The 487,587-nt window shown below is 38.7% G+C and overlaps 1 protein-coding gene across 7 annotated transcripts; it reads right to left on the reverse strand.

Moving 5' to 3' along the window:
• Positions 1-244,506: 244,506 nt before the first annotated feature.
• Positions 244,507-469,158, reverse strand: WDR72 (WD repeat domain 72). 7 transcript variants are annotated; one of them, XM_057488817.1, is made up of 22 exons: positions 469,040-469,158; positions 451,044-451,210; positions 445,132-445,238; positions 439,253-439,331; positions 437,992-438,166; positions 437,292-437,368; positions 436,207-436,326; positions 435,180-435,325; positions 434,703-434,799; positions 430,070-430,211; positions 428,526-428,771; positions 426,453-426,673; positions 423,729-423,924; positions 394,765-394,949; positions 338,751-339,568; positions 335,985-336,076; positions 332,022-332,101; positions 326,372-326,570; positions 256,340-256,444; positions 250,896-250,927; positions 248,197-248,463; positions 244,507-245,316 (listed from the first exon to the last, which is right to left on the reverse strand). In XM_057488817.1, the coding sequence occupies exons 2-22, from the start codon at positions 451,194-451,196 to the stop codon at positions 245,308-245,310; spliced, it is 3,546 nt and encodes a 1,181-aa protein (XP_057344800.1). In that variant the 5' UTR covers positions 451,197-451,210; positions 469,040-469,158; the 3' UTR covers positions 244,507-245,307. The 7 variants fall into 7 exon arrangements, with proteins under 7 accessions (XP_057344800.1, XP_057344799.1, XP_036749414.2 ...); XM_057488816.1 differs by lacking the exon at positions 469,040-469,158 and adding an exon at positions 462,944-463,021 and having other exon boundaries at positions 335,985-336,079; XM_036893519.2 differs by having other exon boundaries at positions 244,508-245,316; positions 335,985-336,079.
• Between the last annotated feature and the right edge of the window lie 18,429 nt (positions 469,159-487,587).

Below are 487,587 nucleotides of genomic sequence, written 5' to 3' on the forward strand. Positions count from 1 at the left end.
GTCCAAATATCTCCCTTTTATATGGACACCAGTCAGCTTAGGGCCTGCCCTACTCCCGTATGACCTCATCATATCTTAACGAATTACATCTGCAATGATCCCAGTTCCAAATAAGGTCCCATTCTGAGGCACTGGTGGATAGGACTTCAGCACATGAATTTGGGGAGGCCACAGTTCAGCCCCTGCCAATGCCCCTCCCTAGTGTTGTGGTCTGTCCTGGGAAGCTGGCTGATAATTAACCCCTGCTTTGCCAGTGAACTTTGAAGACAAAACCTATGGGTGAGTCAAGGACTGTGCTTGTACTTTTGTTTCTTTAGCACTTCAGTTGTTAGAGAAGAGCACTGGGTTCTCTTCTGATAACAGTTGTGCACCATCCTTGGGGCTTGTGCTTCTCTCCCTGGGGAACATGGGTATGTCCCATATGAGACAGGTTCTGGGCAGGGTGACAGAACTTGTGCATTCTTGCAGTGTCAGCTTATCCCTTCCTGCACACCTGTGCTACTAATGGTGCTCTTTGGTTTCCCACTCTGCCACTAACCTCACGAGCACCCCACGGTGATCTGTGGAAAAGAGCCTGAGAATTAGTGTGGATTTTCTTGGTTTCTGGGGCTCCTAAAAGCTCTACATTGTCACACTACCCCACACTTGGCTTTTAGCATTTGCTGGCATTTTAGCTGATTTCTTGCTTGTTTGGCGGCCTGCACATCTTCCCCCCATGCTGAGCCGGTCTGCGTGGCCTGCCTCTTCTTGGAGGCATCTGTCTCTTGTGGCAATTCAAACTACTTCATACTGCTGTGGCATTGCCTGTCCCAGAGTTTAAAAGAGCTATGATTTTATAGTCTATCTGGCATTTCTTTGTTGATAATAATTGTTAACGATTCTTTCTAGCTTTCTATGTCCTCAGCAGAAACACAGCTCTTCTACATCTTTTGTTTTACAGAAGCACAGTCATGGAACTCAATCCATGTTACCATTAGTAAGTGACAGAACTGAAACTGGAACTCGCGTCTTCTGCTTCCAAGTGAGGGCTCTTGCAATTATTCCAACAGGCCAAGAGCCTCTCCCTCCCTCCCCTCTGAAATCTCTTTTTCGGATTCACATCCCATCTTTCAAAATCAGCCTTCTGTTTCTCTGCCTTCTCTCCCCGGCTCAGTTCAGTCAATCTCCAGCTTTCAGCTTCCATCTCCATGCTGATTGTTCAAGATACTCATTTCAGTTTTTATTTCTAATCCAGCCACAATCTTTTTATCTAATAATTAAATTGCTTTAGTGGGTTGTAACTGCATCCTTTCAAATTTAACAAGTACTGAGCCATATATTTAACCCCTTAATTCCCTCCCCTCTCCTCCACTCCTCCCCATGTCCAAATAGGTGCTCTTTGGTGACTCCCATTTTCCTGTCAGTGGTAAATTCCTTCTACTGCTTGTCTGGTATCACAACTTAGAATTCATCTTTTATAATTGTCTGTTTATCAATACTTGCCAATCTTCACAATAAAATAATCACATTTTCCATCTGATCTGTCTTTCTTATCCTTTCTCTCCACTTTGTGATTTAGGTCAGTCATGTCTTATTTCATTCAGGCGGCAGTAACACTTTACCATCGTTGGGTAAACAACAGGAAAACAGCAGAAATTTATTTCCCACAGTTCTGCAGGCTAGGACGCCCAAGACCAAGATGCCAGCAGCCTCAGTGTCTGATGAAGACTTGCTTCCTAGTCCATAGAAGGCTGTCTTCTTGCTGTGTCCTCCCATGGTAGAAAGGGTGAAGGAGCTCTCTAGAGTTGCTTTTATAAGGGCATTGATCCCATTCATAAGGACTCTACCCTTGTCACCTAAGCACCTTCCAAAGGCCCCACTTCCTAATATTATCACATTGGGAATCAGGCTTTGCCATATGAGTTCTGGGCGGACCCAGTTCTTTAGCCTACAGCGGGCCCTTTTTGCCTTATAGGTTATTGCCATAATACCCATCCTAAACACAGCCTTGGCTTCAATGCTTTTTTCCATCCCACTCCTGTTCTCTTATCTTCCCTCTCTACCCCAGTTGCCCAGCATCCATAATAGACAAATCTTCCTGAAACATAGCTTTTATCTCATCACTTCTGAGCTTAAAAACTGACAATAACTCAATATCATTCTGTGGATAAAATCTAAATATCTCTCATTCTAGAATTCAGGGCCTTTTATCATCTCAGTGTCACTTCTGTCAACCCAGTATCATTTTTTACTATGCTTATTAGGGCCACTTTGAAGTCTACTTTTATGAACTCTTTCCTACCCCTAATGCCCCGTCTCAAACACACACATTATATGTGGGCACATAGATGCTTAAAGAATTATCACTCACTCATTCAATTATTGAAAACAAACATCTTCAACTACCCAATTTACTATGTATGTGTAGACATAGGTATAATAGTTTTCTGTCATTGGACTGGCATGGTGATGACTCTGATTCTTTGTTTTAGAAATACAAGGGAATAGTTCAAATTAGCAAAAATAGATGCTATAAGGAGTACTTCCTGCCTTTAAGTGAGGAATAAGCTTGGTGATTAAATTTAGATTTTGATTCCTACATGTTCTTGGTAGCTGATTTAGGAAGGCTTCTGTTAAACACACCAATATGCTGTTTAAATGAAAAATAGATGAAGGAAATGATTGCCATATGGAAAAGTCTCTTCATATTTTATTTTTGGTCATTTGAATAAAGATTGTTTACAATAAAGAATAAAGAAGGATGTCAAAGATTATTTGAAACCTGTCAAAAAAATTACTGGTTTTTGAGACATCATTTCCTGGATGACTTAGAGAGAGGGCCTAAGGCCTAGTGGTAAATCTTAGCTTGTTTGATAACTTGATTTCTTATATGTTATTCCAGATGTCTACTTGTCTGAATTATTTTATATCAGGAGGGATGGAGAGAAAAAGTAATGATGAAACTAGATAGAATTGTTTAGACAGAAGAAATTCCATTTAAGTGTAATTCCCCTGATAGCATTAATTTGGTAAAAAACCTTGTACATGACCTGCTCCTAACCTTATATTGAGCAATCAAAGATAGCTTTTTAAAAAAGCATTGTCAATTCTGAGCTGCAATAGCTCTCGTTTGCCACCAACAATGGTAGCTGGTATCCTGTGTGCAAAGTGACTAATAAGAACCTGATTGAAGTTTTGACTTCTATTACTCCAGTCATAGTGGAGTCCCCTGAGGATGAATAGGAAATGCCACCAGCCCTAGATGGTCTGTGCCTGATTTCTGAATTCTGAGCCATTCCACCTTTACAGCGGCTACTCAGGTTCTAATAATGTTTTTGTATGTCAGTGCTTGTCTCCAATAATGCTGAGGCATTACACAGAAGTGGCGTGTGGAGGTTCACATTAATCATTGCAGGACTGTGCAAGCATACATTGGTAATTCATTTATTTCCTTCTCCCCATTTAATTTCTTCTCTCCCTTCCTCCCCCACTTCCCACGTTCCTTTCTTTTTCTGATCTTTTTATCGATTTGAAGAGGAGGTATTCCCAAAATGGTACCTCTTGCCTTATATCAGTTATTCCACCCATGATTAAAAGTAGGTCATTTTCCCTCTTTGTTGCTTTTATTCTTTCCTCTTTTAAAGCTTCTCTTGAGAGTAAAAGGGTAGAGCAAGAAGAAACAGGAAAACAGAAGAGGAGAAAGGAAATGAGAGAATTCAGATAGTAACACAAAGGTTAATTGAGAGGAGTAACAGCCAAATATGAGAAGGGAAAAGTAAACCGAAGTTGTAAAGGAAGACATAGAAACGATAAATGAGTGAAAGAGCTCATCCAGTGATTTATGGTAAGATCTCTTAATATCCTGAGACTTCAGTTTGGTTTTCTATAAAATGGGAATGCTATTATTCCTTCTTGCTAAAATACTCTTTGAAATCTTTGTATTATAGTCAATCTTTACCAGTAAATCATTAAGATTCCTTAAAAACAGCAGCAATGAGAGCAGGTTTCTGGTGAATGCCAATAGCAGATATTTTTCTCTGTTTTAAAGCTATAGCATATAGTGGAAAATACTGATTATTCGAAAATCACCTTGGGTCTTCCTGGCCGATTCTAGATAATACATTTCCTTCTTTTATCTCTTAGGATATACATTTAATAAGTAGACAATTCTTAATAATTGTGCCCTTTATATATATATATGGCATTTTAGTATCATTTACCTTTCATAAAATCATTATGATATGGTTAAAAACTAGCCATTTTATTTCCCTTTATAAGCCAACCTAAAAGGACTAAGTTTGGCCCATCCACCTATAGGTCAGCCTTCTGATCTTGTAAAGGGTTTTCTTTATTTTTGTCTTTTCAATCCTGTAGCCCAATCCTGTCTAAATAAATTTGCCAATAAGATAATTTTTCAAAGTTCTGTAAAGGACCCATTCTGTGGCCCAGCTCTAGGCTTTTGCCTCTCCTTCTTATTGTCTTATGTTAGGTGAAGAAAGATTCTAAAAGGAGGATGAGTTACCCTTGCGAAGGTGCTTTTCTGCTAATATATTCCATATTCAACCTCTTGGCCTGTACATTACTGCATTTTACATTACTTCATTACTGTACATTTTGTTATTGATTTTGATTAAATCAATTTAGAAGTCAATATTCACCACAGTAAAAACAGAGGGTGTGTACTACTCTTATATACAGTACATTTAGCTTCCTCTATCATACCCCTGAATGTGCACTAAAGATCTCAGAGTCTCTTCTGCGTCTTCGCTAAATCCTCATTATGAGGTGCTTCCAAAGCAGGAAATCATATCCAGCTCATTACTTATTGGGGCATTCCAAGTATGTAGAGCTGGAAGATGGTCAGTGTTTATAAGGTTTTAAAACACTTCCCAGCCCCTAAACCACCCCTGTCACCAGTCAATCCTGTCACCAGCTGGCTGAGTTTCAATTTATTATTTACCGTGTGAGGGAAAGTGCTCTGTGTTTATAAGAAAGCCTCCTTACTGGCCTGGCTGCTCCTTAGGCAGAGGGAGGCTTCAGTAGTCACAGGGAAAGTGACACCTTTGCTATTAGCATCCGCTTCTTGAGAGAAGAGGTACAGGGCCAGAGAATGCAGCCAGCTGAGATCACTCAGCTGTGATTAAGACAGTAACTCACCAATAGTGAAAATAGCCAATCAGCTGGAAACAGGCTTCCAAAGCTTTCAGAACACCATCACCTGTCAGCTGAGCAGCAGCCGCTCACTATCTATTGTTGCTGAAAAGAACAAAGATCAAGTGCTTGCAAGTGCTCTTAAAAAGCTGCAAATGGTACTCTTCCCTCCTCCTTTCTGGTTCTACCTCTGCCCATTCTGTAATAGATAATTGTGTGAATAATTTCTCAAATGTGGGGAAAAAACATTCCTAAAAATAAAACCGCCTCTCTACTTAAAAATTTGATATCTTGTTCACCATGGAATTTTGCACTAATTTTGATTTTTTAAAATATTACATTAAAATATTATTTATCTTGATTATGACTGTTTTGGCATCCCCTTAAATTTTGCACCTAGGTGAGTGCCTCCCTCACCTTACCCTATGCCCAGACCTGTTTATTAAAATATCACCATGTACTTACAGGATCACAGTGAGACAGACCTTGTTGCCATTTCACAGATGATAAACTGAGGCTGATGAATGTTACAAGTCATATCTGAGGCTATTCAGAGAGGTCATGGCAGAAATGTATCTAGAATTCTGGTTTTCTGAATCCTGTTCTGGTATTTTCTTCATTTTGGAAATTCTAGGTCATCCCAATTATCTGAAAATTAATCTTAACCATACTTAAAATGAACATACACAGTCATACTTAATCCTCATGACAAATCCACATACAGATATCATAATATTTCCTGTTTATAAAAAATGGGTTAAGGGCCACAGAAATTTAATAATTTGACCAGGATCTCACAGAAAATAAGTGGTAAGAATATGGACACAAACACAGGTTTTCTGAGTGTGAATCATGACCCTTTTTAGATGGGGGTAGGGAATGATTTTTTTAAATAAAATAGAAAAATATATTGAATATAAAATACTTCCAAATTTGACAAAATTAAAATTAACATCTTGGTAAGTGAGCTATAAACAAAATAAAAAGACAAGTTGCAAATGGGGAGAAAATATTTCCAATATATGTAACTAATAAGACTGGTATGAATAATATGTAAAGAAACTTATAAATGTATAAGCTAAATGAAATAATAGAAAAATGGACAAAGATATATATAAATGCATGAAGAGAAATTTCAACATCATATATTTCAAGAAAATGAAAATTAAATCTGTAATACTACTTTACACTCATTTAGTTTGCAAAACATTAACATGCCTAATAATGCCCAGGGTAGAAGAGGGAATGGATCTACAGGAATGCTCACATAATGCTGCTGGGAGTAAAATGTGTTGCTGAGACTTTGGGAAGCAGTTTGGCATTATCTCCTGTAGCTGACTAATATATACCTATGCCCAGAAATTCCACTTTTAGGTATAGTCTCAAGATAAACTTTTAGACTTGCATAAAAGAAGTCAGTCATGTGCACAAATTATACACACACACACAGAGCTTTTGGAAATCATTTATTATTTATTCAACAATTGTTTATTGAGCATCTACTATAAAATCAGGTTTTATTAAGTCTTTAAAATGTTAAAATGAACAAAATACAGATTCCACTATGATGAATATACAATACAGTTAGACATATAAACACTTGCAGTGCAACGTTGACTAAATGTTTTTATAGAATTAGAAGTGAAGTTCTTTGGATGCCCATAAGCAGAAGGAACTCATCTCCAAAGGATAATTTTTTTTTTTTGAGAGGGCATCTCTCATATTTATTGATTAAATGGTTGTTAACAACAATAAAATTCTGTATAGGGGACTCAATGCACAATCATTAATCAACCCCAAGCCTAATTCTCAAAAGTCTCCAATCTTCTGAAGCATAACGAACAAGTTCTTACATGGTGAACAAATTCTTACATAGTGAATAAGTTCTTACATGGTGAACAATGCAAGGACAGTCATATCACAGAAACTTTCAGTTTTGATCACGCATCATGAACTATAAACAATCAGGTCAAATATGAATATTCGTTTGATTTTTATACTTGATTTATATGTGGATCCCACATTTCTCCCTTATTATTATTATTTTAAATAAAATGGTGAAGTGGTAGGTAGATGCAAGATAAAGGTAGAAAACATAGTTTAGTGCTGTAAGAGGGCAAATGTAGATGATCAGGTGTGTGCCTATAGGCTAAGTATTAATCCAAGCTAGACAAGGGCAACAAAACATCCATGGATGCAGAATATTTCTCAAAACAGGGGGGGTGAGGTTCTAAGCCTCACCTCTGTTGATCCCCAATTTCTCACCTGATGGCCCCCCTGCGACTGTGCCTGTCTTAGGTTGTTCCTCCCTTGAGGAATCTTACCCGTCTCTGGCTAACCAGTCATCTTCCGGGGCCATACAGGGAAATGTAAAGTTGGCAAGTGAGAGAGAAGCAATATTGTTTGAAAAGGTTAGCTTTTTACTTTTTTGCAGATTTATGCCCTGTGGCTTCTATGCCCAGCATTTGTCTTGAGGTATCTTTACCATTTGGAAGAATTATGATACTTGGTAATTTTGATATGAGGCACGAATTCTACTTAGGGGTTGTAATTATGAAGGAAGAAGAGAAGCTATAGAAGTAGCAGATGGAAGAAAACATGGGAAGATCGATTATTTCTTTGACATATCTTCTTGTAGTGTAACATAAGCGTGTATAGGTTTTAAATTACTAATTAAATTGTGTGCACACATTAACATAATAGAAATACAGCTACATAACCAAAGCAGACCTACAATTACCAGCCATATCCAGTGAAACCAAGAAACCAGTTAGGCACCCTAGGCATTTGTGAAAACTTACCAATGATATGATGGATATTGTCTAACTGAATTTGAATATTTTGAGAAAAAGCAGGCATTAAAACAACACATTCCTGGGAACTGTTCACATCCCATATGTTCTTTTGACAGTAGATAGTCTATAGTCTCAAGATTTTGGAGCGCTGCAACTTGCACTTCTCCTAATTCTTGGTTGAGTTCTGACAGTATAGATCCAGTCCAATTTGTTGTTTTACTGTATGCACAGGCCAGCTTAGATATCTCCTTCTTCATTCCAATGGCAAGTCCAGGAACTGGTGGGATGAATGCAGCTACAACTGCAACAGCACCAGGATCTTTGTTGAAGTTTTTTGATGATCATCTTCTGGAATGACTCTTCCAGAGAATGTTGATGTTGGAAGTTCTTCTTCATATCATATCTTAATTCGTTTTCTGGGTAGCCAAATTAGGCTTCGATCCTCTGTATAAACACAAACAAACCCCATGCCCACACTTTCATCTGCCCTTTATACCATTGTGAAGAACCTACTGGAGATCACCACACAGGAACTGCCTTTTTTTCTATTTTTTTTTTTTTAAGAAAAAGGAATATTATCAGAAATATGTACTTCCATAGCTGATCATCTGACACCCTTTAAATGATCAAAATTAAGGATATTTAAAGCATGCATTAATCGGTGATTTGCAGTTACTTTTATCCTATCAGGGAGTACTCCCCGTTTTTCTTTCTTTTTTTTTTTTATCATTAATCTACAATTACATGAAGAACATTATGTTTACTAGGCTCTCCCCTATACCAGGTCCCCCCCACAAACCCCCTTACAGTCACTGTCCATCAGCATAGCAAAATGTTGTATAATCACTACTTATCTTCTCTGTGTTGTACAGCCCTCCCCTTTCTCTCACCCCCCCTTATGCATTCTAATCATAATATCCCCTTTCTTCTCCCCCCCCTTATCCCTCCCTTCCCACCCATCCTCCCCAGTCCCTTTCCCTTTGGTAACTGTTAGTCCATTCTTGGGTTCTGTGATTCTGCTGCTGTTTTGTTCCTTCTGTTTTTGCTTTGTTCTTATACTCCACAGATGAGTGAAATCATTTGGTATTTCTCTTTCTCTGCTTGGCTTATTTCACTGAGCATAATACCCTCTAGTTGCATCCATGTTGTTGCAAATGGTAGGATTTGTTTTCTTCTTATGGCTGAGTAATATTCCATTGTGTATATGTACCACTTCTTCTTTATCCATTCATCTACTGATGGACACTTAGGTTGCTTCCATTTCTTGGCTATTGTAAATAGTGCTGCGATAAACATAGGGGTGCATCTGTCTTTCAAACTTGAGTGCTGCATTCTTAGGGTAAATTCCTAGGAGTGGAATTCCTGGGTCAAATGGTGTCTATTTTGAGCATTTTGAGGAACCTCCATACTGCTTTCCACAGTGGTTGAACTAATTTACATTCCCACCAGCAGCATAGGAGGGTTCCCCTTTCTCCACAACCTCGCCAACATTTGTTGTTGTTTGTCTTTTGGATGGTAGCCATCCTTACTGGTGTGAGGTGATACCTCATTGTGGTTTTAATTTGCATTTCTCTGATGACAAGCAATGTGGAGCATCTTTTCATGTGTCTGTTGGCCATCTGTATTTCTTTTTTGGAGAACTGTCTGTTCAGTTCCTCTTCCCATTTTTTAATTGGATTATTTGTTTTTTGTTTGTTGAGGTGGGTGAGCTCTTTATATATTTTGGATGTCAAGCCTTTATCGGATCTGTCATTTACAAATATATTCTCCCATACTGTAGGGATCCTTTTTGTTCTATTGATGGTGTCTTTTGCTGTACAGAAGCTTTTCAGCTTAATATAGTCCCACTTGTTCATTTTTGCTGTTGTTTTCCTTTCCCGGGGAGATATGTTCAAGAAGAGGTCACTCATGTTTATGTCTGAGAGGTTTTTGCCTATGTTTTTTTCTAAGAGTTTTATGGTTTCATGACTTACATTCAGGTATTTGATCCATTTTGAATTTACTTTTGTGTATGGGGTTAGACAATGGTCCAGTTTCATTCTCCTACATGTAGCTGTCCAGTTTTGCCAGCACCATCTGTTGAAAAGACTGTCATTCGCCATTGTATGTCCATGGCTCCTTTATCAAATATTAATTGACCATATATGTTTGGGTTAATGTCTGGCATCTCTAATCTGTTCCACTGGTCTGTGGTTCTGTTCTTGTGCCAGTACCAAATTGTCTTGATTACTATGGCTTTATAGTAGAGCTTGAAGTTGGGGAGTGAGATCCCCCCTACTTTATTCTTCTTTCTCAGGATTGCTTTGGCTATTCAGGGTCTTTGGTGTCTCCATATGAATTTTTTAACTATTTGTTCCAGTTCATTTAAGAATGTTGCTGGTAATTTGATTGGGATTGCATCAAATCTGTATATTGCTTTGGGCAGGATGGCCATTTTGACCATATTAATTCTTCCTAACCACGAGCATGGGATGAGTTTCCATTTGTTAGTGTCCCCTTTAATTTCTCTTAAGAGTGACTTGTAGGTTTCAGGGTATAGGTCTTTCACTTCTCCAAAGGATAATTTTTGAGCAGGGATTTGAATCAAGAAATACATGGAAATAATGAGGTGGTGCAAAGCTCCTTTGTAAAGGTAGGGTTTGGACTTGGCCTAGAAAACTGGCTAGTATCAGGATGATGAATAGGATGTAGTCCTCATTTGGGAGGACAGGAAAGGGTGCAGAGGAGAATAGGGTCATGGACATTCACCTGAATAGAGAAGCTAGAAAGCAGCAAGGAGTGAAAGGCCACCGCCTTGAATGAGGACTCATGACTTGATGTGATAAGGAGAGGACAGCATTTTAGGTTTTTGAGCCAAGGGCATAACATAAAAGAAGTTGGTTTTCAGGTCTTCACATAAAGAGGGGCTTCCCTCAGAAGATTTTCCTGTTCTGGAGGTTGGTCAAGTGGGAGTCTGTCAACATGGGTTTGCTTGGCTGCACATGGGAGGAGCAATGGAGATCACTGTCTCCAATCAGAGCTAAGCCCAGCTCTCACCCTGCAATGCGTACTGGGCTTGGAGAAGCTTAGCCCAGTTCACAGAGGGCAGAACGGAGGGAAAGAAAGAACTCTGGCATTTCAGGTCTCAGAAAAGAAATAAAGCTTTGAACTCTCAAAAAATGACAGACCATAAAATAGAGCGGATGAAAGAGAAGTAGAGAACAAAGGTCATCACTATGGGAAGTAGCTACCTAATAGCAATTATAACACTCAATTAATACCTTATACTTGCAGAACACTTTTGTCACTTTATCATTAAAGAATGATTTCACACTTGAGAGACCATTTCACACATGCCGAACCTGATTTTGATCAGAGAGCTGGACTGAAGAGAAAGGAGACTGGGAAGGCAGTTGGTGGCGGGCTTCCTTTGAGAAGACAAAGGAGGCTTGATGATTAATTATGAAAGCATGGAACTGAGGAGATGCCTCAAATTATTAAAAATTAAATGGGGGCCGTGTAATTTAATGAGATGTTCCTTTATTTCATTAAGGAAAGATCTGTGTAGGTTAGGGGACACTAATCCTAGAACCAAGGAATTTTAGAGTCAGGATAAAAACTGATCATCTCTTCCAAACCCCTCTTATGGTCCTAGAGCATTTTATGTCTTCTACAGTTATGTTTCAGTACCTATTCAGAGCAAATATGAGCAATGCATTTGCCTTTTAATTCCTTGGAATATTTAATAAACCTGAATAATGCAGTCCTGTAAAACCAACAATGTAGTTTCATCTTTAGCCCATATCTTCCATTACCTCAATTACTACATTAAAATATTGTTAGCAAATTAAGATTCAAATAGCATTTATTACACAAGATCAGGTTCACTTTACAAGTAATTTACATATTGTCACAATGACTGGGCCAATTGCTTACAATTTTGACATTGTGGGAGAGTAGCCAGCACTAATGCATAGGATTGAGATGTAATTTATTATGAAATTCTCTTTCTCTCTCTGTGGATATTTAGGGGAATAGTGCAGCATAACAGAAGTCAGTGCACATAACTAGTGTGGGTCTTGAGATTATTCTAAATTAGTATATGACAATGCAATAGTAATCCCATTTGTTCAGTGTCTTGCCAGTGGGTTTCAGCTCCGGGGAAGTTCACTATGGATTCAGTGTGACCAATGAAATGACAGTAAAACATTTTTGGGGTGAAAGGGTTATACCCAACTTTATTTCCACAGTGGCAAGTCAATCCCATTCACATAGAGTGAGTCTGCATGCAGTAAGCCAGTCCCCGCCTCTGGACCTCTCTGCCCACACAGCTGTCCCACAGAGCCATCCTCTGGGCCTCTCTGCCTGCACAGTGATCCCACAGAGCCAGCCTCTGGGCCTCTGTCCTCGGTGCTGCTACCACTCCAGCCTCTGCTCTGCTCTCCTGCAGCCTTGCACATGTGCTACTGTATCGCCCAGAGCATTGGGTGAAGCTCTTTATATAGAGTCAATAGCAACATATTGCCCACACGTGTGCAGTGAGCTAGCCAACCAGGGCCAGGTGAGAATCCTGGCCACAGGAACTTTCATTTTATCCACATTCAGCTTCGGGGACAGAAAAGAGTCAAGTACCAAATGAGCTCAGGGATACAAGAAGAAAGAGAGATGGTGTGGGGAAAATGTAAGTTCCTATGGCCAGGATCCTCACCTGACCCTAAACTACTTGATGATGTAATTGGCCTACTGCTAGGCTAATGCTTCCACACCCATAGGCAATAAGCTATTATTAACCGATTCACTATATAAAGAGCTCTGCCCCATACAATGGGCAGAGGTAGATGAAGGAGGATTGCAGACCTGCAGACTGTTGGATGCACACATAATTTTAGTGCTCGACCTATCGACCTATCGCCAGGGGAACAAAGCCTGGTAATAAACCCTTTTACCCCAAGAACATTCTATTGTCATTCCTCAATCTCACTGAATCCATAGTGAACTTGCCTGGGGGGTGAAACCCATTGGCAAGACAAAGACTATTCATTCTCTCCCCTAGCATTTATTGAAGATTTGTTATGTGTCCCTGTGGATAAAATGAGAGTTCCTGTGGCCAGGATTCTCACCTGACCATGGTTGACTAGCTCACTGCACACCTGTGCGCAATACATGGCTGTTGACTCTATAAAAAGAGCTCTGCCTAGTGCTCTGGGCACGACTCGGTGGCAGGGCTGCAAGGCCGCAGGAGAGCAGAGCAGAGGCTAGAGTGGTGGCAGCACAGAGGACAGAGGCCCAGAGGACAGCTGTGTGGGACAACTGTGCAGAGAGGTCCAGAGGATGGCTGTGTGGGATAACTGTGCAGAGAGGACCTGAGAATGGCTGTGCAGACAGAGGGGCCCAGAGGCAGAGACTGGCTTGCTGCATGCAGACTCACTCTGAGTGAATGGGATTCTAGTGACTGACCTGCCACCTGGAAATAAAGTTGGGTATAACCCTTTCAACCCAAGAATGTTTTGCTGTCATTTTCATTGGTCACTTTGAATCCATAGCGAACTTACCTGGGGCTGAAACCATTGGCAAGACAGTCCCACACTTTACAAGGTGTTGCATGTGATGAGAAAGAACTAGAAAATAGTACCTCCTCTCAAAGACATAGCAAGGGACTTTGTCCTATAGCTTGCCCTGCTATTATCAAGACCAATCACTTACTTTAAAATAAAATATTCTACTCTGCTTAAGGCTCTTAGTGATCATCCTCATATAAAAATGATTTGATTTCTTACCAGCATCTTTGAATTTTATTTAATATCCAGGGATCCCAACTTAGCCAGCCTTTTTAAAAAAAAATATTAAGTCTGTAGTCAAAGCATAAAGTCTTAACTAATGTAGCAAATGATTGACTTTTATTCATTTCGCAAATTGATGAATGCTATGGGATGTAAAGATGAAGAAGAGTCCCTACACTCAATGAAGTCTCAGGCATGCAAACAAATTATTGTAATGAGAAGAGGTGCATACTACCACAGGTGTGTGCAAATAACTAGTCATCAAGAACAGAGTAATAGATTAGGTGTGGCAAATTGCTTCATAGAGGCACTGATAATGGAGAAGAGTCTTGAAAGATAATTAGATATTCTTTGGGTAAACCGAAGGGAAGCATAGGGAACAACATTTACAAAGGTAGGGGTGTGTGAGCCAGCATGACATATTAAGGAAACTATGGCTAGAGTTTGGATGTATTTAAGGGAAAAGGAAAGGAATCTAAGAGAGAAATGTTTTGAATACCATGTTTGAGAACTTGGAGCTCTTTTGATAGGTAATGATGACCCACTGCAGGATGTTAAACAAGCCGAGATGATCCTTAAGCAAGGGATTTAGAAATTCAGATCTATGCACTGAGAAGTTCTGTATGGCTGCAGTGTGAAGAATGAATAGAATTATTATGGAGATGGAGTGGGTACTGAGGAGTAGACAAAGATTAGGAGTGCACCTGACAGGACTTAGTAATTGGATGTGTAAGGTAAAGAGTATTCAGTAGTGAATGTATACATTTGCTTCATTTTCTTCATATTTTAGTTTTTGACTTTTATCTGTTAGAAATTGATACTGTTTGCACTCATTGTGAGTGTGACCACTGAAAGGAGTGTGCGTCCGGTTGCCCCTTTCAAAGCAAGAAATTTCAAAGCCTGTCTTTTGCTTTGGCAGTTCATTTTCCACAAGAATTCTGAAGAGCCTGTTTACAACTTGGACTTTGAGTCTGTGTCTATAATATTGCCTGGAGCCACCATTTCCACATTGATCATGAAGCAAACAATCAAACACCAAATGATTAATTCTGCAAGCTTGCTGCTCACACAACCTAACTGCTCAGCTATTGCCTGGGCGGAGGCAGAAACAACTAATACACACCTGAATCAGCTCAGGTTTTGATGATATCTAGATACGGTTTTAAGACTCCAAACCATGTGATTCCTACCCTACCTCATGCTCCATTACAAGTACTCTCCTCCTCTGATCTCCTGAAATTCTCTGTGCTTCTGACTTTCTTGTCATTTCTCCTATAATTTTTACATATGCCTAGATTATAAATTCTAGGGAGGCATGGTTTTTGTAGGAGTCATCTTTCTGTTGATCTCATCATTTATATAGATTGTGAAACATAATTATAATGGCTCACTACACTTTTGTAGTCTTTCTTATCATAAATAAAATACTTACTGCTCCCCCATCCAATCTCTTCCCCACCATACTGACCTAAGAGCTATGGCTATGCCAACAAACTGACTTGTTCAGTGGAGTCAACTGGGGCCAGGGCAGTGTAATCAGTGGAGATAAGAAAATATGGCTGGCTTATTCATGAGATGGAAAATCTACCAGAGAAAGTGAATTCTTGTAGATTTATACCATGTTTTTAGTAAATGCATAATCTTTCTCCAAAATACATATAACAATGGCCTAGTGAAATATAAAATAAGGTATTTTCAGCACAATAAAGAGTTTATTCATATCTTCAGGAAGAGTACTGGCTGGCATATCATCAGAGAGCTTGGAGCAAAGATATATATATGCCCTACAGAGGACCTCTGACCTAATATGGCTGAATTTTCCACTCCTTCTGAAACATACTAGGTTCCATACCAGGAATTTTCTATAAACACTATAATAAGCACTACAGAGATACTTGTTGAATGTAAATTACTTGTAAGTTATCAAAGCAAGATAAATATTAAAAAGGTAGTTTGGAAGCCTTTGTCACATCCTAGTCTCATACCGACTATCTGGGTGTCTTGTGCAAATCATTGCCCTTTGCTGGGCTTCAATTTATTCTTAATTTGGTTAGACCAGATGATCCTAATGTTTTCCAGCTCTAACTCAATGTATGATGTTGTAGAAAACAGTGTACAGAGCTCCTAATGGATTTACAATATCTTGAAGAAATCATGCCAACAATTTCCTTGAATCATCTAATTTTGAATGAGTGGTAAGCCTCTGAATTTTATTAACTGACATGAGTAAATAGGAAAAAGATGCCTGAAGAAGATGCCTGCTAGCATTCTGAGACAACGTTCTTGCCCAACCAGTCGTACCACACTGGGTTATGTTTCTTTTTTAGGAAAGTGATATGGTTTATCCCAGGATGGGACATGCATGTGGAAAAGAGGCAGTTTTCTGAGGCAAGCAAAGTTTTGAAAGAAAGGTAGAGAGATCAGTTATCTAGAGAGAGATGAGATTGGAAGGGGTAATCCTCAGCTTCTGTGAGTTCTTCCCAATTTGGGGAGCATAAATCTAGGTCGGTTTGATGTTCTTTGTATCAAGAAAGTGTTTCTTCTACATTTTCATTTTATTCTAAGTGAAAACCCATTGGAAGCTGGATGTTGGTAAATAACATGGTAAAAACATGGTTTATGCCCTCGGATCATTCATAATCTAGTCAAGATAAACTAAGATGCAAGCAAGATAGTAAACACATACAAATTAAAAATACTGCAAAGTTTAAATATAAATTCAGCATGATTAAAATGATAGCATACTGAAAATCAAGACAGAGAGTAACCACTGACAATGAAATGCCTTCTTTCCTTACTCAAGTGTTTGGTTCTGGTTTTGGATATGCCATAGTTTGAGTTTTCTGAACTGCAAGATCAAGTAGTCCAGAAGAGAAATTAGTGTGATAGAATGGGAAAAGTCCGGGACCAGGAAATAAGAGGTGCTACTTCTGGCCTGTACACTGAGTGTCCCTGAGAAAGCCATGTACATTCTTTGCACCTAATCATCATCTGCAAGGTGAGGAAATTGGGCTTGACCAGTGTTTCTCCATCTTAAGAATTTATGGACCATTTTCATAGAGCCCAGGGGTCCCTGGAGGCCCCAGTTTGAAGAATTCTGCCTTAAAGTTAAACTAGATTTGTTGGTGTTTTGTGATTGTAAATACAACCCTGAATGCTGGTGCTGGAGTCCTGGGACAGCTCTCCATTATATATGGTGGTCGTCCAGTTGACTCAAAACTCACTTATCCGATTTACCCCATTGAACGAACAAGTACTTTGTGCTGGGACTATTCTAGGCATTTGGGATATACCCAAGAATGTAAAAGACAAGACCATTGCCCTAATGGAGTTTATATTCTAGAAGGGAGGAACAGATTATGAACAATGGAGATAATAAATAAATTAATCTGAATAAAAAATTCAAAACATTTTCACAGGGAATTCAAGGACTCCTGTAAACATTACCATGGATCACAGTTTGAGAAATATCTGACTGGAGAAGCCCTGAGATGTGTGGTTCAGTGACTCTTGGTCATGCCTTTCAAACTGAGCCACAGAGAGATTCTCTACCAAGCAGCTTAACTGAACAGAAATGGTTTTAATAGAAGTCTCACCAGATTCTAGAAGCAGCAAGGGATTTTCTTTGCTATCACTTTGGCTTGTACCCTGCCCTGTTCTGAGCATTATGCAGGTGTTCCTAGGCACAGGGCCAAAACTTCATTGCAGGGCTCCAAGAGAGAACAACTCGGGGGAAAAAAAAATCATTAAATTAGGCAAAGATCCAATAAACTTAAATTTTCTGTTTTTGATTGCTTGCTGTGAGGAACACTATGACATGATTTAAAACGATGATTTAATGTAGCCAGATGAGAGGGACTCTGAAAACCAAGTAGTGCAGTCACACAGTTCTAATAAAATTAGTCTATTATGTGCAAATTGATTGCTGGTGCCTGGATTTACATGATGTTTATGATATCAGAATATCTGACAAAAATTGAAGTCAATATTTATGCCTCTATAAATTACTCACACAGCACTATTATGATGGCTTCTAATTAAAGTGGAACCAACCTAATTGACCTTTAAATCCAGAGGACTTTGTAACCCAGAACTCATCCACACTGGGATGGCAGGCTGTACTAGCATGAGAAGCAAGAAGGTTTTTTTGGGGGGGTACAATATTTACTGTGAAAAAATAATTATACATTCTGCAAAAGTTGGTTCCATGAAAAAATGGATTTTAGATTTGATCCAACCTGCATTAAACTGCTTCTGTATTAAATGTCTGTAGCTTTATACCTAGGGTATTTGAAGATTTCCTTTTTTTTTTTTTTCATCCAAGAAATACTTGCTGTCTGCTTTTGAATAGGTCACATGAGATAATTGATCAAAGACCTTCCTTTTTTGTTGCTTTATTTGAAACATTTTATTTTGGAAAAATTTTATATTTACAGAAAAGTTATAGACTAGATGTTATGCTCCTTGAGATTAGGGATTGGATTTCTTCATTTTTTATAATCTCCATGAACACCTAACAGTGGACTTGCCAAAAAGCAGGCATGCAACAGGATTTGAATTGCTTTTAGGAAGAAGAGAAAAAGGATGAAAACAAGCAAGGCTTCAGGTACTTTATAACCTAAAATGTCCCACTGTTATTCCTGACAAATGTTGGCTTTGGCTTGCTTTCTCCTCCTGCTAATGGATTGCCAATTATACTTTCATTAATTAATTAAATTAATCCAAATATATTCTTTGAATACATACTATCAGAAACACAAATTTAAAAATAGTACAAATAATAAACTGGGGGAAATTTAAGTAAGCATAAGGGGAAAAACCTGATTGTTACAGGTCAGAATGTCTGGATTCTTATTTTACTGCCGATACAAACTTGCTGTGTGCCCTTGAGCAAGTAACTCTTGCTGAGCATTTGCTTCCTCAACTGTAAAATGAGGAAGGTGAATTCTGTTCTTTCAGGCTCTTTGCAACTCGAAAATGCTATTGCTTCAGATATGAGCCTGAGAGTGTACTTCCACTGGACTACACTTTCTTTTCCATTCTCTGCTCTTGTTAAACACTGCAAGTGTGAAGAGGCAAAATGATGAGATGCAGTTATTACACTACTGTGTATTTTGGTTAATTTGTTTAGCTAAAGACTGTTGCATATTTAAAGTTCACTAGCCATGGTTTTCAAATCATGTGCATTTCCAGTGTTCAATTGCAAATCCCTGTTCTCTTTGTACTAAAATGATTTCCATCTGTATTTCAGAGAGGGCTTTTCAGTTTTGTTATAAGACCTCATTACTTTTTTATTACAGACTTAGTGGAGCCTTCTTTGTTGAATTGAATCATATGATTCACTATTAGCTGGATATTTAATATTATATGGTCTTTATGTTCGGTATTCTTTTTGGTTCTTTTATTTGCACTTTGCAAACATCTCAGAAGAAACTGAAAGATATTTCTTTGAAATAATTCACCCCCATATCAGGAAGGCAGTGTTGTATAGAAAATTATTTCAACAAAATATACTACTTTTTCCTAATTCGTATTGATTTAAGATCCCTACTATAGTGAATAGGGAGAATAAGTAATTAAGTGTTCGAGAAAATAATGTATTTTTTTTACAAAAGTGGCTGAAGGACCCAATTCCAAAATGGCTTTATCCCTTGCCCGACTGGTGCCTCTGTGCTCCTTGGCCTCTCTGTCTTTCTTAGCATGTGGTGTCTCTTTTTTCAGTGTCTTCCCATGTGGCTTGAGCTTCTTATAACATGACACTGAGGGTGACTGGACTTCTTACATGGTGACTTACTTCCCCAAGAGTGATCATTCTAGGAGGTTCAGGGAGAACCTGCAGGGCTTATAACCTACCCTCAGGCGTCCCAGAATGTAGCTTCCATCCTACTCTATTAGCCAAGCAAATCACTCAGGCTGGTCCAGGTTCAAGAGGAGGGAAGAAATAGACTCTACCCCTCAATGGGGCAATGACATGGGCAGACGGAGGGAAAGAAATAATGGTGGTCATCTTGGAGACAAGCTACCGCAGTAGGGGAAAAATATGTATTTTTAGTTGAAAAGGCCACAGAGATACTGTAATTCAACTCCATTTTTCTATGGTCAGACAGTAGTTATCAGACATTTATTACTTATTTTGACTCCTCTATCTGTTGAAAACCTTGGCTGGACTTGACCATCCTTAGTGACAATAATAAATAGGCCCATTGTTCAGAATAACATGCTGTCATCTTTGCTAGAAACCTACACACAGTCACCAAAACTACCAGAAAAATGAGCTTGAAGCTCTCTGACTTTCTCATTTTCCTCCCTTGTAACAAAATCCCCTAGGCCAAAAAGTGAGCCAATGTAGATTCTAGGAAATATTCAGGTTTTTGCACTGACCTTAATTGTGTTAACAGAAGAGTCAAGCAGTCCTCCATCTCCAAGGTCCAGAATATCTCATTCATTTACAACCTAAGACCATCTTCTTGAGATCTCGTGCTTTGTATACTGCACGCGCTCTCCCAGGCTCCTCCCAGTACTGCAGCTATTTAGGCCCATTGCAGTTTACCTCATTTGCATGTGGCTTTTATCACTAGAATATAATTAACATAAAAAATACCCTATACTCAATGAAGCTAGGAATGTGTCCTTTGTGATTCAGTCTCGGCTCAAACTTATGCTATATTGAAATTCCAAGCTGTGATCTCAGTTCTCATATTCTAAAATTGTAAGCAATCTGCCATCTTCTCCTCTTCATTTTGTTCATTTATTCCAACCTCAGGGACTTGGTTCTTACTGAACTTCATAAGACTAGAGTCTTCTGATTATGTAATTGTCCCTGCTTAAATGTCAGCTCATCAGAGAAGCCTTCTCTGACTATCCCATCTAATGTTGCACCCCTATCAGTCCTCTCTACAATAACATATTTGCTTCTTAGCATTTACCTCTATCTGAAATTACTTTTTGCATTTGTTCACTTGTTTATTGTCTCTAATTTCCACTGTTTTGTGCCTAGGTTCAAGTACCTGGTACCAAGTATCTGGGTAGGTACCTGCTTAGTAACTAGTTGTTGAATAAATTAAATAACCACATAGATAACTGAAAACATATTTGCCATTAATTGATTGGTACCACAGTGATGAAGTCAAATTGTATTTATATGTCAAAATAACACAAACAACATTAAAGTAAAACATAGTAAATTTCTTCAGTGGGGAAGACAACTTTCTCTTGACGAACTAAAATAACCAGCTGCTTGTTTACTGCATTATCTACAGCGCATAATGCAGTTGTTGGAGGGCACTCGCAACAAGAACTGAAACATTTAACAGCACTTTGAGATGATAATATTTCATGTTGAATAGATATTCTCAAACACTATTGGTGAGTATAAATTAGAGAAAGCACTTTACTTATATGTATCAAAACATTAAAAAGTCCTTTCTTTTTACTCAATAATTCTGAGACTTCATCATAAGGAAAAATATGAAATAGAAAAATATCATGTTTGATGATGTTCATTGAAATATTGGTTACAAACTCTATATGCCTAACCATTGTGGAACAATTCAGTAGGATATGACATGCCTACACAATGAGAAATCACCTTCTCAATAAAAATCACATTTACCAGTAGTCAATCAATGTCGGAAACTACTTATGATACAATTTTGAAATGTAAAAAGGCAGAGTACAAAATTGTTTGTACTATTTCTTTTCAACTATGCTGCCAAATAAGTGTAGAGAACAAATTTGAAATGAAATATACCAGGAAGTTTGCCTTAGCTATCACTGAATGTTGAAACAGAGATTAAGTTCTTTTTTTCTTCTTTGTATTTTTCTGTATTTTTCAAATCTCTTACAATGAACATTTATTATTTTCATATATAGAAAAAGAAACTGTCTAGAATTTTTTAAAGTTTTATAATATATTAGTGCAATATTACTAAGCAGGACTTCCAGGCTTGGTGGGTAACTTCATTGTCAAAAGGACCTAAATTCTAGTTCAGGTAAGGACATAGCAACTGAATGAGGATAAACAGAAAAACGTTACTACTGGTTTGTGTTTGAAGATCATGTTTTTTTGTTGTGCATGTGTGTATGCTCAAGACAATTAATAATCCTTTATTTTGTTTAATATGTTTTGTAGTGCTGAAGTTTCCTTTCATTCTTACTTCAATATATAATAAGTGAACCTATAAAATTGCCACTATTTTGCTTTTCTGATCTGCAAAAAATGGCATTTTCAGGCATTTGAATTAATTAATACTTTTTATATCAAATATTGAGGTAATAACAATGTCTGGTGATTTTTGTAATGCCATGGACTGGAACTTTTTTTTTGCAAGTAATGTTGACATATATCCTCAAATTAATGGCTGTTCACATCCAGTCTCATTTGGCAGAAACAATATGTTTTCATGTCGATTTACAGAAAGGAGAAAGGTTCAGGAAGACAAAAGAGTTGAGAGAGACATTTTATAATATATCAAATATGAGTAAAGATATGTCAGTTTGTACTTGAAAAAGCACTGGTGATACTTAATCTTTTAATAACACTTTATATCTTACAAAGCATGTTCTCATTCATTACCTGATTTAATCCTCAAAACCTAATAGGGACATAATTTTATCCTCATTTTACTGTTTCTGAGTGGCTGTGATTCACCAACTCAGGCAGCTATAAAGTGGAAGAACTAATCCCTGAACCCAGATTAGCAACCTGTGACAGGACAATTTTGCTATTTAATTTGTATATGAAATCTTAAATTTGTAGAAATTAAATATAGCCAATAATTAAAGCCTGGAAATCTAGTCACTTCTAAAGATAATTGTTGTCAAAAGGTTGCCTTGTATTTCTCTTAAATTATACCCATACTCTTCACAATTCTCTAAAATTTTTCAGTTTTTTAAATCAATGTTTTAAATATTCTGTGATTATAAGTTTCACATGTATATCCATGTACCTTTGAATGAACAAAAAAGTCAATTTTTAGGACCATTGTTTCTGGCAAATGTAGGAATTGATTTGAAATTGAAATGCAATTGAAAATCTATATAGCAGTCTGTAAAGTATGGATTTTCATAATGACTATTTTCCAAAATGCATATTATTATTTGAGGGAGGAGGGAGAGACAATCATTTATTCTTAGAAGCCCTTGGAAGAGATCCACTTTGAGAATTATTTTTTCCTTTTGAATCCAGCAAATAACAACTCAGGGTAACAGAGAATGTGTTATATCGCTTTTGTAGGCAAAGCAACCCTGGGAGTCATACTGAATAATTTGCCTCTTGCCTAGTGAGAGGCATTTGTAAACAGAGTAGGAAGAACAGAGTCTAATTCCAATGTAGCTTTTCTGTTTGTCCTGTCAGAAGAGTCCCCTTCCCCTGATAAGTGAAGCACTGCATTCCTCCTGGTTAGGGATTTAAGAAAAATCCCACTAGTCCTGCCCACTGCACATTTATAGAATGACTATTTGCCAGTGTCCTATTTGTTTGGGGTCATGTAAATAGCAAAGTAAATAACAGCAACCCTGTCTCATAATGCAATGAACTGCACCACAGATAAGGGGGATTAAAATTATATTTATATTGGATTTATCTGTGTACAATTTCATTAAGGATCACATGCCCTTAAGGAAGTTAAAAAAAAAATCTTTTACCCACATCTTTTGGTCACATAAGTATGTTTACTGCACAAAAATTTTATATGGGGAAATTATTTTCTCCTCTCTTCCCAAAGTAGCCTGCTTTTTTTTTTTTTTTCTGGTAGCAAACAGATATTCTATTTCAAAATGATACACCTGTGTTACCCAGTGCTTCCCTTAAAACTACTGGGAAAAAAATGCCCTTTATAAATCAGCATTTAAAGAAAATGCATGAGAATGTTCCTGGGTCAACAGTAAATGCATAAATCATCCACTTATGTTGTGATTTTAAGTGATCTCTTAACCTTTGGAATTTTGAAAGCTCCTATTTATTGTTCCATATGCTAGTTTTTATGATGTATATTCATTCTCATGTGGAACATCTCTGTCATTGAGAATGTGCTCTTTGGAAGCAGACACTTAAGTGTCCTGGTTTCATGTGTGGCTAAAGCAAACTCAATCTGTGAGCTGGAATACATTGGGCATTGTTTCCAGTAGGTCAATAAAATGACGGATGAATTTGAGCCAAGTTGTAGCAGAAGACACACATCCTCTGTTGAAATAGTTGAAAAGACAAATTAATATTGAAGTGTGGAATACTGAATTGGACTGTCTTCCAGTGTACAGAAACAGACTATAGTAGATTACCGCAGTGATGCATGTGCACGTCAGGCAGCTAAAATGGACTTGGTATGCAAACATGAGGTGTTAGGTGAAGACTCGAATGGGATATTCCAAAAATGCTAACAATTCAATCTCCATACCATGTAGTAGGGAAATCACAGAGACACCTTGAATTTTAGGACTTCCTCAACACTTGAAATGTAGGAATATCCATGTTTGCAATTCTCAGTTAAAATCAACTTTGTCATTTTTATTGCATTTGAAGAGTATGTATTTTTGAAGGATATTTTCCAAACTGTTAGGATAGTGGGGAAAATATCAGTCTCATTTAATAGTTTACTGATGCAGGAGAAAAAAAACACAACAAAATAACACAAAACTTTAAATGTTGAGCCAAAACCTGCAGGATACCTATTGCCCACAAAAAAGTTCCAATTCCTTTCACTGTACAACACCTAAATTTCAGGCTTATGTTTTATTTCCTTTAACTTCTTTAGACCAAATTGTGGGATAAAATTCCATCTTTATTGTCACTAAATTTTAAGTGTAGTTTAGCATTTCCTTGGATAATGAATGCAGGGAACGAATCACAATGGTAGTAGCAGGGTTTTGCCTTTGTCACCAATAGAAATTACAGATATTTTCATATCTTGTTACAGTTGTTACAGGTCTCTTGAAATGTATTGTTTACAGCTCATGATGACTTTGAAATTATGGTTTTTAATATACCCACGCATATATTAGAACAGAGCACAAATTCTATTTTTTGAATATTTTTGTAATTATTTCCCTATATTTGGTTTTCTTTGTAATTTTGCTTTATTTTACGCATTAAAAACAAATTTGGAGAGGTTGTCCACAGGTGTCATTAGACTGCCAAAGGGGTCTATGGCAAAAGAAAGGTTAATAATCTTTAGAAAATCTGTCCTTAGTGATCATCCCCAAACTGCTGGGCATTCCATTTTAATCCTGTGCTTTTGCCTGAGAGGCTGTTGCCCCTGCTGCTCCTCATCCTTCAAGGTACAATCCAGGTGTTACCACATCCAGTATATTACTTCTCATCCTTCTAGTCAAAATAATTGATATTCCTTTATGTCTCTTTAAAATTACTCTTTTACATTTCTATTAGTCTTGTCTTTTATTCTAATTAGTCTTTTTTGTCTCTGTTTCTAGAGTATAAACTTCTTGGGGGCAGGAATGTTGTCTTATTTAATTACCATGGTAATTAATCTCATTGTGGTTGGAGAATGTGGTCTCTATATTGATACTCTGAAATTTACTGAGACTTGCTTTATGGTTTAGTACATGATCAGGTTTTGTAAATATTCCATTTATGCTTGGAAATATCATGCAATCTGAAGCAGTTGTAAGTTTGTTAATTGTGTGATTCAAATCTATATCCATAGTTTGTTTTTTCCCTGGTTGATTTATCAATTATTTAAAGGGGTGTGTTAAAGTATCCTGCTATGATGGCAGATGTGTTGATTTCCTATGTGAGTCTGTCATTTAACTTAATATTTTGAATCAATATTATTAGGTACATAAAAATTTAGAATGGCTTTATCTTTCTGATGAACTACACCTTTAATCATTATGCAATGATCATTCTATCTTTTGTAATTATTTTTTTGCATTACAATAAATTGTCTGATATTAATATAACCCAGCTGTCAGTTGGATTAGAATTTTACTATTTTTTCCACTCCTTTATTTTCAACTTTTCTGTGTCATATTTTAGGTGTATTTTTTTGAAAATAACATAATGTAGGATTTTGTATATTTTCAAAATTTTATTCTGAATATCTTTGTCTTTTGCCTAAAGACTTTAGTCAATTTACAATGCCTGTGACTACCAAATATATTTTTCTCTGTTTTTAACATCTTTTACACTTCACTTTTGCTGTGCCTTTTCTAGACTTTTATTCCTTTTCTTTAAAAAAAGTTTTTCAGATTGAAATATTTTCTCACTCATTACACTTTATTCTATTAATTTGAAAGTCTTGGTTCTATTTGTATTATTTTCATCATTCTCTCGAATATTTAGTATTCATAATAAAAGCCTGACATTTTCGATGTTTTTACCTTGTTCCCAAATAATACAAGGAATGTAGTCAAGTTTTGCCCACTTCTCTGTTGCTTATTCATTTGCTATTGCTATCCCTTTTAGCCCCACAAATTTCTACATATTTACCAAATTTCCAAATTTCTACATATTTACCAATCATTCCAAATGATTTACCAAGTCATCTTACTTTGCCTTTAGCATTTTCTTTACTAACATATTTTTATTTAAAAATTAGAAGTAAAAATTCTCTGTTTTTGTTTATCTAAAATTTTTTTCTTGTATTATTCCCTCCTTGTAAATAATTTTGCTGGATAAGTTAAAAGCAAATTTTTTAAAGCTCTTTGAAAATAAAATACTACTGAATTGGACTTCTGTTTTACAAAGTCAACTGTTAATCTTTCTTTCCTTTGTAGGTAATTTTACCCTATGCCTCTTGCCTTATGCTGATTTTTATCTTTGGTGTCCTATAGTTTTACCAGACTGTATACAGGTATGGATTATTTTTTATTTTGCTTTAGATATGATGTGATTCCTAAATTTGAGGGTTTTATATATTTCATCACAAGTCAACAATTTTCAGTCATTATCTCATTAAATATTTTATTGGCCCTCATTGTGTCCATCTTATTCTAGGTCTCCAGTTAGATATTATTGGACCATCTTACCTGTCTTCTATGTCTTTTAACTACTCTCTCATATTTTTTTACCTCTTTGTTGTACTGTGCTATATTCTATCTAGGTAATCATTCATGTCTTTTTCTTCCAGTTCACCAATTTTTTCTTAAGATCTGTCAAATCTTTTTAGCACAGATATTAAATTTCCAATTTCAGTTAATATACTTGCCACATCAAAAATTCTATATGGTTCTTTTTCAAATCTGTGTGACTTATTTTATGGTCTAATTTCTTTTTTGTACCTTTAATTCTCTCTTTTATTTCTTCAAATATATTAATCAATTTGTTTACTGTTCTACATCTGTCAAGTTCAGTATCTGCTGTATTTGTAGTTATGGTTCTGTAGTATGGTGTTTCTGTAGTTTTCTCATGATGGTTTATTTCCTTGTATGGTTAGTGATTTTTTTAAAGTTGTGAACTCACATTTCTTGGACTTTGTATTCCTTGGACTTTCCTACTGTTGTTGTAGCAAGTTTCTGTAGACTTGGTGGCTTAAAACAACACATATTTATTCTCTTATAGTTCTGAATGTCAGATGTCCAAAGAGGATTTCACTGGGCTAAAACCAAGATGTTGGCAAGACCACACTCCCTCCAGAGGCTCTGGAAGATAATCTCTTTGCCTTTTTTAGCTTTTAGAGCTGCATTGCTTGTATTTTTTCATTCTGGCTCCTTCCTCCATCTTCAAGGCTAACAGTGTAACATCTTCTAATCTCTCTCTGCGATGCCTTCTTACTGTGTTCTCCTCTGTGTCAAATCTCCCTTGCAGATACTGGCTTTAGGTGAAGCTTCAATCCAACTTCTGACTTTACTCAGGTCCTAGGTCCCTATATCCTGCAGAGGGCTATTGAAACTCAAATAATAAACTTACATAATGAACATATTTCTTCAGGGTAAATGTGGTTCCAACACTCACCCCTGTGGATTAGCATTTTCTGTATTTTCTTTCTGCTCTCCCAAGAAATTTCCTTACTTTTCCTTCAACATAGTTGTGTTTTACTTTTTCATTTTTTGATATTGCTAATGTACAGTTACTTGAACATTATGGTTACTAGACTCCCCCTATTATCAAGTCTCCCCCACATAACACATTACAGTCACTGTCCATCAGTGTAGTAAGATGCTATAGAATCATTACTTGTTTTCTCTGTATGTACTGCCTTCCCAGTGCTCCACCCCCTACATTATGTGTGCTAATCGTAATACCCCTTTTTCCCCCTTATCCCTCCCTTTTCACCCATCCTCCCCAGTGCCTTTCCCTTTGGTAACTGTTAGTCCATTCTTGGGTTCTGTGAGTCTGCTGCTGTTTTTATCCTTCAGTTTTTACTTTGTTGCTATACTCCACAGATGAGTGAAGTCATTTGGTATTTGTCTTTCTCTGCCTGGCTTATTTCACTGAGCATAATACCCTCTAGCTCCATCCATGTTGTTGCAAATGGTAGGATTTGTTTTCCTCTTATGGCTGAGTAATATTCCATTGTGTATATGTACCACCTCTTCTTTATCCATTCATCTACTGATGGACACTTAGGTTGCTTCCATTTCTTGGCTATTGTAAATAGTGCTACGATAAACATAGGGATGCATATGTCTCTTTCATACCCTAAGAATGGGCTCCTGCATTCTTAGGATAAATTCCTAGGAGTGGATTTCCTGGGTCAAATGGTATTTCTATTTGAGTTTTTTGAGGAACCTCTATACTGTTTCCACAATGGTTGAACTAGTTTACATTCCCACCAGCAGTGTAGGAGGGTTCCCCTTTCTCCACATCCTCACGAACATTTTGTTGTTGTTTGTCTTTTGGATGATGTGCATCCTAACTGGTGTGAGGTGATATCTCATTGTGGTTTTAATTTGCATTTCTCTGATGATTACCAATGTGGAGCATCTTTTCCTGTGCCTGTTGGCCATCTGAATTTCTTCTTTGGAGAAGTGTCTGTTCAGCTACTCTGCCCATTTTTTAATTGGATTATTTGCTTTTTGTTTGTTGAGGTGCATGAGCTCTTTATATATTTTGGATGTCAACCCCTTATCGGATGTCATTTATGAATATATTTTCCCATACTGTAGGATGTCTTTTTGTTCTACTGATGGTGTCCTTTGCTGTACAGAAGCTTTTTAGTTTGATATAGTCCCACTTGTTCATTTTTGCTTTTGTTTCCCTTGCCCAGGGAGATATGTTCATGAAGAAGTTGATCATATTTATAGTCAAGAGATTTTTGCCTATATTTTTTTCTAAGAGTTTTATGGTTTCATGACTTACATTCAGGTCTTTGATCCATTTTGAGTTTACAGTTTCATTCTCTTACATGAAGCTTTCCAGTTTTGCCAACACCAGCTGTTGAAGAGGCTGTCATTTCCCCATTGTATGTCCATGGCTCCTTTATCGTATATTAATTCACCATATATGCTTGGGTTTATATCTGGGTTCTCCAGTCTGTTCCATTAGTCTATGGGTCTGTTCTTGTGCCAGTACCAAATTGTCTTGATTACTCTAGCTTTGTAGTAGAGCTTGAAGTCTGGGAGCATAATTCAGCATGCTTTATTCTTCCTTCTCAGAATTGCTTTGGCTATTTGGGATCTTTTGTCATTCCATATGAATTTTATAACTATTTGCTCTAGTTCATTGAAGAATGCTATTGGAATTTTGATAGGGACTGCTTTGAATCTATAGATTGCTTTAGGCAGAATGGCCATTTTGACAATATTAATTCTTCCTAGCCAAGAGCATGGGATGAATTTCCATTGTTTACTTTTTAAAAAAAGATTTTATGCAGTTTTTTAAAGTGTGCTGTATTAGCAGGGAATCCACTGAATTTACATTGTAGTATTGCTAGAAACAGAAGTCAGATATTGAGTTTCTAATTTAGCCCCTCCCTAGAACCTAAAACAATGACAACCAAACTGATGAATAAAAGTTAAATTAAAGAAGAACATAGCAGACTGGAGCTTGGAAGGACATTAGAATTGAGTAGTGACAGAGACCATATGACCTGGGGACTCAAGTTTTACTATTTTGCCTGTTATGGAAAAAGTTTGTAACAAAGCCTTGTCAAGAGAGTTATTATTGCCCCCTCTGCAAGGCTTGAAAAAGGAAAATGGTAAGTTCATCCTCAGAAGTCTCAAGTTTGTCCTGGGAGAGTGTCCTTAATCTTGGTGATCGAGAACCACCTGGCCTCACAGGTACCTCTGAATGTCATGAACCTCAGGGCTCACCTACCACATCTATTTTCTCTGTAACCACTGATATGGTTACTAATGATGTGGTTACTCTCTGTAACCACAGAGAAGGTGCAAAGAGCTAGAATGTGGGGTATCTTTTACTGTGACCTCTCCCCCTTTCTGTGTGTCAACCTGACTCATGAATTGCTGAGATACCTCCATATTGACTTGAAGATTTAATATGTTTGAAGAATTAAGAAGAATTTGAAGTGGTATCTGCCTCTGCTGCCAATTAGCCAAATGGATATGGTAAACCACATCAAATCTTTGGGCCTCACTCTCCTCATCTGTAGAAAGGTAACATTAGTGGCCTGTATGTTCCCTTCTATTCCAATGTTCTCTATTATAAAGTCAGAATAAAAAACTTTACCTCTTTTTCCAAAGTTATAGTCCTTTCCTCCTTCATGAAGATTAGGTGAATAAATACATGTAAAGTCTTTAGAAAAAGACTTGGCACATAATACATCCTCAATGAATGTTAGCTATTACTTTGTTGTTATCAGTATTACCAAATGCCACTTACACAGGATGAGAGTCTACAATTATTAATCTTTTTTTAATGGGCGGTAGTCCCTCATGTTCCATGGTCAAAATTAGTTTGGGTATCTGCAGCACTGGAAAGACATTCTGATTGGTATAAAACAGCATCCCAATGTTCTCTGTGCTTTCAGAGCGATTGATTAACCTCCCCACTGCTGCTGACTACATCACCAGCAGGTGAACCACAAGCCACAAAGCACTGACCAAAATCTGTGCATGCCAAAGAAAGAGGGGCTAAAAAAATTCAACTTTGAAGCTACAGACTGGGTCAGGTTTCCCTGGCAATGTCTATGCTGAATTGGAGGGAGGTAAAGGTTATTGTGATAGATCTGTTAGGACAGTAGCATGTTTATTTTGGAGGTGAGGATGACTCTCAGCCACACTTGCTCTAGCTAGAAATCTGATGTCTGTATCATTATTTCTTTAGAAGGAAATAATTTACCCCAGATAGTTCAAATGAAGAAACATTAAAATATGGAGGAGGCAAGGCTAAGGAAAGGTTTGAAGAGCCATCATGGGATATTGAGGTTACCAGAGACTAGAAATGGTGGAGAATGTTATCACCTCTAGGACTAAAGGGGCAAGGGGGGAACGAGTGTGACTGGAGTCTACAGAGAGCTGGGAATGAGGAGTAGAGGCTGCTGCCAAAGGGCAGTGTCGGGGGAATGCAATTACTTCCAAGGAAGCAGGAGAGGAGTGTAGAAGAGATACCCCATCTCCTGATCCTCCTGCCCTCTGATCAGCTGTGGTGCTTCCCATTGGCTGAATCCAGGTGGAAACCAGCCATCAAGGGAGCCCAGAAAATGCCTGCATAACACAGGGCAGAGCAGAGAGGGGAAGGGAATGGGGGAGAGGGTGCAGGGAGCAGAGGGAACCACTACCCTTTTCCTCTGGAGCTGTTGCTCTCATGCCTCTCTGGGTAGGTGTTTTTCTAGTGCTTTTGACATGTGGTCTCCTACTGGTGTTTCATGGATGACAATGTGTGAATGAGGGTAAGTAAAGGTGTAGAAAATAACATTAATTGTAGGACAGATTTTTAGAAATTAAAGTTACTAAAAGCTCAGAAATAAAAATAAACCTTCAGAGACTGTTGGGATCTCCAGAGACTTGCTTTGCCTAGTCTGTGTGTCAAAACAACAACAACAACCAAAAAAACCCAGTCTGAACCAGGATACCTGAATTCTGGTCTGCTTAAGAAAATATTATTCATGACTCTTGTTAAAATGGTAAGGCAGACTTTATTCAGGACTACTGCAGTAGAATTTTGCAGTAGGGGAGAGAGTGAGCCCAACTCTGAATATGGCAAGGAAAAGTGGGCATCTATAGCCAAGGAGCAGGGTGAGGTGGATGAAGACGTAACTACCAAGCAGAAACGTCAGGGGTATGGGTGAGGTCTGGCTAAAGTGACCCAACAGGCTTTTGCTGCAGTCAGGTGAGGGTGATTAGATATTACCTGGGGGATCGTGGATGATGAGGGATTTAGTTAGATATTGAGGGTGGGGGATGTTGGATACAATCACTGTGCAGGATTCCTGCTAGAATTGGACTCTTGAGAACATGCCCAAGAACAAGGCCCGGTCAGGCTCAGAAAATCCTGTCTTGAGTCTGATCAAGGAGAGAGTCTCAGTCAATAACATTAGTCCAGTCTTTCTCATCAAGGTTTAAGAATCAAATAGAATAATGGTTAAAGGCAAGCTTGAACATCAATGTGGGAAAATAAGCCCTGAGACTAGAGGGGAATCTGAAGGGACTGTTTTTAGTAGGGACTAGGTACAAAATGTTGTGGCTTGAGATCTGGGTGACAACACATAGAAAATGTGGCAGAGACTGCTGGTTATCCACGTTCTTCCCTTCTTCCGTAGCATTTGAATGATAATTTGGTATATGGCTGCACAAACACACTCCATTTCCCAGCCTCCCTCAGTGGGTGTGGATATGTGAGTTGAGTACATTCTCTTCAGCACAATGTGAGGAGAAGTGCTGTGTGCCACTTTCAGACTTGTCCCATGAATCCTCTTACATTCATTCCTCCAGGATCTTCCCTTCTTTCTGGGAGGGAGACCAATGGAGTGATCTAGAAGCTGTCCATGGAAGATGGCAGAACCACCACCAGTTCGGGACCTTCAGCAACTGTGAAGAACTGAGCCTCCTACTCTAAAGTCTTCCTCACTGAACTGGACACTCCTTGACTATTATGTTTGAGAGAAATAAGCTTTATTCTCTTAAGTCCCTGAATGCTAGAGTCTTTCTGTTGCAATAGCTTAGGCTACTCTAGAACAGGCAACAGAACATACGCATGCTTTTCTGCTCAGAACATACCTGGCTCTGTCTGGGTGGTGGTGGGGTGAGGGAGAGTGCTGGGGATGGTATTGGAGATGGGAAAGTAGTATCTTCACAGAAGTCACTGGCAGGTAGCTCCGTCTAATCATGACAGGATCTGTAGATATCAGGGCTTATAGGAAGCAGACATCGAAGAAGAGGCTGGAAGAGAACAATATAAGCCCGTGTGCTTTTAGCACACGTAAGGCACTCTTAGAAAATTTTGGAAATAAATGGGGGATACATGAGGGTACAGGGAGAGCAGTTGCAGCCAAAGGCTATTACTGAAAATTTTGCATATTCATGTTTATTAATGACATCTGATTTTCACTTTGTATCAGAATGCTTTCGGCCACAACAAACAGTTAACTTGAGTCAGCTTACACAGTACATCCGTTTATTATTTTACATAATAAGAAGCACCAAAGTGGAGTGAGCTCAGGCAACGTACAGTCTGGGTTCTGAACCTGTCCTCCGCGGTCCCCTCAGCTCCGTCCTCCATGCGGATGTTTTCTTCTCAGACTGGCTTTCTAGTTGTCACAGGATGGCTGTCAGCAGCAATTGTGACAATACTGTCACTTGTTCATTTCCAGGAAGAGAGAAGGAAGGGGACAGGAAGGAAGAAAGGGAGAGAGGAAGAGAGAGCAGAATCGAGGGAGAACTGTTCTCCCATCCACAGTGTCATGCTCTTCTCTTCAGTCCTACTGGGTCACCTCAAGTACTGTCCCACCCGGACCAATAACTGTTCTCAGGGAAATTCTGAGCTCTGCGGGCTTAAGCCAGGACCCTGGCTAACATGGGCAGAAAGCCTGGGATTGCCGTGATGGCCGAGACCTGGGACTGCAAACTAGTTCCTCTAGCCAGCTGCCTTGTAATTATGGCCCAAGAGGTAAGAATGGTTTTTACCATTTTAAATGGTTATATAAAAATTTAAATAAAATCTTCAAATTTGCCTCTTGGCCTACAAAGTCTAAAAGATTTACTACCTGGCACTGTATGAAAAAGTTTGCCAACTTGTAGTCTTAACTAATCAGAATCAGTGTCTGGAGATGGAAATGATGGGCCACATGGGTGGTATTGGGAGAATCCCCCATATGCTAGGGAAACTTGCTTGAAAATATAGGGATAGAAATACCTAAAGGGGCAGTATTGAATACTTATAAACTTTGGTTAACCGTGTTGCAATTCCCTCCATTACTATATATTGCTCTATTTATTGTGTCCATTATTTTGTGCTGAACTCTTTTCTAGACACCAAAATAATAGTCAGAACTTGCCTATGAACAATTTCTCATCAATAATTTTGTCCAAACACATAAGACTCTCCCTGACCTTTTGTTTTGGTGTGGTGTGGTTGATGAGGGAATGTAACACATATGTAAAGTGGACTGTCTGGTTCCTAGAGCATCACATCAAATGGAAAGCACTAAAAGTAATAAGATGTTTTCAGTGCAGATGGGGGTCACTCATAAATGCTGTTCACTTAAGATCTCTAAAAGGCTTAGACAATAATATAACTTGGTCCTGTGTTTTGAATGTAGTTAGAGGAACATGCAGTTTAGATTTTAAAAATCAATGTAAATTAGTCTTAACCTGAATGCACTTCAAGAGAAAGGCAATAGTCCAGGATATAGTATAATGATTAGGAATCAATTTTTACTAGTGTTATTTTTTTAACATCTCATATATTCAGTACATGAACCACCTCTACGACAAGATTTCAAAAAAGGTAAAGCACCAGTAGATCATGACAGGTGAAATGGTTGCTATTTATTTAAGAGGCTTTGAGATTGTGGGTTAGTTCAGGATTTACTGGGCAAGGCTATACTAGGCCTGGAAGTCCAGTGGTGCAAACTGTAGTCCTTGTCCAACTGTCTAGGGACACAAAGAAATTAACCAAGGGACCAGTAGAGAACATTCATGAAACTGCAGTGAGGGCTGTGGGTTCAGAATACAGTCTTGTTTGAGGTGTTGATTTAGATCACTGCTTAAAATTTGACCCGGAGCACCATAAAAAAAAAGAATGAAATCTTGCCATTTATGAGACCATGGACGGACCTATAGACTATGCTAAGTGAAATAAGTCAGAGAAAAACAAATATCGTATGATTTCACTTATAGGTGGAATCTAAACAGCAAAACAAACAGACACATTAAAACAGAAAAAGACTCATAGATACAAGAGAACAACCTGGTGGCTGCCAGAGGGGAGGGGAGTGGGGGAATGGGCAAAATAGGGGAAGGGCTTCGAAGGTACAAACTTCCAGTTAAAAAAGAAATAAGACATAGGGATACAATGTACAGTACAGGAAATACAGTTAATAATGTGCAACAATTTTGTGTGGTGAGACATGGTAGCTAGATTTATAATGGTGACCACTTCATAACATACATAAATGGTAAATCATTACACTGTAGACCGGAACCTAATATAATATTGTATGGCAAATACACTTTAGTAAAAAAAAGTGACCTGAGGCAATTTCAGTGAAATATACAATGTGTAAACTGCAAAGTACAATGCCACATTATGGTTATTCTTCTGTTTCACTTTTTCACATCAATTGCTCATCTACCCCTCATTGTTCTTAAAATCAATCATCTGGACCAACTTCGGCTCAGAGAAGAAGGCCCCACCTAAAAGCATGGCCATCCTAGGCCTGAGGGGAGTGTGCGGGTGTGCATGGGTGTGCATGGGTGTGCACAGTAGTCCCCGGCTTCTAGGCACCAAGACCTTCCTGGGTAGACCCTGCAGGGAGCATCTACAGATGCCCAGGTAGCAGCTGCTCTAGACACCCATCAGCCTTAGCGATGTTTGGGACTGTGCAGCTTTTGCCTATTTTTCCATCCCTGAAATGAAAACAGGGAGGCCCAGGGGTTCTTCAGAGCTGCGCCCTGGGGCCTGGTGTGGGGTCTGGCTCACAGTAAAACTCATGAAAGTTGCTAACTCGTTCTGTCTGTAAGGGTGTTTCACCTCTACAAGATATTTTCCCTACCCAAAATATGTAGTAACACTCACCTCAGAGGATCACTTCAAGTTCAGAAGGAGACAGTGCTCATAAACAAGCTTGGTAAACTTCAAAGCATTATATAAATGTAAAGGACATAAGAAATCTTTATCACCACTTCTCAGGTAAACCCAAATAGGCACACTGTCCTGGCTTCATGGCAATCAGGGGACAGGGTCACGAGGGACCAGGAAGCCTACCTCAAAGAGCATTGTGGAGGTGTGAATAATGCACTGAAAAGCATAGGGCGTTCGCTTGAGGAGCATTTTATAATAGTGTGCCCCAACCCATGCAAGTCCCATTGCTTCTGCATTGGTTTTAAATAGGTATTTCCTCAGTCAGGGAGCCTATCATGGTTGTCACTTTCCGTATCCAATGAATGTTTCAATTTTTCCCTTCAGAGCAAGCTAGAGAACTGCATTTCCTGCCCCACCTTGAGGGTGGAGTGCCTGTGTGAGCTGGGAATTCTGTTTGCCCCTTAGGCACACTCCCTGCCCTTCCCTGCTCCATTCCACATTCCAGAGGGCTGATCCCAGTGGACTACATATTCCAGGCACTTTGATGATTTTGTCCTATTTAACCTAAATATGAGAATGAGCTGCCCCTCTTCTAAGGTTCGGACAGAGTTCACCTTCGCCTAGCCCCATGAATTATCTTGCTGTCCTGAATGTGCCGTCATTATTTCACATCCTTTCTCCCAGATATGGAAATTATCCATTCCATTAATCTGTGCCCACTCCCAAAACCCACAGTCATAAAGCCTTTGTGTGTATAACAGCCATTATTAAATGTTCAGAAAAGAGGCAGTTTATGTCACAGGGAGGCAAACGACTCAGAACTGAACAGCAATGTTCTTATTCTGGTTATTGTCCTTTATTGTTTCCGCCAGTTTAGGCTTTAGTCCTTCATTAGCTTGCTCATCCTTTTCCCCTTCTAAATCCAGCTCTGGGCCTCCCTTTGCATAACCAAAGATTTCTAACAGCTCTGCTAGTTGGGGGACTGTATTCTCTGGGCCTCCTCTTCTCCTCCTCTTCCACCTGTCCCTGCAGTGGGAAGTTTGCTGAACAGAGGTACATTCCACACCAACACGGATTACGGCACCTCACCCCCACACCCTCCTTTACAGCCTCATCATCCCAGGTACCTTCAGAATGCAAAAGCAGGTACAGCCCGTTGGGGTTCCAAATGGCTGCCCACCTCTACACACACACCCCACTTTCCACTTTGTATTGCCTTCCTTTGCTTCTTCTCATCATGGGTATGGAACAGTCTTGAAGGTGCCGGCCAAGAGAAAGGGGCCGTGCAGGCCTGGCTATAATAAAGACCGTAGGTCACCGAGGCTTCCTACTGGGGTGTGGGAACTAAGGTTGGCTGGATACCAAACTTGGGTCTGCTGCCAGACTTCTTCTCTGGACAGAGATACTCTAGGGACTGTAACAGGGGTGTTTACAGTTTGGGGGGTTCAGGATCCTGGTGTTATCTCCATTTCTTTCTACCACAAAACACAAATGATCACAACACATCTTCATCACTACTGGAAATCAACATAGAACCTATGCACCACCCCTTGTCTGACCCAGAATGCTCCGTGTTTTCCAACCTCCCCACTGGTGTCCTGCTTCAGGTGCCCATATCTCTTGCCTAGGCAGGGGCTCCCCGCCAGTGGCCTGCATCCCTCCATGACCCTGCTTGTCCTCTGTGCTGCTGCCAGTAAGCTTCCTAAAGTCAGGTGCAATGGAGTCAACCCCTTCTCTGTTAGTATTTCAATGAAAAAATGTTATCTCTGTGGATTTTATCTTTAATAATAGAAGTAGACTTGGTCAGTGTGAAAGTACAAATGATAAATATTTAGAGAGAGAAAAATGGAAGTCCTTCTGACTGCTCCCATCATTCCCTAGAGATAGCCAGAACTATTGAGTTTATTTTGTATCTTTCCATACATTTTCTTATGCTTGTATAAACACATGACAAATACATGCACACATATATATGTATATACATGCACACTTACTATATATACACATATATAAAATACATACATATTTGCCTGCAACTTGATCTTTTTACTTAAAAATATATGGAGAGTTCTTTCCATATGGTTACACATCAGCCTACCCTTTATTTTCAAAAGCTGTGAAATAGTCCCTTTATTTTATGGGTTTACTGATATTTATTTAACCGGTCCCCTATTGATGAACATTTAAGTTGTTAACAGTTTCCTCTGTCACAGACCAATGTGCTTCAATGAATAATCTTGTATCTATCAACATGTATTTTGGGTTTTTAAATGCCTAGTGACCCTTGCTTTCAGGCCCATAGCATTAAAAAAAATAAACACATCTTCAAAGTCATAAAAGTACAATTAGAAAAAAAATCAAATAGCCTCAGTAGTTTTACAATGAAAGAGACAGTCCCTCACCCCTCCCCACTCAAAAGTCCCACTTCCAGATTCCCATATGCAACTTCTTTCAACTCCTTTACTATTATCTCATTATTCCCCCTCATACAGTTCATTATTTTCTCTAGAATTATTAATTGTACTGTTTTTTCATTTTCTTAATTTGCCATGTATGTGTCATTTATTTTTCCCGAACTCATCCACAGAAGTGAAAATCTTCTTTCTATCCTTTTAAACTCTTTGGTTATCCCAACAGTTTATTTTTATTTCTTTTTTTCTTGGAGATTCCTTTTCCTACAGACTTCTGTCTCCTTTTTCTAAGCAGGAATCCTTATTTTTCCCCCCAGGATGGCTGCACGACTGTCAGTTGCCCTCTTGGGACTCGCATTCACAGCCACCTGGGTAGCCCCTCTGCCTCTCACATGTGTTGAGTGCCTGTTTCTTCAGGGTTGTCCTTTTCCTTATTTATCACTATTCCCATAGCACCTCACACAATTACTCCACAGATAAGCCCTCAAATATTTGTTGACTGGCAGAATGAGTAAAAGTGTGATGGAATTAGTGTCTGTCTTATTGCTAGGCTAGACCACTGGTTGCACCTCCAAAAAATAACATATCGTCACTTTTGTGAAGAATTCAGTGAAATCCACAGAGAGTAAACTTGAGGAGACACTGGTAATAAAACACTCCAGTGTAAGCTGCATGCTGCAGATGGTGGTGGAATCCATAACAGTGGAGAATATAAAGCCAGCTGGTCTTTGCAGGAATTCAACCTCTTGCCCTTGGCCTCATTAACTCCCTACTCAGTCCAACTGAGCCCACCAACCATAGGCGAGCAGCTCATGAAATAGCCTGGTAAGCTGGCTTCCATATCAGAGCCCCTCCGTGCTTTCTGGTCCTAATGAGGATTGTGTTGTCCTTGAATTTAGCCCAATTCCTCCCAACAGGCTGCCCTGTTAGTGCATATTTTATCAGCAGTCAGATCTTACCATATTTCCTCCTCTCACAATGATTCAGTGTTTTGTCCAGACCAATGTACTACTTCAACCCACCTTCACTCTGAAGAGCTTTACTCTAAGCTCCAGAGGTTATGGTCGAGCTTTCTTCAAGAGTCTATCTTCTAAAACCTTAATCATTAATTTGTTTGCCTCCTGCTTTTTCCAGCTCAGTCAGCATTGCCCTTTTGTTGCCCACAGTTCAGAACTACAGGGCCCTCACCGAACAGCTGAACAGACTGTGGGTGCCGCAGACGTCCTCTTTGACACTCAGATTTTCATGTAGGCAGAAAGCCCCTGTCTTGCCAATGGGTTTCAGCCCCAGGCAAATTCGCTATGGATTCAATGTGGCCAAAGAAATTGACAGCAAAACGTTCTTTGGGGTGAAAGGGTTTATTACCCAGCTTGTTCTCTGGCAGTAGGTTGAGCACTAGCGTCTCTGCCTCCGCCCAGAGCACTGGGCCGAGCTCTCTATATAGCGCAATAGTAGCTTATTGCCTAAAGGTGTGGAAGCGGCAGCCCAGCAACAGGCCAGTTACATCATCAGGTGGTTTAAGGTCAGTGAGGATCCTGGCCACAGGAACCCCAACTTCCCCACAGCCCCCAAGTGAAAAACATTTCCTTCTGGCTGACACTGTAGATGCCAAAATTCTTGATTGGCAGGGGCCACTGCTTTCAACTGATAGTGCAGATGTTGAACCTATCCAGCGAGCAGGCAAAGGTGAGAGGGCACCTTTAAAATGGGGATTAAAGGGCCCATGTGAGGAGGTAGGAGGCTGACCAGGTTGGGGGCTGCTTGAGGCAGTTTTCTATTTCCAAGGTGGGGGGATTCTCCCTCAAAAATAATGTTGATTCATACTTACCAAGGACCTACTCACTGCCAACACTGGGCATGTACCATCTCATGGAATCTTACAATAACCCCATGAGGTAGGAAACTGAAACTTCAGAAGCTGACTTGTCCAAGATCTCATCATACCTACTGGGCAGCCCAGCTAGGATTTGAATTCAGGTGTGAATATCCCCAAAGGCATGCTTATTCTAAAACATGGCAGGTGAACCACAGACAGGAGAAAGGAAGAGAGCCAGGTCCTCCAGGACAGGGTCGGGGTGGGGGTACAGCATCCTATCTCTCTGTGGTGGAGCCGGGGATGCACAGCTCACACCCCGCTTCTAGCCGGGCCTTGCTACCCAGCTGCTACAGCAGGCCCGGCAGACAGCCTTTGCCTGCAGCTCTTTTAAGGTCTGCCTCAGCATCACAGCCTGGAGCCTCCCTTGATGCCCAACACGGGCCAAGGCTAGGGTGACCAACTCTCCCTATGAGGACTCTGGGGCCCCGGAATGTGGGACTTTGAGGGCTGAAACCAGCAAAGTCTCGGGCAAGCCTAGACAGATTGGCCACCCTTTGACAATACTGATAGGCCTGTCTACCCCACAGTTCCTCACTGGGTTGACTGAGGCTTTTTGTGACCTCTGACCTGCCTCACAGTTCAATTTTTCCCTCTGTCCAATCTGTTTCTTCCCCTGCCTTCCACAGGGATCTTGCATATCAGATGCTTATCCACAGCCAAAGAGTATCAGTGGCCTGGAGGGAAGGGAGCCCAACCAACCAAGAGCTCTGGGCAGAAAGATTATTCTGTAGAGGATATTTCTTACCTGGTTTCCTACAGTTCAGACTCCAAAGGTTTGATTAAATTGTTATACAGGAGGTTGTTCCTAAAGACTGTCTGGAAAAGAACATAGATGCGACTACGTGGGAGGGACCTGGGGTGGGGATCTGACCTTCCCACTCTCAGACACAGAGACTGTCCAATTGCAGAAGTCATGATCTGCAGGACGAAGCTGGTGTTATTCTGATTTGTCATCCTCTTGTTGGTTATGAGAGAGGAGGAAACAGCCTGCAGGTAACCAGAGACATCTGGAAGAGTGCTAGGAGAGATGAGAAACACCAGCTTGCTCAAACATTTACACAGCTGTTTATTCTCCCCTTTGCAAGCATGTTCTTGTCACCCTCCGGCCTCAGCTTCTTAGCTACACTCTTCTCTTCTAATCCTACCTGAGCTTTTCAGTGTGGCTGTGTTTTGTTGATCATGTGTTATAATAGATGAAAGGGCTCTCTAGATGCAGGTCTCTTAACTTAAAAATAGACTTTTGTGAGGATATATATTTTTCAGTTAATAAAAATCATATTCTTAGAAATGATCTTTTCCCTCAACTGTAGATTGGAGAGATGCCTTTCCTCTAGGAAAATTCACCTCCAAGTCCCAGCATAATCACATATATTCACACCACTCAGGTGTGCGTGGATGGCACGTGCCTCTTTGCCACCTCTCCTAAGGCCATAAAATTGCCAAGGCAGGATGGTTTGGGACAGGTGTTTGGACAGGAAGATAAACAGTCGCTGAGGAGGTATCTCTTCTGCTAGTGTGACAGCACTGTCACATCCACATCCTACGCTTCTTTACACTTCATCACACCTGTTCACACTTGGGGACATTGACGAATCAATTAACAGCATCTTCTAGGTGCTCACGCATCACTTTGCATCAAACCAACCCTTCTTTTGACAAGGGCTGACATTTACCATCCTTGTTGGAAACTTTCCAAGGAGTGAATCAAAATACAACCAAACTTGACTGCAAAGCCACTGAGTGGATTAGCAAGGGTCACAAACAATTCAAGTTGTAAGCAGGAGTGAAATTTCTGTCGTTTATTTTAATGTGACAGCCATTGCAACGTGCACTGTGCCAACTGCCACTCACTATACATTTGACCTTTGGAAAAGATGTCCTCTGAACTGAGTTTCATCATTAGGAAAATGCAGGTGGAATACCTATGGAGCTGTTCATCTTCCAAGTTGTTAAATCTCAGGAAATACTGTGTGAAAGCACTGTTGCAGAAGAGCAAAGAATTTTATTACAAGAAAAATAAAGTAAAAAACTAAAAACTAATCAATCCAACAATAATAGATTGAGAAAGAAACTCATCAGAAAGACTGGTTAAAAAAAATAAAGAAAGAAAGAACAGTGATATTGGCCACTATGGGTCGCACAGCCAGATATATGCAAGACTTGTAAAGAGATTATTCTATAGAGGATATTTCTCACTTGGTTTCCTACAATTCAAACACACAAAGTTTGATTGAAATCATTTTTCAGAAAGCTGTTCTTAAAGTCTGTTTTGAAAATGGCACAGAGAGGTTAAGTAACTTGTTTGAGGTCACACAGCTTGTGAGAATTGGAGCTGGGACTTAGTCCAGGCATTCTGTTCCTAAAGCCATGCATGTAACATGTACTTCATCTCTGAGAAAGGAGGTAAAAGACGAAGGGAAGGTGGATGATTGACAGGCCCTGAGTGGGACAAGGAGAAGAAAACTGTTCTGTGCAGGATGCACTGTGATATGTGGCTCTGAGCACTGGCAGGAAACTGCAGGGAAGGGGAGACTAGGGCAGCTGCCAGCACTCTTTGGCAGGCAGCAGAGAGGAAAGGTAAGGCTTATTTTCAGCAAGAGCAGCTCAGCAGCAGTGCAGACAGCCTGAGAAATGCAGAGGATGATCTTCAGACATGAGACCTACACAGGGTTGTTGGAGTGATGGGCTGAGATCACAGGTGTCTGGGAGCAAGAAGGTCGCTGCGTAAGCTTCAGATTTTTCAAGGTACAGTTTCACACACAGGTCAGGTCAGCAATGAGCACAGCAGCCTCACCAAATAGAAGACACCAGCCAACTTGCACTGGCATTCCTGTGTAAAATTTTAAGATTTTTCTAGAGAGCTCTGAGCCAGGCTCTTACCAGTAGGGCTGTCAGAGAGAATAAAAGCCACTGGTGTGCAAGATCGAAGTCACCAAGTCAGTGAAATGGCTCCCCCAGGTACCCACCCAGTGGGAGAACCTTCTCCTATGCTCAGTGTCCATGCTTTAATTGAATCTAATCCTTTGCCTGAATTCGAGGGGTACATGCCAATGGATTCTTCATTCCTCTGCCTGTTCTGGGGTTTCCCTGTCTGCCTCTTTCCCCCTGGGGAACTGGCATGGGTGTTGGGTTGTAGACTGACTTATCATTCTACCCCAAGAATGAATTTCTGGGATAGAGAGGATTGAGTTTCCATCCTTCATTAGAAGGACTTACTCTTCTCCTGAATTAGGAATACTGCTCTGCCTGTGGTACAGGCATCTGGCCAGCTTTCCAACATCCTGCAGTCACCATGCAGGGGGCTCATGTGCTCCCTGGTGTGCGGTGTTTTGAATACCTGGATGAGCAACCATGGTTCTTTTCCTTTCACCACCAGCATTTTCATTCCTTAGTCTGTGCACTTTGTCTCTATTTAGCCACAGAAATCCATCTCGAGGTCACCAGTGATCTCCAAATCCATCTACCTCCCCTTAGTCTACATGCTGCCTGCTATCTAGGCTGCATTCAACACAGTTTCTCCCCAGCCCTTCCTTTAAACTGTCTTCTCCCAGGGCATCCTTGATCCCATGTGGCCCAGGTTCTTCCCCTCCCTCCCTGGGCGTGGCTGCTTCCCTCCCCTGTGGCCTTTGTACCATCCCTGCATTCCACGAACAGGGTTCAGCCTTCACGGGAGCCCCGGGCTCTGCCGTGAATGGCTCACCCAACAGGCTGCTTCAGGGAGGGTTTCTTGGTATTTGAGGCAGCTTAGAGAAGTGGAGAAATATAGAGACATGCAGAATAATTTTGGACTCCTGCAAAATTTTATCTTTGATTGGAGGGTCAGGCTCATTGAAGAGCAATTTTATTTTTGCTTATTTTTCAAAAGGGAAACTGCATGTTCTGACAGTTTGATACAGTGTATGAAATTGCTGATTTATCTTAAGAACAGATCTGGCAGCTAAAGGTCTATATAGAATGCTTATTTTTGTAAATACAAATACATAATAGTCAAGCTTCTTTAAAGCACTGGTGTCAAAGGACAAAAAACCCTCCTTCTTAATTTGGTGGCCACTTCATGTGAAGTTACATTTTAAGAGGTGCCACTGCCCTATGGTGAATCTGAATCAACATAATATGCTGGCATACTGTAACACTGCTCAGCTACATAATCAAGTGTGGGTTGTTTGCTTTAAGATGCACCGGGGTGGTTTTAAGTACCATTTTCTCCATGAAGGCTGTTAACATTAACTATTACAATCCCTCAGTCTCTCCAAAGAGGTTTCCCAAGTTGCGTCAAGAATGAAAGCAAATGAAATTTGTATTAAGACTCAGTAACCTTTTAATTCACTGAATTAAGGATTTCCCAATTAGAGGCAAAAGGCAGATCTAGGAAAAGAAATGTGTGAGTATTTACTTTCTGTTTAAAGACTTTTTGGATTAAAAGATATTGGAACAGATAACACCACAAAATTAGTTTTGCTGTGATGGCAAGGTTAAGACTTCTGCTGTTGCTAGGATATACCGTCCTATCACAGCTGATCTTGACGGTGAAAATTGGTGCCTTAATTTCCCAGCGGTCCATGCTACTTCTGACTTAGGCCTCATTCTGGTTAATCACACTGTCATTCCCACTGCAGATTGCCTTTTGACATCTTCATCTGCACAAGGGTCTTGCAGTCAACACTCACTGTGTGGAGTCAATTCAATAGTCTTCAGTGGTCGAGACCTGGTCTGTGGGACCTGGTACTGATGGGGGAGGAGAGGAGATTAGGAAGAATACGTGTCATAGCTAGAAGCAAGATTGGGAGGAAAACAGTATTTCTCTTTGAGTACATGAAGCTGTAATTGGGAGCCATATGCAAATGAATTATGGAGAGAATCTTAAAGTGCAAAGTTAAAATCTGCAACAGCTAGAGCCAGTGAATTCTAGTGAAGTAATACTAAAGAAAAAAAGTCCATCATTTACATTTTTTTATTCAAGGAAGATGAGAAAATTAGGTGTATTGTATTTGAAAATCTAGCTTTTCTCAACACCTGTTTTATATCTTTAAGCAGTTAGTACATAAGTAAGAATTTGAGCCAGCACCTCATTTCCTGTCCACAATGGCTCATCCAAAGTATTTCCATGTTGCCCGTTATTTTTCCTAATATTTAAACATGTCAAGAATAGATATTTTTCATTAAAGTGTCATCTCAATAGAAAGCTCTGACTTGAATTATCATTGGCATTTATTCAGCATCCAATTTTAGGTCTAGTATGAAATTATCTCTACAACTCACACTGCTCTATATGGTAGGTATGAAGGAACTGGGACTTGAAGATGTTAAATCATCTGCGCAGGAACACAAGAGCTGATAAGTGGCAGAACTGATTTGAAACCTTGCTTCTCTGGCCCCAAAGCCCATAGTCCTTTCCTTACAGTACATTCAATTGCCTCCTTAGCACACTAGAGAGTTGTATCATGTATTTCTGGAAGTACGTGACTTATAAATTTTAAGTTATAAATAGCAATATGATAAAAATAGACTCAGGGTTCTACAGGAAAGGAGATAGAGTAGACATCAAGGGAATGGGCACTGTTCAGAAAGGACTGCCCCCACCACGTGACCACGGCAAAGCTGGAGGAGTCTGCAGCGACACCCAGCAGGCTGTTGGCATTGTTGTAAACAAAGAAGGAAAGGGCAAGATTCTTGCAAAGAGAATCAATGTTTGTATGGCGCATATTAAGCACAGTAAAAGCTGAGACAGCTTCCTGAAGTGTGTGAAGGAAAATCATCAGAAAATGAAGGAAGCCAAAGACGAAGGTACTTGTGTTCAACTGAAGCACCAGCCTGCCCCACCCAGAGCACACTGTGAGAGCACATGGCAAGGAGGAGCCTGGGCTGCTGGAACCTCTTCCCTATGAAACCATGGCTTGGTAAGTGTGAAAAAAAAAAAAAACAACTCATGGTGTGTTTATGCTTGTTTCTCCATTGCAATTTTTTCCTTTATGGTTAGGTTACACCTATAGATCCTGGGCTGGGGCCAGCAGAAGAACCTGTACCCTATCAACAGAGGCTGCATGTAGGGAGGGGCAGTAACTTTGCAATTTTGTCACCACCAAGAGTAGCATCATAAATGACATACTGCCTCCAAATACACAACTCCCACCTAGATATCTCTTACTGAAGGATTTTTTTCTTCCAAAATACTCACTGGTGTGTGGTCTTTCTGTTGCACCTGGGAAATGAAATCCAGTGCTCAAAGGGTTTCTATGGGCGACCCATGGGCTGTTAGGCACACGCAGCCTGAGGCATGTGGCCCAGTCTGTCACTCTGGTTTGAGCCCCCACAGCCACCTCACTGGGTGTAAAAGCAACAGGGATCATTGTGAGAAAATCCAGGGAATCTGGAGGCTGTGACCTGGTTAAAGAATAAAATGCACAGGCCTGAGGATATGACATGAGCTAGAGTACTGGGGGCCAATTCTAATGGGTTCTTGCCCATATCTCTCAAATGCTGAACCTCTGACTTCACATACTTTTTCTCTAATATATTTGAATATTCCTGTAGTTGCTTGAAAGATCATTTAATTCCTTCTTAATATTGACATACTTGTATAAAGAGTTCTGGGAAAGTACCTAGATGGAATGAAAGAGAAATATGACTCAGTCCACCAATTCAACATGTGACCCTGGGCAAGTCACTTTCCCTCTCTCAGGGTTTCCACAAAGTGAGTAGATGAGGCTGTGTGTGCTCTAGAGCTGTGTTCCAGTCAAAAATTATGTGATCAAAATGCTGGAGGTCCACAATGACGGTATCTTCACATACTGGCCAGTTATATACACCCAGCTCAGAATGTACCTCATCTCTTCATGGTGAGGGAAGCCTCACAACTCAGGAAGTGGTCCCTCCTCAAAGAAAGTGCAGATTTCCCATGTAACAGAACAGCCGCACAGGCTGCGAGAGCCTTTCAGGTTCTTACAGAGGACTCTAAGTCTTCTCCCCAAACTTTGAGAATCTCAGTTTCCCTGCACTAAAACTAAGAAGACCTCACATTTTTGAGCACTAATTATATGTGTCTGTGAAATACTTTAACGTGAATGATCTTGTGTCATCCTCCCACATACCCGATGCAGCAGATGTCTTCCCAGGCCAGTGTACAGCTGAGGAAACGGAAGGCCAGGAAAGCAAGGGACGGTGCAAGGTGACAGAGCTGATAAGTGAGGATTGGACTGGAACCCCAGTCTGCCTGACCCACCAGCCTGATTTTCGCCTCCACAGCACTGCCTCCTAATAGATAGCTTATGTATACCTGATATCATTTTAGTAACTCCAGATGTTACAACTGATGTATACCTCTACAGATGCCAGGCTGAAAATATTCACTGTTCTGCTTGATAGAGAGCTAATTAAACACAAACGAAACCCCCAAACCTCTGGTTCTCCTCTCTGGAGTGCTAATGTGCGGGCCCTCTGGGATGGAGTGTACACGGGGCCCTGGCTGTGAGCAGACCTCGCCTCACAGTGGGGCCCTCCCAGCTACTTGTCCTCCTTCTTTATTGCCCTATTGATTGGCCTCTTTCATTTACAAAGAATGCAGCTCTTGAAGAAGAAGATAAATGGCTCTGAGTGTCTGTGCTGATCCCCTTTCTTCCTGCTAATGCCTGAAGAACACCTGAAATACTGGGCTTGGGGGCTGCTGAATAGACATACCTTCCAATATATAAAAGCCAAGAGTCGTGATCAACGGAGAAGAAGAGGCAAAAAAGCAAATCGGAGGCAGCCACCTCCTCTCCCTGTGCCTGCAGTTCAGGAAACAACCCCTCTGGCTTTATCACTTTTATAGGCCAAATAGATTTCTCAGTTACAGAGAAAGGTAGACAGCTAGGGGACTGGTTCAACTTTTTTGTAAGAATTAGCAGATTAGCCAGTCAAAAGAGTACTATAGAGCATATTTCTTGCTGAACAAATACTCCCTTAAAACAGACCATGACTATCTTCTTTATTAACTTTCTGTTTCTGAAAATGTCTGTTAGGTCCTTAGACCGTACAAGGGAATTGACCTCTTTCTTCTGCAGGGCCAAGGGCAGCATTTGGCATGTGTAGCTCAGAGATCAAGGTTGGCTCTTGCATACAGCAGAGAAGAGACCATTTTAATAGACGATGGGATTGGTCCCTTCACACACAGCTTGTGGGGCTGAAACAGCTGGGATCATTAATGAAATTTCAGAAGAGGATGCAAGCTGGCCCGCATCCAGGCGGTCACTTTGCTTTCCTTTGTGTGTTGCATTGTCTTTGCTTGGCGTAATGACTAAACACCCCACCCAAAGTGAACCTGCTTTTCACCGACACATATTTTGTAAACTAGATTCAGTCCCTTTGGACTCTGGCAAATTTCAAGGGCTGCCTCCAGCTAACCATATTTCTCCATGGTCCGTGCGGGTCAGGTGTATAGAATTAGTTTTCCCAGTACATCCCACCCATGGGCTCACCAGTTGTTAATCCATGGATCCCCACAGAACAAGCCCCTTTAACTGTTTGTAAGCCATGCAGTCTAAATAGATGTAAAAATCAGCATTGATTTTTTTTAAGTGAGAGTGGTCTCTCTGTAGCAGGTGCTGCCAATAATTACACTTGTGGCAGAATTGTGCCACGTGTTCTGGAATCAGCCAAAGCATCTGACATAGCAGAAACCATCTAGAATGGAAATGAACAGTTCATTTCTCCTTCACTCTTCAGTACAGGTTTCAGCTTTTATTGCCTTGCCGCACCTCTACGGTAATGTATGGAGCACAGAGATTTCCTTCTGCCTCTTTCCTTCCTTTGCAAAATGATTGACTACAGTATCAATAATCATGACCCCTTGTATCACAATTTTCATCAGATAAAGTATGTATATTCTTAATATACAAAGAGACTATATAGGCTCTTTAAATAATCTTTTGAGGTAGAAGGTTGTTCTCTTCTACCTATTTGCAGAAGAGAAAACTGGGGCTCAGCAAGGTTGAGCGATTTATCTAAGGCCACACAGATAGTAAAAGGCAGACCTGAAACAGGAGGTCAGGCAACTTAATTTAGAGTCAAGGCTCTTTCCATTATTCCTTGCTGCCTCTTGAGAATACCTTCATGGAGGGAATTTTTGCTTCTAAAACCCTGTAACAGCCTTTGCAACATGCTGAAGTCCAAGTCAGAGGAGCCAGGGGCATATACCACGCAGGCCACGTCCTCAAAGAGCAGACAGCCACGGAGGGGTGCAGAGCATACAAACGGCTGCTCTGAAGTCCAGCTATCAATATGGATTACTGCACAGCTGACGGTGTCCAGGGAGAGCCACATCAATTTGGCAACAGGCAGTGATAAACAGTGTGAGCTCTGCCATCGTCCATTTTGTGTGTGCATAGAGGTGGGCAAAACTGCCGCTTGAAAAACAGTGGGGTACACAACCCAGGCAACCCCCTGCAGCACACAGGCACTTTCATTCTGGTTTGTTCTGCAGCTCTGTGAGAGGGTCTGGACAAGGCTTGCGTCACGATCGCAGCCCTTTGGAAGGGGATGGATGTGGCTCAGCAGAGTGGGCTCAGCAAGGGCCAGCCTCTCTTGGCCAGGCCTGTGCCTTCCTGCATGCACGCTCCGTCCTTCACCTTCCCATCCCCCACAGCTGCGGTGGAGCTGACAATAAAAACAATGCCCTAGGCTGTCCTGTTTTTATTATTAGTTATATGGCATCATAAATGTACATAGAGATGTCCAGTAAATGAAATTGTGCCAAACACCAAACAGGGCCACTGGCCCAAAGATCTTTTGGCCTTAGGGCAATGGCAAAACAATATAAGAGAAACAAAGGGAGCTGAGAGCCAGGTAAGGTGAGGTTTTAGTACCAGTTGGCCTTTCAGAGGGGGAGGAACAGTTAGTCTGGCAGGCTGATGGAGAGGTATGGCTTGCAAAAAGCATCACGAACAGAGTGGGACTTTGGAGCCAACAGCCAGGCTCCCAGGAATGGGTTCAGATGATTTCAGAAAGTCAGGGGCATCAGTCCCTTCTATTGTTTAATAAGTTAAATACAAGACAGGGAAGAGGTGCAACTACTTGCTTTTGCGTCAGAACAATCTGACTTTGTTGGGAGAGGTGTCAGCTTCAGGCTCACTTGCTCTGTAAGTGTCCTGTCCCTTTGGATTCCACACAGCATTAAATTGCTTCTCTAGCCAATGCAATGGGTAAATATAGGACAATAACTGGAAATTTATGAGGTTAAATACTGAGGAATTGCTGAGTAGTAAAATGAAGAGACATAAATTGCAGGAAATGCTGCCCTTTGATGAATACATTATGCATAATAATGAAATTTTTAAAAGGCAACAGAAACCAAGTATCAGAAGAGGGTCTGAATGGAGAAAAGCCAAGTAAAGAACAAGGGCTAGGACAGTCCAAAGTCAGAGCTGCTTCCTCACTGGTAAGCGGTCCTCTCAGTTCCTTGAGATTTCTGTGGCTCTTTGTCCTCAGGGAGGGCAAAGGCAGTAGCTGTTTAAAGGAGGTGACCTGGTGCACTGAGAGAGCTTGGGGAGTGCAGCAGTAGGAAGGGAAGCTGCCTCACTACCTATGTCCTTGGCCCAGTTAACTCATCCATATGATCTTCAGTTTTCCCATCTGTAAAATGGTCTTAGTAAAAGCCATTTTATAGAATTATTATGAAAATGTAAAAGAACAGAGATGTAAACCACTAGGCCCAGCACATAGGAATGTTTCAAAGCAAAGGAGTTTCCTCTAAGACCTCTATCAAGTGATAACCAAGTGTTAGCAAAATACAGGGGAGGTAAATGGGAAGACTTCTTAGGTAGGGAAGCATTTGAACAGTAGGTTAAGTTTGATGAAGAGATGAAAAGGGCGTGAATCAAGGTGAGCAAGAGGGAAAGAACAGGTCTTGGGACTGAGTCCCAGTGGGCAGAAAGGAAGATGGGATTGGGGCCCAAATCCCCGACAGTCTCAACTGACATGCTAAGTCATCAGGCCTCTGTTCTGTAGGTACTGGGGAGCCCTCCAAGGTATCAGAACACAGCGTGACATGATCAGAAAGGCTTTCCAAGATGACTCTGGCACAGTGTGAAAAATCTGTTGGAGTGGGGAGAGACTAGAAGTAGGGAGGCCCACCGGGATGGTGGCAGTCATTCGCGTAAACACAGGTGCGGGCCAGAGCTGGAACAGACGCAGTGGGACTGGACGCAAAGGGACACATGCGGAACATGGAGGAGGCTGGTGTGGTAGGGTCTGGCTATTGATCAATAGGTTGAGTGACAGGAAGGAGTAAAAGAAACCGCTGATGTTATTAACATAAATAAAGATGAGAAAGTGTGTAAAAGTGAGTTTGTTGTAGACTTACTGAGTCTGGGGCACCCAGAGCATTTCCAAAAAGAACTGTGGAAGAGGCCCCTGGCAGTGCGGGCCTGGGGCTTGCGCGTGGACTAACACCCCTGTTCGGAGTCATGGGCATTGCAGTCCAATGAGAGCCGGTGCAGTGGCCGGGCCCACCAAGAGCAAGAGAATAATACACTGGGGGCAGGCGGCAGTGGGGAAGAGGGGATGAAAGGACAGGGAAAATGGCAGAAAATGTGTCTATTTGGGGGCAGGAAAAAGAAGCTGCCAAGGAGGTGGAAACAGAGCGTGAAAGAGACAGGGCCAAGGAGGGCATTTCTAGGTGGAAGAACCATCAACAGTGTTCAAAATCAGAGAAGAACTGATACAGGTAAGAGCTAAAGAGAAGCCATAGGTCTTCATGACTTTAGTGACTAGGATTTATTCCCTGCCTTCTTCCAAAAGGCATTTGAAAAGACTTAGATTACCATACACTTCAAACAGCACGATTGCAATAAACATTTTAAGAAGACCACTCAAAGCCAACCGGAAGGAGGCACTGGGGTGAGGTAAGAACAGCTGAGCACTCGATTTAGGCCTGGACTCCTTGGCATGAAAGACTTGGGGGTTGTGGTGTGCCTGTCGGGGCCAGTTTCATCAGAGGTGGGAGACACACAGTTTAGAATGCAAGGGGACATGGGGGAGGCATGAGGAGGAAGTGGGAGAACAAGTCCAGACAGCCTCTAGGAGTGGTTTTGTGGTGCAAAGAAGGAGAAAGCAGGACTGAACCGGCATCTAGCCTAGGAGGTAAGCTGTGACGACAAAGCAGGAGAAGGATGAACCGATATCCTGGCCAAGCTGCACATGGGAGACAAAACAGCTTCTCATACGTGCGCCCTTTCTACAGAAATGTGCACACCAAGAGGTATGGGACATCAGAAAGACCAGGGAGAACACTTCATATGGCAGGTGGCCTCTCACTTAGGCACAGGTAAAGGTATGGGGAAGAGCATTCTGGGGGAATGGGGAGGGCTGCTGCTAGCACAAAGGTGCTGAGTTGTGACAAAGCATGGTGCCTCCTTAGTGGTGAAGGGTCTGTTTCTCCATCACATTTGATAGTCTAATTCTTGATTCCCACTCAACACACAGGCTCTCTGACTCCATGGGTGACAAATATATGAGTGGAGATATTTTCCTGGTGCGTCACTGGGAGAACTTGCCCAGAGGCCCTAAAGACAGAGGATCCCCACAGCTATAACATGGAAGGACGTGGGGTGTCTGGGAGGACCTAGGGAATGGGCTGTACTGGGTCCCCGGCCCAGGAAGGGCAAACTCCCCCACAGACCTCAGGCCTGCTTTCCTCCCCCCCCCCCCAGGCTCTCCTGTCCTGTCTGGAGACAAAATGTTAGCAGCAGTGTGTGTGGACACAGAATACTTTTCCTTGGCCCTTCAGCTGCATTTCCCCATTCCTCCAAGCTTTATCTGTATTAGTGGTTTTCAACCTTTTAAGAACAATAGGATGCTTTCAGCTTTTTTTTGATTCCATAGAGTCCTCAGCTGACATGACCTAAAAGTTTGGTCACCTTCATTATTGTTTTTTAAATTTGAGAATAAAGTTAAATCATAAAAATCACCTAAAGTTACTCACATTTCATGGATCATCAATAACCATTTGTTGGAATATTCGAAACTCTTTGATGCTGTTTTATTGGATGCCTTTGTTTAATTGTTTGATGCTCTGGGGAAATATATTTAATACAGAAGCCAGAATAGTCACTGTTTCTGCCCTCAGTCGGAGCCCCTGGTCATTTCATCAGAGAAAAAGGAGTTAGAAAAAGCTTAGAAATAACAAAGCGGATAGATTTTAGAGTATTTACTATGTACTGAGCACTTTGTATCTATTAATATTTTTCAGTCTTCAAACAACCCTTTAAGGTAGGTTGAGCATGAGACTCCAGAAAGTTAAGTGTCCTTTTCCATATTAGTGGTAAGGTCTGAAGCTGAGTGTGGGCACGCCTGACTTGAGGTTCTACCCTCTTTCCATTACACCACACTGACACACACCGCAGAAGACAACTAGTCAGGGACGGGGCCATGAAGTGGGCTTCTTCTCTTTTAAGTGGACCAAATGGTTCTTACTGTGGTTCTAAGTGCCTGCTGGCATGCCTGTGCCTCAAACGAACTGTGTATGTGCATCTCTAATGGGTATTTGTGTCACTTAAAAAATGGTATGTAGAAGAGGGGGCCGACTTGTTCTGTACTGGGGAGCAGGTAGACCTCAGACAAATGGATAAAGTTGTAACTCAAACAAAGAAGAGCTTTCTGAACCAATAGCCCATTATATGGGGAGGTGTGAGAGAAGATCACTAACAGGGACATAAAATGTGTCTAGAAATGAGGTAAATAATAACAGGTATTATTATACCCCATGACACAGATGAGGAAACTGAACTGTGACACTTAGGTAACTTGGCCAAGATGGAGCAGGAGTTTTCCACAGTTTGGTTAAAGTCTCTTAGCAGGTGAAAGAAATAGAGCCAGTGAGATGGGGCAGAGAACCTTTGCCTATCTGGGCAGCCTATTTTCTTCCATCTCATACCTGAATCCTAACAAGCAAAAAAGATGGTAGACTGGGACAAAAGGACAGACAGGCAAGGGTAACTTTCTCTACTTTTCTAGAGCAGTGCTTTCACCAAGAAACTGCTTGGGATACCTCTGAACCACGACCAAACTCATTCACCTGGTTGTTTCTTCATAACCATTCACTTACCTAAATATTCACCTAACCAAACATTCATTGGGAATCCTTCATTGTACACATGGTGTTAAACCCTGGAGATACAGTGATGACTAAGACATGCTTCTTGGCCTCAAGGGCTCCCAATTTCCACAAGAGGAAGCTGGACACCCCACAAGCACTGGTGACAAATCAGAGAGCAATGAGATCACGTCTCCAAGAAAGACAGGCACAAGCACAATCAAGAAATAATTTTTAATGGAGGTGGGCATCTGAAAAGACTTCATGAAAACAAAACCATAAAAATACCTCTTTTGAAAAATGGACCAAATTTCAACACAGACAGGGAGGGAAGCTCTGAGCCAAGGTCTTGATATTTAAAAAGCAAAGGGTGTGCTAAGAATAGACACACAAATCAGGAGAGAGGGAGGGTCATGCCAAAACTGAAATGTGAGCCATCCTGAATATCATGGACTCTTGACTTGCCGTGGAGGAGAAGAGGTATTTACCAATGAGATCCCACAGGCTAAGAGATTTAGATACTGTTAAACAGCATCCAGATGAAAGAGCTGGAGAGAAGGGCAGTCAGGAAGCCACAGGACCAAGGAGTGGAGTGAGCATTTACCACCTGGGCTTGGACGTCGGCCAGACCCCATTCTGAATCCGGACTACTCCCTGCTGGTTCTACAGCTAAGAGCAAGTTCTTTTCTCTCTCCAGCTCTCAGTTTTCTCATCTGTAAAACCCACATTGTAGATTTGCTGAGGGAACTGAATGAAATACTGTATACTAGTCTCTTTACAGATGGTAAGCACAGATGAACAGTAGCCAAACCCAAAGCAGGAAGAGCCCACTGAATCAGTGTGTCTCACCCACTCACCAGCTTCTCTGGGAAACCTGTTAGCTGCTCAGTAGCTGGGTTTTTACACTCCATGTTTAGTGGATTCTACAGAAAAAACCCATCCCATCCACTTTTGCGTGCACTTTGCTGTGGTGAGCGGCATAGTCACTGCAATGGGCTTTCTCTGTGGCTCAGTTTGAATTTTCACCCAGCACAACCGCATGACACAGCCAGATGATTACACAGGACTTATCCCAAGGCCTCACCTGGAACCCAGAATGAACTGTAGGGCAGAGGAAAAAGCAATTAGCTGCTCTGTGTCTACAGGGCAAAAGAATATAAGAAGAAAACCATCTCAGGGTGACAGTTGTTGAATCAGCCTGCGACACAGCGGCCAAGGAAAGAGAGAGTGACTCCTCATGAGGCCATGCTTTTTTCAGACCTGATGGGGCTCTTAAGTGCACAGCGCAGACTCTTACCTGTGTTGCCTTCATACACTGTGATTATGTGTTCAGTAAATAGCACGGAGACTGTGAAGACTTTGTTGTGAAATCAAGCAACATTAACTCATTAAGTCAATAATTCATGGACTCTTTTATCTAAAGTGGCAATGTCACACCATCAATTCACAAAACAGCCACTTCTCTGAAGTGTATGTGATGATCATAATGGATTTTCTAACAATACCCTCTCAAAGCAAGGTCACTGCACCCAGATGCTGTGGACATGCCAACCTGACCTAGGTCAGCAAAACAAGCTTTATTATTGAGCCTAATTATGAACTATCAAGATAATGGTCTTGACTAAACCATTTCCTAGGGGATTATTTAGAAACTGGTTAGCCATTTTCGTTTTAAATCTACTGTACTTGGCAGTACCTGTGATCGTGAAGGAAATGCGTTGGCTATGTAGAATGGTCTACAATTGGTTTAAGGACTCTGGAATCTTAGGAATAGTAGTGATATTATAAAATGTTACACTGTGCTTGTACATAATTCCCAGGTTACTGTCTAGACTGTTAACATACCCATCTTACATCCACACTGGTGTAGCTCAGATAATCAAAGCTCACAGCAAAGTGTGCAATTCTGAATACTTGCAGTCAGTTCTGTAGTCAGACAGACACAGACACACATGGTTTCCTGCAGCAGGTTTTTTGTCTTAACTCGGGAAGTGCTTGTAAAGATACTTATTTCTGATAATTATTGAGAAGTTTTCTCCTGTCATCACATTCCTAATTAATGTACTTCTCCTACTCAGATTCACTTACTATGCTTCATGACTGCCTGACACTGGGTAATGCATTCACACTGGCTTACTTTCGCATAGGAGTTAACATTGGCGTTGGAGTTCTGGGAGAAGGAACCAGATACACAGTATTTCTTGGACTGTAAAGTGCACCAGCAGGTTTACAACAGCTTTGGGGGGAAATCCCAACTATAGGTAAGCAGGGATAATAAGATAAATCACCAAGTCAGAAGTGTTAAAAAGAAAAAGTACATCTTAGACTTGAGGTATTTGACTGGTGAAGTCTTGGTAAAACTATGCGTCTTGCATAAACGAAGCCTGCGTTTTCAGTTGTAACAATTATAGCATGACCAATGGAACCAGTGTATGATTTCAGCCCAACATCTTCATCTCTGCACCAACTGGAAAAAAACATTTTGAGGTCTGTAAAAAAAAAATTCAACTGAGTACCTTTAAAGATCTAATTGGCTTTATTCAAATGATTCATGAATCATGGAGCATCCCACCTAGCAGACAGAAAGGAGCTCTGAGGAGCTGTATACAAAGGGAAGGCATTTATGGGCAGAAGGCGGAGGGACAAGGAGAGAGAATTACTTCAACTTTTTGGAGGGGATGGAAAGGGTCCATCATGCAATTACCCCACTACTACCAACCAGGAAATTCCAGACTGACAGGTTAAGATTACATTTCTGGGAGGGGCTGAAACTGAAATTAGTTCAGGTATAAATTCCTGGTTTGCTGACGTGGGGCTTAGTACCAGTGATGCCATTTTGCATTTGGGGCCAGTAGTTTCTTTTTTAATAGGTCATCTCAAGCCATCTTTGATGATGCGTAATTGGATATATGTCTTTCTTAACTTTTTGGCATTTTTAAATGCAAGCCTCAAACTCAAATTGAGAACCAGGTTTCATGTGTTACTGCAAGAACAGTATCAACCTATAGAGTTTCTGCTTTGTAATTTTTGCATGGAACTTTGCACTAATTTGCAAGAATCTTTAAATCTCTAAAACTAGAGAAGAGGCAAATAGTGTGGTAGTTGATAGTCAATTAACATAGTTTCTGTAATAGGAGTGGTGGGTTTGTAACCTACCTTAACCACTTTCTAGAAATGACCATGGCCAAGTTGATTTAGCCTCTGTCAGCCTTAGTACACTCCACTCTAATGTGATAAGAATATCCTACATTTTAGACTGGTTGGGAAGTAAAAATAAAGTAATATCCATAAAGTGCCTGACACTTAATAAGCGCTACTAAAATAAATTTTCAGTCTTCAATGTAAATTGCCTGAAGTGACCATTTATAGGATTTTTTTCCTTGAGTTATCTTAAAATTTTTCTCTCTTGTTCTAGATAAAGGAGCACTGTTCTTTCTCCTTTCAGTTTTAGCATCTTAAACCTTATGAACTAGACTTTGATCAGGCGGCAAATATTTGTTTTTCTTTGCTTTTGTTTGCTTCTCTGTATTTCCAACGTTTTTTACAATAAACATACTTTTGAATAATTGGGGCAGGAGTTAGAAAACAGTCTCTCTTCCCACGTGCATACACACACACCAGCCCATATGAAGACACAGGCAGGGCCCAAATTTAGAGCCACTTCAATGAGATTCTGTCAAATTTGGTCAATAAAGTTGCCCCAGATAAATAAATACATTAAAAATTGACCGGTGGACACATGTAAGAAGAGGTTTTGTTAAAATATTTGCTTGCTGGGCATATTATTTTTTCCTATATCATGCCACTTGTTTCCTGATTTCTTCTTATTATTTTTAAATTTGACAGCAGCAAATATGGTAAGAAATATTAATGGAATTTTCACAAGAGCTCAAATTATGACCCCACCTAAAGTTTTCACCCCTATTCAGGTCATATTGAAATGACTACATAATTAGTCCATTTTCTATAGATGTTACCAGTCACACAGGTAGTTAAATTATTACATGTGTTGAAAGAGATAAAAATCATATTTAAGTAGTCATTTTGTTTATATTCTGTTCTAATTTGAAAAGGATCAAATTAACTGTTAATGGAAATACTCCTCTGTTTCTATTTATAATGTAAAGCAATTTTGCTGCATTCTTTTTAACTCCTATATGAGTTTTTAATAATAACAATAAAAATAACAATTGCTATTGAAAAAAATCTCAGTTTGCTTAATGGTTATGGATTCTTCATTTAACTTCATGTAATCTTACCCCTCAGTTATTAGGAAAAGACCAAGGATAACGAAAACTCTTAATATTTAGGCTTCCCCCAAATAAGCAGATGTTTCTCTATTAAGAATCAATCAACCCCTTAGGAGTTAATCAACAATTTCCAAAACGGTGCTCAGGCCGTACCTCACCACTTGCTTCCCAGAGAGCGCCCACCACGGTGCGTGAGGGGCATCAGCGCCACTGCACTCGGGAGGCAGCTTCCAGCCTGCCTCTAACCAACCAGTCCGCAACATCGCTCTCGGCTTTGGTGGCAGCTGCCGTGTACAAGGGCTTCAGGACACAGAAGATTAATTACTCAGACATATCATTCACTAGATGCCAGGCCCCTGAAGCCTTCGTAACAAGGCTGTGTGAAATTGATTAGTGGTGGCTCTGGCAGTAAGGTTGGGCTTCTTTAGTGCCAGTGTCAAAATGGCAGGATGGGACAGAGCCCAAGAGAGTTTGAGAACCACACAGGTGCAGAAGACCTCCGGCCCCCAGGCACAGGTTCCTCCACTGAGCATTTTTTAGTTCTCGCCTCTCATGAATCTGGCTGATGCTTGGACTTCTAATTTTTACGGAAGTACAGTTGATGTGGGTAAAATTGTAATATTTCTAGAATCTCTCACCTGGCTTTAGTGCATCTCCCTATCAACAGGTGTTCCTAAGGGGTGGAGAGAATGAGTTCATCTCCATATCAATGGGTAATTACCTGGGCAACGGAGGGCTTATCTGAACCTGAGAGGTTGTCCAGAGATCTTTGCTTGCTTCTGCTGGAGCAGCAAAAAGACAGCCTCCAGACTGCAGTTTGTGAGCAATAAATGGGTTTTAAATTTTATTTCTCCCTCTGACAGATTTTGGTTTTATAGGTATTTTGCCCTGGGATTTCTTCCCCCCAAGTTACAGTTGGTATCTACTATTGTATCAGTTTCAGGTGCACAACATAGTGATTTGACAATTATATACATATGAGCTCACTGTAAGAGTAGTTACTGTTTGTCACCAAAGTTTCTACAGTATTATTGAGTATATTCTCTATTTTGTACTTTTTATCCCCTAATTTATTTTATTGGAAGTTTATACCTCTTAATCCCCTTCACCTGTTTCACCCATACCTGCCACCCTACCCTACCTTCACCAGACCCTATCCCACCCGCTGGCAAGTACCAGTCTGTTCTCTGTATTTATAACTATATTCCTGTTTTGTTTGTTTTGATTTTTTACATTCCACATCTAAGTGAGACCATATGGTATTTGTCTTTGTCTGGTTTATTTCACTTAGCACAATACCCTCCAGGTCTGTCAATGTTGTTGCAAATGACAAGATTTCATTTATTCTTATAGTAATATTCCATCATGTATGTATCACATCTTCTTTAACCATTTATCTATTGATGGACAGTTAAGTTGCTTACGTATCTTGGCTATTGTAAATAATGCTGCAATAAACATAGGGGTGCATGTATTTTCTCAGATTAGTATTTTTGTTTTCTTTGGGTAAATACCTAGAAGTGGAGTTACTGAGTCACATGGTATTTCAATTTTTAATATTTTGAGGAACCTCCATACTGTTTTCCACAGTGGCTGCACCAGTTTATATTCCTACCAACAATGCATGAAGGATCCCTTTTTGCACATCTTCACCAACACCTGTTATAGCTTGTCTTTTTGCTTCTAGCCATTCTGACTGGTGTGGGTGATATCTTACTGTGGTTTTGGTTGCATTGCCTTGATGATTGGTGACGTTGAACATCTTTTCATGCATCTGTTGGCAAGCTGTATGTCTTCTTTGGAAAAATGTCTCCTCAGGTCCTCTTCCCATTTAAGTAGGATTATTTGCTTTTTTAGTGATGAGTTATATGAGTTCTTTATATATTTGTATATTAGCCCCTTATCAGATATATCATTTGAAAATATATTCTCCCATTTAGCAGGCTGCCTTTTTGTTTTGTTGATGGTTACCTTTGCTGTAAAGAAGATTTTTAGTTTGACAGTCCTACTTGTTCATTTTTGCTTTTGTTTCCCTTAGCTGGGGAGACATATCCAGAAAAATACTGCTAAGGCTGATGTCCCACAGTTTACTGCCTATGTTTTCTTCTAAGAGTTTTATGGTTTCCGGTCTTATGTTTAGGTCTTTAATCCGTTTAGAATTTATTTTTGTGTCAGTATAAGATAGTGGCTCAGTTTCATTCTTTTGCATGTAGCTGTTCAGTTTTCCTAACAGTGTTTTTGAAAAGGCTGTGTTTTTCCTATTGTATATTCTTGACTCCTTTGAGGTAGATTAATTGGCCACTTAAGCATGGGTTTATTTCTGGGCTCTTTATTCTTTCCATTGATTTGTGTCTGTTTTTATGCCAGTACCATACTGTTTACATTACTATAGTGTATAATATAGTTCGAAATCAGGGAGCGGGATGCCTCCAGGTTTGTTTCTCTTTCTCAAGGTTGCTTTGGAGATTCAGGTAGGACATCTTTTCTCCTATAACTTGTGAGTCACTCAAGAAAGGAATTCACATTTCTCAACAACCAAAGTAGGTAGAGACCAATTAGAATATAAATAATAGTAATCCCTTGTCGTTGTTACCTAAAACACCAAGAAAGAAAGAAAGGAGGAAGGAAGGAAGGAAGGAAGGTTGGTTGTGACTTATAGAATGTTCTTTCATATATTGTCTTAGGTGAGCCTTGTAGCAGGTGAATTTGGGTATGTTTCTTCACTTTTAATGAGAAACTCCTATTTCCTCTACTCTTAACACTTCCAATACTAGATGTGTAGGTTTCCCACACCAAGCAATTCTGATACTAACTATCTGGAATTAGTGCAGACCCCACAGTCATCCTACATCGCTGCCCCCACTTCAGATGCTAGTCCCAAGTCCCAGGCTGTCACCTGTATTTCTGACCAACTGGCTATAAATCAGGGGTTTCCACACTGGCTTCCTCTGGTTCCGTTTAGGTAGAATGACTCACAAAGCCCAGGAAAGTGATTCACTTCCTGTTACTGATTTATTATAAAGAATACAACTCAGGAGCAGCAGGCCGGAAGAGCTGCAGAGTGAAGTTCTGCGGGAAGGGGCGGAGCTTCCACGCTGTCTTCAGGTGTGCCATCCTCTCAGCATCAGGATGTGCTCATCAACCTGAAAGCTCTACAGACCTCATCAGTTAGGGTTTTATGGAAGCTTCACATAGGCATGGCTGATTAAATCACTGGTCACTGGTGAACAAGGCAATCTGTAGTCCCTCTCTGCTCCCAGGTGGTCCGTGGTAGGGCTGTGAATTTCAACTCTCTAATCACTGGTTGATTCCTTTAGCAACCAGCCCCCATCCACCATGTCACCCACACAGGTAGGGTGACAGGATGTTATTGTGAATAACAAAATAACACTCCTCTCACTCCTGCCACTGAGGAATTATGAGTGTTTTAGAAGCTCTGGGCCAGGAACCAGAACAAAGACCAAATATATACTTCTTATTTTAGCACAACATCACAACTTTAGAAGTGGGGAAACTGACATTCTGAGCAGTTAAATAACTTGCTCGGACACCTGTTGTGTGGATGTGGCAAAGTTAAGGCAGAACCTAGAAATTCTAAATACTAATCTAACGCTCTTTCCAGTCTTCTAGACCAAGGAGGATGGGCAGAAAAGACCTGGATTAGGGAGAGCCAAAAAATTAAGCAAAGGGGATGATGAAAAAAGAATGGCAGAGGAAAATGAGATAGAGAAAAATTGGGTGAGGTGTTTCTCTTCTTGATTCTGTATACAATGTGTAATGAAAATATGGGAAGACAGGTTTTTAAACCAAGCACCAGAAAGTCCCCTTGCAAATGTTTGGGGGGCCCTTCAGGATGCTCACCTGGGAGGGGGAGAATATCACGGCTGAACCTGTACTTCAGAAAAAGAAGGCAGCCTGTGCTCTCCAAGGGAGTGTGGTTGGGCCTTCTGCCTTCACTCCGCTGTGGCTCCTGAGGGATGGCTGGGTGGCAGAGGTGAGCCTCTGCAGGGCCATAACCAGTGAGGCATTCTGCCACTTGTATGACACACCTGTAGTGGGTCTTTTTGAATTTGTGGTGTACATTGTTGACAGTCTTTCTGACCAAATACAGCATTTCAATGAAATGCTACTCCTAATGCTTGAGTAGTCCTGTGAAGTATGTATTATTTTTATCCCCTTTTATAGATCATAAAATAGAAGTTCAGAGAAACTAACTTATTCAAGATCACACAACGAATAATAGACAGGGTAACAGGCTAATTGAATGATTCATTCATTCAATGAATAAACGTGTATTACATATCTTCTATGCACCGAGTTCTGTTTTAGGGGATACAACAGTAAACGAAGCCAACAAAGTCCCTGTCCTCACGGAGCTTACAAATTAAACTTCTGATGATAAATCTGGTGTTGTTTCCATGAGCCATAACTGTCTGGGAATTCTAAAACTAAATTCCAGAGCATAAATCCCCTTTGTGATGTGTCTTTCTCCAGGTGTGTTCTCTTTGTCCCTTCTTCTCCTAGAGGGAAGGCCTTGCACCTACATTCATGGGATTTTGGAACTGCTCCCATGCATCCGTCTTACAATGGTCCTTGACCAATGACTTAGCAGCTGCCCACAATAGCAGCCTGAGACACATTTTTCTGTGTGCAAATGACAACATTGCGTTCATCCTCCATGCATGCCAGGTGTGACCCTGCCTGACACCACTACCCCACACCATTTCTCAGTTTCTCACAATCCCCAGTACTGTGCTAAGCATATGGGTTCATGCATTTACTTCTCACTACTACCTGAAGAGGCAGACACTGTGCGTTCCACTTAAGATATCTCAGTTGCCAAATATCTAGCCCAAGTCACAGATTAGGACGGAAAACCTGTTCTCTGTGATCTGGAGCTGAGCCTCAACCATCATGCTCTGCGATGTGGAGCTGATAGCTCACCCAGGCCTCCCTGCACCCTGATTGGCTGTGCTAAAAGTAGTTTTGCTGCTGCCAGATCTGTCTGTCGAGTTACATGAGTAGCTACAGCACTCTACAAATAATTGTTGATGATTATTCTTTAAAGTAGTTTCGGGACGTACAAGTCTTCTACTTAACCCTCCATTTTTAAGGCATAAATGTAATCATTTAAAACTTTTTTTTTTTTTGCTTTGGGAATTCTGTAAAGCATCTATGTATGACCACATCTCCAGTCATACTTACACATGGGTTTCGCAGAGTCTGTTCAATGTAGCCTATAAAAGAGAGAATGTATTTTCTTGGTTAGGGAAAGGAAAAATAGTCACTAGGAGCCATTGTTTCCCCCTCCCCAACCCAAGCCCAGGAAGCAAAAGCCAATCCTTCCAAACGTTTTCCTGTTTGCCACTTTCAAAACTCTTCCTTTCTGAGAAAAAGGAGGAAGGAAACAGAAGTCAGTGCTTTAAAAGCTTCCAACTCAAATCAAAGGGCTGATATGCTGATGGAAAATCTTTGGCCCTGGTAACCTTCCTGTTCCTTCCTGCTGCTCATGTCAAGCTGCTTTTGTCTTTCTTAGTTCTCAGTTTTTTGAGTTTTATCTCTTGGTTTGATAATTGCTTTTCTTTATCTTTTTCTTTTGAACTATACCAAGCAGCATTTTATGAGAAAATGATATGATTTGACATATATATATATATATATATGAATGATATGTATTTTTTAAATGTGATTTGCATTCATCTTTTTCATACATATATTCCACAAAATTAATTTATGGGCAGAGTTGATCTGGTAAAACGGAAGAGTCAATAAACTTTGTCTCCTGACGTTTTATTTTCTTGCATTTTTCTGCCCTATTCTAAAATGAAGAATCTATTTTTTAAAAATAAGTAAACACTTAAAAACTAAAAGAAAAAAATGTGGAGGAATACGCACCTAGCAAACTCCTTCACAGAAAAGCTTTGGGTACACAATGTGAAGCTATCCGTCCATGGCTTTAATAGTTATTTATTTAAATATTAAATAAGTTACTATTTATTTCCCTAAATACAGCATTTCCTGAAGTATGTTTCCCAAGATATAATCACTGGATTCTTCATGACCGAACATTGGTCATTTGACGAAATGTTTGGCTAACATTATTTTTCCCTTAGAAATTCCTAATACATATACATAATTTGTAGTACATAATACATATTAACTCAGGACAGTCCTGAAATCAGAAGACTTCTTTTTCTAGGACAAGGATTCCACATTTATTTGGGCATGTAAACTTTTTTCTCAAATGATATACCACTTCCTATGAAAATCACATGCTGGATACACCCCCTGGGAACTCTGGCTCAGAGAAACTGAGCCTTAGCTTGAGAGTTTGCAAGGTGGGTGTTTTAGGGATGGCATTAAGCCTCTGGGGACAGTGACCTCATGGTTTTGCTCGGGCCATCCTGCACCACTCCACTGAGCCACAAATGTGACTCCTCAGGGAATGATCAAGCTGCAGGAAAATCACTAAGGTTTTATTATAGATACAAAGGATGCAGATTATACTTAGAAACACAAAATGTCAGTCTCCTGACTCTGCTAATTGACTCCAACTTTAATGGTGGTAGGCTCATTATTCCCCTTTCAGCAGTGTCCAACATCAGCATTTGGGAGCCTTTGAAACCATATGCATCTTAAATAGGTTGCAGTTTGATCATTTAAAGCAGCACAGATCAATCGTCCGAACTCTAGTGAAATGGGGCCGGTGAGCCAGACTGCAGGGTGGCAGGTCCTCTTACCTCAGCTGCCTTCCAGCTGATACTGATTTCTGCATCCACATCAGTCAGTCAGTGATCCACATCAATTAAAACTCCTCAAAGGCACAGAGAGAAGTTGCTTTATCCAACTTCACTTCAGAAATATAGGACTGCTTTTGTGTGACTTTCAACAATATGAAGTACACTGATCTATCATCTGTCGATACGCTTTGAGGAGGATGAGCCTCCTTCTGGCTTACCAGGAGAAGCGGTGGATTTGTGCTGCTCCGTCCCCATTCCCCACTTTTGCCCCGTGGGCCACATTATAGTTAGTTTTGGGACATTTGTAGGGGAAAGCCAGTGGTTACACCTAATGAAATCTCCTTTGGCATAAATGAGTTAATTAAACATTTGATTTAAATAAATATTGATTGAATACATTTACTGTAGGTCAGGCACTATGCTGATATATCAGTGAACAATATGGCCTCTGCCCTCAAGGAACTCCCAGGTGGGCAGGAAAGACAGACAAATAAAAGACAATTATGATACAAAATGCTAGGAACTTTGATAAGGGGGAGTTCCAGGCACTGTGGGAACACTGAGGAGGTATGTGTGACCTGCCCTGGAGTGGGAAAGGGCCCGAGCTCTCAGGGAAGACTTCTGGAGAGAGGTGACATCTCATCTGAGAAAACAGTTTGTGTTCTGTTGCATGACCTGAACTGCTCATCAAAATAAGAAAAGGGTTTATATACAATAAGCACATCTACTGAGACATGAACTTCCTAAATGAAACAAAAGTTAGACACCTTGGGGAAACTCTTGTGTTTCATTTTGTTTAGGGGCAAGTGGATTTTAACCTATTTGCCAAATATTTATTAATCATCTAAAGCTAGAATCTCACATATGTGTGTGACAATAATGTTGAACAAAACCAACTTCTGATGTAATGGAAGTATAACTTCACTGCTTTCTTTCCCAGTTGCGCTACTTAGACTTTATTCAATGTGAGTAGCCTGTCCCTGTCCCCCAAAAGAAATCTGGGCAGGTTCCTGACTTTGCAGCTCACTCTAAGGTAACAGAGAGACCTAGAGTGTCTTTAAATCATAAGCACTGTCTCAATTCAGAAAACCAGATGAACAGAACCACTTGATAATAAAATCTCCAGATGCAAGTCATTATCCCTATAGTGGAGCAAGCTGCAGCCTGGGGTCACGGAGGGGGTTCCCCCTCTGCCCCCTTGATTCCCAGCTCTAGCCAGTGCTATTTTTGTTCCCTGTCTGTGTGGACAGAGAGAGTTTGGGGAGAAGTATGGCGTAGGAGAGTTTGTACACGGCTAGGTGGATTCTCACATCCTGGTCTACTGAGAAGACTGAAGCTTTGAAAAGAGCGATGGCAGGCTCTCAGAGGCACCCTGTTGAGACCCTCTCTTCCTCAGTTTCCTGAGCCTGGTAAATGCAGCTCTGTTCCAGGCTGGCAGTTTCTTCCTTAACCCCTAGGAATCTGGTGCTATCTGCTAGCCTTTGCCTGCTGAAGCCAACTCACCCCATGTAGGTGACTCCCCTGAGTGAGAAGCAAATCATCCTACATCTGCACCTCAGGAAACATTCCCACACCCCTAAATGCCTTGCCTTAGTGAATTCTGAGAGCAGTTCAAAGTATCTCCACGGAACCTTCTTCACTGGGCAAGAGGTGAAAGAACAGTGACGTCCACGCTCCCTGTACACATGTCCCCAAGCTCGTTTCCATAACAGCCAGATAATATTTTAAGTTTTGTGGGCCATATGATCTTTGTCATGACTATTCAACTTTACTATCATAGTTCGAAAGCAACCATAGACAATAAGTAAACAAATGAGCATAGCTGTGTTTCAATAAACTTTATTTATAAAAACAACTATAACCTAATTAAAAAGTTAGCAAAGGATTTGAAAGACATTTGTCTAAAGAAGACAAATAAGTGGCTAATAAGCAGATGACCTAACACTCAACATTATTAGTCATCAGGGAAATGAAAACCAAAACTACAGTGAAATCTCACTTCACACTCACTAGAATGGCTATAATAAAAAAGACTGACAGTAACAAGTGTAGACAAGGATGTGAAGGAATTGAATCTTCATTTTTGCTGGTAAGAATGTAAAATTGTGCAGCCATTTTGAAAAACTCTGGCAGTTCCTCAAAATGTTAAACACAGAGCTATCATTTGAACCAGAAATACTACTCCAAGGTATCTACCCAAGAGAAATGAAAACGTGTCCATGAGATTGGTACAGCCTCAATGGACAATAATATGGAGGTTTCTCAAAAAATTAAAAATAAAACTACCATAGTATCCAGCAATGCCACTTCTGGATATACATCCAAAGGAAGTGAAGATAGGATCTCAAAGAGATATCTGCACTCCCATGTTCATTTTGGTCAAAGTCACAGACTTTCAATTATAAGATGAATAATTTCTGGGGATCTAATATACAGCATGGTGATTATAGCTAATAATATGGAATTATATACTTGAAGGTTGCTAAGAGAGTAAAACTTAATGTTCACGCCACAAAAAAGGAAATGCTTATTATGTGATGTGATGGCGGTGTTAGCTAATTATGATGGTAATCATTTTACAATATATAAGTGTATCAAATCAATATACTGTATACCTTAAACTTACTGTTATATGTCAACTACATCTCAAAAAAGCTGTAAAAAGTCCATGTCAAAACTTGTACACAAAAGTTCATAGCATCATTACTTATATCCCCAAAGTAGAAACAACCTAAATGTCCATCAACTGGTAAATGGATAAATGAAAGGCGGTATATCCATGCAAAGGAATATTATTCAGCCATAAAAAGGAATGAAAGACTGATACGGGTACAATGCGATGAACCTTGAAAACATTATGCTAAATGAAAGAAGCCAGTCACAGAAGACTATATAATGTATCATTCTGTACAGAATAAGAAAATCCATAGAGGCATAAAATAGATTAAGTGGTTGTCTTGGGCTGGGGGCAGTTGAGAAAGCAATGAAGAGTGACAGCTAATAGGTACAAGCTTTCTTTTTTGGTATAATGGAAATGCTGTAAAATTAGATCATGGTGATGATTACGCAGTTCTGTAAATACATTAAAAAGCCTTGAATTAGAAAATTTAGGCAGGTGAATTTTATAGTTTATAAATCATATCACAACAAATTTAACAACAGACAATAAGCTGTCGCCAACCCATGTCTACAATATTTGTGCTCTTTCCAGATCTCCTCAAATCCTTTTTTCAACCTTTCCTATCCCCACCCCTGCTCCCTCTCAGCATGTGGACAGTGCACTAGAGGCTCAGCCCTTGGGAGGCCTGCCCTGGGGCTGGAGAGCTGCTTTGTCCTGGATAGTTCAGAGCCGGAAGTGTCTGCATGTTTTCATCCCAGCTGAGTGATTAGCAAAAAGCTGTTGGGCTGGGGATTATGAAAGGTCAAATGTCTTGCCTAGGATTGGGGTACTCTGGTTAGGAGAGTCTGAGATACAGTTTACACTCCTGAGTTCCCCTGGGGGCTCACCTGAAGCTACCTTCCATAGGACCTTTGCTGAAATGACAGCTTTTCTTAGTTTCCTCCCATCTCTGTTCCAACTCTCTCACTTGTTTTCTAATAGTTCTCTAAATAACTACTTGCATATGAATAGGACTTTGACAGGCTGTCATGGAAGTTCTCTCTAAAGAGGTGAATTTAAGCTGACATCTGAAGGATGAGAAAGAGCCAATTATGTGAAGAAACAGCAAGACAAATCCTTGTTGCATTTATTTTCTTAAGTGTTCTTTTCCAAACTTAAGAAGACAATGGTCACACATTATGTATTCCAAACTCAGACTGGTGTTTCCAGATATGTGCCAGACAGCTCTATCTGTATACCTAAAACTGTCCCATATCAGTTTAACTCTAATCTACCAATCGCATTCTCCACTCAAGACGCCTGCCATATTTTCCCTTTTGCTATATATTCTCAGTTGCAGTTAGTGGTATGAACATTCCCCAGTGTGTTCAAGTCAGAAATCTAGGAGGTTTCTATTGCTCCTCACCACCTCTAACTGCCTTTCATCCCCACCCACAATGTTAAAAAATTACTGAGCTCTGTCAAACTATATCGCCTAAATATTTCATTAGTCTTTCTATTTCAATTCACTCCAGTTACTACTGACATATTCTGGGCCTTAATCATGACCAAAGCCTCCTGATCTTCCAGCCTAGATCCTTGCTCCTTTCCAATCCATCCTTTTCCTAATGGCCAGAACAGAGAAATCTCCATAAAATGCAGATATGAGTGTGCCACTGCAATGCTCACACCTTTTAGAGGAAGTCATGATATACTATAGGGTTAACGTCCAGGTTTATCGTGACAAATGCTTGCTCTTGCTTTTGCTCCTATTTTTCATTTGGCCTCAACTCACCATCTCCTTTTATACTCTAACAATACAAAATGAGGAAAAGTGCACCACCCATATCATTGTTTCATGGCTCCATGCCTTTCTCTGCCCCAAACATGTTTTCTCCTCTTTTCAGTCAGTAGCACCCAGATTCAGCTCTGCTAAATCACTGTTTATAAAAACTGTACCATAACCCCCCCAAAATGGGGTTAGAAGCACAGCACTCAAAATCTTCCAAGAGACACATGTATGATAGGAAAACAAGAGCATAGTTTCATACACTTTGCTTATGGAAGTGGCTAACAGAAAAGCTGCAGCCTATGAGTTAACTGTGAAGGGTGGAAGGAGGGTGGTGTGACATCAGATGGAAAGTCATAACACTGCATGTGAATGGGTGTGGCTTTTAACACCTGTGAACTGAAGAAGCTGCATTTGTTCAGTTTATTATTATTATGCAGCTCATTTCAGCAGAATGCAGTTTTCTGCATCTCCTCAGTGGTTTTCATGCATAAGCAGATACTAAATGGGTGGGATGCTCAAATTATGCCCTAGTATATAAATCACATGGGAACAAATTCACTTCTTTGAAACAAACCTTAGAGTGAAACTCATGATGCTTACCTTTTGAAAGATAGAAGAGTGGCAGGAAATATATAATAGGAGCCTGGAGCCTCTTGGAGTTCCAGAAAATAAGAAAGTGCACAAGAAAAAAGAAAAAAGCACTCCACAATGATGAGGCTATGTCAGAGGGACACAGGAGCTCCCAATGACAACAGCTGGAACAATTTGAACCAAAAAAATAAAGGAAGCAGTACTGGGTTAAAACTCAAAATATAAAAATAAATACCCATGAATTCATATGATATAAATAAATGGCAGAACAAATAAATAAATTAGAAGTGAAGAGATAAATCTCCTGTGCAGAAGAATTCCAAATAATTGATAAAGATACTTCACCCTCAAGGAGTGGGAAGATTAACAACCTGTTTTTTAACTGTAGGCTGTGCATAGGACTTCCTTCCAAAGAGGACGGCGTGGGAAGGTACCAGGGGGTTGAGAAACCTGACAAACGGTGCCTCAGTCAGGGGATCAGGCCATCAAAGTCAACATTAACAGTGGTAGGTTATAATGATAGTTTGTACCGTGGATAGGATGTGATGAAAATGGCATTTTAACTTATGGCCCTTTTTTTTTTCAAAACCCGTAACAATAGTCTAATCATAAGAAAATCATTAGATGAGTCCCAATAGAGGGACATTCTATCAATGACTTAAAAGTTCTATCAGTAAACCTGATAACTCTCAAGATAGTCCAAAGCAAGGATAGTCTGAGAAACTCAGACGAGGGGAGTCCAAGGAGCTATGACAGCTAAGTATAAAATGGCATCCTGGAGGGGATCCTGGCATAGAAAAGGGCATCAGGCAGAAACTAAGAAAAGCTGGATAAATTATGGCCTTTAGTTGATCATAATATAGCGATATTAGTTCATTAATTGCAACAAGTATACCATACTAATGTAGATGTTAATAATGAAGGAAACTGGGACAGGATGTGTGAGAGCTTTATACTATCTTTGTACTTTATCTGCAAACCTAAAACTGTTCTAAAGAATAAAGTTTGTCTTAGAAAAGATGGAGGAAGAATCGAAACATCTCCCACAAACCCCCTTCTCAGATCCCATCCAGCTAAATCCGTTAGCTTCGGGATTTGCAGACCACCCTGGTCTTAATCCTGCTCTCCCCTATATTCCATCTGGGGTAATCATCTCTTTCCTCCTCCACTACACCATTATCTCCTTAAAGACAGGAATCAGGCTGCATTTATTTTTGAATTTCCAGAACTTAGCACTGCTTGCATTAATAAAAGTTCCCTAAAATGTATACATTATATTGAAGCAAACTGTACATATTAGTCGATATGTCTATTATGCATAACTCACATTTTCTCTTGTCAGATATCAGTATGCCAAAGAGTTAGATATATGCTAAATACGGCTGATATATGCTAAGTCCTTTCTTTTGTTGGGACTTGAGAACAAAGGAAGAGCAGGCGAGTGAGCAATACTTCCCCAACCAAACACCTTCTTTTTTTTCTCCCCCAGTGGGCAATAGGTTTCTGATTTTGACACTTTCATCGGCCTTTTCATCTGCATTTGCTTCCATCCTCTGTAAATACCATGTCAATGTAGGAAATCAAAGTAGTTCTAAATAATCCATATGCTCAACATCTAAGTACTTCTTCCTTGAACTGATGTGTTCGGTTTCCAAGGTCTTTTAGGTGACCCTTCAAGGAGGGAGCTCTAGGACTGTGTCATTTACGAACGATCACTTTAGTTCCCTGCTGGCCAGAAGGCTCATCTTCTGGTTCATCTGTGTTGTTTATCATTAATCCAAACTTCCCTCAGGACCTAATGAGTTGAAGAGACTTTCCAACTCATGGGGGTTAGTGCTGATTCAAACATTGGTGCTCACTCTCCCACCAAAAGCAGTTAATTTCAAGAAGAAAATATTGGTACCAGGATACTTTTCATTTTAAAACAGCTACCAAAACCGGGAAACCATATTAAGACAGGTATCTAGAAAGAAATTGGGGTTCTTCTCTCATTTAACTGAAGAGCCAGAAACTTCATGGTGGAGATTTCATTTTTTTAAAAAAAGGCAATTAACTTTACAGTGAGTTTATGTCTTTGTTGGATTTCATATTCAGCAAAAATATCAAGTCATAATGATGTTTTCCCACAAGTATGCATAAATAAGTAATCTCCAAAGGATCCCAAAGGCTGACATGACATGGAGGATTCAGCATAAGATGAAAAGTTGGACCCAGTGGTTTTTAAAATAGGTATCTGTATCTTCCAACAGGAGAAGACCTGATTGCAAGGTTCTGTGTTGTCTATAGTCAGGATATCATATAGTATATCTGAGTCAAAATGTGAGGCAGGATCAGGAAAAGGTAATGTTTTGAACCTAAAGCTAGTGAAAATATAGCACATAAATAAGAATAGCAGCAGAGGTGAACTTCACTGGAAAATAGTTTGTAGAGAGGCTTCTAATGGAACCAGAAGCCAGCATGTCTCCAGTCATTGCCCTGAAACTTACCCAGGAATTGTGTGTAGGAGACCAGAATGTGTGTCCTGGTCGATAGAGAGGTGTGTTCTTAGGAAGCTTATACATTGATAGAATGTAACAGCTCTAATTTAATAGACATTATTGGCATTGGACAAGTACTGTAGGGATAAAGAGAAGTGAAATGCCTCAATGCCATCCTTGCCCTGATTCCATAATGTAGAAACAAACTTCTGATTACTTATTCTGTTAGTAGGGTACATTAATACATAAAATAGGGACACTGTGGGGAACTGACCGAGGGCTTTGGTCACTGGAAAGATGTTCCACGTTGTAAGCAGTTTGGCATTGTGGTTTACAAATCGGCCACTTATGAGTTTGGTTAATACGAGTCAGACATTGAGCGTATGGTGATTCTTGATGAAACAAATTAAAACAAGTTTTTGAATCTAAAAAACTGAGTGGAGCCCTTGGACCTCTGGTGACCCCATGAAAGGTATAGGCACATCCAAAACTCACCCTGGATTGACAAAGTAGCCTCATTTTTTAATATCCCTGCAGCACAATGTATTTAGCTTCATCTTCAGTAGAGTCATTATCTCAAAATACTGTCTCTGTCAAGTATGTCTGTATTTGACTCTGGGAAATATTAACACCCTGGGGAGTACACTTTTCATCTTGTTTTAAATTTATAGTGAAATTATTTTTCTGAAATGATTTATTTTATTATTAATAAAGAGAGAATGAAGAAACAAGACAGGAAGTGGTAGGACCAGTGGACATTGGATTGAAATAAAAATTCATCCCAGATAAGATACAAACCTGGTAACACTCACAAAGAGGGACAATAGGTACATCTATCTATCTATCACCATCTATCTATCATCTATCTATCTATCTATCTATCTATCTATCTATCTATCTATCTATCTATCATCTATCATCTATCATCTATCTTCTGTATCTATCTATCATTTATCATCTGTCTATATCTATCATCTATTGTGCACATGCCTTATTTATGCACTCTTCTTTTAGACTTTATAGACTTCAAATTATCTTTCAGTAAGTCTACTAGATCAATACTTAAAGCAAAAGATTCAAGAGGCAGATATTATTTGGATAAGGGATATATGCTTCCTGTCTTTCAGATCAGAGCCCACAATTCTGAGTTCTTAACCTTATAACAGCATTCACCATAGGACAGAGGAAAAGAATAAATTCTAAACCTGTGTGGCATCACTCCTTCCAGATGCTCTCTTTATTTTTCTGTGCCTACATTATTAATTAAGGAAGAGGCTCTCCGAAGACTTGATGGAAGTTTTTTTGTGATGATCTGGACACAGGTTCAGGAAAGAAAAATAATTTCCTTGTTGATTCAATCGGGGATGGATGAGTTGTTTTGAAATATGTCTGTCTCTGACTACTAGTCATTTTCTTCAAAGATCCTCACCATCGATAAGAATTATAACCTCTGAAATGCTTTTCCCTAATGAAACAGTATTTTCATTCTGATAATGTAATGTGATTAGAAAGACTCTTTAATTGACTTTCTGGAGGTTTTAGAATGGTTTTGAAATGTTTCTCAGAGAATTTCACTCATCAAAATAAAAGTAAGTTGACCCTTCCTGTGCAGGTTCAAGCACCTAAGCCAGTCACCAAAGCCTCCCTCTATTGTTCTGTTGGGCAGAGACTGCTTTGGGCAGCTGCCCTGGAAACAGCCTTTAAGAGAGGTTACACGGCAGATTGCAGGCCATTACACCAGCTCCCAATCCCTGAGTATTTATGCTTCAGGTGTTCTGTAATCACTTCACATGAATTATCTACCTCAGTCACTGCTACTACAACACTACGAACATTATCCCTGTTTTATAGAGGAGAAAGTTGAGTCTCAGAGATGTTCAGTGATTTGTCCAAAGCCTCACAGCTAAAAATGAGAGGACCAGAATTTGAACACAGGTTAATTAGAATCCAAAACATGTACTTTGGCCAATGTGCTATACCCACTTTAAGTATACTGCAATGTCATAGGAGTGTTTAGAGACCTAGAAAACTTGTTTCACTTCCCTAAGAATTTTCATTTCTCCTGCTTTGACCCTGCCTGCTTTCTCCCTGAAAACCGACCAAATCAGGAGGCTATAGTTTTATATAATTTGGAGCTTTCCTAAAAACTAAGTGTATTTGGCAAAGACAAGTGTCTAACAAGCAGGGGCTAATACTTATGTGACTTAATGTATTTCATGAAACTAAGATGCATGGAATTTGAGATGCACCATTATTTTGTATACATTGGGAAAGGCAAAAGGCTGACAATTAAGTTGACACAATGTTTTCTTATCGCTTAGAAATTTTATTTTAAACTTCTTGAAAAAGCTTATTTAGACTCCACTGAACATCAGGTTTAATAGTTTATCATTCATATGTATACAGAAAAATAAAAAGTATTTTAAAAAGTGGATACGATATTTCTAAAATGTCCTCACATTTAGAGTCTTACTCTTCTGATTTTTTAAAATTTAGCTATGACTATGATTTTCCACATAATATCATCTCCATGTCATCAAGTACATTTAAAGGGGTAGCATTTCTGAAAGAAATCCATAAATAAACTAAAAACGATTTGTTCTGGGCTCCTAGGCTAGCTTTGCCTAACTTGGGAATGCTGTTAAACATATCTGATTTATCCTTTTACCCACCACATAACCATTTGGTTTTTAGAGATTAATCATGCTTCCTTATTGTCCCCTAAATTTTCTTCCAAGCCCTGATAACTATTAGTGTTTATGTTCTTTCAAACAAGTAAGCCAATGATTGTGAAACTTGCATGTTCATTAGAATCACCTGGAGGGCTTGTTAAAACACAGATTGCTGAGTCAGATTTTCTGCTTCTGTTAAGTCTGGGGTGGGGCCTGTGAATTTGCATTTCTAACATTCCCAGGTGATTTATGCTGCTGGGAGGTGGATGGGGGGAGGCAGAAGACTTTTAGAACCATTGTTGTAAGTGATCTCAGCCAAACTATTGTCATGCTAACGGCCATTGTAAGATTTCATTTTAAGAGGCAGTCTGATTTCAGAGATAATAAAATTTGAAAAAAAGTACATATCTTTGGATTGATGGAATATAGTAAATCCTATTTTCCCTCTAACTTGAGCTATAATATCCTTTTCCTTCTAATTGTCAATCAACTCATACTTAATCCATTCATTCACTTATTCATATTCTCTGCTTGTTCTAAAGATGAACTGAAATATTGCCTATGATTTTAGCTGAAGTTTTTTCCTCCTAATGTTTTAGGCAAGAAATGATCTGTAAATATATATGTATGTTATATATGTTTCTATATGACTATACGTATACATATGAGCAGCTCCCTTTACATACAAAACCCTGCAGGCTGACAGAAGATGCTTTTGATAAGGACTCATTGCTCCGTGATGAGCCCTCTCCATTTCTTATTAGTAGAAAGTACTTCTTTATACCTATGACCTAAAGGGCCAAGTAATCAGCCAACATTACAAGATGATTGAACAAAGGGTCCCAAGAGATCCATGATGGTACCTGAACGTCACTTACTTCTCTTTTTCTGAGAAAATGCGTGAGAAATATTTCTATCCAGTCCTAGTATTAGGAACATTTATGTTTGTCCTCAATATCTTAAAAATTTTATCCTTATGGGTAAATTTGCAATTGATCATTTTCCCCTTTTTCCCTCTTTTGTTCCCCGGTAGCTACAGTCAAGTTTCTTGCCAGATTTTAGTAACTAGGGAGAGTATGCTGTCCCTCTACTCCTGGGCCCCTGTGACTGCACAGGTCTTTACTCCCTGTCCTCAGACCAGGCTGTCAACTACTGCACACATGTCAGTTCCCTTGAGTGAGACTGAGGCTTTCTCACTGGGACTCATTCAGTCATTCAGGTCCTAGAAGAAAGACTGAAGTCACTTCATCCATCTGAGCCTAAGACCTTCTTAGGATACAGTCTTTGCAAGCCACATCTGACTGCTGGGATGCCTGGGTTCCCACTGCCCATCAGAGAGGCAGTGGGTGCATTCTGCTGCCAACCTTGAGCTGGTTATACCAACCATGTTCCATGTTCCTGAATGCCAGGTGGCCACCCCCAATACAGGTGACTCTGGCTGCTCATCTTCTCCAGTACCTTCCATATTTCTCTCTGTCTAATCTTCCTCCATCCCAATCTTTCCATTTAGATCTCAGAAACCTTATTCTCTGATTAACAAGCTCCTTTGCCCTCTTCACCAAACATTTATTTCACCTCCTGTCCCACAAAAAACCTGATTTCTCCTCGAGGGCTTTACTCTCTTCAGTGTCTAAAGGAGAGGCCACTTCTTCTCTCACTCCAAATGCCTCAGAAGCAGGAGGTGGGGTCAGCATTCTCCTGGTAAAAATCCCTGCTCCTGTTGTGTGATTCATGATTCATGAATGTGTGTCATTCAGCTTAATCACTTTCTATATTTCCTCATCACTGTCATCTACCAATATTCCAGTTGGTTCTTATTTACTGAAAATAGGGACACCTAGTTTACAGACTTCTTTCCCATCCCTTTGCTGCTGTTGTTCTGGTCAGTTCAATTTGATATTGGTGCTGTAGACAACACATTGGCTACTTAATTCTCTGACTGGAAAAGATGAAGTAACAGAGATCGGATTTACCCTTCTACCTGAACAAATTAAAAACAGTGGTTTTTAAGACATTAGGTATTAGGTGACAGGACAGTGATCCATAAGGAGTGGAAAACTAATGAGATGAGCTGAATGATTTCTCCCGCTAACTTCCTACACAGAGCCCCCACGGTGTGGTACAGGGAGAGGGGCAGGCAGACCCCAGTCGGTTTTCCTGAGTTGAGGAGATGGACCTGGAAATCCAGGCAGGCCATGGTGGCTAGATGTCATAAGACAGAATACCAAAAAGGAGAAAATTGTATGCAGAAAGTCTAGACATATAAAGAGGGTCTTTTCAAATTTTTAGCTGAGTACTAATTAGCATGTGATGTGACAAAGCATGTGATGAGACTTGGGAAAGAGCTAGCTGAATAGAGGAAATACTCTTCAGAGGGCACATGGGGTAGCAATAGTTCCTGACCCCATTTCCACAAGCTAGAGAAGAAAATTTCACAACTCATGGGTGTTAGTGAGAATAAACAGAAGGAAAAATTAGTTTTTTTTTAGACTAAACTATGCTCTGCTCTTATCTAACAAGGCTTAAAAGCAAAACTAGGATAAAAGTATGTACAAGAAACTCTATCCTAATACGAATGTCCAATCCAATATATTTATAATAAAACAAAAATATTTGGCACTTAAAAATTTGAAATTTGCAATGTTTGCATTCCAATCAAGCATTATCAAGTTTGCAGAGAAAAAGTAAAAATAGTTATTGTATGAAAATTGCATCATATGAAAATAGTTATTATAACTGCATTTCATGTGGTCAAATAGCTAGAGGAAGGACTGAATGTTTTAAGTAGAAACCTGAAAGATAGATAGAAAAGATCCACATAAAATTCGAAAGATAAAAATCACAATGCCTGATACAAAAAATGCATTGGAGGGAATTAACAGATTAAATATGACAGAAGAGAAATTTTATGGACTTCAAAACATAGAAATAGAAACTAAAATGAAATACAAGAATACTTCAATATATATTCTGGGGAGCACAATTCAACACATAACACAAGGTCATAGTACAAAGGACAATACACAATAGTCAAATATATTCCTATATATTAGTAATGAAAATTAGAGATAGTTTACAATAGCATCAAAAAATATGAAATACTTAGGAATAATTATAACAAAGCATATTGTAAGCTTGTACACTGAAAACTTCAAAATGTTGCAGGGAGAAATTCAGGAATACCTCAGTAAATCACAAGATATACTCTATTCATGCATTAGAAGACTAATTATTATAAAAATGTCAGTTCTTCCCAAATTGATTTATAGATTCAATGTAATATTAGTCAAAATCTGAGCAAGCTTTTCGTAGAAATTGACAAGCTGATTCTAAAATGTATGTGGAAGTACCTAGAATAGCTAAAACAATTCTGAAAAAGAAGAAAATCTCCTGATTTGAAGACTTACTAAAAACCTCCAGTAATCAAAATAGTGTGATATATTGATGTGAGGTTAAGCACCTAGATCAATGGGATCAAAGAGCCCAAAAGCAGACCACATGTAAATAGTCAATTGATTTTTGACAATGGTGCTAGTCAGGAGAAAAGATTGTCCTTTCAACAAATGATACCGGTACAATTGGATATCCATATGCAAAAAAGCTTACCTAATTATACACAAAACCAACTCTAAATGAATCATATGCCTAAATGTTGGAGCCAATACTAAAAACATCTAGAGGAAAAGAAACTCTTTGTGACCTTGAATTAGATCTGTTTCTTAGATAAGACCCCAAAAGCATAGTAAAAGAAAAAAATTAATAAACTTTACTTCTTAAGTAAACAGTTTCGCTTTTCAAAAGATACTGTTCATAAAAAGAAAATGCAAGCCCCTAACTTGGAGGAAATATTTGCAAAACCTGTATCTGGTAAAGGACTTGATCCAAAATATACAAAAGACACTTTTAAGGCTTAATAAAAAAAGCAACCCAAAAAAGATGGGCAAAAGATTTGAATAGACACTTTCCCAAAGGTGAAATGCAGATGAAAAATAAGTCTATAAGATGTTTAGCATGACTACTTATTAGGGATATACAAATGAAAAGCAAAGCCAATGCCATTACACACCCATTATAAGGGCTAATATTAAAAAGACTGACAAAAGTAAGTGCTGGTGATGACATAGAGTGGCTGGAGTGCTCATGCATTGTAGATGAGCCACTTAAGAAAACAGTTTGCAGTTACTTAAAATTTTAACCATATCATATGACTTAAAGTAGGACCCGGTAATCCCAATCCTCATATTCAAGAGAAGTGAAGAAATATGTTCACATCAAGATATATACGTGAATGTTTATAGTGGCTTTATTCATAATACCAAAAAATAGTGAATGTATAAATACATTGTGGTACATTCATAGAATTGAGTATTACTCAGAAATAAAAAGAATAAACTACTTATACACAGAGAACATGATTGACTCTCAAAAGCATTATGCTAAATAAAGAAGTCAGACACAAAATACTCTCATTCCATTTATATGAAATTCTAGAAAAGGCAAAACTACAGTAACAGAAAGCAGATGAATGGTTACAGTGGCAAGGAGCAAGGGGAGGGGGCCAGCTGCAAAGGGGCACATGGAAACCAGTTTGATGGAACTGTTCCTCACCATGATTGTGGTGGTGATTACATGTCTATATACATTTGTCAAAACTTATTGAATCATGCATTTAAACAAGCTGATTTTAAAATCACAAGGGTCCTATCTTTTGCTAAATGTAGCAGATGATATTATTATTTGCACTCTTATATAGTATTTGACAATGATGACTTTTGTCTTCTTGAAATCCTCCCTCTCCTTGTCTTCCATGACCCACTTTTTACTAGAGATTCATCTCTTGGCAGGATTCTCTTCCTCCATTTGTTCCTTAGATATTGGATTTCTCAGTGGCTTGTTATGAGCCCTGTTCTGCCTTCTATTCCTTTGGATGCTTTCATCCAATCTCTTGCTTTCAACTACTATGGATAAACTCTAACTTGGATCTCTCTTCTGAGATTCAGACTCATATATGTAGCCACCTCCTGGAATCTCCATGTGGATGTACCACTGATATGTCAAACTCAGCAAGTCAAAAACTGAACCTTTCTTATCCCCTGCACATCATCTCCTCCCTCTCAGTGAAAGGCGTACTCTACATCACTCCTTTCTTTTCCCTCAACACTCACATTTAGTCAGCAAGTTCTGTCAATTCTACCATACACTCTCTCTTACTCCGTCTACTTTTCTCCATACCCACTGCTACTCCTTTAGTTTAGACTACCATCACCTACCCGCCCAGATCACCCCAACATCCTTCCAACTAATTTCCTTACCTCAAATTTTCCCCTTTTTCTAATGCAGTCTGGCTTCAGAAAAGCTACAGATGAAGATCAGAGGGCTTGTTCTGGAGTCCTGCTTATCAACTTCCAAAACACCACTGACCGTGGAAGTTCATTGTTTCCACTTACGCAAGTGGGAATTCGAAGATCATACTCACTAGAAACATCAGTTGTACTAGGAATAATAATGGTAATAAATGATATTAACAGTTCTTTTTTATAGAACAATAAGCTTTAGAATACATTGTTACATATATATTCAATGTTCAAAGATGTTCTCATGCACATTTCATAGAAGAGAGAACTTAGGCTCACATTCAATGTGCATGTAGTAGAAACAGATCTGGGATTTAAATTCTATTTCCCAACCTAATGTTCTCCCCTCTGCTCCAAGCTACATCAGAACAGAGACTGCTCTATGTTTAAAATGCCAACGACTCAGTTGTTAAATGGAGAAAACCATAGGAGCAATCAGAATCTGTCTAGCACACAGCAGCACACTTGGCCACTGAAATGAATGGAGCATGTGAGCTTTTCTCTGACTGATCGGCCACTCAGACAAATGAGGAAACAGTGTCAATGTAGCGCCAGAAATGCAGTTTCACACACAGGAAAACCAGAACATTGGTTATGCTTATCGCAGCAATATTTAGGAAAAACAAGAGTGGCAATCTTTTCTTCTTAGCATTATTTTTTGTCATTTTCTTTGGCTGTTAAGGAAAAAAGAAAACTAGCAGGGCTTATCTCATTTGTCCATTTGTTTGAGAGAGAAGTCACTTTATTTTTAAAATTATAATCAATAATCTTGAAAACAGAAAATACTCCTACCTGACCAACACATTTTTTTATGGAGGTAAAGAAAACCAATGAATGCATTCAAAGTTTAGTTCGGAAGCAAGGAATGGTATTTATTTGTCCCTTTACTTGAGAGCCCTGTGCAAGGTGCCCTATGAAGCTGAAACAGAGGACTGTATGCACCTAATTGAGAAACAAATAGTAACCTGCAGCCTGATTTGGTATAGGTGACGTTTGCCCTGTTCATTAGGGGACAACTCTCTAAAGGGTATCAAGAAATAGCCACCAACAGCCTTAATTTAATAGCTGTGCTGGACTATAGGGGAGCATCCAGATGTGGAACCACCTATGGGAAATAAAATCTATCCAAAGAAGGAAGCTTACGGTTACGCTATGGGCCCAGGATTCCTGGCTCAGAGAACTCAGTGTGTCCATCCTTTGTTTAAGGGGTTATCAGCCTAATTACTGGTACACAGGCCAGCAGATGTTTTCCCAGGTGAGTCATCTTATACTATACTGTCTCCTCCAAACTGTGGGTACTTTCCATATTACAGAAAATATTGAGGGCCAGGAGTGTTTGTAGATGTAAACTTCACAACACCTCACAGAGCACTGAAGTTTGCTAATGAGATGAACTGAACTTTATTTCAATATTGTGACTTTCTCTTTCTCTTTGTTCTTCTCACCTTCACTATGATACCAGTCTTTGGGTTCTAATTATGCAGACTTACATTATTTCTGCCATAGCATTTAAGAAGTAGTTTAGCTATTAAAATAGCTCTATTCTCCATGTTTTCCTTCGTGGCAACAGCTTCAGTACCACGGCAAGTAAACAATGACTAGAGAAAAAATAGTGGTAATAATCTCCATGCACTTTGCTGCTATGCTTAAAATCTCAAAGAAAGGCTGAATTCCCAACCAACTGAAATGATTCTGATGTACTTCAGCCTTTACCATCAGAACTGCCATTTTTATTAATTGTTCAATTCAGAATTCAAAGATAGCACTGGTCTGCTTAGAAATTCAAGACAAATTCATGGAATAACTCAACAAACTATCGATTCTTTTTCATGCATAAAACACCAGTGTTTTCGAGTGCATTTTCTTCTGCAGCCACATAAAGGAATGAAAACTCTCAGCCCTGATAAGAAGGACATTTTCAGAGATGCCTCTGGATTTTCCATCTTGAGTTGGATTTAGTCCTACTTGCCTATGTGCCTAAACTATAAAATGGTTATGCTAATCCAAATTACATTTGGCAAACAACTTGTTGGGGCAAGGATTGGGAAGCACAGGAGGAATTTAAGAGCAAACTAAATGCAACTACAATATGAGAAGCAAATGCAGAGACCCAGGGGCCTGGAGATCTGGGTTCCAGTTCTCACTCTATGACCAACTTCTGGGCCTCAGTTTCTCCATTTGCTAAATGAAGGGCTTGGTGCCACCAGCTCTGACATTCTACATTTTTATGGAAGATGAACAATCTGATGAAGCAGATAATGATTACACCCAAGCATGTCCTCAAATACAAAAGTCTGTTTTTGTGAGTAAAACTGGGAAAGTAAGTAACTAACCCAAGAGAGGTGGCAGAGCCTGGGGAAGCGACCGTCTCAGCAGACAGGCAGTTGGACTCTAGGGAATCATCACAGCCTTCAGACAAGCACTGGAATTCTGGGGAAGGAGATCTAATCAGAAGAGGCAGCTCAGGCAGTTTGTGAGCAAGTCAGGGCAAAGAAGGTGACAGTCTGTACAAGGGACACACACACACGCACAGAGCAAGATGTCAGGCAGGGTCCTTCCTGTGTAGCTCGAACTTGTACATCAAACCTATTGTTCTCCCAGAGCAGATTTTTTTTTTCTCTCCTTCAATAATTAGGTAAGCAGTTAGCTAGTTTCTACTGTTTATTTCTTTACTTCTAGTGCTACAACTCACTTCCAGCCCTAAATTATTAAATGACAGCTATGACTTCTAAGAAATCACCACCAGTGAATCTCTGATTAGCATAGACATCCCGTTGTTGGGTTACAGAGGAGAATGTTCAGGAAAAGAGCCACACAGTAAGATCCGTATCCACCCCACTTGTTCTCTTGGATGGAATGGCTCACCGGACAGTCATTCGCATCTGCTCTCATCGACCCCCATGCACTGTATTTGTCCCAACTTGCTCCACTATTTTGAAAAGCTTTTCCACATGTTCTTCTTGAAAATTTCTTTCCCTTCCTCCATCTGTTCAAATCCAAGAACATTTCTTTAACTTTTCTCTTCCTTTTTGAAATGGTAACAGTTATATCATTTTTTCCAGAGCTTTATGTACAAGTGGTTATATGTTTGTCTTTACAAAAGTCAACTTTTGTCTTTACTTTTTTGTAAGTAAGAAAAAATTAATAAAGGGAAGAGCATCAGATAGTGGACATCATTCAATCAAATGAAGTGCTTACTGTTACAGTAGACAGTGTTATAGGATCTGAGGTGATTCAAAGATGAACAAGTTAAATAATCAAATGCTTGCTTCCATTTGGTTATGCAGTAGGGTGGGTGATGCGCACTCTTAGCTGTTGCCTTTAGGAATTACCATTTCCTCTTCCCTGTCCTTTCTCTAGTTCCCTACCCCACAACATTAATCCTCTGTTTCTTGAACAGGCATTTCACAAAAGTGGGTATCCCAATGGCTAATTTACAAATGCAAAACCAACTTATTTTTTATAAGGGAAATATAAACTAATACCACAAGAGATATCTGTATTACCCATTAGAATGGCTAAAATTAAAAGGATTGGCAATAACAAGTGTTGGCAAATTAGCAAGTTGATGGAAAACAATAGAATATTCACACACTTTTAGAGGGAATGCAAAGTGGGAAAAATTGCTTTGAAAAACTGTTTGGTAGTATCTACTTATGTATGTATAATAATTAAGAACAGCTATGTAAAACATGAATGAATCTCACACACACAATATTTAATTAAAGAAGCCAGGCAAAAAAGAGCACATATTATTAATTCATTAATATGAATTAAAGACAAAGAAATCTATAGTGAAGAGTCAGAATAGTGGTTACCTTTTGGGGGATTGATTATTAGCTGGGAAGGAACACAAGGGAGTCTTCTACAATATTCTTGGAAATATTCTCCATCTTGATCAGTGTCATAGTTACATTAGGGTATTCATGTATAAAAGTTGGTCCAGTCGCACACTTAAGAACAGTGTATTTTGCTGTTTATTGTGGTACAGTGCACCAGTAGCGGGAAAAGGCAACAAATAGTTTGTCCCAGGCAACGGATGGGGAAGAACCTGATAATTTGTCCTGTCATGTATCTTGTGCCTCCTAAATGAAGTGTTACATAATTATCTTGACATCAATGTCAAAAACACATTGCATGTTACCTTCTAATGACTACTTTTTCTGAAATCTTACAGATCATATTTGGAAGATCACAAGACACCATAAAGAAACTTAGGAATAGTTTTTCTACTCACTGCTTGAGAGAATATTTCCAAATTGTTCGAGGGCAGGCTGGCACCAACACCATAATTGAGATCACACTGTGGTTACCCTTTTTTGTAAGTAAGAAAAAATTAATAAAGGGAAGAGCATCAGATAGTGGACATCATTCAGTCAAATGAAGTGCTTACTGTTACAGTAGACAGTGTTATAGGATCTGAGGTGATTCAAAGATGAACAGGATGTATTCCAGTCCTCAAGGTGTCTATACTTGGTTGTGGGAAGCGGGTATGCATAGAGCTAAGTGTCATTTACAGAAGAGAAGGTAAGAGCTAGGAGAGAGGCATGAAATATTACAGGGTCATAACTGAGAAAATGGGGGAAGGCTTCCTGGCTAGGCAGCATTCTACCTGAGCCTTGAAGGTTAGGAAGGGATTCCCCTGACATAAGTGGGGTAATGGAAGGGAGGAAGGACACATTATTACAGAAGGAAAACAAAGCCAAGTTTGATATGGCCATTCCTCAGCTACTCTCAGTTTGAAGGTCCCCATCTCCCATAATGGCTCATTTGTGCTGACAAGTGTTCTTGTCTGAACCTGATGACTGTCTTCCTACCAGAAGCATCTGACCTCACTGCTTCTGCTCCAGATGTTGATATATGAGAGTTTGTGACACGGGCAGTGATGGGTGCACTGCAATGTCACTTCAAGATGTACAACAGATTAGTGAAAGGAGACCTTTGAACATGGACCCCTGGCATCTCTGTAGCACTTAAGAGCCCTCACTCTTCCGACTTGGAGATAACTTACCAAAAGGCCAAGCATGGGATTAATTTATTGCTAAACTGGTTTAAAAGTGAGAGCAAAAACAGACTTTAACATTTGTTTTTTCTAATTTACCATGAGGTTGAAGTCCATTTCTTGCAATAAGAAATCACTTGTATGGACAACTGGGGTGAGAATCTCATTCTTTGTCACATTTTATGGGCTCAAAAGCATGTAAAGGTAAATCTTTTTACCTTATCTTATTTGACTGCAAAGATATTTGATCTTTTATCAATTACATAGCAAAAAACTCCTACATTTCTTATTTTCCTTTTTTCATGGAAAAGATCATGAAACCTCGCATCGATAAAAGCTTCCCTGAGTTACATAGAAGTTTGTTTAATTTATCCCCTGGACACTGATACTTTTGATAGAGTGCTGGGTATTCAATTTGAATGAGATGTCAGGACTTAGACATAATGTAGGACAGTCATGGGCAAACCACGATACATGGGCATTCTATTGTTTTAGAGAGAAAAATTTGAGGAAACAAAGTAAAATTTCAAGCAATGTCTTACAATAAGTGTCATATTTGGAAATTGCCTTTGAAAATTGCTACTACTGTTAGGCAAGGTAGTTCTTCAGTTACTAAAGAGGAGGGAGCTAGTTTCATCTCTCACATTATATTTCATTAAAGAATAAGCAGTTCATTTCCTACTCTTGCTTTATTTTTGTATCTTTGTGACAGTGAAATATGGGTGGAGCTCTGAAATTGTGATTTCTGGTGCTTTCTCTTTGCTCCCTGAAAGAGAGCTCCTATCAGTCAGCATGCTGCCCATCACCATAAGGTCTGGTGGTGAAGTGAAAAATGCAGGACATCACACACAAAAGTTTTTGCAAATATAAAGTTAATCATTTAGATATTTGGAATCATGAATGTTTGGCTAAACTTAATATTACCTACTATGCATAACTACATGTCTGTGCTTTGGTTTATACTTTTCTTATTTTAAAAAAATGCACTTAAAGTATGGATGTGTTCACCACTGACAAAACAGTTTAGCTAACACACACACACACACACACACACACTTATTGATTATGGGAAGCATGTGGGTCACTGTGGGTCACTGTAGATCACTCTGTATCCACAGTGATTTGAACCTGAGCCCAAACACCATTGATCTTCGACCTCCATAAATCTCTACTCCAACTGGTACCCCAAGAACTGACATTAGACTTATCTCCAGAAATTAATATCAATGCAGAGCTATTGTCCAGTAATCCTCTTCAGAACAGTCACTCTAGTAAATAGCCACAGTCCCTCTGGAGAAGACTGAGGGGAAGATACACAGTACAAATTGTTGATGGAGTAATAGGGTCCTTCCTCAAGGGAAGGACCTCCTTCAAGGCGCATGAGGTTTGTGAACTGCCCTAGTCCTGGAAATTCATGACTCTCTATTGTGGTAACTCAAGTCAGACTTCCTTTTACCAGACATACAGCTTTTGCACTTACACCAATCAAGTAAGGCTTTAGTTGTCTGCCTATTTCAATTCAAGCTAGCTAATGCAGATCTGTGTGGTTCAAGCTATTTTGGCTATTGCTTTGACGCTGTTGCTCTTTATAGTAATCAAGCTCACGTAGTCTTTGGTGATTAAGTGCCACCACTTGGCTGCTGCCATCCACAAGCTCATCACTGAGTTCAGGGATCCCATCAGCATTTCCCAGCATCATTTCTGACCTACAGATAATAGCACCACAGAGCTTTTCAAAGATGGTGGGGATTGTTTAGTAAATGTAGTTCTCACAGTTTTGATAAAGGAAGTATACTCTGGAACTTCTCAGAGGCCATAGTGAGGGTGAATGAAGTTCTTACATGATGGATCCATTCTAGCATTACAAAGTCCCTAAGGCTCAGGTAACTTTTCAAATCAATGTCCTAAAATTACACCTTAAGAAAGTAAATAAAGGAGAGCAAAATAGAACAAGGTAAAAAAAAAAAAGGATATGAAAAATAGATATTAAGTGTTTAAATGAAATAATAATAAATAATAAAAATAATAAACATTCAAATAAATAATGAATGGAATTGAGAAAGATAACCAATTGAGAAAATTAACAAATGAGTACTATGCAGCTATAAAAATGAATGCAAGCTATCATTATATAGTATCATTATATATATAAATCATTATATAGTATCATTATATAGTACCATGAAGTAATTTTTACAGTATTTTGGTAGAGGAAATAAATCAGGGTGAAAAAATGTGTATATACAGTTGTTCATGAAAAGGGTTTGTAAAAATATATTCATGCTTTTTATTATGTTTTATAAAACGAAGGAAAAATAAATCATAAAATGGAGAAAGGGCACAATCAGGTGGAAAAGACAAGAAGAAAAAGTAAATTTTTTGAAATATGTTTTGTTTTAGGGATCTGACTTTCAAATCTAGAAAACAGTTTATGTAATTGTACAATTAAGTTAAAAGAAATTCCTTTAAAAAAAATCTTAAACTGCTTTTAGTAATCTTATTTTTCTTCACAGTGTTAATGCTTTTATTATCCTACTGTTCTATGTGATATATATGTAATGGGATACACCAAAGAATAATTGTCTTGGTGTCAATAAGAGCTATGCTTTTCATTATGGGAAAAGGATATATAGGTGTAAGAAAAATGTGGCTAAGTAAAAATAATGCACTCCTGAATTTGAATCAAAAGTATCAGTATAAATTTATTATGTATTTCAGCTTTATTAAAAAATAGAGACTTTTTTGTCTTCCACTAATGGTGGAAACACTTTTTGTGAACCGATCTCCTTATCAGTAACAACTAGGAAATTTGGACAAAATGCCAACAAAAGCATCAATTTGTACACATCAGAGAGCTTCCAAGTCTTCCAGGATTTAAGGAGAAAAAAATTTCAAGAAGTAGAAAATCCCACAAAGTGAGATATTCTATAGTATTGTTCCCTTTGAGGAAATTGCTGACTTGTAATGGGTTCATGACGGAGAGCAAAGCAGAGCAAAAAGTAGTGGCTCACAGGTTGGGAAGCTGAGGTGCATCTGTCTGTGGTCCTGGGGAAACAAAAATCAGAGTTCAGAGTGTGCCAAGGAAGAGTGCTGTTAATAATTCCAGACTTCTATTTAGAATCCTTAGAAGCTACATCCTAGAAGTCATGGTGAATTAGAAATAGACCAGCACATAGAAAAAAGTACAATCAAATTTCAAAGAAACTCAGTCCCAGTCATGGACTAGGGTGATTTGTTCCTATTTTACTACCTGAATGAAAGCAAAAATCTCTGGAGAAAGATAACACCAACTAGAACCTCTAATTATCTCTGTAATTTTTCTATAAACAAGGCCTAGTGTTCAATGAAGAGTTAACATACATAGCAAACTATAGGATCACATGACCAAAAACTAAGAGAAAATATCACATATAATTAGGCCCATAGGTGATGGACATATTAGAGAAAACATTTATGACTTAAAAATAACTAGTAAGTCAAGAAAAGAAATGACAAAGTAGAGAAAATATCCATAGAAATTAAATCTATACAAAAAATCAAGTGAAAATCCTAGTACTAAAATATATAATAATTGAAATTAAGGACCCAATAAATGGACTTAACAGAATATTAGACACAGAATATAATTAGTGAACTCAGCAGGTAGATAAACAGAAAATACCAGACTGAAGTACAGAGAGAAAACAAACTGAATAGAGAAAACAGAAAAGAATATGAGATATATCACATAGTATTTATGTCTAACAAATGTATAATTGGAGTCTCAGAATGAAAGGAATAAAATATGGTGCAGAAACAATGTTGGTAGAAATAATAGCCATTTTCTCAAACCTGAAAGACATCAGTCCCCAGATTCAAGAAGTTCTGTCAACTCCAAGTAGTATTGAATACAAGAAAGCATACCAAGATGTGAAATGGTTTAACTGCTGAGAAGAAATGCAAAGGGAAAAAATTTAAAGCTATCAGGAAAAGACATTCTTTTGAAAGGAGGAGCAATAAAATTTATAGCTGACTTCTCAAAAAAGATCATAGAAGCAAGAAAAAGTTTATAGTTCTGGAAATAATTAACCTATATCCAACAAAATAGCTATACCCAACAAAAATATTCTTTAAACATAAATATGAAATGAAAATATATTTGGTAAAACAAAAATTTGAGAATGTTTCTCATTTTGAAAAAGAAATACACTTAAAATTGACAGTTACTTAATATAAATTAGACATCAATAAAGGTAATTTAAAAACAAAAAGAAATACTAAAGGGATTCTTTAGGCAGAAGTAAAATAATCCCAGAAAAAAACATGGATATATGGGAAGAAATGAAAAGAATTAGAAAGGATAAATCTGTCAGTAAATCTAGGTAAATAATGGTTGTACAAAACAATAATTTTAATGTCTTTCAGAGTTTAAAATATAAGTAGAATTAAATAAAATACATGTCAAAAATAGAACAGAAAGCTCAAGAGTTAGTGTTCAAGGTCCTATTTTCACATAAACAGTGAAAGTAATCACTTATATTCATCTTTATTTAGTCAAGGACACATGCAATATTCTTTACAGAGCAAAGAAACATAATTAACAAGCTAATATTTTTTGATAGACTACTATTATTACTCTAATGAAGGATTTGGACATTTTTCTTATATTACAAGGTACTTTATATTTTGTTGCTATTAGAAGTAACAGTTAAATTATTATTTCTAATATATTGCTGATAGTATCCATACAATTGCTTTATATACTAATTCATACCTAATCAATTAGCTAAATTCTCTTATTCATAATAATACATTTTTGGAGTTTCTTTTGGCAATCATATTATCTGTGCATAAGGATAATTTCTTTTTTTTCTTATTCTTATGTCCTATTTCTTCCTCTTGTTTTATTGTGTTTGCTGGAATAGAAGCATGGACTCTGGACATCTGTGTCTTGTTTCTGATGTTTAAGAGAAACTTTAAATATGATATTTGTGGGGGTTTTTTTTGTTAGATAACCCTTATGATTACATAATATGAACAGGTAATAAATTGATTAGTAGGTAATAAAATGATAAGGTAATATGAATAGGTAAAAATATGATTAGGTAATTATGAATAGGTAATAAATTTCCCTATTATTTCCAATTTACTAAAAATAATTTTATTATAAATATTATAAAATAATTTTTATACATTTACTCAAATAATTTCCTTTCTTTATTATTCATCTGTTAATGTAGTGAATTACATTAATAGATTTTTCTAAAGTTAAACCAATCTTGAGTTACTGAAATAAGCTCAATCAACTTAGTAATGGAATTTTTTTACTATATTGATTAATTCTATTTGCTAATATTTTGTTTATGATTCTTACATCTCTGCTTATAAATGAAATTGGCCTGCAATCATTCACTCTTGTATTATCCTTATTTGGTTTTGATATCAAGTTTATACCATTTTCATAACAAAAGATGGAGAGGATTCACTCTGTTTTCTAATTTTTGGAAGAATTTGTATGTGGCCTAAAGAGTCGACTTCTTGAAAGATTTTAAATCTTATTCATAAGATCATCTGGCCTGGAGTTTTCTTTGTTGGAAGATTTTATATTAATTTTCTTTCTATTTGTTGAGTCCACTTTAGGAAATATACTTCTCTAGAAATTTTTTTATATTGTGTAGTTTTTCAAATTGTGTAAGTTTTAAATTTGTTGATGTAAAGCTGTTTATTTTATTTTATTTTTTTAAGTTCCCTAATATATTTCTGGTTTCTTCTTTTTAATAGATTAGATTTGTGTATTTTCTTTTTTAACTGAGAAGTCTTGCCAGAAGTATACGTATTTATTAGTCATTTGAAAGAATCAATTTTTGTCTTTGTTGATACTCTGTTTTCTATTTATTTAGCTTCTGTTTCTAACCTTTATCATCTCTACTTTTTTTTCTAATTCCTTTGGTTTATTCTATTACTTAGTTTGAACACTTATACTATTAATTTTTCAGCCTCTCTTCTTTTCTTACATAAGCATTTAAAGCTAAAAATTTCTCTTGAAGTGCTGTATTAGTTACATCCCACAAGTTTTGATATGTGATTATTGTTTTATCAGTTTAGTGATTCCAATCCTATTTGCTTACACAGCTCTCTAAAGCCTTAAAATAAGAGTTTTGTCATTTATCCTGCTTTTCTGTTGTTCTCAGTGGCAGTGTTGGCCTTTACTGAGTTTTTCCACCCTAAATAGAAGTGAAAGCACTGTTAATTCTTTCAAATGATTTTTAAAAATAGACTTTATTTTTTAGAGCAATTTTAGGTTCACAGCAAAACTGAGCAGAAAGTAGAGTTCCCATATATTATTCCCTGTTCCCCTAAACACACCCTCCCTCCCTATTAACAGCCCCGCAAGAGTAGTACATTTGTAAAGATCAATGAATCTACATCATTTTCTCATCAGTCCATAGTTTACCTCAGGGCTCAGTCTTGGTGCTGTGTAGTCTATGGGTTTTGACAAATATATAATGACATGCAGCCACCATGTCAAAATAATATTTTACAGAGTAATTTCACTACCCTAAAAATTGTCTGTGCTTTGCCTATTCATCTCTTCCTCCCCAAATCCCTGCCAATTCCTTCCTGGTCTTTTCATTGTCTCCATAGTTTTGCCTTTTCTAGAGTGGCATACAGTTGTAATCATAAAGTATGTAGGCTTTTCACACTGGCTTTTTTCAATTAGTAATGAATATATACTTAAGGTTCCTCCATGTTTTTTCACTGCTTGATAGCTCATTTCTTTCAACTGTTTTTTTTTATATTTTGGTATCATTAATCTATAATTACATGAGGAACATTATGTTTATAAGACTCCCCCCATCACCAAGTCACCCCCACATACCCCATTACAGTCACTGTCCATCAGCGTAGTAAGATGCTGTAGAGTTACTACTTGTCTTCTCTGTGTTGTACAGCCCTCCCTGTGCCCCCCACCACCAAATTATACATGTTAATCGTAATGCTCCCTTTCTTTCCCCCCCTTTATCCCTCCCTTCCCACCCATCCTCCCCAGTCCCTTTCCCTTTGGTAACTGTTAGTCCATTCTTGGGTTCTGTGAGTCTGCTGCTGTTTTGCTCCTTCAGTTTTTCTTTGTTCTTATACTCCACAGATGAGTGAAATCCTTTGATACTTGTCTTTCTCTGCCTGACTTATTTCACTGAGCATAATACCCTCTACTTCCATCCATGTTGTTGCAAATGGTAGGATTTGTTTTCTTCTTATGGATGAATAATATTGCATTGTGTATATGTACCACATCTTTATCCATTCATCTACTGATGGACACTTAGGTTGCTTCCATATCTTGGCTAATATAAATAGTGCTGCAGTAAACATAGGGGTGCATATGTCTTTCTGAAACTGGGATGCTGCATTCTTAGGGTAAATTCCTAGGAGCAGAATTCCTGGGTCAAATGGTATTTCTATTTTGAGATTTTTGAGGAACCTCCATACTGCTTTCCACAATGGTTGAACTAATTTACGTTCCCACCAGCAGTGTAGGAGGGTTCCCCTTTCTCCACAACCTCACCAACATTTGTTGTTGTTTGTCTTTTGGATGGTGGCTATCCTTACTGGTGTGAGGTGATATCTCATTGTGGTTTTAATTTGCATTTCTCTGATGATTAGTGATGTGGAGCATCTTTTCATGTGTCTGTTGGCCATCTGAATTTCTTCTTTGGAGAACTGTCTATTCAGCTCCTCTGCCCATTTTTCAATTGGATTATTTGCTTTTTGTTTGTTGAGGTGTGTGAGCTCTTTATATATTTTAGATGTCAACCCTTTATCGGATATCTCATTTACGAATATATTCTCCCATAATGTAGGATACCTTTTTGTTCTATTGGTGGTGTCTTTTGCTGTACAGAAGCTTTTCAGCTTGATGTAGTCTCACTTTCTCATTTTTTATTTTGTTTTCCTTGCCGAGGGAGGTATGTTCATGAAGAAGTTGCTCATGTTTATGTCCAACAAGAGATTTTTGCCTATGTTTTTTTCTAAGAGTTTTATGGTTTCATGACTTACATTCAGGTATTTGATCCATTTCGAATTTACTTTTGTGTATAGGGTTAGACAATGATCCAGTTTCATTCTCTTACATGTAGCTATCCAGTTTTGCCAACACCATGTGTTGAAGAGGCTGTCATTTTTCCCATTGTATGTCCATGGCTCCTTTATCATATATTAATTGACTATATATGTTTGGGTTAATATCTGGACTCTCTATTCTGATCCACTGGTCTGTGGGTCTGTTTTTGTGCCAGTACCAAATTGTCTTAGTTACTGTGGCTTTGTAGTAGAGCTTGAAGTTGGGAAGTGAGATCCCCCCTGCTTTATTCTTCCTTCTCAGGATTGCTTTGGCTATTCAGGGTCTTTTGTGGTCCATATGAATTCTAAAACTATTTGTTCCAGTTCATTGAAGAATGCTGTTGGTATTTTGATAGGGATTGCATTGACTCTATAGATTGCTTTAGGGAGGATGGCCATTTTGACAATATTAGTTCTTCCTAGCCAAGAGCATGGGATGAGTTTCCATTTGTTAGTGTTCTCTTTAATTTCTTTTAAGAGTGTCCTGTAATTTTCAGGGTATAGGTCTTTCACTACCTTGGTTAGGTTTATTCCTAGGTATTTTATTCTTTTTCATGCAATTGTGAATGGAATTGTTTTCCTGATTTCTTTTCCTGCTGGTTCAGCATTAGTGTATAGGAAAGCCACATATTTCTGTGTATTAATTTTGTATCCTGCAACTTTGCTGAATTCAGACATTTGTTCTAGAAGTTTTGGAGTGGAGTCTTTAAGGAATTTTATGTGCAATATCATGTCATCTGCAAACAGTGACAGTTTGACTTCTTCTTTACCAATCTGGATTCCTTGTATTTCTTTGTTTTGTCTAATTGCTGTGACTAGGTCCTCCAGTACTATGTTGAATAACAGTGGGGAAAGTGGGCATCCCTGTCTTGTTCCCAATCTCAGAGGAAAAGCTTTCAGCTTTTCACTGTTCAGTATGATGTTGGCTGTGGGTTTATCATATATGGCATTTATTATGTTGGGGTACCTGCCCTCTATACCCATTGTGTTGAGAGTTTTTATCATGAATGGATGTTGAATTTGTCAAATGCTTTATCAGCATCTATGGAGATGATCATGTGGTTTTTGTCCTTTTTGTTGATGTGGTGGATGATATTGATGGATTTTTTAATGCTGTACCATCCTTGCATCCCTGAGATGAATCCCACTTCATCATGGTGTATGATCTTCTTGATGTATTTTTGAATTTGGTTTGCTAATATTTTGTTGAGTATTTTTGCATCTATGTTCATCAGGGATATTGGTTTGTAATTATCTTTTTTTGTGGTGTCTTTGCCTAGGTTTGGTATTAGAGTGATGCTGGCTTCATAGAATGAGTTTGGAAGTATTCCCTCCTCTTCTATTTTTTGGAAAACTTTAAGGAGAATGGGTATTATGTCTTCTCTGTATGTCTGATAAAATTCAGCAGTGAATCCATCATGCCTGGGGGTTTTGTTCTTGGGTAGTTTTTTGATTACTGCCTCAATTTCATTGCTGGTAATTGGTGGGTTTAGATTTTCTGTTTCTTCCTTGGTCAGTCTTGGAAAGTTGTATTTTTCTAGGAAGTTGTCTATTTCTTCTAGGTTTTCCAGCTTCTTAGCTTATAGATTCTCATAGTATTCTCTAATAATTCTTTGTATTTCTGTGGGGTCTGTCATGATTTTTCCTTTCTCATTTCTGATTCTGTTGATGGGTGTTGATTCTCTCTTTCTCTTAATAAATCTGGCTAGGGGCTAATCTATTTTGTTTATTTTCTCAAAGAACCAGTTCTTGGTTTTACTGATATTTTCTATTGTTTAGTCTTCTCAATTTTGTTTATTTCTTCTCTGATCTTTGTTATGTCCCTCCTTCTGCTGACTTTGGGCCTCATTTGTTCTTCTTTTTCCAATTTTAATAATTGTGACAATTAATAGACTTTAGACTATTCATTTGGAATTGTTCTTCCTTTTTTAAATGGGCCTGGATTGCTATATACTTTCCTCTTAGAACTGCCTTTGCCGCATACCACTCACATTGGGGCTTTGTGCTGTTGTTTTCATTTGTCTCCATATATTACTTGATCTCTGTTTTAATTTAGTCATTGATTCATTAATTATTTAGGAGCATGTTGTGAAGCCTCCATGTGTTTGTGAGTCTTTTTGCTTTCTTTGTACAATTTATTTCTAGTTTTATACCTTTGTGGTCTGAGAAGTCGGTTGGTAGAATTTCAATCTTTTTGAATTTACTGAGGCTCTTTTTATGGCCTAGGATGTGGACTAAAGTTGAAAATGTTCCATGTACACTTGAGAAGAATATGTATCCTGCTGCTTTTGGGTGTAGGGTTCTATAGATGTCTGTTAGGTCCATTTGTTCTAGTGTTTTGTTCAGTGCCTCTGTGTCCTTACTTATTTTCTGTCTGGTAGATCTGTCCTTTGGGGTGAGTGGTGTGTTGAAGTCTCCTAGAACAAATGCATTGCATTCTATTTTCTCCTTTAATTCTGTTAGTGTTTGTTTCACATATGTTGGTGTTCCTGTATTGGGTGCATATATATTTATAATGGTTATATCCTCTTGTTGGACTGACCCCTTTTTCATTGTGTAATGTCCTTCTTTATGTCTTATTACTTTCTGTGTTTTGAAGTCTATTTTGTCTGATACAAATACTGCAACACCTGCTTTTTTCTGCCTATTGTTTGAATGAAATATCTTTTCCCATCCCTTGACTTTTAGTCTGTGTATGTCTTTGGGTTTGAAGTGAGTCTCTTGTAAGCAGCATATAGATGGGTCTTGCTTTTTTACCCATTCTATTACTCTGTGTCTTTTGATTGGTGCATTCATTCCATTTACATTTAGAGTGATTATTGAAAGATATGTACTTATTGCCATTGCAGGCTTTGGATTTGTGGTTACCAAAGGTTCAAGGGTAGCTTCTTTACTATCTAACCATCTAACTTAACTCGCTTGTTAAACTATTATAAACACAGTCTGATGATTCTTTATTTCTCTCCCTTCTTATTCCTCCTCCTCCATCTTTTATATGTTAGGTATTTTATTCTGTACTCTTTTGCGTTTTCTTTGACTGCTTTTGTGGACAGTTGACTTTAATTTTGCCTTTAGTTAGTATTTGGTTTGTCTGCTTTCTTTGGTATGATTTTATTTTCTCTGGTGACATCTATTTAGGCTTAGGAGTGCTTCCACCTAGAGCATTCCCTTTAAAATATCCTTTAGAGGTGGTTTGTGGGAGGCAAATTCCCTCAACTTTTACTTTTCTTGGTATTGTTTTTATCCCTCCTTCATATTTAAGTGATAATTGTGCGGGATACAGTATTCTTGGTTCAAGGCTGTTCTGTTTCATAGCATTAAATATATTATGCCATTCTCTTCTGGCCTGTAAGGTTTCTGTTGAGAAGTCTGATGATAGCCTGATGGGTTTTCCTTTGTAGGTTACCTTTTTTCTCTCTCTGGCTGCCTTTAATATCCCATCCTTGTCTTTGATCTTTGCCATTTTAATCATTATATGTCTTGGTGTTGTCCTCCTTGCATCCCTTGTGCTGGGAGATCTGTGTGTTTCCATGGTCTGAGAGACTATTTCCTCCCCCAGTTTGGGAAAGTTTTCAGCAATTATTTCTTCAAATACACTTTCTATCCCTTTTTCTCTCTCTCTCCTTCTTCTGGTACCCCTATTATGCGAATATTCTTTCATTTGGATTGGTCACACAGTTCTCTTGTTCTTTCATTCCTAGAGATCCTTTTATCTCTCTGCCTCAGCTTCTCTGTGTTCCTGTTGTCTGATTTCTAATCCATTAACAGTCTCTTGTACCTCATCCAGTCTGCTCTTAAGTCTTTCTATTGATTGTTTCATTTCTGTTATCTCCCTCCAGACTTAATCCCTTAGCTCTTGCATATTTCTCTGCAGGTCCATCAGCATGGTTATGACCTTCATTTTGAATTCTTTTTCAGGAAGATTGGTTATATCTGTCTCCCCAAGCCCTCTCTCGGGGTTGTCTGGGTGATTCTGGACTGAACCAAATTCTTCTGCCTTTTCATGGTGATAGAGGTAGTCGTAGGCACATAGCATGTGTCAGCTGGTAGAAAAAAGTCCCTTCCTGCTTGCTGGTCACCCTGCCCCTCTCTGTTGCCTGTGTTGGTCACCCACACAGTAGGAGCAGACCTCAGGGTAGTCCAGAGCCCTGTGGAGAGTGGCAGGTGTACTGGGTGAGCTCTCCTGCAAGAATGGCAGACACCCCTTTGCATCCTGCCCTGGCTTCCTCTGTCTGCTCCAGGCAGCTGCATGCTGGCGGCGGCCTCTGAGTCTGGCCCATGTGGCTGTGCACTGGGAGGAGACTCCGGGTAGCTGCTGTGGGCGTGGCCATTCTCTGGCTGCTCGGCTGCTCTTGCAGGGCTGGAGGGGGAATGAATGGCAGGCTGTTTATCACTGTGAGGGGTTTCAGAGCTGCATTGCCACCCACGGGTCTGGGGCACCCGAAGATCCTCAGAATTCCCAGCCTGCTGGGCTGAGTGTGCTGGGACAATTCCGTCCAGCTGTGAGGCCCCTGTCTCTTTAAAACTTGAAAAAAGCCTTCCCTTTTCTTTTGTCCCAGGGGAGCCGGCTGCGGGGACCCGCTCACAGATTTTAGTTTTCCGTTTCCCTAATATCCAGCACACCATGCAATGTGTGTCTGCGCTCCTGGTGCGGATTACTAGGGCTGGTTATTTAGGGGTCCTGGGCTTCCACTCCTTCCCCACTCTGACTCCTTTTCTCCCACCAGTGGCTGGGGAGGGGGAAATGCTTGGGTCCTGCCGGGCCACAGCTTGTATCTTACCTCCTTCATGAGATGCTGAGTTCTCGCAGATGTAGATGTAGCCTGGCTGTTGTACTGTATCCTCTGGTCTCTCTTTTAGGTGTAGTTGTATTTGTTGTATTTTCAAGAATATGTATGGTTTTGGGAGGAGATTTCCATTCCTTACTCATGCTGCCATCCTAGCTCCTCCCCTCAATAGCTCATTTCTTTTAAATGCTGAGTAACAGTCCATTGTCTGGATATACCACAGTTTATCCATTTACTTGCTGGACATCTTATTTGCTTCCAAGTTTTGACAATTATGAATAAAACTGCTATAAATATCTGTGTGCAGGTTCTTTTTATGGAAGTATAATTGATATATGTGTGCAGGATTTTATGTGAACAACATTAACTCCCAACTAATTTGGTTAAATGCCAAGGAGCTTAATTGCTGAATGTATGGAAAGATATATTTAGTTTTGTAAGAAACTGCCAAACTGTCTCCCTCTGTGGCTATACCATTTTGCATTTCCTCACCAGCATTTGGTGTCAGTGTTTTGGATTTTTCCCCATTCTAATATGTGTGTAGTGGTATCTTGTTTTAATTTGTAATTTTCTAATACCAGTTAATGTTAAGCATCTTTTCATATGCTTATTTGCCATCTTCATTGGTGAAGTTTGTTCATATCTTCTGCCCATTTTAAAATCAGGTTGTTCATTTAATTGTTGAGTTTTGGGAGGTACTTGTGTATTTTGGGTAATAATCCTTTATCAAATACATCTTTTGCAAATATTTTCTCTCAGTCTGTGGTTTGTCTTCCCATTCTTTTTATTGTGTCTTCACAGGGATCTCTGGAAAGATACAGAGCATAAATTTAAAATTTTAATGATGTCTACTTTGTCATTTATTTATTTCATGGATCATGCCTTTGGTGGTATATCTAAAAAAATCATCACCAAAGGTCATGATTCAAGGTCATCTAGATTTTATTTTATCTTATCTTCTAGGAATTTTATATTTTTGTGTTAAGCCTATGATCCATTTTGAGATTTTGAGTTAACTTTTGTGAGGTATGTAATGATTTTGGACACATTCTTTTTTTTCACATATAGATGTGCAGTTTTTCCAGCCATGATGTAAATCTGGTTTTTAAGCTATTCAATGAGTTTTAAATCTCACAGATCCTGTTTTTCATTGTTAGAAGTTAATTTGGTTTATTTATAAGTCAGTTGATTACTTTTTATAATTTTCTTTTTCCTTGTTCATATCTTTTTCATACAAACTTAAAGTATTTTATACATAGTCATTTTATAGTCTGTGATCATTCTAATGTCTGATATTAGCCAGTGGCTAACTTTTGTGACTGGTTGGTTCTGCTGACTCTTAGTCATGGTAGCTTACCTCCTTACGCTTATGGTATTATTTTTTATTGTGGTCTTATACTCTGCTGAACCTAACTGATATCTCAAGGGACCTGGGTTGATAATGCATTCTTCAAGGAAAAATTAGTATTTACTTCTGTCAGTTGTTGGGAGCATTATTAAACTAGAACTGTAAGATAAATTCTAGCCGGAATAAGCAGGCAAAGAGAGGCAACAAAGGGCCAGGTAATTTATTTAAATACCCCCGGGTGAGGTTCTGTGGCCTTATTGTCAGAGGCCAGAGAAGTCATGCCCGGTTAGGGAGGTGGGGCGCTTATAAGGGATTAGGAGGGGGAGGAGTGGGCAAGCTATCCTAGGGGGTGTGGAGAGGTATGATTGGCTAAAGGTGACATAATAGTCAACTAGAAACTTTTTTCCTTCCAAGAGGGAGGAGGCTGACATCCGGGTCTTAGTTGGCACATCAGGATGGAATTCAGGGAGAGCTGTCCCTTTTCCATATACAGCACAGACTATGGGGTCTGATCTGTTCTCCCCCTATGGCATCTCTCTGTTCTGTTTGCATGTCCTTGTTTTTCCTTTCTCCAGCCTAACAAGAACCACTTATTTAACTGGCATGTTATTACCATGCCTGAACACATAGTAGAAATTTGAGTCTCAGACTCATTTGACATCTGATCTGTGGTTAAAAATTCTCAGGAGACACTATCATCACTATTATCATTACTACTACTTTCTCTCTAGAAGTGTGGTGGTGAAGACAAGTTTCCTTGCTGTCTCACTTTGCACCAAGTCAATTTTTATCTAACTGTCATTATTGAGCCTAGCCTACAGGACTTTCAGTATACTGGCTTTATGTGGAGTTTTCAGATTCAGATCCAACTTTGTCCTGGTCTAAGATATAGTCTTCCATTCCACATACTATGATTAACCCCCAAATTGTAGGTTTTGTTGATGGCATTGACCATCAGGGAAACCTCTACTTACTTAACATCTGGTTTCTGCGTCTATTCACTTAATGTTCTGGTTTCAGCCCCCATTTAGGGATTTCCCACTTTTCAGTGAGCTCAGCAATGTGTACGTGTATGTGTTGTAGTTATATATCACCCAAGCATTTTGCAGAGGGAAGAGTTAAAAATATTCAGTCTAACATACTTCCCAAAGCTGAAGCCCGATTGTTCTGTTTCTAGATCAACTTACGGATTCATTATCATCTTAAATATCTCTGAGGGTGTTGATCAGAAGATTTTTTGTTGTTGTTGTTTTTAAGTTTCCTCTGTCCCTCAGATTATTTTTTTCCCCAGAGGCTATATTTCCTACCGCTTACTTCTGTATCTCTTTAACATTCTAGGAGGTGTCTTCAGATGTCTGGTGCCTTAGCTTCTTTGCTCATATTTAAAAGTGAGATAAAAACCAATCTGATTGAGATTTCGTATTAGTTTAGCAGACCTGTTGAACTATTGGATGATAGGTGCAGAACTTACAGCAACAAGAGGAGCCCTAAAAAAAACAAACAAAAAGAAAACCTAAAGGTCTTTTTCTTAAAATCTTCTTAAGAATTTCTTCACAGAGTAAACTTCTGATATCTTTTCCTGTAGGGTAGGTAGGTGCCTGACTGTCTTGAGAGTGCTGACATCAAAAGAGCAGAGGAGGAACTGGAGGTGGTGATGACTGTTTCATTGTCCAATTTTAATTAATTACAAATTTCCGATTCCATATGTTACTCTCACTTTGCCCTTCATTATTTTTGGTGTTTTGGAGACTCAGCCTTTCTGTGGTTTTGCCAGACTGTTGGCACCCTCCTTCATTATAACCCTCTGCTTATTCTGGGCTGTGCCTTTCTCCTCCTGTACCATCAGGTACCACTCCTCCATCTGCTTAATTTATAGAAAGCTTCCCACTCATGAACTCTCCCATTTTCTTAATTGTTTAGATTTTATTTTTCCCCTTTATTACTTTTATACTGAAGTCTCTGGAGAAGGAGGAGATAAATTCACAGGGTCAATCCAGTTCGATTTTTTTGAAAACTAGAGTTTCTATATTCCTGAACTCTGACTGTAATAGTTGAGGGTAGAGTATCTTTGCCCACTCAGGCTACTATAACAAAACACCACAGACTGGGTCTGAACAACAGAAATTTGTTACTCACATTTCTGGAGGCTGAAGTCTAAAATCGAAGGGCTGGCAGACCTTGCTTCTTGGTTTATAGATGGCGGTCTGTTCGCTGGGTCTTCATATGGCAGAAGAGGCAAGGGAGCTCTCCTGGAACTCTTGCAAGATCACTGACCCCCTTTGTGACCGCTCCATCCTCGTGAGCTAATCGCCTCTCAAAGACCTCACCTCTGAACACCGTCACTCTGGGGATTAGGTCTCAGTATATGAATTTTGGAGGGACACAAATATCAAGTCCATTGCATAGTCTTCCCAGTTCAGGTAGCTATGTATAGCCATATATAAAATAATTTTTTAGCTGAGGCATTCTGAGGTTGGGAAGAAAATATGTTGGAAATAGCTGACTTCATACTGTGTAAATAGATTCCATAACGTTGGTTCTGAAATCAGGAAGACCCAGTGTCAAAATCCAGTACTGCCACTTACCTATGTGGTTCATTCTGTGACCTTAGGTAAGTCACTTTCCTTCTCTGAGCCTCACTTTCCTCATCTTTAAAATGGACATATCCATATTTACCTCCTAGACTGGATGGAAGAATTAAATGAATATCACATAGTGAACACTGAGTAAAGGCTACTCCTATAATTACTGTAACCTGTAATAAGAACTATATACAGCTTGTCCCACATGGTTATATGCAATCTTGTCCATGATGCCTTATTCCTTAGACAGCACTTTTGCATTTTCTCAGACTTTAGGTGAGAAATTCATACTGATTTTTCTATAGGAGGTCATGTTTCTTCCAGTACACCCTGCAAAATGCCTGGCTTTCTGCCTCTCTAAACTGAAAGTCTCTGTCCATATGGGGTGGTCACTGGGTCTTCTCAAATACAGTCAGTATTTTTTCATACAACACTGTGATGGAAAGAGCTAAAGGACTTTCTTCTTGGAGTCCACATGGAAGATGTATTATCCATGATTGTGCAGGACCATGACAATTCTCACCCAACATTTAGCAAGCCAGTGAGGTACATGAGGAGGGATTATTACTCTCATTTAATAGATGAAGAAGTTGAGGTGCAGAGAAATTAAGTGTACCTTGGGCCTTTAGATCTGAAGCTTTGCCTCATTCTGGACTCAAGTGGCAGTTGAGAGAATGTCTTCAGTTGAAATCAGGCTCTGCCTTTTCTCCTGAAGTTTTCAGCCTTATTTTCTGCACTTTGGCTTTGTAAGTGATGGATTTGCTGAAAATTGGATGGCTGGAGAAGAGAGGGGTTTGGATGGTTTACAAGGTGTATGCAAATCTTTAAGTGCAGAAATGATGATTGATAGGCATTCTAATATGTGAATTAGCTATAAATGTATTTTTGGGATTCAATTTAGGTTGAAGGATCTAACCTTAGAGGTTCTAAGTAATGAGGCATTAGCTACACTGCTATTTTTTCAAACTACCACAAAATATAAGCTCATGTCAAAGAAAAAATGAATCAGATGATGATAGCTGTTTTATGGGTGGTATTTTAAATGTCATTATTGCCATTGCAAACCCAAGCAAAATGAATTTAGTCATTTCAGCAAAATCCCCAGTGAGTAATACTGACCATTCAGAGGCAAGACTCACATCTTGGTAGGTTTGTCCCAGCTGCTCAAATGGGGCCTGAGGCTGAGTAGGTCATCTCTCCTGGACTGAGGTGGGCTCTTCTGAGCTAAGATTTCTGACTTGGCCATTCAGTATTAACTCATAAAGAAACTGGAAAATTTTTCATTAGAATCCAGAGTGTTCCTGTACCTTTTTTCCTAAAAGTTGTCAGCTCTACTATTCCAAGAGTCAACTTAAACTTCTTTTATTATCTGCCCTACTTAACTGCATTTCTGGGTTCTCTTTTTCTGTCCAACTCTATATAAACTTGTGACCTGATCTGACACTCTCTTCCTGGCTCTGACCTTGTCTTCCCATAGAATCCTACTCCTAGAAGTTACACCCTGGAGCCTCCCACTGCAACCCCAGTCAACAGGCCGCCCCAGTAGAGCTCAGCTCAGCAGCCCTGCTTTGCTCAGGCCCACGTAAGCCTCAAGCTCCAACTGTTAGGGCGAGGGCTGCAAGCTGGGAGAACGCTGTCCGCCTTGATTCAGGATTTAACCAGACCTTCCTTCCCCTCTTCACACCTGCTGCCCTCATAACTGTCATTTCCTCGCAAGTGCACAGGACTGATAACTCCAAAGGTGTTTTATGACCTTTTTAACCACCAAGAACACTGTTTACTACTCTTCCCTCCATAGATGCTTTGAAAGTTTTTTTAAATCTGCAGAGCTTTATTATTAGTTCAACTTTCAGATTTCATTATTCATCAAATACATTTACAAATGCTAATCATATTTTTTTGTTGTGGTAAGAACACTTAACAGGACATCTACTTTCTTAACAAATTTTTAAGTGTACAATCCATTACTGTTGACTATAAATACAGTGTTGTAAGCAGATCTCTAGAGCTTATTCATCTTATATAACTGAAACTTTATGCCTGTTGATTAGTAACTCTGCATTACCCCCTACCTCCAGCCCTTGATAACCATCAATGCACCCTCGATTCTGTGAATGTGACCATTTTAGATACCTCATGTAAATGGAATCAAGCAGTATTTGTAGTTCAGTGATTGGTTTATTTCACTTAGCGTAATGTCCCCAGGGTCCATCCATGCTGCTGCATATTGAAGAACTTCCTTCTTTTTAAAGGCTGAATAGTATTGCACTGTATGCATATACCACATATTATTTATCCAGTCATCTGTCAATGCCCATTTAAGTTGTTTCTACATCTTGACTATGGTGAACGGTGCTGCAATGAATGTGCAAATGCTTCAAGATGCTGATTTCAGTTCTTTTGGATACATACTACCCAGAAATGGAATTGCTGGATCATATGGTAGTTCTGTTTTTAATCTTTTGTATTCCCATCAATAGTGCACAATGGTTCTATTTTCTCCAGAGTCTTGTCAACACTTGTTGCCTTTTTCTTTTTCTTTCTTTCTTTTTTTTTTTTTATAATAACCATCTTGTCATGTGGGAGGTGATATCCTTTTGTGATGGTGATTTACATTTCCCTGATGATGAGTGGCATTGGTGGTATTGTGGGAAGTCAGATGCTTTGCAATCAGATTTTGTCACAATGAGATAACCAGGTTTACCACATTGACTTGATATCATCATTCCAGCCAAAAGCAAAGAAAATTAAATTGTAGTTAGCCTTTCTAGACTTATTAATATTTTCCATTTAGCACCTTTATAGTGGAATCTTTACCACCATGTTGCAAGTACTAATTATTGTTCTTTCTCTCAGAGAGAGTTCATCTGAACAAGGAAAAATCTTCAAGCCAGAGAAATAAAACTCAACAGGGAAAATCAAGCAGTTGCTAAGGAAAGATCTTTACAGATATTTGGAACTTCTTTGGCATCTGAAATAATTCTTATAAAGTTAGATCTTCAATTAGACTGTGAGCTAAAAATAAAAAGGGCATGTAAGAAAAATCTAATAGAGCACACTTCAGGGAAATGTCTGGACATTGTAAATGTTGTCAGCAGTATCCCTGGCATTGTTGTAGTTAAGACAAGCGTGAGTAAAGCCCAGCAAACAGAAAAAGTGATTGAAGAGGAGGGTGCTAATGAATAGAGATTCTGTTTAATTGGTAGAGGATATGCATGCATCAGTGGTTGAAAACCACTGCTTGTGATTGGTCTTTAGGCCAGTAGTTCTCAAACTTTAAAGAGTGTCAGATTCACTGGGGACCTTGTTAAGTTACAAATGGTCCCACCCCAGAGTTTCTGACTCAGCAGGACTAGAGTAGGAGTAACCATGCATTTCCAGTAGGCTCCCAGGTAATGTTGATGCTACTGGTCTGGGAACAACCCCTGGAGAATCCAAGGTAGTTATTTACAAGCCAGTCCCCCCACTAGCCTCCAAGTCCTGTGAAAGACAGGGATCTTGTCTTGGCCAGTTGGTAGTATATTGTCTGGCATATAGTGGACACTTAAGGGATGTTGTCACAGATTAGTACATTAAATTTCTGATACAAATCAGTGTCATATGAGTTTAGGGATGGCAAAACATAAATTCCAAAGCTCAGTGTAACTCTGGGGGGAAATATTTTCCCAGCCCAGAACAAAATACCTTTGAACAGAAATCAGTCGAAGGGAAAAATAAAGTGGGAGAAACCCATTTATTTCTTACAAGCAGTTGTCCACCTCTGCTCACTCATGTCCCTTATGACCCAGCTGCAAAAAGTGACCCCACCCAACCTCTCCTGTCCAGATCTGCCCTTGCTCCCCTTTGTAATTTACCTATTGATATGGAGATGAACTAATTCTCTCCACCCCTTGGAAACACCTGTTGATATGGAGATGCACTAAGCCAGGTGAGAGATTCTGGAAACACTGCAATTTTACCCACAGCCCACCCCTCCAGAAATCTTGCCTCACAATCTACTCACTCCCCATATTCTGCAGTGGTCCTTGTGCAAGAAAATTGGAGCACTCTAGCCACACTAATAACATACAATAACAACAGCAATAAAATCATGATAATCCTCAACCAGAGGATTCAGCTAAGTTCAAAGTCCTAGGCAGATTTAGTCCATAGCTCGCCCATTCCACAGGCAGTCAGTAGGTGAACAGGTAGGGAGTTCAGAGCAATCATTATGCAGCAACTGCAGCCAGTGGGTGGGTTTAGGACACAGGGACTGCAGAAGAAAATAACCTTAAGGGCAATAGATACATGTTTTAATGACAGCAGCATAGGCAAATCTTGCCCATCATGTAAGATGCATGCAAGAGAGTGTCCTGTGATAGGACAATGGAAGGAATGGGATCTTGTCCTGGTCTAGGATACCAGACTTTCTCCCCCTCCCTGTGGGAGTTACAGATGGGCTAATATATATGGCTAAGGGAGGTACATGCACTGGCCATAGAGATAAAACAAAATTTTCCCATAAGATGTTCTGATGTCGTGGACAATTTGGGTATACTACCGTTATCTTTGGGGACCACTCTGCTGTTACTCCAGGAACACACAGGAAATCAGCTTCCAGGCCTTTTCCCCAAGGTGCCAGAAGGGCCAGCCATTGCTGGTCCATGTGTTGAAATGTCCAGGGCCACATCTACTCAACAGAGTTGCCAGGGCTTAGCGCAGTTGGGGCTGGCAGCAGGATGTTGCTCTGTTGACTGTGTCCTGGCTTCAATAACTCCTCTTTGGTTTGCACATACAGTTGTATAGGGGAGGCAACAAGGTGTGTTAGCAAGTCCACAGGGCTTAACGCTGCTTTTCAGGGCTTCTCATTCAAACGCCGCAGCACTGCCCATAAGGAAACTGACCAGCCCCATAGACTATCAGTGTCCAACTTCAGGCAAGATTTCAACAAACCATTATACCTCTCTATCATGCCTGCCCTGGTAGATTATATGGTACATGAAACTTCCACTTTATTCCTAATTGCTGCACCCACTCTTGTAACACATAAACAGTGAAGTGGGTGCCTTGATCACTCTCAATCACCTGCGGCTGGCCATAGGCTGCAAAGAGATGCTCTAGGCTCCTCTTGGTGGTTTGCTGATCTGCATGATGTGCAGGAAAAGCAACCAGTAGGCCAGTAGCTGTGTCCACACAGTCATGCTATACCTATATCCTTCTGATATGGGCAGAGGCCCAATACAGTCTACCACCTGACAAGGGGCATTGGCCCCTTTGCTATTGTCCCATGTGACTGTGGGACTCAGTGTAAATCCCTTTTCAAGGCACTCCTTTGGGGTTCTGCTGACTTCTTCAAAGGTAAACAGCAAGCCCCATCAATGGGCTACAGCCCACAATGTCTTTTGTCCCACGTGCAACAAACACTGATGTAACCATTGGGCTACATCAGAGGCAGGCTTTCCTTCTAGCCAATGCACCTGGGCCAATGTGTCTGCTTCATCATTCCCTGGGGATGCCAAAGGCAAATGGCCAGTCACATGATACACAATAACTGTCTTAGTCTGACCAGAGGCCCATAGGTCTTGCCAAAACTCTTGCCCCCAAAGGGGCTGGTGACCAACCATCCAGTTGGCATGGTACCATGTTGGTAGCCACAGGGTCAAGCCTCAGTAGACAGCCCAGCTGTCAGTGCAGACGACTATGCGGGAGGGCTCCTGTGTGATCATGAGCCATACTGCCTGCAACTCAACCCATTGACTGCTTTTCCCTTCTCCATCCTCCATCCGTATTGTCTCAGTCTTGGGATGGAAAGCCACAGCCCTCCAGTTTGGATGCTGCCCACGACTGGAACTGTCAGTATACCAAGCATCTTCGGGTATAGGAGCTTTTCTCTCCTGATAAAGACTCTTGGCTACCAAGGGCTCAAAAGCAAGTTCTTCCTGCTTTCTGCTGGTATGCGTCAATGGCCCCAGTAAGTGTTGGAGTTCTCCACTTAAGGGGCTATTGGAGAGGTCGCTACACTGTTCTAAGTATGTGCCCCATTTGGCCAGTGTAGGTATGTGTGTCACGCCACTCCATGGCCTTTGGGTCCAGTCTCTCATCCACCCTGTGATGGGATAGGTGGAGCTGTTCTGCTGATGGGCTCTGTACCCAGCGAGGTGTGGTACATGGCAGCCTGTTGCTTCTCTATCAAGATGTACTGAACCTCTGCTCCTCTCCATAGTTGTGACCAGAATCCAATAGGTTGGCCTGTTCATTCAAGCCATTGCCAAAGGCCCCATCTATAACCATCTTTGGTTATATGAACATCTAGCTCACAGGGCCTTGATGAGTCTATTACTCTCAAGGCCTGTACGATCTTGACTGTTCCCTTAGCAGCAGTAAAAGCAGCTGCAATGTTTCATCCCAGTCCCACCTGATGTCCTTTGTACCAACCAGTATAAGGGCTTCAGAAATTGTGCCAAGTATGGTGTAAACACTCTGTAGTAGCCCAAAAGACCCAAAAACTCTTGTAACACTGCCACAGTGGTAGGAGTAGGGAAAGCCTGGACCTTGTCTATGACTGCCTCAAGAATAACTTCAGTCTTACTCGACCAGACAACCCCCAAGAACTTTACAGACAAACCAAGTCCCTGAACCTTGGTGCTGTGCACAGCCCCTCCTTTCTCCTGTAGATGCTGCAGCAGTCTAGGAACTGTCCCTCTAAATCTGCAAGAGCACGATATCATCAGTGTAGTGATACAGCTGCACCATTTACAGTTTCTTCCACGTGGCCATGCCTTGGGCTACAAGTCCGTGACAGATGGTGGGGCTGTGGAGGTATCCCTGTGGAAGGACAGTGAATGTCCACTGCCGGCCTTTCCACGTGAAGGCAAACTGTTCCTGACGTTCCTGTGCTATGTCAATAGAGAAGAAAGCATTAACAAGGTCCGCAACATAATGATATGTCCCTAGTTCATGACTGAGGGGGTCCAAAAGGGCTGCTATAGAGGGGACAGCAGCATGCAAAGGGGGTGTGACTGTTCAATTCCCTGTAATCCATAGCCATATGCCAAGAGGCATCCAGCTTTTTCACTGGCCACCCTGGGCAATTAAAAGGACTGTGAGTGGGCTTTATGATGCCCACCTTCTCCAACTCCTGTAGAGTTTCTCCAATTTCCTTGTGTTCCTCAGGCAATTTATACTGCTTAGTATTTGTCACTTGCTGAGGTATAGGCAGGTGCTGAGCATGTCACCTCAGAACTGCCTTTTCCACATGTACCCTCAGTCTGTGCTCACATGTAATGGTCTGTAATACAGGCCCTGCTGGATATCTACTCCCAAAATATAATCAGGTCTGGGAGAAATGTACACAGTATACTCCTTTGGGTGTAAACGCCCTATTCCCAATGGGATTTGAGCTTTCTTCACTCTAATTGCCTTACCCCCATAGCCATTTATCTCAGCAGGGGTCCCAGGAAAACACTCAGTGTTGCCATGAATCAGAGAACGTTCAGCTCCTGTGTCCACTAGCGCCAGGACACATTGTACATTCACAGGGGACCAATGAATTGCTAATTCTCCATGTGGTCTCCAGTCCCCACCACATCCCCCAAGGTGGGGGCCTTGACCCCCCCTCCTCAGTTGAACTGCAATGCTCAGTTATTCTCCTGTGGGGGTGAGGCCCAGGCAGAGCCTGAGTGCTGTCCCCCAGGAAGTCTTGCAGGGACATGGGTCTTTGACTACGACTTCTGGGTTCTGGACCTCAGGTCTGCAACTGCTGCTCTGCCTTTAATTGGTGCCACAGTTCTAACAAGATCCTATTGGGCTGCCCATCAAGGTTTTCTTTCACTACCCCAGCCTTTATCAAATCAACTCACATCTGGGTCCTCGAGACTTTCACAGGGCCCTTTGAACCTCTCCTTTCAGTCGTAGCCCATACTTCCTGCCAGGCTTTTTTTGTTTCAACCTCTCCAAGATCTTCTAAAGTCTGAGTAGGCTCACTTATGGGTTGCCCTAAGTGGGGGCAAAAATAGTCACTAGGGACCCAAAGAGAGATGGGGGAGCTGTACGGAGCACCAGATTTCTCATTCCTATGGTAAATAACCCCTCATTAGGGCCCTTGGGGTCCATATTATAGATGATATTTTTCATGCCCAGCTCCTAAAAGACCTGTTGGAACTCTGCATACATTTTCCAGCTAGTGGGTAAGTGTGGTAAATCACCCTGATCAGGCCAAACTGCCCTGATGGCAGCTGTCAGCCAATCCAGAAGCGCCTGATTCCCTGAGGTGTGACGGGCACTTTGCAACCACTGCCGGAGAGAAGGGTGCATTGCCAGGAAAGCCAGTCTACCCATTTCAGAACCCGACATAACACTGTTTTCCACCCCCCTATCCCAGAGATGCAAAAGCCATGTAGGCAGAGGTTCCAGTGGCTTCTGCCGAAACCAGATGTTTCCACTGGCTCATGTTCCACCAGCTCATCTGGGGTATAGGGATAGAGCATGGAGTGCCCCACACCTGGGGAGGGGGTGGCTCCTCCCCCCGAGGAGCCCATGGCTGTTGCATTTCAATTTTCTTAATTACAACCAAGTGGGCCTTTAATACAGGAGGGACTGGTGCCTCAGGAAGTGGCCTCAGCAACAGATCAGCCCTCGGCCCCACCCCCTCTCCCGACATCTCCTCTACCTTCTCTGGGGCTGAAGGCTCTGCTCCTTCCTTCCCCTCCCCCACATCCTCCTGCAACACGGATTCTCCTGCTGCCCCCTCCCTTGCTGCTAATGTATCTTCCAGGAGCCTGACCTGTCTTCTCAATAACTGTCTCTCTTTCTTAAGGGCATCCCTTACATCATCACCCAGCTCCTCCAAGTGACACCAAATGTTCTCTCCCCTCAATTACCCTTTCCACCATCTGGAGAAACAGACATCCCACAATCCCAGCTGCTACACGGTCACTCAGAGCCCCTAAGCAACCTTCTACCCCGATTCTGGGGAAGGCCCCACCCCTCTGTGAGGTACTTTGTCCTAGACCAGTTCCCCATGAGGGGCTCCACAACTGGAAGCCCCACACATAGGGGGCCTGGTGAAGCTGCACCCTCCAACACTACAGCCCCTGGGGCCTCCCCACCATCCACAGGAGGGGTTCTGTGTATCTCCCGACCATCTCTAGGGGCAGCCTGCCCAAGGGTTGTACCCATGAAGACAGATTTTGGGTTCAGAGGTCCTTCCGACTACCACCAGATGTAACTCGGTGTAACTCGGGGCAAAAATATTTTCTCAGCCCAGGGCAAAATACCTTTGAAACTGAAATCAGTCAAAGGGAGAAATAAAGTGGGAGAAATCCATTTATTTCTTACAAGCAGTCATCCACGTCTGCTTTCCCATGTCTCTCATGACCCGGCTGCAGAAAAAGAGGAGTCCACCCAACCTCTCCAATTCAGACATGCCCTCGCTCCCCCTTGTAATTACCTGTTGATATGGAGATGGACAACTTCTCCCCACCCCTGGGACACCCCAAGGCCAGGTGACTGAGGTCCTCTAAGGCCAGGTGACAGAGTCTGGAAATACTGCAATTTTACCTACACTCAGTCATTCCCATTTTGGCCCCAACCTGAAGTTTCTAGGCCTGCAAGGCCAGGCCTTGTGCTGCCATCCCCACATCAAGATTTTCAGCCTGAATCTCATTGCTCAAGGACTCTTCCTGGAAATGAAAAAGTCTCATCTGTTTTCAACAACTGCACTGTACTGTCCATTTTTAAGACATCAAATATACCTCTCTCTGCACTAGATTTTGGTTTTTTTTCTACTGAACACTTATTTCAAACAAATTATTCATATCTAGATTCTTATTTATTTGGAAAATTACGTTTTACCACACTTTCAATGTGTGGATAGAAAAAAAATGATCATTATTTAAAAAACAAATTCAAGCATTCTAATGGATATCTTAAATGTTCCTGCTTCCTCTTCACCAGGTTCAATAAACACATTTTTAGGAGTTACCTGAAACCTTTGTTCATTTAGCAAGGCATTATTGGCTATGCAGCATCTGTGGCCTACACTCAGGGAACACATGGATGAGCAAGAGCCAGTGCTGGTCCTCCAGAGGCCACAGACCACTGAGCCTAGGGCAGCGTGGTGAGGGCTGGAGGTGACTGTCAGTCCCTTGTGCTGTCCAGCGCTGCATGAGGGGGAGCCCAGGTCCAGTTCAGGAGAGAGGGCTGGGGTAGGGAGGGAGAGGGAGTGGGTAGGGAGCAAGGGAGCCAGCCCCCAGAGAGAAATTTTTACTCCTTACTTGGTAAATCCTTGTGAGGCTGCTTTTAATAAAGAAATAAGAAAAAGGGCATTCTTAGATCTGATGATGAGCAAGTCCCATTTCAGAAATACAGGGAACAAATAGGCTTGCTTCCTAAAATTTAACTATTGTTATCAGAGGGTAAAAATCCTCAGGATTTTTATTGGTTGGCTGATGCCTGTATTCCCCCAACTCCAACCCCACACAATGCCCCCCACTACTAGACACACACCATATATATGTGCAAACACACATCCAACAAATCTTCTGTAATTTTTTTTCAAGTGGATCCTTTGTTTGCTCTGTTATATGTCCCAGTATCAGACACACTGACTCCCAGGCAGACATTAAGGATAAGAAGGGAATTACACTCTTGAGAAAGCACATTGATGAACACTTTACATATCCATTCAAACCCTTTCTCCTAGCAAGTCTTGCCTTTGGCTGCCTCCAGATAGCGAGGTGGTTTTAAAGCCATCATGCATGTGTGTGTGTACAATTATAGCTTCAGGAAGTAGTTATACATTTGGAATCCTTTCTTATCTTTACCTTCTGCTAAAACAAATAGGGGTTATAATTCTTGATCTTTAAGTTTGGGACATTACTTTAGAAAAAAGATTTATCCAGCCCCCCAAATATAACTCCTTGGGTTTTCATGGCTTGCAGAGAATACATTCTCTTATAAAACAAGTTCTTTTAAAAAACCTCATTGATTTTAGATGGGCTTGTGGTTGGGGTGAGCATATTGATTTCTATGCAGGGATACCTCTGGAGTTCTGCTTAGACAGGCCAGTATGCTGGCCTTACTACAGAGCTGTGGTGAGGTCATTTTCATCTAAACAGGATACTTTTTCTTTACTATCAACTAGGCTTTGGATTTTATTTTTCTGGATCATTTTTCATCTTAACTAAAAGGAAGATGTCATTTCTAGTCTTGATTTCCAGGCTGAAATATTTCATGTTTGCACATCTTTTTCTCATTAGGAACTATCCTTGAGAAAAAGTCCATTTTTTTGTTCTTGCTTCTCTGTCTGTGGAATGTTCCTATTTTCTGTGGATCTGTAGTATCTTCATAGAGGCTTGATATGGGCTTGGTTTTCATCTCCAAAAGCATTCCACTTTAAAATAGCTGCTCATTTACCCTCTGAACAAAACCAAGAAATAGCAATGTGCACAGCTTAAACATTAATTCAAGAAGAACAAGATGTGAGATGAGATAGAAATACAAGATGAACAGAGATGTTATTTCACACTCTGTTTGGAGCAATACAACAAGGGAAGAAGATAATTGTGTCTCTGTCAAAGCATTGTTATGAGGATTAAATTAACTAAGTAGTAAGCCTAAAGAAATTATAAGAGTGCCCGACTCTATTAGTGCTCAATAATTGTGAGCTAATGTTATTTTTATGTGAAAAAATAAAGCAGAATTTAAAATAGCATTTACATCCAGTGTTTTATGATGGAGAATCTGGTCAAGGATTATAAATATCCCATTTTAGGTTTATTCTAAATGCTGCACTCCCTTGCTTTTTGACCTTCCATCATTCCAGATAGAAGTCAGTATACTTTTCACAAGGGAAACAAAGCAGCCTCCCCTAACTGCCTTCCCTATTAAGGAGGTGGTGTCCTCTAAGGTACACACAAAGCTAATAATAATAATAATAATAATAATATTCTCTTTTCTTCATGTCATCCTTTTCTTAGACTGGGTTTCTTGTTGACCGGTCTCTGGTTCATCAGTCAGGGGACCTTGGTTTGGGGCTACATAAGCAGCTCTCCTGCCAACATTATGACTCTCTGCTAATTGGAAAGAGAAGTTAATCTCTCTCAATCTGAACCCAGCTGAGTCTCTGAGAGCAATGATATATTTAAAGGATCTCTGGCAGTCCAGGGCATGTGGCACTAACCGGATTTAGCTCATTAGCAAATCTGCAAGGCTCTGTTGACACTGCACCTAGAATAAAATACATGAGGCCAGCCCGTGCCCTGTGGGCACCTGCAGCATGACTACATAATAAAAACACATTTATTAATAATCTCATTGGTCACACAATACAAAGGAAAGCAACAAGAAGTCAAACGCTGTCATTTGTCATGACTAGAAAAGCACAATTAAAATGTATCATGTGATTAATCCTTGAAAAATTAATCTGGTATGAAAAAAGTCAAAAAAATAAAGAAGATAGGCTTTTGAAGTGAACTTAAAATAATAGGCAGCTGTTGCCTGCACTTGGATCAAATTCCAGGTGCTTGTGAAATATTAGTGCCATTGAGACCAAAGCATAATTAGTGAATTTAGCAAGTGGGGTGTCTATTAAAGATAATGGCAGGCCACAGAGAGGCAATGTGCCTAGTGGTGAAGAGTATAGGATTTTAGTGTATTCCATCTGAGTTCAAGCTCAGGTTCCTCCATTTACCACCTATGTATCCTTGGGCAATTTTCTCAACCTTTTAGTAACTCAGTTTCTGCATCTGTAAAATGGGAATATTAATATGTCATATGATTCTTGCAATGATTAAATAACACCATATATGTAAAAGCTCTCAGCATACAGTTAGGCATATTATAAGTGTTCACAAAATTTTGGCAAAAATAGAAAGTATTTAAGTCCTTGATATGCAAAAAGAAGTTTGCCCTGCATGAAAACACGTGAGGCGCACCCTCAGCACTGCGCTCTCCGATGCCTCAGTGCTGGTCATGGAGCTTTCTCCAGGGTCTTGCTGGCAGTGATCTTATCTTGTGATTTAATATCAAGGTGGCACATCGGTAATCCTGAAGGAATGTTACAGGCTATGGCAGAGCAGGTTTCCTGAAAGTGAGAGAATAACATTTGTACCTTTTGATCTAGCTCTGGAAAACTCAAATCTGACAAGGGGTCAGGCAGTAACTGAGTTGGCCAGGAAGTGGTGGGGGCCGCAGAGAAATGGACAGCATTTACCCCTGACTAGAGGTAACTGCCACTCAGATGAAGCCACTTTTTGCCATGTGTAGATGCAAGTCCAATGTTGCCAGATATTCTAATTTTTCCTGCTAGAAGTACTGATTTGCATGGGAACTGTCCCATTTTAAAAACACTCTAGTAGCCACATCCAGCCCTTCTTCTAGGACTAAGACTAGAGTCAGGGAAGTGAGTCAGTGGTCTCAGGGCCAAAATTTAAGGGGTGCTCAAAAATTCAAAAGAAGTCAAGATAAATAATGTTTTAAAAAATGAAAATTAAAGCAAAATATTCATGATGAAGAAAACAGCAAAATCTTAAATTAACTGAGGATCACTGACTTTTCATTTTGCCTTCAGCCTCCAGTTTGTAGCCTCTGTCTGGGCTCTAGCACATTGCTGGCACCCTATTGCCAGGCCAGTTGCCAGTTTTGCATTGAATCTATTCCATGGAACAACCAGGATATTGCCCAAAATAAAATAGTTTGTAACATGTGTCAATTAGTGTTAAGAATAAAGATTTAAACTCCATCTTTATACAATAAAATTTCACTAATATCAACTAAGGAGGAATTAATGAAAAGTCAGAATTAATCTGTATGCAAATAAAAATGTGTTGTTTTCCAATAAAGTTATTTTAAAAACATACTGCTAACAAAGTGGTGTCCAGTGAATGACCCACTTTATGAACACAAGGTATTTTTAAATAGGCTGTAGGACAGGCATTTTTTTGAGCCAAAAAAACCTCCTTGAGAGCATATGCAATGTTTTGAGTGTTTCGGAGTCTTATAAGGCCCAGGACTCTCAGAAGACCAGGAATTATTGCAATACAGTGTGAAGAGGAGAACATGGGCTTTGAAGTCGGCAAGACCTAGATTTGAACCCTGGTTCTTTCCTAGTGTGATACTTTGGACAAATCAAATAATCTCTTTATTTGTAAAATAGGACCATGTCACCGACTTTTGTAGAGATCAGAGCCAATAGCATGTCCCCATGATCTTTTGATTCCTGGTCAGGCAATAGGCCCTTGGCGTGTGGCATTGTTACCATCATGTGGCATGTTCACTAGAGACCATTCCCAGCCAACAAACTTAAAAATAGATGGTGATATTTAAGTAAGTCAAATATGTCCTTTATTTAAGCTATTAATTTGTTTAGTTCATCTTTTCTTGAAAAACAGCACAAAATTCAAGTTCAGGTTGAGGAAGTATTACAAATCCTGAATTCAGTGGGGCCTAAATTAGAAAAAAATTAGCTGTACTTGATGTAGCAAGTTTTTTCCCCATTAAACTAAAAAGAAGAAAAAATATAGCATTAAAACAATGAACTGTAAAAATAAATGGCTGCAGCCTTACTGCACGTTCTGAAAGGAGAAGGCCCGCCAGGTAACGTTAGTGCCGGTGTTTTGGTGTCAGGTTTTGCAGCACACCTCCTGTTGTCTCTGTATAATGTGACTGCTCCTGAGGTGAGAAACAGCATCTTAGTTCAGCTGCTCTGGGTTCAAATCCCATTCCCACTACAAATTTGCAGAATGACATGGGGGAAGTTCAATAACTTACCTGAGCCCTTGTTTCACCCACTGTAAATTATTTCCAAGAGGGCTTTCCACTGGAGCCCCGTCATGTGCATTTAAGAAAAACATGAAACTTGTATAGCTTTGCCATCCTCTGCAATACATCTTTATTTTATGTTCCTTTCCCTCCCAACTGTACTTCTAAGAAGCAGCTAGAATTTCTCAATCAGGAAGCCATTTTTTATCATCAATGAAAGTGTAAGAACTCTTTCAGTTAGAATTGGATATTTATGTCAGGTTCATCTGTTTGGAACTTAACTCTATTTCATTAATATGGAGAAATGTCACCCTTTTCTCTAATGAAATGCATCCATAATAGAGCTATTTTTTAAAGTTATATCATCACAAATAGCCATATGCAAAATGCCTTCAGAGTACATGCAAATTCCTCAATCACAGTCTGTCTTCTCTCTTCTATGCATCCCTGACCCTAGTGCAATTTCCTATTCACTAGGGTAGGTATTGTTGCATTATGGAGAAGCACAATGTCCATTGCTTCCCCAATATTCCTGTACCAGTCTCTCTCCTAGGGTTATTTTAAAGCCATCATAAACCTTTAATTTAAAACATTTAATGCCACAGGTGGCCTTAAATACACCAAGGTGTATTCTCCAATATACTCTGGAGAAGAGCAGAAGATTTGTGGAAACATTTGTAATTTGGTAATTTTGAGGCTGCTTGGCCCCCACAGGTAGTTTCCTTGGCCACTTTCCTTCACTGCACTACCAAGTCTGTGACTGGCAGGCACCTGAGTAAAGGGTTTTTAAAACAGCATCCCAAGTCTGGTTAGGAAGGGTCATCCCTTCCTCTTGGTAACATCTTCAAGAAGTCTTTGCAGCCTCAAACAGTAGAGTGTTCAGGAGAAATCAGTGACTGGATCCTGTCCCTGGGGCTGTCCTCTTAGCTTTCAATAGCCGCTCTAGCAAGCTGCCACTGGGGGTGCGCACAGAGCAGCTGACTCTGGCACGATGGTTTCTCATCTTCCCTCTCGTTCTCTCCTTCCACCATTTCCTTCTTTCCTCTCTCCTTCCTTCCCCGTCCCCTTCCTCCCTTCCTTCTTTTCTTCTTTTCCCACCCATCTACTAATTTATTCAGAAAACATTTATTTAGGGTCCAATATTGTCAACTACAGTATTAGGGCTCTGGAATGAAGTAAATGCTCAGGAGCCTCCTGTTCAATGACAAGAGGTCTTCATGTCTTAGCCCACCACCAATGGGATGCTTTGTAGTAGAGCTCAAAGGTGAAGGTGAGCACCCCTGCTTACCTGGGTCAGGGAAGAAGAGGGAAGTTTGAAGTGGCTTGTGAAAGCGCCATCATAAGTTCTCCAGGCCAACAGGGAGGGAGAAGGACAGTGCAGGCAGCAGAGGCAGTGGGCACAAGTCTGTGGCCCAAGGCAGTACCGAGGCAGCCTCATGCCCTTGGGCCACTTTAAGTGGGTGGTTTAGAGGAACTTAGCCATGGGGCAGGAGGGATTAATGCTGGAGCAGTAAGCCAGGGACCAGCCCAGGGAAGACCATGCAAACAGATTGCGCACACATCTTTGGAGCCCCTACTGTGAGTCAGATGCTGTTCTCGGTGTTCCAGACACAGTCCACACTCTCAGGAAGCCCATAATTTGATGAAAAGACACGCAATAAAGAAGTAAACTCTAATCTTTCAGATGCTGATAAATGCTATTAAGAATATAAGACAAGGTAATAGGATGGGATAGGACAGAGAGCCCTGGGGACATTCTCCTTCAGAGGGGACAGGCAGTGAAGCCCTCTTTGAGGAGGTGATATGCAAAAGAACATACACTATTCAGATTCAGTGCTTTTGAGTCAAAACTTGGACACTTGTGCTTTTAAAAAGCATCCCAAGATTCTGATGTGCAGCTGTGGTGAAGCAGCCTACCCCAGACAGTGGGGCTACAGAGCATTTTAGATGGGAAGGGTGGCCTCGCTGGGCATGTGGCCTGGAGAGTCCCTGCATGGTGAGGAGCACTGGCCACTGTGGGGAAGCTCTTGGAAGACCATTAGGTAGTGATGGGGTGCCGGGGGGAGAATGTTATCTGTGGACCTCTGCCTGCAGAGGTAGAAAAGACTTGGGCAGACCGGGCATCATAAGAGCTCAAGAATTAGGACCAAATGAGGTGGAGGTAAGAAGTACAACTAGTTGTGGCACCAAACTTGAGGCCGGACTGCCACCGTCTTCGATGGCTTTTCTAGAAAACCTTCACCAGACAGTGGAATTGTTTTAGCTTTGCATAAAACTAAAGTGGTCTAATCCAGGGTTTAGCAAACTTTTCCTCTAAAAGAACAGATGGTAAATATTTTAGGTTTTGTATGTCATACCATCTCTGTTGCAGCTATTCAACTGACTCTGTAGCTCACCACAGCCCTGGACAATATGTAAATGATGGGTGCGGCTGCCTTCCATGCTGGGTTGGGGGGGTGGTTGTGACTTCATTTACAAAAACAGGCAGTTGGCTGGTCTGGCTGCAGGGTGATAGTTTCTCACCCTACTCCTTTGATCTGCCAGGAGAGTCTTTGGATTGTTGCCTTAGGCTCTAGTGGAAGAAGGTCAGTGAGAGTCTTAATTAGGTATGCATACATATTATAAAGGATTTTATTTTCTTAATTCTAGTAAGCAGTGAGATTGGGCTTAGTTCACCTACCTTAATTTCCTCTTTAATAAAGTGAGAGGACTAGATGACTTGTAAGTCCCTGCCTGGCACAAATTCTCTAATTCTGTGTGCTTTGTACATTAGCCAGACTGCTGGCAATATTTGATAAATAGAGACTCAAAGAGAAGATGCAAAAATCAGCCAGATGGTTTGGGTCTAGGTGAGGGGTTTGGCCACATAGAGGGAGATGCCAGCACCCAGATCACAGATATTTATAGTATGATGCCAAGCACACTAGTTAAAATTAAATGAATGAACAAGGTTGTCAATGTGAATGGCAATTGGATGGATGTGGATATGATGGGATAAAAAAGAGTAGAAGGTGTTCCTGAAATCTTGAGTCTGAAGGACAAAGACCTTTGCCATTTTCAGCTTGGACAAAGGGTGGGGAGTAGATGATGCAGAGCTCAAACTTGGGAATAAGTCATAAAGTCAGGGCCAAGAGGTCTGGCTGAGGATCTTTAAAATGTGGGCATATCTACTACCTGAAGTTGGCCTCTGCTTTCCCCACCCAACTCCATCTAGTGTATGATTTTCAGATAGATATTCTCCAGCACACAGCCTCACCCTGTTACTTGACTGCTCAGGAGACTGGCTCCGTAACACCTATCTCTGGCACCAGCATTCTAGATCACTGAAAACCAGGCCCACCCAAACTTTTAGGTCCAATGCTTATCTTTTACCTCTGTACACATCCTACGCCTCTGCATTCTGGCTTCTCACTGACCCCTGAGCACACCTGGACTTTTTTACCTCCAAGTCCACCTTACCTGAGGTATACTTGTTCCCTTTTGTTTATGTGTCTGAAACCCTCTATCCCTCAAGCCTCACTGTTACTCTCAGCCTGTCATGCTACCAAGTTCATAGTCTTTTTGTTCTTCCCCAAACTCAACACCTAATACTTGTGGCCACTTACTTGAATTTTTTTCACATACTTCCTGATGCAAGAATGCCACACATGTCTCCTTTACAAAAATGTATAGCCTGTGTGAATTGACTTATGTAACCTTTGGGCAATTCTGAGAATTTCATCTAATTCCCATTTGGGTGACTGAAGCTCATGGTTCGTCGGCAGCTGAGCAGAGGAAGAATTAGGACAGGAAAGAACTTGCAATGACTGAGCACCTACTATGCATAAAGCACTATTTTGTTCTTAGAAACATTATTTCAGTTCATTTTGCATCACCTTTGCCAAGTTTTACAATCCCCATTTTTACAGGTAAGAAAACTGGTTCAGAAATAAATGAGATAAATTGGCCAAGATTGTAAGGCAACTAAGGGTGGATCTGGAGTCGGTAGGGATACATAAGACTAAAGTTTGTGAGGCTGTGAACAGAGGAAGACCAGCACTGCAAAGAGCTTTGAAGATAGGCAGGCCCCGCCTTGTTCTGAGGATTAAATGCGGAAATGTCTGACCATGCTGGGCACAGAGGAGGTGCTTAATAATTATAGTTATTCTTATTCAATCACATTTAGAGGATACAGTATTTCTTTTTCCTCTTTGACTGTCCCATATTGCGTAGCAAAGACATTACTTAATATTCTCATGTAATAGATAGAAGAACTGTTTGATCTACATTTTGCCAAGTAATTGGTTTGACTTTTGCTTTTTTCAACTGGATGTCACGATGTCCTGACACAAAGGAAGACCAAATTCAAGAGCCCTAGAGTATGTGGTATCACAAGTAATCTCCGATGAGGACTCCAAGTACAGGCTGCTTTTATTTTCATCACTGCCATTGCTAGTACATAGTAAGTGTTTACTCTAAGTGTGTTCCATGATGCTGTTGAATGAATGGACATGTTTAGGAAGTGCCATCAGTCATCCTGTTATCACGTTGAGCACATTTACTCCTATTCTTTTTTTTTTTTTTGGTATAATTAATGTACAATTACCTGAGCCCCATTATGGCTACTAGACTCCCCCCATTATCAAGTCTCCACCACATACCCCATTACAGTCACTGTCCATCAGTGTAGTAAGATGCTATAGAATCACTACTTGTCTTCTCTGTGTTGTACTGCCTTCCCTGTGCTCTGCCCTTACATTATGTGTGCTAATTGTAATGCCCTTTTTTCCCCCCTTATCCTTCCTTTCCCACCCATCACCCCCTAATTCCCCTTCTCTCTCCCTTCCCACCCATCCTCCCATTCCCTTTCCCTTTGGTAACTGTTAGTCCATTCTTGGGTTCTGTGAGTCTGCTGCTGTTTTGTTCCTTTAGTTTTTTCTTTATTCTTATACTCCACAAATGAGTGAAATCATTTGATACTTGTCTTTTTCCACCTGGCTTATTTCACTGAGCATAATACCCTCTAGCTCCATCCATGTTGTTGCAAATGGTAGGATTTGTTTTCTTCTTATGGCTGAATAATATTACATTGTGTATATGTACCACATCTTCTTTATCCATTCATCTACTGATGGGCACTTAGGTTGCTTCCATTTCTTGGCTATTGTAAATAGTGCTGCAATAAACGTAGGGGTGCATATGTATTTTTCAAACTGGGCTGCTGCATTCTTAGGGTAAATTCCTAGGAGTGGATTTCCTGGGTCAAATGGTATTTCTATTTGAGTTTTTGAGGAACCTCTATACTGTTTCCACAATGGTTGAACTAGTTTACATTCCCACCAGCAGTGTAGGAGGGTTCCCCTTTCTCCACAACCTCACCAAAATTTTGTTGTTGTTTGTCTTTTGGATGATGGCCATCCTAACTGGTGTGAGGTGATATCTCATTGTGGTTTTAATTTGCATTTCTCTGATGATTAGCGATGTGGAGCATCTTTTCCTGTGCCTGTTGGCCATCTGTATTTCTTCTTTGGAGAAGTGTCTGTTCAGCTCCTCTGCCCATTTTTTAATCGGATTATTTGCTTTTTGTTTGTTGAGGTGCATGAGCTCTTTAGATATTTTAGATGTCAACCCTTTATTGGATCTGTCATTTATGAATATATTCTCCCATACTGTAGGATGCCTATTTGTTCTGTTGATGGTGTCCTTGGCTGTACAGAAGCTTTTCAGCTTGATATAGTGCCACTTGTTCATTTTTCCTTTTGATTTCCTTACCCAGGGAGATATGTTCATGAAGAAGTTGCTCATGTTTATGTCCAAGAGAATATTGCCTATGTTTTTATCTAAGAGTTTTATGGTTTCATGACTTACATTCAGGTCTTTGATCCATTTCGAGTTTACTTTTGTGTATGGGGTTTAACAATGATCCAGTTTCATTCTCTTACATATAGCTCTCCAGTTTTGCCAACACCAGCTGTTGAAGAGGCTATCATTTCCCCATTGTGTATCCACGGCTCCTTTATTGTATATTAATTGACCACATATGTTTGGGTTAATGTCTGGACTCTCTATTCTGTTCCACTGGTCTGTGGGTCTGTTCTTGTGCCAATACCAAATTGTCTTGATTACTGTGGCTTTGTAGTAGAGCTTGAGGTTGGGAAGCAAATCTCCCCTGCTTTATTCTTCCTTCTCAAGATGGGTTTGGCTCTTTGGGGTCTTTTATGGTTCCACATGAATTTTAGAACTATTTGTTCCAGTTCGTTGAAGAATGCTGTTGGTGTTTAGATAGGGACTGCCTTGAATTTGTAGATTGCTTCAGTCAGGATGGCCATTTTGAGAATACTAATTCTTTCCAAAAGTGTGGGATGAATTTCCATTTGTTAGCGTCCTCTTTCATTTCTCTTAAGAGTGTCTTGTAGTTTTCAGGGTATAGGTCTTTCACTTCCTTGGTTAGGTTTATTCCTAGGTATTTTATTCTTTTTCATGCAATTGTGAATAGAATTTTTTTCCTGATTTCTCTTTCTGCTAGTTCATTGTTAGTGTATAGGAAAGCCACAGATTTCTGTGTATGTTTTCTATCCTGCAACTTTGCTGAATTCAGGTATTAGTTCTAATAGTTTTGAGGTGGAGTCTTCAGAGTTTTTATGTACAATATCATGTCATTTGCAAATACTGACAGTTTGACTTCCTCCTTACCAATTTGGATGCCTTTTATTTCTTTGTTTTGTCTGATTTCCATGGCTAGGACCTCCAGTACTATGTTGAATAACAGCGGGGAGAGTGGGCATCCCTGTCTTGTTCCTGATCTTAGAGGAAAAGCTTTCAACTTCTTGCTGTTAAGTATGATGTTGGCTGTAGGTTTGTCATATATGGCCTTTATTATGTTGAGATACATGCCCTCTATACCCATTTTGTTGAGAGTTTTTATCATGAATGGTTGTTGAATTTTGTCGAATGCTTTTTCAGCATCAATGAAGATGATCATGTGGTTTTTGTCCTTCTTTTTGTTGATGTGGTGGATGATGTTGATGGATTTTTGAATGTTGTACTATCCTTGCATCCCTGGAATAAATTCCACTTGATCATGATGGATGATCCTCTTGATGTATTTTTGAATTCAGTTTGCTAATATTTTGTTGAGTATTTTTGCATGTATGTTCATCAGGGATATTGGTCTGTAATTTTTTTTTTTTTTTGGTGGTGTCTTTGCCTCTTTTGGTATTAGAGTGATGCTGGCTTCAAAGAATGAGTTTGGAAGTATTCCCTCCTCTTCTATTTTTTTGGAAAACTTTAAGGAGAATGGGTATTATGTCTTCTCTGTATGTCTGATAAAATTCAGCAGTGAATCTATCTGGCCTGGGAGTTTTGTTCTTGGGTAGTTTTTTGATTACTGCTCCAATTTAATTGCTGGTAATTGTTCTGTTTAGATTTTCTTTTTCTTCCTTGGTCAGTCTTGGAAGGTTGTATTTTTCTAAAAAGTTGTCCATTTCTTGTAGGTTATCCAGTTTGTTAGCATATAGATTTTCATAGTATTCTCTAATAATTCTTTGTATTTCTGTGATGTCTGTCATTATTTTTCCTTTCTCATTTCTGATTCTGTTGATGTGTGTAGCTTCTCTTTTTCTCTTAATAAGTCTGGCTAGGGGTTTATCTATTTTGTTTATTTTCTTGAAGAACCAGCTCTTGGTTTCACTGAATTTTTTTATTGTTTTATTCTTCTCAATTTTATATATTTCTTCTCTGATCTTTATTATGTCCCTCCTTCTGCTGACTTTGGGCCTCATTTGTTCTTCTTTTTTCAGTCGCAATAATTGTGACTTTAGACTGTTCATTTGGAATTGTTCTTCCTTCTTTAAATAGGCCTGGATTGCTATATACTTTCCTCCTAGAACTGCCTTTGCTGTATCCCACAGAAGTTGGGGCATTGTGGTGTTGTTTTCATTTGTCTCCATATATTGCTTGATTTCTGTTTTAATTTGGTCATTGATCCATTGATTATTCAGGAGCATGTTGTGAAGCCTCCATGTGTTTGTGAGCCTTTTTGCTTTCTTTGTACAGTTTATTTCTAGTTTTATGCCTTTGTGGTCTGAAAAGTTGGTTGGTAGGATTTCAATCTTTTTGAATTTGCTGAGGCTCTTTTTGTGGCCTAGGATGTGGACTAATCTGGAAAATGTTCCATGTGCACTTGAGAAGAATGTGTATCCTGATGCTTTTGGGTGTAGAGTTCTGTAGATGTCTGTTAGGTCCATCTGTTCTAGTGTGCTTTTCAGTGCCTCTGTCTCCTTACTTATTTTCTGTCTGGTGGACCTGTCCTTTGGAATGAGTGGTGTGTTGAAGTCTCCCAAAATGAATGCATTGCATTCTATTTCCTCCTTTAATTCTGTTCGTATTTGTTTCACATATGTAGTTGCTCCTTTGTTGGGTGCATAGATATTTATAATCATTATATCTTCTTGTTGGACTGACCCCTTTATCATTATGTAATGTCCTTCTTTATCTCTTGTTACTTTCTTTGTTTTGAAGTCTATTTTGTCTGACACAAGTACTGCAGCACCTCCTTTTTTCTCCCTATTGTTTGCATGAAATATCTTTTTCCATCCCTTGACTTTTAGTCTGTGTATGTCTTTGGGTTTGAGGTGAGTCTCTTGTAAGCTGCATATAGATGTGTCTTGCTTTTTTATCCATTCTGTTACTCTGTGTCTTTTGATTGGTGCATTCAGTCCATTTATATTTAAGGTGATTATCAATAGATATATACTTATTGCCATTGCAGGCTTTGGATTCGTGGTTACCAAAGGTTCAAGAGTAGCTTCTTTACTATATAACCGTCAACTTTTACTCACTTATTATACTATTATAAACATATTGTGATGATTCTTTATTTCTTTCCCTTCTTATTCTTCCTTCTCCACTCTGTATGTTAGGTGTTTTAATCTGTACTCTTTTGTGTTTCCCTTGACTGCTTTTGTGGATAGCTGATTTTATTTTTTGCCTTTAGTTAGTATTTGGTTGGTCTACTTTCTTTGCTGTGATTTTATTTTCTCTGGTGACATCTATTTATCCTTAGGAGTATGTCCATCTGGAGAAATCCCTTCAAAATACCCTGTAGAGGTGATTTGTGAGAGGCAAATTCCCTCAACTTTTGTTTGCCTAGAAATTGTTTAACCCTCCTTCAAATTTAAATGATAATCCTGCTGGATACAGTATTCTTGGATCAAGGCCCTTCTGTTTCATTGCATTAAATATATCATGCCATTCTTTTCTGGCCTGTAAGGTTTCTGTTGAGAAGTCTGATGATAGCCTGATGGGTTTTCCTTTGTTGGTGATCTTTTTTCTTTCTCTGGCTGCCTTTAATGTCTTTGATCTTTGCCATTTTAGTTATTATATGTCTTGGTTTTGTCCTCCTTGGCTCCCTTGTGTTGGGGGTTCTATGGGCTTCCATGGTCTGAGAGACTATTTCCTTCCCCAGCTTGGGGAAGTTTTCAGCAATTGTTTCTTCAAAGACACTTTCTATCCCTTTTTCTCTCTCTTCTTCTTCTGGTACCCCTATTATGCGAATATTGTTCTGTTTGGATTGGTCACACAGTTCTCTTAATATTCTTTCATTCCTGGAGGTCCTTTTATCTCTCTCTGCCTCAGCTTCTCTGTATTCCTGTTCTCTGATTTCTAATCCATTAACAGTCTCTTGCACTTCATCCAGTCTGCTCTGAAGTCTTTCTATTGATTGTTTCATTTCTGTTATCTCCCTCTAGACTTAATCCCTTAGCTCTTGCATATTTCTCTGCAGTTCCATCAGCACGGTTATGACTTTTATTTTGAATTATTTTTCAGGAAGATTCATTATATTTATCTCACCAGGCCCTCTCTCTGGCATTTGAATAATTTTGAACTGGACTAGGTTTTTCTGCCTTTTCATGGTTATAGAAGTGATCGCCAGTGAGCGGTGCATGTGTCAGCTGGGAGAACAAAGTCCCTTCCTGCTTGCTGGTTGCCTTGCCCTTCTCCACTGCATGTGCCGGTTATCTGCACAGTCTCTGAGTTAATCCCCTGAGCTGCGTGAGTGGGGCAGCCCTCAGGGTGGCCTACGGCACTGCTGAGGGTCACAGGCGCACATCGTGTGTTCTCCTGCGAGAGTGGTGCCCCTTCAAGCCTTCCAGACTTTGCACCAGCTTCCTCTGCCTGTGCCAGGAAGCAGCATGCAGGGGGTAGCCTCTGGATCTGTCCTGGTTAGCTGCGCACTGGTTATCTGTGTGGTTGCTATGGGCAGAGCTGCTCCCCGGCTGGTGCAGCAATGGCGGATCAGCCAGTTTGCTTGCAGTGCCGGCAGTGGTTAATGAACAGCAGGCTGCTAATTGCCGTGAAGGGCTTCAGAGCTGAGTTGCCACCCAGAGGGTTAGGTCACCTGATGTTCCTTAAGATTCCCAGCCTTCAGGGCTGAGTGTGTAGGGATTTTGTCCACCTGTTAAACCCTTGTCCCTTTAAGAATTTTAAAGCATCTACTTTCCTTTGTCCCAGGGGAGCTGGTTGTGCAGACCTGCTTGCAGTCTCAGTCTCAGATTTTACTTTTTCATTCCTCTAATATCCAGTACACCATGCAATGTGTGTCTGTGCTCCCGGTAAAGATTACTAGGGCTGGTTATGTAGCAGTCCTGTGCTTCCACTCTCTCCCCACTCTGATTCTTTTCCTCCCGCTGGTGAGCTGGGGTGGAGGGAGTGCTCAAGTTCCACCAGGTCGCAGCTTTGTATCTTTCCCTTTTCATGAGATGCTGAGTTCTTGCAGATGTAGATGCAGCCTGACTGGTGTACTGTATCTTCTGGTCTTTTAGGAATAGTTGTATTTGCTGTATTTTCAAAATATGTATGGTTTTGGGAGATTTCCACCGCCCTACTCACACCGCCGTCTTGAGCACCCCCCCCATATTTACTCCTATTCTGATGATTCTACTAAATGAATCTAGATTCCACTCCAGTTGTTCTGATGATTCTACAGAATAATTCTAGATTCCACTCCAGTTGTTCTTAAACTGGCTGAGTGAGCATCAGAACTTCTTGTTTTTTGTTTTTTCATTATATTTTAAATAACAGATTCCTGGGCTCACCCTGAATAATCTGATTGATTGGCTCTGGAGGCTCTCCATGAGGTTCCGTTCATTAGCCAGGTTCGGAAATACCACATTTCTAGTTGGTGATGACCAACCTCAGCCACATACACGGTGTTCAACCGATGACGCACTCAGTGGCTGTGTGTCAAGTTTCCTTGGAGCTGACCAACCATGGGCGGCAGCATCAGCTTCCTTCCACCTGTGCTGATCCCCAGCCTCCTGGAGACAGCAGAGCACCCTGGAAAGGAGACAGCCACCATTTATTCAGGTCTGTCTGATGCTAGAGCAGAGGAAAGAGAAGGCAGAGGGAAAGTTGAAGGTCCCTACTCACAGGTCACCCTGCCAAAGAGACTCCTGGCATTGCTGAGGGCTCATTATGAGGGCACCTGATTCTCCACTTTCTGGTTTAAGGCTTCTGAAAATACTTTTCTTTCCCTATGCCTCAAGGCCACCCTTCCCCCTTCTTTCCATAACTTTCCATCCCCTACCCTTTGGCCTTAACCTGTGAGGTATTAGTTCTCTTGGACTAACATCCCCCACATGGCCTGACATCAAGCTTAAAGGCAAGTCTCAGAGAAGTCAGGATGGCAAATGCTACTCTATGTGAGAACTCATTGTGTTAAAGGGGAGGCAGGCAGGACAGATGAAACAGGGGCCAAAGCCAAGGCTGGAACCAGCTAGACCATTGCCTGCACCAGGCTGTCAGTCTGCAGCTCTGCCCTTGTTTTCCTGAGCCCAAGAAGCCTGGCTTTCCCAGACAGGCACCAATAGACCCTCAGCAAGGGACCATCTTAGATTTATCTTTTGTTCCGTACTGGGAAATATCAACCTAGATGGGTGGCAAAGAAAAGGTGGTAAAAATGTGCTTTAAAAAATCAACTTACTAAAAATTATAGCTATCAAAATAATTGTAAAAACCTTTTTGAGAGTCCATGTAGTTCTTGGGACTACAAAGAAGATCTGAAAAAGTCCAAGCAATAGCAATAAAAATTTGGTCAGATGTTGTCAACAAGAATATCCTAATAAAAAATTTCACATGGCTAGCAGGACTTGCTGCTGGAGAGACTTTTGTCTATTGGATAGCTGTGATGCTAAAAACAATATCCACTGCCCCTGTGGGTTTGGACACCAGAGATTGGTCCACTTTGATGAAGTCAAAGAGCACATGTCCTAAATCTGTGCTTAAGCCTGTTGGATTCTACCACTGAAAAAAACAGCCTGAATAGAATAAATATAACAAACAGAGCCTGAATGCATTTTACAATTTGTGTTCAGTCTTCTTAAAGACTCTGAGTAACTGTCACAACCCAATACACCCAGTGATGCAACAGAACTGTCTTTATTTAATAACACCAAAATGCAAGCATAAATTTCTAATTTGTGTACAGAGGGAGGGATAAGCATGCATCCTTTATCGTGTGGTGGTGAAACTAGAACTCAGGCTCTGCGTTCAGACACTGCAAATCCTGACTCACACCTTGTCAGGTACTATTTAACCACTCTAGGTTCAGTTCTCTCATTTGTACAATGGGGATGAAGGTACTACCTACCTCCTTAATTTGTGATGATTACCTAAAAGGCCCGGTACATTGCTGAATTCTAAATCCAGACAGTTCCACTAACAAGTCTCCAACTTTACTTGGTGCAAAAGCAATACACATTCAGTAGAAACTCTATTTCAGAGTTTGAATTTTGATCTTTTCCTGGGCTAGTGAAATGCAGTAAGAGACTCTCATGAAGCTGGGCAGTGGACTGGAGCCACAGCTCCCAGTCAGCCATGCAGTCTCCAAGGTGGACAGTTGATACACTTAGAGCCATTCTGTCCCCATACAACCATTCTGGTTTTCACTATCAGTATAATATTCCAGAAATTACCTGAGATATTCAATGCTTTACTGTAAGATAGCTTGTGTTAGATGATTTTGCCCAACTATAGGCTAATGTAAGTGTTTTCAGCTTGTTTAAATTAGGCTAGGCTAAGCTATGATGTTCAGCAGGCTAGGTCCGTTAATGCATTTCTGACTTATGATGAGTTCATTGGGATGTGACCCAATGGTAAGTGAGGATGATCAGTAGAGACTAGCTATGATTAGTCGTTCATTCAGCAAGTATTTGTTGCATTTGTCCTGTGTGCCAGGCACAGGGCTTCTTAAAGTGTGACTCTAGCCCTTCGTACTCTCAAACAGGTGGACACAGACAAATGACAAATTCTATGTAGATGATACTGTAATAATCTTACCAAGTGGAAGAATGGAGGGAAGGAGAGGGAGTGGATGGAAGCAGGGTGGAGAGAGGGAGCAGGTGGCTTGTTCTCAGCTAACACCTACTGCACTTCTATGTTATGCAAAACTGTGCTATTTTGTCCAAAAAACTATTTTTAATATGAGAACACTTAAAATTTATAAATATCAAAAATACCTTTATCTTCCTCAAATAAATTGTAAACAAATAGCACTTACTGTCAGAAAAGGAGAATAAACAAAGCTTTCTGACAATTAAGAAGGAAAGTTAAACAGAACCCATCCCTTGCCTTTGTTACTGTTCTGTGCTGCCAAGAAGTCACGATTATCTCTGGGTCCTAGAGAGCGCAGTTCAGTACGAACTGAATCTGACATTTGGAGCTAGTTTCCTAAGTCAGTATCACCATTGAAAGGAAGCCACTGATCAACCAAGTGAAGCTGCTAAAAATGGATTCCAGCTTGGGAAAAACACACTGGGGAAGCGGTAAAGGTGCCTGGCCTGTCTTGACAAGGCTGGGTTCTTTGTGATTCAACTGGGTGAGAACTGAGGGCTGCTGGCCAGACAAATCCCTAGCAACGATAAACTGGCTCCCCAGGCTCCAGATCCCCAGAACCTGCTCAGGGCAGGGTAGAGGGGTGGGAGGAGAAAGCAGGCCTCGCTGGGGTGGACTAGGCCAAGAGGGGGTCTGCTGCGGTTCAGTGGCCATGTGCGCACCCTGGCTAATTCCAGCCTCCCTGGAAGCAGGACTTCATAATGAGGTGGTGGCCTTGCCGCCTCTGTGGCCTCCTTTCTTGCTTAGTGGCTCTTCACACTTTGATGGGGATGAACAATGGGGGAGGGGAGGGGCTAGGAGGCCAGTGGATTAGACAAAGAATGAAACTGTGCTCTGGCCAAATTCATGCCAATTATGTCTGAATAAACAAACCCACCGTATAACTAAGAACCTTCCTTCTCCCACCCCCCACCTCGTTTTTTATTAATTTTTATCCGGGTCTGGAAAGTTGGACATATTCCCTTTGCCATCCTGGTACCCAGATGGCCTGTTTGAGTAAGCAGTGGGGAAGAAGGTCAATAATACATCAGCATGCAGAGTCTCTGCTAAGGTCAGTCCTGCATAAAATATACCGTGACAACCTGAGGGCAAGTTTTAAATGGAGCTCCAAAGCGGGTGGGTTGGGGGTGGGGGCGGTTCAGATGCTGCCTTTCCACAGTCACTGCGAAATTCACTTCTGGTCCGCCCCCAAGTGTATTTTACTGAGTGTTTGTAGTGGTCCTTTAGGAAAAGTTTTCTTCATGCACAAGAGTGCTCATGATCCAAGTAAGGAAGATTTTGAAGGGGATCTGTCTTCATATATAAATACCTGTCACGTCAGGGGCTTTTGCAAAAATAATCAGACTGGATTGCCCCAAACAGGAACAGATTGGCTACTGCGGTGTCTCAAATTGTAACCTATTTAATGAGCTCTGTTTTTGTTTGGTTTGTCTCCAGATATGTTTCAATAAGATCTGAGTGCTGAACTAGACCATACCTGTGAGTTTTTAGCTGTTTTAAGATATTCTTGAGACTAAAGTCTTGAGTTTTTAGCTGTTTTAAGATATTCTTGAGACTCAAGTCTCAACACTGTTTGATTATCACCAATAGAGATAAAAACAGGTAAGTGTGCGTAGAGTCTATGGGGATTTTATAAGGGTTCTGCTTCTCCCTTCCTTTTTTAAGATTGGGGGGAAACTCAACAAATATCCCTTTATTGTAAAATATAGAAGTAACAGTCCATTCCATTTTGGGAATTTATTCAAATAGAAGGTGATACTGACACAAATGTTCTTGAAGATTGATCCAGGTTGAAGTGTGTTGTGCACGGGTTTACTGTTCAACTTGCAAGTCATTTGTAAAGCCAGAGTCAGTCTTGACTATGAAACATTGTATCACTGTGATTGGAATCAATAGTTCTTGCACTGTCATTTGTCACATATTTACAAGCTTGAAAAATAGTTCATTTTGTCCTCATCCCATAACTCAAAAGATTGAATCAGAGCCCTGGAGGGATCTGCCGACAGGACACATTCATTACTGATCACCGGTCTTGGTGAGGCTATAATCACAACCACACCAAAAATAGAATATAAATAAAAATTAAAGCACCACTCATTGGGTACACTCTTAAATATCTTCAACTTCAAATATTTAAAAGTCTGCTGGGAGACTTCAATCACCTTAGTGACCTACCTCAGTGACCACAAAGAGAAAATTCACTGAGGCTGATTTTCCCATCACACTCTCAAAACATTCAAAAGTATCATTTTTTTAAATGAAGAAAAATCAAAATCTAGAGTTAATGGTCCAAAAACTTCATAAAGTATACTTCTTCCAGTCACCTCGCATATAGTTCATAAATGACCTTATATTCCCATGAAAGATTTGTAGAAGACATTTAAAGATAATGCTTTCAATTTTAAGATAAAAGATTTATGAGTGATAGAGCTTGTGTCCATGAAATCGCTAATCCCAGCTGTCTAATATTTCACATGGAGAGCTTCATAAAATGAAAAGACTGCCCATAAAGTTGTACTACACCTGCTGTCAGAGACAATCAGTAATGGAATTGCAAAATGAATATTGAAAAGCAAGTGAGGTGTGCACATTTTGGGTTATAATAATGTACTTTAAGTCCCCTTCACTCCACTGCTATAACAATAAGGTATTTAATTGTTGAAGTGTTGGGGGACCCAATTCAGATTCTTTAAATGAATCTTCAGATTACCAGCTGAACATATTGTTCATCAAATTTAGTTGCTAAAATAACCCCAAGCCCTAGGATTGCTCCTGGTTTCTTCAGGCACTTTTCTGACTGAACTCAACCTATGGGAGATCAGCCCATTTCTCAAGTCTCAGCCTGAACCAACCTAAAAACTCCAGATTGGTTCCCAAATGCTCAGCTGAGTGGCTCTGTATTGACATAGCCTGACATTCCTTTTGGTAGAAAAGATTGAAAATTGATGTCATATACGAGTTGTTTCCTCCCTAAATCTCTAATTTATTTTATACCTTTAATATTTAGGTCCTATCACTTTATTATTTATTTAATGAACTGACCCCATTCATCCATAAACATCCTCACTGAGAATGGCTGAAATTCAATTAGAAGTCATGTTGAGGTTAAGAATCTGACTATGTTCATCTCTTTTGAAAAGAGGTGGGCAGGCACACCTCCTCATGCAGAGAGAAACTTGAACAGGGTCCTGATGCTTGCCCATCCATGCATCTCCTTTTGGAAAGAAAGAGTAAGTGTGGAGCAGGAGACTTGCACCCCCTCCCTCTGCAGCCTGCTGGACCACGGGTGGGCCTTCAATCCTGAGGTGCCCCACCCACAAACTAGTTAGTGACCTAGGATTATGTATCCTGGCTTGAAAAAGTGAACTGGGTAAATCAGACTCTGTCTCTGAAATTTGAACTGACCTGAGAGACAGACTGAGAAGTTGTTGGAGTTCGAATTTAGGGGTTTTATAGGGATATGGCTGGAGCAACAATTACTGGGCAAGATGAGGCAGCTCACCCTTGGAAAGAGAAGAGAGTGCGGCCACGTAGGAGGTGCTATGAGAGAGAGAGAAAGCTGATCCTGGGGACAGCCCTTGCCCTGGTCCTTTGGTGGCTCCATTGCTTGGGTTTGCTCAGATTCTCATGAAACCTCTCTGAAAATGTGTAAGTCTCCTTCATTTGGAGCTGGTTTGAGTGAACTTCTATCCCTTGAAACCTCAAAAAACAGATGTATTTGACGTTGCATCCAAGTCTGAGCTAAGCTCTCAAGATTGGGGACAATGTGGCATTCATGCCCGAGTTAGTGGCATGTTTCTCTGAGGATTAATGCAAACTGAAGTTTAGTTTTCATGCTGTCTTTGTACCTCTTAGTCTTACAGGAGTGACAGAACATGCAGGTACAAGCAATAGAAAAATGCCTGGTGAGAGGGGTAAGTAGATGTGCTGAGACAGCCTGGGAATTGTGCTCATAACCTAACGAACTAATTGGAAGCTTCAGTCTCCTTTTGATAGAGGTACCTGACTTACCTGACTTATAATTTGGGGAAAAGAACATGGGATGATGACACAGCCCAAAGGAATATGCATTTTGAGCAGCGGGTTGGAAGAAGAAACTTTATCCTTTTGGGCAAAAAGTATAGGATAGAGCCAACGAAATCTGGGTTTGAATTCTGTCATTTACTGGTCGTGTGACCTTGAACAAGTAACCTGGTGTCTCTGAGTCTCAATTATATTAGTAAAATGGCAATAATAATAATCTATCTCACAAAGTGTGGAAAATTAAATAAGATAACATGCAAAAAGGGCACTGAGTCAATAAATATTTGTGTTCTTTCTGAAATCGAAGGAAAGGGCCTAGCGTCTTCATCATTGAAGCTTATTTCTCTCTCAAAAATCTATTGAGAAGCTCATCACATGTGCCATTTAAGTATTTTTTATGCAGGGAAACTCAAGGAATTTAGTAAAAGTTCTCTGCGGCTCATAAGTCATTTCTGAGAGCTGATTCGGTGGCAAATGTTAATAAATCCATTTTACTGGTGAGGGAGCAGTTTCTTACGATAAATGGAACACAAAGCCAGGCAGCAGCCACAAAGCTGAAAATTGAGCTGCGGGGTTTGGGAGGAAAATGCCACGCCCTCTCAAATGTATTAAGGGGACCTGTGGTTGTTGCAAACCAGGACTGCTAGGCTATTTAATTGTGTGGCTGTGGGATCTGGTAAGTACTTTAGTTTGTTTGTTTTTACTTGGCAGCAAACTCAAATGTTTAAGCAATGAACTTCCTATGAGGATATCCTTAAATGATCTTTATTGTACAATTTGAAAACTACCTTCATGCTTATATACTTAAAAAAGACATTAGGCTGTGATCACTACTAATACTTTAGGCTTATGATCATTTCCGATATTAAGTTGTGTATGTGCGAATTCCTCACCTGCCACTCTTAGCAACTGAATCCCTCATTAAGATCTCACTCACTTCATTTCATTTGTGCAGACAGGTGGAGAATTGCTGAATGTATATTCTTTGTCTTCTATATCCTAAGTTTCATCATTACGCTTAAAGATCTAAATTGCCCTTAACATTTATCTCTGTGTACATGAGAACAAACAGCTGAAATAACATATATATACATATATTGTGTGTCTGTGTACATATATGGGATGTTTATTAGTTACTGTTTCTTCTTGCTGCCTTCCTAACTTGATGCAGCCTCTTCCTATAATATAACTAATTTTTCCTGGGACAAAAAGTCATGGAGAATTAACAAGAGCAGAATTCAAAGACATACAAACTAAAGAAGGAAATAAGGAAGGGCACCCAGCAAGAACACATTTATAAATGCCAGTCATGTTTTGATTTGTGGCAAAATTATGTGCAAAATCTTAACAATACTCCCCCAAAGTAAATAGACATTGTGACCTTATGAAGCACTGTCATATAATGAATGGGGCTGGCTATGCAAGAAGATAATCCACCTATGAAACAATTGGGAAGTAAGTGGATGAGAAAGAATCAAATTTAGTACAAGGAACACACATCAATCTTAGAGAGGCCAGACTGCCATGTGATCAAATAAGGAAAGATGCAGAACAAGATGAGCTGAATGTTACCAGGTCTGGAGAAAAGAATGTGAGGATAAATTCTGAAGATAAATTATCTGCATTTGCCTGAGAGAGGAGTGAGTGCATACTCTAGCACTATGTGCCCTGGTAAAGAGTGGCATGACTGGGGTCCCTTCTTAAGTTCACTCAGAAAATATTATTGAACTCTACTCTGGACCATGCACTGTATTAGGCTCGGGGCCAGTGTGGAGGAGGATGGATAAGCTCTCTGCCCCATCCCTTTTCTTGCTTAGTATTAGCAAAGCCTTTTTCTCCTCAGCACCTACTTTATTTAACGTATCATTGGGTTTATAGTTACTCCTTTATGCTCTGTCTTCCCTTCAATAAAATTCAAATGTTGAGAAGCTAGTGATTTGTATCTAGTAATGTCAATCACTGCTGTATCCGCATTGTCTAGTACAGTAGTACCTGGCACAGGGTAGTGCCCAGCTAATTATAAAAAGAACACAGAAGTAAACAGACAAGCAAGGAAATAAACCTATACATTAAGAAAGCTATAAAGAGAAGGAAGAAACATCCATAGAGTCCTCCTCTCTGCCCACATAAGACATATATATGACTATTCTTTTGGTGCATAAACCTTCCATCCACAGAAAAGCAACTGTGTTATCCTATGCCTTCTATTTCACAAGAAGCATTTTTTTCTTTATAACTTAACAATACTTTGCATGTCTATTCTATAATACAGCTTTATATTAGCTGCATAGTATTCTATTGTTTGGTATATGCTGTATTTTCAAGCAACCCCCTATTGATTTAACTTGTTTCTGTTATTTTATATTAAAGACAATGCTATGCTGAGTCTTTGGAAACAAGTATCTTAGCATACTTTCCTGATTTTATCCTTAAAATTAATTCCTAAAAGCAAATTCACTAGGTTAAAAAGTACATATATTTGTATTTTGATACATGTTTTCAAATCATCCTCCAGGAGTTTACAATTTGTGCTCCTAACACCAGAGAAAGAACATATCCACCCCCCTGCCCAAGCACCTGTCAAATCTAAGTATGATCATTCTTTTTATGTTTATCAATCTGATAAGTAAACAGTTCATCACTGTTTTGATTTACATTTCTTTGATTTCTGTTAAGGTTAGGCATCACTGTATGTACGTATTAGTCATTAGTATTTGTGTGTGTATGTGCATGCACATTGCTTATGCTTATCTTTTGCTCATTTTTATACTGTAGTAGAAAAATATTTCTAAACATTTATTGTGAAATCTATTGTTTTTCCACATTGGAGCATATTTAAAAATTCAACTGAAAGGCCAAAAACATAGCATCTTTATTTCCAGAAAAAATGACAAGTAAAAAGCATTACATTAGTTAGTTGATGGTAGCAATTTATTTCCAAAGAATTCTTGAATTCTAACTTCAGATATCTACTTCAGCTCAGCCCTTTGTATTCAGCATAATATGCACTGTTCTGAGATGTGATGGTAGGGACACAGCAACACTAAAACTGCAAATACATGGCACCAGTGCTATCTGGCACAGGATTAAAGAGTAGCTCGTGTAAAGGGGAGCACCTGGGCTTATCACTGCCTCAGGGATGCTGTAGTCAGGCCACTGAGTCACCACATTCCTCAGGCATTCTGGACGTGCTTAGAGTCTGTATGTTGCCAGATAAGCCAACACCTGCCAGGGCAGAAAAGACTCCGTCTCTTTCCAACCACAGCTTTCTGCCAATTTAGGGTCAGTGGCAGTGAAACTCATTTATGCCGGTCCCATGTGGCTCTGTGTCTGGTATAGACTGTTCAGATCCCACCAGAAAACCTGTAAGCCTGATGCTAAGGTGTCTCCTGTGCGTCATTTTGGCTCATATCATTTTGCTCAACCTGTCATCCTTCTCTCTCTGTCCTTAGAGGAATATATGACAAGGCCCTCTTAAAGGACTACACAATCCCTGAACATCCCAGTCACATCAAAATCTTGCCATAAAAAGCATTGTCCTTTATCCATATACTTCCTCTCTAACTGGAGTGAGGAGATGAGCAATAAACCATGCCTGGAAGCTCACAACTTTCTATTCCGTCAAAACCATAAAGGAAGAAAACTTTGGAGCTGAAATTATCCTCCATTTCTTCTCCTCCTACTGCACTTCCTCTCTTCCACATGTGTCTCATTCATCTCAGCCCACAGTCCTGTCACTAAAGCTACATGTGTCTCCATCAGTACCACTAACGTTCCCTGGGAAATGGCAATAGAGCTAACTCTCACTTTCTGGAAATGATATCCACACTTTTCTCTAAAACATACATTTCCAAACTTGACTAGATTTGTGTGTGGATTTTCCAGATAGAAACTGGCTTAAAGGCAGTGTAGAATTTTAAATTCTGACGGCAGATAGCTAAGAAGATTTTGTGGATAACTTTAATAAACTGGATCTGAGAGACTTTCTTTGTTTTAAATGTGAAGGAGTCATATCCCACACAATTTCATCCCAGCATTTACAAAGTAAAAGAATGTTTGCTGGTGTATTGTTTCATATATGCATTAAACATTCAAGCATATTTAGGGTAAATATTATAAGTATGGCCCATTATTTTTCAAAATGATAGATACACATTATGCACAAAATATATGTAAGATATCTATATTTTGGAATTAAAAATAGACATACATATGCTTATTCAATTTTTATTTAAAGAATTAGTATAGCCATCACAAAAGTGGGCTTTCAGCCTCTTATTCTAAATATTCTATACCCATATTCCCTGGTTACACTATCCTTTCCCTCAGACAGTAAAGCTCTTTAGGGTTGTACGTGTCATCATTTCGGGACCATCCAGGCATCTGTTTCCAAAGCTATTATTAAAATTGCTGAAGATGTCCTCTAGCATCCTCTTGCATATTTGAAGATTCATTTCCTTTTCCTGTAGACTCTTGTTCCTTATTTGGAAGCACTCAATAATAAACAAAGCAGGAAGCGGCCAATGCAGTCCCCCCTCTGAAATGGCTTGAGCGGTGTTCAATCAGTGGCAAAAAAATAAATAGAATTATGCTGGTGATGAGACATCACTTACATATACACTCAGGAAGTGGAGAAAGGCCATCCACTCTGGGACTTTATAAAAGGCACATATTACTGTTTCTTTCCATCTAAAGGGAAGGGTTAACCCCACTGAGCCAGCAGCCATGTACTAGGGAGGCATGGCCTGAAGAACGCCATTCCTGGCTCTGCATGAAGGTTGGATATCTTCATGGTGGCAAGGGCAGCGGGGTGGGTCTTTCAAATATCACAGCAGAAGGCCCAGAAGGTTCTGAAACTCACTGCCACTGTCAATGCCAGACCTTGCCCCTCATCTCTGCTCCTGGGTCTGCACCCACCTTCCTGGTCCTTCTGGAGGTGTCCTGGTTTTGCTTTGACATTTCTGGCTCTCGTTAAGTCCTTTCTCTTTTGCAAAGCCCTCCCTGGAGGCAGCATGACATTGAGAGTGTGAGATGTAGAGCCAGAGAGAACCTGTATTTCCTCTGCCGTATTTTAGTTCTGGGGCCTCAGGCTAGTAACCTAATGTCCTCAAACCTGTAAAACAGGGGTAAACATAATACCTACTTCTCAGGGTTGTTGTACAGATTATAATGCACTATTGAATGGTAACTATTTAGGTAGAACAATGAGTGCATGGGGTTCACTGTACCAGTCTCTCTGCTTTTGTTAGGTTTGAGCATTTCCATAATAGAAATCTTTTATAAAAGGGAATGTATAGAAAGCTCCTCACACGTGATAGATAATTCCTATTTCCCCTTTCTTCCCACTCAGTCTTCTCTCCATCTTCTCAGAGGTTTCGTGGTTACGCATTCCAAGCCTTCCAGTAGGTGTGTCTCTGGTAGGGAGTGACTGAAGGACCACTGGGAGCCTAGGAGGGCTGCATCCACCCTCAGATGCTCCTCGGCGATGCCCAAGGAAGACCAGCAAGGCAGACACCATCCAGCCCTTGTGAGTGGGGGCTCTGAATCCAGGCCCAGTGTGTGCGCCCCGGGGTCTGGCCGGGCCTCAGAATCTGCTTGGGCTCCTTCCTCGCAGAGCAGAGGCAGCCATAAAGCCTCAGCCCCCTGAGTGACTTCTCGATCTTTCCTTTGGGCCCATGTCCTGATTTTGCACCTGTAGCTACTTCAATTCTCATAACAAAAACATAAATAAATGAGAGGGAAGGAAGAAGGAAAGAGGTCATTTTTCCTCAGGGCCTAAAGCAGAACTCATCTCGGCTGCTCACTCTGCGCACCCGCAGAGACGGCCTCTCTGCCCCAGCAGGGAACGGTGCCTGGTTCTTCTCAGGGACCACGCTTGCCAGGAACAGGCCAGAAAATGGCAGTGTGGGAGCCTTGATGGGCAAAGAGAGAACTCCTCGACAATTTCATGGCCCCCTTTCCTCACTCTTCTTCAAGCCAGCTCAGGCAGGGTCCTTGTTTTTGACACCCTCTTCCTTGGAAGAGGCAGCAGACTGCGCAGTGGTGGAGGGAGGAGCCTTGAATTCTTCCAGAAGAAACAGAAGCTTCGGGTACCACCACTGACTTTCTTTCTCAGAGGCCGGAGAGGGCACACAATGGGTAGGTTAGAAGGAACAGTGAGACAGGACATGTGGGCTTGTCTTAGGAGTCCGACTTTCGGTGTTTGTGGACACCTTTTAAGCCTTACCTTTCCCCGTTCCCCTTCGGCCCCACACCTGCATAGGCCAAGAAAGACACATGCTCCTTCCTTCAGCACCAGGGGAAGATGCTGCCTTCCTGTGGGAAGTCGCCCCGGCCCCGCCCTCTAGCCATTGTAAGTCCCCAGCCAGTCTGCTTTTCTTCTCTCAAGGCATTTTTAGACCAGTCTGGGAGGCCTTTCCTGCTCTTCCAGAAAAGACTTGATTATACAAATAACAAACCTTTCATACCCTCTGGGCATGTGTGTGGCATTATCAGCCTCAACATCTGCACCAAATTCCAAGGGCTCCATCCTGTTTCTGAAGAGCAACTTCCACAGGAAGAAAAGAGAGGAACAGGTAACATGAACGTCAGCTGTCCAGAGTGACGTGCTTATGAGAGGGATGCTCTTCTGTTTTACTTTTCTGTAAAAATCTAAATTAGTAAATACTTTAGGTTTTCCAGTCTATAAAGTTACAACTATTCAACTCAACAACTAGCAGCATGAACGCACCCTTAGGCAGTACAAAACAAATGGGTATGGCTTTGTTCCCAAAAAAACTTTATTTATACATATGGATGGAGAGACAGATTTGACCTGCACACGGTAGTCTGCCAAGCCCTGCTCTAATATTTCTACACTCAAAGTCTATGACTTGCATGATTAAGAAATATAAATACTGATAACACTAAAAATTTGGGACACATTGGTAATCTTATTTCAGACCTAATGGTTGGCTTTTTTAGGGGGTGATAAAAGGAAAAAGTAAGAGCTCACCCTCTCCTTCCCTATAGTTCCTTAAGGTGGCTGGCTCACTTCTAGGGAGGGGAGTCTCAGAGTTGGAGTCTTAGATTGTCCCGGCCCTCCCCCATGAGATGCTTCCACTGGCCCCTGACCCCATCAAGATTAATAAGTGCTACACTATCACACTTTATAATCTAGAATGAAAATGCACATCCTGAAAGGAGTCCATTGATCCTAGCCCTCTAGTAGCCATAGAATAATTCAGCACCTTGGAGAAATATTCTAATAAATTCAACACAGCATCATTGAATGTCTGTGAATTGGTTTTCCTTTGTACTGGATTTAGGCCTTCCCAATTTGTTTCTGCTGACAGAACTGGGAACTTTTAGGAGAATGAGATGGGGCTGAGCAGCTTCAAAGAATTCTACCTTCTGCCCAGCAACTCTGTGGAATTCCCACCGCAGTTCATACTTCACAGGAGAAAACTACTCATGCTGTTCTGAATGTGCCCCGGCCACATTCACAGGCCCCCAACTGTCTCTTCTAAAGTGTGCCTCTGTAATCAGCAGGTGGGCAGTGAAGGAAACACCAAGTAGGGCAGAAATCGTCTTCCTGTTGGGAGAACTGTGGGAGAGCAGGTGCTTGAATGTGAGAATGTCAGAGTTTAGAGTGAAGGTAATTATTGTCCCCCATGTTGCTCAGCATGGAAGAGAAATTAGCAAGGAAAAAGCAGGCAGCTGCTTGGCCAGGGTATCACAGACAGCGGTGATGAGAGGGTGCTCCGCACACCTGGGTGTATGCAGTGTGTGCCAGCCCCAGCAGGCCTCATGCACCAGTGCCCAGGATTCTGAGATGTACCACAGAGGCCAGGGCCAGGCAGGAACTGGAAAAAGGTTGATCACTTCTGGATTCCTTGAAGGAGCTAGAGGTGAAACCAGAAAGACAATGCTTAGGCATCATCTGCAGTGGGGACATTTCTTTTTTTGGTATCATTAATGTACACTTACATGAGCAACATTATGGTTACTAGATTCCCCCCTTTACCAAGTCTCCACCACATACCCCATTACAGTCACAGTCCATCAGCATAGTAAGATGCTATAGAATCACTACTTGTCTTCTCTGTGTTGTACAGCCTTCCCTGTGCCCCCCACCCCCTACATTATGTTTGCTAATCATAATGCCCCTTTTTCCCCCTTGTCCCTCCCTTCCCATCCATCCTCCCCAGTCCCTTTCCCTTTGGTAACTGTTAGTCCATTCTTGGGTTCTGTGAGTCTGCTGCTGTTTTGTTCCTTCAGTTTTTTCTTTGTTCTTATACTTCCAGTGGGGACATTTTTCAAAATCAAAATTGACTCAGAGGAATAACATTATATCCCCTCCACCCCTTGACACACATATCCATCCAGCCTCAATTTTTCAAGTGACAAAACCATTGGTGGTATGTTCTTTTTTCTATTAGCTAAGCCTAAAGATGGGGTCCAAAACAGCTTATTGAGTGAGAATTGGAAGGTTTTAATAAGATGACTTTCACCCAGATTTCCCTCAGGGAGCGCCAGGCTCTTAATTCATGCTGCCCAGGAACATACCCTTTCAAGCCCAACTGGACCCTGGTAATCAGGAAAGTTCAGTTCCTCTTGGAACATTCCTGTGTGAGAACTACCTGTCCACTGCCTTTTGCACTATGCAGCATGGGAAGGCTTAAGAGGTTTTAATATGGGCCTGAGAGACAGGGAACTATATTGGCCAGAGGAAATGGGGACTTTTTAAATGCAGGCATCTGTCATTTTTGTGTGTCTAGGCAATCTATGCTGGGGCTAGGTTTCCAGAACTCATTTTTTCAAGGTCAGAAATGAGAAATCCTCTGGGCCTATAGGATTCAGATTCTAACTATGTGAGTGGATGTATTAGCTCAGAGCTACACCAAACAAACTCCTGAGTCTCAGTGGTTTAACACATATACACTTTTCTCATATGCAAAAATTTCTGTCTGGCAGGTGGCTTTACTCCACATGGTCATTCAGGGACCCAGACTCCTTCCACCTTGTGGCTCCTGCTTCTTCTAGGATTTCAGAGTCTTCTTCAGTGACTGACAGGCTGGGAATAAAGCAAATGGAAAGTATATCTACTGGTCTACTCAGATGCAAAAGGGACACATATCACTTCTGACCATTTTTAATGAATGAAAACTAGTTGCCCAGCCACACCTAGATAACAAGCAACTGTGACACATGGTCCCTGGCTGGGCAACCACTTTCCACCAACAAGCTGACACCATGGGTCTGGGTGGTCAGCTGGCTTTCAACACACTCACAAGCCCTTTAGCCCTTTGCAGAACTGCCTGCTCACATCCAGTATGATTATCCCAGATGTACTGCTTCATTTTGCCCCAGCACTGTCCTTCTAAGAGGTCCCTCAGGTAGCATTTCTGCAAATGTTTCATTCTAAGCTAAAGGCAGATTTGGAGCTGAGGTGGGGAACAATTCTTGGTAAGAAGGCCTATCTGGCTCCTTGAACAGAAGTTGATGCTGAGAGGGGAAGTTATTGGTCACTTTCATGAGAGACACAGCCTGATAACCTGGGGGATGTGACTGTTAACTGGGAGGCAGTCCAAGAATGTTTGATGAACTGAGCTCTGTTCAAAGTCATTGCTCTGAACAAGACTACCAGGTTCCATTTCTTTACACCAAGCTCTCATGATAAGGCAAACAGTTTTAAAAGAAAACTGTAACAATCAGGATTTCAACAGGGCTAGCCCAGTTCCTTCTGATCCATTTTAATACAACTCTTCTGATAAGTTTATCTTTTTGGCTTTTCCTTCTACAAGGTCTTCTCCAGGATCTTACCTTTCTAGGGCATTTAAAAATTATTTGCAAGTCTTCTTGGATCTGTTCTCTCCTTGTTCCTCGGAAAACTCCTGCTGGCCAAGAAGAGCACAGAAAGCTTGAGTGACAGAGGGTATCTGATGTCACATGGCTAACTCAGAAGAGCAATACAACCCAGATGTCCCAAATGCCCCTAATGTTTCCAGATGCCCCAAATGTTCTAACTCTCAAGATCGAAATTTAACTAGAAGGGGCTACCTTTCTCATTTTTTTCACAATCCATCTCATTCCAAAGAGGTCCTGTTCAAAGGACCTGCAGACCAAACAGTGGGCCAGCCACCGGTCTCCTACTTCAAATGCAAATACAGCTTACCTTGGCGTGCCTTTGCCAATGTAGGAAGAGAAAAGATTTGCACAAATCATCATCCTTCTGGTCCCCAGCTCCAAGTCCCTATAAGTCAAGACACCTCAGCACCTTGGTCTAGATGGGGGCACTGAGCCCATGCTGCAAAGTACTATGTCCATTAATGGAAAAGGATCATCACTGTATCCAAAAATTGAAGTCCACCATGTGCTTTCCCCAGGGGGAGATGAAGAGATTCTTCTAATATGCTGCCCCTGGTGGCCTTTGTTCTGCTTCTCTGGACTCAAGTGGGTGAAAGGTAGCAAAACTGAATGTGCAGAGCACAGACTCTGAGGCTAGCTGGTTTATGCTCAGAATCCAGTCTCTGCCACATTTGGGCTCTATGATCTTGGGGAAAGTACTTAACTCTCTGTTCTGAAGTTCTTCTTCTGTGAAATGGGGATCATAACCCAGGTGGAGGGTTATTGTGAAGATTAAATGTATTGATAATATAACCAAACCTGGCTCATAATCAGTACAACAGAAGCACTTGCTCTTTGGTAACGCACCGTACTTGCCAGGTCTGCTCTGCCAGCCAGCCGAGGGAAGTCAGCTAGACCGCCAGGGAATTCTCCCTTGGCCTTTGCAAGCTTTCTGAAATCCACACCCTGGGCTGGGCTCACATGGGTTTAGCTCTCTTCAGGGGAAAAGGGTAAAGGGAGTAGAAACTGTGCTAGCAGATTACTTCTGCACTTGCTGAATGGCTGGCTTGTTCCAATATTGCTCTTTTGGTTTCAATATAACTTATTGTTCAAACCAAGCTACCTTTGAGAGCCCAGAGGTGTTCAAACAAATGGGACCCTGTGTCAAGAGTGATAAGCCAGGAATGCCCAAGCCAAACCATGACAAATATTTATTGTCAGCCTAATTACTGCTGATTTGACATTGGGCTATTCGGCCTGATGCAGCACTGTGGCAATAATCACATTCAGTACAGCACTTCAGTGTTTTAGGCACTTGTACATACCCTTGATTCCCTTCAATATCCTTGTGAAATAGATTTACTTATTTTCCCCATTTTACTTATGAGGCAATAGAGTTTTATCAATGTGCGAAAATTATGCCAATAATAAACACTGCACTTTTTCTCTTCTACCATGTTATGCTTCTCCTTTGAGACCTCCCAGTTTCTCAAAATTTTAAACAACTTCGGGCAACCATTTGCCTGAAATGTCTGGTCCACTCCACATGCTTTCAGGTTCCCACTGCTCATCCAGTCTCCGACTAGGTTTGTGCCTGTGACAAGATATAAAATTAACTAAAAAAATGATTAATTAAAAACAGAAGTGGGAGCTAATTATTTTTTCTTTGGGCCATAATATGGGAGGAAAAATGATTTTTGGAAGAAGAAAATTTAGATTCTGACTCTGTCAATCATTGGCTGTGAGATCTCGCTCAAGTCTCTTTCATTCTTTGTATCATTGATCCTATACTTAAAATCGTGAGCATTTCCTCATCTGTAAGCTGGGAACAAAGCTTTCTTAGTTGTAAGGGTTAAATAAGATACCAAAGAGAAAGAGCTTAGCAAACAGTAAGTGCTGAAAATAGCAAATTATTATTATTATTTTAATTATTACCATAAACCTAGAAGAACGATCTTTGAGGCGGATGAACAAATGGAGAAACATAGAATCAGCAACCAGGAGGGCCTAAAAGAAGATGTTCTATACCTTCCCATCTAAAAATGTATCCTATACTTGCACAAGCATGCAAGGATGCAAAGATGCATACATAAGGACTTTTGTCATTACATTATTTGTAAATGTAGAACACAGGATATCTTTGACTTTGGCTAATTGATCACAGTCCTTCGCATTGAATTAGATGAGCAATCTACTTACTTTGTATAAGAGGAAATGCTCTGGCCCTGGTGACCAGAAGTCTGATTAAATCACCACAGTAGAAAGTTTCAGCCCCATCAAGCCCCATACTTGAGCCAGAGTACAGACTCAGAGCCCCAGGAATGAAGTAGAGTTCAGGTCTTCTAGAGGAAGGAGCTTGCTACCCTGCCAAAAATGTACATGTAAATCCCCCGGTCCTGGGCTTCCCTGTGATAAAGGTCAATGGAAAACTCTATGATATTCCACTAGAGATAGGACTGCTACAGACCCAGATTCATCAGGAATGAAGATTTAGGTCACCTTACCAGACAAAGAATATGTCTAGTCAAGGCACTGACCAAAGAAATATGGAATGGATAATAGGAGAAGGTGGTTCTAAATACCACGTGTAACCATGTGACAAGCTGCATAAACAGACTATACTGGCTATGACTAGTTCTTCCATATTTTGATCTAAATATATTTGTGCATATATTAGCCAAATTTTGTCTTCCCCTTTTCCATTCCTCTAACATGTGCTCATTTCCTCACAAGACTGAACCTGTGTGAGATGATGGCTGTTGACTGAACTTACTGTGGTGACCATCTAACGATCTTTACATGTGTCAAATCACTATGTTGTACAATTAAAACTAGTACATTGTTGTATGTCAACTGCAACTCAATAAAACTGGAAAAATGTGTTAATGGCAGTTAACTTTATAGCTCAGTATGTAATCTGCAGGGTATCAAAAAGAGAGTAAGATTCTGAAGGAGGAAGAACATCAGCCAGACATGAGTGCAATTACTTTCCATCCCCTTTGGTGGAGAGAGTTGGTGTGTTTTGATCAGAGGAGGCACAGGTACATCATGTCAGTCATAAATAAGACTTTGCTGTTATCTCTATCTGGAAATTATGTGTGGTTAAAGAAATGTGTATGGAAGCCATGTTGACAAAGGGTTGGCTGTGGTGGCTTTGTATGTTATCAACTTTGTTAAGTTGGAAATACGTCTTCCAGAATTCTCTTTCTGATATGATTTCACATTAGGTCAGCCACAAGACATATTTACATAAGATTTAGAAGGTGAAATTAAATAGTAGCCTTTCTCATGCCTTGAAGGTGGCCGTAGGGCACTGTGGCAGCTCTTGCACGTTGTTGCACATCAGCCGGCTCACCTTGTCAGTGTGGGACAGCACCAGGCCCACAGCGACTGCAGCTCCCGCAGGCTCTCCTCCTTCACCTGCCTGGTTCAGATGTGAGCTCACCTGTCATCCGGTTCCTGTGAGACTCTTCTGGGCTCAGACATGGGGTCGTGGGTCTCCGCTGGTAAGGCTCACCCACTCTGTTCAGCCAGAAGAGTTTCATGTTACTTGTTTCACACTGGGTTTCTGATGAACTTTATTTTGCTGTAAAAGAGAGACCTTGCCAAACCCCTTCATTTTACAGATGAGGGAATTCATGGACAAAGAGTCTTAAAGTTAACAACTAGCTATTCAGTGAGATAAAGTAAGATTTCAGGACTCCAGACTTCCATCCGGGGTTCAGCTCATACACCCACTGTGTCCAAGAGATCAGATGATGCCTGAAGGCTGGACGGATGTGGGTAGATCAGCTTCATGACTGACCTGAAGGCTAACCTAGGATATTGCTGCTTCCTCCCCAGATATGCAGGGGAGACTTAAATCCTTAAATCCCTTATTATCAGTCCTTTGAGGTTTCTATTCCAGGGACCTGAATGAATAAGAAATAGAGAAACATTCAGAAGTTATTTATTTCCTATTTAACTGAGGCAGCGTATTTTTTTTCCTTAAAGAAGAGGTATCTTGTTCCCTTTAAATCCACTTAGACAAAAACTAGATGTTATTGACAGAAGGCCTGTGATATGCATCTCAGGTTTTATATAGGGATTTTCATTTTGTCACATCCAGTTTAAGCCACCAGCCTAATTTAATTACGATTAATGAATCACCATTTGCCCTGAGGCAAAACCAGGTTTTCTTGCTGAAGAGGTGTTCAGTGCACAGCATTCAAATTCATGACCTAGACCTCAGATTAACGGGCTGTCCGTTAAGAATAGTTGAGTGGCTCTGAAGACTGCATTTATCGGTTGTCAACAGTCGTGTCTTGCAGTCCCCATCGGTTCCAATGGAAGAGACCATCAGAACAGGAAGATACTGCCAAGGAAATGTCCAGGACGACCTAGTGCCAAGTGAGGTTTCATTGAAGAACGGTTTTGTTCCTGTGAGGTAGAGTCTAGGAAGTGGTTGCTAGTCCTGGACTGTGAGGCGAGGCTCCAGCTCAGCAGCAGGATGGTCTGTACTAGAAGGAGATCATCTCATGGAAAAACCGGATCCTTCCCACTGCAGGGGATGCCTCCATCCTTCATCCAACCCTTAGGGTCATCTTAGGGGGAAAAAAACTAATGGAACCCTATGATCAACTCATTCATTGAGGATTGGGTGAGTACCTTCTATCTGTCTAAACTTCAACATGTTTAAATAGCAATGCCCATGAATGTAGTATTACATGAAGTCTGAGGGACATAGACAATGTTGGGCTGAGATAGGAAGGAGGTTCATCTTGTGGAGTTGTCAGTCATGCCCTGTTTGCTAAGGCTGGCTTGGTGGCCTTTTCTCCCATCCATTTTTCTGTTGGCCAGAGGGCACCATTCCATGAGAGACAAGGGTTGTTCTTAGGTAATTGCTATGGGAGCTAGGCTTTCCTGCTGGCGCTGTGATAGTACAGGATTCAGAGACTGAGATGTGCTAACTGGGCATCTCTGGAGGTATAAGAGTAACTCTTAAAGGTGAGGAACCCAAGGGTAGACATTCCTGCTTCTGGCTGCAGAGTGTACTCAGGTAGCCCACAGCTAGGCCTGTGGACAAGCAGGCCACTGCTCTGCCTGGAGGCTGGGAGCCTTTGGGGAGGGAGTGGAAATGAGGATAGGTCAGCTGCCGCCAGCAGTGGCGCTCCCCATCTGCAGCCCTCATTGAGTGGGTGCTTTCAGTGGAGCACTGCTGTCCTGTACTCAGGCCTCACTGGCTGCCCCGTCATTGGCCCTTTCCCCTCTGGTCAGTGTGGTGGTGGCCCCCACAGTGTGTGCCCTTGAGGCTCCAGCCATAGGCTCCACACGGGGATCTGCCAGACCCCCTAATGTCTCATGATTCCTGGACCCCAGGCCTATCCTCAGGTCTCCTATGAAGCTTAAAACAGAGTTACAGCTATCCTCTTCCAATTTCTGCCCTTGCCACTTTCCTGGAGTCATAACAACCTCTCTTTCTGGTTGGCAAATTACCCTGCTGCCCCTCTCAAATTCTCTGTAGAAGTCCTGACTGGCACATAAGGCCAACAAGTGGGAACGAGGGGCTGCCTAGCTAGTGGGAGATGCACTAACTCTGAGAAATGAAGTTCATGAAAACTGAACTCCACCTCCTGCCTCAGAGGCCCTCTAATGCCTCTGACCAGCATCCCTTTCTAACAGCCCATGCACATTTGAGCTAAGTATGAATGTCCATTTAACATTTTGATACATATTCATTCATTTAACAGGACAGAGCATTTAACAGACCTGTGGGATCAGGTGGAACAAATCAACTGGTTCTTGCCCTCAAAGAACTGATCACCTTGTTGAGAAGACATCATCATCAACAACACCCACAGACACTCAACCAAACAGCAAGGCAAACAACGTGAGAGTTGTTACAAGAAATGGCTAATGCCCATCAGGGTGGTATGAGTTGGGTGGAGGTGGCATCTCCACAGATGGGCGACCAGAAAGCACTTTGTAAGAGCGATTTAAGCTCATTCAAAAAGAAGGTGGGAACTAGTTAAGTAACATTCAAACGTGTCATACTAGAACGCCACACTCACTACATATTTGATGTGTGTCAGGGATGACTCCTGCCAGACTGCATGTTTTTGAGGGTAGGACCCCTGTCCCCTGTTCCTTCTGGGTCTTACTCCTTTCATTGTGAAAAAAAGCAATGCCTTCTTGGAGTGTGTGCCAGAGAAATACACTGAATTGAATCAAATTAAGTGATGCCCTTTATTGCCCTCGTCTAGCTTGGATTAACACATAGTCTACAGGCATACACTTGATCATCTACATTTGCTCTCTTACAACACTAAACTATGTTTTCTACCTTTATCTTATATCTACCTATCACTTCAGCATTTTATTAAAAATAATAATAATAAAGAGAGAAATGTGGTATCCACATATAAATCAAGTATAAAAATCAAATGAGTATTCATATTTGAACTGACTGTTTATAGTTCATAATGCATGAGCAAAACCAAAAGTTTCTGTGATGACTGCCCTTGTACTGTTCACTATGTAACTTATTCACTATGTAAGAATTTGTTCTCCATGTAAGAACTTGTTTGTTATGCCTCAGAAGATTGGAGACTGACGAAAATTAGGCTTGGGGTGGATTAATGATTGTGCATTGAGCATTGACTCCCCTATACAGAATTTTATTGTTGTTAACAACCATTTGATCAATAAATATGAGAGATGCCCTCACAAAAAAAAAAAAAGTATACACTTCCAATGGTAAAATAATAAGTAACCGGGATGTAATGAATATAGTCAAGATATTGTAACAGCTTGGTATGGTGATAGCTGGTACCTAGAATTGTCATATATATAAATGTTGAATCACTATGTTGTACACCTGAAACTAATGTAATGTAATACTGTGTGTCAACTACCCTTCAATAAAAAAAAAAAAAATTAAGTGATGCCCTGAGATACTCATGCCAGGCTTGTCATAGAGGAGAGAATTTGAAGCCTGAGGCCAGCTTGAGTAAAAAGAGACCTTCAGGTAGCAGTGGTCATCTAGACCCTCACAAGAAATGAGACTTGCCTTTCTCTGAGCATGGTCAGAAATTCTCCTGTACCTTCCTGGTAACTAGAAGAGTTTGTGCTAATAATTCCTTTAATAATTATCATCGGATTATTGCTTTCTCCAAGGTGGAAATGACATGAAGCTTAAGATTCAGACACCTTCTAAACTCTTGTACCTAATAACTTTAAATTCCTTTTCTTAAAGAGGGCTCTGCAGATGGTATTGGCTTCAGTCCCCAGAACATTTGGATGTGATGCTACAATTTATTATTTATTTACAATATTTTTTTTCATGGAAGCCTCACAACAGACTCATGAGGCATAGTCTATATAATTTGGATTTGATCAAGAGTTCCAGAGATGTTAACTGACTTGCTCAAGGTCACACAGCAAGTTGTCAAAAATTCAACTTCTATAAATAATTTCAGAGCAGAGATAAAGTATTCTTATAACTTATCCAAGATTAAACATTGAAGTCTTTTCACTTCCTATCCCAGACCATGAAAATGAGAACACAGCTCTGAGTAACATTATGTTCTTTTGAAGCCACGCTCTGCCTGTAAGGTGAGAAGCCTGGGGTTGCAGTCCTAGGCTCGCTCCCTGTGGGAGCAGACACCAAGTGGAATTCTGTGGTTGTTTATTGGTGCTTAAAGTCCACCACATTCTCCACTCCAACCACAGTAACCAAGGGAAAGATATCAGTGTGGGAAAACCTGACCTAATTTAAAGACATGTCTGAGGCATCCAAACTATTTATAGTTTCTGAGTTTCATTTTATTTTCTGTCTTTTTTTGCTGCAGGGAACTCAGTCATGTCCCATAGGATTCCTTTGCACAGGAAGGCTATGTGCCGACATCCAGTCATTTGTGAATAGCCACTCATCATACATTTAGTGAACATGTACTGTGAGCTGTGTACTCTGCAAGGGCCTGGCCACACCCAAGTATGAGTGCTGCAGAGCCATGGGCCATTTTATAGGTAACTGTATCTTTTTCTGCAAACCCTTAGGCCCGAGATCCCTTAAACAGAGGTCCCATCAGAGGACCAGAACCAGAGGTGGAGGGCCTACATGAGGGGGCCATGTGGCCAAGGTCCTCAAATGCAGATTTCTGACCTATTCTTAATGTAAGGTTTTAGAGATATCATAATGATATCTCATAAGGACAGCAGGCACTCATAATACATCTTGAAGCATGTGTCACATGCTTCAAGACTGACAAGGGCATAAATAATAATGATCCAATGCATGTTCTCCAAAAGAGATGTGTACAAAGTGATCATGCCATGTGTTCATTGAACATGTGAAGAAGGTAAGGTAGGTAGACTAGATTCTCTTTTATAATCGATGGCCTGTGACAGCTCAGACACGATGGAACTAAGGTTTGAACCCAGAGCCTCTTACAATCACTTAGAAGCCACATGCTTGTGACAGCTGAAAACAAAGACTTTATCTTCTAAGAAGGCAGATCATCATGTTCTTAGTGCTAGGATTCTAGAAACTGGTTTTAGATTTGGAAGCCACTATGGGGGAAGGTCGTATAGACTGGTGGTTATCTAATGGCCCTGCTTCATGTCTAATCTTTCTGTCCTTTTTTTCTTATTTCTTCTTTTAATTTTTCTGAGCCAAGAGATGCTGGATATGGAAACCCAAACTATCTTTTGATAAGATGTTTTCAAATGTAAAGAGATAGGATAGCAAGATCCTAGGTCAAGAAATACTATACATTTTCACGTTACTGTAAAAATGTTGCAAATTGACTTCCTCTCAGCTTTTGCTTCTAGGGGAAGCTCAGAAGGGACATTGAGGTAGGCCTTGCTTCAGTCTGCCCATCTTTCCCACTGTCTCTTACTCCTCCCTCACTCAGAGGCTCCATCACGAGGAGTGTAGGGACAGATGAGCAGTAAATTACCATGGGCACATAGGAGGTCCTCAGGATTGGGGTCACCTGTTCCATTCAGTTCAACAGACATTTATTGAGTATCCGCCAGGAGTCAATAATTGTGCCTGACATTGGAATACAAAGGCAGCTAAGGTACAGGCTCTGCCTTCAAGCAGTTTATTATTTAAAGGACTCATGGGACAGAGACCCTTGTGGCTGAAGAAGGAACAACCATGCTGGAGAAAAACCGGTTGCCCAGGTGTCTGCCACCGGCTCCAGGGGACAAGCCATGGCAGAGAGGTGGCTGGAGATGCATTGTACCTGCACGGGGACATGGAGACTGAGGGAAAGCACACTTCTGTATGGCTTATAGAATAATGGGTTAGAACCTGCAGGTGGCAAAGTTGGAGACAGAGGGGTGATGGCAAACAGCCCTGATTTATGAATTCATTATCAACCTAGTTGGGTCAGTTTTGCTGCTTCAGAGTTTTGATGTTGAAAGCAACCACCAGCACCTTCAGTGGAAGAGGGTTACAAACTAAAGGAAGATGAGCTATCACAACACTTGTTAGACTGTCGATTAAACTGGGTGTGTCATCAGTCCAGACCACTGCTGGGTTTTTCTGCCCTGAGACAGAAGCTGAAGCAACCCTGTCAAGTAGTTTCTCTGGGTCCCAGTCGCTTTGATCAGGTGTCGTAATCTGGTCAAAGGGTTGCTGGTGAACTCTGTTTCAAAAAATGCACATGTTCATTTCGCACTTCCAAAGGGAGTTATTGCCAGTTAGTTATTGCCGTAGACCAGTTTATGTAAGTTCTATGCTACAGCAGTTGCTTTCTTGTCAAAAGCTTTTGTAGTTATTTTAATGGATCCCATAGATAATGACACAGAGAGAAGAGCTTTTGCTCTTTGTTGTGACAGTACAAAAGAAAGCATTTAAAATGGGAAAAGATATTACAGAAAGGAAAGGGATAGGCGCATCACGCAAGGTATCCCGATGGGGTGGTTGGAAAGGGATCATCAGAAACCTACTGGATATATAACAGGAGTTCAGGATAGTTTACGCTCACCTATAGTTGTAGGGCCCTGAGATAAATGTAGACTTCTTCCTAATATCCTAGACTTCTATCTGATCCGTATTTCTGGTGTAGCTTCTTGAACTACAGGATGACTTCTTGAACAGAGGATGGCTTTCTACTCAGGAGGGATAAAAGTCTAGCACTGACATTTCAACAGGCAGCCAGGGGAGAGACATCGCATTGACCCTGGGGTCAGGGGTTGCTCTGAAAAGCCCGCTTAAACACACCAAGTCTCGTCAGCCTCACCTGTCTCTGATGCCAGTCACCACTGCAGGGACCAGTTCTCTGGGGCTCCCACAAGCTTAGAAAAGGTGTGACTGGTGGGGGGAGCATCATACTGCAGGCTTGGGATGCACATCTTCTCCCTTACCATGGATCTGCTGCTGTGAGGGTCACCACCAGAATCCATTCATTTGACTTCCCATGTGCATCCTAGAACTGAGAGGGAGTTAACACCCCATGAGTGAAACTTTGATAATTGAGAGATAGGAGCTGATGAATAAACACCTTCCCCTTTCTACTCTAAGAAGGTACATCTAAAATGCTTATCTTCTGGGGTCCTGTGGGATGAAGCAATCTGTTATGGTGGCTACGCAATAATGCAACCCAGAGCTAGAATCCCTCCTTCCCTGCTTCCTTCTCCATCCTTCCCTCTTACTCCCTGGGTTCACATGCCCAGTGATGTACATGCACACAAACATTTCTAGATAACACAAGGTAAGGAGGTAGTCATAAAAGAAACCTTCTTTTTGGACAGTCTCTAGATCAACATTTAAACAAGTAATCTTCTACCATCACCCTCCCATGACCCTTAGGATTTATAGATTTAAAATCCTCATTTTCATCAATTCACAGGTGACTCTCAAGGTCACTGACCTATGATCATTTACAGAAATGATGATAAGACATCCTGAAAGTTTCATCCTGGCAGAGTTATTTGGCTAATGAGACTGACAGACCAGTTAATTATCTTCTTGGGGGAGGCTGTTCTCAAATTTGGGGATTCCAGGTAGTCTTGGGCTTTACCTCAGTGAAATGACAAGAACTTCCTGTAAAGATGATGAGGACACCACTCCCCATCTAGCAATCATTAAGTTCTGCTCCATCTCCCTCCCCCCCACCCCGCCCACCCCCGGGGGTCTGCTGACCATAGTCTCAAACCAGGGATGGAGCAGATGGTGACTTAGTTTTCTTGAAGCTCATAGGAAATGAACCCTGAGCAGCATTCCCCACCCCACTCCCCCTGAGGACAACCTGTGCCATTTTAGGCAGGAATCATTGAGTGAAACCCTAAAGAGTTATTGCCTACATGTGTAACCTAGTTTGAAGAAAGTCGGATTAAAGTCAATCCAAAACATGAATTCACTTTAATACCTAGTCAAATATTTTCAAAAACTGTCATTAAAAAAGTGCCTATTGGTCTCTGGGGTGGTAGTTAAGTTCCATTTCTTGATCTGGCCATTGATTAAACAGTGGTGGTCACTTTGTGAAAACTAACCAAGCTATAGTCTGGAATTTATGCACTGAACATTCTTGTATATGTGTTAAACTTACATAAAAAAAAAGGTTTACTGAAAGTTAAAAATGGCTATTGTCTGCTTCTATCTTTTTTAAAAAGTTTATTTTAACACCTGAAATCTGTGCCATTTGTTAGTACAGTCACTCACCTGTAAGATGCCAAGGCCAGATTTCAACTTTAGCAATGTGAGTGCTTCGCTATTTCAATACTTTGATATCTAGTGATGAGGCAAATCTAAGCCTCTTACTGGTATTGCCTCAGCCATGAACTTACCTGTGCCTGGAGATTTGGCCTACACTTCCCTGCAGGGGTGTGTTTTTAATGTATTCTCCTCAGCTGGGTTTGAATCTAACACCTCCAAGAAAATTGCTAAGACATGTCTTCTGATTTGGGACTCGTTTTTTTTGGGAGGACAATCTCAGTTTGGTCTGGAAGGCGGTGAGGGTGTTTCCTCATTTGCATGTATTTTACCAAGGCTTGCCCTTCACAGAAATATGAAATATACGTGAAACTTTCTGTTCATGTGTACATTGTTCATTTGTTCCTCCCTTAATTCACTCTAAAAAAATCTATTGAATGTGACAGCATTGTGTTAGGTTCTGAAACAACTAGGGTGAATCAGATACAGACCTTAGCTTCAAGAAGAATTTGGTCTACAACACTGTTTCCTAAAGTGTGTTCCCCACAACCTAGTCTCTTAAGGGTTTCTTTTAAAAAAAACAAATTGAAAAGTGAAGTGCTACACACTAATTTTCCTTCTTAAGGATTCTCATTGTATATTAGCCTTAATGATTCTGAAAGGTCTGGCCTATAGAAGTGTTCATCTTTGTTTAAAAGCTTTTCCCAAATGTACTCAGTCAAGTGACCTGCCCCTCCCCCACTTTTTTTCTTTTTTGTTGTTCCTATTAAAATCCTTCAAATTCAAGTCTCAAGTTCTGGAGAACACAAGTACCCTGGAGCAGTGATTCTCTGAAGCCTCTTCTGATGGGGCCCCAAGGATTCTTAATCTCTGGGCACTTCCTGCACACCTCCCCATGCAACCATTGATCCCACCACTGGCCTGAATAAGCCTCATTTCTCTGCCTCACTCAAATAAGAGTAAATCATTAAAAAATGATTCATGACCACCTATGTAGGCCTTCAAACATGGCAGGCAGTGTGACAAGAGCCTTACATACGTATTTCTTTGTCTTTCAAACAATCTTCTGAGGTCAATTTGAGCGTTCCCATCTTACAGATAGGAAAAACTAGGAATTGAAGGAGTTGTGTAACTTTCCAAGGACACTTGAACTACTAAATTGCAGAGATGAATATTGAACTCAGGCCTGTCAGCTGCAAAGCTGAAGTCCATTGTCAGTAGGCCAGCATTTTCCCAAGTGAGTTACCTGAGCTGGTTTAGACTGAATAGTGAACATTTTAAAATAGGTATTCATTATAAGGAGTATTAGAAATACATAACCAGGATAATGAAACTGAGATACATTATTTCATTTTGAAATAGGTTTATTTCAGTAAGAAGTAAATAGATGTGAAGAAAAAATATTACATTAATAATACTAATAAAGAAGAAGAGGAGAAGGAGGTTGGGTTGGTACAGTAAAATCTGCAAAGGCTGCATGGATTGAAGAAGTTTGCACCAAACTAAGTCTAACTGCTTCCTCTTATTCTGATTCCTGACAGGCCCCTGGGGGTCCACCAACCAGGTGGGGGTCCACCAACTGACTTCTCCTGAGAGGTACTCCTCTCCTTGAAAGTAAAGTCCCCTGGGAGTCATGGACACAACACCAGGGGTTCCATGAAGTTCTCTTAATTTTGTATAGTAATTTTGAATACAATATTTAAAAGTGTTTTTATCTATTGTAAATGAAAATGTCTTTTGCAGTGGTAATTAGCATTTGAAAGATAGTTTTAAAAAGGTTTTCATTTCTTGTGAGAATTTCTCTTTAAATGGTATCTCCATTAAATTTTAAAAAATGGAGCTAACATATAATGTTATGTAAATATACAGTTATCATGAATTATTATTAATTCAATTATAAAGATAGGTAAGATATGCTTTATTGCCCTTCAGGAGAGAGACACATGAAAAGGTAAGTCTAATATGGGTCTCATTTGGGTGAGAAGTTCAAGAGGTGCAAAATGGTATGCACGTGTGGAAGAGAGAGAATCTCAGGTAAGAGCCTTGTGAGAGAGCTGTGTCGAGGAGCGGCCTCCACACTCTGCCTTCTGTTTGTGTCCTAAAGTCCAGCGTGAGGAACTCCCTAGGGTGACCGATTCCAGTGCAGGGTGAAGCGGGACGCTGACGTGGACGTCAGCCCCAGGAGGTAAAGTGGTCCGTCACTGAGAAGGCCCCGCCGAGACTTCTTGTCTTGGACACGGTCGGACACCACAGGACTTAAGGGCGGTGGTGGAGGTTTTGAGATGCAGACTCAGGAATGAAAACAAAGCTTATCACTGAGTTCCAGACTTGACTATCAAATTAAGCTCCCTGGATATTTGACAGACATATTTGCAGGAATGACAGCGCAAAGCAGAAACCACCCACATAGGGGAGGCACAGTGAGTGAAGTGGCCTCATTCTACCCATAGATAAAGGAAGAAAGATCATTTGTATGACAGGTGATGATGGAAGCCAGGAACAAGCGAGGTCAGAATGAGAGCCAGAGGCAGCGCTGAAATTCACAGCAGGAAGCGGGAAGTCCAGGGCAGGCAGGAAAGGCTGCCCGCGTTATCTGCACTAGCCCTCTTCTCCCAGGCAAGGGGCTGCGAGGACCCCCTTGACCCCCAGAGCCTGATGAGGAACGACAGCAGCTGATGCACAGCTACAGCGCAGGTCAGCCCCTCGTTTTACATCACTTTGTGGGTAAACAGCAAAACAATAATTTCATAAAGAGACTGAACTCCAACTCCAGCTCCAGCTTTTATTAGATTTCATCTAGAGATTCGGGTGGAGGCCATTTGTGAGCTTCTGACACCCTCCCAAAGGTCAAGTCACACTATTACCAATATTCCATTGAAATTGAAACTCAGATAACAGAACTATATTTACAAGACAAAATAAGGTCTTAAATAACTGCTTCTGCATTTGTCTTCTAAAATAGACTACACGCAACTCTAGGACAGGGCCATTTGTACTCTTTCTGTGTTTACTCCTACCTCCTCCTAAAGGGATTTATGAAAGCTTTCTTCTATAAAGCTTGGCCCTCAGCCAACCTAAACATATTTTACCATACAATCCAGCAATTGTGTTCCTAGTATTTACCTAAAGAAGTTGAAAACTTATTATCTAACCAAAACCTGTGCACGGATGTTCATAGTAGCTTTATTCATAATAACTGAAACTTACAAGCAACCGAGATGTCCTTCAGTATGGAAATGGACAAATAAACTGCAGTACATGCAGACAATGGAATATTATTCAGCACTAAAAAGAAATGAGCTATCAAGCCATGAAAAGACATGGAGGAACCCTAAATGTATATTACAAAGTGAAAGAAGCCTATCTGAAAAGGCTACGTACTGTATGATTTCATTTATATGACATTCTGGAAGAGGCAAAACCATAAAGACAGTAAAATGATCAGTGGTTGCTGGGAGCTCAGAGGAAGTTGAGGAAGGAAGAGGTGAACAGGCAGAGCATGGAGGATTTGGGGCGGTGAAAGCATTCTGTATGACACTGTCACGGTGGATGCATGTGAGTCGTTATACATTTGCCCAAACCCAAGAAATGTACCACACAAAGAGTGAACCCTATTGCAAACTACGGGCTCTTGCTGTTGGTCTCACTGCCCTTTAGTGTCTCGTGAGAACATACTCATTTCCGACTCAGGGCAATGGCACTTATTCGAACCCCTGCCTGGAATGTTCTGTCCCCAGATATCGGCTGGCTGATCCCTTGCTGTCACTTAGGTCTCTGCTTTTGGCATCTCCTCAGAGAGGCTGTCCCCGATGACCATCCAAGCTAGAGTACCTCCGACTTCCTGCCATGCCACTGCTATTGCTTTGCCCTGTTTTCCTGGCTTCTTAGCACTCATTACTATTCAAATCTATCTTCCTGCTTTATGTTTACTTCATAACTGCATTATGGGTCCTCAGTACATATTCTTTGACCTTGTGGCATAGGAAATAAAACAACATTTTAGATAAGATTTACTCTAGGCAATCACTCAGAAAATTGTACCAGTATCTATTTTATTTATGTGCATGTCCCTGTCACATCAAATGTTTCTGACCCACACTATCAACATAAAGGCAGATGCCAAATTAGTGCCATTCATTCACAATTTATCCCAGCATCCAATATTATGACTGGTGCACAGCAAATGCTCAGTAATTATCTGATGGAAGAGTACATAAATTAATTTAAAAATGAGTAAGTGAATGAATGAAAGACATGCAAAACTATCAATTTTCACCTATGATTTCATTAAACTCAATTTTTATGTCATATTTCAAATAAAATGATGACAACTCAGTTGTGTTTTTCAACATTTACTTGGTTCAACAGAAGCACACTGGAGAAATTTTGTGATTAGTAGTATAAACCCTTTCCTGTCCATCGCACCCTCTGTCCGATCGGTCACCATGTCTGGTCCATCCTGCCGCTTTAATGCCCCTGTGCACTCCTGAAGACTTGCACAATCCCTGCCTGGTTGACTGGTCTCTCTGCTCCAAGTCTTGCCTCTCTCTGATCCCACCTCTCACAGCTACACAGAGTCACCTTTCCCAATTATGAATCTGATAATGTCATTCTCCTGATTAAAAAGCTTCAATGACCCCCCTTAGTTTCTATGATGAGAGTCAAACTTCTTGATCTCCCTTTAGCCCCATATTCTGCCGTACCTCCAGTCACAGCAACCTGTAGTTTCTTTTCCCACACAGGACACAGGTTCACACCTATGTGTCTCCCCCATAGTTTCTTCAGCATAGAATTCCTCGCCTTCCTGCTCATTCCTCAGAACTCTTAGTTTAAGCCTTCTCCCCAGAAGCTTCCCTGTGTTCCCCAGCCCCTCACCCCTGTCTTACTGAGATCCCCACTTCTGTCACACACGCTACCTTGCCCATAGCAGCTTATTAGCTAAATGACATTGGGGAAGTTACTTAATCTCTCTCTGCCTCAGTTTCCTTTTCTATAAAATGGGAATAAAAGAATGGTCATTGTGAATGACATGTAAAGCATTTTTTAAAAATGCCTGGAATATATAATATACATGCAGCATTTTTCAAGTTGTATGCCATCATAAATTTATCTTACTATGTCCTCTGGAGTCACCCTCACACCCCCTACCTACCAAAACAATTAAGCTTCAAATTTCTGTATCCTGCTGGTTAGGCTCTTCTTGTGGCCCAGAGAGAATAAATACAGATTTGCTTTGCAAAGTCTTAGCTTATAGGGGGAATACAATTTTTATTATTAGCTTTATTAGCTTATAATGGATTTTTCAAGAGAGATAGATAATCTCCTTAAGAAAGGAGATGACATGTTTCTGTAAAGGAGTCAGGGACTGTCTTATTCTCACCTTGAGCTGAGAGGAGGCTGGACTGGGAACGGTGCCTGGCTGGCTGGACTGCAGGGCATGGGTGGGAGCCATTGTACTCCAGTGTCTGACCCGTGCTGGGTGCTCTGTGAACGGAGTTGTTACCTTGTCTTGGTGACGTGACGAGAGGTCGTTCTCCCATGATCCCACACAACACGGCTGCCCATTCCAGATTCGCATTCAACCTTAGGAAGGTGGAGGGGTCTCCCAAAACATGACTGAGATTAAAATATCATGACTGTATGAATAGAGGCTAAGGGCCATTTTTGACATCATTTAGAACATATAAAGCTTATTTGAAGTTATTTTTTCCATATGAAATATGTGGAGCAAATGCACACTCTTTCTGTTTATATGTTTGTATACTTTTCCGTGTGTGAATGTATGGATTTGTTAGGCTTTATATGATGATACATGTTTCATGAGAAGAAAGGGCAAGTGTTAAGAGTTGACAGATTTATCAAATAAAAATACCAGATGCCCCTAAAATTCTCAGTCATAAGTCATGGGGATGGTAGTGCAGCATGGAGAATACAGCCAATGATTCTGTCACATCTTCCTATGTTGACAGATAGTAACTGCACTAGTGGGGGTGAGGATTTAATAATATGGTTGAGTATTTAATAATATGCACTGATACTTCAATTAAAAAAAACAGGTACCCAATTAAATTAAAATTCCAGATATACATGATAAGATAAGGATTTAGGATAAGAATGTCCCAAGCAATCTTGGGAATGTATTAATACAAAAATGTATTCATTGTTTATCTGAATTCAAATTTAGCTGGGTTCCTGTGTTTTATTTGGCAACGCTAGCAGGTATGTGTGTCTATGTGTGTATGTGTATGTGTGTGTGTATGTATTCACATACATGTATGGGGGCTGGTGGGCTTAGCTTGCATTACTAGATTAAAACCTTAATTTACGTGTTCTCTTATTTAACACAGCTAAAGATTCAGGGAGTCCTGGAATGGGAATAAGGAGCTACATTCTAAAATCTAGGTAGGTGGAAGGAGTTTCACAAAATTGAGAGATACTTCAGCTCAATAGCTGGAAGAACAAAGCTGAGAGAACTCAACTTCAGTGAAAGGGTCCAGTTTCTGGTTCTGCTTCCACAGCCAAAGAAAAGCCTGGAAGGCCTAGAGGAACAGAGTCTATCCGTATGCCCTAGGGATGTGGGAGCCGGAGCCAAACTTTGTATTTGCTGTGTGAAGCTAAACAAGTTATTCAGCCCCTCTGAGCTCTAATTTTATTGTCTGTAAAATGAAACATAAGACCTTGTGGAAATGTGCACAGGGAACAGTGCCTGACATATTACAATAATTATGAATGTTTTCAGATTCCTTGAGGTCTCTTAAAACACACTGGGGCAATCCAGCTATACAAGTTTATTTAGCCAACTTCTATATCCCATCCCCTTTCCTCTTTCTCCTTCTCAATGGGGTCAGCCTTGACTTGATTCAGGATTTCAGGACAGCGGCACTTAACAATGGTATCTACTGTGTTGTACTCTCAGCATCCTATCTAGAAATAATGACGTTTCTGCCAGGGCAACAGGTGAAAGCCAAACCACTCCATGCAAACCGCTGTCCCAGGCTCAGCAGGACTTCAGTTTCAAGAGCTCTCCTGGGTCTTCTTACATTCCTGACCTTTTCAGATAGGGTCTCCTTGTCCCTGATACAACCCACAAACACCTTTGATATACAAAAGTGCATTTCCATAAAAAGGGCAGCCTGACTCCCTGGATGAGTATGATATTCCAATCAGTTTGTATGGAGAAGTCCATTGTGAAGATCTATGGTTGATGTGCGGGTGGCCTTGTGCATATCTAAATTCCTCTTACTCCCTTTGGGCAACTTGGTAGCATTTTGGGGATGGTAGATGTAGTGTGTCCCATCTGTTCCAGCTTACAGAGTTCAGTCCTATTGCTCATCCCACCAGGTGCTTCTGCAGTAGGCTAAAGCTTGGACCTGGGCATTTAGCAAATTTTTTCCACTTACTTGGGTTGATAGCTACTTCATTGATGTATTTCATCCCTGCATTGTTCTCTCTCTTGACTACAGGGCCACCAGAAGAGTATTAAAGTGTCCATGGATTTAATTAGTTATGCCCTTGTAAGCCAATCACTGAATGCTTTCATGTACATATTTGCAAAAGCTAGAGTTCTCTTTGACTTGAATGCTCTGTGCTAGGGCATCTTGTGGTCATAATCCCTCTAGGCTTATGCCAGTTGCTGCATCAATGGGCCAATCATCTTGGATGGTTCCACAGGAAAGACTTAAAGTTTGTCTACAAGGCCAGACTGAAAGAGCTCTTTTCCAGTTGACTTGATTTTATCAGCTATAGTAACAGCCAGTCAATGAGCTATCTATGGACTCATGCATGGTTGATCCAATTCAGTTGTTAAGATGCTGGAAATAATCAATCCCATTGATTATTTTGCCTTTAATGACAATCAGTCCTTATGATGACCCAAAAAAATACTATTTGATTGAGAAATTATCAAGAGGGTCGTAATCATGACATGTACATATGGCTGAGGTGGTTCCCAGAGGACATTTTCTTTCCCTGGTTCCAAAAGACGAGTCCTCCTGATTGTGATTATAATTAGGAAATGCCATTGTGTGTATGAAGAAAAAAGGGGGACAGAGGGTGTGAGCCACTTTAGGGCAGATAATCCCTTTCTCAGTGAGCCTCACATGTGTGAGATTCTTCCTTTGATTAGGGATCATAGCCAAAAGGCTCTATTTTTAATCTTCACAATTGCCATGAAATTTATGGTAGTCAGTTCATTCCTCATAGAGACCCACTTGTTTTCCCAAATTCAGATAAACTGGCAATAGCATCTGGAATAGTCCATAATTTTAACTACTATCTTGAATCAGCTGTGTGAGCTGGGTCAGTGCAAAGTGATTGCCCACACTGCTTTTTTTCTTTCCATTGTACTTCAAATGGAAAGTGTGTGTGAAAGTGTGTGTGTGTGTGTATATCACCTTGCATTTATTTGATTTGTGTTCGTTTCTTGTTTGATGAGAAATAAGCAAGTGTGGTTCACTGCCAAGTCAGAGGAAGAGAAATTGTTTTACACCAAAACTTCCAAAATATACTCCGTATTATTATTGGAAGTAAGAACTAAATTATACATTTTTTAAGAATAAAAAAGTTTAAAAACCTGAAATTACACTGAAACATTAAATTTACAGAAATAAATAGGAGAAAGTATCCAAAATCCATTTGAAATGAAAAAAAATTTTATATTACATAGAAGTGCAAAATAAGTACAGAAAGCATGAATATGGAAATATGCAAAGTAAAGAAGCATTGAAATGCCAATAAATAAATTACTTCTACACTTGGAAAAACAGTAACTAATGTTTTACATTAGTAAATGCACATGTCGCCAGACAAAAATAAGCTTTTCTAGTTTGGGTTCAGACAGAGAAGTTCGATCAGATTATGCAAGCTGGAGAAACAAAAGCAAAGAAATCAAGTGTCTCATTGAAGGATATGTCACTGATACATCTAGATTCAGAGCTCACTTTCTTCCATTCCTGATGGGCTATGTATTTCTCTTGACTGTCAGCAGGGAAAATTCTCTTCTGTATTAGGGTTTTGATTCCTGCTTAACTGGCAGAGGTCAAGACTTCATTCCATTGATGGCTATCAAGTACGCATCACCTTTTGGCTAAGACCGAGAAACTTTCTTTTTAAAATTTGCCCTGTCTTATTTTCTAAGTGTAGAGTATACAGTGTAGTATCAAATAGACTCAATGAAGCAGAATGGCAACTGCGATGTTGTGAACATGATCTGATAGAACTTTGTGGTTCAAATTATGTTACCAAATTACCTTCCTCTTCTCAATGAACTGACTGAGTCAAACTCTACCCCAGAAACCAACTTCATATACTTGAAGAAATGTTAACATCTTATTTCACCATGGAGGTGACAAATGCTGGTGCTGTCGTCAGAAAACCATGTTATGTTTTGTTTGATCAGATACCAAGTTTTCTCTTGAAAATTCAAATTACGTTTAGGTGGCAACTGATATTTATGGTCTTTGGAGTACAGAATGTTTATCTTTTAACTAAAGAAGTATTCCTTGTGCTCCGTAGTTGGGAAGAACCACAGGCTCTGGGACACTGTCTGAACACTTGGGCTGTGAAGCAAGTAGTTCCCCTGCGGAGCAAGCTCAGAGAGGCTCCATCCGGGACGGCCTTGCTCCGGAAGCTGTGCTGTTGTTACAGCTAAAACCAACATCCCGACTCCTCTATTCTCTCCCTTTCTTTCCATCCAGTCCTAATTTTCTTACTCACTGTCTATAAAATATGGGGGTGGAGGGACGTTATTTTCTCTAGAACTCAGATTTCCATCTGGAAAGGAGGATTTGAGGCTGCCCAGACTCACAACCATTTATTCTGATGGCATCCTTAATGGATGTTGTTCATGCAAGCACTCTCCTCGGTGTACCTGGATTTAACCAAGTCCTGCGAACTGTACCAATCCATCAGTTACTCGATGGTGGTGACCGATGACTGTCATGTACTGTTGGCGTGGAGAAGGTGAGGAGCCAGCTGTAACACCCACTTTTCTCCCACTCAATAAGCCTTTCACTGTGCAAATGACTGAGGATGAATTTCCTTTAGGTATAACTTGGATCTCTAATTTAAATAATCTTAAAGTAAATAATACTCATCCTTGATACTCCATTTTACCTAACAAATCATGTCTTCCATCTCTTCCAACTTTGGAAGACGTAAGTGCTTTCTGAGGCTATAATAAGGAACTGTAGCATCTCAGCAATGAGAATTAACAGATTGCTGTAATAACGGGAATGAATCTCATAAATAGCACTGAGAAGAAGAAACCACATACAAAAGAATAAGTATGGCACGATTCTATTTATATAATGTTGTAAAGAGGCAAATCAGTAGACAGTGAGAAAAATTTGACTAGTAGTTATTTTTGTTGGGAAGAATTGGACTGGAGAGGCAAGAGATGGATTTCACTTTGTGAAAAATTCATCACACTCTATGCTTAGTATTTGAGCACTTTCTTCTAGGGATGTGCTACCTTTAAATGAGTACATAAATAAAATTATGCAGGGCTAGGTGCCCTCAAAGGGAAAGATAGCACAGAAGAACATCCACATTATACGCTGTGTGTTAACCATGGACCAGCCACTGGTAAAAGGTTTATGGATACATTACCTCACTCATTTCTCACAATACTATTAGAATACTATTATTATCCCCAGCTTACTGAGAAAACCATGGTACAGAGAGATAAATTAAACTTCTCCATGCAGGGCAAGGTGCATGCACACTGATGGTAAGTGACGAAGACAGGTCACAAACTGCAGCCTTTGGTTACAGATTGGATGCTCTGAACCACTTCCCTGCAGGACATGATGTGCTCTGTCATGGGCCCCTGTGTGCTGGGGCAGGTTCTTTACTGTCCTGGATTCTCAGTTTCCTCACTGCCTCTTTTAGCTCCTGAATTCTAGTTCCATTTCAATTTGCTAACAGATTCATGTCTCTCTACTTTCCCCTTTGCCTTGGACCCCTCCCCTCAAAACAATCTCCTGCTGCAGCCCAGTGATATACTAGTGTACAAATAGACCTTTAGCCTACAGTACAACTGCAGGACCATTGCTTTTCTCCGTGCAGGTGGGCACATGCTGCATATGCGTGCATTGCCTGAATTTGTTCAACAAGAACATTGCTGTCGTTACTATTTAATACAATTCTGTCAACCTTTAAATCACCCTTGCCATCTCTTTGCCATCACCCAGAGGGCCCGGTTTCCCTAAACAGGATGCTGCTATGATGCAGTCCCATTCATTAGAAGGGGATTTCACCTAGGTAGGGCCTTTTGAGGCATGCAACCCAGCATCTGAGGCAGCTCCCAGCAGAACAACCTGCCATTTGTGATGCCTCCTTCAGGTTAAACATTTTAGATTAATCAATAAGTAAATGGCAAATAAATGGCATCAGCCCCATGTCCAATATAAATGAGATCAACTGAAGAAGCGGAAAAGGGCAGTTTCGGCATTGTCTGGTACGCCTGGAGCTCTGCTGCCTGCAGCTCTGTCTACTGGAGGTGAAATTTCCAGATGAGACGTGAGCAATGAAGTGCCTCATCCAGATGTGTTAGAGTATCAGGGTGTCTGGCGTCCTTCACCTTAACACCCTTAACACACTGACTTCATCTTGAGGCACCAGAGGTGCTATTGTTGTGAATCTCTGTCACCCAGCAGAAAGGTTATGACTGGCGAGATGGAGTCCCCTTCCCTCAGTATAAATCCAACCAGCCAGCCCCGTCATAGAGTGGGAAGAAAATGCCGAGGCCAGTGTAGAAGCGTCGTTGCTTTGCCAAACACTGCCCCCAACATGCATCCCATAAGGAATTCCATTCATTTCTTCCAATTCCTTCTGCTTGTTTACTTCAGTTACACTTTTCAGGTGTGTAATATCTCATTTTGGAGGAAAAATATGTTGCAGCCAAAAGAGCTGACCTTCATGCGCTTTCAGACTCTCTGCTGTGCACCTGACAAATGAGGCACCGAGGCTTTTCCATATTCTGTTTGGGGGACTATTGGCCGAGGAATCCTTGGTCATCCCACCTGCCTGGCGTCTGGGATCATGATGAATTGTCTCCAACTCTGGCCTCAGATTGTTTTTTAACATTTAATTTAGTTTCTTCCTGTGCTTGGATGAACATGGTCATGTTATGGATTTCTGCTCTAATGTACACCAGCAGGCTGGAAGAACAAGCCTCAGCAAGCTGTGGAAATTAGAGAGGCTGGATCAATAGGCAAGGTCATGACCCCCGGCTCTGATTCCGTACACTGTCCTGAAATTCTCTCCCTTGAAAATCCTCCTGCTGCTTCTAATGTGAATCCATGTATATTCCTGAAGAGGAATTCATGTAAACAAGCCTACCCCAACCTCTCACAACTCAGGGAGTGACACCCATAATCACAAATACTAAAAAAAATGTGTGTAAACAACAGCTTTGGAATAGAAACATCTAGGCATTTTCCTTATGTGCAGTTTGTTAACTCCATTGTCCAAAGACTCTTTCAGAGGGAGGACAAGTAGATGAGGACAAAGAGAAAGCAGATCTGCCACTTCTCGAGCAAATCTCTAAGAAATTATCCTGTATCGTATGTACGCCTCAAACAAAAGGACACAATCCTTCTGCCTATGCTTTGAAAATTTTTGTAGAACACAAAACTGTAAAAATCAAACCTATTTAAGCTCTAAGAAATATCTCTGGCCTCAATGACATAAATTGAGGAGAAAATATTCGAAAAGATAGCAGGTATCAATAATACTACAAATTCATATTCTGTCGATAAAAAGGACCTACATTTCCAAATACAAAACAATATTCTTAACAAACTAATTTTCCATCTGGAGACTTAGAAGTTGATGTTGTTCAGAGTTATAATTTTCCTGGGTGGAAATAACTAATGCATCAAAACTTCAAACCTACAAAAGCAAACCCGCTGCTGGTAATTTATCACATTCCCTAATCACTGGTTCCAAAATGACCTGACATCAAGATGATCAATTAACAGAGAGAGAGAAAAAAAAGCATCTTAAAGATCTGCCATTTGAGGAGAAGGTTAAGAGTTTCCACAAAAAAAACAAAAAAAATGGGAGAAGAAGGGAGGTTCAGGCAGGGGGAGGGCAAAGAAGCCCCAAGAGCCCCTTTCCATCTGGAATGTGGGTGCCACTCTCCCTCCCTTTGTAAATCTGAAGACACATAGTCCAGAGAGGCAGGAATTTTTTTTATTTGGAGAATAAATTTAGTGTGTGATAAGGTGCATCCTTCTACAAACCCCTTGTTCAGGAACAACCACAGAAGCACTTTCTGTACAGCCCAGTGATTCCACAACGTTTGGTAGTTTTGCTTCAGAATTTAGATAACTGGGTTATATCCAGAAGAGGTAACCTTCTGTTTCATTTTTGACAAACCACTTAGCCAATCTCCTGTCTTTCTATTTGATATTATATCAGAGATTTTAGGTGAAATAACACCATGCTTTAAAGCTCCAGATGGAAAATTAGTTTATTGAGAATATTGCTTTTTACTTGGAAATGCAAGGCTTTGCTGGCAAAGGATATTATTTGCAAGAACTCTAGAAAATTAGGATGTTTTCTTTGCAGCACAGGACTAATTGCAAAAGAGAAGAGTAAATCTTGCACTTCGCTAGCACTTAATTTTAAAAGGAAAATATACACATATACCCTATTTTCTTTGTAGGTGCTGGAAAAATTGCATTTGATCTTATCCTATAGGAATAGCTTCTGTTTCTGTTAAAGATCTATACATGAACAGGATATGGGTGAAGATTGGTGAGGGACTGGTTTAGGAAGGCACAAAAAGGGAAGTGATGAGAATTTGTTTTGCTACTACTGGTATTATTTTTTCTACTCCATTTTCCAGTGGAAGAATGCATTGTGAAAGTAAATTCTAAATTTGATCACAGCGGCAGGCCACAATGAGTATTTGGGTGAACAAATGAAAATTTAGAATCATAAAGTCTAGGGCAGGATCTAAGTTCATCTCAAAGTGTCACTTTTTACGTGAGAAACGTTAGCATGTCAGTTTTGGAGATGAGCCACCTAAGATCCTGAGATATTTAGACATCTGGCCCGAGGGTCTCCTAGTGAGGGTAGGAGGAGACTGGAACTCTGTGTTTCTGCCTTCTGATACAGGGCTTAACCTTCATGTAAGGCTATGTCCCATTTCAGGTTCCACCCTAATATAGTATTCTACCCGCTAATGCAGGTATTTCTCCCATACAGAAGTCTACCACAATAAAGGTTTCTGTCCCAATACAGAGCTCTACCCTAACACAGGGCTCTACCTCCCAATGCAGTGTCTGTATTCCTAGTATAGGGCTCTTTCCTACCATACAGGGATTTCCCTTTCTTCTGGCAGTTTAATGTTGCCTAACAAGTCACCCCTCAAATTAGTGGCTCAACACAAAAACAGAAATTATTTGTTCATGAATCTGTTGTTTGGACAAAGCTTGATGTGTATAGCTCTGTCCCACTGAGCCATCAGTTGGGATATCTTGAATCATCTGGAGGCTTCGTACTCAAACTAGGGGTTGGCTGGGGCCTCAGGTCCTTTTCATGGGGGCCTTCTCTCCAGCTGGGCTAATTTGGGCTGGCTTGCAGCATGATGGCAGGCTTTTTGAGTGTGGAGCAAGCAGCCCCCAAAGATCTAGCACTGGAAGTTGCATGGCATCCCTCCTGCCTTACTGTATTGGTTGAAGGAATCACAAACCCCTGTCCAGATTTAAGGGAGATAACACAAACTCCACCTCTCAGCAGGAGGAGCCTCACCATCATATGGTAAGATGAGCAAGTGGAATGGGGAAATATTGTTGCCTGTAATAAAATACAATCTACCATAATCTATCTTGTGGCCACAATCACTCAAATCCTCACACATACAAAATATTTTCATGCCCTCCCTCCAAACCCCATTAAGACTCATCCTATTAAGGCCTCAGCATGAAGTCCAAGATCTCATCATCTAAATCAGGTTCCAGTGAGGCGGTGACTCTAGTGCAATTTCCTGTTCCAGCTCCTGGGATACTGTCCTCTCCATATGAAGCCCTGTGAACTGAAAAAACAGCTCCATGTGGATGGACAGCTCATCTCTGCTGCACTGACATCAGATAGGGCTGCTCTAAACCTGGGGGCTGGAATCACGTGAAGTGTCATTCACTCACAGGTCTGATAGGTGATGCTGGATATTGGCTAGAGGCCTCAGTTTCTCTCCTGAGGGGCCTTTCCATTTCATTTTGGGCTTCCTTATGGCATGAGAGCTCGTTGTCCCAGAGCAAACCTCCTGAGACTGAGCTGGCCAAAAGCTATCATGTTCCATGAGCTGGCCTCAGAAGCCACCAAGCATTACTCTGCTGCACTGTATTGGTTGGAGCAGTCCCGAGCTCCGTCCAGTTTCAGGTGGAGGAGTCCCAGGCTGCGTACTCCCTGAGCGAAGCCTCAAAGTCACCTAGTAAGAAGAGCAGGTGGGATGTCAGGTATCACTGGGGTCATTTAGGGCAATGCCATCTGCCAGAATGGGCTGCCTTGCACACAATGAACTCCCCTTCCCTGGGGCCATTCACACTGAGAGAAGGACCAGCACTCCATGTTGCTGTGGATGGGATTCTATTATGGGTAGAAGATTTGACTACGTGACCTCTGAGGTCTCTTCCAGCTCTCAGTTTCTAGGACACTTTGCAAAGGTCAATTGAACCCAGGTAATTGGAAGATTTCAGGGAGTTGAATTGGGTAGCCCTGTGGAATATAAGAAAAGAGGCAGGAGAAATGGGATGTGTGGATAAACTGAAGGTGCCAAGAATGTAATGCTAAGATAGCCTGTGTCCAAATATGGTAATCCTGTCTGTTAATAAGGACAAAGGACCATGACCTCAGCCAAAGTCCAGAGGTATACTGTCCAGGCTGGTGAGGAAGGTGACAGCTCATATAGGCGTTTATGTTAAGGACTAAAACCAAAGAGAACCTGAAAACTTAAGTAGACAAGGGGTTGTACCCAGCAGATAGCACATACAAAACGTTATGAGCCTTTGGACTACTAAGAGTTGAATGTGATTGTGTGTGTGAAATGCTTAATAAACTATAAAGTGATGTGTCAAAGTTGCTTATTGCTTTGGAACTTCCATTTATACAACAGGGACTTGGCTTGTAAACAAATCTGAACCATCTCTTGCTCTGTATCCCACACATGATCTCTTACCTGTGGTCATATCATCTTGCCACAGAGTGAGACTCTTTCTTAACATTCTTAGTCAATCAGTTTGGTTAAAACTTCGTCTCCTAACCAACCTCAAGAGCTAGGTCAGTGGACACAGCCTCAGAGTGCATTGCTCTGGGTCTGCTTGTTGTCCCCTACTGTATCCTCTCCTCATCAGTTTTCCAAAACTGGGCACTTTTTCTGCTGCCTTCACTAGGCTGGCTTCCAAAAGTACCTTGCTCGGGGGCAGAACTGTACTGACGAATGCATAATTCAGTGGTTTGTACTTTGCATCTATTAACCATGGCACCAAATGCAGGAATGACACAATGGTGAGGCTTTTGCTTAGATAGTGTTTTTCCTGAGTGAAGTTTAACATTCAAACCAATTTATAGTTCCTTTGCATAGCAGATAAGTTTCATAATAGTCTTTTAATAGATGACTTGAAGGAAACACATACATTATAAGGTCAATGTCACTGCGAATGATTACAACAGGTCCAATTCAAAGGTTCTAACTCTAGATTATGCATAGTACACAGTAGGTATTTAAAAGTACCCACTGAACTTTATTATATTATCAATAGTCAATTAAATAAAATGCAACTTCAAGGCTTTTTTTTTTAAATCCAAGATCGACTTAAGACAGACTCATTTAACTGGTTTGAAAAATCTCTAGCAGAATAATAAAGATTATTTTCCATTGGACACATGAAGGCAGCCAAATAAGGTCTCAACTCCCTAAGTATCATATTTTTAATCATATTTACTTGCTCTTATTATGCTAGTTTTGGAGGGAGCAATAGAACTATTGTGACAAATCTTTATTTCTTTTCCTACCTCCCACTTACATATATTTTACAAAGTACCAATATTCATTATCATGTTCATTCACAGAACAAGCCTGGGGAATCTGTTATTATAGATATTATTCCCGTTTAAAAAATAGGAGTCAAAGGCTAGAAGAGATTCATTGGGAATTAAAGCCCAGGCCTAGTCTCTGATTCAATTTTCAATTATTTATTAGATAATAATATAATAATGGTATTTGTTGAGCATTTATTGGGTTCTAGGCTCTGTGCTAAGCACTTCACCTACATTATCTTTTTTCTCTTTTTTTTTCTTTTGGTATCATTAATCTACAACTACATGAGGAACATTATGTTTAATAGACTCCTCCCATCACCAAGTCCCCCCCAACATACCCCATTACAGAGTCCATCAGCATAGTAAGATGCTATAGAATCACTACTTGTCTTCTCTGTGTTGCACAGTCCTCCCTGAGCCCCCCAACATTATACATGCTAATCGTAATGACTCCTTTCTTTCCCCCCCTTATCCCTCCCTTCCCACCCATCCTCCCCGGGCCCTTTCCCTTTGGTAACTGTTAGTCCATTCTTGGGTTCTGTGAGTCTGCCGCTGTTTTGCTCCTTCAGTTTTCCTTTGTTCTTATACTCCACAGATGAGTGAAATCATTTGATACTTGTCTTTCTCCACCTGGCTTATGTCACTGAACATAATACCCTCTAGCTCCATCCATGTTGTTGCAAATGGTAGGATTTGTTTTCTTCTTATGGCTGAATAATATTCCATTATGTATATGTACCACATCTTCCTTATCCATTCATCTACTGATGGACATTTAGGTTGCTTCCATTTCTTGGCTATTGTAAATGGTGCTGCAATAAACATAGGGGTGCTTATGTCTTTTTCAAACTGGGCTGCTGCATTCTTAAGGTAAATTCCTAGGAGCGGAATTCCTGGGTCAAATGGTATTTCTATTTTGAGATTTTTGAGGAACCTCCATAGTGCTTTCCACAATGGTTGAGCTAATTTACATTCCCACCAGCAGTGTAGGAGGGTTCCCCTTTCTCCACAACCTCACCAACATTTGTTGTTGTTTGTCTTTTGGATGGTGGCCATCCTTACTGGTGTGAGGTGATATCTCATTGTGGTTTTAATTTGCATTTCTCTGATGATTAGTGATGTGGAGCATCTTTTCATGTGTCTGTTGGCCATCTGAATTTCTTCTTTGGAGAAGTGTCTGTTCAGCTCCTCTGCCCATTTTTTAATTGGATTATTTGCTTTTTGTTTGTTGAGGTGTGTGAGCTCTTTATATATTTTGGATGTCAACCCTATCGGATCTGTCATTTATGAATATATTCTCCCATACTGTAGGATGCCTTTTTGTTCTATTGATGGTGTCCTTTGCTGTACAAAAGCTTTTCAGCTTAATATAGTCCCACTTGTTCATTTTTGCTTTTGTTTTCCTTGCCCAAGGAGATTTGTTCATGAAGACATTGCTCATGTTTATGTCCAAGATAATTTTGCCTATGTTTTTTTTTAAGAGTTTTATGGTTTCATGACTTACATTCAGGTCTTTAATCCATTTTGAATTTACTTTTGTGTATGGAGTTAGACAATGATCCAGTTTCATTCTCTTACATATAGCTGTCCAGTTTTGCCAACACCAGCTGTTGAAGAGGCTGTCATTTCCCCATTGTATGTCCATGGCTCCTTTATTGTATATTAATTGACTATATATGTTTGGGTTAATATCTGAACTCTCTATTCTGTTCCACTAGTCTGTGGGTCTGTAATCTTCACAACTCTTGAAGGAGACACCACTAATACTGGTGTCATTTTACAAAGGAGCAGACTTAAGCTCAGAGAGTTTGGATAACTTGTGACCAAGTTCTAAAGGTAGTAAGTAAAAGAGATGGATTCTGAAACCACACAAAAGTGTTTAACCTCAATGCTGTACAATTTTTTGTGCCTGATGCCATGGAGAAAACAGGAGACAATAGCAAGGAGTGCGGGTGAAAGACATGGGTATGTACAAACATTTCTTCCTCCTCGAATACCATTTTAAATCTAAAATTAGGATTCAGCCATTGTATGATTGAGACCCTTACTCCTGGAAACTTAAAGCTACTCCTCTGCCTGCTATTATTTTGTTATAGACCAGCTGATATGCAAGTAGGAAGGAATGTGCTCTTAGTAGATTTATATTTTATAAGGTGGAATAAGTCATTTTCATGCCCCATTCACTCAGGCCTGTTCTCTATCTGTATCCTGGTAACACCTAAGTGTCTGTTCATTCAAGGATATCATCCAACTTATGCCAGCCTGTGTAAACCATACTTTCCAGTTGCCTGGTTATCATTACTAATGTATCAGAATGCTTTCTGAGGATTTCTATGCATCGGAGCCACAATTTTCCTGCTCCGCATCTTGTCCTTAGACATTAGGCTTCCTGTTTGGTGTGACCCTTCTCCCTCGCCTCATTTTAGTTCTTCAGGATCTCCATTGCAGGCTGCATGTCAGCCACACATGTTTATGCTAAAGGCAGTGATGGGGAATTTTGATTTTAAAAGTTTCTTTAAGAGCTCCTTCATCCTGATCTTCTGCAGTAAACCAAAATTATGGGAAACATCAAATGATCCTAGGCACTTAATTCAGTCTGACCCTGAGCTGTCAAGATATCTTGATCCAAATGTTAAACAGAGCAGGACCAGGTTCCTGAGTTCCTCCATTATGATAATCCACCCTACCTAACTTCCCATCGCAGCGCTGAAGATCACATGGTGACTGATTTTCCAAGAGACTCCACAGTATGTTGGAATCAATATTGCCACTGGTTTGCACACAAAATGTACGGCCCATGTGTCCTTCTGCTTTTCCTAAAACTATGCCCTGAATCCAGATAACTTCCGTTATTTTCTTCTTTTCCATCATTTTGCAACCTCCCTTCTTCAAGTGTTCTTTCTGACCAATGGATGGGAAGACAGGTTGAAAATACCCCTAAATTGCTTCTTGTCTATACAGGAAGCTCCCTTGGTTTCCAGCCACTTGCCGTTCCATGTCATGTATAATCATAACATACAAATAACTTTATTTAAGAGTGTGGACTGTGGGTAACTGGGGTTGCTGTGGTCTGAATGTTTGTGACCCCTCAAATTCATATGTTGAAATATTAACACCTAAGGATAATGATATTAGGGGGTGGGGCCTTTGGGAGGTGCCTAGGTCATGAGGGTAAATAAAGCCTTCATGGATGGGATTAGTGTCCTTATAAAAGAAACCCAGAGAGACCCTTCATCCCTTACACCATGTGAGGACACCATAAGACATCTGTGACCCCAAAGAGTGTTCTCACCTGGCCATGGTGGCACCTTAATCTTGGAGTTTTAGCCCCCAGACTGCAAGAAATAGATTTCTGTTGTTTATAAACTACCCAGTCTGTGGTATTTTGTTATAACAGCCTGAACCAAGACAGGATTTGCCTATATAACACCCTCACCTTCAAGGAACTGATAGTTTTCTACTACCTGTGTCCTCAATTATCTGCCATAGTAATTTTTTTTTCAAGGTTATAATCTCTTTCTGGCTAAATCCATTTGGCCGTTAGTCTCTATTGCTCCTCTTTGCATCTCTTAATACTGGTGACCATTAATTTGAATCTTGTGGCAAAATCTTCCCCTATGTTCCTTCTTCTGGTTCTCTCCCATCTCTCTGATTTGTTTCTTTTCATGTAGGGACATTGATTCTTGAACATCAGCTTTTATTTCTCCAAAATCTCACCCTGAGAGCATTTACCCAGTCTTGGATTTCAGTATTGTTACTGTGTAGATGATTTGTAAATCTGCCTCTCCAAAAGGAGAACCCTCCTACACACTGTTGGTGGGGATGTAAATTAGTTCAACCATTGTGGAAAGCAATAGAGAGGTTCCTCAAAAAACTCAAAATAGAAATACCATTTGACCCAGGAATTCCACTCTTAGGAATTTACCCAAAGAAAACAAGATCCCAGATTCAAAAAGACATATGCACCCCTCTGTTTATCACAGCACTACTTACAATAGCCAAGATATGGAAGCCATCTAAGTGTCTATCAGTAGATGAATGGGTAAAGAAGATGTGGTACATATACACAATGGAATATTATTCAGCCATAAGAAAGAAACAAATCCTACCATTTGCAACAACATGAATGGAGCTAAAGGGTATTATGCTCAGTGAAATAAGCCAGGCAGAGAAAGACAAGTACCAAATGATATCACTCATTTGTGGAGTATAACAATGAAGCAAAACTGCAGGAACAAAGCAGTAGACTCACAGACTCCAAGAAGAGACTAGTGGTTACCAAAGGAAAGAGGGTAAAGAAGGTTGGCAGGGAGGGAGGGAGAAGGGGATTAAAGGACATTATGTAGGGGGGCCAAGGGGAAGGCAGTACAGCATGGAAAAGACAAGTAGTGAGTCTATAACATCTTACTATACTGATGAACAGAGACTGCAATGGGGTTGTGGGGGGGACTTGATAATATGGGTAAATGTAGTAACCACAATGTTGCTCATGTGAAACCTTCATAAGATTGTATATCAATGATACCTTAATAAAAAAATTCTGCCTGTCCAACTTAATCCTTGATCACTTATCCTGCTATTTCTTAAAATTAGCATATACTAAATATAATCCATCATTTCCCCCAAATAATTTTTATCTTGATTTTTCCATTTCTGAGAAAAATTAAGATAAAAAATTTAGGTGGGTGTGGACTGATGTGGTAGCAGGCAAAATTAAAAGAAAGGAAGGTACTTGAAAGCACTTTCCAAAGAATAAATATAGGGTTTAATGACTGGTGACATGGCAAGGGTGATTCAAAGATAAAGAAACTATGATTAGCCTAAGCATCTCTTCAGCATCCTGGCAATAGGCTCTCAGTCCCTTTTGATTCCATTCATTGTTCATGTCTTACCTCCTGTCTTGAAGAAGGCAAAGCACTTTTATAAAATTACTCTTTTTTATTTTTATCCTCTATCTGGCTCATCACAGTTATGGGCTAGATAAATATTTGTAAAAGAATGAATAAATGTAATGAATGGATCTCATTTTCAACCCTTCCTAAGTAGACTGTTGAGACCTTCCAGTGTTTGCCAACAGCTTTGAATGCTCATTCTCTCAATTCAGGTGTCTTCTGATAACTTTTGGAGGCCATTATTGTTTCTGACCTGTGGGATTCTAAAATCCACATGATTCTTTCATCAACCACCTGATCTATGTCAGGACTCTCTTGGAAGTGTGATCATTCCAGGTCTTGGTTTATTCCTGCTTGAAGGTCTGAGACTCCTCTGCCATTTCTATCTCTATGCATCTCTTTATCAGGCCACTTATGACCCTGGTGGTAGGCAGACTAACAGCCCCCCAAGGATGTCCACATCTTGCTCCTGGTAACCTGTGAATATGTTAGGTTAATGGCAAAAGGGCTTTGAGCTGTAATTAAGAATTTGAGATGAGGAATATCCTGGATGAACCGAGTGGACCCAGTATAAGCACAAGTGTCTTTATCAGGGACAGAGGAAAGGAGCAGTCAGAGGTGATGTGACGAAGGAAGCAGAGGGCAAGGCGACGCTGCTGGGAGGGGACCACATGCCAGTAAATGAGGGTAAACTTCCAAAATCTGGAAAAGGCAAGATACAGATTCTCCCCTGGAGCTCCCAGAAAAAAATGCAGTCCTGCTGACATATAGATTTCAACCCCAAGTCCCATTTCTAAACTTCTGACCTTTAGAACGATAAGATAGTAAATTTGTTGTAAGTCTCTACGTTGGTGGTAATTTGTTACAGCAGTTCTAATAATCCACTACTTCCCTAAACCAAACATTCTTCAACCCCTCTGTTATCCTGGTCATTGCCTAAGACTCGTCTTTCTGCTCCTCCATCTCCCCCGTCTCACCCCCGACTGCCTTGTGCTTCCTCTGTTGCTCTCACCCCCCACTGGTCCTGGCCTTTTCTCCTGAGTTCATTGCATGGAAACCGCCCAGTGCGCTCAGGCTCTCCACCGAATGCGCGCCCTACCTGCTGGCTTTAGCTGTGAAATGCTCTTTGCTGAGGACACCAACACCCCTGAAATTCCCTTAAGAGGATGCTTTTATTTTTCTTATAGACCAAGTATTTCACCCCAAAACCTGTACAGCTTCCCCAAACACTGCACTTTTACCCTTGTGTAAAAATCCCCGGTCCTATTGACAGCTCAGGATATTTGGCCCTATTACTCTTGACTTCTTGTCATTCTTATCTTCTAACCTCACAGTAACTTTCCCCCCAATTTATTGAAGATTTTAAACCTGGATCACTCAATTGGACCTCTGTATCAAGCTGTCATCTCGGGGAATTTGAGGATTCCTAAGAGCAGTCTATCCTAGCCAGTCCATTTCTTGATCCTGTATATTCCAGCTAGTCATTCCCAAGGGCACAGTCTGGGCCTTTCCATCACTTGAAATTTCTCTACCTCTGAAATCTTGCATTGAAATACACTGTAAACAATTAAACTAAAAATTAATGACAAAAATAACCAGAAGTGTCATGTAACCCCATCCCACCCCACGCCAAAGCAGACACCTGCTCTTCCTCTCATGACGCCGGGCTCAGTGAATGGCAGTGCCATCCCCACGTGTGCCCACCCTCGGTACCGTCTTTAACTCTACCTCTGCCTCCCAATTCCCACTTCCAATCAATCATTATAATCATATCCTGTCAAGTTTATCTCCATCTCTGAAAACTGTCCTCTTCTCTCCAGCCCCACCATAACTACACTAAATCATCTTTCCTTTGGATTACTGCTGATCCCTAATTGTTCTTTATCCAACTGATTCCCTAATACCCACCAAGCTCAATTCTTTTCAAGTTCAGGTTGATCTTTCTAAAGTGTTATAAACACACTACTTCCCTCCTTAAAATACTTCCAGCGTTTCTCGTTGCCTATGTGATAAAGTTCACCTTAATATATCCTTAACAACTGACTGCTACTTTCCTTGGTAGCTTCACCCGGTGTACCTACCACCTACTATCTTTTCCCCCTTGCCTAAAGTTGTCCTGGACTACTTTCAGTTTTCCAAACTAATATTGCTGACAGTGTCACCTCCAAGGGTTTCTATCTGTGGTTGTCTCTAATAATAACTCTGTTTCACACTTTTACTTATCTGATGACACCATACATCCTTCAGATCTTAGCTAGTTTATTACCTTTTCTGAAAAGGCTTGCTTTATTTCCCATCCTGTCCCCTCATCTCATCATTGAGGAAGACTCCCTTTCCATGGAGCAACCTGTATTTAACATCTGAACTAGCACTCGTCATGCTCAACTGTAAATATGTGTTTAGTTATCTTTCCAACTGGTCTGCAAACTTCAGGAAGGCCCATGTCTGTTTTATTCTTGAAGCCTCAATACATGACACAAACAGTAATTTTTAGTGAGGCAACAAATTAACTCAGTAAAGATTGCTGTTCTTAAATATACTCTCCCTTCTATTATCTTTATTAATTTGAGGCTCTTATATCTATCCTAATTGGAGCTATACTTTAATATTTAGATTAAATAATGCCTTGATGCATGCTTTTTAGGTGGTTCATTTTGTCCATACTAGCAAATAGCTTATTTTCGTGACCTGTATTTGGTAACAGTGGCTTATGGATCTGGTGTTCTAATCCATCCATCCATTGTTGGTCCTTCATTAAACCATTGCCAACCACCCAAGGACTTCCTGTGCATCCTGTTTGGGCTTCAGCAGCCCAAATGAGACAGGTGCCCGTGTGGTTCCTGAATACCCCAACTTCATTATCACCAACAACCCTATTTACCACCAGAAAAGTCAGGAACCCACTCACGATTTGTTCCTTAGCCTGATTGAAACCCCCATCTGCCTGCAATGTGACTGAAAACCACCTCTATAGACCACTGTACTCTTAGCTGTTCTAAAAAACAGATTCAAAGACATCTGTCCAACCACAAAGATAATGGAGATGACCAGGAAACTCTAAGGGAGCCATTCTGGCTACACAATAATCAGAGTAATATCAGTCCCCTCCTGTGAGGAGGCTCCAAATCTTTCCAAGTAAGAGAGCTCCCTTTTCTCTGCAAAAATATCCCAAGGCTCCCATACTATAGATATTGTGCTGTTGATGGATAGATAACAAAGAAGCTTTTATAAATTCATCAGGGTTTTAAAATAAATGTATTTATTAGTAATCAAAGAAGCAATTCACATGTATTTGAAAATTAGAGTACATACATGCGTAAGATATATGTGAGTATAAGAACTTGCAAACACCACACTGTATCCCAGGCTTGCCAGCCACTTGTAGTTTGATAACTTTTCTAGTTTGAAAAACTCTAATATTCTTTGATTTCCACTCATTAGTTGGACAAGACCATCTCACTCTCCTTAATTCAGCATTCCTAAATTTTATACTATGGAAATATGTTGATTGAAAGAAGGATTTCAAGGCAAATAATTTTAGGAAATGCACATAAAATAATATTATTTCTTTAGAGATGTTTCATGTATGTAACTATTTTAAAAGCTCTGAGAAAAAGTGCAGTAAATACATTTGTTTACATTTATTTAACCCAGCATTTCTCAACCTTACTTGTTAATGGAGCAGGATTTTTTCCCCATAGAACACCTATTATCATTATGGATCCTGATTTGAGAAAACATGGTCTGTAAACACTTCTCTAGTGGGTAGGGCACTGTCAGTTAAGGGAACAGGTTATCCCAGAGTGCCGCATCCCAATAGTTATTGCAAGCATCATGTATTTATCCTCAGATGGGGGTTAAGGCTGAGTCCTGTGCTTGAAAGCCTGAAAGATTTTAATGTGGAGATGTGGCCATCCATGTGAATCATATATTCACCAAACCAAATTTGGGGCATTGTAGAGATCCTGGAAAATCCATCTGGCCTCCCAGATTAGTGCAGAGTAAACCTTTATGTCCTAAAGACATTACCATGCTCTGCAATTTCTCAATGCTAACCCTAAACAAGTGAAATTCACACAAGGAGGCTGATTCTACCCCAGCAAAAGCACCACCACTCCAGGGATGGGTACTTTCAGTGTGGTAGGGTGAATTTTCTGCACAAACATCTGTCTTCCTTTACATTCCAGCATGTACTAATCCACTATGTTTGCCAGAACAAATGCAAAGGGTCTCAGCCACATTCCTAGTTCAGCACAGACATGCTTAGTATCCCAGGCAGGCTGGAGAGGAGATGAGGAAACTCTTCAGGGTGTCAGCTGTAAGGTCAACAAATTGGAAGAAGCCACAACTCACCCCTGGGAAGGATTAAGCACGCTGACATCCTCCAAATTGATTTACCTAGATCAGACCACATGTTAATGAGGCAGGCAAGTTAATCTAATTCATTGTTGCTGTTCTGAAGGTAAAGACCTCTTCACATTGAAGAGGCGGGGCTATGGATTTAAATGAGCATCACTTACTATGATATGAATGATTTGTCATCATTCTCGTGACATTCTTATATCACATGCTTATGACCAGAGTCCTCGGAGCTGTTTATATAAGTCTTGTCACCTAAACCACACCAGAAAGAACTGGACATCCAGAGAGCATAGATCCGAAGAAATGAAGTGAGTTTTCTTCCCCTATTACTTGCATCTCTGAACAGAGGGGCATAAATGCCCTAGCCAGTAGAGTGTAAGCACTTCTATATCTTCTGTGAGCAGAGATTTCTAAGTGCTCTAAGGATTTCTACTATTTGAAGGATCCCCTTGAAAATGTCTCTCTCACTTTTAAGACTGACTTTTCAGAAACACTGAAACATTATTTATACCACAGATGTAAGATCTACAGATCTCAACTTTGTCCAAATTGTAAGTGGGGAGGGAAGATTGCTTCATGGCTTCATGCTTATTGATGAACTTTATCTATATCAAAATATAAAATTCCCACCTTTATGAAAGCCATACTTATTGGTATATTTATATGATAACTCATATACCACACTCCTTTGAAATAATTACCTAATATTTCCTTAATAGGTAAAGCAATACATAAGTTGAAGGACCAGACAGTAGAGATCTTAGGCTTTGTGTAACTTTTCACCTCTGCTGTTGTAATGTGAAAACAAAGAAAATATGTAAATGAGACACATATGACTGTATTTCAATAAATTTTTGTTTATGGTCTGCACTCATATGATTTTTTTTTGTTATTAAGATATCATCGATATACATTCTTATGAAGGTTTCACAAGAAAAACAATGTGATTATTACATTCACCCTTATTTTCAAGTCCCCCCCCATTGCAGTCACTGTCCATCAGTATAGTAAGATGCCAAAGAGTCCCTATTTGTCTTCTCTGAGCTACACTGCCTTCACCATGACCCCCCACACACCACATGCACCAATCATGATACCCCACAATCCCCTTTACCCTCCCTACCCACCCTTTCTCCCCCACCCCTCCCCTTTGGTAATCACTAGTTCATTCTTGGAGTCTGTGGGTCTGCTGCCATTTTTTGCCTGCAGTGTTGCTTCATTATTATACTCCACAAATGAGGGAAATCATTTGATATTTGTCTTTCTCTGCCTGACTTATTTCACTGAGCATAATACCCTCTAGCTCCATCCATGTTGTTGCAAATGGTAGGATCTGTTTCTTTCTTATGTCTAAATAGTATGCCATTATGTATATGTACCACCTCTTTATCCATTCATCTACTGATGGACACTTAGGTTGCTTCCATATCTTGGCTATTGTAAATAGTGCTGCAATAAACATAGGGGTGCACATGTCTTTTTGAATCTGAGAAGTTGTTTTCTTTGAGTAAATTCCTAGAAGTGGAATTCCTGGGTCAACTGGTATTTCTATTTTTAGTTTTTGAGGAATCTCCATATTGCTTTCCACAATAGTTGAACTAATTTACATTCCCACCAGCAGTGCAGAAGGGTTCCCCTTTATCCACATTCTCCCCAGCATTTGTTGTTCCTTGTCTTTTCTATGTTGGCTATCCTAACTGGTGTGAGGTGATATCTCTTTGTGGTTTTAATTTGCATTCCTCTGATAATTAGCAATGTGGAGCATCTTTTTATGTGCCTGTTGGCCATCTGAATTTCTTCTTTGGAGAAGTGTCTGTTCATATCCTCTGCCCATTTTTTAATAGGGTTATTTGCTTTTTGGGTGTTGAGGTGTGTGAGTACTTTATATATTTTGAATGTTAATCCCTTGTCTCATACGTCATTTACAAATATATTCTCCCATACTGTAGGATGCATATTTGTTCTGCTGATGCTGTCCTTTGCTGTACAGAAGCTTGATGTAGTCCCATTTGCTCATTTTTGCTTTTGCTTCCCTTGCCCAAGGAGATGTGTTCAGGAAAAAGTTGCTCATGTTTATATTCAAGAGATTTTTGCCTATGTTTTCTGCTAAGAGTTTTATGGTTTCATGGTTTTATATAATTTCACAATTATATAAACAGCTCTGAGGACTCTGGTCATAAGTATGTGATATAAGCATGTCATAAGACTTACATTCAGGTCTTTGATCCATTTGAGTTTACTTTTCTGTATGGGGTTAGACAATAATCCAGTTTCATTCTCTTACATGTAGCTGTCCAGTTTTGCTAACACCAGTTGTTGAAGAGGCTGTTACTTCTCCATTGTATATCCATGGCTCCTTTATCATATTAATTAATTGAGCATATATGCTTGGGTTTATATCTAGGCTCTCTAGTCAGTTCCATTAGTCTATGGTTATGTTCTTGTGCCAGTACCAAATTGCTTTGATTGCTGTGGCTTTGTAGTAGAGCTTGAAGTTGGGGAGCATAATCCCCCCTGTTTTATTCTTCCTTCTCAGGATTGCTTTGGCTATTCGGGGTCTTTTCTGGTTCCTTATGAATTTTAGAACTATTTGCTCTAGTTTGTTGAAGAATGCTGTTGGCATTTTGATAGGGATTGCATTGAATCTGTAGATTGCTTTAAGCAGGATGGCTATTTTGACAATATTAATTCTTCCTATCCATGATCATGGGATGTGTTTCCATTTATTGGTATCTTCTTTAATTTCTCTCATGAGTGTCTTGTAGTTTTGAGAGTATAGGTCTTTCACTTCCTTGGTTAGGTTTATTTCTAGGTATTTTATTCTTTTTGATGCAATTGTGAATGGAATTGTATTCCTGATTTCTCTTTCTGCTAGTTGATGTTAGTGTGTAGGAATGTAACAGATTTCTGTGTATTAATTTTGAATCCTGCAACTTTGCTGAATTCAGATATTAGATCTAGTAGTTTTGGAGTAGATTCTTTAGGATTTTTTATGTACAATATCATGTCATCTGCAAACAGGGACAGTTTAACTTCTTTCTTGCCAATCTGGATGCCTTTTATTTCTTTGTGTTGTCTGATTCCCACGGCAAGGACCTCCAGTACTATGATGAGTGGAAGTGGGGAGAGTGGGCATCCTTGTCTTGCTCCCGAACTTAAAGCAAAAGCTTTCAGCTTCTTGCTGTTAAGTATGATGCTGGTTGTGGTTTTGTCATATATGGCCTTTATTATGTTGAGGTACTTGCCCTCTATACCCATTTTGTTGAGAGTTTTATCATGAATGGAAGTTGAATTTTGTTGAATGCTTTTTCAGCATCTACAGAGATGATCATGTGGTTTTTGTCCTTGTTTTTGTTGATGTGATGGATGATGTTGGTGGATTTTCAAATGTTGTACCGTCCTTGCACCCCTGGAATAAATCCTACTTGATCATAATGGGTGATCTTTTTTATGTATTTTTGAATTTGGTTTGCTAATATTTTGTTGAGTATTTTTGCATGTATGTTCATCAGGGATATTGGTCTGTAATTTTCTTTTTTTGTGGTATCTTTGTCTGGTTTTGTTATTACAGTGATGCTGGCCTTGTAGAGTGAGTTTGGGTGTATTCCCTCCTCTTCTACTTTTTGGAAAACTTTAAGGAAGATGGGTATTAGGTCTTCACTAAATGATAAAATTCAGCAGTGAAACCATCTTGTCCAGGAGTTTTTTTCTCAGGTAGTTTTTCAATTACCAGTTCAATTTTGTTGCTAGTAATTGGTCTGTTTAGATTTTCTTTTTCTTCCTGGGTCGGGCTTGGAAGGTTGTATTTTTCTAGAAACTTGTCCATTTTTTCTAGATTATCCAGTTTATTAGCATATAATTTTTCATTGTATTCTCTCATAATTCTTTGTATTTCTTTGGTGTCCATCATGGTTTTTCCTTTCTCATTTCTGATTCTGTTTATGTGTGTAGACTCTCTTTTTATCTTGATAAGTCTGGCTAGGGGCTTATGTATTTTGTTTATTTTATCAAAGAACCAGCTCCTGCTTTCATTGATTCTTTCTATTGTTTTATTCTTCTCAATTTTATTTATTTCTGCTCTAATCTTTATTATGTCCCTCCTTCTACTGGCTTCAGGCCTCATTTGTTCTTCTTTTTCTAATTTCATTTACTGTGAGTTGAGACTGTTCATTTGGGATTGTTCTTCTTTCCTGAGGTAGGCCTGTACTGCAATACACTTCCCTCTTATCATGGCCTTTGCTGCATCCCACAGATATTACAGTGTTGGATTATTGTTGTGATTTGTCTCCATGTATTGCTTGATCTCTTTTTATTTGGTCATTGATCCATTGAATATTTAGGAGCATGTTGTTAAGTCTCCATGTATTTGTGGGATTCTTCGTTTTCTTTGTGTAATTTATTTCTAGTTTCATACCTTTGTGGTGTGAGAAACTGGTTTGTACAATTTCAGTCTTTTTGAATTTACAGAGGCTGTTTTTGTGGCATAATATATGATCTATTCTTGAAAATGTTCCATGTGCACTTGAGAAGAATGTGTATCCTGTTGCTTTTGGATGGAGTGTTCTGTAGATGTCCGTTAGGTCCATCTGTTCTAATACGTTGTTCAATGCCTCTCTCTTATTACTTATTTTCTGTCTGGTGGATCTGTCCTTTAGAGTGAGTGGTGTATTGAAGTCTCCTAAAATGAATGCATTGCATTCTATTTTCCCCTTTAATCCTGTTAGTATTTGTTTCACATATGTAGGTGATCCTGTGTTGGTGCATAGATATTTATAATAGTTATATCCTCTTGTTGGACTGACCCCATTATCATTATGTCATGTCCTTGTCTCTTGTTACTTTGTTTTGAAGTCTATTTTATCTGATGCAACTACTGCAAGTTCTGCTTTTTTCTCCCTATTAGTTGTATGAAATATATTTTTCTATTCCTTCACTTTTAGTCTGTGTATGTCTTTGGGTTTAAAGTGAGTCTCTTATAGGCAGTATATAGATGGGTCTTGTTTTTTTATCCATTCAGTGACTCAGTGTCTTTTGATTGGTGCATTCAGACCATTTACATTTAGGGTAATTATCAATAGGTGTGTACTTATTGCCATTTCAGGCTTTAGATTCGTGGTTACCAAAGTTTCAAGGGTAATTCCCTTACTATCTAACAGTCTAATTTAACTCAGTATGCTATCATAAATGTAACCCAAAGGTTCTTTTTTTTCCCTCCTTTTTCTTCCTCCTCCATTCTTTACATATTAGGTATCATATTCTGTACTCTTTGTCTATCCCTTGATTGACTTTGGAGGTAGTTGATTTGATTGTACATCTGCTTAGTAATTAATTGTTCTACTTTCTTTACTGTGATATTATTTCCCCTGGTGACATCTATTTATCCTTAGGAGTACTTCCATCTATAGGAGTCCCTCCTAAATGCACTGCAGAGGTGGTTTGTGGGAGGTAAATTCTCTCAGCTTTTGCCTATCTGAAAATTGTTTAATCCCTCCTTCAAATTTAAGTGATAATCTTGCTGGGTACAAAATTCTTGGTTCAAGGCCCTTTTCCTTCATTGCATTAAATATATCATGCCACTCCATTCTGGCCTGTAAGGTTTCTGTTGAGAAATATGATAGCCTGATAGGTTTTCCTTTCTATGTGATCTTTTTTCTCTCTAGCTGCTTTTAAAAGTCTGACCCTTATCCTTGATCTTTGCCATTTTAATTATTATATGTCTTGATGTTGTCTTCCTTGGGTCCCTTGTGTTGGGAGGTCTGTGCACCTCCATGGCCTGAGAGACTATCTCCTTCCCCAGATTGGGGAAGTTTTCAGCAATTACCTCCTCAAAGACACTTTCTAGCCCCTTTTATCTCTCTTCTTCTTCTGGTACCACTATAATGTGAATATTGTTTTGTTTGGAATGGTCATACAGTTCTCTCAATATTCTTTCCTTCTTAGAGATCCTTTTTTCTCTCTGTGCCTCAGCTTCTTTGTATTCCTATTCTCTAATTTCTGTTCCATTTACCATCTCCTCTACTACATCTAATCTGCTTTTAAATCCCTCCATTGTATGTTTCATTTCAGATATGGAATTTCTTAATGATTGAATCTCTGTCCTAAATTCGTCCCTGAGTTCTTGAATATTTTTCTGTACCTCCATGAGCATGTTTACAATTTTTGTTTTGAACTCTCTTTCAGGAAAATTCATGTGTTCAGTTTCACTTGGGCCTTTTTCTGGTGTTTGTGTGATTTTGGTTTGAACCAGGTTCCTTTGATGTTACATATTTGTATGTGGTGCCCTCTAGTGCCCAGAAGCTGTAGTCTCTGGAGCTGCTCAGTCCTTGGAGTGATGTCAGGGGTCACAGGGGAGTGGCACTGTTGCCTGGGGGGAGGATAAAACTGTTTTCTGCTTCCCGGCTGCAGTGCCTGTCTCCACTGTTCAAACCAGTGGGCTGAGCACACAGATATAAGCCACTGTGCTTTGCATTTGTAGCTGCCATAGGTGGGGCCTCCTCTGGCTTGCCTAACTCCAGGGCAGGGGCTGCCAATTTGTGAGCTGGTGCCAGCAGGCCAGGAGGAAGGTACAGCAAGGGGCATATTACAGTGGGGGGCCTACAAGCTGAGTAGCCATCCAGGGGAATGGAGTGCCTGAAGCTCCTGATAGTTCCCAACCTGCTGGGCAGAGCACAACCAGATAATCTTGTCCAGCTCTCCCTTCTCCCCAGCAGTAAGCTCTGTGCAATCCCCACCCCTTCAGCAGCTCTCTCCCTGCTAGGAAGCCTCTCAGACTGCCCGCCTTTCCTTTGTTCCAGAGTAGCTGGATGTGGTTGTCCTCCACAAAGGGCTGGAATCTCAGTCTCTCCAAGTATTCTGCCTGTCTTAGCTTTCCAACCCCACTAATCTCCAGAGCACCATGCACTGTAGGTTTGTGCACCCAAAGCAGATCTCCAGGGCTAGGTGTTCAGCAGTCCTAGGCTTCCACTCCTTCCCTGATCCATTTCTCTTCCTCCCACCAGTGAGCTGGGGTCAGGGAAGGGCTTGGGTTCCACCGGATCAAGGCTTTGGTACGTTACACTGTTTGGTGAGGTCTGCTCTCTTCTCTAGGTGTATGCAGTCTGGCGCAGCCTTCTTTCCTGCTGCTCTTTTAGGATTAGTTGTATTAACTATATTTTTGTATTATATGTAGTTTGGGGAAGAGTTCTCTGTCTCACCTGTCATGCCACTATCTTTAATCCCACCTCAATTTCATATGATTTTTATGTCACAAAATATTTTATTAAAAAAAATTTTTTTTCCAACAATTAAAAAATGTAAAAGACATTCTTTCCTGGTGGGGTCATACTAAAATAGGTAGCAGGCTGTGTTTGGTTCATAGCCCATAGTTTATTAACCTTCTTTAACCTGTAGCTTTCAAAATAAGACATATAACATTTTTGGTTATATTTCACTTTCAAGTTTTTTATGAACATCAATTTATTCCATTTGATTTAATTATAAGATCAGTGGAACCATGAAAATACACACAGAACAACTATTGCAGTGTGTAAATGCAAGAAGTTTCAGATTTTGCTTTTATATAGTTAGAAGAATATCAGAAGAAGAAAATCAAGAGACATCAAGATTATTTTCCTTATGCTCTGCTGTGATTTTTCTTGCACTTTTACTATTCTTAGAGTTAAATTATTTTTCCCGGAAGATTCACAATGGACTGTGAAATTTGCTTTCTAACTAATGAATATTCATTATTCATAGTCCTAGAAAACTCTATAATAAAAATTACCTTTTCTGATTACAAAAGTTATATTTGTTTATTTTAGACTTCATGGAATATGCAAGAGCACAGATCACTTGTAGTTCAAGAAAAATCTCCATTTAAAGCTAAGAGATGTTTCAAATCTTCTCTTCTGTGTGTATAGCCCTTATATAAATTTTCTTCTGTTAGTAAATCAAATGTCAAATAAAACTCTTGGCTCTCAGCTGGAAAGCTTACAGTTTAACCCTGCGTGAAGATTCAGGGTGAAGCAAAGTTCCCTAATTCTAAATATTTGTTGGTAAATGTTGCTCCATCAGCTACTTGGAAATCAGTTTCCATCAGATTGGGTAAAGCCTACTAACCAAACAAAGCAGCAATTAGGACTCCAGTCAGAAAACAGCCTGTTTTTCTTCTTTCTCTGCCTATGCTGCATCAATTTGTCCCTGGCCTCAATCCTCCCACCTTCTACCTTCTTTGGTATAAAATGTCTTTGGCTTGCAAAGCAACATCAGTGAGTTTATTAATACATTTTGTAACAGGCTGTCTGTGAACGGGGGGTCGCACAGGTGTTCATTCTTTGAGAAGGCCCCGTCTGTGCGACAGTGGCTTCTTTTAGTCCGCTGGCTTGTTGCAGGTATAGCTCGAAGCAGCTCCCCTGCAGCTTCCCTTTAATGGCACAATGAACGCTGAGCGTGAAGCCGCCAACTCACAGAGCTTTCTTAAAGCAAATTCTGCCCTTTAAAGAAAAATAACAATTCTTTGCCTTCAAACCCCTCTCCTCTGCCCCCGGTCCACACTCCCAAATCAGACAGGCCAGATGTTTGTGAAAACTGCAGTTTCCACAATCAAAAGTACAACATTTACCATAGCTTTTATCAAAGATTTCAATTCCCCTCATCTTAAGGAAAATGACCCTTTTATTTTGTTGTGGACATAAAATTATGGCCCTGGGAAAATTGGAAGCATTTCTGTTGAGGGAAATCAATTTTCTCACTGCCATATATGATCAACATGTCACAGCCATCACCCAGATAATAATAGTAAAGTACAAGTAAAATGGCTGGTAATGCTGGCTTTAAAGGTAGAAAAAGAAGCAAGATAACATCCCCCACGCTTTTTTAGACTATGTTTGAAAAAAAGCAAAATATAAAGAAGAAAGAGAAGAAGAAAACCTGTAAAGGTTATTTTTATTCCTTAATTTTCTTCCTTCCCGCCCCACTTTCTTCCCTTTACTAGTGCTTTCTAGAGTATAACTATTTTATTTTGTGTACTAATCAGCCAAAGCATTAATGAAACTATAGAGATATGTGTTCTTCCTGGAAAAGAGTAAGCACTTTATGTGTAAACCACTCTGGCTCCTTTTCAATCATCCTGTTAATGGGTGGCTAATTGTCAAAAGATGTGACCAGAGTGAGATGACCCAAGAGTGTGTTTAGGTGGGAGGCAACAGAGAAAGTACAGAAGCAGCTTCTTAATTTGGATCCTGCAAACAAAAGGAAACATCAAATCTGACCTCGCTGCTTGAGTGTTAATGGCTTTCTCCCCATCTCACCCCCTGCCACTTAGCATCTTTTGCGCCCCACCCTGGGAAGCTTCCCGGCAGAAGTGTGCATTAGCAGAACTCTACAGTTACAAAACGCTGCTTACTACAGACAAGGGAAAAAAACCTTCAGTGATTAAACGTTCTTCAGACAAACACACCCACAGCCATAAAAGTGCCATTTTATTTCAGGCGGGCCTCTCAGTGATGTCCCTGCTGCGGCCACCAGCACAAAGGAGTGTTGTACCTACATGTCACTGGAGCCTTTCAGTGAAGATCCTCTTTATAGGGAACCTGTCTCTCTTCATAGGAAAGTTGGCCCACGCGTGAAAATGGGAAGCTAAAACTGCATTAACTCAGGCCAGGGCCATAACACAGAAAATAGCAGGCAAGATTTTGGCAAAACTTCACAAAATATTTTAAGTAATTTCAAAGCAAGAACAACAAAAACAAAAACCCAAACATAAACAAAAAAACCCCAAATGCTTATTTTGGAATTCAAATGAGAGAGGACGTGAGAATGAAATGAAAATCTAACCAGTGAAATCTCACTGCAAATGTGTCTGCACGAAGATGTTCATAGATTTATTATCTAGAATCTATAATAACCTGTTTGGCTGGCTACAAAGGATTTAAAAAGCTAAACTATAGCATATACATGTGATTACATATTCTACACCTATTAGAAATATGGGTTTTGGAAGAAAGAATGCTTGAAGAAATGTGAAAAAGCATGTTGTATGGGTTTAAGTAAAAAAATAAGAAGTTACAGCCATGGAAAATTGCATCCCCAGGAAAACATGACAAAAAGAATGTCATGGGTGTGTTAGGATGTTGGTACTATGGGTGAAATATGTTTCCTTTCTATCTCAGTTGGTAGTGATTTGGGTATTGTATTGATTTAAAAAAGCAAAACAAGACAAAAATGTAGCATAAATGAGCCCTGAGAAGTTCTTTTTGGTCAGTGAGAACAACATTCAAAAAGGAGACTTTTTTCCCCCAGATTTTATTAGGGTTTGTTAATACCATTTTGTCCACTATTTAAATGGTAAATTGGAAATAAAAAATCCATCTGGCTCTTTCTGCCCAGATGAGGCCATTTCACTCTGCTCCTAACTGCAGTACCCCCAGTGCCATCCCAACTCAGTCTTCAAAACATCATATGCCTTGTGCAGGTAATTCCCACAGAGAAGGTGACATGGAGATGCTACACCATGCCAAATGCTCAATGACATTTAAGTAGGTAACATCTGCACTCAATGTTTGGCGGGGGGTGGGGGAGTTTGTATTTTCCCCATTCATTTTATAACCATTTTCTCCCAAACCTACTTTTCCTTATTCACTGGATATGTGAAAAGTTCATCTGCAGGTTTATTTCTAGCTAAATCCCTCTGTTTAAAGACCAAGAGTTGTTGAGATATCCATGTCCCAGCCCATTTCCCATTCACACTTCCAAAATGGGCAGGTTATCTTCAGGTCAGGATGCAAGTCCTGTGTCAGGAAAATACCAATCCTAATGCGGGGGAGATTGGGTGCCTGTTGGCCCACTTAGCACGTGGCTGGTGAGATTCTCAACTCTTCAGACAGTGGGATAGACCATGTGTTGGAAAAGATCAAACTCAGTGGCTTATTGGAGTGGAATGGTTTGGGAGAGAGGTGTTCAAAGAACACTTCCTGTCAGTAAAAGCACATCAATAAAAATAAATCAATGCTCACTTGTTTTCTAGGAATCTCCTTCATATTCAGCAAAGGCTCCCATTATGCTGCATTTCTGATTGAGTAGCCCAGCAAAGATGTGCTGTAAGCTAGAGTAAAATATCCTGACGACAAGCATTATTCTAAGATACTGAATCTTCCCTATGCACCAAAATGTAAAGCACAAACTCGGCTATAAACAAATAAAATATTTTGTGGCTTATTTGAGAAGCAGATTGTGAATGAATGTCATTGGCTTGGATAACTTGAATCTGATTCTTGACTCAATTACTGACCTTCTATTTTTTTCCCTATTAAGGCCTTAGCTTTATTAATTGTAAACTCAACGGGTGGAACTACCTCAAGGGACTCTACGCAGCACATACACCACCCCCATCTATGCAGCACTGTAACAGGCATTGCTAATCAATTGTGGCTCTTTCCTGCTGAGCCAGGCTGAAGCCTCAGAATCCTTCACTTAAGAGTGCTCCTAGCAGCCATTATTAATTGATAAGATGAGATACAATGGACAAAACTTTCCGATTATAGGCCAAAATGAGTGCCCAGGTCTCTGACCCTCCATAACCCTATAAGCTCTTTCTCAGCCTTCAATAGAACAAAACTGGGACCTCTTCCATTAGGTGTCTAGACACTGAAGACCAGCAACACTCTGCAGGCTCCAGATCAACTTTGCTCCAAATTTACATCCAAGTGGTTCTATGTTTCAAGGATTACTGTGCTAAAAGCACCAGCTTATCCAAATTCTGTTTCCCTTTTTTAGTCGCCAGTTTGTACCAACGGCAGATAACAAGTCTTTCTTTGTCTGGCATGAGGTACCTGGCAATCCCTACCAAAGCAAACCTGTACACGACAGTAAGCAGACATGCATTATTAATTCTTCTAAGTGCAGGGTGATAGCCATGAATTCATAATTTTAATAGTTGACATACAATGCTATACACAATTTTGTTTTCTCCCCAAATCCATAGTAAAACGAGCAATATTGACCCCTTCTATAGATCAGCTGTCACATGTTTTAGAATCTAACTGAACTGCTGTGCTCTGTGTTCAAGCTAGGAAAACACCACATCCCACCTCCCAAACCTCAGGTCACTCCACTGTCTCACTGGGTCCAGACTCACTGCTTTGGGCTTTACGGTCTGTTATTAGTCGGATTTATCACTGTGCCCTCATGTCGTATTATTTGTCTTCACATTGTTACTCCATTTGGAGAGCTTGGCTTGATGTCTCTTTTCCCAGGCCCGGGATGAGGGCCAGGCAGAGAAGGGGACTAGATGCCATATCGGACGGGGGATGATTTCCGAGTCATGTCTCCCTATATTTTGCACCCCAGGCAGTTCCCACGCCTCATGCTAGTTCTGGTCTTCTTTATACAATCAACTAGAAAATAGCAATTTTTATTTCTTTAGTGATTTTCAGCTCTTCAAACCTGAGTCACATGCATTATCTAATTTTATCCTCTCAGACCCTAGAGAGGCCTATGTTATTATTTTCCCCATTCTACAAGGATGCAAAAATCTGTTTCAGAAAAGTTAAAATTAGGGATTGTCAGAGTTAGAACTTGATACGGAGTCTTCTGAATCTGAGCAGAATATTCTTTCTGATAGGAGGAGAACTAACCCCCTTTTCTATGCTTTGTGACAAGGCATGCCTTTCTCTTCCTCCAAGATCCACATTTTAACTAAACTTTTCAGTTCTGATTATCTCATTTGTTCCAAGATTTTCCCACACCCATGAACGATATTCCTTGTTTGTTTTGCAGACATCTATTGTGTGATATTACCCCTTACTTCTATTTTTTTTGGTCCTATTTCCTTAATAGGTTAGATATTCCTTGAGGTGTGAACAATACACAATAAATAAAATTTTATGTTTTTATAGAGCCTGAACCTGTCAATGGACTCTGAGAAAGAGAGAGAGACTTATAGATGAGTTTTATAAGTTTAAAACTTACAAGTTTTAAATGAGGAAGCTGAGTGTTGAAGAAAAATGATGACAGCTGGCATTTATTGAGGACATCGATGTTGCAAGGACTGTTCAAGCAGTTAACACACATTTCCATGAATGTCATGACAACCCAATGAAGTAGTCATTATTATTTACACTTTGAAGAGGAGAAAACAAAGCTTTAGGGAAAAGAGCAAATTGTATAAGATCATAGCATTTGTAAACGTCAGAGCCAGAATTTAAATCCAGGTCTGACTCCTAAACCCATGCATGTGAGTGATTACTCCAAGGCTGCAGAGCCAGTGAGGGGTCAAACTGGGCCTGAGTCTTAGTTCTTTTTTCACTGTCCTACCTGTTTCCCCTTTTCACAAAATAGTGTAGGCATTCAATACCATTTTAATTTAAGTGAACTGATATTATATGAAGAATAATTTTAGTTTCTGTTTAATGATTTAAATGTCTCCCTAATTGAAGTCAATGCCTAAGTAGAAACATTACCAACCCCCAAATCTTCTACTTCGTTATGGAAGAGATGTATTTGGATAGTCTTTGGAGCATGCAAATATAAAGATAGCTCAGTAGGATGCAATCTTCACGGCTGTACTTTGCAAGTTGAAAAGCATATGAAGGCTTACAGTAATAGGTAAATACTGGTAGATGCCCAAGTGCATGAGGGAAGTGGGCTGTGGGAATTGTATAGCACAGGGATGACAAATAAGCAGCATGGCTGAGCTATCCCAGCCCTCCTCCCTATAGGGCTCTGCAGTGTCCTCACAATGCATTTCAGCTCAGTACTCCAGGCAGCCACTACCCGTTGACCAGAGCTAGCTCTAGAGAGAAAGCCAATTTGGCATTGTTGACTATGGTGTGGAAGAGACTTGGGTCCCAACTCTGTGAGTGCTGTTTATTGACTGAGTGGGCCTGGGCTAGCTATTTAACCTTGAAGATCCTCAGTCACATCATTATTAAGTAGAGATAATGATATTACCTTTCCCCAGAGTTGCTGTGAGGGATAAAATGAGATACATATAGCACAGGACCCAAATAGATATTAATTATCCTTGAAAAGAAAACAGGGCCAATGCTTCTTTTAACTCAAAATCATCCAGAAAATAAAAAATAACATAGATGACTCCAACATTCCCCCCATTTTTTTTTTCATTTCTGAACTTACTCAGAATAATTCTGAACTTTCAGATATTTTTTCCTTTTTAAATGTATGATGCCATTAGTTCGTGGGATTTGGAATCCACCAGAACTAGGTTTGAGTTATAATTCTTTCATTTACCTGGTGACTAAGAGTAAATTGTCAAACTTCCTGAGCGTCAGTCTCCTCATCTATATAACAGGAACGTTATCCAAACCACAAAGGTATTGTGAGATTAAAAAAGACAAAGCACACAAGCCATAAATCACTTGGTAAATGTTCATTGTAATCATTCCTGCAAGGCAGGTCCCTAAGGGGCACCTGTGCCCCTTCCAGTGAAAGGAGCCATCTGGCCATGACACTGCACTTTGAGCTTGATCTGTTTAGTGTGGCCATTGTGCTGGCTGCTGTTTACCTAGCTGACGAAGTTTCTCAGTTCTTGTCCTTGGCTACTTCCTGACCCTTGTGCAATATCTCGTGGTTTGAGGATCGCTGCAGATCACATAAGCTGGTCACGGCAGAAATGGTTAGGCTTTAACTCCATTTCATACTCAGTGTTGTGAACTATCAAGTGGAAAGAGACTAAAGGGACGTGGGGTCAGTTGAGGAATATCGGGCATCCTGCTGTACCTGATCTTTTGCATCTGATTCAATAATTATTGCCTTCCATATGCCAGGCTCAAAGGTATAAGCTGGACGTGCTCTCTGTCGCTGTGAGCTCGCAACCTGGTGATGCGGTGAGAGTAAGTTTTTTATTTATATCAACGATTACACAAACAGTTAGATATAATAGATTCCTTCAAGAAATGTGTGTAAGTATGCACATGCCAACTTTAAGAAGAATACAAGTAATGTTTACTCAAAAAATCCCTTTGTACTTGAAAGAAAATCCATTTTTCTCTAAAGAAGAATAGAACTAAAAGCTACCAAGAACATATACATACTTTTGATATGTGTGTATATATGTATTTTATTATATACATATGAAAACTGAAACAAAATTTTTGTCAAGTATTTATACACACATGTATACACACTATAACAGTAGAAACATTACAAGTCATCAGTCTTTCATAGATCGGGTATATTTATGAAAACAGTATGCAGATTAAGAAAGAGACTTCCAGCATCCCAGAACTCCCCCTAACCACATTATGTTCCTTCTAGTCACTGCCTGCAGGGTAACCAATACCTTGTATTCTAATAGCATGAAGTAAATTTTTGTATCTGCATAGTTTATATAAATAGACTCATATAGTATAGAATGCAGATTTTCAAAACATTTTCCAGTCAAATTTCAACTCATTTGATGTTTCCATCATTAAATGAGATCAGGAAAATTTGATTCATTGTGAAGCACAGGCTTGGGGTAAAGTTTTCTTAGGCTTGTGTGAAAATTGCCAACTTTTTTAGTTCAGGACGATGTCTTTTGTACCTGGGTGTTCTGATTGTGGAGGTTACACTTCAGACTGTGAACTCATTCATTTTAAAATGCTTTATTTGGTTGAGAGCCAGGTACTGGCTTCCCAGCAACACAGCTTAAGTAAATGCCCAACTCAGACAGTCAACAATACTGTCTCAAAAATCTTTCATTCTGACTTATTATCACACATTTGTCATCAGGGAACTACATACTCACATATGTCCATAAATATTTGGTCTTAGTAGACCCAAGTTGACCTGCTTGAGAATCAGAGGGGGAAAAAAAGTCTTATCTCTGTCCTTGGAAAACTTACAATTAAATGAAGGGAAAGTTTGAATGTGGCCTCTGAGAGACTCTGTTTCCCTGAAAACAAAATCATTTTGCTCTAGTCAATCAATAACTCTACACGGTAAATGTGAATCTTGGGCTCAGAAAGAGGTTATCAGCCACAACATTTCTTAACACTTTCATAATGTTATCAGGAATTAAAAGGTAACATTTATCAAATATTTACAAGTTGTGTGGGACATAGCACAGTGTAAACATGTGAATCTGATAATATCCAAGCTGCAGTTTTAAAACAGATCCAAAAAAATCTTAAAAATGTTTGCTCTTCAATGATGCATTCTCCATCATGTAAAAATTTAACTAATGAGATGCACTAATGACACGTGGAATGGGTCACACGGGGAGGAACATATCTCAGGTGAAAGGTCAACATCAACCCAGATGAAAGGGATTGCACCGGGCAGGTTGTACCAACCAGGAAGGACACGCATTTTCTAAAAGAACACTTATATAAAACAATTATATAGTGTTAAATGTGAGTCAAATATCATTTACTTCAGTGAATTATGTATGAAAGGTGTGTACTAAAACACACAAAAGGAAATAGCCCCGTCTCCCTGTGGTCAATTCTGTTCTCTGCTTGTTGTCGGGGGGCCTTTCTCCAAATTCTATGGGGCCAGAAACTTCATTTCTCTTTCTTCCTTCCCAGTCCCCGGGGCAGCGCACCTCTGTGTAGGGCTTGTCCAGTCCAGAGCCTCCAGAGCCACCTCCTTTGTAGTGGATCCTCTATTGTGTTAATTAGAGATGATCAGGATGAAGGAGGAGGAGGAGGGAAGCATAAACTGGGAGACAGCAATCTTAGGGAGGAGAAAGAAGGTCCCAACCTGGGAAAGGCGAGCCACACAGCTCATGATCCCGTCTCCACACCCCTCCTTCTCCTGACCGACTTGACGGCCCCGCACACCACTGCGGTCCATGCCCTGCACGCTGCAGCTGTGCACACAGGCTTGGCCACCCTGGGCACGTGTGAAGCCCAGAGCTCAGGCAGAACTGGAGGGGGTTCAACCGGAGAGTCAGGGGTAGCTGGGGTGGACTGAGGATTTGGAACGATGAAACAGCACCTTCCAGAAAAGAAAGGTTCCAAAAGCCGATTTTGTTAGGAAGCCTTTGTTTCTTTGTTTTCACAGTTGAAGGTGTTTCCTTTGTGCATTTCTTAGCCCTTAAATCTGAGAACTGTATAAAATTACTTTTGTATGTAATAGGTTACATGTGTAACACACCCTTCATATGGAGCCAACTGAAGTGAATAATATTTGTCTTACATTTAACATTATACAGTACTTTTTTTTTCTTTGCTCAATTAGAAAATGAGCAGTGATGGCAGACAGGAACAGGAAATGCAAGGTGGCGGCTGTGAGGGAAATGAGAAGCAAGGTCCTATGGCCTGATAGAAATAGAACCAAAAAAAATTTCTTCTTAAAATAAAGTAGGTGAAGATTTTTATCAAATCTGATAAGAGGATTTGAGGGGCAAAGACAACCAGAACTTGAATAAGATGAGACATTGGGCTTCTGCAGAATAGGCATATGTACGTTTTTTATTTCATCATTTTTGTGTGAGTTAAATACTACAAATTGTGAAGTGTAATTATTTTTATTTACATGCACAGTAAATTAGTGAAATAGAGACCATCATAAGCTTTTAAAATTTAGGCTATAGAATAAAAATCAGACACCACTTTGTTAAACTGTACCTTTAATGGATATTCACCCTGTATAAATAGGTGGGAGAAAGGAGTCTTATAACTAATTGGCTTCCTGCCCCAGGCACCCAAACATCTTTCTGCAACTCTGGATTTGTCCCTCCAGGATACTACTGCCAAAATGATCAACACAAGGTCCCCAAATAACAATTTATTCTACCCAAAGGACATTGTGCCCTCAGTCTCCTGGCCAGATGAATTGGCACAATTACATCCTTCTCTTTTGCTTTCCCCCTCAGGATATCCTAGGTGTCAAGGCTTTACATGTTTTCATGATTCAGAGCAAAAAATCTGCTACGAGGGAAGACTGTGCTACAAGCATCTGCTTAGATTCTTAGGTCCAAACTGATGGAGTGAAACACAAATCCTCGACTGGTTTGTTGCCATCAACACTTCGCTACCCCTCAGGCACCTCCACACATCAACTGGAGAGCCGAGTCCTTTCCTGACTCCTGACACAAATATATTGGCATTAACCGACAATGGCCCCAAATTAGCCAATTTCAAGTCTTCTTTTCCAGCTGCCCCCACCCCAAAAAATGAGTTTGTGACTTAAAGACCATTGTGTTAATGCCAGTTTCATCTTTTGAACTATAGTTCTCTCTCTGTAACAGTCTGATGGAAGGAAATTAAGCATTCATTTCTATGTAAGGAACTAAAACTCTGTTCATTAGGGTCTCTTGACGATTACCTCGTATTTGCTTTGCCTCAAAACTTTCTTCATCCAGTACTTTCCTTCGGGCAGAGCTGCTCTTTAAGAAATGCTCCTTTCACTGACTTTTCTTTCTAAGTCAGGAAGAAAATTCACTGAGCTCTGTGAACAAACCACTACTTCATCAGGAAACCTTGCAGCTCACCCTCAGGATGTTTGGGAACAGATGTGTGTCACTGGCAAAAGCTTTTCTCCATGTTAATAAGCTCAAAGTAGGGCTCTTAAGAAACAGCTGGGAAGTTAGAAGAGGAAAGTGGTCATTTCCTTCTAAGACACTCGACATTGTATCTCCATCCCCTGCCCCGAGGGTCCCCTGTGCTCTGTGCACAGGTAGGCACTTGACTAGTGCTTCTGATCTTCAAGAGCTTCCAGCTAGAGAATTAATCACCACCAGTATTTAATTGCCATTTAAAAAAGATAATGCTGTTAATGGCAGGGGAATGGTGGGGAGAAGGGAAGAGCCAAGACATCATTCCTAAGGAAGGTGTAAAAGAGGAAGCATTTACATAAGGACTCTTGAGTAGTTGCTTAAGACTAACATATTATCCATAAATTTTGCTACAAAACACAGAAACAGGCTATATCTTCTCACTGCCCATTTCATCTTTGGGACACTTAACAAGAGGAACATAACTTTTTATTGAACTTTAAATTTAATGAGGAGCAATTAATTTGAAGGATTGTGTTCATTCTCTACTTGCTGATTTGTTCATTCAGTCAGTCAATACTAATGAATGAGGGCCAACTCTATGCCAAATATGGTGCTATATACGGGCGATTCAACAGTGGGCCAAGCTAGGCATTTCTACCTCTTCATATAGATAACAAAGGAGACACTTATCAGTAATTACACAGATAAACATAGAATTGCTAAACCCTCCAAGGACAGGGACATGAGACTATGCACATCTATAATAGGGCCACTGGGCCTAGTCAGTAAGGTCAAGGAATACTTACCTGAGGGAATGTCAGTTGAGCTTGGATGTGAAGAAAAAGTAATACTCAAGAAACTGAAGGTTTGGAGAGAGTGAGGATGGATGGGAGGTTAGATAAGGCAGAAACAGGCTTTTAGGGACAAGATCATGCATATCCCCACTAGGGGTCATGTTAAGGTGTGAGCTTTATTCTAAGAACAATGGGAACCATTGAAGGGTTTTATACAGGAGAAATGATATGATGATTTGATATACGATGTCATACCATATGACATATGATGTGTTAAGTGTGATATATGATCAAATACAACACGATACACGATATGACATAACATGACATAATATGATGAGGTTGGACCTGCAGCATGCTGGTGGCAGCAGGAGGAGAAGGGGGGCAAGCTATCAACAGACTGAAAGAGACCAGAAAGCTGACTGGTAGAGATCAGTTTGTTTGGAAATCTTTACATATTAATTCAATTAGTCTGACACTTATGAGGTCAATCAGATACTGGTTTTTGCTTGACACACCAGATAATTCTTCTGGTGGGGCCTATTTACCTTCCCCACTCCCTTCCAACAGCCCCTTCCCTCCATTTATTAAACAGAGGATTTGGGTCTGCCACTCAGCCACTTAGAAGCCAAAATCACTTAGCCAACCAGTCTTAGAATCTTTATTTGTAAAAGGGCTAATTATAGTCTCCAGGCTTTCCTTGTGGCATTGCTTATTATGAGTACAATCTGCAGTAATAGGTGTGAAAGTGCCTTGTACACTAGAAGGCATGAGACCAATTTAGGTTGGCTTTATTGCAATGCTCATAATTATGTGTGATGTCTGCCTTCTGTGGGAGTTAATGGAATGTTGGTATGAATATTTTGACAGGAAAAAATTTCAAATGCTTTAATTAGGATATTCATCAAATTTCAAGCCAAGGCAATAATTAGAACAGAAAAAAATGGACAAAACAGAGGTAGGGGTAGAAAGGGAACTGGGTTGACTTTGTAGCCACAGCCTTAGGTCTCTGAACACCATGAGGCTGCATTCCAGTCCATTCCCCAGGCTGAAGAAGCTTGTGTAACAGCAGCGAGTGGTACCCTTGCTGTCAGAATGCAGCCATTCATGTCTACGAGGGGCTAGAAAGGTCCTGAGGACTGAGAGTTGAAGTCATTGCTCTCCTTGAGGGGCACCGTCATGGAAGAGCCTCTAGTCCCTCCATAAGAACAAATAAAGCAATGTTTACCCTTCAACTTGTTTGTGCAAGCAGGTACTGGATCTGATCAAATAAGCCTACCTTACCGGGGTGGGGGTCAAGGGCTTGGGAAGGGAGCAGGTAGCAGAAGAGTCAAGGGAGAGAAGAAAAAGGAGCTATGTGAAACTTACAATGGGGTTTTCTATCCAACTTCTGTGGGAGAGCAAGCTCCTGCAGGAACCGGAGCCTCCCAGGTACCTCTGTCCTCTTGCGCCTTCCTCTTCAAATTTTTGGCACCATCTCTGATTACTTTGGTATTATAAAGAGTCCTACTCATGTTCCAGGAGTGGGTGAGGCAATCATGTGCTCAGAACAGTGTGGAGAAAAGAGGTAACATGTCGGGAGCATCCCCCTCATCTGTGAACAATGCTTGGAAAATCAGTCCGAACCTCGAAACACTCTAGGTCTCCCTTACAGTCATACCTAATGGTCTTGGAAAAGTCCTCTCCCAATGGAAGCATTGAATCAAATGTATGATAACTCTGTCTAGATATTTCTATTCTCTGTGGGTAAGGTAGCACCTGCGGAAAGATGTGAAGAGGTGCTCAAAGAATCCAAACCATGCTTGTTGGATGTTTCAATTTGAGAGCAGAGAGGGCTTTTAGGGCCTGTGGAGGTGAACCCTAAAAATTTCCACTTCCTGTCTCTCAGAAAGCTTTTGGGACTGTGTGTTTGTGACTGTGTGTGGTGTGTGTGTGTCAGGGCGTGGGGGTTCTCACCTTTGTAGGAGATGGTGTGTGTGGAGGGATACTAAGGAATCTTCTGAAAGTCTGGATGGTCTGTCAGAGCCAATAAACATTTTCTGGCATGAGTCTTGTTTGAGAAGGCCTTGAAGATGGGTAGGACTCACTAGGCTGAGTAGGGTTAGGAATTAGCAAGACATTGCAAGTGGAAGAAATAGTTGGAGCAAAGAACATGAAATGTGAAAATTCAGAATGTAGACAAATATCCTGTCAGTCAGTATGATCCCCCAGCTCAGTGATTTCCAAGCTAGTTAGAGAAGAAAAATAAGACTGGAAAGCTTGAGTATGGCCAAATTATAGAGGGTTTGAAAGCCAGTCAGACAAGGTGGGAGGACCATTTATTCAATCACTCCAGAAGTATTTACCAAATATGACTATGTGCTCGACACAGTTCCTGGTGCTTTGATATATCAGGGAACAAAAAGGATGGGCAATCCTGGGATTTACATTCTAGGGATGACAATCTGTTATTATTTGCCATTGGCTCTTAAAGTTTATGAACTAATTTAATCTTTACAACGACCCCATGAGGTTGGTACTATTATTAACTTGCTTTAACAGATGGGAAAATCGAAGCACAGGGAGGTGAAGCATATAGCCCAATGTCACACAGCCCCTAAATGTCTAGAGTTGCTTGTTGTTCCTAACTACTGCTTTACATTAGTCATAAGAGCTGAAGGAGCAGGAGTTCAAGGTGGTATTTTGGCAAGAGGGGCCAGTGAGGAGTCATCAGTTGCAAGATTATATCATAATAAAATGCCGTGAACCAGGTGCTTTAAACAACAGACATTTATTTCTCACAGTTCTGGAGTCTAGAAGCCTGGGATTAGGGTGCCAATATGGTCAGATTCTGGTGAGGGCTCTCTTCCTGGCTTGAAGATAACTGCCTTCTTGCTGTGTCCTTACATGTTCCTTCCTTCATGCTTGTGCACAGAGATCTGTCTCTCTCCTTTTATTCTTAACCACTGTTGTCATGTGATTGACATACAAAAAGCTGTGCATATACACACACGATGTATACAGTTTGATGAGTTTGGAGATCAGCATGCATCCATGAAGCCAGTACTGCAATCTATGCCATAAACACATTCATCACCTCCAAAAGTTTCCTCCTGCCCTCATCATCATTGTTATTATTATTATTATCATTACTATTATTTTGCATGGGTAATAAGAATACATAACTATAAAATAGTCAAACTCACTGAAGCAGAAGAGTGGCTGCTGCCAGAGGCTGGGAGGAGGGGGACGTGGGAACTATTAGTCAAAGGGTACTGAGTTTCAGTTATGCAAGATGAGTCAGTCCTGGACAAGTACCTGGAGCACGGTACCTGGAGCTGACAGTACCATATTGTACACTTAGGAGTTTGCTACGAGAGTAAATGTTGTTAGGTGCCTCCTCCTCGTATAAGGCCCCCAATCCTATCAGGGCTTCAGCATTTGCATTTGGGGGAGGGACACCATTCAGTCCATAGTCCCAGGAAACATAAAAATTTTGAAAGTTCTCTAGTAATTGTCCATGCTTGCTACCTGCATGTGTTTTCTCCTTTAATCCTGTTCATAGCCCCAGGAGGTGGGCACTATTCTCTCCATTTTACAGATTGTGGAAAATAGAGTTGCAAGAACTATAAGCAGTTTTTTAACCACTCCTACACCTGTTGTGCCCCTGATTTAAAACCCCAGGTCTGCCTTCTCTGTACCACACCACACTGCCCAGGGCTCCCACACCCCAGCACCCCCAGAGATGGGGCTCTCAGCCTGCAAAGAAGGCTGTTCCCATGCAGGGGCCCCGTGGGGGACAGAAGGCCAGCAGAGCTTCCTGGGTGCTGGGTAACAACTCTCTGCCCCCCAGGAACCCAGTCCGGAGAGGAGATGTAGAAAAGTTTTGAGGGGAGAATTTATCTAAGCCAGTTTAAGAAGGATGACTTTTTTTAAGGTTTTTGTTTGTTTTTTAAAATAACTTAAGGGGGGATAACGGTAGGGCATTGCCCAGGGTAGAATTACTCAGTTATTTTGGGAAATCAAAATGTGTTTCTACATGGAGAAATCTGAACTTCCTTTTTTCATAGCTACCTTTCTTTTTGGACTTGTTTTTTAATTGTCTTTGTTCTCATTCATTTTTTCATGATCTGCTATGAGCATGGATCTGTGTAAGGGCTGAGGAAAATGTGTTTGAAATTGCTATGACTGACTTCCAGGAAGTGCCATGAAAGAGTATGTGGCTTAAATGAAGAGAATGTATTGGTTCAATGGATCATTACACTTCCATCTTTCCACCCCATCTTCTTGGTCTTTTACATAAAGCCATGAGGGCTGGGATGCCTAGAAACTGACTTGCCCCCTAGGTGACAAGAAGAGGTGAGCATTGCTGGCATTCTGTCATGTGGATCTTGAGTATCAACAGCTCTGTGGGAAAGGTAAATCACAGTGGGAGCTAAATTCAACATTTTGTATTTGAGCAAGTTAATGTGTTTTCTCGTAAATTCTTAATAAGTAACATAGAAACATCAATTTGATACAAGATGTCCATTATTAGTGAGCTAATATTTGTCTCCTGGAACTCTAATAACTCATCTTTGCTTTTGAACACTCTCAGATCCTACACTGAATTGAGTAATTTCTCTGCACTTGGAGAACTCAAATGTGTTAAGTAATATAATCTTCACAATGGCCTACTAAGATGTGGTTATTTCTCTCACAAGTAAGGAAACTGAAGGTCAGAGAAATGAATGCTGCATGCCAATGTTACCTCCTCTAAGTCCATGACAGACTGTGCCTAACATGTTCACCGCATCTCCAGGACTGAATGAAGCATTCGCTTCACAGTAGAAGCTCAGTATTGTTTGTGAAATCATTGAAAATAGCACAGCCAGATCTCAAACTCAGATTTTTAACTCTTATGGCAGCAAACATCAGAATGACTTGTCATTTGTAATCCTAGAGAATTATTTCCCTCTATTGCGCACTAATGTTGAATCATTAAAGATACACAATGCAATACCATTTTGGATTTTTCTACTCTTTTTGATAACATAAGGAACACATATTCACTGTATAAGAATTAGGGAGAACAAATGAACAATCAGAACAACGAACACATTTAAACCACTTGAAATCAGTCTGCTAAAAAACACCAGCTTCTGCTCTACAGAATCCTTTGCTATGAAGAAATCTGTATCCTGTTTCTTAAACAAAAGGGTGCCCTTCCCCTCTACCTTCCTGAGTTCTTCTTGGAGTCAAAGGCAAAAGAGATTCTCTCTTTCTGATCACCCAACAGGATCTAATAGACCCATTCCTGGAGACTGGGGACCAGAAAAACATCACTGGGAATGGTAATTCAAACATTTTTATCTAGCTGCCGTCAGTTAAAAGCAAGCCCCAGGGGCAGCCTGAAATGCAGTGGCTTTGTCCTCAATCTCATGTTGCTCAGTGGCAAGAATAAGTTTAGGTGATTTGCTGCTAAGCAGAAGTGTGCCCTTCCAGTGCCTCAGTTAACTTACCGTAAAAGGGAAGATGATCACTCAGGTGGTGACCAGGCTTGCTTCTAGTCCAAGAATGCCATGTCTTAGTCTAGGAAGTTAAAAGGGCAATGTGCATGAGGTGTGTACACCTCCCCTGCCAGCCTCATCCATGACGGTGAGAATGAGAGGGGTGTGGGCTGGGTGTACATAGGTGAGCGGCCCTGACTGCTGTCGTTGGTTACCTTGTGAACTCAGTACCAGTTGCTGCCCAGCTGCCAATCATTGCTTGATGATAAACAACTGTATTAGTCAGGATTCTCCAGAGAAACATATATGTCTATCTATATATATATATATGAATAAATAATAAATGAGTATATATTTATATACATGATTATGGAGGCCAAGAAGTCCCAAGACCTGCCATCTACAAGTTGAAGAACCAGGAAAGCCAGTGGTGTGATTCAGTCCAAGTCCCAAGCCTGAGAACCAGGGGCACCAATGTCTGAGGGCAGAGGAGACAGATGTCCCAGCTCAGAAAGAGGGAGAAGATAAATTCACTCTTCCTCAACCTTTCTGTTCTACTCCAGTGCTCAGTGGATTGGGTGATGCCCACCCTCATCGGGGAGGGCCATCTGCTATTTCAGTTGGTGAATTTAAATGCTAATCACTTCCAAAAATTGTGTCCTCAGACTTACCCAGAAATAAAGTTTCACCAGCTATCTGGTATCTCATAGTCAATCAAGTCAATGCATAAATTCACACATCACAGTCACATTGCCTCCTTGGCTTTGGGGTCTGAGCGTGTGAACTGCAAAGGAGGACAGAGGTGCCCATTTCTCCACCAAAATACAAAATCTCAATGGGCCCCTCTCTCTGAAATGAGAGAACAGCCCTGCCTCTGACTGATGGATGACAGACAAGACCCAGATTCTATTCCCCAGTCCCTAGCTGATCACCTACCTACTGGAACAAACCATTTGCTTTTCCAAGTTCTCTTTTCTCCTGCAATCTAAAATTTAAACATGCTACACTATAACTACTTAACTAAAATCCACTCTTCTTTCTCTGACTTCATTCGACATAAATAACTAAAAGGTTGATTTGATCAGCAAGTGATATTAAGGAAGAAGCTGCCCATCCCAGCTGTGAAATAGTGTTTCTTTTTCCTCTCAACTCTCCTCTCTTTGGTTCCATAAAGCCGCAGGAACTTTGTGCTCAGCCGGACTGTGCCTGTGTCCCCCTTTTCTAATTGCAGTGGGAGGATAGTTGGTGAGAGTGGGGAAGTGCTTTGCTAAAGGTACTCTTTGTCTACAAGAGCTTTCATTTCTTACTCTTTCATTATTATTTTTAAGATCTATGGCTTGATTTTTGTGAGAAACCTAGAGGTAAAGTGGCAAATGTAGAGGAAAGAGAAGAAGAGTAACATGATATTATCTTCTATAGAAAAAATGCATTTGGGTGTCAGACAATGACAGGGGAGAAACACACAGACATTTGTGGCAAAAGACTTGATGGAGGCTTAGGGGACTAATCCTGATGCTTACTTTATTATCTTTTTAATGGGATGTCAGTTCTGAAGAATAAACAGTCTTTCCTGAATCCAGAGTTATAAGCACTTTTTTGTCTAGATAAAGTACAGAAAAGAAATATTGTGTGCTGTGACCCATAAGTCATCTTCATGGCTTTTCAGGTAAACTACCAAGGATTTTTACTGTTCAACTCAGTGGAACACAAATTGGTAAACTGAGAGCTAACTGATCATGGCCATTGAAGCAGTCCAGAGCTGACATCCAAAATTTTATCTTCATTTCAAATGGCAACATCAATTACCTGCAAAAGTGCCACAGCAGGGTATGCCCACACAAAGGGCAGCAGGTACCAGATGCTTCAAGTAAGTAGCCGTTTCATGCTGAGACCTATTCTAGGTGTCCCCTACAAAAAAGGCAGAGTATAGTCCCATCCCACCCCACTCCCAGAAGAGGCACAGAAATGTGAATCACAGGACGCACGGATGGAAATGGGATCGCAGCACTGGAAAAACAGGAGTGAGGTAACTGGCGTTGGTTTTTTAAGAGCCTGCCTTTCTGCTCTAGTATCATTAATTGTGGAAGTAGAAACACCAGCAGTCAGAGGGTGGGATAGCTAAAAATCAATTTAAAGTCCAAACCAGGCACAGCTATTGAGGGAAGGCTAAGAATTCTCTGCAATTGCTATGAAAAGCCAGTGAAAAGAGGATGCTGTGAGTGAAGTGCAGAATGGCATAAAACAAATATCAAAGAACACAGAAAAAGGCACATGATGTAAAACCTTGATGACAAAAGAAAATATGAAATGACTTGACCAATTTCTTGCTGAAAAAAGTTGGAAAGTTAAAGCCAGAACCGTACTGTCTGTTATAACATTATAATACACATAATTCCAATGAAGTTTCCTTGCCAGTGGCTCACATTTTCTTCATGTTTGAGTCATGCTGGCATAATGAAAACCCTCGGAGCACAGAGTCGCGGTGCCTATCCATGGTCCTCCTCTCTTAGGACCTAGGTCCGATCTCTGCTGATTGCCAACAGCTCGTTTAGTCAGTCATATATTCGTTTAATTATTAAAACAAAAACTTTTGAGAACCTGTTTATATTCTGTGCGAGCTCCAACAACTGTCTGATACCTTTGGAACTCAGATCACTTGCATGTAAAATGGGGATGGCACTTGCTGTCCTGACAGCCTTGTGAGGTCTGTGGAGAGTCAGATGAGGTTGTGGAAAAAGAAACTGAACAACAGGTATAACTTTTCTTTTTCACTAGAAAATGAACTTAAGTCCATTTAACTTATTTGAACCTGGCCTAAGTAATGTGGTAATTCTTTTGGTACCGCTACGGCAGGAACCATCATTTGATCTTCTAAGCCACTACTGTCACTATGAGCAGCACCCAGTCAGCACCCCGAGTGCTTTCAGCACTCCCTGTGTGGCTCAGTTTTATAGGGAAACTGCCAAATATCAGTTGAGATTAGTCTGATTCCATTGATCTCTTCACCCAGTTAAATAGAAAATATCAGATTCAGATTCTATCACATAAAACAAGAAAAATTCCTCTGTTGCTCATAAAGGGGTCCAGATGGTAGCAGAGAAGGCTGTGGTGAACTGCTTCTTGGCAAAGACGCTACCTCTTGTCTTCCAGAAAGCCCTGCCTTACCGATTTGTGTCCAGGTGGACTCAGAGTCAGCATGCGTCATGAAGATGCCTCCCAGGTCCTTCCTTCGCACAGAGAGGCCTGTGTTCAGAAAGGCCTTGCTGGATAGTTGTAAACTCAATTGCCAGAGTAGTCAAAATATTAACATATGCATCTTTCTAGCCCAGGAAGCTTGGTTCTCTTACTTTACTTTTGGGTGGTTGCTCAACAGGTAAGAGAATTTAATGTAAAATCCCTTCTCTGTCTTTTTTGCTCAGTGTCTCACCAGCGGCCATGTTCCTGCATGTAAGTGGGCCATTAAGTAGGCAGAAAAAAAATCTCAGAATGATGTGGAATAATTTAACCCCATCACCAAGTTTTCAGTGCATATATAAAGTCAGAGACCTAGATAATGATCCGCAATGCATATCACCAAATAAAAGGAGAACTTCTTCCCTGACCCAACACCTGTGAAAGCCCCACTGTAGCTGTCCCTGCCCTCCCCCTTGCTGGTGACACACTTGTCTACACTGAGCTTTAGAGTTCACAGGGAACTGTTCCTGCTACTCCCTCATTACACAATCACAAAAACTTGAAGTTTATTATCCCCAATTGATGGAAGATAATTCCAAAGAATGAATTAATCTTCAGTGAGCCTGGTTGGCCTTCAGGTCTTCCGACTCCCAGGACTAGGTTGGTGACTTTCTGAACCAGCTTGTATGTCCAGCAAGGGGACCACACTGGGTGACAAATTGTCACAGTGCCTTGGATGCTCTTTGTCACCTTACCACTAATTTTGTTTATGGCAATTCACAACTTACTTACTACTGCCCTTATCAACGTTTTAGCACTTTGTCAACCTTGATAGGGTGCACCACGTATCCAGGTATATTGTGAAACTCCTTCCAAGTTCTGTTATCCCATCATATTCAAAACAATGCTTTCCCACTCCTGGCATTTGACAGGGTTATGGGACTGTTATGCCAAGAATAAGCATTCTGAGGCTGCACTGACAGAAATATAGTGTTTGGAATGTAGAAGGGGATACCATCATTCTATGCTGGGTCAGAGCATGTCCCAAACACAACTTTCAGTTCAGGACATTGATAAAATAAATATGTGTCCAGAGGATCATGCCTCCACCACTAGAAACTGAGCCTGGGGATGACAAGATGTAGGGATTGCTGTCTTCACATTTGCAATGGCTGTCAGGAGGAAGACAGATTAGACTCACTCTGTGCTGCCCTCCAGGGCTGAATTAGAATCAGAGGGCAGAAGCCACAGGGAGGCAGATTGAGGTTCCATGGAAAGAAGAGCTTTCTAAATTATTAGATCAGTTCACATTGGAGAGGGCTGCCTCGGGGGGTAGTTTGGTCCTCGGGACCAGATTTGTACACAAAAAAGCTGAGCCATCCTTTGGCAGAGCTGTCCCTACAGGCATTCAAGCACCAGAGATAATTTGAGGAAATAGTATCTCAGATACCTTTGCTCCAGATATTCCCGGGTCCTAGAGAATGTACGTGGTGAAGCAGCTGCTCGGAGCCTTCTCTGTGGTTTTCAGACCATCTAACACAGCCTTCTTGAACACCTCTACCAACAGGCAAACGGATGTATTGGTTTGGGATATCTCTTTGCATTTATTCTCAATTCTTCCTTATCTTCCCTCATATAAGCAGAACTTATTCTGCATTAGAAACACAGACATCCTTGAATTTCTTATAAACAGTTTATTAGTCTGCAATTTAAGATAAATTGTCAAGTTTTTCTTTTTTTACTTTCTGAAGACTGTATTTTTAGAGCAGTTTTAGGTTCACAACAAAATTAAGAGGAAGGTACAGAGACTTCCCATACACCTCCTGCCCGCATCCACACACATCCTCCCCCATTGCTGACATCCCCCACCGGCGTGGGGCAGCCGCAACGACCGAAGGACCTTCTCTGACACATCACGATCACCCTAAGAGCACGGTCCGCTTCAGGAGTCCCTCTTGGTGGTGTGCATTCCGTGGTTTGTGTGAATATATAATCACATGTATTCACCATTATGACTTTTCTTTTTATAGAAAACATAGTACCACTCTGGTGGGGGATGTTGCTAATGAGGGAGGCCATAATATGTGGAGCCAGAAGGCTTATGGGAAATCACTGTATGTTCCTCTCAATTTTGCCATGAACCTAAAATTTCTATAAAATATAAAGTCTCACTATGTATATAAAAAAGGCAGTCTGTGGAAAAGGACCTTGGCCCACCACATTTCTGAGAAGGCAATTGTGCTGTTCTTTCGTAAGCTCTCCTGGTCTTTTTATCAGCAAGAAAGAAATGGCAGCTTCAAACTTCATAATTGAAGTGAGTGAAATATAGGAAATGTTTCAAAGATATGAATGGAGTTTAGGAAAATAAATTGTACACAATCTAGCGTCTAATAGAAGTGGGTGCAGCTACAAGCCTAAAGAGGGAGAGAATAGTTTCAAAAGCCCACTGAGGGTCACTGTGTGGAAAGAATGACTGCTTGAAACAGTATGTCAGCCCACCAAGCCCTGGCAGGGAGGGAACTGCAGGGAGTCTCCCTCATCCTCACTTCCTCCCACCCGCTGTCACCCATGGGTGCCTCTCATTGGCAGAACCAACTGGGAGCCCATGGGCAAGAGCATCTGCCAATGCTCTCACGTCGGTCAGCGTCACAGGAGTGAGATGGAGAAGGGAGCAGAGTGGACACAGAGAGGCCAGCACCAGCTGTCCAGCACTGTCTTCCCTCAGAGCACACACCTACGTAGCTATTTCCTCTCTGTTCTCCTTGCAGCCTGGAATATACTCAGTGGCAGGGCCTATTTAATTGACTAAGACTTGCAATTGGCTCTAAAATAAGATTAAAAGTAGTGATTACTCTCAAAGAAACATTTTATCTTCTGGTTATGAGAACCAAAAAGTTTATTGACAATAAATATTTCAGTAGCAATAAATATTTGGGTTCACTTACAAAAAGATTTTATAATAGATGTATAAAATACATAGATAATTACACTATGTTGTCACAGATTTATTTTAAAAGATTTTTAAAAATCTCCTACTTTCCCAAATGCTTTATTGGAATTAAATATCTCCTTCTCTCAAGGCAGCCATGTGCTTATTATCTCTTTCTTCCACAACCATCTAATACTGTTATGTACTGTCTTTGATATGAAATCTATGGTATGTATTCTAATTTCATTCCAAGCATTCACATTCAATAAAACATTGCATCATCTGGTTTAGATCATCAAAATATCCTATTTTATTAGTTCAGTTAAATCTAGGAAAGATAGTTTCAATATTAGTATTTGTTGTGGAGCCTGTAGTGAGTTGCCACTGAAGGCACACGCCCTGTTTGTGGGATACGAGATACACACCGTGATGCTGGGGAAATTAATGAGGTGACGGCTGGAGAAAGGAGGGTGGGCTAGATGGCCATCCCAGATTCTTTACCACACTTCCCCCTCCTTGCCTAGAAGGAATTATCTGAAAGCTAGTGAGTCTGGTATTTAAACATAAATAACGCCTGCAATTTGGTGCTTTTCAATGGAGGTTTTCAGAGCTCAATTTCAGTTTCATCTCAAAGTGGGACTTCAGTTACTTCAATACAATAACAGGTTTGCTCTTGAAAAATGAAAGTGGAAAGTGCAGTCTGGATCCCCCTCACTTACAGTTCTGTAGACTCAGCCTCCTCCAGAGTGGAGAGCATGCTCGCTATTGATGGAAACAGTGTTGATGGAAAAATGTGCTACCTTGTGGGAACTACTGTAGTGTGGCCACATATTTAGCAGAAATGTTTGAATCTCTCTGAGAAATTCATAGCACTAAAATCAAAAGCTTTGCATAGCCTAGCAGATGCATATACTTAATATCACATAAAATCTAACATTCATTTGGACTCAAATAAAATATGTGCAAATAGACACTGAAGGAGTCCCATATTTTGACCCTGAATTTGTCTAGGTTTGCATATACGGGTATTTTCTTTCTCCTCCAACTGGAAGAACTGATTAGACAATCAAGAGCGAAGGTGTGTTGTGTGCTGTCCCAAAGAACAGACCCAAATGGCCTCCTGAAAATGAACTGTCCCCAAACAATTACTGTAAGTCCCCTACTTTGGGGACCAGGTTGGAAGAAGGTGGTTGAATCAAGTATTTATAGATGTTTTTTTGAGATTTTTTATTTTCCAGTGGGGAGGCAAGAGGTATGAAAGTTTTCTCAAATATAAAAACTGCAGCTAATTAAAACTAAAAACCACATTTTCTGCTTAGTACTTTGAATTCATTTTGTTTAAATTTGATGGAAAATAGAACTATTAGTAGAATTCCTTAAAAAATTGGGGTAAAAGGTGGAAAGGAAAAAATGTAATTAACTGCCAGGAATTAGATATAAGTGTGGCAGAAAATGTGTTACATCTTGTGGCCTTCATTTAGATAAGCAGGTTTTTAGATAGTACTGCTCAATTACTCTATACCAGTAGTGTTTTGAGGTATAACAGGACTCAGTTCAGGTCAGCAATATATGTCTCTCTTGTGATTTACTTTTTGAATAAATTTTGTTCAGTGAATATGTTTTTTAAGATTCAACATGTTGCTTTACCTAGAAAGTATTCAAAGCAGATGACTTTCCTAAGTAAAGTGGAATGCACAAATGAATCAAAGAGACATTTTCATTCAAATAATGAAAAGCTACCCCTTGGTCATATAACGGGGGGTTGCACAGAGGGAGAATGCAGAATATACTGCATGTTATCCCAATCCTTGCACAAACACATCTCGGGAGACGGCCTTCTTGGTTCTTTGGAACAGAGTCAGTCTGGAAAGCAACATAAAAGCTTCACTATATCATGTGCATTTTGTACACTTTATAGTGCTTTGGTAATAAAAACATGGAAAGAGTTTGTCAGACTGTGAAAATGACAAATGATTACATATAAATTTTTTCTTAGGTTTCAGGTGGGAATGGAGACAGAGAATGGTGTACAGCTGTCATGCATTTTCTTAAATTCTTGCACCATGTGACAAAAAGATCAGAAATTGCCCTATTCACACCTTTTCCCCCAAAGTGTTCCTCAAAAGAAGAAGAAAAAAAGCAATAATATAGCAATTAGTAAGGAACCGGAAGTAATTGTGTTTAGGCTGATGGTAGAATGTAGCCTATCCTTTCAAAATCCTGCAGAGCTACACAGGTCAGAGACTAGGCAATTGTTGATCATTCTTTGTTCCCAAGGTCCTATTTTTACATGGATGACCTTGCACAAAACACTAAAACTTCATTATGTCTCAAAACACTCATTGCTTTACCGTTCCTAAGCAATTCCCCATCATTTGAGGGTGACATTCTCATCACTCCAAATGGCATACAAGATACTTTGCCACCTGACCCTAGTGTGCCTCTTCAGTGTCATATCCTGACACCCACACATCCACCCATCACCACAGATGTATCAGATTATTCTTGTGGGTCCTAAGTGCATTGTGTCTGCAACCTCCCTGCCTTTCTTTGTTCATGCAGTAAATATTTTGGGGGTATCTTTTGTGTGCCAGACACTCTGCCAAGGGCTAAAAATGATTATCAAGGCAACATGGTCCAAGAATTCATGCCATCTATGGTCTAGTGGAGATAACAAAGAACAGAAACACCCCCAGGCTAAAAATAAATACACATAGAGAATGATCACAGATTGTGATAGGTGCTTTGAAGTGGGGAAAACACAGTGTTGACCTAGAGAATCAAAGGGGATGAGGAACTGAAGTGGTGACACTTAGAGTGTGTTGGGCCGACACTTCCAGATGAAGAAAAAAGATGGAAGTTCTAAAGTATGAATGACATTCTCAGGATCAACGAATTGAATAAAGGCCAGTGTAGCTGGAGTGTGGTTTGGGGACACAGCGCAACGTGAAGATGAAGAAGGGTCAGCCAGATGTCAGGTCAGCCAGGGCCTTTGCTCAAAGCAAGGAGTCTTACTCCAAGGGCAATTAGAAGTTATTGGCTAGATTTAAGCAAATCTGTGACATGGCTCAACTTCTGTTTTAAAAGATCGCTCTGGCATCTTGAAATGAATGAATTCGAGAAAGATAAGAGAGAAAGTGGATGGGAAGTAGGTGGAATAGCTTAGGACGCTATTCCGGCAGACCCGACAAGGAATGATAGAGGATATAGCTAGAGATACATGGAGGTAGAATTAATGATGCAACTGAGGTTCCTTCTTTTCTAATTCCTACAATCTTAAAGTCCCAACTCAAGCATCACCTCCAAAGCTTCTTTGAAAGCCCTTCAATTCCCACAGGATTAGAGACCCGTCCTGCTCTTCAAGCAGCCCGCCACGTGGCTCCACAATGGGATATACCATCGTATTGACTTCCTGGCCTTTCTTCTATGAGATTGTGAACATTTTTTTAGAACAATGGCTGTGTCTTGTCTATTTCCATATCCTTGGCCCAAGCACAGAACCCAGTGCATCAGAGACATGCAATAGATGTCAAATGTGTAGGTGAATCATGCCCCCCAGACTGCTGTAGAGCTCTTCCCATCGGAGTCAGATCTGGGGGCTTGGGACTGATTCTGGTGTTGAAAGGACTGTGGAAGAGCTGCTGCATACCAGGGACACCTATATCTGTTAGCAGTGACCAAGAAATCTTAGACAGGAAGCCAAATTGATTTTTTCCAAGGCCATTTCAGGGGAAGGAGGTCTTGACTATGGTTGAGTCTCTCAAAAGTACTTTGAGTTCCATTTCTAAATGCTGCTGTGACAATTACAGTTCAGAAACACTTGCTTGCACCACATAGCTTAGCAGACACTGTCATTTTTGACAAGGGGTTTGCATTTATCAGTTGTGTGTCTAGGAACTGTTGGATAGAAATCATAACCAAGCTGTCACCACAGCTTCCTATTACCTTCAAGCAGATTCATTTTAATTCACCCCCATGAACATTGAAGTGCCTGACATGCACTGGGTGTGGTGCCCGGCTGTTAGGATAGTTATGGGTGTCAGAATATTTGTAAATGGTCTCTATTCGTAAGGAACTCACAGTCCGGTGAGGAAAACAACTAAACAAGCATTGCAATTGAGATGCTGAAAAGGTTATAATGTGTATATGTAATGTTGCATATGGATATGCTTTGAGGGAGAAAAACATAATTAATAATAACAAATAAGTAGGAAAATTTATTCATTCTTTAAGGAGGAGGAGTAGAGTATATACTTGGTCAGACAGGAGCTTAACTTGAGCCAGATTGGTAGGAGTTTATCTGTTTCTCTCTGTCAACTCAGATTCAAGGAAGCTGAAGGCTTAAAGGCATTGACTCCAGACCTAGGCTGTCGAGTTCAAATTAATTACTCTATGACCTGTATAACTTCTGCCAAGTTATTTATTTAACAGCTTTTCACCTCAGCTTATTCAACTGTTAAGTGGGATAATAATAGTATGCACCTCATAGTGTGGCTGTGAGGATTAAATGAGTTTGAGTACATGAACAGGAAAATGTTATAAATGTTATTCTAGGCAGAGAAAATAGTATGAGCAAGGGCAATGGATGTCCATGGATTTTTAAGAAAGAGCAAACATCCCTGAACAGAGTATGGGGTGTGTTTGGAGAGGGAGAGTGGCAGTGAGATTGGGAACACAGTTTTCCACCCAGATACTGATGGGTTTGTAAGCCATGTTTAAAAAATGTGGATTCTACGCTATAGGTTGCAAGGAACTACCAAAGGTTTCAAACAAGGGAGTGGTGTGATCAAGTCTATGTCTTAGAAAGATCATTCTGGCAAGCCAGACTAAAAAAGGAAAGAAGATGAGAGGCAGAGTTCAAGCAGGGGGTTAGAGCAGTCACCCACGAGAGATGATTCAAAACCCGGAATAGAATGGCAGCAGTATGGAATATTAACCTGCTAAATTTAAGGTTTCCCAAATATAGTGACCATAAGACCCTTCTTTCCTTATATAATATTCCAAGAATTCATCAGGACTCAGTTTGGGGAATGCTGGCTCAACATCTACTCATTTTAAAAATTTTGTATCTGCCTATGTCCTTCTACATCATCTCTGATGCTCCAGTCCTATAACCCAGCAGGGAATCGTGATCACAGACAGAGGTACTTGTAAATTATCTGACGTGGACAGTTTTGCAGATCAATAAATGAGCAAGTGTTCCATGGTAACCATTTATGCTGAGCTCTCTGGGTTTTCACAGTAGCCATCCCCTGCCATAATGCATTCTTCCCTTTGCTGCCAGAGAAGCTTTGTGAAGAGAACAGCATGATAAAAGTTGTGCTTGAGGAATATTCATCTGTTGTTGTGTAACTTTTAGATTTGAGGGGGGAACATAATGCTCTGGAGGCTTACAATTTCCTTTGCAATGCATTTGGTGTGGTTCTCTCTGAGGAGAAAAATAACAAATCCTTAGATAGTACCGGGTATTTTTCTGAGTGCTACATTTATCAACAAGCACAACACACACATACATACACATTCACACTGGTTAATCTTCACAAGACAGGCACCGAAACTGTTATTATCCCTATTTTATGGATGAGCAAACTGAGTTACAGAGAAAGTCAAAGTTGTATAGCTAGTAAGGAGTAAAACTAGGAGGGTCAGTGGCAATAGCTGGTATTTAATAAATACTGAACGAGTGTGTGAGCAAATGAGTGAGGGGGCAAACAGAACAAAGGAACCAGGGGTTAGTGGTAAACATTAGAAAAGTGAGAAGAAATGATGCATTCAGGTGAAGGACATTAGGAGCCAAGACAGGAAAGCAGGCTCCTTGTTAACCTGGGCCATATTCCAAAGAAATTACTCTCCAAATAAGAGAGTTTGAAGTGGAGATAGTGAAGAAAAAAATGAGTGAAATTTACTCAAGATTACAGTAAATGCAGCACATTGGGAAGGTTAACACATTTCTCTGTTGTCAAGATCGAGCTCTTGTATTATTATTGGCTCTTAGAAGTGGCATTTGAAACAGATACCATTTTGACCTGCAAGGAGTCTAATGAGTGTGGCCCAAGAAATGTTTCAATTTGCTGGATTCTGTAACCTCAAGAATAGAAATGGCACCTCTATATCTGGAAAGAGGTGCCAAATGTGTCCTGTAGAAGGATTGCTGACACACTTCTAAACAAGACATCAGTCCCAATCTGAATCTGTCAGTAAGCTCTTACTTAGCTTCTAGGTGCCTAGCCCTGTGTTTGTCCTGTTATCAGAGGACAAAAGCACAGATATCATCGATCAATAAATATTCCCAGGGCATATACCAGTGCTAAGTACCAGGGAACCCCAAATGGGTAAGATAGAATCCCGGTAGGGAAAATTGAAGTTCCTATGCACAGGATCCTTACCTGACCCTATACTACTTGATGATGTAATTGGCCTGATGCTGGGCTACTGCTTCCACACCTGTGGGCAATAAGCTATGATTGACTGAGTCACATTATAAAGAGCTCTGCCCAGTGTTCTGGGTGGAGGCAGAGACAAAGGAGGAGGATTACAGACCTGCAGACTGCTGGATGCAGAAGTAATTCTAGTGCTTGACCTATTGCCGGCAGAACAAGCTGGGTACAAATGCTTTTACCCAAAGAACATTCCGTTGTCATTCCTCAGTCTCACTGAATCCACAGTGAACTTTCCCGGGGCTGAAACCCACTGGCAAGACAATTGGCAATGTCAGCAGGATTCCCTGTTGGCCGAGGAATAGAATAGGCTGCCTTTGTGGGAGGGATGCTTTAGCGGGCAGCCCCTATGACTGGGGAGACAGTGCATTGTCCCCCAGTGGGCATGTGGTCTGAGGTGGCTTGCCTCCTAGAGGACTGGGCCCCACCCCAGGACTGGGGGCAGGTGGAGGTGATAACAGAGGCGGTAGGGGTGGCCCTTCACATAGTAAGTAGGTCGTTTGAGAAGGAGGCAGCGGGGACTGTGGGTTGGCTGCTTCTCACAGTATTAGAAAAGTCTACAGAGGAGAAGGACATGCCTCGCAGCAGTGCTACCTCAGTCTTCAGCAGCTCTCCTACCTTGGCCTCAATACCTCGCAGCTGGCATTCTCATGCCGCCTCTTCCTGTGCTTCCCTCAGGAGTACATCTTTCTCCTCCATGGCCTTTGCATCCTTCAGAGGACCTGGCAGCACTGCTGTCTCATTCTGTAAGGAATCTTACCTCCTCCACTGCACCTTGCAGCTCACGTTCTCGTATTGCCTATTCTTGTGCTTTCTGCAGGGTCTATCCTTCTCCTTCATGGCCTTTACCTCTTCGACAGTACCTCACAGAAACACCATTTTTTAACAAATCTTTTACTTCCTCCACAGAACCTTGTAGCCATTCTTGTGCTGCCTCTTGTTGTATCAGTAACATTCCATTCTTCAGTGAAGCCACAGTAGTTTGCAGCTTGCATTCTCATGCTGCCATTTCTTGTGTCTCTTTCAGAAGCATGTTCTCCTCTGTAGACTTTTTTAAACTGTGAGAAGCAGCCAACCCACACTTCCCACTGCCTCAGGGGCACTCTGCTTCTCAAAGGACCTACTTACTATACGAAGGGCCTCTGGTGTCACCTCCACCTGCATTTGGTCCTGGGGTGGGGCCCAGCGCTCTAGGAGGCAAGCCACCTCAGATCACATACCCACTGGGAACAATCGATTGTGTCCCCATTCATAGGGGCAGCCCTCTGAAGCACCCCCCCATAAGGACAGCCTGTTCTTCCTGGGTCAACAGTGAATCCTGCTAATGCCACCAATTGTCTTGCCAGTGGGTTTCAGCCCTGGGAAAGTTCACTATGGATTCAGTGAGACCGAGGAATGACAATGGAGCGATCTTGGGGTAAAAGGGAATAATCACACAACTATATATTCAGGTAACAGAGTTACAAAAACTGCTGTTTCAATAAAACAGAGCAAGTAAGGTAAAGAATGAAAATATAGTACATGAATTATATAATAAACACCAGAAGGGCCTCTGGTGTCACCTCCACCAGACACATTTTAGTAAGAATGGCTCAATAAGGATTTAGGACTGGAAAAGGAATTTTAATTTTAAGCAAGACGTGAAGAGAACATTTCAAGAAGGAGAGAAGGCAGCAGTATCTCATGCTGATAAAGCACCAGAGACACTGTGAAATGATTTTTAAAAAGTCATTGGGTTTCCCATGGGAAAATGATTTTACTGACATTGAATGATGAAATTAATTATTATACCCAGAGAGTATAATGCTAATTTCAAACCATTACTTCTTCCCAGAGTAGAGCCCATGCTTTGATCTCCATGATTTCACTTCCCCAATCTCTCTACTTTGGGGTTCTCTGGTCTTCACAGCCCTAGAAACCTTCTCTTATAATTCTTCCATTTCCAAGGTTGGCACAATATATGTTCTATTGAGTCATTTGTTCATGCAACATAGAAACCCTGCCTCCATATTAGTTTAGAATTCAATCCTTCTCTGACCCATCCTTGACCCCACAGGAGGCGCAGCTGAGCACCCATCCAATTAGGCTCATCCTCATGCTAAAGAGGTGGGTCCAGGCCAGCATGGTCTCTGTGCTGTGCGTCCACATGCATGGATAGCTCGCGTCACAGCAGGCAACCCGGCGCTGACACACAGCAAGCGCTGATTGCCATCCATCTGCCCCCAGAACCATGTACTCAACCATCACAAGGTATCACTTGGGAGATTACATCTGTGGGGCCTCGTCCCAGCCAGGAGATGCGAGTCACCCAGGGATGACAGTCTGATCAAAATTCATGATGGATAGGGTCTGACCACCATCCCATCACTCATGAGAAAGGAGGCAAAAATTGTCAAGGTAGGAGTGTCAGGTGCGGGGAAGGTAATTTCTGACAGGTGATTAATGCCAAGAAGCCAACAATCATCCAGGTACTGCCAAGAGAAATGGGCAGTTACATAAACTTTTTCTATGACAGTGCCTCCCTTCCCCCACTCATGACCTCCGGTTTACAATACTGCAGAAAAGCCTCACAGATGATTTTTTCCTTTCCCAAAATCCAAATATAGATTTCCCTCAAAATCCAGAGCTTCTATACACTCTATTTACACACATACACCAAATATAATTGTAGTTAAGACCTCCTAGCCCCACTGTCTTTTGACAAACAACCAAATGGTTCCCCAGTTACTGTTACTCTGGTGGTCATTAGGAAGCAATAGGTCAGTCTGACTGGGGCCAAATCTTGGTTTCGTCCATGACCCCAAGCAAATGATTTTACTGTCTGTGTCTCAGCTTTCCTATCTATAAAATAAGATTGCTTTGAGGATTAAAGGAGGGTCTTTTACTATTGTGCTTTATGGTAAATGCTTAAAAAATGCTGGGAGTATTATTGTCCCTCTGCTATGCTCATCACATAGGAGAGAAAATTTTCAAAAACTGCAGATACCTTGAGCGAGCAGAGAGAATGGTCAAGGGCAGAGGGTACTTTGAACACTCGAATTAAAATAAGACGGGAGATGGGAAGTAGAGAAAACCAGCAAAAGGCAGGGAAGAAAAGCCATGATTCAAACGGCTGAAAGCTGGTCCTCCATTCTGAGGCCCAGGTAGAGACACTGCAGCTTATTTATAGGGAGGATGTAGTGGCGCTAGTACAGAACCTGAGGGACGATCCTAAGACTTACTTGCGCAGCAATGAGGAGAAATTCCCTTCAAGGTCACAAGAAGAGTGGGTGTGGCTATGCTGAGGGTGGGCACACTGCAGCTTCTCACGGGCTCCAAGCAAAAGACAAGAGGCACTAGCCATTTTAACAGAGCGAATTTGATACAAAGACTTGCTAATTGGGTTTTGAAGAATGAAAGGACACTTTTGTGAGGCATTATGCTCTGAGGCATTGCAGAGGAGACAAGAAGCAGCTTTAAGCCCTGGGGTTGAGGGAACCAGGGGAGAGAGGTCAGGGTTGTTCTAGTTTAGAAGCTTGGAGGGCGGGCCCTTGGAGCGCGCGGTCAGGACTCCGAGATGTGGGCCCTGCTCAGCTGGCGCTGGGATTCTGAAGGCAGTAGGGTGGCGGGTTTCCCAGGTGTGGGAAGGGCAGACTGCCGACAGGATTCAGCTGCTCCTGCTGGACCACACAGACACTTCCTGGGGTGGGGAGGTGAGGCTGGGGCGCCACCGGTGAGAACTGGAAACCTGCAGCTGGGAACACGTCCCTCCTCCTTACAGCAGCCGAGGCAGCGCCCTCTGGTGCCCCCTGTTGGTCACACCTAACATGGAGCCGCAGGCAAAGCAGATTCACGCTGTTTGCATCCTTCTGCCCCACAGGGACACAAAGCCCAAAGCTGGGTAGAGGATGGTGGGTGGGGAGCTGAGAGATGGTAGCCTAGTAACTGGCACACTGTCTACTTCACCCATCCACCCGCCCAATAAACGCTGACTACCTACTACGTGCAGACATTGGGGGCTGAAATGCACTAACGTTGTCCTCCAGGAACTCAGGTAAGGCGAAGGGGAGAAAGACATTGGTATATGGAAGAAGCTGCCACTGACATGTAGCCCAGCATGGCGGAGAGGAAGGATGGGAGAGAAACTGCCTCGAACTGAATGTTAAAAATGTGTAAGGATCTTCTAGACGAAGAAAAGAGAAGTAGGTAGACAGTGATATATGGAAGAACAAACCAGAAAGGTTAACAAATCAGAATTGGGATTTTTCTCCTGAAGGCAGTGAGAAAACACTAGAATTTTAATCTGACATAATCAGGTATATGTTTTGAAAACAAACATTTTGAAATTGATTAGAATGGTAGCAGACTGGCCAGATTTTAAAAAATTGCAATGGTCTAAAAATATTTTTCTAAGTTTTTGAATAATTAATACATTTGGAGTTGCTTCCAAGTTTTGGCACACATCTGTGTGCAGGTATAAAGTTGTTACAAATATGTGTTCACAGATTTTTGTGTGCATATAACCTTCAACTCCTTTAGCTAAATACCAAGAAGCACAGCGTTGGATTATATGGTAAGAGTATGTTTACTTTTGTAAGAAGCCACCAAACTATCTTCCAAAATGGCTGTACTGTTTTGCATTCCCACCAGCAATGAATGAGAGTTCCTGTCATTGCTCTACATCCTCACCAGTGTGTGGTATTATCAGGGTTCTGGATATTGGCTATTTTAATATATGTGTAGTGATATCTCATTTAATTTGCATTTCCCTGATAACTTATGATGTCAAACATCTTTTCATATACTTATTTGCCCTTTGTGTATTTTGTTCGGTGAGGTGTCTGTTAAGGTCTTTGGCCCATTTTTTTTAAATAGAGTGATTTGTTTCTTATTGCTGAGTTTTAAGGTTTTTTAAAATATATATATATATATATATATATATATATATATGTTTTTTGGGATAACATTTATTAAATATGTCTTTTGCAAATATTTTCTCCCAGTCTGTGGTATATCTTCTCATTCTTTTGACATTGTCTTTCGCAGAACCGAGGTTTCTAATTTTAGTGAAGTCCAGCTTATCAATTTTTTCTTTCATGGATTGTGTCTTTGGTTGTATATCTCTACAGGCATTACTATACCCAAGGTCATCCGTATTTTATCCTATGTTATCTTTCAGGAGTTTTATCAGTTTGTATTTTACATTTAGGTCCATGATCCATTTTTAGTTAATTTTAATGAATATTTTGATTAATTTTTTTTTTGCATGTATCTATCTAGTTGTTTCAGCACCATTTATTGAAGAAACTGTCTTTGCTCCATAGTATTGCCTTTGTTTCTTTGTCATAGATCTATGACGATATTTATGCGGGTCTATTATTTGGCTCTCTTTCTTCTCTAGATTCAGAACATCTTACTTGTACTTAAAATAGTAATTTTATTGTAGCTTGCAGTTTAATAGGTTATATATGCCTGTTTCCCTATGCCCTACTCTATGTCATCACCAACACTGTACCCCATCCCATTGTGCCCCCAGCTCTAATCTTAAATACTGGGGCCTGTGTCAGCTCATAGCAGAGGCTCAGTATTTGCTGTATTTGAAAATTCTTATGAAATGTGAATTTGAAAGCTAATTATAATCAAACCTGCGAAGTCTGACTACTGACTTCCAGAAACACAGTGAGTGGGAAAAGAGTCTCTAGGCTGGCATATTTTAAGGCACTAACTCAGATGGTTGTGATGATCCTATTCTGTGTATATTCTAACTGCCCTTATGAATTCACTCTGCATTTACTCAATTTCTGCACATTATATTACTGGGGTACTGGGACCTGGCTACAATTCCTTCTGAGATAGATTCCTTCCTCATTGCGCAACACTCCTCACCCTAGTCAGATTCCCTTGTTCTTCTGCAACTGTATTCACTGCAAGTGCATAAAACACCGTCCTCTGGTCCTGTCCCCTCTCTGCTGCATTCACTCCTTTCCAGGTTAGACGCCACTGTGCTCCCATCGCTCCTGGCTGCTTCCTGGCGCTTCCTGCCCTCCCAAGTCAGACATCGGGCTACCAGTTGTCTTACAGTTTCTCTACCTACTATTTGCCCCGTGAGACACATTGAATTGTTACGTCTTACTCACTCTCTAATCATAAAAGAGTTGTTTATTTGAATAGAAGGCCCATTCTCCCAGGAGACAGACCAGAAATTCTTTCTATCGTACTTCAGGTGTTCTCATTTTCCTTTTAGTAAAGCAGCAGGATCCTGAGGCCAGGTTTTAAACATGTCACTTTTCATGTGAGTTTCACTGGACTTAGTGGCCTCTATACTTTGACTACTTACTTCTTTCTTCTGTTCCTCCTTCATAGACAGAGTTCCAATACTGTTATCTTTTCCAATAGAAATACCCTGGTTTTTATGTTTATTTAGTGCTTTAATAATAATGGGTTTCAGGTTTGGTCCCCAGTGGAACCAAGATTTTTTTCTGATTTTATGTTTTGTTCTCACCCTCTAGGATTCATATCTGCTCTGGACTTAGAGATAAAATTTGCTTTTTGTTCTCAACCAACCTAACAGCAATTAAATTAGTTTAGCTGACAAAACCAATTTTGGTTGATAGATACATGGATGGGAGGATAGATGAATTGCTTGATAGATAGCTGACAGAGAGAGAGAGAGATACTTTTCTTTGAATCAGGGTTTCTCAACCTTGGGATATTGACATTTTGGGCTGGATAATTCATCATTGTGGAAGGCTATCCTGTTTATTGGTCTCTCTCCACCCACTAGATAGTAGTTGTTCCCACCTCTCAAAGTCTTACAGCCAAAAACATCTTCAGATACCACAATGTTCCTGGGGGACAAAATCACCCCCAGTTGAGAATCATTGCTGTAAATCTGTTATACTCCCAATTATTATTAATTTGTAAGGATAAATTTTTTTAATGATTTTAAAATTAATATACATTGAGTGAATATTGTAGGTCAGGCCATTTGGAAAGCATTTTCACATATAAACTTATCTTGTATTTAAAGTATCCCTATGAATTAAGTATGAGGAAACAGAATTTAGAGAAAGCCAAATAACTAATAATAGGTGAAGCTGTTTTTTAAACAATGAGTCAGTTCCAAAGCTCATGCATTTTACAATTATGTCCTGCATTTTACATGTCTTCTGTGACATAGTTCTATCTATGTGCACTTTTTCTTGGAGGATAAGGGTTTTTTTTTCTCCCATTTTTCTAGCTTATGAGTACTGAGATTAATCATGGTGCTTAGCCCCTAGTAGATATAAAAGAATACTAGTTAAACTGAATATCTTTAAGTTTGATCTGAGAATGAAATATTGCCATACTTTGCATATAGAAGCTTCTTAATAAAAATTTGCTAACTCTATGTGCTACATACTCTTACCTTCTATTGGTTTTCTGCATCCCTCTAAGTGATTATAATGAGGGGGAATAGTGAGAGGTCATTTTAAGATAGCACTTGTACTTCTTTTCATCTGTTGACTTTAATATAACCTTTATGAATCTTTTTTTTCTATTCATTATTTTTTTTTTAATCTGGTCTTGGTCACCAGTCATAACCAGAATAATGTTGCATTATCTTTACATGACATCATTTGTTGAGGAAGTAGAGCTGTATCATAACACTACTCAATTCATCTATGTCTTTAGTGAGGAGAATAGGGGATATGAAGATTATTAAATCAAATTCCTGACTCCTAATCCATAGCATTGCAATTACTAAAGTTAACTTCTCTATTAAGAAATAATAGAACTCTCACTCTCTCTAAACAAACCCCACCTTGGATTAATCAATGAGCATGGATAGTTTTCTTCAAACACACACATTGTGGAAATGAAGAAAAACAAATTTGTTTTGTGCCTACACTATCCTGACTATTCTGATAGTTGCTTTAACTTTGTAAACTTATTTTGGAGTAGGTATAGCATCTCTGTTTTAAAAAATAAGGCTGAGAGAAATTGAGAAACTTGCCCTGAATCTACAGCTAAAAAGTAGCAGAATCAGGCATGAAAGTGGTTCAGGCTTCAAAAGCATTTCTACTATTCTTGGATTTTAATTAATGTCTATAAACTATTCTATAAATAAGGCACAGTCAGAACAATCAGCACTTAGATAAGGTTTCCTCTAATCCCCATGATTGTTTAAAAATTTGCCTTCCCACTGAAGCAGAAAGGCAGAAAGGGAAAAGTTTATCTTTTGAGTCCACTGGTTGTACATATGAAACTTGAGTGTAAGCCACATTAAGTTGCAGAGGAGCTAGAAGAGTAGCAATAAAACATACTGACTCTTGCTTTCTTGCCAAGAATACCCAGACAATAGAATGTTACATATACGGAAGGGCTGCGACTTTGTATTCCAGAGACTGTTGAATTTTTTTAGCATTTATAGTGATCCCAGGATACTCCACATGGAACTTTGGGATTCTTACAGATGAAAGGTGCTATATACATGTCAGGTATCACAGGACTTATAAAAAATGTTTCCAGTTACCGGTGTGGACTGTTGAACACCTTAGAGGTGATGGTCATTGCTGGTAATAGTAGTGTAAATGGCTCTTTTTGCTCTACTTGCTCCATATTTACTAAAGCCTAAAAATAGAGAGATGACTATTTTTCTTATTGTGGTCAAGGTCAACAGCAAGAAAGGAATTTACATGAGCACATCATCAAAAAAGTTAGACCAGAAGAAGCTTAAATACTACATTTTTTGCTTTTAAAACTCACAACATAAATGCTTTTATCTTTTGACAGTGCAACCATTATAATTGGAATTTTGTGCATTTTAATTGGTAGAAAATGTAATATAATGCAATGTCTTTATGTTTACAAACTAATTTTTAAATCTTTTAGGACAATCCTCTGGGCCCTCTGAATTATTTAGTTTGGCCAATTGTGGTACCCACCTGTCTTCATTGGATTCCTATCTATTCTTTAACTGTCTATAAAAAGCCACTAAAGAGATATGCCCATCACCTTACCCTGGTGTCACTGAACTGCTCACAATCAGCCACTGTTCAGCTGAGCAAATAGTGCTACCTTGGGAAGCAAAACATCCCTATTCTTTTTATTGCAGTTTCACTACATCTTAGATTTCCACTCTCGTGTTAGGAAAGCCTCAACATGGCAGAGAAATAAGATCTCCCCCTTTCTTTCCTTCCAAAGCTTGACAAAACTACTTTTCATATTCATATGCACTGACTACAAGTTTTCAATTACAAACTATTGTCATATGCATTTGCTTATATTATTCTCAAAATTTCTTGAGTTAGTCATGATTTTTACTTTTGAGAGAAGGAAACTGAATTCAGACAAGTTACATGAAATGCCCAAGCATACACAACCATTAAATCTAGGCAGCACTAGATTTCAAATTCAAGTCTCTTGATTTCAAATTCTAATAGCTTTCTTTTATATTAGTGGTTGAGGCACTTTTTATAAAGGGATAGGTAGTAAATATTTTCAGCTTTGCAGGCCATAGGATTTCTGTTGCAATTACTCAACTTTGCCTTTGTAGAAAAGAAAGGAGACATAGATAATAGGAAAATAAATGGTTCTGTTCCAATAAAACTTTATTTATAAAGAAGGCAGCAGCTGGACTTAGTTTTCCGACTTCTACGTTATGTTTCCCCTATAATTCTGCTCCATTTGGGATTTATTTATGTAATCTCCTCCAGTTAAATTTTCACAAAGTTTATTTATAAAGATCACAAAAGATGAGGTAATAGTTTGTGCAGACTCCTAACCTAAGCTACCAGGCAGACATATTTTACTAGTGTTCACAGTCAACTAATAGAGTATAAATAGCACTGGATTTAGAGTAAAAAACTTGGATTTGAAAATGGGCTTTATATAACCTCAGATATGTGTCACCATGAGGAAATCATTAACCTCTCTGAGACCCAGGCTAATATGAGTTAATAGTCATCTCATGAGGTGGTCGTAAGGATCAAAAATGGTCTATGTGGCAGTGACTAACCAGAACCTGCTAGATAGCAAGCCTTCAGTGAAGACTTGTAAAATCTCTGTTTTAACAAAATGCCAGCTTTCTGCCTTATAATTTTGGGGTTTTGGTTAGGAAGGATGAGCATGCTAACAAGCAGGTCAAATCATATGCTTGTTGAGTTATTAATTTATTAAACCTAAATGGAGTTTGGGGCTAAAAAAAGAAGGCAGGTATTATAGAATTCTGGGGTTGTGGATGTTACCCTATTCCCACTAAAACTGGTTTTTCAGCTATTGATTTTAATCAGAGGCATGATAGTTTTTATGGTTGGTTCCCCAATATCCATTCTACTTTCAAAATAGCTCATCTAGGAGAATCCTGGTAATCCTGCTTACCTTGTCGGTGATTGGTTTAGGAATAAGCAGGTCTCCCAATACTAGTTGTTGGATAAGAGAGGAATTATATTTAGAGGCTTCTAGAAAAAGTTTCCTCCCTCCTAGGCAAGAGGCATAAAAAAAGCAGTGCCTTTCACTTTCTGCACATCCTTCTCACAGGAGATTTTGTCTGTAATTGACACAGCCAGCTTGAAACCATGAGGGGCAGCTGAGAGCAAAACTAACACAGACGATGGCAGAATAGAAGGACGGAAAGAACTGGGACTTTGATGACCCTGTTTAGCTTCTGAAGCAACCAACCTGGGAATCTTGTTATGCTAGACAACAAGATTATTTGAGGTACTGTTCAAGCCCATTTGATTGAAGTGTTTGATTTCTTGAAGTCCTGAGACTAGCTTAGTCTAATATATTGTTGTTTGTAATTTTTATGTGACTTATTTAAAGGCTATGGATGAAAACGAGAAATCTGGGTTGCTCTCTTAATTCTGTCATTCTGATTAACTAGATGATTTCTGGAGAATCATTTTACTTCCCTGAATTTTAGTTTTTCTACTCATGTGTTGAAGGAATCAGATCAAATGACGAAACTTCAAATGTACTTCTCTGCTCTAATAATCTGTAAATCTAGGATAATGCATAGAAATGGCTCACTGAATCTTTTTCACAACATATTTTATTCTAGATTTGCACTGTCCACTATGTTAGCCATTAGCCACAGGTAGTCAGTGCATAGTGAGATGTGCCTTATGTGTAAAATCTGTACAGGGTTTTGAAGGCTTGGTATGAAAAAAGAAATATAAAATATAAGTCACTTTTATATTGCTTACAGGTTGAAATTGTATTTTGGAACATGAGGTTAAATACAATTTATTGTTGAAATTAATTTCACTTGTTTTTGCTTTTTTAATAATGAGGTCTACTTTTTTGTGGAAATCTCTGAGAAAGGACAATTAAGCTGGTAACTCAGGGTTTGTATATGGCAGCCTTGAAGAGAATTCCTTCTACTTTGGGAAACCTCAGTCTTTGCTCTTACAACTTGTCTTCAGCTGGTTAGATGGAATTCACCCACATCATGGAGGGTAATCAGCTTTGCTCACAGTCTAGTGAGTTAAGTATTAATCATATCGGAAAAGTAGCTTCACAGCAACACCCAGCCTGGTGCTAGACCAAACAACTGGTCAGCATTGCCCCGCTAAACTGACATAAAATTAATCATTGCAATTCCTATACTCTTTTCTTCTACTCTAGAATTCATTTGCCTTCAATAGGTGAAAAAATTCAGTATGATGCTACACTTATCAACGATTTGGTTTGCATTATTCTCTATAGTTTCTTAAATATCTTTTGCTTTCTTCCCTTACTGTTAGCAGCATTCAACATCTTGGGGGAAAGATGATAAGATACCCAAGCAAAGAAAACACCTTTGAGTATCAATAAGGCTTTTGCATTTTAAAATCCATAGCTCTAGGGAATAATGTTTATGTCACAAACAACAATTCTGAGAAAATAGACAAGTCAGGCTGTCTCATTGCAGAAGAGGTAAAGATTACATGGGGAAGGTAAGACAGGAAGACAAATAACTTTGATGTAGGTGAATTCCTAAAAAGCAATCCTGTGTCTCACCCACAGTCTGTTTCCTAGTTAAGGGTGAAGCCTGAGGTAGAATTCAGAACTCAAGAAAAAGAAAAGGGAGGTCTGGATTTCAGGGTCAAGCTCAGGAGGATTGCAGGCTCCACAGAACATTCCTCCATAGAATGTACCTCCACAGACATAGATGTGGTTGAGTAGAAATGCCTGACACAGCCATGTTCCATATCAGTGGCATGAAGGAGATTCCTGTCTACTCAGCAGGGCTTGGAGGGACCTGCAACTGATCCAGATCAGGGATGTCTGCTCCTCAAAAAGGGGACAGAAGCAGCTGAGATATATATGCACAAGTGACCAAAGACAATATAAGGATGAAGCAAAATATTTCTCCCTCTCTGGACAGTGTTGTGTCTGGATAAATATTACCTGCCCATCTAGCATGGACAATAATAACTGAATATACCCCCGACACCCACACCCCTCTACTACTAGACTGACCATGTATTTCTGTTTGCCTGGATTATTCCTGATTTATACTGGTTGTTTCATGAATAATTTAAATAGTGGCCCTTTTCATTCTAGAAAGTGTCCTACTTTGCACTAAAATCTATGTGGTCACCCACCTAAGCCCTCAAAACTTAGATGCAACATATGAGAAAAAGTAAAAACCCTAAACCAGTTGAGATTAAGCTTCTTTTCCTGGAAAAATGAAGAGGAAAAATCCAAAATAGAAAATGAATACATTTATAGAGAAAATAGGTTGAGTTTTTGGCAGACCTGAGAATGTATACTGAAATTCACATCTTTCCTAATGTAAAAGGCACCGAAAGCACTTCAGGTCCATTACATTATGCACAGACCATTCATTACGTGAACACAATAGGACATGTAATATATTTTATATATGTAATTTCTGGCTCAAGTTCTTATAGTGACCTTATTCTAGCAGCAAATGTAGTCCTTGCTAATTTATTATTGTAAGATGGTAGAAAGCAAGGGCTACTTTACAAAGGGCTTCACAAGCACAGCTAAGGGCATTTGAACTATACTCAGAGGGGAAAGAATGTGATTTGTGTTTTAGAGCATGAACTTAAGTGACAGTGCGGAAGCTGGGCCAGAGGCAGAAGCACTGGTCAGGAGGATCCTGTGACAATTTGACAGTGAAGTGAGTCTGAACTGAGAATTGACAGTGAGGATGCCAACAGGACAGATTCAGGAGCCATTGAGGAAATCAAGGAGAAAATATTTGAAGACCAACTTTACACCATGAGTGAGAAACGAAGGGAAGATTTGGGGAGGTAGAGAATGAGTTCAGTGTGGGACACATTTTTTTGAGGTTCCTGTGGGATGTTCAGGAGACCTGGTTTCTACTTTGGATGAAATAGATGGTTTTTAATGTGACTTTTTGGGTTTGGAGTTTGACATGAAGACATGTATTATGGACTGTGATTTGAAAGTACCGGCTCTAAGAGTTAGGCAAAGTTTTAAGCACTGAAAAAAAGGGAGGAATACAGTGATTACTTTCTCTAGGCAGCAGATGTAAATATAATCCAAGTAAATTTTGTGCTGAAGTTAGGCTTAAACATATTTATGTTTCTGAAATAGAAAAAATTCAATATCAACATTTTATGAGCTTCTTGATGGGAACTTATATAGGAAGAATTTCACCTTAGATCAGTACTTTCCAGTTGGGGACAATTTTGTTCCCCTAGGGAACATTTAGTAATGTTTGGAGATATTTTGGGTTGTTATCTCTGGACCAGGGAGACAGGGGACCATTACTGGTATCTGGTGGTCAGAGAGAGGCTATTAAATATCCTGCTTTTCATAAGACAGCCCCCACCAAAGAATTATCTGGCCCAAAATGTTAATAATGCCAAGGTTGAGAAACCTCTGCTTTGGACAATTGAGTAACAATTTTGTTGAAAGAGCTGAAATCATCCTTAAATTGTTTTCCTGATGAAGAAACACTACAGAAGGACTTTGATGTAATGCGTGGAAGAACCATGATCTGGCTGGGAAGTCCATTCTAGTCAGCTTTTCTAACTCAAAGGCCCACTTATCTGGTCAAAAATCCCTGTGTGCACAGGAGCACTCTGGGCACACGGCACATTCAAAGCTCCAAGAAATTTCGGGACTTTTACCCACTGAACCCACAACATAGATTAGCATCTGATGCAAAGACAGCAAGTTCTGTATGGGAATAGATGGGAAAATGTATACTGCCAAAGACATCTAAAAAGTGGAAGGTTGAAAAGAACCATTAAATGTGGCTATTGCATTGCCAAATGTGAGGACAAAAGGTGATAAAGGGGGTCAGCAATGTAAGATACTGGTAAGGGCACGGGCTGCAAAGTCCAGCTGTATGAGTTCGTAAGACTTCTTGTCTTGTGCTTCATGAGTGACAAACTACTCATCGTCCTATGTGCTGAGCTTTTTTTAATCTTTAAGGTAAGGATAAAAATAATACCTGCCTCAAAGAATTGTGATCGTGAGTAAATCAAATACCACACACAGAACTAGCAGAGTGATTAACGCATGACAGACTCTTAGCATACGTCATCTACATGGGCTTTGGAGGCCTGGCTGGTAGAGTGTGTTGTCCATGAGGAAAAGAAGACCTGGACTCAGCCCACTGTTTCCAAAATGGCCCTCCACTAAGGGCGTCCAGGTAAATGACACAAAGATACTTACAATATTAATTCTAGGAGTATGACAGTAACTCTTTCTTTCTTAATCAAGTCAATAATTTGCTGATCAATACTTGTTAATATGGTGACAATTCTTGATGTTGATCCCCCTGGTTTCTGCTGTAGATGAAATAGATCCCTGCTTTTCAAACTGTAGTTCTCATACCCCTGATGAAGAACTGGGAACAAAGTATAAAAGACTAAATGACTTCAAAGAGTCTGAGTGCAGAGCCTGCCTGCATACAAACTACACAGCAATATTTAAATTCTTTGTTTGCTGCTTACTAGCTGTAGAGCCTTTGGAAAATTACTTAACCTTTCTTTGTTTCTGTTTTCGTATCTATAAAATAAGGATTGAAACTATCTCATAAAATGGCTATGAAGAGTAAGGAAGAAACTATAGGTAAAGTATTAGGAATGGCACAATCCAAAAATGTTCAGTAAATGTTAGCTATTAAAATTTAACATAGTTAAAAAATATTAATTTGTGTGTAAAATTTATATGACTTCTTAAAAATAAACTACAAGATGCCAGAAAAATTTCTTTTTTATAGTGTTCTATTTTGAGGCAACTTTTGTGTACTATTTTGCTTCTTCTAAGAGCACTTTGGTAAATTTCTGAATAGAATGGACTTCTCAAAATTTTGAGAAATATAGGCCACTTAGGTGGCCTTCTGGTCCACTGGACAGCTATGCATGCATAGAATATTATTGACCAATATTCTTAGAGGCTAAGAAAAATCCTTATGAATACCTACATACAATATCATTCTCAGCTGTTTAAAGTTGCACCATCTCACACTCATTAATCACACATACACTCATTAATCCCATTACAAAGGAGGATCTTTAACAACTGTCCAGATGTGTAGGAAAATCCACTGCCCGGAAGCCACACTGCTGGGTCACTCCACAGACTTAGTTATGGCCAATGTGGTGAGGCAGAAGGTGGTCACACCAAACAGGTGACGTTGCTGTGGGGTTCAGAGGAACTGAGCAACCTGGGTGGATTCTTGAGCTATGAACCTGAACAATCAGAGAGACGAAAGGTAGGACTGCATAGAGGACGAGCAGTGGTAAGACAAAAATTCCAGGTAAATATTTTTGTAAATAAATTTGATATACTAACATTTGCTATGACAAAATTTGTAAAGTGGGAGTTTACCCACTATTTCAGATCAGTTGAAGTTCTTAATTTTAGTGACTTCTTAGCTGTTTCTTCTTTCTCTTTCTCTTACATACATACTACTGATTTATAGATGATGAGGATTTAGCTTTTATTTCCTCCTATTCCTCACTACCCTCACAATTACCTCATATTCCTGGTAGTTATATACTTTGTAATAATGATTACTTCTATTATTCATATTTGGACTAATACACTATGATTGCATTTCATCTCTCTCTCTTTTCATTCACTTAGTTTTCTATCATGCACAATACCTGCAATTCAATACCAATACCATTAATGGAAGTTTCACATCATGCTTACAGTCAGACATACCAAGTAATCTACCAGTTTCACTATTATTCTAGATTTTTCCCTACTGGAATCCTCTGCTTTCTGCTACAACTAACCTGGATTGCTTTCTAGGCCTGTAAACAGCAGTAGATATGCAATCTATCCACCATCTGCTAGGAAATTTCCTTCTTTCCTATGTTATATGTACTGTTCTTTCTTGTTTTACTTCATTTCGTAGGTGGATGACATCTACTAGTAGGTTTGTGAGATCTCGTGTATGTAATAGACGAAGAATTCTAAATATAGAATTCCAGGAGACAAGTGGTTTTCTTTTTTCCTTTTTTAAAAATTACTTGCAACAATACTTATTTATATTCAAGCACTCACTGGGCTGTGTGTGTAAAGTAGCACCCATTGGTAAATCAGTCAATAATGAGGAAATGAGGAGGAAAGGCTTTTGAGTCACCAAAATAGATGTTGCAAATTTGGCACATCAAAGTTTATGTACTTGCTCATATGTAGTATTTCACAATCTCATTCTGAGTCTGTTTACTCATTTTTTTATTAAGGTATTATTGATATGCAATCTTATGAAAGTTTCACATGAACAACATTGTGGTTACTACATTCCCCCCTATTATAAAGTCCCCACCACATACCCCATCACAGTCCTGTCCATCAGTAGAGTAAGATGCTATAGAGTCCCTACTTGTCTTCTCTGTGCTATACTGCCTTCTCCGTACCCCTCGTACATACTGTGTGCTAATCATGATACCCCTTAATCTCCTCCCTCCTTTCCCACCCACCCTCCCTACACCCTTTCCCTTTGGAAATCACTAGACCATTCTTGTGTTCTGTGAGTCTACTGCTGTTTTGTTCCTTCAGTTTTTCCTTTGTTCTTATACTCCACAGATGGGTGAAATCATTTGGTACTAGTCTTTTTCCACATGGCTTATTTCACTGAGCATAATACCCTCTAGCTCCATCCATGTTGTTGCAAATGGTAGGATTTGTTTTCCTCTTGTGGCTGAATAATATTCCATTGTGTATATGTACCACATTTTCTTTATCTATTCATCTACTGATGGACACTTAGGTTACTTCCATATCTTGGCTATTGTAAATAGTGCTGCAGTAAACATAGGGGTGCACATGTCTTTTTGAATCTGTGATCCTGTTTCCTTGGGTAAATTCTTAGGAGTGGAATTCCTGGGTCAAATGGTATTTCTATTTTTAGTTTTCTGAGGCACCTCCATGTTGCTTTCCACAGTGCTTGAAGTAATTTACATTCCCACCAGCAGTGCAGGAGGGTTCCTCTTTCTCCACATCCTCCCCAGCATTTGTTGTTCCTTGTATTTTGGATGTTGGCCATCCTCACTGGTGTGAGGTGATATCTCATTGTGGTTTTAATTTGCATTTCCCTGATAATTAGCGATGTGGAGCATCTTTTCATGTGCCTGTTGGCCATCTGAATTTCTTTTTTGGAGAATTGTCTGTTCAGATCCTCTGCCCATTTTTTAATCGGGTTATTTGCTTTTTGTTTGTTGAGGTCTTTAAATACTTTGGATGTTAACCCCTTGTCAGATATGTCATTAATGAATATATTCTCCCATACTTTAGGATGCCTTTTTGTTCTGCTGATGGTGTCCTTTGCTGTACAGTAGCTTTTTATCTTGATGAAGTCCCATTTGTTCATTTTTGCTTTTGTTTCCCTTGCCCGAGGAGATGTGTTTAGGAAAAAGTTGCTCATGTTTATATTCAAGAGATTTTTGCCTATGTTTTCTTCTAAGAGTTTTATGGTTTCATGACTTACATTCAGGTCATTGATCCATTTCGAGTTTACTTTTGTATATGGAGTTAGACAGTAATCCAGTCTCATTCTCTTACATGTAGCTGTCCAGTTTTACCAACACCAGTTGTTGAAGAGGCTGTCATTTCCCTATTGTATGTCCATGGCTCCTTTATCATATAATAATTAGCTATCTATGTGTGGGTTTATATCTGGACTCTCTATTCTACTCCATTGATGTATGGGTCTGTTCTTGTGCCAGTGCCAAATTGTCTTGATTTCTTTGGCTTTGTAGTAGAGCTTGAAGTTGGAGAGTGCAATCCATCTCACTTTATTCTTCCTTCTCAAGATTGCTTTGGCTATTAAGGGTCTTTTGTGGTTCCATATGAATTTTAGAACTATTTGTTCTAATTCATTGAAGAATGCTGTTGGTATTTTGATAGGGATTGCATTGAATCTGTAGATAGGCAGGATGGCTGAACATTGTGACAAAATTAATTCTTCCTACCCATGAGCATGGGATGTATTTCCATTTATTGGTGTCTTCTTTAATTTCTCTCAAGAGTGTCTTGTAGTTTTCAGGGTATAGGTCTTTCACGTCCTTCGTTAGGTTTAGTCCTAGGTATTTCATTCTTTATGATGCAATTGTAAATGGAATTGTTTTCCTGATTTCTCTTTCTGCTAGTTCATCGTTAGTGTATAGGAATGCAACAAGTTTCTGTGTATTAATATTGTATCCTGCATCTTTGCTGAACTCAATTATTAGTTTTAGTAGTTTGGAAGTAGATTCTTTAGGGTTTTTTAGGAACAATATCGTATCATCTTCAAACAGTGACAGTTTAACTGCTTCCTTACCAATATAGATGCCTTTTATTTTTTTGTGTTGTCGATTGCCATGGCTAGGACCTCCAGTACTATGTTGAATAAAAGTGGGGAAAGTGGTCATCCTTGTCTTGTTCCCTATCTTAGAGGAAAAGCTTTTACCTTTTTGCTGTTAAATATGATGTTGGCTGTAAGTTTGTCATATATGACCTTTATTATGTTGAGGTACTTGCCCTCTATACCCATTTTGTTGAGAGTTTTTATCATGAATGGATCTTGAATATTGTTAAATGCTTTCTCAGCATCTATGGAGATGATTGTGTGGTTTTTTGTCCTTCTTTTTGTTTATGTGCTGGATGATGTTGATGGATTTTCGAATATTGTACCATCCTTGCATCTCTGGGATAAATCCCAATTGAACAAGATGTATGCTCTTTCTGATGTATTTTTGAGTTTGGTTTGCTAATATTTTGTTGAGTATTTTTGCATCTATGTTCATCAGGGATCTTGATCTGTAATTTTATTTTTTGTTGGTGTCTTTGCCTGGTTTTGGTATTAGAGTGATGCTGGTTTCATAGAATGAGTTTGGAAGTGTTCCCTCCTCTTCTACTTTTTGGAAAACTTTGAGGATGGGTATTAGGTCTTCTCTAAATGCCTGATAAAATTCAACAGTGAAGCCATCTAGTCTGGGTGTTTTGTTTTTGGTTAGTTTTTTAATTACCAATTCAATTTCATTGCTGGTAATTGGTCTGTTCAAATTTTCTGTTTCTTCCTGGATCAGTCATGGAAGGTTGTATTTTTCTAGAAAGTTGTCCATTTATTCTAGATTATCCAATTTGTTGGCATGTAATTTTTCATAGTAGTCTCTAATAATTCTTTGTATATCTGTGGTGTCTGTAGTGATTTTCCTTTCTCATTTCTGATTCTGTTTATGTGTGTAGACTCTCTTTTTTTCTTTATAAGTCTGGCCAGGGGTTTATCTATTTTATTTTCTCAACCAACCAGCTCTTTGTTTCATTAATTTTTTCTATTGTTTTATTCTTCTCAATTTTATTTATTTCTTCTATGATCTTTATTATGTCCCTCCTTCTACTGACTTTGGGCCTCATTTGTTCTTCTTTTTCCAATTTCAATAATTGTGAATTTAGACTGTTCATTTGGGATTGTTCTTCTTTCTTGAGGTAGGCCTGTATTGCTATGTACTTTCCTCTTAGAACTGCCTTTGCTACATCCCACAGAAGTTGGGGCGTTGTTCATTTTTTTTCATTTGTCTCCATATATTGCCTGATCTCTGTTTTTATTTGGTCATTTATCCATTGATTATTTAGGAGCTTGTTGCTAAGCCTCCATGTTTTTGTGGGCTTTTTTGTTTTCTTTGCATAATTTATTTCTAGTTTCATACCTTTGTGATCTGAGAGGTTGATTGGTACAATTTCAGTGTTTTTGCATTTACTGATGCTCTTTTTGTGGCCTAGTATGTGATCTATTCTGGACAGTGTTCCATGTGCACTTGAGAAGAATGTGTATCCTGCTGCTTTTGGATGGAGTGTTCTGTAGATGTCTGTTAGGTCCATCTGTTCTAATACATTGTTCAGTGCCTCTGTCTCCTTACTCATTTTCTGTCTGGTTGATAAGTATTTTGGAGTGAGTGGTGTGTTGAAGTCTCCTAAAACGAATGCATTTCATTCTATTTCCCCCTTTAATTCTGTTAGTATTTGTTGTACATATTTGAGTGCTCCTGTGTTGGGTGCATACATATATATAATGGTTATATGTTCTTGTTGGGAAGACCCTTTTATTATTATGTAATGTCCTTCTTTGTCTCTTGTTACTTTCTTTATTTTGAAGTCTATTTTTTCAGATACAAGTACTATAGCGCCTGCTTTTTTCTCCCTATTGTTTGTAAGAAATATCTTTTTCCATCCCTTCAGTTTTAGTCTGTGTATGTCTTTGGGTTTGAAGTGAGTCTCTTGTAGGCAGCATATACGTGGGTCTTGCTTTTTTATCCATTCTGTAACTATGTATTTTGATTGGTGCATTCAATCCATTTATATTTATTGATAGATATGTACTTATTACCATTGCAGGCTTTAGATTTATGGTTACCAAAGGTTCAAGGGCAGCTTCTTTACTATCTGACAGTCTCACTTAACTCGCTTATAATGCCATTATAAACACAATCTAAGGATTCTTTTTTTTTCCTTCCTTCTTTTCCTTCCTTCTCCAGTCTTTATATGTTAAGTGTCATATTCTGTACTCTTTGTGTACCCTTTGACTGACTTTGTGGGTAGCTGATTAATTTTGCATTTGGTTAGTAATTAATTGGTCTACTTCCTTTACTTTGGTTTTATTTTCTCTGGTGAGAACTATTTAGCCTTAGAAGAACTTCTATCCAGAGCAGTTCCTTTAAAATACACTGTAGGGATGGTTTGTGGGAGGTAAATTCCCTCAACTTTTGCTCATCTGGGAATTTTTTAATCCCTCCTTCAAATTTAAATCTTGCTGAGTAGAGTATTCTTGGTTTGAGGCCATTCTGTTTCATTGAATTAAATGTATCATGCCATTCCTTTCCGGCCTGTAAGGTTTTTGCTGAGAACTCCAATGATAGCCTGATGGGTTTTCCTTTGTAGGTGATCTTTTTCTCTCTCTGGCTGCTTTTAATACTCTGTCCTTGTCCTTGAGCTTGCTTTTTTAATTATTATATGTCTTGCTATTGTCTTCCTTGGGTCCCTTGTGTTTGGAGGTCTGTCGGCTTCCATGGTCTGAGAGACTATTTCCTTCCCCAGCTTGGGGAAGTTTTCAGCATTTATTTCTTCAAAGACACTTTCTATCTCTTTTTTCTCTCTCTTCTTCTTCTGTTACCCCTATAATGCAAATATTGTCCCGTTTGGACTGGTCAGAGAGTTGTCTTTCATTCCTAGAGATCCTTTTGTTTCTCTGTGCCTCAGTTTCTTTGTATTCCTGTTCTCTAATTTCTGTTCCATTTACTGTCTCCTTTACTGCTTCTCTTTTAAATCCCTTCAATGTATGTTTCATTTCAGATACTTTATTTTTCAAAGTGTCTACCTCTCTCTTGAATTCATCCATTAGATCTTGCATCTTCTTTTGTAGCTCCATTAGCATGTTTATGATTTTTATTTTCAAATCTTTTTCAAGAACATTGGTGATTTCTGTTTCACTGAGCCCTCTTTCTGGTGTTTGAAGGATTTTGGACAGAACAAGATTCTTCTGCCTTTTCATAATCCTATTATGGATAATGAGGATTAATAGGACAGAGTAGTCAGCTCCCTCTAGTGCCCAGAAGCTCTACTCTTCGGAGCTGCCCAGCACCTGGAGCTATGGTGGGGGTTGCAGACAAGTGGTAACAGTGCTTGCCAGGAGAGTTCTCTCCTGCTTCTCTGGTCATAGTGCCTGCCTTCACTGCCAGGGCCAGTGTGCCACATGTGCAGAGAGCAACCTCTTGGATATGCCCCTGTGGCTGCCATAGGCAGGGCTGCCCTCCTAATGGCTTGCAGCAATGTTGGCAGTTGCAGGTGAGTAGCGCTGGTGCCTGCTAGGAAGAAAGAGCTCTTTCCTGCTTCCTGGCCACAGTGCCTGCCTCCACTGTCAGGGCCAGTGAACCCAGTGTGCAGGGAGAAGCCTCTGCAATAATCCCCTGTAGTTGCTGTAGGTGGGGCTGCCCTCCAGCTGGCCTGGTGCAATGGCATGGGCAGCAGGTATGCATACAGGTGCTGGTGGGAGGAAGGAGCTGCAGGCTGCATATCATGGTTGGGGGCCTTGGGGCTGCATTGCCAGCCAAGGGGATGGAGCAACTGAAGCTCCTGAAAGTTCCCAACCTGCTGGGCTGGGTGTGTCTGGATGATTTTGTCCACTTGTTCCTTCTCATGGGTAGCAAACTCTATATAGTCCTTGTGCCTTTAGCATCCCTCTCACTGTTGGGAAGTCTTTCAAAGTGTCCACCTGTCTTTTGTCCCAGAGCAGCTGGTTGTGGGAACCTGTTCTCCACTAGTGGGTGGAATATTAGTCTCTCCAAGTATTCCACCTGTCTTTTCTTTCCAACCCCTCTAAACACCACAGCACCATGCAATGTGGGTTTGTGCTCCTGAAGCAGATCTCCAAGGCTGGGTATTTAGCAGTCCTGGGCTTTTACTCCCTCCCTGCTCTGTTTCTCTTCCTCCTACCAGTGAGCTGGGTAGGAGAGGGCTTAGATCTTGCTGGATCATGGCTTTGTTACTTTACCCTTTTCCATGAGATCTTCTCTTTTCCAGATGTAGGCTGGCTGCTGCGATCTTCTTTCTAGTCACTCTTTTAGGATTAGTTGTACTTGCTGTATTTTCATATTATATGTGGTTTAGGTAGGAGAGTTCTGCCTCACTTCTCACACTGCCATCTTTTTCCCATCCATACAAGTGGTTTTCATCATGACATTTATGTCATTGCCCCATTTTCTTCTAGCATCCAGAATTGCAATTGAAAAGTCTAATGCCATTCTGACTCTCTATGTGCACATTGAACAAAAGTGTTTCCTTTGTTTCTTGAAGTTAATCTCTTACTTATCTTTTTGATTATAGATGTTTTGGGATTTTTTGGTAACACTGTATTATGTGTTTTTGCTGTCTGTTCATATTTGTTTTTGTCAGTCTCTTTCATATTAAAAACTTTCCTCATACATCTGGTGATCTTTGCTTTTCCAACCAGTGAGGCACAAAAATACTTTGTGTTTGGGTACAGGCTCGAGTGCTGGGCTTCACCACGGGATTATCTCCCTATGATGTTTCACTGGAGGAACCTAAGTGGTCAGCACCTGCAGATCTTTTCCTTCAGACTTTGAAAAAAAATTTTAATTGTGGTAAAATATACATAATGTAAGGTTTAATCTTACATTTTAATCTTAACCATTTTTAAGTGTACAGTTCAGTAGTGTTAAATATATTCACACTGTTGTACAACCAATCTCCAGAGCTCTTTCATCTTGAAAAAGTGAAACTCTACACCCATTTCACCACAACTTCATTGCTCCCTTCCTTCCCTCTCTACCTCCTCCTGAAAGAAGAACCACCATTCTACTTTCTGTCTCTATGACTTAAACTACTCTAGGTTCCTCATATAAATGGAATTATACAGTGTTTGACATTTTGTGACTGGATTATTGCACTCAGCATAATGTTTTCAAAGTTTAACCATGTTGTAGCATGTGTCAGAATTTTCTTTCTCAGGCTGAGTCATATTCTATTGTGTGCATATACCACATTTTGTTTATCCACTGATTTGTTGATGGGCATTTGCATTGCTTCCATCTCTTGGCCATTGTGAATAGTGCTGCTATTAACATGGATGTACAAATATCACTGAGATCCTGATTTTAGAGATTTTTCTGGATATATAGCCAGAAGTAGAATTGCTGGATGATATGATAATTTCATTAGCAGCTGTATCATTTTATGTTCCAACAGTGCACAGAAGTTCCAATTTCTTGACATCTTCACCAAAACATCATTTTTTAATTGTATTTCTCTAATGATTATTGATGCTGAGCATCTTTTCATGTGCTTGTTGGCCTTAGGTTGCTATTTCATCATAAAAGAATCATCTGTCTCTGGTCCAGGGTTAACAAGAATAATTATCATAATTTTTAGAGCAAAGCAGAAGGAAGCTGGGCCAGGGGTGTGGCCATCAGTGTTTAATTCTTCCTTGACTCAGATTTTTCTGCCCAGTTCATTAATTTTCAGATTTTTGTCTAATACATACCATCCTCAGTGGGAAGGCAGACTTTGAAATACACTGTTTTGCTTTACACCTAATCTTTCAGGAACTTGTTGACTTTCTAAATTTCAGGATACCTCTTTAGAAGTACTTAGGTATTTTGGTTTTGTCTCATTTATCACATCTATGTAAAGTGATAGAAACATGCTTTTTAGTGTTATCTGATAATATGAAGACTGATAGAGGTCAAGAGGGAAGGCTCTTGTCATTTTTTACTACCTCAGAAGCACTAAGGCTTAATCCCATTCTGACATAAAACATTCCCAGAGGATTATCTTTTAGGTCCCAGGAGAAAAACAATTTATTATTTATTATTACCCACTTTGCTGGGGAAAGCCTTGACCTTTAAATAAACTGTTGAAAACTTTGAAACTCACCCTTGAAGCTGGGAGAACTCAGTACTAACATGAAACATTTTAAAGTAAGAAACTTTTATTAAAACAACGTATTTAGCATACTTATGCCAAATTGCTCAATTAAGTAAATATAATTAAAAAGTTTATTCAAGCACTGGAGTGGCACTGTGGTTGGCTGTAATTAAGATTCTAAAACTAGGCGTTCTTGTTATGCATACTATTTTCAATTATTTATACTACTATATCCAATAATAATAGTATATGCATATGGTGCTTGAGAAATTGGAATTATTAGTTCTAATGCGTGGGTGAGAAAGTGAGGTTCTGAGCATTGTACAAAAGTGAAGGAACAAAGACACAATGCCAAGACTTCAGATGCCCCATAAAATGCCACTACAATGAAGAATACCTGCATTAAAGTATGTAGATATTTGGGAAAAATGATCTAAGAAGTGAAGGACAAAAGTGAGGAGAGGAATAAACTAGATGGAAATATAAGAAGAGATACAGGATGTTCTCCTCAGCTTCCCAAACCATCCAATCAGCTCCACATAGCCTGGGAATTTAATTACTCTCTGCGTCACCTGGAATTGTGTGTATTGCTTGTTATTTTGGACACGTGGACCAATCCTATGTAAGAACACTCAGAAGCCTCCTTCACAAAAGCCGCCTGTGTTTGCTATGACATGTACCAGTGCTAGCCAAATGCCAGGCAGTGAAGAACATCTAGCTTCTCATCAAGACTAAGCTAGAACAAACTTATTTACATAAGGGTGGGTATCCTGGTTTCATTTCTGGGTACAGGCACCACTAGCTTTCTCAAGGGAGCGGCCCACATCTGTGCAATGGCTCCACACCCTCAGCATTGGTCTGAGTGTCCTGTTTGCCTTCTGGCCTCACTTTTAGGGCCCTGGGCCCCTCTGCTTGGATGGAGACTTCATTTGATCTAGGGTTAGGGTCAGGGGGAGAGTCAGGGTTAGGGTTAGAAGTACCTTGAATGCAGTCACCTCTGTTTAGGACAATCAGAGAAAATGCCTTCATTTGGAAGACTGAAGGACAACCTCTCCACATTTACTGAATGCATTAGCTTTTCAGGTATTTACAATGAATAATGGGAAAGACTTTTACTATGCCTCAGAAAAGCTTAGGTGGTAGCAGATAAGGCAGAATTTGCTTCCTTTTTTTCTTCAGAGAAAGGCTTTAGCCTGCAAGAAGGTAAAGAATATCCTAGTAAATAAAGGAACAGAAACCTAGTACTACCAACATGTACAAGAGCAGAATATGACTTCTGTATTAAGGGAAATGATGAATGTTTTCACATTATGAGAACTGCTTTAGCACGACCTTAAAATAGTGCTTTAGAGATATGTGAGGACATAGAGAAATTTGTCTCTACACTTTAAACCTTTTCTCTTCCACAAGGATTTTTAGTAAGAATGTGCTTTGAATGAGAGGGAAGAGATGGTGAGAGGAAATCTCTAGCCTTGAATGCTGCTGCCATCTACATGGCAGGAAGACTACAAACAATCCAGCGCCTTGCCGGGCAGGCATCAGCTGCAGGACACTTTCTGTGAAAATATACGTCATGTTTTTAAATCCCCACATTTGTTTCTTTACTTGACTCTCCCAGTGACAACTGAAATGATAGTACTTGTTATTTTTGCCTCACTTCCTATCTCAAATTCCTACAGAGATTGGACTAAATAATTTTGCTTAGATTGGAATACACTGATTATTTGAGATAGAGGTTAATCCAAGGAAACCTTATCATAAAAACAGTCCCAAGTGCAACCTGACTGCTGCAGCTATGACTGTCTCAGGGAGAGGACAGAGACTTAATCCCACTGTGCTGTATGTTTTGTCTTTTTTTCTGGAAGGCTCTAAAAAACAGAAGGACAAATTATGCAGAACAATGTTCTCTCACTTGATTGTTATAAATTGATGGAAATAAAGTTAAAATAGACTAAGAATTCTCTTGTTCTAGATGAGAGGGTGTTTCTGATCGGAAAGGTAGTTGCCACTGCATAATTAACAGAAAAATCTCTTTAAAAAATCTGAAGGAAACTTGTGATATGTTAAGAACACATCATAGACTGTCCATTTATCTTAGATGGCACTGTCTGAGGCCCTGATGGTCAGTTACTGAAGCTGTGTGAACATCCTTCTCCCTACAACACACACAAGAGATCGAAAAGCCGAATGATGACTTTACACATAATTGCAATTAAAATAATTGCTAAGAGAATAAATGGTAGGTTTTGTGAGCACGTACCAGCCAATTACTGCTATTGTATAATGTTATGAATATTGGCATATTGCTGGCATTTGGCACTTCGCAGATTTAGGAAGAATGCTGTACTAAACATGTGCAAATTATCTTTGGTGTTAAAAACCTTGTATCCTTGGATAAAAAAAAAGTCACCGCTACCTTTCCAATTAGTAGTGTGTTCAAGACAGAAAGGATCCCTAAAACTGATGATAGGAAAACATGCTCCATGTGGTAAAAAAAAAAAAAGAAATTTGGAGAAACAATGTCAAAAGGAAGAATCATATATGCTTACCATTTCCCTCTGCACACCACTAGAAATAAGCCATGTCAGACATTTTCAATTGTCTATGATGTTAGTTTTCACAGGGTATTAAAATAACTATTTCTCAACCATTTGTATCATTATTAGAATCATGCCTAGAATGATGCAATTGTCACAGTCTATTTACCTGCAATGTGCTTTCTAAGATAAAGATGAATTTATCCCAGACTTAACGAACAGGGCCTAAGACTAGGGGTGGCCAAAATTTATATATATGTGTTTTTTAATGTAATATATGTGTGTGTATATGTAAATAAATGAAATTAATTTAAAAAACCCATGATATCAAAATTTTGAATAAAGATGGGATCTGAGAAGGTTGGGATGATGAAGGTGAGTGGAGTGAGGGTGTTGTGCCAGTATGAGCTTCACCCCAATCCCTGCCCCGCTGATGAGATGAGATGGCACATGCTCTCTTCTAGGGGTCATGGGTTGCAGAGGAGTTTCCAGGCCATGCTCTTCCTGGGAAACTTATTTATTTCCAGTTTACATTCTTTTCCTACATGCCGTCTGTAGGGTCCTTGATGACATCACAACACAAAAGTGATCTGGGGACCACTTTATATGAAACCACAAAACTTTATCAGAAAGATATCTACTCAAGAAAGGTTTAATTCTGCAACTTCTTGGACCATGGATAATTTTTAAAATATTCTACATGCTCATTATCTACATGTTTGAAAAGCAATGATTTTCTTATGTAATTAGACACAACTCGGGGCACATTACACATACAATGCTTTGTAGAGAATCAAGGAGTATAGAGCACAATCAAAATGTATGTAATACAAGGTTTTTAAAAAAATTACATGAATGAGTTCACTCTGAAATATGACTTTAAAATCAATTGGAATTAATGTATTCTGAGCCTTCATTTCAAATACATGGTATAAAACTTAGTTTTTAAAAACTCAATTATTATAATGTGCCCTCTAAAGACTGAAGAGAAATATTATCTTTGCTAAAATGTTCACTTGAATAATTATAAATAATAAAAAAAAGGTTTTTTTAATATACAGGACATTGGAGGAAAATGAACAAGGATTGAAATAAAAATCACCCCAAATATTACCATGTAGAGATAGAATGTTAATATATAGCAAAATGTTTTCCTGTGATTTTTCTAGCAGTGACATGTTCAAAGTAGCGTTAACTTAGTTTCTAAAATTGCAACAGAATGTTTCAGGCCTGAGGCCACCTCTCTAATTGTGTGTTTATAATACTATAAATTTTACCTTATATTTGAAGTGTTTTACAGTGTTCAGATGGCTTTCCATAAACCGTCTCCTGGAGTGTCTTTGCATGAGCCCTGGGAGGGAGCCCTCTGCACAGATGGGGCAGCTGGGCTCTGGTAGGCACAGCGAGGACACGCTGCCTGGACACGCGGCGAGGCCTTGCCTCTCAAACCTATATTCTTTCCAGATTCTTTCCTCAGCATTATAGCCAGTGTGAAACTCCACAGTAAATAACATAATCCCCACTTGAACATTTGAAAAATAGTCCTTGGAGGGAAACATAATCATAAATATCAAATATTAAAACAACTCTTTCTGCCAAAAAAGAAACATAAGATAATTTTTTAAATGAATTATTTATTACAATGACAAGGAAGTCTCTGGATACAAACACAGTCATTTGCTAGTAAAATCACTCCTCTTGTAACCTAAGTCTAGGTCAACAAAAAGACAAACACCTAATCAAGAGGCAGTTTTGAGTTTCTAGCTGTAGTATCAAGTGGTTAGGGTAACCACAGGGTTGATTCAATTAATTGTGTGGCAACTTGCCATTTCCAGTTCCCTTACAACAGAAATTACTGAAACATATTGAACATAAGTCATATAAAGAAATCATTTTTAAATAGATGAGTGGATTTGTGTCATGAACTTGCACATGGGTATTAGGAAACATATTTAATGTCTCCCTCTGAAACTCTCCTTTTCTAGGAATTAAAAAGTTTTGGTAGTTAATAGTGTTGGCCTCCAGAATTCACACTGATAAAAGATTTTAATTAGTCATTTCATGTGAATCATTTATTATTATATTATTTAATATGAATTTTAGTAATTGTAAAATGCAAAGCCAAAGCAGTCTTAAAAATCTAACTTAGTAATGTCAGGGTTATGCCAGTTCTAATTTCATATAGCTAGTGACATCATAAAATATTTATCAAGGATTCAATATTGGTTTCCGTAGACCCAAAAAAGTGCTAAGTATAGCAACTGCTTAAACTTTTTATTCTTCTTTGAAAGGGAATAATAGGACATAGCTATAAAAACAAAGAAGTTTATTCTCAATAAAATACCAGAACTTGAGCATCCAAGTAAATTTGAACTACTAAAATTGCCCTTTTGAGAGGACACATACTAATTTGATATTGCTATCACTAAAAATGTCTTTGGGAATCCTTCTTGTGATGGCCTTCAGAGCCAATACATAGCATGATTATAATGTGATCTACAGCCTAGCTTGCACCTTGGGAAATAGATTGCAAGAAGCTGGTGACTATTTCCAAAAGAAAGGAAAGTATATATGTCAATTTTCAAGGGATGGCCATTTTCCCTGGTTTTTCATATTGACAGTATGTTGCTGTTTGTGAAGTATAACTCAAAAGTAATTTCAAGCAATGGTATTATATTTTAGGGGAAAAAAAGAAAACACACAATTTTGTCTACTTTAAAGGAGTCACACTCATTTGATGTATATGTTGTGGTATATTCATTCATGTCAATCATTAATTAAAAGCTCCTTTATGGTAGGGATCATGCTCTTTGAATTATATCATTCTCTTCTCCCCCTCTCCTTTGCCCACTACATCACAGCACAGGACCTGATGCTGGTGCCCCCCAAAATGTCTATTGAATTGAAGTGACTGGAACTCCCTTATTAGAGACATAGATATAGATACATATTTAACATGCTATTTCTATTTTTCTACAGATTAGGCAATATTTGTATTCATATGCTAATAATCTTTTTTATTATTTTCTATAAATCCAGGAATTACACAATATAAATCACAGTAAATAAATCAGATCATTTAAGAGCAGTAACAGATGAGCACTTTATGTCTGTTCTTATTTATATTGCTTTGCATATTTTAGAATTCCTGCTAGTCAAGATTCTTTCTGGGAAAAGAACTACAAGAGTTTATACTTGATAAGGATCAATTGTGACGCACTATACGTAGATTCCCCTTCCCTAGTTCACATCTATATGGCCAACAAGATCAACCTTTAGTTAAAGACATTAGCCTATGTCATTAGAAGTCTAGATTAACTTGCCTGCAGAAGATTGGTCCCTATTATACCGTGTATCACTTATTTGGTCTAACTGATGACTAAATGGAACTGCCTATTTGTTGACAACGTTTCATGCTTAGGGATGAGATTTACTGCAGGGTGATTGATCTGAAGTAAAGCATCTACTAAAACAAAATGTCCTAACCTAACAAATCAAACAAATTCAGTGAAGTTTTAGATTAAATACATTGAAGCAGCATTAAATTTAAATGCATTGTGTGTTATATTGTTGAAAAGCAATGTGGTTTTAATGTTGCTTATTATATAACTCAGGAACAGAAAAGATAGAAGGAAATCTAAAACAGTGTTCAAAGTGTATCTGTGGGTGTTAAAATTGTATATCCAACCATATATCCTCGTTTGAAATGTTAAAAGAAAAGTAAGAAGCAGGAATATAGAATGATTGAGGCAATGGTTTTCTAAAATTAGATGAATTTGCAGATCTGCAACCAGTAATTACACTTTCAATACACTTTGACTGAAGTATTGCAAATCTACTACAACCTGATAACCTGACCAATAACAACATAGCTTATATATAGTGATAAACAAATGGCATGTCTTAGGTTTCTTAACTTGTCCAAATCCATTTCCTATAGATGGGATTCCATTTAGCACAGCTTGCAGGAACACACCTTTGCTATCCACGAATGATGCCTTGGCTGACCTAGAAAGAAAATATTATCTTGATTTATATGGTGAAATAAAAAAAAGAAGAATGAAGGGAAGAAGGACAGGAGAGAGGAAGGGAGGAAGAGAGAACAGTGAAAGGCAGGAAGGAATGAGACAAGAAAAAAAGGGAGGAAGGAAAGAAAGAAGGAATTGTCTATATTTTTTCTATATTTTCTATCCTGAAATAAAATGTTAATATAATAAAAAATATTCTTGTCTTATAAACCAGGCCCCAGGTAAATCTATTTTAATTGCACACATTATTAATATAGGTTGTTTTTTAATTGTTGAAAAAGATGAAAGTTTTCAATAAGAGGAACAGGGTTTGAAATTAGCAAATTTCTATGCATTTTAAGTAGCTGAATTGTTCTTAAAGAAACCCACAACTGCAGTTTTAGGTTCCAATTTTATAAATGTTAGTTGAAATATGGTTGTTATAGAATCAAGAAAAACATCTATTTCTCAGAGTACTTGATTACTTGGATGACTGCTATTGCAAGCTGAAATACATCACTTGAATTAATTTAATTTAATTATCAAACTAATTGGAGCATTGGGCCTTAACTAACTACTCCTAAGTACATTTATATTAATGATGCATTGTAACTTCTACTCCTATTGGCAAAGACCTAAAAAGCAGATTATTTGGTTTAGTTAAACCAATATTCAATATTGTATAATATATTATGGTATAATATATATAACCTAAGCCTAGACATTAGGTTGATGCTTAAAATTTTCCCTTTGTGTAAACTTTCAAAAATGTTGATACCATTAAACACAACTAGAAGAAAGATCTTATATATTTTTACTACAGAAATTGTTCTGAGTTGCAGAACATTTTTTTTTTAGCACACCGTAAGAAGTGTGTTCTCGATGGCTATGATTGATGGGCTGCTCACACATTCCGCATTTTTTCTGCTTCATGCAGCATCATCAGCCATCTCCAACACTCCAGTCCCGGATCTGTCCTACTTCTGTTACCTGATTTTTGCCAGTGATTCATGAGCCAGAATAGTTAAAAAAAAAAAAAAATCCACCTTGGCTTTTCACAGTGTCATATTCCCTGGAAATAAGAGATCCAGTATTGTTCATCAGATTCATGCAAATGCAATATTGATTGACATTGATGTATATAGATCCACACACATAACGTGCTATATAAAAAACACTAAAATGTTCTATTAATGGCAGAATGCATACTGTTTATAAACTACTTCAGGATGATGTGAAAATGCTTATCTATATTATCTATATATTTCTCTCCTTTTGTACTTTCAAGCTCTCTCATCTCTACTGTTTTTGGCTGAAGCTACATTTAAGTGCACTATACTTGGAACTAAAATTCTTTATTTTCCAAGGTGAAAATAAAGGGTGATAAAAGCTCCAGGACTCTCATTAACACTTGGACAAGAATCGTGAATGTCACACTAAATTTTTTATCATCATGAGTGCAAAGATGAGGGGCAAGGAACACTTTTTTTATATTCTGGAGAAAGTGAATTGAACTCTAATCACTGTATGAAACAGTTAACAAGAAGTTAACCAGTGAAAGACTAAAGTGAACTATTTTTGTGAGAGCATCTTTCAGATTCAGAAGCAACAGGGCCTCAAAGAGTCAAAGAAAGAAAGCCTAATGGCCCGAAGATCTCAAAAAATGGAGCTGCAATTTCATGATGTTGTCTCAGTGCTTCTATTACTAGACATCAAAGTTATTCCCATAGGTTTCAGGCATGTATAAACGCCAATGAAGAAGCAAACAGACTTCACAGAGTCCAAGCCGGAAACTTCAATCTGGGATTCACCTGTGAGTCAAAACTCTCTGCTAATGAATTATTCCAAAGAAAAGACACTGCTGAGGGAGACCTTAACCTATCAGACAAGCCCTCCAGGTTCACTAGCAGGGTCAGAGTAACAAGCATGCTCTAGTCTAAAGCTGCTTTGCCAACCCTAATGGACTGTGGACACTCACCTGGGTATACAGCTTAAACCAATAACAGAGATCACAATGGCCTGAGGCATAGGGGAGAGCGCTCTAGGGACAGGTGGAGTACCACTCCATCAGGTCTCTAAATTGTGACCTATCTGCACACTCCTGCCCATTTACAGGTGGGTCATCCTAATCAGTTCAGTGCTGGAGAAGCAGTGATGTCAACGGAAAAATAATTTAAAGACTGAAAACCCATTGTGTCCAAAAACAATCAGTTTTCAAAGTCAACCTTACTGTTCTATATAAATTATAAAAATTTGATTTTATTAATGACTTTCTAACATGTTCTATTGATGTTTTAAAAACTTCAACTTCACCTTTAAAAACAAAAATTATTTTAGTTTTTCTGTGTTTCAATGTCCCCTTGTTCTCTGCATATATACAAATAAGTTGGTATCAGTAACATGACACTATAAGATTAAAGCAAAATGAAGTTTTGAGGATTTGCAAAGAAAAGACTGTTTGGAAAGAACACTATATGAGGCAATATTCTTGAATTGTGCTTGGATGGGAAATGATTTTTTTGTTCTCATTTTCTATATTTTGTTTGAACAAGTGGTTGCTTTATTTAAAATGATGCAATGACTATATTAGTCATTTTAAATTGCGTAGATAAAACCATGTGAAGTCAATATCCATTAAAGCTAGAAGACTGACCACATTCAACTTTGAAACTAGGGGATTTTGTGTGTGCATGAAAATGTTAAAAGGAATCCTAAATGAATGATAATATTCCAACCTGAAAATTGTAAGAATGATGCATTCAGATTTAAATACACTTCTTTCCAGTCAAGGAATAATGAATATACGAATGTAATTATAACCTTAGCTACTAAAGCACTTCTACTTGTTTGAAGACATCTGCTCAAAGCTTATAGCTTAAAAACTTTTTTTTTTCTTCTAACAAAGATGGTTAAACATTCTTTCCAGAGAAACACCACTCACTTTGAGAGAGACACCACACAGACATAATAAACAGAGGTTACTAAATGACCTCTATATAGTTTGGAGCCCCTACATTTGAATGACTTGCTATTCTGAAGTTAATTTTGGATACTGAGAAGTGGGCCATCATATTTTCACTGCTCAAGAACATCCCTGTATGCCACCAATTTCATATATTTTCCTTCGTGCTCAGTTTTAAGAATTTTGCCTCTCAAATGCTCATACTTCAAGGAAATGCACTCTCTCATCAAGATCTCTCTTACTAAACAAGCACCTCTGTCAGAAGTGTCTTAATTTCTTATCACAGAATTTTATCCACACAAGGAACAATAAATAATTCATGTCACTGCCTCTTTGTTGTGTGTCCCTGAACCGCACAGAGCTGGAAGGCTGACAGCTGTGTCAGGACAAGCACCAAGGATCTGACATGACAAGTGACTAACAAGTTTCTTTCAGTTCATAGTGAAAGAAGACAATGGTCCAAAGTACAGAAAGAAATCCAGAAACAAAACAAAGCTGTTTCTTTCTTTTTACCTAAGTGTTTGCTATGAGCTTATTTCCAACCCACGAGCCCTGGTCATTTCATAGGGCTGCCCAGCCCCCTTTCCCCCTCACACTCGCTTGGCCATTTACGCCTGGCCACGGATCAATATGAGCAATTCTGGGAGAAATACGATGTCTCCATGACAACCAAGCCACAAATTCTCAGTGGAAGGCAGTGAGACCAGTAGTGAACTCTCCAGAGGTTTCTAGGCCTATAAGGCAAGATGTCTTAAAATGCAGGAATGGACAGAGGAAAAAGCCAGAGTAATTCATTCTTTATTACCAGTTTAATGATGTCTGATGTATAGAACAGTACTCACTTTTTAAGTTAAGACTCTTTATCAGCACCTATATTTTCTAATTAATCTGTTTTGATATATCCTTTTGTTCATATCAATCACATAGACTCTGTGATATATCTGAATCTCACTACAATTGCATTTATATTAGGGGATGATGGAAATTTATTCTAAAGATAATCTATTCCTGCCAAAAACAACTAACACTTAGGTAAAAACTCGACTCATGGGTTTAACTGCCTGACAAAATAGTTGATACAAAACTGTTTTATTAAGACAGCTTAAAAACCTGGCCAAAATTAGATAGTTTTAGTCAAAACTGGAAGTAATTTAAAAATAATTTTTATAACAGAAATTTAACTACCCTCTCCCTTTTGGAGTGGGGCTAATCTCCATTTGTCTCCTAGATATTATGGCAGGGAGTGGGACTAAATGTGCTGATTAAAATTTTCTGTCATTTCAAAAGATGCCATTTCTCAGTTCCGTGGGATGTTAGAACAGAAGTGTGGCTGAGAACAGACACTCAGCAGCAGTTCATCTTTTGAGGAATCTTGGTGTAGTGGAGAGGACTGAAATACAATGCCATTGCCACTGGGCCTACAGGGGTTCCGAGATGACTTAGGGGACCTGACATAGATTGCAGGCTGCACCTTTCACTGAAAATTAAATCTCAGTAGCTCTCCTCCGGGAAGGATCAGGGGACTGTTTGCAGCTGCCCCCTGTCAGCAAAGGCTACAAGATTTGGAAATCTCTTAACTAAGCTGACAGGCCACAGAGAGGATGAATCAAAAATCTGATACAAGGATCAGCACACAAAGATGCGAGGGGGTAGAGGGTACCCAGCAGCCAGAGAAAATGGGGAAGAAAAACGTTCAATGGCCACAGAGAGTTAACTCTTTCACTCATAGTAATAAGGTACCTTCTAGCACCTCACGGCTTTGTGGTGATTCAGGAAAGTCCCTGAACTTTCAGGAGATTTTTGTTCTTTTAATTAATTAGTGGTTAAGTCTGGGCATGTTTCAGAACAGAACAAAAACAGAAACAAAATCTACGTTTAAGTGTTCCTTTTAGTACATTTCTGGATATTCTTTCTATAAAGAAAATACAAACATAAGTAACTTGGGTGTAGGTTAAGTTTTATTGCCCAAGGAAGGGCTATTTTATTTTCTTTTGTTCTAAATAATGAGAGTGCCCATTAGTCCATTCCTGTCATGCTAAAATCCTCTCATCCCAGTTTGAGTCCTGTTCATATTTAGAAAGGTAAATCGGTTGTAATGATGACAATGTGTGTCTCTTTGCTCTCAACTCTCCACTTCCGGGTGATGCCAGTATCTGAAATACTTAAAATGTTGCCATTTCTCCAGTTTCCAGTCTCTGTCTCTATTAACCATTTTAGCCTAAAATTGATGATAATGAACTAACAGTGTCAGCTTCCCTTCTCATGCTGAAGTCTTTGTACTTCCTAGGTAGCAGCTCTGCACTGTGACCCCTGGAGGTGGCCATTAATTTGACAGCGCAGCTGCTAAGAGAAAACAGCATTACAGTGCCCTCCCTCCCCACCCCTTCCAAGGACCCCAAAGCTGTGTCAAATTTATCATTTTATACTTGACTATTTTTAAATGGCTTTCACCTGGACTCTCAGACTCTTCCAAGACACATCTGTCAGGCATGTCCTCGGTGTCTTGGAAGTTTGCCGAGTTTGAGTCGCTGTCATGCTTGACTGGACTGTCTGGAGCTATTAGAGAGAGAGAGAGAGAGAGGGAGAAAAGAGAAGGAGAGCAATGAAAAAGTAGTGATAAACACCATTAAAACATTTCCTTTCGGTTCTCAGATAGTTGCAGGGACACGCTATGTAAACACAAATAATAAATTGAAATAAAATGTATCCTCTAAGTATGTATTGGCAGACATGTAATTAGTTGAAAAATCTATAGATGAGACTTTATCTTAGAAGAAAAATAAGTTCAGGGCATCAGCTTAAAAGCAACAAAGTAACAAAGTGATCCCTTCGAAGTAGAAATCGTATTTTTAATGCATAAATCTAAAACTATATAGTCAATTAATAGCAAGAGGACACAGACAAGAACATAAGGCTAGTCAATTAGAAAGGCCAGCTCTACACTGGTGGAGTGGTTTCTTTTGTCACAGAAATCACAGCTGATGAACACTTTTATGCATTTTGATTCTCTTTCATCCAATTAAAGATTATGGCACCAAATAACAACAAAAAACCCTAGAAAAATAAATTTTAAAAATATAGAATGAATACATTGAATGTGGTAATAAGGAGGGCTGTCTTGAATAGTAGGTCTCCAGACAACTTGTCACGAGATATTTTCTGAGTAGGAAGTAAGAACAGAAACAGAAGCTAGCACAGGTATCTAAAATTTCCTTTGAACACATTATGATCACCAGCTCCGTTAAGGAAACACGGATTCAGGTTTCCACATTTTTTCCATAAGTGGTAATACTTGGTCTAAATTATCTCCATGAGTAATGTATTTCCATGTGACATTTATTCAAGAAGCATTGGTCAGGAAAAGTGGGCACTGTCTTCATGAAAAGACTCAGTGTATAACAAGACAAAGTGTGCGGTAATATGTATTATGCCATGCTTGTGTGAATCCAAATGGTATAAAGATGTACATTATAGACTACATTGGAATTTTATCTGTCACAAATTGCTGGGGTGAAACATGGCCATTGTCTCCTGTCTGGATAACACACAAAACATTTACAAGCCATAAATGCAAAAAATTTTTAAAAGATTCATGTCATGCATGAAGTAATATGTTTGTTGGCACTGGGGAGTGGGCCTGGCCATTGTTCCTAAACCTCCATTAGGAGACAGGAGAACAAATGGAGAGGCTGGGCCCAGTTTTACTTCACGTATTCTGTAAGGGACACCAGTGAGGGCCACCTGAGGCCCAAAGCAGCATTAGTGGACTTCACACCTTCCACACTCCTCATCTTGTTTTTATGGACTATGCATAGTATTGGTGATCATAACCTGAGGCCCAAATATACCCACTTTAAAGGAGACTCGTAACATAACTCCGGCACAGACATTCTCTTCAGATAGTGTCACCCACCCTCTCAGAACACAGTACTTCTCTATTCTGTGGAAGTGCAAGCATAGACTTTAAATTCACTGTTTCTGCAAACCTTTTGTTTGGAAACAAGATATGATAAAAATGTATGAAATTCTGATTTGAAATAAACCCAATTTTTCATTTTTTGCATTTGAATTTCCTGAACAAAATGTGGAAGTGGAAACCATATGTCTTATTCACCTCTATGCCCTGGGTCATAGAAGGTATTCTTGAATGATTTGTGGAATGAATGAATGTACAAATGAATGAAGCAGAGCTATCATGCTAGTAGATACCCTTCTGATCCAAGAGAATATATGCTTTGAATTATCTTCCACTAGATCCACTCATTTCTTTAGGTCCGCCTGAGATGAAGGATGCATATTTGCAAAATGATAGTATGAGTTAGTCTGGGACTTGGAAGTAGAGACACTATGGACAGAGTAGTTATTGGTCTAGCTGCCCTTAACATTCTTCAGTTTAGCTCACGCTTACAGATTATTTTTGAATCGTTAGATTTTTTTGCAATAGGTTTAAGTGGAAAAATTAAATCCATCAAAGTCACAAAACACTATTACTTTGGTCAAGATTTCCTGGCTGGCTTTAATGATTTTTTTATCTCTATATGTCTTACTTATTAATTTTTCTGAAACACTTATATGGGTATTTATATTAGGGAATTAATGGCAAGCTAATTGCATTACTGACAGCTGGTGAGGTAGCGTCTATTTATCTGGGCAAATATGTGGCACTTATCCCATACATTGCTCGTTCATAATTTAGAACTTTCATCCATTCATTCCTTTATTCATTCATCCAACAAGACTCTGTTCTGGGCCTCAAAGAGGATGAGAACATGGTATTAGAACAACAAAGTAAATGTTTGCTACTATTTCTAGTGGCACTAAAGTGGCCCCAGGACGAACTGACATCCCAAATCTCTCAAGAAAGCCAGAAAGTTAGATGCAGTTTTAGCTGCATGCTCATCATTAAACTCACACAAGTAGGTACCACGTAGCTATTTTTTTCTCCACTTATGCTTTTGGAGAGTGTTGTTTATGTGGGGGTAAGGGGTAGAAAGGGTTATTATTTAGATAGTTTGCTTAGCTGCATTTTAGTTTACAAATTTGGGCTGGTATAAGATTTGTTATTTTTACTGGGTAGTTTATAGAAAAATCCAACTAAATTTACTGTAGAAGAAATACCTACAGTCTGTCAATTGGGAACAACAGACATTGAAGAGGTTAATTACTGCCATTCCACTTTTTCTTTAATGGGCTAATCTTTGCAATTGTTCTTTTGGGTGTTTCCTGTGATATTTCATCATTAAACTTTGACATGATGTGTAACCAAGTCTTCTCTAATGAATCATTTCAATAGCAATGAAATCAACAAATATTGATCTGGTGCTCATTATGGGGAGAGCTCTGTGCTAGACTGTGTAAGGGGTAAAAAAAATGAATACACCTTTCTTGTGCCCTCATACAACTTGTGGTCTAGTTGACATATAGTGAAAAGTAGCCAGTAGGAGCATTAGAGACAATATTCCAATAGTGACAAGGTTTTTAGGAATGCAGAGGTAATTTCCCTGCAACAGGGTGGTTGGGAGGTGAAATTTGTATTAGATTGCCTTGAGACAGAATGTGGGTAGTTCAAATGGAGCTCATTCAAGGCAAAAGGAAAGGGTATGTGCTGGCGCATTGTGGCCAAAGAAATACATTAGCCTTGTGCTACAAATACATTTGTTAACAGAATATTGCTGCCTACTTTTGTATGTATTTTTAATGAATTCTCCTTTGAGCTTTTCCTAAACTGCTGTTTTGGCTAATTCTTCTCACCTGTAGAAGTTAGATATAGGCAGGTTTTTCCTTGCCTTAGATAGTCAATAATTTGATCTTTACTGATGGTAGGCCCATTTATCACAGTAAGTTGTCCTTTCACTATACATATTGACTTTTATTTATCAATACCAAGTCCATTTGTAGCTCATCAACTAAAGTTCTTAGATATTTTCAGTAGTTTTTGAAGATGCATTTTAGAGGTTGGCAGAGAGATACTTTTGACATCAATACACTGAAAATTATTGCTAGTTCATCCTTAACTTAAATCAACTGTTTATTTCCACTGTAATGGATTGTGAAATAGTCCACATTTGGGGGACTAGAGGCAAAAAAAGACAAACTCTTCTTGACTGTTCTACCACTGAAAGATGTAAGGCTGTTACATTTACTCATCACACACCTCAAAATATTGACAACTGAAAGGCCAGTATTCTAAATATCTTCATAGTATCTTTCGTAGCTAGACAGAGGGAGAAGTCTATGTACTTTGTATGGATGTGTTGGACTATATGCTGTGTTGAATTGTGAGTGTAATTCTTCTAGATCCTATAGAAATTAATGGTTCAACTATAGACAAAACACAGTCAGTAGTTTTTAAACTGCATTTAAAATACCTAACAAGGAAACCCAGAAGATTGTATGATGAGGACTCTATAGAAGGTTTTACTGTTAAAAAATGTGGTGACAGGGTCATCAGTAGTTATGCTCTTCCACGTCTCTCTATTCTCTGTTTTGGTTTTGGTTAACTTCTAAAAACTTCCTCCTTACTTTTCTCATCATTTTCAGAAAGATAGTATTAACTCTTAAAGGCAACCAGGCCTAAGTAGCAAATAACTCTTAAGAGATATCCTATTACCCCCAACAAGAGAATGACTGTGGAAAAGATCTCTCTCCACCTTTACAAATAACAGCCAATTTTTCCAAGGTAGACCAATCCTATAGTATAAATAGAGCCCTTGTTAAAAATCTATATCATTGACAGTGTGACTAATATCTGTAGCCCAAATAATGTTTTCAATACAATGACATAAATGGTTTAAAAATGGATCCCATCCATCATATGTATGGACTTTTTTGGAAGTATTGGAGATATTGATAGAGAAATCATTAATGAAAAGATATAACAGTTTGAAATGTTGGTCGACTGAATAGAATAAACCACTGAAATAGCACATAAAATTCAGATAAAAATTTTAATCACATCTATTCAAAGGCATAAAAATAACACATAAGTTGTAGAGGTCAGGAAAGACAAAAGACTGCTCAGATTTGTGAATAAGTAGTTAAAAAGAAGTCAAAGGCCTCAGTTCAAACTTACTGACTCAATGTAGTGGCCAAGAGTTGATCACTTTCTTGGTTGATAACTTAGGTGTCTTCCCAGTCTTAAGACATCACTATGAATCAACTAAAAAAAAGTCTTTCTAGAGGCTTAGAAGAAAAACTACATTAAATCAAGTAGAAGTAAAAACTAATGCAATACTCATAGATAACAAAAAACTGCAGTATATTTTATTCTTTTATTGGAGTATAATTTACATATAATATCCTATAAGCTTTAGGTGTATATAATTGTGATTCAATAGTTTTATACATTATAAAATGATCCCCATGATAAATCTACTTACCATCTGTCACCATACAAAGTTATTATAATATTATTGGCAGCCAAGATATGGAAGCAACCTAAGTGTCCATCAGTAGATGAATGGATAAAGAAAATGTGGTACATATACACAATGGAATACTATTTAGCCATAAGAAACAAACAAATACTACCATTTGCAACAACATGGATGGAGCTAGAGGGTATTATGCTCAGTGAAATAAACCAGGCAGAGAAAGACAAATACCAAATGATTTCCCTCATTTGTGGAGTATGACAACAAAGCAAAACTGAAGGAACAAAACAGCAGCAGACTCACAAACTCCAAGAAGGGACTAGTGGTTACCAAAGGGGAGGGGTGGGGGAGGGAGGGAGAAGGGGATTGAGGGGTATTATGATCAGTACACCAGTATTATGGTGTATGTGGGGAGATGATGGGGAAGACACTGTAGCACAGAGAAGACAAGCAGTGACTCTGTGGCATCTTACTACACTGATGGACAGTGACTGCAATGGGGTATGGGGGGGACTTGATAATATGGGTGAATGTAGTAACCACATGGTTTTTCATGTGAAACCTTCGTAAGAGTGTATATCAATGATAGCTTAATAAAAAAAAAAAGAACAGAAAAAAATATTATTGGCTATATTCCTTATATTGTACATTGTATCTCCATGACTTTTTTATTTTATAACTGGAATTTTGACCTTTTATTCCCCTTCACCTGATTTTGCCTGCCCCCAAATCCCTATCCTCACTGGTAAATCAACAGTTTGTTTCCTGTATCTATGAATCTGTTTCTGTTTTGTTTTTTAGATTCTACATGTTAGTGAAATCATACAGTACTTGTCTTTCTCTGATTTATTTCACTCAGCATAGTAGCTTTTAGGTTCATCTGTGTTGTCACAAATGGCAAGATTTAATTCTTTTTTTTTTGTCTGAGTAGTATTCCACTGTGTTTATATACATATACACAAGCTAATGTAATCCAAAATAATTATTTTATTCAACTATTTAAATGCTTGAATGTAATTAATTCAAATATTTAAAAATTATTCTAATTAAATATTTTATTAAATATCACATACACACACACTGAAGATCAAACTATTGACTAGAGTAAGGGAAAAAGCTTCTGTCTATAACTAACTTCTACTGGTGAGACATTGGCAAGACCAGCCAATTAATTTCAGGGAAGATAAATGTGAATGAGAAAGAGGTACTGTTTACTGACTCTTTTAAAACAATGCTTTATTACTCTCAAATACAGAAATCATCCTATAATCCAGGATATCTGAGCAATAATCGGCTTCTTTGGTAAGACTGATAAACAAGCAAAGATTATCTCTAGTCTAATGCAAGGCACAAAGCAGGTACTTGGAGGGCCTGGAAGATCGGTCTTTTACTCTACTTCTGTTCCTAATAGTATGACCCTCAGCATGTTGTTTCACTTTCCTGGACTCGGGTACTTTATTAATAAAATGAGAGAGCTGGACTGGACACCTCAACATCTTCTGGCTCTGAGACTTAAATATTCTGCCAGTTAAGAATCCAAGACTAAACAACCACTCAGTGTATCATTGAACAGGACGCCAAGAGGAAAAGTGGCTACTACACTAGCCTTGGAGATAATGAGGACTTCTGAGGCCCCTCTGAATTCAGTATGATTGGTAAAGTCGGTATTTTCCTACAAGTGGTGATGCCCAGTCTGACTAAGGGACGAGGGAAATCAGGGCGGCTTCAGAGGGACAGCTGGGTAGCCGCAGTGCCAGGGTGAGGCGGGCCTATGGAGAGATACCCGACGAAGGACCGGGACTGCAGGTCGGCTCCTCCTGCGGACAGACAAGGCGACTCCCTGGCAGAGGAGAACATCCATCGGGTGTGTACCGCTGGTGTAAAAACAGTCTTTAAAACCAAAACTGTAGAAAGTAAGTTATATCTTACCCTTGACAGAATCATATTTATGATACTAATTTCTTTAAACAAACCCCTCTCTGCACCAATCAATTTGGCAAATACAACTTCATACAAGATGAATCATCTTTAACTCATTGACTGGGTCCATTAATAATAATCACAGGAAGCGTAACTGCAGCGAGCAAGGCCTGGAGTCGGGTGTCCTGGGTTAGGTTAGGCTGTGTGCGAGCTACCTCAGTCCAGGTCCCGGCTCCATCTTGATTTCGGGGCCCCAGACGTGAAGAGGCTCTCCGTTACTGTTTGGTGAATGAATGGACACAGAGTTCTGGGGAGGTATAGTGTTGCTGTGGAAGTGTATTTTCCTCAGGTCAAATCTCTTAAGGGGAGAATCAGTAGAGTCCCAATTCTTTCTGCTCCTTTTCTATGTAAGGATGGGGCCCAAAAAGTCATTTGTCTTAATCAAGTCTGGCATGAAAACCAACCCCAGTGAAATTATCCAAACTCTCAGACTGAAATAGACCATAGACACGTAGTGGATGTACGGTGGAGAGGGTATGACAAAGGCAAGGTATATCTTGGGAATAGGAAAGGAGAATAATAAGAATGATGCAACTCTCTCCTCTTTCTGCATTCCCTCACCCCAAAAACGGTAATTCGCAGAACTACCAGTGAGAGGTTTGCCTGGATTTCTTTATGTGCTCCTTTAGAGTACCATGTCCTTGGCAAGCACAAAGAGAGAGGGGATGAGTAGATGAGCAGGCATTTTTCTTTTTTTAACATCAGATCAATATAATTTCCACAACTTTAGTCCCTGAGAACTACTGACTAAATTCAGAGTGGAAATAATTCAGGGAAACATTACTTATTACTACCTTTTATATTCAGCTATAATTTTGTAAAGAAGAGATGGCAGAAATAAACTAGTTAAATCTGCAAACTCAGTCTCAGCTTTCTGTTAAATCACAGAGATAATTATTTAAAACAAAGGGCCTCAGGAACATCTTGTATGAAAGGACCTGTTCATCACAAAAAGGATGTATAGGTGATGAATGAGTTGTAAGAATTTAGAGAAATTTATTCTCACATTGTCATGCAGTTTAGATTCTACAGAAGTCATTTTACTTTTCTCATACGGCCAAATGCTATGGTAAATACAGAAATGCATCAATTCATTACTGCTCAGAAGTTTAAGAAGTTGAAACAGGAGTAGATTTCAAAGAAGAAAACTTATCCCCACATATTGATAAATGGAAGAACAATCAGTAAAAGGAGAATTCTAAGAGGAATGTACAGTAAACTTCCAAGTTTGTGTTTGAAAATTTAGAAGAAGGTCAGGAAAACAAGAGACCCCTCAATCAAAAGACCATCAAGCTTGAATTTGAGACTAGGGATAAACATGATTTAGATATGAGCCTAAGATAAGAATTCACAGCATAAGGCAATTTAAACCACAGGGAAGTTTATAGTTATCTGTAAGGAAAAAATACCAAAAACATTTTCCTCTCAAATCAGTTGGAGAAGGAACTGTCAAATGGCACCACCATTGGAATTCCTAAGAGCAACAGCCATTTCATAGGCCAAATCTAAGATGACACCAGTGTGCGGAGAATGGTTGGCAAGCAGTCTCAAATTCCCAGCTGATAGCTGTCTCTGTCTCAGGGGAAAACGGTTGTCTCAGATGGTTAGTCAAGTGTCAGAGCTCTTTCATCTCCTACATAGGAAATGGAAAATAAGGAAATCAAATTATCTAGACTATGCCTTCGTTTTCTAGTTCTTTGTCAACATTAAGAAGGATGCAAGGAAGAAAAGGTCTAAGTTACTACATTTTGTATCATTAGGCTTGGTTACTCTGAATGTGATTTATTTTTTTTTGAATGACATCAAGTATATGTTAGTGTACTTGAGAACTTAATTCAATTGACTGGAAAACATGCTTGGATGTTAATAAAGTGCTTAACTGCTATATTATAATATAAACAGTAGCAAGCATCACTCTCTCACACATGCACTCACACCAGACCTAGACAGTGTAGGTGGTCTCTTGGCATTGATTGCTTCTTAAGGTTATACATACACAATGTAGCCACTCATTTCAAAATATTAATTTTGCTGGGGGATAAATAATTGAAAAATGCCTTCTCGAATGCATAGCACTCAGTATTTGCACTAATATCCCTAAGAGATGGTTGCCCAAAGTATGGAAATGACCTTGATAAGTACCAGTCTCTTTTTGATAGTAGACAAGCCAGTGACACCTATAAATAAAGGATGAAAAACACACCTAAAGAAAGCAAAGCCTTAAAGAGCAATCATGCATGTGTATAGAAGGAAACCAGCAACTATATGAGACTTTCAGAAAATTAGGTTCAATAGAAGAGAGATGTTATCATAATTAGAGAATGACAAAATAGGAAACAAAAGGTAAGAGACAAATATTTCTAGATAAGACAGTATAAAACAGTGCCCTAGATTAGATTAAAATACTCCTCTTAATACATTTCTACAAGTCATTTGTAAGAATACATGGTAATGGAGTGGGGGGGATCATGGGGAAGACAGTGTAGCACAGAGAAGACAAGTAGTGACTGTGTCATCTTACTACACTGACAGGCAGTGACTGTGGTGGGGAGTGGGGGGACTTGATAATATGGGTGAATGCAGTAACCACATTGTTTTTCATATGAAACCTTCAAAAGAATGTATATCAATAATAACTTAATTAAAAAAAAGAATACATGGTAAAAATATCTAAGCCTATAGTCAAAACTTAGGGATCCTAAGTTGTGAAATGTTAGACTGATTAGGTTATTTTAGAAAAAACAACTGTGAGGCTGAATCAGTGGGAATACATGCCAGTATAGTAAATTCTGGGAAACATTTAAAGGTAACAGGATCCAAAGTATATGTAACAAGAACATGGCTCTGAGCTATCATTTGCTATGACTCAAGGCCATAAGGCCAATGTAAAAATATAGGCAAGAAGTTAACAGAAGCCTGGCACTTAGGTAGGGAATGATCAACACAATAAAACAACCACACGGAAACCAACAAGTGAGCTGAGGAGGCTTATGTATCTGGAACCCTGTGCCTCCAGTGATGGCAGCCAACCAGGACACAATGGAATTTAAGAGGCCAAGCATAGGTCTGGGAGGAAGTAGTGGGGAAGAGAGTTTAGATAATACTGGAACATCTCAAAAAGACGTTAGGAAGACCATGACACCAGAATGGAGATTTACTGCCATCTTCTCACCTCTAGTTCCAACAACCCAACAGGATGATTATATTCTCACCCTTCTTTCCGTTAACCAAGTCACATCTGCAGGTAATGGCTGATAAGATATGTCTCTCCCTCCTGTAATTATTTAAATTGAGACAAGTCAGATCCCTACAATCAAGGTTTGATCATGTAGCTTCCATGTAGAAAAACCCATAATCACCTCTATTCGGTCAGCCACGGGTTCTAAAGCCATGGATTTGAAGGCCTTTCACAGTAGCCTCAGCTCACAGGTACAGGTTTCTCAGTGGATGCTGGCCACTCCTCCCCATCTTAGACTCTTATATCATACACCATAGCTGGACGAGACCACTCACTGTCCCCTGGATGTGCCATTTATCTTCTATGCTGGTGCCTTTATGAAGATCCCCAGCTTGAGATAACCTCTCACATTAATCTCCAATTCTCTTCTTGCCAAAATATTCCCCTTAGTCAAGAATGAGCTCAAATGTCAGCTTTTCTGTGAAGCTTTCATTAACCCAACAGTTAACATTAATTTTTCTCCTCTCCTGCATTTTCTTAGCACTGTGTTTGACCAGTGTTATTTTTATTCCATTCCTTGGCCATTGCATCTCACTCATTCACTGGGCTACACTTACAGGCAAGCAAGACATTTTAAACACATCTTGAAATTTTGAGGCTGATGTCATGAGGACAACTTTGCTTCTCTACAATGGAACCTCTATTGTTGCGATCAGAAAACTGGGTTAGAAGAATCACAGGCCAGACTCAATGTGTCAGTTTCTGTCACCTTCAGCTTGTCTTGGAAGTTGAAAATTTATAGATAGTATGCTTGTTGCAAAAACATAATGAATCTAATGTTCATGGGACAGATAACTGATGGACAGTGATGGCTAGGGAAGTCTACTTTCTATGCTTTGAATGAGGTCATGTAGACCTTGCATGGACCATATCGAGCAAGATCTCTAGGCCAAAGCATCATTTATACAACATTCACTTCCTTTCTCTTCAAAGAACTTTATAAAAGTAGAGTCATGCATTGCAAAATATTCTATGTAGCCCTTACAACAGAAGGGAAAACTTGCTGATTTCCACTCTCTTTTTCTTTACCTTCATAAATCATAAAGCTAAATTTACCCTGGGGATTTCATGTCTCTGAACTCAATGTACAGGCATAAAACAATTTTTTTTTTTTTTTTCCTCACAGGGCATCCTGTTTTTGTTTCATTAGTTCAAGGAAAGGGTCACTCAATTTTTAAAGCACTTGGTTTGATCTTTGCTAGGATTCATACTATGTAACATCCACAAACACACTCTATATACTGAAATGTACGTTATACATAAAATGTCTCCATGGACTGCATTATGGTGGGTACCTTCACATAAAGTGCTTAAAAGCTACCTTATGGACACATAATTCTAGGAATGGCAGCCAGAAAAAATAAACTTATTTTTAAAATATTTAAACAGTGATTGTTTTGTCCAAGTTCTTGTTCCAGGATTGTTTTTCTTTCTCTTTATGAAAAAGAAAATGCTTCCCTGGAAATGGGGAGGGGAATGTTTGAAAAAATGCTCCCCAAATATAGGGCCTAAATCTATTCTCACTCCACTTCATGCGTTTTCATTGTATGTTTAACCATCTCACTGATATTTCATTCTACAGAGAGGAAGGTGATAAAAATTTTTATTAATGTAATAAAGGCAAAAAGAAATAAAGATGATTTGTCATAATTTAACTAGATAAAATGAATTCTTGTGATCTTAATGTAAGAACACACTATGATCTCTAAAGGAATACTGAATTATAGAAACATAATTTTTACATAATAAAACCATTTACACTTACCATTTAATCATATTAAATAATAATTTTTATGGATCTATTGGTTCATATGCTTTTTTGTCTCTAAATTCTTTCCATGGAACTGTTATTTTAAAAGGTTCTCTCATTCTATTGCTTTTCAGGAGGGCTTCTCCCCCTCCTCTAACAGCCAAAATTCAATTTTCCATGCTGGGTACCAACAGGGTACCATGATCACCGGGCTTTGCAGAGAACCTCCATCTCTTCATGAATTAAAGATCACATAGATTTATTCCTCAATAAACAAATAGGGAGAGAAGACTTGGATTATATTTGTTTTCCCAAATCATGGTTATTACTTTGTTTTAAAACCCTAAAGGTCTCAGGATGTTCAACCAAGCGTAGCACAGCTGGAGCCTGCAAAATGGCAGTGCAAGGAAGGAGGAGGGAGTCCCCTCTGGGGCACTGCCCTCACATTTCCCATAGTAAAGTCCAACTTGGAGTCCACACCTACCCTGAGCAGGCAGGTGAACAGAAATGCTTTAGAAGTCCGTTTCACTGACAAATCCAAACCGGATCAAATTGGCTTTCTTCCAAGAATGAACATCCCCCCAACATACCCCCATCCTGTGGAATGAAATCTCAGAGATTCCATCCCATATGGCAGAAGACCCTTGCCTCCAGTCAGCCAGCTAGTTATCCACGGAAGTGGCTCAAGGCTGACACTCAGATTGACTAGTTCACACTAATTTACTTCACACAGGTTCCATTTATCTCCTAGAAGATCCCCTGGCAGCAGCTTATAATGGCATATCCTAGGATGCCTGCCTACATGCCCTTTTAAAATGGCAGCGCTTGATGAATCTGAGTCCAGAAAACAGTTCACAGATTGAGGAGTAGGTGCAATCAGAAAACATTAAGAGACACAGCTGGGACTTGGTAGCTTGCTTGACTGGTCTGAGCAGCTGGGCATTAACTGGCCCTGCTTTTCTGCAGGCTGCTCACGGCTGCTGGGACAGATCTGAGAGACACTCCCTTTCTCCTCCACTACTCATCTTCTGAAGGAAAAAGAAGGAAGTTCATCACATCCAAGTAGCACACACAGCTATAAATGTGGCCATTTGACCTTTACTATGCTAGTGCAGATCTAGGTGAAACTACAGCTCCGAGTTCGAAGGTTAAGATGCTGAGTGTTTTGATTTGGCAAAATGTAGCTAGAAAAAAAAAGTAAAAGAGAACTCCAAACTATTTTATTTACTTTCAACACTGAGGTCCAGAGTTGGCTGAGATGCTATGACTACTACCATCTTGATGCTTGCCTTCCTATATCTGCGGTAGAGCTTGAAGAAAAGATACAAAGGGGCTTGATATTTGTCAAATGAATAAATGGGTGGATGACTGTAGGAACAAACAAGACACTATTCTCTTTTTGACATTTTAGATGTATGGTGAACCAGGGACTATTTTTAAATTAAGGCATAAAATACTGAGAATCCTAAGGTAGCATGGGTCAGTATCCAAAGGTAGAGGAAATGGTGAAGATCTTTTAATGGCAATGAAGCTTTCTTGAACAGTAACAGTTAAGTGGGAAATCTACCAAAGCAGTGACAAAGCATATTAGTACTCGGCAGGTTAAACACTGGACTGCAGTAGCTGGCTGATGGGAAAAAGGCAGGATTAAGGATTTTGCATGGGCCTTGACATGATCACGTTGTCTGCATGCTGCCTTAAGCTTTGAAAGACAGTTGGGATCATCTTCTTATAAGCTCCAACTCAAAGATGTTTAAGCAGTCCCCAATCCAATTAAACAGAAGTAAATAGAAGAAAGAATTTTACTGAGCACCATTATTACATTTTTTTCTTAATGAAAAACAGCATAATTGCGGGTTACACAGCTCCTTAATCTCACATTAAATCTAATAGATGGCTGATTTATACAGAGCATGTCAGTCCCAGCTTTCTATATTGGTGTGCATAATTTTAGGTCATTATCCTTTATTATGTGACTTGTAATCCTTAAAGCCCGTGATTGTGTCTGGATATTTGGCAAGGATTGTACTTGGCAATACACAGGATTCTGCTTCTGAGGGTGATGATTTAATTGAAAGATACAGTATGATTAGATGTTGAAAGAATTACATATATTGCTTTTCTTTTGTAATTGGCTAATTTCTTACAAGTGTTTCTTTCAACAAGCACTGTTTTAAATCACCATTCAATTTTAGGACTGTGAAGAAGGACAGCTTTATGACTGAAAGACAAGGAGCTTATTGTTATGGAAATTTATCCATATGCTATTAAAATAGCCAATTCAAATAAATCCTGGCTCAAATAAACTGGGTAATTTTAGTCAAATTGCTTAATCTTTCTGTGTCTCAGTTTCCCTATCTACCAAATAGTAATAATACTAATAATGATTAATAGTAATAATTCTAACAGATGTGTAGAATTGCTACAATTAAAAGAGTTAAGACATGCAAAGTGCTTAGACTAGTGGCTAGAAAGCAGAAGGCTTAAATAAGTCCAACATTATTACTATTACTACATATGCCCTTGCCTAGAAACATAGGTAAACAGCAGTAATGTGCTGCCTTCAGATCAAGGCACTTTATTTTACTAACAATATACTATATTTAAAATTTCTCTAATCTAATAACAAAATAAATAATTTAAATAGTTATATAATCTCAAACATCACTTAAAATGATAGAAACTTAGAAGAAAATGTTAGTGTCTCATTTTTAAAAAATAGTTTAATGGGGCTTGTGGTTTTGTATCCATTTGATGATATTGATAACCAAATAAAATCCTGCATGAAGTCATCTCTGATTCCCCTTTCTGCTATCATGAGTGCTGAATATGGGAAGAAGTAAAACTGATTTCTGATAATGCAAGCAAACTAAGCATAGATCTTTCACCATCACTTAAGTATGATCCTTAATTGCTAGTCTTTTTACTCAAAACAAATTTTAAGAATATGCTGGTATTGAAACTGAAAGCTTAATCCAGCTCAGTCCCATCAAAGGCAAAAATATTACTGGAGGATGGTCACTGGATGGAGTGCAAAACTAAAACAGAAATAGTGGCTTATTTGTTACTGACATTCCCCCTCTCTCCCATTTCAAGGATAAACAGCACCATAAAATGTTGTCAAATAATAACAATAAAACAATGCTCTTCCTTAAACATTCAGGTTAAATCATGAGAAAAAGTATGTTTACACCCATCTTAATTGATTGTAAAATTTAAATATATATATATTTATTTCAATTCATTATTATGTTTCATAAACATAAATCATAAAGTTTTTGTTTTTATGGGTAAGATAAGTTAAAATGATTTTATCTCTGACTCTGGCCATAGCTAAAAACATAATTAGTTTATTACTGCTCCCTCTGTCCCTATGCACATAAGTAGATCACAAAATTGGTCAAGTCACTACATGGTTGATTTCTCTGCAAAAGCAGCTGAAATAACTGGATCAGAGGCTTGGCAATTGTCAAGATCTCAGCAAGACATTTAAATATTAAGTAGCAGTAGCACCTTGCTTTTGATCTTATACAATATGCATATTCCCTGAAATCTCATTAATATGAACTTATTGACAAGAGCAACTTTACAGATTTGAACGAAATTTAAAATAGAAATAGAATAGGAAATAGGTCAAGTTACTCATAACGGAATGAAAATCAGATTGTCATAAGATATTGACACTTCACCCCAGAAAATGAAAGAGTAAAATGTTCCAAAAATTCAGAGAAGGGAAATTTTGAGCTAAGATTTTCAATCCAGTAAAACTGGCCTTTAACTATAAAGGCTGTAATATGAGCATCAATAATTTAAGGAATATTATTCAAACAAACATTTCTTAAGGGATCTACTAGAGAATGAACTTTAGACAACCAGCATAATCAAGGAGATATCAGTGTAAGGACAGGAGGCACACACTAAATATACATTAGCCTATGGGGCTAAGATTAAATGATAGTTATGGAAATATGACTATAGGCTCTGATAATGCAGAGACAAAACAACTATGAAACAATTGAGGGGTTTGGAAGGATATAGAGAGTGGATAAAAAGCAAGATACACCACAGATTATATTATAAGTATTGCCTGGCATAAATATTTCAAATTAAATTCTGAGAGAGAGGGAGCTGAAATGTTATTAGCAGTTATTTCAATATTGCTCATAGTTGGGCAATCAGCAATGGCCAAAAAAAAAAAAAAAAGTGTCATGTATATTAAATCCCTGCAGGTAAGCACTAGAAATTTATGCTAAAAAAATCCCCAATTTTTCCTTCCTCTGCCCTCCCCCATAAAAAGATAAAGCAAGGATAGAGACTTTCAGGAAAATCAAATAAACAGAGCACATAGTGAAAGAAAATATATGATTTCATATATTTGTATGTATGCACAAATTTACCAACATTATCAATAAATATTAATAGACTTAACTAACCTATTAGGAGAAAAGATAGGCTAAAAAAGCAAAATCTAATTCTATGTTTTATAAGAGAGACACACTGAAAACAGAGGTAAGAAAGATTAAAAATAAAAGGATGGACAGATACATGTAAGTAAAAAGAAAGCAGTCATCACATTATTATTTAACATGGTGGAATGCAAACCAAAGGGCATTAAATAAGGCACAAAGAAAGGTATTTAAAATGCCAAAAGCTACAATTCACAATGAAGTTATTTCAGTTACAATATATTGGCATGTAATAACACAGCCACTTGAATAAAAAGAGATAAACAGGAACTGCAGAAAGAAACAAAAACTAGTATTAGATAACTTCAACACAGCTCTCTCGATCTAAGAAAAATTACTGGCAAGAATATAGAAAGTGTACACTGTGGAATCAATAAGGTAGATCTAATAATCAAACTCTGAATGCCAATAATAGCACATCTTGTTTTTAAGTACACATGAAACATTCAAGAAACTTGGCCACATCTTAAACTAGAGGGTAACCCTCCCACCCAATCCAAGGAATAGAATTAGAACAGACAATATTCTCTGATCATGATACAATAAAACTAGTAACTAATAAGAATATCAAAACCTAAAAAGATCTTTCCACCTGGAAATTTTTTTTTTCTCTTTAGCGGTTTTCTTTGGGTTTTTAAACCTAAGTAAGCAGGTTCTGAGAACACAATACAACCGCATCGCCCTTCCTGAGACCAGAGGGCCACACTGGCTGCGACAGGTGTGAGGACATTCAATGTTCAGATAAGCGCGCACCACTCCGTGGAGGCATGGGGGGTGGCGAGGGGTGAGGGACAGCTGGTCTGTCCTGGCAGAAGGGGCGCGGCGTGGAGAGGCCACCTGTTGGACCCTGCCACCCAGCGTCACTAAATAATTCTTAGCTTGAAACAAAATTGAAGAATTTTTCAAAATTACAATAATGAAAGTTTAACAGAATCCATGAAACTAATGCACAATTAATCCAGTTATGTAAGGACATTTTATAGCATTAAAAACATAATTAATAAAAATGAAAATCCAACTTGAAAAAATAGCTAGAGATCAATAAAGTAAACCAAAAGAAACAAAAGGGAAGACTATTAATAAAGATAATGAATTAGAGAATACTAAAATAGAAGAACTAAGAAAGAAATCCTTGAGCTTTAAAAATAAAAAAATCAGTGAAACCAATAAGCCACTAGCCAATCTAATCAAAAAGTAAAAGGAAAATCCAACTAAGAGATAAAATAAAAAATGAAAGGGAGGAAATAGCTATCAATAGAAAGGACATTTTGAAAAGTCATAAGAGATAACAGTGCTCAACTCTATACAAATGAATTTGAAAATCTAGATTAAATAGGTAATTTTGCAGAAAAACTGGTCATGATTAAAAGGGCAGGTGGAAATAGGGAAAGAAAAATTTGACAAAATTTAATGCCTTTTTATGTAAAAACCCTTAATAAAATAGGGTTGCTGGATATTTCCTTGATATGATAAAATATATATGCCTCAGCCCCAAAGCCAGCATCCTACTTGCTATAGAAATACTAGTGGCTTTTCCACCAAAGTAAGGAAAACAAAAGGATGCCACTACTTCCAACTACTACATAACATTATGTTGGAAGTAATCATCAATGCAATTAGTCAGAGGAAAACAATTTGAGACACTGTAACTAGAAAGGAAGTATAGACAATTTTTATTAGAAGATGCAATTATATATCTAGAAAACCCAAAGAATCTATGGAAAAACCATTTCAAGCAAAAAAAGAGAATTTAGTAAAATAGCTTAGTATATAAATCAACAAACTTCAAAAACACCAAAAAAAAAAAAAACAGTCAAAAGATAAAACAAAACAGAAGGTTCTTACAATAATAAAAAAATAATAAGAAATATCTGAAATTTATACAGGAAAGCCTTCAGGACTCTTAAAAGATGCAAAATAGATTTAAACAAATGGCAAGATACACCTTACTCTTGTAAGGAAAAACTGTGCACAAGTAATTAAATTATTCAACTCTCTCAAGTCCTGTTGCATAATATCATTGGAAAAAGAAACAAATTCAGGGATGTTAAGTCAGAAATTCTGTTTTAGAGGAAAAGCATGGCCTTATATCTGAATTCATGAACTGGTGTTCAATAGACTACAGTTTTCCAAAAATTATAATTACACATGAGAAAATAGACAAAAACATTTTTAGCATAAAATTTTTAAACATAAAATTTATAGAGTGGGCATTTAATCAAAATGTCTATAAATTATTTGTTAGAAATGAGCTGCATGAGTATTTCATGCTCTAATATTGCAGAATAAATGAAGCACTATTTAAGATCATTAATTCCATAGACAGTGGGTGCAGATCCATCTCTGCATTTCAGATCTCAGTGGTTCTAAGCACTAAACACCATTTACAAGAGTACTCGCCATAGGGTAAAAAGGCCAGACAGAAAAACAGACCCAGAGTATACAGGAACAGGGAACATCCACAATTTCCTTCTCGCAAGAACTGTGTTAGTCTCTACTGGATGCCCCTGGAGTGAATCCATGGATTCCAGCTACTTGTTCTGCTCTTGCCTTGCTCTGAGCCTCAGATTAACTGATTGGTTGAGCTATAGGCACCTGCCCACCTCTTGGCCACACTGTGTTCATGACAGAAGAACTGATCTGGTGGGCACTTCAGGCATGCTTATGGGGTCTCAAGTGGGAAGACAAAGGAATTTATTGTCTGCAGAAATGCACAAAAGAAACTGGGGTACTCTCATGGCAGCAATGAGTAGTGGGCTGCAAAACAACTGTCACTAATTTCCTAAGGTTAACATGATAAACTGCATGACTTCTTTATAACTGGCTACTTGGATTTGCCTGCCATATAAGTCCATACTAAGTGTGAGGCAACCTTATCCAAGGAAAAACGCTAAGTATAAAATTGATCATAGGGCATTCATCAACTCTGCCCACTTCCTATAGTAGTTTAGAACTATGTGATCATCTCCTACCTGAATCTTCCTTTTAAGTAAAGTAATATACATTAGCATTGCACCATATTCCTGACATTCCTTCTAAATGCACCCATTGTAGCGTGTCTTTCATAGGCAAGACTGCCCAAATAGACGCGGAATGGCTGATGCCACCTTCCTCTTGTGGGGAAAGCAGAGCTGGGCTGGTGGGAGTGTTCGGGCTCCATCCGTGATGCCTCACACTCGGGGCTTGGAATTCCTTTTGTACATCCAGACCATTTGCAGAATTTTGACTGACTTCAAAGAAAGTGATCTTGAGAGAGAGTTAGTCACCAAAAGGAGAGAGCTAGGCATTAATCTTTGATAAGATCCATTTACTAATTTATAAAGGCAATGGGAATTGGGGTCAGGTGAACAAGGAACTATCTGGAGTGAATGCTAATGGTTTTCTGACCATGTCGTGAACTGTGCTTTTTGAGGGAGAAATGTATAGCTTGATTGTATATAACATTTAATATGGTTTGGTAGTTTGTAAGTGATTATAAGAGTAAAAAAAAGTTCTGGCCACTTAAAAATGGAGGAGCCATTTGCTAGAAGGAGCTTGGAAGTCATAGTTACAGAAGACATTTTTAGAATTCAAGCTAATAGACAAAGGCTAGTATAGACAGTAACGCAAATAGTGCTTACATTTTTGTGTTTATCTTCTTCATACAAACACAGGGAAGGCTGGAATGACAGGCAAGAAGCTCTAGAAAGAATTTAGGGAAACTTAGAGAAGAAAGAGAACCAACAGCTGTGCCCTCAGGTTATGTCTAACATGTAGGAAAGAATTGTTTGTGGGAGCTAAATAATGGATGTTATTTATTCTTAGAGATTTTTATTTCAGTCAACATTTTATTTATTCAACATTTTATCCATTCAGCAATTTACAAATTTCGGGTAAATCAGATACTAGCATCATACATACAATACAGATCTGACAGTAAATCAGATCCAAGGTTCTGGGAGAAGGAAAGAACAATAAAAGACATGGTTGCTGTCCTCACAGATCTAACAGTTTAACAGGGAAGTGGCATTGAACAAGGAGTTACAGTCACATGATGAATGCATGCAAGGTGACCGGAGTGCTTCTGGAACATGCAGCAAAGGGACATCAGATCATTTCTTTTCTTGGGAGAACTAGAATGTAGCAGATAGACTCTGTTTAAAATTGTTAAATCAATTTTCAGAAGCTTTGGCTGTTGACCCACATATATTCTATATATGTTTGTGTAATATATATATTACACATGTGTGTACACACACACACACATACACACACACATACATCATGTCTTTTAAGCCTTGAAACAACCCTGCCAAGTAGGCAAATGTTTTCCCATTTATCAATAAGGAAATTTAGATGCAAGATAAAGTAACATGCTCTACTCCTACACTTTTGGCTTCAAAAACAAGCTGATTTGAAGAGCTTTTGTTTTTATTGAAGATATGAAGTACACAGACAAGTAAAGGAGAGGTCATTTTTGACAAGAGCATATTAATGGTTAATTAAGCCAATATAAAGGTGAAGTCTTACTCCTGAAGTCACTTATGCTTTGGTTCTGTAATCTCATGATGTACACCTTTGAATGCAATGCCTTTTCTATCAAAGGAAATTAACTTGCCAGTATTCATATTAGCCTAGTGCTCTTAGTTATGCAGCCTCTCAAGCAGGGAACAGCACAGCCCACCTATCCTGTGAGGCAGGGAGCATGTGCTCCTGTTCTAACTATGGCCCAGTTGGAAGTCAAGAGACCTCAGAACAAGCATGAATTTCAGGTAATTGGTTGGAAAAAATGAGGGGAAGGCCCACTCAGGTCTCATTGCTTTTCAGACTTCACCTGCACCGGTCCTTGGAGGATGGTCTCTGATCAGCACATCATCAGCAGGGAGGGTGGACATGCAACTCTCAGGCCTGACCAGAGACCTACTGAGTCAACAACTCTGGGAGCAGTCCCAGAAATACATTTTCTAGGCAAGCCATCTAGGGGATTCTGAGGTGTGCTTTAACCTAAGAACCTCTGAGCCACCCAATACTTGTGGTTTGAGCCATTTTTTATCATTTATCTAGCTTCATATCTATGAGTGTGAAGAGATATGAAGACAAAGATCATTTAAAAGACAGTTTTTGGTTTATTCCTACACAGAGCAACATCTGAAGGATCAGGTTATCATCTGCATTTCTATTTTACCATAAGGGGAACTGAGTTAGGAAAAGGTAGTGACATGGCCCCAAGTAAATTAAGTTAGAGTTTAAGAGAGATCCTGAGATCACTTTTATAATCTAATAACGGAGTGACAGAGCTCTGATCATTATATCAAGGCTACTTGAATTCTGATTTGAGGTCCAGACATACCCTTTATCTTCTCCACAGCAAATGTTGGGGTTTCTACAGAAACAATGGCAAGAATCCTGTATACACGAGGGGCTGCAAACCTGGATGTACATTAGAATTACCTGGAGCAGTTTACTAATGTACCTATGACTAACCTAACTCACAATGATTAAATCAGAATCTTGTAAGGGGTTGGGGAAGGGTGAAGTCCAAGGTGATTCCAAATAGCAGCCAGCAATGGGAACTATTGACCACAGCAACAATTCCATGGTGATTAGATCCTCTGTTTAGAGCATCTGCTTGAGCACTGGGCCAATGTAGCAGGTATTAATAAACATTCCATCATACATCTCCTTCCCCTGGTCCACAAGAAAGTTGTGGAAAGTAAAGGTACCAAAAAACACTTTCCTCTACACAGCTAGAATCCAAGTGTCTCACCTACTTTCTACCTCCTGACGTTTGCTAATAAAGGCTACCACTTTGCCTTTGCTAAAAGTTTCTATAACTCATTATAGTTCATATTTTATTGCTTAAGTGCTTCATCCTTGTATGTCTTCCTTTTTTTCAACCCAAATAAAACTCCTTAAAGAGAAGAAGTTCTTTGTTGTAAGTTTCAAAATCCTTTCCTTTCAGGACCTGGTGTTCATGATCATTCTGTTCTCTTCTCCCCCGTTTCCAGTGCCTGCAGCAGGTCATCACAGAGCTCCCGATCTAGGAACCAGCTTGTTTCTACTGAACCTGCTCTAGCCTTCAGCGTGACATATTGCCCAGATTTTTACCTTAGCCTTGTGTCCAACTCTATAATATATTCCCAAATTCAGGTACTTAAACCATAGGCACCAGAGTTATCTGCTCCCATCTGTCCTTTTCTGTTGCTTTCCTTTTCATTCATGCAGCATACATAATTATCTTCCTAGGTGAATTTCTGGTGTTTTCCTTAGTAATACAAGCTCCACAAATCAGAAGTTCAATTAAATCAAAATACTCTAAGTTTAATTAAAATGCTGTCTAAGTAAAATGCTGTCATTTTTTATTGAATACTGCTTGATGGCAAGTACTGTGATAAGTGTTGGGGAAACAGCATGATGATACATAATCTGTGTCTCATAGTTGCTTCTTGCTTTCATAGGTCTTGACCAGGAATCAGTAAACTTTTTCTTACAGGGCCACATAGTAAATATTTTAGACTTGTGGGTCATATAGTCCCTATTGTAAGTATCCAACTCTGCAGCCATAGCATGAAAGCAACCACAGAAAACACATGTGCTAATGGATGTGGCTGTGTTCCAATAAAACTTTATTTAGAAAAAAGAGACAGCAGGCTGGATTTGGTCCATAGGTTGTAGTTTGCAGACTCTTGGTCCTATTTCTGGTTTGCTTATCAAGCCACCAGCTGAGCCCAAGTTTGCACAAAACAGTGATGGTGGTAATGTTAACTGAGAGCTCATCAGAGTCTCTGAGCCTAGGAATATAACATAAAATTCACTCCATCCTTCTACTTATTAAGCATTAAATTAAACATAAAGTTTATTCTGTCTCCCCTTTCAAAGCCCCAACCAACCTTTACCTTAGTCCAGCAGAGAAAAACACATGACTTGGCTTCCTCCATAGGGAATGGTTGGGAAATAGAGACTTTTTGTATACATCTTATTGTTCAGAGATAATATAGGACTCTATTATGGAAGGGTTATGGGTCAAGAAGAAGAGAGAATGAAAGCACCATTAATTCAAAGAATATTTATTGAGTACCTACTAAGTGACAGGTACTGGAATACAGGTCTTGGAGATGGAGAGGCACATGTGATCTTCATCCCTTATAATGCTTAGACTCTTGCTAGGAGATATACAATAAATATGTAAACATGAAAGAGTATATATAATTACTAATCACAAATGAAAATAAGTGATCTGAAGGAAAATCACAGGGCTCAGTGAGATGAATGGAGTGAGAATAATGAAGTTGGGGGTCAGGGAAGGCCTACGGAAGCAACTGTACAGTAAGGCCTGAAGTATGGGTAGATATTAAGTGAAAAGTAGGTGATAGGAAAGATCACAGGTTGAATGGGCACTTTTAAAAAGTTTGTTCAAGTCCTAAGCAGGAAGGAGGAGCTTGGCCAGTCTGGGGACTGGAAGAAGGCCAGTGTGACTGGAGCACGGAAGGCGGAGAAGCAATGGGTAAGAACTGAAGCTGGAGAGATCAACCCATTAACCTAATGCAACTTGTTTAGAATTGTGCATTGTATCCTAAATGCAATGAGAAGACACTGGAATGATTTTCGTAGGGAATGGTATGGTTAGACTTACATTACAGCGTTCAGACTGCTGTGTATAAAATGATTTGGAAGGGAAATTTAATCAAACCCACTCTCCACCTTCCTCCTTCCAGCATCTTCTCTGGGGAAAGTGTCTTTAAGCAACTAAGTACAGAATAAGGAGATGGGTACAGGGAGAAAGTCATATCTCCCTTCCCCAGGGTGTAACTGGAGACATTTATTACCATAAATTTGCTTTCCTGTGAAAACACCCAATTATAACACTATACATATGATAAGAAGATTAGAATCCCATTTATGAATCCTGGAGTCACTATATAAAACAGTTGCTTTAAGATTCAAACATTAGTTTGGACAAAGAAAGCAGGGAATTACAGGTGGAAACTCCCATTAAGAGGATTCTGCTAATAAAAGTCATCGAAGTGGGTGGTAAACATAGATGTAGAATAATAATCCAGATACAGAAGAAGACTGAGCACACACATACATATGCAGATGTGCACATGCGCACAGACATGCGCACACAATCTGTTGAGTAGGAAGGTTCTGACCCTGTCTGGCAATTGGTCTCCATTTAGTACCATGGTCCTGAGAGATCAGGGTCAGGAAGGGAGGAAGTGAAGTGACCACTTGGCCATCTGCTGCTGAGCATATTCAGAGAAAGGACAGTGTGGTTGCTCGGAATGCACCATAAGACATTTTAAACCTATCCCCAAATGAATTGTTCTACATCTACCTTTGTGTTTGTGTGTACAATTATATATAAACACACAAGACACAGAGTCAATATCAGGTAATTTCACATTTGCAACAAACCTCTATGCACGATTAGAATTTTAACTCTAGCTGTATTATGTATTACTGCCTTACTGGGCTCATGAACATGACATATTCTCCACTATGTGTTCTCCAGCTTGTCAGAGTTATTCATCATATGTAGTGTCACAAAGCACATGGTCACATCTCATATGTCTGCTTCAAGAGCAGGGCCAACATGATCTTTGACATTTTGTTTTACAAAAGATAAAATCACTCCTTGGGAACATTGTCTATTTGTCGAGCTACTCAGTCTGCTATTGAAGGAATTTCAATTTGCTGCAATATTGCTTGTTAAATGTTTATAGCTAATTTTATAGTATGTGACTGTGTGTCTGAATATTTTCAAATCTATACTCTACTGGTTTTAAATTGTTTCTCTTATGTTTATGATGAGACACAGAAAATAACGAAGTGACTTAGAAAACTCTTTTTCCTAGATGATGAAAAACCTGTATAATGTTGAAGAATGCCTCCAAACATCCTCTGAGTTGGAAGATGTATACACATTTGTCTGTCGTTTATGTTCCTGAAGCAAATAATAACCAGTAAAAAATCAAATGCCATTTGCCATTTCATCGTCCTTTGCTTTGGAAAACTATTAACTGCCCAAACTTAGGGAGAGTCAGCATGATGAGCACTAGTTTTTGTGGAGTACAGAAGCCTTATAGGATGTGGTGGAATCCCAAAAGTGGGCTGAAAGATTCAAATCACAGTGAAGAAAATGACTGACCAGTGTCAATGGTCAATATCATTTTAATCTCTAGAAATCTTATGAAAAAAATACAAGAAAAATGACAACTAAAGGCTTTCTTCTAAGGACCTTTCCATGGCCAGTGATTCAGAATATCATATTTTTAGGTAGGGTAGGAGAAATTCATAATGCCCAGTAGAAGGGAGAAGTAATTGTATTATGTGGCAAGGTAGCGGCTTCATCATTAAAAAATTCAACCCACTAGAATACAACATCCTTTGACCCAGCAGATAAAAGGTTAGAAAGCAATTTTGAATAATAAATGAGACCTGTTGACCTCATGACCCAAATCTGGCAGGGTCAGTGTTTCCCCTTTCACCAGATGCTGATGGCAGACACGTACACACAGACAGCTCGGCTAATGAGCTGCCTCAGCCTGTGTGGTAGGTGCTGCAGTATTTTAGTGTTATGTAGCACAAGAGAGGATAGGTTTTTGAAGCTGTTGTGTCATGTAAAGAGATATTTATAAAAATATATTTCCATTGTTCTTTTAAGGGGGTTCCTTTCCTGCTTCCTAGTGCTTTTCTTTAGCTGTTGCATTTAGTAGAAACCTAAGCATTGGCCAAAGTCTTTCTCCTAACTCTGATCTCCTTTTTTTAAGCACTGGCAAAAATGGTTCCTTTTGCTATTTTAATTTCATTTATATTATCAACAAGGTGATTTTATAGGAATTTTCTGAATATAGGAATCTCCTGTGACTTCTGCCCTTCATTTTACTGCAGGCAGAGCTCATTCTCAGATAACTATTTAGATGTATACAATCTTAAGCAATATGGATATTTCAGATATATTAATTAATTAAAATGTTTAAGCTTATTTAGGTGACACAGTGATCTAATCTTGAACTTTAAAATTTTTCAAAAAAACAACCCCAGAAATGTGGTTTTAAACTAAACTATCCATCCTTATAATTTTAATCTTTAAAATTTTCATTATTGTTTTTGGGAAAAATCAGCTATTATAAAGTCATCTTGGTAAATATTTTCATTATTTTAATAAATATCCTTTAATATGTCTCATTTTGACATCTTTGATTAAGAAGAGTGCATTTAATTTGTGTTTACTTGGTGTTGTTTTAAATAAAAAATGTTAGGGTCTGGCCAAATTCCTTTTTAACTAATTACATTTGTCCTGCTAGAGCCGCTTTGAGCTTTCAATTGAAAATGATATTCTTCACTCTTCACATTAAACTCTTGCCAATTTGTGAATTACAGAAGACCCATTTAGTAAAATAGCATTATATCCCCTTGCAATAACATAACACAGGTGGGTAGGGAGCGTTTTGAACCAATTTTTTGTTGTTTACCACAAAATGGAGAACAAACCAAAACAACAATGAAGAATCTGGAGAAAACCTCATCACATACTCATCACAATGCCCCATATCTGCCAAAAGCAGAAAGGCAAAATGGCAGCCTAAGCTAGTTGTTCAACGGGTTTCAAGCTCATTTAACTTCATTCAACTAAATAAATACATTTTAGACACTTTTGGCGTGGAAGGTCTTGGCAAGCACCACTTGAGTATGTGAAAATGTCTTGTGCACAATGAACTTTCCTACAAAGTCATACCTTCTCCAAAGTAAGAACTCTTGACCTAGCTTTATGGTGAGGTCACATTCTGATTAATAATGCGGAGCACTCCTGCTGGATAGGCATGTGTCAGCAGAACTGTGACGCAGAGGAAGAAAGGAAGTGAGTTTCCAGGCATCCGGAGAATAAAATGATACCTGATTGGTGTTGTGGAGCATTTGTTGGCCCCATGAAAGCACTTTACATTTCTTTTCATTTAGCCTCACTACAACCTCATATGGAGTATGTGAAGGGTGTGCTGGTAAATGTCTAACAATCTGCTCTAAAAATCAAAGCCTAAAAACCCAAAACCCTTGCTTGTACCATTTATTGATTTTCATGGTGCGAATACTTCCACCACAGCCAACTTCAAGCCCCCAAGCGATGAGAAGAGAAGTGTACTGCTGGCTGTCATGAACTGGCACCAGCTGGCTCCATCGTATCACTGGGTATAAGTATCACACACAGATATTAGTATCTTAGTTTTGGAGTTGAGAAAACTGATGTGGAGAGATGACAGGACTGATCTGAGCTGAAGAGGCCAAGAATAGCAGGGTTGATACTAGGTACCTTTTTCTACCAGGCTCTGAGTTTTTCTCCTCTTTCTATATGTGAAGTCATTTTGGACAAAAAGAAGGAAGGGTAAGTGCCAGAAGAGCAGGGAAACTGTACTCCAGCACAGGGAAGCACACGTCCTCCGTAGAGGCCTCGGTGAAAACAGGGTTACAAAGGAAAGAAGCAGTGGGAGATGAAGGTGCAGACACAGGGATCAGTAGGGAGAGAAGAGGAAAATGGGAAGGGGAGAGAAACAGAGGAATGGATATACAGAAAGAGATAAAGATAGCGTAGATAGATAAAGACAGAGAGTGCATGCAGGCAAAAAACACTAGAAAGGGAACCAGAGGTCTTATAAGAACAAAGCCTGATGCCTCAGATGCCATTTGTCTCAAACCCCTTCGGCTAGATTTGCCTCCTTACCCTAAATAAGGGTTGCTTTGCCCTTACCAAGCAGATACCAGTAAGAACCTATATGCAGAGGACACACCAGTCTCTCTCTTCATTTAAGTACTTCAAAATCCCAAGCTACCCAGTGGTACTTGACGGCCGGTAACAGGTGCATCCTTGAATAAATTCTGTTCTTCTCTTAAATCCTGCTTTCTCCTATAACGTTCATCTGAGGGTGTACCACAAGTAACGATTTTGGGATGGGGGTGGGGTGGGGAAGGTAAATGGCCCAAACCAAGCAAAATAAAATTAGTTTAAAAAGGCAATAATTAAATTTGTTTTCATCTGGCAGAACTGCAGGACAAATATGGTTCAAATAACTTCATTTGGTAGATTTTGAACTACTAAATAGAACTTTGTTTAGATTTTGAAGACCAGTGAGAAGAATTCCACATTAAATGTCTAGAGAAGATGTGGGGAACCTCTCCCCTTTGACCTAATTTCATATAGGCAGTAAGGCTGATTAAAGATAATATCCTGATTTAGTCCTATAGATGGTAAAAGGCAATGTGTAGTTGAAGGTCTTCAGATATAATATACTAAACTGTCACAAGTTGGTGATATCACTCTATAATACTTTCATCTCTTTCTTTTTGGGTATGTATTAGTTCTTCCCTTTTAGATCATTTGCTTCTTTCCCACATCTATCCTTCCTCTTCTTCATGCTGTAATACAAATATTTCTTATTTGTGGTACTCTTTGTAGTTTTCTGATCCCTATTTATACAATGACAAACCATCTAATATTTTGTATTTCTCTCAACTCCCCTGCTGTTCCACCCTGTCACTCACAATACAAGTAAATTAAAATGAGGTTTGGTTTATTTGTTTTACATTCGGACTGCATATTTGATTATTTTGCTGTATCTGTGGCTTGCAATTAAAAACAAAATTGTTTCCCAGCCCCAGGATAGTAACTGCTTTACAAAGAAGACAATGGGTTTTATATTCATTACTTAAGTCTTGATGTACTCCTTCAGAAAAAAGGGGCTATTATTTTCATTTCACAGTATAAGGGTAGAGAAAGAAATGGGATGTTTTTTAAGCAAATAGCAAAATAAAGTGAGGCTTGAATCTGTTTCTACATTACTATTCTATGATATTTTCCACCATACTACAGTGTTTCAAGATCAAAATATACACGAGATTTTTAAACACCTTTCCTCTGAAAATAAATGTTTGGGTGAGAATATATTCCATCATTTCTCTAAGCAGAAAACAATGGCACAATGAATAAGTAAATGTATAAATAGGTCTCAGACGATATATATCCCTTGGAGAAACATCTTTTCAGCAGTTAAAGCATGAGATTGAGTAAATTTACATTAAGAAGAGGATATGGGTTATGATGATGAAGCTTTGCAGCATAAGAAATAACTAGAAGGTGGAGTACTTTAGAACTAAGGATTCTGGTTCCCATCATTTCAGTTTTCATTATGTTATGAAGAAGTCACTTCTTTTCCTGATCTGTTACTTCACAGATTTCAGGTTCTTCCCTGCTTCTTGTAGGGTCTGGAAATCAGCAGGGTGACATCCCACAGCGTTCTGGTACATGGATGGATGGAACTGACTTATCAACTGCCACCTATATCACCCAAATCATCCATGTGAAGAAGGCTGACTTGGCACCAAGCTGGCAATTATCTGGCGAACCCAATCCAGTCAACTGCCCAGATTGATACAAGTTCAAAGAACAAACATAATTGCACTGGGAAATCATGAAGAATCCTTTCTGATGATTTAAAGTACAATACCTTGACTAGATTCAATGCACAATAGCAGCTCAATCAAGCCATCTAAAATAAGTCAAAAAACACATACTGCTATCACAGATTTTCTATAACCTGGTTCAAAACACAGCATAGCTCTGGTCTTTACCAAAGGGCAAATTATTGATATAAAACATGCTGAGTACATGTAGAAAAGTTACTCACTAATGTCATACAATATACAGTACACATACAACACAATACATAAACATATGTTACACATGCACAAACAATAACCTGAATTCTTGATTCAGGTTATTACAGCAACAATGAAAAGGAGTTTTGCTCTGAATAGGTAAAAAAGAAAATTAAAAAAAAGAGGAATAAAATGTATTGACAGTAGGAATCTGATTTCAACAATAAAAAAAATGGATATTGCCAAGACTGCTCTGGCCAGAATAAGAAACTGCACTTTAAAAGGTAATTTAGTTTATTAGCTCTTAGTATACTAGACTATCCAAAGAGCTTAGATGCCAAGAGGCAGTGCCACAGTAGACAGAGTGAAATGAATAATTATAGCGTCATTACACTTAGTTTTTCAAGGTTAGGAAGTTCTTTCCTGTTTTCTGAGTAGAGGGAGCAGTGTTATGTTCAGCATTTATTCAATTTGCCTGACCTGTCAGATAATCTTGGAGAAACAAGTTGCCTGATGCCTTTAAAAAGTACAATAATATGAGTGCCTAAAATAAGGATGTAAATCTGTGTGAGCTTCAGGGTCCCTTAGACATTAATACGGCTAAGAGTTTCATCTCACATGCCAAATCAGAAACAATTAGAGCAGCTACTTTGAAGGACATGTCCGGAAGGTTTCTAATGCTGTATCTGGACCCAGGAAGAAACAGTGCCTTGATGGGTGAGCAGTGTCTGCCATAAGCTACGAACAGAGAAGAGGAAGCTCATGTGACACCTTTTGTGATCTTGTGTAATGGGCTGAGGTCAAGAGATATCCAGGCCCATGAACCTGGGAAATGTTCTACTTACATTAATTTCTTAGATCACTAATTTATAGATATCACTATTATTTAATTTAATCTAAAGCTTAAGGAGGCTAATCAAGGAAATGCCTATAGTGGTGCCGGGCTTCAAAGGTGAGTTTCCATCCATCTGTATGTGTATGCCTCATTTCTAAAGACATGACAATTATATTTTCTGCTTTAGCACCTACCAAATTATCAAGTGCCAATCCCCTGACTCTTCCTGACCAAGATTCCTAACCCTTGCCCAGGGCAGATATTACTAATCTGTCATGGCTGCCTCTCTTGCTGAGCCCAGACAACGTGTGAGATTACTTCACACATCACCCTGGAGCCACTACCAGTGGACGGGTTTCTCACTCAGGAGGAACCAGTCTCCTGTACCTCTACAATGGAAAAAAGCCTCCAGCCAGAGCCAAACCTTGGAGCCTAGAGGAGAGTAAAGTGCCAGATGGCTTTCTTCTCCAGATTTTGCTGCTTTCTGGGTCATAAAAACAAATGGGCTGAACTGTAATGTTACCCATGAAGAACATTAGACAAAGCAGTTTATTTTCTTTGCTGAGACTGGTTTAACAAAATAGACAACCCTGGTATATGAACCTAAAGAAAGAAAATGCGTCCAGTATCTGCACTGCCATATCTGGATTGATACGGAATAGTGAGTAGAAATCACTTTTCCCTTGTTGATGTTGAAATAGCAGCAATGGTGGGATCATGGAGAAGTGGGGTAGAGCTCAAGCTAAGAGCCAATCCACTGGCTTTCCACAGACACCAACTGCCACAAATCTACCATAAAAGTGTCCTGGAATTGATTGCTCACTCTGTAATAGGAATTTCCAGACTCTAATGTTTTAATGTTTTATCCAATTATAGCAAACAATTATCCTATAATAGTGTATTCTTAATTGTCCACATTTAAGAAGTTGTACATGACATATTTAATTCTAGATTACCTCTTCCTATATATCACCTAATAGTTTTTTGCAATTGCTACAGCAGACACCAACTATTCAAGACAAAACAAGTTACCAGTATACCATAAAGTAGCCCTGATATTTAAAAAACAAAATCAAGAACAAATTCTGAACTAATGGGCTATAAAATAAATTTTACATATCAAATTTCATTAGACAACTGAAACTTTATTACATATCATTCCACAGATACTATACTCTTATCTTTGATCTTTAGGGAAATGGCTTACGAATGGAGTGAAGGAGGAACAAGGATTATTTGATTACCTCTCAAAATGATGATTTAGCAATTCAACATTCCATTAAAGTACATTTAATGCAATGTTGAATTGATTTCCTAATTTATAAATTCAAAAAGTTAAGTCCACCCACTAGATTGCTGTATAGGAGAGGGCCCTGTAATGCATTCCAAAACCTTATATAGACGTTTCTTGATTTTATGTGCAACTGCTCCTTCTGATTGAGCCAATGAGTGAGGCTGGCTTGTTCTGATTCACTGCAGTAAATGGCACCTGCCTTTTGATTTCATTTGTGTGATAGGAATTTTACAGGGAAGCAAGAAAATGGCTTCAGAATAAAAGTCTCTTGATGAAAGAGCTTTCTGCCTTTCAAAAAATGCGGCATTCTACTTCTTACTCTATTTGAATACTTGAAATGTACTTGATTATTATTAGATCTAGTTTCATGGAGAGTTAGACTCTCAGGCAAGCAGGCAAGCAGTTGTCTCTTTACACTATCAATGTATGAATCAAACCAAGCATTTAGCCAACAGAAAAAAAAAAAAACCAAAAAACTTAAATGGGTATTTACTTGGAACTTGCTAGTGTATTTTTCTGCTTCAGTGTCAGTACATTTTTTTTTTTTGCAGGGGGGTGGGGGGAATCAAAGACATGGGCTCTGCCACTGCCCTAGCATTCCCTTTTTCTTTTAGTCATGGGCTAGAAAGAAAAGTTATTTTATGTCCCCAATATAAAATATATATACAGACTTTTTTTGCAAAAGTACAAGGCAAGTTTAAGACAAAGCATACAGGTTTTCCGTTCCTTTAAAAATATATTCTTAAAGATTAGGTGAAGATCAGCCTCCCCAATAGACTCTTATTTTTCCTTAAAGTATCTGTCAGAAAAGCTCATTTGCAGACAGCTGCAATATAAGCTTCCTTTCCTTGCCCTGTCATTGACCTCCAACCTGATCTGAAAGAACCACCTTCTTTCAAAGTGAGAAGTTATTCATTTACCATAATAGCTCTATTCCTGGCCTCCTTAGCAGAAACTGCCAATTGTGCCCAAATAAGAAGGTTTTGTGATTCTGACTACTGTTCTTATACAAGAGGACAAAACCGCTAGGAAATTTCTCTCCTGACAGCCACAGTAGGTGGCCATAAAGTTGGTGTTTAAAACTATGGCTGATGTGCAGTGATGACAAAAAGAGAAAGAAAAATCATTAGGAGTTTCCACTTGCTCTGGTTATATACTAGGGCTTGCCAATTATGTTCTCTTAACTTGACAGCTTATTCATTGAGCAAGAGCTGCTACTTTCAAAGTTAGCTGACAGTCGGCTGTGTGCACCTTTAAAATAAAACCACTTCATGAAGAGAAGTGAGAAACATAAATGATAAGCCTATTGGCTAATCATTACAAATAAATAAAAAGCCTTTGATACAAGCAATTAGTCACAAGCATTACAAGTTGAAATGCAGTCCAGTGTTAAAGAGACAGTTTAGAAGCACATGGCACATTTATCACAGCTCCACAGACAAGTTATTGAGCTGTCTGTGAAAAACAGAGCCAAACAGGAAAGCTTTCAGCAGTGAGCAGTGGCTGAGGTCCTTGATTGATAGAGCTGGATGATGCAGAGCTGTCCGAAGGCTTTCTGCAAAATAAAGTGAAGGAACTCAAGGTCTTTCATGGCGCTCTCTGACCACAGATGAACAGCTACTTTATTACAGCCAAGATTGAGGTTGCGCCTTGCTCCATATTCTGCCACTTTCTGATGCACACGGTTGACTTGACCAACCAGCCATTGCACTTAACATAAGGGTCTGGCTTCACATGTTTTTAAAAGGTTTACTAGAAAGGACAGAAGACTGAACTGGTTAAAAGGTTTGATTCTTTACTTGCTCTCACCAGCAACTCTTTTAACAATGATGCAAAGAAAGAGTGTTACAGTAGGCCTCTGTGCTGACCCAATTCTTTCTTCATGCACATGCATAGCTCCAAAGAGTTACAAGAGAGAATGTTCAGTACCATGATCCCAACATGCAAGGTGATTTTTTTTTTCCCCCAAGAATCAAGATGCTGTCTTTACACTTAAATTTTCATTTTGTGCTTTATAATAGAGAAGAATGTTTAGATAGAGCAAGGACACCCTTGGGAATAGTGTTTAAGAAAAGGCCATCAACTTCTCGGAGTTGCTTTTAGGAGGTTTCAGTGATGGAAATTTGCTTTGCTAAGGAGTTTAACAGGAAATAATAAAATGCTTTGATCCTCATTTCTAGTTTGATTTTTGTCAACTAAGTTTACTAATCTCAAAATAACCACTCTGCATTATTCTAGAGTTAGTCTTATTTATGTGTCCCTGAAAAAGAGAGAGAAGGGAAGAGGGGGGCAGATGTGAGTGAGGAGAAAGAAGAGAGACTTGTTCTGCAATCATTTTAAAAGGTTATAGTTTTCCATGCTATCTCTTTATACAGCATTCCCAGAACCCACTCTTTAAAGATATTATTACTATAGGCCTTTGAATAAGATTGGAACATTATAAATTTTCAAGTTCTGTTCCTTTATTGAGATTTTAGAGTTGTATTATTTGATTTTGACTGCATTGTTTATAACATGTGGAATTCTATATTTAATAAATGAGTAAACTGATAAGGTACCTTGAACAAAAGGACTTCATCTGAAATTAATTCTAACAATATATTTATTTCTAGAACTTAAGTATGTAATTATTAAAACTCTTAATTATTAGACCTCTCCTTCCCCCCACAAAACAATAGGAACTGTGCTCTACTTTTAAATTTCCTGAGAAATAATGCAAAAACAATGAAAGCTATTAATCTGTCCAGAACCCAAATATAAAAATATAAAGCAAAGTAATTATAGAAATCATAGTCAAAGTATGACATAGTTTTACTTTGTTTAAAGCTGCCAACAAGGAGAGTATTCCTCTACAGGAAACACATCCGTGCTCTGCTGCATCCTGGCTCTATTTCTTTTCACAGCTAAAGGGGGAAAAATCGGTTGTTTCTCCCTAGGAACTCGCATATTTCTCAATACCTGAATTCCTTGTTAATCACAGAAACTGTCACCTGCTAAATTCTTAGACTACAACCTTACCCCAGACAAGTAAAGGCTCTGCATTTTAGTAAGTTCCCCAGGTGATTCATATTGAGTAATCAAGTTTGAAAACCCTGCTTTATACTGCAGTCATTCTCAATCCTGTCTGCATTTTAGGTTCACCTGAGGACCTCTTAAGTAGAGATGCCAGTACTTGACTTTGCACCAATTAAGCCAGAATTTCTGACAGTAGGGTCTCACAATGGCATTTTTTAAAAGCTCTCCAGGTGATTCAAATGTGCATTTGGCGATGGGACCACCATTCCAATCCAAGCTGTGTAATCTGTTGTGTTCGTCTTTTTACAGCAGCTACTAGGAAGCTCAAGTAGTTACATGAATCTTCTTAGGTAAATTAGATATATATGACATATATACATTTAATTTCAGCTTTATTGAGGTATAATTGACAAATATAATTGAAATGTCTTTAAAGTGTGCATTGTGAAAAGATTCCATCCAGTTAATTAACACAAGCATCACATCACATATTTATCTTTTATCATGTTTTTCTTGTTTTTCTCTTTGGTGAGAATATTTACGTTCCACTCTCTTAGCAAATTTCAATTATACGGTACAGTGTTATCAACTATAGCCATCATGTTTTACGTTGGATCTTGAGACCTTATTTATTCATCTTATAGCTGAAAGTTTGTACTCTTTACCAATCTCTCCCTACATCCCTGACCCCTCAGCCCATGGCAACCATTTTTCTACTGTTGCTGTGAGTTTGACTTTTTTTTCTTTTAAGATTCCACTTAGAAGTGATACCATGGAGTATTTATCTTTCTCTTTCTGACTTATTTTACTTAGCATAATGTCCTTAAGGTCCACCTATGTTGTGGGGTAAATTATGATATTATTTTATATTAAGAGCAACAAACATTAAGCTAAAAAGTAATATACATACATCTAATGCTAGTCACTGCACTTTGCTTTTTCTTATACTTCTTTTCATTTAACTCTCAAAGCGATGTTGTTTTACCCATTTTTCACATAAGCGAACAGGCTAGGAGGGGTTGAAAAAAATTGGTCAAGCCAGCTCATTAGCAGAACATCCACTAATAAAAACTACCTGTGTCTGACTGTAGTGCTTACACTCTTAAATCACTTTATGTATTCAATTCTTGTAGTTTTTCTCAACGTGTGAAATAGTTTTCCCTAAATTTCACCTCTCTTCCCAAGAGACGCACATGCACGGATGCACACACACCCACACCCACACACCCCACACACATACAACTACACACATACATCCTACTTATTTTTTAGTTGCTAACTTTGGTTTAGACTCTAGAATGATGAGTGGGTTTCAAACCCTAGTGTAAATTAGAATCAGCTGGGGAGTTTGTTAAACACAGGCTGCTGATTCAGTAGGTCTCGGATAGCACCCTAGGAATTTGTATTTCTAAGGAGATTCCAGGTGATATTAAACTGCAGGGACTCTGCTGTAAGAATCACTGGGCTTGATTAATTGTAATGGATCTTATTTTGTTACCTGTCTTCATTCTGAGCTCCCTCAAATCATTTATGTAAATAAAAGGGAACATATAAATAAAAATAGGAAAGAAGGGACAAAGGAATGATGATATATAAACTATGTTAATTAGAATTGATAATAAAATAAAACTTCAAGTAAGAAGTGATTTCCTATCTCCGCTGCAAACTCTTCCCAAGAGATAAATGGACTCAGTGTTCTTTTATCTAAAAAGTGAATATTAGACTTGGTGTATGATGGCAGGCAATAGAAGTATTCTAAAAGTCAAAGAAATTTACATTATGAATAATTTTAAGGTCTTCTATGCTTTGTGTTCCCTAAGTTGCTCAAATTGTATCAAGATACTTTTAATTATTTCATGAAATGTTTTGCTTGATGTTACAAATTATAGTGCCTGAAACAATAAAAGCAAGGGAATATTGTTGAGCTTATCTTAGTGATTTATTGTTTTAGTACAAAATTGACAATTTAAGATATACACTTGGTTTTTTCTTCATCTCTTTTGAAAAGAAACTTCCGTACAATAGAACAGTAGCTTTGAAGATGCCCCTAATTATTGTGCTGGGTATTGGTCAGATGAGATTCAGAAAATGGTATTTACATGAATCAGTTTCAGCAAAGAGAAGTCTTTGCAACTTCATGATTTAAAGTTACCAAACAGACACCTTTATTAAACTGGAATTTAGGCATATAAAATATGAAAGTATTTTAGCAGCCTCTTTCACCTCCTGGCCAGAGGAAAGTCTGAAAGAAACAAATTTGCTTCTTTCAGGTATAATTTTAGTGACACATGTACTTTATTGGAGCTGTTAAAATAAAAGCAAGACCCACCTGTCCTAATGAAGGAATTTTAAAAGTGTTCATGAACACCCAGGTTTAAGGTGAAGCTGTTTGATTTAGTAATAGGAATGTCAGCTGGAACACAATTCTTAAAAAGATTTTTTTTTTAAATGTGAAATACTGTTCCTGCAGAAAGTTGGCTGGATGACATAAAGAGCATGGGCTTGCCTATCACACTGATTACTTGATGTAATAGTAAGCAAGCTTCAGTGAACTGTGTGTCTTCAATCTTTCCAATCACTTAGGGATGGGCATCTGAGCTCGCCATCCATCATCCCCAGCCTGAAACATACGGTGCATCAGCAATCTTGGGCTGACCTAAATGATAGTAAAAGCCGCTATGCTGTTCACAATAAGAAATTGTTGTCCACTGAATTACAGGTTTGTGATTAGATTGCTAACATGGCCAACTTGATGTATAAGTGAAGTGCCCAGGAAAGATATTCTTTAGAAGGTTCTGAAGATTAATTTATACCCTTGAAATGTAGACCAATCACAGAGTCAAAAAATATGTCAAAGTATTTTTCTTGTAACCAAGAAAGCCCAGTTGTTATAACAGCCATTAATTTATCTCTGGCACCTTCATCTGCAACAGAATTTCATAAACAAGGTTTCTAGTAGCTATCATCTCAAAATGGACAGAATTGACCAATATGATAATTTGTTTTTTCAGTCAAATTGATATGGGAAGTAATTATACACTATTAGGAATATAAACTTGGAATCTCAACTGTTTCTCATAACTAAAATTTTTACATTAAAAATTTTTAAGTATGTCCAAATGCTTATCTAAAATTTCGAGTTGTGTGCTACACTCTGATACCTCAAACTGTATCTACAGGTATCATTTAAATTACCTCAAAGATATGATATCCGTTGTTTCCTTTGCTTCCTTTCCTAAGATTAAAAGTGCTGACATTTAAAATTCAACTTTAAAGAAATTACCTCCAGGTCAACTAGATGCTGCTAAAAGAAGATTGACACAGGAACTAGGGGGCCTGGCTTTGACTCCAGGTTCTGTGTCTCAGTTTGCTGTGTGGCCTTAGATAAGCCATTGCTACTCTTACCATCCGTATCTGTGTTTGGTATTGTTAAGAATGATTATTTGCTGTTCTATCCCAAGTCTTATTCAGGAGGAGGACATTCATTCCTTCAACATTCACTGAACACCGCTGTTTTCCAGTCACAGTGCTAAGTGCATAAAGTGATGAAGACACAAGTCCTGCTGACAGTCTTGCGGAAGGAGACAGACAAGAAAACAAGCAAGTGCAACAGGAAGCTTAGTGTGCAGAAATGCCACCCACACACCTACAAAAAAATGGAAATTCTGAGGGTCCATGAGCCCAGATTCTGAGTCAACAGATCTAGTGTTGGGCTCAAATACATACCTTTTTAAAACATGAACTCCAGATGATTCTAATGCAGATAGGGAATGGTCAACAAGAGAATTTCTTAAGTGCAGGGAGTAAGTGCTGGGTGCTTTGGGGTGTATAAAAAAACATTTGATTTGATCTTAAAAGCCCAGAAAAGGTTTTGGGAAAAGATGGCACAGAAACCAAACATTCACAGGTATAATCTGGGCACAAGACAAGGGGGAGTGTTGCCAGGAAGGGAAATGCATAAGAGAGCTCTTGGAGAACTTAGGCAGCTTGGGTTAGAAAACTCAAGAGGCTCTGACAGAAGATGCATTTGAAGAAGTTGGAAGGAGTCTATCATGAAGGATGTCTGTTTCTCTCTTTAATAAAGTGCTTTTTTGAACACATGTGCATGGAACAAAATGTATGAAAAGGACATACAATGAAAAGTTTTCTTTCCATCCTTTGCCTAGCTACCCATTTCTCTTTCTGGAAGGAAAACACCATGAACAGTTTCTTGTGTCTCTTTTCATAGATATTAACTGCATATACAATAATGTATTAGTATATATTCCTAACATCCTGTCTCAATAAATTGAAGAATAAGGTATACTATGCATAGTTCTTTGCTTTTTTAACATACATGTTTGGGAGATGGAGCCACATCTTATTTTTTATAAACACTGAATATAGGTATTTGATCATATTCATACACTAATTTATTTTCCCATTCACCTGCTGATGGACAATTAGCATATTTCCAATCCTTTATTGTTACAAGAAATACTGTGAATAAAATACTTGCACCCGGGTCATTTCAAATGTGTGCATGCACACTCAATTCCAAGAAGTAGAGTTCTGGAATCAAGGAAAAGTAGAATTTTGGAGTCAAGAAGTATTAGCATTTAACATGTTGATAGATTTTGCCAAATTGTGTCCAAATTTGCAACCCCATTTGCAAGGTATGAGAGGACTGTTTCCTTACTCTTCAAAAGGAGGTTTGACCTTTGTCCTGAGAACACTGGGAAGTAAATCAAGGGTCTTAAGAGGAGAAATAACCTGATTGGGTTTATGTTTTAGAAAGATATGCCTCACTGCAATATAGAGAACAGATGAATCAGAGTAAGACAAGAAGAAAGAAAAGGCAGTTAGAAATCTATGTAGCAGTTAACCAAGAGGAGATAAACCAGTGTGGATTATGTGGAAGGACAAGAATCTTTATTGAGCATACATTATATGCCAGTAAACTGCATTATCTCATTGATTACCTACAACAACACTGATGGGTAGTTACTGTTATTTCTCACTTCAGAAAAATAAAAACAAAAATAAATCAAAGCTGAGGCACATAAATTAATCAGTTCCCATGTTTAAATGCAGGTAGTATAATGCAAAACTGAGATTCAAATCTAGGAAGCATTAGTTCAGAAGAAGTGCTTTTAGCCAATATCCTGTTTGGGCTGGAGAAATGCATTTGGGATTTTTCAAAGGTAGAATTGACAGAATTTGGCAACCGAGTGTATGTAGAGCATAAAGAAAAAGGATCCATCAGCATTGTCTGCCAGGGCTTGGGACCTCAGAAGACTTTCGACTGGAAAGGGAGGGATGGAAGTAAGGGGTAAATTTGATATTTAGTTGGAGGTGCCAGCATGAGGTGAAGCCCAGGATGTCTCTACTGTCTGAGAGGCAGGAGAGGAGTCTGGCCTGGGGATGGAGATGGGGCATCACCAGCACACAGCCCCTACACCGGAAGTCACCCGAATGGATGAGCTCACCCCAGAGCATCATTTCAGTAACAGGCCAAAGATGAGAACATGAGAGAGATGAAGAATGAACTAAGAGATGTGAAGAAAGGAAGGAAAGCCAGGAGAAAATGTCATCCAAGTATAATTCAAACAGACACACTCTGAATTACTTTACAAATAAATTATTAATACTCTTTTTTCCTTATTTCTAAGATCTCTCATATATTATAAAAGTAATGTTCATGAAATACTCCAGCAGCACAAGGGAAGAATAGGTCACTAACACATCCCCATCAGCACTGTCTTGTGGAGGTGATAGTCCAGGGGAAAATCACTTTCCCTAAGCTGGCTGAGAGTCCTGATACATTTCTTTAAAGCTCTAATAACCATGCAGAAAAGTGTCAAATTGAGGATTTAAAGGCAACCGCTGTAGTCCCAGGAGAGTGTCTAGGAGTGATTCCTATGTACCTGACATAACTCAGAAGCAGGAGAGTTGCACTCAATGGCTGGGAGAATTCTCCTGCACCAGCTCATATAAATCTACAGAGGGCTACCCGAAGGTTTATGTGAGCTGTGTGTCCAACACGTGTTAGAAAATCAGTCTCGTTATATTTTCCCTGTAAATCCTTCCAGGAGCCCTCTAGGTTTAAGAGGGACCTTCACATTTGGAATCGAGAAATGAGTATAGATTTTCTGAGACTGTGTAGATTGTGTAATATGCAGTTCATACAATATATTTGGGGGGAAGAATATGTAGGCACTGTCAGTCAATTGATGGATTCAGCCTCAAGAAGTTTCAACCTGCCCACTCTCCCAACTCTCTCCTAAGGAATAAGACAAAACAAGACAAAATTCTTTTCAAAGGGACTACATTCTCTAAAAGTGGCTGAGCGTATCTAGTGTGTAGCATGACCTGGAGACATGAGACTGATTTTCTTGTTTAACAGTTTATAGAACCTGTCTTGTTAATTACAAATACTATCTCCTACATTAGCAAGTCACATTCCACTTCAGAATATACCACAGTTGAACAATTATGATTGGACTGAAATACAAAATATAAATTAATTTTTATTTGTTAAAACTGATCTTTATAGGAACAGAAGATCTGAAGTTATAAAAATAAAACATTCTGAGAAAACTAATGTTTCACATATCATTAATATTTAAGTCAAACAGCTAATTAATAAGTAATTTTAATTATTATGTCAGGTTTTCTACTTTACACACAGAAAAAAAACACAATCACTTCTAAGCTTTGTTACAAATATCTTAAATCCAATATTCCCCCTTTTATCAAGTTTTGTCTTCAATATCAATTGTTGATTATCCTGAACATAACTTAGTCACCTTAAAACAAAAAAAAAGAAACTCTTAATTATTTAGGAGGTTCCAAATCAGAAATGTTTAGGTATTTTTTCTCCTAGGTTTATTTTCTTTACGCAAACTCTTCTTAATTGCTAAATATTAATCAACAAATACCTATTTTAAAAAATAGATGGGCTTATTTATATCAAATATAAAATAATTCCTTACCATTTAATATGTGAAATGCACATATGTATATGCAGGTGGAAGCAGTAGCTTTATATTTATTATTATTATTATTATTATTATTTTATTATTATATTAGGTGTTGAAACCTTGGAACAAATAGCAGCAGTTTTAGTTTTAAAGAGCAGTTCCTTTTCAGCATGTAAGCCTTTGTTTTTGAAGATCCTTAAGATGTTCAGAATAGTGAGATCAATTTCTACAGTGGAAAATAGGGATTTTCTAATCAATCGCCTTCCCAAAACAGAAACTCTGACTTCTTGATTGTCACTATTTGAACACAACAATAACAGGGAGCTCACTACCTAATGAGGCAGCCTGTTCCATCATTCAACAGATCTAGTAGTTTGAATTTCTTAAATACTGTACACAAATCTCCCTATATGTGTAGCAATGGTCCTTGCCCTGGCTTCTGAAAGAATCCCACTAGGGTGGTTGCTAATCATATCTCCCCTGCTAAGATTTCATTTTTTGAGGCAAAATTCCTATTTCTTCCACCTCATGTTTTTGAAAGTACCTCATCAGTTCCTTCTCTCGAAGCATTACCAATTACTCCAGAAGAACCACAGACCATCTCACTCAAAGGTTACACAACTCCATGTATAGGGCTATTATTTCCCAGGAGTTGGGCACTTAGCGTCTATCAATGCAACCTATGTTACGAGCATCTATAACTCAGACATACTGTTGGCTATAAAATACACAAATTTCCATTGTCTTTCTGAGAGGAAAGTTTTAATTTTGATGCACTTAAATTGTAAAATAATATTTGATTTACTAATTTGGCTTAAGGTAATAGGAACTGGAAGAATTCAGAGTATTTAAGAGTAGTGGGGAGTTTGCAAAATATACATACAAGCCCAAGGCTTGCTTTCCTCTACAGGACTTATGGTCTGTTCCTTTCTGCACACGTGATCATTCTTCCTGTCTACAGATGAGCCTTCTATGTTTTGTATTACTTTAGTCTTTATGTGGTCAGTCTGATCTATATCAAACAGAAACTGCACTGGGACTCCACATTCCCAGTTTCCAATTGTTGGAACAGAAAAATCTCATTTTGTCCCAGGTCTCAACCTACTACTGGTGCAATTAGAGATGACCAGGGTCAGAAGGTTACATGACCAGTAGCTCATGCATTTGCACTGTATAGGTACATGTTCTGTGAAAGGTCATGGACAAGGCTATACAGGAGAAGGAAGCATCAGTCAGAGACTCTGAGAGATGTCTACTGTAATACTACTGAAGCATGTCTGTTGGCTAAAACCCTATTAAATGCAGAACCAAGATTGATAACATCATAGAATAGTCATACTGTTAATCACCCATTTAGGTCATAAGAATTCTCTTTATCAGGAATTCCATGTAATATCTGTGCATCAGCTTATGAGGCATTTATTTGCATCCACAAGACCAAATACAGAATGTAGGTACAAGACATGAACCACCTGGACATCTTAAAGAGGTGTAGTTGCTGTAGCTTTAGTTAAGACCCTCCTCTCAGAGCACTCAGATGCCTCTCGCAAGAGTAGTGATCTCATTCATCATATCATCCCCCCACCCCCAAGCCAGGATGTCCTTACATGAGTGCATATAATTTACATTGTTTCATACGTCTCTACCTTTTTGCTTTTATCTTTTCCTTATGATGAATTACAAAAGAATGAGCTCTGCAAGCAATGCACATCTAAAGCAGGTGGTCTTTGTGGTCTCAGTGAAAGGCCATGGAAAGGTGATCCATACTCAACAATTCAGTAGAAGTCAGCTGGTCTTCCGCCAAGAACAATATGCTTTTGTAGGTACTCTCTTTTTTTCCTTCTTATGATCTCTTTCTCTCACATTGAAAGACTGTATGTTTCAGAAGCTTATTAATACAAAAAAAATACCCAGAACATTTTCAGGATCTAGGGCTAGGCAGAGCTTTTATTTAGACTTGACTCCAAGAGCACAATCCATGAAGGAAAAAAAATTTCCTCCAACAGAATTAGAAAAATAAATTCTGCAGGAGAGAATGGGGGCACTGGCTGAAAGAAACTCTTGACCTTTCTCTGGAAACTGCCCTCAGCAGACAAAGCCAACTTGACTAGAGATGCCCAAGAAATGGCATACCCCACTGGGGTGGCATGCAGCCAATGGGCGACTGATACTGGGTAAAAAAATCCAGGTCTTTACCAAAACCCATGTTGTGTTCCAGGTACTGCTCTTCTGGAAACACTCCCTGGCCCTCCAGTGCACCCAACAGCAATCAGGGCTCTCCTTCTCAGAGAACCACACTTTCTATCATCATACTACCACAAACACAAAGTTCCCACAGTGATTGGGATTTTTTTATTAAATGGAAGTCAAACTAAAGGAAAATACTATTAGGTATTGAATACCAGTGCCCTTAAAGTTGGGGCTGGGAGAAGGTAGAGGTGGCACATTTTCAATCAAGACTCGCTGTCATGCTGATGGATTCTAAACGGTGCCAAACATCTCTGATAGCAAATGATGTGTTAAAAAATCTCATTTGTCCAAATAACACTCCTCAAATGTGTGAGTGTGTGTGTGTATTATTTCCTCCATTCTAAGATATCATCAATTCTAAATATGTTATCGATGTTATAATTCATTAGGCTGAAGGAAATTCCACATTATCTACATTTTGTATCAATTCAAAATGGCAGACATGTATTCATACAACACATGCCCCACCCTTTTTTTCCCCAATTTCCTACTAATGTTGGTGTCTAATCCTGTATGTGGTCAGAAGCTAGGATTTTTTAAAATTCACTTTTGGCTATTGCCTTTCTGTACAATGTTACTTGGCACTGCTTTTCAAGATTCTTGCTTGTAATTCTTTTTGTGTGTATGTGTGTGTATATATGTATTTTTAATTTAAGAATTTGCTAGTTTGCTTTTTAAAAATGTAGCATTTACATTTCTATCAGTGAATGATAAGTAGTTATCACCACTTTTAAATGTTTGCCAGTCTGATGAAAATAAACTGGTATTAATTTTCTTTTTCTTGACTACTAATAAATGTAAACATCTTTTTATGTGGATTGTCTGTGAATTCTCACATGAATTACCCTCTACCTATTTTTCCACTGTGCTGTATGTCTGGTTCTTGCCAGTTTTAAGAGTTCTTTGTATGGTATACATAATAATCTGCAATTTTTTCCCAAATCTATCATTTGCCTATTGACTTTTTTCATATCTTTTGCCACTTAAACATATTTTATTTTACATAGTCTAATATATTTATCTCCTTCTGAAGCTTCTAGGTTTCTAGTCCTTATTCAGAAGGTCCACCTTGCCCTAAATTTGTATATATAGACCTACTTGGTTTTTATTTGTTTTTAAGATTATTTACAATAGCCAAGATATGGAAGCAACCAAAGTGTCCATCAATAGCTGAAGGGATAAAGAAGACATGGTGTGTGTATACACACACACACACACACACACACACACACACACACACACAATGGAATATTATCCAGCTATAAAAAAGAAAGAAATCCTGCCATTTGCAACAACATGAATGGACCTAGAGGGTATTATGCTAAGTGAAAGAAGCCAGGTAGAGAAAAACAAATGTCATATGATTTCACTTATTTGTGGAATCTAAAACCAAAACAAAACAAAACAAAATGGACAAAACAGCAGTAGATTCATAGACACTGAGAAGTGACTGGTAGTTACCATGGGGGAAGGGTGGGGTGGGTGGATGGGGTAGGCAAAGGGGATAAAGGGGCACAAAAGTCTCAATCACAATATAAGTTGGTCACAGGGATGGAAGTGCAGCATGGAAAATATAATCAATTTCTCTGTAACATCTTTCTGTGTTGACAGTGGCTGCACTAGTTGGGGTACGGATTTAATAATGTGTGTAACTGTTAAATCCTGTGTTGTATACTTGAAGCCAATATATTATTGTTTATCAACTATACTTCAATAAAAATATACACTTAAAAATAAAATAAATTTGCTTATAATTCTGACTTTTATCAATTTTAACATCACCTGTTTTGTTTGTGTTTTCTATGTGTTAATGTCATAGTTTTGTATTCGTTTTTATTTCTTTAGTTGAATAACATATCCCAGGATATAAAGCACATCCTCTTGAAAGCCACCTGGAAACTTCTTAGTCCTTTATAATGCATGAGTCAGTTATAAGGATCCCCAGATTGAAAATTTGATGATCTCTTATCAAAGATTTACCCAGATATCTATTATATTTAATTGTATCTTTTGATGTGACAGGCAGTCTTCTGTATATAAGACAGTTATTTGTTTCAGTTCTCAATCACAGTGCAATCCTTCTTAAGCTATTTTAATTGACAATTAAAAATCCAGCCTAATTTGAAATTTAGCCACAAGCAGTGCTACTTATGCAAATAATTCAAATAAGGGAAAAATTGAATGAAGAGATGCATGCTACACATGGCTAAGTTCATGAATAGGCAATGACACTCATTCTCTGAGTGACTGGCAACTGTCTCATTCAACAAACATTTATTTACAGGCTCATATAGACAAGCTTTGACTTAATAGTAAGAGAACTGAAAAAATATGGGTAAAATCTTTACTGTTGCTGAGCTTATATTCTTCAAGTATAAGATGCATCAAATTTCAGAAATGATAAACTAGACAAATATGTAAAATACGTGTCTCAATAGAGGAGAAAAGTGATGTCACTTTAGGATCCTTTCAGATATTCTAATCCAACTGGTTTTTTTTTCTGTTTTTAATGCATTTAATTTTATTAAAATTTCTTCAAAAGAGACTGCTTCAGTATTCACATATTTTCTTGAAAAAAATGTTTCTATATATATAATTTCTAAGGCAAAAATTGTAGTTTATTTAACAGATGATATAAACCCCAGCTCTTATCCTCCTCTTTTTTTCTTCTATAAAACAAATTAATGGAGAATTTCCATAGGAGGAGGAAGAAGTGCATAGTATCCGTGATGGTGGTGTGGGAGAGGATTAAAACACCTTACATCGAGCCCTCACATCAAAGCAAGGAAATCTTCCAACAGACAATGTCCTAGAATGCATGTAAACAGGTTGCTGAAAATTAAACACTACATATGTGTATATGCTATATATATACATATATACACACACATATATATATATAATTTATATATATATATAGTTATGCTTTGATATATATTTCAAAAAGCAATACAGGGAAATTAGCAGTTTTTTTTTATTTGAATACTAACATATCTTCCAAACTCGACAGGCAAATCACTAACAGTATTTTAAAACTACCAAGTGAGTACGGACTAACGTGTGTAAATGTCAACTTAAATTCTGATGTTCATGTAAAGTGATTCTTGGCTAGTTTTTACATATGCCAGGGAGATGCTTTCTATCTGGGTACTGACATGCATTAGGCTATAATCGATATTATTTGCTATATGATCTCTCCCTGAAATAAAATGTTGATTGTTTTGCAAAGTTTTAATTACTAACACAAACATCCTTATTTTGAAATGTAGTTACCCTGTCTATCCCCTAACAGAACTTTATTACCAGGTATAAAAATTAATCTAGGTTGTCTTAAAAATCCTAAAATATTGACATATTTGAAAGGTATAGCCTGCGCCTGTGTATTGTTTTTTTACATAAACAGGTCCTATATCTTAGCAGGGAGACTGGATTCAGTTTCCTCATCTGTAAAAGGAAGATAATAGTTCCTAACTCACAAATTTGTTACCAGAATTAAATTAGATAATGTGTGCAAAGCACGCAGAATTTTGGGGCTGTTACTAAAATTGGGAACTGATAAAAATTTGAATTCGAGAACTGATGTCTTTAATCGGATTAGTGTTAGCTCGTGCTCTTCGACAGCCGCTGTCAGTACCCCCACCATGCAGGTATTTAACTGCTCATGTTAAGCCTATGCAATTATTTAGCTCATTCAGCTACCTCAGAGAGCAGGACTGACTGCCAACAACTTCTGCAGGTTTGGAAGAAGACATCTCTGGAGCCCACTGAGACAACGAGTCTCCCTGCTTTAGCCGCTTCATTCTTTGATCCAGCTACCATACTGAGAAATACCTAAATTATAAACCCCAAAATTAGTTTGCCAGCGACTAACCCTCTCCAGATAGTGTGCCAAGGGTGTACCTCAAAGCACAATAGTTTGACTGGGGCCAAGTCAACCAGTACATATCTCTCTACATCTTCCAAGATAATCACACTTGAAAGGAGTCCCTGTTAGCAGCATTTTCCAGAGATCCCTCAAGACATCAGTATGATGGACATTTTTAAGCTAAACTTGAAGGCTGTTCAGAAAACAAAAGTTATAGTGCCTCCAGTTCCTCTGAAAATCTCCATAAGCAGGTGGGTTAAGGGCAGCCATTCCCACAGCCCTAAGCAAAGGATACACCTGTAAGTACTCCTTGTATCTTACTCCTTTTTGTATATATGGTAACTTGTGCAGTGCCTATTACTTATTAGGTGAAATTTGATGCCCATTAAATAATTCCTTTCCTCTTCTTTTCCTCCCTCAACCCTACAAATATGTACACAAAGAAATTCTCAAGCTAAATTTACCTCTTCGTGGTACTGAGCAAATCAAAATCTCAGTTTCTGTAAGAATTTAGTGAAAACTGGATAAAGCGGGCTTGGAGGGGACTGAGATGATCCGGAGAGCACACTCTCACTCTGAAAGGGTTGTCATAACCATCTGCTACTCAGCTCCAACCTCACGTGTCACACTAAAATGACAACTTGGTGTGCCCTCTCTTGCTATTTTTCATGAGAAGCCGGGATTCCAGGATATTTTGTGAAATCTCCTGGATTTTAAATGTTGGCAATTAAGGTTTTTTGTTCTATGAAGTACTATGTAAATTAAGCAGAATATACATACCAAGAGACACATTTGAACTTGTGCTACAATGCTCTAAGATTTGACAGTCTCTGGAATTTACTCCTATGCATCTGAACATGAAAAGACCCACTGTTCTTTCCAAAAGACTACAATTCTGCTTGTAAGCAGCCAGGCTGTTCATGGCTGGGTTCCAGTGCGTCTTTCCTTAGGTAAAGAGTTTGGTCAGTACCTGACTCACAAAATTATGGCTGTCATTTTAATCAGCAAGGAAGAATTTCTGCACTGTAAAATCTTATTAAAGGAATTTGATTGCAAATTGAACGTGGTCCAGCACCTCTCCAAAAGCTCATTTAAGATACTTGATATTTGAGAGAAAAAAGTCTAAATGGGCATGTTACTTCTTCACTGACCTACACTATTCCAAATTCTATCCCTCCACTCTGAGACCATCAGAAAATAATGTCTTGGACCACATTATCTTAGTCAATCAAAGATACAGCTTTTGAGCTATGACTCAACATCATGTCTTTGATTTTATAGATGGCTGATATAAAAAAGTGCTGTACTTGAAAGCATTTTTTGTACCTTTTAGAAAACTGATTGGAGCTTTTCTGCTGTGTGTGTTGGAGGTATTTCTACTCCTTTTTATTGTAACTTGTGTCATAAATTCCAGGAAAAATAGTTCTAGGAAAGGATGTTTATCCTCACAGATGCATCTGTATTGAGTCTTAATGGGAAACAATTTCTTTTCTTCAATTGCCAGGCCAAACTTCAAAGACTACATTAAATGAAAATAAGAATCCAAGGCTTGTTTCTGAGTTTTTGAAGCCCTTACTAACCACTCCCAATTATTTGTCTACTTCAATAATGTTGGTTTTAGTTTTAAATACCTGAGAATAACACTGTTTCAATAGTTTCTTTTTACTCAAGTTACTTGATTCTGGGTGGTCAATGTTTTTAAAAAAATACTCCATTTTTCTATCATATTATTGCTTTGCTTCTTAATTTATAAGTACAATTTTTAAAAAATAAGAAGAATTCTGTTTATATCATAGACTTTTGTGGGTCTCTGCTTCCAAAATGCCTTCTTCATTACCTATAACAAGCCCTGAAATTTTAACTTTAGGAGTACATTATTTGTGATTTTAAATGCATACTGTAATACTAGAATTCCTAGAATTGTCAGATTTGCTTATCAAATATTTATTGAGTATCTGTTGGATGCCTAGCACTGACCAGGAAGCCTAATGTGTTTAATTAACTTTAACAACCACCACCCCAAAAACCAAAACCAAATCCAAAAAAAGTAACACCTTTTCCTTTTCTTCATAAGAACTTGACCTTTGGTTAACTCTAGCTGGATTACCTTGGTAACTTGATAAAAGTAGAATGTCAACTACATCCCAAGGTGACCTTGCTGATAGTAAAAATAGCTTCTCATTGGCAAACTCTATCTGTACTAGGAGGAACTATAAATGAACCATAAAAACCTGTTACCACAGCTTTGGGTTTACCTTTGAGTAGACCCAGAAAGCCGTGCTTATGGAACTCCTGCAAGAGATACAAGGATGTTGAACAGGTGACTTCTACAGCTGAGCTGCTGGCTGCTGTGAGGACTCCCTGTGAGCAACCTGTGCTTCTTGATCTCTGTCCTTCTGAGTAGACAGGTGCCATGTGTGGTGTGTGGTCATCCTGTGAGTCTGAATGTTCAATTGAACCTAAAGAAGAAGCCCTGGAGGGCACTGCACCGCTGATGAGTTTTAAGTAGGAGTGTTTGAATGAACAGATTTGTTTTTGCTATTGAAGACAACTGGCTCTAGGACAGTTACTCTAATAATACATTGACCAGAATCAGTTCAGTCTTTCTGGAATGAGATGGAAGCCAACAAGAAGGGGGAAAGGAGAGGAGAGCACTCTCCTTCTAAATTTCATCTAGACCTAGAGGCTCTAAGCCCACCAAGTGGGACTTAAAGGAATGCAAATTGGTTTCTAGATCTTTCTGTGGGTGATTCATGTGCAACTTACTGGAAAACATCAAGCTTGACTGGCAAATAAGAACAAGAGTGAAGGAGAACTACTAAATGGGGTCCACCAGGCCATTTTTAAAAAATCAACAAATATTTGAAAGGGTTTGCTTTGAATATTGTATTACACGTTAACTAGCTGAATGACCTTAATTAAGTCACTGGGCATCTCTGACCTTTAGATTCCAAGGAAGAAAAACAAAGACTTCCAAATGATTTTAACTCAAAGATCCTGTGAGTCCTAGTATCTGAGTACCACTCATATGCCAGAAGATCAAGAAGTGGAGCCCCTTAGCTGGAGTCAGTCCTGAGTCCAAGGTGGAACTGAGGGTTCCATTATTTCTCTACAACCAAATTTCACTCTGTGTAACATGACATCCATACCTGTCACTGAAGAGCTTTATTATGTGCTTTAGATTCCCCAAGAGGTGGGTGCTATTGCAGGCACTGCCAAGCCAATCTAATCTGGTATCACCCAAGATAGCTGCTCACATGTCTAGAATATTTACTGAAACACTTGCTCACCACAAACTCAAAGTAATGTGGTTGATTAACAGAATTAATAGGGATATTTAATAACTTAGTACTCTTGTGCTCTTCAACCATCTTAAAGACATAAATCCAGTATAATTTAAGGCTAATATCTAAAACAAAATGATGTGAAGTGAAAATAATAATTTAATTTTAAAAAGCATATCTCTAAGATATTTAAGCACTTTCATATCTTCAGGAGACACTACGATGTACTGACATTATGGTTATGTGACATTAAGAATGCAGGAGGGAACCTCTGTTTTTACAAAGTTTCAAATTAGGAAATTTTAGTGAAAAGCACTGTATGTACTTCTAGGAAATCTCATCATGAACTCAATGTAACAGACATTTGTAAAAGAGCCCTGAACTGAGCCCATGTCAGGGCTTTATTAGAAAATAGCCCTCTCTGATGACTTTCTGGAATTCCTCTCTGTGCAAGTCAGCAGCTTGCTTGGCACCAGCTAGGCACTGGAAGATGAAAGGATGCATTTCAAGGTGACTTGGTTTGTGATTTATATCTTGAGCCCACAGCTCATGCTATTCAAATCATGAGATTGGCCTTTTTTTATTTTAATAAAATAGACCACTAAAACTGGCCATTGAAAAAAAGAAAATTGGGGTAATTAGGCCAATTTTTTGTACTGCCACACTTTTGTACTAGGTGCTGGGTGTAGAAATTATATGCCTTCCTCCTACTGATACTGTCCAGTAGTTTCCAACATGCATTCCATGGAACTCAGAATTTCTCAGAGAGAATTTCATAATTGTCTAATTCAAATTTTCTTTTTAAAATATATACTCTAGCTATTGTTAAAGAGCTGTGATTTTAAAAGGCAAGTTTCTTATACTAAATTTCAATAAACTTGGAAGCCATAAACACATTGATTTATGTTGTCAAATAAAGTTTCTCAGCAGATCTAAGATTAATCTGAGTTTATATTTAAATTTACAAATGTATCATTGATAAAAGAGGTTGTATGTATGTGTGTGTGTATTTTAATGTTACTAAGAGGTAGTTTCACTCATGTAAAATTATACAAACATGAGTTACTAAAGTGCTATTCTGTTTATCAGGATGAATCATGATTTTTTAAATACAATGTATCCAAAATGATATACAAAATGAATTGGATATTGAGACCAACAGTTTATATGACTGTCTTCAATAGGTCTCAATTTCAAATTTCATAATTCATCAAAATATACTTGATTTCAGTGTTAAAGCTTACAATATATAAATTACAAATTAAAATAATAAGACACAGTTTGTCTATTTGGTTGTCTCATTTTTACAAAAAAATCGGATATAAAAGTTTTAAAATATCATTTAAGTCATTTCTCAAATAACAAAAGGAAACCAGTCACTGGTAAAAATCTGTAGAAATGTTTATGCTTTACATATGAGACACAAGTTATTAGCAAAGCTTGTTTTTCTCCACCCCCCCATAATATTTTCCAAATGCTCAGTTATGGCTGTGTAGAAGCTCTCACACAAAGGCGAAAACAATCTATCCAGTTCAGAGTGTAGAAATTACTTTTTAGTACTTACTTATTTAAGCGACTATGTATAAGGGAACAGCAGACAGTTCTTTCTAGAATAAGGAGTGGAAAATTTTAGAACTTGTGTTCTAAAAAAGCACTTTTAAGCAAACCAACTTCGAAAAACATTACAAGGATCATATTCCATGACCAAGTAGAATTTATCCCAGGGATGCAAGGATGGTTCAATACCTACAAACCAATCAATGTGATACATCACATTAACTGGAAGTAAGATAAAACTCATATGATCATCTCAATAGGTACAGAAAAAGCATTTGACTAAAGTCAACATCCATGTATGACAAAAACTCTCCACAAAGTGGGTATAGAGGGAACATACCTCAGCATAATAAGGGACAAATATGACAAATCCATAGCTAACATCATACTTAACAGTGAAAAGTTGAAAGCTTTTTTGTCTAAGATCAGGAGTAAGACAAGGATGCCTACTGTCACCATTTTTATTCAGCATATTATTGGAAGTCATAGGCATAACCCTCTGACAAGAAAAAAGAAATAAAAAGCATCCAAATTGGAAGTAAAACTGTCACTATTTGTGGATGGCATGATACTATACAATCCCTAAACTGATGGAAAAGCTATTAGAACTAATTAATTAATTCAGCAAAGTTGCAAGGTACAAAATTAATATACATAAATCTGTTGCATATCTATACACTAATGAATTGTAAGAGAAATTGAGAAAACAACCCCATTTACAATTGCATCAAGAGTAATAAAATACCTAGAAATAAATTTAACCAAAGGTGAAATACCTGTATTCTGAAAACTGTAAGACATGAATGAAAGAAATTGAAGACCACACAAATATACAGAAAGATTTACCATGCTCATGGATGGGAATAATTAATATTGTTAAAATGTCTGTACTACCCAAAGAAATCTACAAATTCAAGGTAATCCCTATCAAAATGCCAACTGCATTTTTCACAGAACTAGTACAAATAATCCTAAAATTACTATGGAACCACAAAAGAGCCTGAAGAGCCAAAGCAATCTTGAGAAAAAAGAACAAAGCTTTCTTTTTCTTGTGAATGTGAGAGGTATCACATTCTCAAATTTCAAACTAAACCAAAAAACTATAGTAATCAAAAACAGTGTGGCATGGCACAAAATAATCAGACATGTAGATCAATAGAAAAGAATAGAAAGTCCATAAATAAATGTACATTTATTTAGTCAAGTAATCTTCAACAGAGGAGGCAATAATATACAATAAAGAAAAGACAATCTCTTCAGTAAATGTTTTGAAAACTGGACAAATACATCCAAAGGAATGAAACTGGACCACTTTCTTATACCATACATAAAAAACAAACTCAAAAGGGATGCAACACTTAAATGTGAGCCTGGAAACCATAAAACTCCTGGAAAAAACACTCTCACTGTAGGCTCTTTGACATAGGTCTTAGCAATTTTTGTATCTGTCTCTTCAGGCAAGAGCAACAAAAGCTAAAATAAACAAATGGGGCTACAGCAAACTAAAAAATTTTGCACAGCCAAGGAAACCATCCACAAAACAAAAAAGCAACCTACTGACTGGAAGAAGACAACTGCAAATAATATAACCAGTAAGGGGGTCTAATATTCAAAATACGTAAAAAAAATCACCCAACTCAATATCAAAAAAAAAATTTCAGTTAAATAATAGGCAGAGAATGTGAACAGACATTTCTCCAAAGAAGACATACAGATAGCCAGCAGACACATGAAAAGATGCTCAATATCATCAGGGAAACGCAAATCAAAACCACAATGAGCTGTCAAAATGGCTATTATCAAAAAGATAAGAATAACGAGTGCAGGTAAGGATGGGTAGAAATGGGAACATCATGCACCGTTGGTGAGAATGCACAATGGCGCAGCCACTGTGGAAAACATTATGGAGGTTCCTCTAAAAATGAAAATAGGACTACCAGATAATCCAGCAATTCTACTTCTGGGTATTTATCCGAAGAAAACAAAAACTCTAATTTGAAGAGATTTTTGCATCCCTATGTTCATTGCAGCATTATTTATAATGGCCAAGATATGGAAGCAACCTAAGTGTCCATTGATAGATGAATAGATAAAGAAGATGCTTTATATATATATATATATATATATATATATATATAATGTTTTATCTATAAAGAAGGTTTTTATATGTATATTAAATAATATTATTCAACCATAGAAAATAATGAAATCTTGCCATTTGTGGCAACATGAATGGATCTAGAAGGCATTATGCTAAGTGAAATAAGTCAACGACAAATAACATGATTTCACTTATATATGGAATGTAAAATATCAAAAACAAATGAACAAACAAAAAAACAGAAACAGACTCACAGAAATAGAGAACAATCTTGTGGTTGACATGAAGGATGGCAGTGGGGGGATGAGTGAAATAGGGAAAGGGATTAAAAACTAGAAGCTTTCAGTTCTAAAGTACATAAGACATGGGAATGCAAGAGGGGATATAATCAATAATATTATAAAACTTTGTATGGTGACAGATGGTAGCTAGATTTTCATGGTGATCACTTATAAGGTAATATAAATGTTGAAGCACTATGTTGCATACCTGAAATAATATATTACTGTATGTCAACTACACTTCAATAAAAAAATTAATTAAAAATAAAAAGGCAGTTTATATAGTAAATGCTTATGAAGATTTATTTCATTTGTTCCATTTCTGATTTGACATAAGGAAATAATAATTTTGGATTACTGTAACACATCAAAAGAATGTATTAAAAAGTATTAAGATGTATAATTATGGCTTATGAATTTGGGAAAATGAGGATTAAGCAAGGAGAGGACAGGGGAAGTGAGACTATATTCAACCAGCAAGGGAAACCTTCCAATTGTAATAAATAAAATGACTTATGATGCCTTCACCCTCTTCATATAGTTGTTATAACTGGAGCATCTAAGTGCTTTATACCATTACTCACTACTATATTGCAGTTTCATTCTTACATTTTTTTCAGTGGCTTTTATACTTATGATTTATACCTACAGAATAACTAGAGAAACCATATATGTCTTACATACAGATTACAGGAGGAGACAAAACTCTGCTAAGTAAACTTATTTTTCAAAGCCAGTTCTGTAATGATGTTAAAAGATACATGGTTTTCCAGTAAAACACCCTCCTGTAGCTTCACTTTTCACATATGGACTTCTTCCAGGGCTGTATTGCTTTCTTAAGCTATATCATGGTGGAATCTTATCCTTTATAATGTTTGGAGAAAGCTGAGGGTGGCGCCTGCACAATTTGATTTGGTGTAAAAATACACACCAAATCTGATTTCTGTTACATTAAGGCGTTCTCTGACAAAATATACAGAACAAGAAATGAAGTGAATTGTGCTTTAGAAACATCTTGCAAGCTTGTTTCCCCGAATACCTGACCACTAATTTTTTAAAAAATGGATCAAAATCCACTTTAATTGAATATTTAATAAATGATTTAATGGTCAAGTTAAGATATGTTTTAAATGCTAAATATAAAAGTGATTTGTGTTTGCTTACTGGAAATATTTGTAATACAAGTGAACATATATAATAAACTAATATTAAAGCACATTTACTGTGGAAGAAATGAAATGACTCTCTTCAATTTATAAATATACATTCATCAAACTATATTTTTGACTAATAGTTGGCTTTTATAATATGAATATCATAACAGTGGGTTGCCATTAACAGCAGAAATAGTTTAACTCATTTTTTAAATGTGTAATATATTTTCCTTTAAAATGAGCCATTGGAAATATAAAAATGGCAATATCCTCCTAGGGAAAAGCCTGACTATAGTTAGAGGAAAACACATCAATTTTCATAAATAAGTGAATTTACTTTTTTGAAAATTCTATCTTCTACACGATGCCTCATGAAATAGTGTGATTTACAGGAAAGAATCTGAGATTAGCAAATAGGAGCATGCAAACTAGTCTCAGGCCATTTTTCCAACAAGTCCCGTCCACTAAGCAAAGACGCCTGAGTCTATCACGCTCTGGTTTTCCTTTCATTGTAATAAGCAAAAGCTCACTTCAGCTGAAATCTGTAAAGAGAAATAAGAAGACAGGCTAAAAATTTTTTGAAAAAAGCCAAGTGTTACATAAGTGCTAGAAAAGGCATACTAATCATTTGAAAATAATCGCCTTAATGTACTTTTGTGTGTGTCTGAAAACAATGTTCAAATAGATAGTTTGGGGGTCCTGAAATGGCCAGTTACTCACAGTATGTTGTGAATAGATGTTAGCCAATTCGGAGAGCTTGAAATATGAGATCTCTGAAAAAATTCTCAAAATTCCTCTGAATCCTTCAACATTAAATACAGACACATTATGCTGAGTATTATTATTAACCTAGAGATTCCCCTGACATCTTTACTACAGAAAAAAAAAAAAAAGACTGATTAAAACCTTTCATTCCCTTTCTGTATTAGAACCCCAGAGAAATGTTAATGTGTATGTTACTGATTCACACAGGTGACAATTCTATACTGTGCTGTAGATATTTTGCCATTGCCTTTGAAACACTGTTTCATAGTGCAGTGTCCAATAAAAAATAAATGATACTGCCCAATCTCAGCAGTTTGAAAGAAGCATAAATCAATGGCATGAGGGAAGCAGGTGATGTAATGACTCTAGACTTGAGTAAATGGCTTGAAAAGATGGATCATGAAGTTTAACCTTAGAAATTATTCATTACATATTAATATAAACACATAGAAAAGTACATTTCAAAGTTACCTTGCTTTGCTAAAATTCTATTCATTAATCAAGAAGTGGTAAAGAGAAATAATATATCCTATTCCTGGAAAATATCTAACAGCAAAAAAGACTGGTCTTGCTTAATGTTTCAGTTAAGGGTGTTTTTAGAAAAGGAGGTCAATAATATCTGTGTAAGTCCACACACATGCACACCCACATGCACACCCACACGCATGGGCACACACACACATGCATACATACACACACAGGTACACACCCACAAAATAGATGGTGACATCCAAACTTGTCAATAAATGGAACATGATACTTGAGTATCCAAAGGAAATGGGAAATCGGACTAAATCTTAGTGTATGTAAGTTGGGGAAAATTTAAGAACTGATTCAAATAGGGTGGAGACTGAGATAACGTCCAATATAAAGGAAGAGAAGCAACTTCCAATTAGCACCAAGAACCACAGCCACTCAAAAGGTGTTACTAACATAATCTGGACTCTGCTGATCCTGAAGAACATTAACTGTGGTTTGGTCTGAAAGCAGGGATGCAAAATTTCCTTCTCCTTAGTAATGTGAACACGCTTTCTTTCTCCATGTGGGACAGGAAGCACTAAGGCTCCACCTAAATAACCTAGCCTCATGAGGAGGAAGTAAGAAATTAAGAACAATAACTTTATTTACAAATAAAATACTAAACAGAGAGATATTCTGACAAAATTTGGACACAAGGATTTCTTTGTTTTCCCTGCTGTACTCATTCTCCATTTTGTACTTCTCCTCTGAAAATAATGTTTAATGGCTCCCTTTATCTTTCAGGAAAAAGCCCCATACCAGAACCTTTACATTCTGGGCTTTTCACCTTCCATACAGACTCAGCATCCCCATTTCCTATATTCTGCCCACAAGAAATCTGTCCCCATTTCCTGAACAGGCCTCCCACTATGTGCCTCCACGTCCTCATGCTATTCCTTTTGCCTGAAGTACCATTCTCACACCAAACTCCTTCCCAGGGTTGTGAGTTGGGTCTTCCAAGAAGCAAATGGTAAAATGGAGTTAGAAACACAAAAGGTTTATTGGGAGTAACCTGAGAAAGAAAGAGCAAGAGCAAAATTGGGTGAGGAGCTCTCTATTCACTATGCAAATCTGACCAAGTCTCTATCAGCCCAGTGGCAACTCCAGAGCAAAGTTTGGCTGTTAGATGAAGTGTGTATAAACCAGAAATACCTAGGCCCAAGCTACCACCTTGCTCAGTCATTGCTCCAAAAAGAGTATGACCTCTGCTCCAAATAGGGGATGGATCCCGAAGGTGCAGATAGCTGGAAGCTGTCAGCTAGCCACACTCCTCACAGCTGGGCACACAGTCCTTTCTTATAGAGTCTAAGAGCACATCTCTCCATGTCTGCCACACCATTACTCTCCAAAGCACACGTGGCTGTCCACTCCTACATGAAAACTATAAAAATCATCCTCAGGCAGCTCGTGGCTCTCCATGTTTCCACAGTAATGTGAACTTTAGTATCTCATACTGCATCATACCCTCAATACGTTTACAGGACTCTACCTTTCGGAAAGCAGAAAGCACATCATATTCTTCTCAGCTTCCTAGTACATGGCTTGGGAAATGGAGCTCCTAACATATAACATATTTGAAAGAGGTAGAGTGACTTGATGAATGGGTAGATGGACCTAACAGCTGGATGGTTGATCAAATTGGTTATTCCTTACTCTGGTGCCGGGGCACCAAGAAATACACATTGTATATGTCAAAAGGCAGCATCAACTTCTCAACAAATAATTTTAATATGCTTTAAGTACTAATGGGCTATTTATTGGACTTTAAGGACAAGATGTCAAAAATTAGTATGTTCTAAGCCAAAGTTTTGGAATTATGTTCCCAATCACTTAAATGAACCTGTGGTTGTTTCTTTTCAACCATTATTATCGTTTCCAGTTTTCTCAATTTACAGCTTGGAAAATACTTCATCTAATTTTTAAATCCCCAAATGTGCTATGTTTATTCTGTATTGTAAATAATCACTTCAATTGTAAATTTTGGAGTTTTCTTTGTTGACTTCCTTAAGAATCCTTAGTAGTTCAGTAACACGCACTCTTCATTTCACGAACCAGCATCGACTCTATGCCAGGCCCAGAGTCAGGCTTGAGGGACACAGAGATGAGAGTGAGAGAACGGACGAAGAAGCTCTTTTTCTGATGGAGGAGACAGAACTGCAGTCAGATGATTCACTACACAGGCTAGGAAGTACTATGACCAAAGTAAAAACAATGTGGGTGGCACACAAAGGCAGGTGAAACACGGGGTGGGCTCAGCAAGGAACTGCCTGAATTAGGTGGGATTATTAATGTGTATTCACCTCCCTGTGCACTTTTAAAAGGGGAGAGGGACAGAAACAAAGGCATCAGAATGGAGAGAATCCCTTTCCTGAAGGCAGTGGTTCTCAGCAGGGTTGGCACTGCCCCCTGGGGGAAGGCTGTGGAAACTGCTAAGGCAAGGACCGAGGTTTCCCCAAAGATTGTGGAGATACTTGTAGATGGGTATGTAGTGGGCAGGGATTGGAAGTGCCTGATGTCCCGCAGTGCTCAGGACAGTCCTTTCCAATGAAAAATTGTCCTGATATTTCACATGGTTTCCAAATTCCACTGGACATGCATGGAAGTGAGAGCCCCGATTATAATTTCCTGAGCCCAGAACCTAACTTTAATTTACACATAAGGACATTTCAAGGCTTTTAATATTCCCTGAATTTTCTAGGAAGGCTACTAACCCTGTATGTGAAGGAATGGACATATTTCTCTGCTACTGTTTTCCAGTATTTTACCAAGAAAATACATTTGGACACCCATTTAGATACCACCTTTGTGCAGGGGTCTGCATTAGCAATGTCATCTTCTCAGCAATGGAATGTGTCTTGGTCAGCATTTTATTGTATCTCTTAATATAGTCATGCCCAAACTTATACTTACTGAGACATGTGTAATGTTACAAATTATGTACTATTTTTGAAGTTGTATATAAATTATGTGTGTAGTTTATATTACTTACGAACTTCATTTTAGTGTTATAAATTATTGGCTGTGAAATGCACACTAGGAATGAGAGAATTGAGAACCACTGCACTTAAAATTTCTACAGTTCCAAGACTGACCACATTCTGATGAGAAGAAACTTAAGAGGCTGGAAAAGTGTTCATAGACACTATGCTTTTACATATATTCATCTATTAAGGAGCACTTCTGTATTACCCCTAGATAAGCAGGGCTGCTTGGCTGGAGCACAGGTGTTCCTGCATAGATATAAATAAGGGCCTATGTTTATCTGTAGCAGGTAAAAGAGAAAAAATAAAAGTAACAACAATTCTTTGAACTAACTGTCTTTATTTCTTGAAGCTTATCCTCAGGGATTGAAAATGATGTATTCTGCCTTGTTTTTTGTTTTTGCCTTCAAACATTTGTCAGCCTTCATTTTTCTGGGTGTCTTTTGAGACAGATAAATTCCTCCTGAATTAAACAGGTAAATTTGAAGAAATGCCTCTAGATTAAAACTTCAGAAGAAAATTATCACCCCTATTATGATCTTTTCCATTCTCTTTCTACCTACGGACTACTAGTATGTTATTTAGCATTTCTTCCATTCTGCCTTAGACCAGAGTTCATTGATACGTGTCCGTCACTGTTGTTTAGCATTCATCCACTCTGGAACCAAGCATTTAATGAGCACCCATCATGTACCATGTGCTGCATAGCTGCTAGGAACACAAGATTAATAAGTTCCAACTTTTGCCCCCAAAGAGTTGAGAGAGGTGGGAAAGAAAGGCAGATAAACAATTAACAGTGCCAAATTATATACTCTAATTGAGAAGGATATACAAGAAGTGTAGAAAGTGATATAACAAAATATTCCAGTACCTTATATTGAACCTTAGACATGGTAAATGCTTAGAAAGAGATGTTTTGAAGATACTCAAATTGTTCCACAGCTGAAAATTAGGCAGATACATTGATGAGTTAAAACAGAAAAATAAGGCCCCTGCCAGCAAGGTGAACAGTATTCTGATTGAATGGGCACTCCAAAGGCATGGGAGCAAATGGATAATTTTTCTTCTACCACCATTTATCTAGCAATCGCCTTGCCACATGTGAGAAACTGTGCTTATCTGCTAAGAATACAAAGCTGACAGTTGCTGGGTTTTTTCCTCAAGGAATTTAGTTGTACTGAAATTGTTTCTAGAATTAGGAATGCATACCCATATAGGCTCATGGAATTGCATTTGATGGAAGAACTAACATCACAGTAGGTCCCAGGCTCAGAAGCAGGGATGGAGTGAACAGGAAGGAGACTGACCCAAGTGAGCCAGGTCGGGATGAAGACTATCAGGCCAGAGATGGGGAGCCAAAAGTCTGAGGAGCGGCGGCGGAGTCAGAACCCTGGGTGTGAATCCAAATACTGAGGAAACTGTTTGATGCAGCTCCATAAATATTTTCATGGAGAAGCTGCAGCTGAATGAAGAACAATAAAGAAACTTCAGGCAAGGCTTGGGGCTCTCTAAAAATAACAGACTGAAATCAGGTCATGACAAAATGAGGAGTGAAAAGCCAATAATCAACAGTCAGGAAAGAGCAGCTTTCTGGATGTCTACAAACTGGATTCGTTCATGTGTCTATTTTAACACACCACATCATCCTAGGATGACGATGCTTAGAAAACACAATTTCTGTGGATATTCAAGATTTTCTCTGGCTGCAAATGAAAAACAATCAGCTGGTTTTCCTTGTCTCCTCTTTCTCTTACTAATTAGGAGCTGGCTGAATCTTTAGTCCAAGCTATCCCACAGCCCATCCATTCATTCATCCACTCAATAAACACTTATTACCAGCTACTAGATGAAGGACCATCCTAAGGGATGGGAGGCAAAAAGATAAATAGACCTGGCCCCTGTCCTTGAGGGGTCAGGGTGGGGAGGACAGTCTGAGCTCGCAAGAACAACAGTGCAAAACCCATCGATTTCAGAGACAGAATCTAGATCACTTTTTTTGGTCAATAAATTTAAATGGGTATGCAGACAATAATCAGTGAAGTGGTGCCTGCACAACTGTTGCCAAGGAAATATTCAACTAAATTCCTTGCAGTTACTGTCTCTGTGCAGTCGGGCCAGGTGGCATCCTTATTGCTCCTGAGGAAAAAGGACGATGAAATACTCTAGTTCTTCATATGCCAGGATGAAAATCATCAATCTCAATCTCTGTGAAAGATGAAACTACTTTTGGAAAAAGAGCGGTGAACTCTATCAGTCTTTCAGAGGCAATGCAATCACTAGATGATACAGACAGTGCAGAAGCAGTGGAGAAGTTCAGAAGAATTTATGTGGGATAAAAGGGAAATGATAAATTTTCTCCATCAACTTACAAGAAGCTAAAAATAAGACATATATTAAACCCAAAAGACAACAGTGTTTTTTTAAAGGTATGCAATGTATTCTAATGCTAAATAATTTATTTGCTTATCTTATATAAGCTCATCTTCATCTAGCTTATGAATACCTTGATATTTAAGTAAAATTCTCTATTACATCATTAAATTAATCTATAAAAATAAAATTTTAAATTTGCTCTTCTCTTTCTCCTACACTGCTAACTCTTACCCCTTTCAACTAATATGCCAAATATTTTTCATTTCCAGTTCCCAGGTGTAAAATCTTATATTTTTTAACCACTAAAACTTATATTTATATAAATTTATATTCCAAATAAAAGTTTTTAGTGTAAGTATATCTGTAGTGGAATAGTGTATAGTGCCACACCCACAGATTAGTAGAAATCAGGTATTCAATATTTTCTGATTAATTTCTTCAAGAGAATTTTTATCTGTTATGTCAAATATCCAGGCTTTTTCTGCCTTGTAATTCCCAACCTGGGTAATTCTGTCTTTGTAACTGTCACATACATAGGAGGCATTTGGTAAATATTTGCTGAGTGAAGAAATAGTAAAGGAGAATTGTAGCTAACCTGGAGGCAAAGGTGATAGTGGCAAAAAAAAAAAACCCAGATTTTGAAGCCTAACTCCTTACATTTCACTCCTGACCCAGTTGCTTTTTGGTAATGAGACCTAAAAATGTTTTGTATCTGTTTTCTCATCAGTAAAATGGGTATAACAATACTACCTATCCCCAGAGAATTCTTGCCTGGATCAAATGATTTAAGGAATGTGAGGCACTGAGAACATCCTCAGCCATCTCTGCAGCAGCTGCTGGCATGTTATTATCATTGTCCTCATTATGCTGAAGCCTGAGGGTTCAGAAAGGGAGGCGTTCAAAGGATGTTCTCCAGAGAAGAAATTAAAGTATGGGTTTCTCTCTAATGTCCAGGTTCCTCACTCATGCATGTGTCTATCAGATGATACTTGGGAGGAAGAAAAGGGCACAGGTGGCTTTAGTGGTCTTAGCAAACAGCTACCTTCCCCAACTCCGACTTTTTGCTCTACATCATATTCATCTTTCAGGTCTTGGATTAGGTACCTTTTCTTCTAAGAACTTGACCCTAGACACTAGGGTAGGTGATGATTTCATGTGTTCCTGCACCCCTTTCCATGGCATCTGACAGGCTTTTATGGCTACCTTAATGCTAGTTTGTGTCTTCAATGGGAGATTTATAATTATTTCTCTCTGGTATCCCCAACCCTTGGCTCAGTGCACAGAGGCATAAGGAGAGCTGCATAAAGATTCAGTCAAATACTTGGAGATAGCACAGGTACAATATAGACTGTCAAGTTATCTACGTGCAGAACCAAAAGCTTATCATATCTGCCTTCTTATCTCCGTCTATCCAAAGGCTGTGGTCGTGACACTTTCTTGCAAAAAATAACAAGGAGGGGCTTTGAAGCATGCATCACCAGTATACGTTTGCTTATGAACAATACACATGCTAGTAATATATATAGACCTTAATGCCCATTATAAAACATATGCAAAAATAGAAATTTCAAAAGGAGGACATTAACACACACCATACACACAGGTAGGCTTGGCAATGCCATTTACATCTTACTTGCTTAATCTTGCATTATTAGATTATCTTCAGTCCACAGTTTCTTGGCAGGAAACAGTTGTCTTTTTTCTGAGGGTTAGTTTAGTTAGTACTAGAAAGTAAAATCTGTAGGTCCTTTCAGCAGAGACACTTGCAACTGAACACAGTAGGGGCTGTGGAGGTGGTCTACTACTTTTCCTTCGGCCTACCTGGTATACCATATGTGACACTGCATTACCCAATGGCACACCAGAGTCAATCCATGTATCAAATATTGTTTGTATGAAAAAATGTAAGTATACGTTTTCATTATCTCACTCCTCTGTACACAATCTGTCAGCAAATAATGTCAGCTCTATCTTCAAAATACATTCAGAATCTGATCATTTTTCCCAACTAGGCCACCATATTTGTTCCAAGCTGCAATCATCTGGCCTCCCAAGTGATCTCCCTGCTTCTGAAGTGCAGGCAGAATAATCCCATTAAAATATGTGCCCTTTGCCTGCTCAAACGGTTTCCCATCTCAGAAAGGAAGTCTAAGGCCTCACGATGACACACAAGCCTTCTATGATATGTCCCCCATAATTTCTCTGCTTCTTGCTCACTCACATCACACAGACCTTTCCTAAATGACTTTTGTGGCCATAAAAAGGAATACATTGGCCCTCTCACTCAGTCTGGAGACCTCACAGGGGATGGAAGATGCACTTATTATAAATAAAGACAGTCCAGAAAAAGGTTCCTGTGAGGTAGCCAACTAAGTTTCAAAACCTTTCCACAACTAGACACATTTCCTTCGGAGGAATTCATCACTCAGAGTAAGCCTGCTGATGGCCAACAGGACCACACAAAGTCCTTGATTTACTACAAATGCATGGTTTTATTTAAACAAAGAGCACATTCTCATTATTTAATTTTGTAGATAAGTCCTTGAAAACGATGCATGTAATAAAGATTATTTGCAATGCCCATATTTGATGCATCATCTTTGCAACCACACAGTTTAACGTGAATTTAAATTCAGCCAATAATTCCAAGGTGACAGTTTTATCTACAAAGCCTCCATTTGTATTTCAACCAATTTATTTAATGGAACGATTTAAAGCCCGTGTTTAAACTGATCCAAACAACATTAAAAAAAAGGAAATAACTTTCAAATGCATTTTTATAATAGAAACTATTATTCTTTTTAAAACTATGAATCTTAGCCCTAAATATGAAAATCGCACAATTTCTTATTAAAAAGATTCAAGGAAAATAACAATGTAATCATTATAAAAATGTAAACACAGATAAAATCCACCACTCTCCTGTAAAATACCAATACGCAAATATTAAGACCTCAAATAAAATACTTGCTGTGAAATGTAACAAGTGAAAACACTGAAAATAAGTAAGCCACAAAATTATGAAGTTCAAACACACATTATACTTTAACTCTCATTTCACTTGATTTCCACTGCTTTCTAGATGCATCTCAGGAACAAATAGTTCAAGAAACCTGGTGATTTTCTTTATTATAAAGGCTGAGATGGCAATGATTGAACACTCTGCATTTTCTTTGGTAATAGAAAGTATGATTTATGAGAGAGGAATACAAATCTAAAAAAACCCATCAATAAATTATTCAATTTTTAGATCAAGCTGATTGAGAGCAACTTTCCTTCATAGTGCTAGTATGGAAAGTGCAGTTTAGTGGATAAGAACACAGTGTTTAAGAGAATATCTGAGTTGACTTCCCTGTTTTTAGTAATTTTGTGACTATAAACAAGGCATACAACCTCTCTGAAGTCCCAGTTTGTTCATATAAAAAAATAGGATAATAATATGAAGTAGGTCTCAATGTGCAAGATGTATGACACTGGTGACGTCACCAGAACGGTGATGGGTTTTTTTTCAAAACCTATTTATTTTAGTGTGTATGAGAAAGACATGCACTTAGTATGTCAAATAACAAATTTACAGTGACAACTTCTTAGAATAAGCTTAGGTAGCACCAGGGGAATCTCTCTTGGTCAGAGAGTACTTTCCAGCTGTACTTTGAAACTTAATTTCCTTGAACATGGACATTAAAAAAAAAACTGTAAAATTGTTTGTACAAATGACTCAGATGTTGGAAACAGATTTAGGAGTCATGTGGATTATGTGAAAATTAAAGGAAAAAGTGAGTTAGCCCACCTGAAGTACTTAGCATAGTATTGGATTGTATTAAGAATGCAATAATTGTGGTTTTTTTTAATAATAAATGTCACTAAACTTATTTTTTTTTCCTTATGGTCTAGTATTGCCATATTATCATACTGCTAATAAATCAAATACACTCCATGCTGGTATAAAATAAGTTTAAGAGTATCCATGCATAATAAAGCCATCATCTGTTACTTGCCTGTAGTTTTAGGAAGTTCCTCTGAATAGTTTAAAAAAATAAGTCTTATGAGCAAAACCAAAAGTTTCTGTGATGACTGCCCTTGTACTGTTCACTATGTAACTTATTCATTATGTAAGAATTTGTTCTCCATGTAAGAACTTGTTTGTTATGCCTCAGAAGATTGGAGACTGACAAAAATTAGGCTTGGGGTGGATTAATGATTGTGCATTGAGCATTGACTCCCCTATACAGAATTTTATTGTCGTTAACAACCATTTGATCAATAAATATGAGAGATGCCCTCACAAAAAAAAAAAAAAAAAGTACAGACTTCCAATGGTAAAATAAATAAGTAACCGGGATGTAATGTATAGCATAAGGAATATAGTCAAGATATTGTTACAGCTTGGTAGGGTGATAGCTGGTACCTAGAATTATGTATATAAATGTTTTATCACTGTGTTGTACACTTGAAACTAATGTAATACTGTGCGTCAACTACCCTCCAATAAAAAATAATTATCTAAAAAAAAATAAAAGTAACTGCCACACTGTTTTCCACTGTGGCTGCACCATTTCACATTTCTATCAGTGATGTATCAGTTCCAATTTCTCCACAGGCATCCAAAACTTATTTTCCATTTTTTTATTATAGCCATCCCTGTGGGTATGGCATCTCATTTGTAATTTTGATCTATATTTCCCTGATGACTAATGACATTAGCATCTTTTCATGTGATTTTTGGCTGTTTATATATTTTATTGAGAGATGTGTCTATTCAAATTCTTTTGTTATTGAGTTGTAAGGGTGCTTTTATATATGATGGATATCAGATCCTCAGCAGATGTATGATTAAAAAATATTGTCTTCCAAAAAAAAATAAATAAATAAGTCTTTCCCAAAAGGGGAAAAAAATGTAATGTTAATATCCAATATAATATTGCTTAGAGATTTCCCTCTTTGATGCATGTTACGTTTTTCCCAATCAACTGCAACTGCAGTTAATAGTTTCCTATAGGCAGTGTTTACCAAGAAATATATGCTCAGCATTTTGTAAATACGTTAATTTTGCTTTAAATAAAAGACTCTAAATTTCAGACACCAACATAAAAGTAGGTTTAATATTTTTGTGTTCTGATTCTTATCACAAACTAACCCTAAATTTTCTTTTAACATTGGCAAAGGGTCATTCAATAATGATCCAAAGATAGCTAATATCTAATTTAAAATCCAGTGTCTTTAATTATTGTGAGACTAAATTCCATAGTCTCAGTAGTGCTTATACCTGAGAATTAACCAGGGATAGAATAAAGCCCAATCTGGTGAAACTTCAGATAATGGCTTTGCCATTACATAACAACAAAACTCTAACCAGGGATAGAATAAGATCCAATCCGTGAAACTTCAGATAATGCTTGCTTATTACACAACAACAAAACTCATCAAAAGTTTCACTTGATAGTTTGCCATGAATTTCTCACCCACAAAAATGGCTCCGAGCCAAAGGGTAAATCAGACCCTCCAGGCTCGGGGTAAGGCGCAGAATTCAAGGTAACACATGATGAGAGACTCACTGCCTTTGCAGAACTGGAAGAAACCTATTAATGACACTGCGGGTGCCTCTCCAGATGAAGCAAGAACTCAAATACGGTCATTGAAAATTAATTTTAAAAAGAATTTTCCTACTTGCTTAAAAGGTGTTATACAACTGCAATTATGTGATATGATCAAAACTGGAGCTCCTTCAATTACCAGATCATTAAATCTAATTTCTGGACAACAAACAAATGCCTTGAAATCACCATTGAGCTTTATCAAATTACTTATTGAATTTACCATCCTCAATGACTGCCTTGACATTAGGAAACAGCCTGTTTTAATCTATGGCCCTCACGGAAGATGCTTTTTCCTGCTATACATCTCTCATTACATAACGCTCTCCAATCAGTAATCTTACAAAAATAATAAGAGGAAACAAACATAATGCATTAAAAAAAATGACACCTGTTTAAGATTTAACATTTTAAATATAACAACATTTCTCTGAGTCACAAATAAATAAAATCTATTTTTGAGAACTAAAAAAAGTATCTAGCAATTTTTAACAACCCAAGATATGTAAATATGTAACATGTTTTCCTGACAAAAATAGACATTTGATTATATTACAAATTGATTTGTTCATTAAAGCCTTACTAGTAAAGTTGAAAATTAAATTTGTGCTTAACATTTTTTACTGTTTTTCCTTTTTTTTATAGTCATAGCCAACTGGCCAGAAAATTAAATTACCATCTTATAGCAGAAATTCAGATTCACTTGCTAGCCATAAATCATAAATATAATCATTATGAATTACAATGATAAAATTTGTTATAAAATCAAGTAGTCCAACTATAAACCAGTTTAGTTTTAGTCTGTACTATGTTTCTTACTTCGAAAAAAGAAAAAAAAAAAGCTGCCACGTGGGTATTATCAAAGCATAGACTGAAAACAAATTTAGGATCCATTATTATCAGGGCATCTTTATAATGTATCTCTTACTAAGTTATTACTGTTAATCCCTTTTTCGTTTTTAATCACTTAACTTTAAAACATTTTTATAAATAATACAAATTTTTGTTCTGGGAATTATTTATTGATTAAAATAGAATGCAGAAGTTATTTAGAAACTTGACAATTTTAAGAGGAAATTGATAGTGGAATAAGTGGGAAACAGGGCACTTGGCATGATTTTTGCAGAAATGATATATTGTGAACTCATATTCTCAATGTATTCTAAGCACTAGAAAGAGTTCTGATGGAAGAGAATGCCAATAAATTTTGCACTTACCTTGCACAGGCACGGTGTCTGTAATACAATGTAACTCTAGCTCCTGGGCCCATTCCACCTTTGGCAGGATTTGCACCATCTCACAGTGACTATTCTCTGTCACGAATACTGGTTGACTGTTGACTGGTGATGTCTTTCTCAAGGTTTTCATGTGCTGTTGAACTTCAGCCAAGAGAACAGCTTGTATTGCTTCAGTTACCTGTAACATTTTTTTTAATGAGTTTTCTTAGTGTGATTAAAAATGCTTGGGGGTCTTACACAAAACCCCAAGCCTGCAATTTTAATTTGAATAGGTTTCACAGAAACTGTAATATTCCATCCCACTAGAATTAGCATCTGAAACCACGGAAATAAAGATACTGAGAACTGCCACCAAAACAATCACATTGTTCTTTTGCAATAGCCAGAGATTCTAAAAGGAAAGATGAAAGAAGTTCTCCAATCTTTCTCCTAAGATATTTTCATTCCCACCAAAAGATAAAGAAAATTAATTGGAATATGTCAGGTTGCTCTTAAAGACAATTTTACCTCCTCCAACAATGTTTAGCTCTAAAGCACAAGTTAGCTAAAAACACTTGATTTAAACTAGGTTTACCACAGAAAACTAAAGATAGGATTTTTATAATAAACCTCACTAAACTGTGTGTATGTGTATATGATTGGCTTAAAATACTGCAAAGCCTGCCTTCCAATTATTATCCATAAGGACCTGTGGTTGCATAGAGGGGGAGATGCTTGCCACAGGGCATCTAATCCAGTATCTTGGGACATGACAGCCCAAGTTCCCACACAGACTTGGTGGGCAGGCCTTCTGACCTCTGATTCTATGTCCTTAGTAGGGTATGTCCTCCCAAGGTTCTATATCCTTACCCTTCCGTACAAAGTCAGTAACAGTGTACCTTAGACTCTTCCTGGCAAGAGATAAGGCAAGATCCAGGAGTTAGGTGGAGTTCAAGGAAAGCCAAGAGCTGAATCAGTGAGAGAAAAAAGGGCACCACTGATCTAGGTGAACTTGGACACCTTCCTATTACCCTCCTCAGGCTGATAGATAAACCCTTCGTACAGTAACATCTCAATACCTGCTCCTTTTCCCTTCAACAGCCTGCCCTTTGTCAAGATGGTTCATGTTCCACAATTGCCACTGTCTCTCTGCATTATCCCCAGTCCACCCTCAGGATGCCTAGAGCTAAGGCTTTTGCACGGTGACCAACTGAGACTGGTGACCTAGAGATGCTGATGCCAAAAACAGAACAGGAATCCATAAAGACCTTTAGGCTACAGGGACACTCAAGAGAGCTTTATGCTAATGGCAGATGATCCCTGTATTACTGGGACAAAAGAAGCCAGGCACCTGACTTTTAAATAGAGGAAGCTTCCCAAAAGTATCAGAGCAGCTTCCTGATCACTGATCATCCCTCTTTTCTTGCTACTCAAATGCTCACACTCAAATTCTTGTTTAGATTGTGACAAAGGCTAATAAATGATGTGACTTTACTATCGCATACCAAGTCTCCTCACATTGTAGTAACAATACAGGTACACAATGCTTACTGATGCACATCGTGTGATGAGATACTCAGCACTGTGAGAGCTACTGCATCCTATTTTTCTAGCATATATATCATGATACTGGTGATCATACCTAGTAATATTTACCATGTAGGTGAGATACATGCTATCAGATATGATATTAATCTATACTACTCTACATCAAAATATAAGTGAACTATGCTTATTATGTACATCATCATATGGTGGGACAAACTGTATTAATTATTCATGAACAATTTTACATCACTGAATTTATTTCATTTTAATTTTGTCACACATTTTATTACTCCTAAGCTATGGATGACATGGTAGAAAGACCTCTGCATCAGAAGTGACAAGGCCTAAGTTTCAGACAAACTATGATAGTTACTACAAATGCAACCTTTGACAAGTCACATACTACTCTTGTTACAGAAAAACTTGAAAAATCTGGACTGGATTGCTGACGGAAGAACCAAGCAGCACTTGGAGGTCTTGGAGTGTTGAGGTTTTATTTTCACACTGGCAGGTTCAGAGGGGAGTAATCTCCCAAGGTCTGAGCCCTGAACAAAGGCAAGGGGAGCAATATTTATCTTTCTGCTTCGTATCTGCAACATTTCTATGTGCACAGCAAAGCAAGGGGGAGTAAGTTTAGGGAATGAGGTTAGGGAGTGAGTTTAGGGAGTGGGTGCCTGGCAGAGTGGGAAGTGAAGGGAGTTTCTGTTGTCTTTGCTGAGAAGAGAAGCAGAAGGGAGCCACCTGACTAGATGGCTGTCCTTGTGAATTTTTCCCTATCACTCTGGGACTTCATGTCCTCACTCATGAAACAATGTCCATGATGCTGAGTAAGACTAGGATGAGAGCTTTCAATCACAGAAACCTATATAGAACTTTCTTTCTTCCATAGCAATATATCAGGAAAATAATGGAGGTATCCTCACCCCTGTAACACATCCACACTATGGTCTATCCCTCAGAATGGGTAGTTTGGCCCCATGCCCCCATGGGATTCTGACTGCCCTCTCACACTAGGATGATACCATCTCTGAGGAGCACCCACAATTGTGATTTAGAATGCCCTCTATCCCACTGATACAATATTCTGCAACAATTTGAATCAATAGTCTTTCTTAAAAATGTACAGGGATTTATGCAATTTCATTTAACATTTCCCATTGTTAGGTTTATGTATTATGAACACATTTTTTAATTGTTGAATTTTAGGGCTTTCTGACATATTTGTCACTAGGAATGTGTATTATAAGATTAATTAATGTATCATTGAGAAATAGGAGGAAGCAGAAATAACAGAATAAAACTTATTAGTCATGAGTAAGACACTCAGAGGCACAAAACTTAAAAGTAAAGTACCTAATGACACACATCCAATTGGAAACAAATTCAAAATACAGTTTGTGCTCCATGTGATGTTAATACTCAACATGGCTCCAATGCACAAGGATGATACATTTTATAAGCATGTAATAATATGACAATGCTATCTTGTATACAGTGGGCACTAAATAAATGCTAATGGAATTGAAATAGATTATGTGTACTTTAAAAATGTAAACTGTGAAAAGTAGAATTTATTGATAATTTCTGACTATCAATATTTGAGTTTCTCTAGCATATAAATTAGTAAATAAACTTTTGCAATTAGTGGGGATAGAATTTGCCCCAATGAAGTATGAAATTTTTAAACAGTATTTTATGTAACTGTAATTTTAATAATCAGCTAGAATTGAAAGCATTATAGATATAAAGCTGTTTTCCAAATACATATTAGTAAGTTTCTCTGAAAAGACATATATGCAAAGAATTACATTCTTTTGAGGGAATGTGCAAAGATTCAAAATACAGTTTACAAATCCACTGGCTGCAACAGACACCAACAAATGTGAACCATATACTTATTAATAGAAGTATTATTGTGCCATAGGCACACTAAAAATTGTTATGGTTTTCTCCTAATACCTTGAAACAGCAAAGTGCTGCAAAATAACACAGAGCATTATGAAGACTCATAAAAGCCTCTGTGGCCTGCTTGTGGTTCCAATGTCCAGATTTTCTGGTACAAAATCATTTTCCCAACACTCAGGCTCTTATTAGCCTTTCATTGTCTTTGCAACATCTCGTGGAAAGCAACACTTTTCTCTGGAGGCCCGGATGTCATGATTTCACTCATTGGTGTCAGAGTATAAAATCCAAAGAACTTCTACTGCAGCTTCAGAAACACACAAATCAGCAACTCCAAAATCTTGCTGTTGCTTTTCCAGCATTTATTTCTATGGTTGGGTGTATTTAAAATGTGAAAAGCAAAAGAGACAATCTCCAGACAAACTCATTCATTTGCAAAATTAACTTATTCTTACCCTCTCCTTTAAATGTACCAACCACCCCCATCTTCAATTTCTGAAGTAGGAATAGTTCCCAGAGAGCCCAGGAATTCTCATTCCTGTTTTATACACGAGGAAAAGAAGTCATCAACCAGAGTCATTCATCAGGTTAGTGTGGAGATGAAAGAACTTTGAAGCTTAGACTTCCTATAGAGTAATAAATGCTCTGGTAATATTTGTCCTGCTGCAAGTATTTTACGCAAGGTCATAAAAATCATAGAACCTTAAAGATCCATAAGTCCAAACTTGTCTAAACCACATTAAAATGTATTTGAACGTCAAATGAACAACTAGAGAAGATCTTTTAGTTAGAGCAATTCAGGGTACATGTTCTGTTGAATTCTCCATAAGGAATTGTTTTCCTCATTGAGGATTTTTTTGGCTACTGGGGAGAAAAATTCTCACCTTTAATGGTGATTTTAGGGTATTTGCTAATATGCTGGTAAAGTCAGCTTGTACTAATGTTTCTTTGATTATTACAGAGGCTCTTTGAATAACTATTCAGTTGTTCATTAACTATTTATTGACTGCTTCTGTGTCACTACTGCCTCTCCAGGAGCTGGTGGAAGAGGGTGAGGGAAACAAAGTCCCTGCTCTCAGAAGCCTCTATGCCAGTGAGAAAACAGAGGATATACAAGCAAAAAAGAAAACGGTATAATTTACGCTAAGAAGCACAACAAAGAAAATAAACCAGGTAATGCAATGGTGACTGGAGACATGGGATGGAGGAGAGTGCGGGGGCATTATTAGGTGGAGTAATCATGGAAGACTTCCCTGAGGAGTGGGCTTTTGAGCAAAGACCCAGCGAATGAATGGACAGATGAGAGTTCCAGCCCAAGAGAACAATAAGTTCCTGAGGTGGAAATCAGCTTTGTGTATATTGAAAATAAAAAGAAGGTCAATGTGCTAGTAAGAAAGATGGTGGGGAGGGATGGAATGATGAGTGGAGAGGTTAGGCTAGGGGTAAATGAGGTAGAAACTAGGCCATGGTAACAAGTTTCAACAGCCATTCCAACTGTGTTTATTTGGTTTTGTGGTGTCAACCCCACTGTGTGTTCTGAGTTAACTTGGTTTTCCTGTAACGAAGAATAAACATTTGTAACTGGAATTATTGCTGTGCTCATCTTGCAAATGTGACATTTATTAAGCTCATGAGGAAGACTACAGTTCAAATAAATATTCATCTCATCGATGCACAGGTACTTACTGTACAATGTACAAAGCTACCCAGGAAGATTTTAGAATCCAAAAATAAAGACAAAAAAGAAGAAGGACTTAAACTGGGCACTGAGGAAACCAGTTCTCTAAATCCACTTAACAGATGATGTACTCTCAGGATAGAACGAACTATTTCTAACTTCATAGAACAAATTCCCAAGCCTAAGGACCTTTCTGCCATGGCACATCTTGGACTCAGATGATGGAGAATTCTGCCACACACCGAAACCTCAATGGGCAATAAGTACCTGTACAAAATGAACATCCCTTCCACAGCTCCCTGTATTCATCCCCACTAACTTAGTGTATGTTTGAATATGTTATTTTCCACTTGTCTCCTCATGATTAGTCTCTGCATTAGACCTGTTGAGTGAAATGCCCTGGAAGGAAACGTTTTGTGAGGACAAGTGCCTGCTTACTTACACACTCAGTAAAGAGGAGTTTAAATGAACCACAGCGGCGGCCAAGCGCTCTCCCCATACTTCAGATGAACTGTATCGTACCTGCACAGACTGGTCTCTCCAACAAGAAATCAGCTTCCAAAGTGAGATGTCAGCTTCAGGTATGTGGGATTCATTCTTACCTAGAAATATACACAACAAATTTATATCTTGAAAATATTAAAAATGGATGCAACCCAATGATCCTCAACCCTGGCTGTACATTACCATCACCTAGAGCCTTTTTTTTTTTTTCTCCCACAAACACCAATGCTCAGGTTCAATTTTCCAGAAATTCTGATGGAATAGATCCCTGGGTCAGGATAGGGCAGGCATTCATACTTTGTAAAAGTACCCTCGGATGATATTCATGTACAGCCAGAGTCAAAAACAATTAATTTTTATGTATTTCTAACAATTATACTAATACATATTCACATCAAATCAAATTCATCTACCTTTGCCAACAGAATGCAATGACACATATTCCCACTCAAAATAGATCACCGAATTTTATAATTCCTTCCTCAAATAGTTCCTGAAATTCTATCTTGCCATGAATCATTATCTATCACACAGAGACTGCAGAAAAGACCTACTTTGATTTGTCCTTACACAGCTAAACTACTCTGATCAATAGGTATAGCACTTACATTTTAATTTGACTCATTTTGTTATGTATTGTTTCTTTTAAGTTTGCCCTCTTTAATGTCCTTTCTATCTATTTGCCTTAATGTCCAGTGTGAAATTTTAAGAGTGAGCTAGGGCTTAGTTTATTTAAATTGATCCACAGAGTGTCCGGCAGTTCCCTACACAAAAAAGCACTTAATAAGTGCCTTTTCATTAATTGGAAATGTACATATTATCATCCAAATGAAGAATCGATGAATTCAGGCTTTCTGATGGCTAAAGTGTGTTATCTAGGTGACAGATCCTGGGAGTGAGATAAGGAAAAATGATGAGGGCTTGCGCTGGAGGGAAAATTACTATAATGGTCTATTTAAATTAATGTATTAATGTATGTTTGAATTCCTGGTATCAACTAGTTAAATTAGTACAAGTCCAGTTTTCATTGAATCACCATTTTATATAATAGATACACGTGTATGTGTGTATGTGTGTATTCTGACATTAGCGGTCAAGGGAAGTGTGATAAACAGTGTTGCATGTAATGTAAGCTAAGAATATGAAAAAAATATATAAGAAACTTCTGACTTTGTATTAATATCATTATTTTTTCATGATGGAACATAAAATGTGAATTTGAAATGACTGGGATCACTGCAAAAAACGTGTGTGATAGAGCACTATGATTTGGAAGTCATATTTTCCGTTTCTTTATGAGCACAGCATGTAAGAGAACATTTTCGTTTGATCTCTCTCCGCTCGCCCTCATTTTGTTGACCTTGTGACTCTACCGTCAAAGTTAAGTATTGGTCTCGACTGTAACTACTTACTGGCATTAGGGGTACTTCACAGGGCACTTTAATGTGATGTTAAAATGTTAATATGAGGTAGAAATGGGAGCCAAATTTTCCTGGCAATGTCAGTGAGTAAAAGAATTGCAACTTTGGGGGAAAGATGAAAGAAAACAACTCAGGCTTACCAATATTACTGAGTCACCATTCTTGCTGACAGACATGGGTATTGGTTCCTGCCAACCCTTTGGAATGAGCACCTCAGAGTGTTATTTCATTCTTTAGGCTTTGACTTAATAGAATTAATAGCATGAACTGAATCTCTCCTTTCCCTTCACCTCCCATCTTCCATTATTAAAACACAAAATCATGTTTGTTTAGTACTTAACTGGATTTTAAAGGTTAAATGCCACCTCTAAACACCAGGGAGATTATTTGGTTTAACACTAGCTACTCAGGCTTCTTTTGGTTAGGGCAGCCATAGGAAAAGCTGGGGCCTCCTTGTCTCTGGACAGCAATTCTCTCCTTGTCTACAGAAACCAGTTACATATACCTTAAATGCTAAACTCTTTCCTAGTGTCATAAAAAATGAAAACAAGGATAAAGACACTAATAAGAGTCTACTACCTGAGAAGGCAGGCAGTCCATACTGAGGTCATATAGAGGGAACACTACTTCTAATCATAAATGTGAGGAATGGTCTGACATAATGGAAGGAGCAAGGGGTGTGGAGTTAGAATTAGTCTGGAATCCTGGTCCTTCTGCTTACTAGTTGTTGAGTTTAAATAAGTCATCTAACTTCTCTGAGCCCCAAGGGTCCTAAGGGTAAAACAGAGATCTTTCTACTGTGCAGGGTTGTTTACATACCTGAGATAATATAAAGCCACTAGTATAATTCTTTGAACATATTAGGTACTCAATTAATTGGAAGCTATTAATAAACACTTACTTTAAAATATTCCAAATATTCTTTTCAATAGCCCTGAGAGAGACCCTATCAACTGCTGTTCAGGTCATCCCAGCATATGCATCATAAACTGCAACATGCACATCAAGTCTGGAATCTGATTCCTATGTTACAAATGTAGTAAACATGGCTTGCAAAGGTATAAAAGACATGCCCAAAGGTACATAAGGAGTAAGTGGCAGAACTGGATCTTGAACCTCAGATGCCTCTCTCCAAAACCGCTGTTCTATTTACTATTCATCCATCAATCCAAAAGTATCAGCTTAATTCTTTATACGTATTGTTCTACGAACTGGGGACACAATGGTGAATAAAACTGTCATGAAAAAATACATATATACTCCCCATGGAGCTTACATATTAGTAGCAGGAGGTAGATGGCAAATGAAAAAATGATATATAATATGTCAGATAGCAAAAAGGACTACGGAAAACAGCAAAACAGGGAACAGGATAGATTGTGCTGGGGAGAAGGAAGGGCACCTTCATTGATACAATGGCATTTAGGCAAGAACTGAAGGATATAGGGTGGAGGTGGGGGGCAGCAGGTTGATTTCTGTGGAATCTTGGGAAAGAGTATTCCAGGTAGAGGCAAGAGGCAGTTCAAAGGCCCTGAGACCTGCCTGTCATGTTGGAGTAAGAGTGAACAGTCCCATGCAGCTGGAACATGTTAAACAGGAGATAAATACAAAGATGGGGGCGGATGGCAGGGGATTGGTGGTGGTCGGGGCAGTGCGACGAGAGAGGTAGAGCTTAGATAGGGCCTTGTGCACTATCCTAAAGACAGTGGCTTTTATTCAGTGAAACAAAAGCCACTGAAAGGTTTTAAGCAGAAGCAGGAGGTGCTGATTTGGTTTCCAGTAGATCACTCCGGTTGCGTGGCCAGGAAGAGCATGTAAGAGCCAAGAACAGGAGCAGAGGGGTGTGAGGGGGCTTTTGCAGCGGTCCACGCAGGAGGGGATGAAGGCTCAGCCGAGGTGGGAGAAGCAGTCAGGACCTGAGATGTGTTCTGAAGGTGGAATTAACATGATTATTGAAAGACTGGACATGGGGTATGGAGAAAGGGAAAAGTTAAAATGACATGAAAGTTCTTGGCCTGAACAACTGGAAGGATAAATTGTCAGTTACTGAGATGTCAGAGATTTGGAGAAGTAGTTTTGGGGGAATTAGCCATTTAGCATGAGAAGAAAATCTAAATACCAATACTGTCATTCAGAACTCAAGGACCATTATATAATCTTCCGAAATAGCTCTAAAATTCTCTAATATAATAATCAGTTACTTGGTAATAAAGATATCGATGCAATAAGCATTCCCATAAATCACATACGACCTTAATTTAATGTCCAAATTATTTCCTTTGCTGAAAAGCTTCAGACTTTCAGGCATTTCAAAGATCATTTGATGAAATCATTACATTATAGGTCTTATGAGATGTTATTTATTTTAATAAAAAAATTCATGTTTATTTCAAATATAAGAAAAATACAAAGCTATAACCACATGAAATGCAGACCAAATCAAACAATAAATACACACACTGCCCATTCTAAATCGTCAAATGCTATCCAGTTACAGAAAGATTAGTTCTTTTATTTCATAGAATAAAAAAAAATCAGACTATATCTGTAACTCCTTTACCATTTCGTAAGTAACTGTAGAAGCTTGAAATATTCAAAATATCATTCCCAGGAGTTTTCACCTTGTTATGTATAGATTCCATTTTGAAAGCACTACTGAAAAAGAAAGATTTAAAGGATGTTATTAAAGATGCATGAAATATATTTTAAGAAATAAATTGAAGATAATATGAGGGCATGACCACTTTAACAAATTTTGCAATTGAACACAGATTATTTTTAGCACAGTCTTCCACATTAATCTCTTTGGTGTATCTGATTTCTCCACTTTGCTCTAACCTAAAACCTTAACTCCAATGGGATTGTGAATCTTAGTTTACCAGAACTATCTTGTGACCCACTTTTATAGGAGAAGCCTTGCTACTTAGGTCACGGCATTTGTGGCTAATGCAATAAATTTTTGAATCCTAATATGCTGACATCTGCCAAAGAATTGTGCCCAGGTACCAGCAGGCCCTGAGGAAGGCAGGTGTTGTTGTAGCCCAGTGATGGGGACTTCCGGGTACTGTCCAGGGATGTTTTCATAGACAGATAGCTCTTTCCTTAAAATTTGTGATATCATGCACCCAGTTGTTCTTAAGCACGCAAGGATTTCTCAGCCTTCAAAACCACAACGGAATGTTAGTGAAATGGCCAAAAATATTAGGATTTGGTGTGACAAATCCAATATACATTATTTTGATTTCCTGAAAAATGGCATGCAGGCTCTGACAGCAGATCGTATCTCAAGTGACTGATTTATGGAAGCAGTCTCTAATCCTGACACTTCCATTCAATAATTTGTTTTAATGAAGAATTTTATAAAGAATTAACCAACCTGTGGCAATGATTTTAAGGCCATTTGATGGATCTTCCCTAAAGGAGGAGAGGCATCCTCTATACCCTGTAGTCCGTAGCAGGAACAAACTCAAAATGAGAAACTCTGGTAAACAATAACTAAGTTCCCCATCTGCTCTGTGGGCTAACAGATGATTAAGCAAACAAATATAATTTTTTAGCAATCCAAATTTTTAAGAATTTGAAGAAATCTTAGCAGTCTTCTTTCCCACCCTCCTCATTTTGTAAATGAGGGGAACAAGGCCAGAGGGGCTAAGTGACTAGTCCAAAGCCAAATGGCTAGTTAAACAACAAAACCCCGATTCATTTCCAGGTTTTCATCCTCCAGGCTGACTGCATTTTTTTTTTTCTTAACCATACTTTAGTTGCTATGCAATTTTCTTAGTAATGGAAAGAAGAGAAAAGTAAAAAATTATCTGAAATCTAAAAACTACACATCTAGGCATTTAAAATGAACAGAAGAAAAAAATTAGAGGAAAATTAAATGCAAGAATCACAGAAATTTACCATTATAGGGCCACCAAACAGAATTTGGAGTACCCTGTAGCATAGGAACATTATAATGGAAGGGAGCCACTTTATAATAGAAGTAATCCTACATGATCCATGTGGACTTGCTAGTAGCCTGTAGGTTCACTGAGGGCAGGAACTCTGTCTACTATACTGTCCCTAGCAGATATTTGTTGAACTGAACTCTTATCAAAGAACAATGTCAGGAACCAATAACCACCAGGTAGTGGGCAGTTCAAACAGTATCTCATCTATAAAGGCTTTCTGATGTTTTCATCTCAAATTCTTCTCTTTACTCTGACCACCATAATATTTATCTATGCTACAAATGTTTTTCCTTGTTCCTTTACCTAACTTCAATGTTTTCTACTTATTTCATGGGCATTATCTTTATCATTTGAATGAGTTGCTACTCAAATGAGAAATTCATATTTCCTCTGAAGGCTAGTGCTAGGGACATACTCAGTAAGTGCTTGGTGAATTGGATGCAATCCTCTAACATCAGATTATGAAAGACTATATTGAATTTTAGCAGTGGGAAAAAGTAAACACAGAGGCAAGGTTAGTAATTAATCAGGCTTTGGAACTAGACTAGTATACACCCTTGAATCAGCCTCTAAGGAGCTGAATTAATCTTGGGGTTGACAATTTCCCTTCATAAATCTCAATATACAATGTCATCTATACAATGAGCAAAAATATAGTACCTATGTGCCAGCAAAGCTCAATGTCCTCATCTTAACAGTAAGCAAAAAATAGTACCTATATGCCAGCTTTGTTGTACATATTAAATGAAGTCATGTATGTAAAGGGTTTACATGTTACTAGTAGATACTAAACACCCAAAAGCCAATAGCTATTATTACTAACTTATACTATCTATAAATGAGTTACTCTTCTATTTTAATATGCCAAACTATAAATTAAATAGTGGGATTTGAAGTATGAAATTTTCAAACTTTTCCTTTCCTGCTTGTACATGAACTACATCATCACAGGCATTTACTTCAATGTTCTTTGTTCATACTTGATTCACAGCGAGTATAATGGATTTCAAGTTATGCATGAATCTATCATCTATCTATTCATCTATCTTTAAATCACTCAACATCCAGCACTATGATTTTCCTGGCATACATTATGAGAGCAATGGATATTTGTGAATAAATACATTTTGAATCATATAGATTTTTTGCCCAAATTATCCTTCCATCTGAAGGAATTATAAGGAAGGTTTTCTTAAATGTGTTTTGAGCAGAAGAAGTTGTTGCATATTCATTCTGCATTGGAAAAAAGGGAGGAAGGAAGCAAGGAAAGAAAGGAGGGAAGGTAGGAGGCTAAAGAGCTGAATATAGCAAATAATGATAATTATTTTTAATGTTCCAAATTAGAATAGTCAAAATATCTAGGCATTGCTTACCTGTCAATTCCCCATGACAATTCTAAAGGCATGTTAACTAGCTTAGTAACTAAAAACAGCCTGTTCAATAAATACACTATAGTGTCTGACTCTTGCAAAGAGTTGCAATTATTTTCCAGTCCCTTTGGCATCCCAGCCTGATTTGGAAGAGCGGATGTATATTTATTTGACAAGTCCAAAACTTTCCTGGAAAATAAATTTACTTTTGAATTGTCTGTTTTCACTTCAGCACTGTACAAATCCCAACCTGGCAGCATCAACGAAAAGTGATCTTCATTTGAAGCAAGTCCTAAAGAAACAGGACCCTGAAGCTTTAAAATATTGAGATGCTTAATGCAAAGATTATCTAATTCTTTATCCACTCCCCATGGCAAAAGGCAAGATAGGAGTAATTTAGCTGTGTCTATGGTGAGGTTGGCATCCACTTTTCTTGATGGCTTAGGGTGCACCTTTTTGGAGCTCTTTATCTTCTTCTGCCTTTTAATGCCATCGCTTTCTTCCACGAACTTGAGAGTGTTGTCTCCTCGGGCTGGGCTTTCGCTAGCAGGTTTGGCTTGTGCCTCTGCTGAGAGAGGACCACAGGCGGTTTTATTTCTTTTCAGCGTCAGTGATTTCTTCTCAGCTGTGCTTTTGGCTCTTCTCAGGATCTCACTGCCGGGGAACGAAGTGGAAGGGTCGGCGTCGCAGCCCGGAGGTGGCAGTAAAAGTTCAACGAGGTTTTCCAGATCAAATAAGAGGATGTGAAAGCCAATGTTACTCCACTTTGTCTTCACAGGCAGGACATTGAAAGGTCCTGAGAAAGACTTGGCATCAGCGACCTAAGGGAGATAAAAGAAACTATGTGTCAAAGTTCTTATTTTTTACATGATTTTATTAAAGGATCCATGAGATTAAAATGGCATGAAAAAAATATTCAGTAGCAATACAACTAAAGGAGTTATTCCATTTTTTTTTGTCTTAGCTATGAAAATTCCCCTATAATTAAACATTCTATATTCTGACATTCTTTGAAAACAGTTTTTTTTTTCCTTTTTAAAACTTATTTTTTCCTTCAAAAAAGTATGAATTAGGCCTATGGAGTAAGATGGCATCAGAGTAATCTCCTTTCATATACACTTTCACATCTTTCTATTAATATAGCCATGAAGACATATAACAGGGAAAAAACAGGTCTGAAATCAAGGAGAACAGAACACCTGCCAAGAATTTAGGAAGTCTTTTAACAAGAATAGTCTATCCAAATTTGTTTAAAATTTTAAATTTTGGATGGAAGTAACCTAAATGTTAACCAGTATTAAATTTCTTTTTTTTTAAGGCTTGTCTTATGGTATTGCATCTGTTCTTTCTCTGCCTATCAGGGTTTTGCCCTAACTAAATGCATGGGGGATTCCCACACTTCAGTTACGCTCCTATTCCTTTATGAGGCATTCCTTGAGTATCCTATTCCCTATTTTTTTCTTCCTAATATTTATGATTACCTTATGGTATATTAATATTTGTTTACTGTACATTTTCCCCAATAGTGTTCAAACTACATCTTTGTAGGAGTTTTGTGCATTGCTTCATTCCCCAAACCTTTAAAATGATGCCACTGAACAGCATTACTAATGGACTCCATAAATATATGCTGAATGGATGATTAGCATATACATAGAATGGAATAACATTAAAATATTTTAAAATGATAGATAAAGCTATATTTATTGGGAAAATGTAATCTATTAGGTAGGAAAAACATTCCCTTCTACTAAAATTATGTGATTGTGAATATATATTTTTAAATGTTGATATATACATATATACATACATACACATATACATTCATATGTATGTATATATGAATGTGTATTTAATATATAACAGAAATACATGTTGATATTATAGTTAATATACAAAAATGTTAACAATTAATTGGGAAGAAGGGATTAAAGTGCCCTTTATTTGTGCCCTTTAGGTATTTTTTGTTGTTTTATTTAGATTTTTGGAATTCTTGCAATATTTAATATATACAAAATAATATATAAACAATGCATTTAATCTGTTAGGATTAGCAATTTTGTATGTAAAGAAACATGGACAAAACTATACAGCATCATTATTCATAATTGCTCCAAACCAGAACAACCTAAATATCCTTCAGCAGTGGAATGGATAGAGACATTGTGAGGTATCCATGCAGTGGAAAAATATACACCAATGAATATGAAAGAACTATGGCTATTCAACCACATGTATAAAATGTATGTATGAATCTACCAACACAATGTTGACCAATGAAAGCAGGCACAAAGGAATTAATTGTACAATTTCATGTTAAATTAAAAAACAGGAGCAAAGAAAACAATAGGGTTTAAGGATGTACTCATAGATAATAAATCTGTAAGGATAGTGGTTACCTTTGGAGGACAGGGAGGACATAGTTTCATGGGTACTGAATATTTTATTAGTCTGTGTAGTGATTATGTGGGTGTATACTTTGTGAGATTCATTGAGGTGTGCATTTTTGTCCTGTGTTCTGTTTGTTTTTCCCAAATGTGCTATGCATTTCATAGAAATAAAAAGTGCAAATGAAATGTTAAAGGAATATTAATAAAGTGTCCCCATCCAGGTTAAAAAAAAGGAGTCTGCCTTGATTCTATACCCCTGCTTACTGTCAAAGGTAACCAGTATCTTAAATTTCATGTTTTTGATTGCTTTGCTTTCACTGACTGTCTTAACCTTAAATATGTATTCATAATTGACTCATTTTTCATATTTAAAACATTTTCATATATTATCACACTTTACAGTGTTTCTGATTTATTTATGCTGCATTTTACATTTACATTTGTGAGATTCACAATGTAAATCTCATTTGTTGATTATAGCTGTAGTTCTTTCATTTTCACTGATCTTAAGTATTACACTGTAGGATAACTACAGTTTATTTATCCACTGCTTTTAAGTGAACATAAAAATTGTTTTTTGCAATTTATAACTTCAAGAAAAAAAAAGCTACACTGAATTTTCTTCTGATAAAGACTTCTGGTGCACTTTGCATAAATTTCTAGGATGACATCGATAATTCATAGGACATGAACATCTTCAACTATGAAACTATCCCAAGTACTTTTCCCAAGTGATCATACCAATTTGTAAATCTCAGAAGCACTGTATGAAGAGTTCTACATCCTCACTAACACAGAATCTCATTTTGGTCAATATGGGGGTTATAAGTTGATCTTTCTTGTTCTAATGTTCATTTCTTTAAATATTACCACTAATTGAGTATCATTGTAATATACTTCTTTGGCCTTTCATGTTTGTTCTATAAAGTGCCTATCTAGACTTCTAAAACCTTTCATTCGTCCTTTGCTTATTGATTTTAGGGTGATATATCTATTTTGGAAGTTATTTTCTGTTGGTTATGTTCTCTCTATTTGTGGCTTGGTCTTTTCACTATTTTTAATGGCGTTTTCTGATGAACACTGAGTTCCTATTTTAATACTCTCAAATTTTAGAAACATTTAAAGATTATACTTTTTGTGTCTTCTTTAAAAAGAAAAATGAAAACCTGCCCTATCCAGAGGAAATAAAAGTGTTTACCTATACTTTTTCCAAAATGTAAAGTTTCACACAACTTTGAATTCTTTGATACTTGGCCTTCTAATTTATGTGATCAGTTTGCAATTGGGAATAGTTTTCATGTTTATCTTGATTTTCAGTTGTGCCAACATCATTTGTGAATTTGTCCTTTTGTCACTGATCTGTTCCCTGGTATATTAGTCAATTTATCTGTAATTGCATAGTACTCCACTGTTTTGGTTGGGTAAGCTCTCCTATCTTATTCTTCCTATGGTCTTTTACTCTTATATAAATTTGAGGGTGTTTGTCAAGTTCCAGATTAAATCTCCCACTTATTTCGACCAGGCTTAATTTTTCTTGATTGTTTTTAGTTGTTCAAAAAGATGTTTATATTATTTGCTTATCGGCTTTTCAATTTGCTGATGTAGCACCTGTAACTATGGGTCCTTTTCTCAATGCTGATACTCTATTGCATTAAATTTTTTTTTTTGCTGAAGTTTGTTAATTTTGATATTCTTTTCAAAAGATCAAATTTCGACTTTGTAGATCCTCTCACTGGAATTATATTTTTCTTGGAAGATAGTTTCTCTGAGTATACTATTTTGCCTTGATTTATTTTCTTATAGCTTTTTTGAAAGCATTCTTCTGTAGTCCTCTGAAATCCTTTGATGTGGCTGAGGTATAGGCTGGTGATCTGCCATCCATCTGTCTTTTCTCTCTGCTGCTTTTTAGATCTTTTTGTATCTAATATTCTTTTTGCCTTTAATATTTAATAGGCATAGAACCATAGAATCACTACAATTCTTGTTGTGGATGTTTTCCCCCAATCCTACATAGTGTCGGAGTATTCCTATCTTTCACTAATTTTGAGAAATTCTCAGAATTATATTTTTTTGAATATTTTCTCTCTCCACTCTCTTATCTCCTTATGGAACTCTGATTAGCTGTTTGTCAGATACTCTATCCCCCTTTGTGATTTTTCTCTCCTTGTCTCTTTGTGTCACATGCTGGGCAATCACTTCAGAATTTTTCTTTCAGTTAGCCAATTTTCTTCTCACCTGTCTCTACTATGCCATGTACCATACCTACTGAATTTCTAATTTTAACTTCTACTTTCCATTTCTAGAAGTTCTATTTGGTCCCTTCAAAAAACAAACTGTTCATTTTGAATACTCAGTTATTTCTTATTCATATTTTAAATCCTTTTATTTTATTAACATACTTATTTTGTATGCTTTATCTATAATTTGAATTTTAAAGTCTTTGTCTGACTCTGCCTTTTTATTTTGCTGATGATTTCCTGTTTCCTTATATGTTTTGTAATTGTGTGAATGTGTGAAATGTTGATGAGAATCCTTTGAGATCTGGGTTGAAGACCCATTCTTTAAGGCGGCATTTGTGTTTGTGATTGCCCAGAGGCACTGCCAACAGGTCCCTTTTTAAGCAAAATATTTAGCTTAAGTGTTTTTTCATTCATTGTAGGTAGTGTGAATTCTGCCCCTTAACCTGTGTGAAGTCCAGATGATGGTTATCAATTTTCAGGTAAAACTATTCTCCCCCATTTATCTTGGGCTAAGTCAACAAAGACAAATATCTTTATTATCTCCTTTTGTAGACCATATCCTTATCTTGGCTCACTTTTTCACTGCATATACAGCTCTTAGAAGTTAATGGATTTATGCAATGAACTACAACCCAACTTTCCATCAATGCACTGAACCTGGACATTCCCTCTCATCACCTGTGCAGTGGCTAAAACTTAAGTTGAAAGTGCCTGGGCTTAGCAAATGCTCTCTTTGCTTACCCCCCTACTGTCTGGATTTGTGCTATCATTTTTTTTTTTTTTTTACCTTTAAGGGTTTCCTAAATTAATTTTTAACTCAGATATGTATTTAAACTATTTGTCTCAATAAAAGAGAAATAACTGTAAAATTTTATATGCTATACTGGTTGGGATCCTTTAAATTTTTTGCAAATCTGTAACAAGCAAAAAGTAGAGTTTCCTACCCTGCTTATGTAACTAGGACCCTAAATGAGATTCTAAATGGCCTTAACCTTTCTCAAAATATTGTGGCAGTATGTATTAACAGTCTTAAAAATATTCAGTATCTTCTTCTCTAATTGAGCTGCTACTTCATGTTCTTGGAGGTCACCCCTCTCAGTTCCATCCTTGGGTTTATTCCTGTTTAAGTTCACTCAGCAGTGCTTCAAGAAGTTCTTGTTGTGTGCCTACTAAGTAGAATGAGGTGTGAGTAGCTGTCCACACAATGCAGAACAATCAAAATCACAGCAATGACTCTAGCAATATGACATATTCTCTGGTCTAGTCTCATCTTTTGCTTTTGTGATCCACACAGCCACAATAGGTCTATTGCACTACTATAAACAAACCCCCAAATATAATCACTTTAAGCCTCAGGAGCAAATGGGTGATTTACAATATTTTCAAATCATAAATAACATTGCAAATTTATTTAATATACAACAAAGTCGGTTTCCATTTGGAAACAAGTCCAAGTTATAAGTATAAAAATTGCTACATTTTAATATTCTAAAATAATTATATAATTCTAGCTTATTGTCATTGTTTGAAAATTTTTAAATCTCTTAAGTAATAGTTAATATATTTTTTAAGTCATGTCACCAAGGGACTTTAAGAACAGTATTTACCATTATTTTGGACATAAGTAACACAGAATGACAATAAATGCCTGTTATAACAGTAATTCCTGAGTTTTCACATATTATATAGATTGGTCATATATGATATTTAGTAATATTTAGCGAAGACTATAGTATTTCTTAACCATAATTATATTTAAATGTTACTATGCACAATACATTTCTCAGACAAGAATTCGGTTAAAAATAGCCTGCTAAATCATGACTGAATGATATTGTACAAAAATATAATTATATTACTTTATGAATGATAAAATATATGTAAACCATCATTATAATAGAAGTGTTTCAGAAACATTCGTCAATCTGGTTACCATAAAAAGTCTAGAATAAATAATTAAATACAAGAAGTATTTCATTCAATCTATGTCACTGCAAAATGTGAGGGTTAAATATAAATTCTATTATTAGTTTACATATTGTTTGTAGAATGCTCTCTCATTGCCTGACTAATAATTCCCCAACATGTGATGTTCAGGCTTTGCATATATAGAGAAGGTGCTGATATTTTCCCTAACATCATATCACTTCTAGTTCTACTCTCTCTGAAGTTCCACGCTGAGGCAAGAGAGGAGGTGTTGTTTACCTAATCAGGACAGCCAGAGGACACTGATCCATTCCAGTCTGAACTTTGTGAGGCTGGGGAGTCAAATGGTACTGATATATCTACATGTGAATGCTCTAAACAGCAGGGGGGCAGTAGGAAGATGCACAAAGATCTGAGCTCTTTGTCTGGAGTACACACACAGGGAAAAGCTACTGAGTCAGAAAGTCTGCAAGTAGAATCCCAGATGGCCAGCGGACAGGAATTATTCTACTACCCACAAAAACCCAGAATAAATGACACGTAAAATTAAAGTCAACAACACAAAATTGAAACTCTCAACAACCCAGTAGACACACAAAAAAGAGAACCAAAGATCCAAGAGTTGGAAGGAAAAAAATGTATTAGGAGTGAAGGTGTAAGTCTAGCATCTTTATATTTTAAAAAAGTCTGTTCATTTATTTATTTTTCCCTTCATCCTACTGTGTTTAGCTTATGCCTCTTCCTTTTCCATCTGATTCAGAAGACAAAATGATTAAATAACACTGGTTTTACTTCCTGCCTTTGAAAATGGAAATGTACTGTCTAACAACATGTGCTGATAAAACTCTGAAAATATATTGAATCCCTCATGCAGTTTGTTGTAAAGGATTTGACCTGTCCAACCTACCACAACCACAAAATCCATTTGGTAAAAGGATGCTAAAACTACTTCATCTTCACACTTTGGTGACTTTGTGCATGCAATTAGGCCTAATATCAATATTTAAATATTAAGTGAAGTGAAAAAAACAAACATGATAGCTGCACAAATATTTTAGATATTTAGTTGTGTTAGAAAATTATCTAATTTGGCCCCTTCCCCTTAAACTAAGAGAAAATGGGGAACAGAAAGTGACTTGTTCAAAGTTTCCCGTTTGGTAAACAGCCAAGTCAGGATTCCCAAGCCTATTTTTCCCTGACTACTCTTCAGATGAGATTTTCCACTTAATTTTCAAAAAGTGGAAAAAATTTTTTTAATATTTCTAAGACATATACAAAAGGTCCTCATTAGCTAAGCATTCATTTTATGAGGTACCATATTCACTGAGATGCGTAAGGAAGAAAAAGTCATCATTATGTGAAAATATTCACTAATGAATGATTACTTACAAAATTAGTATACACACACTCTCCTCTTTTTCTAACATAAAGGCCTGTCCCATCCATTTGACAGGCTCTGGCTGATTATCAAATGATGCAATCCAATTGCAAAGTAGATAGCAAATACAGTTAAAAATGAAGGGTTACACTAAATCCACACAGGGGTGTCAGCACTATCTGAGTCACATGCATTGCTACTGACAAATGAGGATACAGCACAGGAGACCAGCTGATAACTGAAGAAGAGAGACTTAATTCAGATGCTTCAAGTGACAAATCTTGTAATAGAAAGTAGAAGAGACGCCAGTGGAAAACTTATCACTTAAATACTTTTCTAAGATTTATTGTGAAATTCAGACATGAAGTTGTAAGTGGTCACATATTGTGAATGATATAATTTAATTAGATAAATACACAAAACAAAATACAGGACTCATTTTAGAGTCATGTAAAGAATTAGTGTATAATTGCAATCATAATCTAAATTTTGTTAAATATAAACCAAATTACATTATTTTAATAGTTTTAACATCATTTTTAAATTAAAAATAAAATTCTTTTTAAAAAACTTTTGATAGCTAACTCATCAAATTAACCTACCCTCTCCAATTTCTCTGATCACTGGGAGACTACTTTCTATTTTCAGCATTCTAATTACAGGAGCTAAGGAAATCACTTTTCAGTAATTTCATTCAGTAATTCTTTTTGTTCTCAATCTTCTTTTTCCAGGTGTGCTTTTAACTTTAATTATGTATCTTAAAAAGTTATGTAAAAATTGAGGAACTGTGTGTGTAAAATATAGTCCCTAGTTTACTAATCTGAAAGACACTATGGTTATGAGTCACTCTAAAAACTACTGGCTAATTGGGTATAGATGAAGCCATTGTAACAGATTAGAAAACAATCAAATATGTATACACAGATTTTGCACTCTGTTTATTCTGTAAATTTCTAAATTTTATTTGTTAAATAAGCAAAAACTGAAAGTCACAGTTGATACAAGTATAGTTCATGCAAGGAAAGACAATGAAGATTCTAGATAATATATCAATACTCAAGGGAAAGTATGCACATCAAAAAATATATGAGGGTGGAAGTTTTTCAAGTAAGGAATGGCACTGATGATAGGCAGAGAAATGTGATATCTATTTATTGAACACTGAGAAATTATTTGATGATGAACCTACACAGGAAATTTATAGAAAAGGTAACATAATTTCTTAAAGTGGGAGATTTTCTCAGAAACAAGTCTACAATGTAGATTAATTTATAACCTAATTAAAAGAGGTTATCTTCAAAACTGATGCCACAAAAAGCAGAGACTATGGTACCTGGATACAAAAAGAAATTAGAGTAGTATCTGCGCTACTAAAAGCTTTAGATAGCTACTTGTGTTTTATGACAAATTAACAAATCATTGAGATTTTGAAAACATAAAAACATAAGTTGACTTTGAATTGAAGATGCCAAAGTTTAGACTTTGAAGCAAACTCTTATTTCCAAATGCATAACCATAATAGATCAAGTACTTTTTAAAAAGAAACTCAAAAAGATTTAACCGAGCTCAAAAGCAAAATAAATATCCCTGAGGACCAAACATGGAACAGAAACACAAAGTGTTAAGTGGAGATGAATGAAGGTATAGGCCCGCTTAGCATCAGATCTATAAACAGATGGCTGGGCTGTAGATAAAGTTCAACTCCTGAGGTTAATGTCAGGCCTATGGTGGGTGAATGACCTAGAAAAATTGTGATGTAACTGAGTCAACCCATAAACTAGTACACCGATTAGGCAGACATATACCCAATATCAGTATAGTCCATGCCTCATTCTGAACTGAGGGCCCTGAAAAGGTAGACAGAGGCAATAATAAAACCAATAGGGAATATCAGCCGAGAACAAGGTGAGAGAGAAAAAAAATAAAACACACCCAAACTACAAAACACAAAAGAAAAAAATTTCCTCTAGAAATGAGCTTGTAACCCAAAGTTCCAAACATAGGTAGTCATGGAATATTTTCATATGTGAAAGTTCAATCTTCCCTAAGGAATGAAGCTCTTTAACCCAGGAATTATATCTTCTAGTGTGAACTATTTGAGAGCAGGATTCATGTTGATTCTTTTTGCTCTTTCCCAAATCAGTATTTTGTAAATGGTGGTATTGGAGAACATTTCATAGAATGAAAAATTTTATATCTCCAATGCAACCAGAAATATGAATGCATGAAACAGTACTAATGAAAACAGTTTGTTTCCCTTTAACTCGAAGAAGTGAACAAAGTAAGCTTCAACTATACTATCACCAATTCACAAAGAGCTAGCGAACAATTCCTAGGATACAGGTGTCCAGTTTCTTACTGTACATTACACAGCCTTTTTCAGGAAGTATTCAGTACCACATTGAGGCTCTCCAAAGGCAGCTTCATCACTGCCAAATATTCTTGGTGCCTCAGCAAAGTAAAATATGCTCAAGTCTAATTTTCAAAGTATCAGCACTTTCATGTCCTTCCAGTCATACAACAGAGGTTCTGGAATAGAAAAATCATACAAAGAAGAACAATGACAGATTTCTACTCCATTGCAACATGGCAAAGGCTTATTTAAGCATGGTCCTGGAAGTCAAGAAAGGTGATTCAGCCACTGGTACTTCCACAAACGAAATATCCTTCTATATTTATAATCAGGATTTTATACTTCCTCCTAATCACATTCATTTTCTGGCACACACATTTCACCAAATTATAGGGAAGCATACTGAAAAGTTGGAAATTTTCAAGAAGGTATTATTTGTATTCTAAAACATGTATATGAAAACATGGCTACTGCATGGTATTGCTACTGCAATACCAGCCTCTCACTAAGAAAGTCTACTCCATCTCCTGACATCCTTGGCAGCAACATTCTTCCAGTGAACCAGGCTTAAATCGGAGTACCACCTTTTCCTTTTCTTCTCTTAAAGTCATCTTTTTTGAATGCCTGTCACTCCATGTCCCATCCTTCACATTCTATTAATTATTTGTTATTCATGTATCCATCAGATGTTTACTAAGCATCTACTATGTGCTGGGTGCCTGTGACATATGTGGAAGACTCAATGGTAAGCAAGTCCCTAAACTTGCAGTTTGCAGTCTAGATCATCTCGCCCAAATTCTTTCCCAGTTCCCTTTCCTAATTGCAATCTGTGCTTGAAACTGCTTCCTGATTCTGCTGTTAATAGTTTGTTTTGGCCTTAAAGCCTTTCTGATTTCTCTGCCTCTAGTTCTTCTCAAGCTGGCAATGTCCTAACACTCAACTACAAGGTAATTCTACCCCTAAATTAAGCTTATTTCCCCAAGAGAGTTCCCTACATAAACCTTGTCTAATCACTAACTTACTGTTGTAATTGTGCTTTCTTCAGATGTTTCATGACATTTTTTTTTCTTTTCCAACATTCACCTTTTGTCATCATATATATATATATATACACATCATTACGATTCACCCTTTCCAATCTTTGATAAGCTGTACATGCCTCAAACTCAGTGCAACCCACCAGCAGAAATCTGTGCTGTTAAGTGTCCATAAAACGAAGCATGAAGCTCTTTAATCAAGTAATTGTATCTTCTAGAGTGAACTATTTGAGAGTAGGATTCATGTTGATTCTTTTTGCTCTTTCCAAATCAGAATTTTGTAAATGGTGGTACTGGAGAATATTTCATAGAATGAAAAATTTTATATCTCCTATGCAACCAGAAATATGAATGTATAATGTACTAATGAAAGCAGTTTTATAGAAAACTTCATTGAGCCTAAAAGTGCCAGATAAACTGAGTCATATAACCATTGAGGGCAAACTTCCTGAGTTAATTTCATATTTACTGATGTATTCTCCTGATATTAACTATTCAGTACTGAAACATCATGGTTGAAAATGTTATTCCGGGTCTTTCAAAAAATAAAAATAAAAGCCAGCACATTTCTAAGAACTATTTTTAAGTGTGGTTTCTTTAGGGTAATTTGGGATTCGGCCCTTGGATGTTAGTCCTGCACATTTCCATCCGCTCATCTCTAATCTCTGTGTGACTAGAGAAATTCACTTGAGAAACTATCGCCTAAATGAAAGATAAGTGTCTCACAACACTAACCCATTTAAGCACCTAATTACTAGGTTAGTCAAGAGTCAACATGCTCCATAACAACTGCCTTCATGGGTGGGTTCCTGTCTACTCAGAGCTTCAGTTAGGGTGCCCCCTTTCTTGGGTCCCGGTATACTTGGATGTCATTGCCCTGACTTTGGATTATGTCTTCTCAAAATACTATCCATGCAGAATTTGGAGTAATTTGGAAGAGGACAAAAGTGTTCCTTAAGTAAGCCATTTCTCCATAGATTACAAACAAAAACCACTGTTTTCTGTTGCTTCTCTGAACATACCTGTGACTAAAATCATAGAATGCTTTTTTGATTCTTCTAAAAATTCTTTGAAATGGAATTTCAAGGTAAAAAGTTATGTGCTATTAAAATGTTGGTTAAATTGTTAGACTCTGCTCCCTGCAAGGTTGTTTCAAAACATATTCAACCAAAAGTGAGTGTATATAAGTTATTTTGTCATACCACTGAAGAATTCAGCACTTATTTTAATATTTATTAATCTGATGATAGGAAATTTGTGTTGATGTTTTCAGTGGGAAAAACTTAATGGTTCTTTGTATTTTTCTGTGCTTTAAGTTTCATCTTTGCTCAATTTCCTGTTTTATCATTTATCTTTTCCTTATCAATTTGTAAGAAGAACCCTTGTGTATGTAAAAACATTAATCCTCTGGTGAATATATTGCAAATACATTTCAAGTCTCATCAGGTTTTACATTTATAGATTTTTGGAGTTTTTGCAATACAATTTTTTAGTAAAATACATCTTTTTTTCATGTATCTTTTAGGAATTTTGCCACTTCTAGGTCTTTCAGAACCCATTTACCAGAAATATTATATATTTTATTCTAGTAATCAATATTTCTATACTTAAGATTTTTATTCACCTGAGTTCATTTTTTTTGAACTAGAAAGTAGGTGTATAATTTTTTATTTTATCTAAAATTACGTTCAATTATACAAAAGCCACTTCTTAACTTTCCTCTCTGACTTTAAGTGCCATCTTTTCCAAAGAGCAAATTATGACTTATATACACATGCTTATTCCTAGACTCTTTTTTTTTTCCATTGATCTATTTGTCTGTTCTTGATCCAACTCTACTACAGATAGATAGGTAGATGATAAATGATAGATAGTGTAACAAAAATGGAAATTCTGTGGCCAGGATTCTCACCTGATCTTAATCTCACCAATTGTAAATGTGCAGTGAGGTAATACTCAGCCTACTGTACAGGCACATGCTTGTATACCTGTTGGTGATAAGCCATTACTGCCAGTACTGATATAAGAAGAGCTCCACCCAGTGCTATGGGCAGAGGGAAGCAGAAGAGGGGAGAACAAAGGCTGAGCTGGGGACAGAGATGAGGTAGGCGGGATTCCAGCTCTTGACCTACTGCCATGAGAATAAAGCTTAGTAAGAGCCTCTTTTTACCCCCAATGTTATATTGTTGTTATTTGGTCTCACCAAATCCATAGTGAACTTGCCTGGAGCTGGGAAACCCCTCTGTCCAGAGCTACAGGTAGATGGATAGATAGATTTTACATCTGAGAAGGAAGCCCATCATTCCTCTTTTTCTAATTTTTCTTAGCTCAGTTTATACATTTTTCCATAAGAATTTTGTAATCAATTAATACGGTTCCCAAAAAACCCACCAAGGAGATTTTGAAAGTTACTGTTATTAAATGTATAAAATTGTGACTATGGAAATCTAAAATACTGTGCTTTCCCTCAGGAATTACATTATGTTATCAAATCATGATAATTTTCTTGTCTTTCAGCAATTTTTAAAACTGTTTTCATATAATTCTTTCATATTTCTTATTAAATTTATCCCTATTTGTTTTGTTTTCATTGCTATTATCAATGAAATTTTTATATTCACTGTTCTATTTTCTAACTAGTGTTTTGTACTCCTATGGGTTTTCTTTTTAGCATGACTATGCTTAACTATTTTTTGTTATACTAGTTTTTCTGTTCTATTCATTTTTTTGTTTCTGTTCTGTTCATTTAATATCCACTATTCCTGTATTTTAATCTGAGTATTATATTTTAATATAATGAAAGTAATTTGTTCCATTCTTTCCATTTTTATTTATTTTTCATATCCTTTGGCATTTGCTAAAACTGCCAGAAAAAAAAATCAAATAATAAGAGGGATGCTATATTATTATAATTTAAATCAGTAAGAGTTTTGCTGTGCTTTTCATTAAAAAATCATTTATTTTATACATTTTCTTAATATTGGCTAATTTGGAATGGTTTTCCAAGGTCCATTTATGTGAACAACCACTCCTTTTTAATCCCTGTCATTTAAACTCGATTTATGCAGTAATACCAGGTACATGAAAGAATACTGGGTCCCTTTTAACATCATAAACTAGTAACAATTGTATATTAACATATTCCCAAATAGCTTCCCCTATCAATGATTTTCTGAATCAGAAAAGTAAAATAATATTGGGGCTTGGCTGAAAATCTAAACAGGGTAGATCTGTATGTACTGATATAGGATGCCTGCCAAATATTTTTGAACTTAACAAAGCAACCTTGTAGAATAGCATTTATAACATTTTATAATATAATCTCATTTAAATGTGAACAAGAAATTTATACATATGCACACAGATTACACACATGTTTTTATATTATGGTCTGGCAAGGAACACATCAACAGTATTATAACAATGGAGGCTAACACAAGGCCTAAGGTTTGAAGAGTGAGAGAGGTCTCTTTACTATCCATTGTTGTCAGGGTCCTCTCTACAGCATCAAGAACTCATTTTCTAAACTTCAACCTTGTCTCCCGTTAGTGATACATGAAAACCAATACTGCTATACTGCATTTTGGTATGTCTTAAATTATGACATAAACAGTACCTGAAGAGTCAAATTACTGTATATGTTGCTGATATGATACCCAGGAAAAGAAAATGTTTTTATATTTTCCCCTCTCAAGACCATCAAGACATGCCATCTACATTAATATACATAACCACATAAAAATTTCATGGAAAGTACAACTTAAATGCTATTTTACTTATCTACCTTCTTATTTCTGAAGTCTGTTTACCATTGTGATTCAACTTATTCAAGGAATTCTGCTACATCATTTAAAATACACATTTCTATTAGCTGATGGAGAGTCCCGCATTGGTTTACCCTCTCTCCTAAGACACTAGGCATTTTCTTAACAAGATACACACACTCCTAATGAATGAGCTCCCCCTTTGCCTGCTCTCTTGACCTTGGCTGATTCTAAGGAGAAAATACCAGTCAGGGGAAAAAAAATGAAAGAATTGTTAATAAATATAATAATAAATAATCATTTATCCAGGGCTAAAGGCTTTCACACAATTTTCACTTTAGAATTATTTGGTTTAAAAAGCAGAACTCAGACCTAAGCCAGACATTGACTAAGGATTCTTTCATTTATGACTATTTGGAACATACTGAGTGCCAGTAACAAATTAATCAATTAATTAATTTAATAATAACTCAGTGTTTACCGAGTAGAAAAATTTAATTCAGCATGTCAAATAATCCTTCGAAGTGCAGAAACAAGATATTAGGATTTCTTTTTTCCTTTCTGAAATGCTTTCTTCTGTCCTTGAAAATATGATAAAGCTCTGTTCTAGCCTTCAAAGCTGAAGTCCTTAGTTTTTTGAAGCACAAAGCACTATAGTCTCTAAAACAGATGGGAGCTGGCTTGGGACATACTTTCCAGCAAACTGCCTTTGGGGCAATAAAATCAGCTAAAGCAGCTGGTGGACAGGAGGCTAAATCTGGTCTGGAGGTTTCTAACATCTCGTATCTCCTAACATAGTTTTAGTTCAGAATAATCCTAGATAGTGTTCACTCTAAATTAAAAGCTGAAATGTGTGCATGTTTGTGTGTAGAGACAAAATAATATTTTTCAACAATTTACTGATTTCCATGACTAACCTTTAATTAAAAAGACATTTCCATGGGGAATTATGATGTGTCATTTAATTTTATGTATGCAAATTCAATGTATGAAAGACTATCCATTAAAAATATATAAAGTAACAGACTTTTAACACACTACCTGGTGTTATAAAAACTCAGTTATAAAAACAAAATCAAGTTTAAATGTTGTGTTTAATTATAAATGCAAACTTAATAATTGTCTTATATTTATTTATTTCAGGAATAAATTTCTACCATGATTTGAGGAAAATGGCATATCTATTAGTCATGAAATGAAATGATCCTTGAAGTAAATTCAAGTATCTGAGGAAGGTAATCATATACATGTTTACTGACTTTACTCATTCAATAAAGGTGGCACTATTTTAAAGTAGACATAAACACAAACCATACCTCCAACATATAATTGGAAATGTGAAATTAGGTTTATTTACCAGGTCTAAGCTTACAATTAGGAAATTCTCTCCTTTAATCTATTTTCTCTCAGTGTTACGTAGTTTATCTTAAGATGTTTTTATGGAAAAAAATCTTTATGTTCATAGAGTTTACTTATATTTCTTCACGAGAATTTTACCTTCATTGACAGAAATCAGTAACTACTTTTAAAAGGATGTTTTTTTATTGATTGACTAAATGAAACAGGTCTACAAAGGGCTTTGCTTATATTGCAACAAATACATTTCAACATTTTTAACAAATGACTTAATTTCATAGAAAACCATAAGCAGGTAGACATATACCAGTTACAAAAGCATATATCTTTTAGTAGAGATATGACAAAACGTGATGGAATGATAGGAATGAACAAATATCCCAACAATGCTTAAATCAAACAAGGTGCAAATGAAAGCACCAGACATTCAATTTTACACCTGTTAAGCTCCTGGTTGCTGGAGATAGTTGTTCATAGTAAAAATTGTCTCCCTCCAAAGGGTCACTGGAGAGCAGCATGATTGGCAGCACAAATAGAAGACAAAGGAGAAAGCCTTCAATCTGCAGCTGATGCACAGGAAGAAAACAGGGAGCTGAGCTTACAAAAGAGACAACATTACCAAGCTAATGGCATGGGCAATCATGGGGCCACCACACATCCCAGGTATCAGCAGGGCATCCATTTTCAGCTAAGTGTTAGAGTACCTTTTTTACTTTCTCTCACCACTGCAGGGGTAAAACCGCCTAGTGTAGGAAACACACTGACTGGTAATAAATTACTATATTGGATACTTTTTGTTTTCTTTCAGCAATGACTTAACTGTGCATTCTTGCTATCATTACCAATTAAAGTGGAGCCTGCTATAGCGAACTGTATCTAACGGTATATCAGTCCCGATGCTCCAATTGCTTTGGCAAGTATCACAGGGTCAAGAGGCTCCTTTGACCTTTATCATCTAAGTCTTTCTGACCACTCACTGTTGGAAGCAATCTCAGCTGAACAGATGGATACTTTCTGTGACACTATAAAGCCTAGAATACAAAGATAAATGAAATTGTGTTTCAGGCTTCAAACTGGTTTATGAGTGTAAAATATTGTTAGTGTGTCTTATGAAATCTCCAGTTTTAAAGTGCACACTCTATGCTGGCTTAATGGACAAACTGCTTGCTTCTTTTTTAATTGTAGGTTTTGTTTTTTGGGTCTGAAGAACAGCAGAGTTTTGTAAAGCAGAACTAAGGGTTACTTTGATTATATTTTATTTACTATAATAATAGCCCATTTAAAAACACAGAGTTTACTTTTCATTATCGCCCAGTGATATGGATGTGAAAGAAAATTATTTAGCATCAGCTTTATATTTTATTAACCTGTGTTAGTATATCATCATGGTTTTTTGAATATTTTAAAATTTTTACTTTAACCTAAAGTAGAAGATGTATATATTTTCCTTCAGTGGAACTGAACGTTAGTTTCCTGTTTAATAAAGTGAACATATAATAATATATCATTCAAATGAGACCAACTTTTGATAGTGGAATAGTGTACTATTAATAATTTCATTGGAACAATAAGCAGACACTAGGATTGTCCCAGTGAAACTGGATATATGGTAACCCTATTCTAAAGGAATATGGCAGGGAGTATGCTTATTAAAACAAAACAAAATGAAACTATACAGGTGACCCTTGAATAATACGGGTTTGAACTGTGTAGGTCCACTTACACATGGATTTTTTCAAGAACTAAAGGACATTTTTTGGGCAATTTGCAGCAGTTTCAACAAACATTTTCTTTTTTCTAGCTTACTTTAAGAATATGGTATATTATACATATAACATACAAAGTATATGTTAATTGGCTGTTTATATCATCAGTAAGGCCTCTGGTCAACAGTAGGCTAAGTTTGGGAGAAGTTAAAAGTTATACTTGGATTTTTGACTATGGCGGGTCAGTGCTCCTAAATTCCCATATTGTTCAAAGGTCAACTTTGCTTTTGCATCACTCTTAATATGTGACTACTTTTCCCATAAACCACAATTTTAACTTTGTAAGTCTAAATTTTTAAATGACTAAAAAAAGTGATTTAAAAATTTTTTAATTTTCAAGTTCAATTAATTTAGTTCCAATTCTTAAAAACTTCTAATTGAAGTAAATGGAAAAAATAACCAAAGACCCAATCATGACATTGCTAAATTGTTAGAAACCTTTTATTTCTAATATTGTATGCTTATAAAGTTCATGCAACTAGTATTGTTATAGTATTTCCAAAATAACCTCTCAGCAATCAACTAAATTTCTGTAAAGCAAATTACAACTCAGTAATATTCTTATGATTGAGTCTTTGGTTATTTTTTCCATTTACTTCATTTAGAAGTTTTTAAGAATTGGAACTAAATTAACAACTTGAAAATTAAAAATTTTTTAAAAATATTTTTTGGTAATTTAAAAATATAGTCTTACAGAGTTATAATTGTGATTTATAGGAAAAGTAGTCACATATTAAGAGTAATCACTATATCTATTGTCATAGGCAAGTGAGAAACAAAAGACATAGCTGATTTAGAGATAAATTACTCACCAAGTTTGAAGAGCTTACAAGTTAAGTGATAGAAGGAGGGATAGAAGAAAAAGGAGAAAGTAAAATTACCAAGGGGTCAATGGAATGTTTCAGGGCATCCCGGACTGTCTAAGAAGCTAGAGACAAAGTCAGAGACTGTTGGATTCTCCCAGAGGAGGACGCCGCCCCAAATCACTCACGGAAGGCGTCTCTTGATACAACAAGCAAGAGGAATTTATTCAGAGGCCAGCTAGCTGGGGTTCCATGCATTAGCCCGACGCAGCGGGTCTCACCGAGGACCCCGAACTCACAAAGCCAGAAGTTTTTATAGCATTTTCAAAGGGGCAGTATTTTCTACAGTCACAATACAGTGTTTTTTTTTTTTCATAGACACATAAATTTTCGGCTGACGCCTCATCCTGGGGGTCTGATTAGATAAAATCACTTTCGGAATGTTTAGGGTGGTTCTAGCAAGATAAGCTTAACTGATTGAGGTTGGCTAACTAAAGGTCACTACAATTAACACAGGCTGACTAACTTGTTTTTCAAAGTTCTAGTAATTTTTCTCCTTCTAGGTTAGAAAATGGTGTTTGAGCCTTTAAGATGGCTCTGCTTATGCTAACTTTTGATTCTTCAGGTTCTACATTTCCCCACTTCTCTTTAAGGGCATTCTAATCATGGAATGTTTGTATCTTCTTGTTGGGTGAGAGAATAATATTGTTGCTTCAACATTAGTACATGAACAGCACTCACTCTTTCTCTAACAAAAGTTATCAGCCGATTTAATATGCAGGGTCTTAAAGTGAGGAGCAACACAAGGATGAGTAAGGGCCCAGCCAGAGTGAATATCAAGGTCGTAAACTATGGGGACCTAGTGAACTAAGATTCAAATAGCCCTTGGCCGGCTTCTCGTTCTCTCTTTCTCTGGTCTAGCCTCTCCCTAAGCTTTGACATTGAATCTCTTACTATTCCGGAATGGTCTGCATAAAAGCAGCATTTTTCCTTTAAAGCTGCACACAATCCTCCTTCTTTTAGAAACAGCAGATCCAGCCCTCATCTGTTCTGCAAGACTACTTCAGAGAGGGAAGTCAGAGATTCTTCAAGTTTAGTAATGGATTGCTCTATGGTTTTTAGGTCTTCATCAACAGCTGTCCTTAGTCTCTCATAATGTTGGTTCTCTTGGATAATAGCAGCTGTCCCTGTTCTTACTCCGGCTGCGACTCTGATTTTTAACAACACAGCTAAGGTTAGTGAGACCGGCTCTCTCTTATATCTATGCCTAGGTTTAAATTCAGCTACGAATGAGAGGTCATCATGATACAGAAATCGCGGGAGGAGTTGAAGGCAGAAGTAGAGACACATGGGGTCACTCCAGTGTTACAAGTCCACCACCCTTCGGGAGGAGGGACTAGATACTCATTTTCACCTGAGGAGGTCACAGCTATGGTTTCATTACACAAAGCTTTACGGGTGGGAGGGACTGAACTTAAACATTTTCTTCTTCCAGTTACGTCAGTCAGAGTTAGCTTCTTGTGGCTTCCCCAGCTACAGATCTCGTGACGGGTTGTCCTGTTAAAACTGCCTAACAATCTCAATTTTTCATAATAAGGCGGCCCAGAAGAGAAACACAACTAACAGGATTCAGTAGTGTTAGGGTTGGTGGTATTTAAGACCTGAAAAGCCCCTTCAAGGAGGTTGAGAAGGTGTTGTCCGGTGCCAGGAAAGGAGGTGACTCGGCCAAGAGTGGAGGCGGAGGGAGTGGTGGCAGAGTCCATAGGTGGGGCTAGGGCCTGTTTTGGGGCTGGGGCTGGGAGACGCGGTTGATCCCGCAAGACAGCATTGGGTCTTACTGGGACAGCCAGAAGAGTCTCTACCTTAAGCCTGAGCATAAACAAGACTCTATTATCATAGATACACTGGTAGAGTCTTAGTCCTTACATAAGCCTTTTTTCTTAGTTTGTTGCTCTTTTTCCTGCATCTGTGAAAGAGATGTCAATAGGGTTGCAGGTGGGATTAGTCGTGCATTGGGCACGAGCGGTATTCCACTGGATTTTTATGAGGCCTAGAGGAGATCTCCCTGCGCTTCCTGTCAGCCAATGGCATGTCCCTGTTTGTTCACAACCCCAATTTTTGCAGAAAAAATCTGTCTTCCCACCACACTGTGAGGCCTTGGCACTATCGGCTGAGGGGGCTGGGCATACATAGAAGCAGGTATTCTGGAGCTCTTTCATGGTCCCAGAGCCCCAATGCACTGTATAATCCCGAGTACCACATCCGGGTACCCCAACTTTATCTTCGTACCATGGGTCTTGTTTGAAGAGAGTGCACAAATCTACAGTGAGGGTAGGCCACCAAGTTCCCCTAGGGTGTTGTCCTGTTAACTGGACTACTACTTGTTGGGAAGCCGGGGTAATGATTTGCCATGTGAGTAACCTGGGCTCATGGGGGTTAGGGTTCTGGAAGGTGGGAAGTAACTGGGTCATTAGAATTAGAATTGTTAGTGACACAATCATTTTTACAAAAGCGAAATTTAAGAGGGTTATCAGTTGGAATTACTCGCCAGTCCGGGTCTGGTTGAGGCGCTTTCTTCAGATGTGAAGCATGTATCCAGGAAGAGATGCCATCTACTTTCACAGCTGTAGGTGTGGTCAAAAGGACGATGAAGGGTCCTTTCTACCGAGGCTCAAGATTGTCCGTTCGATGTCGCCTTACGTAGACAGAGTCTCCCACTTGGAACGGGTGAGGTACTGAAATGTCCTCTGGCCGATAGGCTTCTCGGATAGAGGCCCACACTTCTTTCTGCACGACTTCCAGAGCCAGTAACTTTTCAAGCAGAAACTTATTAGTCACAGATTCAGGGGATATGTGGAGGTGAGCTGCATTTAGTGGAGCCGGGGCTCCAAACATTATTTCAAAGGGTGTTAGTCTAAAACGGCTGGGGGTGTTTCTAACTCAGAATAAGGTGAAGGGAAGGAGAACTAACTAATCATATAAACCAGTCTCTATGGTTAATTTAGTCAGGGTCTCTTTTAGAGTTCTATTCATTTTTTCTACCTGTCCTGAGCTCTGGGGCCTGTATGCACAATGCAATTTCTAATCCGTCCCCAAAATCTTGGCCAATCTTTGACTTACCTGGGCAACAAAGGCAGGGCCGTTGTCGGAGCCGATTACCTTTGGGATTCTAAACCTGGGAAATATTTCTTCAAGGCTCTTTTTAGACACCGTCTGAGCTGTCTCCGTTTTGGTGGGGAACACCTCTGTCCATCCTGAAAATGTGTCTAGGAAAACTAGAAGGTACTTATATCTATACTTAACAGGCTTGATCTCAGTGAAGTTAACTTCCTAGTAAGCTCCTGGGCGATCTTCTCGAAGTCTTTTCCCGGATGTTACTGGATTTTTACTCACATTTACTAATTGGCAGGGAAGACAATTTCTTACAACCTCGTCAGCCAGTTTTCTTAATTTAACAACATCATAAGGGGAGTCTTGAACCAAGGTCTTTAGGTTTTTTTGCTCTCAAATGTGTCAATTGATGCAATTGCCTTAAGTATTCTTCTGCCTCTCTCTTAGGCAGGACAACTCTCCCTTTTTCAGACTTGTATATCTCGTGGGGTGAGGAATTTTTAAACTTTAATTTGTTTATACAAGTGAGGTCTTCGGGTGTATACTGGAAGCTCTTAATACAAGTGGCCTCCGGGTACACTTGGAGGGGTAAGATATTCATTCTTTGGGCTGAATGTTTTGCAGCTTGTTCCGCCCTTCTGTTTCTTTGAGCTATTAGAGAGTCACTTTTTTGATGCCCAGGGCAATGTATTATTGCCACTTCTCTAGGTCTATGGATGGCTTCTAACAAATTTAAAATTTCTTGTTTGTTTTTAACATCTCTCCCGGCAGAAGTCAATAACTCTCTCTGTCTATAAATAGCCCCGAGTATGTGAGCAGTGGCAAAAGCGTATCGGCTGTCGGTATAGACGTTAAGTCTCTTACCTTCTGCCATCTTTAGAGCCTAAGTCAGAGCGACGAGCTCCGCTCGCTGTGCAGAAGTGCCCGTTGGAAGTCTACTGGCCCACACGATTCGGTTATTATCCACTACTGCAGCTCCCGCCATTCTCTTACTATCTATAATGTAACTGCTCCCGTCTGTATACCAAGTCAGGAGTCCTGGTCCTTCTAAAGGCTGATCTTGTAAGTCCTGGCGGGTCCCCGCCTCCTCAGACAGGATTTCCTGGCAGGTATGAAGTACTTCTTTTTCCAAATCGGGGAGCAGAGTAGCTGGGTTTAGGATGGCGGGTGGGGCAAATTCTACACGATCACGATTCAGGAGTAAGGTCTGGTAGTGAGTCATTCTGGCATTTGACATCCATCTTTCGGGTGGTTGCCGGATTATGCTCTCTAACGCATGTGAAGCAACCACAGTGAGTTTTTGTCTCAGTGTTAGTTTGTCAGAATCTTTAACTAGGAGGGCCACAGCTGCTACTACTCTCAGGCAGGCAGGCCTCCCACTACTCACGGGGTCTAATTTTTTTGACAGATAGGCGACAGGTCTCTTCCAAGGTCCCCATTGTTGGGTCAACACTCCTCGAGCTACTCCGCTCCGTTCGTCCACGAAAAGGACAAATGGCTTAGTTACGTCTGACAATGCTAGAGCGGGTGCTGAGAGGAGGGCTTTCTTGATATCATCAAAGGCCTGTTGTTGCTCAGATCCCCAAACAAATGGGGCTGTCCCCTTGGTAAGGGGGTACAGAGGGGCGGCCAAGGAAGCATATCCGGGTATCCATAATCTACAAAACCCCGCTATCCCCAGAAACTCGCGAACCTGGCGTGCTGTAGTGGGGACCAGAATCTGCGTCACAGTATGCTTCCAGGCTTCAGTAAGCCACCTTTTCCCTTTTCTCAGGGAATATCCCAAATAAATCACTTGTTGGCAGATCTGTGCCTTCTTAGCAGATGCTCTATACTCTAATTTGGCAAGTTCAGTCAAAAGGGCTTCAGTGGCCTCTTGGCAGGTCTCCCGGGTGGGAGTGGCTATCAATAAGTCATCAACATATTGCAGCAAAGTTACTTGTGGGTTTGAAGCTCGGTAGAAAGCCAAGTCCTGATGTAAAGCCTCATCGAAGAGGGTGGGCGAGTTCTTGAATCCTTGTGGCAAACGAGTCTAGGTCAATTGCCCAGTAGTTCTTGTGGTGGGATCTTTCCACTCAAAGGCAAACAGCGGTTGGCTGTTCTGGTGCAAGCGCAGACAAAAGAAAGCATCTTTTAGATCTAAAACTGAATACCAGATGTTTTTTGGGGCCAGGGAGCTTAGTAGGTTATAGGGATTTGGCACGGTGGGGTGAATGTCCTGTGTCTTTTTGTTAACTTCTCTTAAATCTTGTACTGGTCGGTAATCTCCCGTTCCTGCCTTTTTTACAGGCAGCCAGGGGGTGTTCCATGGGGATTGACATTTTACTAATATTCCCTGTTCCATAAGCTTCTGGATATGTGGCCTAATTCCATCCCTGGATTCTTTGCTTATTGGATATTGCCTCACAGTCACTGGCAAAGCTGAAGCTTTTATTTCTATGATTACAGGGGGCTGGTTCTTGGCGAGCCCCATGCCCGCCGTCTCCGCCCAGGCTCCTGGGAATCGGTCGAGCCACTCCTGACTAATTCGGGAGGGCTCTGGTTCCATAAAAAGACAGTATTCGTCTTCTAATCTTATGGTCAGAATACTCAAGTTCAAAGGCTTATTTTCCTGATTAGTCACCAGAGGTTTCTCAGCTTGAAAAGATATTTGGCTCCTACTTTGGTCATGATGTCCCTTCCTAACAGGGGCGTAGGGCATTCCGGTATAATGAGGAACGAGTGACTTACTCGTCTTACTCCTAAGTCTACTGCCCTTCGGGTGGTCCATGCATATTGTTTCTGGCCTGTAGCTCCAATTACCTAAGACTTTTTGCCAGAGAGAGGGCCCTTGTCTTTAGTTAATACAGAATGTTGAGTACCAGTGTCTACTAGTAACTCAACGGGTTGCCCCCCCACTTTGAGAGTTACCCTGGGCTCGGGGAGGGGTTCCGAGCCCCGTGCTCTCTAATCTTCGTCTTCCAGCAGAGACAACACCTTTTTTGGAGGCTTTTGCAGTGGCTTTTTAGGGCATTCTTTCACTCAATGTCCTTTCTCTTTGCAGTATGCACATTGATCTTTATCCAAAGGAGGCCGGTTGCCCAGGTGCCCTGCCTTACTAGTTCTACCACTAGAGGGCGGGCGTCCCTTACCTTCTACTACTGCGGCTAAGATTTTTGTTAAATTTCTCTCATGCTTCCTATCCCTCTTTTCCTCTTTACTTTTTTTTCCTTTTCCTTCCTTAATTCCTTCTCTTCCTCAGTCTCTCTCTCTTATGATAAAGTTTCTCAGCTTCTTTCACCAAATCTCTCAACGACAAATCCTGTAAGCCTTCTAGTCTCTGAAGCTTCTTTCAAATATCAGGCGCTGATTGCCCAATAAAGGCAAGAGCCACTGAAGCACTGTGTTCCTCAGAAGTGGGGTCAAAAGGAGTATACCGCCTGAAGGCTTCCATCAGGCATTCTAAGAACACCGCTGGTGCCTCAGCGGCTCCCTGACTAACCTCTCTTACCTTGGCCAAATTGGTGGGGCGCCTTGCAGCCCCGCGAAGACCTGCCACCAGAGCCTGGCGATAGATGGTTAGTCGCTCCCTACCTTCTGGAGAATTAAAGTCCCAGTTGGGTCTGGTCAGTGGGAACCCCCTTTCTATATCATGAGGGAGTTGCAACAGTCGTCCGTCAGCTCCAGGCACGTTCTTTCGCGCTTCCAGGAGGATCCTTTCTCTTTCTTCCGTGGTGAAGAGTACCTGTAAGAGCTGCTGACAATCATCCCAAGTGGGCTGGTGAGAGAACATCAGGGACTCTATCAGTCCCATTAGTCTCTGCGGTTCCTCTGAAAAAGGAGGGTGGTTAGCTTTCCAATTATATAAATCGGCAGAGGAGAATGGCCAGTATTGCAGAGGTTGGAAAGGTGGGTCTCCTTCCTCCCCGAGAATGGGGGCCCCATAAGACCTGAGGGGAAAAATACCTGATGGGTCCAATGTGGCCCCTTGGCTCCGCCGAGTTCCCTGGGCCGGACCCGGAGCTGGCCCCGATGCCTCGGTACCAGAGGCTAGAGGCATCGGAGGTGCCGGGGCCGGAGGCACTGGGGCCTCGGCCGCCGGGGCAGAGGCAGGAGGGTAAGGAGGGGGATCATCAACCATGAGCAAGTCTTGAGTGTCAGGGTGTATTTTGGTGGTCTCTTTCCCTTTTCCCCGAGATTGAGCCTGAGCCAATAAGACTCAAGAGTTCGCTTTCTTTCGCACCCAGGGCTTTACCCAGGGCGGTGGATTTTCCACCAATTCTTGCCAGACCACAATGTAGGGCTACTGATCCGGATGTCCCCGAGTTGAATTCTGGAAAACAACAGCTTTTACTGCAAGCAGAGTGGAGAGGTCAAAAGTCCCCTCCGGGGGCCATCCAACGTTAAAAGTGGGCCACTCAGAGGTACAGAAAGTCTGCCACAGCCCTTTTTTAACTTCTACTGACAAGTCATGTGTCCTTGCTCTCACTTCTGTCCAATGACCTAACGTCAGGCTAAGGGGGGTCGTCACGGTCTGTCCCATTGCCAGTATAACAATTATTAGACACGTAAAGGACACATAAAACAGAGACACACAGAGATTAAACACACAGCGGCCGCTTTTTGTCTTCCTCAGATTTCTGACCAAGAACCGGAAGGAATCAGTGGGCTGATACTCTCGGCGCCCAAAAACCAACCCTATCTCATCCGGTTCACTTTTGCGGAAAAACAGATGGGAGGCCACCAGGCGTCCCTGGCCCTCCAAACTCCCCGGGGCGTCCCCCAGCGTTGCAGCCTGTGGCGCTCCAAGTACGTCTACCGACCGCAGTCGCGACCCCTTACTGGACCGGGACGGCTGCCAGGCAGAGGGTATCCTTTTCAGAACTCCGACCGGTCTCACTGAAAAGCAGAACACGGAACACAGACAACTCAAGGCGCCACTAATCTTACCTCTTCCTCCAAGAACGGCTTCGGGAGTGAAGCGGGGTGAGCGCACGATCCCGGACGAGCCCCCAAATGTTGGATTCTCCCAGAGGAGGACGCCGCCCCAAATCACTCACGGAAGGCGTCTCTTGATGCAACAAGCAAGAGGAATTTATTCAGAGGCCAGCTAGCTGGGGTCCATGCGTTAGCCCGACGTAGCGGGTCTTAGCAAGGACCCCGAACTCACTAAGCCAGAAGTTTTTATAGCATTTTCAAAGGGGCAGTATTTTCTACAGTCACAATACAGTGTTTTTTTTTCATAGACACATAAATTTTCGGCTGACGCCTCATCCTGGGAGTCTGATTAGATAAAATCACTTTCGGAATGTTTAGGGTGGTTCTAGCAAGATAAGCTTAACTGATTGAAGTTGGCTAACTAAAGGTCACTACAATTAACACTGGCTGACTAACTTGTTTTTCAAAGTTCTAGTAATTTTTCTCCTTCTAGGTTAGAAAATAGTGTTTGTGCCTTTAAGATGGCTGTCCTTATGCTAACTTTTAATTCTTCAGGTTCTACAAGACAAATACATCTTCCCCAACAAAAAAGAACCAAAATCACAGGTGTGTCCCCACTTTGTGAAAGGGGATAGAAAGTAAATACCAGCTTTAAAAGTTTCAGGATTTTATAAGCAATTCTGAAGAGCAAATGCACAACACAATCTTCTTTCTAGGTAATGAAATACCAAAATGACAAAAATCAAATTCAGGGAAAGGCTCTGAAAGAATTCAGGAAAAAAAAAATTGCAAGTTGACATATAGCCAAATAAGAATTATGAATAATAATTTACATAACCAAATGCTATGGACTGAATGTGTTGCCCCAAAATTAATTTATTGAAATCCTATTTTTATGTGATAGTATTTGGAGGTGGGCACTATGAGAGGTAGTTAGGTCATAAAGGTGGAGTCCTCATGAATGGGATTAGTACCTTTACATGAAGAGGCCAGGCAGCCAGCGGGCTCTCTTTCCGCCATGTGAGGATTTAACAAAAAGATAGCCATTTGAAACCAAGAAAAGGATCCTCACCAAACACTGAATTAGCTGGCACCTTGATCTTGGACTTCCCAGCCTCCAGAACTGTGAGAAATAAATTTCCATTTTTTCTGTAAGCCGTTTAGTCTATTGTATTTTGTTACAGCCCAAGCTAAGATACAAAAACAAACAAAAAAGAAATCTAGGAATAATTAAGGGTCTTTGCTAATAAACTTATTTAGCATTCCACTGAATGTTAAAAAATTTCTCCAAAATATAGGGCACCCACGAGTATTAGAGACAATATAGAGAGGGCATCCTATCTTGGTTAAAAGCTATGGTGAGGATTTCATCATAATGCTGGGAAAATCTGGCCAATTCTCAGGAATAAAGTATGAAGGGGTGAAATTATTTCTGCACACAGAAAGACTAAAAATCATGACTTGGTTGGAAATTTGTAAACTTGGAAACTGAAAACTTGAAAAGATATGTTTCATTATTATAAAATCATAATACAGAATATGAAATGTTAATTCAGGTACAAAATTCTGTATTGAAGAGATTTAAGATATTTATATAGATTTTTTTTTAATGAGTAAAATACACAAGGGACATTTGAATGAAATCCTTAACTTTAAAAAAATGACATTGCTCTAGTATTTTTGCTTTTAATAAGCAATAGTAATATTACATATATAGTATTAAAAATACAGACAAACAAAAAGAAAATTAAAATCATAATCAGAACATCTGGAGAGATTAATTTCTTGAACTAGAAATCTGCAAAGAAACCATACTTTTTCACAATATTTTATAGATAAAAGAATTTATAGATAAAAGGGTATTAGAAATTAATATCTGGGTAGTGTGGGGTAAATGGCAGTGTGGGTAAAATTGCAATATTTCCAGAATCTCTCACTTGGCTTTAGTGCATCTGCAGATCAATAGGTGTTTCAAGGGGTGGAGATAGGTGGGCTATCTACATATCAATAGGTAATTACAAGGGCATGCCAGGGTTTATCTGGACCAGAGAGGTTGGGTGAAGCTCTTTTCTGCTGCATCCAGGTCAAGAGAGAGATGGGATGGACCGCTTGTAAGAAAATAAATGGGTTTCTTAACTTTATTTCTCCCTTTGACCGATTTCGCTTTTAGAGGTATTTTGCCCCGGAATTCCGACCCCCCTACCTCCGCCCCGCCCCGGAGTTACAGGAAGTTTCACCCAGAATTTCCGCCTGGCTTTCATGGTGGTGTGCGGTTAAGGGTCCATTTGCATCTCAGTGAGCCCCGGCTGGGGCAAGGGGTGGAGAAAAACAGCAATTCTCTCCTCCCCTCCATTCCTGGTACATAATCCTTAAGGTGTCCCTAGTCACCAGGGACCCGCCCATGAATTCCTGGAAGGGGAGGGCAGGGGAAGTGAGTGTGTGCCTAGGCAGCAGGGACGTAGCTGGGGTCGACTAGCAGTGCCCAGCGAGGGACCAGGCTGTGAGCAGTAAACCCTTCTTCCCAACCTGCCCTTTCCCTTGTCTTCCTTTGGTTTTAGCAGATTCATAAGTAACTTGCCTAGGGTGGGGCGCCCCCTTACTCCTGGAGCTACAGTAGTCATCAGTATATTTACCAAATGTTTCCAGTTCTCCCATCTTTTGCAGTGCATGTCTTCTGCTTCATAACTTTGACTATGAAGAGCAGAGACCCCTTTCTGACCTCAGAATGGTGCATGGAGTGAGCAAGAAATAAACCTGGATTATTTTTAGTTAATAAGATTTGGGCATTGTTGCTAGCCTAACCTGATCTAGACATTATGCAACTTTGGTATCAACAAATGGATGAATAGATAAGTGCAACAGAAAAACACTCCTGCATTTCTTATTTACTCTTCTCCCTACTGCAGTCACACTCAAATTTCTGTACTCTCAGTATTTCTGACACCAGGTGTGTGGGAGTTTTTCCCACTTTCAGCAATTCTCTAATACCTGGTAGGTACCTTACAATTTAATTAAGTTCTGATACACTCTTCCTGGAGGTAACACCTGATGCCACATGTTAAGGGCTTAGTCCCACAAAGACTTCAGTTGGAAGTCCAGGTTGCCACCTGCCCTTCTGACCAACTAACTATAAATCAGAGGTTCCCACAACCCTTTCCTGGGGTTCAGTCATTTGCTAGAATGGCTCACAGAACCCAGGCAGAGAGTTCACTTTATTAGATTACCAGTTTATTACAAAAGATATTAAAGGATACAAATGAACTGCCAGATGAAGAGATACATAGGGCAAGGTAAGTGGGAAGGAGCGTGGTGCTTCCCGGAACATTGCCCTCCCAGTACCTGTGTTCAAAAACCCTGAAGCTCTCTGTACCCAGCCCTTTTTAGTTTTAATCAAGCTTCATTACCAAGGCATAATTGATTAAATCATTGGCCATTGGTGATTCATTTAACCTTCAGCTCCCCCCTCCAGCCTAGCAGGTCAGTGGATGGGGCTGTAAGTTGCAATCCTCTAGCCACATTGTTCTTTCTGCTGGCAACCAGCCCCATCTTGGGGCTATCCAGGGCCTTTCCAAAAAACCACTTCATTAACATAAACTTAGGTGTTTGGAAAAGCTTATTATGAATAACAAAAGATTCCTATGGCTCTTATCACTTAGGAAATTCCAGAGGTTTTAGGAGTCCTGTGCCAGGAACCATGAATGAAGACTGAAATATGTATTTCTTAGTATATCACAATAGCCAAGAAAGGTTTGGTGACTGATTCAAAGTCATACGATCATTCATTTAATCAACCCAATTACTGAAATGCTGAAGTTAAAATTAGAACACAAATTGACTCTGTGGGTAAAATTGTAATATTTCCAGAATATCTCGCCTGGCTTTAGTACATCTGCATATCAACAGGCACTCAAGGGTGGAGAGAAGTATGGCTTTAGGGCATTTGCATTTCTCTGGGGTGGAGAGAAGTTGATCTCCATATCAATGGGTAATTACTTCGGCAACCGAGGGTGTGTCTGAACCTGAGAGGTTAAGGGGAGGGGGCTGGCTTGCTTCTTCCTGAGCACTGGAGAAATATGGTCCTGGACTGCAGTTTGTAAGCAATAAACGGGTTTTAAACTGGTTTTAAACTTTATTTCTCCCTTTGACTGATTTTGGTTTTTAGAGGTATTTTGCCCCTGGATTTCTTTTTCCCAGACTTAACACTGTCCCACTCCATTGCTCTTTCCACTATATAAAATGAGATTTCTCATGCTTCTGTCTTATGTATCTCTAAGAAACTACTGAAAGACAAAAAAAAAACCATGTTTTTCTCCTATTTCTAAAAGGTGGTCACAACCATTTGCATAAACACTTCCTAATTCTATTGACCCTATAAAAACATTTCAATAGCAGTTGTCGGTAAAACTGCAGTATTTCCAGAATCTCTCCCCTGGCCTTAGTGCATCTACAGATCACTAGGTATTTCGAAGGGGTGGAGAGAAGTAACTATCTCCATATCAATAGGTAATTATAAGGGCAAGTGAGGGCATATCTGGTTAGGAGAGGTTGGGCCCTTTTCTCCTGCAATGGAAGAACAGAAGTGGAGAACAGCTTGTAAGAAATAAACGGGTTTCTCCCACTTAATTTCTCCCTTTGACTGATTTTGGTTTCAAAGGTGTTTTGCCCCAGGATTTTCCCCCGGAGTTACAAACAGTAATAGAAAAAAAGTGCATCAAATGCAAAAGCAATTTCATTAAGCAGCTAAATTATATGTGGCAAGAAATACACTTTTCCCATATGCTCTCTTTAAATAGGAACTGTTTTCCTTCAAATTTTGTACCTCTGTCTGTATATAATTGTCAATTAAGATAACAAGTACGGCTAAATTACTCTGTACTCATCCCCTAGAGATGAAAACTAATTGAACAGATATGCTGTAGATAATGCTAATATGCTTTACTCCAAACACCTTTGCTTCTCAACCAGGACTTGTAAGTCAGTGGTGTCATGCTGATGCTTTCCAAATATCATACTGAGAAGCTTGTAATTGGCCAAAAGGTTGTAAATTATGTAGGGTAAAGGAAAAATAACTTAGCTGGAACTGGTTTACCACTAAATGAAGAAAGACCAAAAAAAAAACAAAGTGCTTCTTCTCTTTGGGATGATTCTTATGTTTATTTACATAAAGAATAACCAACCACACACTTATTTTGGGGTATATATTTCTGTGTAGCCACCAGAAATCTTAGTCTATTCAATTTAATACATACTTATTAAATTGAAATCAATACCTAGAGAAAACCCTCACTTTAAAAAAATGGTATAATTTAAACTAAAGTTAATGGAATGCCTAACTGAGGATGTGAGTCCCTTCCAATGACCATACGACAATAAACTACCTCAGATCCAGTAAATGATTGACAAGATCAAGTTTATAGGCTACCTTAAAGAAGCAAGAAGTGGGGGAAATTAGACAAAAATGTCCGCAAAGCCAAAATAGATTTTTCAAACTAGGGCTCCAAAATTGAGTGAAAAATGGTAATAACTTTTAGCAAAGAGGGAGCATTATATCTCTTAATGATAATAAGCAAGTATAGTTCTTCCAGTGGAAAGCTTCCACTCCTTGTGGCCTATTACACTGAATTATAATGGAATATAATCACAATATTGCCTGCTGCAGGGGTTAGAAAACCACAGCCAACAAGCCAAATATTGCTTACCACCTCTTCTTTTGTAAATAAAATATCACTGGAATATGGAAATGTTCATTGGCTTATGAGTCATCTATGGCTGTTTGGATATTACAAGGGCAGAGCTGAGTAATTCTGACAGAGACTGTATGGCCCACAAAGCCAGAAATATTTACAATCTGGCAAAAGTTTGCCAACCCTTGGCCTATTCTAAATCAACAATAACTATAAAAGTATGCAAAAATACTTCTTCTAGGCAGTATCAAGGTGTTAAATCCCTTGATTCAGTTGTATTTTAATTGAGTTATATTTTAACAGAGGACTCCATCTTAAGATTGTATTGCCTGTTTTATGTCATTAATGTGATTTTCCACTATAAACATAAGTTGCTCTCAGAAGACCAAGGCCAGGTTCAAAGACTTCTTTCTGTTTTTCTGTAGGATTGGAAGAATCATCTTCCACCATTTCCAACATACATTCTGTTTCTAGTCCCATCAACTTTTCTTCAATCCCCTATTCACCACCCACTACCAATCCCCTACTCACCACTCTTTCTATTCTGGGCTCTTGGATCTGCTGTTCCCCACAACAAAATCTTATTCCTCCCTCAAGAATTAGACCTAACATTATTTCCTACATTCTGTGCACAGCATTGGTCTCACCAGCTATAGGGGTTCTAGCAGCACTTTGGGATATAAGTCTACTAAAGCACATATGTTGTATCATGAGTTTTCTAATTTGATGTTCAAAAACTCAACACCAACTAATAATTTCCTTTTCTTGCTATAGCTGTGCAGTAGCTTCCTCTTCCTGACATCCCCTCTTCCAACCCAGTTTTCCACAAAGCAGCCTAAGTGATCTTTTTGAAACATAAATCAGATCACGTCACTCCTTTTGAGTAAAACTATGAAAATACTCCCTCGTACTTAAAACAGAGCTCAAGCTCCGTACTTTGGATTACCACATCCAGAATAGACGGCTCCTACCTTGCCCTCCAATATTGGCTCCTTACTGTCTCCCCATACACTTCACTCCAGTCACACTGGCCTTCCTGACTTCATTGCCTACATCAAGCTCATTCTACTTTAGGCCTTCTGCTGTTGCTGAGTAGAGAGAACATTCTCCTCTCTACTAGTCGCATGGCTGAAGTTTTCTTGCTTGTTCAGACAGGAGAAAGGCTACCTCCTGCTCTGATCTTCCCTGACCACTCAGTCTAGAGGAAATCCCCAGGCAGGTTTATTGCACTGCCTCACGTGAGTACCCTGCAGTGACTCTAGCACTGTCTGATAGTCTTGTTATTTGTTGCTGTTTTCTTTTTTCTTTTTAAAATTATGATCCATGTTCTCTCACTAGAAATCTAAGTGCCATGAGTTCCAGGACTTTATTGAAATTCTTAGAATCAAGAAAAGTATCTGGCATATAGTAGATGTTCAATGAATATATGCTGAATAAATATTCTGTATTTCATTTGGTATAACACACAGACATGTTCAATGAATATATGCTGAATAAATATTCTGTATTTCATTTGGTGTAACACACAGACATAGAAGTTCTTTGTGTTCAAGGAGCTTAAGGCTTAATTGAGAAGTGAAGACAAATGCTTTTAAAATAACTAGGCGTGGGGAAAACAGAAGTTCCTATGGCCAGGATCCTTACCAGACCATAAACTACTTGATGATGTAATTGGCCTTCTACTGGGCTATTGCTTCCACACCCATAGGCAATAAGATATTATTGATTGAGTCACTATATAAAGAGCTTTGGAAGGAGGCAGAGATGGGGGTGGATTACAGACCTGCAGACTGTGGGATGCAGATGTGATTCTAGTGCTCAACCTACTGTGGTGAGAATAAAGCCAGGTATAAACCCTTTTACCCCAAAAACATTCCATTGTCATTTCTCAGTATCACTGAATCCATACTGAACTTGTTTGGGGATGAAACTCTTAGGCAAGATATTAGATAATGCATAGTTAATTTGTAAGTATTTAACTAGCAGTTGTATATTAAATAGTGCATGCAGATGCTGTAGTGTGGGTAGAATTTGACAAGGTGGAGAGAACATGTCTTGTACATGAGATTAGGCAAGAAGAGAGCAGAGTCTGCCGGGCAGCCTCTGGAGCACTGGCTTGTCCACATTTCTGAGATGCCTCCTCCCTGAAGACAAGGAGACAAGGAATAAAAACAAATCCTAAAAGGCTTGGTGTCTGCTGGGACTGTTAATCCAGCACATTACCTTACCTTCCTACAAAAAGGAGTTACCTAAAAGCATTTACTGTCATACATATCCCGGAATGGAATCAGCCCTTTGCTCACCAACCTCTGATGAGAGGGAGAATGCAGCAATTTTCAAACGATCTGTGAAAGTAGGAAGTGATGTTTGCCACTTGAGGGATGCAGGATTGTGCCAAGACTTTGTATCTGGGAAATGAAACATAAATCAGGCTGCTTCATATTTATTACACTTAACATTTCTAAAAGTTATCACAAACCTGTTGATTAGATTCTTGCTGGCTTCAGGGTTTTTGTAGGGAGGGAGGGCTTAGTATAGTAATTATGTGAGGAAAGCAAAGGGCATCTGATATACAATATAATCCTCAGGCTATTTTTGAGTACTTATTTTAGATAACTATGTTACTAGAAAATGGAGTCTGAGATTTAAAGGCAAGTGAATGGGGCAATAATATAAACTTTGCTGGTATAAGGAACCATTTAACCACACTGCCTTTTAATCTTTCTTTCTGAATCTACATCAGGTCATTGCTGTGCCCAACTTACCTATAGTGAATCATTCCTCCCTGAAGTGTTAAACATCCTAAATTTCATTACCAGTGTTTAATAAATGTTTTCTTATAGACTTCTGAATTGATTTGGACTCATCTGACTATCCATATGCCTTATAAACTTTTGAATTGATTGGGGCTGGTGTCTCCATATTGTTGGGGTACCTGTTTTATTTCAACAGTTTCTTTGCTGTTGTATTTCAACAGTTACAGTTTTTTGCTAGCTCATCCCCTCTGTAAGATAAAGTTACATGTGAACCCAGTTTGGACTTAAAGCAATTGACTGGAAGAATAAATATGCCTTCTTTTTTTTTTCTGGCAGTCATTTTAATTTTTTTCCCTTACAATTCAAAAAAGGAAGTATCCTCTAATTTCTCATCACCTATTTTTCATGTCTAGATTTTCAGCCCATGTGTTTATTCAATACATATTTCAGAATGTTTGCCTTATGTCAGAAATGAGCTGGGTGATAATACTATGATAAACTGGCAGATAAGCTCACTGCCCCCTTTGAGCTTATACAGTCTGGGAGGATGGAGAAGATAACAAATGAAATAAAAAGAATGCTGAGAAAGGGAATAATGGGAAGTGGGCTGGAACTTACTTCATGGGGAAGTGACACTGAAGTTTATAATTTAAGGTGAAGAATTGGAGGGAAAACATTCTGGCAAAAGATTAGCAGCAGGGGGAATATGAGTTTCCTTAATGAGGCCAAGAAGCTGGGGATTGAATATCTGGGTTATGGTCCCAAAGCTACAGTTGATATTTTACAATATCTTTTCTCATATATGCTTCATAATTTTGTATCTTAGTTCAAGCAGGAATACAACTCAGAGATTAATAGTAATTGAATATCCATTCCAAGGCTTTTTTCTTCCCATCCAGGTCATATTGGTGGAAGTTGAAAAGACTAATTCATAAACTGTGATCTGAGTTCAATAGATTGGAAAGTCATTCAGATGCAGGATATGTGTGATCTCTCCCCACCCCCAAGATAAGCTTCAAAATCTAATTTAAACCTGGGAAGGTAGTCTTGCTAAGAAAAAAGCAGACATTAGTTCTCAGTTTAGGAGAGAAAATTAAAATTACATAATATTAATGCTGATTAGCAAATTGAATTTTATGAACATTTTGAAATATGAAAGAGGATATTTCCTAGGTTTTGATTATGCATCAAGGTGTCCAGGATTTAGAAACAAACAATGTCACAAGATGATAGTAAAAAGCAATTAAAATTCTTTGCTAAGTATCACTCATGTACTATGGCTACCTACACCTGCTCTAATTCTAATTTTAGCAAAGCTAAAATTCTTTGCTAAGTATCACTCATGTACTATGGCTACACCTGCTCTAATTCTAATCATGCAATAAAAAACATGGTTTTGCATGTTTACTCTAAATGAAATTCAGCATATCCTGAAAGTGGGAATTGAAATCAGCCATATTAAATGATTTATCAAGCAGACATCAAGTAATTGTAAGAGGTCTACAAAAGCTTTAAGGAACATAATATATCACATATAATGAAGTACTGAGTACCTTGTAGATTATATTTCTTAGTTATATTTTAGGATTTGCCTATGAATTAAGCACCATTTATAATGCTTTCTTTGCAGATACATAAAGTAAGGGCCAAAATTCTTAGGTTTAATCCATTAGTGAAAGATAAGCATATTTTGACAATTACTTCCTGTTATGCAACTGAATTCTGATAAAGAATACTAATAAAATATTTTAAAATATAAGAGCTTAGTCCTAGAACCAACTGAAATAGAATATTAGGTTATGGCAAAAAAACCATCAAGAACAGTGAATCAAACCATCATCTGAGGTCCTGCAGGTTATCTGGGCACATACTCCTGGCGCAACTAATTGAATTTGCATATCTGATCCCAAGTGCTCTCTTGAGTAGGACAGAAGGGTTGATCATTTAAGATGTATGTATGGCATAATTCATCATAATTAATGGAATTATCATAAAAAGGCAAATAAAACTTTTATGAAGCTTACTTAAAACTGGTGATTTCTTTGCCCCTGTCATACAAATTCCAGGCATCCTTGATAACACCAGAAATATACCAAATGTAAAAGCATATTCTAAGAATTAGTTAAGCTGATCACTGTCATAAGAAAAGATCAAAGGCAAAAAGGAGCAATATGCTTAAGAGACCTTCAAGACAAATGACTTGTTACCATCTATAAACTTGACTTTATCCATAAATGACAGAGTTCAATAACAGATAGGTCTGTAATCATTAAAAATGTTGGACTGCCAGTCATATGATAACAAATGTCATGAAACTTCTAGATTCAGGTAACTTCTTAGGTTTGGAGAGCCATATCAACTGTCAAATTATTTTCTTATTTTAGCCTCATGGTAAGAATGTAGGAAGGGACAGGACCCATGTTTTTTCCATACTCTGCCCTATGATCACATGATCAATGCCACACTGGTTTTTGCAAAACAGGGTTTGGCCCAAGGATAAAAGAGACAGATCTGCTATAGCACAGGCCAATTCCCCACAACAATAGACAGGTAGGTAAAGAGGTCCCAAAGAGAAATAAGAGTCCTGACTCAAATTTCAGAAATAATTCATGCTAGAATGGCTAATGAGGGCATTTAGGCAGAGATTAAATGTTCTAGAACCAGAAAGAGAGTAATCATCCTAAAAAACAGCAGTCACTATGAGCTGGAATGACTTCCTGGCTGTAGTCAGAATTGTAAAATCACCGTCAAGGATCCCCAGCCCCTCATGAAACATACTTTTTTCCAATTATTCAACCAAATGTTAATGTAGGTACTGTCATGGAGAGATTGTGCTTATGTAATTAAGGTTCCAAATCCACTGACTTTAAAATAGGAAGATTATCTGAGTCATCCTGACCTTATCACATTGAGTTTTTGAAAGCAGAGGGTTTTTTTGCTAGTAGCAGAAGAAGAGAAGTCAGAGATTCAAAGTAGGAGGGGAACTCAACACACAAGAACCACTGCTGGTTTCAAGATGAAGGAGACCACATGGCAAGGAATATATGGCCTCTGGTCTAGAGCCAGCAAGAAAACAGAGACCCCAGTCCTACAACCACAAGAAACTGAATTCTGCCAATGAGCTGAACAAGCTCAGAAGGGTACTCTAGTGTTGGATTGACACAGCAAGCCCAGCCCACACCTAGATTTCAGCCATGGGAGAGCGTGAACAGAGAACCACCAGGATGTGCCAGACTTCTGGCACATGGGAAACTGTCATATAATACGTGTGTATTAAGTCCTACAATTGATTTGTTATAGAGAAACAGAAAACTGAAACACCATCATCACAAAGGTTCAGGCAAAAGAAGTCAGAGTGGTCATTAGTGAGAGCTGAGATTGAGATTGTGGTTCCTAGAAAAGCAATCTGAAAGAAAGACATATACTAAGCAGAGTAATCAGAAAAAAGAAAAATCAGAGATCCAAGGAAAAGTTAAATCCCATCAACTCATCACAGCAAAAGCACAGAATTCTGAAATTCTGGCATTATAGAAACACCCAAAACTAACTCCAGATCCCAAGCTTATTTGGTAACGAATGCTCAAGAAAGTGGATGGGCGAGTGAAGGCAGGACAACATGGAAACCCAGCAGTGAGAGAAATGTGGTAGGTGGGAGCCTGACTGTAGGGTCCATCCATCAGCTGATTCAGCCACGTGGGGGCTAAGACAGCAGAGACAGGAACCAATAGATCCAGTCCTAGTTCTAAATTTAATTTACTTTATGATTCAAATAAGACTGGGCTCCAAAATTCTCTAATAGAGAAAGGAAAGGAGAGAACAGGTAAATAACTATTTCCAGTTCGAAATGCTAAAATATTAAAACTAAAAATCAAGGGTCTGGTCAACCTGCACCCCTCCATTACTACTCTTTATGTATCCAGATTAATATTTCAGTTCAAGGAACAAAAAGGAAAACAAAACAGTTGCTATCAGAGAGTATATGGAGAAGACCAAATTTTACATAATGACCAGAGACCTCTAGTGGGAGCTGGGAAGAAAGTAACGAAGATGAGAAAGACTTTGTATTTCATAAGTTTTCATAATGGCTTTCTAACAACCATCAGATCTTGGACAACATTTGAAGACAATTCAACAACTACAATCTTCACTTTTTCAGATGCGCTCAGAGTTAAACATGTATAAGAATCCCTTGCTGCTCCTAGAAGCATCTAATGACCATTAAAAAAAAATATCTGGTATGAATAATCATACTTAAGCCAAAGTGTGTGCAGGATTTTAAATTTAGGATTAAAACAGCTGTTTCCAGATTAATATGAGCTTTACAGTATACAGAAAATTACAAATAATGTAATTTATGTCATTATACACAGTTAATGTCATGAATGACATTTGGGGATGCAGAGAACTGGTTGCTCCTCCAGGATGTCAGTATTAAAATGCAATTCAGAAAAATGGACAGGAATATTTGCTGATATATTTTTCAATAATATATGCTTAGTTCCAATGAATAAAGCTGAAGTCTTAATACATTTTATTTTTACCAACATAGGGGAAATATTCCATGAGAATAAATGCTTTCCTTTCTGAGAATTGCTTCCTGTTACAGTTTTGCATTTGCTGCTCTCTTAGGGCCAGTTTCCACATAAGTCACTGGTACAGAAGTAGGGCTCCAGTTGGGATTCCTCTAAATGGGCCCAGATGGTACTTTCAGTCAGTAAGCGATATTAGCAGCTTTCAAGAAGAAACTTCTTTTCCTGTTATAAGCTGCTAACCATTTTAAATAACTCAACATCTGAATTTCTACAAATTTCATTTTTTTACACTTGAAAATAGCATCCATTGTGGTAGTCATAAAAAAAAGGGTATAAACACAAGATATTCTTGATGTAGGACAATAAGTTGGTTACCAAGGAAATTCTGCTTCCACGAAGGGCTAACACTTACCATCATTTTTTAATCAGAACAAGCAAGTTGCTCAACAACAGAACATATAAATTCACTAAAGTAAATTTGTATCCCAGCAGATAAAGAACTCTTTCAGCAGGCTGAATACTGGCCCATCTTTGTGTCCTACAAGCAGGATTTTAACAAATTGGGAAAAGTCATAAAGTCTAAACACCCTTGATAGGTTTTTAGAAAGCAAATTTACAACTGAGAAGTAGGAAAGGAGAGAAGTGAAGGAGGAAAAAAAGTCCCTAAGTGGTATTGGGTGGGCAATATGGTACGGACATAATTACAGAATTCATAGTTTCTAAAGTAACTGTACAAAATTATTCATGTAAATGGAGGCAAATTTGAAGACATGTTTTAATATATTATGCTACACTGTCCCTAGGTTAAGCTCAATATAAAATTCAAATGTCTGATATGTGTGACTTCTATTCATGTTTCTATGCTAGAATCACCACCTTGCAAGTGAACTGATGACAATAATCAGAGTACTTAATTCAAGGAGAAAGTTAAAATGTTAGATTTCCACTTTTCTTTTAGAGTTTATGAATACTGGCTGGGAGCTGGAGAATGGAGCTGAGGTAAACATGGGCCAAATCTAGTACTGAAGAAATGACATAAACATTTATTCAGTGAAAAGGTTTACTTTAGAATTAACAGAAGAGATAACATTCTTTGAAACCAACTAAGCAAAGCAGAACAAACCCTTTCTCTGGTAGAAATCACAACTGCCTATCAGCAATTATAAAAACAATAACACTGACCTTGAATCAGCCTTAAAGGTCTTTGTATACAATTATATTGTCAGCTTTATGAATTTTCAGTTGCTATCTCAGCCACAAAGTCAATAAATGCAGTAGGTTAGTAATAGGAAAATGGCTATTTTAACAGCCTTTATTGAAATAGGCATTCGAGGAAGTACATGTTATGCCAGAATTTTCCATGTTAAAAATGACAGATCTTTCAAATCCCGTTCAGCACACCTTAGAGGAAGACTTATGACACCTCAGAAAAACAACAATAAAAATTCAAAATCAAATTCAGTCAAAACTAGAGATAATTTAAATAAATTATATTTGCTGTCCTCGGAGATCAACAATCAGTTAAAAGGTTTTTACATCTAGATATTTTTTCTTAATATCAGGATTCAAAGAAAACCCTTGAAATCCTTTTCTCTCATCTTGAGTATATAATTTCACTTCCTCTCCTGTATCTTAAATATAACAGCTAACAACAGTACAGAGACCCAATGCAAATAGAGCCCTTTCGAGAAGTTATTGTAATTAACAGATTCAATATCTACTACTGCAGTCGGTATCATAGCAACCTTGTATTGCTGAAAACTGCTAGAAAACTTTTCAAAACCAGCAAGACTCTGCGTTAGAGAAATCTTCGGCAACACCAGAGACATTACTGCTGTCAACATCTGTGATGTTGCTATGGGCACAGCCACAAAGAACCCTACCATCTGTATAAAAAGGTCTACACACAGAGAAGACAGGAGGGACATAGAAGATAAATTGATAAGAGAATCAAAACGCAGAAATAATTGCACTGGCGATATACAATAGGCACACAATTTTGAGTCCATGTTTTACACTTCTTTTCTATTGAAGCTAGAGAACCCAAACTCAAATGTAATTGTGACTAAACATGAACCAGGGGGTGGAAATAATATCCTAAAACTCTGTACTTGTACCATTTATCACATTTTAATTTGCAACTCAAAGTGAATTACATTTAAAATAATATTTAAACTTCCACTTATAAACCCTTGGTAGTCGTTTATAAATCTACAGAAAAGAACAGGTTACTATGAACAAGAACCCAATATTGATTTTTCAGCAGTGCAGTAAGGCATCTCCATTCTATTTGGCTGCTGTCAAAGCCACTCTTTAACAGCTGGAGTCAAATTGCACTATTTACAGCAAGAGCCCTTGTCAAGTGGACCATAAGTGTCCTAACAATACACTATTCAAATGGCACTTTGCCACACAAATTGCTGACTTGATGAATAACCTATGTCAGTGACTAAGACCAATATAAAAGTTTCATTTTTTATGAGAGGTTTTACATTCACACATTAAGTAAGCTTTCTTTGAGGAACTATTAGGCTATATAGTGCAGGCCTTTGGACGTGGAAAATTATTAAAATATGTTTAAATACATCAAGGGAACTTGACAACATTAATATGGATTTGATGTTAACTACATTTGTCACGCGAGTCAGAACAGTGCCCTTCTGTTCCTGGCACTCCCCGCCGGCACGTGCAGCACAATGTGGGACTTAAACCAGCCACGCACCATGAAATACGAGCATTCTCCTTTTGTGCCTCTGATTTACATGGCCAACGAATGTTTAGATACAAGCAAGGCTTTGAAGTCCTGTGAGGAAATTCATGGCTACTTATGTATGTGAGGGGACAGCTGGGGTCATTTAATGGTGTGTTTCCTACTTTTCACTGTGATGCTGAGAACTCATAAATTAGTTTTGAAACCAAGCTGTGATATGCTTTTCAGAGTTGTCCTCAACACTGAGGTAACTTTGCATCAAAAAGTTTAAATTCATGCCACAAAGTGAGAAAAGGGGCATTCTTCATAAGGCAGCTACAAAAATAGTATTATTACAGAAATTTTTATTTAACATACAATAGTTAAAAAAATAAATGTAGATATATATTTATATAATGTTTATGAAGAATGGTTATACTCTATCAAAAATTTGTATCACTTTACATGAGTTCAAAAAGCAAATTGGCTTTTATATGTCTCCACTATTGCATCTCTCTCTATTCTGTCTTACTAGGAAGAGTGTTAGGCACTGAAGTTTTAAGATGGGATTCACTGAATCAAAATACTTAAAAAAAAATCTCAACCCAGTGTTTATAGAGAGAAATTCCTGTATTTTCATGATGTGCCTGGATGTTTAATAATAAAAATCTTTTTTTTTAAAACTATACAAAATTGATGTGAAATATTTTCTACATTAGAAAAATAGTTACATGCTGTTTATTACATTAAAAAGAATATACCAAAAATTAACTACTGGTCAAAAAGGTGAAAATTATCATTCTATATTAAGGATTTATTCCTACATGATGCAATTAATTATTTTTCAATAAATATTATTTATTTTCTGTAGTAATTCAATTTTGATAATAAAATATACGTAGTTGAGTAAAAACTGAGTTAATGGGCAACATGAAACATTCCACAATAATTAGTTCATATTTACACATGTAAATTTGCAGGTGACATTTTGAAATCTCACCATTTAGACATTACTATAGTTCTATTTGGGTTAAGTTTTTGTGTCATAATATATGAAAAAACGAATGCTTCATTTTGATAGAGTAATAAGTAGTAGTGGGGTCCAGTTTCTATTGGCGGCCTACCAGCGCCCCATCTGTGTTTCACAAGAGGCAGCAGGGTAGAGCTTTGATAAGGTTTTTCAGCAAATGTCACCAAACACACATCACCCTAAGGTCAACTGAAGGTTAAAAAAATACAAACATATTTTTAGAAAGCTCATTGGAAGGAATGTAATTACATGTACATGAATGATTTATAATCAATTTCATAGGTTTAGATAAAGATGCATGTATAAGTGCAATATTTAAAGAAATCCCATTAAAAAAAATCTTGCTTGGATTGGGAGCTATAATGTGCACATTTGTTTTTCTCAAAGGACAGAAGTCCAAGCACATACGAATTTTGTGATTCCTCTCAGGAAATAGACTTGACACAAGGTTTCTGGATTACATTCCACATAGTACTGAAGTTGGATAAGTTTCTTTATTAAAAATTCAGATATCTAGGGACAGGCAAGATGTTGGCTATTTATACCTAGTATCTCATGACCTCCAAGTCCACAGAGGACTGTCTAGATCAAAAATTGGCTAACTATAGCCAGTGAGCATCAAATCTGGTCCACTGCCTGTTTTTGTAAATAAAGTTTTATTGGAACACAACCACACTCATTTAAGACTTGTCTATGGTGGTTTCTGTGTTCCAACAGCAGAGTCAAATAATTACAATAGAAAAACTTTGGCCTGCAAAGCCTAAAATATTTACTGTCTGTTTCTTTACAAAAATGTTTGCTTATCTCTGGTCTAGTTCAACCTTTCTAATACAAATAAACCACAAATCACATATGTAATTTTAAACTGCTTAGTAGCCATATTTAAAAACAAAAAGAAACAGGTGAAATTGATTTTGGTAATACATTTTATTTAACCCTATATATCCAAAATATCATATAACGTGGTTCTAGCCAAATTTTAAGTGTTCAACAGTCATATATAGTTAATGGCCACCATATCAAACAGTTTAGCTATAAATAAGCAATCAGAAAGAGCTGTTCCACAGAAAATCAGTTTTTAAAAAAAGCATTCCCAGGACACTACAACAGGCCTAAACTGTGGTAGTTAAAATAATCCTGTTTATTTTTGCACTCATTTTATAGACAAGAAATGCAGGAAAAGATATTTAAAATTAACCAACCAACCAAGAGATACAATAGGACTTTTCTCCTTAAAATATGATGAAGTTACCAAGATTTCTGCCACATAAAGATACTTTTGGTATGGTTGTTTATTTCCTCCTTTGAAGCTAAATTCCTCCCACTGCAATTTAAACAGTTTTTATCTTGTTTTATCCTCAGCAGAAACTGAGAAAAGCAGTTCCCCATCGCTAATATGATACTGTATTCCTTTAAATCCTTTAAGATGCTGGTCCTCTCCTACCCCAAAGATTTTTCTTTGTCTAGCTTCACAAATTCAACTCTTCTAGCATTTCAAATTGGACCCATTTTCAAAATATTTTATTGTATTTTGCTGTTCTCTTTAAAGCCTTTTCCCAAATCTATATGCAGTCTTCAAATGCAAAAAGAAAAAGTGAATACAGCATTCTAATAAATCCCAAATATTGCCAAACACAACGAGCACACTGTATAGATCTTATGTTATCTTCTGTTTAAACAATTCATTCTACCATTCAAGAACATTTCACCTGTGTCTGGCTAACTACACACACAAAAAGATCCTGAAATACAGATTAACCTTAGACATTTCTACATTTCATATGCTTATTATTCCTCATTTTTCCCATCTCCAAAATAAGTGTGATTCAAATCTTCTTTAAAACTGACTTTTTATTATGAAAACTCATGAAACATTTTACTATATTAACAATAAGGAAAATGGAGAATTTACAAACATTTTTGAAATTTCATGCTGATCAAATTTGTAAATAAAATAAGATTAAGGGCTTATATATAAGTGGATGAAATGAAGATATGCTGTACAAATTGGAAAAGATAGAACTTAGGAGAAGCATAAATAAAAATAGCTCTCATTATTCATATTTGAACTGACTGTTTATAGTTCATAATGCATGAGCAAAACCGAAAGTTTCTGTGATGACTGCCCTTGTACTGTTCACTATGTAACTTATTCATTATGTAAGAATTTGTTCTCCATTTAAGAACTTGTTTGTTATGCCTCAGAAGATTGGAGACTGACGAAAATTAGGCTTGGGGTGGATTAATGATTGTACATTGAGCATTGACTCCCCTATACAGAATTTTATTGTCGTTAACAACCATTTGATCAATAAATATGAGAGATGCCCTCACAAAAAAAACAAAAAGGACAAACTTCCAATGGTAAAATAAATAAGTAACCGGGATGTAATGTATAGCATAAGGAATATAGTCAAGATATTGTAACAGCTTGGTAGGGTGATAGATGGAGCCTAGAATTATGTATATAAATGTTTTATCACTGTGTTGTACACTTGAAACTAATGTAATGTAATACTGTGAGTCAACTACCCTTCAATAAAAAAAAAAAAAAGCTCTCATTAACATAAGCTTCCCCATTAACTAGTAAGCTTGATAATAGTCGAAGTATAGGATATAGAACAAAGAGGTGATAGAGCTATTGTAGAACCTGAAGAATCAAAAGTTAGCATAAGCACAGCCATCTTAAAGGCTCAAACACCATTTTCTAACCTAGAAGGAGAAAAAATTACTAGAACTTTGAAAAACAAGTTAGTCAGCCAGTGTTAATTGTAGTGACCTTTAGTTAGCCAACCTCAATCAGTTAAGCTTATCTTGCTAGAACCACCCTAAACATTCCGAAAGTGATTTTATCTAATCAGACCCCCAGGATGAGGCGTCAGCCGAAAATTTATGTGTCTATGAAAAAAAAAAAACACTGTATTGTGACTGTAGAAAATACTACCCCTTTGAAAATGTTATGAAAACTTCTGGCTTTGTGTGTTCGGGGTCCTTGTTGAGACCCGCTGCATCGGGCTAACGCATGGACCCCAGCTAGCTGGCCTCTGAATAAATTCCTCTTGCTTGTTGCATCAAGAGACGCCTTCCGTGAGTGATTTGGGGCGGCGTCCTCCTCTGGGAGAATCCAACATTTGGGGGCTCGTCCGGGATCGTGCGCTCACCCCGCTTCACTCCCGAAGCCGTTCTTGGAGGAAGAGGTAAGATTAGTGGCGCCTTGAGTTGTCTGTGTTCTGTGTTCTGCTTTTCAGTGAGACCGGTCGGAGTTCTGAAAAGGGTACCCTCTGTCTGGCAGCTGTCCCTGTCCCTTAAGGGGTCGCGACTGCGGTCGGTAGACGTACTTGGAGCACCGCAGGCTGCAACCCTGAGGGACGCCCCGGGGAGTTTGGAGGGCCAGGGACGCCTGGTGGCCTCCCATCTGTTTTTCCACAAAAGTGAACCGGATGAGATAGGGTTGGTTTTTGGGCGCCGAGAGTATCAGCCCACTGATTCCTTCCGGTTCTTGGTCAGAAATCTGAGGAAGACAAAAAGCGGCCGCTGTGTGTTTAATCTCTGTGTGTCTCTGTTTTATGTGTCCTTTACGTGTCTAATAATTGTTATACTGGCAATGGGACAGACCGTGATGACCCCCCTTAGCCTGACGTTAGGTCATTGGACAGAAGTGAGAGCAAGGGCGCATGACTTGTTGGTAGAAGTTAAAAAAAGGGCTGTGGCAGACTTTCTGTACCTCTGAGTGGCCCACTTTTAATGTTGGATGGCCCCCGGAGGGGACTTTTGACCTCTCCACTCTGCTTGCAGTAAAAGCTGTTGTTTTCCAGAATTCAACTCGGGGACATCTGGATCAGCAGCCCTACATTGTGGTCTGGCAAGAATTGGTGGAAAATCCACCGCCCTGGGTAAAGCCCTGGGTGTGAAAGAAAGCGAACTCTCGAGTCTTATTGGCTCAGGCTCAACCCCAGGGAAAAGGGAAAGAGACCACCAAAATACACCCTAACACTCAAGACTTGCTCATGGTTGATGATCCCCCTCCTTACCCTTCTGCCTCTGCCCTGGCGGCCGAGGCCCCAGTGCCTCCGGCCCCGGCACCTCCGATGCCTCTAGCCTCTGGTACTGAGGCATCGGGGCCAGCTCCGGGACCAGCCCAGGGAACTCGGCGGAGCCGAGGGGCCGCATTGGACCCATCAGGTATTTTTCCCCTCAGGTCTTATGGGGCCCCCATTCTCGGGGAGGAAGGAGACCCACCTTTCCAACCTCTGCAATACTGGCCATTCTCCTCTGCCGATTTATATAATTGGAAAGCTAACCACCCTCCTTTTTCAGAGGAACCGCAGAGACTAATGGGACTGATAGAGTCCCTGATGTTCTCTCACCAGCCCACTTGGGATGATTGTCAGCAGCTCTTACAGGTACTCTTCACCACGGAAGAAAGAGAAAGGATCCTCCTGGAAGCGCGAAAGAACGTGCCTGGAGCTGACGGACGACCGTTGCAACTCCCTCATGATATAGAAAGGGGGTTCCCACTGACCAGACCCAACTGGGACTTTAATTCTCCAGAAGGTAGGGAGCGACTAACCATCTATCGCCAGGCTCTGGTGGCAGGTCTTCGCGGGGCTGCAAGGCGCCCCACCAATTTGGCCAAGGTAAGAGAGGTTAGTCAGGGAACCGCTGAGGCACCCGCGGTGTTCTTAGAACGCCTGATGGAAGCCTTCAGGCGGTATACTCCTTTTGACCCCACTTCTGAGGAACACAGTGCTTCAGTGGCTCTTGCCTTTATTGGGCAATCAGCGCCTGATATTAGAAAGAAGCTTCAGAGACTAGAAGGCTTACAGGATTTGTCATTGAGAGATTTGGTGAAAGAAGCTGAGAAAGTTTATCATAAGAGAGAGACTGAGGAAGAGAAGGAATTAAGGAAGGAAAAGGAAAAAGAAAGTAAAGAGGAAAAGAGGGATAGGAAGCATGAGAGAAATTTAACAAAAATCTTGGCCGCAGTAGTAGAAGGTAAGGGACGCCCGCCCTCTAGTGGTAGAACTAGTAAGGCAGGGCACCTGGGCAACCGGCCTCCTTTGGATAAAGATCAATGTGCATACTGCAAAGAGAAAGGACATTGGGTGAAAGAATGCCCTAAAAAGCCACTGCAGAAGCCTCCAGAAAAGGTGTTGTCTCTGCTGGTAGACGAAGATTAGAGAGCACGGGGCTCGGAACCCCTCCCCGAGCCCAGGATAACTCTGAAAGTGGAGGGGCAACCCGTTGAGTTCCTAGTAGACACCGGTGCTCAACATTCTGTATTAACTAAAGACAAGGGCCCTCTCTCTGGCAAAAAGTCTTGGGTGATTGGAGCTACAGGCCAGAAACAATATGCATGGACCACCCGAAGGGCAGTAGACTTAGGAGTAGGACGAGTAAGTCACTCGTTCCTCATTATACCGGAATGCCCTACGCCCCTGTTAGGAAGGGACATTTTGACCAAAGTAGGAGCCCAAATATCTTTTCAAGCTGAGAAACCTCTGGTGACTAATCAGAAAAATAAGCCTTTGAACTTGAGTATTCTGACCATAAGATTGGAAGACGAATACTGTCTTTTTATGGAACCAGAGCCCTCCCGAATTAGTCAGGAGTGGCTCGACCGATTCCCAGGAGCCTGGGCGGAGACGGCGGGCATGGGGCTCGCCAAGAACCAGCCCCCTGTAATCATAGAAATAAAAGCTTCAGCTTTGCCAGTGACTGTGAGGCAATATCCAATAAGCAAAGAATCCAGGGATGGAATTAGGCCACATATCCAGAAGCTTATGGAACAGGGAATATTAGTAAAATGTCAATCCCCATGGAACACCCCCTGGCTGCCTGTAAAAAAGGCAGGAACGGGAGATTACCGACCAGTACAAGATTTAAGAGAAGTTAACAAAAAGACACAGGACATTCACCCCACCGTGCCAAATCCCTATAACCTACTAAGCTCCCTGGCCCCAAAAAACATCTGGTATTCAGTTTTAGATCTAAAAGATGCTTTCTTTTGTCTGCGCTTGCACCAGAACAGCCAACCGCTGTTTGCCTTTGAGTGGAAAGATCCCACCACAAGAACTACTGGGCAATTGACCTGGACTCGTTTGCCACAAGGATTCAAGAACTCGCCCACCCTCTTCGATGAGGCTTTACATCAGGACTTGGCTTTCTACCGAGCTTCAAACCCACAGGTAACTTTGCTGCAATATGTTGATGACTTATTGATAGCCACTCCCACCCGGGAGACCTGCCAAGAGGCCACTGAAGCCCTTTTGACTGAACTTGCCAAATTAGGGTATAGAGCATCTGCTAAGAAGGCACAGATCTGCCAACAACAAGTGATTTATTTGGGATATTCCCTGAGAAAAGGGAAAAGGTGGCTTACTGAAGCCTGGAAGCAGACTGTGACGCAGATTCCGGTCCCCACTACAGCATGCCAGGTTCGCGAGTTTCTGGGGACAGCGGGGTTTTGTAGATTGTGGATACCCGGATATGCTTCCTTGGCCACTGCTCTGTACCCCCTTACCAAGGGGACAGCCCCGTTTGTTTGGGGATCTGAGCAACAACAGGCCTTTGATGATATCAAGAAAGCCCTCCTCTCAGCACACGCTCTAGCATTGCCAGACGTAACTAAGCCATTTGTCCTTTTCGTGGATGAACGGAGTGGAGTAGCTCGAGGAGTGTTGATCCAACAATGGGGACCTTGGAAGAGACCTGTCACCTATCTGTCAAAAAAATTAGACCCCGTGAGTAGTGGGTGGCCTGCCTGCCTGAGAGTAGTAGCAGCTGTGGCCCTCCTAGTTAAAGATTCTGACAAACTAACACTGGGACAAAAACTCACTGTGGTTGCTTCACATGCGTTGGAGAGCATAATCCGGCAACCACCCGAAAGATGGATGTCAAATGCCAGAATGACTCACTACCAGACCTTACTCCTGAATCGTGATCGTGTGGAATTTGCCCCACCCGCCATCCTAAACCCAGCTACTCTGCTCCCCGATTTGGGAAAAGAAGTACTTCATACCTGCCAGGAAATCCTGTCTGAGGAGACGGGGACCCACCAGGACTTACAAGATCAGCCTTTAGAAGGACCAGGACTCCTGACTTGGTATACAGACGGGAGCAGTTACATTATGGATGGTAAGAGAATGGCGGGAGCTGCAGTAGTGGATGATAACCGAATCGTGTGGGCCAGTGGACTTCCAACGGGCACTTCTGCACAGCGAGCAGAGCTCGTCGCTCTGACTCAGGCTCTAAAGATGGCAGAAGGTAAGAGACTTAACGTCTATACCGACAGCCGATACGCTTTTGCCACCGCTCACATACACGGGGCTATTTATAGACAGAGAGGGTTATTGACTTCTGCAGGGAGAGATGTTAAAAACAAACAAGAAATTTTAAATTTGTTAGAAGCCATCCATAGACCTAGAGAAGTGGCAATAATACATTGCCCTGGGCATCAAAAAAGCGACTCTCTAATAGCTCAAGGAAACAGAAAGTCGGACCAAGCTGCAAAACAAGCAGCCCAGGGAATGAATATCTTACCCCTCCAAGTGTACCCGGAGGCCACTTGTATTAAGAGCTTCCAGTATACACCCGAAGACCTCACTTGTATAAACAAATTAGGGTTTAAAAATTCCTCACCCCACGAGATATACAAGTCTGAAAAAGGGAGAGTTGTCCTGCCTAAGAGAGAGGCAGAAGAATACTTAAGGCAATTGCATCAATTGACACATTTGGGAGCAAAAAACCTAAAGACCTTGGTTCAAGACTCCCCTTATCATGTTATTGGATTAGGAAAACTGGCTGACGAGGTTGTAAGAAATTGTCTTCCCTGCCAATTAGTAAATGTGAGTAAAAATCCAGTAACATCTGGGAAAAGACTTCGAGGGGATCACCCAGGAGCTTACTGGGAAGTTGACTTCACTGAGATCAAGACTGTTAAGTATGGATATAAGTACCTTCTAGTTTTCCTAGACACATTTTCAGGATGGACAGAGGCGTTCCCCACCAAAACTGAGACAGCTCAGACGGTGTCTAAAAAGATCCTTGAAGAAATATTTCCCAGGTTTGGAATCCCAAAGGTAATTGGCTCCGACAACGGCCCTGCCTTTGTTGCCCAGGTAAGTCAGGCATTGGCCAAGATTTTGGGGACGGATTGGAAATTGCATTGTGCATACAGGCCCCAGAGCTCAGGACAGGTAGAAAGGATGCATAGAACTCTAAAAGAGACCCTGACTAAATTATCCATAGAGACTGGTTTATATGATTGGTTGGTCCTCCTTCCCTTCGCCTTATTCTGAGTTAGAAACACCCCCAGCCGTTTTAGACTAACACCCTTTGAAATAATGTTTGGAGCCCCGGCTCCACTAAATGCAGCTCACCTCCTTTCCTGGCACCGGACAACGCCTTCTCAACCTCCTTGAAGGGGCTTTTCAGGTCTTAAATACCACCAACCCTAACACTACTGAATCCTGTTGGTTGTGTTTCTCTTCTGGGCCGCCTTATTATGAAGGATTGGGATTGTTAGGCAGTTTTAACAGGACAACCCGTCACGAGATCTGTAGCTGGGGAAGCCACAAGAAGCTAACTCTGACTGAAGTAACTGGAAGAGGAAAATGTTTAGGTTCAGTCCCTCCCACCCATAAAGCTTTGTGTAATGAAACCATAGCTGTGACCTCCTCAGGTGAAAATGAGTATTTAGTCCCTCCTCCCGAAGGGTGGTGGGCTTGTAACACTGGAGTGACCCCATGTGTCTCTACTTCTGCCTTCAACTCCTCCCGCGATTTCTGTATCATGGTTCAGCTGGTGCCCAGTTTGATGTATCATGATGACCTCTCATTCGTAGCTGAATTTGAACCTAGGCATAGATATAGGAGGGAGCCGGTCTCGCTGACCTTAGCTGTGTTGTTAGGGATAGGAGTCGCAGCCGGAGTAGGAACAGGGACAGCTGCTATTATCCAAGGGAACCAACATTATGAGGGACTAAGGACAGCTATTGATGAAGACCTAAAAACCATAGAGCAATCCATTACTAAACTTGAAGAATCTCTGACTTCCCTCTCTGAAGTAGTCTTGCAGAACAGACGAGGGCTGGATCTGCTGTTTCTAAAAGAAGGAGGATTGTGTGCGGCTTTAAAGGAAGAATGCTGCTTTTATGCAGACCATTCCGGAGTAGTAAGAGATTCAATGTCAGAGCTTAGGGAGAGGCTAGACCAGAGAAAGAGAGAACGAGAAGCCGGCCAAGGGCTATTTGAATCTTGGTTCACTAGGTCCCCATGGTTTACGACCTTGATATCCACTCTGGCTGGGCCCTTACTCATCTTTGTGTTGCTCCTCACTTTGGGACCCTGCATATTAAATCGGCTGATAACTTTTGTTAGAGAAAGAGTGAGTGCCGTTCATGTACTAATGTTGCAGCAACAATATCATTCACTCACCCAACAGGAAGATACAAACATTCCATGATTGGAATGCCCTTAAAGAGAAGTGGGGGAAATGTAGAACCTGAAGAATCAAAAGTTAGCATAAGCACAGCCATCTTAAAGGCTCAAACACCATTTTCTAACCTAGAAGGAGAAAAAATTACTAGAACTTTGAAAAACAAGTTAGTCAGCCTGTGTTAATTGTAGTGACCTTTAGTTAGCTAACCTCAATCAGTTAAGCTTATCTTGCTAGAACCACCCTAAACATTCCGAAAGTGATTTTATCTAACCAGACCCCCAGGATGTGGCGTCAGCCGAAAATTTATGTGTCTATGGAAAAACACTGTATTGTGACTGTAGAAAATACTGCCCCTTTGAAAATGTTATAAAAACTTCTGGCTTTGTGTGTTTGGGGTCCTTGTTGAGACCCGCTGCATTGGGCTAACGCATGGACCCCAGCTAGCTGGCCTCTGAATAAATTCCTCTTGCTTGTTGCATCAAGAGACGCCTTCTGTGAGTGATTTGGGGCGGCGTCCTCCTCTGGGAGAATCCAACACTATCTAATTCAATTCTCTAACTCTATAGAAGGAAGATTAGTAATCTGTAGTCATCTAAGGTAAAGGGCAGCAATTAGAAAATAAAGTTGGAATCAGTCTAAGAGTAGGAAAACAAGACCCTGGCATTATATTGCTTCCTGGTGTTAAGAAAGAAACAAAATTATATAAAGAAAATGAAAGCTATATATACTACTATCACTACCTAAAGGGTAGCTCCGAGGTCCTCCAAGACTCTGAAAAGAGATAGCAATCAGTTTACTTTCTGGGAATTAAACTAGTAAAACAGGCACTTGATGAATTTGATGTGCTCCTACAGGCTCTAGGCATCTGACATGCACAAGTCATGAGACATCTCCAAGTTCTCATCAACTGTACTAGCATATAATTGCCACTATAAAATCCACACTCTATTCTGAATAGAAAGCAACAAAGCCACATCAGGATGGGAATGTTTGTCAGTTGGCTGAGCTCATTCACTGGGCTTTATTTACCCCAATCTTTTAACATATAAATGTGGTTCAATTTCCTGTTTTAGGAGACTAGGATCTTATGCCTTTCATTTTCAGTTGTGAATATTAAAGTTTCATCATACTGATATCACTGTCCATATAAAACATGACCTCTTTCAAGTGAAGAACATGAAAAACAGGTTGGGGAAATCTAAAAACAATTTGACTAAAAGAGAAAAAAAAGAAAAAGAAAAAGCTATAGCCTAATCACTGGTTTTAACAGCTGAAGGAGGAAAGTATAAACAAAAGTAAGGGCCTAAATAGAGTCTTAAAAAGAGAAATCCAAAATTTAAGAATTTTTCAATGCATATCAGCCTTGACCAAGGGAGCTAGTACCTGAAGACACACTGCATTCGACTCTCACAGCTCAATGAATGAATAACTGCTAGCTCTGACTCTACCCTATCAAAGAACCCTCTGTTATAACTCCACCTCCCTCCTCTTCCCAACTCCCTATTGCTTTGCTACCATGAGAATGTGCTAAACAATAAACAGAATTACAATTTTATTTATCATTGTAAACTAAAGAATTATCATTCTAGTTTATATATTCATTTCTTGTGTGTTCAGTTAGTGTGGCTCAGCTCTCAAAAGGCTGGCAAACCATGGCGTCACTGCATAAAATCTAAATCAAGTTTCTAAACCTAAAAGGCTGAAGATCACAAACTGGTGCCCTACCCCCAACCCTGCAGCTTTGAGGCATAGCCTCAGGTGCCAGGTGCCCTTTTTTGAAGATGACACATCCTTTTTCTCTAATTATATTCAGACACATAAGATAAAATAAAGTCTTATTTAAAGCTCTTATTAAGGGTATTTTAATAGTCTTCATAATATCATTAAAATAATGGAAATATTAAAAATATATAATTAAAAATCAGCTAAAATTTGACTTAGCCCATTTCTGGAAACGTCCTATTAAATAACACTGAATATGAAAAAGCATTAGGTTCATAGATGTGTAATTAATTCATACAACTGAAACATAAAAACAATCTATATATTAAGCCATCATATTTGAAAATACTTCATATAAGTAATAGTATATATACCATATAGAGCATGTTGTAGCCATTAAAATGAAATTGATATTATGAAAACATGTGTACATGAAAAAATACATTGGATATATGCATAAAAATGGCATGGTTACATCAACATAATGAAAGGCTAACTTGAAGGTGTAGACACAAAAAGATGGAAGAGTCCCCTAAAGAAATCAGATTAAAGTACCATGGTCACATTTAGAACTGAAAAACAATAAAGTTTGTCCAAATTTCTGTGAAGCTGGTTGTCTTGGTTTATGAAAATAAATACACACTGCACCACTGTGTATTAAACTGAGGCTTAGAATTCTAAAGAGCTGGTGATTCTAGAGATGTTGAGTATACCAAGAGAATTGTCCATACAGTGATCCAGTTTTTCTGCTATCTTTGGGTTATTAGTAATAAGCATTTTAAAAAGAAGTCAGATACTCTCAACTGAGAAGAAAACATGGATCCATGGTATATTTACCCCTCTCCATTGAAAACCATGTAGAATTCAAGGGTTAATGTAAAATCAGCTCAATGTTGATGAGCCAGGAGATAATTTTATCAAAAAGGTGTTTGCCAAGCATAATAATCACTCAAAAAGTTACCTTGATTCACCCAAGATCACTGGGTAGGTACGTCTGGTAGATGCAATCATCTCTGAGTTCTTTTATGTGCTCATATTAATTGTCATGTATTTTTGAAGGTGCATTACTACTTACTCAGGTTGCTGACATTCTTTGTGGGCAGCAGCTTGATTTGAACTTACCTTACATGAAGACTCCACCTGCAGACCAGGACCAGGTACTGGTCCAACCTGGTAGGAGCTGGAGGATCTCTGTTCTACACTTTTGTGCTTATGTGTCTCTGAGGCAAATGGAAGAAGCTGTGAGTCATCACAACAATTAAGGATAATTCTTGCTCTTTCCCCCGTTTCATGTCTTTCCAAAGTGCCTGGAAAACAAGATTAGAAACAATTTATGCAAAATATTCTGAAAGAATGAAAAGGAAAAAAAAAAAAAAGGCAACAAAAGAGAAAAGCACAAATCTTTAAGTTAACATGCCTTACTATCTTCTTGAAACCAAAAACAGCCTGGGAGCTTTCTTTAAATTATTTATATCATCATCTTACAAAGGCTGAAATTATGGATTTGAAAAGCTCATCTCCTCTTTATGTTTTTTCATCTCCTGAAATCAACAGGGCGTTCTATAGTCTTTAACAGTAAAATCTCTTATTATACAGTATGCAAGTGATCAATAACAAACAACTATGGAATATTTTAGTGCTGTCCCTTAGTGTTCCAACTCACACCCAACAGAGAAGTACGGCTCTTTACTTGGGTTCCCAAGCTTAAAATGTTTCTGTTGGTTAATACTATGTGCCTTAAGTGAGCAGGGCAAGAAGAGCATAGTGCTCTGTGTCACTACCTCCCTCACAGAAGTGTCCCCAGAGCTTGTGGAATGAAGGCCACTCCAGGGTTTTGTTCTTGTTGATATTGTTTCTGTTCTGTCATTTGGCTTATATTTATGTTAGTAGAAAAACAAAAGAAAAAAAAAACTTTTGCCCTCTTCTCTGCCATTCTCCCAGTTTCAGAATTTCAAGTGTTGACAAGTTCAATTTAAAGTTAAAAGGAACAAATACGAAACAGAGCAAAAGTATCAGAAAAAAAGTCACCAAGAGTTACTGTTTTTATAAAATACAATGCCATAGTCTCAGTGAAATCTTAGTAAATATGAATTAATCGTGACCACTGTCTTTTACATTAAGTTATGAGTTCATTTGCATTATTCATACTATATTAAATAACAACCTATATCCTACTAAAGACGCTAAGGAAAATTAACTTGACATACAATCTCAATACAGATTTCATGTCATATTATTTCTTTCTTACAAATGAGAAAGAAGTAGCTGTACTACTTGTTAAGAAGGAAAAAGGTAATTCTTACTGCTACTATTAAGAAACATTAATAATTTAAAAACTTACAATAAGAAATTAGAAATAATTCTATACCACTACATGTTTAGATGGGTAGATAGATTTGAAGATTATAACTGCCTGATCCTTTCTCTCCTCTTCTCCTCCATGTCTTTCCTTTACAGCAACTAAATTACCATGAGTTGGTACTTTGGATTCTCAATGTGCCAGCTTCTCTTGGCACATTCTTTGCGTGGCTTTGTTACAAAACGCCTCCGGCGAGACAACTCCCTGCAAACAGCTTTCCTTAGTACCCACAAGGCATATTTCTGTCGGGTTCCACCGCACCACAACAGCCCAGTTCAGTTTCTCTACCATTCAGTAGCCACAGCTACGACATCCCAACAAGGTCAGGATCTTCCTTGGGCAGCTTATATCAGCCCCAAAGGCAGGGGTTATTGCTCCCTAAGCCTGCCATTCCTATTTTCTTTAGAGTTTTCTTTAGTTCTTACTAAGCAATCTCTCATATTCAATTTCTTTGCGATAGTTAATAATTCTTAACATTAAATTTTCCTGTTCAAATTACTGTTTTATTTCTCTCTCCTGAGTCTACCCTGATTAATATATCATGATAAATCACTTCTGATACAGATTAATATATATGTATATATATCTCCCCAAAATTATGGAATTCACATAACTTCAGGGATATGTTTAAAATGTTAGACAGTCTATAGCAAAAACCGTAACCTAGGAGGGAGGGCGTGATTCCAAGGAGGCTCAGCAAGAAGTACTTGTGCACCTCTAACAGGCTCTCTTTGGCAAGAAACAGAATAGTCACTGCTTCCTGATATTAAACAAATATCAGAAATTGAAGGTTTACAAAATTGCTAAATCCAACTCCCAATTTCAGGAGAACTTTGGCTTTCCAAAGTGAACTCAATGATAATTAAATCCTTTTTTTTCCTTTTGTGCTGTGTTCCATCAAGAATACAAGTTAATTCACACACTTACTCTTCATCTGGATTGGTCTGAACATTTTAAGGAAACACGTAGAGACGTATGCGATTAAATAACTATTGAAACTGACAGTATCATTACCTCCCTCAAAGTAGATATTATACAAAAAAATGAATAAAATCTATCCCAAGTAAAATCTTCATTATATAAAATACTTTCCATGTAAATAGGTAATTATCTTGCATTTTTTCTATTTCTTAGTTTATTAAGATGACTTTTAATATGATTTGTTTTAATCCTAAACTACATAATAGTACATTAGAAAATGGAGCCAATCAAAGGAAAAGTGCTTACAAGATTAAAGTCCTAACGGAAAGTGAAGAAGATATGGCACCAGTGGGCATTTGAAGTGGTTTTCACTGACCCATGATTGCCTATTCCTCAAAAAAGCCAGTGCACAGAAACACAAGGAGCAGCCAAGATCCTCTTTGCAAAGCCCTAGTCCCATATTGACTTTATTTCCTTCTGTATATCCTGCTTTCGCCGTCAATTCAATAACCCCCCATAGCACTTAGTCACATTTTTTTTTAACCAGAACTTTCTCTATGACCTCTTTTGCAACTCTGTGTGTAAGCCATTGTCCTCTTTACCTGTCAAGGCTGACAGCCTGGAGCTGTTACTGCATGGTGGGAGCAGACCTCAGCCCTGCTCCTGAAACCTCGATTTACTCTTACAAGTTGTGTGGCCTTGGGCAAGTCACTTTACATTTCTGCGCCTCAGTTTCCTCATCTATGCAATGGGGTTAATATGAGGTGTTACTAGGAGGATGAAATTGAGTAAATATTTAAAAAGGCTTAGAAGGTTCTGGAACACAGTGAGTGCTATGCTATATGAAAGCCCTCCTGTGACACCTGACAGGTTCTCTCTACGCTCCGTGTGAGCAGTTTAACAAACCTTGGCTCTGTGGCTCTGGGATCCACCTGACCCCCAGGCCTGAAGTCACTGGACACATACATGACCAGCATGTGCCCCTGCTGCCTTCTTCCTAACAGCAGGACCTTCTCGATGAGCTTTGCTGTTCAAGCTACTTATAATCAAAATCAGAGTAAGATTATATATTTGACTTACTTTTTAATCCTCCTCAGTACACCAGATTGAAGTCTGGCATAAATTAAAGTCTAGATAAATACTTCTTAATGGATTATATGACATTAGCAACCTGGCTAATGATTTTTTTACTGGGCTACACTTGGGATTAAATCCAAACTCCTTGACCTACAAGTCACATTCTCGCCCCTGCTTCCTCCATTTCATCCTTCCCTTGTTCACAAATTAGATATTTTTTTAACAAAGATCCTTGAAAACAAATCCTTTCCTACTAGCTCCATCTCACTCTTTAAGTATTAGCTTAAAATCTCACCTCCTCAGAGAGGCCTTTCTAAAGTAAATTCTTCTTCTCTCTTGCATTATTTCTATCTCAGCTTCTTTCCTTTACAGAACTTAACACATTTATCATTGGTATATTTTACTTGCTTGCTCAAATTCAGGACTACCCCCCTACCAGATGTTAAATTTTTTTTGGCAAGTGTGTATTCTATGAGTTTCATAAAAGCAGGACTCAATACTTGTTCATGGAATGAATAAATTAAATTTTACCCTTCTCCTGTAGCAAAGTTTGGTAAATAATTCCTAATAAGCTGTATTTATATGAACAATGCTTAGTAAACTTCACAGCATACCAACTTCTCAGTGTGGCAGAAGTTGAAAAATGCAATATATTTGCATATTTACATACAGAATTCACATACGTGACACCTGTCCTAGCTTTCAGCTGTGGTTGCCAGGTGATTTCTGATGCCCCAAGAATTTGGAATTAAAAACCGCAAGTCAGTTTCTGAGTATCACGTGTTCATTTGATCTGTGGAAGAGCCATTTTCTACCCCATGTTCTGAGGATTAGAATGTGCTAGTCCACAGAGAGAAAAGAATAAGAAAAATGCATAGAGAGGCAGAGATGGGGAGGGAGAGAGAAGGAAATACAGAAGGAGTTAGGGAGGCAGAAGAACAGGGAGGGAATAAGACAGAGAGAGAAAGAGACAGCACTTCAACTGTAGTTCTGTTTTTGGTCTCTTCCTAAGGACTACTTCTATCCACCCCCTCCTGCCCACCACCCCAACCTCCTGCTTGGAATCCTTACAATAAGTACCTCTTTCTGATTAAACTAGCTTAACTTGGCTTCTAACTGCTTTCTGGCTACCTAACAGGCCATAATAAAGAGGGGACAGAGGAGATGTTTCTACTGTTCTAAAGGCCAAGTTTGATAACATCCAAACAGATTGCACAAAGTTAATATACAGAATTCCAAGTAGAGATCCAAGCAGAGAGACAAAGGCTAAGCATTATTAGCAGATGAGTGGGGATTAAATCCTATTGAAAGAATGACATCTCCAGGAGCATTTGAAGTGAGATGCGTGGAGACCAGCAGAAAACCTTTAGCAGTTTCTGCATATATAAAGAAAAGGGAAAGAGGAAGATTCAGAAACCCTTGTGAATCAGTATGCTGCTAGAATACAACTGCATTTTAAATGCATTAGAATTGTCAATACTGATAGGACATCTAACAGTGTTTTGTTTGTTTTGTTTTCAAGTAGGGCAAATGATCACTTTGTGATGTGCCTGTTATGAAATCTGATTTTGAAGTATCAAGCTACATTAAAGCAAGGCATGTAACACAAAAGATGCTACCTTACGGCAGACAAGCAAAGCAGAGGGTAAAGAGAACACTTTTAGGTGACAAAACAGGCCTTCTAGATGTTAACAGACTTGAGTATTTACATAAAGAAAGGGAAGAAGCAGTAGTATTGCTTTTTAATTTCCTTCCACACGGCCAAAATTTGCTCCCTAGATTTTATTTCTCTTGGAATTTGCTGATTTTTATTATGTACTGTCTCTACCTAAACATTTTTTCAAATCCAACAAATGTTTGCCTTCCAAAATCAACAAAACTATCATAGCTGACTATCAACTACTGAATAGCTTGAAATTATGTATGTTAAGCTCCTAGCCAGACAAACTCTATCCTACAACTTAACAGTTAGGTCCACTAAGTCTGTGGAAAAGGAAGAGCACTATCTCTAAAGAAATGGTTAAACAAAAAATCATGGTCACTTGAATCCAGCTGCAAATGATCAGGAGTGAATTAAGAAAACAATATCCAGGTGGAAGGTGGATGAGCGTTTATCACATTGCACAGAAACCTTTTATTTACTACAATTATACATAAATAAATTTCAGACAGTAATTGATTTACTATATAATTCATGGTATTTTTCCTCAGAAAATTATAGAAACAGTATTACTACAGGAACATAAAATCCTCCCAGCCTACTAAAAGCACAGATATTGTAAAACCAACACATTGTAAACAATCTGTTTTACAAAAAAAGACATTTTCAGTTAAAGATTCTGCTTATTATGGGATTATGAAAAAAATCAAAGTTTGGTAAATAATTCCTAATAAGCTGTACTTACATGAACAATGCTTAACAGCAAGAACATGTGATTGGATACATTATCGAGTTAGGTCCTTTTTTTCCACATCAGGCAGTTTATATTTTAACTGAATCCACCATGATATTGGGCAATGACTAAGAGGACATTTCAAAGTGAGTCTCTTTAAAACAGAACAGGCTAAAAACGATGTCCAGCCTCACTACCAAATTTAGTAGTCATATTCATAAAATCAGGTCTTAAAAAACAGCTGAGTAGCTTAAAAAACAGCTACTCTTAGAAAAAACCATAGGCAAAAATCTCTTGGACATAAACATGAGTGACTTCTTCATGAACATATCTCCCCAGGCAAGGGAAACAAAAGCAAAAATGAACAAGTGGGACTATATCAAGCTGAAAAGCTTCTGTACAGCAAAGGACACCATCAATGGAACAAAACGGTATCCTACAGTATGGGAGAATATATTCATAAATGACAGATCTGATAAAGGGCTGACATCCAAAATATATAAAGAGCTCACACACCTCAACAAACAAAAAGCAAATAATCCAATTAAAAAATGGGCAGTGGAGCTGAGAAGACAGTTCTCTAAAGAAGAAATTCAGATGGCCAACAGACACATGAAAAGATGCTCCATATTGCTAGTCATCAGAGAAATGCAAATTAAAACCACAGTGGGATATCACCTCACACCAGTAAGGATCAACACCATCCAAAAGACAAACAACAACAAATGTTGGTGAGGATGTGGAGAAAGGGGAACCCTCCTTCACTGCTGGTGCAAATGTAAATTAGTTCAACCATTGTGGAAAGCAGTATGGAGGCTCTTCAAAAAGCTCAAAATAGAAATACCATTTGACCCAGGAATTCCTCTTCTAGGAATTTACCCTAAGAATGCAGCAGCCCAGTTTGAAAAAGAGAGATTGCACCCTTATGTTTATCACAGCACTATTTACACTAGCCAAGAAAGGGAAGCAACTTAAGTGTCCATCAGTAGATGAATGGATAAAGAAGATGTGGTACTTATACGCAATGGAATATTATTCAGGCATAAGAAGAAAACAAATCCTACCATTTGCAACAACATGGATGGAGCTAGAGGGTATTATGCTTAGTGAAATAAGCCAGGCAGAGAAAGACAAGTACCAAATGATTTCACTCATGTTGAGTATAAGAACAAAGAAAAACTGAAGGAACAAAACAGCAGCAGAATCACAGAACCCAAGAATGGACTAACAGTTACCAAAGGGAAAGGGACTGGGGAGGATGGGTGGGAAGGGAGGGATAAGGGCGGGGAAAAATAAAGGGGCCTTACAACTAGCATGTATAATGTGGAGGGCGGCATAGGGAGGGATGTGCAACACAGAGAAGACAAGTAGTGAATCTACAACATCTTACTATGCTGATGGACAGTGACTGTAATGGGGTTAGTGGGGGAGACTTGGTGAAGGGGGAGTCTAGTAAACATAATGCTCTTCATGTAATTGTAGATTAATGATAACAAAATGAATTAAAAAAAACAGCTGACTGATAGTTATAATCAAATTCCATGTATCAAGGAATTTGACCACTATGTGTGATGTAACATTTATCATTTATTTTCAGTTACACATGAAGTTCATTGCCTTTTCACATAACTGTATGGAGATCGACCTGGTGACCCCTTCCTAACAAAACCATTTCACAGTTACTGCATCTTACTTTAGAAAATGTATAACTGACAGGGGTTCTGACCAGGCACAGGGGATCCTGGAGGTATCAAACTTGCCTAATGAGAAAATAATGAAAGGGTGAGGAAAAGGAATGCATCTGAAAATATCAAATTAGGCATAAGGGCACATACCTTCTTTCCTAAGTATACATGAATATAACAAATTCAGTTGTAAAACAGATTGTCAAAGATGTGGCTTATTTTGTTCTATATAAAGGTGATAACAAACTCATGATTGGCTTCACGTCAACCTTCTATACCTTAAGGGTACAGAGAATACATTTTTACAAAGATCTGACCACCATGACCTTAACCCCAGCTCTGCCGCTGCCTCCAGCACATTCAGAGCAACACTGGCATTTATTAGCTGGGCACACTCAACTCTCACATCTAATTCTGACCACTCACCTCCAGAAAAACAGAATAAAGGGGTGGAGGTGGGGTGAAATAAAAAAACAGATCGAAACACACAGAGGTTTAAAGTTGCTGGGATATATAAGGAATACAAATAATGCATTAATTTTAACCAACTTTTAAACCAGAGTTTTCTTGATAAGGTATTTATTAAATACTCCTTCTTAAACATGTGATAACATCATAGAATCTACTATGACTAAATTTTAATTTTGAATCTTCCTCTAAAACTTGATACAATTTACAACTAATTTAAGAGGTGAATATTTATAGAGAAGTGTTTCTATATTATTATGTGAAGAATATATTTAAGTTTATAATTATCTATTATATACAAAACATTAAAACTATACTGCAAAATGTCATTTGCTCTGTATTGTTTGAGACTTTTACACTAGGCATGCTTATTTTTTAATTTTAAAATATTTCAAATATAGATTTTTTTTTCTCTCATGCTCTTGGTTGAAGGTTAAATTACTTAGGGGCTATAGTATCCTGGAAAATGTTTGATTCTATCGTGTATTCACATCTAGTGTCAATTAATTCAATTAGATAAACATCTGGCTGAGTTGATATGGAATTTTGCCTGGAAAGGGGAAGAGTATTAGGAAAGAAAAAATTGGGTATAGAATCCTGAATAAGATGCTGGTCAGAGGGGAGTAAAATCATATGGAGTCTCTTTTTTGAGAAAGGGGGAATACAACGCAGCTGGGAGGAAAAAAAAACTTAAACTGCCATCAATTTTCTGATGGGACATGACAGTGGTTTCCCTTCAGCACATAATGGCTGACCAAAGCTCCAGCAGGCATGTCAGGGTCATGTTGAAAGCACCAATGTTCACTGTACCTTCCTTACAGTCCTGGCTCCCCAAGGGCCCTAAGTAAAATTTCATTCCCTGTTCCTATATCTAATGACCCAAAATGCTTCTCCCATTTCTTCACTTTTCCATTTCTTGGACTCACTCACCCATGATGTGAGGTAAATGGAAGAATTTCCAGAATCTCCTGCCTAGCCTTAGTCCATTTACATATCAATAGTTGTTTACCACTGCAGAGACTTGGAGGCAAGGGGTGGAGAGAAAATGGCCATTCTCTGTTCCCCTCCATTCCTGGTACCTAACTGGTCTGGTGCCAGTCAGTCATCAAGGACCCACACACACGGAGTTCTTACTGCAAGGGGCAGGCAGGGAGGGAGAGCATGAGCCATGGCTGGTGGAGACAGATGGAGCTGGGCCCGGGCAGCGATGCTAAGCACTGTAAGAAAGTAAAGCCTTTCTCCCAACAAGCTCTCTTCCCTTGACCTTCTTCAGTTTCACTGGATTCGTAGGAAACTCACCATGGGCCAGGAACACCCTTCCCCACTGGAGCTATATATGAGAACCTCCAGAAACTATCCTACCAGGATATCAATACGATAGGCAGAATTCTAAGAAAAATCCCCAGTGACACTCTTTGTTATGTGATTACTTCCCCTGTGAATGGAGAGCATTTCAGTGATTATGTTGTTACGCAGCAAACAGGAACACTGAAGATATTATTAAGATTTCTAATTAGTTGACTTTGAAATAGGTAGACTATTCAGGTGGGTCAGGCCTCATTAGGTTAGTTTTTAAAAGCAGAGAGTTTTCTCCAGCTGGTGGAAGAAGAGGAAGTTGGAGAGATTTAAAGCATAAGTAGGATCCTAAGTGTCATTGGTGCTTATGAAGATGGAGGAAGCCATGTACAAGGACCAGAGAATTTTACTCCATCTTACTTCAGAAGCCAGGAGTTAAGAGTGACAGCTGGACAACAGCCAGCAAGGACCTCAGACCTACAACTGTAAAGAACTAAATTCATCCAAGGACTGAATAAGCTTGGAAGTGAATTCTCCAGAGCCTCCAGTTGAGAGATCAGTTGACTAAACCTTGAATTCAGCATTGTGAGACCCTAAGCAGAAAATCTAATTTAACTCACCTGGATTTCTTATTTACAGAACTGTAAGCTAATAAATAGGTGTTTCTTTAAGCTGCTAAATTTGTGGTAATTTGTTATGCAGCAGTAGAAAGCTAGAACAACTAGGGCTTAAAGGACAGTGATTTTACTTTGTATCACAGATATAGACCTCAAGTTTTTTATTCTTTTTTCACTATTTTATATGTGAAAGTCCTGCTTCTTAAACAAAATAAATAACTAAATGTATAAATGCATAAAGTCATAAAAACAAATTTGAAGGCTGGCAAGATGTTTCATACTTTTCTATGATCCCTCCTCCGACCCTCTTGCTCTGAGTATCAGGAACCATGAAGAAATGCACTGAACAGCTGGGACTGAACAATCATACACCACATCAAAACAAAATCCCTTTAAAGCTCTCAGTTATCTCAGAAGGAATCAAATGTAAGATAAATTTTTTTCTCCTCCTCTTTATCATCATCATCATCAAAATTACCAGCAGCTACCATCAATTATTTTTAAATACTAAGTGTTTTGCTTAGCACTTAATATGCATCTCATTTAATTCTAAAAACAATGCAACAAGGCACAAAAAAAAAAAAGAGGTCCCAAAAGGGTAAGTTACAGGGTATTTGTGTGTCTGTGATTGCAGGGTGATTAAGGAAGGTGTTTTGACTAAAAAGCTAGAAAGGGCAGTAATCCCGTGCAGTGGAGTTGCATTTCCACCATAGACCTCGGGGACAGGCATGTTCAGGCTGAGTTTAAAGTACATGATGTTTGGCTAGCAATACGGAGGAGAACTGAAGAAAGAGTTTGACAAGGTAATCAGTTAGGGAAGATTTCAAAGTTCATAAAAAGATGATAAAGATCCCAATCCATCTGCCCCTAAATCAATTTACTTTTATATGTTTTTGATACCTCTGAAATATATAATTCTGTGTTTTTGGAAACTTACAAAGTAAATGTAGCACATGGTTGATCTTTCAAATAATCTGAGTTCATCACTAGACATCATTGATAGTATGGGGTGAAGAAACAGTAATGTCCTTTGGAATTATTGATCAGGACTTTGATGGAAGGCTAGTTTCCTTAGATAGCCAATGGTCTTTGGTGGACTCTTAATTCTATAGAACCATTTCCTTTTTCTTCTTCCTTAGCTAGAGCACTTTATCCTATTCTTCTCACCACCATCGTGATTTCTGTAGTTTTTAATCTGCTGCCTCTTCCTCTAGGTGGTTTGTAGGTAGTTGCATATACCTTATACCCCAGGAGTCTTACAGGAACATAGATAGGTTTTCTGGTATCTGCCATTGTCCCACCCAATTATGAATTAGAAAACAACAATGGAACATTATACAGCCTTTAAAAGAGAGTGTACTCTGAAACATACTATAACACAGATGAACCCTGAGGACATGCTAACTGAAATGAGTCAGTCACAAAGGACAAATACTGTATGATTCCACTTATATGTGGTACCTGAGTAGTCAAATTCAGAGAGACAGAAAATAGAATGGTGGTTGCCAAGGGTTGAGGGGAGGAAGGAATGAGGACTTATTCTTTAAAAGGTACAAAGTTTCACTTTGGGAAGATGAAAAAGTTCTGGAGATAGAGGTCTCTAAGCAGTGTACTTAAAAATAGTTAAAATAGCTAATTTTATGTTATGTATGTTTTACCACCACCACAACAAAAAACATCTGTGTTGATGAGATATCCCAAGGAAAACAAAACCAAAAGAGAAATACACTGAGGGAATAATATAGAGAGAGCATGCAGCAGGACAACCTGAAAAAGAGGGGCTACTGACCATCATGAGAAGGTGATATCATGCAAGGCAGAGGGAGGAGAGAGAGGACATTGACTGCAGACAAATCAAGTACCTGCCACCCAGAGAATGACATCGGCAATGAGGTAACCTCAAGAAGAACAGTTCATTGGAATAGTGTAGGCAGAAGCCAGATTAAAATGTATTAAATAAATAGGAAGAAAGGAAACAAAGACACAGGGTATATAGATAGCATGTGATAGAAAACTAACAACTACTTCAGTGAGAATGACAGAGAAAGGTAATAGAAGCCCACCTTTCCTTATCCAAAACATTTAGTTCCACAGGGTTTTTAGATTTCTCAGATTTTGAAGAGGTAAGATAGATGATAGATAGAAAGATGGATAGATAGATAGATAGAAACATAGATACATAGATACATAGATAGATACAGAGATAGATGATAGATAGATACATAGATATATAGATAGATACAGAGATAGATGATAGATAGATGATAGATAGATAGATAGATAGATAGATAGATAGACAGATAGATAGAATAATAGCTAAGCAAAGTCCAAGAGAGCAAACAGTAATGAAACATGCCATATTTCTGCAGCGAAAAAAGAATATTCACACTTAAATAACTCATGTGAATTAAACCTTGTTTTTTGCTTTACCAAAAACTAATTAAAAAAAGAAAACAACTTCTGTTTTCAGAGCTTTTTACTTGGTACTCAGATGCTTCCAAGAGGCTGAAAGAAGCCCCGTCTCCCCAGAACAAGGGCCTAGAATGGAATGGAGTCCACTTGCACTTGATTTGAATGTGAAAAGAACTGAGGAAAATAGTGGGCCAATCCATGCTTTTTTTTTTTTTTTACAAGCCTGAGATTAGCAGTGAAAACTTTTTGTAGCATACAGGGTAAAATCTGACAATGTTCCCACAGTCAAATTCTCTGCTCACCACTCACAAGCCAAGGACTTAACCTTTGGATTTGTTTTCACCTGATTCATCCCTAGAAATACAAAAGACCTTTCTCATCAGAACCTAACAAGTAAATTAAAGGTAGAAGTTGTATATTATTGATACACTAAGATGAATCAAATGCATCCGATATCTTTTATCTCTTAGCCAAATCTGAGAACCTACTTTCCCAGAGAATAACAATCATTACAGTCCACTGAGTCTTGCTTTCCAATAGTTTCTGTGGCAGCTGGCTGCTGGGAAGTTGTAGGGAATTGAAAGAAGGCAGCCTGGGGAGGGGCAGATGGCTTCTTTTGGTTTATTTCACCAAACAGGGCAGCTGTGAAACTCACAAATGTTCCAAGTATCCACATAAAATTCTGGCAGAAGGCGTCACGCTAAGGAGGAGCCACAGAGCAGCCATGTTCACTAATGGAATTATGGAACACTACTATAGTGTTTGTGGGGGGGATGCATGCATTCATGTGTGTGTGTGTGTGTGTGCGTGCGCACACATGCATGTAAAAGTGCCTAACAAGGCCTTACACTGAAGTAAAAGAAGCTATAAAATGAGACTCATATGCTTCTCTTCAGTGATGTACTCTTAATTGCTGGATTCACTGCAGTTGAAAATAAGGTTAAACTCTTCATTATTATCCTATTTTTGTTCTGATATTTAAAATATAATGGTAGATACTGACCTATATTCCCCAATTGCACTGCTACTATTGAGTAATTCAACACACTCCACATTAAAAATTGTTTAAGGAGTTCTTAACTATTTTACATGCCATGAATCCTTTCATCAGGGAAAGCCAATGAACCATTTCTCACAACACTGGTTTATCATGTTGGAAATGAAATACATAGGATTATAAAGGATATCAATTATACTCAACTATGATTATGAAAATATTTTTAAAAACAAACATATGCTTTATTAATATATAAAATAACAAGAGCTAGTAGTGTGTCTTAAAGTTTATGGCCCTGATAAACATAAGTGATACTTTGAGATATTGGTGGCAACTGTAATGTGATATGAAAATATCTCTGATGGCTCTTGTTGAACAGTCACAAGTATTACTGATATTGGTATGAAGTGTTCCCTACATACAAAATGGAAATCATTAATTTAATTTAGAGTCCCTTAAAAAGGAACTAGTGGATTATGAAGCCAATGAAGGGAAATGGCTCCCTGAAGCTTCCCATCATAGCTCCCAGTTGTTACATTGACAATTAACATAATGAGTTAATAATAGCACAACACCTTATAAAAGACTTTCTTAATATAAAAATAATATGTGTGTCTCTACATAGAATAAAATACTGAAGTGTAATGCACCAACCATTAATGATTATCTACAAATGTTGGCATTCTATTCATTATACTGCTGTTTAAAATGTCTTTGTAAAGATGGCAGCATAAGAGGTGAGACAGAGGCTTCCTTCTAAAATTGCATATAATATGAAAATATAGTTACAATACAACTAATCCTGAAAGAGCAACAGGAAAGAGGACTGCACCAAACTGCATACACCTGGAGAAAAGAATAAACCTCATGGAACAGGGTAACGTACCAAAGTCATGACCAGGCAGGACCCAAGCCCTACCCCCAGCCTAGCTCACTGGCGGGAGGAAGAGAAACAGAGCGGGGAGGGAGTGGAGGCCTGGGACTGCTAAATACCTAGCTCTGGAGATCTGCGCTGGGAGCACAAACCTGTATTTCATGGTGCTTGCATGGTACTCTCGTGATTACGGAGTTGGAAAGCTAAGACAGGCAGAATTCCTGGAGAGACAGAGATTCAAACCATTTGTGGAAAGCAGGGATCCATATTGTGCTACTCTGAGACAAAAGAAAGGTGGGCAGTCTTAGAGACTTCCTAACAGCAAGAGGGATGCTAAAGGGGAAAGGATTGCACAGAGCTTACTGCTCAGGAGAAAGGACAGGTAGACAAAATTGTCTGGGTGCACTCTGCCCAGCAGGTTGGGAGCTTTCACGATCCTCAGGTGCTCCAGCTCCTTGGGTGGCTACACAGCTCCAAGGACCCCCTCCGTGACAGGCAGCCTACTGTGCCTTTCTCTCGGCCAGCCCCACCTGGCTCGCAAACAGGCAAACCATACCCTGGCATTAGGCCAGCCAGAGGGACGACCCATCTACAGCAACTACAAACACAAAGCATAGAGGCTTATAGCTGTGTGCTTGGCCCACTGGTTCAGGCAGTAGAGACAGGCATAGCAGCTGGGAAGCAGGAAACAGCTCTTTCCTCCCGCAAGGCACCAATACCACTCCCCTGTGACCCTTAACATTCCTTTAGGGGCTGAGCAGCTCCAGAGAGTAGAACTTCTGGGCACAAGAGGGTGCCATATACAAATATGAAACACCAAAGGAACCTGGTTCAAAGTAAATTATGAATACAACTATTGACAAGGATTCAAATGACATCAACCTCATGAATCTTCCTGAAAGGGATTTCAAAATAAAAATCATTAACATGCTCACGGAGGTACAGAAAAATATTCAAGAACTCAGGAATGAATTCTGGTCGGACATCCAAACATTGAAGAGGACAATGGAGGGAATTAAAAGCAGATTAGATACGGTGGAGGAGATGATAAATGAAATAGAAACTAGAGAAGAGGAATACAAAGAAGCTGAGACAGAAAAAAGGATCTCTAAAAATGAAAGAATATTAAGAGAACTGTGTGACCAATCCAAATGGAACAATATTCACATTATAGGGGTACCAAAAGAAGAAGAGAGAGAAAAAGGGATAAAAACTGTCTTTGAGGAGGTAATTGCTGAAAACTTCCCCAATCTGGGGAAGGACACAGTCTCTCAGGCCATGGAAGTGCACAGACCTCCCAATACAAGGGACCCAAGGAAGACAACATCAAGACATATAGTAACTAAAATGGCAAAGATCAAGGATAAGGACAGACTATTAAAAGCAGCCAGAGGGAGAAATAAGATCACATACAAAAAAAAGCCCATCAGGCTATCATCAGATGTCTCAGCAGAAACCTTACAGGCCAGAAGGGAGTAGCATGATGTATTTAATGCAATGAAGCAGAAGGGCCTCAAACCAAGAATACTTTATCTGGCAAGATTATCATTTAAATTTGAAGGAGGGATTAAATAATTTCCAGATAAGCAAAAGCTGAGAGCATTTACCACCCAAAAACCATCTCTACACTGTACTTTGGAGGGACGGCTATAGATGGAAGTGTTCCTAAGGTTTAATAGCTGTCACCAGAGGGAATAAAACCACAATAAAGAAAGTAAAAAACCTAATTACTAAGCAAATGCAAAATTAAATTATCTATACCCAAAGTCAATCAAGGGAAAGAAAAAGAGTACAGAATGATACCTAATATAAAAAGAATGGAGGAGGGAGAAAAAAGAACCTTTAGATTGTGTGTGTAATAGCATATTAAGTGAGTTAAGTCAGACTCTTACATAGTAAGGAAGTTAATCTTGAACCTTTGATAATACACGAATCTAAAGCCTGCAATGGCAATAAGTACATACCTATCGATAATCACCCTAAATGTAAATGGACTGAATGCACCAATCAAAAGACATAGAGTCACTGAATGGATAGCAAAACAAGACCCATCTAAAAGCTGCCTATAAGAGACTCAATTCAAACCCAAAGACATACACAGACTGAAAGTGAAGGGAAGGAAAAAGATATTTCATTCCACTAATAGGGAGAAAAAAGCAGGAGTTGCAGTATTTGTATCAGACAAAATAGACTTCAAAACAAAGAAAATAACAAGAGACAAAGAAGGACATTATATAATGATGAAGGGATCAATCCAAGAAGAAGATATAACCATTATAAATATCTATGCACCCAACACAGGACCACCTACATATGTGAAACAAATACTAACAGAATTAAAGGGGGAAATAGAATGCAATGCATTCATTCTAGGAGACTTCAACACTCCACTAACTCTGAAGGACAGATCAACAAGACAGAAAATAAGTAAGGAGACAGAGGCACTGAACAACACACTAGAACAAATGGACCTAACAGATATCTACAGAATGCTACACCCAAAAGCAGTAGAATACACATTCTTCTCAAGTGCACATGGAACATTTTCAAGAATAGATCATATACTAGGCCACAAAAAGAGCCTCGGTAAATTCAAAAAGATTGAAATTGTACCAAACAGTATCTCAGACAACAAAGGTATGAAACTAGAGATAAATTATGCAAAGAAAATGAAAAATCCCACAAACACATGAAGGCTTCACAACATGCTCCTAAATATAACCAATGGATCAATGACCAAATAAAAACAGAGATCAAGCAATATATGGAGACAAATGACAACAATAATTCAACACCACAAAATCTGTGGGACGCAGTGAAGGCTGTGGTAAGAAGAAAGTATATAGCAATACAGGCCAACCTCAGGAAAGAAGAACAATCCCATATGAGCAGTCTAAACTCACAGTTAATGAAACTAGGAAAAGAAGAACAAATGAGGCCCAAAGTCAGTAGAATGAGGGACATAATAAAGATTAGAGCAGAAATAAATAAAATCAAGAAGAATAAAACAATAGAATCAATGAAAGCAGGAGCTGATTCTTCAAGGAAATAAACAAAATAGATAAACCCCTAGCCAGACTTAACAAGAAAAAAAGAGAGTCTACTCACATAAACAGAGTCAGAAATGAGAAAAGAAAAATCACTATGGACACCACAGAAATACAAAGAATTATTAGAGAACACTATGAAAAATTATATGCTAACAAACTGGATAATGTAGAAGAAATGGACAAATTTCTAGAAAAATACAACCTTCCAAGGCTGACCCAGAAAGAAACAGAAAATCTGAACAGACCATTTACCAGCAATGAAATTGAACTGGTAATCAAAAAACTACCTAAGAACAAAACACCTGGACCAGATGGCTTCTCCACTGAATTTTATCAAACATTTAGTGAAGACCTAAAACCCATCCTCCTTAAGATTTTCCAAAGAGCAGAAGAAGAGGGAATACTTCCAAACTCATTCTATCAGGCCAGCATCACTCTAATACCAAAATGAGGCAAAGACACCACAAAAAAAGAAAATTACAGACCAATATCCCTGATGAACATACATGCAAAAATACTCAACAAAATATTAGCAAACCAAATTCAAAAATACATGAAGAGGATCATCCATCATGATCAAGTGGAATTTATTCCAGGGATGCAAGGATAGTACAACATTAAAAAATCCATCAACATCATCCACCACATCAACAAAAAGGACAAAAACCACATGATCATCTTCATTGATGCTGAAAAAGCATTCGACAAAATTCAACAACCATTCATGATAAAAACTCTCAACAAAATGGGCATAGAGGACAAGTACCTCAACATAATAAAGGCCATATATGACAAACCCACAGCCAACATTATACTTAACAGCAAGCAGCTGAAAGCTTTTCCTTTAAGATCGGGAACAAGACAAGGATGCTCACTCTCCCCACTTCTATTCAACATAGTACTGGTGGTCCTAGCCATGGCAATCAGACAACAAAAAGAAATAAAAGGCATCCAGATTGGCAAGGAAGAAGTTAAACTGTCCCTGTTTGCAGATGACATGATATTGTACATAAAAAACCCTAAATAATAATCCACTCCAAAACTACTAGGTCTAATATCTGAATTCAGCAAAATTGCAGGATACAAAATTAATACATAGAAATCTGTTGCATTCCTATACACTAACGATGAACTAGCAGAAAGAGAAATCAGGAAAACAATTCCATTCACAATTGCATGAAAAAGAATAAAATACCTAGGAATAAACCTAACCAAGGAAGTGAAAGAACTATACTCTGAAAACTACAAGGCACTCATGAGAGAAATTAAAGATACCAATAAATGGAAACACATCCTCAAAATGGCCATCCTGCCTAAAGCAATCTACAGATACAATGCAATTCCTATCAAAATACCAAAAGCATTCTTCAACAAACTAGAGAAAATCATTTTAATATTCATATGGAACCACAAAAGACCCTGAATAGCCAAAGCAATCCTGAGAAGGAAGAATGAAGCTGGGAGGATTATGCTCCCCAACTTCAAGCTCTACTGCAAAGCCACAGTAATCAAGACAATTTGGTACTGGCAAAAGAACAGAGCCACAGACCAGCGGAACAGACTAGAGAGCCCTGATATAAACCCAAGCATATATGGTCAATATATGATAAAGGAGCCATGGACATAGAATAGGGAAATGACAGCCTCTTCAACAGCTGGTGTTGGCAAAATTGGACAGCTACATGCAAGAGGATGAAACTGGATTATTGTTTAACACCATACACAAAAGTAAACTTGAAATGGATCAAAGACCTGAATGTAAGTCATGAAACCATAAAACTCTTAGAAGACAACATAGGCAAACGTCTCCTGAATATAAGCATGAGCAACTTCTTCCTGAACGAATCTTGAACAAGGGAAACAAAAGCAAAAATGAACACATGGGACTACATCACACTAAACAGTTTCTGCATGGCAAAGGACACCATCAACAGAACAAAGTGGCATCCTAAAGTATGGGAGAACATATTTGTAAATGACATATCTGACAAGGTGTTAACATCCAAAATATATAAAGGACTCACATGGCTCAATACCCAAAAAGCAAATAACCCGATTAAAAAATGGGCAGAGGATATGAAGAGATAGTTCTCTAAAGAAGAAATTCAGATGGCCAACAGACACATGAAAAGATGCTCCACCATCACTAATCATCAGGGAAATGCAAATTAGAACCACACTGAGATATGACCTTATACCCGTAAGGATGGCCAGCATCGAAAAGACTAAGAACAACAAATGCTGGTGAGGATGCGGAGAAAGGGGGATCCTCCTACACTGCTGGTGGGAATGTAATCTAGTGCAACCATTGTGGAAAGAAATATGGAGGTTCCTCAAAAAACTAAAAATAGAAATACCATTTGACCTGGGAATCCCACTCGTTGCAATTTACCCCAAAATACAATCTCTCAGATTCAAAAAGACATATGCACCCCTATGTTTATCATAGCACTTTTTACAATAGCCAAGATATGGAAGCAACCTAAGTGCCCATCAGTAGATGAATGGATAAAGAAGATGTGATAAATATATACAATGGAATACTATTTAGCCATAAGAAAGAAACAACTCCTACCATTTGCAACAACATGGATGGAGCTGGAGGATATTATGCTCAGTGAAATAAGCCAGGTGGAGAAAGACAAATGCCAAATGATTTCCTTCATTTGTATAGTATAACAACGAAGCAAAACTGAAGGAACAAAATAGCAGCACTCTCACAGACTCCAAGAAGGACCTAGTGGTTACCAAAGGGGAGGGGTGTGGGAAGGTGGGTGGGAAAGGAGGGAGAAGGGGATTGAGGGGTATTATGTTAAGTGCACATGGTGTGGGGGATCACGGGGAAAACAGTGTAGCACAGAGAAGGCAAATAGTGAATCTGTGGCATCTTAGAACAGTGATGGACAGTGACTCCATTGGGGTATGGGTGGGGACTTGATAATATGGGTAAATGTAGTAACCATATTGTTTTTTTTATGTGAAACCTTCATAAGAGTGTATATCAATAATACCTTAATAAAAATTTTTTTAAATAAATAAATAAGTAAAATGTCTTTGTATTTTCTGTTTCTGTTTTTTCTTTTTATTGACTTCAAATTGACATAACATGGACCATTTCAAAGTGTATACTTCAGTGGTATTTAGTGCATTAACAATGCTATGCAAACACTAACTCTGTCTAGTTTCAAAACTTTTCATTATCCTTGAAGAATATCCCATACCCCTGAAGTAATCACGTCCCACACTTCCCTCCCCTCTTCTCCTGGCAACCACTAATCTGCTTTCTATCTCTATGGGTTTGCTTATTCTGGGTATCTTCTATAAAAGGACTCATACAATATGTGACCTTTTGTGTCTGGTATCTTTCACTTAGCATAATGTTTTCAAGGTTCATTCATATTATAGCATCTATCAATACTGCATTCCTTTTAGGTACTTTAATTTGTTTATCCATTTATCTATTGACAGACATTTGGGTTATTTTTACCTTTTGGCTATTACAGATAACATTCCTATGAACATTTGTGTACTAGTTTCTGTGTGAACATATATTTTCATTTCCTCTTGGGATACACTTAGGAGTGGAATTGCTGGTTCATACTGTAGTCCTATGTTTAACTTTTGAAGTACTGTCCGACTGTTTTCTACAGTAGCTGTACCAATTTATATTGTATAAAATGTATTTATATTATATATATGTAATTTTATATATATTTATATTATATATGTGTATTCCCTATTTCTCTACATCCTTCACAAAACTTATTTGCCATTTTTCTTATTATAAGCATCCTAGTGAATATGAAATCACTGTGACTTTGATTTGCATTTCCCTGATGGCTAATAATGTCAATAATCTTTCCATATGCTTTTTGGCAATTTGCTCATCTTTTTTGAAAAAAATATCTATTCAAGTCCTTTGTCCATTTTAAAGTTGGGTTGCCTTTTTGAGTACTTAGTGTTCTTTATATATTCTGCATATTAAACCCTTATCAGATACACAACTCATAAATATTTTTCCCATTCTGTAGGCTGTCTTCACATTCTTCATAATGCCTTTGAAACACAAAAGTTATAATTTTTATGAATTCTCACTAATCTATTTTTCTTTTTCTGATCTGATTTCTTTTTTATTACAGCAATCATGTGATACACATACACATATGTAGCTAATAAAAATAAAGCCAGTATTCTCACATATAGTAACTAATCACATCTTTTCTGCAACATTGTGTTAAGTATCATTACCACATTAGGAAACTAAACCTCTGATCAATTTAGTAATTTGCCAAAGAATGAACAGATTAACAGTGGCAGAATCTTCTGTCTTTAAATTCTAAGCAATAATACTAGTTTGACACATTAGGAAAGAATAATATAATGATATAATGAAAGAAATGTAATGATATATGATTATGGAAGCTAAATATTTTTTAAATTTTCAACTAAATTCAACAAGTATCTGTTGATTTCTTCCAATGTGTCAGGTGTTATGCTAACTTTTGGGAACAGAACAGTAGAATAAGACAGCCACAATTTTTGCCCTCCTGGTGTTTCTAGACTAGTGAGGAGGACAGACATTAACCCTGAAATTGTAAGTACATTGTTGTATGAGAGCAAGTAACAAAAATGCCCCCCACGCTAATTTACCCTCATCCCCACCTCCAGCAAAGAGCCCAGAATACTCATCAGTACATTTGGGCACTTGAGCATACTCCACATACTATTTTCTTATATGTTGTCTTACATTTTTCAAATTGTTTCAGAGGTACAAATTTTCCCTGATTATGTTGAAAGTTCTTTAAGGAAGAAAGCCGTATGTGATAATTCTAGTGTACTTCAGAGTGGTATGCATTTCCTCGGAACAAGAAACAATTGTTGTGCTTAACTAGAATGGAGATGGGGAGATAGGTGACAGGGACAGTGAAACTTTAAGTGCAAACTGGCATGGTAATACAGGAAGGATTTATAATAAATAATTTAATGTTTATCCAGTGCTAACTGCCATTAGGAGATGGTGAGTCTTTGAAGAGTTAAAAGTTGACTGGGGTAATATTGATTGAAAAGGCTAGAATAAGAATTCAAACCCAGGGCTCACGGTCATCACCCCTCTGAACACTAATTCCTACTCAAGACATTATAAACTCTGACAAGTGTGCAAATATTTAGTAGTTAAACTACAGACAAGTTCATATACACATGTGTATGCATGTGCATGCTCATGTACACACACACACACACACACACACACACACACACACATGAATCAAAGTCTCAAACTACAAAGTAGTGGCTGAGGAGGAAGAAATAAAGATTCAAATAATAGGCAGTAAACTAAAAATACATGTTGAGTAATAGCATCAGTGATTATTACAGTAAAGAAGAAAAGGGCTTAGAAAAGGTGATATAGAGCAAATTCCCACCCTGTACTTTAATGTATCTTATTTTTCTTTTCAAAAAACAATCATCGCAAGAGGGATCCATCTGTAATCTACCACAACAGAATAATGTGGCTTTGAGAAAATAACATACTGGAGAGCCTATGACCTGCCAGATGTCACATACAAAAAAAACCCTACCTTTAACGCAAATACAATGAAAGTCATACTCTGATTATGTGGACAAGGACACAACATAACTTTACCACTGTATCTACAACTGGGTGACCTTGATGAGAATACAAGTAAAAGTGTCTCTCAGAATGGTAGAGTTGGTCAGTAGTGAAATTTTTACACTTTCATTTTAAGCACTCTATATTATAAAAGAGGGCAACAAAGTAAAACTTGTGGACTGGAAAATTTCCTCTCACGTAGTGACGTGTGACATTTTGGAGTGGCAAAGTAAGAGTTTAACTGCATAATTCTATTCTATTGGGGAAAAGTATGCCTGCATATTTCTGGAAAACTGTGTCTTATATGTATCTATATATCCCTCACCCTAAACAATTAAAGCAAAAGCAGATTTACAGTGAAAGATGGAAAGTTAAACTGGATGTTTTATAAAAATATGGCCTACTGGTATTACTTGACAAACCTCATCTTACCTTTCCTAATAGTTCTATTTTTTTTTTATTTTCTTTTTAAGACTATGTACTTTGAAACCACAGAAAAACAAATGCTTGATTTATATGGCATTGTAGTAGACTGAATAATTTTCTTAGCTAACTGCTACTAATTTAAGTAAGAAAAAGAAATTAAGAGACAGAAAGATTAACACCTGTGGTGAAAATAACTCTGAGGTGTATTATCTTAATCCTTACTTCTTTGATTTCATATGCATAGGCTTTGTTCCAGTGGTCTGTTCATAGAGGGCTGTTTTAGAACTCAGAATGTGTTTTCCCATAGAAACTTTGTCATAGCCAGAGGATGGGTCCACAAACCAGACTACAGAAGTAAAGCTTTCTGCTCAAGGTCACAAAGCTCGCATTACCTAAACAGAAACAGGAAGAAATGAACAGACAGACGTAGCCCCTATGTTCTGCCCATTCATTGGCCAAAGACTTCATTCAGTTCCCTTGAATGCCAGGCCCCAAGCAGTTTCTGAGAGTCCTCAGGTCTGAAATCCACTGGGGCTGTAACACCTTCAAATATTCTCCTGAAGCCAAGAGTGCCTGGGAAGGAGAAAGCCCAGCTCCTCAGCAGGAGTCACAGTAAGCAAACTGGCAGCAAGCTGCCCATAACTCATGCAGGCATATCTAAGAGCTTCCTGAGCAGCGGAAAGACTGCCTTGAGCAGTGATTCATAGTTGTGCCTCTCTTCCCTTCCTGTCAGCTGTCACTTCTGCTGTCAGAGTGCCTGCCACTAACAGTCTCCCCAGTTGCAATTTGTTGTTTCTAATCCATCATCTGGGAAATCAGATGAGCAGAGCTGTTAGAACTGTGTGTAACTTGAGAGCCAAGCCCCGAGAGATAGTCGGAGACCTTCTACAGGAGAGCATTAGCAGGTTTTCTGGTAGCCATTTCTTCTCTTCTCAGAGCTCTTCTTATCTAATTCCCTGCTTGACAGTCTCAAAAAGCTGACCTCCATCTACAAGAGGTGTTCCTGTTGCACAGTACAGTGGAAAACACACCAAAAGGAAAGAAAGAGACACATCTTAGCGCAGGTCAACACCTAGCCTACAGATCTTCATACAGAAAATCTGTGCTCCATTTCCTCACCAGCAAAATGGGTATAACCATACAGGGTCAGTAAGGTATAATGGACTAAAAATTATAAACTGCTTTAGAATGGGTTATTATGAAAATAATGACCTTTTAAAAAAAACTATCATCATTAGTAGAAGTCTATAAATCCAGCCTGCTGCCTACTTTTGTAATAAAGTTTTATTGGAACACTGACTCCCCCATTCTTTTACATATTGTCTTTGGCTTCTCCTGTCCCACAGGGTAGAATTCAGTAGGTGTGATGCAGATCATATGGCCCACAAAGCTGAGAATATTTGCTATCCAGTCCTTGCAGAAAAAGTTTTTCTGACCTTTCTTATCAAGAAATGTTTTATTTTCAAGCAAGTAAGATTTCTTTTTCCCACAAAAAATTCAGTTGTTTAGAATGGCATATTTCACAACACAGGCCATAAGCTTAACGGAAGACCTTCAATAATAATAATAACAGAAGACCTTTAATATTAATAACACACAAGAAATTCATTACACAAGTTTTCTGCCATGTAAATCCAGTACTGTAAACAGAAAAGTCCTCAGAACTATTTTAAATTCAACTCTTAAAAGAATAATGAGATCCACGCTGAGATTTATTTCTGGTGTGTATTTAAGGGAAAAAAATCAGTATTACATTATCCCTATTGTGTCTCCCAGCAATGAGGGGGACAAAGCCGCCCAGAGATGTCAGTGCCAAACACACTGTGGGAGCTCAAATATTAATCAAAATGACATCTCCAATTTTTTCCTTCCCTAATCAGGCCTAAACATCATGGGACATGCAGTAAATCAATAAGCTGAACTACAGGCCCTCATCACTCCCAACCTGGCAGTGCTGCGTTTTTAGCTAGACCACGGTCACATAAACGCATCTCTACTTTGGTTCTTTGCCTCTCCCATGGGATGGGTGTGCCCACCTATGTTTCCAAACTTTACCTTGGCATATAGGTGTCCATGCCACCTGTCACAGAAAGAAACTTCTTAACGATTTCTAGATAAAAATAGGCATGACGGGTGCATGGCTAGAGAATATGCTTACACATTCTACCAAAATGGATAAATAAATAATAAGTAAATCTTATGAATAAAGCAAGAATAGGTTGTAATGAAGTGTTTGTGAAAAACTGAAGAAGTCTCATGTCCTATCCTTCACACTTGGGGGAAGGTGGCACAGGGACTGACCTAGACCCCAACCCCCAACCTTCCACCATGGCAGGCTTTTGGCACAGTTGAGAGTTAATTACTTTGTCTTCAAAGTAATTGTTTTTTCTTTCTAGACCCCTTTCTTTTAAATCCTTACCCCACCGACACCTCCTATTTTCTCTCTACGAGCTCTAGAGTTGCTCTAGTACTGAAAGACCTGATAAATGCTTTAGTGCCAATTTATTTCTTGTTCATATTGTTAGAGGAGGCAGAGTTCTGGAGAAATGGAGCAGAGAATAGGTTTGTTCACACATGGAACTTAAGTTTGAACATTTTAGCAATGCTAAATGGAATAAACCAGGAAAATTTGGCTGGAGTAGATAATACAGTTTTACCCAAGGAAGTGAGACATGCCCTATGAACTCCAGAAACCCTAGAAGAGGTTTGGAGGAGAATGCTAAGGATCTACCTACAGTTGGGTAGTCATGATCTAAAAGCCGCCACAATTGGCCAGTGTTAAGGTGAACTCATTTGTACTCAATCTACTCATATCCATTTATACTCAATCTACTGATATTCAACAAAATTTGGGTTAGTTCTTCCATTTATTCATTTATTCATGTGCCAGGCACATCAGTGAACAAGCATATTCTATACACTCACAGACCTCTTTTCAGCCTAATTATTTTGGTCTTAGCTAGTATTTCTTCCCCCTAGCTTTATGAGACTATAAATGGAAGTTTCCTGATCCTGAATTTCCCCACCTTTACAGGAAAAGGAAGAAATAGAAATCAAGTACAGTAAACATGATAGAAATATCTTAGCCAGATGAAACCCAGCTTGGGAAAGAAAAAGTAGCTCATTAAATTTTAAACAAAATTGGAATTGCTGAGGTTAAAGGACATCCAAAACAAAGCAAATACCAGACACAGCCTAAAAGGAACAACATAAACTTAATCAGAAGGAACGAATGTGGTGAGGAAAGTTAAGCTGTCAGCCACTTGCACAGTGTTGTGGAGCTCAATGAAGTCATATGTCAATGGCAGGAGGCTTTGGAAAAGCAAAGAGTCACATCACAAATGTGGAGACATTGATATAATCATTAGTAATATTTTCACCCATCATAAGCTGTATCTCAGGCTGAGTAAAGGTTGTTTATAAACTACTGATATGTAGATGATCAAGATACATACAGCCTCATAGCCTCACCTGTAACAACTATTATATAGGTTAATTTGGCACTAATCAGGTACATATTATTTGATACAGCAGTTCCAAAACAAATGTTTTTATAGGAAGCAATATAAATTACCAACTATAAGAGATTCCTGAGTTAAAGTATGTGTGTCCATAATGGCCACTATGCCACCCTTTGTGCCCTGCTCTGTGCCCCCGGTTGATGTCTATGATTGAACGTCCTTCTCCTCTGACTTACAGTTGGATCAAACTAGTGAAGGTGACTGAAGAAGGAGGGAGAAAAGAATTTCTGCCAACTCTTTGTCTCAGTCCTGCATTTCCGGTGGAGCTGTTTCTCCTCCATGACTTGGGAATAACCACTTCTCCTTGGCTTCAGCTCAAACTGGGTTCTAGTAACACTATTTTCTTTTCTTGTTGCTCAGCTCTAGAGGTGGTAAAAGCTGATACTACCAGTGAGCCTCACTATTCATCCCTTGTCTGGTCCCTAATCCCCATCCACACCCCTATAAATAGGTCTCTCATTAAAGTCTCTTCATTTGACCCTTCATTAACCTGGGTTAAATTCAATTTCCTACCAGGACCATGAATGAAATGCGATATAGACATCTATTTATTGACATAGAAAGATGTCTGACAAAAAGTAGACCACAATATTAATAGCAGTTATCTTTAGGTGGTAGGATAGGATTACTTGTTTTTCTTTATATTTCTCTGTATTTTTCAAATATTCTACAACATTTGATTATGTATTTGGGGATTATAAAATGAAATGCAAAATTTAAATGCAATGTAGGAATAGATATAGTTTTAAGAAGTACTAGTGGTTTGGCCTCCCGCCTTTACTGGCCACCCTATCAAAAAATATATAAATGAAAAGTTGCATAGCCTGAAAAGGATCCTGATAGGGCAATGGAATAATAAACACTTGTGAGTGCCCATTATTTCTTTATTTTTGCTAGATTCTATTTTCTAGGAGAAATACGATTAGCAAGTATTCACAATTTCACAATTGAAAATATGCAATTGCACACATTTATAAGTACATTTGTTTTACAGAATCACATTCCATAAGCAGAAGTCAAGATCTTACTGCATTCTTTGGTAACAGTAGTAATAGTTAACTATAACTAAGGCCTTAGGACCTATCAGGCTCTTTACAAGCATTGTGGATATTAGTTAATTTAATCCTAACAGGAAAGCAATACGATTACTCCCATTTCACAGATGAGGACATTGACATGCAGTGAAGCCAAGTTACTTGCTCAAGGCCAGCCTTCTTTAGCAAGGCCTGGAGAAAGCTCAGTCTTTAGAATCTATTTTGTCTATTATACTCAATGGTCACTCAGGTTGGTAAATTACTTAAGAATTCTAAAAGTCTCCTGATGTTGAATATATTGTGCACAGAACAATGGGGGCCCTCATACTGGATAAGTAGTTATTAGTTGTGCAGTCTTGCAAATTTACAAATCAGAGCTACAAATTCCTCATCAATAGAATGAAGAGTAATACCTCTTCCACCTACCCTACAAGTTGTGATAATCTAATGGGAAATGAGCGTGAAAGCCTATCAAAGCTGTCAAGCAAGGTATAAATGTAAGACAGTATTGCACGGCACCCTCTCTACACCAGTGCATTAGCCATCATCTTTAACGCAGGGAAGTCAAATGTAAAGGAAATAGCAATTATTTTGGTGAAGTATGGCTCAAAATTATGATATTATAAACTGTCCAGTCTGTTAATAACACACAACATAAAACCACCACTGACTAATCAATAGAAATCGTGCAATGGCTTCAGTGAAATATACTTTCAAGCTCACTCCCCTGACTCACAGTCATTAATTACCTTGACTTATTTGATAGGTTTCCAGCATTTGCTTGAAATGTGTTGCTCTCAATCTTAAGTTACATGTAAAACTTTAAAAACATTTTTGAAGTTCAGACTGTACATTCTCTATGCTCTGACATCCAAAGTTCAACTGAGCCACTCAGTATTCAGTTTCCCTGACTCAACTTTTTGGAGTTTTGTAATTAATTATTTTCCATTATTACTGATCATCAATTAGCTCAAAATGTTGCTGAGACTGCAGGTATGCTGAAGAGGGCAGAATTTAATGATAATTTGAGACTAGTAGGACACTAAATTTCTCTCTTGTTAATAATTAAAGTAGATAACTTATGTTTTTATTTATAGCTTCCAGAAATATCCAGCTCATTCCTGTGCAGTGCTCTGTCAGCTAATCATCAGTTGGTCAGGATCTGACTTGGGCTCTGTGCTTTATTTTCCACACACTTCTTCAACCAAAGCCATTAAATGCAGTCCAACCAAAGGTTAAAGCAGGTGAGGTCATCACTCCATCTTCTCTGGAACTTTCCACCCAGCCAAATGCTTGGATGCATCAACATATAAGGGATATGAGAAAGGGTAAAATTTCAATTTACCTGTTTCAATTTCCCAGATGTAAATAGAATCATCTGAACATCCGACAATTAAAAAATTCTCAACCGGGTGCCACTTTATCATCCTCACAGGGAAAAGGTGCTTCCGGGCACGCAGGAGGCACCTCTTCCCCTCGAGATGAAGGAGAGCCACAGAATGGTCACTGCACACGCAGCAGATTACCTGGTCACTTCTCAGCTGTGGAAAAAAAAAAACCAGCATTCTTTGTAAGTAAATAGTCAAATGCTTCCTTTAAAGTTATATCAGATTTTTTCCCCCTTAGTAACATAAAAAATTTTTGTTAAAACTCCATTTACAAAATGACATTTCTGGTTTCTAGAGCACATCATCACAAAACACTGTATGGGGTTATGGGGGTGCTTTAAACACTAAGCAGATCTGAAATTCAACAACTTATTAGGAAGGTCAAGATACACAAGAGAAAAAGGAGAATTCCAGGCCAAATCTTAGAAGATAAATCAAGGACTTGACCAACACTCAGCAAATTCAGGCAGTGAGGCAGACATCGGAAATAATGCACAACAAAATAAACCCCAGAACTAATTTGTTGCCACAAAAAGAAGCTATTTGTAGACACAAGCTTAGGCCCGAGAGTATCATGAGCTGATATTTTCCACTTAGAGCCTCAGAATGTGATTTGGTGCTGTTCCCAGAACTATACAGATTTTAATCCAAACAGGAAACTTAGTGTAGACACAATCTAAAAGAGGTAAGCATTAGATAGTTCCAACTGAATGTACAGCTTGAAAGACACAAGGACTAAAAATAGACTCACAGGACAAAGATACTTAAAGGACTTTAAAAAAAGTCAGCATGTGGTTACCTTGAACACAGTTTAGGACCATCCATGCTGAGTGCTGCTAAGGTTAATCTGGAAGGACTTTACAGGGCAGGTCTGTGCCTCACCTCCAGGCCATGCATTAGCCCATGAGTCAGGGTCGGGGAGGTGGAGGCGGGATAGTGGTTCTTCTACCCTCTCTGATTCTTTTCTAACCACTTTGCTATGTGGATGCTCCGACTTTCACTATGGCATCTAGCCAAAGTTTCAGCTGCTGTTTTTACAGCATCATTGGGGTCTCTTGAGAATCTTCTGGTGCCCATCACTGACTTCTTTCTGTGGGGCATTGGGGAGCATGTGATTTTTTTCCTAGTTCTTTTTAAGGAGACTACAGAATTCCTAGGGAAAAAAAATCACAGAATGGCACGTATGATAGATGGGGAGCCTGGACTTGTAGAATAGGGACGATGGCATTAATGGCCTCCCCACAACTACCTCTTAGAGAACCTTCCCAACACACAGGCTCTAGAACGGACAGCCCAACATACTTCAGGAGACTTACACACACATACACCTAAACATGCACACAACACATGGACGCAGATCTTACGGCCAGGAGTTGACATACACTAGAGACCCACACTAGGCCAGTCAGATTATCTTTCTAGGAATTTAAAATTGTAAAGCTAAAAGAAGTCATAAGACAAAAGAGAAAGGAACAATTACAGAAAAGCTGCTTCTTTTAGGGTAGAGGAATCGAAGAGTAACCTTGGTTTCTAAATTGAAGTCCAACTCCCCTGGATCCTTGCTACAGTGTTTTTGTCTTGGATGCCTATAGAATTGCTTCTTATGCCCTTTCAGTAAACTCCCTTTTTATTTGACTTGGCTTGAATAGGTCCTGGATCCTTAGAGTTAAATCATCCATGACTGAGGATCCTTAGAGTTAAATCATCCATGACTGAGGCAGAAGTAAAAGGGGTCAGGAGTGGAACTGACTTGGACTACTGTCCTGAGCTAAGAGAAAAAAATTGTTGAATAAAAATGAGGGGTCTTTAGGAATAAAACACATATTAAGGCATCCCAAATCACCACATGGAAGTTTCTTTTGTAAAAGTCACTTCACTTTGTTTCACTGTTTTGTTTAATCATTTGTGCTGCTGAAATATTCCTTTCATTATGTCTTACTACAAAAAAACAGTGTAAGTTTATACTGAGTTTACTTTGGAGCTGATTTCTCGTTTTATTGCTATAGAAAAATAATTTTTAAAGGTCAGTCAACTGACTTACATTTCAAAAACTGGTTGTTCATATTTTAACAAAGATGTCAGCTTCATGGAGGCTAAATTTAAGGTGACATTGCAGATGTAATAAGGAGAAAATTATATCTCAAAGTATTTCCTTTTGCTCAGCACAAGGTAGTTGCTCAAAAATTTGTTAAAGCTCATTATTTGATAAATAAATGAAAAAGCAAATACAAGTCTATGTAAGACAAAGAAAGTATCAGTATTATTATGAAAGAAAATTGTTGAAGGCAAAAGTTAATTTCTAATTTAGAAATTCTTATATATTTGAATTGTTTTTACTTGAGTGTCTATTGCCTTTATTAAAAATGAAGAGATAGTTCCATTAAAAATTAAGATATAGAACTAGGGATAAAAAAGAAAAGATATATAACTAAGGAGAATTACAAGGCTTTTGTAAAGTCAAGATTTGATAAAATCTTTTGGAACAAATTATTTGTGTAAGTTGTAATAACAGTAAAATACATATGTAAAAATTAGAAAGGAATTCATAAAAACCATCCAGTTGTATTACATAGAACTCTTTCTTATCTGTGGGAATATGAGTTATTTTTCCTTACGTCTTTAAACATTCTGTAATGTTATATAACTCTATGTGTTATATATTATTCTTTGTCTTAACTTACTCTGAAGTTCTCTGGTGATATCAAAAGACTTGTTACTGGACCAGCTTCCAAAAAGAACTTATGCAAAATTTCTTCAGTAAAGATATCCCACAAGATGACACATGAGTCCTGGTCCCCAGACACCAGCCAACTTTGGTCTGATTTTGAAGAGCAACCATGTGGGTAAAGTAATGAAGTAACACTTTGATGATGGCCTTTGAGAACTTTATGAGGAAGGGAATCTGGAAAACAGCAAAATACCAAATAATGAAAAGTTTTTTTTTTTTTCAAAAAATAGTCCTGAGATTTTATTTTCTAAATGTTTTAATTTAAGGAAACTACATGTAATTAAAGCTAGGGAGTTGGCTAAGAAAATTAATGAACAACTCTTGGACCACCTCAAAGGGCAAGTGCCTGGTTGTAAGCCTGGTCTTGGTTTCGGTAAAGCACTAAGGCTGGTTGTTCAAAGTCTACCAATTCTTTAAGGATGTTAGCAAGTTAGCAATTTCAGGCCACAAAGTAGCAAATGCTGTTCTAAAAGTGTGATCAATTCATACATTTTGCCTATACAAAAATAATCTCAGAACATTACTGCTGTCCTTTAAATTAATATGACCAAGTCTATTATAAAAGAAAAGTTTCACTGAACATTTTTACTTTAAAAAATATTAGGGATTGCCTAGTTCTACCTCTTCATTTTACAGATAAAGTATCTGAGGCTCAGAGAGATTCCGTGACTTGAACCCACCTGTTAAAAAGCACAACATTAATGTTTAATAGCATAGCTATGCTGTTAAACAAATTTATATTTGTTTTTCTGGACCTATCATTTAGTAGATTTGTCACTATGAACAAGTTGCTTTTTGCCTTTAAGGCACAGGTACTGCATCTGAAAAACATGACTGCTGTGTGGAATACGTAAGATTATGCCCACAATTCCTTAGCTCTGGCACTCGGTAGGAATCTGGGGATTTCACACCACAGATGTACTAAAACAAGGGCTACTGAGAGTTTCCACACTGCTTTTTTCCTCATTAGCTAACCCTAAAATATTTGGAGAGGACCATCGGCCACATACTCCCTTTATTAAAATTGAAAATGAGTCCCAAAGAATCATTATTACTTCTATTAAATAATCATTAGTTACCTCTAATTCCATCAGGCACATCCTCATTTTATATCCCCTGGTAAACCAAGGTGAATATTAATTCAGATGCTCAAGTCAAATGTAGGCTTTTGCTTATTTTCTGGATAAGATAGACAAGCCTAGATACAAAATGCTAACTTTTCACTAACTTTTAACAGCAGCTACCAAGCAATATAGCAGTATTTTACTTCTCTTAGGTTCACTGCTATTCACTCTCTTTCAGTAAATCCCTAAATCACAAATTAGTAACACTTAATAAGTAACCAAAATAACCTGAGAACAATAGCAGGTAATGTAACAAGATTTTTTTAAAAAAAAGCTCTGAAATTTGATCTTTACCCTTAAGGACCTTACTGTCTAGTAGGATCCATACAATAAAAAAATGGTATACAGATTTATCTACACAGCCCCAAGTCTCAATAACTTCCCTTATATAAGACTGCTGCATAATGGGCTTATTTAATAATTATTCACTGTTACAGTGTACAAAGATGTATATGAACATATTTACATTTCAGTAAAGGAGAACAAAAAATTAAAATAGGAAGATATTTTTCTCCTGATTGGCAAATATTAAAAAGTTTAATAGCACAAAGTTGGCTAAGGTTTAAGGAAAAAGGCATTCTCATAGGCTGTTAGTGGACACACATGCATATTGAGGTATGTGCTTTGGAGAACATTTTTAGATGTATTTTCAAAATTAAAAATACATATAAATATTGATTCAGTAATTCTACTTCTGGGAATTAATACTGTAGATATACCTATGTATAAGTGTAAATATAGTTAATTCTACATTGCCTATAATAGCCAAAGACTACAAAATTTGTACATATTATCAGAAAATGCCAGCAAATTGCTTAAGCTTCAGAAATCTTCTTAATGCAGCTTGTTAAAGTTGAAGCTTAGGTAAATTAAATAAGTAGGGTCAAATAAAATTCAACGACCTTTTAATAAAGAACCTCCTTCTAGAAGTCCTGCTTTGGCAGCATTCAAAGCCTGTGTAATGAAAATTGTCCCGTCTTCATAGCCACATATCAGTTTATCGAGACTCGGAACATACTCTGATGAAGTGACGACTGCAGCTCCAGCCCCATCTTCAGACCCATACAAGTGGTCAATAATACTTTGTGACATGGTATGATGTTTATCAAAATTATCTTGAAGGGTCCAGGTGGTAGTTATTGTTATCTCTAAAAGGAAAAACACAAAAAAGGATTGGCTAATAAATTCATCATATATATGGAAAATATTATCAAGACAACATCCCTTGGGGTACACAGAGACTCTTTTCCCATCCTAATAGTGAGCTACAGGCAAAAAGTTCTCCTGCCATAGTCTTCACTCAAAATGTTATCTTATTGGTTCTAAGAGCACTCACTGGTTATCATTTTACATATCTGACCACTCAAGCATGTGAACTGGGCCTCAGGTAGCTCAGGAAGTGAGAGAGCCTTGGCACACAGAACAAAGACAGCAAGTGAAAGCCAACTAGTATGAAAGAGCCTTCTTGACCTTGCAGCACACATACCGCCCCAAACCTTAGACTGGCACCAAGAGTCATCATACACATCCAGGATTCCACTTATAAAGCAGATTGATTAGATGCTTAATTCTGATACTTGGAAGAACAGACATGAGAAACCTAGAGCCACCACGAACACTGGGTATGGTATACTTTGTAATTCTTAAAATTTAACTTGTAGGAAACTTTTCCACACACTGTACCAAGTTCAAAGTCTATGTCTTGAGACCCATTTCTTGATAATCTAGGTCCATTTGTACCATTCCGAAACATTTGGGACAGGGAGTTATGCCAGTGAACTTGTTAACTAATGAGAACTTGTGCTTAGAAATTCAATTTTTGATGGCTGTATTTCTGCTGTTCCCCAGACCATGATTCCCAGTGACTCACTGATTTTGGAATAAGGGGAAAAGAGCTAGACAGGTTCCTCAGTTTGGAATACCTCACCTCAGGAGTTTGAAAGTTCTCCACAATAACGGTTACTTTGATGATCTCAGTTTTGTATTCTAAAAATAATTAAAATAAGCAAATGCCAAATCATCTAATTGTTCAAATTGTCAAATGTTTTCGTGCCTAAGTTTATGTCTGTGCTTGCAGTTTCAAACAGCTCTAATAATCCCAATAGGGAATTTGGTTGGAAAAGGGTATAGGATATGGACATGACAAATTCAAACATAAATATGGTGTATCAAGTTATCCTATATTCACACTGCAGAGAATCATTTCATTTCAATAAAACATCACTCATGTTGAATTGATGCTAATTTAAATTTTATTATTTGTATTGCTGTATAAAATCTATAAGCATTATGTTTATACCAACTTTTATGTTGGCATCTAATGCATAGTGGCATACCAGAAAATTGTTCTTATTTGTAACCACCTGTTACTCAACTTAGAAAAACACCGAGGTAATTATAAACTAGTTATCAGAAGACATGTGTTTAGACACAGAGATTGTCTTACCTCTGGGAGAACCATCAAACTTGGATACAGGAACATCAGGGATGTGCCACAAAGTAATTCTTCCTGAGACTTCTCCAGAGAAAAGTATCTTATAAAAAGGCTCTTTCCTTTCATTCATGTAGCCCATAACAAAGGGAAGGTTCTGGGCCAAAAAAAAAAGTTACTTTTTATGTAGAAAAAAAAAGTATAAAATGACAACAATTGTTTTTAAATGGAGAAATAAGACTTCCAATTATTTTTCTAACTTATTTCCCTTAATTTCCACTGTTTCAAAAATTTCAAGTAAATTTAGTGAATAAGCTCTTACTCAAGCCAAAAAGAATGTTTTATAAAATAAGAAAGTCATTAACTAGACTTCAAAGATTTAATAAGAATATCTGACACTTACTGAACATGTTCTGTGTATGTATGACACATACTATTGGAGGCTTTACATGTATTCAGTTAAATAATCCTCACAATAATCCTGTGAAGTTGGTACATACTAACATTGTCTTCATTTTACAGATGAATAAACAGAGAGAAGAGGTTGAATTCTCTAAGGTGATATAGACAACAATGGGCTTTTGGGTATGGTTGTTCTGACTCAAGAGTCCATGTCTTGATTACAATAACTTACTGTCCACTAGACGCCTGATTTCTTTATAGCCCCTTCAGTTCCAATTGTCAATTAACTCTTTGTATGGTACTTTGTGTTATTACACTTTCCACTTTTTGCTGTCTGTTTTTCAGATTTAACATACGTTATTTCAAATTTCCCAAGTGGCCACAAAAAAACCTCATCTTATATATGATAATAATATATACAAATTGTATGACATTAATACATATATGTATAAATTATATATTTGGCATATGATATATGATAAGTGACTATATGATAATATATAAATTATATTTATATATAAAAGTATATATTAAGATATAAATATATATTACAGTTATAGTTTATTTAAATATATATCACCTATTTACATATATAAAGTTATAGTTTTGCTGAGGCAGAGTATGAATATCGAGCACCAAGGGTTTGAAAGATAAGCTTTCACTAGTGAATGAGTCTAGAATCTCCCCAGGACTGGAGGGCAGTGTAGATGTTGTTTCCACAGACTTGTATGTAGAGATTATGCACGGGGATCAAAATGATTAAGTGATTAGAAAAAAACAAAACAAAACTCTTTTGATGTACAAATAGAAGATACCCTGAAAAGAAAGTCAATTTCTGGTGTTAGAATTAAAGAAGTCTCAGAAAGTGATAGGTACTAGTCAAAAACTGTGCGCTTGGAAGTCTGGATTTAGATATATTGGAAAACGTCTACATATCTTTAGAGAACATTAAAGTCCCAAATCTTGTTACATTCAATCCTCACAACAAAGCTACAAAGTAAATAAATGTTATTATTCGTGCTATGGAGATGAGAAAACTAAAGACAGGAAGAGAATAAGAAACGAATCCAAGATCATGCAACCAAGATGCGGAGTCTTCTATAGACCCCTGAACAAGAGCACTACGGAAGGGAAAAGAGTTTTGGTGATGTCATTTCTCTGAATAAATCTTTTTTTTTTAGGATTAGGAAGGCATTTTAGAGTCTTACACTTCTCAAGGCCCCCAGTTTCTTGTGGTTTTAGAAATGGTGTTGAGAAAATGTGGCTAAATAGCTTTTAAAACTCTCTCAACCTTGCAGAACCTTAGAATTGACCAGCTCAACGCCCTCACGATTTTGATGGGGGGCTGGAGCTCCAGGGAGGCCGGGCGGTGACTCGGGTTGGGGGCGGCGCATCTCCCCCCTCGCAGCTCTGTGGACTGCCTGGCGGCCCACGGTCCCCACGCTGCTGCTGTCCCCTGTTGGACTGCCGTTCCACACCCCCTCCTTGACACCTCGATCCTCCTTCTCCCCGGTAGTTCCCTCTCTAGGTCTGCTATTCATCTTAAAACTCCCGCAGACCCCCTTAGCATATATATCCTGACCTTCCATCACAGTGCCCAGTACCCACCACAAAGAGTACCCATCCTCCAAGAGGTAATAAAACAGTCATTAAGAGTGAATTCTCTGGGGATAACTGCCTGGATTCAAATCCTGGTTTTTATCCCATACTAACTCTATTAAAAGAGCCAATTACTTGATTTAGGCAATTTACTTAACCTCTCTGTGTCTCATTTTTTCCCTAAGTGTGACAGAAGGCTAATAAAAGCACCACTCTAGGGGATTAGTGTCAGAATTAATGAGTTGATGTAGGTACAGGGCTTAGAATGGTGTTTGGTATTTGGTATATACTCATGTACCAAATGATTATATTAACCATTCTTTCTATTCATTCTCAGAACAATTCAGAAACTCACTACAAAGTCCCATGACCAGATTCTGGGGCCAAACTGCCTAGGATCAAATCCTGAGAATTAATTTCTCTGAACAACAGTTTAAAAATGGAGTCATGGGGGGAACTCATGTAAATAAGGCAGCATGTATGTCTGACAATAATAATGACTCATAAAAAAGGTTATCTGTCCTCCTCCTCACCATCACTACTCTTAGGTCATGCACACAAATCCTTATCTGCAATCCACAGGCTTTTCTATGGCAGCTTCTCCCACCTCAGCACTGCAGGGTTACCCCACAGCTAAGACCCCGGGAAGCCCAGTTCCTTGTCTCAGTAGCCAGATTCGCTGCACAAGGCTCAGTGAGCATCAGCTGGGATTTGAAGCTAGGGAGACTCTCATAAAGCTACTGGAAAAAAGGGGGAATGCCCATTGTTGCTACATCAGCTCTATCACGGATATGTTCCTGGTGTCACAAATGGTTACTCTGAGAACGTGGTACTGGCAAGCATTGAGGTTTAATTCTATGGTATCACTTCATAAACAGAGAATAGTCAGTACTACATGTCTATAGAACATGCTTTTCTAAGTTCATTTTATCTATTAAACTCATCTCCTGACCCTGCCAAAACACCTTCATTACTTTCTAATTGCAGAAAAGACTAAGAAGTCTTATATTTAGTGGATACTGGTGATGTTTTCAAAAAGGAAAATAATGTCTGCCTTTAATTTCTTCACTGTATAAAGGGCATGCAAGGGTCTAAGTATGGGTAGACCAGCTTCTTTCAGTTTTATTGAATTTATACTTCACTGGCTTCCAAGTACCTCTCACTTTTAAGGTACAGAAACAACTGTGCCTGTCTAAATAAGAATTGTTGATAGAAGACCAATAAATCAATGTCTCTACATTTTGAGAAACAAAGCAAGGTAGCTTCCCATAAGATTAGTATTTCTCAAGTTAATTTGTAATTATACTAGTAATGTGTAGCATTGGTATTTGCAGTATACTAGAAATTTCTAAAGGACATTACTTTAGCTTTTAGGGCAAACCATGTTTTTCAAATATGTACTCTGGAGCTAAAAAGGAAGAAAGGATAGGCAAGTCTTTTAAAAAATAACTAAAAATGTCTTTCTGAGTAATTCACAATACTACTTTTCTTTTCAATAGCAAAACAAGGCTCTATCGCCACCCACAAATGACTTTAGAAATAGACTTTGATGCTGTAATTCCAAAGTGTGCCTATGCCTCATGACACCTAGAGTTCTAATTTTAGTTCTAATCAAGTTTGCAGCAAAACCTCACAGATATGGTAAAGCAACAATCACTGAACTATAGGATTTCCAACAGCTATGCTGCCTAATTAAGCAAACCATCATTCTGTAAAAAGTAACATGCTTCCTTGGTTGACACATTAATAATCCAAAACTCCTCCATTCCCCATAAAATACCTTTTTGGATAAATTAACTGATGTCTAAATCCAATAGGTTAAAAAAAAACAACTTTGGTTATCACTACTAAAATAAAATAACTACTTAAATTTCCAGACTACATAGTGTCAAAGCCACCATTCAGTCAAGTAAAAACTCACAATATTATCCTCAACTTTCTACCAAGAATCATAATTATATTTGTTCTAACAAGAAAATTTTTTCAGAGGGATACCTAAATGCATATGAAAATGATTCCAATATATGGTTAAGTGAAATAAAAACAACAAAACTAAACAGAAAACCAGGATATAAACCATTTGGTAAAGTTTAAAAATTGGATGAGATACATCACAATGTTAATCATTTTATATCAGACCATCTATCAAAAGGGTCAGTGAAAAAAATTGTGTGTGTGTGTGTGTGTGTGTGTGTGTGTGTGTATGAGTGTAGAGAGAGAAAGAAAGAGTGAGACAATAAATATGGCAAAATGTTGACAATTGGTGAATCTAGGTAGAGAGTATGAGGGATAATTGTACTGTTCTTGCAACTTTTTAAATATTTGAAAATTTCCCAACTAAAATAAGTAAACACATAAGTATATTCATAAAAAATACTTATGGTAATAAAATCAAGAACTTTGATTCACCCTCTTTAACATTTATAATTTCTCTATAATAAACATATACTGATTAATCAAACTTAAAAAAAGATTTTTTAAAGGCAAAATTTTCTTTTCAGTAGTCATTAACAATTAGGTTTTATTTTCTTGTTAACAACTTGATGGGATACTTCAATTTTTTCAAGCCTGCCTGTTACAGAAAAAAACATTCTTTTAAAAAATGGAGCGAAATAGCTTTGAGGCAGTCACTCTTTTCTTGCATTACCTTATTTTCCTGCGCAGAAGTAGAGCACAGTAAGTGAGGATACATAGTCTGTTTAAGCACTCTTCCATCAGCAGGACATATGCTTTTTGAAAGCCCACTGCGTGGTGAAAAATAAAAAGCAAAGTTTAGAACTTTGGGGTTCTTTATTCATTTTCCCCCCTCCCACTCTCAAAAGCCGGATGGCACCATTCAAGTTTCTAAACTCTAGTTAGAAATCGTTGGGTTAATAATTACAAGTGACTTTTGGAAAACCCAGCACCAGCTGTACAAGTTATACATGGTTAATCTCATTCCTTCATCCCCTGCTGTTTTATACAAAGGCAGAAGCCTACCAAGCCCAGAGTAAATCTTCTAGTGCCAAAGTTGTTTTGTTCTGGTTTTTGATCATGGGCAGCATGCAGGGATTTTTCCATAATAAACCTCCCGAAGTTCATTTTCTACCTGAATGTTTTGTATGTCACTCCCATCTGAGCCCACCTGTTCAGCAGCTGATAGATATAACTGTGACCATCTTCTGTCCAGATAATGATTCTGTGAGCAGCAAGCACCTCTCCACCAGCAAAGAACTGCCCACTTCTACTGACTTCAGTCCACAGAAGGGAAAAATCACAATAATCATAAATCTAAAATACAAAATTAATAATGCACATTAAAAAAGCTTCCAATCTGATCTGCCAGTGAGAGGAAAGATAAATTATGCTTACCAAGACTATTTAGATGGCAGTGTTTATGTAACAACATATTAAGTATTAATAACAGGCCACACTGTACTCATGTGCCAAGCTAATATTTTACTAGTACTTATATTTTCACATTTATCATAGAGTAGGTTTCCATGGATAAACTTTATCTGACTATCATTTCAGAATGTGCCCATTAAGCAGAGACCCCAAATCCCCAAATTTCTGTGTAATCTTATTCTTTCCATACGATAGTCCAACTTTAACATTTGAAAATTTATTACACAAAATCTTTTGTTAGACCGTACTTAAACTTTTCTTTCAAAAGTATATTATTAAGCATATAAGACAATATAGTTTTGTTAACTGTGCCAGGTATATGAAACATTAAACAAAAAAAGGATGCTATCAAATGATAGTAACTTAGGTTTTCTTTCTTCTTGAAGATATCAGTGAATATATTTTCAAGAAAGAAATGTATGTCACCTAAAAATGAACAAAGTGACAAAGCAGAAAAAAAAATCAATGTTTATAGATGAAAGTATTGGTTTTGATTTTTAATTCTGAAGTATAAGCATCAACTTTTAAAATAATCTAGAGATAAATGTTCATTATTATTATGGTTTGTTTTTAATAAAAGTAGAGAAGCAAAACAACTGAATGAAGGGGCAGGAAGACTGACAAAGTTCATTCAAAAAAAACAACTCATTCTATATTCTCTAATGATATTACTAAAAATGTGTATATCTTATAATTATTGCACTGAACAAGGAAAAAAATTACATTTGTAGAACACTGGTATTTATTATGTTATATTATCATACCTTCCAACATTTAGAAAATACCAGCAAAAGAAGTCTCTCTGTATATGTACAAAATCGTATTGTCCGGCAGTTCAGACAGTCAAGAAATTTGGATTCCTTTTCATAGACATCCTGCTTTTCCTTCAAAAGAAAAAAAAGTATTTTAGTACTAGTTCTAGGTAATTTACATACAACCGCATGAGAGGACTTGTTTCTGGTACACCTGATGTAAGTAACACCATTATTATAAAAAAAAGTAACCCAGTTTCCTTTTGAGTTTTTGGAACTAAGAAGTTACTTTGGAAAAGAAACCATGAACAGGAAATCCACTTGGATTCAATGATTCATATGAAATCACTCAACATTCTGTGGGGGAGTTTGTTGGATGCTGAGAATGTAAAGATATGAATATGTTACAGATTTTCAGACATGGCATAAGGATAAAACACAAGTAAAAAAAATGTCAAACCTTATTTTAAAACAGAAAAATGAACAAAGTACTTTGAAAAGCCAAAAAGAGTAGTTAGCACAGAACACCTAGAATAATATATTCTCAATGAGTTTTTGATAATGCTGGGTATGTGTTTCTTGGGCTCAATATGTCAACACAACTCCTAGACTTCCACAACCAAGAGATTCCAAAGGAGACCCAGAGCACAGAGCAGCTGAAACGGTTCTGTCACCAGCACAAACATTTCTTTTCTTGGTCACCTGGATTTGTAGCATGCTAACATTGCATGTCACCCCCAGCTGTCCATAGTCATCTCACTGCCGCCACTCACACATGCCCACCGAATAGGGCTCTTCTGCTGTAAGGGGCAGAGAGATATACCTCCATGATGAATTTTTTTATTTATTATGTTTTTAAAGTAAAAATGTAATCCATGTGTGTGTGTAGATAAAAACACATTTGTATATGCATGGAGAAAAGACTAATTGTCATCAACGCCCACTCCTTGGAAGAGGGAGGGGGAAGTACATGGACACAGCATTTATATACTTTTACATTATTTGAACTTTTAATAACGACCTTGTCATACCTTTATAATTTAATGCATTCCAATAAATATGCTTGGAGAATAAAGAGTAGAGCTTCACAAGCTAACCTGAATGCTGTTGACAGATGAAGAGAGGTCCCATACTTTGAGCTCACCAGCTACTGAAACCACCAAGAGAGAATCTTCTGTAAAATTAACAAAGGCCACATATAAGCTGTCCACTGCTATGATTGGTTGCTATAAAGATCATTTCATAGTCACTTAAGAATTATGCAGGGCTATGTAGGTGGAAAATATCCAGGTTTGGGCCTTTTTTTAAAGGTTTGGCCCCTGTTAAAAGGAGAGCACCACTAAATGCAGAACAACATTGCAAACGATCATGTTGGCAATATTACACCTTCCTATTTCAGAAATAAGTAAGGAGCCAGTCTTCTTCATAACAGAAACTGAATTCTCTTCATTACTACAACCATAAGATACAGCAGGGCAAAAGTTTCAAGGAACTGCTAATCAACAATAAACACCTGCATGTTACTATTACAATATACCAGGCAGAACTGGGTCATAGAAACAGGGTCTCTTCTTTCCACTTGACTTTCCACTTCTCACCTCTTGCCGACTATCCAATGGCTTGAACCACTGCTATGGGTGTTAAGTTTTTCTTGATCTAGATTAGAGAGCTATTCCCACCAACAGGTAAACATAAATAATGAAGCATTCTAAACTCTTGCCCAATACCTTAACGAACAGTTCAAAAGTGGTATTTTTACATGCAATCTCTTAGTGCTCTGTAACACCCAACTATTACCTTGAATTCTCATGGAATGAACAATGCACATGCAGTTGATCCAATCAGGAGACTGCGATGATATAAAAGTGTGAATGACAGCCAAACATTTGGCATCAATTATAAGAACATCTTGATATTCTCCACAGCACAGAAGCCAACCTTCTCCTGTCATCCGGAATGAGCAGTGGTAATACTATGCAAGTAGAATTCAAAGCAAAAATTTAGTTAATTCTAGCAATTAACATATTTTTGACTGAGTGAAGGTATCTCTGGATTTCAGTTTATCATCCATTCAGTTTAGGTTTTAGACTGAATGGCAACTAAAATTTCTTTTATTGCAATTATTCACACTTCTAAAGTACTGATTTTGCCCTTCAGCCTCATTTATATTTCATCTTTTTTTTTTTTTTTTTTGGAGAAAGGGGGAACTTTTGGAAAGAAGGAATCTTATTCCAAATCATGGAAAGCTCATAATCATATTATTTCTGGATGCTATATAGAACTAAATAGCAATAAAAATAGGCTCCTTATCCTAGCAACACTGCTACATGCCAAAAGAAATTAAAAGTGCTTGAAGAGTGTTTGAGGAATTCTTGTGCCAACTAAGTTTTGAGAATGGCTTTTATTAAAGATTGAATGATATATTCTATCCTTGACAAGCTCTCTCACTATGGAGGTTTTGATCCCACAGAGGAATTTGTGAATGTTGCAATGCAAGTCATCAATGGTAAAAGCAGCAAGTGAAATATAAAAAGACACTTTCAGCACCATTGGAATCATGCAACTACCTTACATATATGCTTGGAGTCTACCTGCCAAATAGCAGAACCTCTTTTAAATATCAAGGAGTGATTATAGAGGTTATGGCTATGCCTGTTGCTCTCTTTTCATAAATAAGAATTCAGAAATTTAGAACCCATCACCCAAAAATGGTTAAAACTAGATACAAGAAAAAAAACTTTTCTGTTTTATAAAAAAGCATGATTAAAACTGCATGTGTGCTTTCTGAGTGTGACTAAGAAAAAATAAGTAAATTGTCTCTCAAATATACTGATGTTAGAAACATACAGAAATAAAAGAGTTAGAAAAAAAGGGTTGAATTGTATCTTTTGGGAAAGAAAAATGCCCAAATAACAGGTGATAACTGACACTATTCTACTCAAATGACAAAATAAACATTCAAGAAAAGAATACCCTTCAAAGGCATTTAAATGTGTGCTTAGCAAAGGCTCTAAAGGAGTTGTAGGATCCAGAAATGTTTTGAAGTGAATATACTTACACAGATTGAAGTGTGCCTGTAAGGAAGTGTGGCCTTCTCCACGCACTGTCCGTTGGTGACATTCCAAACACACATCTCCCTAGCAGAAATAACTCTGTATTATTCTCTGTCATTTCCACTCAATTGGCTGGAATAATTTTTGTACCACCAAGTTTCTCTCTAGTGCTGCACTTAAATGCAGCCTGATCGTTTATGTGGCTTTTTGTTACAGATTACTGGGCAAGAAAATGTTGTGGTCATTAGCAGGGATGACATACTGTATCTGTGTCTTTTTGTTTGGGTAATTACACCCTGCTGCCAGCCTACAAACCTTACTGTAGCACCAACCTGACCTACAACAAATTGTGGGGATACAGCTATCACAGCCTGTTAGAATGACAGTAAAACAATCTTTTCATGGGAACTGCATCCTCTTGAAAATGGTTTATTTCACTGAACTTAAACTATGAGTTCTGAAAAGCATAATGCATCAAGGGGCTGCATCTTCTGGAGGTGAGGCATTGTTTTTGTAAAAATAAACAGTGCCACCAAGTGGCCACATTTGTTTCATCATTGATACAATATATTTCTTTGCTTCTGAAATCCCGAAATCATCCTTGCCACTATTTAGAAAATTTTGTTTAAAAAACTCTGACTTGCTTATATAAATGTTACAAAGACATAGGTGCAGGTATAAAATACAATTACAAACTACATTTTAAATCTATAGTATTTCAGTTCACAAAGACCAGAAGGGCTATTTCAGAATTTTTTGGTATGATTCTTCAGTTTTGGCAGTTTCTACACATTAGCAAAATTTTCCATGGGGAGAAAAAAAAAAGCTTTACTGGCATTAAAGGAAAACCTGCCATTAAGAAGCAAAAGATATGGACTAATAATAGTGTACTATATGCATTTGGTGTTTGCAGGCTTTTATGTTTTTCTAACCAAACATTGGAAATCAGTCATTAAGTTGGTGGTTCTCAATGTGGAGAGATATTGCTCCCCAAAGGACGTTTGCCAATGTTTTGAGGTATTTTGGGTAGTCACAACTAGGAACACACTACTGCCATCTGGTGGGAAAAGGCCAGGAATGCTGCCATACATCTTAAAATGGACAGGACCTTCCTAGACAACAAAGAATTCTTCAGTGGCCCAAAATGTCATTAGTACTGAGGTTGAGAAACCAAATTTAGATAAAGAAACAAAATAGAATATTCATAGTTTTCTTCTCCCCTTACTGTTTATATCCAACATTATTCCAAAAAAGATTCGAGGAAATCTGAAAATGCCTGCAATTTAACAAAATAGGGGAAATGTGTGTGTGTGAGACAGAGAGAGAGAGAGAGAGAGAGAGAGAGAGATTGGGAAAAAGGTAGAAACTGAAATATATCTCAAAGGTAAAAAAAAAAAAATTACATGCATATATCCAGGGTAAAGAACCAGAACCTTAAGCAGCCAATAATATAAAAATGTAGCGTTAGAAGGAATTTGAGTTTGTCAGCTTGGCTCTCAGCTCCAGCTATGCAACAAGAATCACCTGTGTATTTCAAAATTACCCTTAGATTCTAATACTGTGCTGGGGTCCTGGTATGTGGGGTTTGGTAAAGCTCCTGGTAAGTTATGTTATTTTTAGATAGTCTGTCTCTATCCCTAGCTATATTAATTCTAAACGTTGGCTATACATTAGAATTAGAGAGAGCTTGTTAAAAATGTTGATGTTTGGGGCCCAACCAAGACATCAAGCCAGGCTAATTAAACCATTTTTCATCAGTAAAAGTTCCCCCAGTGTTACTAATGTTTTTAAACTCTCCTGGATTCTAATGCTTTCCCTCTGTTTTTTTTTTCTTTCTTATTATCATTTTGTTTTCTACCTTAAATTAGAAAATAATTCACAAATATGACACAGCAAAAATGGACTTTTTTGCCAATCAATTTTATTTGAGAAAATAAAGCCAATTTGTTGTCTGTCAAAAGTAGTATTGCCTTTTATTAAGTTACATAATAAGAAATGAAAATGAGCTATTAGAAGCACATTCTTCTCTTTTCAAATACTGTTCCCAAAGTTTGCACATGGATTAAATCACCTTCAATTATTACAGAAAAGTGATTTCCAAATTGTTTTTAATTTTTTTATTTCAATGAAAATAAAAGAGGGAAAGTATCTAAAACATAAAATTAAAACATTGTTAGATTCCCACCAAAAGTTCCTTGAGAAAGGAACTTTTTTTTTCTTCTTCAACTTTACATCCCTACCTCAGCACCTCTATAAAAATCCATTCAATGGATAAATAGATCAGTCACCACTCTTCCATCCACTTTCTATTTTTCAGAAATAATGCTGTTTTCTCTTGGCCCCATTCCTATTCTCATATTTGCATGCTTGTAACAGTGTTATTGCTGTGCTCAAATTTTAGTGAAGCATCCAGAGGGAAAGCAGATAAACACAAATGCTTGCTTTGCCATCTTGAATTACAAATTCATTAATATCCTCCACACTCTCTTTTCTCTTGCTCTCCATTATACTTTTGATTTCCTTTGTCATTCTCAGGCTCCAGTCTTCTTCTTCCTGTTTCTTAAATGTTGATTTTCCTCAAATTTATGTCATTGCAGGCTTTCTTATATTCTCACATCTCACACACTCTCTGGGTGAGTTATCTACTCCCAGGACTTGAGCTACCGTCTATAGGATGTTGGAGGTCCAGATCTGTTCGCTGAGCGCTAGATTTCCACGTGCAACTAGCTATTAGATGTCTCTTCCTGGATGATTTGCAGCACTGCACACTCTTCACATTCAAAAATGAAGCAGGACATGTTCTCTCCTCTGCTTCTTATCCTCAACGAAAGGTGTCTTCCCCCATGAGATTCCCAAGTCACTCCTGACTTCACTCTTTCTCTCGCTGCCCCTCATGTGGGGTATTCGCTAACACAAATCTCTTCTCTGAGTCAGCAGCAACAGCATTGCCCAGGAACATGTTAGACACACAAGTTCTTGAACCTCAGCTCAGACCTACTGAGTCTGTACATGTGGGAGCAGGGCCTGGCATCTCCATTTAGCCAGCTCTGTGGGCAGTCCTCATGCAAGCTCAGGTTGGAGGAGCACATGTCCAGAAGACTCTAAGACTGGGTGCCAGGCTCTCTCTTCGGTCTCATTCTTGCTGGTGATTGAAAGCTTTATTAATAAGTAATAACTCTCTTTATCAAAGCCAAGGCTTTTTGACTTAAGGTTTTATTAACTATATATGTTTATCAATATGAGATATTAATAGTTATGCCAACATTATTTTGGTTAGTATTCATCTGATAAATCTTTTTCCATCCATTGATTTTAAACTTTTCGATGTCCTTATGCCATTTTTGTTTTTTAAATTGTCTGACAATCAGTAATGAAACTGGAGGGCTGAGCCCTTTTACGTAATTGGAGTTACTGTTTTATTCAGATTTATTTCAAATATCTTATTTTGTGCTATTTATCCCTATTATTATTGTGTCCTTTAGACTAAATATGTTTTTTTCTTTTTAAATTAGAAGTTATAGATTCCATTTCTCATTACTTTTTGTTCTTTTAGCACTTATCCTAGAAATGTCAACACATATATCTGGCTTAAATTGTGAAGTAAGTCAACATCTTTAACCACCTCTAGAACACCATAACACGTGGACTCTGATCACGACACTGTTATATGGATTGTTGATTAGGATTGTGTGTATGTGTGTGTTGGGGGTGGAGAGAGTGGATGGATGTTCGGAGGTATATATAAACATCATTATTTTATAGTCTGTGTTTATTTAAATTTTCTAAAAAGAATGCTGGTCTTTGTTCAATATTCTTTCTCCTATCTGAGATCTTCCATCTGAAATCATTGTTCTTACTGAAGAATATAATTCAGAATTTCATTACCGATTGAGGGTCTATTAGCAGTGAGCACTCCTAGTATTAGTCTTAAATGTTACAATGTGATCTCATTTTTTGAAGACATTTTTGCTAGAGATATAATTCTAAATTGACAGATATTGCCTTTAAACTTTTTGAAGCTATTTCACTGCTGTCTGATTTTCATTTTACTGTTGAGAAGTCATCTCTCAGTTTAACTAACATTCCTTTCTAAACAATCTGCTTTTTCTTTTTACTTTCAGGATCTTCTCTTTTTCTTTGGCATTCTGTTGTTTCAACGTCAGGTCTCCAGGTATTTACTTCCTTTCATTTATCGTCGAATTCACTGGGATTCCAGAATTTTAGGATCTATACCAACAGATGGAGTTATTCACTGGGATTCCTGAATCTTAGGACTTATACCCACAGATGAAGTTGTACTTCAGGGAAAAAAAGGAAAAAACTGAATCATGAAGCAATTTTGAGTCCCCTCCGATCATCTTGGAGGCAGAACTGCTAAGCCTACAGTCTTTTTTGGGGACTTCTCAAAGCTAAAAATCATTGTTGCTTGGGGAACAAGGGGCCAAGCATTGTAAACTGAATAAACTTCCAGCAGATTAAATTAAGTTTGCTAATTTAAATGCTGCAACTGAAGTACAGGTACTGACTAGAACATATCCTACAGATGTGGGGCTAAGTTTTGGTTCCCAAAGAGACAGTGTTCTAAATTATTCAAATCACCTTGGAAAAGGAAGGCCAAACCAGCCTCCTCAACTCTTTAACAATTATGTTTACAGGGCTCACAGATGAATTCATCTTTCATTAAGAATATGTCCATTAGCTTTAGTTTCTTTTTTTGAATTGGACTGCTGTAGGAAAAATCCTCAAGCTAGAACTCAGCTACTTTTCAGATCTATTTTTTGTTGGCTATTAATTTTTTCAATTCTCCACAGTCTCAGAAAAAATTCATCACCCCCCAAACTCTCTAGCTTGGGAATAAGTATCTCAGCATGTGTAGCAGGATTTGTGGTAGCCCTAGCGTATGAAAAGTGCTGGCAATTGTTTAAAAAAGAATGTACTGGGGCATTTCACTTTAGCCCCATTTAAAATGCAATCTCTCTAAGCATAACAATTATGGCATTGCTATAAACTATAAGGATAGGCACCTCTTTGTATCTGTTCCACTAGCACCTTGTTAAACTAGTCAGTTTCTAAAAGTTGGAAGCCCATACTTCTTTTGGTTCTCAGAATTCAGAGCCCTATAATTTCTCCCTGGGTTAAAAACAAAAAAGGAGGGAGCTCTCGTTTCAACCAGTAACCCAATCCCCCATTCACAAATGCAGGCTGAATCGATTCCGCATTCCTGCCTATACTTTGGCAAATAAATCGTCGGCAGAGTCTAATTCATACTAGCTGTCCCATCACGGGGGCTTTTTCCTGCAGCTAAGACCTATTTCATTAGCACAAACCTCACTTCCATGAAACTGAACCCAAATCATTGTCTATGTTCCTTTCCTTTCACTGTCCCACCATTCCACTTACCACTGAGTCCTTTTCTCTGTTTTATAATGATATCAGACAAGTGTACAACATAGAGACTGTAACTACTGAATTGTTTTACAAAACTATGAAGGCTTAGATAGGTTTGCTTAAGAGCTCAAAGTGACTTACTACATAGAAAAAGACAAGTGCCTAGACTTTTTCATTTTTAACTCTATAATAGGTAGCATTTGTCACTATCCTTTACACAGCAAGGCTGCCACAGGGCCCGATACACATGCTGGGATGTTTATTTTGGTCCCAATCCAGCAAAAAAGCAAGTATAAGATTGGAAGACTTAGTACTGATTACATTCCTTGGGACCATCACACACATTACTCAAACATTTGAGATCTAAATTTTCCTTATGTAACAGAACATGTTAATCACTAAGGTGTCCTTCACCCCTAGAATTCTGAACCCCATCATGGTTTTAGAAAGGGAGAGAGAATAGAGATGGTTACAGAGTTCCACATATCTCACATACCCATTTTCAGCAGCGCTAACGACATAGGGCTGTTTAGAGAAATCCCTCGCTCTTGCCAAACAGGTTACTGAAGCTGAATGACCAAATAGAAGTTCCTTGGCCGAAATCTGAAAAATGATGAGGGTAAGCTTTTAAATAGCTGTAAACCTTTTAGTTGAAAAATACAGATATCATATCATGTACGACATATTCATAATTCTAATTAGGAATTCCTGTTATATTTTGTCTTCTACATAATTTTCAGGAAAACTGATATATGGCATATCAAAATCTGCAGAATAATAAATTTCTAGATAAAGGAAATGTGTTGTATCCTTTCTTTGTTTTTGGATTTGTATCCATCACAAAATGTAGGCAATTGCCAGACCTGTTTTACAACATTTAGGTTTTGAATATAAATAAGTCAGTGTTGATGTTTATTATGCTTAAAATGTGCCTCAAATGATAGTAGCATATTAATGTACAAATTTCAGAATTCAGAAAGAGTTTACAAAATAGTACAAAGAAAATACTACCTTTTTGTAGCCATCATAATATCTTATTTGGCTTCCTGCCTCAGAAATAGTAGAAATTAACTTCCCCACATTAAAAATAAAAATTAACTAAGCTATTATTTATAATGCCCATATTTTTCTCCCATGTATGAATTTAAAAATATGGCACTAAGGACTAATAGTTCCATTAGCTCATGTCTGAAAGAAGTCTATTGCTATTATTTTATAAAAATGATTATGAAAATCAAGCTATAAAATAGAAAACATGCAAGATCCCATCAAATGGAGAAGGGATTGTCAATACAGACTAAATATTTAATTTGAGTGACTAGAAAACTTGTGAGTAATAAACTTTTCTTGTGGGTAATAAAAAACTATTTTCAAGTGAATTAATATTCATTGTACTTTTTCTGAACTATGCAAACATATATATAGGTGATATTCCAATTATATCAATGAGGACAAATTATCTCAAAATGGAATTGTTCTCTGCTTTCATTTTATTTCTGTCATAATCAGAAATATTTCTTTAAAAGGTCTTTTATCAGACTAAATTTCCAGTGACATAAAGAGGGTTTTGTGATTGTTTAGAATCATTTACAACCCAAGTTATGACTGTCTTGTCTTTTTCCTGGGAAATCCAAAAGATTCCATCTCAGAAAACAACATACTGTCTTTCCCCATCATCACACCTGGGAATACATACCCTTTAAATATAACCCCTTTCCAATATATTGCAGGCCAAATGAAGCAATGAATCAGGGCAAACCAAGGACATTCTTTCCTCCAAAAAAAATCACTATGGCCAAAATATCAAAAAGGAAGATAGGTCATTGCTTTTCTTATGAAGTCCTCATTCTGCTACTAAATCCCTACAGATAGTTGAATAAGCTGAGACAATTCACTGTAATATCCTTATTTTATCATATTCTAGAACTGCTGTGAAGAATAACAACAACAAAAAAATTTATAATCGTACTTAGTCATTGTCATGATGAAATCCAGCAGACCTTTACTTCTATTCATTGGTTGTTACTTCTAGGAAGAACTGGTCCCACCTTTTCCCATCCCCAGCACTTCTAATACCACACGTAGGAAAGGGAAAAGAATGGACAACTTGATGAGCACGTACCATATTCCAGGCACTGGTGAAAACTATGAACAGGGTTGAATTCCAATTTCACCGGTGAGGAAATTGAGGCTCAAAGAATCTAAGTTATTTGGCCAATATCACAGAGTTGGTAAATATTAGAGCTAGAACTTCATCAAGAGCTCCCTTCTTTTTCTCTACACAATATTGCTATTTCTTCATTTTGTCACTCTTATGTTTCCTTCTGAGTATTAAACAGGAAAAACAGAATATAACAATGCTAAGGGAATATAACTGAGAGGATGTTTGACTCACCTTTCTCTATGCTTAAAGGTATTAAGAAAAACAGAAATTAATACCAGGAAACCCAAGAGACAGTGCTCCTAGCATGCACCTGGAGACACTCCTCAATGGCAGACCTCACAAAGTTTGGAAACTAGAGGTCTTTGGGAGTCTGACCCTGAGCCTAGAAGGATCATGCATAATCTGGGCACGTGATGAAAAGCCCAGAACATGGAGGCACTTATTTCTAGCTTTCCTGTACCTTGCAATCCCACCACCTACTACCCAGGAAAAAACTGAGATGTATATCCAATCTCCCAGTGAATACTTGGATACTCCAAGATGTCCAGAACTTAAATCATTTTCTTCCCCTCCCTATTCCTATTTTCTAAGTCCTTCTATTTCTTGTAATACAAATACATGATACCGTCATCCCACCAGTCCCACCCATCACCCAGACCATAAATTCGAAGTGTATCCTTGACTGTTTTCTGCTCCTTTAGCCTTATCCAATTTGTTGCTCAGTTCCGCCCATTCTTTCTTCCTAACATCTTCCCACTTTTCACCTCTTCACCCCCACTGCCACTGATCTGGTTCATACTCAAAAACACTTTGACTAAATTGTAGAAGCCTTCTGCCCATAGTCCCTGTGCCTTATAACATCTCCCCTTCCGTTCAATATGCTCTTCACATTAATATCAAGTGATAGTCTAAGCCACAAATATAATAAAATACAGCTGACCTTTGAACAATGGAGGGAATAGGGTGCAGACTCTCTGTGAAGTCAAAAATCTGTTGATAACTTTTGATTCCTCAAAAACTCAACTATTGATAGCCTGCTGTTGACTGGAAGCCTCACTAATAACATAAATGGTCGATTAGCATGTAGTGTTATGTTATACATATTACATACTTTATTCTTGCAATAAAGTAAGCTACAGAAAGTGTTTTTTTCAAATTGTCACAAATCTCCAATATATTTATCTTAAAAATCTGCATATAAGTGGGACTACACAGTTCAAATCTGTGCTGTTTAAGAGTCAACTGTAGTACTGTATCATCTCTTTGCATAAAACATCCTTGAAATCCCTTAATATCACCATTGTTTTTAATTAGCAATGGTGATATTAGCTATTGTTAGTTAAAAAAAAAAATCAAAATCCTTCAGCATGTCAGATTACACACTGAGTCTTCCCCATCCTTCACAGATGTGTCTGTCCTCTATAGCTTACCCTTATATTTCAGGTCTACTCAACTACTTTTAGCAGTTTCCTGAAGCAAACTATTCATGCGTTTCACACACACACTTCTCATTCTCTTTCGACAATCTCCTCCCACCTTCTTCTCCTGTCCAAGTCTTGTACATCCTTTAGAACTCAGCTCAAGCATCACTCTCAGAGAGCTTTGCCCTTCAAAATCACAATAAGATACCACTTCACACTGATTAAGATGACTATTAAAAAAAAAAAAAACCAGAAGAGAATAATGTCAGTGAGGATGCTGAGAAATTGGAAGCCTTGAGCATTACTGGCAGCAATGTAAAATGATACAGCCACTATGGAAAACAGTATACAGGTTCCTCAAAAAATTAAAAACAGAACTACCACACAATGCAGCAATCCCACTTCTGGGTACACACCAAAAAAAGTGAAAGCAGGGACTCGACCCCAAGAAACTTAAAGGAGGAATCTGTGCCTAGAACAAAAAGCATCTGTGTAATTTGACCAATGACTGTATAAGTGTGTGTCCTGAGATTTGTTTTTCCACTTTACATGGTGGCACGTGAGTGTTTAAGACTGAGGAACCTGACGTATTCTCTTACCTAAAGCCTTTCTGAGGTGGAAGGGACTTTCCAAATGTAGAACGAAGAGGAAATACATGGCTCCTAGTTCATTTTATACCCATTCCCTGCAACTTCCTTCTCCCTTCTTGCGATCTTCTCCTTGATACGTCCACTGGCCTCAAGCTGCCCTGCAGCTGTCAGGACATCCACATTGTTATATCCTCTTTTACAATCTCCCGTGCTCTCAAGTCTTCCTTATCCTTCCCTAGCCCAAATCATTCCTTTATACACACATTTTTGAAACCACTAAGCATTAAAATATCAGTGATTGACAGTCACTGGACTGTCTTATAGATAAGGATTTGGTGAGAATTCAAAAATGCCTTTGATTTTTGAAAAGCCTAGGGTTTTCTCTGCTAATGGCTAATCTGTTGTCATATGCAGGCAAGATTCATAGGAAAAATAAGAGATGTTCATTCTTTTTGGTCCTATGGTTAGCCATAGAAAACGTTAAGGAAAACTCTCATGTGGAAAATCTCGCATTCACAGTAATCAATATCTTATTCGTGTTATTAACTTTTTCACAATGTCCTCACATGAATTTCTGAAACACGAAGCTGATCCAATCCCCAACTTGACTCTCCTCAATGATTCTCTTTGTCTCTTCACTGTGCCAATCTGATTCCCATTGCCACTCTGTATATCTTTAACCATGGATCTCTCAATACTGGCATAACTGGCACTTTGGATGGGATAATTGTTGTGAGGAGCTGTCATGTGCAGTACAGGATGTTTACTCTACCCACTAGATGCCAGCAGCATTCCTTTTCCTCCAGTGTGACCACCAAAAAATGTCTGCAGATGTTACCAAATGTTTCTTAGGGGGCAAAAACTCTCTATTAAGAATCACTGCTGTAACTGCAAGCAAAGGTCTATTCCTAAGAGAAGCACAGCATAAGTTCTGCTGAAAATGCAGTGAGATCTCTTCATAACTCATAAGTGAGATCACCATGTATAACTGCATCACATCAGCTATGTCCTCCTTCTGCTACACTGCGACCTCTTGGGGAGCCAGCACCAGGTCCTCTCATTCCATTTGAACTCAGGTACCTAGCATCCAGCCTTACTTATAATATGCACTCAACAAATGCATGCTAAATAAATACCAGGAACATACGTAAAAAGATGTAGATGCTAGGATTCCAGTTTTTTAAGTGTATAGCAACCTATACATTATAAGACAATTACTCCACCCAGAAAGAATTACACTTCAACATTAAAAAGAGTAGCAAGACATTTAAAGCCATTTAGGAGTCCGAGTTTAAACTATAAGAGGTAATAAATGTGAGGGCCACTTTTCAAAGCTCAGTTGTTGCAGTAATACCAGCTCCTTCTTTCAGGAATGTTCATAAACATTGAGCTGAGCTGGTCTGCTATGCAGTTCTTGGCAGTCCTGAATGTAACTCTTCAGCGAAAGGAGATGTTAATTAATTACACTATAAAATAGAATTACAATTAATTGTTAATTTAGGTTTTAAAGTGACAAACTTTAAAGGCTAAAAATAGTCTTTGATTTTTAAAAGGCTTCTTAATGAGGGCAGTATACTTTAAGTACATCATTAGTTAAAATGTTCAAACCAGGTCTAGAGGCTGTTAGAGCTAAGCAAATATCTATTGCAATATGTTAAGTGTTTATGACTTGGAACAGGGACAATTAATTGCTAATCAATGGGCCAAATCCTAGGTGAGGTCCAGTTCTGAAATAGGAGGATGACAATACTAAATTGGATTTAGAGCTTTTTTGATGTGATCTGTAAAAACCACTGGCAAGCAGAGACTAAAAGAATAACAAGAAGGCCAAACTGACAAGACACCCAGATAATGAAGATATTACTCATTGACTTAATAGTGATTTTCAAGGGTGCCCTTTGTTTAGATTAATGAGCCATAAGTTTTAGAATTATACTTACATGTCTATAGTTCACTTACTTACACATATAATTCAGGATATAAAATAGCAAAACTCACGTAGCTTAAAGGGTGATAGCAGTTAGCTGGTAGCTAAGATTAGGAATATTCATAACTTGATTCGCAAATATGATCTTGCTCCAACATAAAATACTTCACCTTCTCTAAATTCAGAAGCCAATTTATTACTTTAGTAAGCACCTTTTAGCAATCATACAAAACTTTCACTGTCGTTGCAAGTGGATTAAGCAAGGGGCTGGTGCAGCCTGTTTCAATATTAATAGTTTTCACTAACCTTTAGTTCAGGTGAGAGACTCCAGAGACACAGCTGACCCTCTTGACTTCCAGTCACAATTGTTTGCTGGTCATCCGTGACCATGATGGCAGTGATGGTGTGAGGAGGAGCCCTCTTTCCCCAGAGTGCCACTGCCTGCAGAGAGGACCTCATGTTGAGAGAGAATCCTGGACACACAGAGAAGGGGAGAAGTGTACAGTCATCAGTCATAATTTTGAGAAACCGATCATATGACAAAGTGGATTTACGATGACACAGATTTGAATGTGTTCTCCCAGAGCTATGGAGAAGGGGGCTTCCCTATCAATTAGAGGAGAAGGTAGTCATCATACATTTAAATTATTATGCCCAGTGTTAACCTGTCAAAGAGGAATGACTTTTATTCCAATTCTTCACTATTGATGCTGACAAAGAGAAGGATGGGAATGCTCTACACACTGCACACCCTGCTCTTATGGGTGGCCCTGGTCTGCCTTAGAGCCCAGCTAGGCCTCTCAAGAAGAACAGAGCTGTCTAGATACTTGAATTTGAAAAAACCTTTGCAGATCCTTGCTCTCCAGAAATGTCACCTCACCTAAGTAACAGACATCTGAACTTTGCTATTAAAAAGTACATCTCTTCCATAAAACAGTGTTTCCTAGTCTTCAAAGATTCACGTGTGACTATCATGACTTCTGTCATATTCATGTTCCAGCTATCCTTTTAGTACTTTTTATATGACCCATTTTTGTATTTAGTTATCTTTCTAAATACTAACTTTCATGAAATCACTGCCTTCGTGTGTTAGTTACAAAGGTAAAAATGTTTATATAATTATCTCTAAAAATGCTTGCCTGTGTACCACCCAAAATGATCTGAAATACCACCCATAGTGATACGTGCATTACAGTTTGTAACACACTGAGTTAAATGTGCCCCCCCAAATGGGCATTATTTTCTTAAATACCAATAATTGGGGGTGAATAATGCTTTAAATCCTTAAATAAATTGGAGTAGTTTCTGCTGTGATTTAGTAGTATATATGTAATCTTATTAAAAATGTCAAAGACAGAAGATACCAAGCTTACTCCCCACATTTGGCTTGACAAAGCTAAGAAAATGAAAAGCATCTGCCCTTCAGGACTTCTGGTACTAAAGCATTAAAAAGTGTATGCACCAAAACAAAATTTTAAAATATATGTTACATATTATTTATAATGTTCAATTACACAGACACACACACAGAGATACACACACACACTTACCCACTTCAGCAAAAATTTTATATTGGGGTGAAATCTTGGGAATTAGCAGGTGCATTCTTATATATAAAAATACATAGGGAATACCTACATATGAGATAAATTTTCCTATGTAAAACACAGCTCATGTAACAGCTGACTTGTATTCAAATCAACTGATTAGATAGGGAGGGAAAAAGAAGCAAAAAAAGGAGGAACAACAAAGAAAAAGAAGCCCCAAAGCCCACAAACCTATCATTAGAGCCACAAAATCTGACAGTCATAGGCCTTGTAGTGGAAGAACAAATTAGCTCAAAACTCCATCTCTCCTGAGGGCTCCATGGTATTCCAGTCCAAGATAATTACTACCCATCATGGCACTGACTGACTAAATAAGGGATGATGAGATGCCCGATACACCCTGTTTAAGAAGGCAGAAGCACAGAAAGTAGTAGTTTTAACAATTTCTAAGGCAAAGAGTTAAATAGATAATAACTTTCATTTATCAGGAAAATGTGCTTTGGGGGACTAGCTCGTTCTGGTGAAAACCAGACAATGTAATACCAGAGAAGATGACAAATCTGGGAGGGAGAAGAACCTGCATGGGTGTACTTTAACATGCTGCTTCTCAGAAGCACTGCACCTAACCCTGTATTAGTTTTTTCACGATAACTCCTAGCATCACAATGAAAATTCCCATTAGAAAATCATTTGCACTTTGACCTCCACTCTTGCCTTGGCTAATGTGTGCTTCTCAAAGTAAGAAGTGGTAGAAAAAGAGGTTTTCCTGGCCACACTGTTCCAGTGGAAACTGGGCATTTTGCTCTATACACAATGTGCACATGGCTCTGTCTAAGGATTCACCTGTCACCTTTTTAACTTTACCTAGGAAACTATATTCAATGAAATTTGTGTAGACTGCTAAGCAGAAATAAATTTGGGGAACATTTTTCAGGAAATGCATTTATAATGATTAACTAGCATTATATTAAAAATACTAATTTCTGAGGTGAGTTATTTATATCCCTATTACTCTGGAAAATTAGCTTCTCTTACTTGAATCACTGTATCACTGTCTACCTGGTAGCTAGCCACTTTGCATTATTCTGGTTTTGTATTTCCCTTAAAATTATCTACTGTGCATTGAAGTCCCCCTCATGAAATGACACAATACCCCAAGGAGAGAGACCATACAGTGTCCGGCCCACAGTGGGTACTTGGTAAGTATTCTTTTAACGAAACTGATCTTGGTGCTTCTTCCTTCTACATTCTTTGTAAAAATGGGAATCATTTCTTAGCCATTTCACATTCCCTACAGTGCCTGAAGGACAGTACTTTGAACATAGGAAAACAATAAATATGAATTGAATAAATTATTTCTTATTTTTAAGCCCTGTATCCCAAAAGAGAGGGAGCTCATTTACAGTATTAAACTTTAATTCAAGTTAGACTTAAATGTGAGTCACTTAATTCCTCTGACCTTCAGTTTTCTCACCTCTAACAAGGGAGTGGTGACACCACCTCCTTCAGGATGTTGAGGGGGTGAAGTGAAATGGGAGCATGTTTACGATGTGGAACAGAGTAGAATTTGGCAAGTTGCTGTCATTTTTATCTTAGTTCCTGTACCTCTGCATAATAGCAATGGTTACCCATCAAGCTTTTTCAACATTACACTTTTGCTTTATTCTTATTCAAATTAAATTAATTTCAAATTCACTAGATTTTAAATCATCCAAAGGTAGGGACTTCTGTCTGAGATTTATCTATTGCTGTATTCTCAAGGCCCAGAAAAGGGGTTAGGACAGGTGAGAACTCTGTAATTATTTGCTGAATTAATGAAAAAAATGAATGGAAGTGCACATTATAGTCTAAAGACACACATCTAGTAAAAGCATCCATACATACAAATATTTACAAATGTTTCAGTATCTAACAAAAAAAAATCATGTGGAGCTTAGAAAATCAAATATCAGTCATTTCATAGGTTAAAATCATAGGATTCCTAACACATCCAAATTAGGAAAAAAAAAAAGCACTGAGACCAAAGCTACAAGAAATCATATCTCAACCAGAATTCATCCAGAAGCATCCAAAATACTAAATGTAGTAAAAACAGAACTGGAATTCAGAGATCTAATTCTAGGTCTACTACTGTCATTTATTAACTTTATTCCAGATTATAAGGGCAACATAACAATAAGGATACTATTGCCTGCGCTGCCATCATCCCAGTATTCTTAGGAGGAACAAATTTGATGATATAAATAAAAGCATGAGTATAAATATACATATTATGCTATCATTATAGCTATGCATATATTACTCATATTATAAACTTCCATAAATCTAGAATTTATGGTAAGAAGTACCGTTGGGGGTCATTAATGTAATTCCCCTCACTTATAAGAAAGCTGACAATTAGAAATGTTGTCTACATAACTCTTAAGATCACCTCTAATTCTGAAATTCTAAGACAGTGAATTGTATAGTCAGAATGAGTAAATGATTAAAAGGTTGCACATCTCAGAAGCCACATTTTTTTAGACTCTTTCTCTTTTTTTTTTTTGCAGCAAAATTGAAAAAGTAACCCCAGAAACTTAGTGCTTTACTCTCAATAGGAGAGAGCAAATCTATGTCTTCTGAGACCCTGTACAATTCCCCAGAAATCTCTAATCAAAATTAAACCTCAAAGGAAAACAAGCAAAATACCTATTATAGAGTCTCTAACTTAGAGGGAAGCTCTGCGACGTGGAGGAGAAAGTTATGTCCCTGAGAGAAATGTATTGTCTTGTTTCAAATAATTATGTGTCTAGACAAATTTTAAAGTCTTTGGAAAGGGATTACAAACCTCTATCACAGCCCTCAATTTATAACTATTATATTCCAACTCTGAGTGTCTGAATGATATTTTGGAAGATTTAAATCAAGACTATGGACAGATGTTTATAGGACTTTAAGTGATTGCTAAATCTAGTCTATTTAAAAGCAATTTAAGAAACATTTTCACTGGAGAAAAAAAAAGGCATTAAAAAATAAATACTTCCACAAATAGAGATAAAATTATAGACTATGTTATAAAGGGCAAATAAATTTCCCTCATTTGAATCTAGTCACAGTACCAAGTACAACATTTTAGATTTTGATATTGTATTTTGTAACTTATATAAGCAATATGATCAATACTTTATTATATAATCAATATAGCTATTGAAAAATTATATAAACACACACACAGCTATATTCTTAAGTGACTTTCAAATAATTTCTACACAAATTTTTGACTGCAGCCTACCCAGATATCACAGCGGATTTTCAGGATGAGAAGATGGTTTTCAAGAAGCTTACAAACTGCAGTTTTTAAATCTTTGGAAAAAAACTATGTAAATTCATTACTCACTTATTACACAGTTGCATATATATATATATATATCCTACTGCTCTTCCCAAAGTGGCTAATTGTAACAAGTGCAATTGCTTTAGACATGTATTAAGTGCTATGTGAACATGGGGAAGAGTGTGTTGTGACCTACAGAGAGTAATTGATGTTTCACCAACTTTCCTATGCATCAATTTTTGTTCCTTTCTTCAAAAATATATAGTCTCTCAAAACCCCTTTCATATGCATTTATTTTTTGATTACTTCTGAAAGAATAATGAAGAAATAACTCTAAGGGAAAAGATTATTTTAGATCTAATAAATTATTAATTATATTAATCTAATAATTAGATCTAATAATAATTATTAAAGTGCATATTATAAAGCTGGTTTTAGTACATTTTAAATATATATAAAGACAAATTTACTTTATACCTAACTATGAAAAAAAGCGTAATACTAAGTTTAAACATGTTATTTTAATATTACATGTTTAAATATAGATTAAAATTAAGATAAACAAAGCCAAAATTGAATTTTTGACATACTGTTTGGATTTCCTGTTATGGTTAATAAAGTCAAACTGTTCAACTTTACAATTTCAAAATTTTGCTTCTAAATGAGAGAGATTTCAGACTGTTATTTACAAATAGTTTTTAGTCATTCAAAACACATGAAGTTTTCATTGTTAGAAAAGCTCATTGCTTGCCACATAGCTGAAATTCAGTAAGTATTCCTTAATTGACTGTATTTAATCTTGAAAACTGACCAAGAATTCACTAGACACTAGAAGAAACTTTAAGAATATGGAGTTAAAACTCTTATTTTGCTGATGAGGAAATGGAGGAAAAGTGATGTCACTTTCCTAGAACCAGAATGTCATCTTCTGCTGGTAGAACTATTATTGTGTGCAAAGTTCCCTGGTTCCCCTCTTGGTGTTCCACCCAAATGGATGGAAATATAAGGTTTCTGTTCTAGGTTGATCATTAGGTTGTATCCAGCATACCACCATCTCTGTTAATTTAATCCAAAATATACATTACTGTGAAGAAAAGAGGAAGGAAAATGTAAGAGTTAGATAAATCTTGGCCTTTTTCCTCCCTTAACAGCTAGTAAATATTCTTTGAACCTCAGTTTTCTCATCTATAAAATGGAAAAATAATTGCCTTGGAGAATTGATGTTGATGATAGGTGATTCTATAAAGAAAATGCTTATCACAATTCCTTGCTCAAAACTGGCACACAGCAGATGTTTATGAATGAATTAATGATGCAATGGATCACTATAATTTTATATCATGGGTAAAGGTGACTATCACTTTCCAGCAATGTCTTTCTCAGTGTGAGATTTCTTTCTTTAAATTTACAATACTATTATTATAATTTCTTTTCTTAAAAATACTGTGATATGTATCAGAACATTTGGCCTTGAAAATGCACCAATTTGCTATTATTACTTTTAAAGTCTATGATGACCTTTTAATTAATGACTCCAGGTCATATTAGGGTTGTCAAATTTAGCAAATAAAAATACTAGATGTCCAAGTTAAGTTTAAATTTCAGATAAATAATTTTTTAGTATAAACATATCCTAGGCAATATTTGGGTCATGTTTGCACCAAATATATAAATAGTTTATTACATGAAACAGGCTTATAAAAATTTTGTTTATCTGAAATCCAAATTGAGCCAGATATCCTGTAGGCATCTTAGGGCCGCTAGCAATGTGACAACCCCAGGCTACAGTTAAAACAGAGCCTTGAAGATCACAATCACAGCTCTCCCTCCCTCTGCAGATAAGGGGATGGAGGCCCAGGAAAGTTGTTTACTTGGCACACTGGGAAGAGAGTGGCCAAGCCAGAACCAGAACAAGGTGTCCTAACAGCCCATCCAGAACTCTCCCCCTGCACACTATGATGAGACAGCCCAAACTTCTCTTCCAGAAGGTCTTAGTGATCTGCTAAGGAAAATTCTTTGTTATTTTGGTAGTTCTTAAAAATTAAAAACAAAAAGCAAAGAACAAAAACAAAAAGTCAAGCGAAACAATAAAAACTCATGTACTCAGGCTCCAACGTGGCTTCCACTGCCATTAAAAGTTGAGCTAACACAGTTTCTGGTCCTTTCTGCATAAATAAGATACCTCGCAAGCACAAGAAAAGACAACATACTATTATAGCCATCCTACTCACCTTCACCTTCTTTCTGGCAGCAAGTTTTTTAAATCTCTGATTTGCCTGAGGCTGTAATGAGTATGATGCAAGTGTGGCTTTGTGGCTGGTGCCTACTGGACACTGGAATTGTTTACCTCGTCACAAATTGCTTTCTTCAAGGACATGCTGAGACATGGAGTCTCTTACCAGCCTCAAAACAGAGACAAATCTCAAACCTCTTGATTGAAGGCAGCCAACCAGAAAAACCCAAAGGATAAAGTCCTCATGAATTCTGGGAATAACCTCCTGACCAAAGTAAACATCTGTGAGGAAAGTATAAAGAGTGTAGCGGTCAGTAATGTAAGTTTCAGGATAAAATAAATTTGGATTTGAATCTCAGACCCGCCACTTAGAGTTGTGTGACCTCTCTGAATTCCATCTCTTAAGTGGAGAGGTATCCTACCTACTTTCTAAAACTCTCATGCATGGGTGTGTGAGGGATACAGATGAATTACTTCATGATTCTTTCCTTTATCTTGAACCCAAAGGAAGTGTTGTTTCTAATTTTTTAGTTTAGATTAAGAGAGCTTGGAGTGTTAAAATTGTACATTTTAAATGGGTGCAGTTTACTGTACGTAAATTTCACCTTAATAAAGTTAGAAAAAACAGAGATTGGAGATCAGAGTAAAGTAGATCAGCTGATGCCACACGGCTAGCTAGTAAGTGACAGTAAATTGGGAGAGGGCAAAGTAAAGCTTTATGAAGGAACAAAGAGCACAGGCAAGCTGGAGAGAAAGTATCTGGGTAGGAGGATAGGCCGGAGTGAGAGCCACTTTAACCACAGGGGGAGGGGAAGCCAGCAGCCCCCTAAGTCCATGGGAAGCTAGGGGTATGTGCACCGCTGGTCTCGGCAGAAGCACTGTTCACCAAAACCTGTTTGCAGATGCTCCCCAAGCAAAAGGTCTTATTTTATCAACAGATTGTAATCAGATCACTCCTTAGAGAAGGTAAAAAAATGGTTTCTACAAAGTCAAACGCTGCCCAAGGCATATCTATCCAGTACAGCATGACTATTTCAGAATTAACCCCTAATATTAAAGACAACCTCCTCCAAAAAAGTTATTGTTGAGTGGTTAACTCCTACTTAAGAAACTCCAGAAAGTAAGGTATTCCCTGTGTCTTTGGCAGAGAATACCTTATCAAGTAAAGTCAAGGGTAAAATAATTCAGGGATTAAGGAAAGAATTAAATGATAGGCAAATTAATCTATGAACTCCAAACACCCATGAACTGGAACATGTAAAAAACAAAACAGCCAAGGAATCACATCCCCTCACTCTTCAGATGGGGTTTCCGCATCAGCTTATAGCTGTTTCAGACTTGTGAGAAAAAAATTTTCACAAAGCATTAGATTCAAACCTCCTTGCCCAGAGGCTGTGTTATTACAGAGCTAACATGGCCAAATTAATGCCAGTAGTGTTCCATTTGCAGTCATTGTCAAACAGATCAGCAATCAACTAGTAAAAGAAACATGGGAAGCACCACTGTTCCAGTCTGTTCTTAAATAGATTCAACAAATATTTATCGAGAACAAATGTATTCAAGGTGGTAGGTTGGGCTGCAGAGAGCACAAAGAACAGAAAAACACAGTCCCTGACCACAAAGTATTTACAACTGAGTTATCCTATGGTTAGTTTTAACTAAGTATTCCTGCTTTTAGACAAAATAATTTTTGTGTGTGTAAATTATGTAAACCTGTTGCCAATCTTGAGTCACATTTTTCTTTGCCATGTGCCAGTATTATCTGAGTACTAAAACAATTTGCCTAATATAATTCTTTAACTCACTTTATTTTAATGATTAACTTATTAAGAATAAATTAAGTAATAAGAATTTCCTTTAGAATTATTTTAGTCATTACTATCCATAAAATCAAGAAATTTGATGTGCTTGTTAGATTTTTTTTTCCAAAATGCACATTAAAATAAATATTTGTCTAGTAACATAAATGTTTGCTGTGTACTACCTAAAATCAAACTGAGAAATGTCTTTAATCCATTCCCATAGTGAAGGCTTTTCCTCTACCTTTTCAAATCTTCACCTCTATCCAGACAATTCCTTCCACCCCAGCACTTAGTTGATGATCCTTCCTTACAATTAACCAAGAAAATCAAGACATTTAGACATGAGATTTCTCTCAACACTTCCACATTCAATACCTTTTCCTTATTTTCAACTTACTTGTCTAAGACATCCATACTAATCTCCTATAATAATATGTTTATCCTCACCCCAAATTTCATCTTCTGTCACCTCAGTTACTCCTTTTATTAGCTCTTACTTCTCGTATCTTCAACTGGTCTCCCTTTCCCTTGGCCCTTTGCTTATATAGTTAACAAATATTAAGAATCTACTACATGTCAGAGACTATGCAAGATTTCTAGGTATGTAGACGAGAAAGACAAAGCCAGTCACAAACCTCAAGGAGCCCCCACTGTCTAAGAAGACAGGCACATCCTGAGTCACTAACCAAGGGACGAGTGCTTGTAAGGTAAATACAAGAGTGTTTGGGGAAGAACAGAGTGGAGCTTGAAATCACACATGGGAAGGATTTCTCCAGGGAGATAACATCTAAAGCTTAAATCCCAAATCTTATACACTGGCTGGCTTTGTGACCCAGGCAAGTTCTTAATTATTTTAAACTTTATTCTTGTCATCCATGAAATGGGAATAACATCTACCTTATCTGGATATAATAAGGTACATCCTTATTACCTTATTACAGCATGCACACAGCATATGCACAGACACAGCATGAACCCAATGGAGAGGCCCTAAAGTTAGTCAGCCTGGATTTGAATGCCAACTCTACTACTGTATGTCCTTGGGTAGGTTACTTAACAACTGTATATTGGATCCTCATCAATAAAATGTAGATGAGTAATAATATCACTCTAAAGGTTGATGTGAGAGTTAAGTGGGATAATCCATAGCAATGATTAGGTAGTAAGGATTCAATAAACATTAGCCACCATTATCTGAAGGCTTTTTAAATCTTAGAATCTGTGTATAAGTCCACCTAAGTAAATAGTAGTATGATAAAAGGAATGCTTGTCATGCATAATCCTTCATTTTATTATTCATAATTTAAAGTAGATTCCATCTATTAAGTGAATTAAGCAGAGGAAATGAAGATAAAACTCCAAAAGAACCAAATTGGCAAAAGTAAAACAAAATCTACCATCTTTCCATCTGTTATAGATTGAGTTGAGCCCACTCTAAAATTCATATGTTGAAGTCTTAACCTCTAATACCTTAAAATGTGACCTTGTTTGGAAAGAGGGCCCCTGTAGTCCTAATAAAGAAGATGTGGTCATACCCCAATCCAATATGACTAGCATCCATATAAAACAGAGAAATTTGGAAAGTGACATCCAAAGGGAGAGAGCCATGTGAAGGTAAAGGCAGAGATGGGGTGATTCTTCTACAAGCCAAGGAATGCAAAGATTGCCAGCAAACCATCACAAGCTAGGGTGGAGTCTTTTGTATAATAACTTTCCTTTCCATTCACATTATAGGGCTCCCTGAGGAAAGAACAGATTCATTTATTCATTCAACAGGTATTTATGAAAAGACTTAATAAATGAAAGATGATAAAGCACAGGTTCCTGACCTCTAGGAATTCACAACCTGTGAGTCAAGTTATAAGCATGTAAATAACAGATGCAGAGTAGGCTGGGGTAAGACCTCCGCAGATACAAGTGCACCTCACTCCCACAGCTGTCTATGGCAAATCCCTCACATGGAAGTTTCTCTTTTAGAAAAATTCTGCATTTTTCCAGGGGCTAGTTCTGTCTTTCCCTGCCTCTGACATCTACTTCCCTTCTCCCAACTTCAGCACAAGCTGACAGTGGAAGTCAGTCCATTCCCATTACGACACAATCATTTCCTCCCAGAATAAACAGATGGAAGGCACTCCCCAAAATATATGGACCTATGTAGACAAATCCTGATTGGAGAAACTTCCCTAATGCCCATGTTACTCCCGTGTTCACTGACTGCCTACAACACAGGAACACACACCTCCTCCAGGGAAGACTGTAAACCCATCCTCTTGTAGCACAGGGTCCTCGCTGAAGCTTGGCCATAAAAGATTTACAACATGAAGGATTCTGAAAGCAGAATCCCACAGTGGTTTCGAGAGAGGAGTAGAAGAGTGATGTGACTGGAGGGTCAAAATCCAAAGGAACCTTAGTCTTACTGGAATATTCAATTTTTAAAAAAACATAGTTTCTGCGATTCATAGCCCCTTCTAGAATTAATTCAAGATCTACCTCCTTTTTAATATTCCCCTTCCTCACCTCTACAGCACTTTCTCTCATCCTGACCTTCCCACATTCCCATATTCTAGAATACATCTCCACCTTCTGCCTTAATTGTCCTTTCCCTTTTTTCCCATTCTTAAGAAAGTGTTATAAATTCAACTCAATAGGTGTTTACTGAATGGCAGCTAGAATCATGGGCATTCAAGACACTGACTGGCAGGGGGCTTTCCCATGCATTGATTCATTTAGTCTGTACACCCACCATAAGTGCTATTAGGAAAAGCAGATTGGTAAACCTAAATCTCTTGACTAGGATTATATCACTAAATCTATCATGTCTCATTCTATGGCCCACCCCACTTCTCAAAGGGCTTGAGTGAGAGTACACAGTAATGACATCACTACCTGTTTTCAGTTTATGACTCTGTTTACAGAGAAGCCAGTCCACCTATTTCTTTAAAAACAAAACAAGAACAACTTTGGTTCAACCACAGGGGTGATTAAGGTGCCAAATCACTCTTTACTCTGAAAGTAAATGTCTAAGTAGATTTTCTCTACTTAATCTACAAAATCTGTTCATTACACATGTGGAAGTACATGTATGGGTAAGAGTGTTTTCCAAGCATTAGGACTTAACACAGAAATACAAAAATAAGCCCATTGTAACACTGGAGTCATGGGACAAGACTCAGAGCACAAAGTGAGATTTCTTTATGGTGATGATTTCAATGCAGTGTATATCACAAAATACAGCCCAGAAAGACAGCTGAGGGATTGGCTGGACCTACAGGCCAACAGAAACCAGCCAAATGTGGTACTTGCTAACATACCTGGCCTCTGGTTACTCTAAACAAGAAGTCCTTGGCAAGGGGGATCCTTCTTGTCTCTGCTCTTCCAGATTCCTACTGACCAAAGAAGTCACTGTCTAGGGACATCAAGAATTTCTGTCTCTGGGGCATAAATAAATGTTCAACTCCTGTAGTTCATGGGTGTGTGAGAGCCCAAGAGGCCTGGAACTGATCCAACCCATTTTAACTAGCAGCAAACTACCTAGTAATACCTTGTTTGTATTTCTTAGAGGAGGGACACAGAAACACTTATTGCATTCCACACAATAATTCACCGCAATCAGAGGGAGCACAGCAAGGGCAACACCATCTTCCAGCTGCTGATTACATCAAAGGCTTGCAGCACAAATTCAATTTTATGATGTTAATCTCAGCCTGCCACTCAGAAATTTTCTCTGAGGGATATGATTTTTCTCTGGATTTCATTTTAAGAATGATTTTCTTCATCCACAATCAATAAAGATATGTTTTCATCAAAAGACTCTATCTTGGTAGAATTCAATTGGCTATTTCAATCCTTTTTGGTGGCACAATATTAATTAAAATAGTTTATGTTGCACTTCAACTGGAAAAAGGCAGTGAAAACAGCAGCTACTCAGAACACATGTTCTATACACATCAACATGGAGGGCAGAAAATAATTTCCTCCTTCTCTAGGCAGCAGAGATTAGTAATCAAGAAAATTGCTCTCTGACTTGGTTTATCCCTGGGATCTCACTGAGAAAAAAAAAAGGAATCCTCTTGTTTGTATTTTTTATTCAATAAGCAATCAAAATGCACATAAAGAAAATGCTTCAAATACTCACCTTCAGTGCCACAAGAAGAGGAGAAATAAATGTCTGTGTGCCCCTGTGGCATAATGGGCTATTAAGAATCACAGTCTTTGTTTTTCTTAACTTAAAAAAAAAGTTGCAATGCTTTAAAATTTTTTTTTTCAATTTCTAGATCATGATCGCAATTGAATACACTGTACTTCTAAAAGGTACGCATATAGACTTAGCATGGAATTTTTCACATTTAAAAGAGGAAATGATGAAATGTTATAGAAGATAAATGAACTCTATTTTAACAGTGGTTTTGAAAGTGGCAGTTAACTCATTTAACAAATGTTTATGATCCACCTACTATGTGTCTCTCTCTGATCTCCACCTGTGAGAAAGGCCTCAGTTTCTAGCTCACAGCGCTGACAGACTATGGAACCTCCATCCCTACAGAGTGGGAAGGGCTGAGGCCTGGTTCCCACAAGGTTTATGGAGCTCACAGGGGAGGCTGCAGTTAGGCCTGGCTGGGTAAGGGATCATGGAAGGCTTCTCAAAGGGAAGTACAATATTCAGCTGGTAATTCATACCCACAGTTACAAAAGTTTTTTAAAGATAGCTTAGTCTCTAAGCAGGTCTTTATAGACCAAATCTTACATTTGTAGTCTTGAAATCATTCGACTGCACTTCTTAATGTAGGAAGGTGGTTGTTAAGAAAGGGGCAGTATTAATGTCTAAGGAGCCTAGTGATTTCACAGGACTTTAGGCAGATCTCTCTCAACAGTCCTTTTCTTCAAAGAAGGAACTTAATCTGTAAATGCTCAAAGAACACCCTTAATCTGGATGTCATATCCAAAAGAGAGAAAAGCATCAAATTAAGGAACAGAGTAGAAATTTACAGAAATCCAGTCCAAGTCCTATTTTAAGGATTAAAAACAACAACAGAAAGGTAAATTTACTTGGTTAAAAGCAGGACATAGACTACAGTTTGGATTTGTTTAGACACTCAAAAAATTGTAATAGGACAGATTACACTGTTCTCCAAAGAGTCTATGTAAATGGGTATACCAATGTCAGAAAACATTGGTTAAAAAAGAAAAGGAAAAAAAAGCACTGTCATTATCAGAATCACCCATAAAAACTATTAAAATGCAGATTTCTGGGCCAAAGTCTGGGTGTAATTAATTAAAACCTCTAAGGTACAGGGTCTAAGAATTTGAATTTAAACTAGCTCTTCAAAGACACTCTTACTCATATTTGAGGCTAAGGAACTTGAAATTAGTCTCAGCATATCCTGTGTGCAGCACAATTAATAAAATATTCCAATTGACTGATGAAATTGAAGCAATATTCATAAATTAGGGACCCCCCAAAGAACAATTTCCTCAAAAAGTTCTTACTCAGGGCCTAGCCTTACTCAGGGCCCAGTGAATATGTCAATACTGGACCTGATCTGGGCCTTCCACAGTTAACAGGTCTGGCCTACCCTCCCAACCCACTATTTCTCCCTATGATGACTGATAAAGTACTTAAATTATTGTGCTGTCTACTGATGTCTAAATGGCATGTAGAAATCTTCCGTGATCAGTAGGGCTTTGCAAGAAAACTGCCTCAGGTTTGCCCTTCGAAATCCACGTGGGGAAGGGCCTAAAGGGAGCATTCTAGATACTCAATTGTTCAGCACATTCGTACAATGTTTACAAGAGGGATAATTCATGCATGATCAAACTGGAAGTTCATGACAAGGTCTTCCACATTTAAAAGGATTTTAAGAACTAACAATGCAAAGGAAAAGCCACATGGGTGTAAAATCCTGTAACAAATTCCTCTCAAAATGTTCAGTTTGTCTTTGAGGTAGACGCCCTTACAGGAGAGACTTGAAGATTAAATCTGTGCCTGATAATGTAAAATATTTTGGTACTCTAATATAACTAACCAATTTTTAATATCTCTTCCCTGCAAATTTTTTTGCTAAGACTTATTTCAATAGCTCAGACTGAAAGAATATCTAGAACATGAAGCAGGGCTCAAAGTGTCTGAGACCCTATCACACAAATGTAGGAATGCTAACCTTTGCCAGCAAAGAACTCTAAATGAGGGGGAACTCCTTTTAAAGAGCCTGGCCTGAAAACATCTGCTAACAACACAGGCATGGTGTATTAAAGGAAAACCTGTAGTGGTTGGGAAATTGGGGTAGTGATGGTAGAAGTATATATATATATATAGCTCCATACTTCATTCTAAACAGTGAGGACAGTCACATCTCTTGGTCTGTTATTTGTAACATTCGTGAAAGATTAATCCCATCTAAAGTAAATGTTAACTCCTTTGAGCTTCCTCTGGTTGATATTCAGCACTCTTCAACTCCCAGCATTTCCTTTCCTACCTTTATTGGAGCACTTACCCCTCTGCTCTAATTATTCCTGGGTCTATTACCTGAACTACTCTATGAACATCTGGAGAGCAGGAACCTGTCCTTTATTCCTTTGTATTCTGCTGGCAGGGAGTTGTACATATAATAAGAGGTCAAAAATGTTGAGTTGAAGTCAAAGAACTAATGTGTTAGTTATGAATGAATATGATTTGGCCTCAAGAGTTGCCTCTCTTTTCTTTTTTTTTCCCACCAGCCAAGTCAGTTTGTAAACGATCACCTTGAGTGTAACTCTGGGGTTTGGACAAAGAGCAAAAAGCAGATACAGAAAAATATCCTTGGCTATAGATGTGCATTCTAATTCCTACTAAAGCAGTCTAAACTCATATCGGCTTTCTTGGCCCTCACAACTCATCACTGACTCATAGGAAACATATAGCCAATTAACCATAAGGTTGACTGGTTCAATTAATTATACCCCCCATCCTGTATTTGCTATTTTTCATATACACATGAGTAGGTCTTTACATTTTTTCAGGTTAAATTTCATCTTGTTAAAAGAAAAAGATGAGGGAGGTCAGGGCTGGAAAAAAAAAACATTCCTGCTATTTATAGACTGTTAAGTTGTAAGCACCATGGTACTTACATCACGTGCATCACTTCATTTGATCTCCATAATGACCATAGCCTTATTATTATCTCTATTGTAAACATGAGGAAAATGAGGCTCAGAGAATTTAAGCAGCTTGCCCAAGATCAGAGGTAGAAAATGGAGAAAGACAATCAGTCTCCAAAACTCACACCCTTACCCACCTCAGTACACTGCTTGGGTAGGGCAGGGGCAGTGCCCAGCATATTAGGACACCCTCTGGAAATATGAGAAAACTCCAGAAGATATACTCCTCTAGAGCAGTGATACCTATCTCTAGAAATGAGGATTTTCCTTTTATAGAAGAGTTCAAGGGGACCTGAATATTCTTTAAGATCAAAGACAATCTTTTTATTTTGAAGACCAAAATGACACACCTAAGAGACTTGCTGGTACCCTGGTGTTAATCTGGGGACTTGCCAGGACTTCAAAGATGATCTGGTGCTACAACTCAGTTCACAGATTCTTTAAGTCCTGATCCCCACCTCATCTCCCTGCCTCCAACTCAGTCTAGAGTAGAACTGAATCTAAAAATGTTAACAACCGGGAAAAAATAACTGTCCATTTAGAACAGGGCTCCAGAGAGATGTCCTTTGTGATGCACTGATTACTACTTAGAGATGCTGCATATCGTGAGTAACGTTATTAGATAACAGAATAACTGAATTGCCAAGTCACAAAGATAACTGAACGCAGCAACCTTGAAACCTTGGAATATTCCTAATACCACTATTGTCGAGGTTCCACAGGTGAAAACTTATACAGGTAAACCTCACTGACAGCATCAGGAGGCCTGCAAGCAAAGTTCTCAGCCCAACACTCCTGAAACTCAGACCCCGCTGGAAGAGACAGAGGCAATAGAGTTTTAGCTACTTTACTATCGAGTGGGAAGCAGGTTTTGCCTTCTGCCTCCCAGCAACAGCCCAGGCTAAAGAGAGACTGTCAACTCAGCAAGAAGTCACATGTGGAACTCCATTTCCTCCAATGGACTTTTTGTTTAGAATAGCTCTCCCAACTCTGTCCTTTTCCTCTATTGAAGAACATTCCTTTCTTTTGTTCTCTGGACATACCTATAGTTTTGCTGTAACTTGCTCGTTCTGGATTGTAATTCTCTGCTATTCCTGAATAACCTGTTTTTGCTGGGAATCAACTGTCTTGTTTTTAAGGTTAACACATTAAATTATTTTGTAACTTAAATACACTTCTATTCCAGTTGGCCTTTATAACCTAGCGCCTCAGATTTCAAAAGCACTTCACTTCATTAGATAGAGACTGTTAATGTAAGATTTTACGCACAGGGAGAGGCTAAACAGTTGACATTTTATTGATAAAATTGAGAAAATAATTATAATTTAAAAATTTCCCAAAAGTATGAAAATATTGGAACTCAGTACTGAGTCCCAGTTTGAGGGAATTAAAAATAATAATCCCTTTACTACACTACTTTCTGGACAGTTTCCCTGTCTCTTTCACCCTTTTGCATTCTTTACAGAAAACACTATCGGTGCATTTTAATATTGACGGAACTAAAGGAGGGCTAAGGAACAAAAGTCACAAGACCAAAGTTACCGCTTTTGAACCTGCGTGACCAAAATGATTGCTTTCTTTCTCCCTGGTCTTTAAGTGCTAAGAATTAAGAAGGGTAAAGGGTAACAGGGTGACCTCGAACTCATTTATCATAAAACATCGAGGAGGAAGAAAAAAAGTACACCACGTTGCTGTCCAACAATGTTCTGTTTGCACCTTAGTTAACTGTAGAAAAGTGCACAAAAATGCTAAAATGAATGAGGAGGGCAGAATAAGTACTGTCCCCAGAAGGATTATTCCTAGTACTGCACCTTCTCCACACTTTTGTCAGTGCAGATATTCCCCACCCCCTTATTTTCCTGGCCTTCGTTCAACTTTAAGAGTGAAAACTCTTGCATCCTCAGTCCCTATTGCGGACTCAGCTGCAGGTGCGCGGCCGGGAGAGTGTTCTCCAGATGCCCGCCCCGGGCAGGTCCCGAGCTGTCACGCAAGCGTGGTTCCGCATTCACCCGATCGTTTCCCCAGGTACTGGACTCAACCTGAAATTAATTCAACCGACTCCCGCTCCACAGAAGTTCGATTCGCGAATCCCAAGAACCTCAATAGTGAATGGCACTGAGGCCTTCACCAACACCCCCACCCCTTCTGGTGCGACATCTGAACTACAGTTGAAGAGGGAATTTCCCACGCGCAAGAACTGGGAGCAAAACAGGAGGTTAAAGAAACTGTAGCGCGCTCACCTTTTCTCCCCAGCCCTGCGTGTCCAAACTTACCCAGCCAGCAAGTGCTCTTAGGGCGGGAGGCCAAGCGGAGGCAGAAGCCCGCAGCAGTCAGAGACCCACCGCCTGGGACGAGAGGGCCGGAGCTCAGCCAAGGCTGGGTGAGGCGGAGCAACAGTGGGGCGGCCTGGCAGCGGTGCTGGGAACAGCCCCTGCGACCGACCCTTCAAGGCTGCCCGGCTCGCGCGGCCCCGCCCCTCTCGCCCCGCCCCGCCCCGCCCAGGCCCCGCCCGGGCGCCCACCCCCGCGGTCCTCAGCCGGCTCCCTCCGGCCTCTGCCGCCCGGCGGACGTCGCGTCCCCGCCCCGCGGGCCCGCCGCTCCCTCCCTCTCTCGCCGACGGCGGCGGCCGGAGTCGGCCAGCCCGCAGCCTCTGAGGGGCCCTGTCCTTGCGGGGCTGGAGAGAGTTCGAGTTGAGGTGGGAAAATTCAGGTAGGCCCAGTGGCGTGGACCGTCGGCCCTGCCCTCGCGTGGCCGGAGCCCTAGACGTCGGCGGAGGGGTGAGAGGAAGCTGCCCTCAAGTCCGCATTTTCCCAGGAGGGAGAGTGAGATTCAGGGTGTCTAGAATGCGTGGAAAATTTAACATTGAAACCAGAGTCCCAGCCTGCTCTGACTGGGGTGGTTCGGGAAAATGGGAGGCACGGTTTGTTTCTCTCTGGTTTTCCAGTTATTTTACTTTGCCTCCCAAACCCTGGGCAGCCTAGTCCTGGATTCCAACGCCCTTGGAAGCAGGTGGAGAGAGATTTTAACCACTCCCTTCACGCCGGTACCTGGCTTCCTACGTCCTGAAGGGTATGTGGCCAGGCCCAAGTCAGAGCGCAAGTTTTAGATCCCGGACCTTCCCGCGTGGAATCCCTGTGCCTGGGATTCCCCGCTCACCTTCCTCATCCAACGTGCACGGTTAGTTCCTACTCTGCTTCATCTGGAGCTTCACTTCCCCGTGCGGGTTCCCATTACCCGCTGTTCACTCCCAGGATGCCTCATTTTTCCTCTGCCACGACACTTGTCACCACTTAACTGCCGTGGCGTGCTGCCTTCACCTCCCCTGCTTAACGAAGCTCATGACGCTGGACACCAAGCCGGGAGAAAATACGTAGTAAGTGAAATGAGTCATAGGAAGACAAGTTATGAGTTCAATTATATATAGAATCCGAAAACAAAACAAACAAACCCAAACAGAAAGTGACTCATAGATACAAGACACTGTTGGCTACTAGAATAGGGAGGGTTTGGGCTGAAAGAAGAGAATGGGGTTAAGAGGGACACAATTCCTGTTATAAAATAAGTCATGTACATAATGTACAGCATAGGAGATATAGTCAGTAATATTATAACTTCGATGACTGTAACTAGATTTATTGGGATCCTTTCATAATATGTAAAAATATTGAGTCACTATGATGTGCAACCTGAAACCAATAGTATATCGTATGTCAACTATACTTAAATTTCTTTTTTAATTTCTAATTTTCACTGATGACACACATGTAACAGTGAACTGTTAAGGTGCCCCTAGGTCCCAGTTCTTTAATGAACTTCCCTTATCTATCCTTACGCTCTAAGCCTGCAGGATCTTATTTCATAGTTAATATTCTCACCCCCATTATCATCCCAAGTCTTCATCCTACACCTTGAGTAGTTCCGTCTTCAGTCTGTATAGAGGTGCAGGTGTGGAAAGAGCCCTGGGCTTGGTTCCTCTTGTCAGCTTTGCTGTGACTGACCTAGTGGTCTTAAAGGTCCTTAACCATTCTGGGTCTCTGATCAGGGCCCTTGATACTTTAAGGGCCCAGGAAAATGGAAAAAAAAAGAAAAAGGTAACAAAAGAATTTATAGGCTGAGGAAACTGTTAATAATAGATAATGTTAATTTTTTTTGTCTTCGAGCCAGTACAGTGACTGACAATGTAGAACTTTCTAAACTCCATAATCCTGGAAAACAGTAAGAATTAAAGAAATCATCCTACTACTTTGTGTTCCGGAAATGGGAAATGGTTTACTGCAAGGGATCATTCTTCCCCAGAGGACTTAGATAAGAACCTTGTTTATCTATGGCATGGCTGGACACAGACCCTCCAAATTCCCATTCTTTGATAAAGTGATTAGCTGAACTCTTTGTTCTCACTATCAAATCTGGACAAAGTGCCTGCTACCTTGACTTGACCAAACTTTAGTAAGGCTTCTTTTTTCTTTCTCCCTGGCCCTGATCTTTGTTATGACCTGTTCACAGCCTGAGCCAGTACACAATCCCTTCTTAACAGCCCCCTGAAAAATAGGCTAACCTCTGGGTAAAACTTTCTTTTTCTCTACTGTAAGATCATGCCACCCTAGTTCCTCCTCCTTCCCCATATCTTGTTCTTTTCATCATTGTTTATTCCTCTGTGGAAAAGAAAAGACCTTTTCCTTATAGCCTATGAAAAGCTTGCAGATGTAAGGATCAAAGCTTTCTCCCTATTGCAATAGCTCCCCTCCCCCTTATTGCAACAAGTCCTTTATAAAGTTCTTTTGAATGAAGTCTCTCATTACCTAAATCTAATTTGCTTTTTATTCTACCTCATAAAATGTAATTTTTAATATTGTTTATGGAGCAAGGGACCCCCCAAACCATAAGTGCCCTCAGATGCCAATATGGAAAATGGAGAAGATGAATTAGACAAACATCTTTTTTGGGTCCAAAATTGATGAATTAAGGATCAGAATTTCCAAAGAAAAACAAGTCCTGCCTTATAGACCTTAACAGGAAGAAAAGCTGGCAGCTGAGAGCCAAACTGGGCACTTGAAGGTATTTTGTTTGGCGAGCCTAGTATTATTGTGTGCCCCTAGAATATTTTTGTGCTCTCAGTAAAGTGCCTTGAATTACAAAAAATCATCTCCTCCCTTTCCTCCCACTGCATCAATAAGAATGGACAGGCAATGACATCTGTTAATCTCTATAGGATTCAGGCATTTAAATGAAAGAATAAATATTGTATTTATTGTTGAAATGTGTTTCTTTGGTGATGAGGTGCTATCCAATGCAACCTCTCTCCTTTTTAAGCACTGAAAGATTTTTACCAGATAAATATGTCTGGAGGGTATATGGTAATTTAACTTTAAGTTAGAATAGATTTTCTGACTTAATATAAAAATTAATAGAAATAATGTGTATGAAAATTAGTTTGGCCAATTCTGTGAAATCATAAAAAATAACTACCTTGTGATGGTTTTAATACATGTCCAAAATTTCTATGATACTCCTCTTTGGTGGAGCATAATTCCTCACCTCTTGAGTGTGGGCTCTATTTAGTGAGTGGCTTTTAAAAAAAAAAATTGAAATATAGTTGATCTACAATATTATGTTGATTTCACATATACAACACAGTGATTCTACATAAATCTACATTATTAAATGCTCACCTCAAGTAGTGTAGCTATTGTCACCATAGAATGATGTTACAGAACTATTGACTATATTCTCTATGCTGCACTTTCATCCCTGTGACTAATTTATATTATGATTGATTAATAATTCTATTTGTTCCTCTTTATTCCCTTCACCTGTTTGACCTACCTACCCCAACCCCTCCCCTATGGTAACCAACTGTAGCAACTGGCTTTTAACAAACAGAATGTGGTAGGAATGATGGAGAGTTACTATTAAATGTATATCATAAAATGACATAATAATTTCACCTTGTTCTCACTCTCTCTAAACACTGTCTCTGGAAGAAGCCAATTAACATGTTGTTAGGACATTCAAGCAACTCTATAGAGAGGTCTCTGTGGTTAGGAACTGAGGCCTCCTGCCAGTAGTCATCAAGGACATGAGACCACCTCATGTGCGGATGCCATCCTAGAAACGGATCCTTCAGTCCCAGCTGACATCTTGACTGCAACCTCATACAAGACTCTTCATCAGACCCACACAGTTCAAGCCACTCCTGAGACCCTGACCTGCAGATGCTCTGAAATAATAAATGTTTTGTTTGTTTTTTATAAGCCAGTAAATTTTGTGGTGTTTTGTTACACACAACATAGGAAACCAATGCAGAATTTATTCAAGAACTTTCCCTGATGATTATGTACTGAAGATTTGTCATCTTCTGGGAAATCTAATAATATCAGACATTTTTAGAATTTCTGCACTGCAGTGTCTTAGATACCTTCCAAAACCTTTTTGATAGCCTGAATTATGTGGACATTAATCATTCTTAAATATCCAGTATTTGGCCATTTCCTATGTGATGAATTCCCATCTTCCTTATGAGGCAGAGCATATGTCTTCTCAGAGAAGCTGTAAAACAGTGCTGTTGCTGACTGTTTGGGACTCTGTTACACACAGGATATTGTGGACACATTCTCAGTTGTGCCAGTCAGATTCACAGCCCCAGACAAAATACGTCCTGATGTGAGAAGTGGAGGCCCTACAGTCACACCTGGCTTGCAGAAGGAACAGGGCCACCCTTCTGGGGGCTGCATCCAATGTCCAGAAGCAGAAGTGTCAGTTTCTGTGTCCAGTGCTGCAAGACGATTTTGGACTTCATCATGACTACATTACATCCAAACTTAGTTTTCTACTTCCTGAGAGAGATCCAGTTAATATCCTCTTAAAAAGTCCTTTTCTGCTTAGATTAGCAAGTATGCTTTCTCTTGCACACAACTAAAATCCCTGACTGATACTAGAAGATGCCATCTCCATTTTACAGATAAGAACACTGAGGACTGAAGTTAAATGATGTGTCAGTAGATACAAATAGCGAGAGCTAGAATTAGAATACATTGAATGGTACAGATTGAGCTAAGCAAACAAACACTTAAATTTAGCATTGAAAAGATAAAGGCTTAAATACTTCAAAAAAAAAAAAAGATTATGTTTTTCATCAAAGCAGGTGAAGTGCTGTTTTTTCTACCCTGACCCACATATTAAGTGCCAATGTTATGGCACTGAACCTCTTCCACTTCAGAAATGGAAAATGCTCTTCCAAACTTCCTTGATGTTGTACAGTTACTTCTTACTGCAAATGCTTTTCTTTGTCCATCCCTGTATCCACACATTTTAATCAGTTTGCCTCTTACTACTTCAAAACACAGATTTACAGATTTAGTGATGATGCTTCTTTGCAGCCTCTTCTGAGCTTTCAGGAAGAGGTAATTATTCTCACCGACTTCTAATGCTTTCCCAGAGTTCTGTTTTGATGCATGAAGAAATGCTTACTAAACTTGTTAACCTTTCAGAAGAACTCCACCACATCCCAACAAAGGAAACAGAAAGATTCCAGACTCTGCCCAAGAAGTAGAAAGAATCCTGAAAAATAAGGCACTGAGGAAAAGTCTACTTCCATTGAACAGGCCCCCAGTGCTTTAATGACATCATCTGTAAGAATGCTGACAACTAGGTATATATACAACCCCATGCAGGACACTGGAGACATTTTCTCAAAATAAAGTTGAATGATTCTAGAAAAAGAAGATGGTATTTACAAGATGCTCAAATAAATGAGTACTCATCTGACTATGAAGGTCACTACTTCGTAAGTCCAACCCATACACAACAAATGTCTACTTGGATTCTAGTACATTACTTTTATGTTTCAGTAAAAAACAGAGGATCATTAGAATTATCTGGGAAATCTCCATGTCAGAGATTAAAACGTATCTCCTAGAAAAGGAAAAAAGAAAAAACAGACAATTCAGGGAGCAGAATAAAATTTCAAATAAAACATTCTCAGGGAGAGGAGAAGATGAATCTATTAAACAAGACTAGGAGACTATATTTTATTTGTTTTACTTTAAATATAGTTGGTGTACAATATTACATTGTTTCAGGTGTACAAAATAGTTATTTGACAATTATGTGTATTATGAAATGCTCACCATAAGTGTAATTACTGTCTCTCACTAAACTTATTACAATATTATTGACCTTATTACCTATACTGTACTTTTCATCCCCATGACTTACTTATTTTATAATTAGAAGTTTGTAACTCTTTATCTTCACCAATTTTGCCCATTCCCCCACTCCCCTCCTCTGTAGCAACCACCCATTTGTTCTCTGTATTTGTGAGTCTATTTCTGTATTGTTAACTTATTTTATATTTTTAAATTACACATATAAGTGAAATCATATGTATTTGTCCTTCTCTATCTGACCTGTTTCACTTAGTGTAATTCCCTCATAATCCATCTATGTTGATGCAAATGGCAAGATTTCATTCTTCTGTATGGCTAAGTAATATTCCATTATATGTATGTACCATATCTTTATCTATTCAACTATCAGTGGACACTTAGGTTGCTTCCATATCGTGGCTATTGTAAGTACTGCTTCAGAATATACATAGGAGTGCACATATCTTTTCAAATTAGTGATTTTGTTTTCTTCAAGTAAATACTCAAAAATAGAGTTAGTGGGTCAAATGTTATTTCTATTTTTAATTATTTGAGGGACTGCCATACTATTTCCATAGTGGCTGCACCAGCTTACATTCCCACCAACAGTGTACAAAGGTTCCCTTTTCTCAGTGTCCTTGCCAACACTTGTGATTTTTTGTCTTCTTGATAAAAGCCATTTTGACTTGTGAGAGGTAATATCTCATTATGGTTTTGATTTGCATTTCCCTGATGGCTTGTGATGTTGACCATCTTTTCATGTATTTGTTGGTATTCCGCATGTCTTGGGAAAAAAGCCTGTTTAGGTCCTCTACTCATTTTTTAATCACATTATTTGTTTTTTGGTGGAGAGTTGTAAGTTCTTGATATATTTTGGATTTAACCCCATATTGGATATATCATTACATAAATCTTTTCCCATTCAGTATGTTGCCTTTTCATTTTGTTGATGGTTTTCTTCTCTGTGAAGAATCTTTTTAGTTGATGTAGTTCCAGTTACTTATTTTTGCTTTTGTTTCCCTTTCCTGGAGATACATGCTATGGCATAATATGCTAATGGCAATATTCTAGACTTTACTGCCTATGCTTTCTTTTAGGATTTTTATGGTTCTAGGGCTTATGTTTATATATTTAATGAATTTCAACTTTTTTTGTGTGTATGGTATATGACAGTGGTCCAGTTTCATTTTTTTGCATGTAGCTGTTCAGTTTTCCCAACACCATTTATTGAAGAGACTGTCATTTCCCCATTACATCTCCTTGCCGCCTTTGTCATAGGTCAGTTGAGCAAAAAAGAATGGGTTTATTTCTGTCATCTCTGTTCTGTTCCATTGATCTATGTGTCTATTTTTGTGCCAGTACCACACTGTTTTGACTTTAGATATGTAATATAGGTGGATGTCTGGGATTGTGATACCTCCAACTTTATTCTTCTTTCTCAAGATTGCTTTGGCTCTTCAGGGTCTTTTGTGTTTCCATAAAAATTTTAGGATTATTATCTCTAGTTCTGTGGAAAATGCCATCAGTATTTTGATAGAAATTTCATTGAATATGTAGATTGCTTTGAATAGTATGGCCATTTAAACAATATTAATTCTTCCAATCCATGATCATGGAATAGCTTTCCAATTATTTGTGTCATCTTAATTTTCTTTCATCAGTGTTTTACAGTTTTCAGAGTACAAATCTTTCACCTCTTGGTTAGATTTATTGCTAGGTATTTTATTCTTTTTGATGCAATTATAAATGGGATCATTTTCTTAATCTGTCTTTCCACTAGTTTGTTATTAATATACAGAAACAACAGATTTCTGTGTATTATTTTTAAAAAGAAACAGAGAATGAAGAAATTCTTTTGAATTAAAACAATACTCAAAAATATTCTTGTTAGTAGAAAGTTTAAAAAATAAAGTTGAGTCAGTCTTTCTGAAAATAAATATAAATGATAAAAAAAGAATTTGACAATGGGAAGGAAAAGAAAGCTAGAAGATTGATCCAGGATTTCAAACACCTTACCAATCATTCCCAGAGGAGAGAACAGATAAAAAGGGCCAGTGGGTATAATCAATCAAAGAAATAACAGAAGAAAACCTAACATAAATAAAGGGCATAAAATTCTAGATAGAGCCTACTGAGTGTTCAGGGAAATAAAAATAAAATTGTATATGCAAATGTTTATCACAGTTTATTCATAACTAGAAATAACTAACATGTCCTACAGCTATGAATATACAAATTCTGATATCCATGTACACACCAAGGGAAAGACTCAGTATTGTAAAAATTCCCCCCAAAGTGTAATATCAATGCCATCCCAATAAAAATTCCATCAGAAAGTTTCCTACAAATTGACAAATGGATTCTAATATATGAAAAGGCAAAAGAACTATTATAGCTAACAAATTTGGAGGATGCACATTCTCTGATTTCAAAACCTATCAAACTACAGTAACACACTATACTATGGTGGTAGTTGTGAAAGGTAAGACAATACAGATTGGTGACACAAAGTACAGAGTCCAGAAACAAAACTGTATATATATGGTCAATTCGTTTTTTTAAAGGTACAGTGGAGTTGAATGGAGAAGGGATTGTCTTTCCAATGAATGGTTCTGTAATTATTGTCATCCGTAAGTTACCTGAACAAAAGAATGAATGAGCAAGTGATAAATGAATCAATGAACTGTAATACTTTGCATCTTACACAAACATTAACTCAAAGTGGATCATAGATCTGAATGTAAAACATAAAGCTGTAAATCTTCATGAAGAAAATATATGGGAAAAATTTTTGAGAGCTTGGATTTGCTGAAGTTTTTTAGATATGACACCAAAAGCATGATACATAAAATAAAAAAGTGGAAAAATTGGACATCATTAACATTAAAACTTCTGGTCTATGAAAATCTCAATTAAGAGACTGTAAAGGTAAGTCACAACCAGAAGAAATAATTTTCAAATTACTTACCTGATTAGGGACTTGTAATGAGAATATAAAATGAACATTCCAAACTTAGTAAACTAACAGCTGAATAAAAAACTGCCAAAGGATTTGATCACTTCCCCCAAAGAAAAATGATAGGTGGAAAACAAACACTTGAGACATATGTTCAGCATCAATTATTTATTAAAGAAATAAAAATCAAGCCACACTGGAATATCACTAAATGCCTATAAAAACAACTAAAATTTAAAAAAAGCAGCTGACATTGCCAAATGCTGGTAAAGATACAGAGAATCTGAAATTCTCGTACATTGTTGGTGGGATTAGAAAATGGCACAGATACTTTGGAAAATGTGTTAGTAGTTTCTTACAAAGTTTAACTTATTTTGTGATCTAACAATCCTACTACCTTGTATTTACTCAAGACAAATGAAAACTTATGCTCATGCAAAAAATCCTGAATGCAAATGCTCTTTATAGCTATATTCATAACTGGAAACAACTCAAATGTTCTTCAGCTGGTGAACTAACTGTGGTATATAAATGTGTTGGAGTACTACCCAGCAATAAAAAGAAACAATTGTGATACATGAAAAAAAAATGTGGATGAATCTCAAATGCATCATTGCTAAATGAAACAAATTGGACATTCTGGAAAAGGCAAAATGAGAGGACAGAAAATATACGTGGTTGCCTGGGGCTTGGAATAAATTTTAGGGATAATGGAACTGTCCTGTATGTTTAATGTGTTGGTGGTTACAGGATTACATCTATATGCCATTTTTTAAAATAAGACCATTCTCTAAAAAGTGAATTTTAGTATGTAATTAAAAAAATTAACTAGGAACTAAAGAGTCATTCATTTAACCATGCAGAACTAAGTAGAAAGACTAAAATAATGTTTATCATCAGTGTAATAACAATTGATTAGGAGAATGTAAACACTTCAATGACTGAGTAGGCCAATGATAATTTTAAGGAATATCATATCAAGATATTTCCCACACAGAGAAAAATATGTATAGGGCCAGATGCCTCAACTTTTACAGTATTTATTAGAAATTATTGTCGTTTTGTGCCTCAACAGATAATCCCAAGGTCTTCTCTATAGTAGGGCCTTCTTAAAAGCTAAAATTACTTATAATTTAAGAGCCATAGATTTGTCATTTGTGAATTTTGGACCTGTCACTAGTTATGTGACTGTAAATAAGACACACAATTTTCAGAAAGTTAATCATTTTTTTCATCAGAGAGGGAAAGTTCTCTGTGAATTATGAGCAGTATGCACCTTTAAGACATGAGAATTATTAAAATAATTATTTCTCTACAGAGTAGGTACAAATATGGAGCCTGTCTCCTGTCCCCTTTTCTTTCACATTCTGGCTCGCTACTGGATGACTAGGTGGCAAGCCATTCTGGAGGCCAACACTAGTGCTGCAGACAAGTGCATGGAGGGAGGCGCTCTGTTCTTCAGGGCAGGATCTCTCCACTTAGTTTGTAAAACTGTAAGAGCACAGTGTTGTGTATGAATTTTCACTGGCAGGGGACTCTCCAAGCTTTGAGATCATGGGGACCAGCTGATCTCAAAAGGTTTGTTAGGGATCCTTGTTCTAAGCAGTTCTCAAACTTAATATTTCATATATTCAAAAATTTCAAAGAAAATGGGAGAGAACAAGCATAGGGTTGCCAATTTTTATTTTGCCAAATAATATCATGAAATATAAAACAAACCAGAAAATCCTTATTAAAGCAAAACTTGCATTATTATGATGTTACACAATGCAAAAGATAATATTTTTAAAACTGTCAGAATAATAAAGGTCACCCGCAAATAAAGAAGTGTAATTGACTTGGACTTTTCCACAAAAAATGTTAGAATACAGTGTATCAAGGTCTTTATTTTTAGGAGAAATAATTTTCAAATTAGAAGTCTATATCCAGTCAAGCTATCATATAATTATAAGACATTTTTTGTGCATGCAAGAACAAAAAGATAAAGCTTCCATACACACTTTTTAGGAATCTGCAGAGGTTATCTTCAGGAAAACAAAGATATTAACCAAGAAAGAGGAAAGTATGATACCCAGGAGTTATGGGAAAAAGGGGTCACCGTGAGAAAGCAGTGAAGGGAAAACCTAGCGTGAGTCATGCCTGAAGCCCAGGAAGTAGCCAGTCTGTACTGGAGAGGAAGAAGGGTGCGGAAGACAATCTATAGAGCAGGAAACAGTAGAACAGTTGGATTAGTTGGTATGGATGAGCACTTAGAAAATTACCAGTAAGCATTTGTTGGGTCTGTTTGAACACTGAAGGTAAAAAAAAACCAAAACACTGAAAAATTAAGCAAAAGACAAAACAAGTGCTTAAATTAACTTCATTTAAAGGAAAAAAATAGCATGATAGCTGCTAACATTTATGTGCAAAAAATAAAAATCCCCTTAAAATTTGCTAAAAGATGATTCTAATGGACATTTATTCTTCTTTTGCACTTCCCATGCTCTTGGAATACTCTTCTTATTTGAAATACCCCACTCTACCTATTTCTACCTTCCCAAAATAGAAGGCAAAACTTTCTTGTTCAGTTTACCTTGAAGCCTGGGTGCAGTTAAAAATCTAAGCCCACCAATCTCATGCACACATAGGCGACTTAGATTAGCGTCAATGTGACGGAGTAGGTGCCTTGCAGAATTCACCCAAGTTGGCTTCAGAGACCTCCACTCCCTGATGCAGCTGTAGTGGTGGCTGCAGTGATAGGATCCAGTGCTTGCAGTAGTATAAGACTTGTGCTGCCTGTGCCCAGTAGTGATGGCATTCATGTCTCTACAGAGCAGTTGTAAACCATTACTTGCCCTTGGCCATTCCCCTTTCACATGCATTGTTTCACTAGATTATAATCTTGTAAACCAAGAGACCATGTAATGTGAGAACTATAATACTTGACAATGGCAAAGACTTGTAGAGACTGAAAAATTGTCCTTCTGATCAGTCATTGGGGAGGGATGTCTGGGACTTAAAATTTTTATTCTATTCAGCTAAATTCCTAACTATAAATTGGTAGAATTCTAAACATTATCAAGCCCAAGTGGCATTTTAAATAGGAGAATGGAAGCCTTACAAAGTTAAAGGATTCACTTAGAATTGTGCATTCTGTTATGACAGAGCAGAGCTCAAATAGCAAAATTTTAATTCAGTGGTCTTCCAACCACCCTGCATTAATTTTGTGAAGATTTAGATCGTACTAGTAACTTCTGGCTCATTCCTTATATCGAGGACTTAATGTTTTTATAAACACAATATTTGGAAAAATATTTTTTTAGACAATGAAAATTAAATAACCAGTTGTATGTGTGTATGGTGTGAGTACACACAAACACAGTTTCCTGAACTGTCAGTGATTGAAGATCCTTGGGTTACTTAAAGTTTCAAGCCTGTGAAAATGTGAAACTAGGCTCTTAAAAAAATGATGGCAGATTCTTGATTATAGTGGTGCCATTGAGCAACCCTGTAATATAATATTTTATGTGAAAAGTAACATTTAGACAGGTTATTTTTCTAGCACTTGATTTCAAGGTCAAATATATTTCTTTATCCTGTTTTGGAAGTACCTACATTGAAAGCAAAATGTAAAATAACAAGGAAACATTTTTTGTGATAGAATTCTATATCTTAAAAAAGGTGATATTGAAGCAATTTGAAGTTATTACTACAGCAGTGATGAGACCTGTTATTTTCCATGCTCTTAAGTGCTTCGTGAAAAACCATAATTACCTGTGATAGTGAGAATGAATGACCCAGAGGCAATTTGGATTCTTCAGTCTCCTTGTGAATTCTGCTCAGCTGTCTGTATAAAAGATTGCAACATTGTGTACTTAATCATCAGGAAGGGAAGTTTCCAGAAGAAAAACTGTCCCATAGATTTTAGCACACTCTGACATGAAGGTTAATTCCCAGAACTTAATTATATTAACATCTCAAACAGAAGGGTCAAGGAACATAGTCTATATTTAGTATCCTAGTACCATATAAGTTATCCTGAGAAAAGCAATTCACAAACTAAGACTGAACTCCAATTTGTAATGATAACACCACCTTACATTTGGATAGTGCTTTTTCAACAAACTTTCATACATACTATTTTAACTGATACAATGAGAGAAGATGCACACATAGCAGAGAAAGGACATGACACAGAAATCTTCTGCCTTTGGCAATTCTGCATGATGTCATTTTGAGGTGAACCCCAGTTGTTACCCTATGCAGTTTCCTTTGGATTATCTTTCATGCCTTAGTCCCTTTAACTGAATCCAGCTCATTCCATAGATAATATAAACTCCCATCAGTTCTAAACTTTCCATCACCAGAAATCCAGACCACTTCCCTTTGCCCACTCTCAACTGTTGATCCATACTTTCACCCCCTGGTTCTTCAGTCTATTCCCACCACAGGCCCTATTTGGTGCTAAGTTTCTACTCCCATTATTTACCTCCCTGTTTTGTCATTACAGCCCCTATTTTTCCCCTTTTATGGAACATGTCAAAATTGTACTTATACGTCCATTGCTTATTTATGTGTTTTCCTCATGGGAGTCTTGTAAGCCCCATGATGGTAGTGACCCTATAAGTTTCTTTCTCCACTATATATTGTTGTTACCAGAGTGCTTAGCACATAGTAAGTGTTTTAAAATGTCTTTTGAATCATAAAGTCAGTTACTAAACTTATAGTACAAGTTAACCACTTGTAAAAAAGCAAAAGTTAGATCCTACCTTATATCTTAGAAAGTAAGTTCCAAATGAGTTAAAGGTTTAGAAGTAAAAAAAAAATCACATGACAAAATTTTCTGAGTTACATATTCGTAAATATTTTAACACTTTGGTGTGGTTTTTTCTTTGTGTTATTTCTTTCTCTTTCAACTCTTCTACTTTTTCATATCCTCCTTTCTACTCTTCTTCCTTCCTGTTGTTCTATTTTTAGAATGAAAACATAAAAACAAAAATCATACACATTTACTGTCCTCAAAAAGTAATCAAGAAAATGAAAGTCCATTCATATTCCACCCACCCATTCATTCACTTCCCCACTCAACACAAACCAAGAGAAACTTTTTGTTTCTTTTTCATATGAGAAAAGCATTGTGTGTATGGGCCAGAAGCTGGAATCATCTAGAAAAATAATGCTTAAAAAAATTAAACTGAGTAAATTTGAAGATCTAATTGGCTTTATGAAATGATTCATGAATTGGCCAGCATCCCATCTAGCAAGTAGAAGGGAGCTCCAAGGAGCTGTACAAAACGGACGTTTTTTGAAGGCAGAGAGAGTGCAGAAAAATGAATTTATTAGCAAGGAATGCACTGCTTTAGGGGAATGCACAGTTTCTATCAGGAGATTATCATATAGTGTTAACCAGGAAATTTCAGTTTGCTGTGTTACCCTTAAAAATAAGTCTGTTAATTTGCCAGCAAAAATGTTTTTATTCAGGAATAACAGAGAGTTGCAATTTGGAAAATGCAAACTATTGCAAAACCGTAAGCAAGTCCAGTAAATAAAGGTAAGGAACATTATTTTGTGGAGGAGTTGGGAGGGGTTGTTTTGAATGAAAGTCCATTGGAGAAAAGCAAGAGTTCAGGGTGATGATGGTTTCTCATTGGCTGAGTTGTAAAGGTAGTTTCTTATAGGAGATGCAGTTGCAATATATACATCTTTCTGGTTGGGGCCTATAATCAGTGATCCCTTTGTGGTAACAATTATGTTGGGGTCAATTATTCCGATAACTGATGCAGAGTGGTATGGTTCCACCTTCTAATCTCTCAACTTCGTGTTAGTGAAGTTTTTAACTTTCTCAGGTGGTTCAAGGTCACATTCCTGGGGGACTTGAAGCTATAGTTAGCTTAGATATTAAGTCTTGGTTTACTGATGTAGGGCCCTAACATAAGTGATCCCATTGTGGACCTGAGGTTTTCCTTTTAGCAATACTGATAAAGTTTATTGTGTGTAATTTAAAATCAACAACACTTTGGATCCATTATAACCAAAGTTAAAAGGTAAATGATGAACTTGGAAAAATATGTCCAAGTCCTGTTAAAATCCTTGTGATTTATGGTGGATTAGAGACAGCAGCATGTTCTTTGTCACTCCCACTGAGAGAGTTTATTTCCTATCCTTTTAAGTCTGGGCAGCTCTGTGACTTCTCGACTAATAGAAAGTGGCATAAATGACATTGTGCTCAGGCCTAAATCTTACAAAGGCCTGGTAGCTTCCACTGGTGTGCATACTAAGCTCCATATGATATTGTAATTATCTTTTTGACAATAAGGAAGTTCACAGAGGTTAAGTAACTTGCTCCAAGTCGTACAACTATAATTTTGCAGTGCGGTGTAGCCTCCGTGGATGAAGTGGAATGACCACATGTTCCTTGGATTATAGTATCACCAATCAGTATTCCAAAGGGAGAACAACTCTATTGAGGATGTGATAAAAATCATTATATATATACCTGATACCAAGCACAGTGAGATAAGTAAAACATGAGTGAAATTCTATTCTTTTTTTTTTTTTGAGACAACTGTAAATATTTATTTCTCCTCAAGATAGAAACTAAGCACAAAAACAAACTAAGCATTCTATATTCTGGAGGATTTACCTAATCTATCCGATAGCTCCTTCCAGTGCAATGCCTCTGCTCCTGAAATGAGAGGAGAGTGGATGGATTTAAAATGGGAGATGGGTACGTGGGGATGTACGTTCCTCCTCTGGGATTTAAACCTACATCTGCCTAACTCCAAAGTTTATTCTTAGTCCATTGATTTACAGGCTTTCACTTCTATTAAAATATATCACTGTGGTCAGTTTAGGACTTCTGAGATAACAGTAATGAGGAGCTCAAATCTCCTTGGTCACCGCAGAGTAACACTGCCAGAATTAGATAACAGGGCTGGCTGTTGACAAACTTGTCAAGTGAGAGAAGTTGGTGTTACTCTTTGGGATCTCTCAGCTAGTGTATTCCAGCTCTCACTTCAACTTGTTATCTCCCTGAGAGCACACTTGTTCCTAACTTCCCCCTCCTAAATCCCATTTCACCAGAGAGGGCATGGTGACCCCATTTGGACCATTTTGACCCCATTTATCTCATTAACCTGTGCTGATAGGCCAGTGGTGCTGATGGTTGTCCTATTCCGTTGTGCATTCAAACACAACAATCAAGAAATGCTTAGGCTCTTACTATCACTCAACAAATATTTAGTGAACATCCATTATATTTTAGGTGCTGGGAAAAAAAGCAATGAACAGTCTAGAAGACCTTAGTGCTGTCTTATAGACGAAGATCCTTAAACATCCTTTCAAAGTGACAGAATGAAAGTCTAGGAAGAATGTTTCCCTGACGAACCTCTTGGCTCTAGTACTTCTTTTGTACTCCCCTTGTACGTGCTTTCTCTCTTTTTATTTTTATTTTTATTATTTATTTCTCATTGTGTTTCATAGGAAGGGCCAGAGGTATTAAAGTTCTCTGTGTAATCCTCTGAACTAATCTTTAAACAGTAGATTAATGTATTTTTTGCAGTGCACTTAACTGATCACTGTGCTTACAAACTTTATCTCTCCTCTTAAAGGGAAATATTGTAATTTACAAAATTTTATCAAGATCTTCCTACTTTTAGGCTATTTTCCCTTTACTGATTAATCCTTCTCTACTCATTTCCAGATAACAACTATATCTCATCTAAGACATAGGTTTGAGTCTCTCAGGGATCTAGTGCAGGTGCAAGAGTCCTAAAATGTCAGTGTTTTAACCTAGATTAAGAATCTATTGATGAAATTTATCCTAACACGGCCAAAATGATGAGAAAGTTTCACATTCAGAAAAGGAGTCCACTTAACTGAACCACCTAAGGCCTCCCCTGGAAAAAAATAAATGTTATGGTTATTAAAAAAATACTCTAGTTAAGAAGCCTCTTTCTTTTGTACGATGGTGGAACAGTAAAGGATTGGAAAGATCATCAGGCAGCAGTTTCCCACTGGGGGCAGCCCTGGCTCTGAGAGGCATTTTGGATCATGACAGTGCCTGGAGTTGCTCCTGGCATTTAGTGGCCCAGAATACCCACCGTGTAGCAGCGCCCTGAGAAGCAGTACTGTTACTCCATTCCTTGCCAAGGGGAAGGAAACGGTGGAATCTTTTTCCCAAGGTGGTATGACAGTACCAGAGCTGGGCACAGAGCTTAGAACTCCTTTTTAGGATTTTTTTCCCATCAGAACTACTCTTCTACATAACTCCTCCTTATACAGCCAAAGGAAAATTTTCCCATTCAAAGGAGTTTCTTTAAGGTGTGATATTCCCATTCTCTTCAGATGCTGTTTTTCACATTCTGTATCTTTCTTTGGGATGGTTCTTAGGGGCATTTCAAAAACTACATAAGGAAGTCAGTCTCATCATTCTGCAGTTGTAACTTTCTTTTTGGTTGGGGGATAGATACTAGTTACGTTGTTTATTCCTTCAAAAATGCTTTTATTAAACTTGATCACTTTATTTTCCTATTTAATCCAACTAACGTTTAATTACTTCAGGCAACCAAATCTATTCAAATGTATAAAATGTGCTTTTTTAAGCATTGAAATAAACAGATGTGCAATTCTCATTCAGCATGTAACATTCATTATAAGTGTGTCATGTGCCAGGTGTTGTGTTAAATTCTGTGGGTGCAGGAGAGATAAGATTAAAAGAAGAAAATCATGATCATGTTTTAGACATGTGAGAAGGTGAGTCTAACATCACGGCCATGGTGATATGATGGGATGGTGAATGTAGGTGAAGCGCACTTAACCCCGACATTGGTAGTCAGACTGGCCTTCTGGAGGGTTGGTAACCCAGCTGAGATTTTAGGGGTAGTGGGTGATAATCAGATGGTAAGTGGTAAAGAAGAGGGTTGGGGTGAAAAGAATAGGACATAGAAACTGAGATGAAGAGAACAACATCTGCAAAGCTTGGGTCACACAAGAAAATGTGTTACAACTATGGAAAAACAAACTGTAAATTGGCAGAAACATTAAAAGCTTGTCTGTCATTGAGAACTGGGAATAACAGATACTAAAAAGGCAAATATGAGATTATATAAAACAGTTCTTATAAGCCAGGCCAAGGAATTTGGGGTTTATTTTGAGGTAAATAAGTGACTATTCTGAGGTAAATAAGTGACTTTAAGAAGAGAATTGGGAATTCCAAAAATAGAATTTTGAATAAATAATCAGCTTCAAAAAATTAGGGCCTCAAAGGATGACATTCATTAGATGCAGAGTATATGATATGATATTCTTGTTGAAATTCATCACATCTACTCACATCAATGTCATAAATATATTTCTGATCCTAGACTGAGTTTGGCACAAATCCTCTCCTTGCTACACTCAGTGACAAGCCTCTATCCCCAACCAATATTCATAATCAGTGCTCATCAATGCTGGGTCAAGATGTCATATTAAAGAATGAAGAGAAATGAGTTCAGAGAACATGAGGACAGTGTCAAAGAGGGAGAATTTATTGAACTACCTACCATACATACAACACAAATATTAATGAAAAATGTCACATTTCCTGTCATTACCAGGCTTTTGTTTTTCATAGATAATCTATTGTAACAAATGGTCAAAGCTGTATACTGCCACTTCTATCTGAATGAATGTTGGAGATATAATTAACACTATTTTGGAAAAAAAATGTGCTTTCACATATTGCAAAGGGATAGATGGG

Source organism: Manis pentadactyla, chromosome 11, assembly GCF_030020395.1.
Source record: "Manis pentadactyla isolate mManPen7 chromosome 11, mManPen7.hap1, whole genome shotgun sequence".
Lineage (NCBI taxonomy): Eukaryota > Metazoa > Chordata > Mammalia > Pholidota > Manidae > Manis > Manis pentadactyla.

Coding starts and splice junctions, on each gene's coding strand:
- WDR72 (XM_057488816.1), bottom strand. CDS start 451,196: ATGAGGTCCTCTCTGCAGGCAGTGGCACTCTGGGGAAAGAGGGCTCCT. Junction 435,326..436,206: donor TATTTTCTAAATGTTGGAAG/GTATGATAATAT, acceptor TTTGTATTTTAG/ATTTATGATTATTGTGATTT. Junction 332,102..335,984: donor CTACAGTTACTTACGAAATG/GTAAAGGAGTTA, acceptor GTATATTTCTAG/GTAAGAATGAATCCCACATA.